Source organism: Pogona vitticeps, chromosome 3, assembly GCF_051106095.1.
Source record: "Pogona vitticeps strain Pit_001003342236 chromosome 3, PviZW2.1, whole genome shotgun sequence".
Lineage (NCBI taxonomy): Eukaryota > Metazoa > Chordata > Lepidosauria > Squamata > Agamidae > Pogona > Pogona vitticeps.
The window spans coordinates 65,070,909-65,634,153 of record NC_135785.1 but is presented as its reverse complement, the minus strand read 5'-3'; the positions used below and the strand labels follow the sequence as shown (position 1 = coordinate 65,634,153).

The 563,245-nt window shown below is 40.5% G+C and overlaps 6 protein-coding genes and 3 long non-coding RNA genes across 14 annotated transcripts; 3 read left to right on the top strand and 6 right to left on the bottom strand.

Moving 5' to 3' along the window:
* Positions 1–3,684: 3,684 nt before the first annotated feature.
* On the top strand, positions 3,685–11,347 carry SPMIP5 (sperm microtubule inner protein 5). The gene is made up of 6 exons (XM_078389604.1): positions 3,685–3,763; positions 4,425–4,493; positions 6,124–6,345; positions 8,196–8,382; positions 9,673–9,770; positions 10,621–11,347. Exons 2-6 carry the CDS (start codon positions 4,436–4,438, stop codon positions 10,779–10,781), a joined length of 726 nt encoding a protein of 241 aa, XP_078245730.1. The 5' UTR covers positions 3,685–3,763; positions 4,425–4,435; the 3' UTR covers positions 10,782–11,347.
* Positions 11,348–23,932: 12,585 nt separating this feature from the next.
* Positions 23,933–46,623, bottom strand: LOC110072001 (inactive pancreatic lipase-related protein 1). 2 transcript variants are annotated; one of them, XM_072995504.2, is made up of 13 exons: positions 46,425–46,623; positions 46,226–46,274; positions 42,614–42,768; positions 42,299–42,424; positions 40,965–41,099; positions 38,990–39,098; positions 36,205–36,324; positions 35,999–36,118; positions 33,591–33,709; positions 30,893–31,022; positions 29,285–29,396; positions 25,624–25,788; positions 23,933–24,113 (listed from the first exon to the last, which is right to left on the bottom strand). In XM_072995504.2, the coding sequence occupies exons 1-13, from the start codon at positions 46,440–46,442 to the stop codon at positions 24,050–24,052; spliced, it is 1,422 nt and encodes a 473-aa protein (XP_072851605.2). In that variant the 5' UTR covers positions 46,443–46,623; the 3' UTR covers positions 23,933–24,049. The 2 variants fall into 2 exon arrangements, with proteins under 2 accessions (XP_072851605.2, XP_072851604.2); XM_072995503.2 differs by lacking the exon at positions 25,624–25,788 and adding an exon at positions 25,384–25,551.
* Positions 46,624–57,557: 10,934 nt separating this feature from the next.
* LOC110072000 (pancreatic lipase-related protein 2) lies at positions 57,558–77,904 on the bottom strand. The gene is made up of 11 exons (XM_020779966.3): positions 77,204–77,904; positions 76,314–76,439; positions 74,308–74,442; positions 73,521–73,650; positions 71,619–71,735; positions 71,382–71,489; positions 69,417–69,535; positions 68,644–68,773; positions 66,561–66,672; positions 59,979–60,146; positions 57,558–58,241 (listed from the first exon to the last, which is right to left on the bottom strand). Exons 1-11 carry the CDS (start codon positions 77,399–77,401, stop codon positions 58,121–58,123), a joined length of 1,464 nt encoding a protein of 487 aa, XP_020635625.3. The 5' UTR covers positions 77,402–77,904; the 3' UTR covers positions 57,558–58,120.
* On the bottom strand, positions 77,267–123,728 carry LOC110071998 (pancreatic lipase-related protein 2). 3 transcript variants are annotated; one of them, XM_078389601.1, is made up of 13 exons: positions 119,873–123,728; positions 119,628–119,750; positions 111,930–112,064; positions 109,532–109,640; positions 106,194–106,313; positions 105,984–106,106; positions 104,435–104,559; positions 104,082–104,211; positions 100,714–100,825; positions 97,483–97,647; positions 79,668–79,704; positions 77,925–78,030; positions 77,267–77,358 (listed from the first exon to the last, which is right to left on the bottom strand). In XM_078389601.1, exons 3-12 carry the CDS (start codon positions 111,993–111,995, stop codon positions 77,953–77,955), a joined length of 1,065 nt encoding a protein of 354 aa, XP_078245727.1. In that variant the 5' UTR covers positions 111,996–112,064; positions 119,628–119,750; positions 119,873–123,728; the 3' UTR covers positions 77,267–77,358; positions 77,925–77,952. The 3 variants fall into 3 exon arrangements, with proteins under 3 accessions (XP_078245727.1, XP_078245728.1, XP_078245729.1); XM_078389602.1 differs by lacking the exons at positions 77,267–77,358; positions 77,925–78,030; positions 79,668–79,704 and adding an exon at positions 94,042–95,789 and having other exon boundaries at positions 119,628–123,728; XM_078389603.1 differs by lacking the exons at positions 77,267–77,358; positions 77,925–78,030; positions 79,668–79,704 and adding an exon at positions 96,156–97,382 and having other exon boundaries at positions 119,628–123,728.
* LOC144587920 (uncharacterized) lies at positions 112,155–115,893 on the top strand. The gene is made up of 2 exons (XR_013543171.1): positions 112,155–114,448; positions 115,042–115,893. It is a non-coding gene; the product is annotated as an uncharacterized LOC144587920 (long non-coding RNA).
* Positions 123,729–151,275: 27,547 nt separating the features above from the next.
* CCDC172 (coiled-coil domain containing 172) lies at positions 151,276–200,379 on the bottom strand. Its single transcript, XM_020779977.3, has 8 exons — positions 188,814–200,379; positions 187,401–187,486; positions 179,812–179,928; positions 176,001–176,166; positions 173,892–173,993; positions 172,973–173,075; positions 157,771–157,858; positions 151,276–156,078 (listed from the first exon to the last, which is right to left on the bottom strand). Exons 1-8 carry the CDS (start codon positions 188,890–188,892, stop codon positions 156,043–156,045), a joined length of 777 nt encoding a protein of 258 aa, XP_020635636.3. The 5' UTR covers positions 188,893–200,379; the 3' UTR covers positions 151,276–156,042.
* A 47,109-nt stretch (positions 200,380–247,488) lies between these two features.
* On the top strand, positions 247,489–498,641 carry GFRA1 (GDNF family receptor alpha 1). Of its 3 annotated transcripts, none has more exons than XM_072995505.2 (9): positions 247,489–248,578; positions 249,936–250,235; positions 252,006–252,089; positions 390,265–390,604; positions 437,232–437,341; positions 447,367–447,501; positions 455,488–455,666; positions 494,494–494,547; positions 497,108–498,641. In XM_072995505.2, exons 1-9 carry the CDS (start codon positions 248,539–248,541, stop codon positions 497,276–497,278), a joined length of 1,413 nt encoding a protein of 470 aa, XP_072851606.2. In that variant the 5' UTR covers positions 247,489–248,538; the 3' UTR covers positions 497,279–498,641. The 3 variants fall into 3 exon arrangements, with proteins under 3 accessions (XP_072851606.2, XP_020635614.3, XP_020635613.3); XM_020779955.3 differs by having other exon boundaries at positions 249,933–250,235; XM_020779954.3 differs by having other exon boundaries at positions 247,490–248,578; positions 249,915–250,235.
* On the bottom strand, positions 328,739–358,233 carry LOC144587919 (uncharacterized). Its single transcript, XR_013543169.1, has 2 exons — positions 356,121–358,233; positions 328,739–337,387 (listed from the first exon to the last, which is right to left on the bottom strand). It is a non-coding gene; the product is annotated as an uncharacterized LOC144587919 (long non-coding RNA).
* Positions 437,862–455,494, bottom strand: LOC140705504 (uncharacterized). Its single transcript, XR_012084898.2, has 3 exons — positions 444,190–455,494; positions 442,975–443,098; positions 437,862–440,888 (listed from the first exon to the last, which is right to left on the bottom strand). It is a non-coding gene; the product is annotated as an uncharacterized LOC140705504 (long non-coding RNA).
* Positions 498,642–563,245: the final 64,604 nt, after the last annotated feature.

The window sequence follows — 563,245 nt, the reverse complement described above, 5'->3', positions numbered from 1 at the left end:
GAGGAACTTTTCCCCCTTCTGGAAGAGCCCAATTCAACAAATGGCTCCCCTAGGGCTCCTCCAGGCAAGGCACCTGTTGTCTGTTTTGTATCTGATTCAGTACTGATCTTACCAGTATTTGACCCACCATCCATATGATGTAAGGCTTGTATTGCTTGAACAGTGAAATCTTCTGGAGTTTTTTTTATCCCCTCCTAAAGGTTGGTTTAAATTTTCTTCTTAGTTTGTTCCAGTTGGAGGAGGGCAGCGTTTAATGCCGTAGCAAGAAAGTTTATTTTTGCTGTCAGTCTCCTGGCCAGAAGCCTTCAGTCAGCTTCCACTTACTACAGATGAACGCAATAGCTCCAGAAGAGAAGATGGAGCAAGAAAAATGGGATTTGAAAAAACACAAAATCTTGTTTGTTTTTTATAGGGGTTTGAAAAATTTCCTGCTCCAATTAAGCAGCTGCCTTTAGTTGAAGCTCTGCATGCTAATCTTGTTAATCATTTATTGCAAAAGGGAGAAAGGGGAGCTACTTGGAAGGACAGTAGGCAGAACCTGGTATGACTACTTTCTAATTAATTCCCTTTTTAAAAAAGGCATAATTAAGCTATATTAGTTTATTATAATGTCACATAAAGAGGGTAATGTCAATACGTTTGTCATTTAACTGTAACTATGGATGTGCTACTGGCCAGTAGCTTGTAGAACACTGATTATTTAAAAGAATTGAATTTAACTATGTGAATAGTTAAAAATTATAACTGTAACAGGAATAAACTACATTTAGCACTGGAGCTGTAACAACTCATTTTAAAAAATTATTTTCCAAACTCTTTTTTTCAAGAATTTGGGTGGTTTTATATCAAATCCCTTTTGTTTCTGTTCTGCTGAAGAGGCTCAAACTGTCCAATTCTATGAAGACCTACAACACCTTCTAGAACTGACACCAAAGAACAAAAAGGACAAAAATGGTAGGGACCTTACAGAAGCAGAAGACATCAAGGAGAGGTGGCAAGAATACACAGAGGAATTATACCAGAAAGATCTGGATGTCCCAGACAACCCAGATAATGTGGTTGCTGAACTTGAGCCAGACATCCTGGAGAGCGAACTCAAGTGGGCCTTAGAAAGCATGGCTAACAACAAGGCCAGTGGAGATGATGACATTCCAGTTGAACTATTTAAAATCTTAAAAGATGGTGCTATTAAGGTGCTACACTCAATATGCCAGCAAGTTTGGAAAACTCAGCAGTGGCCAGAGGACTGGAAAAGATCAGTTTACATCCCAATCCCAAAAAAGGGCAGTGCCAAAGAATGCACCAACTACCATATAATTGCACTCATTTCACACACTAGCAAGGTTATGCTCAAAATCCTACAAGGTAGGCTTCAGCAGTATGTGGAGCGAGAACTGCCAGAAGTACAAGCTGGGTTTCAAAGGGGCAGAGGAACTTTAGATGAAATTGCTAACATGCGCTGGATTATGGAGAAAGCCAGAGAGTTCCAGAAAAACATCTATTTCAGCTTCATTGACTATGCAAAAGCCTTTGACTGTGTGGACCACAGCAAACTATGGCAAGTTCTTAAAGAAATGGGAGTGCCTGACCACCTTACCATTCTCCTGAGAAATCTATATGTGGGACAGGAAGAAACAGTTAGAACAGGATATGTAACAACTGATTGGCTCAAAATTGGGAAAGGAGTACAACAAGGCTGTATATTGTCTCCCTGCTTATGAAACTTATGTGCAGAATACATTATACGAAAGGTAGGACTGGATGAATCCTCAACTGGAATTAAGATTGCCAGAAGAAATATCAACAACCTCCGATATGCAGATGATACCACTCTGATGGCAGAAAGTGAGGAGGAATTAAAGAACCTCTTAATGAGGGTGAAAGAGAGTGGAAAAAAATGGTCTGAAGCTCAACATTAAGAAAAAAAAAACCAAGAACATGACCACTAGCCCCATCATCTGGCAAATAGAAAGGGAAGTTATGGAGGCAGTAACAGAGTTTACCTTCTTGGGCTCCATGATCACTGTAGATGGTGACAGCAGCCACGAAATTAAATGGCGCCTGCTTCTTGGGAGGAAAGTGATGTCAATCCTAGACAGCATCTTAAAAATCAGAGACATCACCTTGCCGACAAAAGTCTGCATAGTCAATGCTATAGTTTTTCCAGTAGCGATGGATGGAAGTGAGAGCTGACCGCTGAAGAATTGATGCTTTCCCATTGTGGTGCTGGAGGAGACTCTTGAGTCCCCTGGACTGCAAGGAGAACAAACCTATCCATTGTGAAGGAAATCAACTCTGAGTGCTCACCTGAAGGACAGATCCTGAAGCTGAGGCTCCAATATTTTGGCCATCTCATGAGAAGACACCCTGGAAAAGACCCTGATGTTGAGAAAGTGTGAGGGCAAGGGGAGAAGGGGATGACAGAGGATGAGATGGTTGGACAGTGTCAGCGGAGATACCAACATGAATTTGACCAAACTCCAGGAGGCAGTGGAAGACAGGAGGGATTGGCGTGCTCTGGTCCATGGGGTCACGAAGAGTCAGACTCAATTAAATGACTAAACAAAAACAAAATATCAAACCCCTCCCGCTTACAACAAACCAAATCCCATGTTCTTCTAATTAGCACTTCCTTGACGTTTTCTTTTTAAAATAATTTCTTCTTATGCCTGCTACCTGTATGTTCCCCAAGTGAGCTATAATCATACTACTGTACTGTATACTAAATAAGTTAATCTTCAAAATGCCACAGGATTTTAAAGACACAAGGCGTTTTTTGGCAAATATTTTTGAGAGTTGCAGCACAATCCTACATATACAGTTAGGAGTCAAACCCATTAGGGATAATATGATATATTTCTAATAAGTGTTTAAGAGGTCAGTCTTAATTATGTAGAGAAACCCAAGATGCCAAGAAAACAGAACCATGACAGTTATTTTTAGACTGTGTTCCGTGCTGTCAATTCATAGCCAATTTATAGCGATCTTAACAGCGACTACGGTAACAGTCCTAGATGTATTTTTCCAATTCTGGTGCTTTAAGCGTATGAAATTAAGGAAAGGAAGATTTCAAGTTCAAATTCCACCACTTTTACTGGTTAACCTTGTTGATTAGTCACACCATCTTTCAGACTGACCTTCTAATAATGGAAGGGGGGAGTTGTATGTATTAGAGCGGGAAGCTGCCTGCACATTATGTAGAGCTCCCCCCCCCCCCAAGAAAGCTGGCATCAAGGCAGAAAGCCATGCATCGTTTGCTGCCCGCAGAAAACCTTCCCGACGCAAAAATACGAGGGGCCTTGACAGCCAAGCGGAATTCCTCGCCTGCCCGCTCCCTGCGTGTTTTAGTCCAAGGGAGAAGCAGCGGGGGAGGGTTTGCATTTTTAATTCCTCCTCCCTCACCCCTCTCCGGCCTTAGCCCCTTTACGCTCCCCCAGCGCACGTCCCGATTCTGCTCTGGAAGTCTCGGTCCGCTTCTATGCCTTGCAAAGGTCGCCAAGGCTGAGGTCACAATGGCGTGCGACGGGGGACCGGGCAAAGGCCGGCCTCTCCTGTGAGGGACGGGAAGGGCCTCCTCAGCCAGGTTGAAGGAGGGAGCGCATGGCTTGGAGAAACGATTCCTGCTCTTCGGATTTTGTCTACGAAGACTGTGGGTGATTACGTTTTCTGCACTCCGCGTACAGTAGGGGGCAGTAGTGCGTATAGATTTCTTTTTTCTCAACACCCCCCCCCGCCCCCTTTCTTTATACTGTGCTTCGAAAAGGTACGCCAGGGAAGAAGCCTTTGCTGTGACTGATCTCAAGATTTTTTTATTCTGGGCTTTCTCTCTCTCTGCTCTGTCTCCCCTTCCTTTGTGTTTCGATTGTCTGCTTGATAATGTTTTATTTGCCATAAACTACCTGGGACTGCAGCTCACCCTATGTATCATCAGTAAAAACAAAATATCATGCTACATATACCTGTATTAATCAGCTCATTAAAGTCAGAATATCTGTGTTCACACCCAACTACAGTTGTTAAGGAAATGATTACTACACTTCTTCCCTTTCAGTACCTTCTGACTACACTGATTATGTTCACTCATCACTCCAAACAGGCATATAGTAATATGACACTGACAAATGGGGCAAAACTCATTAGGGTTGGTAATATTGTAGCTCAATGAATTAGGTATCTGACTACAGAACCAGAGGTTGGGAGTTTGATTCCCCACAGTGCATCTCCATCTCAGGAGAAGAGCCAGCCTGTGTAGCCTTGGGCAAGCTGCACAGTCCCAGGGTGGGCCGTGAAGAAAGGAATGATAAACCACTTTTGAGCACTCTGCACTTAGAAAACTCTGGGAAATAGTGTTGCCATAGGTTTTGACCTGATGGTGCATTATGATTATGAATTCTATTGTGAATGTTCATTTTCTTTAATCATAGTTTGAAAAAGCATGAAAGCATATCGGCGACAAGTAGATGAACGTCACCCATTAATACCAGGATACACAGGTAATTTGGATTGCTCTAGTTTAAATTCTGGGGCCATTCTCACAGTTTACAACCTTGCACAAAGGAAAATATACTGGTAAAAAGGGCAACCAAGGAATGGCTTTCTCTCAGCTGAGAGAGTTTTAATGCAGTTGTAGTACATGTAGAAGCAGTGTACTGGTAAACATCAGTAATAAACAGCATTATATATATATATATATATAATTAGGCAATTAGAGTTATTTTATAACAGCATTTGCTATGAAATGAAATTGCAACCTCTTCTAAACTGAAAACCTATTACAGAGGTGGCCACCTTTAACATGATTTGGGCCCACAGCTTTTATCTTTCTTTCCAAACTTTGCCCCTCATGCACTCTTCATGTACCGAAGTGGTTAGAAGCCAGAATCTGTTGTATAACAGTAATAGCAGCAAAATGACTTCAGCCTACTTCCAACTGTACTGGGGTAACCAGGAGCAGTGAAGTTTTTAAAAGAACCGTGAATGCTGTGTAATCAACATATATTTCTGTACTCAGAAATTGTTAAAAACCAGTGACTGTGCAGCCTGTACATAGATCAGCTAAGCTGTGTGCAGCACCATTGAGATTGTTTGAGCCCCTCCTGTTCTCCACCAGACACCTGGTTGGTATTATTCAATAGGTTGTAAAAAGGGAATACCAACACCAAATAGTCTTTGACTGTTTCTGTAGTACAGTAATTGAATATCATACAGCAATTTAAAAGGAACCTTAAATTTATGAGTTTTATTTTTTTATTAGCTGAAACCCTGTTGCTTAGCATAAGTTTCAGTAGGGTAGATACACTGACTCAGTGGAGGTTTGGTGAGTGCGTGCCTATAATGATTCAAATGGGCCTACTCTGGATGCAACTTACTGTGTTAATAATGTAAGTCACAAGTAGAGTAGACCTATTTGAATCAATGGAACTAACATGAGCTGGCTCACCAAATCCCTACTGCTTCAATGACGCTACTGTACTGTGAGGCTAAGCAATAGGATTTCATCCAGTGAACCGTAATTGCTTGGGTTTTTCTCACCTCTGTATCAATATAAGGAACCCTATTGAGTTGCCTTTTCCATCTTCCTCATTGCCACTGCTTGGCTTGAGGGAGCTTCATTGTGCCAATCACTTCTCCTCTTGAGTAGAGTTTCCACTGGAAGAGCACTCAGCTCAGGAGGCAGCCCTCTGTGCTTAATGGTACATGTTAAACTAAATCAAGGCAAAGGTGTTCTAGAATATGAGATAAAGGACTGTTTGTGGTTTTGTACCATGGGACTACTGGAAATGTAGTGGTATGCACATTTAGAGTGAGGAAACAAAAAAAAATTCTGTTTCACATTAATTGTCAGGCAATAAATATTAGAATGATGACTTTTATGATAGGTGAGGTCAGTGTGGAGAAGGATCCACAGCCAAATATGTGTCTTCCTTTTGACACATTTACTGTGAACCTACAGAATGATTATACTTCCCATATTTCTGGGCCTGGAACCACAGAAAAGTGTGCCAAGACCTCTACCCTTCAGGCTGGTAACCAGGAGAGTTTTAGGACTCCAGGTTCATGAAATCTGACTTAGCCTCTTGTTGACTTCTCACATGGCTTATGGTTTCCTGTTGCTTTTTCTAGGCTATATCCCTCTTAGATTCTACCGAATTGGCAGTAGTTACGGAAATGATTCAGTGTGGTGTGTGAATGCATTTCGTGAGACGACTGAGAAAAAGAGTGACCAAATGAATGAACTGAGGTGTATAGCAGCTACAGCACCACGGCTACCGCCTATTTGCTCCAACGAAGAGATTATAAATGTGCTTGATGACTATAACTACAAACATCATCCCAATGTGGTGGGTTAGTATGCATTCATTCTAATGCTTTTGAGGTTTAGCTGCATCTGCTCTTGACTTTGTTGCCTTAACGCCATGGACAAGTGGACGATACTTTAATTTGAAGTTTGTGCTGTGGCCACTGCAGAAGTTATGCCGGAGTTGTGGGTCCTGTCAATAATACACATCCATTTGCCATGGATATCTGTTAAAACCTGACCTATCTATTCATTTCACTATATCTTCCTAAGTTCTGAAATATAAGAAGGACTGTTTTACCTAAACTGAATCACTGGACCCACTTTTGATGCTTTACCTTCTATCTTTGCCTCTTGAAAGAACCCAGAAACCTGGAGGTGGACCGGCTAACTTAGGAGGGAAACTGATACTTCATAGGGGAGCACAGACTTCACATGCAAGAGGTCACAGGTTTATTTCCTGGCATTTCCAGATAAGGCTAGGAGGATATTCCACCTGAAATTCTAGACCGTTGCTGACACTCAAGAGTTAGCAATACTATATGGACCAGTGTGCCTGACTCAGTATTAGGTAGCTTCCCGTGTTGCTTCTATCATAGCATGTCACCTGTGTGGCTTATGACTCACCACTGGGTGACTCAAGTGTTGTGCAGTTCTCTTCCTGTGAGTGAAAGGACCGGCTTCCCAATTTTTTTCATGCTCTTGGTTCATGAATCCAGCTTTCCTTTCTAGCTTTCAGTGTTCCCTGGCTCTGGCTTCATAACACATAAGGAGACACGTTTGAGTGTATGGCGTTCTGCCTTTATACACATTTCGATCTGCATGGCTGCTGAGCAAAATTTTATTTTGTGAGGGGCTTAGCATCTTCAGTAGCAGAATAAATTCCTATTTGCCATGAACCATTGTGACAAAAACTGCCTGCGAATGATTTTTTTTGCTCTTTTCTTAGAGTAGAATGTGGCAGCTTTAAGGCTCCTTTTATTTCCTTTTGAAGTAAAATGTTGCTTTTGTTCCCATACTGTTCTGTGCAGCCTTTTTCCTTTGCTGTAGGGTGAATTAGTGGCAGTAGCCCATGTGTGGCCTCACTGTTGCGTGTGAAGGGGCAAAACCTATTACTTTTCTTTTGATGAATTGTAGTGGTTAAGAGGGTGACAGGAGTTCCTTGTTTAAGTAAAGTACTAGGAGTTTTTTTCCTAGAACTTTTGTAGAAGATTAAAAAAAAGGCAAAATCATCTCTGAGATTACCAGCACTAAGCCGTGACAAAAGGCTCTGATAGCTTCACTACTGCAGTCAAGGAGCAACAAAAATTGCTTTTTATCAAAGATTTTCTCTCCAGTTTACAAGGACCTGCTCCATGACCTCTTAAACACTCCCATGAAGGAACAAAATGAAGTAATGGATGTTCTCACAGTTAATTTTCCAAAAGGAAGGTTTTTTTATTTATTATCTCTGTGTTGCATTTGTACAAGTAGGGGCTGAAACAAAATGTTCCTCTTTAAGTCTGTTCAGTATACTCCACTCCATGTCTCTCCTCCTCCTCTCCATCTCCTTGTAGTCTGTTTTGAGCTACTTAATATAAGGACAGGGATTCTGTGGCACATGGGCTGCAGCTGGCCAGCCTGTCGCAGCCTGTTGTTCTAAAAATCAGAACAATGGGCTATTCTGTGGCAGATATTGGGGGCCCAAGCCACAAGATTTCACAGGTGTTACCAATTTACCTCAGGGATGTAATACTAAGTATTTGTGGAAATGGTGGGGGGGAAGTCAAGCATGGTTTGAGTTTTATTTCCTTAGATAATTTGATGGGCGTAATTTGTATTGTTTTCCTCACTTCAGGTAGGGTAACTTTTCATTACAGTAAGGTTTCAAATTATACTCCATTTGACAATTTTACAGGGCCTGTGGAATCAAGAAGAAGTCTACCTGAGCCACCCATTCCAGGCTGGACGGGCTTTGTACCCAGGTCCAAGGTGACGGAGTTTGGCCACGGAGTACGCTACCATGTGATGGCAGAAAATTGCTATCAAGATTTTAAGGATACCTTGGGTAGAATCAAGCATGATCCTCATAGCAAAGAACCCATGTATGTTGGGATAAATATCTTACAATTTGAGAAGTAACATTGATGCAAGATTCTGTCTATACCATACAGCAGTGGTCCCCAACCTTGGGCCTCCAGATGTTCTTGGACTACAACTCCCAGAAGCCTTCATCACCACCTCTGCTGGCCAGGATTTCTGGGAGTTGAAGTCCAAGAACATCTGGAGGCCCAAGGTTGGGGACCACTGCCATACAGTGTCTATCAGCTTGATACTGTTGTGGCTTCATCCCGTGGACTTCTGGGATTTGCAGTTTGGTGAAAGACTTGAAATTCTCTGTCTGTGAACTCTAGTGCTGTAGTTCAGGGGAGTGTATTAGGACTCTTTAACAGGGAATCTTTAGTACCATGCTTCAAATCCCAGGATTCCATAGGCTGGAGCCCACTGGTGGTTGATGCTTTTTCTGGTTGTTGGGCCGAAGGCATGGGGAGGGGGCAGAGCCAGGTTGACAGATAAGTGTTGGAGCAAAAGTATTATATATACACACAGGCATTCACAAACATACACATTGAAACATACACTGATTCGTTTGTACAACTAAACAGACAGGCTTTAACACGGATATTTCATCACCCTATTCCTTCACTCCAGAATTCTGCCACAACATTAGAAATGTTTTTACTGACTGCTGTTTGCCTCTTCCACCTGTTTTCAGTGCTGGGCAGTTATTAGCACTCGTTCTCTCATTTTCTCCCCTACCTTCAAACACACTTGTAGCTAGGACCCCACAAACACAGTTGTCAGTCAATAGCAGCAACCATGCATTTAATTTAAATAAATAAATAAATAAATTCTGTTAGCTAGCAGGGTGGTTGTCTAATATAATTCACTACTGACTTAACTGAACTGGCTGAGTAGCTCAGTTGTTTGCTGTAGAGCCAGAGGTTAGAAGTTCAATCTCCCACTCTGCCTCCTACAAGTAGAGCCGGCCTGTGTGTCCTCCAGAAGAACAGAATGGTAAGTCACTTCTGTGTATTCTCTACCTAGAAAACTCTGAAAAGGGTCATCATAAGTCAAAATTGACTTGATGGCACACACATACACTGAATCAGTTTTCCCTGTAAGGAAAAAAACCCTGCGAGTTTACCATGTGAATTAAGGTTTACTGAAAAAGTGAATATATCAACATACCAAGAACTATATTGTGGCTCTTGCATTTAGTGGGTGTGTCATTTATAACCACAGACTGCACAAAGCTTGTTATAATCATTGAAGCTGGAATGTGGCAAACACTCAAGCTCTAATGGTGACTCTCTCTTTTTTTATCATCCTAGGGAAGAGGTCCAGGTAGCCAAGCCCAAAGTAACACGCCCACACCAGAGATTCTACCGGCCTGAAGGAATGCTGCCCAAATACACTGGTCATATTCCACGTAAGGACTTGGGATTTTACTCTTTGAAACTGACTGTTTACAATGGGCCTCTTCACAGGATTGCATTCATGTGTCTTACTTTGTGATCGGAGGCAGGACTGGGAAGCTCACATGCCACCTACAGCTCGCATGCCTCCTCTTTATTTGTTTCCCTTCAGTTCCCATTCCAGTGGTTTCCACTGCTGCTCTCTGGTTTGTCATGACAAAGAACCTGGTGTATTTGGCTATTTAAAATGTTATTTAGCTTGTTTCATCAGAATCTCAGGCTCCAAAGTTTAAGATCTCATAACTGGAAGTAATTTTAAAAAGGACAGAAGAGGGTGGACCTTGAATAAAATCTACAACCCTAATATTTTGCATGGGCCGGGGTTTCAACTTCCAGTTTTCTGAGCCCCTTCTATAGTTGATGATTATTAGTCCTGCTTAGATTAAATCTGCTGAAATCAGCGGGACTTACTGTAGCTGTAACTAGCTATTGATTTCAGTAGGTATGTTCTGAGCATGACTAACTCTGGTTTCAACCTCAAGATTTCTGACAATAGTTTACATGTATGACCCACAGTTTCAACACCCAAGCATACTCAGGCCAGGTTCACAACAACAAGAAAAAAAATTAATGTATAAATCACAAAAAAGTCAATAAAATGGCAGCAGAAAATATTATATATGATGGTTTTCATGGTAGCTTAATATTTTTGTTGTTGTTAAAGGCTTCCTTGAAAATACTGAAAAAGATGACTGCTGAAAGTCCCTGAAAATGTCCCTAGGAACATGGGAGGTTCAGACTTCATGACCACCATGGGGTTATGAGCATTTTAATAAACTGCAAATAACCTGTTATGTCTTACAGATGAACGGTCTGGCATCGGAAAGACTTTTGGTAATGTATGCAGAAGCTGTTCTGTGTGTTCCCACCCTGATGTCAGCTATGGGGCATATCTTGCAAAGAAACGTAAGGCTAAAAAGTTGCAAGAAGTGACCCAGGAAGAGAAGAAAGTCTTAACTGCATAATCTTTTGATCCTTGACATAAGACAATTAAAAATGTACAGTAATGTCTAAGACAAGTATGCTGAGAAACCTTCTGTATTTGCTGGTTTTCATATGTGGAACAATTATAAGTATTTCAAGCATGCTGAAATATTTATCACTTTCACTTGTAGGGTTATGGTACATACTGTATCAGTATCCAGAAAATGCTTTAGAAAAGTAGTTCCCAACCTTGAGTAACCCAGGTGTCCTTGGACTGCAACTCCCAGAAACCCAAGGCAGCAGAGCTGATGGCGAAGGCTTCTGGGAATTGTAGTCTAAGAACCTCTGGGTTACTCAAGGTTGGGAACCACTGCTTTAGAAACTGCTGATTATCTAGATCAATTAAAAGGAGAGGGGGAGTATTCCACAGATTCCCAGAGCGGAAAAAGATTCGAGGACACATTCAAAAAATCCAGTTCTCCTTATATTGAAAGAATCATGAAAAATGTAACTAGGAGCGTTCCCTTGAAATTACAAGTAGCAGAGTGAATTTGCCTACAGATGAGATGTCACTTCCAAAAGAATACATCACATTACACTTTGGTGTAAAAAGTTTGCTTGCGTGTGTGCACGGATGGGAAACAAATGTTTATTTGGGCGGAAAACATTTGAGAAGGGTATAATCCCAAATATCTTGGTTGTAGCAAGAAATCTGAAAACTGAGGTGGAACCCATGGGTGTAGTAGAGTCAGGGCTTGCTTGGTGTAAGGACCAAGACCTTTTGGCTAGTGGAGAAAATGATGCCATCTGCTACTCCAAAGACTCTTCCCTCTGCACTTACCAGTAATGTTAGTGGCAGAGTGGGGAGAAATGGATTACTTCAACTACACTATTACTGGAATTCAGTAAGTGATTTACACTTGCGTGACATTGTCAAATTGTAACAGCAAAGTGAAATACTGGCCACATTTTTTCAGTTATGCTTAGCCGCATCTCTTCTCCTACTGCTTTAGAAAAGAGTGTTTATTGCTTCTAATGTATTAAAATAATACATTGTTAATACTTGTGATTGAATTTTAAAGTAGCTGCTAAAAAGTAACTGTGGCTCAGGAATGTTGCTACCAAATAAGACTGGTACTTTATATATATATTTTAAACTTGTAAAGGTTTAAGCAATTTTGATATACTCCCTGATGTTTGAAAATATTTTGCCCTGAAATATATAGAGAGATGATCCATGGATTTCTGTCATCTTGTCTGTTTAGCCTCTATATATGAAGTCATATTAAATGTAACAAGCTAGCAAACAAGCAGCTGTCATTTTGATACCAAGCCTGGGGCATTTCTGGATCACAGATAGGCAGATCCTAAGTTTTCAGGATGTACTTTGATTTTTAGGAGATTCCTGAGATACACTAGACAGAGCGAGCTGCAAAATAATGATTGAGGAAGACAGATATATGCTAAGAAGGAAGGGGTCTTCTAAGCATATTCTCAGCTCCTGAGTTTGTGGTTGGTATCGGAATCAAGCTCACAAGTCCTTGCAGAAGAAAATCCACCTCTGGATTTCCACAATGTCAAGGCAAGTAGCAAGCAGCACCAGGGCCCAAATGCTCTGAATTAATTCCAAATTAGGAATACACCATTTTTTGGTAAACCTCAAAATCTCTAGCTTGTTCAAGAGGCATCTGTGAATAGATCTCAGGTAAAACTCCCTCTATCTGTGACCTTAAAATTATAATCCACTCATCATTTTTAACCCTGAAGTCCCAACAAGCTCTCTCAAAGGAAATCAGGAAACATTCAGGACAGTCTCCTTTCTGATATTGGGGAAATATCTTTAGATCGATATTTGAAGGATTTCCCACACTGGAATTATTATTATTATTTCGGGCAGCTATTACCAATTTCTTCATCTCAATTTGGAACAACATTTCTCTTTCTCTTTTCCTGTTTTCTTGCTCAAATTCCCTTTTCCTGTTTTCTTTTTCCAATTCTAATTGGTTTTTCATAGCTAACTCCTCAGTTTAAATTCTTGTTCTAGCTTTGGATATTTTCTCCTTCTGAGGCAATTATTACTGGTCTCTCAGTTTCTTCATCACTTTGAATTTGAGGGTTCCCATTTCCCTCAGCACCCTGGAGCTCAACCTGTGCCTCCATAACCAATGTTTTACTTTGTTTACGTGGCATAAACAATACAATTTCTTATTAAATTGGACTGGTTCTTTTCCCTCACAAGAGCCAAAAGGATCTCTTCTTGGGATTCCCCAGACCTGGGTTCAGAAGCTGCAAAACTAAGTCTTCCACAAAACTCTAATGGGTGACCACTTCTTACACCACAGACCCTAAACCCTTTTCCGTCCAGACTCAAGAAGATTCAATTTCACACTGGATCATTTCAGATCCGACCGCTATGCCACCAATTCTTAACCGACCAGATAGGCGGGATATTAAATCAATCAATCAATCAATCAATCAATCAATCAATCAATCAATCAATCAATCAATCAATCAATCAATCAATCAATCAATCAATCAATCAATCAATTTGTCACATTCCCATCTTTCTCTTGATTCACCAAGCAAAAGCACAAGCAAAGTGTCGTTCAGTTTCCACCAGTTGATTACATCAACTTTATTCACTGTTAATGACAGAGGTCCAGGCAACATCATTTATGAACTAAGTAGAAATTGTTTATTGTTACAGGTGATAACAGTTCAGTCAATGTTTTTAACTCTCAACTAAAACAACCTTCTTTCTCCATTCTCAACTGCCTATTCTCTTTCCCTCCCTCCCTCATTTTCTTCACCCCACTTAACTCTGCCCCCACAAACTCCTATTGGTGCATGCAAATCTCAACATAAATATTAATGAGCAGGGTGAACGCTACATGTACCTTCTCCAGTTTTAAAAAGAATGAAAGAACATGGGCGCAAAAAGTCTCCCGCCTTCTATGGTGAGTAAGGTGGAATTTTATCATGTTTTGAGGGTCTCCTGTACCCCTGAGGTCCCTTTGTCCTCCAAATATGTCTATGCTTTTTTTTGCACATGCAGCCTTCCAAAATCTAGAGGTGGGTATGTGCAGCCCCTAGAACTCTGGAAGCTGCCCCTACATCTCTTAGCAGCACCAGTGCTTCACTGTACATTTTCTGCCTCCACCTTCTCCTCCCACTGTGGTTTGCCAGCTGGCTGAGGAAAAAGAAACCTTTAAAACTAGAGCTTATAACATCAGCATTCCTGCCTTCCTGAAGAGAATCTCTGAACATCTGCTGACCCAGGAGAGTACGGTGGGAGCAACAGTGACTGCTGCTGCCTCCTGGCTGCTACACGCCATCCTTGTGGGATTTTGGCCTGTTGACATCCTGCAGATTCTATCTCTTAGCGGGCTAGGGCTTTGCTGTAAGGTGGATGCCTCCACCTTCCACTCCCACTGACATTTGCCACCTGGGAAAGCTGCTGTATTATTATAGGAGTTGGGGAAAGAACAGGATCTTGATTACCCCCAAACTATCTCCCAGTTCAGAAAGTCTGGATGGCTGTGGTAATGTTCCTCCTGGGTTCAAAATGCTGCTGCTGAATGCCAGGTCAGAGAAAGGGAAAACATCAGCTGTCCAGGACTTGATCCTGGATGAGCATGTTGACGTGGGCTGTGTTACAGATTCTATCCCTCTTACCCTGTCTGATTTGGCTACAGTGACACATGCCTTAGTTACACCCCATTTGGATTACTGTAACACACTCTATGTTGGGCTGCCTTTGAAGACAGTTTGAAAACTTCAATTGGTTCAAAATGTACCTGCCAGACTGTTAACAGTGGTCAGCTATGTGGTGCATATAATACCCCTCCTACAACAACTGCACTGCTTACCAGTCCGTTTTCAGATCTGCGGCGTTTTACCAGGTCATGAATATTAATGAGCTATCTGCATGTACCCATGAGAGTGCTGGAGAGGCGGAGTCACCAGATGTAAGAGTCTCTGCAGGAGAGGGAGAAGGGAGGATTGGAAAATTTGGAGTAGGAGAGTGGAGAGAGGGTTGGCAGTTGATGAAGTAGGATGCTTTGTTAAGAGTTACCGACGCCTGTAATAATAAACAACTTCTATTTGGTTCTTTTAAAAATGACACATTGCCTGGACCTCTATCATTAATAATAAACAATGCTGATGTAGTCAACTGGTGGCAGGGACACAACAGGTGGCTTTGCTTGGTGAAACAACCAAGGGACAGGCAGAAACATAACAAGGTTCAATTCAAAGGTCTGGTTCTTTGCTATCGAGCCTTCTACAGTTTGGGTCTAGGCTATTTGAAGGACTGTATCTCCTCATATAAACCTTCCCAGTCCTTAAGATCAGCAGAGGAGGCCCTCCTCTCAATCTCATTGCCATCACAGACAAGTTTGATGGGGATACGAGGGAGGGCCTTCTATGTGGCTGCTCTGAAGTTGTGGAATGTTCTCCCTTTCTTTTTTATCCATCTGCTGACATTTGAAGACCTATCTCTGTTTTAATGATCATAACTGAGTCCCTGAATGATGGTTTTTAGCTGAGCAAATTTGTTTTTAAAGTTTAAATGTTTTAACCATTCAGTGTATTTTAATTACTATTGTAATTTAATTGTTTTTAAGGTATAATTTATTATGTTATGAATTTCATTTTAACACTGTGTCAATGACATTTTACAGTACAGTAGGACCCTCATATCCATCAGGTATCTATTCCACTATCTACCACTAATGCCTGAAACTGCAGATAGTAGCAAATCCTATATGCAGCACACAAGGAGATGGGACAAAGACCACAAGGCCTTCCCCTTCCTATATTGTATATAAGACTATGGTAAACTGTGGATAACTAAAACTGCAGATATGGATCCTGCAGATACGGGGGTCCTAATATATACTTTGAAGTTTAAATAACTCTATACAGTATTTATTGCACAAAGAAACAGCCATATTCTTAGAGTAGGTTTTTGAGATGCATTCATAGAATTGGTAGAACTGTTTCTCTATCTATTACTCACAAAGAGCAATGGAATGTGTTAACTGACACTTGTGGCTTCCGGGACTTTTCAGGTTTCCTTTGATAATGGAAGTACATTTTTTCCCATCTTTATTTCATGAAAATCTGAAGAAATGTTTTGCATTCACCCCTCTGTGCATAGGATAGATTGGTGTGTGTGTGTGTTTTTTAAATGTGTAACTTATTTCGGCTGGTTTGTATTTGGTCGTATGGTAGCTTGTTGAACATTTTAAATTCTAAACCTTTCGCTTTAAATCTAAAGGTTAAGAGAGTGTCTCCTCAGTCTATAATTTTTACAGTCTACCATTAGGAGACGGGGTAGATTAGGTGGCATCTGTTATATTGCAGACTATAATTATTAACATTATTTGCATTATAAATTCACTGTTAAAACTCCCCCTTAGTGGAAGAATGCTGTTTCAGTGAAGCTTTGCATAGGAAAATTACATACACTGCTAGGTCTGGAACTTTTAGCAATAGGAATTGGAGGGGCATATTCTGATTCTAATGTGTGAAAACTATTGCAGAGTTTTGAATTTCTGGTAAAATTCCTTTTGCTACACAGTAGAAGTACAGAGATTCACAGAGGAAAATAACTTCAAATTCCTGTTATCCAGAGTCCACTTCTTTCTCATTAACTGGCACTTAAAGTCTTCATAACCTACTCTAAGAAATTTGTAGGAGAAAGAATAAAAAGCATTTCTTTACATAGTTAATTGCAGTTACAGACTTGCATATGCTGCTTTCTTTCTGCACACATACTACCAACTGAACAGATCAACAGCATACAAACATTTGACTGCTTCCAGCCAACTAAAGAAAGGGAAAGAAACACTAAGCACAGAAGCAGGCATCTCTTTGAATTCAAAAGTAGAATAGTGCTGGATAGACAATCAGTCACAACTCACAAGAAGTATCTCCCAATTACACAAACCACAGACAGCATGCAAGCTTGTAACTAAAGCTCCAACAGAATTCACAGTTGAATATTCCTTGCTAACCTATCTCTTCAGGATGAAAGGTTGGAATTAGACTGTGATTTTAGACTGTGACTTTGTTGTAGCCATGTAGTCATATGGAAAATGCATGGTTTATGATTTCCTGATTCCAACACAGTCTACGCTATAATAGGAACAATGTGAATGTGTGCAGAGTCAAACTCCTGGCTTGTAATTTGATATATGGTGGTTAAACCATCAGTGGTTGTAAGCTGTAATTGTCTGGTTTGAGAAAGTGTGGATGTCTTGCTTATTGCAACCGTCCCTTTTGATTTTATTCTTCAGTCTTGTAGTCACTAGGATAGTACATCCACATTCTAGGAGAAGGGACATTCTGATCCTATAGTATCATTCCTGGACTCTTAATCCTGGTGCACAAGTATATTTGTCCAACACAGAAGATGTGTGCTGTATAAAGGATTTACATAGGTCTGTGGTAGAAAAAAAAAGACTGCAATTTTCCTTTAAAAAAGAGTGACGTCTTTCTTGTTCTTATAAAAGCCAAGATAGGAGGCAAAGCATGCAGTCACTGTTTAGCCAGCCGTTTTGCAAGAAACAAACTTGCAACTGCAGGTTCTGTTGTCGCTTCTACCAAAATGTCAGCCTTATCTCAAGATTTTGGTAAAGGAATAGCACAGCTGCCAACAGTGCCCAATTTATTAGAAGGAAGGGGCTAGCAACAACTTAACCACTCAGAAACCGACCTTTCGGGTGAAGAACTGAAGTCTGAAACTGAACCTGAGGGCTTCAAATAGTAGGAAAAACATCAGCTCTGTGATTTTTTTCCCCACAAACTGTATCAGAACACAAGAGTTCTGACTCCTGTCCTCTGAAGATGCCAGCCACAGAGACTGGCGAAACGTTAGGAAGAAAAACCTCAAGAACACGGCCAGACAGCCCGGAAAACCTACAAAAACTAATATCACATTTACTGTAATTGTGTTTGGAGTACGCTATGGCCCTTTGCACTTCTTGCTCAGACATACATCCTATTAAACAGGACAGAAACGACGCTGGAGCAGCTGAGGTTTTGCCCCAGAGCACCAACATTTAGATAACACCAAAGTCTAGAGATGAAGCTAATGGTGAATGTGCTTAAAATATAGCAGTCCTGGGTGGTCTTCCTCATGGGACAGCTCCAGAGGTGGGATTCAGCAGGTTCGCACCTATTCTATAGAACCGATTCCTAAATGTACTTTTGGTTCTTAGAACCGTTTGCTGGCTTGAGATGAATGAAGGAGGAGGGGCCAGGTGACCAGCGACGAGCGGGGGGAGGGAGCGCAATTAGCTGCCTCCCTTCCTGCGCCACACTGAGCCATCTGAGGTGGGGTGTGGGTGAGAGAGATAAAGCCCTGGAAAGAGCAGAGGCGTCAATGGGGGAAAGGGGGGGAGGATGAGTCCTTGACGTCACTGGAGGAAAGCTTATGGCCTCGAGGCAGAGGGGGGGGCTGATTGACAAGTCATGAGGACAGGACACAGAGGGAAAAAGTTTTGGGGTGATACCGCTTCAGTCAAACACCCAACCGTCCTAATTTTACTATGATTTTTTTCAAGTTAAAGGTACCACATAAGACTGTTGCTTATGTGGTACCTTTTTTTAAAAAATGCCCTGGGCATTTATTTATTTATTTATTTATTTATTTATTTATTTATTTATTTATTTATTTATTTATTTATTTATTTATTTATCAATCATTAGGACATAGAACCTGTTGTTAATTTATTTGAATCCCACCACTGGACAGCTCAGTGGTTTAAGTATCTGGCTGTGGAATGAGAACCTGGGAGTTCAATTCCTTATTGTGCCTCCTTGACAGGGGCTGGGCTCAATGATCCATAGGGTCCCTTCTCTTCCAGCTCTGCAGTTTTCAAAATTATTCATCTTCGAATGATGATGATGATTTTCATTTGGCCACGTGTTTATACTGCCTGGCCATAACCTTCATATAGAAATATTCTTCCCGTCCTATTAACACAACATTGTTTTTATTGGGTTTGGGGATGGCCATAATATGCACGCAGAGCTGGATTGAGGAGTCTGAGAGTGACTTTTCCGAATTCTGAGTTTAAGAACCTATTGCAAAGCCATCCAGAAAACTGGTTTTATGAAAACTTTGTCCATACCAAGTGAATAAAACAGATACTGCGATCAAAGATGCGTCTCAGTCTAGTCCAGGAAGAAGCTGCTAGGAATTTTGATAATACGGTGTTAAAGAAGAAATGGCAAAAATTGGTAGTTTAAAAATATAAATAAGAAATAAATAGGAAAAAAGTGAATGTCACCACAGGATGCACAGGATTGCTTGTGCAATTTTCTTGATGTTGTGAATTTATGTCTAATTTTTACTAAGAAAGTTGTGCTTAAAACAGGTAGAAGCATAATATTTTGTTTCCTAGAATATTCTATTGGGGCTTTTTCCTTGAGGTAACATGCCTCTGGTAATGTGCAGGAAAATATTGTCAAAATCTAGAGGAGTTTTTTGTGAGTGGCAAACACTCGGATGGATTTCTTCTTTATGTTTACATTTTTTGGGGGGGTTAATTGGCAACATAATTTTAAGAGTCTACTTAAGAGCAATTTGTGTCATACAGAATGGGACAGGCTGTGTTTGCTGTTTAAGTAAGAGAGCAAAAGACCTGCCAAGCGAGCAAGGCTTTTCGCGTAGCAGAAGCGGTATTCAGGTTTTGCTCTATTTTACAATATTTTGATAGTTTCTTTTGTGCAATGAAATGTACTAATATCCTCATTCCAGTACAGAACTAAATAGCAAGGCCATTTGCTCAGTCCAAAAGGGTTTCATAGCAAAAAGCAGTCCTATAGGAGAAAATTGAATGGGCCAGGTGGACTTCACCATTCGAGTTTCCAAAACACAACTACACATCAACATAATAATAAATTCTGTCAGATTATCAATCTGCATGATCATTTCATCACATTTTTCATTCTCCGACAGCCTGTTTTCAAAAGCTGATAACAAAAGCTGCATTTTGAAGTCTGAACTGCATTTTACAAGCTATGCTAGCTCCCCAAATTAAATGTCTCTTAATTGATATGACGCTTATCAAATCTTGAGTGTTCATTTACAGTTCAAAGCAAAAACTTTGCTCTGAATAGCTCAATATTAACATTTTTTTAAAAAAGAGAAAAAACCAATCAATCATGCACATATTTTGAACATATTTTGTTGCAAATAGCATTCTAACAGATATGACTGATTATATAGTAAGGAGCATAATTTATATATCACAAGCAATGGGGCCTTTTGTCACTGACATAGCTAAAGAATTTGACACCTTTACAAGAGAACAATGTACGTCAACCGAAATATATACCAATTAGGCCCAGTGAGACACTTAGATGAATGATGCTGGAACATGCTATATTTACAAATAATATGTGGTTTACGGCCACTTGCATTTTCAAACAACACATCTATTCATGTCACTATTTTTGTAAAAAATTAAGCATTTGGAAAGGTCACACAACTATCCCCATTAGCACTGAAAGCCAGGAAAAATGGACAGTAATTTGATGTTATTTAACTTTGCCTTTGATGGGATAGCTTTGTAAAGTGTTATTTGTTTAAACACTTCTTGCCAAAGTGATTGTTGCTCCACTTCATTATTAAAAGAGGATGTTTGGTAACCCATGGTTAACGATGAATACATCGATGTCATGGGCAACGCCAGCAAAGAGGATAGGGCTTAAATGTGGGTTGGAGAAAGGTTGTTTTTCTATAGAGGATCTAAAAAGAGAGAGCAGAAGAGAAAATAGCTGCTTGACCACCACCTCTTGTGCTCAAGCAACCTATGCTCAAGAATTGTTTGCAAAATTACAGACCAAGAGTACAGAAACTGTTTTTTCCTGTCAAAGGACCTTATATGTAGTCTTGTTAGAGGCTGCATGCTGGCCGAGGGTGTGGCTCAGGCCGAAAAGAGAAGGAACTCAAACCAAAGTGATCAAAGCTTACAAAATGGGTATGGTCATGAGGCTAGCCAAGATTGCCCTCCCTCCCAAAAAACCTAAACCAAGGTCTGCATGTGACTCTTGCAACACTTTCTCAATCCATTTGTACACTTTTAGGTTTTGTTCATTATTAGCTGCAAGTGTATCCTGCTTGTCTACCAATGAGTTCAAGGCAGCATACATGGGTATGCTTTCCTCATTTCTCACAAGAACTTTGTAAAATATGCCAAGCTGACTGAAGCTGGCTGGCCCAAGGTTTCATGGCGTTTGGGAACCTGAATTTCTGTCCAGTTCCCTTCAAAATTTGCCTCTGAAATCTACCCAAGACTGAGCCTTTTTATTTCATTTTTCTTGAAAGTTTCATATGTTCTTATTAATTTAATGACAAGCAAAAAAAACTTTTCTGTAGGCAAATGTTATTGTAACACTTTTAAACTCAATGGGGCTATTTGCTTATTTAGATTATCTATTGATCAACTTTTCAAAGACACTTTCACAAAATGAGTCTTTTTAAATTCACAGTATATAACAGACAACATGAGCAATTATACTGTAACAACAAAAAAGTTACAAGTTGTGTACCCATGTCCTAGGTCAGGGGTCATCAACCCCCGGTCCGCGGCCCAGTGCCGGTCCGTGGGCTTGCTGGAACTGGGCCGCGGACACAGCTCTCCGCCCCCCCCACATGTTTGGGGGGCGTGTCACACTTGCGGATGGGAGTGTCGCGCAAGCCTCTTGGGCGAGCCCGGCCTTGAACGGAGAGGAGGTGGCTTAGCCATGGTGGCCTGCTCGAGCCTGGAGGACCTCGAGCTGACGGGCAGAGTGCCTGAGCCAGGCCTTCCAGGCCTGAATATGCCGCCGAGGTGGCGGCCCTGGAGCGCCAGTGGGGCATCGAGGCCCGCTTCCTCCTCCCAGCTCCTGGCTGGGCGGGTGGCCAGCCCATCGCAGGAGTGGCTGCAAGGGCCCGGTTGCTTATCCTCCCCTGACCTGAGGAGAGCTCCACCACCCGCCACCGCCGCCTCCGGCTGAAGTCCCCTACCCGGTGGGCCTCCCCATCTCCTCCCCTCCTCACATGCAGAGACAGGGTTGATCCCGGTCCCTCCGCCTGCCTGGGGCTGCGCTGCAGTTGCTTGAGGGCTCCGATGAAGAAGAAAGAGGGAGCGGGTTGGAGGGGAGGAGGGAGACAGGCAAAGCTGCAGCTTTGTCCGGACCATTGATGAGGGTGAGGGGTGTTGGCAAAGCCGGAGCAATCCAGCCAGCTCAGGGGAGAAAGGCGGAGCATCAGACGCAGGCATAGAGGCAGCAACGGTTCACTTCCAGCCAGCGTTGGGGGTCATTTTCCACTTGTGCTAAGGGGGGAGGGCGCGCCTGAGCCACTGCTACCTCAACCTCTGCGCAAGAACCGATGGACCCTCTGTGGCAGTCACAAGCCTGGACCCCTTGCCTTTCCTGCAACTGGCAGCGGCTCAGCTCCTCGTGGCCGGGGGCCAGGCAGTGTGTCAGGGACCAGCAGCTGCTGTCGGGTGCACTCGGGCTGGCCCACCAGCGAGTAGGCGCAGAGGCTGAGCCGCCGCCGGTTGCAGGGAAGGCAAGGAGTCCAGGCTCGTGACTGCTGCTGACTCCGCCGGATCTCTTTGAAGGGCGCACATCAGGAAGAGCTGCACCACTCGCCCCCACATGGAGGACTGGAGGCACTGGATTAGTCAGTCAGGCTTCATCCCCCACCGGCAGGGCAGCAGCGTCCTCCTGCAGTTCTCGGGAGGAAGTGAGGTCATCGCCCAGACAAGCCCAACTGCTTCTCCCCCCCCCCGCCACTGCCCCATCCCATCGCTGTCTCTGGGTGTTGCTTGCTCCTAGGAAACCCACACGCTCCTGGGTGGCTGGCCAAGAACTTTGCCTTCCTCACCCTCCCCCCCCTCCATGCAACCTAAAGGGAAAGCAGCAAAGCAGAGGAGAACTCGCTGGCTTGTTTATACAGGTGAATCCAGGAGTTAGAATTCCCCACGGTGCCTGGGATTCGTGTGGCTGGTACAAAGCAAACATGGGGTGTATACACATGTAAAAGAGGGGGAGGGAGAAAGAACAGTGAATTTTCCCGCCCCCCACCTTGTCATTGTCCTGGAGCGATTTGGCCAGAGATGGTATTTGGGGTGAATTTCCTGCTTATTTGCTCCATTGTGCGCGCCCCTCCACTCAGTACGTTTCTCGCGCGCTTTCTGCACACCTTCGGCGCTCCTGCCCCAACTCTGGAGGAGTGAAACCCGGGGATCTTGTGGGATGAGGCAAGCGGATGTTTGGTTACATTGACAATTGTTAGGGGAGGGGACAGAAATCCCACTGGATTTTCCTTTCCATGGATCCTCCTGTTCTCCCCATCCCCATGTGCCCCAAGTTTTTCTTGAGCTCCCTCGTTCCTTTTCCCTTCCCCTCCCTCCGTCCCGCTGTCCCTCCGCTCCTGCCATAGAGGCAGTGGCGCACGCTGCCTTTGAATTGAACTTTTTTTCACCACCGTCAAAGCAAGGGTGGGGTTTGGGGCGGCTTTTTTGGGCTTTGGTCGCTCAGGTCTTCTTAAGCCAGCCACTTGCGAGGGTTGGGGGGCGGCAGCAGCAACAGAATCACCTCTGGATTGGAGCAGACACAGGAGAGAGGCGTGTGCGCCTGGGTGTGTATGCAGGCACATCAGTTGGCTGGCTGGCCACTGCAAAGTCCCAGAGAGGTGTGTTTACCGGAGGTCTCCTCCAGTGCTGAAGAATTACTCGTTTCTTTCCACCTGGGGATGAAACGGCTTGTCGCTCCCTCCAACACGCCCCTCTACAAGCGTGACACGCCCACTTGCAGGCGTGACACGCCCACCTGTGAGCGCGGGGGTGTTCTCACCCCCCCAACCGGTCCGCACACAAAGCCTGCCCCCCCAACCGGTCCGGAGTCCGAAAAACGTTGGGGAGCACTGTCCTAGGTAACAGCATCCATGCAGAAGTTGCTTGTAGAACTGCAAAGTTCAAGTGTCTCTTTGAATTCAAATTCAGATTTAAAAAATCCAAGATCTCTCCCTCAACTGAGTTGTTGTGTCTAATACCTAGAAAATCCGCTCCACATGTGGAATCTTCAAAACCCTAAACCAGGTTGTGTAATTTCTTAATTATTCTAATGAAGAAAGAATGTATGAAGATGTACGGCTCAGGAAGAAATGGAAGAGGAATTACACAGATTGAATAAAATACCATTGAGTGATTCTTTTATTATTTGTAGTCTGCAAATTTGCCTCTTCACAAGAATTACATTTTCAAATTCAGGTCTGTAGAAAAATTCTTCCTATATTCCCAGGTTAGCATGCTGTTAGTGTTTGCAGAACTTCTTCTCTCACTGTTTCACTGCCACAGAAATTGTACCTAAGTATTAAATATATATATGTAAGTATGTATATATGTGTATTACCTCAAATGTTTTAATGTCAGTTTTCTATGCCAATTCAACTTCATGTTCCATTTTTTGCATTATATATTGCCAGAAAATATTATACAGGGAAATTTTTGGCATCTTTCAGATGCTGCACTGTTGCTTTTTGGTTGCCTGGTGATATATTTCCCTCCCACCCAAAATTTTCCCCACTGCCACTTTATACCAATCATAGAATCATAGAACAACAGAGTTGGAAGGGGCCTATAATGCCATCAAGTCCAACCCACTGCTCAGTGCAGGAATCCAAATCAAAGCACATCTGAGAGATGATTGTCCAATATTCTCTTGCTTTTATTATGAGTACAGTGATCATATTCTGTTACTACAATGATCTCTTCAGGTAATTGATTCCATGACCCCACAGAATTTTGGTGCCTTGAAAATATCTCCCAGCCAACATAGCCACTGGCCTTACTAGTTGAGAGATTCTAGAGTTCTAGTCCAAAAGCATGGCTTCTCCAAGATCTAATTCTTTCTTTATTTTATGGAGACTCAGTAGGGCTACCCACATTTACTAATTCTTACACTTTCATCTTATATCAAAATACATCCCAAACAATGTAAACATATACTTAAATTAACTTCACAGAATTAAATGAACAGCACAACCCTACACATCTATTCCACAGTAAGCCCCACTGAGTTCATTAGGGCTTACTGTCAGTTAACTGTGTGTAGCTCAAGATTCCAGTTCAGATTAACCTGCTGTGCAGTAAATCAGACTTTGCACACATACCCCTTCCAGCTCCAGTGAAAATACCTGTGGGCTTTGCCTGTTGGTTGTGTGAACTCCAAAAGTGACAGAGACAAATATGGGATATTCTGTGGTTGTGTTCCCTGGTAGATCAGGAGAAGCCTTAAATCTACAGCATCCATGATGTTAGAGGAAATGAACATCACTGCTAAAATTTGAATACATTATTTGTGTCCCACTGCAATCAATGGAGGAGAATGAGCGGAATTTTCTGCCTAGGTCTCCCCACTATTTACTGGTAGAATTGCTCTGTTAATGCTTTAAGGCTGTTTTTTAAAAGTATTTGTGTTGTCCTGAAACATACTCTTAACCAGTATCTTTCCATTTAAAGAAACTGAAATTCAGAATTGCTGTGATGATAGATTTCCAACATGTATATTTGTATATATTTAATAAATAATCTGTTGGTGGTGTTTTCTTTTAAAAAGTAAATGTATAATACATACACTTTCCCATCTTTTCCATCTTCCACTATGATGTTTGATGCTCCCAATCTAGGCAAAGTTGGGTTTATAATGTTGTTGTTCCAAAGAAATTTGACCTTATTGACTGTTCCAACATCAATTTCTACATCAATTAGTTCGGTATAACTCTGAGCAGGTTTGAGTTTTCCACTTGGGGAAAAAAGAATAGCACACATATATTTATATACATAAGAACAATCTCTTTTAAAAAGTTATACATACACGTGTCCATATTCTCCATCTTGCACCTGAATTCTTGATGCTCCCAGTTTGGGAAGAGTTGGGTTAATGATGTTATTATTCCATAGGAATTTAACCCTTTCTACCGCTCCAATATTTTCTACATCAGTGAAATTGGTGTAGATACTGCCTGGCTGGAGAGTCCCCCTTGAAAAATTAATATATACATATGTAAGTATTGTTCATCCACACTGATATCTCATGCTATGGTGGAGGTTAAAATATGAACAAGCCTTCTTGGTGTTAGCACCCCAGTTGTAGAACTTCCTCCCATCTGAGTACCAGTAGGTTGACAAGCTTAAGTGTGAAAGCCAACAGAAGATTTTCTTCTCCACAGATCTTGAACCTGTTTTCAAATTGCATTGTTTCTGTTGGCCTGTCCTGACAATGGACAGAATATACATTTCACAAAATAAAATTATGCTGCACAAAGGCTAATTGAAATCACCCATTTGCTGGATTTGTAGTCCCAAACCTAACTTTCCCAAGCTCTTTGCTAGCTTCATGGGTTACGGGAAACCACCTCTTAAGGTGCAAGAAGTCACCACTTTGGATTTGCTGGGGGCAGTATTGACATGGAGCCAATTGTTTAAGAAGTAGAGGGAAAAAAATTAATGCATTATCTGTCTGTCTATTCTCTCTCTCTCTATGGACATCCTGTGACTTCCCCACCCTAGGCCTTACATAGGTGCCAAAATGTTATATTTCAAGTGTAGTTTCTGAGAACCTGTCTTATTTAGTCTAGATGAAAATGAATTATTATAGAAATCATTTAGAATATACCTGCTGTTAAATTTATATTGCAGGGATTAAATATGTTTCTCACTAGACTAAATGAACAGCAGGCTGCAAATCGTGTTGTTGTGGATAGCAAGGCTTTTTGCTCAGCCTGTTAAGCCAGCAAAAAGCCAGGACTGAAATGCAAAAGAAATTAGAAAACATAGACAAGCTTTTGGAAGCAGATGCAATTTGACAATGTGAATGATATGAGTTTAAACTATTTATACTATTTGAGATTAACACAACATGTTAATAATGCTATAAACAGCTTTATACTTTAAAAAAATACATGTAACCTCCTTCTCTTTTTTCTCTCCTTAAAAAAACAAACCCAGGATTACAGATGGGGACAACTCACCATTTTGGCAAGTCATCCCACTTCCTGAGTCATCAAAAGTTGATGATTCATGAAGCACAAAGTTGCCCCCATGAAGCAATGAATAATGAAGTTATTCATTGATTTGTGGGGGGTTATAAAAAAAAAACACTAGTCCCCGCCTCCCACTGCCACTCCTCCACTGCTGTGCCTCCGCCCTTAAGCCTGCCTTAAGGGAATCCAAGCTGCCCTTTGCAAAGATGGCAGCTGCAGCTTCCCTGCCCTAAATGAAGCCACAGCCACCATCTTTGCAAAGGAGAGCCAGTCTCCCTTTTTACACATCATGGCTGTGGAGGCCAGATGGAGATCTCGGTGGTGGCAATTACAGTAAGGGGGTGTCCGTGGGGCTGGGGTGGGCTAAGGTAGGGAGAGTAAGGGGGTGGGGCATAGGCTTTGGGGTGGATGGCTGTGGGGTGGGTGGGTGCCTATCAGCCCACCGATCAGCTGATTGGCAGCCAGTAGGCAGAACTTTTTTTTAAATTATGAAGACGAATAAAAATGGGGAAATATTTGTTGATCCATATTCATTGGGACTTAATATCTGACAAATACAGATCAACGAATATTTAACAAATTGGCTATTTTCACTGAGAAAGTCGATCCGTTTTTATATTCGTCCCCATTTCTACCCAAGATCCAAAAGTGGCAGTTTTTGCACCAGGGACCATTTGACCCAAAAAAAAAAAAAAAAAAAAAAAAAAAAAAAAAAAAAAAAAACCAAAACACCCATTCTCAAGATTTTAAAATATATGTGGGTGGCGGCAGAATATAGCAATTTCTGAGCCTAGTGTGGGCGACAGCATTGTCTTAAGAAAAATATGTGGTTGCTGAACTTGCCCACTCATGGCATAATAGATACTTTAAAAAGGATATGGAAAGGCGGTTTTTAAAATTGGGTTATGTACTGTTTTTGAGTTTTGAGAATTAAAAAAAAGTCCCAGGACTGGACTTAAGTACCACATCCAGCCATAACTTGTGATAATAAACTCCTGGTTTCCTTCATGTTAAAGAGCTAATCCTTGTCCTTTCGTTCCCTTAACCATGTGAACAAAACTGCTGCATATACAGCACAGGAAGACCAAGCTACTACTAGCTGGATGTTTAAGCGAATATTATACGATTGTAAGCCACAGGCTAACACTGAGATGTACTGGGATGCGCATGAAATTAAAATATTTAAACTGACAAAATTCAAACTTTATTGCTGAAAAACAGGAAAAGGTGGCTGGGCAATAAAACAGCGGCCGGTGGGGGAGGCAGATTTTAAATGCACTAAAGTTTCAGTAATAGATCTTGGAAAGTTACTATTAACATTGTTTTCTATCTTCTTAACTTCAAGCTCCCAGTAGTCAATTACTGCTATAGTTACATTTTTAACAGTGAACTTTGTTTCCCATTTCTCTGAAGTAACTAGCTTTTAAAGTAATAGTCACTTTAAAAAAAAAAACCATCTGAATGCTACAAGCTGCTGACTTGTGGTACAAAACATACACTCTTTCTATCTACTCTGCTGCTCCCTCAACCCCCACAACAAGGCACAAGCAGCCCCTTTGGGTCCTTTTTAAGGAGAAAGTCGGAATTAAAATATTTTATTTATTTATTTATTTATTTATTTATTTATTTATTTATTTATTTATTTATTTATTTATTTATTTATTTATTTATTTAATTTATACCCCGCCCTTCTAGACCATGTCTACTCAGGGCGGCTTACAACATAAAATATATCAATATAAAATATATATAATCATAAAAAATACAATTACTATATTAGTTTTAAATAAATAAAACAAACAAATAAAAAAATGACACACAGCAGGAGGCAGTAGCTGAACCACTTGCTACTCCTTCTGCACTCCTCAGTGAGGCCACACCCTATGGAAGAAACTAAACTGTGGATGAAATCCTGTTGCTTAGCCTAGCAAGTCACAAGCAGAGTAAGGACATTGGATCTTTGGGGAGCTAGTGCAGTTGTTCCCAATCTTCACTTGGACTTCAGTTCCCAGAAGCCTTTACCACCATCTGTGCTGGCTGGGGTTTTTGGGAGTAGCAGTCCAAGAACACCCAGGTTACCCAAAGTTGGGGACCACTGATTTAGTGAGTCAACTCCTTCATATGTTCCATGGATTCATTGGACCTACTCTAGTTGTTACCTATTGTGCCAGTTGCAGTTAATACTACACAGAAAAGAAACAATTCCTCAGTAAGTTCTATACGTGATAAACTACAATTTTCATTAAGGCAAAGTAAGTTTTCAAGGTTATCCGTAAGATGAAAGATGGTGTAATGTTATGCTATGAACCTACTGTTTAGCCATCTTTAATTTATAAAACTGAGAGTGTTTCCAGTCACCCCGTATATATTTTTTTAAAAGACTGGCAAATCATTTCAAAAACCCAAGAACAAAAGTGCTATTAGAAAAGCAAAAACCGCAAGCAGAAAGAAATATATTTGAATATGTCATTTCCCCAAAGACACTAAACTTACTGGAATATTTGATATTGCTTTGTGTTCCCTCCACTTCCATACAGAGCAATGTTTATATATCCACGGACACTGCTCTTTCCAGACAGTGTGACTGACACTTTGTACCTCCAACCTAGATAACACAAATAAGGAGCATTTGCTTTTAGTTAGTTGAATATTGGATTGCAGCCTAATTCCTTTTTGATAAATATACTGGAAGAGCCCCTCTCTTCAGTGGTTACAATGTTGGCTGATCAGAGAAGGTTTTCCCCAAATGGCTGGAAAATACATTATTTCTGCAAATTAACAAGCTAAATGTATTCTCGAAGGCTTTCACGGCTGGGATCCAATGGTTGTTGTAGGTTTTTCAGGCTGTTTGGCCGTGTTCTGGAGGCTTTTCTTCCTAACGTTTCACCAGTCTCTGTGGCCAGCATCTTCAGAGGACAGGAGTTAGAACTCTGTCTATGTTCTGGTGTAGTGTGTTGGATATTTCAGTATTTGTCACAAATACTGTTCTGGGTTGTGTGTTGGATAGTTGAGTATTTGTCACAAATACTCTACTATTCCACACTCTACACCAGAACACAGACAGAGTTCTAAATTCTGTCCTCTGAAGATGCTGGCCACAGGGACTGGCGAAATGTTAGGAAAACCTCCAGAACATGGCCTAACAGCCTGAAAAACCTACAACTAACAAGCTAAACATTACCAAAATATTCAATATATTAAATTAATGGATTATCGAATCATATAGTTTATCATCAAAATCAGTTTCCTTGATTTACTAATTATAGCAGTAATCTCCCAATTTTTATATGATCTGCGTCATTAACATTGTGATATATTTTTGCTGAATGATGCCGAGTCAGATATCAGTAATAAAATGCCATGAAATTTTCTTTAAAAAAAAGTTGATACTGAAGCACTAACCAAGAGTCTTTTTGCACCTTGAAAAATAACAAGCTTTATCTGGCATATACTATCTCAAACTGTAGCCTCTTTCTTCAGCTGCATATAAAGAAATGAGATGCAGTTCATGATATGCCAAATAAAACCTAGGTAAAGGTAAAGGTTCCCCTTGACATTTAGTCCAGTCATGTCCAACTCTAGGGTGTGGTGCTCATCCCTGTTTCCAAGCCATAGAGCCAGCATTTGTCCATAGACAGTTTCAGTGGTCACATGGCCACAGCGACTAGACACGGAACGTCATTACCTTCCCACCAAGGTGGTACCTGTTTATCTACTTGCATTTTTGCATGCTTTTGAACTGCTAGGTTGGCAGGAGCTGGAGCAAGCGATGGGAGCTCACTCCGTCATGTGGATTCAATCTTACAACTGCTTGTCTTCTGACCTTGCAGCACAAAAGCTTCTGCGGTTTAACCTGCAGTGCCACCACGTCCCTTATAAATAAAACACTTATAAATAAAACCTACCAGTCTTTAAAGTATTACAACAAACTAACATGGCTGCCACTTCTGGAAATCTGTGCAAATATGAAAACGTGGCACCATTACAGAAGATGAGTTTCTAGAATTCATCCTAGCAAATTGTTTCTTAAATAGCAGTAAGTTAAACAGCAGCTGTCAGTTTACTACAAAACAGAAGTTAAAAGCTACATGAAGAACTTACGGGCAAAAACTCTGGCATCGCCGGTATTCAAATAAAGCTTTGTGAAACCAAAGGTGACTCTGTCTTTGAACTGATCTGCATAGTGACCCATTTTAGGACATCCATTACTGGGACATGGGAAACAGTCACCCTGATGAAAAAAAGACATAGGAAGAAACGTGTCTCTTTTCATTATTACCAATGTTTTCACTCATGTTTACTGGACTAATGAAAAGGTATAGTAAATAATGCTATCCTCCCCTAGAGTAAGGATATTTCCCTCTTGAAGGCCCATGCCATGTTATCAAGACACTTCAGAGACAAATTAGTAGCTTTCCAGAGTTAAAGTAACAATAAATGTTCTCTCTTCAGACTCTAGAGTCTTCAGATCCATTCTGAAAGTAAAAACATAAAACCAGTATAGACCCTTTGTTATTTAATTACTTATTGTTTAAAAAATATTCTTCATCTACACCAGTGATTCTTAACCATTGTTACTCGGATGCTTTTGAACTGCAACTCCCAGAAACCCCAGCCAGCACAGTTGGTGGTGAAGGCTTCTGGGAGTTGCAGTCCAAAACTCCTAAGTAACCCAAGGTTAAGAACCAGTGATCTACACGAAGTAACAGTGTCCCTTGATTTGAAAGGGACACAGTTGACTTGACCAGTGTTTGACATGTCCTGTAAGTCCTCAATATGACAGAAGTGTCCCTTTACATATATGTATTTTCCTTTGACATGGAAAAATAGCATTCTAGTACCATTACATTAAGAAGTAGGGAGCCCTTTTCTAGAAAATTATTTCAAAACTATTGCCTATTCATTGATCACATGGTTTCAGCTCCCATTAGAGGTATTCAGCATCATGCTGCCAATTAAATAACCTTACTGACACATTTCCAATTATTCTTTGCTTAACATTCTGCCATCATATCAGTACCACTGTCTTAAAGTGCCTTAAAGTGGGTCAGTTTTCTTGGTTTTCTTGTCTTAATTTCAAATGTGCATGATTCTTCCTGCTCTCGTGTCTGCTTAAATGGCTGATTTGTGACAACTATTGTTTGCCATTACAGTACATGATGGGGGTTTCTAAAAGAAATTGGTGTACCTCCTCTGCACTTAACTGTTGTGATGCATAACTTGTATTGTGGACAAGAAGTTGCCATTTGGACAGAATATGGAGACACAAAATGTCCTATAAGCCAGTGGTCCTCTACCTTTTCTAAACTGTGGGCCGGTTGGGGTGGGTGGGGTCCCTGGGGGCGGGGCAGCCCCATGCATGAGTGGGCAGGGTGTGCTCTTGGGTGGGTGGGACACACACACACATGCACACATGGGTGGGCAGGGCATGCTTGCTAGTGGGTGGGGCACACTTGCACACATGCGCTGATAGGTAGGGTTAACTTGCGGGTGGGTGGGGCATGCTTGTGCACGTGAGGGTTGGCTAGGTGCACACGGGGATGGGCAGGGCACCTGTGCATGCAGGTGGGCAGGCTGTGGATGTGGGTGGATGGGCGTGGGGGAGCGTGCATGCAGGGGGGGCGGTGTCTGCAGCCCAGTCCTGCCAAGGTCACAGCCCAGTATCAGGCTGTGGACTAGGGGTTGGCGACCCCTGCAATAAGCCAAGATATCAAAGAAAGATGCATTTTATTCCCTTATCTATTCAATCTATACGCAGAACATATCATATGGAAAGGCAGACTAGATTCAGATAAAGGAGGAATGAGAACTGGTGGAAGGATCATCAGTAATTTAAGATATGCAGAGGACATCAACTTACTGGCAGAAAGCAGCAATGACTTGAGATGACTGCTAGGAAAAGTGAGGGGTGAAAGTGCTAAACCAGGATTGCAGTTGAACATGAAGATGACAAAAATCATGGCCACAGAAGAACTACACAATCTTAGCACTGACAATGAAGAAATTGAAATAGTTGGAGATTTTGTATTCCTTGGTTCATTCCTTAATGCAAATGAAGAGTGCAGCTAAGAAATCAGAAGAAGAATGAAACTCGAAAGGGCAGCAATGAATGCATTAGAAAAGATCATCAGGTGTAAGGATGTGTCACTGGAGAGCAAGACCACGATCATCCACATTATCATATTTCCATTCACCATGTATAGGTGTGAAAGTTGGATAGTTAAGAAAGCTGACGGGAAAAAATTGATTAGTTTGAAATATGGTGCTGGAGGAGATCTTTTAAGATACCCTCGATTGCCAGAAAGACAAACACATGGGTCCTAGATCAAATCAGGCATGAACTGTCTCTGGAAGCAAAAACTGAAGTAGTCCTATTCAGGGCACATCACTTTGGACAGGATTCTCTGGAAAAGACAATAATGCTGGGAAAGGTGGAGGGCAGGAAGAAAAGAGGAAGACCAAATACAAAATGGATTGACTCCCTAAAGGAAACTACTGTTTGAGTCTTCAAGAGCTGAGCAGGGCTGATGAGGACCAGACATTTTGGAAATCACTCAGTCATGGATTGGCCATAAATTGGAGGCAACTTGACAGCACAACAATGGTTGTGCCAGAACACCCCTGTAAGGCTGAAAACATCATCGGCAGAGGTAATTTTCCAGAAATGAAACACTTCTTAATTCTGTTCCATGGCCCCCAAGGCTATTATGCTTAATCAGCTAGGTGACTACATTCTGTTGCATGTGCACTGAGAAGCGGTACTGTAAAACATTGCTCCTGAGATACATAAATAACATACTGATTCAAATTCGCTGTAAGCAGAACACTGGTAACCCAAAAATCCATCTGGATAGAGGATGCTATCTGAATAATATTTGTAGCTCCTCAAATGATTACAGGCCATAAAGTCACGAGTTCCTGTGAAGAAGAAACTGCTGTTACATAGTGCAGATTATGTACTGTAACTTCAAAAAAAAATCTCTTCTTCATGACAAGTATATGTGCAAAGCACTTAGCTTCTGAGCTAGGTGCGTGGAAAGCACCCTTATGCTTAGTCAGAACTTTGATCCACCTCGCCCATTAATGTTAGCTTTGTGGCAGCAGCATTTCAAGTTTTAAGACAAGGATCTTTCCATGTCCTACCAAATATGGGGTCTGAACCTGAGGCTTTCCGAAAGCAAAGTATATGCTCTGCCACTGAACTAACACTACATTAATTGTTGTGGGAAATGTCATAATATCCTTTGAATGCTGACTTCCTTGTGCTATTGGACATACTCTGCAACTCCATGGGGAAAGAGGAAAAAAAAGGCTTAAATCTGGGATATGCTTGAAATTGATGCCATATATGCCTTACACACCATTAAAAAAAACAACTTGGAAATAGCAGGTCGATTTTAATGTTAATGTCACGATTCTATCTTTTTTGGACAAACTGAAGTGCCATCAATAAACATATTGCTTTAAAAATAACATTTTAATAGTAACATGAACATTTTTGTAGTTGCTTCTAACAAGGACAATTATTTATTCCTATGCCATTTGAAGAAATGATTTGTGCATATAATATCATAGGTGAGATATTCATATCACTTCTGAAGAAATATCAGATCTATAATGAGTGGTTCTCATATTTATCCTAACTGTTCCTCCCCTGCCTCTGAATTCAAAAAACAGCCACTCTGCTAACAGCTTTTTCCCTGTCTTGAATTACTGGCAGTCTGTAGTCAGTTGATGCCTGTTACGGAATGTTAGTTAGCCATGTTTGTCAGTCTGCTGTTTTTTCGATTCACTGTAAGTAAATGAAACACTTTAATTTGTTCTAATATTAATGTCTCAGAGTGCGTTAATGAGAAAAAGAGGTTGACTAATCTAGGGAACTTGTAGCTAATTCTACTCTGTGAATTCCTGCACTTCTGCAGGCCAGCTAAAGGAATTTAACAAAAAAAATTAAAATTCTGCCACATTACCTAGGCCTAGCTCTGCCCAAGCTTCCTGCTCAAAAGGAAACATCCCAGATGGCAGGAACAGAAATTCGGGCTGTCCTCCCAAGATATTCATCAGTGCAATTACTGATTAGCTCCAAGTCACCATAGAACATTTTGATAGCTGAGGCAATCAGTGGAGGCAAATTGCAAGATGATGTTAACCTCTGTTTCTCTGTATAGGTGTCATCTGGACTGATAGCTAAATCTTATTTGAATACTGATGATGTAATCATATCCTCCAGAGCACCTGAGGAAAAACACTAGTTTAAGGAGATGGGCTAAAAGAACCCTGTCTTGTAAGTATAGGAACTGTCATTAGCTCAGGAGGTATAGCCAGGGGACTGTTTGTTGTAATAGCGGGACTGGTCTTTTTCCTGATTTTTAAGAAGGGCTGCTGCATCAGAACAATGCCCATTCCTTGCTCTTTGAGGGCAGCATTTGCTTCCATAGCGCTTGATATCCCATTTTTTAAAAAAGGGGAAATAATTCCCCCCCCCAAAAAAAGGCCCCTTTCCATTCTCTAGAACCCAGAGATATTTTGGCATGGGTTTTTTAAAAAAGAAAAATAGAGGGTTTTTAAGTTCCAAGGATGCTGGGGTCTCTCCAACATGGCAACTTTGCAATGTTGAAAAGGGTGCAAGAGGATTTTCTGGGCCAGTTTTTAAAACCAAATAAATACATTTGGGGTGTGTGGGAGCTACTGAAGGGATATGGGGCTCTAAAAGTCTAATTTTTTTCCCCATCGAAAACTAGCCCTATTCTAGCTCAACATTCCACGGCGGGGGCTTGATAGGAAATTCCAGGAAAATGAGAAGCTGAACATGAAGCAGCAGAACTTCCCATATTGTACACTGCTAGCACTGATATTCAGTTTCTGGCTCTTAGTCATTAGGCATCCACCAAGCTCTAATGACTTGCAGTAAACCTTGCCATGTCGATGATATTTAAAAAAAAAAAACAGCTTGCAAAAGTTGCTTTTTTGGACAACAGCTCCCCGAATCACCCAGCTAGTGGCTGAGGCATTCTGGGAGATATAGACTGCAAAAGTTGCTTCCCTGAGCTTTGGTTTGGAACACATCCTATTACGCTCAGTGGAATACATTCTGATTGTTTTTACACTGACTGTCCCTTAAAAAATGGCATTTGGAGAGGTGTGTGCACCTTGTATCAACATCCATTAAAATGTGTCATTTTTAGAGCCCTTTCTTGTGACGCATACCTTCCCAGATTCCATCAATGTCCACTATTTGTGAAACTGCATTCTTTGAACATCCAGGCATAGTTTCACCTCCATTTGGAAAGAAATCAAGGTGTCCCACAGGGTCACTCATTCCAAAGCCTAGAATATGAATAGCAGAAAAGTCTATGTCAAATTTGAAAGACGTCATAACTATTGCAGCTTGCTATGAACTGCTCTCAGCTTACCCAGGTACGGAATGGTTGGAAGCATATCAGTATGAATCACATCAACAAACGAAGCATCGCTTTTATCCAGTCTGACTTCAATTGGTGTGCCTTGAAAATAGGGTTGAGCAGGATCTAGTCCTATAAAGACATATTTTTAAATACATGGGCTTAAGGAGAAGGTGATGAAGCTTTACAAACTAAGCATATTAAAGTAACAATTATCCTTGGCAAACCTCCTATCAGATCATCCTTACGCTCCTCTTTGGGCGTGCAATTTCCTCTAAACACATTTTTGAGGGCAGTGCAGGATTGCACACATGAGGTTGTCATACATCCAAATTGGTGGCACAATTGTTATTATTTACATCTGAATCTGAAAGCGATTCTGAAAAGAATGTTTTTATCTGAAATGATCCTGACAAGTCTGTTGTCTGCTATCAAGGAAGGTTTCCCCTTCCGCCTACCACTTTTTCCTTCTTATTAAGTGAACCTTGTTATTTTTCTCAGAGAAACCTACAGAGAGAAAGGGACAGAGAGTAAGAAAAAGAAGAAAAATAGTTTAAGAACAGAAAAACTAACAATAGGATGTAATTAACCGAAGGTATCCAAGTAGAAATGCACAGCCTATTCAGCAACAAGCTACCTGCTGCTCATAGAGGAAGCAAAGCAAGGGTGGAAGGAAGAATGAAGAAACCTCTGATTATAGGCTCATGACCTCTGAAAAAAAAAATCAGCAACAGTGTACTATCTGTCCAGACTGGATAGGCTGGTACTGAAATCATACAAGAAGAGGGTTTTGTTTTTGTTTTTTGTTTTTTCTTATTTTTAAAGATCACTATTAATTAAATCTGGGGATAAAATATAGTTGTTCTACTGAAAAGTACTGGGATTAACATGATCTCTAGGAGGTCTGTTAAAAGAAAAGGGACAAGAGATAGCAAATCCATAGAAATGAAGCAAATCTAAAGAAACAGAAGAAAACAAAGAAAGTGACATCTTTGGCCATCCATGTCCCAGAAGAAATCCCCTAACAGCCTATATGTATAAGAATTTCCAGTGCAATGACATTAAAAGGCTATGTTGAGATAAGTAGCTTTTCTTCCAGTGGTTATTGTTCTGCATGTGAATGGTACTACCTTTGCAGGAAGAATGGTTTACTTTTAATGCCATATTGATGAGAAGAGGATTGAGACAGGCTACAGATGGAAGTAACATAACTTTGGAGAATTGGGTGTATTGGATTTTAGCTTAAATTCCCATGAAAAATCTTTGGTGAAACTGTGGCCAGGCCAAGGTGAAAAAAGAACCATGAAAACACCCTAAGGTCTTTATTGCTTGAGAGTGAGGGTGACAACCAAACAACAAGTATGAATGTATCCACTGTATATCACACAGTTGTATTAGTTTGATACCCATTTGCCTATTATGGCTCCATTCTAAAGAATCCTCTGGTTTGTAGTTATATGAGTCAAAGTGCAGAGGGCTGCAAAGTCACCTGAATGCACTGGAAATGGCTTTTAAAAGGAATTTTTTAAGGGAGAAAAAGTGTTTTTAAGGGAGTGACCCTTCTGTCTGCTGGGGAATCATTCCAGCACAGTCCCCCCCCCCCGTCCAAATAGAAGCCCTACAGCTGGACCAAAAACATAACGGGCATGGATTGGGGCCAGGCTGGCGCACATTTTCCCATGAGTTGTGTGATCACCAGAAATAGATTCCACTGGACTGCTCCACAAGTAGTCCAAAGTGTGATCTGTTTCACCATGTGATCACACCCTTAGTTAGAATTCCCTGCTTTATTTCAAAAGATGCACTAGAGTTCACTAGCAGAGAATTCTAGGCACGTTACCAAACTACAAATTCCAGCATTCTGTATGATGTAGGCATGAAAGTTAGTGGTGTCAGTGTGCTGAAAAATGTAGTACAGGTACACCATATGTCAACTAAAAAAAGTGGGTTTTCAGGAAATCTTAAATTACCTGAGGATGCTCACTTTTTAAACTCTTTCGCTTGATGACACAGATATTTTCCCCCATTTACAAGGGCCAAAATCTATCATCCATCATGGATATATCAAACTATATTTTGGGGTGTTCACAACTGACATATCTATCCTTATTGGAAATGGCCAAATCTACTCCATTCCTGGAGGTCTTAATCTTCTTCATCCTAGATTTGCAGAGCAGGAAGGGACCGTATGGATCTCTAAGGTTGTGTTATGTTGGTAGGCTCTAAAACACAATTCTACAAAGGATCATAGCATAAACCAGAGAAGGACAACGTTTAGAGGCACGCATGCCCATCCACGGATCTTGGAGGGTTCCCATGACACCCATTTTTTTTTTAAAAAAGGCCTCTTGTATCCTCAAATAGCCAAAAGTTTATTTGGGTTTGGGGGGGGGCATTAGAGAGAATATGGGGCCTCAGAGATGCTATCCATCACATGACAATTTTTTTTGCCCATATCCTATTGAGAGGAAAAGCAAGTTTCTTTGCTATTTCCCTTTGTTTATTTTTTAAGGTTGGGGTTATGAGATTGTTGGTGGTCACAAGGATGTTGTGGGGGGCGGGGGCGGCGGAATGTATCTGGGTTCCTGAGGGCTGCACGTAACCCACACTACATCCATTCCTGGTGTAAACATCCCTCCAGATATTAAACTGCATTCAAAGTTGTATGTTCATTACATTTTTTAAAAGTAGTATTAGTTATGCCAGTTACATCACCACAACATGGTAGGTAAAATTCCATTTCACAAATACTTGATACAGTACCAAACCTACAGTATGCTTCATTCGATAAGCCTACCTGTTATTCTTCCAATTCCTGGTCTTCTTTTTCCTGCTTCACCAAATAAATGTGCCCCAAGGCTGTGCCCAATTAAATGTACCATGGATGGAGAATAGCCATACTTTGTCTGATAGTAAAAACAATGGTAAAAATGTCAACATAAACATTGGTGGCCATGTGTGTGCTTTACCATTCATACAGCCTGAAGTTCATTCTGTGTTGAATACATTAAAACTGACCTGTTTATGGCAATTTTTCTTTCTTGTGTTTTGAGTGAAACGTGAAATTTAAAGAACTGGAGTATGATATCCAATCAACAGCTTCTTCAGCTATTACTGTAAAGCCACAGCTCCAGTGCAGTCTACGTCTTTCCTAACTAACATCTAAGAAAAATACCTGGTAAAATCCATCTGTCATGAACTTTTGGGACTCTGTGTTATTTGCACTAACAGCAAGACACCGGTGGAAGCCTGATGAAGTGGGTGTCCTGGTCCACAAAAGGTAGTAGACTGTATGATAATTCTTTAGTGGTCTATAAAGGTATCACCCACTGCTGAATTTGTACTGAAATTGATTGTAAACCTGTTTCGATGTGAAGTAATCACAAAAACTGCATCTCCACATGCAGGACTCAGTCAGATGCACTCCCCATAAACAGCTCCAACCTGTTTGTTTGTACATGACCATAATGATTAGCCTGAAGGATTGTGATGTCACAAAAAAAGAGAAGGAGGACGTTGGACTTAAATGCCAGATTAAATAGTAATCATGAATTAGATCCATGTTTCTATGTACAGATACAAAACTGTGACAATCCAGAAAACTGTCAGGAGAAACTAGCCTTCTGAAATTTGGTGTTAAAGGTAAAGGTAAAGGTTCCCCTTGACATTTTTAGTCCAGTCGTGTCCGACTCTAGGGGGCAGTGCTCATCCCATTTTTCAAGCCGTAGAGCCAGCGTTTGTCCAAAGACAGTTTCCGTTGTCACGTGTCCAGCGTGACTAGGGAACACCATTTTACCTTCCCACCAAGATGGTACCTATTTATCTACTCGCATTTACATGCTTTCAAACTGCTAGGCTGGCGAGGAGCTGGGACAAAGCGACGGGAGCTCACTCCATTGTGTGGATTCGATCTTACGACTGCTGGTCTTCTAACCTTGCAGCACAGGCTTCTGCAGTTTAGCCCGCAGTGCCACCACATCCTTTGGTGTTAGCAAAGAGCTTTATGAGTACCACAGACTGCCAGAAAGACAAATAAGTGAGGTCTGGATCAAGCCTGAATCTCAATCAAAAGGTATTATTAAACTAAATGGCTTGGATCCAAGCTACTTAAAAAGACTGCATCTCTTTCTATGAACCTGTCCAAGAATTAAGATAATCAGGGGAAGCCTTTAGCTCAGTCCCTCACTACCTTCACAGGTGCATTTGGTGAGGACACAGGAGAAGGCTTTCTCTGTTGCTGCTGCTAGACTCTGGAACTCCCTCCCACAGGAGGTCAGGCAGGCACCATCTTTACTGTCCTTCTGCAGGCACGCAAAGATCTTTCTCTTTAGGCAGGCTTTTGCTTAGTGACTGGCATCCTGAAGTGGTATAATACTTGTTAAATCCTTTAAAATATATCTATCTATCTATCTATCTATCTATCTATCTATCTATCTATCTATCTATCTATCTATCTATCTATCTATCTATCTATCTATCTATCTATATCTATATCTATATCTATATCTATATCTATATCTATATCTATATCTATATCTATATCTATATATATATATAGTTTTTAGCTTTTAAGTATTGTCTTTTAATTGTAAGCTGCCTTGTGTTCTTATAAGGAGAGAAGTGGGGCAAAAATATTTTAAAACAAACAAACAAATGAGGGTGCACTTTTTGTCCAGTTATTACCAATTGACTTACTCTCTCTCCTTCGGGACACTCCTCTGTTGCTCTAAAACTTAGAATAATTATGTCATAGTGACTGGAAACCCCCTTACCATAAGGACATCTATAAAATATGCCACTTCAGCTCCTATCACACGGATATTATTCGATGCTTGGGTGTACGGACACCTGGCACCCCTTTTCCAATCTACACAGATGCAGTTCACATCTTCCACTTGAAGCATATTCTGATGAAGACCGGGCAAGAACAAAGAGAAGTAAAGATTATTTTTACCCCAGAATGTAGATTTTCTCCATACGTGACATCTACACCTCCCTCACGGTTTGCATTTCGCAGCTATTTTCCCATTGACATGTTTTTGTTGGGGTTTTATTTGCAACCCAACATGCATGTCAAACCCTTAAAGTTTGCTTGACTGGAAGGCATTTTTCTGGGCTTGGGTGGCTGTCAATCTATCCAGCACTAACCAAACCTTCCCTCCTCCGTCTGAATTCAGAGAGCTCCTCCTTTCTGCGAAGTGTTCCTTTTCTCTCTCTCTCGTCTATTGAAATCAATTGTTTGCTTTTTTGCTGTTGGTCAGTTCACAACTGTAAGTAATGAAACATTTTTATTTCGTCCCCTACAAGTGTCTCAGAGTGAGTTATTGAGACCTTAAGTCCAAGTAAATGAGAAAGGGTTGCATTACCTGGGGAACTTGTAGCTATTCTCTTCTGTGAGTACTCTTCTGTACTTCTACTGTGTGGCAGCTAAAGCAATTTACCATACTTTATAACTAGAAAGCCCAGAGAAAGGTTGCTGTAAATTAGAACTGGATTGATGACATGTAATTATTAAGTGGTATGGTATAGTGGATAGAGTGACAGACCAGGACTCTGGAGACCAAGGGTTGAATCCCTGCTCAACCACCAAAACTCACTGGGGGAGTGGAACTGGTAAAACCACTACTGAAATATCTCACTTTGAAAGCCCTATTAAGGTCTCTATAAGTCACTTCTGAATTAATGGCAACAATAATTGATTAAGAGCCTGCCAATGACATACCAAGTGCTTGAATCTGCTTAGAATTGGGATAGCCAATTTTGGTGAGTGTGGGAGCCAATTTTTCCTTAGTGGGACCTGCCACAGGCTGTACTGTACATACAGCCCACCACAACCATACTGCAGAAATTCAGCTGCTGTTAGAAGTATTTCTGTGTGACAGATGTGGCTTCATTATAAGGCACTGGATCCTATGATCTTCAGGAACCAAAGAATCTTATACTGTCTCTCCAGGAGTATAGTGCTTTACTGGCAAACTAAAATCTCAATTTCATAATTCAAGGTAATTTTTTATTTTGAAAAGAAAGTTTCTTAACATATGGTGTACTGAGTATAGATAAATTAATTTCAGAACTACTCTATTAATATTATTACATAGTACTGTACCTTGCACATATCTGACAGCCAGTTTTCCTCACCCTTGTCTATAAATCCATGCGTAATAAAGCGAGTTATCTTGCTTGCATCAAAGTTTGATTGACTAATAGTTGCTGGACTAGTGGCCTTGATTTCCTGTAAAAGATATATAAACATTAAAAGCTTTATTCTCTGTGCCGTACACCTTTAGACCACACAATTTAATAATCTGCACATCACAAATATTCATTTTCATATCTTTGTATATAAATAGTTATCTTCAGTTCTGACCACTCTCTTCAGTACACAAGGAAAACTTGCAGCAATTAACCAGAGTAATCATACCTCAAAGCTATCAGGGTGTTCTCGAGTATAGAGAAGGAAACGAGTGTTTAGTTTTTCTGGTGACCAGGGTAATTTTGAAATGGGTCGCAGTAGAGTTCCACTCCATGGCGCGTCATCTGTAAAGCAGCCCAGGGGCTCATAACAGACTTCTTTTCCTGTAATCGGGACCAAATGATCAAGATATCAGCAATCAAAGTAATGAAAAAGGCAATGTTCTGTCTTTCATCTCAACTCTGGCAGGGATACAGAAGGACGCAAGGCCAATGCTGTCAACATTACAAGGCACACTTTCAAATTCTTCATCTCTTTTGCCACTGGGGAATAGTTGAAAGAAGCCTTTTTCTAGACTACATTATATCCGCAGATATAGTTCATGAGACAGAGCAGAGGAAACATTTTGGACTATCAGAAAAAGACATGGAGAAGTGAGATGATTTTTGCTGGGTGGGGAACTAACCATGGCCAGTCTAACATTTCTTTATTAGTTTGAGTCAAACAGACAAAACAATGCAACACAGCAAAATAGTGACCTGCCTATTCCATTACATCCACTGCCAACTGGATTGGCAGTGGATGTTTTTTTCCAAAATTGGAGATCATCCTTCACAATGCCTAGAGGCAGCTTAACAAGCCTAGGGGGAGCTGACACACAGCTCTCTCTGCAACACCCTGCTGCTACATCTCAGCAAATGCCTTCCAACACAACAGCTGTAATGGCGGGGCACCCATGAAGTCAGATGACTTTTATGTGGCCTCAGCTATGTCTACTTCTCCCTGGGGACAAACATGAAAGAAAATTTGAGAAAATGTTTGCTTGCTTGCTTGTACACCACTCCCCATTAGTGATGAAGCACTACTCTGGTTTACAAACCAAACCAAGATAAAACTAAAACTGTTTAAAACCAGTATAGCAACTAACCAATAAAACTAGATGGTGCTAAAGCAACAAAACTGGACAAAAGTCAGTCTAGAGATGGAACAATTATACAATTTCTGCCTTTTGGCAGCAGGAGGAGAGTGACATTTCCCACATTACAGCTGAAAAAATTAAACTTGGAATTCCAAAGAAAATATCATTGTGTGCATATAATCCCAAAACAGAGGGGGCAAGGAGCTTCATATTTATACCATGCTTTGGAAAGAACTAGGAGTAACCTTCCCATATACCTTTTCCACAGCTTCCCACAGCTCCTAAACTGCGATTTTGACTACTATTGCCAAGATTGCCCTATTTATAATGAAAAATGTCTCTAATTTAAATATTTAAATAATGAAAATAAGGGGAATTTCTATTTACTTTATACTGAATGAATAATTGTAGACTTTCTCTTTCATAAAAAACAACTCCAGAATCCACCATGTATGCATCCACATGCCTGCTCTCTCCCCACCACTATCTTTTTGAAAAAGATTTGAAACCCCAGAGGGAAAGTGGCTCAGCACAGAAATCCTTTGAAGCAACCAATGGTTCCTGTTGTTTTGTTTCAAATTAACCCATAGCAACATTCTGCTACACATTTGTAATTAGCAGGACCGGAATCCCACATTGACATGTGACCAATGCTCCTAAACTCCCCCTTCTTTTGAGGCACTCCATCTTAACACATACTAATAGCATACATTCATGCCATACATTCTACACATGTGCTACTAAAGCTAAAACACTACCATCCACACACACCACAGAGATATCAAAAGACTTAGAAGAATTCCAATAAAAACATCAGTGGGGTCTGGGATCTCCCACCTTTGCAAAACCAGCCCAGTGATGACTGACCACAGAAAACTGAGCTGCAATTAGTGAAACAAAACTGAAATACAGGAAAATGGCATTGCTGGCTGGAAGCAGGACCAGGAATACTTCACACTACAACATGGCAATATTTTCTCAAAGTCTTTCGTGGCTGGGATCTGATGGTTCTTGTGGGTTTTTCAGGCACTTTGGCAGTGTTCTGAAGGTTGTTCTTCCTAACGTTTCACCAGTCTCTGCGGCCGGCATCTTCAGAGGACAGGAGTCAGAACTCTGTTTGTGCTCTGGTGCAGTTTGTTTGGATAGTTGAGTATTTATAGCTGTGGGATCAGCTTTTTTCAGTGCTGGGAGCCGGGCTTTGTTGAGTTTTAAACTTTCTTCTTTTTTGCAGGTGTTTGTGGATTTCAATGGCTTCCCTGTGCAATCTAACATAATGATTGCTGGGGTTGTCCAGTACTTCAGTATTTTGAAATAGAATTTCATGTCCAACTTGTTTTAGGGCATGTTCAGCTACTGCTAATTTTTCCAGTTGCTTTAGTCTGCAGTGTCTCTCATGTTCTTTGATTCTGGTGTGGATGCTGCATTTTGTGGTTCCAATATATACCTGGCCACAACTACAAGGTATCTGGTATACTCCTGCAGTGGTGAGGGGGTCCCTTTTGTCCTTTGCTGACTGTAACATTTGTTGTATTTTTGTGGTGGGCTTGAATACTGTTTGTAGGTTGTGTTTTTTCAAAAGTTTCCCCATGCGGTCCGTGACCCCTTTGATGTATGGCAGAAATACTTTATTTGTGGCTAGCTGTTTTTCCTCTTCAGTTTGGTGTTGTTTTCTTGGTTTGATGGCTCTTGTGATTTCATTTTTGGAGTAGCCATTTGCCTGTAGGGCCCAATTCAGATGACTGAGTTTGGTGATAAGAAATTGAGCTTCACAGTTCCAATTTGCGTGGTCTACCAGTGTTTTGATTATGCCTCTTTTTTTTCTGTGGGTGGTGGTTGGAGTTTTTGTGTAGCCAGCTATATATTGGAACCACAAAATGCAGCATCCACACCAGAATCAAAGAACATGAGGGTAGCTCATGTCAGTAGCTCAACATGCCCTAAAACAAGCTGAACATAAAATTCTACTTCAAAATACTGAAGTACTGGACAACACCAGCAATCATGATGTTGGACTGCACAGGGAAGCCATTGAAATCCACAAACATCAGCAGAGCTTCAACAAAAAAGAAGAACGTTTAAAACTCAACAAAACCTGGCTCCCAGCACTGAAAAACTACAGCCTGCAAAAGGTTAACGAACTCTACCCAGCCGAAAGGACTATTGATCACTGCACACAAAAGACCAGGTAACGACACCCATCAGTCACAGTGACAGATAATCTCTCCCTCTTATCACAACAATACACCCACAACCAAAAACACACCAATCACCACAATCATCCATCTCCTGAAAAGGACAAAAGCTGATCCCACAGCTATAAATACTCAATTATCCAAACAAACTGCACCAGAGCACAGAGTTCTGCCTCCTGTCCTCTGAAGATGCCGGCCACAGAGACTAGCAAAATATTAGGAAGAACAACCTTCAGAACATGGCCAAAGAACCTTGAAAAACCCACAACAACCATGGCAATATTTATTTTTGTTATTACAGCGAGGGTGTCTCACTGACCAGGGTGAAATGATGTCTTACCCCATATTTTGGGTCTACCCCTTTCTCCATTTGCATCCTAGTAGCTTTCTGCAGCATTCCCCTTTTCAACTTCCTTTTTCTGACACTTCACCTCCAACAAAAACATTCTCGCAAACAAAACATTTATTTAGGGTCCATATGTGTTGCAATGGTAAATTAACACAGCTCACCTCTAGCTCCATTGAGTAGTAAAAGTGTGATGGTCCACAAGGCAAGGGTCTAGAATAGAATTTTCAAAAGAAAGAAGAAAGATTGGTGATATTCCAGCTCCTGTCTATGTGTATCTATTCTGTATTCATCTCAGTCTTTTAGAATAGCAATAGTATACATTAAAATACACCATTTGCAGAATGTACTAATGTGACTTACTGCTTGGTGTTTCCTCATCTCTGCCAATGACAGCTAACAAGCCACCCACAACCTTTTTATGAACTGAAATATCCTTGAAGGTTGTTCTGGAAAGAAACATGGCATATAAAGATAGAAACTGATATGTGTATTCTTGATTAGTTTATCAAAAAACACGTAAAGCATAGATAGCATATCATACGTAAAATGGAAACTGGGTGAAAAGGTAGTGTTGTGGAATTCTGCATGACTATGAAATCAAGATATAAGCTTTGCTTGCGAAAATGAGCAGCTTATGCTTTTCTTTGAAGCTGCCATTTATGTTTACAATAATTGTAAAGGTAATTAAATTTCATACACTGCTAGAAACCCGCAACACCACCTATGGAAAGTAGGGTTATTAGTTTGTATACGTAAATGGAGAAAAAATACACAATCATTTATTTTATTTTATTTCTAAAAAGCAACTTAAGTTGCAATTCCATGCATTTTTCCTGGGGCCTTTGTTCCACTGAATTCAATATATCATACTAAGAAAATATGGATAGGATGGAAAAAAAAATTTTTAAATCCAAAGCAGATTTCTAGTATCCTGCAACCTTTTAATTCACTGCGAAAAATTTAAACTTTCCTATTCAGAGGCAGGACACAAGAGAAATTGTTCTCACATCCTGCTGAAATGTTGATTATTGTGGTATGTGCAATTAATTTATTTCCCACCTATGATGATAGGGTGTGCTTTTTAAAGGAACATGACATTCAAAGAGTGGTTCACCATTGCACCAAGTGGGGATTTGAACACAGGACATCTGAGTCCTACTCCAACACTCTGTCCTGAAATTGAGAGGTCCATACCCATCAAGTTTTTCTTCTTCAGGAGATTCAATTTCACATGTCTGGTTTAGCACGTTTTCCTAAATTCACAAGAAATGTCCCTGGAATCACATTTCACGGCAGGATTTGGTATATCGCAATTGCTAAATGTGGAAAAGAATACAAGGACACCACCTGTATATAAATGTCTGAAGCTGCCAAGTGATAAAACAGAGATTGTTTTAAGGCCAACCAGCTGTTTTTGGTTTTCTGTCAGGGTCTTATTCCATCTGCTTTTTAGCAAAGACAAAAGAACTTCAAAGATCTGATGTATAAAGCTGACCTATAGCCTTTTAAATTTAATCTTCTCACTTCAGAAGTTGTTGCTGCTGTAGCTGCTGCTGCTGGTAAGTCTGTCACTGAATAATAACAACCAATTCCAGTTTGCCACCAACTCTCATTGGAGATCCACACCCAGTCCTCCAAAGACTCTGTGTCTTTTCGAAATCTTTTAATCTTAGAGCCTGGGAGAATTTGGATCATGTTCTTCTCTTCAGTGTGATCTCTCTTATCTCTCACTTGAACAAACCTTCTATTCATACTGGGAATGTTTACCCTCTTGTGAGAAGTATCCAGACAGGTCTTTGCATTGCTGGTTTACCTGTGAATAAGGAGGTGACAGCGATGGTGCAGCAAGCTCATGGAGTAGTGCTGATGGGGTAAAGTTTGGAGAGATGGAAGGGAGGTAAGCCCCCTTTTTCTTGCCTTTCAGCTCAGCTGGGACACAGCAACACATCAATGCCTCTACCTAGCATGGTGCACATAATACCGCCAATGTATCTCATTTATCTAGAATAGCAATGCATCAGCAGGGTAATTTTTTTTTTTTTTTAAAAGTGGCAGACAAAGTGAAAATAAAGGGGAGTTTCCTGTCATCCATTAAAATGTCACAACCCATGGAATATGTCACAGGGTTGTCGCCTTAGATAACACCACCCACAGCTACATTTGGGTGCAAACTAAAAATCCACACAGGCTACACAACGAGATAACTAGGAGCGTACCAAATCATACCAAAAAAAGCAGGAGTCCTAAGGCTGCGCCAGAAAGGGGTCAAACAGTTCTAAAAAGGGGGCAGAATGGAACACTTTCAATCAAAACAAGTTCCAGCTAAACTGCATGAAAAGCGGTCCAAATAGTGACTGATATACTTATCTTGACTTTAAAGGTCCATAAATATCCAGAGCATTGTGGCACCTAAAAATTAACAATCTTACAGAGTTACTTTTAAAAGCAATTAGTCATACTTGCCATTGCAGCTCCCCGAACAATACACAGTTGCTGCTACAGTAAACCTGGGCAATATTTTGCAAGGCTATGGGTCACACCAAGCCTGGATGTGGTCAGAACATTTTAAAACAAACATATAAAATTCAAAGTGAACAGTTTAAATAGGGCTGGGGTTTTGGGGTGTTTGGCTTTGCTCCTGCCTTTAAGTGAAGTCATACTCCTTCACTTATAAAGTTATTTAAGATTTAGTTATCTCACAAAAGGAGTGAATTTGTCTTCTGCTGCCACAACTGCAATTTAACATAGCTATTATCTTCATTCCTGATAAAAAATAATTACTGTACGAGTAACTTATTAGTTATAATGTCTTACTTCCAAGGTTGACTCTATTATAGCATAACAGGGAGAGGGTGAGTTTATAGCTAGAGATGACACAGGAAAATTAAATATGGAAAGTAATAATAGTGACAATTTACTGTGGCCATTTACAAACATGCCTCGCCACCAAAGAGGCTTTTAGAGAGGAAAACTCACACACTTTTGTAAAATATATTATTGGAAACTTAAAAGACTAAAGTTATTGAATATACAACATGTATGACTACAGAGTGGGGGAAGTGACTTAATCTGACAAAGGTGGCATTTTAAGAAGTTGGCTCTCTGCCAAATAACACACACCTCCATCTAATTCAATATATCCTTAAAGAAAAAAACTGAACCATTTATTGCTTACTACTAAATACTCAAGTGAGGATTAAGTAATAAAGTAATGCATTTGTCACCTGGAGGAAAAAAAGAAAAAGGATTGGCTTCCTATTTCAGGGTCAAAGATCACCTGGTAGCTGTCCCCATTGCTGAAGAAAATGTCTCAGCAATGTTGTAGCGAGGCATAAGTGGGAAAGGTGGTGACTTGGTGCAACCTGATTTATTAAATGAAATAGCTGCACAATTTGAACATCACCAGTTGGAATTTAACTGTTAGATCTCCTGGATACCTCCATGTTACAGCTATCAGAGAAATGGTTAGATATCTTACTGCAAGTGAGGCATTTGAGTCATCAGGCACAGATCTGCCCTGTAGCCAAATCTTCAAAAGAACTGTAGTTAAAAATGGAGGATTTGGAGAACAGAAATGCATGTTGGAATCTAAGCATTAAAGGGATCCAGGAATCAGAACCAACAGAAAATGCACTTCAATTGATAGTTGATTGGTTTGCAAAATTAATCCCCAGTTACATAAAACTCGAGAGGATTTTGAACTCATTCACCTCTCACTAGCTCCTAAACCTAAACAACGCCCATAGTTATGCCCCTTCACAAGTTATACGATGACAGAAAAGGTTCAAAAGGAGCTAAGAAAGATCAAAACACTTTGAATGGAAAACCGATAATGACCTTCCAAGGTATTAAGCAAACAAAGTTTCAAAGCAGAAAAGAGCCATCACCAACAAACTATGTTACTATATGGTAAAATCTAGATGTGGCTTTCCCTTCCATTTACTAGTCTTACACACTGATAAAAGTTTTTTCAAGTAACCACAAAGAAGGCTGACAGCTTGAGAAAATTAGGACTGGATACTCCCATACTTCTAACTCAACAAGATGAAGATATCAGTAATGCCACTGCCCCAGGACATTCACTTTGGAAAAGAACAATAAGACACGGAATCAGGGAAATAAAAATCCTGAGAAGATTTTGTTACATTATTGCAAAACACTGATAGGGTTCCACAATATATATACAGTTGAAATACCATTAATTACTCTTCTTTCTTTCTTCCACTCTGCTCTTTCCCCCTTTATTGTAATATATTCCCCCTTCCTCTTTTTGTTCTTTTTTCCCATCTCTCTCTTTTTCTCCTGACTTTTTCCTCATCACTCATTAATATGGTATGTATTATGTGCAACATGATGGTTTTATTTTCATGGTATATATAGGATCATTTGTACCTTATAGTACCTCATTTGTACCTTAGCACATAAATACAAATTCAGACTGGTGAAAAAAGTACTGTATGTAATATGTTATTGCTTGCTACACTCCCTATACTTCCTGCCAATGCTGATGAGGCTACTGGCCATGGCAAACAGCACCAAATGAAATGGAGCTGTACTAGGCAAACATGTCCCTCTTTTTTAAAAGAAAGTCTAGTTTATTATTATTGCATTCCTTACAAGCTAATTTTGAGATGTATATTTGCAATTGTTATATGCAGCATTATGAAAATAGTGATGCATTATGAGAGAACTCAAAGGTATATCTTTGAATATTTGGAGGCTTGGAAATGCATCCTAGAAACCATAGAGTCATCAACTTTGTTAAACCTAAAAAACCTGATGAGACGTTTTGGCAGGAAACACATCAATGGAAAAAGGCAACAGCTGTGATGAATCACCATATGTTTTCACAACAGGTCTATGCCTTGGGAATGTAAAAGGCAGGGGAACAGACATTTTTCTTTCTTTGTTTTAGAAATTGCTTTGAACAGCTGTTTGAATTGGTACACAATTTTCATTGACCAGACAGGTCAGACTGATTGATCTGAAAGGTAGTTGAATTTGTATTAGAGGTCCAAAAAAAAAAAAGTAAATTCAGTGGTGCCTCGCTAGACAGTTACCCGGCATGACAGTTTTTTTGCTAGACATTGACTTTTTGCGATCGCTATAGCGATTCGCAAAACAATGATTCCTATGGGGGAATTTCGCTGGACAATGTTTGGTCCCTGCTTCACAAACCGATTTTTGCTAGACGAGATTTGCTTTTCACTAGACAATGATTTCGCTAGACAGTGATTTCAGTGGAACAGATTATCATCGTCTAGCAATGCACCACTGTTTTTACCTTTGCATTGATCAACAGACCTTTGTAGAGGATCTACTAACTAATACTGATAGGACTGCTAAAAGTAATAATTTGGGGAGATTTTAACAGGACAACTGGACCAAAAACAGACAAAAGAAAGTGTTAATACTCACAGTCATGATAGACAAAACTTAGCCTTCTGTGACACCATAGACTAATACAAGTACAAACCACACAGGGCAAGCACTTCCATCAAATGAAAAGGACTTTACCTTTTTCTCTCGGCAATATAATTCATACTCACAGTTAGATTACATTCTTGTTGATAAGAATAGTTAATTAAATATTAAACGAGCAAGCATAAAACCCTGCTGTATATTAGACCACTCTGTAGTCTCTCTCTCTTTTTCCCTGTATAGAACCAAAAAAAAAAGGACTATAAATGATGACTGCCTACTTTTATTCTGTATCAAAAGGACAAAGTTGACCAACTAAGAGGAGGAAAACTACCAGAAAACAAATCCAACCCCCTGAGAAAGTCCATTGATCCTTTGGGACACCATGAAAAGAAGTCATTAGAGGCATATTGTTAATATTGTTTCCCATTTTAAAAAAAGAGCAAAGTAGATATTAAAGGTACATTTATACAAGAAATTCTTCAGCTTGAGCAATCCGTAAGAAGACAGGCAATAACAATATTTATAAGCATTGAACGGGGGGCGGGAGCTGAACTTTAAATTCTAGAAATAAATAAAATTATGAAGAATCTTGTGTCTCAAGCAAAAAGGCCATGAGTTTGGGAACAAAAATTCTAAGCATTTAAGTAATATTCTACTGGGGAAAACAAAAGCCAAATTCTTAATAAAATCAATTAACACAGCACAAGGAGCAGCAATCTGAGAAATGAAGAAAACAGATAATTTTTGAAAGAATTTTGCTCCCGTGCTCAGTGCCACTGCTTCTAGGGCTTGTTCAGTGAGTTGTGGTGTTGACACCTCCCTCTCTGACTTACTCCAAATGATATGATGGGCCCCAGGATATGGACCCACTCCTTTCCTCTCACACTTAGATTTTTATGTGCTAGTATTATACAAGCACAACACACATTAAAATGCCTTCAAGCTGAGGCACTAGGCCTGATGGAATGGAGAATGAGCAGGGATGGATATCCAGTACAATTACCATATCTTAGGATGCCAGCTGGAATTGCTATTTAGATTTGTCATACTGGTCATTTAGCTGGACCTTCCCTGCTCCCAATTGTAGGCGTATCATTCAGTGCCCTTTTGGACCATGATCTGCTTTCCAACCTTTGATATATATTTTAAACAGAGTATTTAGCCTATGCGGAAGTGAAAATGTAAGGCAGAACGTTGAGTCAGTGCTGTGACTCTACAGTTTCAAAGCAACACCTTTTCTGTGTGGATGGCCAATGAACAAAACCATCCACAATTTCAGGGTTAAATGTTGCAGTGGTGGAAACACCTTGTCCTTTTACGTACAGATGAAATTTGTTTGCAGAAATCATTTGACAGAGGTCCCTGCTCTGTTTCTGTGGAGAAAGTGTAGTGCCTAGAAATGAAGTAACCCACAGCAGTGAATGTTGTCTGGGAGGTTATGGGAGCTGTCACCCCAAAAAAGGAACTTTTCAAAGCTCTGACATTATGTATTGTATTTTATTTCCTACTTTGGCAGTCTCTTCCAGCTCTACTATTCTACCATTGCAGAAACATTACCTTCCAGGCTAAGCTTATCTTATCTGAGTGCTTAGCTAGACACTGCTATGTGTAAAGATACAATTGGCCAATTAAGGAAAAGTCAGTAGTGGTAGTACAATTTTTTAAATGATTCCACTTTTTTTTGTTGTAGTAGGTATTGTGCTTAGGATTCCTGTGAATCTTACACTTCTGGGAAGAGGTTTCAGACAATAAGAATGTATTGTTTTGGCCTGGCTCTTTGAACTGCTTATTCAGATATAAATGCCCTATTAAATTACAGGAGTCCTACACTTCAGTATGCATGCCTAGGAAGTAGGTGCTTCTGCATTCATTATGGCAGAGTTACTTCCTGGGAAAAGAAAGGGTCGGTGACTGTTTTGGCTGAGTGGTTCTGGATGCTGTAGTTCATTTACTGAAATGTATTCAAGCTATGTTATAGATCTCATTCCCAGCATAGCAAAACAATGAAACAAAACCACAGCAAACAGGGTTGGGGAGTTAGGAAGACAGGTAGTACAACAGATTGGCACGTGTGTGTGTGAAATGTCAAATATAGCAATGACAGTTAAGCTAAGACATGTTCTATATATAATGAAACATTCATTCTGCATTTCTAACGGAACTGGCACTTTGTTCCCCCCCCCAAGATTTCTGCAGCTTGCCCTCATTTTATTTTGCATTTCCTCATGCAAATCAGGTGACAGTGTGTCACTTGTGGGGGGTTCCTGTGGTATTCTCAGGGGTCAGTAGGTGGGTTTTGTTTTGTTTTGTTTTCCAGGCAGTAAAAATTGTGCAAAGTAACAGCCATCTCATGAAAATATTACCAGAAATTCAATGTGTATGGCAAAATGCCGTCATTTCTTCATATTCACCAACAATTTACATGGCTGCTTTTCATGGGTCCCCTCCCTATTTAATTCTGAAAACAATCCAGTAAAATAGATTACACTGAGAAATCTTCATTGACTCAAAGATGCCAAGTAAATTTTGTAACTGACTAGGGATTTGAACTTGCATTTCTCTGTTCCAAATCCAACATTCAGCCCATTGCACTATATATTGCCGCCCTCAAAGTAGTGCTTATTGTATAATTTATTCCAAAGCTAAAATGTATTGACTAGTATGCTGTTGCGTAGCTATGCTGCCATAGTAGAAACACAATCAGCAATAGATTGCCACTAATCAAAGAGTCCCTTGCTTTAAGTTCAGGATGCATGCAGCTTCATCTTTAATTAGTAGTGATCTGCTGGTGCCACTGATGTCATTCCCACCATGCCAAAATAGACAACGATACTTGGCATTGGTAAAAAAAACAAAAACAAAAACCAATGCAACAATTAATTGCCTAATTTGCATAATATGAAAATATGCATTAATTAACATATAATACAAATTAATACAATATTCAGTTGGACTGCTCAGAACCCCAAATACTATGCTCATAGTTGACACAACCCCCTCCCACCCAGCATAGCCAAATCTTTTCAAAACCCAAAGATTCCGTTGGGAAATGCAAGCTTGTATGTTTCTCCATTTAACATTGTGTGTTGTTGCATAGCATGGCCTGAGCCTGCTACTAACTCAATTGTTGTTGTTGTTTATTCACACCTGAGAGTCTTTGAGAATATCCCTGCCTTCCTATTAATTCCTTTGCTAGCTGCCTTTCCAATCTTCTCCATAGGCATACAGAAATAAAGCTCCACCCTATACATAGAAGAACAAGGCCGTGAAAAGATTTCCACTTTCTTTACCTTTTTTTTTAACCTTTGCCAAGGGATGGGATGAAACTGGGTAGATCCTTCTGGGCTTTTCTCTGCACTTAAAGGGAAATAACCAACACCCAAATCCCTTAAGAAAGTCCTGGTATTATTATGGGCCACAAACTCCTAGCTTCCCTACCACCTCAAGAAAGCAAACGAGATGTGCAGGGAGGGCTCCAGGTAAAAACCAAGAATAACCAGCCCTCTCCCGTAACTGACACACTATGACATGATTTGCAACATTTGCAAGTTTGTGGCCCCTAAACTGCACAAAAGTGGCACATAATTTGAACTCAGATTTGGGAGAGATGTGAGATTGCAGGTTTGCAGCTGACACAGCTCTTAGGGCCCTACAGCCTTCGCTCAAAAAACTGCTGCAGCTGAGGATGTGTGGAGAGACCTCACAGCCATGTTGCACTTGCCTTAATAGGGTCTTATGCATTTTCCTTTTGGCTTAATATATGAATGCTATGCTTTGGTCAATTTTGTACTATTACATTTATTATTTTGTCATTACAAAATGACAAAATTTTGTAATGGAGGGACCTGGTGGCACTGCAGGTTAAACCGCAGAAGCTTCTGTGCTGCATGGTCAGAAGACCAGCAGTCGTAAGATCGAATCCATGTAATGGAGTGAGCTCCCGTCGCTTATCCCAACTCCTGCCAACCTAGCAGTTTGAAAGCATGTAAAAATGCGAGTAGATAAAGAGGTACCACCTCAGTGGGAAGGTAACTGCATTCCATGTCTAGTCACACTGGCCACGTAACCACGGAAACTGTCTTTGGACAAACTCTGGCTCTACGGCTTGGAAACAGGGATGAGAATTGTGCCCTAGAGTCAGACACGACTAGACTAAATGTCAAGCGGAGCCTTTACCTATTTTGTCATTGTCTTCATGGTAGTAACATTGTAACTGCTCCAGCTAGTATAGTTTAACAATTACCACAAGTATGCAATTGAGTGTACAATCGGAATGCTCATTTAACCAGTAATGAACAGACTATAAAAGGTCATTTGTTGAGCCCATTAAATAAGCTTATTAAAAAGACACCCACAAATTGAAACATTATTTGTGATTTCCCACCAGTCATGCACTCCATGCTGAAAAACAGTTCTGGGGTTCCAGCCACTGAAAAATGCCACCCCGAGTTCTGGGTTGCCATATTACCTGATTAAACAAGTTTCTGGACTCAGTTATCTGAGAACCTTTTCTCCCCTCCCAAGCTTTGCCTGCCCCTTACCTGCGACATTACAAACATTTATCCCCAGCCTCAGATTTCATGGTTTTAGATGCAGCTAACCTATGGCAGCCAGACTGCCAAAGCTTCAAAACCATACCACACAGAGGAACCAAACATACAGTGCATATTTTCTTCTGTGTTCACAAAAGAGATTTATGATTAGAGGCCTATATACAGTGGAACCTCATGAACGTCCCTACTTGGGAACGATGCGAACGGAACCTCGACTTACACCAAAAAAAGAGAAAAAACTCTCCTGCCCTTTTTTTGACCTAAATTCACCTTAGGTCAAAAGAAGAAGAAAAAATTAAAAAATTCACCCCCTAGTGGTAGAGTACGGATTAACTGGCTTTGTGTTAGTTCCGATGGGAACTAATGCCTCTACCTACGAACAGCGCCTCGACCTACAAATGGAAAACAGCAGATACGGATTAAATGGTTTTCAATGCATTCCAATGGAAAAGTTTGCCTCGATTTACGAACTTTTCGACGTACGAACTTAATTCCAATACGGATTAAGTTCATAAATTGAGGTACCACTGTATTGTGATGGCGGGAAGTTACACAGCTGTCAAACACCATATAGAGAAAACTGTCCAGGAAAGGAAATTCTGGGAACAAGTCAAGATAGGCCAAAGATCCACAGAATCCAAAACTTGTTTGCTTCTGGGGTTTATGTGTGGCTCCTAAGAGGCTTTAAAAAGTACACTAGGACTGGACTTGGCATATCTACATTATTTTCCCACTCTCAGGCAACCACAAAACCATTTCTTTAAAAATAGGTATAACCTTCTCTACCTAAATAGCATAAGTTGCCGAGGCTTTCAATGTAGCTGCACCAATGGCGTTTGCCACTCAAGTAAGTAGCATTGCTCTGTCCAAGTACCATCCTAGCCATGTCTGCTCAGATGCCAGTCTCCCTGAGTCCCTAGTTAAATGTGCTTTGGATTGCAGCCCTAATTATTGAAGAATTTCCAGTTCCCGATCCTGTTGCACCCTCTCTTTCTTTTAAAATGAATTAAAAGGAATTCTGCTCTTGTTTATAACTTTATGTAGTAATAGTTTCAGATTCAGAATAGATTTGTAGAATATGAAACACACAGCTCAGTTGTAATTATGGTTGTTGTTTTTAGAAACCATTTATTTGGTAACTTCAAAAAAAAGTTTTTTGCATAAAGACTCACCTTAGACATTCCAAATGACAGCACAGCAGCCTGCTCTTAGGTCTTAGGTTTAGGGCCCTGAGATTTCAGGGAATGTGCTGCTGCTCACCTGACAACCCTTAATCCCTGTCCAGTCAGGATTGTGGTAAGAGACATGCTGAAGCCTTTAAAAATGGCACATTGAAGAAGTCTCATCCCCACCTTAAATTTGGAATTAAGTTTTTAAAAAATATGAACTCCTATATTAAACCTTGCTTAGCTTGTCCATAAATCCAGGAGTGGCTCCACTAATCATGGTTCATTTGTGGTGATGGTGTTCAGACAGATAAAAACGAGGCAAAGATATTAAAGCCCAGAACACATAATGTCAGATAGACCTATAATTTAAAGCATTGGGCGGGGTGGAGAGACATCTTAGGATCTCTTAACAAATCTAGAGCAACTGCTGGAGATGGGAACCATACAAAGCATCAGCCAAAACCTAATGGTGAAGGTTCAGGTTTAACAAGTACATAACAGGAACCAAATATGGCATGTATTGCCCACCGCTTTGGAAGATTTCAACTGATTGGAAGAATGACTCTCTGCACTCATACCCAGTATGGATTCAGTCATGTATATGCTTGTACAGTTCGGCTGATAACTTGAGATGGGTGGCCATCTCTTCCTTTACAGTGGCATTTTGTTTCTTGACAGGTGGAGGGCTGCTTTGGGAAATGTCTTCCCACAGCCTGCTTTCATGTTCACTGTCCAGAAAGTGGATAGCAATTCATACTGAACACTTTACATTGATTTCTCATTTTCAAAACAATGGCAGCAATTTCACACAAAGCTGAAATGTCAAAGAGAACTTCACAGAAGGCTTGCTTTAAATGGCCACATTCCACAATGCTGAGCCCTTTTAGTGGCCAAAGGAAGACAGGTGTTCTTAACTGTTACAGTTTACATATATATGCACATTCACACATTTCTCTTCTGTTAGCTTTGAACAGGGTGCCAGTATCTGAGGATCTCCATATCTTACTGTCCCATTGCCACAAAGAAAAGACCTGTGAGAAGAGAAAAATCCTTTTGTCAATAAATCTCCCCCCTCCCAGTTAATTTCAATCCCCCCTCCCCAATTTAGTTTCTAAATATTATGGAATATTTCTATGTATGACTCCTAAGACCGTTAAGTTATGTTTGGTTCATTAGTGACATTTGTATCTTCTCCAGGACATGCTCATTTTCTCCATATGTCAATCTTATTTTAAAAAACAACCCATGAGGCTGGTCAGCTGAGAAAGCAAGGCTAGCTCAAGGCCAACCAGAAGGTTTCCTGGCTCAGTGGAGACTTAAGCATGGATCTTCCCAATTGCAATCCAGCTTTCTAATGACTTCACACTGGCTCTTTGATGGAACTGCAGTCTGGTGCAGGAAAGGAGACCACGTGCCATGTGATGGAAAAGTGCAAAGTGAGCCTTTCTGAAGAGGCCATTCTGCTTCTATGGTGTGACAAAGGAACACACCCTTTTCCAATCAGTATTATCTCATTTTAAAAAATCAGAAGGACATGGATTGGAGCCATCCTGGTGTCCAGGCAGAAGTCTGTGGGAAAGACTGTTTATTTAGGGTCTGCTTCCAACATCTTTCCCCAATACCATCTCCCAAACACTCCTGACACTTAGGGGAGCATCACCCAGACATGCTCTTTGGGGACCAGAAGGAAGCTTAGAAACTCCAGGTTGCAGAAAAGCATACGTGCATCCAAGGAGGGAGTCTGTGGCCAGAATGTTCAGTGTCTCTTAACCATCCTTGGAAACTTTCAAAAGTAGTTGGAGTCCAACTCCAAGCAGCCCCTCTACCTGCACGGCCAATGGATAGGGATGATCAGTTACAGTTTAGCAAGATTTGAAGGGTCAATATTTTCCTTCCCCTCCTTTTGAGATAATTCTCTCACTTTTTCAAAAGTAAACAGAACACTGGGAGCAGGACCTATGGTGAAGATTATCTGGTGCAAGTAGGTTCAGACAGGAGAAGATGATATTTCAGGTCATGTGGTCCCAAGACACTCTAGGGTTGCAGAGTCAAAATGGAGTAAAAGAAAAAAGGATGAAATGGAGTGAATGTAGCATCTCTACCTATGGACTTGTCTTGCTGTTTTGTGGGTTTTGACGGTTTTTAAAAATATTGTTGTGAGCTGCCATAAGCAAACAAGCAAGCAGTCAGGCAAGAAAGCAAAAGTCCCACGACCACCGCGAGCTACTTCCGATGCCCCTCTGGATCTCCTTTTAATGCAAGGGATCCTGTGGAGGATCTAGATCCTCTCCTCCCCAAGCCCATTCCAAAGTCCTGCTTCATCTCAGCAGGAAAGGGATCCCAACTATCTTCAATCCCTGTTCAGAGATAAGTGCAAATATTTCCCTACATGCCAGTGGAGAGCACATTGCTCACCATCCCCTTCTCTGTATAGGAAAGAGGAGGAGAGAGGGGAAAAAATCCAACCATTCTTGAACTGGAGTAGTGAGTTGGTCCCCAGCCCCCTTGCCTAGAAGTGAAGCTGCTAGCTGCTAGGCAGTAATTCTATGAGTATGAAGTTCAGTCAAGAGAAATTCACACCCCAAACCTCCTCGTGTGTGAAAGAAGGTGGAGGAAAAAGCATGATTTCTCGCCAAAATGCTAGAGGAAACACTCCCACTAGTTCTTCTGCCCAAAGCCCAGTGATGACATATGCCTTTAATTTCTGTAGCATCCAAGGGGGCACCATATAAATCATGAAAGAGAAACCTGAGAAGAGTGATACTTACTTGTGCCCATCTTGTCCACGGATTAGACTCACTCGTTCAGCTCCCAGTTTAGCCCAAAGTAAGGTGAAGAACTGTTTGTGCCAAATGAACTCAATTCTCGTAGCATTTGCAGGATTGATTTCTAAATCAGTGATCTTCGAGTAGATTTGTTCTTGCTTGAGGTCACCACTGTAAATAAGTAAAAGAGGGAAGTTGTGGAACAGCCTTCACGTCTCCCTCACATTTCAAGTTGGATGACAGTATGAACTTCCAATTTATGCAAATATTGTATAATATCAAGTTGGACTAATGACAGCATAGTTCATTAAAATTGTGTTTTGAATACAACTTAATAATGGTATTGTACACGTGTTCAGAGTGCAGTCTTTAACTAGCCATGCTATCAGACTCAGGGTCCATCCAAATACTCTAAAGGTTCCTGTCTAAGAGGGCTTTAGTTGCCCCTTCATTAGGATTAGTTCATCAGATCCACATGATATCAGATACAAATTAATTCCTCCCTCTTTCCTTCTACTCCTGGATTTTGCTTGGTGTGTAAGCTCTTATGTGATATATGGGAATGTTCTCAACACAGAGGAGGGATTATTAAAGCTGAGTCTCTAAATATTTGGGGGGAAGAGTGGGAAAATTTGTTGCCTCTGCTTCACACCTGCGGGATCAATACAAAGAGGATGCTGTTTTGTTGTTATTGCTGCTGCTGCTGCTGTCATGTGCTATCAAGTTGCCTCTGATTTATGGTGACCTTATAATGTCCTGTCCTCAACAGGCGTACCCAGCTCCTCTAAACTTAAGGCTGTGGTTCCTTTAGGGAGTCAATCTATGTAATACTTGATCTTCCTCTTTTCCTGCTGCCTTCAACTTTTCCTAGCATTATTGTCATTCCCATTGAGTCCTGCCTTCTCATGATGTGCCGACTAGTTTATCTTTCTGTCAGTCTGCCCTCTTTAGGAATTAATGGTTGCAATAGCTGAAGAGAAATTATAGTTCAGTGGTGATAGGGGCAGAGAAACTCCTAAAGGACAACTACTGGACAGCAGCAGTAGTTGAAGGTGACAGTGGTTGAGGATCATTGTAGACAACAGCAGCAACACTCAAGCTAAAAGAAGAAGCCCATGGCAAACCACTTATGAATAATTTATACTTCTAAAATGAAACAAAGAAATGAGCCTCCCAGGTTAGAAATGAGACTCCCAATTAGAATCACTCTGGATCTAACCTTGACATAAGCTATAGCACAAGCTGTTACGGACTATAATGTAAAGCCTAATGGAACAATACAAATCAGACTGCATGAAAAACCTATCAACATAGCCATTATTTAAGTCTGTGCTCCAACTGCTGCTGATGCCCAAGAAGAAAGAACATAAAGCTTTTATGCAAGTATCAAAGAAGAAATGGTTCATATACCAAAACAGGATATTTTGATAATAATAATGGATTAATGGAATACAAAGTTAGAAAATACAACAGAATGAAACACAGTTGGAGAAAAGCAGAATCAAACACACTTGGACAAGTCAGAAATTAATTCTTTGAATTCTGTGAAGTCAAACATTAGTTGATTGCAAATACAAGCTTCAGGCAACCAAGATTATACATACAGACATTAACTGATCTCTAATATAGAAATCAAATTGACCATATAACTGATAGTCAAAATAAAATAAAAGACTTGATGGATAATTGAAGAAACTCTTAAAATTATTAATTGACAGATGAGACATGAAAGTAAAAGGTGAGTCAAAAGGATCAGAATCCTAAATGCAACTTTCAGCAATTCGCATGTAAGACACAGAGAACTCTTGTAATAATCATTACAAAGAAATAGAACAGAAAAAGAACAAAAAAAGAATAGGATATCTCTTCTGTGAGATCCAGGAAGTCAAAGAGAAATTTCAACCTAGATTAGGGATGCTGAATGTTCAACACATGAATAGATTATTTGATAGGCTAAAATAAAGAGAAGGTGTGAAGAATTTATTGAAGAACTATGCAGAAGAGATGAAGGGATGGCAGGTTCCTTTTAAGAAGAAACCTGTGATAGAGAACCTGGAGTAGATGGAATAATAATACAGCTGTTTTGAGATACAGAGGCAGAATCTGTACATATCTTCACAAAAATATGTCTACAAATGCAAAATACAAAGAAATGGCTCACAGACAGGGTTCAATCCCAAAGAAAAGGAGACACCATGGACTGCAGTAACTATAGGAATTTCTCATTAATTTCCCATGCAAGCAATGTGATGGTCAAGATAAAAGGCAAGAAATGACAGATGTTGAGCCTGGATTCAGAAAAGAAGCACTAGACCTCATATTGCAACTATATATTATCATAGAGAAGAATTTCAGAAGGAAGTTGTTCTGTGCTTTGTAGATTACAGCAAAGCCTTTGACACTATTTATCATGAAAAACTATGGATCATTTTAAAAGAAACTGATGTGTCACAACATTTGATAGTCATAGTGTGTAATTTATCCTGTGGACAATGGGTTATTGTTAGGTTAAAATCAAGAGAAGTAGAATTATTTCCATTTGCCAAAGGTATCAGACAAGGATATATTTTATCTCCCATCTATTCAATCTAGGTGCAGAACATATAATTTTAAAAATCTGGATTAAAGTCAGATGAAGGAGTGGAAGAAATAACAATAATTTAAGATACACAGAAGATATTAGCTGAAAATAGCAGTGACTTGAAACAACTACAAATGATGGTAAAAAAAGAAACTGCAAAAGCAGTGTTACAGCTAAATATTTTTTAAAAATTATTAAAAAAGAAATTGAAATAATCCAAGATGTTTTATGCCTTGGTTCAGCCAAGAATCTAGAAGCAAATTGACATTAGGAAAGGCCGCTATGAAGCAAGTAGAAAGGATCATGAAGTACAAGGACATGTCAGTGAACACCAACACCAAGTTCTACTGGGAACTTTCATCAGGTTTCTAAAGTATTCTCAATTATTATGTAAGGATATGAAGGCTGAACAAAGAAGAAAGCTGGCAGGGGAAAAAAAAAAAGAAATTTGGTGTTAAAAGATACCATGAATAGCCAGAAAGACAAATAAGTGGATCTGAGATCAAATCAAGACCAAACTCTTACGAGAATATGCAATAACTAAGCTGATGTTACATACTTCAGATATTTCTTGAGAAGAGAAGCATCACTGGAAAAGGCAATGATGCTAGGGAAAAAAACTTAAGGCATTACCAAAGGAGGAAGATTTGTATGAGATGGACTGACTCAGTAAAGAAATCGACAGCTTTCAGTTTGCAAGACCTGAGCAGAGCTATTAATGACACAGGGGGACCTGTTGAAGTTCATTAGTTCATATGTTGCTGTTAAGGCAGATCTCATGGCATAGAATGACTACCAATTCACAAGAACAAGAATTACAAAGGCTACTGGCAATTTCTATATGCTATTGGTAACTTGCTTCATCTCATTTGACTATTTTAATTGTGTGTTATTACTGGGCACCTGCAGATTATATTTTACATTGTGCCATATGTTTTCAGGGAAACATGGTCTTCTTGCTGCAGCCTGCAGCATTCTACTTTGAGGACGAGTGGGAAATGGCAAGAGGAGATGAAAGAGACTGAGAAAATGGGCAAGAAGAAAGAAGCATACAGAGGGAGAAGCATCTATATATTCCGAGGTTAGACGTAGGCCCTGTGGCTCATGCTGGAGGCTAGCATACTGTCTGTATACTTGTAACTGAGCTCTGATTAGATGTGACCTGGTTTTCCTTTTTGTTTCTTAAAATCTGCAATATAAATCTGTTCCTTCTCTACTATAAGAAAAACCATGAAACTTTCTAGGCCACTTCCTGAATCTAGCGGACCAGGCAACAGAAGCCGATGTACATTTGTGACAAAATAAATGTGTTTATTGTTAAAATGCTACAGAACATTTTGTCATTTTTGTTCTGTAATAGGTCCTCCTTATTGCTTCTTTTCATCTCAGGCAAGGAAGCCCGGAAGCCAGGTCTGGTACTGCAGTGCAAATGGCCACATATATTTTGCACTCTTGCTCCTCTTTCCCTCCATTCTTTCTCCACGTGACATCAAACTCAATAAGGAGGTCAGGAGAACTAAAAAAGGCCTTGCTATTTCGTGCAGTTGTAGTTGTCCACTACACACCGTATCATCCAACTGTGGATCTTGGAGGCCCTCCCAGCTTCTAGTGGGCACACACTGCAATGTTTGCTTTCTTCGTGCCTTGAAGAACACAGTGGGACCCTCGCATCTGCGGGATTGGTATCCATGGTTTCAGTTATCTGTGGTTTATTGCAGTCCTATATAGCAGTGGTCTCCAGTCTTGGGCCTCCAGATGTTGTTTGACTACAATTCCCAGAAGCCTTCACCACCACCTCTGCTGGCCAGGATTTCTGGGAGCTGAAGTCCAAGAACATCTGGAGGCCCAAGGTTGGGAACTACTGCTATATACAACTGTGGCAACCCCAGACCTACTGGAGTATCCCACCCTATAGTTATGCTGCCACCAACCATTCCCTGTAAGGAGTCACACAGACCAGGAATGGATTTTAATAAATAAAAGAACAAGGTTTATTGAAACAACAAACAGGGTAAATAAAAGAATCAGGTAAATAGGAAACTGGAACGTGGCATAGCCCCAATCACACACATACAACAGCTTGGTTCCCACAGAACACTTTAAGGTAACGCACAGACCCTGAACCTATCAGTTCTGGCTACCCAGATAGAAACCTGAACCTATCAGGTATGTACTAACTGACACACAGTTGTACCCAGTCTGACACACAGACTCCAACTCCTAACTCTCCACACAAGCTCCAAATATATATACAGTACAGCTCCTCCCCCCTGATGTCCCACCTTCCACTCCCCATAGGATGGAACTTTCCCTCCAAACCCATGACAGACAGGTACCATCAGTGCTGTATGTGACAACAACATACAAGGGAGCAGTGGCCATGTGGCCTTTTTCTCGCCCCCTTGTGGCCTCTGTCACAAAGGGGTGTGACAAAGTAGCACACATTTTAAGCAGCACACACTTGTATATGATATACAGTATAAGGTTTGCTGCTATCTGCAGTTTCAGGCATTTGAGGTAGATTGTGGAACGGATCCCCCACAACTATAGGGGTCCTATTGTACTTTATTTACTCATTCAGACTTGAATCTAGAATCAGAAGTTAGGATGGTCACTTATGCTTTGTCCAAAAGGAGGGAAACCACTTAAAAAGAGGACAAAAGAAGATGCAGTTTTTCACAAAAACCTGAACATTTTATTAAAATAAAAACGATGATGCTTCATTCCACCACCACCACCACCAGCCCTTTGCTGACTGCCTAACTAGGAATCTGGATGGTTCATTCCAGGCTAGTTTATGTCTTAAAAAATAAGGATGAGCTACTACTTCTTTGACCCAGGATGCTGCAGCAACTACAAGAGGGCAATTCAATGAGTATGCATTCTCCATCTTAAAAAGAGAAACAGAGAAGTCAACAGCTTTGAAATGAGAAGCAGAACTTCCTTGAAAAATCAAAGATCTGTTCCTACCACAAGTTTCTGCAGCTCTGCAATTGAGCATGCTGTTAGGCTCTGATTTGCCATGAAGTGATATATGCAAGGGATTATTTTGCAAGTCGAATGTACAGCCATCAGACATTTGGGGAATAGTGCATCTCTGGAGGGAAAACATTTTGTCACCTTCTAATTGCAAAGCTGGCATTGCACCTGTTTCTTTCCTGGGAGTGCCAGACCAAAGCTTCCTAGTCCCACCAATTCAAAGACACTGTGCTCAAATGCGTCTCATAAGTAACATGTGTATCCCATCTTTTCTCGAATGAGGTCAAGGTGCCATGTGTAGCTCTCCTTTTTCCCACTTCATCCTCACAACCACCATATGAGGTAGATCAGTTGGAGACAATGAGTTTCACTGTTCAGTGAGGACTTGAGCCTGCATTTTCTTGCTCCCAATTTAATACTTTAAACACAACACTAAACACTTATAAGGACATTAACCCCAAGTATGAATGATCATAGTAGAAACCACTTTCTTTTCCTAAAGCCTTTTAACCAATAAGAATAATACTACTGTTATATATTAATTTTTCTTATATACTTTAACCAATATGCTCCTCCAGATTGCAAAGGTTGCCCCCCCTTCTCCCAATGTTGGATGTATTTATGCACACCTAATACCTTTAGATCGAAGACGAGCCACTTCCCTGACTGAAATCGGATGCAAAGCTACTTCGTGCACACTTTGCAGGATATGGGAGTTCTTTGGATCACCATCTAGCTGAATGCTGACACAGAGCTGGTAATTGTTATTTTAAGACTTAGTTGCCAGAATCCCAGAGCCACCTTGACAAGGACTCTGATCACTGGGGGATTCTGGGACTTGTGGTCAATTTTTTTTAAATCATTCACAGCTCTGGACTGCATTGCTTGAAGTTTAGCTGTAGGGTCTGTGTTCTATATATGTGGAAAAACATGCTAACTATTTATTGGATGGTAGATGTAGTTAGTTATATCCCAGTTTGCAAACCTGCAAAACTAAGTGTTTGTCTATAATGTATAAAACATACCTTACAATCTGGTATTCCTTTATGTCTTCATCTTTGCTGTGGAAAACTATATTTATTTCTCCTTTCACACTTTTCATTCCAGACAGTTTTACAGATATATTATACCTCCAGCCTAGGTATTAAAAATATAATGAATCCATACATTACATAAAGTAAGAAATGCAAGAATTTCAAACAGAGTTTTTTTTAAGTATATGAATATTGGTGCCTGTCGCAATGAAATGAACAAGTGAGGACCACTCTTTTAAAAGCTAATAGCTTTAATTTAATTAATACTTTAATTGCAAGTTTATAGAAAGTCAAACAAGAGAAAAAGAGGAGAAAAGCTGGATAAACTATAGTTATGGGCTATATTATTATTGCCAAGCAGATATCACTGAAGTCAAGGGGTATAAATCCTAGTACATGGAATTAGAATTGCATCATAAATGTATGTGTATATTCCATCTATAAATGTGAGTAGACACGGTAAGAGAACATGTTCTGTGATTAAAACTCTGGGATATTTATTCATTTGAATCACACAGTATCACACTCAGGCATGAACTTTGCCTACATTGCTTTCAACTTCAAATATATATTTTAGAGTTTTACAAAGTCTCCTGCTGTAGAAGAACACATAGGATTTTCCCTTCCACTGTCAACAAATGCTGACAGAGGACAGGCTGAGCTATGGATTTTGTTACATCAAGGAGCGACAACTGCCAGCATGAACTGTTTTTGAAAAAGGATAGACAAATTCATGGGAAAAAAGCTATCAGTGGCTACTACTTATACTGTCTCCATTATAAGTAGTCTCTGTAAATCTGGGCTCCTCCAGACTGGATATTTGTTCCAGTAACTACTCCATGTTTCTTTATACAGGTAATTTTCAAGGTTTGTGTTTTGTAACCCTGATCCCTTATCCTGTGCCACTACTTGCTAATATTTCTCTCTGACTTGCTGCCACCACTGCCTCTGACACTGCTTTTGATGAAGAGAGTTAAAACTGAAGCTTCCAAGCTCCTTTTTTCCCCCACCAGCTTCCTTCACCGCTGTAGCACACATCTACATTGGCTTCCTATTTTCTGTCCTCTGCTGTCTTTAGAGATTTCTTCAGTTTGAGAAGGTGCCAAAAACATAAAATCACACACATTCCCATTGCATACAGATGTTGGGTTATGTCTGGGAAAAAAAATCTCAAAAGGAAAGATCTCAGGCTATAGAGGCAATATAAGGAAGAGGAACAAACTAATTCAAGGGGGCAAGAAGAAAGAAAAACGTTGGGGATGGGGGGAGGGAGACTTCGTTCCTGTACATATTGCTATAAAAGGCAACATCATCTGGATGGTAGGGGGAAAACTGGGACCATCAGGACAAATCAGGTATCTCATGTGGAACAAATAGCTCAACTAGATAAATCCTCAGGTGCTACCATTTCCCCTAAAATAAGACATAACGTGAAAATAAGCCCTAGTATGATTTTTCAGGATGCTCGTAATATAAGTCCTACTCCCAAAATAATCCCTGTTATTTAGTCGTTTAGTCATGTCCGACTCTTCGTGACCCCATGGACCAGAGCACGCCAGGCCCTCCTGTCTTCCACTGCCTCCCAGAGTTGGGTGAAACTCTTTTCTAAACCCCAAATTATATAATTTGCACGATCACACCCCTTTGATCCTGAAGCCCTTTCATGTCTGCTTCATGATCAAAGGGGTGTGATTGTGCCAGCCTTTCACGGCTGCTTTACCCTATGGCTTCGCAAAAGGCGGGGAAAGTGGCTGCCTTCCATGTATTAAAAAACCCTCAAGTTTTTGTCTAATTATTTAAGTAAAAAGTGTCATTTTATACATGGAAAAATATGGTACTATACTGTACTAAGTAAGAGGATTTCAGCCTGACCCCTACAGTCCAGTGTATGGGTCCCACTATCCCATGGTTCTACACAGAAAATGCTGGGGAAATGGCATTTATGTATAGAGCTTTGATACTCAGAATTGATTAGTCTTAGGGGATATGCTGAATACATTCTTCTGTAGCAGATTTCACCGGAGTTCAACTGACCAATAGTTATAGGAGACTTTTTTTATTTTTATGCACTCACTGGTAAATGGTTCCTTAGGTCCTGTGTTTAAATAATACTTTGGCTTCTCCTTCTTCAGTCTGTAACGAAACCAGTCGGCATAATGACCCATCATTGGGCATCCTTCTCTAGGGCACGGAAAACAATTTCCCTAGGAGTAAATAAACTATCAGTCATAAAACAGACAGGTGTTTGTATTCTGACATTTGTTAGGCAATAAATTACAAAATCTCTTGCTACGCTTCTGCCTCATCACCTAGAACAGGGGTCTCCAAACCTTTGAGCGTGAGGGCCACATCATATATTTTCAGCATTTTTGAGGGCCAAAGAAATGTGCGCACCCACCCGTCCGCACACACACACACACACACACACACCATACAGACGGATGCATGCACACATGCATGCATTCATGCCCCCCACCCCTCCTGCACACACACGGACACCCACACGAACGCCCACATGGACACACACATGCATGGACTGAATGGAACAGGCCAAATAAAATGACAAGGTGGGCTGGATGTGACTCGTGGGCTGTAGTTTGGATCTAGAATATTATGATTAGAGACAATTATTTTTTTCTGCTTGTACATCCTCTGGCAAGTAATTAAGCCCAATACTTAAATTTCAATAGAGTATGCAAAGCGCTGTCATTGCAGCCTTCCTGCTAGTTACATTGTGCCCTGAAGGTCAATGTCCCTAATCTTGATATTTCGGGAGTTGCGCTGGCATAGCCAATGTCTAGGGAAGGACTGGTTCAACTTAAATCAAGCCAACATGCAAATGCTTACCTCCTGAAAGGTTTCGTATGATTCACATGGATAACCAAGAAATCCAAGTGGATAAAGAACGCTGTATTTATAATATTCATGGCTTCGGGAGTGGTGGCAGTTTCCAACATTACGAACCTCTGCCAAAATAAAGCTATAAGTGAGAAATTTTACAGCTTTGTTAGATATGAATCATAATACAGCAAAGACATATTGGGGTGAAAATAGATGTTCTACTTTGTATTGCGAGTTCTTGGAGTTAAATTAATCCAATTGTTAGTCTCATGTTGAATGGAAAAGGGTAGTGGTAGTAGTTCAGTGTGGGTCATAGGGCTTCCTCTTTGTTCATTTTTTTAAGCTGAAAGCAGCATTTTCCAGGCTCCAGGTGGCCCATAGGAAGCCCATAGGCCACAAATTTGTTCCCAAAGCCCTCTAAGATGACCCAACTCCTGAAAAAGGCCCTTTAAATCAATGGGACTTACATAAGTATTGACCTAACAAAATCCCTCCATGCAGTGGGTCTGCTTTTAGTCAGCATTAATAAATGGATTTCACATTTGTTGCTTGGAAGTGGAGTCCTGGCAACTGGACTTTTTTCTTATTAGGTTCAAACTTTTTGCTACTCATCCAGGGAGCTTCTGAGGCGAGTTGATAGGAGACCCCTGTTATATCGTCCAGGTTGGTTTCACTTTCCCCTGCCTGAATAGGCTCATTAGATGGACAAAAGATATGGTGTGATTTTGTGTGTGTGTGTGAGAGAGAGAGAGTGAAAACCACATTTCTACAGTCCTTCTCCACCCATTGTCATAGGTCGTTAACAGTCGTTAACAACAGTGGTCTTTCGGGTGTGTGTGTGTGGTCCTGATCTTTCTGGGGACAGATTGTATCTAACACCTCCACCCCTGCTAAGTGAAGGATTTTCTATATGCACATGTATCGCCTCCATGACCCCTCTCTCAAACCACCTCTCTGCCTCCTATTTATTATGCTGCACTTTCATTCCTCCCCAGAAATAACAGGACCACACACCAGAAAGACCACTGTTAATGACTGTTAATGACTCATGTCAATGGGTGGAGAAGGATTGCAGAAGTGGGATTTTCAATCAACACCCCCCCTCCTTTGTCTAACAAGCCTATTCAGGGGAAAGTGAAACCAACCTGGAGGATTTCCTACCAACTCTCCTCAGACTGAAGAAGCTACTTGGATGAGTAGCAAAAGATCTCAACCTCATAAGAAAGAAGTCCAGTCGCTATGACTCAGCTTCACCTGAGAATCTTCAGAGACATTTGTTGTTATCAGCCATCAAATCACATCTGATTTCTGGTGATCCTTATAGTGTTTTCAATGTATATTATATAGTTAAGGATTGGTTTTACCATTGCCACCACCCAGTGAGTTGCCATGGCCATGCTGGGATTCAGATCCATGTCTTCTGAGTCCTAGTTCATCACTATGTCTACTACATCTGGGATTTCATGTTAGTAATTGCGAAGAGAAGACAGACTATCTCTATAACGAACTATGTCTGGGTTTAAAGGAAGAGGCAAAGGAGCATGCAATGTTCAAGTAGGGGTCAGAGCTTTCAAGTTATTTCTTTGGACTTCAGTGCCCATGCTGACTGAAGAGTTGTAGTTCAGAAGAGTAACTTTCCTAATCTTTGGTAAAAGCAGAAGTTGAGGTAGGGATTGAAATTTTGTCAGGTCAAAAGAGAGAGGGTTTGGAGATTAGCAATCCTAATGGGATTCAACCCAGCATTCAGGTTAGCGAAATTTTGCAGTTCCCCAAATAAATATTCTGGCCCTTGTGAGTCCTGACAATTGCTAGTGAAACCCACATGTAAGGGCTCTGGACATCTTCCTCCACTCCCTTCTCTTGCATGGTGCTGTGACTTCCATAAGAATATGGCAGCCCTTTTCAGGTTTCAAGGTGCAAAATGACAGAGACTGTGCATGTCTATGGCAGAGATGATACAGGCCATTTTACCTTGGTCGAATTCTAGCAGTGATGTAACTGCATCATTGCATCCAGCCATAATACTTCCACCGTTGGGGTAAAAGTCAAGATGACCAGTAGCATTAAGCATCCCTAGTCCTAAAATAGATGATAGATGAGTGAAATGAATCAGCCTGTTCTTTATGCTTGTTTTACACAATTAACAATACCATAACAATAAATATGTTTTATACAATTAGCATTAATATTAATGTGCTTCACCATTACCTATATTGGGAAACTGCCCAGCATTGCTATGGATGACATCCACAAACTGAGCATCAGAAGGATCCAGCCTGACCATGTCAGGAAAACCTTCAAAACCAATTGCAGCCGGGTCCAAGCCTAAAGAGATATAAAATCATCCAGTTAGGATGGGGAAGCTGCTTTTTTCTCTCTCCCTCTAAATCCAGAGTCCCTGTCAGAGTGATGATTAATAGTATTTAAAATGCTCTGGATATTTATTGAAGACAAATATAATAACAAAGGGTGGACTACCCTTCAGATGTTGTTGGACCACAACACTCAAGTTCCCTTACCATTGGCTATGAACTGCACAACTCACCTCTATTAGATGGCACTTATTTTGAAAAAGTTATCAATCATAAAATATACTTGAAAGGCATGAAATCACTCAAGCATGCTGACACTTAAAGAGACATTACAAGAATTATACCTGGTTAGTTCTCACATAGAGAGTAACAAAGATAGTAGTTGTAGTTCTGACTTTCAGGAGATATTTTTGAGCCAATGCAGATGTAACAGTATGTGTTGTAGATGCACGTGCCACATACCTGTGTCTTCTGTTTTGGGCACAAACCTCTCCTTCTTCATGATTTACTGCAATCATGGCTTAGCATTTCATCTACATCAGCATTAGCCATGATTCACATTGACAAGGATTGACCTTATCGCCATAGTTGATGCTAGATTTGCAAATTATGTTTATGAGGCAGTGGCAGTAGCCGTATCAGGAAAGGATGGGTAGGCATTCTACTCCAACAAAGCAATGTTTCCCATACGAGGTCAAATCAGCATTAGAAGGTGTGGAGAAGCTACAAGAGAGATGGAGAGGCACAAAATGTCCTAGCTGCTTCATGCTTCTGGGTTTCTAAATCAAGTTTAGGAATGCTACTGCTTCTGAAGCAAAACTAACCTCAAATAATTTGCTGCTTGTCTGAAACAGTGAGCTACAACTTCCATAACAACTGTATGTTGAAAATGTGAAAGATGTAAGCACTATTGTTTAAAGAGATGTAACTCACAATTTAAAAAAAATATTTCAACAACTGCAATAAAAAAAAAGGAAGGCTACTCCATTTTTGACTTTTGTATCAGCACATGGAAATGAAGGGTAAAAGTAAAGATGTTGCTTTCCCTTGAAGCTATAGTGGCTCCATTCTCCTCTTGTACTCTTTAGCACTGAAAATCAGGATAAGGCTCCACACTTCTCTTTTCTTGGTTCACCTTACACCTCCTGTGTCAATGTCCAGCATACCTATAACTGTGGCACGGAAAATGTCTATTGTCTTTTTCAGGCAGGGCCAGTTGCACAAATTAAAATCATGCCTTGAAGGCATAACAGAAGTAGGTGGGACCTATCATCATCACCAATAGCTTCCTATCCCCTCTCCGGTTCTACTACTTCCTTACACATGAAGGGCTACAGTCTGAGAAAAAGAGCTTCCATTGTATGTGGTGGATTTCCTTATGAATGGGAACCCTAATTTGCCAGGGATACAACTCATGTGAAGTTTCCTACAGGTAGTGAAGGCTATACTCTTCAAACTATCACCCTCCCTGCATGTGAGCATCACAGGAGTGTTGGCAAAGTAGATACAGCTGACACACTCCACCTCTTTGTGTCTTAGTCAAACGCTGTTTGATCTTGCCTAAATAGGGGGTAGGTGAGAGTGCATTCTTTGCCATATCTCTATATTGCCTCTGTCCTTGAATGTTGCAGAAACAACTACTGGACCAATATTGCTCCATCTGAAAGATCCTGGTTAACTTTTACCCCTTAACCCACATTGGTAAATCCACACTTTCCCCTGACTGATTGATTCACACCAATCAAACCTTCCTGTTTCTCTATCAATGATTACAATCTAGTTTTCCTGGATTGCCTACCGGTTATTCTGCCAATGCCTGGAAATCGTCTGGAAATGCCTCGAAGTCGCCTTCCTGCTTCTCCAGCAGTATGAGCACCAAGGCTATGGCCAATGAGATGGACATTGGAGGGAGAGTACAGATACATTATCTAGTCATTAAAAAACAAAAGTGGAAAAGCTATAGAGGCTTACATGATCAAGAAAAAATTAATGATTTTTCAGTCTTTCAGTCTTTCATGATCAAACTGTTTGGCATAACAGCTGTGGTTCAATTAACATGTACAGTACTTAGGATAAATGTTGACACTGACTGCACAGATTATGATGATGTGTGGCTTCATTGCATGGACAGGTATAGTCACTTTTGTCTGAATCCATATGAGAATGCTGAATGTTCAATAGAGACCTGATGCAAAGAAATGAATCTGGGGATTTATCTGCATATACTTGACTTTCCAACTGCATTCTGTTTTTATTGAATGCATTATTGTATATGACTTCTAGTTTATTTTGCACACTAGCAAAACATTTATCTTTAAAAATATGTCAAGTTACTTCAGCACAGTATAGTATGGATCCATGAAGCTTACTTCAAATCAGTAGAGTTAGTATAGTAGATCCAGAGGTTTCAGCATCAAAGCCTCAGGACATTTTGTGTAACAGGGATTATGACATCATTGTACCACTTCTGGCTCCCCTATGCCCTTTGAGCTAAGTAGCAATCCTTACAGAGGCTACGGCAATTGTCATGATAAGCACTTGCACTTTAAATTTACCACTACATCCCTTTTTAAATTTATTCCTACCTTGAAAGCATTGAGAAGATAAGCTATTATAGCTCCTAGAACACGAATGTTGCTTGCAGCTGTAAAGTAGGTACATTTAGCTCCATCTTCCCAATCAACAGCAAAACAGTTTATATTTTCCACCTTCACCAGCAACTGTAGTATATACGCAATGCATCGAAAGAAAGTACACCATTAGTTATTCACACAATCAAAAAAGTGTTTCAGAAATTATAGAGATCATTTACCAATGTTTGCAAACTAAAGAGAGTCCACCAAGTCTGAAGATTTAAGAGTGCAAATATAGGGCTTGGCTCCTACAGGGAAGTTAGGCTGGCTGCATACCTGTTATTCTTCCGCTGGCAAGCAAAATTGTTTGTTTAATCAGACTTTAAGCACACACGGACACACACACACACACACACACACACACACACACACACACACACACACACACACACACCTACATGAAACCACTGGGAGAGGTGGTCCAGAGTTTTCAGACCTGGTGTCACCAGTACGCTGATGACACCCAACTCTATCTCTCCTTCCCATCTAATTCAAAGGAAGCTATCTTGGTTTGAAACCAGTGCCTGATATCCAACCCATTACTGCTAAGGGCAAAGAAATTGAAACAACCCAGACAAGAAAGAGGTGGCCCTAATCAACTGGAAGGCAGATAAAGTAGTGGGGATACAACTTGTGCTGGATGGAATTACACTTCTCCTGAAAACTCAAATTGACAACTTGGATTCATCCCTGAGCCTGGATACCCAGGTTTTGGCAGTAGCCAGGAGTGCTTTTGCACAGTTAAAACTGGCGCACCAGCTTTACCGGTTCCTTGAGATGTCTGATACAGCTACAGTGACACATGCTGTAGTTACATCCCGTTTCAATTATTGCAATGCAGTCTATGTGGGTTTACCTTTGAAGATGGTTTGGAAACTTCAACTGGTTCAAAATGCAGCAGCCAGACTACTGACTAGGGCCAGTTGTAGGGAGCATATAATGGCCCTGCTACAACAACTGCACTGGCTACCAGTCCATTTCTGGCCCCAATTCAAAGTGCTGGTCATCACCTATGCAGCTTGGATCCATGCTACTTGAAGAACCCTATCTCACCATATGAGCCTTCTTGGCATTTAAGATTGTCAGAGGAGATGCTTTTCTCAGTCCTATTGCAAGAGCAGGCATGGTTGTTGTGGAAACAACCGAGGACTTTCTCTGCAGCAATTCCCAGGTTATGGAATGCTCTCCCTTGGGAGATCAGGCTGGCCCACTCCCTGTTGACCTTCTGTCAATAGCTGAAGCCCCATCTTTCTAGGCAAGCTTTTAACAATCATAATTGAGTCCCTGAATGCCTTCTTTAACTTAGGTGGCTTTTAATGTTTATTTGCTTTTAATTACTGAGTTGTATTTTAATTAACACAGGTTAATTGTTTACTTAAAAATTTTACTTATGTTTTTAATTCTGTTATTTTTAACATTGTGAGCTGCCGTGGGTGCCCTTATCAGGAAAAAGTGGCCTAGGAAGGAAGGAAGGAAGGAAGGAAGGAAGGAAGGAAATCAGAACAGAGTTGTAAAAAGGACTTTTGAAAGGAGTGGAGACTGCTTTTTTAAAAACTTACTTGCTTTTAGATGTTTCAATTTTTAAACATCTGTTTTATGTTTCTAAGTTATATGGAATGTATTGTGAGCCACTCAGGCAACATTTTGGAGAGGAAAGAGGTGCATAAATCAAATATATGAATAAATGTGTTAAATAAACAGATGGAGGTCGCAATGGAGATCACTAGATCACAAGAGATGATGACAACAATATCTACATGACACAAACAAATGAAAACACACACCCCAGCTATAGTATGAAAAAAGGTAAGAAGCTTATTCCCCCAAATCTATTCTTCTGTGTGTATGTGTGTGTGTGTGCACGCATGTGTGCGTGCACACATGTGAAATTTTCACCTGTTCTCCATGTTCTAGTGTCTGCAAATTAAGAGGGAAATTTGAAAATATAAATATCTTACCAAGCACAGCTCCACAACCCAGCCATATTTTCCAGTGCTTGTATATCCATGAATAACGAAGCGTGTTTTCCTCCATCGAGAGAAATATGATTTTCTGATCGTGGATGTATCATTGTAGTATACTTTCTGTTTCAAATTTAAAAACAATTATAAAATGAATTCTTTGAAGTTTCAAGGAGCTTTAAAAAGGGGGGATATTTTCTTCCTATTATCTGCTAACAAACCTTATAAAGCTTGACAAGCTGTCATGCTACATGTTTTTAAAATTGGTATCAATATCTTCAGTCCATAGATTTCCAAAGCTAGGCGGCTGACAAAATTTCATAGGTGCTTATATTCTTTTTGTCATATGTATCTCTATCATTGGCTTTACAAACTTATAGATCAAGAGCCAAGGATGTACAGTATTTGGTATACTATCCAGTACTTCTGCTACAGCCCCCCCATAGCACCAAAAATCTGCTCAGGGTGGAAGTAGTGTGATCCAGTACAGGTATATCATTGGACATCATGGATGTGACCTCATAAATAGACTCGTTCTCCATGTAATACAGAATATTCTCAGCCTAGTTGGACTTTTTAGGTAACTGAATAGTAAGTTTTGCATTTTCTGAAATCTGCTGAATAAATCAGCTTAGACAAATGCTGGCAAGATACCAGATCTGGAAGATTAATATTCATTCTAATTATTGATAATTATAACTTGAAGTTGCTCACAGGCAGCTGTATTAAGTACTTTAGAAATAAATAAGTGCTACTTTATCTATCTCATCAGTACCTGAAAAAATAACCTTGCTCTTCCCCCAGGCAAATTCGTATGAATGGAGAACAAGCACACACAGCTGTCACAAATGATCTGTAAACATATGATAATAAAGAAGAGGTCTTACTTGTGACACATTTCCAGTCTCTCTGGTGAACAGAGAAAAGGAGATATGCATACTTTCAGGAGAGGCAGGTAAACCAAACAGTTGTCTCCCAGGTATTCCTGACCAAGGGGGTTTATCAGAAAAGCAACCAATCTTTTCGTAGCAAACTTCATTGGCTAAAGAACACACAAGGCAAACTGTTAAATGCATGGCACGCATCAGATATTATTTTAACATGTCATCATGCACATGGGTGTCCAGAGTCCGCACAGAGTCTTAAACTTTATATATTTTTTAAATTAACATGAGTCAGCTTAGCAATGCATAGGCATCATTGTCTTTCCTGAATAATTTCTGTGGACATCCTTAGATAATAAAAAATATCTAATATCTTTTATGTTGTCCCTGTCAACATTTAAAGTTTGAATGGATATTATAATCTGCCCTGAGTAGTGTTCTCACTCAGTCCGGCACTCTAAAAACGCTACTAATTTATTAATCTTGTCCGCAGACTGCTGGGTGGCAGCTCTGATGTCAGTGTTTTTGCACCGCAATCCGAAAAAGATTGTGGTGCAAAAATAAATCACAGCAAGTTCAATGAATCATACTCCCAAGTTCATGGAGATAGGATCTTCGGCTTTAAATGCATACGCATGTTGGTTCTATGCTAATGGCTAAGTGCTTAATTAAGACACAATATCCAGTCTTCTTATGTTGACATATAGGAAAAACCATTTTGTACTTTGCCTCAGCCAGGAAGCTGCCTCAGGCTAGATCTGCCACTCAGCGCAATCATGCTTTATAGCGATCTCCTCATTATCCTGGATAAAACTGTCCATCTTGAGCTCCTGTTTTAACAAAAGACCCAAAACACACATTCATTTTTCATTTTCTTATTCTTTTGTTGATTGCTGAAAGAAGCCTCTAAAATAAGAACAATTTGTACTAACAAAAGAGTGGTATGCAAAAGCTTACGTTTCCCTCCTTCATGTAATCTTTCTTTTACTAATTGTCAAATAACCCAAGAAACATTCCATCTAATAGCATCACAAGGGCTGCCATAAAAGGCCAATCAGAATGTACAACAATGAGGAACCAGAATTTTGAATCTGTAAAAGGATGTAATTGGTTGGAATCCATTGAGTATCTTTGCTTCAGTTGTTCCTCGTGGGTGAGATTCCTGTGAGCTGCTGAGTTTGTGGTGCTCTCCATCCTGGATTGTGTTGCCTGCTTGCCTCCATGTTTTTAAGGAGGAATCCCCTCTTCACCATTTCTTTGGATTATTTTTGCTGCTGTCACCAGGCAATCTGCCTGTGCCAGTTTACCTCCTTGAGATTAATATTTGACACCACCTACTTTCTTTAGAGATTGTTTTTGGTTTTTGTTATTTGTTTCTGGCCTTTTCCCCTTTTTTGAATTATTTTTGACATCTAGGCCTGGTCTGCCTGTTTGACTCAAAGATAAGAAGAGAATGTATTTGGGGAATGGGGAGAGAAATCCCCCCATATTTCACAGTTTTAGTTTAGGAAGGGCTTTGACTGTATATTTTCTTAATTTGCTTGCTTGCTTGCTTGCTTTTCTTGGGTTTTGAGATGGGGCTATGTTAATGCGGGAGGTGCTGTATTTTCCCCATGTTGTCAGTGGTTGCTTTCTCTGTTCAATTGGTTTTTATAAATTACTATTTGGTCAATTTACTGTGATGTCATTCTGTTAAACGTGTATTACTTTGGTAGGTTTTGGAGGGATTGTTTTGTTTGCTTCCGTGGTTGCATTTGAGTGGGCCAGGAGAGTGGATTTTGTGTCTGTGCAAATGTGCTAGTGGACTGTGTGAATGTAATAATATAAACTAGTACCCGCATAGGTCTGATGATTTTTCTTCTTGTCTACTGTTACTTGATTTTGGAGTAGATTGATTCTCTGCTACCTAACATTTCTGCTTTTTTGAAGTAATTTTAAGGATTCTTTAGGACTTTTGGAGAGTCAAGAAACATGAATTAAGTAATGAATGACTTAAAATAGGTTTTCCCTTTCATGTAAAATGAAAGGAGAGCTGCATGAAAAATAAGAAAAATGAAAGAGGTAGCCCCTAAAAAACCCAAAATGAAACAAATCTAAAAATTGAACTGTCATCCCTAGCTGTAATGAAAGATTGATGATCAGTGAATCTCAGATAATTTAGAGGGTGACAAAACTTTCTTCCAAAGAAGTGATGTAAAATCACTATTTTTTTTAAAAAAAGATACATGAACACAGATATCTTAAAGTCCTGCCTATGTATATCATGACAATGATAGCTGCATTTATTTGTGAATATGCTATTAAACATAGAACTTTTCTAAGTTTCTTTTGTGGATCGTAATTCTCCGAATCTACCAGTGAATGTAGCCAGGTGCATAATTCAAAATTTAACTTTTCAAAGCTCTGGCTAACCATGAAAATTATTCCTTAAACGATGACTAATCCAGTATAGAAAATATTGTCTTACCCTCTGCACCAAGGAGTAGAAATGCAGCAACCCAGATCTAAAACAAAGTTGAATATGCATGTTAAACATATGTAAGCAATATTACTGTTTAATTTTATTTAAATGAGTTGGTGTCATTGTACAGCTTCAGGTTAGTTACCATGAACCTTAATGGAATCAACGAAATGTAAATTAGGCAAGATGTGAAAATCACCAGCTTTCTTTGCATTAGAGCTTGCATGTCTTCACCAACAGATGTTCCACGTTCATTTTAATGCTACTCTAAATACCTTTCTGGTATAATTCTACAAAAATCTACTCTGAAGTAAATTGTTTAAATTCAAAGGGGATTACTTCCAGTAAGTGGGATTAGGAGGAGTGCAGCACTGATTGCCATGCTGTGCAAGGCAACACATCTCTTAACTGGACTTGCCACTATCTTTCTGTGTGGACACCCAACACACATATACATAGTGCTGGTGCTGGAGTTGGTAGCAAAGAGTAGCCACCACCAGTTTCCATCTGTATAGAGAAGATCCACCAGTAGGAGGAGAACACTGAGCTGAAGCAGGTGAAAAATGTTGGCATTTGTTAGGCAATCCGTGGGAGAAGCTCTGGTGATTTTGGATCCTTCAAGAGAGATAAACCTTTGATCTTTTAGCCATAGTAGTCTGAAACTGGTGTAGTGAAAAATGGAGTTGTGAGTGTATGACAACTCCATTTTATGCCAATGTTAGCTGGCCAAATGTGAGCTGTGGGAGTAGAACCCCCTTTTTTGCTTCTCTATTGCACCCCACTGGAATGATGAAATGCCTCCCTGACTTTCAAATTGATTCAGAAGGCACCATGGAGGGCTGCAGTTGCAAGGGAGGAATCCCCACTACTGCCACCCCCATTTCTTCTGCTACCCAGAGAATGATCTGCTGTGCTGATGTTTAAGTAACAGGACAACATTAGTTTTACAGTGTGACATGAACTTGTAGAATAATGGAGCTGAAAGAGGCCAACAAGGATATTGTGTACAACTCTCTGATCAATGCAGGAATACAAATCAAAGTATATCTGAGAAATAGTTATCTAATTCTTTTTCTTGAATTCAGTATCCAAGAGCTTACCACCTTCCAAGGTAATTGGCTCCATTGTCATACTGTTCTAACAAGTAGGAAGTTTTTCCTCATATTCATCTGAAATCTGGCTTCTTGTAACCTAAGCCCATTATTATACGTAGTGTGCTGCACTCTGGGATGATTCAGAATAGATCCTGCTCCTCCTTTGTAGGAAAAATGTTCAAGTATTTGAAGAGTGCTATTATATCTCTGCTCAGTCATCTTTTCTCAAGGCTAAACATGTCCTGATCTTTCTGTCTTTCCTTATATGGTTTGGTTTAGCATCCTCCGATCATCCTGGTTGTTCCAGTTTATTGGCATCCTTCTTAATGTGTGATGTCCAAAACTGGACACAAACTCAAGAGGAGACCTAACCAGTGCCAAATAGAGGGGAACAGGTTCTTCATTGGATTTTATACACAAATATAATCTCACTTTATATTAGTAGGATTATGAAAGGCTGATTTGTTATTGAACCAAACATAATTAGCGATGGGTAAAGCACTCCTAAGACATCAGAGATTCCACAGTATGCTCAATGCACTGCCAAAATAGGTCTTCGAGATGATTCCAGCAGAGAGAACAATTTTAATAATGATGGAGTCACATATAGAAGAGCAAGTCAAAGGCACAGTTCAACACAGCTCAAATTTCAACATGCAGGGAGCCTGTCAAAGCAGGTATGAAACACTATAGCTCATACAAGTTGTTTCCAGCAACCTTCCTTGTCCAGCACGGAAGGTTTAGAGCTTTATAGCTGAGCACCCAGCTCTACCTCAGGACACTTTATCAAAAGTCCTCTTCAGGAGGATGGCTCTGCTCATGAGGATGGTTTACCTGTGATAAGTCAATTGCAAGCAGGCACTCCTTGGGTTCACCTGAAGTCCTGCTGGCATTTTTAATTGCTGGCACTCTTGGCCTAAGAGTGTTGGATCTGCCTCATCTTTTTCACAAGAAGCTTCCTCAGTCTTTTCTCCCAAGGACTCTGAAATGTCCAGTTTTTCAGTGAAGTGTGGTCCAGGAGACCAAGTTCATCTTCAGAGTACGATTTCTCCGGCAGAAGCATGATGGTGGCCTCAAATGGGATTACTGGTAAAACTGTCTGATGGCCCCCTGCAGCTGCATGACTCTGATGGGGATTCCTGCTCCTCCACTGTTGCAAGTGATGCAAAAGGAGCAATTCTAGGTCCTGTGGGCTCAGAGAGGGATGCAGAGGCCAAGTTCTGAATGGCCTCATTTAACATCACTGCTGTCCACTTGATGATCCCAGTGAAGATCCCTGATTCCTTTTCTCCATTAACACAGAGGGAACAGAATGTAGAAACATTCATCTCAGGGGCTCTAGAAAGACTCTTCAGTAACTTCCTTTGGGATTACTGGTCCATTAACAGCATCAGTAGCAAAGAAGAAATGAAGTCAGTTCATCTAAAGTCACTGAGGAAGGAAAAAATGAACGCCTCCCTAATGCAAATTCTTCACTTTGCACTGGTAAAGGTAAAGGTTCCTCTTGACATTTAGTCCAGTCGTGTCTGACTGACTCTAGGGGGCGGTGCTCATCCCTGTTTCCAAGCCGTAGAGCCAGTGTTTGTTTGAAGGCAGTTTCCATGGTCACGTGGCCAGCATGACTAGACATGGAACGCCATTACCTTTCCACCAAGATGGTACCTATTTATCTACTTGCATTTTTACATGCTTTCGAACTGCTAGGTTGGCAGGAGCTGGGAAAAGCGACGGGAGCTCACTCAGTTGCATGGATTCAATCTTACAACTGCTGGTCTTCTGACCTTGCAGCACAGAGACTTCTGTGGTTTAACCCGCAGCACCACCACGCTACACCGAATGCTTCAGATGGTGGCTTCAAATAAATCTGGCCCGGGGACCTTTACTCAGAGACCCATCTCCAATGTTCCAGCAATTGGAGTATGCAGGAATGGTCTTGGGCTTCATTTGGTGTGAAGCTATCAGTCTCCAACTAACTAACTAACTAACTAACTAACTAACTAACTAACTAACTAACTAACTAACTAACTAACTAACTAACTAACTAACTAACTAACTAACTAACTAACTAACTAACTTACTTACTTACTTACTTACTTACTTACTTACTTACTTACTTACTTACTTACTTACTTACTTACTTACTTACTTACTTACTTACTTGATTTATGCCCTTCCCTTCTAGTGACAAAAAATAACATACATTTACAAACGGAAGTAAAATAATAAGCATACAAAAGAAAAACATTCTTTAAAACCCCTCACTAATCAGGACAACTAAATCTCAGATGGCAAAACTAAGGTAACTGAATCAGGCATTAGACAATAAACCCCATAGGGCGGACACAAAATTGCCTCATAAATAAGATTAAAGGTGTTTATAAGACCATAAGGTTATAAGGTACTGACACTTTCAATTTTCCTTTCCTAGCTTTAAAGCATGCTGCATTTTTTTTAACATTTTGAATCCCATCGATGCTATATTTAACATGAGGGGTCCAGAGAGGTACCACTCTACCACATAAACATCTGTAAGCTGTTTGTCTTGTAATCAACATAGAAACTGATAAATAGCCTAGAATAAGTTACTGCTTCCATGTTTGGCAAAATACAGTGCACAGGCCTAGGACTGACCTTTGTCCAGGTTGTGGATGATAAGAAATGTGAACCAAACTCAGAACAATAATGATTAACACAGTATAACGAACACATCTTCAAAAGAACCTGTTTCCTTTCCAGTTAAACACAAATGGCCTGGATCTTATTTATTCTCTTATCCCTTTCTTCTATGCAAAAATAGCAGGAATGCAGCTGATCTTAAGTATGTGATACAAGAAATGGGGTGGAGGGAACCTTCTCCCTATGTTATGAAATATTAAAGATTAAAAAGCAAACTACTTATTTGGGTGCAGTTAGGATTAAACAAAGGCTTATCATTTCTGAGATGCTAAATAAAAGCACTTTTGGAACTGAATCTGAACACCCTCTGAGATGAATGGAAGAAGGTTGGTATAGGACCTGTTGAAGATTCCATGTGGACCAAAAAGTACAAAAACTGGACATGTCAATCTATACACTGCTAAAAAAATGTGCTGTGCTGCCTTTCCCTGCTTTGTTATGCCTGACATTTATATTCAGAAAATCCTTTTAAGATTTCACCGGTGTTAATTGCATAGGACAGCTGAATAATACTCTGTTTCCTAGCTGTACTGTCATTCCTGTTATGATCAACAGTACACCCTTCTCTCTCACATGAAATAAATTGCCCTGGATTCAAGATACACACACACACACATATATATAGATATACATATATATTATATATATTATCAGCCACTTACCATTCTAAATATAATTTCCATCAATATTGTGAAATTATTATTCAGGCGATTCTCCTGCTAATGCTGTGTTATTGTGTCCACTGTCTTGTGCACCCAATTGAGAAGTGCAGAGATGAGCTGACAAACAAAGTTCTGAGGGAAGTGATCTGTGAGCACTTCCAAACTGGGTGTGTATTCTGTGTGGAGATTCTAATTATGCAGTTTTGTTTGTGTGGGATGGCCAGATGGATTGCAATATGTCGGCTCCGTGTTGTTTCCATTTATGCCTGTTTGCTTTGACTTGTTGTTTGTCTGATTTGCTCTGACTGAGATTGTCCCATTTGTCACTTTAAAAATGAGATCAGATTCAGACATTTAGTATGAAACTAAATGAAGTCCTGAAGTCACAGGCTATGCAAAAAGGAATTCAGGATGTATTTGACAGCACATATACTAAAACTGGAACAATAAGGAAATAACAGCTTGGACCCTACATGGCTGAGTCTGTGTCTTAGCCTGCACAATTTCCATATATAGATAGGCATAAAGGCTACTAGAAAACCAATGAAATAATATTAGTTCCATCTATGGAGAAATAGTGAACAATTGCCTAAACTTCTCTCAGTTCCCAAGCTACCTAAAGTTTGCTTGAATAATGAAACAGGGCCATGCCCTATTCATAATCATTAAAACAATATTCAGTTGCACATTGGGAAATACTGTAGACCAAGTTATCTCTGCCTTTATGGAAATATAGCAAGGCCCACGTGAAAAGTATGCTGTTCAACCTATAGAACTCTCGTAATGCTGAAGAATCAATTATTTATGTAGTTTCCCCTATATTTTTCACATAAGCTTTCATTTCATAGGTAAGGTAAAGGTAAAGGTTGCCCTTGACAATTTTTGTCCAGTTGTGTTTGACTCTAGGGGGCGGTGCTCATCCCCATTTCCAAGCCATAGAGCCAGCGTTTTGTCCAAAGACAATCTTCCGTGGTCACATGGCCAGTGCGACTTAGACATAGAACGCTGTTACTTTCCCACCAAGGTGGTCCCTATTAATCTACTCGCATTTACGTGCTTTCGAACCACTAGGTTGGCCGGAACTGGGACAAGCGATGGGCGCTCACTCCGTCACGTGGATTCGATCTTACAGCTGGAGATCTACAGACCTTACAGCACAGAGGCTGCTGCGGTTTAACCCGCAGTGCCACCATGTCCCTTGCAGCGCCATCACGTCATTTCATAGAGCTTAAGTTTAAAAAATCATATATGTGGCATAAGGACAGAAGCAGCACAAAACTTGCTTATAAATTTTGCTGCAGCACGTAAGGAGGATACTTAGAGCACAAATAGGTGTTTACTGTGTCTTTTCATTGACTTTCTGGATTACAGTTCCCAGTTCCCACAATCCCCTAGGCTATACTGGATCGGAGTCATAGACAGAGATTATGCGAGTTGTAGGCAGAAAGGCATTTTATTTTAAAAGAATATATAAGTAAGATTGGCTGCATCATTTGATAAGAAATTGACTTTAAGTTGCACTAATAACAAGTGGAAGAATATATGTGATTTTCTCTTTCCCTTTCTCCTTTAGCACATTTACTACCAGACCACTAAGGTTATTTTCCAAATCTGTCTACAGTCTTACTTTTAAAAATCAACATAAATGCAGTGGGAAAGGATAATCTTAACCCAAGGCTACCTAAAATTAAATGAACCCTGAAATACATTGGAAGAACTGTGGTTTTTTAACAGCAGAGCCTAGGAAACTAGGCAGCTGTCTTACATGGAGTCTATCTAGCTTTGTCCATCTAACTCAGTATTGACTGAAATCCTGTCACAACTAGACTAGGCCTGTTGAATCAGTAGTTGTTACAGAGCAGTTGATTCACCAAATCCCCACTGATTCAAGGGGCCTACTGTAGTTGCAATTTACTGCTGGATTCCACCCATTGTTAACTAACTGGGAGCAGGTTCTATGAGATATTTTATTTTAAAAGGCCATCAGCCATTGTCTGCACCTCAGCCAGCTCTCTTCTAGTGGGTAGGAATTCAGAGAAATAAATAATGGTGGTTCTCAGAGTGCTGAAAATGGGTACTTCCACACCTTTTCTCTTCACTAAGTTGGGAGTAACTGCACAGAAAAGGAGCATCAATGAAACATTGCCAAAACAACCTCTTCTTGTGTTTACTATACCTAAAAAGAAACACTGAACAGCAGGACATTACAAACAATTCAGTCCATACATATCTATTCAGAAATTTTAAAAAATATATATTCAGCAGTGGCAGAGACTGAATAATTCAGGAATAAGCAACAGTAAATTCTAAGAGCATCCAAAATCCACACTTTGGCATAAAGTTGCAAAAATGATTATGATGATAATGATTATGTTGATGACAATCCACACTACAATGGAAAAATATTTCCTGCTCCTGCTCTATCTCCACTTTGATAGGAGAAAAATGAACTGTAGAGCTAAGATCAGTGAACATACCAAGTCTACGTAAATATAAAATAGCTTTAACTATTATTCACAAAAGATGTGAAAGTATTGCTTGTCAAATCACACTGGTAATGTCAGCGCTGTGCCAATTGGCACAGTTATACCTCCATGTACAGCTTCCCTTTCTCTCGCTTGATGGAGGAAAATTATGGGATCTACCAGGAGTAACATCCTGACTGTTAATCGTCTAGCACCATACTGCTTCTGTGCTTTACTGCTGTACTTGAACTTGCAAACAATGTCTAGCAAACCTTCACTGTTTTCGAATACAAATCATGTTGACTTCCCTGTGCTATACTAGCTGTTGCCTTCACGTACTCATCATGCATTAGCACCAGTTATTGGGAAGTCTCACAGCACTAAATGCTGTTCATCTTCCCATACCAAAAACAACAAAAACTAAAACAAGGGTTTTAGGATGAAAGCTACAAGAATTTGGGAGGAGGAGAGATGGTACAAAATGAAAAAAAGAGGAACTATGTTAGGATGCCTTGGAAAATTCTGATAAAGAGCAGTGCAGAATCTGGAACAAATGATTCATCTGAAAGAGTTTTAACATAATCATACCTTCATTTTAGGGGAAAAGATATAATTACAAACAGCTAATTATTTATAGCACTGTAAGCTTTGTCTGGGATATCCTGTGTAGTTTAGTAGATATAGTGTCTGTGAATTTCGTTTTATGGGTATACTGTGTATATATTTACAATGACAATAAATTATTATTATATTATATATTATATTATTATATTATATTATAGAACTCAGGAGGTCTGGGTTCAAACCCTTGCTCAGCTTACTGTGGGGTGGAACTAGTAAAACCACTCTTTAAAGATCTCTCTTGCCTTGAAAGCCCTATCAGAGTCACCATACGTTGGTTCCAACTTGAGAGCACGTAACGAAAACATAAAGTTCTACCTTGTTATCAGTCTGCTCTCCCAGATGGCTACATGAGCCCACCACCAGGAGATGAGTTTTGGGTGCCTAATAACAGAGGCATGCAGCATTTGATGCCAGAGGTATGCAACCATTACCGCTAGACTGCCTTTCAAGAAGCCATTCCTCCAGTCTAGCTGGACAGAATATGTTACATTTCTGGTTTTGGAGTCGTGAACAACAATGTGGTTTCCCTGAGTACAATACCAAATGCCAAAGATATATCCCAGTTTTCTAAGGACACTCAGACTATCCTGTTTAAACCATCGCTTGCCTCCTTCATGTCCTACTTTATTGCCACTGGAAGAATTCATTTATTGCAGATACTGTAAAGTGTCACCACTCTGGTATTCTAACCAACAGGGAAGTTTCAGTTGAACACAGGTTGCCTGACAGTTGAGGGTTGGCATTGAGGAAAAGGTTTCCTCTGTCATCTGTGTACCTTGCTGTTGACTCTTATGTACTGCATGTCAATTATGGCTGGTTATAGCATTGGAACAGCATAAGACATTGGGGGAAACTTCAGTGGAATGATACCCGAAGAAGCAAGGAATTGGAGGATATGTTTGTAAAAGCCGGAGAATACCAGGAGTCTGTGTTCTTATTAAAGCTTTCATTTGTGTAAAGTACTGGAATGTACGGCATGAACACACAAAAAAGAAACAAGTGCTCCATGTGCTTTAGAGTCCATACACAAATGTTCTTGCATCTCATGGTATCTCAGGAATGTGAGACATATAACATCCGAGAGTTTTGAAATTACATCTGTGATCTCTGAAAACTTTCCTATATTGTGCAATATTTTTCTTTCTCAGACTTTTCTTCACACCCTTCTGATTGCAGTGCTGATGTAAACCTAAGCTCCAATTAGGGAAATTCGGTTAAAGGCCTCACCCTTACAATTCATATATTATGATAGCAACAAGCAATGTTAATGACCGAAAACTTGTTTTTGCTGACAGACAGGAACTTGATCAGAAAGGTTCCTTTTTCTCTTCAGCAAGGCTAGAGCAGTGGTTCCCACCCTTGGGTTTCCAGATGTTCCTGAACTAAAACTTCCAGACGCCTTTGCCACTAGCTGTGGTGACCAGAATTTCTGAGAACTGCAGTTTAAGAACATCTGGGGAACCACTGGTCTAGAGACACGGCTACATATCTTCATCCTTCCTGAGATGTCCTGACTGGTATGTGTATAGCCAGAACCTTTAATTCAGGGACAGGGATCATTTGGTCTTTCAGGTAGTTTTTTGAGTGCAACTTCCACTAGCCTCTAGTTCGCATAGCAAACAGTGAAGGTGTGGCAGCCCATGGAGGGATAAATGTTCCCCATCCCTGCCATGTCTGAAGCATGTCTGTCCTGAAAAGCAGGTATGTTGTCTAGTACAGTCACAGCCGCAGCCACACACCCCACTCACCAACTTGATTTATTTTGGATTTGATCCACCCACTGATTTATTGGGACTCTACTCATCTATTCCTGCATAACACATAATTAAGAGAAACCGGTGCTACCAATGAATCCTGAAAGGGTAACAGGTGAAAGGCCAATCCAGGTATCTGTGTGACAGCTCTTCCTTTCAAGTCTCTCTAGTCAGTGCATTTGATGGGAGACACAGAAGACCATTTTATCTCATATTCGAATAATACTCCACCATATCACTGCTCCATCTACATGTTGAAAGGACAGTCTTCAACATACCATTCTGAACATAGTAATTTCATCTGCAACCTAAGCAAGAGCAGTCCTGGTTAGTACTTGGAAGAGAAATTCCCAAGGAATACCAGGGATTTCCAGATAACGCTAGAAAAGAATTCTGTCTGAAACTGGTGAGACATCACTGGCAGTCAGAGTTCACTAGGTTAGATAAATTAAGGATCTGACTTGGTATAATAAAGGCGGCTTCCTACCCTCCACATTTTTCTAGTACTAGACTGCCACCTTGTGGATTTAATTAGTGCCTTGTTGTTTTTGAGCCCCACCTTGTAATTTCAATTTATTCTGAGCAGCTTCATAAAAAGTATTTTCTTCCTCAGCAGATTATAGATTGTGTTCTTATTAAAGCTTTTGGAACATTTAGAACATGCATTTTTTGAATGTAAACACTAAAGAACAAAGGGTTTATGGACAGTTTGTTGAGTGCCTGCACAGCATCTACAGAAATGGGCAACTGATTGTAATTTGCTGAAGGAACAAAACGGTAGTACCATCACTCCATCTGGCTCTTTGTGCTTCCGGTCTCCCTTTTGGATCTTAACCATAGTTCTTATGACATGTAACATCTGGTAAGGATGAATTTTGAACTTTTCTGCTTCCTCCCTCCTGCATGCCAGTTTTACCACACCTTATCTGATGAAGAGTTCTGAAAACTCCCAAAAAACAACAGGTTACCCACCTGTAATTGTAGTTCTTCAAGTGGACCTCTGTGATTCACACCCTGGGTGATTTGCGCCTGCCAGGAGCCTCATCAAAAGATTCTAGAGCTTCTGCAGTAGCAATGAACACATTAGAATAGGCCCTCCCCACCCATATTGGAGCCAAGTGTCCCCTTTCATTTATGTCAACCGCCGATTAATAGTGAGCGAACAATGGTGTGACAGAGGGGAGGACGGGCGGGATGTGTGAATCACAGAGGTCCACTCAAAGAACTATAATTACAGGTGGGTAATCTGTCATTCTTCTTCGTGGCCTCTGTGAATCACACCATGGGTGACTAATAAACTGTCTTACCTGGAGGCAGGGTGTCCCACCAAGGTAGAGGCTAGAACAGCATGTCCAAATGCTGCATCAGACTTTCACTGGAGATCGAGTCTATAATGACTGATAAACATGGATGGCTGTGCCCAAGTGGCAGAGGCGCAGATGTCCGGAAGAGGTACGCCACGGAGAAAGGCTGTAGAGTTGGCCACTGGCCTGGTGGAGTGAGGGCGAACCACTCTAGGGAGTGGTAGTCGAGCAAGTTGATAAGCCAAGTGAATGGTAGAGCTGACCCAACTGGAGATAGATTGGGGAATCACCTGATAGACTTTTGTAGGTAGCTGGTGGCTTATGAAGAGATGAGATGACTGTCTAAAAGGTTGGGTATGTTGGAGATAAAAAGCAAGAGCTCTTCTGACATCCAACATATGGAGTATTTTTTCTTGGTTTGAAGAAGGCGGTGGAAAAAATGAAGGAAGGACAATCGGCTGAGAAATATGAAATTGAGAGACAATTTTGGAGAAGAAGGAAATGTCCATGAATAACCTCACCTTATTGTGAAAAAATTGTAGATAAGGGTAGTCATAGCGTAAAGCTGCCAATTCACTAGCTTGTCGAGCTGAGGTGATGGCTACGAGAAAAACTGTTTTAAAGGTGAGGAGTCTTAAGTCAGTTGTAGCTAATGGCTCAAAAGGAGCTTTGGTGAGTTGTTTGAAAACAAGAGTTAGTGACCATTGTGGAGAGGGAGGTTGAGTATCAGGGTAGATATGAGAGAGACCTTTCAGAAAACGTTTTGTTGTTGGATGCTTGAAGAAGTTTGTTGCTGGAGAATTTGGAGGTTGGTATGATATTATTGCCAAAAGGTAGACTCTTAAGGATGAGATGGAGAGGCCCTTGGATTTGAGATGTAGGAGAAAGCAGAGAACAGTGGAAAGTGATGGATTGATGGAGGATGAAGAGGAAGATTTGGTAAAGGATTGAAATTTCTTCAATTTGTAAAGGTAGGCTTTCATTGTGGGTGGTCTTTTGGCATGATGAAGAATGTTCATTAATGAGGGAGAATCCTCCCTGCTGTCAGGTGCAGAACAGGTAAGTCCGGGTGTAGGACATGGGCGTTGTTCTGTGTGAGAAGGTGTGGCAGGCGGGGGAGATGGTGGATGTCTGGTGAGAGACTGCTGAGAACTGGGAACCAAGTCTGTCTTGGCCACCAAGGGGCTATGATGGCATTGGTTTTGTCTTGTTGTAGATGGACGACAACTTTGTGGAGGAGAGGGAACAGTGGGAAAAGGTAGGTAAGAGTTTTGGGCCAACGGCCAACAAACGCGTCTCCCTGGGAATGTTTTCCTATTCCTGCTTGGGAGCAATAGAGTTGGCATTTCTAATTTGCTTGGGAGGCAAAGAGATCGAGAGTCGGTGTGTCCCATTTCCAGCATAGTTGGCAGAATACTGATTGATCTAGTTCCCACTCGTGAGCTTGGGCATCTGTATGGCTGAGCGAGTCTGCTAGGTCATTGTCTTGATCAGCAATGCGTAAGGCTGCGAGACAGATATGATGTTACAGACACTACTCCCAGAGGTTGACCACTAGGTAGAGGAGACCTGGGGAGTGGGTGCCACCTTGTTTTAGGATGCAGTACATTGCTGTGGTGTTGTTGGTGGCTATCTGTACCATTTTTTCCTACGAGAAGGTTTCTGAAAGCATTGCAGGCCTTTATGATGGCTAGTAGCTCCAACTCCTTTATGTGGAGCAGTTTTTCTTTGTGACACCATTTGGTGTGGACTGTAAGGGATTTGCAATGAGCCCCCCAGCCGATGTGACTGGAGTCAGCAGTGACTTGGATTCACAGGCAAGGTTGTTGGAATGGTCGCCCGATAGAAAGGTTGGTATGGGAATGCCACCATTGAAGTTGAGAGGCCAGTTCTGGAATGACTCTTAGGATGAGTGTGGGGAGAGTCTTTTAGTGGATCTAATAGGGCCAGAAACCTGGATGGGAGAGATCTCATTTTGAGACGAACATGCTGTACAACTGATGTCATAGAGGCCATGGAGTCTAGAACTCGTTGCACTGTTAAGGCAGGTATCAAGGCATGCTGAATGAAGCTGTGAAGTAAGGTTAAGAGATTTTGTCTATTTTCTGCAGGGAGGAATGCGCGAGCTCATGTGGAGTCTATGAGTACACTTATGTAATGTATAGTCCTTGCAGGTTTTAATGTTGATTTCTGTTTGTTGATAGTTAGACCGAGATCGCGAAGAAGGGCAAAGGTGAAACGGGTGTCTCATCGAGCTTTGCAATGGGAGTGTGCTACAAGGAGCCAGTCGTCGATATATGGAAAGACGAGAATGTTTTGAAGTCTGAGGTAGGCGGCTACCAGCGCCATGCGCTCAGTGAATACTCTCGGAGCTGTTGCAAGGGAGTTGTTGAATGGGAGTCTTTTGAATTGGTATGCTTGTGATCCAAGTTGGAAACGAAGGAATTTTCTGTGTGCAGGATGTATTGCAATATGAAAGTAGGCATCTCTTAGGTCTATGAAGAAAGGAAAGAACTGATTCTAGAGTAACCATGCAGAATTTTGTGGTGACAATGTAGTTGTTTAATAATCTTAAATCTAGAATAGGGCAAAGTCCCCCATGTTTCTTGGGGAAGGTGAAATAGCAAGAGAAACCCCCGGTGTTTTGATAGACGGATTGTATGGCATCTTTGACAAGTACATTTGTTATTTCTTCTTGCAGGGGTTGTGACGGTGGAGTAACAACATGTGTTGTTGGAGGAAGTTCGAGGTTGAGCCATTTGAACTGGTTGTAAGGATTGTTTCCAAAGTCAGAGTTTTAGCCTCAAGAGGTGAGATCGAAGAACTCCACGCTTAAAATTTTTGCAATGGATACAGGAGGAAGTTTGATGTTGTTCTCCCAAACAGAAAAGCCACTTAGTGTGTCTATCAGAAAGTGGTATTTTATTTTATTATCACAGACAACACAGTGCTTAAATGGGCCCAACAGGGCCATGAATAGGAGAAAATAATTTGAGGAGAAAAACCGATGATTGAAGGAGGGGTTGCTGAGGCCTGCGGCTGAGCGAGGGGAAAAGAAAAATCTCTGATGATAAAGAGTTTGATCTAATAGTTTAAAAGAAAAATATTGATAACAGGAAGGAATCAAGAATAGACTCTCTTTCTCTTTTACTCACAGAAGCAGAATTATGAGGCTGTCAATGTGGTGGTTGAAAGAAACTGAAAGGAAACGCTTGGCGCCAAGGTACTTATATGAGTGGGGAGGGGCATGTTCTAATGTGTTTATTGCTACCACAGAAGCTCTAGAATCTTCTGATGAGGCTCCACACAGGTGCAAATCACCCAGGGTGTGATTCACAGAGGCCATGAAGAACTTTTAATTTTTAAATTTTCTTCCTTCCTTCCTTTGAAAGACTGTTATGACCTGATAAACGTATTATCCAACCAACATTCTTGTTTGTCTTTTCCAGTAACAGCCTTCCAAAAAGTTGCAATCTTCATCAGAGAACCAGTTATATGTAGATAGGGTCTGTGAGTATACAAGGCAAGGCTTTCTGTTGAATCAACTCAACCTTGGAACGCTCTTCAAAGGTGGTCTCCATCCCTCCTACATACGTTTTAGATAGACCTGCCTTGATAAATCATGCTTTACTCCCCCTTCTTTTTTTAAAAAAAAATAATGTATGCTTTTATTCTGTTCTATTTATCTATATAAACAGATAGTGATTGTATTGTTTAGAACTACATATCACCTGGACAGACCTGGTGGCCAGAGATAATAAAATACCCTTGCTGGGATAGAATGTGGAGTTGGAATGGAGGTATGTTGCAAGTTCTAGTTTATTGGTCAGTGCCTTTGCTTACAAGTGGGCCGTCGATAATGGCAAGTAACTATTTGCCCCAGTAACAAGACGAACAACAAAAATTAAACAAAGGTTTAAAAAAGGGGAAAACAATACAAAGTGAGATAAGAGGAACATTGTTTAGAGGTCTAGGAAGATCCTGATAAGATCAGTGCAAAACTTGGAATAAATGCCTCATCTAGAAGAGTTTTAACATAATTATACCCACTCCCTACTATCTGTCAGACAGGTGTAAGAGGTCCAGGGCCAGTGTATGCTTCATGTAGCTGAGGAGTTGTCTATCTGTCAGGCACCATTTGAAAGGTTATCCATTTCAGCAAACATATGATGATCGCAGGGTGGCATACATAATTAATTAATGCTTCTAAGTGCCTTTATGGGTCCAACCTAAGACATTTTGCTCGCTGAGGTACAGCAGTAAACTCATCCCCCTGCATGAATCAAAGTGCAAAGTCAAGGCTAATCAAAATCCCAGAAGCACCTTTTCTCCTTTTTGGCAGAAAAAGGCTACAGCAATGATGAAATGACTAACAGTTTGATGCCCTTTCAATGGCATCTAAAATCAGCTACTCAAGTGGGCGGGTTTACATTGCTAAACAGTAAGTCCAGACTTATAGTGTTTTGTGCAATCCACTATATTTTTAAACAGTTTCCATTCAGGTACAGGGACAAGAGACTATCTGTGTTAGGAATAAAAACACAAAGAGATGCTGGATTAGTTTCAGCTAAAGCAAAATTCTTTAAGTAGCAATAAACCATTCAATGCCAGCTGTTTCCCTAGAAAGCTCTGTCTTCACCCCACACACTACTGTAAGGAACACGGCGCCATCTTTCCCTGGCTGCCAAATTTCATCTAGTGGGGCTTTCTGATATTGCATAGGTTGCTTTATGTGGCATTTTGAAGGTGCCAAAGGGGGCTACACAAAAATGTAAGCCAAATCTAGCTGGTGTTGAAGTTGTAACAAGACCTTTTCTTGCTCATGCTGCAACATGCTAACTAACGTGACTAGCCCCATCCCAGACATTCTTTAATCTATGTCAGGCTATAGCAATACCTGAGCCAGATGTGAAGAGGATAACGTTGTTATGGCTGGACCTTCTAGTGTAACAGGTAGTGGGAGCAGACAGAGCACTTTCCCCTATTAAATTCTGTTCTAGCAATGGGAAGGGTAATTGCTCATTTTAAAGAAACCTAGCTATTAGGAGAACCTGAACATTAGAAAAGAATTATTGAAAGAAAATGGTGTTAATGGGATCTGGAAAGTTTTTGTAGAACATGTATTTACTAAACACAAAAGTTACACTCCAACACAAGAATCATTGTATTTTGGAAAGAGAGAGGGCACATTATATAAATTAAGACAAAATGTATTGTTGAAAAAATATATAAAGATATACAGTAGTCCCAAAGGTGGTTGAGTTACGCTGTATATTTGAGTTATTATTGTACTGGTCAATTGTTTTTGTTATCAAGTATTGTTCAATGCATACTTGTGTGTCTTTTGTTTATAATAAAAACAATTTAAAATAGCTTTTAAAAGAAATCTTTAGAAGAGCTTGCCAGCATCATTAGTAAAGGAACATTAATTTATTCTGTTTTCTCAGGTTATAGTAGGCAAAAATACAAACATTTTATACGTGCTTCAACATGGTGTAAGCTTTTGCCAAACGTTGGGCTGAACAGTATTGCTGCCACAAAATACAGATCTAGAAATTAAAAAAAATATTAATATACTTTGGGACAAATAATATTTTAAAATACAAAGTTAAATTTATTAAAATAGAAAGCTGATCTACACCTCTCCCAATCTTAGATTCAAGCTCCATTTGCATATTATAAATCTTTCTGTTTTATTAACCCTCTATAATCTTTTGTTTTAGTATTTCCATTTAGTATGTAACTGGGTAATGGCCACCATAAACTGCAATTATCCTACATACAAGTTGATCATCATATTGTTTTTAAGTTAACACGTTAGTGGAATCAAGATTTAAAGCATAGATAAGAAACTCTTTCAGCTACTCTAAATTCAACGTCACAGAGGTTCACATGAGTCATATTCTTAGAAGGGAGCAAAGTAATGGGACCAAGAATGAAAGCATTAACTGAGACTGTGACTACACAACAGGAAAAATGCATATAGGTCCACTGTGAAACTACACCCAGGAAGTTGGACTTCCCTGGGCTAATTCATTTCAGATTACCACAGAGGAGTCAGGAGAGAGAGGGAAGGAAATTGGCACTCAACATTGTTTGCAGCTTGTTAAAGTATCTCCTTAATGTGGTCTCCTTCTAATAAAAGAGCTGGATCACCTGGTGTCCATGAACTCAAGTTTATCAGTCCATAAATTGAATTCTGCTATGTACAACTTTTCAATACTTTTAAGTACACGTTTCTTCTGCCCTATTTCCCTATTTGTTTGTAAATTTTGCAGTAAAAATTCTGCATGAGATTTAACATATATTTCCCTATGTATTCTTCCAAAATATGCATTCCTACGCATCATTCCTCTTAGTGAATGCATTCCTGAGTACAATTTTCTGTTATATATGGATTCTTGTTTGCAATTCCTACCTATGCAAACATTTTGTGTGCAATTTTCCCTAATGTATACATGTTAATGCACAATTTCCCCTAATATATGGATTTTTGTTTCCAGTTTGAGCTGCTGAGGCCTTAATGGGCTACATTAACTCACTTCTGTACCTGTAAACAGGCACACATCATTGGGCTGAGCCTGCTGTCAAGAAGTTACATAAGGGGTACATTTGTATAAGCACCCTACTCATATAAATAGAGTTTGTACCTCTGTTCATGCATTCAAATGTGGCCTACTAGCATACCAGTAATAGAAGGGCCATGTACTTGATTTTGAAAGCCTAAGTGTAAAACTGCAAGTAAGAATAATACCCAATAAAAACAGAACAACTACAGTACTTGTAGTATATACTAAAGTTAATATAAGTTCTCCCGCTCTTGGCAGCAGATTCACTGAAATTAATGAGACTTAAGTTAGCTGTAAATAACAAGCCCCATTCCTTTCAATGAGTGCAGTCTAGGTAGGACCAACACTAGGTTTAGCTCAATGAGCCTCTGCTTTTTCTGGACTGTGTTACATATGCTAATTCCACAGATTCATTTTTTCCATATGAAACAAGATCAGCCTAGTTCTTAGCACTCTTGGAGAGCTTCCTGGATTTGAGGGGGAGGGGCGCAACAGTGCTGATCCGTGCTCTTCCTCCATGCAGTGGAATGCTCTCCTTCAGGAGGTTAGGTGGACCTTCTCCCATTTATTCTTCTGGAAAAAAAATTGAATACCCACCTCTTCAAACATGCTTTTAACCATCATAACTGAGTCCCTACTTTTTAATCAGTCACGTAGGTACAGTAACACTTACTGTTGACCATTCTTTCCATAGACTATGGTGACTTGTTGTGCTCCCATGTAGCCAATTCTTTGCCACGTTGGATGCATTTCCCACTGAAATTCAACTGCTGTAATGTTTCCAGGAATATTTACATCAAGAAAAGTTTCATAAGAATATCTTGGATAAATAAACCCACTACAAAGGAAAAACAATATAGTGGACACACATTTGCATAAGACAGCCAGAACAGACTTCTTACCCACCCCAACTACACCGTTAATTTCCCACAGGCAACCTACGATTTCTAAGAAAAATAATCATAAATCATCACGTGCCATCAAGTCATCTCTGACTTTCTGCCAACCCTCTTCAAGGATTTCCAGGTAGGGAAGATTCAGAAGTGGTTTACCATTCCCTTCTTGGGATGGGGACTGTCCAGCTTGTCCAAGGCCACACACTCTAGGACATATAGTGGGGAATCAAACTCCCAATGTGTGGCTCTGGAGTCAGATACTTAAATCATGGAGCTATCTAGCCTGCTCCAAGGAAAACAATACTATGAAGATAATTGACAAAAACACATACAACACACAGAAGCACAGTTTATTTCGATTGCAGCTTGCTACTTCTCAGACATCTGGATCCTATAAGTGAATTGCCCATTTGAGGAAACTTCCCAAACTACAGTGACACCTTGGTGCCATAAGTGACTTGTCAATTGCAGGAAACTTCCTAAACCATTATCCTTCTTTTGCTCCACTTGATTCCTTCCTTCCATACTTAGAGCGTCACTTCTGAATATCCGAAAAGAGTCGCCCAAATGGGAACTGTTGCCTTACTTTTGGGTGGCATTGTTCCACTTCAAGACTGATAGGCATGGGATCACCCAAGTTTAAATTTAGAGGGAATGATAAACCTAATAGAAAGAATAATAAACATTATCCTCCAAACTGCAAGATCATGTTTTTAGTCCTTCGGCTATAATTACAAAGGCAATTAAACTTCAATCTTCAAACAGATTACTGGATTAATTTGGTTAAAGTTAAAAAAATGAAGCATATGGAAATCGTTTTGGATACTGATGTCTAATTGCCTTTAGGGGTATGATGCTAATCTCATAAGCACAGCAAACTCATTATAAAGATTGCATACATTTGTGCAAATACATTTTATCCAGCAAACATCCTGACTACTTTTCTTAAAAGTAAATCCCTGTGAAAAGCCTGGAGCCGAGGCTGCAAACTTATCCACTGTTTCCTGGAGTAAGGCCCGTGGGAGAAATTTCTGAGTTAACTGTTCAGAGGTGATCAAGGTATATCTTCAGGTTCGCCCCAAGCCGTTACATGTTCTGACATTATACCTTTTTTCTTTTGACTTTAAAACCTTCCCACTCTTTAGGGGACAGGTGCAACCTGGCCACATTTTGCCCCCCAACCTGTCTTATGCTTGTGAACGAGGCTTCAAAACTATGGAAAAGCTTTTTAAACATGTCTGGGGAAAATATGGCAAGAATCACCCTGGCCCAGAGGAGAATATGAGTCCTTTAACTTTTTTTTTAAATTGGAGGTGCTAGGGGCAAGTGAGGGAGCCCTTTGAAGTTTGTATGGGATAGGGACAGCCCTCAAACTGCTAGATGCTGCAATCACCGAAATAAAGATTCAATGATATCTGCAACTCTCAAGCCATGTACCAGATCCACAGCTTGGAAACAGTATTTTGAACTAAAAGTCCTCTAGCCTGCAACTCACATGTTGGCTGGAGGATTGTGGTGTCATCATCTGAAAAAATAACTTTCCAAATTCCACTGAAATCCTTCCACCATGTCAACATGGGAAATACCTGCATTAATATCAGCGTTGTCTGATATTTGTTATTAAAAAGCAGAGAAATCACCTTGCCGACAAAGGTCTGCATAGTCAAAGCTATGGTTTTCCCAGTAGCGATGTATGAAAGTGAGAGCTGGACCTTAAAGAAGGCTGACCGCAGAAGAATTTATGCTTTTGAATTGTGGTGCTGGTGGAGACTCTTGAGAGTCCCCTGGACTGAAAGGAGAACAAACCTGTCCATTTTGAAAGAAACCAACCCGGAGTGCTCACTGGAAGGACAAATCCTGAAGCTGAGGCTCCAATACTTTGGCCATCTCATGAGAAGAGAAGATTCATTGGAAAAGACCCTGATGTTAGGAAAGTGTGAGGGCAAGAGGAGAAGTGGACAACAGAGGATGAGATGGGTGGACAGTGTCACCGAAGCTACCAACATGAATTTGACCAAACTCCGGGAGGCAGTGGAAGACAGGAGGGCCTGACGTGTGCTGGTCCATGGTGTCACAAAGAGTTGGACATGACTTAATGACTAAACAACAACACCTTAATGTTGTTAATGTTACCCTGAAAGAGCTGAGTTGTATTGAATTTTTGAATATGTACTTTGCTTCTTACTTCGGTGCACCACCCATGTGCATGCAGCATCCATGCAGCGTTGTCTGATACTTGTTATTGAAATTTACATGATTACAGACTACTGCTTCTTCCTTCCTTGGCAAATAAACCTTCTTATTCTTTTACAAGTAAGCTTTTGTTATTCACTGTCCATAAAACTTTAACATAATCTTTGAGAGAACGATGCAGGATTACCACTTCTGCATGTAGTGAATACAATCAGTTTGCTATATTTAGGTTGGCTGGTTCTGGGTATGAAATGAAAGAGCCAGAAGCAGGGTCTGATTTGTCCCTTAACAGCAGTCTACAGAGAGTGCTGTAGGTATGGATAAAGGTACTTGCAGAGTTTTTAAAAGCTAATGTTGTTAATGAAGACATAAGTAGACTCAAGGTAAATGCTGGTCCAAGACATTTTTCTGCCTGAGACAAAAAAATGAGATGATACCTAACCTGACACACACAACCACGCACATATTCCATTACATAAAGAAGCAAACCAGACTGACAACTGAATTTTATTTCTTTGTTAGTTGGCTTCACCCCACCGGAGAAGCAGCAGGCCAGCTCAACTAATAGCTGTGCCCCAATTATTTGCTACTATTGACCAACACCATCTCAGTTTCTGTTGCCTGGGGCAGGTGAATGGCCCTCCCAGACCTTAAAAACAAACAAACAAACAAACAAAAAACCTTCAGGAAAAGAGGTCAGCCTGATGCAACTTTAATCTCGATGTAAAACACAAATTAAATGAAAAAGCTGTGAAAAATCACACTTTATAGGCCTTAAAGACAGAGTTTATATTTCAGAGTAATGTTAAACTTACGTGAAAATTAGGTATTCCCGTCTGACCTTATTAGTTCCAGCCAAGGCTATTATTATATTCCCTCTCTCCTTTTGGGATCCTAATAAGTTAATAGATATACGTTCCCTCCAAGCTAAAAAGACACAAAAAGAAATTAGATCCATGTTGGATACAGGAATAATAATAATAATTTGAAAGAGAAATATCATATTTTTCCATTTTAAGATGCCCCCATTTATAAGACACACACACCTCACTTTTCTAACCCCAAAATTAAGAAAACCTAGCTTTGAGTATTCAGCCTCTGGGCTCACAATGTTGAACATTAGGAGTCTCTGTTGAATCTGAGCCTACAGGCTCCACCTCCAATAAGTGTGTTCCAATTGGTTTGTTCAGCATCAGCTGACATCAGTTCCCTAAGGCTTGTGATTGGAGGAAGCTAAGCCTCCTGACTAAAGGAAGCCTGTTTACAGAGGCTGTTTTGTTCTCTCTATGTTCTCAGCTTACTTCCATGTAAAAGGTGCCCCTCAATTTTTAGTGTGATGATTTTAGGATAGTGTCTTATACACAGAAAAATACAGTATATGTTATTCCTTTTTTGTGCAATTTCTCAAGGCCGCTGTTTCAGTGTACTGGGATACAAACTTCCTTAATTATGACAAATGACACCTTTTCTGAATCCTCATGCTCCAGTTGTGGTAGGCTTGGAATTTATACAGGGCTTGAGATGTTATGCTTTAAGAGGGATTTGTTGCCTGATTCATTCTTCCTTTTATCACTTTTTGCAGCACATGAACAGTTTGTTGTCATGTGTAGTATTAGCATTGTATTATCATGAAAAAAATATACAAGGAAATATTTTCTAGTTCCTTCTAATGGCTAATGCTGATGTTGCCTTGTATAACATGGAAAAAAGGATGAAGAGACCACTGAGCCATCTCATGACAATGTAGGTATTCCACCCACTGATAGCCAGTGCAGTGAAGAACAGAGTGACTCAGGATTCTTCAGATCAAATCCCCGCATAGCCATGGAAGCTCACTGGAGTGTGGCAACAGTAAAACCATTATTTAAACATGTACTTTGAAATTTCTATTAGGGTCACCATATGATGGATGTTACTTGACAACACATCACAGCAACATTCCACCCAAAGAGAAATTTTACCCCACAGATGCCTCATGAACTCTTTAAAGGTTCTGGTGATAGAACATTTGGCCCTACTTTAGTTTTAACTTGTACATTCCCCACTATGCCTCCTTGACTAGACTCGATGATCCAAAGAGTCCCTTCCAGCTCTGAAGTTCTAAGATGATGTGGTGGTAATTACCAGACCACAGTCAAATGCTGAGCTTCATAAGCAAAGCGAAGCAGAACAGAAAAGAACACAACAAATCTAAAAGACAGTCCTTGTCACCTCTGAATTGCGAGGTGACTTTTGGCAAAGTATTCCCAATGAATCCCTCTGCATATATGAGTCCATCTCTTTTGCCACTGTCCCTAAAATCCATTTGGCCACCCTTTCATAATCCATAAAACTGCCTAGGAAAATTGTGCAGGGCACGTAGAGACTAGTGATCCATCTACTTGCATTGACCAATGGTTTCACTATTAGTAGGTCCATGTGAAAAGACTGCAACAACAAGAATCAAGGTAAAATAATTCTGGGAATCAGCAGACAAGGATTTTGACTTTGGAATACAGTATGCCTGATGCTGCTGATTCCTGGTGTTGGCTAGATATAATTCACAAGACCACATGGAGATTGTTTCCAAAATGGAGAACCACATGTGAGATCTCTTCAAATAGCTGTTTCCTAACTTAATCCACATTTGGAAAATATATACATATAGTATAAGGTGACACATTGCAATTCCACAATATGCGGTAAATGTATAACATGCCATACATACTGTATTATATTAAATACTAGCTCTAAATCATTCTCTCAACCAGTAGTTGGCAAATACCAGGCATGGAACCTCATGTAGACAGATAGTCAACGATTTGAAAAAGAAACCATTTCCACTGTACCTCCTATAATGATTCTCCATGCAGAATAATTAAATCACCATCAGACTATTAGTATGCCATTTTCCCACGGTAAAACCATGCTGATATTGGTTCACAATGGCAGAAGAATTTATGTACTAAATATAACATTTCAAGATGATTCACTAACAGCTCAAAGAAAGTAACATTTAAATAATCATACAAATATTAATACATATTTTGGATTAGACCTGGATGACTGCTTTGATTGCCACATATGATCATTGTCTAGAGCTACTGCATCCAAAGCCAGTAAGATCATAATGATGTCCACCCTTCACCAGGAGATGAAGCACAAGAAGAAGCTATTTTAATAATCCCTTGATATGTATTCTCGAAGGCTTTCACGGCCAGGATCCGATGGTTGTTGTAGGTTGTTTTGTGGGGTTTTTTTGTTTTTTTTTTTTTGTTTTTTTTTTTTTTTTTTTGCCGTTTGGCCATGTTCTGGAGGTTTTTCTTCCTAATGTTTCACCAGTCTCTGTGGCCGGCATCTACAGAGGACAGGAGTTAGAACTCTGCACAGACAGGGGCCAGAGTTTTGACTCCTGTCCTCTGAAGATGCCGGCCACAGAGACTGGTGAAACATTAGGAAGAAAAACCTCCAGAACACGGCCAAACAGCAAGAAAAACCTACAACAACCAATCCCTTGATAATTCATGTTGGGACTAACAACAATTCACAAACATAATCCAAATAACAGAAAAATCATTATCCACAGCTACATGCTGCCAGTTGTAAAAGCCCCTGAACAACCCTTAAACCAGATGATGTTTCTCTGCTAGGCACTTTCAGCACCATGGACAGCTTTGGTAACTAGAGGCTGTTGAGGTGCTACCTGCTGAGCCAGATGGAAATCAGACAGAAAGCAAAGATCATGTCTTGCAGGCAGGCTCAATCGTTAAATGAACCATTTACTACATTATGTGAAAGTTGTCTATGCCCACTGCAAGCTGCAAAGACTAACTTCCTTAATTCATGTGATGAACTGCTAGACAAATGGCTAACTTTGTGAAGAAGAGAAACAAATAGAAGTTGCATCCACCAGTAATTCATTTTGTGTGCATCATCCATGAGATAGGATCTATACGCGGGCCTTCAGCACACAACTGATTATAGGCTCACAATTTTTAGTAAGGAGGATACAAGGAATACCAAAAGCCACAGAAAAAGAACATTTACTTCTGTTATTCATAGAGAGAAGCTTATTACTGTGTATGTGATTGGATGGGTAAATGGGTTATGAATATTGTGTTATAATCTCTATTATTGGTTTTGTTTTTTCCAAGGATTTTAAAAAGGAAGGCTGAAAACAAAATCTAATTAAACTAACACTTACAGGCAAATGGTGGTGAAGCTTCTGTGATAAGATAAAATGTTTGGTGTATCTCCTTGGTTTTATCTGGAAAAGTATCAGCGTAGTGACCCATCATTGGACAGCCCTTATTGGGACATGGAAAGCACATTCCCTAAACAAAACAGACACAAACACAATTATTTATTTCTGGATTTTACTTATTTGATGTCTCAGGAGTGGAGTAGACTCATGTTTAATTGAGTCGTGCAAAAATTACATTTTGTGCTCTTGTATGTTTCGCACATCTTTTAGTGTTTATCATCACCCATTCAGTTAAATCATCTGGATTTATTTACTTAGCGGGATTACAAGCTGGATCTGGACGTGATACTTACTGATAAAAAGGAGTCAAATGCATCACACCGGTATCCAAGAAATCCATCAGGAATAAAAATACTCTCGACATAATACTGTAAGCCTCTATTATGTGAGCATCCAGCTGACCTAGAAGATGCAAATTCTGGAACAAATATCCAACAAATACTTTTGTTTCAGCACTCAGCCATTTAAATGTTTTTGTTAATTCGATCAACTGCTTGAATGTGTTATTGTTAGGATTTCTATTTTATCTGCTCATCAGCTGCAGCTTACCATGATGAGTAAGACAAACTTTGCCTTCAGGCCTGCGGCCTCGAAAAATTGATACATAAGGAAAAAGGATGGGGTTGGGTACTAAGCAATTAGTAACAAAGTTATTTCTTTTTTTCCATATTGGGAGAAAGGCTTTACGCTCCCTGCCTTTTGTTCTTTGACCAGTAGAGGGGTCACAAAGCCACATTGCATTTCCCTTGCCCTAATGATCTCCTGGTGATGAGCATAGCTTATGTTTGAGTAGCATTTTATCCAAATGGCCAACTGGTGCATGCCTTTCTGAAGGAAGGAAAGCATAATTTCTCTTAAATGACAGAAGGCTTTCAAAATTATATAGGACAACCCCCTAATTTTTACCCTTGCCGGAGGCAGAGGAGCAGTCAATGGGCAGCAGCGAGAGGCGGTCAGCGCAGCTGGTTCTTTGCCTCCGCCTCTGCCTCCTCCTGCTGGTGCTGAGCCTGCAAGTGGTGCTGGAGGAGACTGCAGCAGCAGCAGGAGGCAGAGATGGAGGCAAAGGAGCAGCTGTGCTTGGCCGCCTCTCAGTGCTACCCATTGACTGCTACCGCCGCCGCCAGATCGCCTCTTCCAGCAATCGTCTCCTTTGGGCAGGGGACAAGGCAGCAAGGTGAGCTGGAGGTAAGCCCTGGCAGGAGGAGGTGGTGATTGGACGGCGGCGGCAGCAATCAATGGGCAGCCACGAGAGTCAGCCGAGCACAGCTGCTCGTTTGCCTCAGTTTCTGCCTCCTCCTGCTGCCTTCTGTGTATAAAATGACCCTCAATTTTTCCTCTAATTATTTTAGGGAAAAGTGTCATTTTATACACGGAAAAATATGGTATACCAATCATTCTTAAATGGAAATCCTATATTTATATTTGGAATTATTTATTCTTTGCACAAGTTTTAAGAGTCCTGTAATTTCATAGTTCTTTCATCCCTCATTGAAAGATGACAGCAGGGCGGATTCGAAATTTGGACAAACAGATTGTATTTGTTGCAATTAATAACAAGTCTGCAGCTAAAATATCAGAGCACCTTCCTCTTTTTGCTTGTTCATTCATTTGTTTCTCAAAACAAGCAGTCCTTCTGGTCAACGTGTAGCAATTCCCAAGCTCAGTGCAAGCCCTATCTAGAACAGACTCAGTGAAATTAGTGACACTGAAGTTAGACACAACTAACAAGTCTTATTCATTTTAGCAGGTCTACTCTGAGTAAGACTAAAATTTGATTCATCCCATCATTTTAAATACAGTTAGCAATATATTGGACATTCTAATACTGTAAATTGTGTTTACCTTTCATAACTCTATTGATATCCCAGTGTTTAGGTACAAGGTGTATTTCTTTGCAACCTGGCATTCTCTCTCCCCCATTTGGATAAAAATCAAGATGGCCACATGGCTGATTAATTCCACTGGCTGAAAATACAGGTGAGGTAGTGAGTTAAGAAGTAAATATCCACATTTCTACTGCCATTGTCAGGACTTCTTTACTAGAAAACTTACCAAAGTCAAAGAACAGACGACCTTTGTTGGTGTGAATGACATCAACAAACTGTGCATCTGATGGGTCTAATCTGACTTCAGCAGGCGTGTCATGGAATAAAGGTCCAGCTGGATCCAGACCTAAATTAAAAAATATTGTTTTGAGCACCTGTATGTTGCAGTGAAATACTTCCTGCACCATGTAAGTCCAGAATAAAATGGGGCCTGGACATGACAGCAGATGAAAAACTGAGGTGGATGGGGAAACACACAATGGAAATTTCTGGGATGAAAGAAACTTTAGTCTCATTATTCAATGTTTCTTTGTTTTAGCACTTATATAACAGCCATTCAACTTAATTATCCGGCTGGCTGACAACATTTAAAATGAATACATATTATTCAAACATCAAAAATCTTTAAAATCCCACGACAGTACAAAAGAACTGAATAAATAAAGCGAAAAGCAATCTAACAATATCTACAGAAGTAACTTAAAACAATAGTGATCTTTCAAAATCCGAAACAAAGTTAAAATGATTTCTAAAAGCTTTTCAAGTGTTCTGAACAAATATGTAGTTTTCATTTGGCTCTCAAAATGTACAAACCAGGCAAATCTCTCTGGGAAGAACATCTGATGCAGAGATAAAGGTAAAGGTTTCCCTTGCCATTTAGTCCAGTTGTGTCCGACTCTAGGGCATGGTGCTCATCCCTATTTCCAAGCTGTAGAGCCAGCATTTGTCTGAAGACAGTTTCCATGATCACGTGGCCAGCACAACTAGACACAGAACACCTTTACCACCAAGGTGGTACCTATTTATCTACTCGCATTTTTACATGCTTTCAAACTGCTAGGTTGGCAGGAGTTGGGACAAGCGACAGTAGCTCACTCCGTCACATGGATTCTATCTTATGACTGCTGGTCTTCTGACCCTGCAGCACAGAGGCTTCTGCGGATTAACCCACAGCATGACCAGAGATGCAGAGATACCAGCACTAAAATGACACTTTTTCTAGTAGCTAGAACTTCTCTTGTCAGAAGAACTCTGACAAGGGTTTCTAAAAGTGCCCCTAGAATTCAAACAGGTAAATATGGAAAGAGGCAATTTTTCAGGTAAGATATTCCCAAATAGTTTAGGCCATATTAAATCAGTACTTTGAAGTGGATACAGAAAAAGATTGTTAGACACTGGCCTAAATCTTGTTGCTTTAGGTAGTAAATAGTGCTAGAAGAGCCACATTGAATCAATGGGGATTTAGTCAATCAATTCCGCTGAAAATTCCACTAATTCAAATGGGCCTACCTAAATGTGACTTACTTTAGCATTCATTGAGTCTACTGTAATGTAATTTACTACACTAAACAGCACAATTTTGGCCAGTGTAGTTGTAGATGCTCTGACACAATTGTGCCAGTCTACAGTACTCCTGCCCTGTCTTGAACCAGATGATGATTCCAGATGATCTACAAAAGTATCTTTGAAATAAGGTTGTCGGAGTATAACATGTATAAGAATATATATACTGTCTAAGTCTGAGAAATTGTATGAAATCTTAAAAAGTATAAAAATTATGAAATATTCATTCATTCATTAATCCATTCATTCAATTTGTATTCCACTTCCATTAGTTTCGCAGCATTACTCTGGGTGGATTACAACACATATAATACAAAACAAAATGAAAAATAGAAACACTAAAACAGCAACAATAACTCTAAGAAAAAGCAGATGGCACCAAATAATCTCCAGAGTAAATTTATTTATTTTATTTATTTATTTATTGGACTTATATACCACCCCATAGCGCTACAAGCACTCTCCGGGCGGTTTACAATTTTTAATTATACAGGCTACACATTGCCCCCCCCCCCCAGCAAGCTGGGTACTCATTTTACCGACCTCGGAAGGATGGAAGGCTGAGTCAACCTTGAGCCGGCTACCTGGGATTTGAACCCCAGGTCGTGAGCACAGTTTTAGCTGCAGTACAGCGTTTTAACCACTGCGCCACGAGGCTCTTATAAATGGAGGAAGAGGGAAGGGGAGAAGATGGAAGGAAAGAAAAAAATGGGGGGCAGGTGGTTAGCTGAGGTCTGCATGGAAAGCCTCCCTGGAAACCAACATCTTTAATTGCTTCTTCAGTGTAAGGAGAGAGGGGGCTAGACAGAGCTCCTCCTGAAGCTGGTTCCATAAAGTTGGAGCCACCACAAAGAGGGCTGTACCTCTTGTAGAGGATTTATGGGCCTCCTTCAGGGTGGCCATCTGGAGGAGCCTCAGCTGGGATGATCTTGTGGGTCATGCAGATGACATTAAGAAAATATGCTCCCACAAGTAACATGGGTCCAAACTGTAAATGGCTTTGTATGCAAGTGTCAAAACCTTGAACTTGATACAGGATGCCACGGGCAAGCAGTAGAGGTGGGCCAGATACTTTAATTGATAGATCTCTTGTTACCATTAAAAGTGCATTTAGCAGTCCAAGCATGTTCTGAGGTATGTGTGTTCCACAAATACCATGATGCCTTAACAGATTTGTTGATCCCATCTGACACATATTAATAAATAACTATATTTCAATAATTATTGAAAAATAAAGAATAGCACCTTGATTATTTGAAGGTAATCAGAGGAGTCCACAAATGAGCATTGGAAGAATGGTGTTTGCCCCCCTTGCTCCTAGCGTCAACTAAGGCCGTAATACAACTCTTTTGCAGAAGAAGCATAGCTCCAATTCCAGCTGGCTTGAAAATATTATATATTGAATTAGGTTCCTTTTCAGTTCTCTGGATACCTTTTCCTTTGGATCTTTATAAAGTGACCATTTCCAAAGAAGGCCTGTAAAAGGAGATATTTGTAGACATCCAATAAATTCGCTCTTAGGGTTATCAAAATGTTGGTGCATAGGAATGCCTCAGGAGTAGACGTTGCTTCTTATAATTCAGGGAAACTCTCTTATAGTTTGAGGGACTGAAAATTCTGGTTTTGGAGGCACATAATCTGAGTTTTAATGGTTACTCTCCACCAGCCTGGACCTGGATCTGGTCATACACATAAAGCCTCCCAGCACTAGGATACCATAACATTTACAGCTTATACTTGGATGGCATGATTTTCATCTTCATCAACTGATTTTTAAAAAACGTTAAATAATTTTAAAAAACCTATTGCTCACAACATAATCCTCTGGGCAGCTGACAACATAATTCCCTAACCGAGACGAATAATGAATGAATGAATGAATGAATGAATGAATGAATGAATGAACGAACGAATGAACAAATGAACGAATGAATGAATGAATGAATGAATGAATGAATGAATGAATGGACACCCAAAGCTTTGTCACACAAACTATGGCACCTGTTATTCTGCTGAGGCCCCGTTTCCTTCTCCCAGCTTCCCCTCCAGCATGCGCTCCAAGACTATGCCCAATAATATGAACATTGGAAGGAAAATATCCACAGCTTTTCTGTATGAAAGGAGAGAAAGGATGGACATACATCAGACTTTTGGCAAGGATATCACACATCATTAGGAAAGAGAGGAAGGCAGAAGCTAAGACATTTTACTGCTGGAGGCAAGGGCCAAGTTCCCTCACCCCTTCACATACAGGAGCTGCAGCTGAGTTTTATCACAATATAAGTGATAAAATAAGTTCTCCACAACACCTGGGATGGCAGTCCTCTTTACATTAGCCAGGAGAGGTTGTGTGCTATAGGTACACAAGAAAAAGCCTCTAGCATCCATCTGAGGGAACTGTCTCATTCCCCCTAATGACAAGGCTAACTACTAAGGTGAGCAACAGTGGCAGTAACAGGACCCATGATTGCTCTTTGCCTGCAAGCCTATATCCTCTTACAGAAATTCAATGGAACTGTAAAGATAGATAAGACTGGACTAAGAAGAACTCCTGGTAGGAAAGCTAGACTTAGGGTCTATACCACTAATGGCTAACCTTTTTGAGCCTGAGTGCCCAAACTGGGGGTGGGGTGGGGTGCAGTGGGCGGCAGGTAGAAGTGGAAGTGGGAATGCCGGGCACGTAGGTGCCGCCAGACCCTACTGTGAATCTGCCTCCAATCGTGCCCAACCCCCGCCAGCACCAGCTGCTCCAGATCCTGGTCTGCCGCCTGTCGGGGCTCTACCACCGTGGCTGCAGGTTTGGCTGTGCAGGGGGAGTCAGCGATCCAGCAACTTATGGCTCGAGTGCCACAGAAAGGGCTCTGCGTGCCAGCTGTGGCATGCCTGCCAGAGGTTTGCCATCACTGGTCTATACAATCAAAAACAGATGTGGAAAATAACAACTTGAACATTTAGGAATTGTAATGTTGAATCTAACCTATTGTAACCATAGAATCATAGAAAAGTGAAGTTGGAACGGGCCTACAAGGCCATCAAGTCCAGCCCCCTGCTCAATGCAGGAATTCAATCAAAGCATATCTGCCCCTTTTTGAGTGCCTGTCAGGGGCCTCTACTTTTCGGGAGGGGGTAGGATTGCTCTGGTTTGCATCATTCCAGCATGTGTGATCACTGGAACTGATCTAAAGCAAGCCTTCCAGTTTGCCAATACAGTATTGTGAAATACAGTGGTGTCCTGACTTGAGAACTTAATCCGTATTGGAAGGTGGTTCTCAAGTCAAAAAGTTCTCAGGTCAAATCTGCATTTCCCATAGGAATGCATTGAAAACCATTTGATCCGTATCTGCTCTTTTCCGTCCATAGAAACTAATGGGAAGCTGCTATTCCGCCTTCGACCACTAGAGGGGGATATTTTGTTTCTTTTTTTCCCTTAGGTCAAGAAAGGTTCAGGGAAGGCAGGGAAAATACAGTCCAGGCAGTACCAGGCAGTCCGAAGACTCCCAATCCACTCTCTAAACGCTGGGAGGAGTGAGGAAGCAGACAGGCACCCTTTTCACTGGCCAACAGTTAACTGAAAGTTCAAATTTTGCACTTTCCCTGCCTCCCACGGGGTTTTTTTTCAGTTCTTAACTCAAATCTAAGTATGTAAGTCAAGTCAATATTTTCCTATGAGAGCGGTTCTTAAGTCAAAATGTTCTTAACTCGAGCCGTTCTTAAGTCAAGACCCCACTGTAGCTTAATAAAAAGTCATTTCAGGATATTGGAAAATTAAACTTCCTCAGCTCTGTGGAAGTGTTTAATTTTCAAAGGCAGTGTGGGGAGGCTGCCTTTGGAAAACCGAACCCTTCTCTCTGTGCTTGTGCCCCTGTCTGTCTGTGTGTGGGCATGTGTGTGATGGAGGGTTTGTCTTTTTAAAATGGGCAAAGAGAGCAGCAGTGGTGGAAGGAGAAGATGGGAGGGGCCTTTTGTTTCCTTTTCTCTTCAAGATATATAAAAATAAAAATCCTACTCATTTCCTCCTCCTGTTTCCTTCCACTTCTGACCGAGGGCTGGTGGGAACCAAATAAGGTTGCCTAAGGTCTGTATGCCACTTGGATGTGAGGATCAGACCAACTGATATACTGGACTTCCTAATGATCCTGTTTAGCCTGATCCAGTCCAATCCAAAACTGACATGTAAACAAGCCCTGAGGTATTTAAGGAGTGGTTTTACCAGTTCCCGATGAGTTTCCACACATGTACAAACTGCACCCATTCCCAGTCCCAATTCTCGGCCCCTTTGCTACTGTGTCGTTTCTTTCAGGTTCCAAAAATGTTCCACTGTGTTATAATTCTAAAGAGAAAAACACACATCAAACATGAAATAAGTTTGTGAGAGGGGGGAGAGAGAGAGAATATTTACCTCAAGATACTCCAGCAAATAAGCTATCTCAGCTCCAACAACACGGGTGTTTTGCACAGCTTGCATATAGGGGTGAGCAGCACCATCTTGCCAGTTTACAATAATACAGTTTATATCTTCCTTTTGAAGCAGGAGCTGAAAAGCCCACAAAGTAATAGTTACGTGAAATCAGCATTTTTCTGATTATCATCTAGGAAAATACTATAGTCGTTAGGACTTTTTCCACAATAATCCCTGGCAACAAAGAAAAAGAAAGGTTACTTACCTGTAACTCTGGTTCTTCGAGTGGTCCTCTGTGAATTCACACTAATGGGTTAAATCTGCACTTGTGCAGAGGCCTCGGAATATTCTAGAGCTTAAAGTAACACTTTTGGCTCCGCCCCCCAGGACCTCATGGTCCGCCCGTCCTAACAGTTACCTCAGTTCCCCAAATTCCGCTGCTGCTCTAAGGTGAGACAGCCGTGACGGAAAGAGGGGAGGACGTGTGAATTCACAGAGGACCACTCGAAGAACCAGAGTTACAGGTAAGTAACCTTTCTTTCTTCTTCGTGGCCTCTGTGAATGCACACTAATGGGTGATTAGCAAGCTTGCCTCTGATAGGAGGAGGGACGTCACGGCAAAACAGCAGACAGGACCGGGCGTCCAAAAATGACATCCTCCTTGGCCCGCAGATTCAGGCAATAGTGAAAGATGAAGGCTGACGGAGTGGGCCAAATGTCAGCTGTGCAGGTGTCTGACAGCGGGACACCCTTGAGGAAAAGCTGTAGAAGTAGCCAAAGTTCCGGTAAAGTGAGCGTTCACCGGGCGCAGGCGATTAGACTTGCGGGGGGAAAAACAGTCCTGCTAACATAGAACGATAATGCTCTGCGAACATCTAGCAGGTGAAGAGACCTCTCTACATCTGTAGGCAGTTAGGAAAGAAAGTGGGCAGACTGATATGAAACTCAATAGAAACTTTAGGTATGAAGGAGACATCTGGGAACAGTATAACTTTGTCCAGGTGGCAAAGTAGGAAGGGAGGATCCACCTGAAGTGCTACTGGAAGTAACTGCAACTAAGAAATAACCTTGAAAGTCAACAAATGTCCAGCAATTGTGGTCAGTGGCTCAAACGATGAATGTGAGAGGCACTCAGGACAGTGTGAAGAGTCCACTGTGGTATAGACTGGCCCCGTGGAGGGTAAAGGTTTGCCGTACCACGGGAAAACCTCTTCATTTAGGGTAGCAAGTAGTAATTTTGGTAAATGCCAGCCAATTGCAGAAATAGAATTGATTGGTAGAGGGCTTCCTGGAGTGTGATAATATGGAGTTTATTGAGGAGGAATTCTCCATGCCATGAGGTGAAGAGCTTGTAGACCTGGACGGTACGTTTTCCCTTGATTCTGGGTCAGAAGATGAAGAATAGACGGGGGTCTCAGGGAGCCTGACGACATTGTCAGCAGTGTTGTGAACCACAGCCGTATGGGTCAGTATGGAGCTATGAGGATCACGGTGGCATTGTCATGTCATATCTTCACTATTATGCACAGTAGGAGAGGTATTGGAGGGAACATGTACATGAAGCAGCCCTTCCAGGGCACCATGGGAGTTTACCCCTAGTCCAGGCCGTGAAAGATAGATGGCACACTAGCTGTTCACCTCAATTGCAAGGGCATCTATGGCAGGGAGGAACAAAAAAAAAATCTCTTGCAGATTCTGATGAATGTGCAATGGTCCAGAGATCACTCGTGTATTTGGTATGTTCGCCTGCTCAGATGGTCTGCCCATGTGAAGTCCTGGGCGGAGATGTGCACAGCAGACAGAAAGATTTGGAATTCTAGACACTACTCCCAAAACTGAACAGTCAGGTACAGTAGAGGAAGAGAATGGGTGCCTCCCTGTTTGTTGATGTAGTACATTGCTGTCGCATTATCCGTAGTAACTTGGACAGACATGCCTAGGTTGAGAGTTAGGAGCGCCTGAAATGCTTTGAAGATGGCCAGCAATTCCAGATTTTTTAAAAAAGAGAAAGTTTTACTTCACTGACCAGGTGTCGTAGATATGAAGACTGGTACAGTGGGGTCCCCATCCGACCAGACTGAAGTCTGTCATGATTCTCGAGGTAGGTAGGAGTGGAGCAAACAGTCTTTCCAGGGCCAAGTCTTCTGGGTTGATTACCAGCAGGGTTGGTGTGCAAGCGCATGAGTAATCTGGAGGCATATGTAGGGCGTATTTTTCATGGGGTTAAACAGGGCAGATGCCAGGCCTGTAGGGACTGCCTCTTGAGCCTCGCGGGCTTTATGACAGATGTGGTGGAAATCATGAGTCCCCGAAGATTTTGGGCCTGATGGGCTGTGATCCAAGACAACGGAGGGGAGCGACATATCAGGGAACAAATTTAGACCATGCCATTCTGGGAAAGGAAAAGCTCTTGCCGGCCAAGATTCCAATATGGCCCCTATGTGAATACTCGAGGCGCCGTCGAGAGCTGAATGGCAAGGCACTGAACTCTAAAATGGGCCTTCCTAGAGAGAATGGAGGTATTCGCAATGATCACTTCTGATGGATATGTGGGAGCAGGCGTCACTCAAGTCTATCAAAGTAAACCAATCTCCTTGTCGAATTAGTGGAAGGATATGTTCCAAGGTCACCATGCAAAAACGGCGCTGGCTGATGAAGAAAAATCAGGTCCTTTAGGTCTAAAATGGGGCGTAGTGATCTGCCCCCACCTGGAGTGGCAGGAGATATGTCTGATTTTCCAAAAAGGATCTTTACCTTGTCTCACAGAGTGGTAGAAGAGTGAGTGTAAATCACCCGCTGAGCCGGTGTATCCCAAAACTCTATGGTGTACCCATAGGTGACAATGGAAAGAGCCCAGGCATCCGAGGTGATGTGGGTCCATGCAGAAAGAAGGGAGCAAGCATACTGAACATGTGACGCAGAATCGAGCGGTGGTAAGCGGGAGGGAGTCACAGTGTCTGTTGGATTTTTTTGTCAACTTCCTATAGGAATGGTGGGGATGGTCGCATTGATTGGATTGTGGTACTGAGCCAACTGTTGAGGTATCTTCGTTGAGAAGTATAAGGTCTGTATACACTATAAGAGTACTGATGCATCAATGGGATTTTTTGAGATCTATAAGGCTGAACGTTGTACGACCATGCTGTTTTCCTCATTCTTTGAAGGCCATCTAGGGATCGAATAACCTAGAGCCATCAAAGAGCAAGTCCCCTATTCCAAATCTGACATAATCAGAAATGTTGGCTGACCTTAGCCAATCGTGTCTTCGCAAGGTTACCCCAGTCATGAGTTGTTTGGAGGTGGCCTCGATAAAGTGATGCGCTATCACACTCTCTTGCTGAGTGAGGGACATGGCGTCTTAATGGAGAGCAAGCCCTTTCAGATTAAATGCTGCTGGGGCTGCCTGAAGAGAGGGTAGTGCACAGTTAGAGAGGTTGATATGGTAGACGCCCATAGCTGCCATGTAGATGAGCTTTCTAACCTCCTCGCTGCTCGGTGTGGTAGTAGATCTCGAGCGTGATCTGGCTTGTGTGGCGTCCACATCCACATAAGGAGGAGGATGCCTAGTTAAAAATCTGTATTGGTACCATAGGTCTTGTACAGATTTTCTACAAGCCTGGACATTTTAGGGACAGAGAAGGGCTTTTCCCAGGTCTACTGAAGCAAGCAGAATAAAGATGGGATAAGGGACAAGCACAGGGAAGGCACTGATTCCTCATCAATATCTGCATAAACCTTATCAGACTCTGTTTGAAGTTGATGTACTGTTAAATCAAGAGCCTTATCGATTCTCTGTATCATGTTAGAACATGAATGAAATTCGGAAATGAGGGATGGAGGAAAGCCATCACAAATATCAGAGTCTGGCAGGGTCAGGTTAGGAGTGGTCTGGTGCCATGGAGTCGGAAGATTCAGAGTCAGAGTCATGGGAAGTAGAAGAAAGTGGAGCATCAGAAGTGAAAAAGGACTTCTGGTTTCTTTTTCAGTATCCTTCCTCATATCATCAGTATTCAGTATCTTCCTTAAGAATACTTCCTCAGTACCAGGCGTTTCTTATGGGCATATATTGTTTTAGTCTTCCGCTTGGTACCGTGGCATGGTACCAGCATGTTTTAACCTCCTGGTACCAGCAAGTTTTAGCCTTCCGCTTGGTACCAAGGCATGGTACCAGCATGTTTTAATCCCCTGGTACCAGCAAGTTTTAGCCTTCCGCTTGGTACCAAGGCATGGTACCAGCATGTTTTAACCTCCTGGTACCAGCAAGTTTTAGCCTTCCGCTTGGTACCAAGGCATGGTACCAGCATGTTTTAATCCCCTGGTACCAGCAAGTTTTAGCCTTCCGCTTGGTACCAAGGCATGGTACCAGCATGTTTTAACCTCCTGGTACCAGCAAGTTTTAGCCTTCCGCTTGGTACCAAGGCATGGTACCAGCATGTTTTAATCCCCTGGTACCAGCAAGTTTTAGCCTTCCGCTTGGTACTAAGGCACGGTACCAGCATGTTTTAACCTCCTGGCACCAGCCTGTTTTAACCTTCCGCTTGGTACCAAGGCATGGTACCAGCATGTTTTAATCCCCTGGTACCAGCATGTTTTAGCCTTCCGCTTGGTACCAAGGCATGGTACCAGCATGTTTTAACCTCCTGGTACCAGCCTGTTTTAAACTTTCCGCTTGGTACCAAGGCATGGTACCAGCATGTTTTAATCCCCTGGTACCAGCATGTTTTAGCCTTCCGCTTGGTACCAAGGCATGGTACCAGCATGTTTTAACCTCCTGTACCAGGGAGGATTCGTGGTACCATTTCTTCTTACGTCTTTTGGTATCAGGAGATGATCTCTTTCTTCGGTACCGGAGCCCGTGGGAGTATCGGGACCTGGGAGGTCCATCGATGTTCGGGCATCTCCAGTAACGGAGGTTCCCTCGGTACCGATCGGTGCCTCTTCCTCCTGATATCAGGGAAGGATGGTACCGACGATGTCGAACTCTCATTGGAGGATTCCAATGAGGACGAGGAGGACTCGGAGGATGAAGTTTCCACAGCAAGGCTGTATAGCAGACGCGGATAATACAGCTTTTGCATTTGCTGCCTCCAACGTCTCAAATAGCTCTTAGAGAGCTTGAGCGGTTGCAAGTCCTCTTTAGGCGTATGCTCTTTAGCTTCATTGGGGCGAAGATGTCGAGCCCCGTGCTTCGTTTTCGCCTTCTTGTTTTTCACAAGTCCTCTTTAGGCGCATGCTTCTTCGCTTTATTGGGGCGAAGATGTCGAGCCCCGTGGGGTGAGACCTTCGGTCCCGAGTGGCTCGGAGACCGGCAATCTCTAAAGATGGCGCCAAATGCTTCGCTTTCACCTTCTTGTTTTTCGGAGAGGATGTTGCAGGGATAATTCCGGAGTAGGAAGAAGCGGGAACGACGACGGCGGTAAAGATGGAGGCGAAGAGCCCTAGGAAAGAAACTCAACAGGAGACTGAGGAGTGAGGACAGGCAAGGACGGGGAAGCCTGTGGTGGCAGGCTAGGAATAGCCGAAGAATGAGGGGTTGGTGGTTATAAAACTAAGGGTTTGGCCTTAGTTTTAGAGGCTTTACTCTTTTCCCTAGGTTATATATGAGGTAAAGGGTCGGGTTCTGCGGACGCAGAGGCCGCTTCGATGCATACACAAAGATTTTTGTGTGACTCTCCAAGGCAATGCAGCTTTTAAAAGTAACCCTGGGAGATGAGGAAGCCTTGGAGGCCTGGGAACAGTCCAAGGGGGGGGGGGAAGGGGAGGGAAGGGAGGGGGAAAGAGGGAAAACCCTCGCAAAGGGCCAAAACGCACACCTCCCCTCCTAAATAATAAAGTCTTTGTGCTTTCCTTAATGAAGAATCGAACAGGAGCCAAATATTTTCCAAGAATTTCCAATAATTTCATGGAGCTCTAGCCAGGAGACCTAACTGCAGCAGCGGAAAAAATGGAACTGAGGTAACTGTTAGGACGGGCGGACCATGAGGTCCTGGGGGGCGGAGCCAAATATATGGCTAAAAATAAGAACTAGAAAAGAAGGAGATCATAATCCATGAAACTAATAGCCATTTCAGTTCTCCAAATGCTAGCCTTGAAATAATCCTGAACTTTCTGTTGTGACTTCCACTTGTTCCCTCTGTTTTCCATGTTCAGGGTAGGAATACCACGGAATTTTTAGCATGTATACATTACTGAAACAGCGACATCTACTTAGGTTTGGGCATGTTGTGAGAATGGCTGATGGTCAGATGCCAAAAGATCTCCTGTATGGAGAATTAGCACAGGGAAATTGCCCCAGAGGGAGACCACAGCTGCGATACAAAGATATCTGCAAGTGGATCTGAAAGCCTTAGGAATGGACCTCAACAGATGGGAAACCCTGACATCTGAGTGTTCAGTCTGGAGGCAGGCGGTGCATCACGGCCTCTCCCAATGTGAAGAGACCCTTGTACAGCAGGCTGAGGCAAAGAGGCAGTCACGAAAGCAGCAAAATCAGGGAGCTGGACAGGGGACAGATTGTATTTGTCTTCAGTGTGGAAGGGATTGTCACTTTGGCCTTCTCAGCCACACTAGACACTGTTCCAAGTCCTCTATACCATAGTCTCTCGAGACTGAAGGATGCCTAATCTAAAAATGTAGTAAAGAAGGATATTGCCCCTGCACAAGAAGGAGGTATCAGTAGATATTAGGGATTTCTGGGGTTTTTAGAAGGTCCTCTTCTCTCCCCACAAAAAACTTTTATGGAAGAAATTATGGTATGAGGGAAACTGCTCAGTGAGAATAGACCTTTCTTAGAGGTCACAGCATAGACTGTTTGGGGGTGCAAAAAACAAGGAAGGGGGATGGAATGGCAGTGATTGGCCTGCTGTTGTTCTTATGGATTTCTTCTAGCAAGCATAAGATAATGGCTTAAATCCTTTTGCTTAGCATAGTAAATTGCAGTGGGGTAGCCCCATTGACCCAACTCCAGGAGGCAATGGAAGACAGGAGGCCATGGGGTCATGAAGAGTCGGACAAGACTTAACGACTAAACAACAACAAGCCCGACTGAATCAATAGGAATTTTGTGAGTCAATTCCTCTGTAAGTTCCATTGATTCAAAAGGACCTATTGTAATTTTGACTTACTAGGCTCTTATCCAATGACTCTTAGCAGCAGCAGCAAAAAATATCTTGCAAATGAGGAGCAAAAATTAGCAGTTCCACGTATGAGTTTATATCCATAGCTAGTAATACCCAGCTGTTTAGGATATTCAGCTTTTGACATTCCACTGTAATGCAAGTATTGTTTGTAACATATTTTGAATGTTAGTATTATTCCAAAACTCAGTTCTAATAAATATTTATGCATGACTAGCAGTCCACAGATTAAACAGCCTTTAAGCAACATGACCTCAAAGCTGCATAGCCACAACACTTTGAAATATCTGTGAAATACCCTTGAAAACAGGCCTAATTCCTTCTTATTTAGAACCATTGTAACATAGCAATATAAGAACTGCAAAATTCTACTTTATATTATGATTTTATTTCAGGAATGAGTAATTTATATTACATTTTAAGATGAAAAATGAAGGTTCCTATAATTAGAACACTGTAGCATGTGCTAGCATTTCACAGACAGTGAGAAGGAAGGTGACACACACATAATGGATATAAAATAACAGAATAATTTGATTATATTAATAATAAATACTTTTACCCTGCATATCTGTATTAGCCGATCATAATCATTATCAATAAAGCCATGTACAATGAAACGTGTTCTCCGGTTTGTTCTGAAATTTGAAACTCTTATTGTTGATGGAGTTATAGCGGATATTTCCTAAATCAATAGAAAAAAAGACATAAATACTCTTGCTTAGCATTTCCACTCTTTAGCAGATAGAAATAAATTAATAATGATAGGCAAGATCCAGGGGTGGGGACTCACGAGTTGCGACTCACTCTCAAGTCCGACTGAAGTCACAATGGCAACTTGACTCGGGGGTTTCTGGGGGGGGGAGACTCATGACTCGCGACTTGCACCCAGCTGATAGACCAATGAAGGCAGGCCCTCTGAAACAGGAGGATCACTCTAGCATAAAGGGAGTCTGTGGGCAGGTCCTCCGACCCACCTCTTCCTCTAAGTTCTGTGACCATCAGCTGGCTGGCCCTTGGCTCCTGGAAGGGAAGCTACGCCTGCTTGCTTTGAAGATAGCAGCAGGTGGTGGTGGAGGTGGCAGGTAGGCCGATGGTGGCAGCAGCAGAGGTGGAGGCAGGGGGCCAGGCTCATAGGCCTACCCTCTTTGTGCCTGTGCTGACCTATCAGCTGGGTAGCACATATGCAGATCTGAGTTCCAAACCTCAGCGGTGGGGCCAAGGTCTCAGAGACTCAGACTTGTACTTGGACCTGGGACTCGGGTCCTGAAGACTTACCAACATCCCTGGTGAGATGTAGACAAAATTAAAATATTTTAAGAAAAGCAGAATTAATTTATTATTTCTCTCAGTTTTCTAAGACAGAACATTTTTAGGCTGTTACCTAGAACTGTAATAATTGTTGTTAAGTGCCATTGAAGTAAGAATTCTGGTTCAATACCTCTGGCCGGTCCAATCTGTGGGTTATCTGTGAGAGGGATAGAAAGTATCACCAAGCACACAAGATTGTTTTTTATAAAATACAGAGTTTGATTTACTGAAAGACAATCTGCAGACTGGAGACGAAAGGGGTGTCCCCCCAAATCAATCCGTCTTAACAGAATACGCATATCTTAAAAGAATAGGCATATCTTTATGGGGATTTTATTCCATAACAAGCAGAGATCACAAGATGAAGTGTCTCAACTTTCTTGAACAGTTTGCATCCAAATTGTTCTGGCACAACCCTGTACTGATGATCAGCCTTGTGACAAGTTATAACACATTTATGCAAACATCAGAAATATACTAATTACATGATTACATGGATTCAATTGTAAGATACAATAGATGTTTTGGTATTTTTGGAACAAAGAGTTAAGTTTTCTGTTAGCGCTTCTGGTCTTTATCTCACATGATAAAACATCGGTATGTCTGTTACAACTTACGCTTCCTTTCATGGGGACTTTTTCCTCTTATCTTTTCCTTCCCTGTCTCCCTGGCTCCCAGCCAGGAGGGGGAGCAATGTCCTTGTGGTGTTTTCCAGCAGTACTGTATTGTGAAAAACCATTAGGGTGCTTATCTTTGTAAGAAAGGAATGTGCTTTAGGGTGCATTTCTAATGAATCCTTTATACTGGCCCATACGCAGTGAGAGTAACACAAAACACTGAATACACATTGAAAGGAAAGAAGGTAAAACGTAATTTTACATCACCATCCATTTGTCTCCAACCTATGGTGACCCTATGAATGAGTGATTTCCAAAATGTCCTGTCCTTCAACAGCCCTGCTCAGCTCTTGGAAACTCAAGCCAGTAAAATGGTATAATCTGCATTCCTCAAATAACTGATATTTTTCCAACAAATTTTTACTCCTCCTTCTTCTGAATCTAGTCCAGCTTTCAATATGATATGTTCTGCATATACAAATGCACACTTGTCTGACACTTTTGTGTATACAAAACTATTCTGTCTCTCCATATTGTCCTAAAAGTAGTTTCTTGTCTACAATACAAGTTACACATGTTCCTTGCCCTCCATGTCCACCTTTTTTTTTTGGCAATGGAGCAACAGTCACCTATGGAGAATGTTGATTCTGAAAGATGTGGACAGCATCCGTAGATAAAGAAGGCTCTCCTCTTCAGAATGTCACCATCCATGTGTGGAGGACAACAGACATGACGAAAGTGGCAGGGCTAATCACACACCCAAACCCAAACCCAAACTCCCCCCCACACACACACACACGTTTTACATCTTTATTCCAGTAAGTTATAAAATGTTTGAACAGGATTTCAATGAGACAATATTCATTATTAGAACAGACTCTTACCTGGAAATATTCTGGATTTTCTCTAGTGTACAAATGAAAAGCAGTGTTAACAACATCTGGAGCTTCTGGAAAACCCAGCACTGGCCGCTCTGGGGTTCTACTCCAAGGGGGCCCTTTTTCAAAGCAGCCAAGTCTGCAATAACAAATTTCTGAACCTGTGGCAGATGAGATGAGTGATTAATATTTTTAATTCAGTATCACCTAAATTAGTGTTTCTCTTTTTGCCACTTTTGAGAAAGATAAGGGGACAAGTGTTTCTGCCCTCCTGACTTTGGAAAAGTTGCTTTGTTTGCTTCCCAGTTCCCAGAATCCACCAGCTGTTACTAGTCTGTCTGGGTGATAATTCTGGGAGTTGTCACCCAGAACAGTAACTTTGCCAAACTCCATATTTCTTCATTTCACCCCAGCCATACAACTGCTCTTCCTTTCTCTGTTTGACTTTCCTTCCCTTATATTACATATAGAACTCTACATTTACTGCGCTGTTAAAAATCAGTAATGTGCCACTAGGACGTTGAACAAGTTGTCTGAGTTTTAGGACAGGTGTTGTATAGATTGGAGAGCTGCAAACACGTTGTTTCTCTAACTGAACTCCGTATGCCCTCAGCTGCACAGGCATGTATTTAGCACAATGCTTCCACGAGAAATATTATCCTTGTATAATGGATGAGGAGGGATGGAACTTTGCTCTGTAAGTATAACCTTGCTCTTGGCTTGTAGGTGTGGGAAAACACTGATGAGACTAATATGCATAGTAAGCAGCTACCATGGAAATACAACTATGAACAACTTTCATGTCACTCATGGGCTATTTATGTGAAACAGACCAAAACCATACTTGTAAAAGGTCCAGTTTAGACAACATTGCTGCTATCCTAAATCAGGCAAATAACCACAGAAATTAGTCTACAGGATTTCTAGCTATATCTAAATTAATTTCTTTATAGCTACCATTCATAGGCATTTCTGTAACAAAAGATCAATGAGTGGCTGAAAATATAAACAAGGGAAAAAATGAAATAAATGTAATTAAAATTTAAAAAATAAAATGGAGCAAATCTGACACAGCTATAAAACCGAATCAAAAAAGAATAGAAGAAAGGACCTTTGCATCACTCAGTTAGTTAGAACAAAAGAAAAAGAATCAGCAGAACTGAAACATTATAATACATCTAAGGTCAGTTATTATTGTCCTTAATCCCATAATCTCACCTTTTACTATTACACACAAAAACAGTGCAGCAAACCAAACACCAAACATCTAGAGGGAAGAGAAATACTATTAGCTACAGCCCTGGTTAAGTATTGGTGTAAATATTCGCATAAATCCAGTTGCTAATCTCATGTGGAACAGACCCACTGAATCAAGGGAATGTAGATAAACACTGATTTACCAAATTAGCACTGAGACCTATGCAATGTGTCTACTGTAGTTAGGACTAACAATTTGATTTAAACCACTATGCTTGTTACTTTCTCTGCAGCACCCTGGCTTCCCTGCCCCGCCTCCTTTGGGTGCTGCCTTTGAGTGGGTGACAACCAAGGTAACTCCAGATGCACCCAATTAACATGTTAATCTTTAATACATCAACCCAGTTCCATAAGCATTCCAAAGGATACACACAGTTCCCAAGCAAAGTCTGAATACATGCTATCTAAGTAGCCTACTATCTAAAAAGGCTTATCTGGTATTTGGATTTGATTATTTGCACTTTATTTGTTTGTTTGTCTGTTCATATAAAACAAATAAAAATATAAAACAAAAGGCCCCAAGGCAGCTCTAAATATTAAAAATATAGAATTAGAAACATAATAAGTTAAACATTAAACAGCAATCAAACTATACACTAATTACAATACAAATGAATAACTGAAAACAGGTAAACATCAAACACTATCTTAACTTTAAAATGGCATTCAGGAATGCAATCATGATTGTTAAGTGCCTGCCTGAAAAGATGGTCTTTAGCTTTTGGTATAAGGACAAAAGTGAGGGGGCCAGCCTGATCTCCTGATCAAGAGCATTCCATAAACTGGGAGCTGCCACCAGAGAAGGGTCTCATCTGATGATCTTAAATGCCAAGAAGGCTCATTATGAGGAGACACAGTACTTCAGGTAGCCTGAAACCATGCCATTTAGGGACATGTAGAACTACACATGTAGAACTGCATCACCTACTGAAATGTGTAGGACAATTAGGTAAAGGTAAAGGTTCCCCTTGACATTTTCAGTCCAGTCGTGTCCAACTTTAGGGGGCGGCTCTCATCCCGCTTTTCAAGCCATAGAGCCAGCGCCTGTCTGAAGACAGTTTCCATTGTCACGTGGCCAGCGTGACTAGGGAACGACGTTTTACCTTCGCACTGAGATGGTATCTATTTATCTACTCGCATTTACATGCTTTTGAACTGCTAGGTTGGCGGGAGCTGGGACAAATCGACGGGCGCTCACTCCGTCGCGTGGATTCGATCTTATGACTGCTGGTCTTCTGACCCTGCAGCACAGGCTTCTGCGGTTTAGCCCACAGCGCCACCACGTCCCTCCAAGGACAATTACCATTTATTTATTTATTTAAAATATTTTTATCCTGCCTTTCTCCTTAAAAGGACCCAAGGTGGGATAAATCATTAAAAAAAAACAGCATTTAAAAGCTAAAAACAGTAAGTATGCAAAAAGAATTAATCAGGTACTTTATTAAAATGGTAAATAAAATCAGTATTAAAACACATTTAAAGCAACAGAACAGCACAATCCATTTAAAACCCCTCTCAGACCACCAGTCACTAAGGAAAAGCCTGCCTGAAGAGAAAGGTTTTTGCCTGCTTGTATGCAGGAAAGCTTTATATAACTATATGCTTTATACAAAATGTGGGTGGGTAACCTCAGTGGGGTTACCCCATAGGGTTGCAAGCCTTTCAGCCTGAGATACCTAAAAGGACTTGGAGAAGACAACCTTAAACTCAGAGAAAGAAGCAAATTTGCGTTTTTCTCGGCATGTGATTCAGGAAGAGAAATACAAAGCAATGCTAGCAAGTGGCAAAACCAGCCTAAAAATGAAGATAAATCCCTTTTGTTAATAAGCAGCAAATAAATCCAAGTCCTCTTAAAGGAAAGGTGCATTCAAGAAAACAGTAATGTTAAGTACTTGCTATAGAAGTGTACAGTTCTTTATCTCTACTCAAAAGTAAGTTCCACTGAATTCAAGTGAGGTAGGTACAGATTTACAAACTTACAGTTGCATCCTATGCATGTAGAGATTAAGTCCCCGTCTAATAAGCAACATTGCTATAACACAGATAGACCCACTTTCATATATCCACCACTCTATTATCTACTCCAGAGGTCCCTAACTTGTGTCTTCAGAAGCTGCTGGATCACAGCTCTTAGAGTCCACAGCCAGCAGTGCCAATGGTCAAGGATTCTGACAGCTGTGGTCAATAACATCTGGGGACCCAAGTCTGAGAACCATCAATCTCTGCATAATGCCAACAGAGAACAAACCCATAAAATGAAGGCTCTACTATTCCCAAGCTAGGCACTATTTATAACCTTACCTGTAGTTATTAGTTCTTTGAACTCTTGTTCTCAGGAGTGCATAGTTTGTTGTTTTCAATCATACTTCATTAAGTTGCACACAATTTCTCTGTTGCGATCAAATCATGTTGTCTTGGGATCTGTTTACATGTGCCAGTTGTTATGAAACTCCACCCACATAATTAGTGATGAACATAATGTAATTGCTCTTCATTATTACATTTTGAACCACACGGTGCATTTTTATGAAGCTGCTTTTCCTGCTGATTCCAACAAACCCACATGAATCTCAACTGTTTCCTTCCCAAAAGCTGAACAGGATTTACCAGGAGCCAGGTCAATTAGACTCTAGCTGTTTTTTATGGAAGGTTGTGATGTGTAGAATGAGAACTGAAACTTAGTTGTACAGGATCTGGATCACCAGAATAGGCCAAATCTTGATGAGTGCCCAGAATGCTCTCTCGCTCCTTTCAGACATTGCTTACATTTCTGAGAAAAAGACATGGTTTATGAAATTGACATGCCCTATCCCCTTCTAGCCCTCAGTTTGATTCACATCATGGATGCATGATCTTTTAAATGGTCTCATCTCAACAGTAACATTGCTGGACCCCTCCCATCTGATCCCCCTGCAATCTGAGCAGTGACACTGCTTATTGCTCATTTTAGAAGCTCACAGCAGCATGAGATAAGATGTACTAGACAGCTTGCAATCACCTACTGATTTGTATCTTCAAAGGACAGGTTTGTGCATGCTTTATTGGATGGTGGCCCTCCTGCTGAGATTAGTAAACAATGTGAATTGCAACCACATGAGAATTATTGTGAAGCAGTATCGTCTCAGTGCGAAGCACACCAAACCATCGTAAGAGACATACACACACCCAAAAGCACACTGTAAAAAGCAATGCATCTTCTTTTGCTTTTTTTATGGTGCTGAAGATAGTAATTGGGATCTAAGTTACAGTATTGGTGACACCCACTGGAGCAGAAGATGTTCAAAGGGGATTTACAAGGCTAATTCCTAAACAGAAAATGAGCAGAGCATGGAAACCTAAGGACACCAGCATTGTTTTTTTTTTTTTATGGTGGGTGGGGGTTCAAGGCAGTTAGGAAAAGATCAACATTCTCTACTTTTCAGATACATTTTTACATGTGCTTATTTTTAATGCAAAAATAGTAACATAAACTATCACATTCAGTACCGTTGATATGAATTTATTGTGAGCATAATATACTTGAATAAAAGATTTTTTTTTAATCTAAGAACTAATAAGCAATCACACACACTTGGATTATTTTTTAAATCTAAAAATTAATAAGCAATCAAAATAAAAATTGATAGAATACTTAATCAGTCAACCTCATCATACCTGATTGTGCAGATTAGACCCAGTATCTAACACTGAGTGAAGGAGGGATTCAAACACCATTTACTCCCCTATTACTCCTTCCCAGATCCATCGAACTAAGCTTTGTGAACACAAATCATGGAGCAGAAATAAGTAGAGGATCTGGCACATTGCTGGCTCTTGTAGGTGAGTAGCTATATGGTTACTAATTGGGAAGGTACCCCTTTTAAAAATTAAAATACCTCTGTTTTTCATAGAGCAGATTCAGGTAAAAATAGGGAGGAAGCATTAAAGTAGGATTCAACTTTGTAGAGACTGAAAAGGAGGCTAAATTGATCTCATTAGTGAGACAGCCACTTTATACAGCATCACAAAAGGAAGCACATTTTTTTAAAAAGGAAACACTTCACCACAAAAGAAAATACTATTTTACATAACATGTGCTTTATTTATCACCTTAATCACCTCATCTTAAAACTGCAGAACTGGAAGGGATTGTATCCATCATTAAGTCCAGCACCTTTATGTGTATAGATGTATGCTGGAATTTGAGTAGAAACACATCTCATCATAGTGGGGCAGTCTCAGTAACTCACTCCGTGACATTTGTAGGAGAAAGAATAAAATACATGTATTTACTTCCAGTTGCTTGAAATTACAGACGTGGTTATACTGCTTTCTTTACTGCACACATACTTAGCAACCAACTGAACAGATCAACAGCAAGCAAACCACCACCACGAAGAGAAGAAAAAGAGAGGGGAAAAACATTAAGAAGAGAGGCCGAACTGTCTTTGAATTCAAAGGCTGGAACAGATTGGTTAGCGCTGGATAAACAGACAATCACCCAGCCCAGAAAAGTCCCTCCCAGTCATACAAACCACAGACAAAATGTGGTGTTGCAAATAAATTTGCAACAAGATATAGGGATGATACAGTGCTTCACCTTATTGGTGCTAGAGTTTTTTTATGATATTGCCTGGCCACTGTCACCTATGAAGAATTTTCTTACGATATACTCTACCCTTCAATACCGGGGGGGGGGGGGAGGTTGCTGTTGTGAAAGTTGTCAATTCTAGCCACATGGACATCATTTTTATCTTAGTTTATCAAACTGAACAGCATGTTTGATTTTCCTTTTGAATCAAGGAAACAATTTGTACCATGTGTACAAAGTCAGATAATTGAATCACACCAAAATAGACTGTTCCAACTTCACTTTCCCACTGTACTAACTCCTGTTCACTCCTTTCAGTTCTCATAAACCTACCTGGTAGCTGAGACTGACACGGAGACCTTTCTGATGATGGTTCCCACTTGCAGTAGGCACGGAGACCTTCTTTCTGATGATGGTTCCCACTTGCAGTAGGACAGCTTTTTCTGTGGTTGAGCCTCACCTGTAGCATTTCCTTCCAAGGGACTCCTTGAGGTGCCAAACAAAGCCTGTCCTGTTTACTTCATCTTTTATTTAACTCTGCTGCTATTCATTTAACTCTGGTGGTTTAATTCAACTGATTATAATGTTCAGTTTATTTCACTATGCCAGTCTGACTTGGCTGATCTGGAAGTGGTTTAAAATTGGCTGAATTAATTAATTGCTCATTGTGTCATTCATTTTTGCATTATAGCATGCCAGTTTTTTTTTGTTTTCTTTTATAGCAGTCTGTTTTTAAAACAGTCCTTGCATGCCACTTGGAAGGTAAGGGGTGTTCAAACTTCTAAATATACTGGTACAATATATTCAGTATATCAGTATATATCAGCACAATATAATATTGATTCAAATTTTGATGATTTTTTTTAAGAGAGCGAGAAGCAGAGGAGAAATTGAGGCATGCTCAATGGGGTTAGAGCTAGGAATACAAAATCTTGTCTGATACTTTTGCCTGCCTGCAAATTACAACACAGAAGCTTTAAAAGTGCTTTCAAATAACACACATTCTCCCTTTCTTCTTGCAGCTTTTATGTTGAAAATCTCCACTACAATTTATTTTTATTTTTATTTATTTTATTTATATCCCGCCTATAAGACCACTCTAGGCAACCTCCCCCCGTCCCGTATTGAAGTGTAGACTATACGTTGATGGTATACATTTCAATAGATTCTGTACTTATTGATCATTAAAATTTTGTTTTTATTGGTGGTTCTAGCAGAAGACATTAAAGATTTCCAGATGGATTCAAGCTTGTTTCTTGATTCAAACAATATAGTCCTTTCCATAACAATATGTAATTATAGTGTCTTGTATATAACTTATTTGCATCTAACTAACATTTAAGAGTTCAACACCATCTCTCTCAGAATGTAACTTTATTTTCTCTGTGAATCTTTGGTGATTTCCTCAACACTCTAACTTTTTCTCTACTACCTACATTCACAGGCCTCACTTATCACAAAGGTCACTATGCTGCCTCTGGCTTGAGTTGCACATGATATGCTATAAATTTGCCTGTGGAGAACAGAATGCTGACTGTTATGACTGCCTCCACTTCAAAATGTATGACTCCACCAATCAGCTCACTTTACTCTGCCCCAGCTTAAAGTGCTGCTTTAGCAGGATTGTGGAAGGAGAACTGCCTAATTAACATTGTACTAAGTAATCCCTGTTAAAAGAAAGGAGGTTACTCAAGAGCTTCTTCAAGGATTAAGACCTAAGCCTGGGCACAGAAACTTTGGCCCTCCAAAAGTCTGAGATGACAACTCCCACAATCTGTTACGATTTATCATGCTAGTTGTGGAAGATGGGATTTTTCAGCTAAAACTATTTGTAGGGTGAAAGTTTCCCTGCCCTGATCTAAATCAATACATATGAGCAATGAAACTGGTTAACTGTTTAAGGACCGTTGAATCTCTGCTTAAGGTCCTCTTAAATTTGGGTCACCTTCTCAGACAGAAGTTTGCAGAACTCTAAAATCTGCACAGTTAATGCAAAAGGAGGGGAAAAAAACTTGCTACAAGGCATGTTTATACCACCACCTAGTGTGTCCTATGCCACATTGCAGCTGAGCTGGTCTCCAATAAATGGCTACATTTAAAAATACTGATGACTCATATTGAAGGAAAATGAAGAATTCCAGGGAGACCAACCTAGGAGGCCTACCCCCTCCACATCCATTATTTGAGACACATCTTATTATTCTTCAGAGTTCAGAACTAGATACATATTTGTTTAATAACATGAAATCTGCTGGGTGAGGATATGCATACGACTATGACTCAGCTGTGGTATTTGTTCTTAGATGTTAAATACATTTCTTTATTTCTTTGTTTATGTAAAATGTTTTTCTCCTGTCTTTCTCCTTTAAAAGAACCCAAGATAGTATATATAATTAAAACGACAATATTTAAAAGCTAAAAAAGTAGGCATATAAATATTTCAAAAGAATTAAACAAGTTTTACATTAAAAATGATAATAAAATCAATACTAAAACACATTTAAAACAACAGAGCCCAATAATCCACTTTAAAACCCCTCTCAAATCACCAGTTACTAAGGGAAAGTCTGCATGAAGAGAAAGGTCTTTGCCTGCTTGTGGAAGGACAGCAAGGATGGGGCCAGTCTAGCTTCCTGTGGGAGGGAGTTTCACAGTCCGGGAACAGCAACAGAGAAGGCCCACTTCCATATCCCCACCAAGCACACCTGTGAGGGTGGTGGGACCAAGAGAAAGGCCTCACCTGATGATCTTAATGCTTCAGCAGGCATATAGAGGGAGATGCAGTTTTTTAGATAGCTTGGCCCCAAGCCATTTAGGGCTTTTTCAGTTAAAACCAGCACTTTGAATTGTGCCTGGAAATGAATTGGCAACCAGTCAAGCTGCTGTAATAGGGAGATCACGTGATTTCTGTAACTAGCTGCCACCAGCAATCTGGCTGCTGCATTTTGGACCCTCCCATGAAGTGAGGTTGGTCTCTAGAACAACTGTGGTGAGTGGTACCATTATGGACTCAAACCATACTGAGTATTGGCCAGCAATTATTTAATTTGACCTCTGGAAAAGCTAATAGTATTGAGGAGAGGAGGCTTGTGGAGCCTCGAGCAACTGAATTACCTCTAGACAAACAATTCCTACACTTTTTTGCATCACACCCCCTTTTTGATTTTTGAGAAACTTTTATTCCTTCTGAGCTCTCCTCTACCAACATTTATCCCCCTTTCAACAACAACAAAAAATTCAGTGTATAATTTAAAATGGAACTTAGCAATTTTTTCAAAGTTAATATAAAACCAGGTCTGCGCTCCAACTACAAAGGCTGAAGAAAAAGAAATCAAAGGTTTGTAGACAAGTGTCTGGGATGAAATTGATCACACACACAAAGAGCGGCTGTGTTGATAATTACAGAGGGCTAGAACTTAATAATAGTAAATACTATCAGAACCAAACATTGTTGGAAAACTTGGACTAGGGGTTTGAAATGAAGCAGAAGAGCAATTCACTGAATTCTGTGCATCCAACAATTTGTTTATTGCCAATAGATAATTCAGACAGCCAAACAAAGGACTGTGCATGTGGACATTACCTGGTTTACTTAATTAGCTGGAAGGACTCTGATCTTTTATTGCTTTGTGTCTCTCCTTCTGAGTCTCCTCTGATTGCTCTGTCGATTTTGTTGTACATGTGCTGACTTCAGATGGAGGGAACATGATCGCTGCTATCATGGCATCTGACCAACCATCTCGCTCTGCAGCTTCACTGGTACAACTTCCTTAAATTATCAGTTTCATACTATGTTCTTACTTCCATGGAGGTGTTTGTATGGGTGATTCCTCCCCCCTTGTCTTAGGTGCCAAAATAGAACAGTGCACCTTGACATGGAAGGTGAACAGCACCACTGACTGCATAATGTCAGGCAGCCAAATGTATTGGGCTGGTCCTGAATCCTAGGGACCATTCAGGCTTTAAAATACGTACATATTGGTCAGAATGTGGTTGGCAAGTGTGATCTTAGAACTGCAGAGCTGGAAGGGACAACACTGTGGATCACTGAGTCTAGCCCAGCAAGGAGGCACAGTGGGGAATTGGACTCCCAAACCTCTGACTCTGCAGACAGATACTGAGCTACTCAGCAATTTTATTCCCCACACCAACTACATTCACTAAACATCATATGTCACTGGAAAAGCATGCTTCTCTTTAGCCACCTTTTCAATGAATAACATGATTTCACCATGAGAATTAATGATTTCTTTGGGCATCAAAAGAGAATTAGTGAGGCTTCTTTTGAGCTTGCACCTCAGTGTCAGCTAATGATATAGTGAGGATGTACCTGTTTCGGAATTCAGATAGAGCCCTACTTATCCAGCAACACAAAATAGAGCACTCTGAAAAGCTTGGAAATAAACTTCTAAGATTAGTATAATGGCATACTGAAGCCCTACTGTTGTTGCTATAATAAAACAAAGGAAGTCTGATCGAGTTCTTCTCCTGCCATAGGCGGCCCCCCACCAGGCGTGGGAATGAGGGACGGAGGCCGACTAAAAACTTTAACAGGTTCCTTTTTATTATTTAACACTTCTTGCTCAACCACTTCAAATGGGTCAATCAAACTTAACTCAGGCAGAACTTTGTAACTCCAGACCCTCACTTCAGGCGTTGTCCAGTCACTCCTCATATCGGGGCTGGCCCAAACCGCTCGCGATCTGTCATCGGCCTCAATGGGCTGCTCCATACCACGCAGATCATCCCACAACAGGGGTGTCTCACTCTGTGCGGCTGCTGGAGTAAAGAGGGACTGGGACGAATCACCCTCCTCCCTCCATGCTGATAGTGTGGGTACACGACCACAGTCCATTTTACAGGCTCTAACTCTCCCTTTGCAACATTACTCTCGATGGGATCTGGCAGTAAGCCTCTTCCAGTATGGAGATTTGGGAACTCTTTTAACAGTCCAGTTAAATCTTCCCGCTCACCTTCTTTCTCTGTCTGTACTGCTTTATCTTTCTTTTTTCCACCAGGTTCGTTCGTCATTCTCAAAGCGCATGCATTTCCCCCCCACATTTATCACCTCCTACCAAGCAATCAAATCATGCTCCTTCCCCTTGTCGTTGGCCAAGCAAACCTCTAACACCTCTACCCTCTCTCTCCCTTCTTGCTCTATTTCCACCAGCACCCCCTCTATGCAACCGCGGTCTTCTTCAGGGGTGGATGTCTTGGAGGATGGCACACTGGTGGCTCCTTGCTCACAGGAAGAAAATCCCAAACACATTCAAAGACTTGGTCAACATCACATCTAGTTTGACAGTCAAGAATTGTAATGAATGGCCTTTGGATTTCACACAGCCAAAGTCTCCTCGTCCCTACCTATACCATGCCCCCAATTTCTATCCCTTCCCTTGATGTCAAACAAGGGATAGGGATATGTTCTTGAGGGCAGGGACAGAGATCTGTGAAGGGTATTTCTTTTCCAAGATTGAGCTCTCCACTCTAGATGGAGGATTTTGAATCTATCCTGTTGCCTCAGGGTTCCATTTGGGGATTACAGGATTGCACTGTTGTTACTGTTATGTGCTGTCAAGTTGCCTCCGACGTATGGTGACCCTATAAATGAGTGATCTCCAGCTCATCCTATCATGAACAACCCTGCTTAGCGCTATTAGTAACTAAGAATAAAACTTAACATCTCACATGATTTTAACCAGCAGTTTGGACATCCACTAAATCAGGCTTGTCCAACCTGCGGCCCGAGGGCCGCATGCGGCCCAGGTCAGCTCGTAATGCGGCCCAGTGCAATTTTTTATTTTTAAAGAAATTCCAAAGTTTCAAGTTACACTGCCGACGCTTGCGGCCGGGGCACATCACAAGAGTAGAGGGGGAGAGAGGGAAGGAAGGAGTGGGAGGGGAGGGGACAGGGGGGCTGTGTGACTGCATTGTGCCATCCCCGTAAATAGGTGGACCCCCTCCCGGCCCCATAAAGCCGCCGGAGTTGAAGCTGGCAGCCTCTGCTATCTGAGATCGCAGCTGCCGGTAAGCGCGCTTGGAGCAGGGCTATGGAGGACGGCTAGGGCTGCTCCCCATGCAGCCCAAACCAAATTTATGTGCGGCCCAAACCAAATTTTCATCTTCTAATGTGGCCCAGGGAAGGTGAAAGGTTGGACACCCCTGCACTAAATGATACAGATGCTGTTATTGGGGACACAGAAAATTACCACTTTTCAAAGAAACAACATTTTTATTCATTTAGAAATTAGTTATCTAAAACTATCAGAAAGCTATAGCTACGAAAAGTCACCCAAATCTTCAGTATAGCAGAAGTCTGCAACATTACTTTTAAGGAGAATAAATACAGTAACATGCAGCGACCATCCATAACTGGAATCATCCTATTGCTGTTCAGTTTTAAGTAGCTTTCATATGTCACAATACTTTTTTCTTTAAAGTAACTTTCCATTCAGGCCTGTTTTTGATGGCTAGGTTGGAGGACACACCACTTGCTTGCAGATTTTTTCTTAATGTTAATAATATACAGAGGGTTTTTTGTAAAAAAAAAATCTGATATTGCTGATATTGTACCTGAAAAACTAGAACAGCATAATAGTTTTGTTAGAATCCTAAAACTTTGTCCAACACCAATGCTAATACTATTCCAGTTACCATATCTATTTTTGACAGTAAAATTAATACTCATGGTGGAGAAAATGCTTGCTAAATTGCCCTCATGTATTATCACCCTAAAGGCTCCTATTCAAATTTCCCCTTTGAATAGTTAAATCGTAATAATTAATCATTACATTTAGGATGTGCCACTCTTCTGTCAAAAATGCGTTCCTCCCCCCCAAAAAACCTTCAAATATTTTGAGAGCATATTACCCATGAGCATTACTTTCTTCTTCCATCAGTTTATTGCTGACTATGGAAGATGAGACTGAAGTTTCCTTCTCACATGCTACCAGACAAACAGTGGGAAACAGCCCATTTATTTATAGATATAGATCTTAAAAACTTTCATTGGGGATCCCAGGATTAGTTCATGTAGACCAGTGGTTCTTAACCTTTGTTACTTGGATGCTTTTGAACTGCAACTCCCAGAAACCCCAGTCAGGACAGCTGGTGGTGAAGGCTTCTGGGAGTTGCAGTCCAAAACTCCTGAGTAACTCCTTGACCGTCAGTATAGGGGGCTGCGGGACACGTGTTCCCAGGTAACCCTGTGCCATCCAGATATTATTCCTAGGGAGTTTATAATCCCAAATGAGAGCATAAAGGTGGCAGGGATTGAGGGGCAGGTAATCTCTCTGCCAGTAGCAGAGGTACCTGTCAACTTTCAAGGCTGGAGGGGAGATTGGCGGCTAGCGATTTCATCGACTCTGCCAGCAGCCGTGCTCGTGGGAAATGACCTGGCTGAACATGTGAAACGGGTGCTAGTGATTACACGCTCACAAGCCACCACGGGGACAGTTCAGGGGGGTAATGATGAGCCAGAGACGGAAGCAGAGGGGAGTTCAGAAGCTGTGGTGGAAACCTTAACCACAAACAGCAGATTTGGACAAGGGCAAAAGGCAGACGCCACTCTCCAAAAGTGTTTTGAACAGGTGACTGACGCCCAGCTAACACCTGAAACCCCAGTGAGATTTCTGGAGAAAAAGGGGATTTTATATAGAGAAACCCTGAGGAATATCTCAAAAGGGGGAGATGGGATCAGAAGTCAGCTGGTGGTACCTGAAAAGTATCGCCCCATGATCTTACAAAGGGGTCACTCTGACATGTCTGCTGCACACTTAAGGGTGAAAGGGCCCCTTGATTTGATCAAACAAAATTGGGAGCAGATCACCCAGGATGACCCACAAGACGTTGTGACTTACATAGACACCTTGATGAATGACCTAAGGAGAAATCTAGAGCTGGCAGCAGAAAACCTGCAAGCTCAGAAGGTCAGACAGAAAACATGGTATGACCACAAAGCTAGAGAGAGGCACTTTGACCCAGGGGAGGAAGTGCTTTGGCTTAGGCCCTGCAGAGAGAATAAACTGCAGCTCAAATGGGCAGGACCATATAGGGTCATTTCCAAGATGTCAGACCTGAACTACCTAATAGAGCAGGAGGAGAACCAAGCAAGGAGGGTGGTTCATGTGAATGCCCTAAAACCCTACTACCGAGGGGAACAGAGGGTTTTATTCGCGATAAAAGCAGCTGAGAGTGAGGAAGCTGAATTACCCTTCTGGGAGGGTAGAGGGGAAGTAAAATACAACCCAGAGGAGGTAAAGATCAGTCCTGCACTCACCCAAGACCAGCAGCAAGAACTAAAAATGCTGCTTAGTAAATATCAACAGGTGTTTTCCAACAAGCCGGGGATAGTGAAGGGAGTGATGCATCGGATCCACACAGGGGATGCACCCCCGCAGGCAGTATCCCCATACCGAGTAACGGGACCCTATAGGGACAAGGTGCGGAAGGAGCTGGACGAGATGCTGAGGGAGAACATAATCGTCCCCTCTTCTAGTCCTTGGTCCTCTCCGATAGTCCTTGTGGACAAGCCTGATGGGAGCATTAGGTTTTGTGTCGATTACAGGAAATTAAACCGTGTAACCACTCCTGATGCCTACCCAATGCCCAGGCTAGACAACCTGATTGAAACCATAGGGGGTTGTCGGTTCATCTCATCATTGGACCTGGTAAAGGGATATTGGCAATTAAGAATTGATCCCAGGGATCAAGAAAAGACTGCCTTTTGCAGCCCTTTTGGTCTCTATGAGTTTCGAGTCCTGAGCTTTGGTCTCAGAAATGCACCAGCCACATTCCAAAGGCTGATGGACCAGACCTTGGCAGGGCTCAGTGACTTTACAGTGGCCTACATTGACGACATAGGGATCTTCAGTAATACCTGGGAAGATCACCTGATACACCTGGAGTTAGTGCTGCAGAGGTTAAGTGCAGCAGGGCTAACAGTAAAGGCCAGCAAGTGTCAGCTGGGTAGCCCAGAAATAAAATACTTGGGTCACATGGTAGGGGGAGGAATGATAAAACCCCTGGAGGCCAAAATAGAAGCTGTTCGTGATTGGCCTAGACCCAACACCAAGAAAAAAGTCAAATCATTTCTTGGGTTGGTGGGCTACTACAGAAAGTTCATCCCGAGGTTTAGCGAGATTGCGGCTCCGCTGACCGATCTGACGAGGAAGAAGGCTGATGACCGCATCCCGTGGACCAGCGACTGTGAGGCGGCGTTCCAGAGGTTGAAGGAGGCGTTAATCAACTATCCAGTCCTGCGTGCTCCAGACTTCGACCGGGAGTTCATCATCTACACCGATGCGTCTAACACCGGGGTAGGAGCAGTTCTGTGCCAGGAGGATGAGAATGGTGACCAACATCCAGTGTCCTACCTGAGTAGGAAACTTCAAAAAGGTGAGAGACATTTGGCAACCGTGGAGAAGGAGTGTTTGGCCATAGTCTACGCGATCCAGAAGGCCAAGCCTTACATCTGGGGAAGACATTTTATTCTGTGTACTGACCATTCACCATTGCAATGGTTAAAGACAATGAAAACCCACAATAGCAAACTTATGAGCTGGGCTTTAAACCTACAGGACTATGACTTTGAAGTGAAGGTGGTCAGAGGGTCAGTGAACTGTGTTGCTGACGCCTTATCAAGAAGACCTGAAGAATGAAGACGGCGAAAGAACATGGACTATGTGTATATAATGATGACAAAAAGTTAATGTACCTGTTTTTTTTTGAACATGGTTTGTATGAATAAAGGTAAATGGATGTAATGTATATGGTAAATGTTTAAATGCCTAATTGCTATGGTTAACTTAGAATGTAAGTATAAGTAAGTATAATATGGTATGTATAACTGTTGTTGTGTGTTTTATCAAGGTTGTTTTTTGGTGAAAAGCACGTTAGCTTTCCCCCTACAAAACAACTTATAAAGAGGGGAGGTGTTACATACAGCACTGATGTTACCTGTCTGTCATGGGTTTGGAGGGAAAGTTCCATCCTATGGGGAGTGGAAGGCGGGACATCAGGAGGAGGGGCTGTACTGTATAAATATGTGATGCCTGTGTGGTGAGAGAGACACACTGGGAGATACTGAGAGACACTGGGATGTGACGAAGCAGCAGCTGGGAAGAAGAAGCTGTTGTGGGAGTCTGTGTGTCAGACAGGGTACTACTGTGTGTCAGAGTACCAACCTGATAGGTTCAGGTGTCTGTTGGTTAGCCAGAACTGATAGGTTCAGGGTCTGTGCTTCAAGTTAAGGGTTCTGTGTGAACCAAACTGTGTGTATGTATGAGTGAGAATAAGCCACGTTACTTCATCTTATTCACCTGATTGTTTATTTTTCCCTGTGTGTATTTAAATAAACCTTATTCTTTTTATTGTTTAAAAATCCATCCCTGGTCTGTGTGACTTCTTATAGGGAATGGTTGGTGGCAGCTTAGTGTAACTGTGTGACATATCCCAGTAGGTCTGGGTTTGTCACATTGATTGGTGTCCAGCATGTGGGATACGACTGGTCCAGTTGTCCAGCGGTCCAGCAAAGCCTTGGCAAGTGTGCCCAGAGCAAGGGGGGTCTAGTCAGGGACAGTCTGAGGCGCGTAGGTAATCTTCTAGGTGTACCTCACGGGGAGGTGCGCTAGTAGAAGAACGTGCCAACTGGGGAGACTTAGATTAAGGTGCTCTGAGGCAGCCTAGTTTTGGCGGGAAAAAGCTGAGGCAAAACTGCGTAGCAACAGCGAGCTAGCTTGCCAGCTGAGAGGCCCAGCAGAGGGGAGTAGGCTCTGACTCGATACTGTTGCAAGTTAGTGCTGAAGAACAGCAGCAATCTCTAGGGAGAGCTGGTTCTGAGGCAAGAAGGAAAAAAGTGGTCGTTTCATTTTGAGGCTTGACTTTTAAAGCAGCCTGTTCTGAGGGGGGATTATGCCCTTGACTCGAAGCCAGATGGCCGAAATGAGTGAAGTGAAAGACCCCCAGATTGACCAAGGTTCTGAGGAGGAATTTGGCTCAGTGCAAGGTGACAGCACAGGAGAGCAAGACCCAGAACTCAGAAAATTGCTCATAGCCCAACAGCATGAACTGAGGATGAGGCAATTTGAAATGGAGGAAAGGGAAAGAGAAGAAAGATTAGAGAGAGAAAGAAGGGAGGAAAGGGAGAAACAGAGACAATTTGAATTGGCATTGGAGAGAGAGAAAATGGCGTTTGAATTAAGAAAACTGGAACTGATGAACCAGAACAATAATAACAATAGGGATTCTGAGGGAGGCCAACTGTCTAAGGCTGACCTGAAGAAATTCCCTGTGTACCACAAGGGAGATTGTCCTGAGGTGTTCTTTTCCTTAGTGGAAAGAGCGTTTGTGGACTTCTCAGTGAGGGAAACTGAGAAGATGACCATCATGCGATCTTTAATCAGTGGTAGCCTGGCTGAGGTCTATGCCGAGATGCCTGAGGAACTGATGAAAGATTTTGCAGAGTTTAAAAAACTGGTGTTTGCCAGACATGGGATAAATGCGGAGCAGCTGAGACAAAGATTCAGGTCCCTCACCAAGAAACCAGAACAGACTTTCACCCAAGTGGGGGCCCAATTGGTGAGGCTGCTTGAGAAATGGCTATCGCAGGAGGGGACAGAGAACTTTCAACAGCTTAAAGATTTGATAGCGCTGGAACAGTTCTATTCAGTCCTGCATGGGGAATTGAAATTCCAGGTGAGGGAAAGGAAACCGAAATCTGTGGCAGCAGCCGCAGAGATCGCAGATTTTATTTCCCAAATAAGAAAGCCCTTGGGTGAGGGGAAATCTGTAGGTAAACCCAAAGAAACCTACAGCAAGTACTCTCAGGGACCAGGGAAAAGCCAGCAAGGGGGAGGGGCCCATGGTGAAGGGAAGCCCTCAGACATGAAACTAAGACCTCAGATTTTGGAGGGAAAACCAAAACAAGATGAGAGAGAATCAAAATACACCAGAAAATGCTATTTCTGCCAGGGAAAGGGTCATCTAATCTCAGAGTGTGAGAAATTAAAGCAGCTAAAAGGAATTGTGGCTCAGGATTCTAGTGGAACCAAGCCAAAAGCTGTGTTCTGTGTCCAGAAAGAGCAAGGCTCAGTGTCACTGAGGGAGCCTGTTGCCATGGCTACTCAGTCTGGAACAGCTATCTCTGCTGATCAGGCTGAGGAAAATGGTCCTCTTGTGGAGGTAAAGCGCTGCTTGCTGGTAAAAACAGATTCTCAGTTGTTTGAGACAGCAGGGGTGGACGTAGGAATACTTGACCGTCAGTATAGGGGGCTGCGGGACACTTGTTCCCAGGTAACCCTGTGCCATCCAGATATTATTCCTAGGGAGTTTATAATCCCAAATGAGAGCATGAAGGTGGCAGGGATTGAGGGGCAGGTAATCTCTCTGCCAGTAGCAGAGGTACCTGTCAACTTTCAAGGCTGGAGGGGAGATTGGCGGCTAGCGATTTCATCGACTCTGCCAGCAGCCGTGCTCGTGGGAAATGACCTGGCTGAACATGTGAAACGGGTGCTAATGATTACACGCTCACAAGCCACCACGGGGACAGTTCAGGGGGGTAATGATGAGCCAGAGACGGAAGCAGAGGGGAGTTCAGAAGCTGTGGTGGAAACCTTAACCACAGACAGCAGATTTGGACAGGAGCAAAAGGCAGACGCCACTCTCCAAAAGTGTTTTGAACAGGTGACTGACGCCCAGCTAACACCTGAAACCCCAGTGAGATTTCTGGAGGAAAAGGGGATTTTATATAGAGAAACCCTGAGGAATATCTCAAAAGGGGGAGATGGGATCAGAAGTCAGCTGGTGGTACCTGAAAAGTATCGCCCCATGATCTTACAAAAGGGTCACTCTGACATGTTTGCTGCGCACTTAGGAGTGAATAAAACACAGCAGAGAATCACACAGAATTTCTACTGGCCTGACATAGGGAAGCAGATCAGGGAGTTCTGTAAACAATGTGATGTGTGTCAAAGGCAGGGGAATAACCGCGACAGGACCAAAGCAAAGTTGTGCCCTTTGCCTGTGATTGACACTCCGTTCAAATGCATAGGGGTGGATATTGTGGGACCTTTGCCCAAGGCCACAAAGAGGGGGAACAGGTTCATTCTAACAATTGTGGACCATGCCACAAGGTATCCTGAAGCCATACCCTTGACTAACATTGAAACTAACACAGTGGCCGATGCTTTGGTGGGGTATATGTCCAGGATGGGATTTGCCTCAGAGATAATCACAGATTTGGGCGCATCGTTCACATCAAAGCTCATGAAACGCTTATGGCAAATCTGTGGAATTAAGCACAAGGAAACCACTGCTTATCATCCTGAAAGTAATGGGTTAACTGAGAAGTTCAATGGGACTCTAATGCGCATGATTAGGGCTTACTTGGCAGAGAATCCAAACAATTGGGACCAGAAGCTGCAATCCCTTTTGTTTGCTTATCGATCAGTGCCACAAGCCAGCACCGGGTTTAGTCCATTTGAACTTTTATTTGGGAGAAGGGTGAAAGGGCCCCTTGATTTGATCAAACAAAATTGGGAGCAGATCACCCAGGATGACCCTCAAGACGTTGTGACATACATAGACACCTTGATGAATGACCTAAGGAGAAATCTAGAGCTGGCAGCAGAAAACCTGCAAGCTCAGAAGGTCAGACAGAAAACATGGTATGACCACAAAGCTAGAGAGAGGCACTTTGACCCAGGGGAGGAAGTACTTTGGCTTAGGCCCTGCAGAGAGAACAAACTGCAGCTCAAATGGGCAGGACCATATAGGGTCATTTCCAAGATGTCAGACCTGAACTACCTAATAGAGCAGGAGGAGAACCAAGCAAGGAGGGTGGTTCATGTGAATGCCCTAAAACCCTACTACAGAGGGGAACAGAGGGTTCTATTTGCTATAAAAGCAGCTGAGAGTGAGGAAGCTGAATTACCCTTCTGGGAGGGTAGAGGGGAAGTAAAATACAACCCAGAGGAGGTAAAGATCAGTCCTGCACTCACCCAAGACCAGCAGCAAGAACTAAAAATGCTGCTTAGTAAATATCAACAGGTGTTTTCCAACAAGCCGGGGATAGTGAAGGGAGTGATGCATCGGATCCACACAGGGGATGCACCCCCGCAGGCAGTATCCCCATACCGAGTAACGGGACCCTATAGGGACAAGGTGCGGAAGGAGCTGGACGAGATGCTGAGGGAGAACATAATCGTCCCCTCCTCTAGTCCTTGGTCCTCTCCGATAGTCCTTGTGGACAAGCCTGATGGGAGCATTAGGTTTTGTGTCGATTACAGGAAATTAAACCGTGTAACCACTCCTGATGCCTACCCAATGCCCAGGCTAGACAACCTGATTGAAACCATAGGGGGTTGTCGGTTCATCTCATCATTGGACCTGGTAAAGGGATATTGGCAATTAAGAATTGATCCCAGGGATCAAGAAAAGACTGCCTTTTGCAGCCCTTTTGGTCTCTATGAGTTTCGAGTCCTGAGCTTTGGTCTCAGAAATGCACCAGCCACATTCCAAAGGCTGATGGACCAGACCTTGGCAGGGCTCAGTGACTTTACAGTGGCCTACATTGACGACATAGGGATCTTCAGTAATACCTGGGAAGATCACCTGATACACCTGGAGTTAGTGCTGCAGAGGTTAAGTGCAGCAGGGCTAACAGTAAAGGCCAGCAAGTGTCAGCTGGGTAGCCCAGAAATAAAATACTTGGGTCACATGGTAGGGGGAGGAATGATAAAACCCCTGGAGGCCAAAATAGAAGCTGTTCGCGATTGGCCTAGACCCAACACCAAGAAAAAAGTCAAATCATTTCTTGGGTTGGTGGGCTACTACAGAAAGTTCATCCCGAGGTTTAGCGAGATTGCGGCTCCGCTGACCGATCTGACGAGGAAGAAGGCTGATGACCGCATCCCGTGGACCAGCGACTGTGAGGCGGCGTTCCAGAGGTTGAAGGAGGCGTTAATCAACTATCCTGTCCTGCGTGCTCCAGACTTCGACCGGGAGTTCATCATCTACACCGATGCGTCTAACAGCGGGGTAGGAGCAGTTCTGTGCCAGGAGGATGAGAATGGTGACCAGCATCCAGTGTCCTACCTGAGTAGGAAACTTCAAAAAGGACTATGACTTTGAAGTGAAGGTGGTCAGAGGGTCAGTGAACTGTGTTGCTGACGCCTTATCAAGAAGACCTGAAGAATGAAGACGGCGAAAGAATATGGACTATGTGTATATAATGATGACAAAAAGTAAAATGTACCTGGTTTTGAATTTGGTTTGTATGAATAAAGGTAAATTGATGTAATGTATATGGTAAATGTTTAAATGCCTATGTGCTATGGTTTAACTTAGAATGTAAGTAAGTATAATATGGTATGTATAACTGTTGTTGTGTATTTTATACAGGTTGTTTTTTGGTGAAAAGCACGTTAGCTTTCCCCCTACAAAACAACTTATAAAGAGGGGAGGTGTTACATACAGCACTGATGTTACCTGTCTGTCATGGGTTTGGAGGGAAAGTTCCATCCTATGGGGAGTGGAAGGCGGGACATCAGGAGGAGGGGCTGTACTGTATATAAATGTGAAGCCTGTGTGGTGAAGACACACACTGGAGAGACACAGAGGAGACGCTGGGATGTGAAGAAGCAGCAGCTGGGAAGAAGAAGCTGTTGTGGGAGTCTGAGTGTCAGACAGGGTACTTCTGTGTGTCAGAGTACCAACCTGATAGGTTCAGGTGTCTGTTGGTTAGCCAGAACTGATAGGTTCAGGGTCTGTGCTTCAAGTTAAGGGTTCTGTGTGAACCAAACTGTGTGTATGTATGAGTGAGAATAAGCCACGTTACTTCATCTTATTCACCTGATTGTTTATTTTTCCCTGTGTGTATTTAAATAAACCTTATTCTTTTTATTGTTTAAAAATCCATCCCTGGTCTGTGTGACTTCTTATAGGGAATGGTTGGTGGCAGCTTAGTGTAACTGTGTGACATATCCCAGTAGGTCTGGGTTTGTCACACCCAAGGTTAAGAACCAGTGATGTAGACCATTAAAAGGCTACATAGATTGACTACAAGCTATAATTTGTAAGAAGGGAGTATCTTCTTGCTTATGGATTATTTTGAAGTGACACCCTCCACTCAAACAAGTCTATATGTGGACCAGAGGGATATGATAATTGGCACCTTTCAAAAAGCTTGAGTCACTGCAATCATGCTTCCAATTAAAGAGCACTATTTAGACTATGATTACTAAATTACATTTAGACATGTGTGAATCTTTCAAGAGGAATTCCAGTTTCCAGTTCTTACTTCCTGCAAGCAATTCCCAATGTTTCACAATGCTGCAGTTAAACTGCTGACTGGTGCTGGGTATAGACAGCATATAACTCCCTTATTACAATAGGTTCACTGGCTGCCAGTCTTTTCCGTGCCCAAATCAAACTGGGGGTTATTACCTATGGTATAAAGTCTTATGCTGCTTGGGTCCAGACTCTTAACATCCCGTAGGAGCCTACGGGGTCTTTAAGATACTCTGTGGAGGGCCTTATCTTGGTTCCAACACCTTCCCAAGTTTGTTTGGTGAGGACACGAGAGAGTGGCTATCCCCTGGCTTTGGAATGCTCTGCCCTGAGAAACCAGGTTGGTCCCCTCCCTTTCGTCCTTCCATAATCAAGTAAAGAGTTTTCAGGCAGACTTTTGAGTGGAAGTCCATGGAATGCTGCATTTATTAAATACAGAGATTTTTTAATGTTTTAAAATTGCCTTTAATCCTGGTGTTAATGTGTAATTGTTTAATTGACCCTTTCTTCATCCTCCACATTAACCTGTGGAAGAATTTTAACTCAGATTTCTTTTAGGACTCAGTAATGCTGCTGCTACTTGTTCCCAAATCAGGAGCCTTTCAATAGTTACCCTATTATTTCCTTATACTGCTCCCTTGCTGAACTATGGCCAAGCACTCCTATGGAGAACTGTTGATGGATATTTCCTGTCTTTGAAAAACCAGATGCTAGCCATCATCTAGACAAGGTGAATTCACTAGACATCTGCCTCTGTGATATATTGAGGAATACATTACAAAAAGAGTTTTGTACACCTCAGGGGACATACCACTGATTTTCACTTTAACACTCTTACTAAATGCATAAATATCATGTTGGGTGGCACTAACCTAGATGACAAACTCTCCATGTCAAGGGTGGAGAAATGACGACCGTTTAGATAATCTGTACTCCAGATCCCCTCACATCTAGCCAGCATGGCTAACTGTGAAGTATGAAGGGAGACAAAGGGTGCAATCAGCTGGGCATTTGTCCCACTGTATGGTCTATTGCGGGGACAGGTGGCTTGCTCCTTTTTCTGGTGATCCGACAATGTAATTCCTGTAGCAAACCACCCCCCCTCAGAGTGTTTCCACCTACATCTTTCTGGGCCCTGTCAGGAGCTACTCCTTTTTTGGTGCAAATAGAAACATTCTGTTTGGTTTGTTTCTAGCACACGCAATCACTAGGATCAAACAAAAGTGAGCTTCGTACTTCAATCTCCCAGCTGATTTCAAAACCCCATATAGTAGAATAAACAGATATCGTAACCATTTAATCATATGGGGAAATTGTGAAATTAAATAGGGAAATTAAAACTTCCTTCCTCTGTTCCTCTACAGAGCAGGGAAGGAAGCAAATATATACAAATCAAGCAAATATATGCCCCACTAACTGGTTAAAATATAAATAAAATTATATATTTATAATTATATATAAATTATATATAATTATATATATTATATCTAATTATATATAAATTAAATTATATATTTTATATGTTATAAATTATATATATAAATTATATATAAATATAAATTATATATATGCGTATATATATGTATATATGTATGTGTGTGTGTATATATACACAAATACATATACATATACATACATGCATATACATATATACATATGCACATATACATATATACATATACACACACATGCATATACATATGCATATACATATACATATATAAACCAGTTAGTGGGGCACTGATATGTTGCGTTATTTATGGAGGTGGGGGGGAATAAAATCTTCCTTCTGGAAGCAGGATGAAACCAGAATGAATACTGGAAATAAAATTTTAATAGGCTAATTCAATTCCTAAAAGTTAACATCTTTCTAAAACTCAGCCAAAATCTTGTCTAATTTGTATCATACAGCAAACAAAGACCATACAGAATTTCTTTGATTTCTTTGAAAATAATGAAATCTTCCTCTCAGAAGTGGGAGGAAACAGGAGGGTGCAAGACACAGATTTCTCTTTCTTTCTTGCCTTCTTAAAGGACATGGACCAACTAAGGTTGCTAGAAGTGCATATGCTATTTGGATGCAAGGATGGCACCAAATGGCATTCTGATGTCTCTCAGACCTCAACTGACCCTACTTAGCCCAATCCAGTCAAGTTAAGTTTCTGGAAGGCTACATTTTCCATGTCTTTGCCATATGGGGAAGTTTAAAATGCTGAAGATCGAACTAGGAACTGGCAGAAAAATGCAGAATTAAGCAAGACCAGGACAGGTGCAACAGTCACATTTTTTTTGCCAGAGCACACAATCAATTTGCTTGTCCATGTCCATCACAAACCCCTAGACATTACACGCCTACGCACATTTCGTCCAAGTACAATTTGCCATTAGTGAAAATGAGGCATTTCATTTGGGATGCAGACAGTGCTAGAGCTGAAGTTCATTTGATATTCTGAATCCTATTTATCCTATGATAAATTTATTTCCTTTCAGATGGAGATTACATTAACTGCATTGTGTTGCCGTTTATCTTGAAGTATGTGACATCTATCTTGTCTGATTACAAAGACAAAACATTCATGACACTTGAAGATGGTAACATTCTGCAACCTGACAGCAAAATGTTATCTCTTCATTTCCTCTATCTTCTGCTCTTACCTCTGCTTCTGAAATATCTCACTTAAGAGATACGGGTGTGCCGTAAGGTGACTTAGATGGATCAAAACACCTACACCACACAATGCACTGCAATTAAGAGATTCTTATGAAATGCTGAGGCAATTACATGTAATGTATCAGTTATGGGGCCTCCTGGTTTCTTTCCAGTTCTTCCATAAAAAGCTTAGTGCATCAACTGATGGTGCAGTCATGTACATCTACTCAATAATAGGCCCTATGGGCTTCATTGAGACTTATTCCCAAATATCTATTATTCCTAAAACTTGGTTTGTCCTGAAAGATGTCTAGAATGGTAAGCGCAAGAAACATACTTTGCTAGGATACTCATTTCATATATTAGACCTGAATTAGCTTAAATCTCAGAATTAGTTCCTTCAAAGGCCCTTTTGTTTGTTTGTTTGTCCTGAAAGATTTCTGAAACTGTTAAGAGTTAGGAACATAAATGCTCGAACAGATACTATAGATTTTAAAAAACAAAAAGGATTGTGTTCTTTAAATCAGTTATCCTAGAGCTTCAGTTGGGCCCACTGATATAGCTGATCTTAGATAGGTCCTCGACCTTTATTAAAAAATAAGGCTGGTACAGATTGAATTAATATCAGGATGGGAAATGGGAGAGAGATGTAAGCATTGGGTTTTTAACCGGGGTAAACCATTTGCTAATAACGGAAGTCAAAGGAGAAAGTCTGAGGCTGCAATCTCATACACACTTGACCAGGAGAAAGTCTCCCATATAATATACTTCTGATTAGGAATGCACAGGATCACACTGTCAATCTCTTATACTGTGATCCTACATCTATTCCCTTGGGTTTTCTTGGGTGTAAGCCCCCAATCATTCAGATGGACTTAAGCCCCCTCTAGATATGTACAGGATTATTCTCTCGGTGTCAAATCAGAATCAGTATGGCTCAGATTTTGCTTTTGCCATCACTTAATCTGTGACCTTAGGTCAAACTATGGGTACGTTGCTGTAATGCAAGTAAGAGTCCTATTTTTGCTTGAACAGATTAACACAGCTCTTCTTCTGCTGGCTGATAATAAATTAAAGGTATTTGAACACCCAAAATGCTATATAAATGCTTCATATCAGAATCACAGCTTCTGGTCCGCCCTGTACTATAGGGCACTCTCTAGGAAAGCAAAACAACACAATTTGCATCATCTCCAACCAGTGTGACCATATGCTATACTGGCTGGGGATGATGGGAATGGTCACATCTAAAATGTTTGAAGGATGCCAGGTGAGGAAGACCGATCCAAGGGAGAAATAGATACAATGTTAAATTGCATTAATGTGGGATTCATTCAAACCCCCCCCCCACTTACTTATTGGGATTGCAGGAAAGAAGGAAGGTGGGGTTAACCCTTCCTTCCCCTGCTGTGTCTGATGAGGAAATCCCAATTTGAAGCCATTGTTTGGAAATTATTCTCCCCACTGCAACTGGTCTCTGCTGATTGACATCAAGGAGAGAGTTCATCACAAAATAAATAGAAACTTCAGAGACTTTCATTGAGATGATAGCAGTAAAGGAAAGAGGAAAAGTTAAAACAGTTGCTTTTCACCACCTAATAATCACTGTTACTGGCCCCCAGCAACTGCAATTTCCATTATAAAATACATACACATGTAAAGCACAAATACATTTAACAGTAGTGTTGATGCAAGAATGCCATGTGATGGCTTTAGGTGAGTACTGCTGAAATTACGGCAGGGCCAATCCCAGACATTCAGCTGGCTGAAACACAGCAGCGAATGACACCCCCAATTTACATAAAGACAAAAATGTCTAAAACCAGACAAGTTATTTTGGCAAGGGACAGAAAATCCCACAAAATTTTACCCTTCTATGGCAGTACATGATAAATTAAAGGCAGTATGTTCTTGAAATACCCATCCACACAACAGGAATCAGTCCAGCAGTTTGCAGCAGTTGGTGGGGTGTTCATTGTATAGCCGCCAGATCAGTTGCCAAATGCTGCAAACTTCTTGCACAATTGTCATTATGTTTGTGCACTTACTGGCCTAAATAATTAAAATGAGGTGCCTTTTCATGGCACTCAAAATTGGCTGCCTGATGCAGCTGCCTCACTGCCTAATGGGACAGCCAGCCCTAGATGAGAGGATAGTCCTTCTTATTGCTCGAATTGTCTCTGAGAACTAGCTTGCATGTGCTTTTTCTTAATTCCTCCTCGGTACTTTAAAAACATAAAATACTGACAAGATGCTTATACTGTTTGTATTAAACCATAAAGAATTTTTTTTATCATCTGTTAAGACTTGTGTTTACAAATTTGCTTGTGTTTATCAATTAGTGTTGTATAGTACATGTAGAATACACAATACCTGAATGTATCAGTTACAACTTACTGTTATACAGAACATAATTTCTGATTTAGAACATTCTTTGTCAGTTTCCCTGGTACTCTGGATTTCTGCCTCCTGCTTTATCATTAGTCTTTAGCTCTATCACTAAGCTTTCATGGATAAGTGGATTCTTGAAGGGGAGGGGTGTAAACAAAAAAGCTTTGACTTCCATTTCTTCATGGATATTTTGTTCCACAAAACTGCTGTTGGCCTACTTTAAAGATAGCTTTTCAGATTTAAGCCAATGAGAGCTGCCGTATTTCCATAAACAAAGTTATTAAGAAACATCATTAGTAACCTTTCCAAGTTTCATACAAATGTAACAGGAGGAAGACCATAACAAGCAAAAAGCCAACCAAAGTTTATTTAACCACCCTTTTTTGGTCTCTGTTCTTATAACTAGAATTACAGAGTACTGACAGAAGGGCTATGGATCTCCACTAAAAATGATATAGTTTAGAAGCTGCTTTTAATAAAATTTGTTGTTTAAAGTGCACATGATGGAAATGTCTCTATTCCTTGGTATTTTGCCTTTTCCTTTCTGCAAAGGTCCCAAAATGAAATGTGGTGCAAGATATGATAAAGGAATATAATTTAATTCTGGAGAGAGCACTTATGACAAATATAGCACATTGGGTGTGAAAAGGAGATGGATGGTTTATTCTACCTTTGAAAATTTTGTCCTGCTTCTCAGTTCTTCAAAATAGCTTAGAAATAATAAACCATTTAGCACATGCACAATGAAACTTTTTTGCAGTATTCACTGTATCTCTGAAAGAACAAAATTTTGCCATGCACCTCCTTTATTTGAATAAATCCTTCATATTTCAGAGGTTCTTTCATGAATCAATGAAAGCACAAGAAAGTGAAAGAGCCTCTTCCATGTTTTCCTCATTCATTTCAACACAAGAATTCTGTCCCTACTGATAAAGTTGCTTAAGTCCTAAATATTTTGAGTCCAAGATATGAAAAAGACAACCTCCTGCTTTACGAGCCTACCCACTTCCTGGGGAGAAAGAAAGAGAGAGAGAGAGAGAGAGAGAGAGGGAGGGAGAGGGAGAGGGAGAGGGAGAGGGAGAGGGAGAGGGAGAGGGAGAGATCTCCATTTCCCCTCTGACAACAGGATTTCATTATGTGTTCATTAGCAATCAGCCTTGCAGATTAAGCTTTTGGGTTTTATTTTTCTGATCTCTCTTTTGTGGAGTTCAAAGAGAATGAAAATACTCAGTGGTTTAGGTATCTGGCTGCAGAGCCAAAGGCTGGAAGTTCAAATCCCCACTGTGCCTCCTTGACAGAGACTGGACTCGATGATCCATATGGTCCTTTCCAACTCGGCAGTTCTAAGATGATGATAATTCTTTGCAAATAAAAATGGATAGGCACAGGTATAGCCAAAACTTATTATATAAAGAGAGGTTGTTGTCAGGAGGTAGCCTCTGAATTTTGATTTATTTGTCCCAATTATCTGATACTTCACTGGAATTGTTAAAGCAGAGTGTTGTGGATACCAGAGCTTAGGATTCACACATCAAGCAGGACTGCTTACTCCATGGTCTGCTAGCAAGGATCCTTCCAACTTTGTGACTCTAATTAAAGACAAACAAGAATTTTACTCTGATAGCAGAGGGAGGGTTTGATATTTTTTATGCGTAGGTGACCATATTTTAGGGTCTGCTGGTCTTTTACAGCAATATCTTTGGGTAGTGCATGAATAAACTATACTGGGTTCAGAATTTAATGTTTATATAGCTCAATCCACTAGATGGTGCAGAAATCCTCTTTCCTCTTTGACAGGAAAATAGGCTTGTTGAAATATTTCTGCTCTGAAGCCAGAAACAAATGCTAGAGATGGTCTGCAGTTAGAGCTGAAAGCAGGCTAATGTTGCTGAAACATGACTGAGGCAGTTAAATCAGCCTTGAAAGGAATGCTGGTTAAGCCCTGAGGACCATCAACAAACAAATCAATAATTTGCATATTCCCAAAGACGTTCCTACTGTGGCGCTGAAGAGCTTGTCTATACTGATAATCTGTTCCACTTTTCTTGTGCCCATGATACTGGTATTGCTCCTACTGTCACATGATGTACGTCTGAAAGTGGAGTCAAGAGTCAAAATGGGACAAAAGACCTTATTTTCCAGGGTTTTTCAGACCACCAAAACCTGCCAGTGTATATTTGCTCTGCTTTATGCCAGTGCACGATCTTATCATGTAGACATATATTGTCCATGTGAGTGGATGCAACTACAGTACTGGGATCATCTATCCAAATCTGCAACAAAAGATACCAGAATGATTCCAAACAACCCTGGAATGATCAGGGCCAGCACCATCGTGTGCACGAACCTTCAAATTTTTTAATTATTTAAGGATTTTCTTCTTGTAATTATGGACTATCTCTAGCTTTGCTTCTTGCTTGAGGGATGGGGCTTAAACATGCTTTTATTTTTTGGACAGTTGCACATAGCAGATAAACATAGTAGGTTTCTTTGGACAAAGGAAAGGGCTGATATTTTCTACCTGTGTGCAGCACAGTATGGCTGGACCTGATTTTGCATAGGAACAGAGACAGTTTGGAAAGAAAAATAAAATTTAAAAGCTCTCTTTTTATTCTTACTAAAAACACAAGTTTGTAGAAATGTACCTACCAGACAATTGACAAATAAACAATATAGATCCCGGCTGTGAAAGCCTTCGTGAATACAAACAACATATTATTTGCTACAAAAAGCCTTTACTGTCATATCTGTTTTTTTAAAATGCTAATTACAATGTAACAAAACAAAGTCTGAGAGAGAAAAATTAAAGGAGAAAAGCAGTTTGGCAAAAAAGTAAACTGTCCCCAAGAAAATATATCTGTAAATTTGTGTTATTTTTGAATTCTTCAAAACTACCTCTAATAAATATTGCAAAAACCGAAGAGTTAAAGTACAGCAGGCTGCCATATTCTAAATCTCCATTCAAAGCCTCCTGCTTAGCACAGCAGATTCATACCAGCAGAGCTGATCCTTCTGATAGCCTGGTCTCAAGCCAGCTGTGGTTTTATACAGAAGAACCAATAAACAAACTGGAAGCAAATGCAACAAATAGAAGGCTGATGTACTGTGGTCTGTAAATGCACAGCAAACAGCATCTGGCCGTAGTTTTTCACACTAGCTGCTATTTCTGAACACTGTTCAAGGGCAGCTCCACACCACAGGTTGTGATAATCTAAAACTGGCAGACCTATCTTTTTCCAGAAAGGAGTATCAGCTGAAGCTGGGCAAACATGTATGGCCATAGCTGCCACCTGAACATAAAGAAATGGCCGTAAGCTGTGTATCTTAACTTTCATAGCAAGTACAACACTTTTCATTAATTGCTTGTATCCCTAGTCCCAGTTTAGAAGGTGGGAGTAGGCAATCTCCTACAGACATCTTGAAGAAATGAAATCCTATTACATCAGAGCGGTGCTTTAGAATTAAAGGATTTTGAACCCAGAAATTTATTCTGAGTACCATAACTAAAAGGGATCTCAGCCATTCCACACACAAAAATCTACTCCATTTTTTAGCAGCATAAATGGGTGATGGAGGAGAGAGTGGCGGTGAGACATTTTGATGCTGCTATTAAGTTAATGGAAATCAGAACGTTGCTGATCTACTGCAAAACACTCAGACTTCCCAGTAAACCTAAATCTACCTTCTGCCTGTCTTGGCCATACCCAAGAGCCCAACAGCCCCTCTGCATTGCAATTTAGAGCACATTCAGTCAGGTATATCTATACCCAAAGTGGTGTCTCCCATGATACCAGAGTGTGTCCAAAACTATACCATGGCAGATGACAACAAATGCTGCTGAGAGGTCCAGCAGAAATAACAGGAACATGCCTCCTTGGTCCATCAGCTAGACAATGTGTGGTGAGATCTAATCATTATTTCTTCAGCAGTGGTATTACAACTGCCTCTGTCAGAATGATGGGGAAAAAAATCTTTCCCTAAAGGAATTACTCAACCACTCAGTTGGTCAGTCTTTCTCTGACTCCATTGATCACTCAGAAAGGAAGTGGATGGCTTTACCCTTCCAAATAGCAAGTCCATATGCTGTGCATAACACTTGTCCCATTAAACTAGGCAAGCAACTAGCTCAGTCACCACCACAGAGCCTACTCTTTAAAAACATTATGTACTATATTCACATGCTTGGGAGATGAGAATCTGCCATGTAGTATAGCTATCTCCCCTTCCAATAGTAAGATTATTTCCTTCTATTTATTGTGTAAGAAAAAAGGTGTTGCAATTTAAAGAGGACTTGCTGGACTGTCACACAGTAAGATTACATTGCATTCACTGAAAGTTTCTGATTCCAGAATTCAGGGCATATAATAATGTACTCAAGTTACAGGAAGCCAAATTTCATTTTAATATCAAGAAAAACTTCTTAAATATAAGCGTAGTACAACAATAAAACCAATTACTTAGGAGACAGTAAATGCTAAAACACTGGAGGTGTTCAAGACAAACATGGATACCCATCTGTCAATATACTTTGACTTAGATTGCTGCAATAAGCAGCAGGTTGGACACAAATGGTTTTATAAGCCCCATTCTAATTATATTATTCTGTGATAAACTCTCAAAAGAATCTTACCCAAAGTACAGTATTAAATACTAGCGTGTGATTCCATAATATATTTCTTTTATTATTTAAATTCATGCAGAACTGGAATTTTATTATTTATGATAAATTGTTATTCTTTGTTGTTGCTGAATCATGTGTGCTTGGAAAATAGTACTCTATGCCTCTGTCAAAGAATGTAACATTTCATTTAGCTACAGTATACCTACACCCGGCTCTTCAAACTTCTCTTTATCATTTTGGGGACCAGGAACTGCACAAAATGAACATAGTGGTGATAGAATGAATGTGCACACTTGGGACTTGCAGCATCTGTCACTACTAAATATGTAACCCCTCACCTTCACTACGGGTTAGGTTTATGGTTAGGTATGTGCGCAGGCTCATCCCAGTCCAGAAGAAAGGGGGTACTTCACACTCAGCTTGAGTCCAGTGAAATTTAGACATTGATGCAACATACACAGAATAATCTAAGTTTGCATCTGGATGTATCTCATATTAATCCAGTCTAACACTGTACCAAATACCAAACAGGAGGTCTGTTAATCCATATCTAGTGTATAACATGCAACAAAGGTGGGGGAAGGGAGAGAAGGGGAAATGTAGTAAATTATAGAGGGAACATCAAAATAGGACATTATTAAACTATTTATTTTACATTTGATCCAAAGTATCCTTTTTATCTTTCCTTTTGCTTGTCAAAGTAAACTTTTTAAGTATTTTCTTCATTTGCAAGGGTCTGCTTAGATTATTGATGTTCTTCATCATTTTTACACAATGAAATCTTCTGTGTATTATTTATAGACAGTTTACTCTTCCCAAGATATCTGGTGTTTTGCTGATAATCACATATATTCATATCAATTTGAAAATGTTCTATTCTTCAGCATTCTAATTAAAAATCACATAAAATCCATCTTTTCTGTCCTCATTATTTCAAGGATTTCTCATTTTTGATTTAAATATTCCATATGCACACATACACAAACTTTGTGCATGAATACATAAAATCAGGCTCTGAGTGTTCCATGGATGTGATTATGGTGACTAATTTGAACATTTTAATATAAAGCAAAACATTATAAATGAAATGTACCCTTTGTTTTAACCATAATCCTGTTTTATTTCTGTGCCCCTGAGTGATTTGTTTAGCTCAATATGATTTATATCGATCAATTTTACATGATAGGGAAGGCTTTATTTCATTTTGTGGTTATATGGCCACATGAAAAAAAAATCAGATTTGCTTCTGGCTATCCTACTTATAAGCTCTGGCTCCATTTCTTGATGCTTCCTTTGAAACATAGAAGATAATACTAATTTGTCTTTGCACTGCATATAAATAGGAAAACATGATCACTAGTTTTATTTCTGTTCCCAGGATGATCTCTCACTGGTAAAGGCACATAATTTGGGACACAGTGACATGAAAGCCATAAATACATTACAAACCAAAATTGAACTGTTAGAAGTCAGTCTTCCCAACATGACCTGCATACATAGCCTTCAAATTCTTTCACAGTTTCATTTTCAGAACTAGAAACGTAGTTGACTGATGAAAAGATATTTGAAGTCTGAAAAGCTAGTGAAAACACTTTTGCTCAACCAGTGAAAAATTTCTGTGGAAAAATATGTATTTATGGAAAAGAATAATACATACTAAAATAAAATGATCAGTTGTAATAACAGTGAATATTAAATGATTATTTAATATTTTTATATATAACAAAACAGATCAAAAATGAGCACTGAAGATTTTGTGAAAATGAGATAAACTTTCATCTGAACAGTGCCATTAATCAGAAATAATTAAACATTTCAACCTTAGTTGGAACTTCTAAACAACGGAGTGAAATAAAATCCACATCAGCTACTAAAAAACCAAAACGGTGTCCAGTTTCATGGGCAACCATGACTGTCTGGTAACATTGCCTTAGAGTTATTGCTGTAATCTACCTTTCCCAGTTAAACACACAAACATACTGAGAATACACTAGACTGGGTTTTTTGTATGCTGGAACTTACATGTAGAACTATTATGTGGAATTGTCAACCTCTACAAGAGATGGTGATTGACAGACAGACAGACACAGAGAGAGAGAGATATACATACATACATACATACATACATACATACATACATACATACATACATACATACATACATACATACATACATACATTTCCAAAAAATAATTTATTTATAGTTGCCAGAAAACTGTGCTAATGAATAGCCAAAAGAAAAGATACAATATATGTTGTGAAAAACAGACTCCCTTCTTTTGCTACCAGGAAAAATAGAGGATGATAGATTTAACAACAAAGACTTACAAAAGTAGCATTTTTCCAAATACTACAAAGACTTGTTTCAGTGACATTTGAATCAACCCTCCATATGTTACTTATGTGAGTGAAGGTTTTTTTGTAACAGTTTCTGCAACAAAAGAAAAGAAAAGAACTATGGAAAATAACTAACTGTCAGCGTGTTCTCTGTTCTTTACTGTGAGGATGCAATAACTCTGAAGAAACAACAACTTTGGTATTTGCAAACACATGTTTGGACCATTATAACATAGAGAGCAAAGTGAATAAGGAGAAACAAAGAGCAAATGGCTGTTTTTATTCTTTTGCTACCAATCCCTCCCTCAAGAGTCTTTTACCACCATTGAAAGTCTTGAAAGTTCTCCCACCTGCAATTGTATTTTTCCCTTTATTGCTAAAATAACATTGGGTTGGTGGGATTTGGAGACACAGCCAGCATAAAAAAAAGAAATGAATCCAGTTCTTTCTGTGTCACCAACCCAGGGCTCTGATGTACGGCCAGTGTATAGGCTAAGGTACCCTACCTTGGACTATGACTAATGGGCCACTCCCATAAGTATAACATATGACCTAACAGTTTTTCTACATGTAACAAACCTTTTGGGACACAGCAGTCACCAGGAGATGTTTCATTCATGTGATAATTGTCCAGACAATCCAAGAGATGAGGTTCCAGCTATCTTTTTGAATCAGCAAGAGATGTACATTTAGAGGCACACAGAAGAGCACTTTGTATATGCATATAAACCAGTGGAGGCAAAACTTTTTCAGCTCGAGTGCCCAAAACAAGGGGTGGGGAAGAAACCAGTGACTGCCATGCCGCCCAGAAGACCAGAACTGGAACAGGAAGTGGCAGTTTCAGGGGGAATCATGGGGATGGACAGGAAGTTAAAGGGGAATCATGGGTAAGGACAGGAAGTTAAAGGGGGAATCATGGGGACAGACAGGAAGTTAAAGGACAGAGAACAGGAAGAGAAAGGGGGAATCCCAGCTGCAGCCACTTCGAAAGGTTTGTCGTGTGCCAGAAGAAAGGGCTTCACGTGCCAGCTGTGGCACGCGTGCTGTAGGTTTGCCATCACTGATATACGTAAACTGTTCTCCCCAACAAATGGCCAAATGTGCAAAACTTGGCAAAACAGTACAATGGTACTGAGTATTACAGAGCAAGATATTTTCCCTTATTAATTCTAACTAGAGGGATTGTTTACCTGCCAGACACAGATGGCTGCAGCACCTGAAGGTGGAAGTGGGCAAAATAACACTGGAACAACTAGTTGGGATACACTTCCATTGTGTTCAAATGTTTCCAAGGACAAGCCGGATCTCCAGGTCACAATCTGGTAAGACTAGATTGCAGGTGGGAGAACTTTCAAATCCTAAACCCAAGGATGTTTTGTAATTCAACTCTGATGCAATATGGCTACCAAACCTGGCAAGATGGCCTCTTGCGGTGGATGTGAACTGTCTTTTTCACTCTTCATCTGCCTGCCATCTATCTTTTCTATCGATTCTTAAAGGAATATCTGGAGAATGCCAATTTGCAATATCAAATGAGACTGAGAGGGGCAGGTTTAGCTCCCTGACCCACTACGGTACTTTCAGGAGCTACAAACTGTATGAACGTAATAGAAGCTAACATAGTGACAAAGGCATAATAGAAACTAGATATCACTGCCTGAAGGGCAAAGTAGTTCCACCTGTCCGGTACTGTATTGTTTAGACAGAAGCATTGTATCTACAGAATAACAGAATTTTCTCAACTAAAATGATCAAATATAATAAAGGTTAAGTTAAAAGGGCATACCATCTGCAGAAATTCAATTTCCGTTTGAAGAGCCTCACAGGCATTTTCCATTTCATCTTCTCTGTAACTTTCCAATTCCTTTTTAAGTCTGTGCCAACATTTAAAAACAAAATAAATCACCAAATATGGTGAGGCTACTGGCCACACCATCCCCTTTACAGCAGCCCTAGTTTTTAATTTAACCTTGATCATCTTAGCAGAATCCCACTGAGTTCCTGTAAGTCCTCAGTAATGTGTGAAATCCCTTGTCCATAGCCAATTAGAAAACAGGACCAAATTCTGTTAGATTGCTTGCTATATTACCCACAATTATATAAATCATTGCACAGTATCAGTAGTTGTTTAGCAATGTGAAGAAATCTGACAGCCTCCTGAAAGACACATCTCTAGAGTAAATGCTGTAAGACAATCTTGATTTAGAAGGCTATAACTTTCCTCCATGGATTGTGTTGTAGATTATATATATTATGATCTATGGCAGAATTACACTCCAGTCATTCAAAAATTTCCATTAACATGCAGATTTAAATATTTGATCTATGACTTTTGGAGGTTCTTGTGAATCGCACAGCCAGAATTGGTGTTCTCTACAGATACTTTATTCATTTTCTCAATGGTTTCCATCCTCTCTTTCCCATTTTGAACAAATCAGATTGCATTTTAATTTTTTTCTGGTGGTAAAAATTTCACTTGAGTGAAATCTGGGACATGCATTCATCCGCAGTATTTGTTCTTAGCTATCCAACTAGAGTATGGTGGTGGTGAAACGTATAAAGTTTGGTGTTCACTTATTGCTTATCTACACATCTATATGTTCATCTGCCCTGTGCAACATCTCAATTATGACACTGCTGGATATAACAGCTTCTCATACAGTAGATTACTACTCTTTTGTGATTTTTTAAATACAATCTAATGGCTTGTCACTTTGTAACAATATGGATTGCCTGATGATACAGAAAACATGTGACAGTTGTATATAGATTCCTTCCTGGAGGACTGTCCCCAGAGAGTGCAGCTTGGTGGAATGACTCCCATCCTGTGGATCCTCAATTGTGGGGTTCCACAGCGGTCGATCATTTGGCCAATGCTATTTAATATCTATATGAGGCTGCTGGATGAAGTCATCTGGAGTTGTGGAGCTCGGTGCCACCCGTATGCTGATGACACCCAGCTCTACCTCTCCTTTTCTCCTACTGCAGTGGATGCTTTTCTGTCCCTTGAATGCATTCTGGGGTGGATGAGGGCAAATGGACTGAGGTTGAATCTGGACAAGAGGGAAATCTTGAGTGTGGACAGCCCCAGCATCAGTGGGTTAGGAAGCTCTCTCTCCTTTGGGGGAGTGACTCTTCCTACGAAGAGTGAGGTTTGCAGCTTGGGCATCTACCTGGACCCAGATCTCCCATGGAAACCCAGGTGGCATCTGTGGTCAGGACAGCCCATTTCCATCTCCGGAGGATTGCCCAGCTGCGTCCCTATTCATGCCCTTGTAATCTCAAGAATAGACTACTGCAGTAGTCTCCACGTGGGGCTACCCTTGAGGCTGATGCAGAGACTTCAACTGGTCCAGAATTCAGCAGCCAGATTAATAACTGGGGTGAATAAATTTCAGCACATCTCCCCCACTCTGGCATCCCCTTCATTGGCTACTAGTTCGTTTCTGCATCAACTTCAAGAATGTTATGATGATAACATTCAAAGCCCTAAATGGTTTAGGACCTCGGTACCTATCAGAACACCTGCTCCCAACCAGATCTGTATGTAATACCCATTCCTCACAGGCAGGGCAGTTGAGGGCCTTGACACCAAAGGAGGCCCAGAGGGAAAGAACTAGAAACCGGACCTTTTCAGTGGTTGCCCCCCGCCTATGAAACAACCTGCCAACTGAAATTCATCTTGCACCCTCACTGGACAGATTCAAAAGAGCCTTGAAGACCTGACTCTTCCACCAGGCTTTCCCGAAGCACTAGGATCTTGCCCTCCATTTTTACCAAGCTTTTTGCTATCCTTTCCATCACCCTTTCCACCACCTTACTGCCATCTGTTTTAATTTTTGATTTATGTATTAACTTATTTTTATCATGTTTTGATTTTTTTTTCTCCTTATATTGTTGTTAGCCACCCAGAGTGGCCTGGTTGCCAGATGGTGCGGGATATAAATTCAAATAATAAATAAATAAATACATTCCCTCATCACAGTACCAAGAAATAGAAGAAATGAGCACCATACTATTTTCTCAAGCAGAAAATGAAGATTAGTATCTGCCATAACTGGAGTCAGCCACTGTTATTTTAGTGTAAAAACATATTAGAAGAACATACTAAAATCATATATCCAGAAATGTCAGTTTGAACAAGGGAACAATCCTTTTATTACTTAATTTTTTAATCCTTATTCACTATCATGGAGCCTCAATTCATTTCAGAAAATGCTAGGATTTTTAAGGATGTAATTCCTGTTCATGTGGGGCATATTGACCATATGGTTTCAACATTCTCACTGAAATACAGATAATCAGCCTTATACAGAGCCAGATCACTGGTCCATCTAGCTAGCTGAACTCTCCATAAAGACAGGTAAAGGCTCTCTAGCATTTCGAGAAGAGTTCTTTCCCAGATTACTTTGGGATGCTGGGACTGAATCGGTGACCTTCTTTCTGCATATGAAACGTGTTGTACCACTAAGCTGTAGCCCCTTCCTGCATCTTTCCTGAAGCTACGCCAGCGGGGACCTGAAGATGAAGGCCTTGCTGGTGTACCACTTTGAGCATCCACGGGCTTTCAAGAAGCACAAGGTGGACAAAGCCTGGCTGAGGGCGATATGGCGATCCAATGCCAAGGCTTGGGTCACACACGTCCTCTTTGTGGACTGGGTCAATCACGCTTTTGGCCCAGCTGTCAAGAGGTACCTGCTGGACAACGACCTGCCACTGAAGGCCCTGCTCCTGATGGACAATGCTCCTGCCCATCCTCCAGGCCTTGAGAACAACTTGTTGGAGGAGTTCAACTTCATCAAGATCATGTTCCTGCCGCCTAACACCACCCCGGTACTCCAGCCGATGGATCAGCAGATCATCGCCAACTTTAAGAAAAGGTACACAAAGGAGCTTTTCCAGCGCTGCTTTGAGGTGACCGATGCCACCAGCCTCACCCTGCGTGATTTCTGGAGGGAGGAGTTTGACATCGACATCTGTCTGAAGTTGATCGCCATGGCCTGGGATGGGATCAGCCAGAGGAACCTGAACTCTGCTTGGCGCAACCTGTGGCCAGACTGTGTGGCGGCTGGTATTTCTGCGCCTGCACCAGAGTCCACAGTGATGCAGGACATTGTGGCCTTGGGGTGGAACATGGGCCTCGAGGTCACAGAGGAAGACATTACTGAACTGGTGGAGGGCCACGACCAGGATCTATCCCCCCAGGAGGTGGTTGAGATGCAGGCATAGGCAATGGAGGAGCAGGAAGAAGACTCGGAGAAGGAACATCTGTCCACCAGCGACCTGAAGAAGTTCTTGCACTGCTGGCAGTTTGTGCAGACTGTAGCGCAGCGGCACCACCTGGACACGGCTGTGGCACATCAATGTTCCAACACTTATGATGAAAAGGTCATATCCCCTTTCAGAGGGATGCTCAAAAGGAGGCAGAGGCAACTGACCATGGAAAGGTTCCTCACGAAGAGGCCAAGACAGGAAGAGGAACCTTCTCCTTCAACCAGTGGTGCCCAGTTGCCTTCTTCCTCCCCCTCGTCCTCCTAGAAGACTGCTGCTTGCTGTGATGTGGGGACAGTTCTGTGTGCCTCCAGGTTCCTGCATTGAACACTGGTCCTGGTGGTTTAGAGACTTCAGCCTCACTTGTTCAGTTTTAAAATGTTAAATCTAAAAAGTTTCTGTACTGTTGGTTTCTGTATGTTTATGCAGTTCCTGAAAATTTTCTGTATGATTCTGCACTTTATGAAGAGTTTCTGTATGTTTCTGCACTTTATGAAGAGTTTTGGACGATCCAAATGTTCCTGCCTCATGTTTGCTGTTTTTCAAATGTCTTTCTAAGTTAAAGTTTATAAACTTAAAGTTCCTGCCTCATGTCTGCTGTTTTTTAAATGTTTTTCTGTTATTTATAAAGTTTAAGTTTACTGTTTAAAATGTTTGAAACCATAAAGTGCACTTAATAAACCCTTTGTTAACCAAATTTGACTTTGTTCTGACTCTTTTTTAAATTTATTGTTGTATTTTTCCCCCCATTGAGATGCATTGAATAGGTTTCAATGCATTTCAATTGGGGAACCGCGTTTCGCTTAGCGATGTTTCCTATGGTGATTTTCGCTTAAGGACGGCAATTCGTTCCTATTGGAATGGATTATCCGGTTTTCAATGCATTTCAATGGGAAACCGCGTTTCGCTTAGTGATGAAATCGCTTAGCAGCGACTTTTTGGAACGAATTAACATCGCTAAGCGAGGCACCACTGTACTTATATTAGATAAACTTCCGAAGAGATGCAAACTTCTTTAGAACATACTTTGAGATGCATGGCTCCACAAAATATCATTTACAGGTAGAAAATACTGCCACTGCATTCCAGAATACTGTACATTAAACTCTTAGAGAACCTCAGTTACAGCTATCGTCAGAAGAGAGGAATTCAAGTTATACAGAAAAACAAGAGCCTGTATCTATTGTGATCCATTCCTGAGTAACAAAAATGTTTCTATAGATCATTAATAAAAGTTGCATACTGGACACATTTAAATGAAATCTTTAAAAAGAAACAAAAGATATCTAATGCTTTTGGATTTGACTATGAGTTTTATGTGGGAATAATATGGATACAACACTGGGGAGAATAAATATATAAAATGCAGCAAAAAGCCAAATTCAAAAAATGAACTGCTTTCTATATGTGATTAATTAACATCAGTGGCACTGAGAGAGAGAGTTGACACATACAATCAGTAGTCTGTAATTTAGCAGTAGCAAAAAGAAACCTACTGATATATAAGTATTGTGTTTATTTTATTCCGGCTTATTTAGTAAAGCCCGTGGAATTGTCTCTGAGTTCAGGAATGATCAACAGCCACCAGACAGTTCATCAAAAAGTCTAGGTTAAAAATACATAAAAAGGAACAGAAAAGGTGACAAATAGAGAAGGAAAAGCTTCTTCATATAGAATATGTTCTACGGGGCAATAAAATAGCTCTGAAAACTACTGGAGTCTACAGACTGAGAGCTACACATTCTATTTGCCTAAGTGGATACTTCCTGGACCAAGAAAAGGCTATTTCAGATCTTTTAATGGCCTACGGTATATGCAGCAATAAAGTTATACTGCAGTCCCTGTCACACCTGCCAAGAGATTGTAAAATGGAAGATAAGTGTTAGATTGTGTTAAATCCATTCATAATAATAGATGAGCAATTTCTGGGGTCACTGTAGATATTTTGTGGCTGTAAAGCAAGCCTAGGAAAAGGGTTATATTCTAGTGACAGCATATCTGTTACAGGACTGGATGTGAGCTGAGATTTTAGGCATATGGGATCTCAAGGGCACTCAGATATTTGTCTTTTACATAAACAAATTTTATTACTTCAATGTGGCCCTGTGATACCTTTTCTACACATTGATTATCTTGAACAGGATGTTAATGTTTAGCATTGAATTAAAAGCAGCAATCTATTTGGGAGAGGTATTCATTCAAAATACCCAGCTTCAAACATGTATTTTTGGTCTGCATTTATGTCCAGGCAGTGCTCCACTTTCCAATTGCCAAAAATTAAAAAAAAATTAAAAAAATAATTTATTTTATTTCATCATCATTCTTTTGGATTATAATGCCAGCAAACAGGAGGCACATGTCTGCTTTTCATATGTGTAAAGTGCTTTGATAAAAACAGGCTGATACTGCAACATACCCGTTATTACAACTGGAAAGCAAAGCAAAGGAGGCCAAAACAAACGTATGCAACACATTGGATCTTTAGTCACACAGTCCACCTTGCCCAAAGGCAGTTATATGAAGCCGTTGTGTCTAAGTATAACATAATGTTTTTGCATGTACTGTAAATTAAATGACAAAATTGGAGTATCAGTTGGTTTATCTTTAGAAATATGACAATGCTTCTTCCATGTCCTGCTACCAGGCAAAATTGATTCAGAATACTCATTAATAATAGTTATAACATAATTATATATTCCATGTATACAGAAACATATACGGGATCAGACCATTAGTTGATCCAATCCCACTATCAGCTGCAGCTCCCTAGAATTTTCAGACAGGATTTTACTGTAGAAGATGGAGAAGACGGGAATTGAACCTGGGACTCTCTGCATATAAATATAAGCTCTACCACTGAGCGTATAATTAATGCCCACCCACCCAAATTAATGTACTTTTGCATCTGGTTTACAGAGTGAGAAAGGATACAACAAATAGTAACAAATAGTTATACAGCTCTCTACTGCTGGCTCTTCTTCTAACACTGCCTGAAGAAGTCAAGTTACAAGCTGTACAATCGATGTTGTACAGTGATGAATAAATGATGGAAATTCATCATAAAGTCTCCAGAAGCAATGGAGAAATTTGAAACCTGAAATCAGATACAACTAAAATACTTCTGTAATAGGAAGAGAAAGAGTCCCAATCATAAGTAGTTTCCTATTATCCTTAAGTTTCCTGTTTCTTTACATACACAAACTTTAAATGTGATGAAAATATATACAACATTCTTTTGTTGACTACTATTATTCTTCTACCTAATGTTATTTCACAGTGTCAACAGAATTCTTTCCAATAATGTAACTGATGGATTTTTGTGAGAAAGAAAACATTAACAGAATGGCTGAAGATGCAGCCACCACACTTCAAAACTGAAATGAATAACTACTGAGAGATTAGTATCACTGATGTTTCTGCTCCAGTGTACAGGGAATAATAGATGGACAGTTTTTCCAAACTATGTTTCTTAAGTATGCATTTATGTAAGCAAATTACTCCTGATCAAATTTCCAATGTCAGATTTTATCCTAGAGCTGATTTTTACTGTTGGATTATAAACCTTAACATTTGGATGCATAACAGAAATTCTAACACAATTTTTACTTTAATAACCCCACTGGACACTGATATAAAAAGTTTTGGGAAATCAGTGAGCACACTGTCATTACAGAAATTCATTCTGTATCCTAGAGATAACTCCAGAGATGAGTATTTTCTGTTTATAAAATTTAATACAAAATTAAATTGAAAATATTTGCTATATACAACAGAATCATGGCCTTAGGCAATCCACTGTTAATATGAAAGATTTGTTAAGCTCTAGTGGACATATTTCCTAGATGATTTATGGGAATCCAGTGTCATTTGTTTCCTTGTGGTTTTAATAATAAGCTTTCTTTTGTTATAATAAGAAACATAAGAAGCAATCCTAGTCTTAAAGATTAGTCAAGATTAGTCAAGTAAATAAAACCCTCCACTATTAAATAACATAAACCAGCTCCATATAATTTCAGTGCTATTTCCAGGCTTCTGAAAACACTGCAGTTGTTAATGCTTCAAAAACAATTCAAATTCCTTTTCCAAGTTTTCTGTACAATTGGCTGATGGAATAAAAATGGGGAAAAACAGACTGCACCAAAAATGTTAACTGAAAATTAGCACATTCACATCAGTTTATCTGTGACCGAAAATATGGGTTTAACCATATTAAAACAGCAACAACAAAAGCCCAAACTCTATGCTATTATCCCAGACAAAATACATAAAGCTTCTGTCTCTTTAAAGATTGTGGTTTCCAACTAATCCACAATAAATTAACTTTGCATATCTTGATTCTCTTAACCATATTTATCCCATTTCTTTCTGGATTACAATTAATAATGAATATTTTTAGATTACCTATATTAATTATATACTATGATCTGATAATGATTCTTCCTCTGTAGGACAATACACGCAAGCACTTAAAAAGTAGGAGCAGGCAAACTTTTTCTATCAAGGGCTCCATTTCCTCTTGGGTAACATATTGCAAGCTATGTGGAGACAAGGGGCAAGCCTGAGGCCAGTGATGGATGGCATATTCCAAAAATTGGCCGAGACAACCTATTTCTCCCCTCGACCATTGTGGAACCTCCTATTTTTGCTACTCCTTTCTTTTGTTTTTCCTCCCTTCCATTCCCCACTGGATGCTAGGGATCTAGACTGACTAGTTACATTGAGCATCTCAGTCAGAGAGTTACACAGAATTAGACTGAGGGCCATGAGCAGCCTCCTAATTTAAAACATATTTGTTAGCAGTGATGTCATTGTCATTTAAATGCTATGCACAATAAGATGTTTTCCAACACTGTGCTGTTTTGCTAACATAAAGACTGGCTAACATAAAGACTGGTATGTTCCTCCTCACATATCTGCTCTAAGCCAATGCAAGAGGCCAAAATGCTGGACAATTCTACAGGAGTCCCAAACAGACCTCTGTCTACTGAGAGTCAACAGCCTATAAACTGATACCGTGATACCTTTGATTTACTCTTAATGTGTTCACTCTCCCCTTGCCTTTCTAGCATTCTGCCTTCAAGAACAATAGCTATTACATTTGCCCCAATGTTTTAGAATGTTTTGCTTCATTGACTGCCCCCAAAGTTTAAATCATCTAGAACTTAAGCTCATCTTATTTCTAATTTTTTTAAGGGTGCAGTAAATGAGCTACCCAATCCAGAATTAAGTTTCCATTCCTTTTAGGTAGGACCTAAATGAATATGGAATTTTTATATAGGCTTTGGAGGGGGGTGAGTTAATGTCTAAAATGGCCCTGATTCAAAGCTACCGCCATAACTCAAATCCTGTCAATGTGATGGGAGTCAGGTGGTATAAACAACCCAATGTCTAGAACATTTCACAAGTACAAACCTTACCTCCACTCTTTATAGTAGGAGAGAAATGAGGTGCAAGGGCCTTTGAAAAATGCAGATGTTGATCTAGATGCCTATGCTATTTGGGACAAGAAGGATGCTCAAAATGGAGCAGTTTCAAATGTATGAATGGAAAAAGTTGCCAACAGCCAGCAAAATCATATGCTCTATACAAGGGAGATAAAGTAAATTAGACCACACTGCAGATGTCTTTGAGTGACACTAGCAAATGGAAGCAGTATCTTTAATTAAACTATTATCTGAAGAAAAATTAATTAGTATTATAATAGTACTAGAAGCTTTAGGAAGTAGGTAACTAGAACTAAGGATAAAAATAGTTCTCTTTATTCTAAACCTTTTAAGATCTAACAAACTTTCCTCAGAAGAAAGCTGTGCTTTATCAAATATTTTCCTTTGACTTTTATATTGAAACTGTATATGTTGTTAAAGTTGTTTTAAAGCTAGTGACTAGCATGCTGCGAATACTGTGAGATTCTGCAATTGATTTTTCAGACCAGGAAATAATGTGATATTTTGTCTTGGCACAGGATCATATAATCCAGTAGGATAATGGTCTTTCCTCAAAGCCTACTGCATTCTACTTTGGATTTTTGCTGTCAGCGGAGTGCATTTTGTTACTGTAGTATTGCTTCCAGAGTAGCAGAACATGTCAAAACTCCTGATCTTCTATGTTGACATCTAACCTGCCAGAACTGGTGTAAAACTGAAAGCATTTTTGCCAACTGCTTGCTATTACTGAAACAACTTTTAAAGGTCTTAGTTCTCTTTCTACTTAATAAAACCTTTTGTCTGTTACTAATATAAATGGACCAAACCAGAATATATACAGATTTTGCTTTCACAAATTAGTTAAATTTAAGACTCAAATCAAGTATATCTTTCCCCCATTTATGCCCTGGTAAATCACTCTTTTAAATGGAAGTTACACATAAAATTATTGTATAACCATTTCCATAAACAACAGCCAATATTTTTCACCTAGCCATTTAATTTGTAATTATAGTGGTGCCTCGCTTAACGAGTGCCTCGCTCAACGATGAATTCGCATAACGATGGCCTTTGCTGGAAATTTTGCCGCCTCACCTAATGATGTTTCCTATGGGGGATTTTCACATAACAATGTTTGGGACCTTGCTTCACTTAACGATGACAGTTTTAGGTCCCCTGTTTCGCTTAACGTTTTTTTGACAGCCCTGTTTTCGCTATTTTAAAAATATTCTAAAATGTTTACAAAATGTTTAAAATGCTTGGAATCGTTAGTGCACCTAATAAAACCTTCGTTAAAGTAATTTGGCTTCGTTCTGAGTCTTTTTGATTTTTGGTGATTTTTTTTCACCATTGAAATGTATTGAATAGGCTCCTATTGGAACGGATTAACTGGTTTTCAATGCATTCCTATGGGAAATGGTGTTTCGCTTAACGATGTTTTCACATAACAATGTTTTTAATGGAACCAATTAACATTGTTATGCGAGGCACCGCTGTAATGTGCCAGTTCTGGATTCAGCCTGCACCTAAAGTTCTGCTTTAAATGTAGCTGAAGACCTCAGTTGGAAGAATCAGATCTTGGAAAGAAAATTTAGATGGTAGCTAAGCTAGCTTGAATCATTACAAATTCAAAGGCTCTTTAAACTGTCAGGTACTCAGTAAACATCTTTCTCTCTCTTCTAGATGATGTGACATTTTTAATTTATTTTCCTTTTTTTACAGAACAAGTCAAGGAGGGATTGTAGCTAAGATGTAGCTCACCGATACTGCATATATACTGTAGTTCAAACCAAGTATTATTTTCCATTTCTTTAAACATTCTAGATACTTGAATGGCTGTAAGTAATGATGATACCAACCATCTATTTTGCTTTTTCATTATAAGTAGCACATTCACAATATGTAGACTGTACATGCTGGTCATCATCTGCTCTAGAAAACTATGGGAAGTACAGTAAATGCAATCCAGTTTTACTTCCTTAATGAGTCTATTTCTCATTCTTAGTTTCCCATCTGCAACCTGGGGGACAATAATGCAAGCTTACTTTATAGGTATAGCGGAAGGATAACTAAATATAGTCATAAAACAATTAGAAATACTATGTTATTTATTTTTAGATATTATATTATGTAGTCTAAATGTTATGTATTCTTTTCATAATTGTTGATGCAACAAATCATTAGCAATCATGTTTAACCTGAGGTGCGCAACTTCTGCTCCTTTTGGTGTTGTTGAATTCTAACACTCATCCTTCACCACTGGCTGTGTTGACGAGAGCTGATGGGAGTCATGTTTAAACAACATTCTGAGGGTCACATGTTGCCATGCAAACTACATTTGCTTCTTAAGTTGTCATCATTTTCAGTATGCAACATCTTGCAAGATGGCTGCATAGCAGAAAATGAATAACATTTTGGTTTCATCAGCTACACTTTGAAATGTAACTAAGTCATCCCATATTTAATTAGGTTTTTGTTCTGTTAAAATAAAACAAATAAAAGCTACTCTGACGAGGTTCCATAGTATCTATTGTCCTTACAAAACAAATAATAACAAATTGAACAATTTAAAGCAGTCAACCAATTCATATGGAAGTGGGTTTTTTTCCTGTTGCATTGTCTTCTTGTCAAGTCTATTGATGTTATGTCTCCTTCACTCAGTGTTAAGAGATTCATAATGCAAAACAGCTTGTGTTTTTTGAAAGATCAGCCAAAATCCTGTTCATTGTGGTTTGCCTATATAGCAAAATGTAATCAAAGTTAATTTAAAAGTTAGTGACTCCTGGAAATGTGTCGAGGAGGTACTGGGATAATTCAATTTTTAGTGCAATCCAGAGAAGACTAAATAGATAGGTGGAATTTGTTAATCAACCCTTATGGATTTATGCCATTAAATTCAAGATTAATTTCTTAATCTCTGATCAGATAACTATAACAGCTAGCTCAGTAAATTGAAGTAAGAGTAAAGTAATGTGTGGGATCAGATAGATAATATCAAGAGCCAGACTGGCTCAGAAAACAAACTAACTTTTGGTTACCCTGTTTCTCCGAAAATAGGACCTAACCTGAAAATAAGCCCTAGTATGATTTTTCAGGATGCTCCTAATACAAGCCCTCCCCCAAAAATAAGCCCCAGTTAAGTGAAATTCCACCCTCCTCTATTGTGCAGCAACCAGGAGATGACATGACTGTATTTGAATAAATGTAGATTGTTGTGCATGAAAAAAATAAAGCATCCCCTGAAAATAAGCCCTAATGCTTTTTTGGAGCAAAAATTAATATAAGACCCTGTCTTATTTTTGGGGAAACAGTTGGACTTGTGAAGAGTGCTAGATCTATAAGTTGTTATTTTAAATGCCTTTATGTGGTTTTCCAGGACCTTTAACCTAAGGTCCACATTTCTGCTTGAAATGGGATGATTCACACCATCAAAAATCACTTTCAATTGTCCTTTGCCCAGATCAATGAGCGGGGGGGGATTCCAGAAATCTGGAGACCCCATTCTCAGAAATTTGCATATATTCTTTGATCCCTACTTGCTCATGACTCCAGTTGCTTTATTAAAATTAGCCTTAAATGGTCATTAGCATCACTGAGGGGATAATTCTTTACCATGACCTGACTTGGACCCAATTAGCCTTTTTTTTCAAAACTTCTGGAAACTTCTCATTTTTAAAAAACCCTCCCCCCCCCACCAATTTGGAGGCCCCAGATGGACAATTCTGTCCTATAGGTATACCAGCAAAACAAATATACAATACCCTTGGTTAACTTTCAATGGGAAAATATAAATAATTTAAATCAAAATTAGTAGGTCTTAAACACATGCATAAATCTTCAAAAGATTTGGTCTAGGACATGCATACTAACTAGGAGCCTGACAGTACAGTGGTTAAACATATAAAGAACATTCTGCTCACAATCTGAATAGGATCCCAGGCTCAGATAGCTGGATTGAGGTTTATACAACCTTCTGAGGTTGGTAAATTGAGTACTCAGCTTGCTGGGGAGGGAAGCAATGTGTATCCTGTATAATTAATATTGTAAACCGCCCAGAGAGAGCTTTAAGCGCTATGAAGCAGTGTATAAGCAGCATATTTTACTTTGCTTTATTCTTAGTGTTGAACCAGACCTTAACATTACTGTATATGTCCTGGAATTAGATTTTTTTTTTCTTTCACAACAGGATTTTCCTCACTTTATTATTCAGCCTTGTAAACTACACCTGTCTTCCCTTCCATTAAGCAATCACAAAACTAAGCATGCTACGTGCAAGTTATATAATAAGGAAAATGACATGCTTTAACAAACCACTTAAAACATGCCAATATATTGTCTAGTTTGACTCTGGAGAAGGAACTATCTATTAGCAGAAAGTCATGATAGAGTAGACTATGTCTAGATGGGCGGCATATAAATGCAAAAAATAAATAAATAAAATAAATGATTAGAAGAGGGAATTCTTTAAGAGCTGGTTGTGTATGATTGTCACATCAAAAACTTTCTCATATCCTTTCATTTGAAAACTAGCTTGCTTTGTTTTGTGATTGGTTTTCAGGCCATAATCATATTCCTCCTTCATTAAGTCTGATTTCAGAAACAGAAAACTGCCTCAATGACATGTCTTTAACAATAACATGATTTCAGCTCTGATGTACAATTTGGTCCTTAGATTACGAAAATAGAGTGTTTAAACCATATTGAATAAATATGTTAACAGTCATAAACGTCACAGTACAATTACTGTGATAATTGTCACCCAGTAACAGGCATCATCAAGAGCATGTGGGGAAACTAGCATTAAATCTTTCTTAATACCTGGCATAGATGTGAAATTGCCTGTTCTTCTCTGCACTTGCAAAGTACATTGTACTTTATTTATTTATTTAACTTATATGCCGCCCACTCTACCCAAAGGTCTCTGGGCGGCTTACAACAATTAAAATACAATAAAAATACAATAAAAAGATAAAACAATTAAAATATAATGTTTGTTGTGGGTTTTTCGGGCTCTTTGACCATGTTCTAAAGGTTATTCTTCCTAACGTTTCGCCAGTCTCTGTGGCCAGCATCTCTCCCAGCAAGGGTAATCGTACAGGGCGACCAAGGCAGTCTCCATACCAAAACCCAGCCTGAAACCAGACTGAAATGCATCCAGAAAATCTGTTTCATCCAGCTGTGCCTGGAGTTGACTGGCCACAACCCGCTCCAACACTTTGCCCAAATAAGGGAGGTTCGCCACTAGTCAGTAGTTAACCACCATACATTATTTTAAGTGGAATACCTAAACATAGGGGTTTTTTTTTCAAACATTTAACATTTATTATATCTTTTGTTTAAATATCTTACTGATTCAAATACCATGTCAGTTGCTAATTGAAGGATAATAACTAACCTTGCTTGTCAGCACTTTAGTATTTAAAAGTAAACACCACTTTCCTAATTATATTGTACTAAATGTTAAATGACACTGCAGTAGCAAGGTACTGTTAGAAGTGTATCATAATACATAAGAAGTGTATTATTTAGAAGGGAGATGACAACCTCATACATCAGAAAAGCTAATGTACCATAATAGAATAAATAATGCAAAAGCAAGTTGTAGTGTATGATACCACATCAGTTTACGGACACAGAAATGGTGTTATCATTTAGAGTTTTTCTTTGATGCATGTCTCATTCATACAGTTTTGCTTCCACACACAAATTCTGAAGCAAATTACACTTCATTTAGAAGATTTTATTTATGCTGTAGCTTAATTTAAAGTGAGGAAAGGAGCTTGGTAGATCTCCTTTGATTTTATCTGTTAAGAATGTTTGTTTATTGGCTACAGGGCATACAAAGGCTGTACTCTTGTATTTACTTACCTGGCAGTATGCCTTGTTAAAATCAATGAAGTTTACTTCTGAGTAGACACATATAGGCCTGCATAGACAGGGTGTGATTTGGACATCTTTTACTCTGTGTGATGCTTCTGACCATGCAGACAGCCACACACATGAAAGTTTGTATCACATCTAATTAGGTTCATGTGGTTATTATGAGATTAGAAACAGTAGCATCTTAACACAAAATTATTCTTAATAACTTCCACTTGTACAATTTAACATTCCCTTTCTTTCCTCCCCATTGCATCCCCTCATATATCTCCAAACCAGCTCCAGAAGGAATGAATCCTAAACATCAAGTGTGGAACAGGAGGCTAAAGAGAAAGGATGAATTTACGTGTGTGTAGTACTGGATAACAATAGTAGTTGTAGTAACACTGTATTATAATACCGTAGTATCTTTACCTTATACAATCTGGATCTGTCTGAGGTTTTGCAGCCATTTGGATTTTTTCCATTTCTAAACACTCTGTGTTGTATTTAGCTTCTTTTATTTCATTTTCAAGATCTAAACAGAAAAGGCACTCTATTATACTTTTCTAAAAGAATATTTCATTACGATTTATTTAGTAGTTTTTAATCCTATCTTTCCACTTAAGGTAACAGACATCACTAAGAACTGTTTAAAAAGTAAAATATGGAATTAATCATAACAGACATTGAAGTTTAAAATGGCACATTGAAAAGATGTGTCTTCACATCCCTCCTAACAGCAAGAGTGGGAACTGATCAAACCTCAAAAGAAGTACAGTTTTGGAAGTAACACAGAAAATCCTCTCCCTCGTGTGTCCATCAAGGAATTGCTGTTCTCAAGATGACATATCCTGAAGCATTTGGACAGAATCATAATGAGACAGGCAGTTCCTTAGATAGCCAGCCCATAAGTCATTTACAACTTAAAAAAAAATTAAACTAATCTCTTCAATTTGGCCAGGAAAGCAACTGGTAATTAGTATAGATCTCTCTCACAAAAGTAATATGTACTCAATAAAAAGTCAAAATTGTGCACCAACCAGCAGCCTAGGTTCTACATTTGAGACAAAATTGGTAATTTCAAAGGATAGCCCTATGTCTAAGTGGAATATAACTAAACCACAGATGACAATTGCCAAGTCAAATTAAAACAGGGAAGGAGTTCTAGACACAGTTTGTGCAAATGTACTTGCCCACTACTGTTGTCTCAGTGTTTAGGGACAGCACAGAGTCAAATAATACCCATAAATGCTGAATATATTTCAAAGAGAACACAGATCATTCCAGTAAAAGTTGCATTCTAGTCCCTGAGCTACTTTCTACAGACCACAAGGAAAGCCAAAATAAATACCTTGCACCTTTTTCTGAAGATTACGTAAATCTTGCTTCAATTCATTCTTCTTCTGCTGAAACATTTTTAATTCAGCATTTTTGTGCTCCATTGACTTTATTTCTACAAAAATAATTATCTTAGAGTCCATTTGATGTAATCATTACATAAATAAAACATGTTGTGGCAAATCTCACCTAAATACCCTGTTTCCCCTAAAATAAGACCTAACCTGAAAATAAGCCCTAGTATGATTTTTCAGGATGCTCGTAATATAAGCCCTACCCCAAAATAAGCCCCAGTTAAGTGAAACCCCACCCTCCACCAATGTGCAGCATTGTGCAGCAATCAGAAGATGACATGACTGTAAAATTTAACATCCCCAGAAAATAACCCCCTAATGCAATTATTGGAGCAAAAATTAATATAGAGCCTGTCATATTTTCGGGGAAACACGGTATTTTGAAACAGCTGTACAGATAAACATCTTATAAAATCCAAGATTTCAAGAAGTTATATTGCACTATACTTTATCTAAACATTCATACAAAATCATTTCTCAGGAACTGATATGTGTATATTTTAACTACTCCCTGATAATGTTACTAATTATGCATGTCTCCCCTTTCTTCTAGAACCAGGATTCTAAGTGACCTAAAGCAAGATTAAAATAGGCTCCCTCACCAAGAAGGTGCTCTCTCCTGTCCCCACTAAATGTGCTTTACTGTACATGTTTGTCCTTTTATAGCTAGTTTTTGGAAATCTTTCATGAAACTAACACATTTCGGTCATGGAGCATGCATGTTTCATAGTCATGGTCCAGTGAAGTAGTCTGTATGATTCCATCTATACAGTACAATCTGCTACTACAATTGTTCCTCCTCTGCATCTTCTCCAACAGTTACCATCCTCGCCACTGTCAAAGTTCTCTGTTTACTGACGAAGGCAGTGACTGAGTGAAAAATAAGAAATCTTGATATGTGCCCTGAGGGTTAAATACATGCAAAGTTATACTAATCTAAGTTTTTTTTTAAATGCTGCAAAAACATTGAACTATATCATGGAATTCCATAATTGTTTAGAACCAACATTCCCTCGAAGCTACATGGCTGAGCAGTGCTGCATTGGTGCTGTGCACCTGCAGCCAGTATTGCTGGCCATTTGGTTCTAGTCATAGCCAGAACCCTGTGAGAGCAGGATGGGGCCCCCACCCAGCACTGGCAGAAAATTTAGAGGGAACATTGTTTAGGGTTAAAACACCCCACATTCAATGTGAGAATTGGCTAGCATAGAACACTCAACTATAGTCGGGGAATGCAAAAATGTAAAGACTTTCTCTTTTACTCATATACTGTCTATGTCATCAGCAGAAACTATTTATTTTGTGTGTTATTTAGAAGTACTGAAAATAACACAGGACTATTAACATCTCCACCTACTATAATAATAATAATAATAATAATAATAATAATAATAATAATAATAATAATAATAATAATAATAATAATAATAATAATAATAATAATAATAATAATAACAACAATAATAACAATAATAACAATAATAACAATAATAACAATAATAATAACAACGACAACGACAACGACAACGACAACGACAATGATAATTGGATACTTGAAGGACCGCCTCCTTCCATATGAGCCTAACCGGCAGTTAAGATCTAGCCAAGGGGCCCTTTTGAAAGATAATAATAATAATAATAATAATAATAATAATAATAATAATAATAATAATAATAATAATAATAATAATAATAATAATAATAATAATAATAATAATAATAATAATAATGCGCTCTATACCAGTAGTATATTAACTACTCTACTAGTAGTACATTATGGATGGAACAGTGAACGGGAGCAGGAAGAACCAAAAGTCTTTTGTTTGACCTATTATGTCCAGCAGCATTAAGGGGTTAGAGCAACACAGTCAGCTGTTAGTCCCTGCAACTGGTGATTAGCATGCTTGATACTCCTCATTCTAGGCAGAACAGTACCTTAAAATTTAGTAGGATTTATCTTGGAAGAAAATTGTAAAATTGTAGTATCAATGAACAGCTGTTTATATTCTCAGATAGTTCAAAATAAAATAATTAAATTCACGGCATACCATTTCTCAAAATGCTTTCTTTTTCTTCTAATTCACATATTTCAGCCTTAGCTCTTTTTTTAATTAGTTGCTCTCTATTGGATGTTAAACTGTATTCATTATTGAAGTCTGTAACTTCTTTCAAAAATTTCACATGCTCCATGGCAATTATATTCTTTGTAGTCATCTAATGATGTGATCAGTTATATAAAAAAAGAACAATTTGTTAAAATAAAGCAGATGCTTACTCAAACCCCCACCACAAACACACAAACCTCCCTTATGCAAGCAATGTGAAAATATGAACCAGGTGCAGAATAGTCCATTCTGTGAGTTATTTAAAAAAAATGAATTCTGAGCATTGTGGTGGCCTATTGATATTCATCTTGTTAAGACAAAATGTAATCTGATATAGGAGTACAAAATTAAAAAAATATGAACTGACACAAAAAGTTTTAAATCTAGGCTTTGGTTTCAATTTCTGCTGGTTATGGACAAGGAACAAATCACTCATTTACTATGTGGTCCTAACAATGTTTCCTTGCAAATAAACTCCAGTTATTTCAGTAGTACAGTAGTTACTTCAAAGGGAGTTTTAGTTAGGGAAATATGTTTGATGCTTGTTATGACTGAAGAAATAACAAAAGCCTTACTTAACAAGGGTTTTTTTTTTGTAAGCACAGATGCTGCAAAGGTTTTACACTGGATGTGCTATGGAAATGAATAGCATCATAAAGCCATTAATGGTAAGAAAAAATTACTTATGAACAGAGGTGTATGCCTTAAAACAATGATTAATGTCTTTTTAAAGAAATCTTTTTAAGTGAATAAAAATATAAAAGCATTAATTTATCTTAGAAGAAAAGGAGAAGGTACTAAAAAAATCCCATGAAAGAACTGTGATTCTAAATGTGGCTATTTATAGTTATTTAAAAGATCACCCATGTCTCAGAGCTAGATATGGGCATGAACTGCAGTTTGTGCCAGTTCATTTATCAGCCAAACAGGTATTTGGCACTTCCCAGCCCCTTCTCCTCTGGCGGGCACTCACTCAGAGGGAGAACTTGGAGGAAGCAGGGCAAGGAAGCCAGGGCACTGCCTCTGAATGGGCATCCACTGGAGGAGACAAGACTGGGAAGCACCAAAAGCCTTTTCGGCTGATGAATGAACTGACACAAACTACTGAACTGAGAGTTCATGCCCATCTCTGCTCAGAGCACATTATCCTTTTGATAGGGCAAACAGTAAATAAGTATAAAACACCCCCCAAATTTATTACAATGAGTGAAATACTAAAGGGATATCACAAATGCCAAATACCTGAAGACCTAATACATTTCTATAGTATAGTGGTTCCCCAACATTTTGGACTCACAGCTCCCTTGATTTACTGACCCCTGGTTGCAGCTCCCCTTGTTCAGAGGAGTCTCACTGCCACTGGGGGCAGGATCATGAAACTCCTCCCCAGCCATCTCCTATCTTCCCCTCCCCAAATATCCCTGAGAGCCCAACTCCTTCCAGATCCTGACACAGGAAACACACAAAGCCAACCAGCAAACACCTCCATCAAGGACCACAGAAATGGAGCAAGGAGAAGCAGTTACATGCCCTTCACTTTCGGTTCCTATTTAGCAGAGCTATGACGAGTTCCTCTATGTAGAGCTATGAACAGTGCCTTCATAGCTCTATGTTCTGTCCCTTTTTCCATGGCAGCCCTGGCTCAGATTCCAAGTACCCCACAGAGCCTCAGAGCACAGCTTGGAAACCTTTGCTATAGCACATGAATTTTCAGGCCTAAAATAAACCATTTTAAAGTATGCTGACACCAAAAAGATGAATTGAAAATGCAATGGCAATTCCTTTTAATGTAAAGAGGAAAGCCTCTCCCAGTCACTCCTTAGCAATAACACCTGGAGCCTCCTTTTGCCCTATAATGAAATGGGTTTTATCAACTTGATAAAACGTCTGTGCATTCTGCAACATCATTACAGGTAAAACCTTCAATAGGAACATCCCTTATTAAGTTCTCATACCTGTATGGTATCTTGAGGATGCCCTTCGCTATCTATTTGCAAGCTTTAACTTTGTGGCTGCACAAGTTAGAAGCATTCACAGTGATATTGATCATCACACTGTTTTGGTTGGAGCCTTCAGACAACATGGGCATGGATGTCTATGGGGCCACTGTGTGTATTTCCATAAAACGTATCAATAGGTTACCACCTAAGTAACAAACTACAGTAGAATGATGGGTACACCTTAGTTAACAAGTCTATTGGAATCCCATTTGTACCTTCTGCTCACCAAACAGCCCACTGTGTGAGTGGTTGGGCTCCTACAGAGCTTACTCAGCAAAGAATTCACAATCCTTGAGGATCAGCGGTCCCCAACCTTTTTGGGACTGCGGACCAGTTGGGGGGCTCCATGCAGTTGCATGCATGACATGCCCCCGCGTGAGCACAACACCCCTACCGTGCAGGGCTGGAGATCTGTCTCCGTGGCCCAGTTGCAGCAACCCCACAGACTGGCACCGGGCCATGGACCCCTGCTTGGGACCCCCTGCTCTAGACAAGTGGAAGCCTTGTTGCTTTTAATAGGGCATCTCTACTGCAGGAGTAAAACAGTTAAGAGTGTGGCACTAGTATATCAAAAGAACACAGCCTTCTGCAAGTGGAGTACTTGGTTAGTATCTCATTGATTAGTACAGTATCTGATCTTAATCTGGGTGGCAACAGTGAAAGTAAACAAAGAAGAAGAAAATATTTGTTATTTTGGATTCTCAAATACTTTGTACTGTGAGGGTTCATATATTAAGTGTGTAATATTCGTTTAATTATGCTAATAGCATTTTTGTTTGGTTTAATCCATTTTCAATGTACTGTACTTTATTTACACTTTGGCCGAGTTAAAGAAATATTGTTCTGTGCAGCATATTGAGTGTATTTAAAGTAAGAATAGGCAGAAAACTGTGTTTCTCTCCTGATATTGTTTAACTTACCTTGGGACTCTTGAAAATTGAAAGAAGAATATAAGGGAAACAAAATTCACTTCCTCAACTTCTTTTAGAGCATGCTCTCTTACAGTCTCAACACTTCAAAGCCTCCCACAAATGCTGTCTCTGTAAACGTGCTTTGCATTTTCCAAGGCATTTTTATTCTTATATAATTACATTATATAAATATAAGAGCCACTTTGCATTATTTATTCTTATATAATTACATTATATAAATATAAGAGCCACTAGCTTATTTGGAGCAGAAGGACAGTTTTGCAAGCACTCCCCACACTCTGGCAGGCTCCTGTCACACAACAGATCTTGTGACCAATCTCACAGTGTAAGACCAAGCAGGCAAAGTGGAAGCTATAGGAGTGGAAAGAATGATTATGTGACTGCTCTTATGTGTTGCACTTCCTGAAGTCAAGATACATGCCATGTACACAAAAACACACACAGGGGGTGGGGGTCTGAAAAGAATATCCGTTGGGATTACAGGCCTTTCTGTATTTTACAGTAGACAGTTTTAGCAGTTTGATGCCATTTCAACCGCAATAGCTCCAAGCTAATATAAATCATCAACCAACACTCTCCTGCTTGGAGAGGGCTGAGATATTATTGTGTTAATTAATTCTTTACCACTAAGTAGTAATAATTTTTTTAAAAAAATGAGCTTCTATTGGTGGATCAAGAGCCACCATGGATGAACTACCTTGTGTTGCAGTATAATCACTACCACCATAAAAAATTATAACAATTAAGAATTGTATATCCAAATACATGTTTCACCAAAAGCTGAAAGGCTATTGCTCTAAAACAACATCATTAGAAACATACAAATTTTTCAAGCAGAACACCCTTCTGGTTTAGAAGTTCACTCTTCTGTTTTTCTAAGCTTTCTTCCCATTTCTTCAAAAGCTCCAAGTTAAATAACTTTTCGGAGAGCAACTGAACCTAAAAACAAAAAACAAAAAAAACTTTGTTTATAAAGGGAGCACAGCTGGTGTCTATAAACAAAGGCTTATGTTAGATACAAATTCTATTAGACTCTATGTAGGCTTAAACAGCTTGATTTTTTTCCTATAGTCTGCCTTATAAACCTGATAAAGCAGGGATTTGACCAGTCTTTAGCAACTACAGCAGAATTCTGTTTATTCCCTCCGCTCACACAATGGTCCATAGCATGAGTGGTCATACAGCTTCCAAAAAAAGTTGTACAGCTTATCAAAAGTTGTACAATGAGGCATCCAGTAACACCTCCTTGTGCCAGCTTGGAAATTGTCCAGTGACTCCCACAAAATACAATTGTGCATGCAGAAGGAAGAAATGTGATTTTTCCCTATGTTTTTATTGCTGTTATCTACTGACTGAGTACTGGCACAGTTTGTTTTACAGTATCTGGTGAAGAAATTTCAGTAGTTGAAATGTTGTCTTAGGATCAAACCAAATATTAAGGGAAATTTGCATATTCTGAATGTTTTTCCAGTTTTCCTTCCACAACAGGGTTTCCTTAGCAATACACAGTATATCTTGGCAGTCAGACTTGCAAATTAAATAGGTGTTTTATCTTCAAATGACCAGTCACCAAAAAAGCACTCTAAGAAAATATACAGTTAAGGAGATCACATGCTATGATTGACAGACATCTTTCTACACTAGCAGGAACACACCAATATATGGTCAGTGTGTTATCCAGTTTGACTCTGAATATTCTCTCTACTAAAATATGCTTAATATTCATATCACCATCATCTGAAGCCAAAATAATGTAGAATATAATATCCTGTTTCCCTGAAAATAAGACCTAACCTGAAAATAAGCCCTAGTGTGATTTTTCAGGATGCTCGTAATATAAGCCCTGCCCCAAATATAAGCCCTAGTTAAGTGAAACCGTGCCTTCCATCATTGTGCACCAACCAGAAGAATATGACATGACTGTATTTAAATAAATGTAGATTATTATACATGGGGAAAAAAATAAAACATCCCCTGAAAAGCGGCCCTAATGCGTTTTCTGGAGCAAAAAATAATGTAAGACCCTGTCTTATTTTCGGGGAAACACAGTATCAAATGTTTCTAATCATTAATATTCCCATTACGTAATATAGTCATCCTGGCAACATAACTACAATATTCTTTTTATCTGATTATAGGCCATGAATCCCCTCCTAGAAATCTCTTATGGGTAAAACAATAAGGGAGTTCCAGAGTCTGGGAGCAGCAACAGAGAAGACCCTCTCCTATGTCCCCATCAAATCCACCTGTGAAGGTGGTGGGACTGACAGAAAGAGAAGGCACACTCTGCTTCTCAGCGAATGTATCCATTGCTACCCTGGTTGCTACAGAAGGGACTTTCCCTCTTTGGTGGCCAGCACTGAAATAGGATACGCTGGCCAAAGAGTTATGCTACTGTCATATGCTGACCAGGCAGATCTTCGGTACAAGGCTGCACCCTAAAACACCTATCACATGATATTTTTTTAGAACAGCATTTTAAAAGGAAGCATTGCACCTTGAAAAGGAAAATGCTATAATTCAAGTTCTAATTACATGCTATCTAGTTCTTCAGAAAACACCAAAAATTTATATTTCCTAGGAGCATTTCTTTGACCATAAGCACTCTCTGTGAAATAGATGTCAACATCTTTGAACTCTGTGTCCCTCTATTTGCAACTGTAAGATCGTGCCAGTTCTTGTATGCATAAAAATATAGAGTAATCTCTCTCTAAAAGAATTTGGAAAAGAAATCCAAAGTGTTATTGCTCATAGCTTAATATATATTACACTAGAGATCTTCAGAAAGAATAAGTTAAGGTTATATTTTGCATCAAGACAAATCGATAAGTGGTGACAATTCTAATAGTGTTCAGTATTTATTTCATCCAGTGAAAGTAATACAGATTGGCTTTTTCTAACCTTTTAAGGTGTATAGTCTTTTGAAAAATAAACTGAGACTAATCAATTATACAAATTAAAAAGCATTGACCTTTATGTAATTAATTCTGTGATTTTAAAGCTGTTAATTGGTTTAGCAATGCTTTTCTAGTCTTTTTCATTAGTAATCCACAGTGCATGTTTCCCCAAGTTGGTGATCCTCATGGAAACCAAAACTGTAAATCAGAATGTGTCAATAACAAATTATTTATTTATCAGTAGAATTATGATTGTTGTCAATTAGTTCTGCAATTGGCAACATAAAGAATGCATTTGTGTACTTTGGTAAAAAGTATAATGAAATTTCTGTTCTGTGAACCAGGTCTACTGCTACAACTGAGGTCATGAAATACACAGGATGTGATATTGATGTAATAAGAGTTCTTTTAAGTTCCATATTTATACATGACTGCCTAGCTTTTCTATAGGGCTGTGGCTTTCAACAAAAATAAAGTTAAGAGACAGAACTTTCAGAATTGAGATAATACACAGGATGGTGAACATTTAAGAGAGCTGTACAGTTTTGTTGAATTTTTTTAACAGATTACTCCTAATTGTCCTGGAGACTAGACAGAGGCCAGAGATTTTGCATGCACATGGATTCCCTTTAATATATTGTCTACTGAAATGAAATGATAGTAGAAATGGGAGAACTCTTTGATCCGTGTCTCATGAGAAAACAGACACTACCAAAGTTCTTATCCCGCTATGCCCTTCCCCAAATTGGAAGATGTCTTAAACTTTTTTTCCCAAGCTTAGTGGGCTTGTAAAAACTGTCTGCTCAAATCTGCAAGTTTTTCCCTCTCCAATTTAAGCTAATGGAACCAATGTTACTTTGTTGTTGTTTAGTCCTTAAGTCATGTTCGACTCTTCGTGACCCCATGGACCAGAGCAGGTCAGGCCCTCCTGTCTTCCACTACCTCCCGAAGTTGGGTCAAATTCATACTGGCAGGTTCGATGACACTGTCTAGCCATCTCATCCTCTATGGTCCCCTTCTCCTCCTGCCGTCACACTTTCCCAACATCAGGGTCTTTTCCAGGGAGTCTTCTCTTCTCATGAGATGGCCAAAGTATTGAAGCCTCAGCTACAGGATCTGTCCTTCTAGTGAGCACGCAGAGTTGATTTCCTTCAGAATGGATACGTTTGATCTCCTTGCAGTCCAGGGGATTCTCAAGAGCCTCCTCCAGCGCCACAATTCAAAAGCATAAATTCTTCTGCAGTCAGCCTTCTTTATGGTCCAGCTCTCACTTCCATACATCACTACTGGAAAAACCATAGCTTTGACTATGTAGACCTTTGTCAGCAAGGTAATGTCTCTGCTTTTTAAGATGCTGTCTAGGTTTGTCATCGCTTTCCTTCCAAGAAGCAGGAGTCTTTTAATTCTGTGGCTGCTGTCACCATCTGCAGTGATCATGGATCCCAAGAAAGTAAAATCTGTCACTGCCTCCATGTCTTCTATTTGCCAGGAGGTGATAGGACCAGTGGCAATGATGTTAGTTTTTTTGATGTTGAGCTTCAGACCATTTTTTGTTCTCTCCTCTTTCACCCTCATTAAGAGGTTCTTTAATTCCTCCTCACTTTCTGCCATCAGAGTGGTATAATTTGCATATTGGAGGTTGTTGATATTTCTTCCGGCAATCTTAATTCCAGTTTGGGATTCCTCCAGTCCAGCCTTCCGCATGATGTATTCTGCATATAAGTTAAATAAGCAGGGAGACCAGCCTTTCGCATGTGGTCCACACAGTCAAAGGCTTTTGCATAGTCAATGAAGCAGAAGTAGATGTTTTTCTGAAACTCTTTGGCTTTCTCCATAATCCAGCGCATGTTAGCAATTTGGCCTCTAGTTCGTCTGCCCCTTCGAAATCCAGCTTGTACTTCTGAGAGTTCTCGGTCCACATACTGCTGAAGCCTGCCTTGTAGGATTTTGAGCATAACCTTGCTAGCGTGCGAAATGAGTGCAATTGTACGATAGTTGGAGCATTCTTTAGCACTGTCCTTCTTTGGGATTGGGATGTAGACTGATCTTTTCTAGTCCTCTGGCCACTGTTGAGTTTTCCAAACTTGCTGGCATATTGAGTGTAGCGCCTTAATAGCGTCATCTTTTAAGGTTTTAAATAGTTTGACTGGAATGATATCACCTCCACTGGCCTTGTTGTTAGCCATCCTTTTTAAGGCCCACTTAACTTCACTCTCCAGGGTGTATCTGGCTCAAGGTCAGCAACCATACTATCTGAGTTGTCCCGGATACCCAGATCTTTCTGGTATAATTCCTCTGAGTGTTCTTGCCACCTTTTCTTGATGTCTACTGCTTCTGTGAGGTTCCTACCATTTTTGTCCTTTATCATGTCCATCTTTGCACAAAAGGTTCCTTTAATATCTCCAATTTTCTTGAACAAATCTCTGGTTTTTCCCTTTCTATTATTTTCCTCTATTTCTTTGCACTGTTCTGTTAAGAAGGCCCTCTTGTCTCTCCTTGCTATTATTTGGAAGTCTGCATTCAGTTTTCTGTAACTTTCCCTATCTCCCTTGCATTTTGTTTCCCTTCTCCTCTCTGCTATTTGTAAGGCCTCGTTGGACAGCCACTTTGCTTTCTTGCATTTCCTTTTCCTTTGGATGGTTTTCGTTGTTGTCTCCTGTACAATGTTATGAGCGTCCAACCAGGCACTCTGTCCACCAAATCTAGTTCGTTAAATCTGTTTTTCACTTCCACTATGTATTCATAAGGGATTTGATTTATCCCAGTGGTTTTTTCCTACTTTTTTCAGTTTAAGCTTGAGTGTTGCTATAAGAAGCTGATGATCAGAGCCACAATCAGCTCCAGGTTTTGTTTTTGCTGACTGTATAGAGCTTCTCCATCTCTGGCTGCAGAGAACATAATCAATCTTTCGGTATTGCCCATCTGGTGATCTTGGTGCAGAGTCACCTCTTGTGTTGTTGGAAAAGAGTGTTTGTGATGACCAGCTTGTTATCTTGACAAAACTCTATTAGCCTTTGCCCTGCTTCATTTTGAACTCCAAGGCCAAACTTTCCTGTTGTTCCTTTTACCTACTGACTCCCTAATTTAGCATTCCAATCCCCTATAATGACAAGAACATCTTTCTTTGGTCTCAGTTCTAGAAGGTATTGTAAATCTTCATAGAATTGGTTAATTTCAGCCTCTTCAGTATCAGTGGTTGGTGTATAAACTTGGATTACTGTGATGTTGAAAGGTCTACCTTGGATTTGTATTGAAATCATTCTACCATTTTTGAGATTGAAGGTATAGTAAACAGCTTTTCGCACTCTTTTCTTGACTATGAGGGCTACTCAATTTCTTCTACAGAATTCTTGCCCACAATAGTAGATATGAAAATCATCTGAATTGAATTCGCCGATTCCTGTCCATTTTAGTTCACTGACGCCCAGGATGTCGATGTTTATTCTTGCCATCTCCTGTTTGACCACATCCAGCTTACCAAGGTTCATAGATCTTACATTCCAGGTTCCTATGCAGTATTTTTCTTTGCAGCATCAGACTTTCCTTTCACTCCCAGGCGCGTCCACAGCTGAGTGTCCTTTCGGCTTTGGCCCAACCACTTCATTAGCTCTGGAGCTACTTGTACTTGTCATCCGCTCTTCCTCTGTAGCATGTTGGACGCCTTCCGACCTGAGGGGCTCATCTTCCAGCATCATATCTTTTAGCCTTTTAGCCTTTTGTTTCTGTCCATGGAGTTTTCTTGGCAAAGATACTGGAGTGGGTTGCCAATTCCTGCTTCAGGTGGATCACGTTTAGTCCGAACTCTCCACTATGACCTGTCCTTCTTGGGTGTCCCTGCACGGCATAGCCCATAGCTTCTCTGAATTATTCAAGCCCCTTTGCCACGACAAGGCAGCAATCTATGAAGGGGAATGCTACTACTTTAGCTCAAATGAACAATGTATGGGTATGCAGAGGCTTGTAAAACTCTCCTAACCCCCCTATCATTCAGAGACAGACTTCATGCAATCTTTTCTAAGCATCTTTTTCAATAATGATAGTCAGAAATTCTTATTGTTTAACATGATGACAATAAGCTTTGAGGTTTGCAGTTGCACATACACTATCTTTGTTCTCCTCATCCAGCAACTTTTGCTTCTAACTTCAGTTAACCACATTATAGTGTGTCATCCAAATCCTATACTGGAATTGTTAGTTATGGTTTCTTTGAATAGTACATCCTTAATGATCCTTAATACTTTTAAGTTGGCTTGTTGCACACAAATCATAATTTAGAATAACTAGTTTTGTTGTGTTTGTTTGGATGCCATTACAAATTGCATTTAGTAAGAGCTTTGATATTCCTAAGTGTTCATAGGGGAAAAGGAGCAAGAACTATATGAACACAAAGGTTGTTGTAGCTTGTCCCTGCATGCTACAATATGGTTTAGTGTAGGGGTACCACATGGACCAGGTACTCCACCACCCCAGTCAAGGTCTGTTTATGGTTTAGCATAATGTCCAAATGTGACCAAAGAAGCATGACAGCAATTAATACCATTAAATACTAGGGATAAAAGAATTCTTGATTTGATTGATGTATTACCCAGATCTCTCACAATAATGGGACTCAAAGCAACTCACACGGTTGAAAACAGATCTCTATAAAAACACAAGCTCAATACACAACTAAACAAATTTGAAAAGACTATTTAGCTTAAAACCAATATTGAAACATGTGGATTAAAAAACCCAACATCCTCCCATTAGAACCTCCCTTTTCAGCAGCCAATCATTTGCCCATCCGTAGCCACCTTAAATAAAATGATCATTGCCTGCTGGCAGCAACACAACAGGAATGGAACCAGTCTGGCAACAGCCATGGAGAAAACCCAGAATGTTCTCCCTTCTGATAGGTGAATCATTCTGCTATGCATTGTATTGTCTCTAGATTTCAGTTTATCTAAGAAAACTTTCAACATTAATTCCAGCATTTGAACAAGCCATTTGTTGTAATGGTAAGTTTCTTCTGTTTATTTGTATCTTCCTCCTTTATAATGTATTGCAATTAACATGATGTGTTCACTGATAAAATACTACAAAGCAGTGGTAATCATCTGTAACGTCATCATATGTACAACCACATTAAAAACAGAGAATATCTGTGGTATTTCCTACAGACTGTTTTAAAACAGTTTTTTACATTAAGTTTTTTAATGTGAATCAGTAACAAAGGGAGGAGAATAAATAAACTGAAAGATACTACAAACTGTACTTGTCCAGTGTTCTGGAAAACATTGAGAAACCAAAACTGGTGCAATGTAATTTTCCTGACACCTCATTTCCTCTTTAGAAGCAATAACACTTAATTTGGAGTTTCAAAATCTAGGAAGAACTATACGTTAGATATAGTATTTGGAAGCAATTCTCCTAAAAAGTTCATCTGGTCAATGGATCATCTGTCAATGTACTACGATACATATTTTTTGAAAAATATTTCTATCAATGTATCAAAGAAAATGCTTGCCATCCTACCTCATTGTCCAGTTTTGTTTTTGCTTCATCCAACTGTTTTGTTATACTTATAACTTTTTCATGGCCTAGTGCTATTTCCTGTTTAACTGCAACAGAAAATGGACTTTAATCATATGAAAGAAATGGTAGGTGAATAAAATATAACCAGTGGAGGTATAAGTTTGACAAGTGATGCACATCTTGCTGTGGGACACACTTAACTTGAGGGGCACATTTAAATCAATCTGTGGCTATGAATAGCCTCAAAAAAACAACAACAATTCTTCAGTCTGCCCAGAACCCAACAAGCTGAAATAAGGCGCTTGATATTAAGAGTAAGAGGTCGTCTACACAGGGGTTCACTATGCTCTGGAACAGCTGGGATTGCTCTAAAAACATTAACTACGTGATGTTTTTGTTAGATTGCTCCAAACAGTCCCTAGTGATGACCAGTCCATCCCAGAGTCAGAGATATGTTTTAGATGGCAAGGAGGGAAAATTCTTCAAAGCTGATTCCCTTCAGATCTTAATCCATAGAAGGATTATGTAGTTTATCACTTGGCAACAGCACAACATTTCTATACTGTAGTATCATTTGTCCATCCTATATTGATTTATGAAATGCTCTGCAGTTCTACTCCTAGGTCTCACAATGCAGTTAAAATTATTTGTTCTGTATCAGAACATGTCACTCTGTGGAGCTGCAGGTCTGAGAATCTCTTAGCCAGCATGACTGGTGGCCAGGACTACAGTTTGGGAACTGTAGTGTTAAAAAAAAAAAAGCACTTTTCACTCAAGCCAGTTTCCATCCTGCCTGATGATTTAGCTAGTTTGGATATTTTTTAGAAACAGGAGGCCATTGGTTATATATTCTATTACTGTTGCATTTTGGTAGTGAGGTAGCACTTTTAGGCCTCAGGTGCCAAATTAACTCAACCAGCTGTCTAAGGAGAAGAAGGATTTACTGCTCTGCCTCAGGCAGGAAAATACAGCAAGAAAGGCCTGGTCTCATACAACTGTCCTAATTAGTAACTTATACAGCTGAACATCCTACACCAATACTACTCAAGCTTACTCAAAAATAAGTCTCAGCAAGCTTACATAAACAGGCAAGACTTAAACTGCATTTAATTTTCTTTGTTGGACCTAACTCCTTCCCATCTAGTGGCAAACCACTACTCTGGGTAGCTTACAGAAAAACATAGAAGACAAGGCTGAACAGAAAATAATGTTTCAGATAGATAATGACAATAATAAAATAACAAGCCAAGCATCATAAATGTAAATCAATAACACATTTAAAATTGACTGTGAGTGACTCAGTACAGGGCATCACAAATTGTCTTCTTGGATATGTTGAGAAAGATTACTGAGGTTAAAATGGACAGATTAGAACCCTGCTGGCTCCAAATTACACAGAGATGGCCCCCCCACCCTGGTTCATGAGGCGGCGCTTCTCCTCCGCTTTCTGTTCTGTCAGAAGGATTTGTTGAAACAAGGCGTCCAAGCTCATGTTTCTACTCTCTGCCTCTCCTTGGGAGGAAGAAATGGAGGCCAGTCAATCTTTTGTATCTTTCTCTGTTAAGGAATGGCAGGAAGATGATGAGGGCCCTGTTTCAAGGAGGGGGAAATCCTGCCAACCACCCCATACAGCAGGTCTTCTGACCCTCCTCAGGATACACTTTCCCCTTGTCCCAATTCCTGCTGGTGGGCAAAACTGGGAGAAATACTCTTATGTCAGCCTGGACAAAACCACTTCAGATTAGAGGGAGAGGTTACATGTTAAAATACTCTCTCTAAATTAACACACATCCTGCTGGTATATGAGGGAGAACTATTTCGCCTAGCCACTTCTCTTTGTGTAGTAGTGTGTAACATTTAGGGGACTTTTTCTGAGGTGGAACATTAAAGACATTTTACTGCACCTGCAGTTGTAAAGTAGGGGAGCCCGGCATGCTTTTGCCCCCATCAGCCTCACCATTTAAAAATGATAGGCTAACCTTGTCCAAATTGCTGCTTTCCTCATGTCCAGTGAGTAAGAAAATCCTTAGGAAGAGGCTGCAATTGCAATGTTTTAGTTTAGAAGGAGAACACTGGGCAGAAAAGGAAGTCCTCTTTCCCTTTATCTAGGTAAGGAAATAATTCAGGTAAAATTTCAGTGCATGTGTACAGGACAAGTAGTGGAAGGGCAAATCCATATAGCTATATACTATATTTATACATGTCCTTGTATTTAGCTTTAGGACCTTGAAGATGTTGTCACTGGAACTACTTTCTTTGAGCCACGGATCCTTATATAAAATGAGACTTTGAAAGATAGTGATGTCCTTAGATTTAATTCCTGATACATTTTGGATTAAAGAGACTTTGTAGGACTTCATTTTCTGCAGCAGCTCCTGGTCTGGCACCTTGTTGATGCAGGGAATTTAGAGGCATATATTTTTCAAGCAGCCAGTTTGACAGACTTCTTTTATTACTGTTTTTGCTTTTGATAATATTTCAGATCTTTGCAAAGTTCACTGTTAGCAGTACTCATTTCAAAAAACCAGTCCCATTGAATCAAAAAGGTGGTATGAAATTGTTGCTCAACATTTTATATCAATTAAGGCCTATTCACATTTACCTGGGAATAAACTACACTGAAATTGAACTAACCTTTGAGCAGACAAGTTTCTGTGGGTTGTGTAAGTCTGCGTTCATACAACACAGTTCCCTGGGAATAAATGCCACTGATTTTTATGGCATTTCCTTTTGAATAGAAATGGATAGGAACACTCTGTAAACACATAGCACCAGATATTTTTCCTTAATTGAGGGAAAGTCCTGGTTAGATAAACTCTTAAATTTAGAGCAGCATTGGCAACTGTACCCTCCAGATATTTTTGAGTGTGTGTGGGAGGTGAAACTCTCAGAAAATCCTAGCCATCATTTCCAATGGTGAGGGATGATGGGAACTGCAGTCTATGGACATCCACATTTTTTCCTTCTGTACCATTTTTCACTTACTGTAATTAGAAAGATTAAAAAGTGGAAAAGGTGGGAATATGCTCTCCTTGTTCTTCACTTTTCTGACAACTTTTCTGGCAACACCATTAAATATCTAGGTGCTTATTTTTAGAAAAATAATAACAGAGGTGGAACTGGAACATATAAAATAAAGGTAATGGTTCTCAAAACGTTCCTTCCTAAAGTTGCAAAAAAAAGAGAGGCTTGTAGATTATAAAGGGTCTAATAAGACCCTTTTAGAGTTGGAAGGGGGCGATAAAACCAAATCCCTGCTTAATGCAGGAATCCAACTTAAAGTATGTCTAACAGATAGTTGTCTAACTTTCTCTTGAATGCCTCCAGTGCTGGACTATTCTCCATCACCCAAGGTAATTGGTTCCATTGTAACACTGCTCTAAAGGAAGCTTTTCCTGTAATTTAACTGAAATCTGGTTTCCTGTAACTTGAGCCCATTATTGTGTGTCCTGCAGTCTGGGATGATCAAGAACTAATTCTGCCCCTCCTCTGTACAACAATCCTTTAAGTATTTGAAGAGTGCCATTGTATCTCCCTCCAGTCTTATTTTCTTCAGGCTAAACATGTCCAACGCTTTCAATCTTTCCTCATAGAACTTGGTTTCCAGTCTCCTGATCGTCCTTGTTGCCCTCCTCTGAATTTGTTCCAGTTTGTTGGCAACTTTCTTGAAGTTGCTTTGCTAAAGTCAAGATATATTGCATCTACAGCATTCCCACTGTCTACGAAGTGGGTTACTGGGTCAAAAAAAGGAGATATGATTTGTGTAGTAGGGTGTCTTTTTGGCTATGTTGGCTTCTAGGTACTGTTGCGTTGTTTTCAAAGTGCTTGTACACCGGTCACTTTATAATCTGTTTCAGATTGGCTAACTGGTTTGTAGTTCCAAAGTTCCTCCTCCTTGTCCTTTTTGAAGATAGGGACAACATTAGCTCTCTTCCAGTCATCTGGCAGTTCACCTATCCTCCATGTCTTCAAGAAAATAATAGACAGTAGTTCTGACAGTTCTTCAAGCCTGTTCCTTCAGTACTCTTGGACACAGTTAATCAGAACCTGGAGATATAAACTCATTAAAAGTAATGAGGTATTGACTTTCTGTTAATCAATCTCAAGCTGCAATCCTGCCCCCTTCACTTGTACTTCACATTTTCTAAGAGGGTCATCGACTCTCTTTTGGGAGAAAACTAAGCTAAAGTAGGAATTGAGCACATCTGTCTATTTTGGGGCATCTGTTATCATGATGGTTTCCCCACTGCATAGCTGAGCCACTATTTCTTTTCTGTCTTTTGCCACACATGTATGCGAATAACGCTTTTTCCCTTACTGTTAGGGTCTCTTGCTAGCCTCAGTTCATTTTTAGCTTTTGCTTTCCTTGCACCATTGCTGCCCTTCTTTGCTACCTGTCTGTACTCTTCCTTTGTGGCCTGGCCTTGCTTCCACTTGCTATAGATGATATTTCTCTTTGTTTGTTTGTTTTCAGGTCCTCTCTGAGCTTTTTATGCTGTCACATTGATTGGTTTTGCTTTCTTCCACCTTTTTGTGTATGTTGGAATTGTTTGTGGTTTGTTTGTTCTCACACAGCAAACAAAGAAAATGTGAAAACAAAAATGTATCACAAGATGGCAACATTTGTTTTTTTCAAAGAGATGCAGGTGTTATATTTGAAATTGATTTTGAACATTTCTGTAAATGCACAAAATTTAAAGCTGTGATTTGTATTGCATCATTGTATGCACTAGTAAATACAGATTTTTTGAAACTTTATGGTGAATCACCCTATTATTATTATTTTTTTTCTGGTGTGTTTTGTCTGCTTAGCTTCTTTATCGGAAGAGATGCTAGTTTTGCACACATTGCAGAAATATATGGAGAAATGTATGAATGATTTAAAATTATGATTGATTTCTTGGCCTTGCAGTGGAAGCTAGATCTTAAATTAGAGTTGGAAAGTTCTTGGCAGGTTGTATAAAACCTGTTCCAGGAGAAAAGGAACAGAGGAACAGTTAAAGTACCTCAGAACTGATCTTCAGCATTACTTTAATAGCATTGTTGCCAAAGAGAGGACCATTTGGATATATGCTAAACAGCTCCCTCTGCACTATGATTCATGCATTTTCATCCACATTGCATAATGTTCTACTTCTAGAAAAGAAACTGGCCAAGCTATGAAAAGAACCATTCTGTGCAAACAGCTGCCTGTGTTGGAAAACACCTTGTTATTTCACCTTTACAGGGAGAACCAAGCTACAAATGAACAGTTTCAAAATTCCTGTGAAGGAATTCTTCACAATTCCTGTGAAGAATTGCCATTCCTTGGTGAATCTTCATGTAACTGTTACCTGAATAATTTTCAGGTTTATAATAGATGACAATTCACAATACTGTTATTGTAGTTTTGGAGATGGAGATAATGCTGCAGTTGAGAGCAGTTTGTTAAATCCACGCAGGCCCTTAGTTATAAAGGAGACCACAGAAATCTTGCATCTAAAATACCCCATCTGGCCTTCTCTTCTAGAGCCCAGACTCACTGGCTATTGATTTCCATGGGCTGTGCTTGCCCTCCTGGAACACATATTTATTTCCTGATTATGGAGCTTATTAATGCATTGGCAAGTATTGTACCTCATCTGTTATTATTCATTTAACTATGCAGACCTCTCTTGTTATACTCACTATACCTAGAAACATTCCAGTACAAATGTCTGGCTATGATTCTAGCACTGGCGATATTTAATAGATGGCATAGATGATATTATCCAAACGAGGAATAAATAAATGTTTTAATCTTACACAAGTGAATATTCTGGTAATTTCATCCACATGGGAAAATGTGTAATTATACCACTAGAAGATGTGTTATGGCTTTCGAAATTCCTATGTCAGATTACATGAGAATTTATGTCCATTACAATGCTGGTGACTGAGGTCAAATATTAGAGAGTATTTTTGTTTCTTTATTTTTGTTCTTTCCCCTGTTTCTAGGTTAGGGAAAACAGAACTACATTGTTAAGTAACCTCCAAAGAGGTAATCATGTTAGTTTGGCTCAGCATGTATAACAAAACCAAAACCAAAATATTGTGGCACCTTTCGGACTAACAGATTTATTTCTGAGGAAGTGGATTGTAATTCCGACTACAAAAACTCACAGAGAATGAAATCTGTTAGTCTTTATGTATAAACAGTACTTTATGTTTATATTTATGATTTTTTTTTTTATTAAAAGCTTTATTGGTCCCAAAACATTTAGCACTTGAATAATTTGACTAATGTCTCTGAAAGGCATTAGGAAATACATTTCTGGTTTCCTTTTCCTTTAGAATGAATCTGAGCCCTTAACATTTGGCTGTGAGGTAAACAACTTGATAGCAGCAGCTAGAGTTTTTTGGAGGGGTTGTAAAAGAAAACAACTACAGTACTTGTATTGTGAAATCTCAGTTTCTGTATTGCATCCTGGAGTTTATGTAAGTCCGTCTGGAACAAAAAAAAATGCTTTGGATCTCATTCCTTGAGTTTATCAGAAATGTGAAGATTTTTGAAATCCATTGAATAGTCTCTTGTGCTTGTAATCATAATAATACCTGTTTTATGTACTCATTGGTAAATGCTAAAAAATGAATAGAAACCTATGGATTAACTGGGACTGCCTTATTTGTGTGCAAAAGGTGTGCACATGCAGGACTACAGTTTAAAATTCTATGAGTCCTGAAAAATAGTTAATTACCACGTTAGTTCATTACAATTTTAAAGTAATTCTTTCGTGTTTCCAGAAAATAACTTTGATTTTTTTTAAAAAAAATGTGAATTCCACAAGTCATTGCCCTGTGGTATAAAATATACTCTTCACATAGAAAGAGAAGTGCTAGAATTAGATTCCACCTGTATATTTCATTGCATCTAGGTTTTGTACTCATGGTCTGCCACACTTCCCCCACTTTTATTACACTATATTACATTATATTACATTGTATTGTATTGTATATGACATTTATATCTATTTATATCTCATTTTTCCTTGAAGCAGCTTAAAGAAGCATGTGAAAGTCTTCTACTCCTCACTTAATTTTCACAACAGCCCTGTGAGGTAAGTCAAACTGAATGGCCCAAAGTTATATTGTGAATTTCATGGCAAAGTAGGGATTTTGAACCCAGCTTTCCCAAATTCTAGCCTAGTATACCCATTACACCACATTGGCTTCTTAGTTATAACCTTAGGTTCTCACCACTGTGATCACATTCTTCACTAACAGAGATTGATGTACTGCTGATGAGACCTCAAATGCAAGGATGGTGATGCACATGATCTCTGCTTCCCCTCTTCATAGTTTCAAAACAGGCTTTAAGCATCTGTGCACATGATAAACATCTTAATAATCCTGATCTTAGAAACTGTATGTTTCTTTGTTAACTTTTCATGACTTCAAAGCATTATAGCTGCACAAGAATGCATCTGTGTCATTGTGCAGCAGAGCAAATCAACTTTCTACAAAGCAACTCTAAAAATAAGGGCAGCTCAAACAATAAATTGTAACTTTGAAGCTGAGTATCAGATCAGGTCTAAATTTGGTTTTTGCTCTGTGCCAAATGTTGGGGAAGTATGAAGAAAAGATTTTCAAGTTACAGTTTTTTAAAAGTAAAACTGTTTTACTTTACATTCGGAAATAGGTGACCCCAAACAACCCCAGATTAAAACAGATCACATTAATTGAAAATACTAATTTTGCTTATATGGTTGATCCCACTGACTTTTTTTTAATTTGGAAAAAATCCAGGCTGCAGGTGCTGAAATACTGATCCTCAAAACAGGCCTTTCAAAACTCTCCTTTATCCTCTCAAATTGTGGATGTGCTGTGCTCTGTTTCTGAGCATAAATAAACATTGGCCCTGAAGGAACATAGCTGAAACTTCTTTCTGAATATAGGTGACTGGGTTGCTTATGGCAAAACCTCTTGAAATACATCTAAACTATCCAATACCTTCCAGGTTCACAGACATGTATTTGAGTACATATAGTTAATCTGAAACACACATTTCTTCTAAGCATTTTGATTACTTGGTGGCTGCAAGCAATAGAAACCTAGAGAACTTGTTGAAAAAACAGGCCTTGGCTAACTGATGAAGAAAAGAAGTCAGGAAGAAAAGAGAGACCACCCCTGCTTGGTGGCTGTTTGTGAATGGACTATCTTGACTGCTGCCTTTGGTGTCATCAGCATTGAGGATCTCCTTTGGTTTATGAAGTTTGGCATCCTGTTTCCTGCTGGCAATGCAGGCACAATATTGTTCAGAAATATGGACCATTTTGAATCATGGACACAGAAGCACAGTATCTCACATTCATAAACTGGTGTTGGGGTTTTTTTAAGAATTGAATTTTATATGGCACATGCTTTTAAAAAAAGAATTGAATTTTATATGGCATACACTTTCCAGATAACCTTTCACTGAATTCTGTAAACATGCTTTATTACTTTATGACTTCTATGTCAGAAATTATTTTATTTACATATTTAGGATGTACTTTTAGAATGTTCTAAAATATTAAGTGACATAATTACCTGTTCTAAAGAATTTATGTATATTGCTATAATTCACCAGTTGTAACCTTATTTGCCATTGCATCAACATTAGTTTATACTGCATTCTATCTAGATACTTCTAGGAAGCAGATAATTTTAAAATTCATAACAGAAGTGTTCTTTTGAATTAATGTGAATGACTTTGAAGCCTTTCCCATAATTTGATTAAAGCTGAATGTGCTTATTAGTATTCTGAAAATTACTTGAATACTAAAGATATCCAGTTCTTCTTCATAATGTGTCAATGTCTACGCTAAAAGCTATTTTATAAATTAGATAGCCTAATAAATTGTATTCCTCCTCTAAAACTGTGTCAGTTCCCATAACTGTTTTGCATGTAATGAACTTTACCTCAGCGGTTACACAGTCAACCTATTGTCTGCCGTAAGCTTAAAAAACCCCTAGATATTGCCTCTCTTGGCTGCTAGTGACAGGGCTATAATGTCATGAAATGTTTACAGACATTTTATTAGGAGAGAAAGAGGTCAGCAGTCAAACACTGACAAATCTGAACAGCTTCTGAGAGGGAAATGGAAGCCCACTGCTTGGCTGGGTAATATGAGGATTTGAAGGAATTGATCCATGTTCTTTGAGCAGAAAAGAAGGGAAAGAGATAGAAACCAAATTGTGTTGTAAATGTAGACAGCTGAAGGCTAGGAAGCCAGGTATAGGGGCAAAAGGGAAAAGAATAAGGATCTCAACATGCAAAAGATAGTCTGTACTTGATTACAAAAGAAGGAAACCTAAGCTAAGAAGGCTGAGACAGGTTGTGTGTTGTCCAGAGGACTGGGCCAGAAATAAGAGTCCAGTGTTGGAGAATATTGAGATAGGGAGCCAAGAGAAAAGGGCACTCTGAAAAGTCAGAGTGAGGATGAGAAACCAAAAATCAGAAATACAGTATTCTTTCAGTTCTTTGGCTACAGTTTCTGAGTCACATGTAAAGTTAACTAGGTGCATGATTTTATTTAAACAGCTGTATGGTGACATTGCCAATAGTTATGATTTTCCAATCAGTTTAACAGCTTTACATGCATGTGAGCCAACATTTTTCAAGTCAGATATTGGGACTGAAGCCACAGTTTTATGCAGGCCTCTTTGTTCATTTTTGGTAGTTCAGTCAGTCCTATCGCAAATGAAATGGTGACCAAATGAGGTGTTTGTTGAGCTTATGACTGCGTAGGGAAGAACTAGAGTTCCATGCACAATGTGGTATTAATAAAAAAAAAAATCAGACCACTGCTTTGCTTGCAGATTTAAAAAACCACACAACCAAACCTGACATGTTTTCTAATGAGCTGTTTAACATCACATCTTGTTTGAATCTGAGACTTGCTAGCAAAGCAAGAATCAAGGTTATAGACAACTTCAAGTGCATATGCCATAGAGTTCAGCAAGACTGCACTATGCATACAGCTTTATTTGAGTTGTGAGTAACCTGTTTTTGGACTGCCATTCTAATCATCCTTGACTATTGACTATGATGGCTGATACTGATGAGAGTCCAACTTCATTAAGGGAGCCATAGAATTTCGCACTACCTACCTTATTTCAAGAAAGATACATTTGAATTAATACTGATTTTAGTACACATTTTCAAAAACGTTTTAAACTAATATTCATGGATAGCAATAAACAAATTAATATATCATTGTTTGCATTGTTATTGAATATATCTAGAATAAATATGCTTCACAATTGCTGTTTCCTTTGTTGAAAGAAGTTATGTATTTGAAGTGTGACCTCTTTTACATGAAAGTAGGCCTTAATTTACAAAAGCTACATTACTTTATTTGCACAACATGGGAAAAAGAAAAATTAGATTATTCATTGGCGGTCATGGTAAATGAGAATGGAAATGGAATACATCTGGGCGTTAGAAGTAAGTGAGCACGTATGGTTTATGGGTTCAGCCCAAGTCAGATCCTGAAAACAGCAATATTTTTCTCTGTGGAAGACAAGCAGCTTTGATCACAAATCATTTATGCTTTGGATGCTGGGGAACTATAGAACGAGGGAGCCAAGAGGGAAGTGAAGCCAACAGGGAGAGCTGGGTAAAGAGCCAGGGATGATAGATAGTTTAGTGGCACTGAACTCTGGCTTGGCGAGGTTGTGGAGTCTCAGAAAGAGATGCTGGAAAGTTTCTCTCAAAGCCAGTCTTCAAAAAGAACCTTGGGGGCTATTAAAGACCTACCTGGAGGAAGAGTGACCTTTTCAGGCTCCATAATTCTTCTCCCATCTGGGTTAAAATCCGAGCAGGAGAATTATTGATGGCTTCCCCTGAACAATCATTTCTTCTCAATTGAATGGAATTGAGCAATGTTGCTTCATTCCATTCAGGAGGGGAAAATTAAGATTCTACAAGAGCTAAAGCCAATACCAGTCCTCCATAAAATTTGGCCTTTGTTAAACGCTTGGTTTTTTGCCCTTTCATTTTCCTGTACTATACCCATATAAATGCATGAAACAGCTTTGTTTCATAAGTTTCTATTGGGGTGGATGAGGGGAGGAATTCTCAGAAAAAAATCGATGTCAAAGCGGATAAAAAGGTTTCCAAATTGACTCTACACTTTCTATACCCTTCCCTTTGCTTCATAGTTAAGATGCCATATAGTAAAAACAAAGCCAGTATTGCTGAAAGGGGAGGGGGGACAATTTTAACAAAATACAGTAGTTACTATGAGAGTGAGGGTGACATCAGGTGAAACAACAGAAGTGACTATGGATTGAAGGAGGATTAAAAATGATCCAGAGATCCAGTCACTGTTTCTGTTTCCCTTGAGAAAGGGCGCAACCTTTTTCAAGCCATTAAATGAGCTGGGTGGGCTGTCAAATTTGTCTGTTTCTCCACATTTTTCACAGAGAACTTTGCTTATTTCTGAATCCAACAGTAGTTCTGGAAACTAGTATCAAACTATTCTACTTGTTCTGTGGTACTATAATCTAGTATTGCATCTGAATTCCTTTTGGAAACGTGTCAAGAGAGTATGTTTTGTTCTGAATACACTTAGGAAGCCTTTTGCATTTGCTCAGTATGAAGTCCCATATTTCATGGGAAAAGCAAGGGAGTCAACTACATAAAACACCAGTGTTTGGACCTGAAAAGACCATGAAGTGTGAGATGGAATCCTATATATGCAGATTTGTTGGGAAACTTACTGGAAAAGTTGTAAACAATGTGTAATCTTGACTAGTAGTAGGCATCGTTCAGTCTCAAGAGACTATGGTAACATGCGCTCAATAGAGGTCTTGGAACAGTGTGTCTCAGGAGGCCAATAAGAGAATGACGATCCCTTCCACACTAAAGACAAATACAATCTGTCCCCTGTCCAGCTCCCTGATTTTGCTGGTTTCAGGACTGCCTCTTTGCCTCAGCCTGCTATACAAGTGTCTCTTCAAATTGGGAGAGGCCATGATGCAACACCTGCCTCCAGGCTGAACGCTCAGATGTCAACATTTCCCATCTGTTGAGGTCCATTCCTAAGGCCTTCAGATCCTGTTTGCAGATATCCTTGTATCGCAGCTGTGGTCTCCCTCTGGGGTGCTTTCCCTGCACTAATTCTCCATACAGGAGATCTTTTGGAATCCGACCATCAGCCATTCTCACAACATGCCCAAGCCAACGTAGATGTTGCTGTTTCAGTAATGTATACATGCTAAAAATTCCAGCTTGTTCTAGGACTACTCTATTTGGAACTTTGTCCTGCCTGGTGATACCAAAAATGTGTTGGAGACATTGTATATGGAACGTGTTCAGCTTCCTCTCCTGCTGTGCACAAAGGGTCCAGGACTCACTGCAGTACAGGAGTGTACTCAGGACACAGGCTCTATAGACCTGGGTCTTGGTATATGCCATCAGCTTCTTATTAAGCCATAGTCTCTTTGTGAGTCTAGAGAACATTGTAGCTTCTTTGCCAATGCATTTATCCACCTTGACATCTAGAGAGAGGGTGTCAGCGATCGTTGAGCCAAGGTACACAAAGACATGAACAACCTCCAATTCTTGCATGGAGATGGTAATAGAGGGAGGTGAGTCCACACACTGGCCCATGACTTGTGTTTTCTTCAGGCTGATTGTTAGTCCAAAGTCTTGGCAGGCCTTGCTACAATGATTCATGAGTTGTTGAAGGTCTTCAGCAGAATGGACAACAACAGCTGCACCATCAGCGAAGAGGAAGTCCTGCATGCATTTTAGCTGGACTTTGGTCTTTGCTCTCAATCTAGAGAGATTAAAGAGCTTTCCATCTGATCTAGTCCAGAGGTAGACACCTTCTGTTGCAGTTCCAAAGTCGTGCTTCAGCATGATGGCAAAAAATATATCAAACAGAGTTGGTGCAAGGACACTAGTTGCCAACAAAACCAGTCCTACCATTAATCACAGTAAGAAACAGCCTCATGCAAGAGATTATGGGTGTCACAAAAAGAAAGCAAATGCTCGTTTATGAAATTGTGAATTAAGGTCTCTACTCCCAAGTAAGGAATAAATACTTGAGGGATTTTCTGTCTTACTAGCCAAAATAACTCAGCAGGCTTTGAGTACTACGTGTCTCAACTTGGGTGAATGGAGAATGGAGCATCACTTGTTTGTTCCCCAGCTGCTTTAAATTTCTGATTTAAAACAAAGAATCATACCAGCAACAGCAGTAACAATAGCAGTGCATCTTTAATGCTTACACACATGTGGTGATTACTGGACACTCACATTTGAAATGTCCATAGTTTTTTGTGAATGCAAGTAGGTGCTGGGATATTTCATCATTCTCTGTGCACAGGCAGAACATTATTTCTGAAAAAGTATCACAGATAAAACAAATAGGTATTATTTATCAACTGGTCTGTGCAAACTAAACAAAAAAATCTTGCTGTGCCCAAACGTTAGAATTCTCTCTCTCTCTCTCTCTCTCTCTCTCTCTCTCTCTCTCTCTCTCTCTCTCTCTCTGCCTGCTCGTACATGAGATGCATGGAAATAAATATTACTTGTCTCACGAACTGTTTGGGAGATGAGATAGCCAAGAAAAGCGAACAGTAATGAACAATAAATGTTGCTTTCTTTTCCAGTCATAACAGCTATCTCACTCTCATTCAAATTACTGGGCATAAAATTATCTGCATATGATCTCCTATTTAAATACAGTGATAAAGTAAAAGGTGTCAATGTGAGATGAAGGTTTAACATAAATTTTTATCACTTTTTTGTGAAACGTCTGTCTGAATGACTTTATTTATCTGATATTACTCCTATTACATTTCACTCTCTGCTGTTTTTAATGTAATAAGGTGATCCTATGGACAGTTTAATAAGTGGATATTTCACTATGGGAGTTAGTATTATTTTTCATTGATCTGTATCAGATTTTCCAACATAACACAAACCAAAGAAGGAATGTTCTTTCTTCATTGAACAACAAAGGCATCTTCACAAAATATTCACAATCCTGTGATGGCTTCAGATGAAGTTTTCATCCTCCTCCTCAGTTCACAGAATGGAGGTAGTGATTCCCAGACAATGTTGTCTTCCATTTTTAATTTTCCTGTGTTTTTCCTCCACTTCTTCCATATTTTTTTCATTTTACAAAATCCACCAAGGAGGAAAAGGTAAATAGCTGCACAGTAGCTTTCATCTGATAGCAGCGGGAGACCACTGCTTCATAATTTGATGAATCATTCCATCATCATCATTCCAACAGTGGAGGTCTGGAATGTAAAATCTAAATGAATAATATCAGTGAAACTTCTTGGAAAGCCTATCAACAATACTGTCATTGCACCAGCTACAGAAGAAATTGAAAGCTTTTATTTAAATTTCCAGGAAGGAATTGATCACATAACCAAAACTGAATGTGCTGATAGCCATGGCTGTCCAAAAATGTAATAACAGGAAACAAGCCAGGAGCAAACATCTTCGGAGAATTTAGCCTGAGAGTCAGAAACAGATCAGGAGAGTGACCCACTGAATTCTGTGAAAACAACAATTTCTGTACTGCAAATGCATGCTTCAGGCAACCTAATAGAAGACTGTAGACATGAACATCACCAGATGGCCAATACTTTATAGAAATCAAATTGGCTATGCAATCATAATCAGATTGAAAATCAGGAGAACACAACTTTCCTTTGAGATGATGATACCAAGCATCACAAGCACTTCTAATGCTGGCCTTCAATCACTATAGTAATGCTCAAAGGCCATATGGATCCCATTTTAATTCTGTCTTGAACTTCAGAATCCCATATCCATAAGGGAAATTCACAAGCTGGGAATGGAAAATGTTCCAGTAAACCTTGACTTACCAAGCTTGGCTTTGGGGCTCCTTCAGAATGGTGACCGGGACAGCACCCATCTTACACACGCGCCAGGTTGGCCCTATTTTCTGTGCATGTTCAGACCATTATTTTACATTTGCACATTGCATACGGAGTTCTGATGTTCAATTTCTAGTGAACTATTATTATTATTATTCAAAAACACCAGGCATAATCAAAATTATAAAAACATTGACTGGTATTATATAACAGATACAAGTTTTAACTAAAAACCTAAGTATCTGTTAAATATCAACGCAGTATGTATGCTGTTCCTAATATTGCCATTTTTTTGTAGCTCTGATGGTGCAATATCTGAGATCTGCAGCTGCTTACCTCAGAAATCATACCATCAGAGCTACAAAGTTGTTGTTGTTGTTGTTGTTGTTGTTTTTGTTTTTGTTGTTGTTGTTGTTGTTGTTGTTGTTGTTGTTGTAATGATCCCATCTCCCTAAAGAGAGAAAGATTGCAGTCAGGAAGTCCCTCTGGGTACAAAACTACCACCTTTATTTCCTGAGGTAGGTCCCCTAGGCCTCAGTAGTGCGTAGTAAGCCCCAAAAACAAGCCTGAACCTTAAAAGTAAAATTGATTGCTTCCAAAGAAATAAATCATAGACTACGTGCTTCCTTAGAATGCACACCAGCCTTGCTAAGTAGGACCTTTCAACTATTACCTTTCTTTAATCCACTCTGGATTTAGATATAATCCTGCTATAGCAAAAGACTAGTCCTCTGTTGAAGAATTATATTTGTTTTATTAAGAAAATAAAATAGATTCATTAGCATACAGTTGTAGCTTTAAAGCATAAGCACTGAGCATATCCATTTGTTACAATGTTTAAATAAACTTACAATTTCTAATTAAAATAAAAACAGCTAGGTAATCATCTTTGCTCTATGTCCATACATGTTGGCATCTAGAAGCTGGGCTATTACCCCCTTCTTCTTGAAAGGAAAAACAAACCTCTGTGTCTCACATTCCACAGCATTCATTAAACCTTCTTTTCACATAAACAAACCCTCTTTAGGGCCTCCTTCCTAATTACTCTTTCAAGCTGTCAACCAATTAAGTCCAAGTAGGCGTAATTCAGAATACTCCAATCACCACCCAAAATTCTCATGATCCAGGCTCCAGGTGTCTTATCTTCTCCAAGTTAGTGGTTTTTGCTGCGTCTCCTCTCTAGACTGTTCGACCTTGTGACTTAGGCAACCTTGTGCACAACAAGCTCCTGAAAAACAACTCTTTTAAATTCATCTTACAAAGAACATAACAGACTCCATTTTAGTATAACTACAATTCCCAGTTTCCGTCCATTTCTTCTTCTTCTTCTTCTTCTTCTTCTTCTTCTTCTTCTTCTTCTTCATCATCATCATCATCATCATCATCATCATCATTATTATTATTATTATTATTATTATTAAACTGCATGTTGCAAGTAGGAATGACTGAACTTATAGTTTGTTTTAGGGGAGGTAGCCATGTTAATCTATACTGGCATATCTTGATATTGCTCCCAAGGAAACACATTGGATATAGTATACTTAGACTTAAGTAAGGCATTTGATAAGGAAGACCACAACCTACTTCTGCATAAGATAGAACAAAGTGGAATACACAGCGCAACTACCAGATGGATTTGCCACTGGCTGACCAACTGCACTCAACGTGTGGTCCTCAATGGAACCACATCTATGCCGAGGGAAGTGTGCAGTGGGGTCCCTCAAGGTTCTATCTTTAACATCTTCATAAATGGCCTGGATGAGGGGATTGAACAAGCACTCATCAAGTCTGCCGATGACACAAAGCTGGGGGGAATTGCTAATATTTTGGAAGATAGACTCAGCATTCAGAAGAATCTAGACAGACTTGAACATTGGGCCCTATCCCATAAGATGCAGTTTAGTGGCAGGAAAAGTAAGGTCCTGCACTTAGGCAGGAGAAAACAGATGTGCAGGTACAGGATAGGTGGTACCTGGCTCCACAGTAGTCCCTATGAGAGGGATTTAAGTATCCTGGTGGACCACCACCTAAGGATGAGTCAACACTGTGCTGCAGCTGCCAAGAAAGCCAACACAGTCCTAGGCTGCATCAACAGGGGGATAGCTTCAAGATCACGAGAAGTGATAGTACCACTCTATATTGCACTGGTGAGGCCACACCTGGAATGCTGTGTCCAGTTCTGGTCACCACAATACAAAAAAGGCACTGAGGTCCTGGAAGGGGTGCAGAGAAGAGCAACAAAGATGATAAGGGTGGAGGCTAAATCCTATGAAGAACAACTAAAAGAACTAGGTATGCTTAGTTTAATGAAGAGAAAACTGAGGGGAGACATGATAGGAATCTTCCAATAGCTGAAGGGTTGCCACAGGGGACATTGACTTATTCTCCATTGTGCCTGAGGGTAGGACAAGAACCAATGGGTGGAAATTTGTCAGAGGGAGATCCAACCTGGAAATAAGGAGGAAGTTCCTGATGGTGAGAACCATTAAGTAGTGGAACAGCTTGCCTCCTGATGTCATGGGTGCCCCATTGCTGGAAGTTTTCAATAAAAGATTGGACAGCCATCTGTCCAGGATAGTATGAAGTCTGGGATGGTATGAGGTCTCCTGCTTTGGGCAGGTGGTTGGACTCAAAGACCTCCAAGGTTCCTTCCAACCCTACGATGATTCTATGATTCTATGATCAGGCAAAAAGAAAAGAAAAATAAAAAATAAAGAAGCTCCAAACATTGTGGCACCTTAAAGTCTAAATGCTATGTTTTATGTGAGCTTTCATGGACAAGTCCACTAAGACTGAGGAAGTGGACTTGTCCATAAAAGCTCATAATAAAATATAGCAGTTAGTTCTTAAGATGCCACAACATTTTGTTTTCTTTATTTCCAGTTTTGTCATATTTGTTTACATTTCACCTAGAGACCAACTCTACTATTTTAGCATTAAGCTGAAACTTTTCTTTAAAAGTTAATATAAAACTTCATATTCATGTAGCTCTTGTAACTGCATTTTCTTCTCAAAATACACATTCTAAATGTCTTTTCCTTCATTTTCACTCTGAAAAGTATTTTCTCTCAAAGCAAGCATTTTAAATTATACTTTAGCATGGGTTTTTGAGCCAATAATTTCCCTGGAATGTTTTCTGGAAATATTCTAATTCCTTGGTTCAGCAATTGCAGAGAATTCAGGCAACACAAGTACTATATGATTGCTCTCCAGTGTTTTCCCAGTGTGGATTTCCCATCTTATTTAGTAGCTCCAAAACAGTTCAGTGTGAACTGCAGCCAGCACACTCATCTCAGCTACATCTGCAAGTAAGTTGCATTCATGCCACCAGCTATTGGGATGTAGTGGAAGAAAACCTTTATTGCAATTTATCAAAATGACAATGGAATATGCTGCTATTATAAAGACATACATGCATTAAAGTGTGTGTGTGTGTGTGTGTGTGTGTGTGTGTGTGTGTGTTGTGTGAATACAACTTCAAGACTGAGATGTCACACATCTTTTACCGAAATGGTTTTAATTTTTAATTTTATTTTTAATTTTTTTTTACTGCTAACATTGGGGCAGCGAGGTCTTTCCAGTAGCAGGCACTGTGACACAAAGGAGATTATGCAGCTTCAGCCTCCTCATGGAAATCCAAACTATCCTGCAGCCACTCCACACATAAGACTGCCATCTTGCAGTGCATTTTCACAGATGGAGCTTAAAGCTTCTTTTGTTCATTTTATGAGGCAAATGTGAAACATTCATTGGCACAATCAGAGAGGTTGCTTTACATTAAATATTAGAACTTTGGAAGTGTTTACTACTACTACTATTACTACTACGACTACTACGACTACACTCAGAATCCCCTAGTCAGCTTGGGCCTCTGGTCATGCTGAGTGGGGGTGGGGAACTGTGAAAATTAAAACCCAAAACCTAACTTTCCCATTCTTTTTCAAAAGCCCTTATCCTTTGTGTTCTCTCTTATAATAACCCCTGGAATGAAACATAAATAATGAAAGTCTCAGATGTAGTTTAAGCCTTATGTATGAAGCCTTCACCATCAGCAGTGACTGAAACAATAGGACAAGTATTTTTACTGTAATGAGGACAACCTTTTTTAAATAGATGGAGGAGTTCTCATGCCTAGGAGGTTCTGTGGTGTGTCGATAGGAGGAGCTACTTCACTTCTGATGAATCTGCAATTCTTCTCACACAAATAGAGGAAGGGCCATATTTACCTCTGGCTGCACCTCTATTTTGATGGTAACATGAAGTGAGGTGGCTGCCTCAGGCAGCTAATTTGGGGTATCAAGAAATTGAACAAGTATGATAATTTGTGCATTTACTTTACTTACTTTTGGAGAGAGGTACCAGAGGAACTTTCATAGATGTTAAACAAATAACTATTTTGGACTACAACTCCTAGAATTCTCCAGCTAACATGCTGCCTGTGGAGTTCTGGGAACAGTAGTCTAAAAACCAACTTTTTCCAAGCTCTGGACCGCTCAGTTTCATTCCAGAATTGACGTGACAAGGCTTGAGCTCTATCTAACTTGATTTAAGGTCAGGGCTGCTATTGGCTCTTTCGCAAAAAGCAGCAAAATATCTTGAGCCAGTCCTAAACCCGCATGTACTGAACACACAATTCCTATTAAAACATTAAAACAGCTAGCTAATATCTTGGTGTGGGACTTTTCTGTTTCCCCCAACACTTTGGCTTTCTGATAATTATCCTCTGGCCACTGTTCTGGGTGATAAGTTAACCCACCTAACTTATCATGGGAAGAGAGCCCTCCTTGTAAAGCAAGCTGATGTACAAGCATTAATTTTATGGGTTATAGCTCCCAGGATGAACTAGACATCCTCGGTGTGGGATTGTGGATGTTGCAATCTGAAATAGCAGTCCTTTGCCTGTAGAACAGCTTTTATTTTACACATGGCTTTTCTGCTTAATATATGAAGGATTTGTAGCAGTAATTTGTGACCTTTTATTTTCCTACTGTGGCCTTCCTTGTAGACTTTTCTAATCCTAAATTACTAATCCATAGCCATAACTAACGGTAAGCATTGCTCTTCTAGTGGGATCATGAGCTGCACTAAACCAGTAATGTCATAATTCTGTAACAAATTGAGCAATTATGCTGAAATATGTTAAGACAAAAAGAACATTCAAGTGTTGTCATGATAGTTTAAGACTTTGGGTCATCATTGTACTTAACATCTATACCATTTGGTGACCTGCCTTTGGGGAGATTAGTTATCTCTACCTTCTTCTGTCTATATCCTGTCTAAATAGATATAATATTTCTGAACTGCGGGCAATCAGATACAATAGTTTAAAGGGAAATATGGGTTTTTTTTAAAGTCTTAGTACAGCCATTCCAATTTGGTAGATTTTTGTAAGTGTGGATTTACTGCTGTGTGTGAGAGAGAAAGTGACCCTTTGATTACTGTACAGCCAACCACGATAAATATTTCAACTAGGGATGTACAGCAACCCAACTTGGTATGTACCCAAATAACACAACACGGATACGTAGGTGCCCAACCCACCTTTTGCTCTTTTGCTAACACTTTGATGTAATATTTGTCTGGATTTCTGATAGGGTGTTTGTTTGTTTGTTTTTCATTTCTAGATTTATTTTAGGATGCAAAACATTGCCTTTGCCCATTGCCTTTAGAGAAAAACCTTTGAAGGATAATGCTGTGTGCCATCTTTATTACTTTGATCTATGGACTTTATTTGCTTTATACTGTATTTATTTCTGTGTTAGTTGGGTGGCCATATGCTGGCAGCCATTCAGTTCTCTGATCAGGATCAAGATTGGCTATGTGGGTCTGTAGTTTCAGTATATCTGTGCACAAATGTAGTGACATTCTTGAATTTCTCCATACTATTTGTGGGAAGGAAAGGGGGGGATCAATTTCATCAATTTCTCCAAGAGAAGGAGAAATTCTCTAACAGATTCTTGACGGTGGGGCTCACCATCAGTAGCACAACTTTGTTCTTTCTCCGCTAAAGGATTTTTGGTTCACTGCCTGTCAACCATTTTGCTTCCTCCACAATATTCTTTCCTTAGCATCATTCTAGAGCATTTAGTGGAGCAAGGCAGTAATCAGAACCGTGGTGGAGAAATTTAGTAGGAAATTATGTAAAGTGGCCTTCTATATCTAGGAGAGAAAGAAAGATAAAAATCTCAGCATGTTTCTAAGAAAAAATTTGCAAAAAAGTTTAGCTGTGCATCAGTCACTGTTCAACATCTTCCCCATGGCATCCTAATACAATATTTGAAGGCACCATTGCAAATACTGTACATTTTACCTCTACTGCAGAAGATATATATAATACAGTTCATTCCCTGCAAATTCTGTATGAAATAGGAGAGAGGGCGGTGTTGTGTCCGGCTCTAAGAGAAAGATGAAGTTAGTGCTATACATTCATTTGTCCTCTAATTTCGCACATATTTTATTTCTGCATGGAAAAGACTTTCATTTTTATGCATAATTCTCACAGCTCTTTAGAATTCTATTAGTCATATTTCTGAGTTTGTTTTTGTCTAGGTTATCTCATCGTATGATTTTCAAACATAAATATATAGAAGTGATTTTGTTGCTGTTGTTTAGTCATTAAGTTGTGACCGACTCTTTGTGACCCCATGGACCAGAGCACGCTAGGCTCTCCTGTCCTCCACTTCCTCCCAGAGTTTGGTCAAATTCATGTTGGTAGTTTCGATGACACTGTCCAACCATCTCAGAAGTGATTTACCTTTGCCTTAATCTGTGCAGTATTAACAAGAATTAGCTTGTCACTGCCCTTGTCTGGAAAAGAAGATCCACTAGTGTAACCTTCCACTACTTCTGCTGTCTAATAGCTGCCTTTCAAAAGTTTTTCCACCCCTTCTACCTATCTGTTCTGCTTTTTTAAAAGAGAAAGGTGGGATAAAAATACAGTAGTGCCTCGCGAGACGAATTTAATTTGTTCCACGGTTAATGTTGTCTTGCGAAAAAAGCGTCCTGCAAAATGCGTTTTCCCATAGGAATGCATTGAAAACTAATTAATGTGTTCCTATGGGCCCCTTCACGGATTGCTGCCTTGTCGTGGCGAAGGGGCTTGAGTAGCTCAGGGAAGCTATGGGCTATGCCGTGCAGGGCCACCCAAGATGGACAGGTCATAGTGGAGAGTTCTGACTAAATACAATCCACCTGGTGTAGGAACTGGCAATGCCACTCCAGTATCTTTGCCAAGAAAACCCCATGAACAGAAACAAAAGGCTAAAAGATATGACGCTGGAAGATGGGACTCTCAGGTCAGAAGGCATCCAACATGTTACTGAGGAAGAGGGAAGGACAAGTACAAGTAGCTCCAGAACTAATGAAGGGGTTGGGCCAAAGCTGAAAGGACGCTCAGCTGTGGACGCGCTTGGAAGTGAAAGGAAAGTCCGATGCTGCAAAGAAAAAACCTGCATAGGAACCTGGAATGTAAGATCTATGAACCTTGGGAAGCTGGAGATGGCAAGAATAAACATCGACATCCTGGGCATCAGTGAACAGTGGACACGAAAGGGGGAATTCAATTCAGACGATTATCATATCTATTATTGTGGGCAAGAATCCTGCAGAAGGAATGGAGTAACAAAAGAGTGGGAAAAGCTGTAATGGGATATAATCTCAAAAATGATAGAATGATGTCACTACGAATCCAAGGCAGACCTTGCAACATCACAGTAATCCAAGTTTATGCACCAACCACCAATGCTGAGGAGACTGAAATTCACCAATTTTATGAAGAATTACAACACCTTCTAGAACTGACACCAAAGAAAGAAGTTCTTCTCATTCTAGGGGATTGGAATGCTAAGGTAGGGAGTCAAGAGATAAAAGGAATAGGGAAGTTTGGCCTTGGAGTTCAAAACGAAGCAGGGCAAAGGCTAATAGAGTTTTGTGAAGAGAACAAGCTGGTCATCACAAACACTCTTTTCCAACAACACAAGAGGTGACTCTACACATGGAAACCACCAGATGGGTAATACCGAAATCAGATTGATTATATTCTCTGCAGCCAAAGATGGAGAGGTTCAATACAGTCAGCAAAAACAAGACCTGGAGCTGATTGTGGTTCTGATCATCAGCTTCTCATAGCAAAATTCAAGCTTAAACTGAAGAGAGTAGGAAAAACCACTGGGCTAGTCAGGTATCGTCGTTGTTTAGTCGTTTAGTCCTGTCCGACTCTTCGTGACCCCATGGACCAGAGCATGCCAGGCCCTCCTATCTTCCACTGCCTCCCGTAGTTGTGTCAATTTCATGTTGGTTGCTTCGCAGGGACTGTCCAGCCATCTCATCCTTTGTCGTCCCCTTCTCCTCTTGCCGTCACACTTTCCTAACAGCAAGGTCTTTTCCAAATCACTTTTCTAAACCAAATCACTTATGAATATACAGTGGAAGTGAAGAACAGATTTAAGGAACTCGATTTGGGGGACAGAGTGCCTGAAGAACTTTGGATAGAGGCTTGTAACATTGTACAAGAGGCAGCAACAAAAACCATCCCAAAGAAAAGGAAATGCAAGAAAGCAAAGTGGATGTCCAATGAGGCCTTAGAAAGAGCAGAGAGGAGAAGGGAAACAAAATGCAAGGGAGATAGGGAAAGTTACAGAAAATTGAATGTAGACTTCCAAAGAATAGAAAGGAGAGACAAGAGGGCCTTCTTAAATGGACAATGTAAAGAAATAGAGGAAAATAATAGAAAAGGAAAAACCAGAGGTCTGTTCAGGAAAATTGGAGATATTAGAGGAACATTTTGTGCAAAGAGGAATATGATAAAGGACAAAAATGGGAGAGACCTCACAGAAGCAGAAGATATCAAGAAGAGGTGGCAAGAATACACAGAGGAATTATACCAGAAAGATTTAGATAGCCCAGACAACCCAGATAATATGATTGCACACCTTGAGCCAGACATCCTGGAGATAAAGTCAAGTGGACCTTAGAAAGCTTGTCTAACAACAAGGCCAGTGGAGGTGTTGGCATTCCAGTTGAACTATTTAAAACCTTAAAAGATGACGCTGTTAAGGTGCTACATTCAATATGCCAGCAAGTTTGGAAAACTCAACAGTGGCCAGAGGACTGGAAAAGATCAGTCTACATCCCAATCCCAAAGAAGGGCAGTGCCTAAGAATGCTCCAACTACTGTATAATTGCACTCACTTCCCACGCTATCAAGGTTATGTTCAAAATCCTCCAAGGTAGGCTTCAGCAGTATGTGGACCGAGAACTCCCAGAAGTACAAGCTGGATTTCGAAGGGGCAGAGGAAATAGAGACCAAATTGCTAACATGCACTGGATTATAGAGAAAGCCAGAGAGTTCCAGAAAAACATCTACTTCTGTTTCATTGACAATGCAAAAGCCTTTGACTGTGTGGACCACAGCAAACTATGGCAAGTCCTTAAAAAAATGGGAGTGCCTGACCACCTTATCTATCTCCTGAGAAACCTATACATGGGACAGGAAGCAACAGTTAGAACTGGATATGGGACAACTGATTAGTTTAAAATTGGGAAAGGAGTATGACAAGGCTATATATTGTCTCCCTGCGTATTCATCTGATATGCAGAATACATCATGCGGAAGGCTGGACTGGAGGAATCCCAAGCCGGAATCAAGATTGCCGGAATAAATATCAACAACCTCTGATATGCAGATGATACCACTCTGATGGCAGAAAGTGAGGAGGAATTAAGGAACCTTGTAATGAGGGTGAAAGAGGAGAGTGCAATAAACGGTCTGAAACTCAACATCAAAAAGACTAAGATCATGGCCACTGGTCCCATCACCTCCTGGGAAATAGAAGGGGAAGATATGGAGGCAGTGACTTTCTTGGGCTCCATGATCACTGCAGATGGTGACAGCAGCCACGAAATTAAAAGACGCCTGCTTCTTGGAAGGAAAGTGATGACAAACCTTGACAGCATCCTAAAAAGCAGAGACATCACCTTGCCAACAAAAGTCCGCAGAGTCAAAGCTACGGTTTTTCCTGTAGTGATGTATGGAAGTGACAGCTGGACCATAAAGAAAGCTGACCGCCAAAGAATTGATGCTTTTGAATTGTGGTGTTGGAGGAGGCTCTTGAGAGTCCCCTGGACTGCAAGGAGAACAAACCTATCAATTCTAAAGGAAATTAACCCGGAGTGCTCAGTGGAAGGACAGATCCTGAAGCTGAGGTTCCAATACTTTGGTCATCTCATGAGAAGACTCCTTGGAAAAGACCTTGATGTTGGGAAAATGTGAAGGCAAGAGGAGAAGGGGATGACAGAGGATGAGATGGTTGGACAGTGTCATCGAAGCTACCAGAATGAATTTGACACAACTCCGGGAGACAGTGGAAGATAGGAGAGCCTGGTGTGCTCTGGTCGATAAGGTCACGAAGAGTCGGGCATGACTAAACGACTAAACGGCGACGATGGGCAAAAAAAGTTAGAACAAAGTCAAATTTGGTTTACAAAGGTTTTATTAAGTGCTCTTTAAAGCCATACATATTGTGCAGATGATTAAAAAAATTTCAATCAAAAAACTTTAACTTTTTAAACATCATAGAAAAACATTTAAAAATCAGCAAACATAAGGCAGGAGCAAAAAACAGAAAACATTCATCTTGCGAAGCATCGCCATAGGAACATTTGTCTTGTGAGTCATCAACCCCATTGCCAAAGTCATTTGTCTTGCAAGTTTTTTGTCCTGCGAGGCATTTGTCTTGCAAGGCACCATTGTAATATAAACTAATGCATCAATAAATTGCTGAAGAGGAAGGATGCATCTTAGTCGGTGTTTCAGCCTGGATCATTTCACCTTGGGTGACCCTGCTAGGAGTCTATTTGTTATGAAATCTAGGCTCTTGATAGTTGCACTGAAAGCTTCACTAACAGTCAAGGCTGTTCACCATATTATGGCATGCATCCACAAGGGGCTGGATTACTATGATGTCGAAATGCAACCTGTACATCCAATAGGGTGATTTTTTTTAAAAAAATTGGAATTTCATCAAAATGACACAAATATCTCACACTGAAAACATAATCTTAACATATTCTTTTGGCAGCTATATTTAGTAGTAATAATTTTTCCTATGCTATTTAATAATGAAATATCTTCATTAAATTACTACAATAGCACATGTGTGCATGCATACACACATACACATACATGCATGTCAATTACTTTGGAATCCAACTGACTCCTTTAAGTAGGCAAATGATAATAAAATCAAACACATTTAATCTGTAACGTGCTTTATGAATATAGGTCTCCTCCTTAAGAGCCATTCCAAGCTACACCTCCTGTTTCCTGATGTTTCTGGACTTCAACAGACATGCTTTATGTAGCAAAAAAGGGAGTTCTGCAAAAGAACACATATAATTTATTATTTCTTGAAATTTCAGTCAAAGAAATAAAATATGAGATTCAGAAATCATTTCAAATACAATCTATGGCTGATTTCTCTAGTACTGTCGTCACACATTCAGATAAATGTTTATGGGAAGAAGCACACAATCATTAATATAAGAAATAACTCTTGTGTCTGAAATTGACCATCCTTTAGTAAAGTTAATATGAAAGGCAATGAGATTAACAGTGGGACAAATACAAATATGGTTCCTGTCTTCATTTCCCCACCCCCTTTAATTCAAAAGAGCATGTTTCTCTACCTTAGTGCTCTCCAGATGTTCCTGGAAGTGTATGCTGGCTGGGAGATAATGAGAATTGTGACTGAGTACATTTGGACAGCAGAGTTGTGTTTGTTTTAAAGCAACGATTAACAATAGGTAAGTACATATAAAGGCAGATGTATAGCTCTTTGACCCTCATAAATAACAGAGGCATTTGCATGGCTGATCAATGGAAAAACTAATGGAAAGAAACAGACAACTTGTTAGCACTCATTATCATTTACACTAGTTTCTCCTTAATGATCTCAGCACCTCAGTCAACATAAATATTGTACATAACACTTATATAAAGTTGGGCAGAAAATCTGGTTGTAGTACCACATGTTTAAGACATGTATACACAGCTAATGGTTCTTGGATTCACTGGGGTATCCAGTACCAAGTGGTCCAGAGGGTTTTGTGCCATTATAGACTAGCTCCAAGAACTACCATGGATCTATCATGTTATTTGGGAAGGAGAGATTCCCCCAAGCTCCTGGGACACAGAAGCATCTACATTGGAGAATTTGTATTTCAATCCGTTCAGGTGTCCTTGGCTCTACTGTAGATTCTTAAACAAGTCCACACTTTGAAAGAGAAAGGCCTGGTTGCAGAGGCTGAGCCAGGTATTAATTAAGCTAAGATCTGCCAACGGATCTTCAGAAAGGAACATGGGGGAGGGCAGGAGTAGAGTCTTCCAAGCAGGAGTGAGGTTGCAGGTGACACTCATTCAGCTGTAAGTTAGCAGGGTTTCAGGTTCCATCCATTGTTGTCGAAAAGGGAAGAAATGTCATCAAGAGCTAAAAGTTTTATAAGACCTATGGATGTGGCCATTGCTACCCAGAAAAAGGACCATGCAGAGGTCACAGGAACTGGGACTACTGAGAAATTACAAGGAAAGGTACACAGACACACAGACACAGACACACACAGACACACAGACACAGACACACACACACACACACACACACAGAGTGAGGGATGATTTAGAAGGTAGAACTTGTGGTGCCGTTTGGCAGTGCAGCCAACAACATTGCTAGGCTGCCCATCTCCAGTGGTACTTTGGGAGTAAGCAAGGAATTGGGCATGGAATCAAGAAACAAGACAGGGATTTGCTTAGGTCTGCATTTCTTCAAATGTTTCTGGACTTCAGTTCTCTACATTCTATGCATTGGCTGTTAGCTCAGCATCCACAAGGCTGCACTTTAATCAACCATAAGCTAGGACAGGAGGTTTCTTAAGATACCTTTGAGCCTTGTGAAGTCTGGAATAGCCTCAATAAATGTGGCAGTGAAGGGCCTATGTATTTACCCTTCCCTCTTTCTGTGGTAACAGACAAAATTACCCGCTCCCTAAACTGCTCATGGCCCCCGATGCATTGAAATCCACATAAGCTTCTCTCTCAACACTGAGATCAGCTTTTAGTGGCTAATTTTTGTCAGGATCATGGTGCTGGAAAATATTGTTTCTGCCCTATAACATAGACATGATAATATTCATACATATTGTGCAGCAGTAATTTGCATTTCAGAACCCTACATATTAACTGCTTCTGTGTTTTATTTACCACAATGTGTAGGTGGACTCATAAATTTGATACGTCTGTGTAAATTCTGATGTTATCTGTTTCATCACAGTTCAGTGTGTCAGAGGTTGAAACAGGAGTCAGCACGCAACCTCACGTCGTATCTCTCATACTGAACTATAGCATTTCAGTCTACAGGCAGGGAATACAATGCTGGAATGTTATCTCAGATTTGTAACATGGTTTTATATGTATGCGCCAAAGACCTGCATTTCCCCTTCTTCACTATAACCACAAAAGCTGCTTTATTTATCTGTTTATTTAGCATAATTTGTAGGCTGCCTTTTTCCAATGAAGGGACTCAAGACAGCTCACAGCATTAAAACAAGCAGCATTAAAAACTCAATAAAGTACGAATTAAACAACAACAACAAAATTACTAGATGATTTAAAACCATTAAAACTTTACCAGGTATTAGTAAGAATGAGTATGTGTATGTGTTTGTCTACAGTGAGAAAATAAACTCATTGGCTGAAGCCCTAGCGTACACGTATATAAATGCTGTAACTTTTGGAAGCAAATTGCCATAAGTCAAGAAATCTCCATAGACATCATCTGTTGCAAACCGAGTTGTGCGACTTGGTGTGCACTAGAGAATGCCTGCAGTGTGCACTACATAATGCCTATAATAACTTATGATAATTACTTAACTTATGATAATGCTGTTTGGGTAACTGCATAACAGGATTTCAGCCATTAAGTCATGCCCTGCAACCCTTTATTTAACATTTTTACAATTATTTTCTTTTGCTTGATTATGCTGAATTTTCTTAGCTGGAGCATACAATTTGTTTTGTTTAATTTTTGTTTTTGTTTAGTATCAAACGCAGGAGTTACACCAGCAATGAGTTTATCCATCCATGTCAAAGGATATGTACATTTTAATGATGAACTATATATATGTTATAAGCTCAGAGTATCTGTTTAGTATTCAGTGGACTTGATTTGTCTTCTGAGGTTTTGGCATGCTTCTCCTTTCAAACTAATTTGTGTGTTAATCCCCTGCAAGAAATCAATTCTAGTCTGAAAGCTCATTAGTTTGAATATATGCTTTTAATTAAAGTATGGTTAGTTTAGTTTTTTTTTTAACTTCACTATTTTTCTTCCAACCTTAGCAAGCATGTGGACAGTAGAATAACAATTGGTTTTGTTGTTGTTTGCGCCTCACTTTTATTACTCTTTCATGACAAAGAACAGGCTGTCCTGTACCCTTTTCTGCTTCTCTTGTTTCTGTAAGAGAGCTCTATGATGAAGATGCTATATCTAGGTGAGGAAGCTTGAGTAGTTTTTTAAAAAACTGATCATATAATTTTCATTAAAGCACTTTTTTCAGCAAGACTTTTCTATTAATGAAAGAGAGTTATTGGAATAAAACACCATAATGCTGCAACAATACCTTTCAATTTAATCATTCAATTTAATCAATCACACACACACACACACACACACACACACACACACACACACACACACACACACACACACACACACACACACACACACACACACACACACACACACCTATGTTCATCTAACTCTCCATTAGGATTAGTGACTGAAATAGAGAATTTTCCTGCCAATATGAAAGTCGATTTAGAATTATATAAAGAAAAAAGTGATTAGATTAAAAGATTGGTTGGACAAAATGAGATCAAAAGATCTAATGAAACAAATTCTTCAAAATATGAATATATCATAATTGAATTATATGCAATTAGAAAGATGTACTAATGAATGGGTAAAGAAGTACAATAAAGGCAAAGAATGTACAAAATATGAACAATTTCTATTATCATATGAAGATATTCAGATGAATGAATGAATGAAGGGTGTAGTAAGTAAAATGTATAGACTTCTGCTAGATTTAGAAGAAGAAGAGATTGAGAATGAAGGGTTGAAGCTAGTGTGGGAACAAGATTTAGGAAAAAGAATAAATGGAGAAGAATGAATGAAGATGTGGAAAATGAGGGTTTTGCGATTTATATTGGTGAGAATAAAAAAATATTTAAACTAAGTTTAAGATCGTATTTGACACTGATACAATTGAATAAAATTAAAATCTGAATGTCTGTTGTAAATGTGAGAAGGAAATTGGTACATACTTTCATATGTGGTGGGAATGTGAAAAGGTACAAAGACTTTGGTAACTAATATTTAAGAAATTAACTGATATATGTGAAAGAGATATAGAATTTAATCCTGAGATAGCTTTGTTATCAATATTTGTAAATGTGGAATATGATATGATGACTAGAGAGTTGGTTACCAATTTATTAACAGCAGCCAGATTAATAATAGCAAGGAACTGGAAATCAAAACTTGAATTTCAAATGGAAGAATGGTATAATGAAATATGGAACATTGCTATACAAGTACAGGTTTATATGAGTAGATTGCATCCTGATATTCAAAACTAATGTGGAGAGCTGGGAAAAATTCCTTTGGGGAGCTGTAATTCCCCAGAATCTCCCACTGGGAGTTGTAGCAGAAAAACATCTGAGTACTTTATAAATGCAAAGTGTGACCTGGGAAGAATATCATAAATCCAAGTATTTTATAAATACAAAGTATGACCTGGGAGGGTCATCATAAATTCAAACCAAGTTGAGAGCACACAGTTAAGTACCAAAGGCACCATTTCCAGGCTGTACCAGTATATGGCGATCAGAGTGGATCTGGTGGAATCCACACATCAGTAGTCATGAGCCCAGGTGTGGGGTCTTTGTCCCTTGACTGTGTGAAGACCTCATCAGGTGAGCAATGCAGGAAGCAGATTTATTGACATAGAGGCAACTTCCAGAAAGAAATAACTTACCTTTTAAATTAAGCCACCTATGTTTTTCTTTTTGTTCTGTAGAGAAGCAAGGGTATTTTCACTCACAGAACTACAGTTGCAGGAGTACATACAGGCATCTTTTAACTGCAAGGAAAGCAGTAGGGTGTAAGTAGCATACCTATGCTGCGGATTACACCTTGCAACAATGTAATCTTCATCCAATCATATTAAATCTCTAGGAATGCAATCCTATGCATCTGAGCTCAATGGGACTCACTCCCAAGGAAAGGCCCATAAAACTGCAACCTTAGCCTGTAATTCCCTACATCTCATTAAATTCACTGGGATTACTTCTGAGTAGGCATGCGCTGGTTTGAACTGTTCATTGCCTTTCTCACTTTTTTTAAAAAATGTAGACTCAGATTGATTTTAAAAGGACATTGGCTACTCAGGAGTCACCACATTCTCAACTTCAACTTAATAGATCATTTCTATATTGAAGTTAGCTGTTGCAACTGCCTGAAAAAAAGCACTGTTTGATGTCTGTAAGCATAGTCAGCAATCAATAATTTGAGATTTGTGCCATTTGTAGCTTTAAAAACTGGCACATCAATTTTTATTCCATTTAATCTACTTACTGTAGATGAGAGTGTGGAGTTGAACTGATGCCACAAAGAACATTTACTCATGAAATGGCACTCTTTTATCCACCAATAAGTATATCATTTTGACAATTATTTGCAATATTAATTGTACTTATGGATTAAAATCTTGCACACATTGTAAATTGATTCAAAATACCACAGAAGGTGACATTATGCAGGTAGCCGCGTGCAGCTATGGTGAATAATCACAATAAAAAAACTTATTGTCTGCTAAATGATTTTTTTTAAAAGGTGAAACCGTAAAATGTAAAGCTAAAAAATTACCATCCTCTTCTTCAGTCTTGACAAGCTGGGAGTGGAATGACAAAACATGATTAAATCAGGACCTCTAGACACTACTCAAAATAGAGGCTCACACTGCAAAACAATCTCATGCCTGTTGTGTTACTGGTGGTGCTGTGGGCTAAACCGCAGAAGCCTGTGCTGCAGGGTCAGAAGACCAAGCAGTCGTAAGATCGAATCCACGCGACGGAGTGAACGCCCGTCGCTTGTCCAAGCTCCCGCCAACCTAGCGGTTCAAAAGCATATAAATGCAAGTAGATAAATAGGGACCACCTCGGTGGGAAGGTAACAGCGTTCCGTGTCTAAGTCGCACTGGCCATGTGACCACGGAAGATTGTCTTCGGACAAAACGGTGGCTCTATGGCTTGGAAACAGGGATGAGCACTGCCCCCTAGAATCGAACACAACTGGACAAAAAATTGTCAAGGGGAACCTTTACCTTTACCTTTATCCCCCTCTACTGCTTTGGTAGAAGATTGGCCCACATAGTAGTGGGGTGCATGGCTGGTGCTCCCTTTGTTTTCTATGCTCCCCCTGAAGTGCATCCTGACAACCAAATGATTGGCTCAAAACCTAGAAAAGTATATTTGTTGGACTAGAATTGCTGGAATCCTATCTCTGTCAGTTTGGAGTTGTGGTCCACCGTGCAAGGCCCTGCTCTCTACCAAGAGCTGCTGCGGGATTAAGGCAGCTGTGTGAAAACTGAAACAAACCTTATGTTAAACAAAGTGGGGGAACTGAATGCCCGTCTTCTGTTATTTACTTTTACAAGCCTTAAGGTAGAAGTTTTAAACCAAATAACTTTGGCAAAATTCCCGTGAAACCCAGCAGCACTTATATTCTGGATATGCATATGTAAGATTGGGCAAGACATAGTATGACAGTCAAAATCCATTGCCTGAGATGGCTATTTCACTTGACCTAAGAACAGGGCCAGCCCCGGGCCCTAAATGATTTATTATGTTATTGTTAGCATCATTTATGTGATAACTTCAATCCAACTGCAGTTCATACTCCTAACAGTGCAAATGATGCTCCAGAGATGGGCTGCAGGATATATATGCTGTGTTTTGCATTTTATTTTTCCTTTACAAATGGTTAAGTACTACAGTGCTGCCTTTGCACATAATAAGCAAAAGATGTTAAATACTGATACTTTTCTGAAGCAGCAGAGGGGTGCATATCAGTATTTAACATCTTTTGCCTGCTATGTGCAAAGGCAGCACTGTAGTAGTCGTCCATTTGCACAGACTGGATGATCTCTCTAGCATTGCAGCCTCATACAAGATGACCATCAATGACACAATCACTGCTTCCCATTTCTTCCTTGGCCTGCTTTCCTGACTGTCTTTTCTCATCTATGCCATGTAGCTAGGGAGTGGGAGTGACTAAAAATATATCTTACATCTCCATCTCATCTGGCCTTTCAATTTGCAGTCAGTTCCCAGAATGGCATGTGGCACATTAGGTAGATTATGATCCCTTAACAATGCTTTAAAAAGCAACATGAAATCCTGATCCATCCTCCTCCTTTTCTGCACTCTTTGCTTTAAGCAGAGCTGTAACTAGTAATGTCAGGACCTGGGGCCTTGCTGCTCTATAGGTAAGATTTGGGTCACATGAGGGGTACACAAGAAGAAGATAAGAATGGGGAGGAACACCTGGGGCAGAGCACACAGTGGCCAAAGCTCAGTGGTTTGGGTATCTGGCCATGGAACCACAGGTTGAGAGTTCAACTCCCCACTGTGCCTCCTTGACAGGAGCTGGGCTCAATGGGCCATAGGGTCCCTTCCAGCTTTGCAGTTTGTTTGTTTGTTTGTTTATATACCATAAAATTACAATACAATAAATACAATTAAAAGCATAGAAAAATATAATATATATATAAAACATGGAGCATGGCAGTATGATAGAAGTTATATTATTGGACACTATTGTATCAGAGTGTAGTTTTAAGATTAGAAGTGTTTTTCATGCTTAGTTTATGTGTTTTCAGCCTATGAGGAGTGGCTAGAAGCTGTATAAATACTTAGGATAAATGAGTTCGTGCCCTTCCAGCAGCAAATTTCAGCACCCTGAGTCAAATTTTTGGTCACTTCCCCTAGTCAGGAACATTTCATTCCATACCTGGCTACCATGTCCAGCCAGAAAGCAGTCAGTCTGCCAGACTACTTGTCCATGGACTAGTTGAACTAGTTATATGTATTTGCAAAGGCTTTCACGGCTGGGATCTAATGGTTTTTGTGGGTTTTTCGGGCTCTTTGGCCATGTTCTGAAGGTTGTTCTTCCTAACGTTTCACCAGTCTCTGTGGCCGGCATCTTCAGAGGACAGCACTCTGTGCTCTGGTGTAGCTGGCTTGGGAGTGCACTGCTTTCCCAATGCGTTTATCCAGCTCGACATCTACGGAGAGAGTGTCAGAGATTGTTGAGCCAAGGTACACAAATTCATGAACAACCTCCAATTCTTGCATGGAGATAGTAATAGAGGGAGGTGAGTCCAAGCCCTGGCACATGACTTGTGTTTTCTTCAGGCTGATAGTTAGTCCAAAGTCTTGGCAGGCCTTGCTAAAACGATTTATGAGTTGTCGATTTAGATCTAATCGATAAATTAAAGATCTATAAGTCACTGGGCCCAGATGGCATCCACCCAAGGGTTATTAAGGAACTGAAGAATGAAGTTGCTGATCTTTTAACTAAAATATACAACTTGTCCCTCAAAATGGCCACAGTGCCAGAGGACTGGAGGATATAATATGTCATACCAATCTTTAAAAATGGAAGAAGTGGGGACCTGGGACCTGGGAAACTACAGGCCAGTTAGCCTGACATCTGTTCCAGGGAAGATGGTGGTAAGCCTCATCCAAGACAAAATCTTAAAATACATAGAAGAAAAACCTTGCTGAGGGAAAATCAGCATGGCTTCTGTAAAGGTAAGTCTTGCCTCACAAACCTTTTAGAATTCTTTGAAAAGGTCAACAAGCATGTGGGTTAGGGTGAACCAGTGGATATTGTCTATCTGGATTTTCAGAAGGCATTTTACACAGTCCCTCACCAAAGGCTGCTGAGAAAACTCCACAGTCAGGGGATAAGAGGGTAGGTCCTCTTATAGACTGAGAATTGGTTGAGAACCAGGAAACTGAGTGTAGGCGTCAATGGACAATTTTCACAATGGAGAGAGATGAAGAGTGGTGTGCCCTAGAGATCTGTCTTGGGACCAGTGCTTTTCAACCTCTTCATCAATGACCTGGAGACAGGGATAAGCAGTGAGGTGGCCAAATTTTCAGATTACATTAAACCTTTCCAGGTTGAGAAGACCAGAAGGGATTGTGAAGAGCTCCAGAAGGATCTCTCCGAACTGGGAGAATGTATTGCAAAATGGCAAATGTGTTTCAATATAATAAAATGTAAAATAATGCACATTGGGGCAAAAAAAATCAAAACTTTTGTTATCAGTTAATGGGTTCTGAGCGGTTCATGACAGATCAGGAAAGAGATCTTGGTGCGCTGGTGGACAGCTCGATGAAAGTGTCAACCCAGTGTGTGGCAGCAGCGAAGAAGGCCAATTCCATGCTAGGTATCATTAAAAGGGGGACTGAAAATAAAACAGCCAACATTATAATGCCATTGTACAAAACACTGGTAAGGCTGCATCTGGAGTATTGCATACAGTTCTGATTGCCGCACCTCAAAAAAGACATAGTGGAACTGAAAAAGGTGCAGAAGAGAGCAACTAAAATGATGACTGGACCGGGGCACCTCCCTTATGAGGAAAGGCTACAGCGTATGGGGCTCTTTAGTCTAGAGAAAAGGCACCTGAAGGGGGACATGACTGAGACGTATAAAATTATGCAGGGGATGGATGAAGTGGATAGAAGGAACCTCTTTTCAGTCTCACACAATACTGGAACCAGGGGATATCCACTCAAATTGAATGTTGGGAGAGTGAGAACAGACAAAAGAAAATATTTATTTAACCATGTTGCTAGGCTGTGGAACTCCTTGCCACAGGATGTGGTGATGACATCTGGCCTAGATTCCTTTAAAAGGGGATTGGACAGGTTTCTGGAGGAAAAGTCCATCACAAGTTACAAGCCATGATGGGGATGTACACTCTCTAGGTTTCAAAGGAAGGTACCTCAAAATGCCAGTTGCAGGAGAGGGATATCAGGAGACAGATATCTTGTGTGCCCCCAGAGGCATCTGGTGGGGCCACTGTGAGATACAGGAAGCTGGACTAGATGGGCCCTTGGTCTGATCCAGCAGGGCTCTTCTTATGTTCTTATGTCAACTGTTGATTTGGCCAAACCTAACAAATGCTGATTTGTCAGAGGTTATTGTTTGCCTTCAAACCACTACAGTATATGTTAGCTTAATTACCAGGCAAATGACAGTACTGTGTAAACTGTAGTTTCCCAGGTTTAAACAGAATCACAAAGTATTGTCTGTTAAACAGGAAAAAAAGAAGAGGAGAGAGGGGAAGGCAGAGGAGACATCATGCAAGCTCTTGATTCAGGCCTGCCATAGTTTAGTATTATGCCTGAATACAGCCCTCTTATTACAATTCTCTCTCTCTCTCTCTCTCTCTCTCTCTCTCTCTCTCTGTGTGTGTGTGTGTGTGTGTGTGCTTGCGCTGATCAATGTACACAAACAGCCTGGTATAGGGAAAATTAACCTTGTTCTAGGCCAGCAGTTGTGACTCTGTGACCTGAGAGCAATATGCCTTAAAGAAAAGAGACGTCTTTTTTTCCAAGGAGTTATTAGAGTCATTGAAACAAATGACACTAGACTAATAATGCCATGTCAAAAATAAAAGTAACTGCACAGGAAATTAATCTCTGAAGTACCAGTAGTAAAAATTATGTTTCTTTTTCAAAGATACCAGCTGAAATTCTGTTGCTTAGTCAAATGAGTGTGTGAACATAACCTTGTTATTTAGCATAGTAAGTCAAATTGGAGTAGACCTACCGAATGAATGGGGATTGGGTGAATCAACTCTTCTGTAAATTCCATTGATTCAAATGGATCTATTCTAGCTGCAACAGTATAACACAGTAAGTCTCAGCTAGAGTAGATCCATTTGAATCAAAGGAACTTAGTAAGGAGTTCACTCACTAAATCTCCACTGATTCAGTGGGCCTACTCTAGTGCAACACACTATATTAAGCAACAGAATTTCAGGGAGTGTGTTACTCAGTCAGGTAGGTCTTTCAGAGTTACTTCTGCATTTTGTTCTTCCAAATGCAAATCTAGCTCAGTCACTTCAGTGGTGAATGAAAATAACCATTCCCAGACATGTCATCTTTCTCACCAATTCCTCCTTTTCAGCTTAACAGAGTGAATGATTGCTTGAATTGATATCACATTCTCTTCAATGTAATTTCAGAGAATGTCCAGCTGCAGTATAAATATAAGGAATAGTAAATTGGGGTAGAGGTAGGGAAGAACCTGTTATCCAGGCTACTAAGCATTACTTAGTCATCAAACTGCAATGGCAGATATGAAAATTAATACAAATCTGGCCCTTTTCAACCAGATCGCTTCAGAAAGTAATTTACTGAGTTTGCGCATACGCATGCATGTGCACACATTTGCGCGTGCGCGTGTGCGCGCACACACACCACTCTCACATCAGAAATATATTAGTCATTTAGAATTATGGTGGTCATAAAGATTTTGTAACTTTATGCATAGAATAAAAACTACTGCAATTAAAACTGCGAATCATTACAGAACAGGAATGGGGAACATATGGGTCTACAGATTTTCAACTACAAATCACATCAGCCAGCATACAAATCTGAAGGATGATGAAAGGTGCAGTATTTATTGTGACTTTAAATATATGCATTTTTTAGTTGTTGCATGCCACATCGTGTCCCTTTATTGGGAGAAAGACAGAACATGAATTTAGTAAGTAAGTAAACAGCCAGCATCTGAAGAGCTGCACATGACCCATACCTGTTGTACAGAATGTTTTCCATTTTACAAAATGGAAACAGTCCCTTCAGTTTCTTGACATATTGTAGAAAGAGATGGGAAAATGCATTTTCCGTAGTTAAAAATCCTCCCTGGCTTCCCTTCTTTCAAAGTGCTTCTGTATAAGTTGTTTTTCAGATGCACCTGAATAAATGGGCTACAGTTCAAGAAATCTTAGGTTAACATACACACACACATATACAAGAATGCCATAAGTCTCTGTTGTTTTTGCAGCTATCCCTCTAGAAAGCTCTAAGTAACACTATGCGCTTCTAGTCCCTTGGTTGTTTCTTTCCATGCTGATACTCTTTCTGAGCATCATTATTTAAATGAATGATGTTACCATTCACTGAATCATTTACTGTGTACCTGATATTTATAGTTCCTTGTCCTTGAAGACATGAAGTTTTTTTTTAAAAAGAGTTGATCTTTTAAAAAAAATCTAGTTCAGCCAATAAGAATTGAATTAGCCTGATGCATCAGTTTAATCGCTGTCTTTTTGCCTTCTCTGATATATTTGGTGCTTCCCCTTGTGTTCCTTATTGTTTGTTTGTTTTTAATCTAGTAGGTATGAATCATGTATTTTTCAGTATGCATCTACTGTTCCTGCGGTGTTGAATTGATTCATCAGTAAGATTAATTGCTTAAAAGAAAACCCATCTAGAACATAATTCCGGGAGATTTATGTCCTGGAAACACTGGGGGATATGGATTCCTTCATCACTGCAGCATCCCTGCTGGTATGTAGATGTCCCCCCACTCTTACGCTCCACCATTTGTGCTCTGATGGGAAGGGTGCCATGGATGAACAAAAATTAGGGGAGCCATGAAATGATCTGAGGAGGCTTCACATCTATCAGCTGTACCCTCAACCTGGTAGAAAACAATGCTTTGGTACTTATTTTTTCTTAGCTGCCCATCCCTCACTTGCAGTTTTAGAGACAGGATAAACCAGTCCTTCTACTGTGCATTTTACCAGCCCCTGCTCTCTTTGCATTATTCTGCCCATGAACTGAAAAGTTGATGCATGGGCAGGATATATACAATTTTTTTAAGAAATACAAGTGTGGACAAGAACTGTCAGTGAATGGCAACACCTTTAAAAAGTCCTTTTCCAAAACCAAGTCTGTTGTGACAACGTATATGTATTTTACCTAAAAACTAAAAAATGATGTCACTTCAGAACCATTGCTTTCTATCATATGCATACCCCTGATGGTCAGAACTCATGATTAATCCAGAGCATAGAAATGAGAAACTCTAAGTAACCTCATAAATTCTGAGTCATTACTTGGAAAGGGGAAGGAGTAATGAAATTGTAACAAACTTACTTCATTGAAGTAATGAGTAATTTTTTTCTGTTTCTTTTCTAAATTACTTTAAAAGTAATTTTAAACCCCTTTTACAGTGCTGTCATGGGTATTTCATGTTTTACACCATTCTCTTATCAACCTTAAAGCTCCCCACCCTAATGAGAAATCAGAGAAATAATGTAATAAGTCACTTTTTTCAGCACTGCGACACATGACAACTCTGGGTATTTTTCAAACGCTGCAATAAGTATGGGAATGAATCATTTCTTAAAATTAACTTTTGAAACTACAGATTAATAATTTAAAAAATCTTTGGGATAAGTGGTTTTAAATAAGTGGTTTCTAAACTTTCTGTACACAGGTGCCCTCTTCCCCCCATTAACTTGTGGGCACCCTTGTGTATTCCTGGGAATGTTGGGGTATATTCTAGAATGTGTATCCAGGAAGAATGTAAGTGGAGTGCAAGCTATCTTCTGCTGATTCATCTCATTGTGTAACCATGATATCCCTCCAAGACATTTCTAGTTTCCATAGAACACACAGCTGTAAACCTTAATGAGGATCCTATCTATCAACATTCACATCATATTCCAGAATTGGTTTTCTTTACAGGGGCAAGAAATTATTTGAGCTACAGCTAGGGGGCTCTCTCCGCCCATCTTTGAGACAAGAAGACCCCACTGGGCAAAATAATTTGAGGAAGAAAGGCCACATGAAACAAAACTTCTTTCTCTTGGTTTTAGAGTAATAATTATCTTAAGTAACATAGGCATTTCATTCTTAGAGATTACATTGTTTTAATAAATGACCTGGTACCTCTATACCTTGTCAGGTCATAGAAAACAAACATCAGTTATAGCTATGTTGGTTCAAGAGGAAAATATTCACAGTTAAGTAACAGTTACATTAGAATCAATCAAGATGCCCCTAAAGTACCAAGACTTTTAAGACGTTTTATCAGGCTGAGGTGTTAATTAAAAATACAGGAAAAGAATAGAAACAAGAACATTCCAAAATTAAGCTAGGGAGTGCCGCTCTCTAGTCTGCAGTTAGACTCGGTCCCATATTGGAGATTGCAGACTGAATGAGTTTTTAATTTCTAAATGAGTTTGAAAAGACTAAGAGGAGTAGTATGATTCCTGAACTAGTAGGTGTGCAGGGATTAGCTCATACCTGGTAATGTAAACTAGGACAAAGAGGCAAAGGTCAATCTTGATTTATTGAAAGACAAGGACTGGCTACACCTCCAGCATCTATCCCTTGTCTTGGTGAAAACATATGGGTTCTGGAGCTAGTTCAGAGCAGAAGTAAAAACACAATAGTCCTTGTGTAAATGAAACTGACAATTCAGTTTTAGGTGATTTGTTTTTTGTTGTTTAGTCATTAAGTTGTGTCCAACTCTTCATGACTCCATGGACCAGAGCAGGTCAGGCCCTCCTGTCTTCCACTGCCTCCCGGAGTTTGGTCAAATTCATGTTGGTAGCTTCGATGACACTGTCCATCCATCTCGTCCTCTGTCATCCCCTTCTCCTTTTGCCCTCACACTTTCCCAACATCAGGGTCTTTTCCAGGGAGTCTTCGCTTCTCATGAGATGGCCAAAGTATTGGAGCCTCAGCTTCAGGATCTGTCCTTCCAGTGAGCACTCAGGGTTGATTTCCTTCAAAATGAATAGGTTTGTTCTCCTTGCAGTCTAGGAGACTCTCAAGAATCTCCTCTAGCACCACAGTTCAAAAGCATCAATTATTCGGTGGTCAGCCTTCTTTATGCTCCAGCTCTCACTTCCATACATTGCTACTGGAAAACCATAGCCTTGACTATGCAGACCTTTGCTGGCAAGGTAATGTCTCTGCTTTTTAAGATGCTGTCTAGGTTTGTCATCACTTTCCGCCCAAAAAGCAGGCGTCTTTTAATTTCGTGGCTGCTGTCACCATCTGCAGTGATCATGGAGCCCAAGAAAGTAAAATCTGTCACCACCTTCATATCTTTCCTTTCTATTTGCCAGGAGGTGATGGGACCAGTGGCCATGATCTTAGTTTTTTTTATGTTGAGCTTCAGACCATTTTTTGTGCTCTCCTCTTTCACCCTCATTAAGAGGTTCTTTAATTCGTCCTCACTTTCTGCCATCAAAATGGTATCATCTGCATAACTGTTGTTCTTTGTTGTTGTTTAGTCGTTAAGTCCTGTCCGACTCTTCGTGACCCCATGGACCAGAGCATGCCAGGCCTATCTGAGGTTGTTGATATTTCTTCTGGCAATCTTAATTCCGGCTTTGGGTTCATCCAGTCCAACCTTTCGCATGTGGTCCACACAGTCAAAGGCTTTTGCATAGTCATTGAAGCAGAAGTAGATGTTTTTCTGAAACTCTTTGGCTTTCTCCATAATCCAGCGCATGTTAGCAATTTGGCCTCTAGTTCCTCTGCCCCTTCGAAATCCAGCTTGTACTGCTGAAGCCTACCTTGTAGGATTTTGAGCATAACCTTGCTAGTGTGTGAAAGGAGTGTAATTGTATGGTAGTTGGAGCATTCTTTGGCACTGCCCTTCTTTGGGATTGGGATGTAGACTGATCTTTTAAGGCCACTGCTGAGTTTTCCAAACTTGCTGGCATATTGATTGTAGCACCTTAATAGGGTTATCTTTTAAGGTTTTAAATAGTTCGACTAGAATGCCATCACCTCCACTGGCCTTGTTGTTAGCCATGCTTTCTAAGGCCCACTTGACTTCACTCTCCAGGATTTCTGGCTCAAGGTCAGCAGCCACATTATCTGGGTTGTCTGGGACATGTAGATGTTTCTGGTATAATTCCTGTATGTATTCTTGCCACCTCTTCTTGATGTCTTCTGCCTCTCTGAGGTCCCTACCATTTTTGTCCTTTATCATGTCCATCTTTGCACAAAATGTTCCCTTCATATCTCCAGTTTTCTTGAGCAGATCTCTGGTTTTGCCCTTTCTATTCTTTTCCTTTATTTCTTTGCACTGTTCATTTAAGAAGGCCCTCTTGTCTCTCCTTGCTATTTCATTCGCAAAGGATTTCATGGCCGGGATCTAATGGTTGTTGCGGGTTTTTTGGGCACTTTGGCCGTGTTCTGAAGGTTGTTCTTCCTGACCTTTTGCCAGTCTCTGTGGCCGGCATCTTCAGAGGACTGTAGTAGGAACACTGTCCATGCTCTGTTACTGTTTGTTGGATAGCTGAGTATTTATAGCTGTGGGAACAGTTTTTGTCTTTTTTCAGGAGATAGGGTGATCAGCATGTTTTGTTGTGATAAAGGGGGAGAGAGATTATCTGTCACTGTGATTGATGGGTGTCGTTAGCTGGTCTTTTTTATGCAATGATCCCTGGCCCTCTGGTCCTTGTGGCTGGGTAGAGTTTATTGACTTTTTGCAGGCTGTATTTTTCAGAATTGGGAGCCAGGTCGTGTTTAGTTTTAGGCCTTCTTCTTGTTTCGACAGCCCCAGAGTAACACGAAGACGTTTGTTTGGACTGTCTGTCATGAGGTCGAATTGGGCTAAGTACCATGCCTGGAGTGAACGCATCTTCAGGCATGCCTGTGGTAGAGCAGATGTTGTTGAAGCCATCAGGCCCAATAGGTGCTGAGTGCAATGTACCAAGACTTTGGAGTGTGGATGAAATCGATGGATTGCACTGTGAAGCTTCTGAATGCACTCCAGTGGTAGGAGGTAAGGGCCTCTGAGTAGGTGTTAAGTAAAGCCGCCTTGTTGTCTTCTGGGGCAGCCTCGAGGGCTGGGAGCACTCTAGCCCAGAGTTGCCTCTGGTATGCTCCCATGGCAGCTTGGTAATTGGCCACTCTGAGCAAGAAAGTGACAAAAGAATACATTTTACATCCCAATACATCTAGTTTTCTTCCTTCCCTGTTAGTTGGTGTGACCTTGACATTCTCTCCGGACTTAGATAGGTTGGATTGTACAATAATTGAGTTAGGTGCTGGGTGTTTGCTAAGAAAATTGGTGCCATCACCATGTGTACGATAGTGGCTTTTAACTGTATGGGTGACTTGCGTAGAGGAGGAAGGTAACACCCAAGATTCTTTAACCAGGTCCATAAGAGCCAGAATGAAAGCAAGGCTCAAGGGCGGAGACTGTTCCTGATTGATGTCCCCAAATACCAAGTCTTCCTGAGGTGGCAGTGGCAGTTCAATGTCCAGCTAAAGGGATGTGGTCATCCTGGAGATCATTTGTGCATAGGATGGGTGGGGATCATCTGCATCGGATTCAGGGATTCTGCCATCCACAGGAGTTTCTCCAGATGCCTCAGAGCGGAGCTCCTGATCTTGGTCAGAGTCAGTATATGACAGAAAATCTTCCTGATCCGAAGGCGAAGGTGGTGGTCTCTTTGCCTTATGCTTATGCCCCGAATGTTTAGATGGTTGCTGCACAAATGGTAGATTGGCCTGTGACTGGGTAGCTTTTGAAGTCGTGCTAGAAGCTTTGTCATGAGGGGCAAGTTGTTGAACACTTTCTTTGTTCACACCATGACGTTTAATATGCCGTGATAAATGCATATTGACGTCAGGAGATTGTCGATGTGGACATCTAGGCGGAGACAGGGAAGAAGAAGACGATGTCGTGTATCTTCCTGCCCTTACGATAAGCTTCCCTATCCAACGAAGAGTCAGTGACGGATTCTTCATCTCAATGTCAACAGTGAGTTTGCCTGCGATTGACCTGTATATACACCGGATTGTCGTACTTTGACTTCACTCGACGCTGAGTGGAATGAGGAAGAATAATGACCTCATGGTGAGAGGAATGGTGATGGGTCTGGATAAATGTGTTTCCTTTTTGCAACCCTCTTTCGGGGTGGAGAAATCGGTCACGAAGATGCCGACGGCAACAGTGGTATAATCGATGCCCGCCTGGTGGATACAGGGCTGTGATGGGCAGAAGCCGAGCTAGATAAAACATTGTCTTCGAGCTGGCTGGGACTAGGCGAGTGTCTTAGCCTATGAGATAAACCTTGCACCTGTTGGGGCAGAAGAGACATAGGTAGCTGCTTCGGAGAGAGATTCTCGGTCACTAGAGGAATCCTCCAGAATGGCCGATGGAGGAGAAGTTAGGACAGGAGGAATGTCTCTCTGGCGATCCCTCTTGGACATTTGCTTGCCCTTGTTGTCTTTAATGGCTGACTTTTTCTTTTTCAGGTTGTCTCTTGAAGGTATGCTGGAAGGATCAGTCGGATATCGAGGTGAATGACTTTTTTGCCTCCAAGGTAGAGGCTTTTAAAAAAATATGTCTTGCCGACTGTTTTCGACGCCAGCAAGGGGAGTGGAGAGGAAACCGCACCTTCTGGACGAGAAGTTGTGGAGGGGGTCAACACTGTTTCCATCTCAGCGGGTCTTGACACCGACAGAGTTTTATCCCAAAGAAAAAGCTTTAGCCTCTGCTGTCTAGCTTTAAGAGGGGGTTTGGTAAATTCTTGCAGTGTTTGCATGATTGGGGACGGTGAGCATCTCCTAAACAGAACAGGCAGCGGTTGTGAACATCTGAGAAGGGGAGTTTATGGGTACACGACATGCATCACCTGAATGGGCCTGAAGGGGACATAAAGCAGTAGAAAAAAATAGAAAATTTACCAAATTCACAAAACTGCAAGGCGAAAGTCCTGAAACAGTCCGAGTCAGAAACCAGTGTGTACAAACTGGCAGAATCGATTAAAATGAAGAGAAGTCAGTAAACAATCCAGGTCAGCAATGGAAGAGAACCAGATACCAAAAGCGTGGGAATGAGAAACAGTCTGGGTCGTGACACGAATACTTTCAATAATTATAGTAAAAATCACAGTCGGAAGTCCGGGTCAAATACGCAGGGCAACAAGAGAGTAAAAAGACAAAATTGTAGTCAGGCAGGTCGGGTCTAAAAGTTTTAATCACAGGAAAAATGATAGTTCTAGAACGAGAAGTTCCTAACACCACGGCGGTAAAGTGGAACTGAGGGTTGAGGCGGGCGGAGCATGCGCTGTAGGGGCAACTCTCAACTAATGTTACTTTTTAAAGTTCTAGAATATTCTGAGGAGTCTGTGCAGGCCCAGACTGAACCCGTTTGTGGGCATGCACAGAGGCCACAAAGAAGAACCTAGCAGACTAATCTTACAGTGGTGTCTTGCTTAACGAGCGCCCCGTTTAACGACGAATCCATATAGCGATGGCTTTTTTGCGATTGCTTTCCGATTTTTCCCCATAGGCCCCATTTTCCCCCGCCGCGCTGAGAGCCTTCCGAGCTCTCAAGGGGCTTTCTCCAATGTCGGGAGAGCCCTCTGAGAGCTCGGAAGGCAAATGTCAGCGGTCGGCAGTGGCTTTGAGGTCCTTCCGAGGCCGCTGCCGACCACTGGCATTTTCCCCCAACTGAGCTGCGGGGCTCCCGCTCAGCTCGGGGAAAATGCCCCCTCTGAAGGGGAATGCCTGCGGTGGCCTCGGAAGGACCCTTCCGAAGGGTCCTTCCGAGGCCACCGCAGGCATTTTTCCCCAGCTGAGCGGGAGCTCCTGCCGCTCAGCTGGGGGGAAATGCTGGCATGGCCCCATTTTCGCCAGCTGATCGGCAGTTCCAAAATGGCCACCAGCTGTGTTGCCTTGCTTTAGAGGCACCGAAAATGGCCGCCCCTATGTAGGATTTCTGCTTAGCGGTGAGTTTTCCCCCCATAGGAACGCATTAAACAGGGTTTAATGCATTCCTATAGGGTTTTTTGCCCCACATAGTGACAAATCTGGATAGCAACGATTTATCCGGAATGGATTATCATCACTATGCGGGGCACCACTGTATCTCAATTTTGATTTGGTGACTTCCCTGGTACATGGGTGAGAATGCTATTGATGTAATATATATTGTCCTCAGCAAAGTTGTTGACAAAGTGCCTTATGATATTCTGATTTGCAAGCTAACTTGGTGTGGGCTGGATAGGACTACTGTCTGGTGGATACACAGCTGGTTACATAATTGTACTTGGAGAGCACTTATCAATGGCTCCTTCTCAAACTGGGGAGAGGTAACAAGTGGGGTACCACAAGGCTCAGTCTTGGGCCCAGTACTCTTCAATATTTTTATTTATGGGTTGGATGAGAGAGTGCAGGGATGCTCATCCAATCTGGAGATGACACAAAATGTGGTGGAGTAGCTAATACCCTGGAAGATAGAATAAGATTCAAAAAGATCAAGCACTAGGCTGAAAACAACAGAATAAAATTTAACAGGGTTAAGTGCAAACTTCTATACGTGGGAGGTGGGGGCAGAATAAATGCACAGTTACAAGATTACTTGGCTCAATAAAACTACAAGCAAGAAGGATGCTTGAAGCTGAATATGAATATCACAAGCTGAATATCAGCCCACAGCGCAATGTCACTCAAAAAAAAAGGGGGGGTAAACCCTATTTTGGGCTGCATTAACAATAGTATAGTCTCCAAATTGCATGAAGTACTAGTTCCCTCTCGTTGGCACTGCTTAGGCCTCAGCTAGAGTACTGCAAGCCCTATGATTTTTGGCATCACTTTCTGAGATGTGATCTACAATAATTCCAAGATCCTTCTCCATCCTAATCTAGGAAGGACTCCAAAAGCTACTCCCTATCCCAGTAAAGAGACATAAGGGAATACCATGGGCTACCATACCTAAAGGTGCCAAGGAATCCAGAAGAATCTGCATGGTGTTGGATGCCCCATCTCCACCCCAATTCATCTGCCAGCAAAGGGTATCCAGTAAGGCAACTAAAGAGATCTGTCCACAATCAGGATGGGAAACTAGACTGAAATTGATCAAGAGAGAGATGGGCTTCCAGCTGCTGTTGGACAGCTCCTCCCATTGTTCCTCACTACCGTATATGAGGACAGAGCTGCTGTGAGTTGAAGTTCCACCACATGTGGAAGGCCATCAGCCTTATTTGAGATAATCTGTATTGTATATGAATGCTGACAACAGCTGTGCAGCATTCTTTGGTAGAAAAGAGAGAGAGAGAGAGAAACCTGTTTCCCAACCTACATACTTAATATGCAGTGTCCCTTGGAAGGAAGCGGATGAAATGAGAGAAAGAAATACTATTACACTGGTTTTATATTTAGAGCAAGCAAGGCAGACAAGCCTCTACCTCTGTCACTAGAAGTACAGTTTTATTTGAATAATGGCTGAAACTGGAATTGCCTAGGCTGACCCCTAATGACAGGAGATGGGACATCAAAAACATATTTGCATTAGCAACACTTTTTCTAAAAGTAAACTTTGTTGGTGTTAGGATCGTAGCCAGCACAGGGCTCTTTAGAAGCAAGAGGGAGCTTTCAGTCAGTGTTTTGAGTCTTCTTGTTGCAGAAATTTTGGTAGCAGTGGTACATGGTCTAGAAAAAAAATATCCAGGATAGTCTGGAGCTGAGCAATCCTTAAACCCCAGGCACAGCAGAGGGCCTTGGAAAACTCCCCATGTATTTGGTGGAGTTTTTGTTTGCAACTTTGTGTGCTTTCAGTGGTCTGAGGAACTGGGGAAGACTTCTTTCTTTGAATAGATAGATAGTCTATCTATCCAGCACAATCATTCCTTCCAGCCTCTGAATTCAAAGAGAGCCCCACCTCTCTGCTGAGCTTCTTTTTCTTTTTCTCTCTTTCCTTGGTTGGTGGCAATGTTATTTGTTTGCTGTTGATCTGTTTGGTTGGTTGCTTAGTATGTGTGCAGTAAAGAAAGCCACAAACACAAGTCTGTAATTTTGAGAAATTGTAAGTAAAGAAACATGCTTTATTCTTTCTTCTACAAAAAGTCTCAGAATGAGTTCTTGAGATTTTAAATGCCACTTAATGAAAAAGAGGTGAACTCTGGAGAACTTGTAGTTTCCTCTATAAGTCTCTGTACTTTTAGGTAAACGTAAAGGTTCCCCTTGATATTTAGTCCAGTTGTGTCTGACGGCGCAGTGCTCATCCCCGTCTCCAAGCTGTAGAGTCAGTGTTTGTCCATAGACATTTTCCGTGGTCACATGGCCAGCGTGACTAGACACGGAACGCTGTTACCTTTTCAACGTGGTGGTGCCTATTTATCTACTTGCATTTACAATCTTTCAAACTGCTAGGTTGGCAGGACCTGGGACAAGCGATGGGAGCTCACTCTGTTGCATGGATTCGATTTTACAACTGCTTGGTCTTCTGCCCTTGCAGCACAGAGGCTTCTACGGTTTAACCCGCAGTGCCACCATGTACTTTTACTGCATGGCAAAAAGGAATTTTACCAGAAATTCAAAACTCTGCAATGGGGTCACATATGGTGTAAGTAAATCCACACAGGATGTGGGCTTTAGCATGAATGGCAGCAAACACGGCTGATGCTGTCTACCCAGCTGCCTAATTTCCCCTTCTTGCTTATGGTTGCCATATCACCCTGACTAGCTGCAATTTCCACAGACCTCCCCCCCCCCTTTCTGTTGTTCCTCCCTGTTTCCTTTTCCATTATCCATTGACCCCAATTAGTTCCGTTCCCCTTCCTAACCCTTGTCTGGCCGCCCCCTGTGTTATCACAAGAGTCTGTGCTGGCTGCATATTTTGGTGTTGCTGTTTCAAGGAATAATATGGTGTTAAGTTGGCAATTCTATTTCAGAGCTGCAGAGAGGAGTACTGTGTTCAAGCAAGGGCAAAGACTGCCACAGTTTATTGCATATCTCATGTCTCCTGCTAATGCACAGATGAAGAAATTGTGGCCCCTCAGACAACCCCTAGCAGCAACCCCTAGCAGCCCCCTAACCATTAGCTATGCTGATGGGAACTTGAAGCCAGCAATGTTTCAAGGGCCTGCACTAAAGCATCATCCCTGATATATTACCAGCATCTCTTCCGGGAGACTCTTCAAAAAATTGTGCAACTCAAGCTTCCACCCTTTTACATGCTCATTTAACTCTAGCTGGTTCTTAATCTTGTCTCACTGACCACTACCCTACACTGTATTCTTGCAGTTTCTGGTTGCCTTTGCTAAAAGGAGAACATGATTTGAGTGTTCATCTTTCAGTGATTTCATTGGGGCTGAATCCATGAAAAGAGTTTTAGTATGGGCTGGCAGATGTTTATCATGCTTGCTGGATATAGTCCAGTCACTGTGATAATTCACACACCTGCCAATTTTAACCTTCCTTTGTCTTTCACACCGCTCAACAATAAAAAACTTAATAAGAATTGCTTTTCCACATGGACATGGCTTACAAAGCAAAATATGTGAATGAATGTGCTAGTTACCGTATTTGCCCTCTTTCTCCCTTCTATTTGTCTATTCTATTATGTCTATTTTTATGTAAAATTGTTTTATATATATTTATTGTTCTATTTTATGCTGTTAGCCGCCTAGAGTGGTCTTAACCGACCAGCTAGGCGGGATATAAAATAAATAAATAAATAAATAAATAAATAAATAAATAAATAAATAAATAAATAAACAAACAAACAAACAAACAAACAAATAAATAAATAAATAAATAAATAAATAAATAAATAAATAAATAAATAAATAAATAAATAAATAAATAAATAAATAAATAAAAGCAACAATTGAGACCTATTAGTTAATTTCTCGTTTCCAGCTCAGTCTTCAGTGATAATCTGCTATATAAGCACCAGTGCTTTCACTCTGTGACCTGTGACTATTCATTTAAAATTATATTTGCATCTTGAAATTGTGACTTCAGAGGCAATCACCCATAAGCATGAAATATAGTAGGACCTCTGTATCTGAGGGATCAGTACCCATGGTTTCACTGATTTGTGGTTTGCTGCAGCCTTATGTACAACATACAAGGGTGCCCCATTGTGGTCTTTATTTTGCCCCCTTGTATGTTGTATGCAGGGTTCCCTCATATCCATGGGTTCAGGCATCCACAGTAAATGATGGAACCAATCCCCTGTGAATATGGGGGTCTTACTGTAGTATACTGTGTCAGTTTAAAAAGTCGCTAGTAGGCCTTGCGTTCAGGTTTCTTGACACTAAGCACCTCTTTTCTAATATAAAAGGAGGTCTAGGCCTGACCAAGCACCTATGTCACAGTCTGGCTGTGATATTATAACAACTGCATCATTGGCAGCCACAGAAACCACAATATATCTGTCAGTCTGGCCCTTCTATGGCAACAGAATAGATTGCCTGAAAGGTACAAGAAGATGATGTGACTTTATAGGGAAAACCCCTCCTTTTGATACCGTTGGAAGCTTCAGTCAGGCTAGACATGGCAAAAAGTGATGTAAAATTTAATATGGCCCATGAAGGCTAAAAACACAACAACCTTTAGACAACAATGACACATGAATTTTTAAACCATGAGGTTTGAACTTGTCTGGGTTTTGCAGAAACTTCCATCTCAAAATTTGTGATCCCTTATGTACAATAATTGTTACTGCACTAATAGTCTTCTTGGTTGTAATGTAACTGAAAAATTATGTCATAAACTTAAATTTCAGAAGTCAGCATAGAAACTTGCTGTCCTGTCCTGTGACTGGTGTGTGACAGCAAACACCCACGCCAACTTCTTAACATGTTCTAATTCACAGCTAAGATTTATGCAGGATTCTGGCTTCGGTTTCTAATACTACTTAGACATCTTATTTCTTATGAAATGAAGGGACTCCTTCCCAGACAGTCTAATTAGACCACTACCTTGGCCCATATCCTTTCATCAGCAGTGAAAAATGTTTCTATTTAGAAAGGAATTTTGGCAATTGCCAGCTTCATGAGGAAGGGGATTTCAGTGGAAGATGTGGCATTTTTTGTTTTGTTTTCCTGTTTAAAACGTGCTTTTATATGAGTTTTATTCAATAGTTCTTTTAAGATAATTTTTTTTCATACTATGTTTTAATATAGGAATTTGAGGTGTGCATATTTGTGAATTTGGACTATAATTTCCAGAATTTCTTAAGTAACCTTGGGAATTCTGAGAGTTGTAGTCCAAATACATAAATATGAACATCTCTATTATAACTTACTGGCTGAAATTATATTGCTTAGTATAGTAAGTTGCACTAGAGTCGGCCCATTGAATTAGTCGGCATTTGGTGAGTCAACTGTGGTGAAGTAAGTGGCAACCAGAGCAGACCCATTTTAATCAATGGAATATATGGAGGAGTTTGACTCAACAGATTCCCATGGGACCTACTGTAATATGACTTACTGTGCTAAGCAACAAGATTTCAGTCAATGTGTTTTAGTTGTATCTGTTTTCAAATCTTTTTATAAGCTGCTTTGGGTCCCTTTATTGGGAGAGGAGTCATATATTAAATCAGTCACTCAATCATGGGATAGTGAGATCTGAACAATCAGCCTCACCTTCTACTATACATATATAGTAAATATTAGAGGAGATTCTGTGCATGTGCCAACTTGCATGTGTATGAAGGAGGTTTACACATAAACATAAACACAGAGCCTATTTTTGCACAGTTCCTGAAGACATGGGTGATGGGCATATGGTAAAGTGCATGATGGTGAGGGGCTGTGATATTGTGTGCATCCCTGTGCACACAAAGCGTTTCTTTCTAATCACAACAGAATGCAGAAGCTAGCTTTGAGATGGCTTTCTATTGCTGTACAAAGACTACTCTCTTTTGACAAGCATTTGACCTGCTGACCTGCTGAATATTTTATTCTGAATGGCACTTATCTTTTGTTTTGTATTTGTTAGTAAAGATGCATTTTATTGAACTTCCCTTGTCTTTTTATGCTATAAATTGCCTTCAATATTTTAACTAAAAGAAGGATAGTAATATTTTAAATGAATTAATGAATGAATCAGTTTAAACCCACTTAATTTTGATGTCCAAAGTATTATCCAAAACACAGTTAATTGATTAAACTATATTTTATGGTGTTTATTTCCTCATAGCTTATTGGCAAATCATCAGTAACCAGACATATTGTATAGACTTTAATTCTTCCACTGCTTATTTTGAAACTGCTCTATATAACACATAAAGGGACACTATAACTTTGTATGGAGTTAATTTAAGGAATACTAAAAAGAAGTGACAGGCACTTTATTACAGGAAGTCTGTGTACCTTGAGTGCACTTTGTGGCAAGAGGCCAATATTCAAAAGGCTGTAAAAGAAACACAATAATCTTCTATAAATATACTATTGCACCTGTATCGTATCAAAACTTTTAAAAAAGAAGACAAGCTGTTCTTTTAGATCTACACCAGCAGCTGTTATGTCATGGTTAATGATGGTGTAAAATAGTCATGATGCACACTAAACAGCATAGACAGAGAGCAATGGGAAAACTTTCAGAAACATTCCCTAGAGAAGGCCTATCTGGTCACTGTCAAACACGCCTCACTGAATGGCTCATTCCTCACAAAGCAATCAGGCAAAGTATCCTAGTTACAATATTCTGGCATCTATCTCTGCTTCTATAATGCGCGCGCACACACACACACAATGATACTTGGAATCCAGGCTGACGGTCTGGTATTGTTGGTCTAAAACCACGCTGGATAACATGCCTAGACTCTAGGCAAATCCCAGCCAATTGGATAATGTGTCAGTCCTGTCTATATCAGCCTGCCTGCCTGCTAAGGTAATCTTAACAGGATGTGCTCCAGGTAGTAATTGATTCAGGCACTAGCTAAGTAAACTACATACCAGACACCCACCTACCCACAAACCCACCCATTCAGACTGACATAAATCTTAGAATATATATATAGTACAGTGTTTTAGTAATGCTATGAGGTTTCTTAAACCAGATCTAGTTTAGGGTCTCAGCAAGTCTTAATCCACTTAAGACGTGTGACTGGTAGGGGCCTGGGACAGGGCCTCTTCAGTTGTGAGATTCAGCCTCTTAAACCTCCCTGGAGAGATTTCATTTGACTCACATTTTATTACCACATTTTATTATCAGTCATAATGGTGCCCGTGCATGAGAGAAAAGACCACATGCACAAGGAAGAGTAAAGGGAACTCAAAGGGACAGGCGTGTTGTCTGCTAGCTCAGAGGAAAAAGAGCACAAAATGTGGAATAAGGACCTGAACCCTGCTCCAAGGAGATTTTGAAGTGATAATTGCAAGGCAAAGCACATTAATCATCATCATCATCATCATCATCATCATCATCATCATCATCATCATCAAAATCATCAAAATCATCATAAAACTGCAGAGCTGGAAGCGACTCCATGTATCACTGAGTTTACCCCCTGTCAATGAGGTACAGTGGGGAATTGAACTCCTAACCTGTGAACCTAAATGATTGCACTATGGAGCAGTTCATATCTTTTACACATTTTACTAGCAACAGTGATTTCAGCTACAGAAGGAACAGGAGTAAAGACAGAATACAAACCTCCTACAGTATAGTCAAATTTCTCAACTGCATGGCCATAGGAGCAGACCAAAGTTAGACTCCTAGGGCCTAGCTCATGATGGACTCCCTTCCCCTGTCCACCACTCAGATTCAAGGCCTCTGGGGAAACAACCATATCGACTAGAAATAAAAGTGTGTGCTGCCTAGTGAAAACAGCCCAGTTGTTCCCAGGTTGGATCCTTAGACAATATCTCTCATAATTAAAAATGAGAAAGGCCTCACAGATACATACAGTGAAAAATTGAAATAAATAACAGCTAACATGAATGTTAGGTAGAGTATGCTATCCTGGTAACAAATTTTGGACTTTGTTTACTTATCAGCCTCTGCCTCTTCACTGTATATAATAAATGTAGATTACATTCCTTATGTTTCTGTCGGTAACTATCAGTGCCTATTAGGTGTTTCTCCAGCCAACCTTATTATCAATTCCCTCCACTGTTTCATGTAGACCATAAGGTGAGGAAAGTGTGGCTCTCCATATCTTTTAGGACAAACAATGGGAACCTCTTAGCGGTATGGGCTCACTCACAGTCCTCAAAGACTGTAAGGCAAACCTTTTCAGTATTTGGGAGAGTACTGCTATATCATTGCAATATAACCCATATTCTCCATTGAGCAAACGTTTCCAGACCAAACCTACACTTTTAAAGACCTTTGCTCCCTAGGGCTCAATGGCCACTTGATGCTCTCCTAAGGTTTAAAAAGGGTTATCTACACCATCATGAACTAATCCCTGTAATCTTTCTCAAGGTCCTGTGATACAGACTCATTCAATACTAGTTTATCATAAGAGTAACATAAATGCATTGTTCTGTCAGTGAACTGTGCCTTGGTTCAATGTTAGAAAAATAAAATACTAATTGTTTTGTTCAGTTGTGTCTGAGTGAGTTTTCAATTCTTTTAAAGATGCATGTTATAACATCTTTTTAAACATTTGCGTGAGGTTTTGCAAATATGATTGTTTGTATATACCTGTTATACCTCTGTGGAGTTACCACTGTTTTATAGTAGTGAGGGCGAAGGATATTTATATTTATAGGGTGGCTATGATTGGGTGTCTGGAAGTGACTGTGTCACGTTTGCACATCTATAAACAAAAATAAAAATCATGTTGCAGTTGTATAGCCAGATCACATCTTTTCTGGGAGCCATCTGCAAGCTCAGTTGGAGGTTGTCATTTAATAAGGGAAATGGAGAAATACTGCCAGTTTCTCACTTCGTGTCATGGGGAGACAGCCTGCTGAGAATTCTGCCATCTCCACTGGAGTTCTTGCTGCCAGCACAGCACCAAGGTAAAAACAGATTTTTTAAATGTTTTCTGCAGTTTGTACAAAATGCAGTAGTGCAAAACTAGTGCCTTTCCGCAAATACACACATAAAGCAATTATAAAAGGCTGATTCATCATAAAGCTTCCAACAACACATCCAGTGCTACTACATTTGCAAGTTCGTGTAAGAAGGCCACACTTAACATATTTTTTTTAGATTACGTGCATCCCATAGAAATGTGCAGAAATTTATCTGGCCAAATTCACGAAATCTCTCTGAGACTGACCCCCCCCCCCCCCAATAAAACACTTTACATTTCATGGCACAGAGCAAAATTCTCACGAGAAGGGGACGTCAGAGGACAAGATTGTTGGATAGGGCCATCGAAGCTACCAACATGAATTTGACCCAACTCTAGGAGGTAGTGGAAGACAGGAGGGCCTGGCGTGCTCTGGTCCATGGGGTCATGAAAAGTTGGACACAACTTAAGGACTAAACAACAACATGCATGCTGTTCATAATATTGCTGGGTTTTGTATCTCTGATGGTGTTATTTCTGAGATCTGCTACTGCTTACTGTGTGACATTTCTTGATATTGTTCTCAAAGCCCCCATAACTGTGGGGACCACTGAAGTGTGTTTCATCCACAAGCAAGATGTTTCAATTCCCAGGAGTAGTTGCCAGGTCTCTGTACTTTGTTAGTTTTCCAGTTTTTTATTTTCAACTTAGGCATACCCTGGAATTGCAATGTCAATGATCAAGACATGTCTTCATTCTATTACTATGTCTGGTGTGTTATGTTCGATTACTATTCTGTTACTATGTCTGGTGTGTTATGTTCAAGGTGTCTATCTGTTTGGATCTGGAAATCCCACAAGATCTTGACTTCCTCATTTTCTGACACCTTCTCTACCTGATGTTCCCACAGGATTTTAGAGGCTGGCAAGTTATATTTTTTGCATAACGACCAGTGCACTAATTTTGCTACTCTATCATGTCTAACTTTGTAAACTGTGCAATTTTTGGACATTCACAGATGAGGTGTGACACAGTTTCATATTTCACTAATTCCTTGGATCTTAGCTTTCTATTGTTATTGTTATTGTTATTGTTATTATTATTATTCAATCTGTATCTTGGTTATAAAAAGATAAAACAGCATATTCTGTGTCTCCTGTGTTCCTTTGAAGAAGATTAGGTCATAATTTTACAATCAGTAAACTGGCATGCTTACTTTTATTTATTCTGATGGCTTTGTGAATAAAATAAACAACCACGATCACAATTATGCTTCCATATTACTCCATCATCTAATTACAGCTACTTGAATAAGTAGAATCTGACAACTCCAGCTCATTGGTTTGGTTGTTTCAATTACAGAGAAGCACAAGGACTGAAATGGGGAGGTTCTGTATGCAAAACAGATTCTGGTCCACAGAGCCAGAACCTTTCCCTGTGCAGCATAGTTCTGTACTTTGCACCTGTCTTTCACAGCCCAGATAAACCAATAGATATCTGGGATGTACCATCCATTTGGTCTGCCACCTGTGCAACAGCCATTAGCTTTGCTGGGATTGGTGGAGTAGTTCAAACAGCTGCCCCCTGGTTGTTTCTGGGTGGAACCTATTCCAGTAGTGCTATCCCAGTGGTTCCCAACCTACAACTACAACTCCCTGAAATCCAGGCCAACCCAGCTAGTGATGAAGGCTTCTGGGAGTTGTACTTCAAGAACATCTGGGGACCCAAGGTGGGAAATTACTGCTGAGAATTACTCTGCACTAAAGAGAGCATTTAGGTGGCCAGCATGGAAGGAAGGGGCTGGCATGCAGCTGCTTCCAGGGAATTGTCTTAAGTAGCTACACAATGTTTGAGAAAGGAAAATGATCCCATTTGAAGGACCCTCAGAAGACTATCCTCCTTTTGAAAGCATTCTCCACTTGAAGGGGTATCAAACTTCATTAAAAGATAAAGATTACTGTATAATGAGGATGATCAAGGACTTGGAAGTTGCCCACCAATATTTAGGACCTGAACAGCAGACATAGCAAGCGCCCAGATCATCTGGTCAGCAAGCGCCCAGATCATTTGGTTTCAATTAGATATAACTCTTAGAAAGCACCCTCTTTTGTCACCAAATCCCCAGTTTCCAGGCATTGCTAATGCTGCATGCCCTTTTCTTCTTCTGACAGGAGAAATGACACAGTGGCATAAAATACACCAAGGGGTTGGGGTGTGGGGGCAAAGGGTGGAAACTCATTGTGGTGGACAGCCCACACGCCACTCCTGTCAATCATTTTTGAGCTCTAGTGCAAGAGCCTATGACAGCACTGGAGGGGCGGAGTCAAGAGAACTGGGAGAGACAGAGGGTTACTTAGAGAGAATATTGTGAAATGTTTAGACAAGAGATTGGGAAGTTGGTGTGTTAGGGGATATTAGAGAGTTAAAAGTAATGAGAAATACATAGACAGGCAGAATATATTGAGACCTTGATTAAATGAATGAATACCAGCAAGCTTACATGTAACCAAATCCACATTTATTGAATGAATAATAAAATAACATCAATGATTTTTCTTCTGTAATTTACCTACCAAACCATAAATAAACCGTGTTATATTTGGCAGCAGTAGTCTGAGATTCATAATTGGTACAGTGAGGGTAATACCCTCTGGTGGCAGCGAAAAAGGGTGAAAAGAACAAGTCGTGTCCGAAGGTGAACCTGTGAGTGGGAAAACAAACAGGGGACACTGGAGGTGCTCCACACTCATGTCAGAAAAAGAGAGTTCACAGCTGCACATACTGGGATAAAGGTAAATGTCATTTTGATGGTGGGAGAAATTCCAGCAAGGCCTGAGCTTGATGGGGAAGACATCTGGAAAAACTCCAAGTTTCCTGGGTGAAAGCTCTACCCAACACAGTAGGACTGTTTTCAAAAACGTTCCCTATCAGCGCATTGATAGACTGTGGTTTCATACGCATGGGGCTTACTTCTGAGTAAACACACAGCAGACTGTGCTGTTAGTCTTCTTAAAGTTTATGAATTATGTCAACATTATTCATCATAAAGGTAAATCTAGTTGTTAGCTAAATGAGAAATCGCTTTTGTTCTACTGAGAACAGTTGTGAAAATACTGTATGAGTTTTTCCTCCTGCCCCTTTGTAAACATGAAAGCATCTGTAAATATTGAGGAGGTGGATTGTGTTTTGTTGTAGGTGAAAAAAATGGGATAAAATCTGGAATTTAGCACTACTCAGTTTTTGAGAGGTTTTGGGTCTCTCTCTATAAGTAGCAACTGTGTGAAAACAACTAACAGCTCTGCTCTTGAACCATCTGTCATGAAGTTGTGACATATGTTTGCTTTGTTTATTCAGGAGCCAAATGTAAATTGATATGCTGAACTAGTATTTGGCTAGAATGACTGCATATCTGAATATATATCATCACTGCATGCCTCTGTGCACACACATCTCTGCTTCTCATGAAATTAACAAGATATCTGTCATTCACAGAAAATTTTGCACATTTTATACATTTCTGCTTGTAAGTTAAATATACAATAGCAGATTCTGCAGCGCCATTCATCAGGTTCATTCTTCCCTTGAGGTGGTTTAGTTGATTCAGAAATAAGCCCATTATGTTGAAGGGGCTAACTCCATAGCAGCATTGGGGAAGTTGCCTTTCTTTTTATAACTTCCAGTCCTCCAGCAATCACGTCCATTGGCTGGTGGAACCAAAACAGGGTGGCTAGCAGAGGGATTTGGGACTGAATTATTTCTGGAAGCAAAAATATGAAACGGAGGATATCCTACTTTGGGCACATAAGGCAAGACAAGGGAAAATGTTGGGAAAGGTGGATGGCAACAGGAAAAGAGGAAGACCAAATACTAGATGAACTGACTCCCTAAAAGCACCCACAGGGTTGAGTTATCAAGAGCGGAGCAGGGCTGCTGAGGACAGGCCATTTTGGAGTGTAGCTCATTTCTGGAGTTCGCCATGCATCACAGGTGACTTGTTGGCAAAAGAACAAGTCCAAATAAATAAATAAATAAATAAATAAATACATGCCAAATACTGCTCTGTATTTTGTCATAGAAGACCTTGGAAAAGTTACATTTTTTTTAACCACAGCTCCTGGAATCCAGCAACAAGCTGGCCATCCTGCCTGGGGATTTTGGGACCTGTACTCCAAAAACACAGCATTTCCAAGCTCTAACGGGCTCAGCAGCCTTGAAGACTAAAATGGGACCGAACCACTCAGCTCCTTCAAAGTTGTTGTTTTTAAAAGTCTGGCTCTAAATGGGCGTTTTTGTCTTTAATAAATTGAATCTGTTCGTTTTATGGCACCGCTAGCATTGTCACTTTTCAAGGAGGGTTAAAGAAATGGTATGTGCTGCAATCGTTGAGAGACGGGTGTGTGTGTGTGCGTGCGTGTGCGTGTGCGTGCGCGGGGGGGGGGGAATACTGCCACTACTTTTACATGACAAGATTCGTCAAAAAGAAAAGTCTCTGGTTAACGGTTAACTAAGATGCCCGTTGTGGCACTAACCAAATATTTGGGAGCGACAGCAGTGGTGAAGACTTTATCCTTGAAAGGAACTGAAGGCAGTGTTGCAAAACATTCACTGGAGCATTTCTGTAAACAAATCCCGTTGTGATTTCCTCATAGCCGTAGGGCCGGAAAGAAAACGGGTCCCTTCCTTGATGGCGGGGGGGGGGGCGGGGGGGCTTACTAGCAGTCAGGGATCAAGAGTTCAAATCCTCCGCCCGCTTTCGGCGGCGACCCGGCTCCTCTGTCTCGGGTCCTCGCGCGGAGCGTTTGTTGCGCTTCCAAAGCGGGCGCGACGCGCGTGACAGGAGACGGTCCCGGAAAGTTTCTCTCCCAGGCAAGCTCGGCGTGGAAGCGGCGGAGGGGGTCGGAGGGAGGGCCCGGTGCCGCCAAGCTCGGGCCGAGGCAAGCGGGGGCCGGCGTGGCGAAGCGAGGCAGAGCGACCGGGGAAATAAACGAATTTTGACTCCTCAGTAAAATGAGCGCGATCTCGCCACGTTTTGATGCACTTCGGGTCCCGTCTTGATTTATTCCCCCCAGCGAGAATTCTTGCCGAGCCGTTCTTGTTGGGTCCGTCGCGCCGTCCCTTTTATTTGGCACCTCCCTCTGGACCATGAAAGCCCCCTTTGCCGTTCAGACGTTTTGAAATCACGTAGAGGGGGAGGAAAACTTTTTTTGGGGGGGGGTTAGTGGCAGGCAAGGGGAGAAGTTCTGTAAACGGCGGTCGCTTTCCTAATAGGGCGATCTCTCTCTTTCTCTCTCGGGCGCGCCCCATCGGGCGCCACGGGGCTTACTCCCAGGTTGCGGGGGGGGGGGGGACGCAGGCCGGTCGGCTCAGGTTCTCACGGGGAGAAGACGGGCGCCCGGGCAGCTGGCGGCACCTGCCGGAGAGGTTTTTTGGGCTCCGCCGCTCCGCTCCCTGCGTGCGCCTCGGTCTCCAATAGAGGGGGCAGCGGGAACTTAACGAGAAAGGCCCGGCAGCGGTTACCAAAGGCGTAACGGAGGGTGATCGCCGGGTCTGGTCCCTCTCCTCACTTCTCCTCCTCCAGGCACTCCCCCCCCCCTCCAATGAATGGGGACGGACGACGCTAACTAGCACCGAAGCGCAAGAAAGCCTGCGGACACTTGGGGAGGTGTCGACTCCCTCTGGAAAAGGGAGGGGGACGGGGAGGCGATCGGGCTTAGCCCGCAGCCACGCGCAGGCACCATGATGATGATGACTTGTGGTTGGAGGCGGCGGTGAAGGAGAACCGACGCGGGGTTTCACCAGCGATCGTGTGCGTGTGGCCTCGGGACTGAGGGGCGAGAAGCGTCTGGAGGGATAGCCGTTCATTTGCCCCCCCACCTCCCTTCTCTTGCTTCTTTCTTGGAATCCCTCCCGGAGGGGGGGGACACAGAAGGTGCTTCTTCCTCCCCCCCACACACACCCACACCCACCCAAGAGGCAGGCGAAGCCATCCTGTGTGTGTTTTACCCTCGCGCGCTCCCCGCGTGAGGCTCTTTTCCTCGTCTTGCTTTCTTCCTTATTGAGTGAAATCGGCGCGACTGTTTTCCAGGATGCTGGGAAGATCGAAGTGAGAAATTCTCCGCTTGCTCTTGTTTCTTCTCTTCCTTTTTCTTTTTTGCAGAGCAGCTGCTCTTGCTGTTGTTACTCCTGGGGAACGGAGGAGAGAGAGAGAGACAGAGAAGGGGTGAAAGAGAGAGGGATCTAGGGTCTTGGCAAATTCAATGGATATGAACTTGGGGGCTTCGGAATCTGGCTGGCTTGGAATATCTGCGTGCTGTTGATCGCCTTCTGGAGTGGCAGAAGCAAGCTCGTTCTGAGGAAGGACCTGCAAAAGATAGATCAAGATGTCTCTGGCCACCTTATACTTCCTTCTGCCCTTAATGGGTAAGTGTTTGGGGTGTGTTCTTTCGCGCTCTCCTTGAAGCCCACGCTTGGGCTTGGAGGACCTGACAGGTTGTCGTCCAGTCTTTATTGAGAGAATGGTGAAGTTTTTCAGTAGTTTTCAGATCCCCCGTTCTCCTCTCCGCCTTCCAGTATGGACACCGTGCTTAGCTAAAGCTCTTAAGGAGATGTAGGCTACCCTCCTGTACAAATCTGTCTGGGGAAGGTTGCTTACCTCCGAGTAGGTACGAGTCGGATTGAATTTTGAACTGCAGAAGATGCTCTCTTTTTGAGTTAAACGGGGCTTGAGCAAGTTAGAGGGGAAACTTTCCACTAATCTCTTCGGTAACTTGATGAGACGGCAAGCTGGAATATTCATGTAGAAAGAGGATTACGTGAGGAGTTTGTTAAAAAGAATACAGTATTTCTAAACCATGCCTCCACATATTATTTGCATCTCAAATCTGGATTGTTTTGACAGCAGACCAGGTGTGTGTGCATTTGTGTGCGTGTATGCACATATACGCCTGTGTCTCTGAGTAGGAAATAAAGGATGACTGTAATCTGCTCTGGCTGTTGCAGTGGAATCGTTCTGCATGGAGGCAGAAATATGGAAACAAAAGCCTGTCAGTTTTTATAGTTAAAAAGAAAACTATCGCCAGCACCACTGCCTTTCTAAAGACCTGAAGGTTCTCGGCAATTGCTAGGAAAATCTCTTCTTTCTCTCTCATCTCAGCTGGTTAAAATCACAGCAAAGCCTTTGTGGAAAGGAGAATTTAACCCATTGATGCTCTCCTCAGAGTTTGAAGGAGAAGCCTATATAGTCCTGGCAAGAGGAAATGATTAATTTGTTTTACTCTATATGTTAACTGCTTTGCTGTTTTGGAAGATTGGGTCATCTGGGAGTACAGTCTTTGTTTTAGTTAAAAAGAAGGCAGTTTTCTGGGAAATCATAAGGAAAAGGATTTGGGAAATGAAAGCTCAATTACTTTCTGAAACTCTCTGGCGGGACCTGATCCCTGTGCAATGGAAGGTGTATTTGGTGGCGGAGAGGGGACTCTTGTGTTATTGTTCACGATTGGGGCATGTGTTTGATAGGAATGTAGCCTTTGAATTTTAAAGGAGCTGACCTTCTCTTTAGGAAATGCAAGTTTTCAAGGGCTTCTTTGTCATCCCTAGCAAAGGGGGAATTTAGTAAGAGTAAAGATTTGCTCTTTTTCTTGGCCCTGTGCATGTTGTTCTTTATAAGTCCTCCTAAGTTAGTGTCATTTATGTGGCATCAGGAGAGCTCATAGGAGTTTCCTTTGCTCTGCTTTCTTTTGTCCTCCCCTGAATGTAGAAGTTCTTTTGTCCTCAGAAGTGAGCGGACTGCTCGGAGGAGGAGGAGGAGGAGGAGGGGACCGTCTAGATTGTGTGAAAGCCAACGACCAGTGTCTCAGGGAGCAGAGCTGCAGCACGAAATACAGGACGCTGAGGCAGTGCGTTGCCGGCAAAGAGAGCAACTTCAGTCGGGCGACAGGCCTGGAGGCCAAGGACGAGTGCAAAAGCGCCATGGAGGCTCTGAAGCAGAAGTCTCTTTACAATTGTCGCTGCAAGAGAGGCATGAAGAAGGAGAAAAACTGCCTCCGTATCTACTGGAGCATGTACCAAAGCTTACAGGGTACGTTGTAGGGGGGGTGGGGGGTGGAGCGGGCAAGAACACTTTCGCTCAGCACTTCCTCCCTGCAGAATGGGATTTCCTCTGCCTTTTAGATCCACCATGACCTGACCTCGTAGTTCTCATTGTGTTCTTCAGTTGCAGACCAAGGACCTTTCCTGCCACCCAGCTAAAGCAGCTGTTCCTTGCTGCAGTTGCCTGTTGTTTGGGAAATGCAGAATAAAAGATTGCCTCCAGGGGGACTCAGCTGACCTTTCTAAACCGAAGCCAGAAGATTAGGGTGTTAGCAATTTGTGGAGTCTTAAAAGACAGTCAGTTAAGCACTTCCTTTCCCGATCACCACCTCCTGAGAAGAGAAGGAGGATGGTAGATACTTGTTAATGAGATCTAGCTTTGCAAGATCACAAGGGGTCACTCCTTACCCACTGAGTCAAATGAGAATTTATCCTTTCCTTGAAAAATTGCCAGGCATCTCTGTTTGTAAGCAGTGTCCTCTGCTTGTATGTATGTGTTTGAGTGTGTGTATAACCATCTCCTAGCTGGAATGAAGATACTTTCAGAAACATCTTTGTATTTTGTGGAACATTAATGGACTACATGAGAAAGGCATTTGAACATTCAGCATCAGAGCAATGACTCTGACGAAAACATTCATTGATTTCTGAGGCAACAAGGCAATTTAATACAGTATTGGAATTTGACTCATGGTTGGTTAGGAATTTAAGGCCCTGTGATCTTGATATGTTTTACAATAATATCTATTCCAAGCCTTCCATACCTGTGGTGGTTAATTGAATTCAATATTATAGTCAATGGCAACACTGAATACTTTAAATGACTTTGGATTTATTGGCTATAGCTCTCACACTAAATTATTACTGGATAGTCCTTAACAGTTCTAAAAAAAGTAAGGCCTAAATCTAACGGTTAGTCTCAAGTAATGTAAATTCACTAAATCAGTGGAATTTACGTAGTTGTTGACTTACCTAGTTTCAACTCATTCAGTGGGTCTAATCTAGTTGGCACTAGCCATTGGATTTAGGCCTGAGAGTTTACTTGTAGAGCACAATTCTGTACATATTTACTTAGAAGTAAGTGTCATAAAATACAGTGGGAATTCCTGGAAAATGTTTGAAGGATTGCAGTCTTAGGCTCAGGTTTCATTACTTACCCTATGTCCAAGTATGAAATAATTACAGATAAATGCAATAAAATAAATTGTAAATAAAAAAGGTCCTATATAGGTAAATAATTTCTACCTTCTTTGCTATTTTTCTTGCCGTCCCAATAGCTGTTAAAGTCAGGATTACCAGAGTCAGTTGTTCTACATGTTTTCAATTTCATTGAGGAGAAGGATGCATTATTGACAAGATATTTCTCCCCCAAAGCTTTTATGGTAGGATACCGTAAAAGAATGCTGATTTCAACATCATCTGCTTTAATACTCTTCCCTCAATATCTGCAGCAGTATTGCTCCGTTGACCAGACCTAATGGTGCTGAGAACTTGAAGATTGCTTGCCTATCACCACAGTACCAATGCTAAGAGAATAGGAGTTAGAAGCAGCCCGAAGTCAAAGGTTGCAGAAGATGGGGGCACACTGAAGTTTTTTGAAGAGAGGGTTGAGAGTGGAAGCTGTGGCCACCCTAGGTGAAGAAGAAGTAGTTGGTTCAATAGGCATGTTTCCTGAGAGTAATGAACTGCTGTTGTTACTGTATTAAGACTGGAGGCTAATGAAGCATAAAAGAAAAACCACACTTTCTATTTTCTTTAGGAAATGACTTGCTTGAAGACTCACCTTATGAACCAGTTAACAGCAGGTTATCAGACATTTTCAGGCTAGCACCAATTGTTTCAGGTAAATGAAATTATGATTCTTTTTCTGAAATATAGATTGTTTGTGCACTCTTTCAGAATGTCTTACAAGGATGTGGAATACCATTATTTATTCTGTTTTAACGGGCTCTAGAGGAAGTGGAAATCATGGTGCCGAGGGAAATTGTTTATTGGCCTACTGACTATGAATTTGGCTGCTACATGCAGTGAAACCATGTGCAGTTCTGATCAGAACCATGTGCCATGTACATTTTAATTCAGTTTTGCAACCCAGAATAAGCCCCACTGAACATAATGAGTCTTAAGCGTCAATGTTAGTGTGTATGCTTGCACTGTAAATGTATTGGCGTGGATTCAATTTTGTTCAGTATAAATGCTTGACTCTTTAATCCACAGACTGAGTTGAGATTGCATATGGTTGCTCACTACTTGATGACTGCAGGGTCAAGTGATCACTTACTTGTGTGAAACAGCCAGTGCAGACCAGCATCGCAGAAAGAGCAGTCATGCCAGCTGACATTATCTCAAGTATAATGATTTTCTGTGTAAGCTCTTCATACATTCATCTGTGACTCATCAGGTGCTAAGATATCCAGTGATGTATGGATATGAATAAGCCCTGTGTCATTGGTATTTGTGGGGAATAGTAATCTCTCCTTTGTTCAGCATAAGGAGCTATTGTCAGAGATTTTGTGGAATGCAAATGGACCATACAGTAATACTAATCTTGAAAAGTACTTACTCTGGTGTTCTAGATTCATTTACTTTGTGCATTCAGTTCTTGGGCAGCAACAGAAGGGGGAATCTGATTATATTTGTGGGTGGCAATCTGATTGTCTGCCTCCAGAATTTCCATTGCATTGCCTGGTTGTTGATGTGGTCTTTGCAGGTTACCTTGCCTTGACACAAAAGAAAATTTCCTTTCCTTTCCTCCCTCCTTTCCTCCTTCCCTTCCTTCCTCCCAATGGGACAGATGTTTCCTTCCCAATAAATTAAGAGTTTTGTGTTGCATAAATATTTGCAGTGCAATGCAGTGTTATGCATGTCTATTCAGACACTGTTTGGCTTTCACAAACCTCTCATTATATTACTATTTTGAGCAAAACCTGCAGTTTTTCCTGTGCAGAATGGGATTGCATACACTGTTGGTGCTTCCAAACGTAAGTGGCAGTTATTGTGGATTAGAAATATTTATTGATACCATATACTGTATGTTGAGTATCATGAGACCCTTGCAGCTGTGTTGAGTTCAGTGGACTTATTCTCAGGTCAGTAGGAGTGAGATTGCAACCTTATCATTCTTCCAGTAATTTTGCTTTCAGGAGCTTCTCCTTCTAATATTATTCCGAGCAAATCCTGTGGTTCTTCCTGTGCAGAATGGGATTGGATACAGAGTTTGTGCTTCTAAACTTAAATTTCATTTCTTCAATATCAGAAATATTTACTGTCACCATATATTTTAAGTCTCTCACTAGGCTCTTGCAGGCTGAAGTTAAATTTGACTCAAGGATTCATTGCACATTTAGAATATCAAATGTCTGTTGTAAATCGGTGATATAGTGTCTAATATGCCAGACACTCTACAATTCACATGTTTGCACTCACCACTCAATTTTGTGGTAAAGACAGGAGCTTCTTTGGCTAGACTGTGCATGAAAAAAAGGCCTGAAACACCAGAGTGCCAGGATAAATGGTCTACAGAGGAAATGGTCTCTTGGAGCCTTTCCAAATAAGTAATACCCTGTTTCCCCTAAAATAAGACCTAACCTGAAAATAAGCCCTAGTATGATTTTTCAGGATGCTCGAAATATAAGCCCTACCCTCCAAAATAAGCCCCAGTTAAGTGAAACCCCGCCTTCTACCATTGTGCAGCAACCAGAAGAAGATGACATGACGGCATTTGAATAAATGTAGATTGTTGTACATGAAAAAAGAAAACATTCCCTGAAAATAAGCCCTAAGGCGTTTTTTGGAGCAAAAATTAATATTAGACCCTGTCTTATTTTGGGGGGAAACAGGGTATAATACAAATTCATCAGTGCAAACTCTGTAGAACTGAGCTTAGTGTTTCCTTAAATCTGTTTAAGATCAATTTTTATCAGCCTTTTAGAACTAATTTGAGCTGAATGTAAGATTTATTTTTTCAGCATAAGCTTTTCTTTCTGTTTTTAATGCTTTTTTGCCCTGACAAGACCGTTTTTTAATTAAATGGTTAGATTCCATAACTGCATGACAGTGATTGTTGTGGATAAATGTACTCCACATAGGCAGTTGGATTCTTTTTGTATCCTTCTGCCTGATGTTCTGTATGTTCCCGTAGATGTAGAAAGTACAAATACTGTATATCCAATTAATTACGGTGGAAAGGACATGGCATTGCACTGGCTTCCGCTGTATGAGGAATGTCGAAAACCCTTTGAACATGCTGGGATCTTTAAACAACAGTAGATAGTTCTGAACGGCACTTTTTCTGTGTTACTTTATTGAACTATTGCATGCTCTGCTCTTTTTGCCTGAATAACTGTTTATATTGTGTTTTTGGGATTTGTATTTTGTATCTGCTCTTCTGTTGGATGCTTGATATATACTCAGTGTTCATATATCAAGCCTATTGTAAATTTATGTTTCCCTTGGTAGGATTCTAGGTGAGTATAATTTCACTCAGATGTTAGTCACAGATCACAGTTTGTAGTGCCTTCTGTGTAGCTTTTTTGTCCTGTGGTTGGAGGAAGCCTAATAATTCATTAGTATATGACGTTTCCACAACTGTCTTTAGGAATGATTGTGGAATGTACAGAAGACTAATGAAGATGAATTGTCTATTCCTCTTCACCATATGTTTCTTCCATAAATGTAGCCTTCCAGTGTCCGATATCAGATGAACTTGGCATTTCTCACAGTTGTCTGCAGGGTTTTCCTTTTTATCTCTGTGTATCCACGTCTATATACTGTATATACTACATGTGTGGTAGCTTTAGTTTTAGTCCTGCAGACTGAGCAAGAGAAGCACAATGGTGCAGCTGTTGATTTTTAAATCCTTTTGAGATGCTTGTATGGAGGAGGTATAGTAGACAAAGTGGGCCATGTGGGTATTTTTCAGGTTGTTGTGCAAGAAACCATCAACTATCAACATTGTGCAAAAGCTTATATTGAATGCCAGACCAGCATAGGAATGCTATTGGCTGTATTAATGCAGGAATGGAGGCCTAGCCTATGCAAATTGTATCTCAGTGATAGCATACATACGTTTGCATGCACAAAGTTCCAGTTTAAATTACCAGCACCTCCAGGGATTGGTGGGAAAAGACCTTTGTTTGATGCCATAAAAACTGGTACTGTTCTGTGCAGCTGATAATGAGCTACACTGAGCAGGTCAAAGTCAGTACAAGGCAAATTTCTGTTACTTCTAACTGAAGTTCTACTCACTTAAAAAGAAACACACACTTTCACATCCAGAAAATTATATTTTTGTATTTGTGAACAAGCGTGTAACATTTTGGAAGGAGAATGAGGCATACCTCTTCATTTTATATGGAAGTGGCTTGATTCTATAGTTATTTTCCATCTTTCATCTAAAATGTAATGCCCAGAGTGAGGTCTGTTTTTAAAAGAAAATCCTAGATTATTTCATTTTATCTTTAGAATATGGATATCCAGGAAATTTTGATGCAAAAAATTAAAGAAGTTTTCATCTAAGCTTGTCTTAAATTATATGTGAGATATAGATTTAAAAACCCTCTCTTTTTTTAACCAATGCCATAATTTAGCACAGTATATCTAGAGAGAGAGGAGAATGGCTATCTGTTCTTTTCTTGTTTTCATCACTATATGAGTGATGAGAGGGGAAAACAGGAAAGATACCTGTACCTTTAATAGTTACAGTAGTTGTTTGGAAGAGGAATAAGTTCAGAGGAGGGCAACCAGGATGATCAGGGGGCTGGAAGCCATGCCCTATGAGGAAAGACTGAAAGAACTCGGCATGTTTAGCCTTGAGAAAAGAAGATTGAGGGGAGGTACTTGTAGAGTAGCACTTTTCAAATACTTGAAAGGCTGTCATGCAGAGTATCTGTTCTCGAGCGTCCCTGAGTGAAGGACACACAACAAATGGGTCATGTTACAAGAAGACAGATTTTGGTTGAATATCAGGAAAAACTTCCTAACTGTTAGAGTAGTATGACAGTGGAATCAGTTACCTCGAGATGTGGTGAGTGCTCCAACACAGGATGCATTCAAGTGAAATTTAGATAACCCCTGGCAGATATTCTTTGATTTGTATTTCTGCATTGAGCAGGGGGTTGGACCCGATGGCCTTATAAGCCCCTTCCAACATTGTTCTATGATGCCATGAAATTTTATTGGGTGTACCTTGTCTTAAAAGCTGCAATTTTAATTTCTTCATCTACGGTGCTATTAAAGGTACAGGAAATGTGTCCCCTTTTTCTTCTGGTTACTCTGATCACTTCCCATGTGCTGCATAAAGAGGAAATGGCTGCACATTGCTGGATGGGAGATAAGGACCTTTAAATCCTTCTCTCCCCCCTTCTAATCTGATTTAGATGCTCCCCTCCCCATCTAACAATCTTACTAAGGGTTACCATTTCTGAAACAACCAAGTGTATTCATAATTAATGTCAGTGAGAAATTTCCAGGTTGACTTCCACTTAAGTACGGCCACACTGGGTAGTGTCATCACATGAGACTCCACCTGACTGCGATTTCTGTTGTTGAGGTGAATTGGTGTCTTTTCCAATGTCCTTGAAGGCAATTCAAGGCTCTGTACAGACAGAAGTATACATGATATGTGTCCGTAGGTTTGGCAGAACTTGTTCAACATTATTAACTGTTTGAGCCATTACAGGCATTTGTTGCTAGCTGCAGGGTCCAAAAACATTTACCACTAGTTGTGAGAGTAATATTAAATGTGAAGAGAAAGGGAACATTTTGTCCATGAATCTGAAACAAAATCCAAATCAAAATTGTGCAAAAGTTTACAGATTTTTTAGTTCCCCAGGTAGAATTTAAAAAATAGGAATTGGAAGAGTTGGTTCTAATATGGGTACTGATCACCTGAGGATTTTGGCTCTTGTTAAGTACAAACGGGCTGTCATCTTATACAGTGGCCAAAATCCTGTTTGTTACTTCTGCAGGCATAAGTGCAGTGGCATAATGCATAGTAGCAAATTGCCATTCGTTAACAAGTTGGCACTTGTATCATGCACCAACTCATATAAGTAGCACGCAACGTGGGTTACAAGTGCCAGCTTGTTCACTAAAAATAATCCTCTGCTGTATTTCTTACCATTACATCTATACTGGGGTAATCAATCAGTAGAATTCTAATCTGTGTTTGTTTATTTGTCCTGTTGACATTGAGACAACAGTTGGAACAGTCTTGCTTTGTTTGGGAGAAGGGCTTTCAGTGCATGAGGGAGAGAGTGTCCTTTTTTTCACGAGCCGCTTCTGATGTGGCATGCAGTTTAAAAGGTACTGTCCCGGGGCCCATGGATCTCTATGTTTATCTGGATGAGGCAGAATGAGGGAGCTGCCCAAGGTAGGAAAATATATGGAGCCTGTTCAGTCCAATGGGTTAAGATGCCATGCTAGTGGTGAAGTGAAGCATCTATAAAACCTACAGGGCTGGACTGCAGAACAAGCTGTGAGCTGAGAATAAAAAATTATGCACCATTTATATCACATTTACATGTAAACCTTAACTGTGATTGAATTGGGCATTGTGTAGTAACAGTTGGTGGTGGTTTAGCATGCTGGAGCGTGGATGGGAGATGTGCATACATTTTTCATTGTCAAACATTTGTTTTGGAGATTATAATGTCACTGAATTGGCGCACAGACAAAACACAGCTTTTAATAGTAGCATTATTGTGACATTATATGCCCTTCTAAAAATAAAAACAATCAGGATATATAGAACATAAGAAATTTTATGGAAGCATAAAAATTCCGCATTCCTCTCTGTAGCAGTGCACATAACATTTATATGTTTGATTTGCATTTTGAATGGGTAACAAGTAAAAAAACAGGATTTGATTAGTGTTAGTGTATCATGAGTCAAACTAATGTTTGAGGAAGCAACTGATAATTAAAGAATTCTGCATTTACAAATTGTTTAGATATGCATGCCAATAAAAATTGTTGTATAAATTGCACAGTTGCATAGTATCTTGATGCTGTTTTTCAATTTCATCATATCTTTAAGGAGTTGTTTCAGTTCGTTATGTAAATGAGGCAGAGCCTTGTGGGTGAGACACCATGACTTAGTGGTGGAGCACATGATCTTTGTACAGCAGGATCCAGGTTCAGTTCCTGACATCTCTGAGCATCTGTGCAGCTTTTATCTTCTCATTACAATAAAATAATAACAATATTAAGATGGTAGAGTCCACTCTGAACTTGTTTGAAATGTATTTTAATATTGATCTTAGTTACCATTTTAATATAAAACTTGTTTAATTCTTTTTTAATATTTGTATACTTACTGTCGTTAGCTTTTAAATAACTGTTTTAATGATATAAGCTGCCTTGGGTCTTTTTGGGATAAATAAATAAATTGCTTTGCCCTTTTTTATTTTAAAAAAGAGTTTTACACATAGGTCAGAATCCTATGGTTGTTTTACAATACATGGAAGGGGAACCAAGGGAGCTGCTGTAGTTAATTGATAGGGTGCTGCTTGTGTTCATGGTCATCTGCATGGTACTTCGTGAAATGTTCCAGAACATTCTGTTGGTTGAGGGACTTGGTTAGCTGCAGAAGGTTGGCCATTATTCAGTTTTGTGAGCTAATAAAAAATATTGTCTGAGGAAAATCTTTGCACGGGCTTAAGGCAATGGCACATAATTTTGGGAGAGACATAGCTGAAAATGGTGGATGAGAGAAGGACCACTCAGCTCCATCCTTCATCATTTAGTTTTAGACCTGAGATGGACTGCTGTAGCATACATCCTATGAAGAGGTGTAATGTGATCATTAGCTTGCTTCAAATGCTGATGAGAAGACTTCTTGTAATGCTAATCTATATGAGAGTTAATGGGGTAGGAAAGCAAAAAGAGAGTCTGTGCGGTGTAGTGTTTAGAACATTATCTGTAGTATGCTTCCAGGTTCAAACTTCAGAGGACTTGAATTTCAGATTTTCAGCAAAGACAGCAAGAGGTGCCTACGTTGGTGGTAGCCTGAGGTATGCATTTTTCTGTAGCACCATCTCCGTGAAACTGCCCGCCCAAGAGAAAGTGGGTTGGTTCCATCCTCTTCAGCTTCCAGTAAACAGCCGAAAGTGTCCAATTGCAGTGAGTTTTTAAATTAGCTTTTAAAACTGTTTGAAATCTGCATTTAAATAATTGTTTAATCTATTTGATTGGAAGTCGTCGTGTGCAGAAAAGCAGGTAATAAAATATTGCAGATAAAAGTATTGGCCTAGGACTTGGGAGAGCCAGACTCCTATCTCATTTAGCCAGAAAATTCATGTTGTGACCTTAGACTGATCAAACGGAAAGCCTAAGGTTTCTTGTAGGTTGGTGTGAGGATAAAGGCGAGAGGAAGAAATCCATGAACACTATCTTGAAACTGAAACTGACATATACATTTTAAAGCCAGGGTGATGTAGTGGTTGAAGGAATGGAATAAGTCTTAGGAGATCTTGGTTCAAATCCTGCTTGGCCCTAGAAATTCATTGGTGGATGGCATTGTTAAAACCACTCCTTAAATAGCTCACATACCTTGAAACTCTTGTAAAGGTTGTTGTATATGTCAGCTGTGACTTGATGGCACGTAACAAGAACAGTATATAAATATAGACCAGAGGACTTGCAACCTTCTACAAAATGGAGTGTAGCAATTTTGAAGACTGAACTGGAAAATGGAAGTGAGCTTCAGTCCTTGACAATCCAGATAGACCATTTTAATAAAGCAAAACAAAATGTGCTGCTTATAGACTTATAAACATAGTACGTAGAGTAATGTACCCTCTAATTTTCAGCCCCGCTGGGTGGGGAACTGCCTCTCTTTCTCACGACTCCTCCCCTGCGTGTGCACACATGCATGGGATTCTGCTGGAACTAGAATCAAAGGAGCTGCGCAGAGGTGGAAAACTACATAGTGGGGAGCAGAGTCACATGGCTTAGAGCACTTTCTTGGCAGTTTACAATTTAATTATGCAGGTTGCACATTGCCACCGCCCCCAGCAAGCCAGGTACTCAGTTTACTGACATTGGAAGGATGGAAGGCTGAGTTAACTTTGAACTGGCTACTTGGGATTGAATCCAGGTGATGAGCAGAAGTTTGGCTGCAGTACAGCAGTTTAACTACTGTTCTATGAGGCTCCTAATAATAAAGGTGTGGTATATGAAGTAGATAATATACGAAGATCATGGCCACTGGTGCCTATCCTGGCAAATAGAAGGGGAAGATATGGAGGCAGTGACAGATTTTACTTTCTTGGACTCCATGATCACTGCAGATGGTGACAGCAGCCACAGAATTAAAAGACTCCTGCTTCTTGGGAGGAAAGCGATGACAAACCTAGACAGCATCTTAAAAAGCAGAGACATCACCTTGCCAACAAAGGTCTGCAAAGTCAAAGCTATGGTTTTTCCTGTAGTGATGTATGGAAGTGAGAGCTGGACTATAAAGAAGGCTGATCACCAAAGAACTGATGCTTTTGAATTGTGGTGCTGCAGTCCAGGGGACTACAAGGAGAACAAACCTATCCTTTCTTTTGAAAGAAATCAACCCTGAGTGCTCACTGGAAGGACACATCCTGAAGCTGAGGCTCCAATATTTTGGCCATCACATGAGAAGAAAAGACACCCTGGAAAAGACCTTGCTGTTGGGAAAGTGTGAAGGCAAGAGGAGAAGGGGACGACAGAGGATGAGATGGTTGGACAGTGTCACCGAAGCTACCAACATGGATTTGACCCAATTCCCGGAGGCAGTGGAAGTCAGGAGGGCCTGGCGTGCTCTGGTTCATGGGGTCACGAAGAGTCGGACACAACTTAACGACTAAACAACAACAACAATATGAAGTAACTCTCTGGATAGAGCACTTAAGTTGCAACACCTGGTTGAATGTTCAATTCCATACAATGCCTTGTGAGAACAGACAACCGGTGTGGCCTTAGGCAAGCTATATAGTTCCAGAGCACCCCCAGAAGAAGGGATTGGTAAACCACTTGTAGTACTTTATACACTGAAAACCCTGAAATGGGGTGTTATTGGAATTGACTTAATGGCATGCAGTTATATTACACAGAGTTCATACATCTCAAAAAACCCCATTGGAGTTACCACAGGTTGGAAGCAACTTGATGATGTGTAACAACAATCAGAGTTGTAAGTAGCCATTTTGGCAACTGGAGCAAGAAGCACCATCTCTATCTGCTATGCTCTGAGGCATCTCCCCCCACCCTCACAAGGAAAGAGGAAGAGAATGGTATGCTCCTAAAAGAAAAACAAAAGTTTTATCTTTTCAGAAAAGGAAAGTGGATAGAGCTGGCAGTAGTTGCTGATTATTTTCCTAGCACTCACCAATACATTTACCTCTAGATTTCTCTGCCCTCCAAATGGTGGTGTACCCAGTTGCTGTACCCTAGTGACGTAAGATTTCTGTCCTGATTGGAACCGGAAAAGTTTATATTTCTTTGATGAGAACAAACTTCTGTATATGAAATGTTAGAAATGGAGTGTTGGTTTATGGGATGCAAGCTGAATAGCCCCCCTGCGACAGTTAGTAGACAATTGTATGCTGCTTGAAAGGTGGCTTTAATATTTGAAATATTTGTATTGCTGCTGTACATTTAGAACAGTGCTCTCTTATCTTGTAGTATTAATAGCAGCAATATGCTTTTGACCTTAGGGGTGCCTTTCGTCATCCAAGTGAGGCATCCATTTGCAAATACTTTTGCATAAGAAGCCGCTGTGCAAATACATAGAAGTATTTGTGTCTACTGACATTTCTGACTGCAGTTTCTTCTTGTAGAGGAAAATGAGATTTGCTTCCAGGCAAAAAGCAATTATCAGCATTGTGCATGGATACCAATAGTTGATGCCTATTTTTGTTTTTTGTAATCACATTGAAGTTTGCATAGAGGGAAATCATTTTGCTTGATCGCCTTGGCAGCTTCCTGTTTCTCATACTGTGGGTTTACATAGTCTTCCTGCTTCTAATTGGCATCTAATATAAGTACCTGATCTGGATATTTCATAAAGTAGTGTTTGATCTTGGGTCTCTTGGCAGTTATTTTCAGAACTTTGATGAGAACTGAAACACCCTTAGCTGGCTGTTTCCCTTGGAACTTTTTCTATGTCCACTCTTTTCCACTTTCAATTTCTGCTCTTTCTGAGGGAAATGACCTGGCCATGACAGTGATGTGGTAAACCAAGTAAAGGATTTAAATAATCTTTCAGGTTATGAGTTTAGAAAGTTTGGTTGCTTAGTAATCTTAGCAGAGTTTGAATTTTCTTAGCACTCATTGCAAAAAAATACATATCTTGATAATCTCTGTAGAATTTAGGTTGCCTAGTGGGTTTTTTTTTTTTGAATCTTTGTAGCATTTTAGTTGTTTACATTTTTACATTTTTGTAAATTTCAGCAGATAATTCTTGGCAAGTTGCAGAATTTGGATTGCTATCCCCCCCCCCCTTTCTGTTTGGAATTCTGGTTAATGCTGTAAAATTTGAGTTGCTTGGTTTGGAGGTAATTTGGGCAGAAAACATTGCACCATGAAAGATTTATGGGGGAAAGGGTGTCATGATGTCAAACAAAAGGATCGTATGCTGAATTCAGAAACAAGGCCAAATGTGTATGGTAAAACTTTGTGAATCACAATTCATAGAGGGCTTGGTGTTTCCAATCCGTAGCTTTAAATTACTCTTGTGTAATGTTTAATAATTCTGTCTTTTATGTTTTTATTGTACTGTTTACTATTTAGTCTGTGGAACTGTAGCATCGGTTGAAGAGTTTACAGCATAAATGAATTGTTGACTGTATGTAGAAATACTAGGCATAAAGTGTTTATATCTTAATAAAACAATGTAAACAAATGAGACTTATTGTCTTCTAAGAAATAATGTACAGTATATACAGAGAAAATATACAGGGAGAAGTAATTCATTTCTTTAAGCATTGGGGAGGTATGTTATTCAAATACACATGTTTTAGAACCAAGGTCTCATAGATAGTTTTTTTTTTTTGTTATTTGATACTGAGCCATTTTTCCAGTGTAAACTTTGCAGTGTGATTTTTACATTAGCATTTTGCTAACATTTTAAAATAAGCAATATGGCAGTTTTTGGAAGCTAAAATGCATGCAATTACTTGGAATCATTGCTATTGAAATAAGTCATTAACACAATTTCTGTTATTTACTTGCTCAGAAGCACTTAAATGCTGGAGTCGAGTGAATGAAAAGCAATTTTTGCAGATGTCAAGTTATTGTCCCACGTAGACTGCTCTCCTGTTAGAAATGTAACATGAGAGTTGAGCAACACAAAAAGTGTGATGGGAGAAAAATAACCCATTTGGGATGTAGAAATGTGTGGAACTGACAGGCTTTAAAGACAGCCGATGATATCAGACAATTTGAGCAGTAGAGATGAATCTTTGCCTTCACAATAAATATGAATCCTATTAAGGCCTGTTGTCCAAAAATTACATTTTTCCATTAACGTTTTGACACACAGAGATGTTTTCATCGTGTGTGTGTGTGTGTGTGTGTGTGTGTGTGTGTGTGTGTGTGTGTGTGTGTGTGTGTGTGTGTGTGTGTGTGTGTGTGTGTGTGTGTGTGTGTGTGTGTGTGTGTGTTTAGCTTAATGCTGAAGTTGAGGTAACTCTCCATCATGCGCTCTGCTTCAGTTCCATAATGGACAATTCCATTGATCTCGCTGTTATTGTGTACATTATTTTTTCCTTCCGTCTCTTTATTTTTTTACTCTTAAATCCAGGCTTAACAAAATCCTATTAATTCTTTGGAAAATATCGTTATCTAATTACTACAGATCAATTGCTGTTTGCGCTTTTGATTATGTGCCGTATTTGATAATCACCCTGCTGTCCATTGATTGACTGACTATTCAAAATCTCGAGCTGCTTTGTAATCTTTCAGTATGCATTGATACCCACACAAGCATACCACTTTGTCAAAAAGCATAGATACTCATCTCTCTCTTTAATGTATTTGGAAATCCTCTTTCAGGTACCATCCTTTCTATTTTTACTTGGATTATATGGATTTAGGACCCATATCTCATTAGGAATTGGTCTCCACACCTTGAGACCCCAGAGTTCTTCATGCTCATTCTCTTCTTGGACTGTTAGGAGAAGGCTTTGCTGACTCCTCATGATTCTGCTATTCAAAGCTTGGTATATGTTTGTTACACTCCCTTTTTCTGGAGTTTTGCCCATTGCTTCTCAGTGGTTCCCACTGGAACCAAATGGGACCAATAGGATGCAGTATTAATGGTAGTAACAATGTACTACTACTTGGAGATATACAAAATTCTTACTAATAGTGATTAAGAATTCGTTAGCTGCCTGGATAGATACAGTGGTTTAGGTATTTTGCTGTGAAGCCAAAGGCTGAGAGTTCAACTCCCCACTGTGCTTCTTGGGAGTAGAGCCAGCCTCTATTCCCAAGTAAACTGCACAATCCCAGAACATCCTCAGGTGAAGGGAATGGTAAACCACTTCTGAGTACTCTCTGCCTAAAAAACCCTGAAAAAGAGTCGCCATAAGTCAAAATTGACTTTATGGCACATGATTATTATTATTTAAGAATCCATTCTCCTTCTGCTTCTCATGTCCTTCTGCAAGTGGAGTAATGAAATTATGATCCATTCTGTTAACTGAATTACCATTGTTGTTTGAGCATTGTTGTTCCCAGCTACCCTGCTATGTTTTAAACATACTAGCAAATACAGTAAGATTCAGCCTGGAGAGAGGGTTTCGACCCCGTGGAGCCTCAATTGTGGTGTTCCACAGGGGTCGATCATCTCTCCAATGCTGTTTAACATCTACATGAGGCCGCTGGGGTGTGTGTGTCATCAGGGGGTGTGGAGTCTCGTGTCACCAGTATACTGATGACACGCAGCTCTACATCTCCTTTTCATCTACCTCAGTGGATGCCGTTCTGTCCCTCCAGCGCTGCCTGGAGACTGTACTGGAATGGATGCAGTCGAATGGGTCAAGGCTGAACCCGGACAAGATGGAGGTCTTGAGGGTGGGTGAGCCTTCCGTCAGTGGTATAGGTGACTCCCTTTCTTTCGGGGGGATGACCCTTGCCGCAAAGAATGAGGTTCACAGCTTGGGGGTACATCTGGACCCGGCGCTTACCATGGAAACCCAGCTGACGTCCGTGGTCCGCTCCGCCTATTTTCATCTATGGCGGGTTGCCCAGCTGCGTCCATATCTTGATCGGGGGCCCCTCACTACTCTAGTACATGCACTTGTAATCTCAAGATTAGACCATTGTAACGCACTCTACGTGGGGCTGCCTTTGAGGCTGATGCGGAAATTTCAGATGGTCCAGAACGCGGCAGCCAGGCTACTTAGTGGGGTGAGAAAACACCAACACATTTCCCCCACTCTGGCTGCTTTGCACTGGTTGCCCATCCGTTTCCGCGTCAACTTCAAAGTGCTAGTGATCACTTATAAAGCCCTAAACGGTTTGGGACCTCAATATTTGGCAGATTGTCTTCTCCCACCCAGATCTACCTGGATCACCTGTCATAGCCAGCAGGGACGGCTGAGGGGTCTGACACTGAGAGAGGCTCGGAAGGAAAAAACTAGAAACCGGGCCTTCTCAGCGGTGGCCCCTCGGCTGTGGAACACCCTCCCAACAGAAATTCGGCTGGCACCCTCTCTGGGTGCTTTTAAAAGGCAGTTAAAAACTTGGCTATTTAGGCAGGCCTTCCCTCCAGTCAGCTAAGTCTTTTTAAATTTCTTCTTTCCTTATCCTACCCCATCTTGGTAATCCTTTTTTAAATTAATTGTTTTTAACTAATACAGTAATTGTATTTTTTATGATTATATATATTTTATATTGATATATTTTATGTTGTAAGCCGCCCCGAATAGACATGGTCTAGAGGGGCGGGGTATAAATTTAATAAATAAATAAATAAATAAATAAGATTCTTTAGCAGAGTGATCTGTAGATATGAAAGGTGCAGAGTCACTTGATTAGATAGCTGCCTGACCCACTCAGCAACCTCAGTGTTTCTGCCTTCTGCCTGGCAACATTTTTCATCAGCAAAGCCTACTTCATCTCCCTCTATAACTCTCCCTCTTATGTGGCAGATCGGACAGGTAAAAGCCACATCTCTAGTTCTTTTTCTCTCTGTCTCACTTGCCAGTTTTCTAGCATCTTCATCCACCTTCCTTGTTCCCTTTTTCAGATCCCTGAAGCTTCAACACCTGTATTCACTTAACCTCTTATGGCCCACTCTTGCACTTCTTGCTCCCTATCTATCCTTCCTGTCTTGGGAACAGCTTTCAACAGTTAAAAGTGTAAACCCCCCCCCCGATCATATCAGTAACTCCCCCAGTCGAGTAATAGCTCTGATCTTGTATTGTATTCTAATCATGTGTTTCTTTTCTTCTCTAGTACCTTATGAAGACGTTCCTTTACATGGACTAAAGCAAAGTTTGCACTATTAAGCATGCCCTGTATCTGTATATTTTAGTTACTATGTTAATTTATGTTAATTTATAGGCAACAGCAGCTGTTGCCTTGCAGAAGGAATGCATGGGTACAGAAAGGTTAAGGTCCTCAGTACCTTCCACCACACTGCTGGTACAGAAGACCAGGTGAATACCAGCAAATAGTTATTTCAAGCATGCCAAATGCCACAACTTTCTCTGGCTGTGCTTTCACTTAGAAAGTATGACGGGCAAATTAGGCACTCATATAGATAGTGAACCATTCCTGTTGGCTGTATTTGTGTCTTCACGCTCACAAATTAAATGTGTCCCCATAAGTATGGATCCAACATCATGATTGTCTTCACCATAGTATCTGGATTTGTATACATATCTGCCTTCAGATGCACTGCTAGTCTTATACTGTGGTAATATATACAGTATGTGGATATGTTATGATATTGCATGCTTTTTTACACAAAGCATCATTTCAACAAAAATATTTCTGTCAATGTGTGTGAGAAGGAGACATTGTCTATTTAGGGCAGTGTCTGTCACTCTAGGTTTTTAGAACCATTTGTATTTTTGAAAAATGAGATATTATTGATTGAGACTTTACTGCGTTACTTTAACAGACTAGTTGTCTAAATATTGTAAAGTGAAATTATATAGCTTTTAAGGCTGGGGACCCCTGCTTTAAATGACTGGTTGACCAAGGGGATTTTGTAAAGGATTATTCTGTTGTCTTACTTGATTTTTTAATATTGCTCTTATTTATGAGTTTTAATCTGTTCAATGCTTTTTAAATATTGTAATTATTTATTAATCAGCTTTTAACTTTGTTTCTTTTAATCCTGTCTGCCGCCTTGGATCCTTGAGAAGAAAGGCGACATATAAATATTTTATATAAATAAATAGCTCTTCCAATAGTGCTAGCAGGACTAGAGTGGGAAAGCAGTTTTGGGTTGAACAGAAATCTCTTATCCTAAGGATGGTGGTTAGGATAAGAGATTCCTGAAAGAGATAGGCTTGCTCTCTGTCTCTTATATCATGGCCCTGAGTAGGAAAATTTGTACAGCTATATGAATTACTTGTTTAGATCTCATTAAATAACAATCTTATCACATGGTCAGTTGGAAATTCATAATCTTTGAGGGACGATGAAATTTTGGATTTTTTTTTTTAAAAATGACCTTGTCTTTAAAAAATTTGTCTTTTGAAGAACAAATTCCCAAAAAGTGTTACCTGCTCTTTGGCTTATTAATCAAATAAATGTTAGTCTAAATATACAAAGTTCAAGAAGTGTTTGCATCTGTGATACAAGTGGCAGATTGAAATTGTATTTAATGTTGTGTAGAAAAAACATCCTTGACAGTAATAATTATGGGTATTCTGTGAAGAAGGGAAAATGATCTGGAACTTTCAGAATGAAATGTTGTAGATGACAAAATGAAGTCTGTGATCAGGGCACTTACTCCATGCATTTGTGTATGTCCATGTTGTGTTGTTACATGTCACGTGAATAACGGGATATGGGCCTAAGAGGAATAATGGAGCAGATTGTGGAGGGTATAGTGGAGCACATCACAGGGGGGCAAAATACAGATACCAGAATCCTATTCAAGTACATATAACATGTTTGCATAACATGTAGTACTTAACTGGTGTTATCTGACAAGGTGTCTGGAAATTGCTGCCACTGATGGCTGTCAGGTCTGGGGCAGCTGGTGGCGATTTTTGGACATAAAAGGCTGCCTCACCTCATGAGGCCACAAAAGGGCCATCATCATCTTGCAAGTTAAGCTGTGCCAACAGGATTTTACCAATGATAGTTTAAAACAGTGGTTCTTAACCTTTGTTACTTGGATGCTTTTGAACTGCAACTCCCAGAAACCCCAGTCAGGACAGCTGGTGGTGAAGGCTTCTGGGAGTTGCAGTCCAAAACTCCTGAGTAACCCTAGGTTAAGAACCAGTGGTTTAAAACAGTGTTTTCTAAATTAATATGACGTTTTCTGGAAAAGTCTGTATTTTAAGATAAAAGGGAGGAGTCAGTATTGGATATGTTTTGCTGCAAATTAATAAAGCTTTTTTATGAAAGAAGGGTTTTTTCTTATGAAAACTCATGAAAATGATATGTATTCTAATATTAATTCAAGTAGATTGAGAAAATGTGGATTGAGAAACTGCTTGTCATTTGTCAAGCACTCATTTCACCAGTTTTGGCTTTCTTGAAAGTGAAGTGGAGATGGTGAAACAGGAAATGTTCAAATCCCTGATGAAGTAAATGGCTTTGATGCTTTGAGAGGTCAAATTGTATGTGTTGCTAAGTTAGCATTCCCCAAGGCGAATGATATGTGAGATATCTCTTCCTGTTGTCAATGCCCCACCTTCAGAGAAGAAAATTAAAGAGGATGCTGTGAAGACGACGACTCTGGGTTTAATCATCTCTGCAATGCTGGTGTTAAAATTATGGGCACTTTGGGTGTATTAGGAAGTGCAAGGTAGATTTGAGAGCTTTGTACTTCTTCCTGTTATGGGGTGAGTGGACAAAGACCTCTGCTGGTCTGCAGCTGTGTTTAGGGGGGAAGAAGGAAGGTATGACTGTGTATGGGAAAGGGAGGAGGAAGAAAAGCTATGACTAAGTGTTTTCATAATTGTTGCCTGAAATGGCATATACATATGGATCCCCTTTTGAGTTAGAATCTAATATATATTTCTTCTAATAACTGGAAGTCTGTATAAAATTACTTTTTTGAATAAGCAAATCATGTAATTCATTGCACTGTTCTTTCATTAAGGAAGAAGCTTGTTCAAGCTATTTTTGACAACATAATTAAGATTATGAAAGTCTAAGCACTCCTTTGCTGCTGGCAGCTAAGAAATTAGGCTTTGCACCTTGGCAGGAAGCCATGCTCTCCTCCCCTGTATTCTTAGAACTGCAGAGTTGGAAGGGACTTTATGGGTCGCTGAGCCCAGCCCCTGTCAGGGATACATAGTGAGGAACCAAACTCCCAGCTTCTGACTCTACAGCCAGAGATACCTAAATTACTGAGTGGCAGGAGGGGGGAGCTAGCTGGCATATCTTCCCTCTTTTCTTAGTCCACATACATGGAGAATATAGACAAAGTTGTCATGATTTCCAAGCTGGCCTCCACACCGGTACCTCTTATATTGACATTACCTAATAGAAAGGCAGTACAGTAGTAGCATATAGGAGTTGTGCCCAAAATGCAGTAGGTTTTGGCGGTGGTCCGGAGTGCCTTTGCACAGTTAAAACTAGTGTACCAGCTGCACCTCTTCCTGAAGAGCTCTGATCTGGTCAATTTCTGTACACAATTCAACGTACCAGTTCTAACCTATAGTGTCCAAGCTATCTGAAGGAATGCCTCTCCCTTTATGAGCCTGCCCAGGTATTAAGATCATCAGGAAACACTTTTCTCTCATCCTGCCACTTTCACAGGCGCACTTGCTGGGAAAACAGGAAAGGGCCTTCTCTGTTGCTGTTCGCAGATTTGAAACACCTTCCAACAAGAGGCCAGGCTGGCTCCGTCTTTGCTGTCCTTCCGCGGGCAGGCAAAAACCTTTCTTCAGGCAAGCTTTCCCTTAGTGACTGATGACCTGAGTGGGTTTTTTAAGGGGATAATTCTTACCTTTCTGCTTTGAATGTGTTGTGGTGTTGCTTATTTTTTTGTATAGTACAGTATTTGACCATTTTTAGTATATTCATACTCACTCATGTTAGCTTTTATATTGTCTTTTAATGATGTACGTCATCTAGGGTCCTTTTAAGGAGAAAGGTGGAGTAAAGATAGATTGATCAAATGATCCATCCATCCATCCATCCATCCATCCATCCATCCATCCATCCATCCATCCATCCATCCATCCATCCATCCATCCATCCATCCATCCATCCATCCATCCATCGACTATGTCTTAGAAAATGTGATTTCTAAAGTTTTTTTTTTCTGTCATTCAGTTACTGCTTTTGGGTCAAAACCTCCTCCAGAAAATAAGGTTCTTGATAACTTAGGCTGGGATTGTGAGACTGAGTAAGTGGCTATTATTTTTCTATTACGTCTCCAGAACATTCACCTCTTACCTTGAGCTGGTTGATCTGGAACTATCAGAAAGTTTTTCTAAATCATTCTCATTTTCATTTCCTCATCAACGGTTGGAGTGTTTTGTGCAGCCATTTTCCAGACATTTCTTGGCACCTCTTGTTGTGCAACTGCTTGTCTTCATCCCTGAATCTTTGATCATTCTTCTAAGTCTCCCCAAAATTTCCCTAATTATTCTCTATCCCCCTCTGTCACTTCCTATGAGACTCATAATGGGTGCTCTCCCTGAATCTAGTGCACCTTTGTCTGTGAATGTGATCAGACAGCTGCAGAAATGCTCCTTGGAAAAAATTGCTTTAACAGGAGAGATTTCCCTTAGAGAGACCCTTTGGTCTACTAGGGAAATGTTCCATTCCAGATCTCTAAAGTAGTAGCTCTACAGCTGTCTAACAACAACAACAAAAGATCCAGCTTTGGCACAGATTGGGTTGGGCTGGAGCATTTGTCCCTATAAGTCGAGTGACTGCCTGGAAATAGATTGCACTGGACCACTCCACAAGTGGTCCAAATTGTGATCTATTTCCCTGTGAAATCGCATCCTCACTTTCATGAAAAGTCTGAATTGGTTAAAAGTTGCATTGTATCTCCATTGCTCTGAAGTCTTTTAAAAATCATTGCTCTTTGCACTGGTGAGTCGTTGCAGGTGGTGCGGCTTAAAGCTCTGCTGTCCTCCCTGATCCAATGCACTTTTGGCAGAATTACAGGCAAGCCTTGTTTATATGGAGTTGGTGTGGAGCAGCAAATAGCACAGGTACATAGTACTGTAGCTAAATCCAGCCACTTAGTGTGGGATATGAGGCAGAAAACAACACAATCTTCTCCCTGATCCAGTAGTAGAAATGCAGCAAGAAGATATAAATAATAATTACTGTGTTTTTTTTATATACCCAGAATCTGTTCTTGTTGTTGGCAGCTGCCTTGCTCTGTCCACTGGTAGGGCTGGCTCGCCATAGAGTTAGTCAGTAGAGGATTCTTGTGTCCCTTCCATTTCACTGAAGCCATAAAACCAAAGTTCCATTAACTGATATGCATACTCAACTATAGTGGAGTTCATTCACCCTTTTAAAATATAGTCAGAGTACAATAGGATCTCTTTAAGATTATATTACTATTATTTCAGAATGGTTTTTTTCCTGGGATGTAGTACCACCTAATCAAGAAGAATCAGCTGCACCTGCTACTTGAATTGGTATTTTGCACCCGTTTTCTGTGTGTACAGTATATGCAATACAGAAAAGCTCTAACGTGGCCTGTTTATTCCAAACGATACTGACAGTGCACCTCTGAAGTCCTCTTCTGGAAGGTGATTGTTCACTTTATAGGTTTCTGTGGACCATATATTTAGTCCTTTTAAAGACTGGCCTCCTCTCTCTCTCTTGTATCTTTAGTGATACAGAAACATTTTGCATGATGGCATCTCAATTTCTTGCTCATATCTATGCATGAAATCTTGTCTGGAAGAAGAGAAATATGTTCTGTTTTCTGAGATCAGTGACAGAGGTTGTTGTAACGTATGCCTCCTGGGGTAAGGAAACCTTTCCATGGCTAATGGGGAGTCTTTACAAATTGCAAATCATTTGCAGACACATCATTCTGGTCTCCACTACTTGATTGCCTTGGGGCTGCTTTTTATGGGATTTTAACTTTGTCCTTCGGGCTTTGGAGTACAAGTTCACCTATAGTGAACTATAGAGGTGACTAGGAAGGAAATGGGAAAGCAGCATGAGAAGCGTACAGATGGAGGACAGGAATTTACCAGAACGAACATATATTTTATTCTACTCTTTTACAAGGGAGTCCTGAAGCCCTTTTTGTCACCCTTGGACTTAGGACACTCCACCTTTCTAAGCATCTCAAGGAAAATGTTTTGGCCTCATAGACATGGATCATGTCCTCCACAGCACTCTGGGGAGGGGAAGCTTGTGCTGTACACCCAGTTTCATCACCCACTGTAGCCTATTTTAGGCCTTTTGTCTTTAAAAAGAGAAAAGGATGTGCATTTTGAGGGAACATTTTTGCCCAGGATGTTTGCAGGTTCAGAGTGGGCACAGGGGTGACTTGGGGCTGTAATTCACTCACCCGTGATTTGAAGAAAAAGGGGTCGTGGGCCAGCACTCTGGTCTCCAGTCACCCCTTAGCCTCTCTGAGGCTTTACACTGAGAAACATCAACTGTGGAGCACACTTGTGAGAACTGCGTTGTGTTTAAATCTGTAATTTTGTTTCACTATCTCCATCGGGTTTTTTCTTTTTTGTCTGCATCATATTTGTCTCTTTACTTGGGGGTGTTGGGAGTTCTTTTACTGGTTGTAATCTGCCCATAATAATGGTTTGCCACTATATGGGTGATATATAAACACAGTATAATAAACAAACAAATTGCAGTCTATTGCTGTGGCTCACAGGGAAGTTTTGTGATTCTTCACCATGGATTAACCCGGTCACACCGTTACAGCTGGATATGTTGCTGTTGTTGTCTTGCCTGTTTACTAAGCTTTCTATTATAGTCTTTGAGGTGCCCCATGCTTTTGTCTTTTGTCTTTTGTTGTTGTTGTTGCTGTTGCTGTTGCTGTTGTTGTTGTTGTTATTATTATTCTTATTATTATTATTATTATTAATAATAATAATAATAATAATAATAATAATAATAATAATAATAATAATAATAATAATAATAATAATAATAATAATAATAATAATAATAATAATAATAATAATAATAATATAAAATCCATCCATGTTGATTTAACATCATGCCACCTGGGTACAACTTATAATCATTTGCTAAAACAACTACCATACATATTACGCTCCTAATCTATACAAAGTCCTTCTAACCATTGATAGAACAAGTCCCATGTTTGATAATATTTTGTATCTTCTTTTCCTTTGATTTTCAGTGTTAGTCTATCCATTTCGGCGCAGTCCAATATCTTTTTAATTGTTTCTTGATCTGTAGGTGTTTCTTCCTTTTTCCAGTACTGTGCATATATAATCCTCGCGGCTAGTTAAAATATGCAGTATTAAATATACATTTTGTTTATCAACACTTTGTGGTATTATACCTAACAGAAAGAGCTCTGGCCTAAAGTCTACATGCTTTTTGGTTATTTTAACAAGCTATATATGTATTTTATTCAAAAAAAATTTTGCTTTATCACAAGTCCACCAGAGATGATAATGGGTTCCAGTTTTTTATGACATTTCCAACATTTACTTGACCTATTTACTAAGCTTTCTATTATAGTCTTTGAGGTGCCCCATGCTTTTGTCTTTTGTTTTGTTTTGCGTGATAAGCTTTCTAATGTCTTTGATGATGTATACCAGGGCTAACCAAAACATATTTTCAGCGTCCTTACATATGTGCAAAATGCTCTCTCTCATGTGGCCTTTTAAGGTACACTGGCAATAGTAGGTGATCACTTTAAAGCGTTGTAATTAGGCACTTCACAGGTAATTTATACCAGCCCAGGAATGGTCACAGCTGGCTGACTAACTTTACTTTATGTCCTCCAGTGGCTCTGTCACAGCTTCACAGTATGTAGGTAACTTTCATTAATGCTAATGGAGCTTACGCTTGTAAATTCTTCATGGTATCAATCGGAGGGTAGACTGCTTTTTATTTCATTGATAGAAAACTCTAAAAGTAATGGGCTGTGGAACTACTTTTATAAATCAATCCCTTTTCAAAGCCAACAGTAATAAACAGTGGTTCCATTCTGCTTTGTTGCAGAAGTAAGACTTCAGGGCCAAGCATATTTATTTGGAAACACGTCCCACTGGAATTGAAGGGCCTTTGAGTTGAACATACTTGGGATCAGGGTATAAAACTGCAGGACTCCAGCACAGAACTCCAGCTTAGTATTCTCTGAATGCTAAACTTAAAATCAGCAGGAGATTTTAAATATGGGCATGTAATTCCAGACCGAAGAAAACAAAACAGAAAGCATATCAGAAAGCTAATCAATAAGTAACTATACCCAGGACAGTGACTTGAGGCAAAAGAAATTGATTTGGTAAATAGCAATCTTTTTCTCTAAAGCTAAACTCGGTGGGACTCTCTGAAAGCAATTGCAAAAAGACTGCACTGTAGGCTGTAATCAGTGTCTTGGCCAAAGTCCTGTAAACAGAAGAAAATTAAGATGCTGTCATTTAAAAGAAAGTTATGATTTGCATGTTTCTGAAATTATTTGCTGCAGACCAAATAGTAAACGGCACTAACCTAACAGCTTGGAGTTTCACAGTGTGAATATATGTGGAGGTAGAGTGTTTCTACGCCCTTGGGTGTCTCTGAAATGGGAATGATACTGGGATCCAGGCTCTGTTTAGAGTGAATGTATGGTTTGGCAAGGACTGCTATGAAACTCACAAGTCCTGTTCACAGGATAAAGTGTTCATTCTGCATATGAGGCGGGGTGGACATTAACCCCTTGCAAGCTTGCTGTGCTGATACAAAAGAACAGGTCTGTAGAGGTGAGATTTATCCGATCATGAGATCTCCTTACATGAGACAGATTGTCCCTCTATAGAGACCTGTTGCATTTGTGTGAGCAAAGCAGTCATTGGAGATGCAGGGTTAACACACACCTTCTTTGATATTCAATGAATATACAGTATTGCCCTAATGGCAAAATGTGGCTTTCTCTGAACTTCATTGTGTTTCTCCATATCCTAAACATGTTTTCTTACTGACCATGTGAGACTTCATTTTTTGTCATGAATTGAAAACCAATGCATTTTTTCCAGACATGTGTATTTGTTTTTAAGATTGTGACTTGTGGTATGCTTATTTGTTTTTGGACTTTGAACTCCCAGAATTCCCCAAGTGCTTTTCGCCAGACATGTACACTTCTAATCATTACTACTCATTTCATTTATACATTTTAGCTAATTTACTATTTCCCAAATGGAAAGAGTTTCTGAGTATATATATTTTTCAACTGTGCACATTTAACCATTCGTATTTTGAAATATGCGCCTAATTTGGGGTTAACTTTGCTTCTTTGAAATCCTCTGTAGTCCTTGCAGATCTGTGAATTTTTGAGCAGAAGTGTGCATTTTTTCACACTGAATCTTGGGAGGTGAAATATTGCTCTTTCAGTGAGACAATCAAATCCACCAAAATTCTCTTTTATCCCTGGTTCTGCCCCACTTAAGCCCCCTTCTGCCTCATTCTGTGTTAATACTGTACAGCTGCTTTGTATAAAGCTGTGCCACATCTGGTATGGATGGCTATTCCTGGCAGAACCGTGCTGATGTGACATCCTGGATTAGTTGCTGGTGTCAGCATCCTGCCACAGCATCTCATGTCAGTGTGTGCCATCCTTATCTCCTGGTGTGGCGACCTCTGTGCTGTGAGCTGTAGAATAATAATTATAACAGATAATCATCTCACCAAGAAGAAACTTCCTGTTAACAGCCTAGGACCTGACAAATTTGAGAGGAACCCTGCAGTGTATTGAAAAAACAAATTCGTATGTTATTTTATTGGGCAAACTATTATAAGAAATAATATGTGAATGGAGTGCTTGGGAATATTCTTCTGATTATCTGCAGCTTAACAACAATCCAGTCTTTTCATGAGTTAGGTTATTTACAGATTCACCATGCTTAAGCCAATGTGATTAATATTAAGAACACAAATTTATGAGGCTAATACAAATCAGAATGCAGCGAAGGGAGCCACCCATTCCAAGAATATTTTAAGATAGAAAGGCCAGGGGCTTATTTTGAAAAATGTATACAGTATTTGATAAACAAATGCTACGGTAGAAAATAGTTGATAAGCAAATGGAATTTTGCATTCAAACGTACCACCTGCCTACAGTCTGATGACAATCTTTTTTTTAAAATGTGTACATGATGAAAATTGGGTCTGTTGTAGAGCAATGTGATCCCAAATTATGATGCAGCGTTATGATATTTACAAAATTGTACCCTCTGCCAGCAAGTGATATACAATAAAAAGATTAAAATGCTGCATAAATCCCAAAGAGCATAAGTATATAATCACATTTATTAGTGACATTGAAATTAAAGAGCAACAAACGTCAAGCATCGTAAGCCTGATAGGACAGACCATCTTTACTGCCTGCTTAAGGCAGAACAGTCAGGAGTATCACTTCCTTTGGGAGGACATTCTGTAGTCAATGTGCTGCGACCAAAAGTCCCCGTCATGATTGTCCACCAACCTAGCCTCTGGAAGGCCTCTGATGATGATTGTAACATAAGGGCAGATTCATATGGAAGGAAATTGTCCTATTTAAAACCAAATACCTCAGTGGCCTGTTCTGAATTGCTTGGACTGCAGACGGGAATGAAAGATTTTATTACAGGGTGTGATGTGCCCACTGCAAAAATAGTACAGCCTCATTTGTGGTGCAATCCTACACAGGCCTTCTCAGAAGTAAGTCCTGTTGAAGATAGTGGAATTTACTCTCAAGTAGTTCTGTAACATATACTGTATGTTTGCTGTCAGAATTTGACATTCGGGAGACATTCAAACATTTGGCCAAACAGGAAGATGAGATACACTAAAATGGTAGAATGTGGGACAACAGTAGTTCTGAGTCTGACCTCCTTAGTTGGGTTGCTCCTGCATGAGCCTCTTTCCCCATTCACTCCTACGGAGGAAGCAATACCACTAGAACTTTATGAAAAATCAACCAAGCAAGGATCACTCTCCCAATATTTGTTCAGGAATGGGCATTGCTTCTCCTTTTCTTTCCCTTTGATTGTGTACAACCTTTGCTTCCTAGCGTAGGCTTGCTTGTCAAATAGCAAAAGGCTGCAGATGCGGCTGGAACAAGTTCGCAGACAAGCTGTCAGGTAGCAATTGTTGCATGCAGAAGTTCAAATAAAGAGAGGCAGCTTCTGGTTCACCGCTATTCAGTGAAAGCTGCCACGGAAGGCTCTGCCATGCTGTTTTTGACTTATATATTTCTTTCTTTCTTTTTTTTTGCAACACTGCAAGTCTGGAAATCATTATCAGAGTATGCACTGCTACTGGTTTATGTTCAGTGCTCGCATTGAACTTATTGGAATAGTAGAAAGATACTGGACTAGAGGGATGCTCTTTTTTGGTTTTGGACTCCAAGAATTCTGACAATTGAAGTCCACAAACCCAGACTTGCAGACCTTTATGTTTCACACCCATACTCCCCAAGAGGTGTTTACTGTATCTGCACGATCAATTTCTTGGCCCCTTGCTCCCTATGGTTAATTGCTAAAAAAGAAAAAGAAAACAGTTGGGGGAGCTGCTGGGAGTGGTAAATCTTTTGGGAGGCATCCTATTTTGCACCTGATGGGCAGTGAGATTATGAGCTACCAGACAAATTGTGCAATGTCCACTTTGGGTTTTATTCTTGTGCGAGATTTCTTAAGAGATTTCTTAAGAATCCTCAACAGGCTATCTCCACCATGATATTGGCAACATTTCTTCGTGTCCCTACCTTACAGGGTTGTTGTAAGGAGAGCCAGATAGTGCATATGGAGCATTTTTGAATACCATTGAAATATTGCTCAAAGTCTGAGATACAAACATGATGCTATTGTGACTTGCCTGCCTTTGATGATAATTAGCTGTGTGTCTGGCTTTAGAAATACTTGTGAAAAGTAGGTAAGATCCACAGGGCGGAGCTCCTCCTTGCTTTCATTGTTTGAATGACATTTTGTCCGGCAGCAGGTCCTCCTGGGAAGTATTATAAAATCAGTACAAGCCACCACAGAAACACTGGGAACACCACAATAAACCACACCTAGTGATGAATTGATCCAAACAGCTTAGCTCAGCTGAATCTCTGTACTCAATGAACCACAGTTATCTTTTGTCAGCAAACTTTACTTACATTTTCCCAGAGACATTTAATTCAAACAGGGCTGTCGGTCTCATTGCAGTTCTGAAATGTATTCTAGAATGTCTGACATGCTTCATTACATTTTATATCATAGTTAAAATTTAAACAAGCATATTTTCAGCATTTTTCCCTTGGTGGCAGATTAGAAAATACAGTGATCAATTCAAGTAAATATAAAAATATGAAAGGTGTCATTTTTATCTGTTGAATGGGTATGGCATGGCATAGAAGAGGGTGACACTTTTTATATATGGAAAAATTGTAAATCTTCCTATAAAACTGAGAAGGGAAGAGAGCTTTACCACAGTGGTGATGTTCTGCATCATCATATGTATAAAATAACAATTGTAGCATTTAATACTGCAGCATAGAATTAGAAAGATTGCTCTTCTATGAGAAGAACAGTGCAATGTTCCCATTGGAGGCTAAAGTTTGTGAGAGGGAACTTTTCACATGTTGGTTGATTCCCTGAGTAATGAATGAGATACATATCTGTGGAAAACAGCTGTACATTTTAGTTTGGAAATCATTTGGTACTTTGGGTTGGATCCTGATTTAATCTATGGTGAACAGGTTACTTGTGATTCCATGTGTTCTCTGGATCCAAATTTGCTTACGAATGCAGCTCTCCTGTTAACTTCCAACAGGAAAAGAAAATGTCTCTTTTTGTCCTAATACACCTGAAATTTGGAGACATTGTAGACTCTGAAGAGGGAGGTGCATGTGCTAGATTTCAAATCAGTAGCTTCAGGGGCTTGTATATTCGGAACCTTTAAAATTCCCTCCCTTGAAACAACTGAGTTGGATTGCTTGCCTCAGACCACATATAATGGCGGTTACTAAGTAAAACTCCCCTCCCCCCTTCCCTTCAAATCCTTTTTCAAGTAATTCTCCCCTGCTATTCTGATTTCCCATCTCACATTAGATCTTCATGTCACTGAATCAGTCCGAATAGTCTTTGATTCACCCTAGAACCAGATCTCCCATTCTGTACGGATCTGAACCTCCTAGAGATTGACATAGATAAGGCTAATTGGTTTGAGATTCTGGATCTAGCCAAAGTTGAGGTATTGCCCTCATGGAAAACACTTTGGTTTGTGTAAACATGCTAGTTTTTACATACAGTGGTACCTCGACTTACGAACGTCTCCACTTGCGAACAATTTGAGTTATGAATGGCTCTGTTCGCAAAAAGTTGCTTCGACTTGCGAATGGAGCCTCGACTTAGGAACGAAAAAAGTGAAGAAAAAAACTTTCCTGCCCTTTTTTGACCAGTTCATCTTAGGTCAAAAGAAGAAAAAAATTCTCCACCTAGTGGTAGAGCACGGATTAACCGGCTTTGCATTAGTTCCTGTGGGAACTAATGCCTCTACCTACAAATAGCGACATATGAACGAAAAACAGCAGGTACAGATTAAATGGTTTTCAATGCATTCCTATGGAAAAGTTTGCCTCAAACTTTTCCATGTATGAACGCCATTCCAATACGGATTAAGTTCGCAAGTCGAGGTACCACTTTATTTCCCAACATGTAAAATATAACCATGGTTTATTTCTGTCTTTCAGAGCCAGGTAAATAATAAGCGGGTAACTAAAATCTGTGGGAAATCAAAGTTTTTTAATAGCTGTGAAGTAAAGTGAATTTGTATAGTTTTATAACATGTGTGTCTGATACTGCAAGCAGATCAGATTTGATAACTAAAAATCCCTTTTGTCCGTGCAGCCAAAATTAACAAGCATATGCCTTGGCAACATCATAAGCTGCAGTTTGTTTTAAAAACTGTTCTCTGTTTCATACATGCATGTTCTTCACTTAATGACATCAGTATTGAGTCGTGACCTGATTATATCAACAGGGCATCATAACCTAGCATCCCAGTTCCAAGGTTTTTTATTGTATTAAGCCCAGTGCTTTTCAATGTCACTAGTGCACACATTGAGCTGCAAGCTATATTATTTGTTCTTGTCTTGAAATTGATATTGGTATACAGTACTTTCTCAATGTGAGTGTTGTCATTCCTCCTAGTTACTGAGTTCCAATATTTACTTTATGTATGCACCTACTTCATAAGAGCATACAGTTATTGATAATTTCATTGAACTAACTTTTTGGTGGATACTTAACAGAGGAGAAAACCTTTTGATGTTGTGGGTGAAAATAAAGAGTTCAAAAGGATACGATAGTGATTTTAATGTACATTTGAGCCAATCCCAGACATCTGCTTTAAAGGCAGAGAATATGTGTTGAAGAGTTTGTCCCACTTGGAATGTCTTATCCTAAGAAGGAGGTAGACAGCCTGGCAGTCTCTGGATCTTATGTACCTTCTACTGGTTGCTTGGATTCACTCATCATTGCCATGCATACTGGGGCTTCTGGGAGTTATCATCCAGAACATGTGGAGAGCACTATATTGTCTACCTGCCTGGCTTTTAATGTACAGAAAATTGGATTCACCTATTAAGTAACATTATTTTTACTAACCTACTTCTCTCTGAAGTTTGATTTACATTGAGAATTTTTGTTGTTATATGCTGTCAAGTTGCCTCTGACTTATGATGATCCTGTGAATGAGTAATCTCCAAAATATCCTTTCCTCAACAGCTCTTCTCAGCTCTCATAAACTTTATCCTGTGACCAATCTTGCATTTGATTTTTCTCCTTCTGCCTTTCCCAGCATCATTGTCTTTTCCAGAAAAATCTTGCCTTCTCAGGATGTGCCCAAAGTAGGACAGCCTCAGTTTCAACATTTTTGCCTCCAGAGATAGTTCAGGCTTGACTTGATTTGGAATTACTTGTTCATTTTTCTGGCAATCCAGGGTATCCACAAAGCTCTCCTCCAACACCACATTTCAAACGAATAATTTTTTTCATGTCAGCTTTACCCATACGTAGTAATCAGAATGTTATACTTCTGGATTAAAAGTTTTAGAATCTAAATATTCCTCATTGCTTTAAAGTAGTTGCAATGAAGGGCAATTGTTTTCAAATATTTGTTTATAAATACTATTGTTCTGTAGGGTTTTCAACCAAGTTTGTCTTGGAAAATGTGTCCTTTCTAAAATATTCTACTCACCAGTATTTAAAGGCCGTATCTTAGCTGGGAAAAATCCTGCAGAGAATCAGCATCTCTAATCATTAGAATTAACAATTGTAGTACTGAAAACAAAGGACCTTTTGAACCTCTTCATGCAGAACAGCATGAATTTTATAACTGCTGAGTGTACTTCTGAGTTAATTAACATTTAAAGTCTACATAGAATAATTCTTCAGGGAAAAATTGGTAATGAAAGAGATTCTGTTGGTCAACAGTATTCTATTTGGTTGTTTATTGACGCAGAACTGAAATAGTACCTAGCAGCCATGTTTGAATCATATGTTGTAGAAATGTTTGCCTATGTGGAATTGCTGGTTCAAGGCAAATGCATTTTGAATATTGCCTTTCAGGTCTTGCTTTCCATCATGCTTTTGATGCTGAGATAAGATAATGGGCTTGATCAGTCACTGAACAACAAAAGATGGCTGTGTTTTTCCTTCTCGATGAGATCTATATATATCCAGAATGTTTTATGTCTTGTTTTTGTTTACGTGTACAAATAGATTGCCTGTTCACTTGAGTCAGATTTTCAGCTTTCTTGTTGAATTCTGACTTTTATGTATCAAAGTGTGTTAAAGAAATGAAAATATTGACCCAGTTATGAATTGATGTTACTTTCTATTTTTTCTCTGTGTATATGTGTGTATGTGTGTCTCTGTGTGTGTGTGTGTGTGTTTTATCTGAACTTCAAAAGATTTCTCCTGTATCATGGGTGTGAAGTTGTTCAGTAGTTTAATTTTGGTAAGACCATATTTTCCCTCTTAAATGTTTGCCTTAATTTTTAGGTCAGCTAGTGTGTCATATTCCCCACTGTTTGAAGTCATGCGATTAGACTGATAGTAGCAAACAGAGCATTTTAAGAACCATAGATGTTGAAGAGGTGACACTGGAAATACATATTGGTCTCAAGTGTAGATAATATTCAGTTGTATGAATTGCCTTTTGTGTTTCATCAAGGACAGTTCATTCATCTCTTTCCTTTGAACAAAATGGGAGCTTCCTAAAATTAGTGGTTGCATGTGTTCAACTAAATCATTGAGAGAAATAAATCAGTGTTTATTTTTAAAATGCTATACCCTGAGAATGTCTTTTTTAAACTGTTGACTTGTTTGAACAAGGAACACATAGGGGCCATATGTTCCCCATCCCTCTTTTAAAGAGTGGAGAGGAAATTGATAAAAAATGTATGCCAGTCAGTCAGTCAGTCAGTCAGTCAGAAACCTTTATTGGCATACTGAGTACAGTAAAACAGACAAATACAATAACATACAGCTAAAATGTTCACTGGGTAACGGGTGGGAAGGGCCAGCCAAGAGCATATTTAGGGCTCTTCATTCTGCGAGACCGTGCTACGACGTCTCTGCATGATGGCATATACGTATCTGGCAGTTGACAGGGTAAGTTCCTTAATATTGCCACATAGAAGATGCTGCATTTTCCTCATATCATTCCATCCGGAATGGGAGGAGAGAAAAGCGCACAGATGGGACAGGCGAATATCCTTGTACAGAGTACAATAAAATAGCATGTGCTGCAGGGATTCAACCACTCCCTGACCACACGGGCAGAGTCTCAGTTCTATTGGTAAACCCTTGTACCTGCCCTGCACTATGCTCGATGGTACTATATTGCATCTGGCAAGGGTAAATACCCATCGTTCTTGTGGCTGTTCTAAGTGATAAAGATAGCTCGGTCTACAGCCATAGCTGAGGGGCAACTGAAAATGGAGTGGAGAGCAGACTCTTTGGGCAGCACTGTGCAGAGTTTGCCCCTCTATATCCAAAACCCTTTTTTTGGTTGTTGGAAACACCCTGGAGGGGGGTATTGAGCCCAGTAAGTCTGGTGACAGCCCCAGGGTCTTGATTTTCTTAAGAAATAGGGCAAGGCCTTTTGGGAACAGACTATCTGCCAACAGCGCTTGGAATAAGATGTCCTTGGGTGAAAAGAAACAGATTTTAATCCAATATTTCAAGAATCTGAGCCAGGCCTGAGTCTCGATCTTGTGCTGGCCACCTTCAAGGCATAGGGCAGCATAAGGCACACAGTGGGGGAGACCAAAGATTTTATACAGAAATGTGGATTGGACTCTTTCCACAGAACTGTGTAATGCAGACATCCAGATGGGCACGCCATATAGAAGGTGTGCAGCTGATTTGGCATCGAAAATCTGCAGCGCAGCAGGGATGTAAGAGTGGCCCCACGTATGGTGGAAACGTAAGATAGCCTGTGCCGAGAGCTTAGCAGACTTAATCGCTGCCCGTTGGTGAGTTGTCCAGGAGTGTCGATAATGAAAAAAGACACCCAGGTACTTAAACTCTCTAACCTGCTGAATATGGTTGCCATTGAAAGACCACGAGAAGGATTTCCAAGCTTTGCCAAAAGCTATAATTTTAGATTTCTCAGTTTAACTGGAGATTATTGCATATCAGATAGTCATAGCAACCGATAACTAACCGCTTTAGGCCAACCCTTGTGCGGGAGAGGATAACCATGTCGTCCGCATATAATAGAACTGGAATCTGTATATGGCCCAATTTGGGGCTATGACCATTGATATTATGTAGGAGTGGGGCGAGGTCATTAATAAATAGATTGAACGGAGTTGGTGCCAGAACGCAGCCTTGCTTCACTCCTCTGTTGGAAAAGATCTGATTGGAAAAATGTATGCCATCTGTGAGTACATACCACTGTTTTGCATTGTCTACATATTGAATTCAATATGTTAATGTGGATGGTGGTCATGCTCTTTAAGATTAGGATTAAATTACACCAAGAGCATCTTGCAACAAACCCTGTTCATTTGAAAGATGTCTGAAGTGTGGCGTATGCTTAATATCACGGTAATCAGCTTGATGCCTCTGCAGATACCTAGCTGGCTGTTGTTAGAATGCTTGGCCAAATCAATTCTTTGATGTAAGGCAAAACATTCTTATTTTTAAGAACAAGCATGAGTTCTTAGTTTCTCTCATTCTTGTTCTTAAATAATTCTTGAGATGGCAGCAGTGAATTCAGCAGTAATGTTGGTGTGTCTGAGCCTAAAGGTATGTCACATTAGAGATGACATAGTCAGGCATCAGTAAATGTGTCTACCCACCAGGGCAAATGCAGGAGAAGGGGACGCAGCATAGTGTCACTTAAATCCTTCTGTGGTTTCTTAGTTTTTTAAAAAATGGCAAGCATTGCTTCTGCCCTGCTGTTCTGGTGTGTGGGGTCCTTATCCAAGCATCCATACAAATACAAGGTGTTGTTCCTCACTTAGATTCCTCATGCATAATGGTGGGGCGGAGGCAGGAGACTTGTCAGTCAACCAGAAAATTTTGGTAGTAAGCATTTCTCTTGGGCTATATCCTGTGCTGGAATTCTACTAGTGGGACAGTAATATCCAGGACAAGCAGGGACATCGTTCTGTTCACACTAAGCACCCCAAAGTGCTCCAACAGCCTATCACATGTGATTAGGAGACACTGTGGAGCAGGTCTATGGCGCCAGAAGGGGCTGTGGGAGGTGGCATGGGTCCTACATCCTGATGCTATTGTGAATACCACGCTGAGTTCAAGTCCTTGTTATTTCAGTCCTCCAAACATGCTGCAAGCCAGATAAGACCCTTTTAAAGCGTTTCTGCTAGCCGAGAGAGGGGAGGACAAATGGGTCTTTCCACTCCACCAGGAAATAGAAAACAGTAGAAGCCATGACTGCTGTTCCTTTCCAGAATGCTTCTTGTAAATTAGAGAAGATAACTATTTTGAGCTTTCTATCAAACATAAGAGGAACTGATGTCGGATTTTTTTTTCTTATTGGAGACATGGATTGAGTAGGAAGTGAATCAAACATTTTTCTTGCTTTTTGTAACTTATCCATCTATCTGTGCAATTCAAGCTCTCCTTTTTCTCCAGCACTCAGTGCTTGATATGCCTGCTTTTCAAATTCTATACATCATGGCACATGGCTCCATGAATGTGGCATACAGATGAACATGAAATTTATAGTGGGGATAGGCAAAATTTTGGCAAGTAAACCATTTATATTTATATTTATATAATGTCCTCAATGTCATTATAGTTGTTCATGAGAAGAGCTTAGTTTTTTCCTCAAAGTTCAGCTTAGATAGCCAACCATGTTTATTACATTGCTTCTTCCATGTGCCCCCACTGAGAGAGGCACACTTGACCCAGAAGCTGGACAGGGCCTTTTAAATTATGGTTGGCCCTGATGTAGGAACTTCCTCCCAAGACATGTCTGGTTGGCTGACTTCCGAAGACTGTAAAGGCAGATTGCTATTTTAAAAAAATAAATGAATTGTGAGGCCTTTCATCTGTACTTAAAAAACCTGTAACATAGATCAGGTGAGCTTTATTTCTTTGGTTTCCACTTTTTAGGTTTTGAGGGCTGAGAAATGGAATAGAATTATTTGAAGAAATGTATGTATATAAATTAGGTACCTATGCTGATTGAATATCGTCCCTCCTCCTTGAGAGCTTTTTCTAACAGTCTGTGGAACTTTTGTCCTGATAGCTAATCATGGTGATTTGGCAAGGAAAAAAAAGTTTGTATTACTTACACTTTGGTTTCATAAGATTTCTTCTTTGTTTATATAGCACTGGATATTCTTTATGTCATTTTCCAAAGTTGGGGTGTAGTATTGCTGTATCCTCTTTTGTTCCTTCAACCCGAGCTGCTGTAGTTTATATCAAAGGAACATGAATAGCATGCATACTGTATATAGCCATGAAAGGATAGAAATAATGGATAAGAAACAGTGGAATGATTGCTTATGCAGAAGGATTTGGGGTGAAAGTCATTTTGTGTTGCAATATGGGAGGAAGAACTATGTATATGAAATCACACATTGTTCTTCCTTTTTCCTAATTGTAGTTTTGGAGACACTTATGACTGCCCTAAATAATGTGCTAGGAATCCATTCAGTCAGCAATAAGGATCCAAAGATCTCTGTCTCAGAGCATAATCTTTAATTACTTCAAGCATGCAGAGGCTTTCTGGCTAGACACTGCTTTTGAACTAAGCTCTCCATATAATGGTTATTGACATCCTTTTATATATTATTTTAAAACTGAAAGTTGAAATAAAAGCCTAACTAGAGAGTTATATGCTATACAGTCAGGTTCTGCAGATGTTTGCATTTGAGTTTACTAGCTGTTAGCAGTCAATAAGATCTGTCATATACCTTGTGAGCTCTCCATGGGGAATGTGTACGTTTATGATTAAATTAGCCAGTGTGGGGTCATAAATACATCTTAAAGAGCATTTATCTAGAGAAGTCTGAAAATATTGATTTGTAAAGTAGGAGACATGACTTTAAAAGCAGTTTGAGACACATCTGCTGATGTAGAAGGAAGGTGGGGGAATACTTCCATAAACTTCTGATAAAATTTCCAGTCTGAAGATTCATGTCACTCTTTAATTATTGCCTAAAAAATGAAAAGAAGATGCTAATACTGAGCGTTAGCGTACTTCCAAAGAGCATAAACAGTAAGACGTTTTTGTTTCGTTGTGGAATGTTTATTACATAGCCCCCACCCAGGACATTGTATTGGAAGATTGAGATGTTGGGCTACATGTAGCCTGACTTGTGTCCATTAAAACAGGCCGTCTCTCTTAGATTTTGTGGAGGATACTGCCCTGTTGCAACTGCTAAAAGTAGATTTTGCAGTGGCCTTTGGAAATTGAGGATGTGTGGGTGGCCATTTTAGTCCTCCTCTCAGGCAGTAGAATCTGTTGGCATGACCCCGGACAAGGTCTATAGATTTTTTGAGATCATAGCCTTTGTTATGATTGACAGACTCATGTGATTTGAGATGATTTAATTCCAGAACAGTTGTTCCCAAACTTCTTCCCATGGCTGAAATTCAGTAGAGCAGGCCCATTGCATCAGTGGAACTTATAGACATGTTGACTTATCAAATCCCTGCTGACTCAAGGGATCTGCTCTAGTTGTGATTTCCTACTGGATTTCAACCAATATGTTGTTGGACAACAAATTTGGTGCTTTGGCAGTTGAAATCCAACTGCATATAGGAATCCATGTCTGGAAATCTAGACTTGTTCTATAAGGATTGCCTTCATTTTTGAAACATTTGTGAACAGCTGCTTGGGTTCTCCAAATTCATGATTGTTTGGATATTTGTTTGCCTATCTCTGATGGGGATTAAAAAAAGGTCTCTTTTTTGGTCATTATAATTTTCTTGTTTTATGCTAAACGAACAATCTCAGAATTCTGGCACTGTGAGGAAGATGTGTGTACTGCCCCTTCCTTTTCCACCCCCTGGTCCTCCAGGAGGTACTGTACATTTAGCTGAACATGCTTGTACTTTGTTGTGCTGTGGTGAAACCTGGAGAAACTGTTCCTGAAACTAATTGATGACTTTGTTTATACATACTGACCATGTTCACTTGCTTCAGCTGGGGGAAAGAAACAATTAGAAAGGAATCCTGTAAGATTTCCTCTAAAACTCTGCTTAGAATAAATTAAACAATTTCACATGCATTTGATTCACTTACTCTGCATACCTCTTTTCTTGCAAAATGTAGCAACCTTTTAAAACAAAAATAAAGAAATGTTTGTGCTGGATTTCAGTCGTTAAAGAAACAGGAGGGACTGTTGGGGAGAAAGACATGAAGGTTGTGGTACAATCCAGGAGAGAAAATAAAGGTAAAGGAACAAAGGGATGGAACAAAGAATGGAAAGTGAACTCTAAATATGTGATCCAGCATCAGCTTGTTTGACCATACAGTGGTGCCTCGCATAGCGAGGTTAATCCGTTCCGGATTAACCTTCGCTATAGCGAAACATCGCTGAACGGGACAAAAAAAGCCATCGGCCCAAAACTCACCGTTCAGCGATGCTTCCGGGGTCCGGCAGCCATTTTCGCGCCCTTGGTAAGCGAGGGGAGGGTGCGAAAACGCATGCGGCCATTTCGGGCGTCCGGCAACAGCTGATCGCCCGAGGACAAGAGGAGGAGGAGGAAGAGGGAAAGGGGGGCGGACGCATGAGCGCGCACCACTTCCCTCCCTCCGCATGCCTGTCTCGCCGCCTGCTTTTCTCCCCGGCCAGCACGGCCCCGCATCACTCTCTCGGCGGCGGCGGTGGCTCCTTCCGACGGGCCCCCCACATGGAAGATCGGTAAGCGAGTTTTGCCCATTGGGGCTGACGCTATGCCTCCGCATTACCGATCCCGGAAAAGGGATCGCTATGCGGATTCGTCGTTATACGGTGCGCTCGTAATGCGAGGCACCACTGTATTTTTCTTAAACACAGTATCTTTAAATAGTTTAGAGAAGGTTCCTCATAATGTTATGTGGCCAGGTTGGTAAAATGTGGTCTACATGATGTTACTGTGAGGCATTTTTGGATGGTGGGATATAACCAAAGGTTGTTCATCAAACATTCTTTGTTCTCCTGGAGAGAAGCAACAAGTGGGATGGTGTAGAGCAGGGGTGTCCAACCTTTCACCTTCCCTGGGCCACATTAGAAGATGAAAATTTGGGTTGGGCCACATGGGGGGGCAGCCCTAGCCGTCCTCCGCAGCCCCGCTCCAAGCACGCTTACTGACTGCTGCGATCTCAAGACAGCAGAGGCGCCAGCTTCGATTCCGGCGGCTTTATGGGGCCGGGAGGGGTCCACCTATTGACGGGGATGGCACGATGCAGTTACGCAGCCCCCCTCTCCCCTCCCCTCCCACTCCTTCCTTCCTTCCCTCTCTCCCGCTCTACTGTTGTGACATGCCCCGGCCATATTCCGGCCGCAAGCGCCAGCAGTGTAACTTGAAACTTTGGAATTTCTTTAAAAATAAAAAATTGCACTGGGCCGCATTACGAGCTGACCTGGTGTAGAGTTCTGTCTTGGGCTCACTGTTGTTCAGCATTTCAAGTTGCTTGGATGAAGTTGTAGAGGGGATCTTAATTAAACATGCAGATGACCCCAAACTGCGTGGGTAGCTAATACTTCTTAAAACAGAATCAGAGAACGGGGTCAAAACTGGTGAATGTGGTTTAGGTATTTGACTGCAGAGACAGAGGTTGGTAGTTTGATTCCCCAGTGTGCCTTTTTGACAGAGGCTGGACTCGAGGATCCATAGTGCCCCCTCCAGCTCTGCAGTTATAATCATATTATAAGTATATTAAATGTAAATCAAATGTAAAGTTCTCCATGTAGATAGGAAAATACCTAATGTACAAATTATAAGAAAGGTGACATCTGCCTAAGTGTAAAAACGGAGTGGGGGAAAACAGTTTAGGATGTTGACAATTTTAGGCCAGAAAGAGAGAGGTCCTTCTTTCTGTTGACAATGGTCCTTTGGCCACCTGACCTCTGGGAGAACGTGGCCTTTGATGGGAAAAGATAGCCTGTTCCTAGCTTGAACAAATGCTGGCAAAATAGCCAGTGCAAACAAACATAACAGAAGAACTGCAAAGCAAATAATGCAAATCTGCCTTGATCATTTTTTTTCTAGTCTGTCCTTCACCAAGGCAAATTAGGATAATCCATATGCAACCAAGCCAATTAATTATTAACTGTAAAAGATACAGAGCCCAATCCATAAACTTGGATTTATGGTTTCTGAGTACAAATGGAACTCAGTTGGCTTGCGCCCAAGTACTCTGGCTCGATGGTATGCTGATCAGGCAGACTGTGCACTCCACTTCATCCATATGTATTTGAATGTTCTTAAATAATGCCACTATCACACTTATACTAGAATAAGGCAGCTGCAAATTATAGCCTCTCTTTCTAATCCTGGGTTCAGGTTTTACTACAGCATTACTTGCCCTACTACTGGCACAGCACCGCTCTGCATCTGATTCTGCTCATCTTCCTGTGAAACCTAAAAATTAACAGTTGCCCCAGGTGACTCATATCAGGTTGGGTAACGTGGGACTTCTAGGCCACATGTGGCCCTCTACTTCTTTTGAGCAGGTCCCCAAACAAGGCCCCTCTTCAGCTTGCAAAATGGCTCAAAGAAGAATGGTTACATCTGCGAGGGTCTAAGAGCAGCATCTCAAGGCAAAGGACCTTTTTTCTAATGTATGGGTTGGAGCTTTCTCCTCCGTCCCTAAAAGTGGAAATGCACTTTTGGTTATTTTCAGCTTTGGAGAAAAAGTCAGTAAGGGAGTGGCCTGCAGTGGGTCCTGTGTGGGAAAGATCAAAATTGGTCCCTGTCCTGCCAGAGTCACCCATCGTCAGATTTTGGTTGGCTGCCATGTTCTGTGACTGATATGATAATGTGCTGTCAAGTCAATTCTGACCTATGGTGACTTTTCCAGGTAGAGAATACTCAGAATTGGTTTACTATTGCTTTCTTCCGGGGGTGCCCTGGGACTGTGCAGCTTGCTCAAAGCTGCCCAGGCTGGCTGTACTCACAAGAGGCACAGTGGGAAATGGAATACCCAGTCTCTGCCCCTGCAACCAGATACCCAAAACACTGAGCTATCCAGCTAGTATGTTCTATGAGTAATGTTCTGTGAGTAATGTCTGGAAAAGTCCATCATGACATCAGGAGGATGGGACATGTAGTATAGGAACATTCAGGTGACATAGACCATGTGGACCTCCATCTATGCATTCATTGTGTTGCCCTTCCTGTGTTAACCTACCAGTCGTATCAGAAAAATGAACATCTGAGCTTGGCTCAAGTTGAAATGGCTCTGCCTTTATGTGTGGTTCTGGTCTATATACAGCGGAAACTTCCCTCTTTGTGGTGTTGCAGGCATGTTTTGGTCACTAAACTTTCACACTTAATTCCAGCAAACATGGAAGCAAGATGTTTGTGCGATTACAGTAGAAAGAACTCGAAAAATCTAAATTCTAAACTCATCGGAAGACAAACAACAAGCAAGCATTTTACAGAGTAGGCTGTAGGACCTGTAATAAGAAAACTGCTGGCCTTTTTTTTATACTTTGTAATATTTTGGTGTTTCATGATGAATCATGAGGAAAAAGAAAGCATTTAAATGGAAAAGCAAGGGTGAAGAGTTCCTTGCATTATTGTTTCAAGGACAGTATGCATTAAAACAAAACAAAACCCTTGCAGTAGAACATGGATTGTTGGGAACAAATCCCATGCTTCCATTTTTAGATGATATCTCAGTCTTTTGCCACATGTTAAAATTCCTTTTTTCAGGTTTTCCCCAACTGATGATGTGGAAAGAGACAAAAGTGGCTTAGACCTGTCATCAGACCTCAATGCCACTTTCTCTAATGGTGCTGAATCTCTGCAAGTTATTTCTAGGAAGAGCTGACAGAGCCTAAGGGCTCCTCAGTGATTGACAGCCATTGTCAGCAAAATGTCATTTGCCCGTGTCGATAGGATTGGGTGCCTGTTCTTTCTCTCGAAGCACCAGTCTGAAATATGCCCTTTCTGATAAGGCCTGATGAAATTATATAAAACACATGGTGGATTAGGCAAGAATCCTCATTAATTTCTACCCCAAGTTGGAGTAGAGGAACCAGCAAGTCACTTTGATCAGAAAATTGTTCAAATTGTTAGAAGGCTAACCATGTTTTATTTAGATACTGTACTTTTAAACCATGTTGCTTAATGTGTTTTAAAACATTGATTTCATGCTATTCAGTCACTTCATTTCATAGCTGTGACCTCATAGTGACAGTGTAAGCCTTTCTTGGTTTTGAGCAGTGCAGCTTAACCTTTATTAACTGTGAGATGTGCTGTTTTTCCTGTATTCTGTAAATAGTTCTGGCAGGCTTTGGATAAAAATGAAGTCTAATCATAATGAACTCCTAATGTTTTACCTAGTCAAATTGACAGATGCATTAATGTAGGAAATTATCTAAATACTTGCTTAGTTTTAAACAGTAGGGCACAGTCTAGTCTAGCATTTCAGTGGCAGTATTAAACCATTGTAATATTCTCTCCTAATCATTGATATGACTTGCAGATGTTTAACTTTGGCTAGGTAAACTCTGAGCTGGCTGGATAGCTCAGTGGTTTAGATAGCTGGCTTCAAATCCAGAGACTTGGAGCTCAGCTCCCCACTGTGCATCCCATAAGAACCAGCCAGTGGCCTTGGGCAAGCTGTATAGTCCCAGGCTGCCCCCAGACAAAGGTAAACCACTTCTGCGTAAATCCTGATAAGAGTCACCATAAGTCATAATTGACTTGATGGCACATTATTATTTAGGTTAATCCCATAATTTATTATTTGCCTTAAAATGTTAAAATACCGTATTTTTCTGTTTATAACACCACCACCCCATTTATAAGGTGCCCCTTCACTTTTCTAACCCAAATATTAAGAACACTTAGCTTTGACTATTCATCCTCTGGGCTCAGAATGTCAGACATTTTGAGTCCCTGTTGAATCTGAGCCTACAGGTTCCACCTCCAAGAGGTGTGTTCCAATTGGTTTGTTCAGTATCAGCTGATGTCAGTTCCAGTAAGACTCATGATTGGAGGAAGCTAAGCCTCATGACTGAAAGAAGCCTGTTTACAGAGGCAAGGTACGGCCATTTTGTTCTCTCAGCTATCTCAGCTTACTTCCGTGTAAAAGACGCCCCTGAATTTTTAGTGTATTTTTAGTGGATTTTAGGAAAAAGTAGCATCTTATACATGGAAAAATACGGTATAAAGTCATTTGTTCTTCTTCCACAGCCTCAGAATCAGAAATGTGGCATTCTCCAAAGTATACATCAGCTGGTGAAACTCTTCAGTTTACTGACCTTGACAAAGGCTTTCTGTTTTGCTTGTGAAAGATGTGTCACAGAAGAGTTCTTCTTGGCCATTTATCCAAGAAGTTATAGCTTGAAGAAACATTAAATGGAAGTGAATAAAAATAAATTAGATTTTTAAAAAATCCTTTCACAAAAACTTCAAATGGTAGCAAAGCAACAATTACTCTCTTAAAACCTTTATTGGCATTAAAAGGGGATAAAACAGCAGTAACAATTTATGTCATAGTGTTACAAACCAAGAAGGACGGGCGTGAAGATAAGAACTGGGAGGGTGATGCGGGGGGAGGATGGGGCAGGGGTTTTGACTTGGAGACCGCTAAAAGAAAATCCGCTACCACACTAGTGATGGTCGCCGAGTAATCGCTTAAAAGGGTGGGGAGGGGGTCAGCTAGGGAAACAAAAAGGGACGACAGAAGGGGTTCAAGGATGTTGTTTCTTAAATGTTGATGAGTCGGGCAGCGGAATAATATGTGGTCTAGGGTATCGGGCTCAGATGAGCAAAAGAGACAGAGTCTATTGATGCGTGGTATGTTTGCAAATCTTCCAAAGTGAACAGCTGATGGGAAAACAAAGCAACAATTTGTTCAGGTTCAGCCTGTCCTTCCAGTGACCATGTTGGATTTATGGCATGGGCTTCAGTACTGGCTATAACAATTTGATGGGAAAAGGTCCCTTTTACCCATTCAGTAGTATTTGACATTTGACATGTGCCTTGCTACATGAATTGCGTTTGAATAGATCTGACAACTCTCACTGGAAAATGCCGTTGTATTCCATCATGAACTTCTTTGTGGTCTCTGAATCACATATTCGGACTTGTTTCACACCTTTACGAATGTCCTCAGAATCTTCTAGAGCCTAAAAAAGTGTTAGGACACGCTCTCTCCACCATACATGCTCCCCACCCTGAATGGAGTCCTCAATTCCCTTTTTTTCCATCAATGACAGAACACCTCAGAGATTTCTTAGAGCAGTGTTTCCCAGCCTTTTTCGAGTCACAGTCTCATTTTAGCCAAGTAACCCATGACCCCTGTATGCATAAAAAGACATTTTAATGGGGTATACACATTCAGAATATAATTCTGGCCTAATATTTAATGTGATGTACTTGCATCTGGAGGGACGTGGTGGCGCTGAGGGCTAAACTGCAGAAGCCTTTGTGTGCTGCAAGGTCAGAAGACCAGCAGTCGTAAGATCGAATCCACGCGACGGAGTGAGCTTCCGTCGCTTTGTCCCAGCTCCTGCCAACCTAGCCATTTGAAAGCATGTAAATGCGAATAGATAAATAGGTACCATCTCGATGGGAAGGTAAACAGTGTTCCGAATCTAAGTCGTGATGGCCACGTGACAACGGAAACTGTCTTAGGACAAGCGCTGGCTCCACGGCTTGGAAACGGGGATGAGCACTGCGCCCTAGAGTCAAACACGACTGACTAAAATGTCAAGGGGAACCTTTAACCTTTACCTTTACTTGCAACTGGGCAATAAGCTTCAAAATTCGTGGCTTTTTGTTAAAGCCTCCCCACCCCGACAATCCCATAGCAAGTGTTCCGGGAGGTGGAGGAAGCAAGGGAGGGTTAAAATTGGGCTTTATTGGTGAAGGGTGAATTTTCTCACAGAAAGGGAACTGTCACTCTTTTTGTCCTCCCTTCAAGTAATGGCTCTGCCATCTCCTCCACCATCCCCCCAAAGAGATTAACACACAGCTGAAGTGAGGATAGGGGCAAATCATTTAATCAGTGGTGGGGGTGTTTCCCCCCCAACCACAATTTCTCCACCTCCAGCCTGTTGCCGCCTCCTCACCTCTCAATCCCCACAGAGCCAGCCTGGCCCACAGGGGCTGCTGTTGGGACCTCTCTCCTGCTCTTCCCTGTCCCGATCTCCTGTCCAAGCGAGCCAGCCAACCAAGGAGTCAAGGAGAAGCTGCCACCAGTGAAGGTGAAAGCAGGGAGCTTGGCTTCGGAGGGGTACAAGCGAGGGGGGCATGGGATGTACAAAAGGGAACTGGGGAGTGGGGTGAATTGAGAGCGGTGTGTCCTCCTCCTCTGAAAACCACAGCAACACCTTAGAAAACACTTTGTGATGTCCTTGGAGGTTGCAATCCACAGGTTGAGAACCTCTGTCTTAGAACTTTCAGTTATTCCACATTGAATCATAGAATAATTGAGCTGGAAGGGACCTATAAGGTCATTTGAGTCCAACCCACTGCTCAGTGCAGGAATCCAAATCAAAACTTCCCTTCAAAACTGATTGTATATAGTTCTTACTTGTCTTTCAATGTCTTCTCCATTTTTATTTGATTCCATCATTCTTTTTCGTTCATTTGGTTGTTGTGGGTTTTTCGGGCTCTTTGGCCATGTTCTGAACATGGCCAAAGAGCCCGAAAAACCCACAACAGCCAGATCCCGGCCGTGAAAGCCTTCGCAAATACATTGTTAATTCAGTTGTTTACCTTGTTGTTGTTTGGTAGTTAATGACAATTCTTGCCTTTTTATGGCTCCAATGGGCCATTCAAAAAGTGTGCCAGCTACAGTAATAAAGTCCCCCTCAATAACAGACTTTTTGGAGTGCTTTTATTGCCTTGGTGTGGGGCATCAAATGCAGAACTGTCAATTCTGTATTAAATTTACAAAGGTAGCCATCAGGAACTGCCAGTCTCATTTGCAGTTTTATTTGTGAGAAAAGTTGCTGCAGGCAGTTGGTACCATCACCAGGGAGACCTCCATTCCCATTGTTTCAGTCTGTAAAACACCATCAAAGAAACTTCTTATGGAGGCTCTCCAGACTGACTCAGCCTCTGCTAAAAAAATACTGTTAGTAACAGTCCTGGGAGTCAGAATAGCTAAGTACCAAACAGAAATCAACCCTCAGTGCTCACTGGAAGGACAGATCCTGAAGCTGAGCCGTCAAAACTTTGGCCATCTCATGAGAACAGAACAAAGTATGAGGGCAAGAGAAGAAGGGGACAACAGAGGATGAGATGGTTGTCATCAAAACTACCAACATGTATTTGACCCAACTCCAGGAGTTAGTGGAAGACAGGAGGGCCTGGCGTGCTCTGGTCCATGGTGTCATGAAGAGTCAGACACGACTTAATGACTAAACCACAACAACAAAACAGTGATGGGGGCATACCATAGATTTTTATGGAATAAGATTCAATCCCTCCTCAGCAGTCTGCTGGATGATAAGAACATACTAGCCTTGACTTTCCAACAAGAGGCTGTGGGCCTGACGACTCAAGAAATGCACAGCATCTGTCCTACCCTAAAGAACATGGCAGCAGCACTGGCACTCAGACATTATGTTCAGCTCAGACCAGCAGGTATTTCAGATGACTCTAGGTCATGCATTGAGGACTTACCATTTGATGGCGAGGGCCTCTTTAACAATAAGACTGACAGTGCTCCAGATAACTTTTACAAGAAAAGAAATATAGCTAAACATTGGGGTTTTCTTCACAGATCCACCAAAAACCCTACCACCCTTACTGCATTTGTCCTTAGCTTTCATCCTCCACCACTTTTCAGACAAAATCTTCCACCCACATCCTCTTCTCACTACTTCAGACTGCCTGTTTATAAACCCAAATAGAGGTCCACCGATATGTGAAATGCTCTGATAAGAAATCCAGTTAGCAACTTTGACTTACCATATGCTGAAATCTTCAGCCCTTCAGTTCTCTGTCATCACAACATTACATTCCTGGCATCATACATAAACCCCTGGTGCACTGTCACCAGTGATAGCTGGCTCTTGACCATAGTTCAACAGGGCTATGCCATAAAGTTCACATCTCTGTTTCCAACAGGCTACTTGAGAACTACAACACCATCTCAAGTTCTACAAGAGAAGATAGCCATGCTTTCCAGAAGGCTGCCATGCAAAGGACCCCCCCTTGAGTCCGAGCATTATGGTTTCTACTCCTGTTACTTTACTATCCTCAGAAAGGATGGGGACCTGAGAGCCATTTTAGATCTCGGAGATGTGAACTCATATATAAACATGAAGAAATTCAGAATGGTGACAAAGTGGAAACAATTTTATCACTTCCCGAAAAAGGGGACTAGTTTGCTGTGATAGACTTTGGAGATGCTTATTTCTTTATTACCATCCATTTAGACCACCACTGTTTCCTGTGCACAGGGATAAATGTACCAGACTCCTTAAACCTGTAGTGTTTTCCCAGGTAGTACATGGGGCTCATATTTAGGGATGGAGACGACTCACTATTTTGGCGAGTCATCCTGCTTTGTGATCCATCAAAGTTGACAAAGCACGAAGCTCCCCCCCCAATGAACTGACAAAGCATGAATTTATTCGTTGGTTTGTGGGTGGGGAGACACCCAGAGGCCGTCTAAAAAAGAAAGTTTACCCCCACCCCACAGCCTGTCCCTCTGCCCCTGTCGCCTCCCTACCTTGGCGGCTGCTACTGCACCACCACTGCCATTGGACCACTGCCACCACAGGCTCCAGCTGGCCTCCACAGCCTCAGCCTGCAGAAGGGGACACCACCCTTTGCAAAGATGGCGACTGCTGCTTCATTTAGGGGAGGGAAGCTGCAGCCTCCATCTTTGCAAAGGGCAGCCCAGGCGGCGCTGGGTGGTGGCGGATAGTGGTAGCGCTAAGGTAGGGAGAGGAAGGGGGTGGGGGATAGGCTGTGGGGGCGGCTGTGGAGGTGGCTGGTTGCCTGTTGGCCAGCTGATCAGTGGGCCCATAGGCAGAAAGGGAAGGCCTTCCCTCTCTTCCTATGGGGGACAAATAAAAAGGGAGAAATATTCATCGCTTCGTATTCATTGGGGTCTCTGGAACTGATGAATATGAAGGGACAAATATTTAATGAACCAGTGATTTTTAATGAATATCACGATTCTTTTTTTATTCATCCCCATGTTTACTCATATTTAAAATATTTCCCAACTGATACAAAGACATCCAACACAGATCTAATGGCTGAATTTCTTCTTTCTGCAAGATGATCCATGCATCTGTTTTATAAGGTAAAGTAAAGGTTTCCCTTGACAATTTTTGTCCAGTCGTGTTCGACTCTAGGGGGCGGTGCTCATCCCCGTTTCCAAGCCATAGAGCCAGCGTTTGTCCGAAGACAATCTTCCATGGTCACATGGCCAGTGCGACTTAGACACGGAACGCTGTTACCTTCCCACTGAGGTGGTACCTGTTGATCTACTTGCATTTGCATGCTTTCGAACCACTAGGTTGGTGGGAGCTGGGACAAAGCAACGGGAGCTCACTCCATCGCGTGGATTCGATCTTACGACTGCTTGATCTTCTGACCCTGCAGCACAGGCTTCTGCGGTTTAGCCCACAGCGCCACCACGTCCCCACTGTTTTATAACACTTAATTATATCCATGTGATTAGCTATATCCATGTGATTAATTTTTTATCCAATTTTGGTTTTTTAATGAGTTTTGTGGGGTCTGTGACCCTATAATAAAGATTGGAAATTTTCATATATTTCATAATAGGCGACAATACCTACACATTTCAAGTGGTTCCTCATGCCCACTTGAAAATACATTCCCTTTCCTTCAGGCTTGGTATTTGGCATCCTTCAACATCCTGACAGAAAACAACAAAAAGAGGAGAGTTGTCAGTGAGAAGCTTGTGGAGCAGTTCCTGTGGTGGACAGATGTGTCCAATCTGTCACTTGAGAGATCATTCAAGCAACTCTGACTCCACATCCAAGTCACAACAGACATAAGCCTTCCAGGCTGGGGAGCGTGTATGCTGAGGCCAACAAATTCAAGACCAAAAGTTGATTACACAAATTGGAGATGCTAGGTGTGATAAAAGGTTTCCAAAAAACTAGAAAGCTAATTATGGGCAAGGTAGTACAAGTGTCCACAGACAACACGGCCAGTATGACATAAACAAACAGAGTGAAACACATTCAGTGTCCCTTTCTGTACCTAGCGATTTGCCTATGGAATGGTGTCTACAGAGATACATCTACTCAGTATCTATTCATGTCATGGGGGAGGAAAGCCAAGAGACCAACTTTCTCAGCAGACAGAAGAATAGTAGCTATTTCCAGATCTATCCAGTGGTCCCCAACCTTGGGCCTCCAGATGTTCTTGGACTTCAACTCCCAGAAATCCTGGCCAGCAGAGGTGGTGGTGAAGGCTTCTGGGAATTGTAGTCCAAGAACATCTGGAGGCCCAAGGTTGGGGACCACCGTTTAAGCGACATTTGCATTCACTGGGGTTGCCTAGAAGTGGACTTGTTCACAACCCACAGCAACAGGAAATCCAAAAAGCACTTTTCAGGGGCAGGCTGGAAATTGCTGGAGATGCTTTTGCAGAAGAAAATTTACCTTTTCCTTCTCATACCTTTGCTCTACAGAGTCATAGTAAAACTGTGTCAGGACAAGGACAAGGCAATATTAGGAGCCCTATGGTGACTGTGCCAGCCTTTGTTTAAACACATTGATCTCCTACCATTGATTCCAGACCTGATTACACAGGTTAGTGGTACAGTCCTTCCTCCAGACGGACAGCCTGGATAATTCACTAGAGTTCAAAAGAATTTTGCTTGAAGCAGGTAAACCACAAGCAGCATAACTGTAGGTATAAATTGGGGGGGGGGGAATTGATTTTGCTACATTGTTGCAGAGATCTTACCTTCCACCTAAACTGCACACATTCTTTCTTGCCCAAAGTGCTATGATTTGCATCTAAACCAGCAATTAGTGATTCCTATTAGAGATTGGAATAACAAGACAGACGGACATAATGAGGGTCCAGCCCTCACCTTCAGCTGGTGCCACGGGCTCTGTGCTCCCTTCCACCCTATCGCTGTGGTGCTCACTGTCTGCGAGCCACTCTTCGGCCTTGCAATGAGGCCCGTTCTCCTCCCTCCTGCCCTCATTATGTCCACCTGTGTAGGGATATTCATATAGGAATATTCCTACGTTATCTCCTTAGCCTACCTCAGTGCTGGAAAAGTTCCATACTTTGGACGTCTCCTGAGCATTAGCTGTTTAGACGTCCAGCCCAAAAGACTTCTGAAAATCTTCCAGACTTTTCTTTAGCTACCAAGGAGTGAAGAAAGATGAACACATCATTTCCCAAAGACTGTGTAAATGAATAGTTGACACAATCACATTGTGTTGTCATTGTTAGCAAAAAGCCACTGCCCTTTTCTTTAAAGAGGCATTCCACTAGAACAGAGAAAGCCACTCAAAAAACTACAATTACAGGTAAGCAACCTTCTCTTGCCTTCCCCTCCTCAACTTGCCCTTCTCTTGCTACTATGGAGCACTTTGTCTGAACCAGTTCTTATTTCTTCAAGTCTTTGGTGCCCCTTTATTCCAGGAGAAGGTTCAACAATATCAGTATTGCTCAATGCTAGTATAGTCCCATCAGAACAGCTATTCTAACAAAGCCTTATTTTAAATCAGTCACCCAGTACTTTATGAGGGAAGGCTATATTGGAGGGCCTGGGATTTACAGGATCAGAATGGTGAGGAAGGGAAGGATTTTTATTTACGTCTGTGAACCCGTAGAAACATTGCACTAAGCCAGAATGCAAAAGAGGTACTGTAGTAAGAACTGAGATGATTGCCTCAAAGTCTGCATTGATTTTGATCATGGGATAGACTGTTCCTCAAAATGTGGAAAGGTAGCTAAAAATCAGGATCTGAGGTCTGGGAGCAACCAAAGCCCTAGAAGCCATGTGGTCGGAATGCATAGAAACCAAGAGACTGGACATATTGTATATGCAGAGCTTGACAATGTTGTGATTTTGATATAGAGCAATTCAGGTCAAAGACTGAACTAAGATGACAGTCTAGAGGAGTAATGGTACTCAACTATTGCCCAAAGCAGTCTACTCTAGCTAATGTCAGTACAGGGATGTGAGCAGGAGACTGATCTGAAAGTATATATTTAGGCATGTGCATGGTGAAAATGTTCACATTCTTTTGTTTCAGGTTCTCTAAGGGGGTTGCCTCTTTCATTTTCATGTTTGCTGTTCACTAATCCTTTTATACAGAGAGGTATCTTGTCATTGTGGTATCCTATCATTGTGGTTTTCCCATTCATGTTTTTGGCAGTCCAAAAACTCTAAAGAATCCCTAAGAATTACTCCAGAAAAGCAGAGGAAGAACAATAGGGAATCAAATCTAAAGCAAAATAATACATGGAAAAGAAAAGCCATTAAAATCTTACTTTTAACTGAATAAAAACACCATAAATTAATAATAGCTTTTTAAAAATCAATCAAACAGGGAAAGCGCCTGCCTCCACATACAAACACGGGGGGGGGAATAATGTGGTTTTTTTTTTAAATATATGCACCCTCCCTCCCAGAAACCCATAAAAGCAAGGATGTAGATCACGGGAAAAATACCACCCCCATCCCCAACCAAAATTATTAGAATGTGGGGAGATTTCGCTCCTTCCTGCCACCCGATGCCTACTCTTCTTTTCTCGTCTTGTCTCTTCATGTCTCTTCTCTTTGTGTTTCTTCTCTTCTTTGAGTCCTCCATCAGGCAATAGGAGACAGGCCAAGCCCAGGCAGCAGCAAAAGTAATCCAAGAAAGGAGGACCAAACAATAACAACAAACAAACAAAGGGGAAAAAATTGGTCAGAGTGCCGTATCTTTTCAATAGCCCTTGCAATGAAAAATTTGTCAGGTGACTTGAAAGACAAAGGACAAATAAAAGTGGGAAACAAACAAAACATAAAACTTGTGTGTACTCCTCTTTGATTAATACAAATAATTTATTTTAAAGGCTCTGTTTCAGTAATCAACAAAAGAAAATGGAAAATAAAAACAGAGTTACTCCTTTGTGTTTTTTTTTCAATCAAAACACGAAAGGCCAGTATCTATATGTATGTAGGTAGATAATGAAGGCATTGTCTACCTACATACATATAGAGACTGGCCTTTGACTGGAATCAAGACTCTGGTAAGTTGAATGCTAACCCTGAACAAGCACAGTAACGGTGCTAAGTAGAACGAATAGTGAGGCTCGTTGGTTAAGCCATCTGCTTCATGGGTTATTAAAGATCTCTCTGCAAGGTACTTGGATGGAGGAAAAACTGTTTGTGCTGAGTTTATGCTTCATAAGGAGTGAATTGTTCAAATTATTGGTTGGAGCCAAAATAGCAGCTAATATTTCAGACTAGAATATATTTTTTTTTACTTTATGACTACATGCTTCAAGCCTTCTAATTTTTCTGCAAATCTAAAGAGCAACCCTTTTGGTTTTCCATATTTTTAAAGCAACTTTATGCTTTCCATAACCATTTTGCTGTCGTTAGATTATTGACTTCTCAGGAACAAGACACAGCGCTCCTGGAAATGTTGGAATGCTGTTTTTGATGGATTGTTCTGCAGCGATTATTCTTGATGTTATGTATGTGTGAGTGTGTTTATCTGTTTTGGCTAGAAAGCTTTCCTATGTGCTTTTAATTTCCTATGCACCACTCCTTTACCCAGCTGCAGCTGCCAGCATAGTTTTCACCCCCTGGCCAGTATGTGGAATGTTTAGCTTCTGTAGCTGCTGGTAATATCTGTCAGTTACTCAGCCAATAGATAGGGCACATTCACAGAGATGTTTGGCATCCTCATTTCTGTTCGCTGGTTACCAGGCATACGCCACCTGCTACCTCTTGGCCTCAACTCCTCCATTTGATCTTTAGTGTGCAGCAGTGAGTTCAAGAAGTTCCACTTGGGCCAGATTTAATTGAGGGGTTTCAGTGCTGCCTTTAGCACTATTGGATCGCCTGAGAAGGGCCACTGCTGTAGAGCAATCATGTGCTGTTTCACTGTAATTTTATGCAAAATTCAATGCCAGTGTTCACTCTTACATGGAAAATTTGTGATTTCATGGCTTTTTAAAGCCTTTATTTCCCCTTCGTTTGACAGTATCAACATTCATGCAGGAAGGTGGTAGCAAAGAAATCTGTAATGCTGATATCTTTCCTGGAATATCTCCTGTGCCATTCCACAATGTAGGACTGCACCTGGGGAGACCAGTGGATTTCCGTATTCTCTGGATAAGAGCTCTCCCAAGCCCCTTTGTATTGGCTATGCTAAGTGGGGCAAAATATCTAGAAAGCCAAAGGTTCTCCCAGTGGTGAAAGGACTATAGATAGGAAACTGACGTGTAGAATAGAGATACAGTATAGGTCTCTTGAAGTGCATATTGACATCCTGTTCCTTCAGTCTGTCAGTACTGTAGTCTTCTTGATGAGCAGAAGTTGCGAGACTGTAGGAAAAAATAAAGGATCCCTGCTGCCTAGTTTTCTGTTTTCTTTGTTGATCAGGACATTTTTGTCTATTAGCAAAAGGTTTCTGGCACAGGAAGAGACAAGCAGCTGCCTTGACCATACTGTTCTCATCTTGTCAAAATGCTTTAGACTTGATCGGTGGTGCACTTGGAAGGTCTCCACGGTTCTTCCTTCCCCAACTCACAGTACAGTTCTACAGGCATCCACCCAAAGGTAAACTCCATTGGATTCAATGAGACCCCTAGGTAAGTGTGTATGGAATTGCTACCCAAGTAACAGTGTCTTCCACAGCACAATCCAGGAGCATTGCCCTGAGTAAAATAGGTTAGAAACAGAGGTTAGAGATAGCCAGTGATTGGAAATGGAAAGTTCCTAACTAACCTGAGTGTCCCTGCATGAGCTTCTTTCACTTCTGGGAATATGGAAGTTAGTTTATCTCATTTGATGATTGGTCTTCAGGACTGGAACACTGGATTCCTTTGAAGTCTGATTTTGCAAAGATGGCATGGCTCTCTCATATGGCTTTTTATAACAGTGGTTCCCAACTTTGAGTCCCCAGATGTTCTTGAACTAAAGGTCACAGGAGCCTTCACCACTAGCTGTGCTGGTCAGGATTTCTGGGTGTTGCAGTCCAAAAACATCTGGGGACCCAAGGTTGGGAACCACTGCTCTAGACATTGACATGCTTTGAGCTCTGATTATGGGCTGTCTTTGACATCTGCTTCTGGCCCAAGTCAAAGGGAAATGTGATATTTCCTGCTGGAAATGGATAGGGACAAAATATACTAGCAAATGTACTGTAGCCATGTTTCTGTACAAACATTAGTGGTGTGTATACTCTTTCATCTCAAAGAAGAGTCCATAATTAAGAAGCCTGAAATAATTATCCTACTCAGATTAAAAGATTTTACCTTTGCAACATTTTTCAAGGACCACCTGAGTCATTCATCTTGAGTGCACAAGATGCTAAAGAAAGTGGGAAGGGGGGGGGGAAGAGAGAGGAAGATCTTCCTAATTCTCTCTCTTGTTGATTGGAACCTCATTGCTGTCCTTTGTTTATTGTGAGAAGTTTGCAATCCTATACATGCTTTCCAGAGGGCAATCTCACTGAAGCTACTAGCTACTTTTCAGCTATCATGTGTGGGATGCTGCTGTAAATGTTGTTTTAAAGGGAAAGTAGAGGTGACTTGATGAACCAGGTGTACATGTAATAGATAGAGGATGGGTGTTTCAGAACGTTCTCTTCTGGTAAAATAATAGAAGTGGAATAAATTAATAAAAATCTGACTTGGGCAGAAATTAAATTTTGGAGTTCTTCTCTCCTTCCAAAAATTCTAGACCAGTGCTTCCCAACCTTGGGTCCCCAGATGTTCTTGGAGTACAACTCCCAGAAATCCTGGCCAGCCAAGCTAGTAGGGAACACTTCTGGGCATTTTAGCACAAGAACATATTGGAATCCGTGGCTGGGAGCGATTGCTTTAGACTCATATGTCCTTAAACTCCCAAGACTTTTCTAGAACTACTTTTGCTCATGCTGCAGGCACAATAAATTGTCAGCATATAGTTATCCCAACCCCCTCTTTATCACCAGATTAATCAGGCTGCAGTGGCATAGAACTTTTGCCCAGACACATTTCCTGTAATAAGTCACAGGATGTGCACCACACCATTTAATACCACTAAATATCACATTTTAGATGTATTGCTTGGTGGCCTCTCTGGCCTCTGGAGGATCCCAGAAATAGAAAATTGTCTCTTGGACCTGCCTAAATTGTTGACCCCTGCTCTGTAAGCAGCCTGTTGCCTTGTTAAACAGTCAAGAATTTTTTCAGCCTTCAAAATAAGCTCTTGTGGCTACAGTCAAAATAGTAATCTCTCTCATTCTGAGTTCTGTAATCATGTTCGAATGTTCATGATCAGCATTTCCAGTAGAAACCTTAGTCTTCTGTTATAGAAGGGCATACATTTGGTGTCTGTATAAGTAAGCTCAAATGCTTTAATCATATAAGCCACCACAATCAGGAACGTATTAAATGTATGTCACTCGGGATTGATTCTTTTGAGCCTGTCTGTTATGAATGTTGCCTCCAGGCCAATGAAAATAAGGAGGCATCTCCAACTTTTATTGACAAGCTTACTTTGCTCGACAGAAAAATGTAAGGGCTGTTCAGGGACCATCACTGCTGCTGATCATATGCACCTGTCTCGAGGGATGTGCTTGGCTGTGATCATCTGGAGGAATTACAGTGTAGTTAACTGGGTGCAGTAGCAGTATTTCTTGTTATCATGTCTCTGGAAAAAAGCATCATTGTTATTGAGGTGTAACTGGTCTTAATAATTAAACTTTATACCATGCATCAGAACTATGTACCATAAATATATTATTATGAATACATCCAGGTCCAAAGAGAGGAGGTATGAACCACATACCAAAGCATGGAAAGCAAGTGACAGTTATAAAATGTATTGAAGTACATTATTATTATTATTATTATTATTATTATTATTATTATTATTATTATTATTATTATTATTATTATTATTATTATTATTATTATTATTATTATTATTATTACTACTACTACTACTACTACTACTACTACTACTGTTGTTGTTGTTGTTGTTATCATCATCATCATCAATTTGTATTTATTAGTATTAGTATTAGTATTGTTGTTGTTTAATTTAATTTAATCTATATAGCCATTTATATGCCCATCTGTCTTCAAAGGCTACTCTGGGCTGTTTACAAGATAAACCAATCAACAGCATTAAATTATAACATCATACTGTCATTGTACTAAGTATTATACTAAATATTATAACTTTTAAAAATACCTTTATAACTATTTGTGAGTCACTTGTATTCATGCATTTCAAAGAAGTGTGGAACAAAACATATGATAGATACAACACACGAATGCACAGTACAGTATATACAATATGCAAACTAATACAATATTAATGTAATCTGTGAAATGGATAGTACCACTTTAGGACCAGTTTAGAATTAGATAAAAGTGAGGCCAGTTCAATATATGTTATTAGATTGGTGGTGAAGCAGTATTTTAATGTCTAGAATACCTGTTCTGCTTAGGAATGATTCAGGTTTGGTCTTGCCATTAAGCAAAGTGAAGCAGCCACTGAGATAGCAGATAGTAGAAGCTGGGAAGTAGCAGTGAGGTGGGAAAACAGGTATAGATGATAGGTAACTTGCTCTATTTTTCCTAAGATAGTTTATTCTGGTTATTGTTGTTGCTTTAGTTTTAAGAACATTGTCTCATCAGTATATGGGGGTGTAGTTTACTGATTTTGCTGGTAGTTTACCAAGATTCAGCTAATTACTGAATTTTCCGTATAAAAGACGCTCCCCACTTTTCTAAATGAAAATTTATTTCTTTGCAAGAAAGTGGAGAGGGAAAAGCAGGGATCCAAACACTTTGATACCTCCTCCCCCTTAGTTCAGAGTATAAAACGACCCTCAAATTTTCCTTTAATTATTTTCAGGGGAAAAAAAGTCATTTTCTACACAGAAAAATTCAGTAGCTTTCATCCAGTCCACCACGATATCCAGGCATCATTCCAGGCTTACATATGACCATACCCCATTCTGCCAGAGATATAAAACTCAGTGTTGTCTGCTTGCTGGTTACAACCCACTGGAATTTCCCTACAGGCTGCCCCCAGTGGCTTCATATATGTTAAAAAAGCATAGTGGTCAAGATTGTGTCCTATAGCATTCTGCCAAAGGGTAGAGACACCATCCCCTGCTTTCCTACATGTAAATTGCATTCAACACACTGGGGCTTTTTTCTGAATAGACATGTTTGTGATTGGACTGCTAGAAATTCATTTTGTCTGTGGTTGATATTCTGTGAAATCAATTAACATAATTACAGTCCCCAAAGCTATTCATGAGAAATGGTATAAGTGCATTCCAGTATTGGGGAACTGGCGTCACAAGGAAATATCTGTAAAGACAAAACTGAAAATTTGATGGCAAATCCTTTATTCTTTTTATTTCTTGCCAATTACTTCAGAACATTTCCATGTATTAGGATACAAACCAATATAATGCAGTTAAAACACTACAATTCAGCTTTTGTAATTCATGTGTAGCCATTTCCTACAGAGTAAAAGGGCATAGTTAGAAATACGTTAGTTTAGTTGACTGTGCTGGGTACATAAGGCCTCTCCTCATTCACATTGTGATGCCTGAAAACTTTATTACCTGTTGTCAACAAATGTCATTTTAATTTAATTTTTGAAACTAGAATTTAAATCTGAGGCACATACTTCCTTTATAATTATATGTACTCATTTGAGCAGCATATGGTGAAAATGTATAAAGCTTATCGGAGCTAAAGAATAAGAACAAGAAAATAAGGCTTTTATGGTGATTGCACCTGTATGGGGGCCTTAGAAGCTTATGATCTGAATCATTTATAGATGCACACTCAACACACCTCGCACATAACTAGTACTGGGTGCTTTTATGCTGACTAAATGATAGGCAAAGCAGTTCTCAACAAATGTCTCCCAGTAGGCTGTCATCACAGAAGCCTTGTGATATTGCTTTTTAACCTTCACACTGGCAGCAATCCAGAAATTATTACATTGATACCAAAGCTTTCTGCCCTTTGGGCCATATGGGAACAAATGAATTTTTAAGATTGTGTCTTCCTGCACCTCTCGTGTTTTATTTGATGAGAACATCTTTCAATCTCTCTCTGTCTTCCTCTCTCTTTGCTCCATGCTTGTTAGGGTGTAAGGCAACAAAATAATACCCATTCTAGAAATCAAACCCCCACCCTTTTAAAGGAGGCGGTTCATACGACTTTAATTCCTTCAATAGAGTAAGAGTTTAGCTAACAAAAGATAAACTCTGCTTGATAATATTCAGCTTGAATGTTGTTCATTGTAATTGATTTAATTGGTTTAAAAGCCCTGGCTTAAATTGTAGTGTGAGTAATTCAAATAGTGCTGCAGTGACTTCTGTACGTATTTAAAAACCTTTTATTTGTTAGTCTGTGTTTATGAGTATATTCGGTTAATATTCATTAAAGTATTGTATCACTGGAGGGAATGAAACTTCTAAAGCGATTAAGTTGAAATGATACAAGGAGACAAGCTTTGGATCTAGTTTATGTATTTAAGCTATGTTTTTGGGTCAAGCTCTCAGGAAGTGGCTGCAGTCTGTTTCTTAAGAAGCAGAAGTGTCCAGTGGACAGGCTTCTAAATTGGGATTCAGAAGGTTTTTAGGTTTTGTTCCAGCTCTGACACTCTGCTGCTTAGTGACCTTGGGTAAAAGAGTAATAGATTTCCAAAGACCACATGACCCCCCAGCTCTCTTTGCATTTCATGGATAACTGACCCTGGAGCTGCATCTTGTCTTTGATAATCTCCCTTTCAAACATTTAGTGGATATTTTCTCAGTCAATAAGACAGTGGACGCCACTGGTTTATGAAATGGAAAGATTTCTACCACAGATTTTTTTTAAAAAAATCTTAATTTTTAAAATTTATTTATTAACATATGAATTACCCTCTCTCAGGGTGATGTAAAGAAAGAAAAGCAAAGCAAAAAGAATGCAGGTGAAACATGATGAAACAGGGAAAGGAGAGAGAGAGAGAGAAAAAAAAAAGAAAACCTCAATGAAGGTTAAAAATAGCAGCAAGAAATAATTTACAGAAGCAAAGAATAAATATCAAAGGCATCATTTCAAAAGATCTATATATATATATATATATATATATATATATATATATATATATATATATATATATATATATATATATATATATATATATATATATATATATATATATATATATATATATATATATATATATATATATATATATATATATATATATATATATACGTAGCTAGGAAAAAGAACGATCCTAAAATACAACTGATGGTAAAAGAGATAGCTAAGCTGAAAGGCAGGAGATCACCAAGAAGACTTTACCTGGTGCCCCAGAGGAAAATAAGTTGGTGACAGGCAGACCACTCCAGGGAGAACATTCTACAGCTGGAGGACTACCATTGAAAAAGCTGTTTGAATGTACAGTATTTCTCTTCTTTGTTCCTTCTCCTTCCCCCAGCTCCTTTTAAAATAAGTGACAAACATCTCTCATATCTCCTGATTCTATGTCTGTTCCTTGGAGAGGGATCTAGGCATAGAGCATGTATTAAGGATATAGTAATAAGGTACCTCATCAAGTTTCCCTAAATTGCCAAGACCAAAGAATTTAGCAAGTATTCTTTACATCTCCAGTGTACATGTGTGTGTAGGTGTGTAATCTTGCTTTTAAGGTGTGACATTCAACAAAACATGATTTCACAGGCACAATATTTTTTAAGGTCAGAGAATTTTTTTCAAGGAGAAGCATAACTAAAGAAAGGGAAATACGTTGCATTATGTTTTTGAAACCAATATCATTATTGGTTTGAATAACTTTGCAAGACCTTGAGAGTGGATTCAGAATCAACAGCTTCTGCTTCCCTCTGTAGGCAGTGCATGAAGGGATTGATCTTTATACCATGGCAACAGAACAAGTCAGTAATTAAACTTGAAGCAAAAGGGACTTCACTGAATGCTACAAGCCCAGCCATTGTTCTTTGTCTTTTTGTACTTCACTACAATTTGCTACCTTGGAGCTTATGATTGGCTTGAATGTTTTTCAGTTGCTGTTTCTCCTCCCCTCCTCTCTGTGATTCAGAGGGTGGCCAGTTTTTCACCATAGGGCCTCCATTAGGAGCACCCTGGCCATACTCCAGGGCTAGATAGACCATAGATCCTTGATGTAATAGCGACAAATTGTTTTTTCAAACTGTTACTTCACTACCACAGATGGGAAAAGGTACTTACAACGTATTTTCCCAAAATAAAACTTGAACAGCTTTAGATTTTAGGCACCTTGAGTAGGTTGGCTAGGGATATTGTTTGCTGCCGTACCTCAGGCAGCAAAATATCTTGGATTGGCCCTGCCCTCTTCCCAACTAGCTTTCAACCTATTTCCCTGTGAACTTGCAGAATCTCCTGTAAGTTTTCTTTGCGTTGTAGTACTGAGTTAATTGTAAGGGAACAATTCAAAACAATAATAACATACCTGTAAGTCAGTTCTGACTCAGGGCGATCCTTTTCAGAGTTCTCTAGGTTTAAAGTGCACGGCAGGAGAGGAAGCTGAACACCTTCTGTACGCGTTGTCTCTGACGCATTTTTGGTATCACCTGGCAGGACAAAGTTCCAAATAGAGTAGTCCTAGAATGAGTTGGAATTTTCAGCATGTATACAATATTGAAACAGCGCCGTCTACGTTGGCATGGGCACGTCGTGAGAATGGCTGATGGTCGGATTCCAAAAGATCTCCTGTATGGAGAATTAGTGTAGGGAAATCGCCCCCAAGGGAGACCACAGCTGCGTTACAAGGACATCTGCAAGCGGGATCTGAAGGCCTTAGGAATGGACCTCAACAGATGGGAAACCTTGATGTCTGAGCATTCAGCCTGGAGGCAGGCAGTGCATCATGGCCTCTCCAAAATTTGAAGAGACACTTGTACAGCAGACCGAGGCAAAGAGGCAGTCCCGAAACAAGCAAAACCAGGGAGCTGGACAGGAGACAGATTGGATTTGTCTTCAGTGTGGAAGGGATTGTCACTCTCGAATTGGCCTTTTCAGCTACACAAGACACTGTTCCAAGACCTCCATACAGAGCACGATACCATAGTCTCTCGAGACTGAAGGATGCCTACAAAAGGTTTAAAGTATCAGAAGTGGTTTGCCACTGTTTTCTTCTGGGGGGTGCGCTGGGACTGTGCAACTTGCTCAAGGCTACACAAGCTGGCTCTTCTCACGGGAGGCACTGTGGGAAATTGAGCTTCTGACCTCAGGTTCTGCAGCCAGGTGTCCAACGCCCTATAAAAAGGTAAAGGTAAAGGTTCCCCTTGACAATTTTTGTCCAGTCGTGTTCGACTCTAGGGGGCGGTGCTCATCCCCATTTCCAAGCCATAGAGCCAGCGTTTTGTCCGAAGACAATCTTCCGTGGTCACATGGCCAGTGCAACTTAGACACGGAACGCTGTTACCTTCCCACCGAGGTGATCCCTATTTATCTACTTGCATTTCATGCTTTCGAACCGCTAGGTTGGCGGGAGCTGGGACAAAGCAACGGAAGCTCACTCCGTCGCGTGGATTCGATCTTACGACTGCTGGTCTTCTGACCCTGCAGCACACAAAGGCTTCTGCGGTTTAGCCCTATACACCCCTGCCTAAATGTGAAGAAGTCTTCCACTGCAGTCAATAGAAGCAGGTGTTTCCCCCAAACTCATAAGCTCTGTTAATACTGTTGAATATATAGTCTCATGATAGTGGTGCTTTCAAGAGTCTAACATCTCTTTCTCTGTGTGATTCTTTTACCTGCTTTTCTTTCGTGCTCTGGGATTCTTGTCCACCAGCCAGACACAATCCACTGTATAAAGATATCAGCCAGATTCCATTAATATATTTATTAGAGTCTCTTGAAGCCAAATGCTCCAGACTCTCTTTGCACTTGCGGGAAGAACAGTTCGGCTCATGAATAAGTAGTCTGTCAGACTTGGAGGTTGAATAGCCGTTTCAATTTCAGTCACTGAAGACTGGCTAAGACTCACCTTTTACTACAGCAGGTTTCATTCTTGCTGTCGGGTGTTGTGTGTCTGGGCCTTGGCCAGAATAGAGTTAAGCAGTTCTAGCAGACTGCATTGGATTGGGCCAAACTCTTTTGAAAGTGTTAGATTCATTTTCAAGATGGTACTTGAGAGAACTAGACAAGGAATGGCAGTGGAGGGTTCTGGATGGTCTGACTGGTGAAAAGGAAAAAGGAGCTGCTTTCTGTGAGACACATAGGATCTGTTCATTTTATTTTTGTAAAGAGTTGTCTGCTCTACTTACCCATGTTCTCTGAGATGTATGAAAATACTTCCTTCATATGTCTTTTTAAAAAGCAAATATTTGCTCTCTGTATGTTGAAAAAATAGTTGCAAAACCAGTATGTGTCAGAAGACCACTACCTGCCTGTAGCAACATGCCCTGCAGAAGAGCATGTGAAATATTGTTGATGGTGCTATGGTTCCCACTTTACTCCTTCCGAATACATGAGTTCATGGTCAAATTGAAAAGGAGAGAAGGGCAAAGTAAGATTTGCAAAAATGTATGCCTGGATAGTCTTGGATGGAGTTGTGTGCAGAAGAAAACATACAGGTCCACGTTTCCCCAATGCATATTTGGTTTTGCCCCTGTAAATTTATCTAGATTCACATATGCTAACAAATGGGAATCTGTACAGTACTTGTGATTGGGTTTGACGTGTAACGGTAGCAGTTCCCATCCTTCTTCGTGAAGAATGACAGGAGACGGAATTTCTTTAGCCAAATTGTTTGCATTGTGAGGAGGGAGGAATGAACTACAACTTCAGTGAGTCCAACTGGACAATTAAACATGGGTAAATTGTTCCACATAACATCTGAATCATTAGCCATCACATTTCCTCTTAACACAGCGCCATCCCAGACCTCTCCCAATCTGCCGGTTTGTGCACAGAGGTACCCCAAACCGCGCATATGGTCCCACAACAAGGGTATCTGGCCCAATCCCCCTCCTGTAGGTTCACTCCAGTGGGAACTGGTTCCGAACGCACCACCTTCCTCCAAGGACCCTTCCCATGTGGGTACACATATACTGTCCATTCTAATGGATCCAATTCCCCTAGTTGTCTTTCTAGTCCTGTAGGAACTGGTGCTAAAAGAGAACTGCGCATATGGTATCTTCTCCCCAAACCCATGCTCATCACTCCTTGGGACTTCAAAGAGATAAGGCTTAAACTCATGTTTCAGATCAGTCTTTTGTTCTGTCTTACTTTATACAGTACACTCTTTCACCTTCTCACTTCTTTTTATCTTCCTCCTTGCCCGCTGCTAGACTCGCCAAAGATCCCCAGCTCCTCTCTGTTCCTGCCTTCTCCTCCCACTCTTCTGTTACCAGAAGGCTGTCTGCTATTGGTTTACCAGTTTCCTTCTCTTCTCACTTCTTTCAGTGGTTTGGACTGTCCCCAAAGTCATATTATCAATTCCTATAAGTAATGAACTTGCTTCTCTATTGACTGCCTGAGTAGCATGAGGGGACGGCTCACTTTCTCGTTTAATTTCTTTAAACGGTCCCTCTTCACTGTACTGTATACACATTTTGATGCACACCTAATGTGTTCTGCCTCTTCCACCTTCTCATATGCCTGTGCAAGTATGTGTGTATTCATCTGTTGAGACTTTTACCCTGTAGATGAAAATGTTTAGACATGTACCTGAAGCTGTAGAAACTGAATCTAGTAGATTGGTCTGGAGTTCTTCTGTCTTTTTTGATAGGAGACTTGCTCACATGGAAGCACAGCAACAGAGACTGGAGATGATATGTCAGAGAATAAGAAACAGAACTTGGAAAAGTTACTTTTTGGCCTGTAACAACAATGTTGGCTAGGGGCTTTTGGAAGTTTATTAAATACAGTACTTTTCCAGACTCTGTCTGGTTTCTGTCTGAGGAAGTGGACTTGATCCGTGGAAGCTCACATTAAAATATAGTCATCGTTAAAGGTGTCACAGTGTTTTTGTTTCTCAGGTTTTTTCTTTCTTTTTCTTCATTTTTTTTTTAAAAAAAATGAGATATGGCTGGTTTCTTGTAATCCCTGCTTATTTAATGAGAATGTTTCTTCCTTGGAGGTCCGATTAGCTGGGTAGATGTGTCGACAGTTCCCTTGTTTGACCGGATGACAGTCTGAATAAAGAACAGACACCTGTGAGTTCATGGCCAAATGTTTGATAACTTTAGAGAACACACTCTCCATATGGTCCTCTCTGTTAGGGTTCCACTTCTCAGGATGCCATCTGAAGTCTCTGAGAATTATGGTGCTTTAGTAGGAGACCTAGCTCAGAGCAAAAGTCACTGAAGAAGGAGAAAGTTTGATGCATGCGCTTAAGGTGGCTTTAAAACCTAAGCATCCATCTTCACCTATTCTTAGTTGTTGTCAGGACTCACTGACTTAGTGGTCACGTGTTCATATGTGTTTTGCACTTGGAAAGGCCAGGATGAGAGGAGATGACTGGGAGAGAGCCAGTTTGTGCATGTGCCAGGGTCCATTTGGAGTGAGGCAGGGGTCAAGTGTTGGCGTCACAACTTGTGAGTCTTTTTGTAGAGCTAGTCCTGGCAGAACAAGCACAGGACTTCAAAACAGCAATAGGTTTATGAGGCTGATGGAAGACATATGCAGACCCATGATTTATCTGTTGTGCATCTGGAAGCTCAAACCAGAGTGCGCTCTCAACTCTGGTAGCACAAACCATGGTTTCGACTCAGGCTTGAACTCAACCTTCTATGTCTATAGCCTAGTTCTTACATGATTAGTAGCATAATTTTATGGGATTTAAATGTTCTTATTTGTGTTTTATGTTGTATTGTCATTTGAATACTTTAATTAATACCTACCTCTAACAACTGCAGATCAGTCAATAAATAGAAATTATCATCATAATAAAAAAGCACCAGCTTGGAGCTAAGTAATAAAAGGAAGACCAGACTGCCTGGTGCTATGTCATTGCTGATCACAGGTGCTTATAATTTTTTTAAAAAAAGTTTGCAACTATAAAAACAACAAACAGATTTTTAAAATAGTTAATAGTCATTTGCCAGAAATATGTTCTTTCCTTTCTGTTTTGTATGCCAGTAAAATGGTTGAGGAATTTTGCTTGCAATTGATTGTGATGGTGATAGAGAGCACCTTAATATGAGCATTCAGCATCTTTTCATTTTTAGGGAAAATTTAAAAGATAATTGGATGAGACATAATATGACTTTTAATGTCATCATTTTTTTTCTAAATAGCACATACCCCCTCCCAAAGATAAAGGGACATCAGTCTCCTAGAGTTATATAATATCATAACATACAAGTAAAACTAATCAGATATGCCACATGCCCTCATTTTATAAGTGCAATAACTCATTTGGCTGTTAGCAAAGCTTTGCTTAGTGGTGCATCAATAATTAGAAACTGTCACAGTCTATATATGAAATAACACTTTTTCTTCCTTTACTGTTTTGTTCCTTATTAATAAAATGTGTATATCCATATTTTATCTGTACTGGAGTACAACATTTCCATATATTACAATTGCTAGACTATTTTTATTTTGTATGTGAGTTTTAGAGTTATAATTAATAAAAGCTTTCATTTTTTAAAATATATCAGGTAAATGGGACAGGTAGCCTTCCTACTTTTTTGTGTATATGCTTGTCAGTCTGTATGTATTTAGCACAATATTATGAAGTGTAATTGGATGGAAATGGAAATGTACATTGGAGAATACTTTAAAGTAATTATAGACAGTTATGTATCTAAACTGTTGTGTTTTCATTACTGTTGTTTCAAGTAAGCATTAACTAGTGTATCTATATATACTGCAGGATATTTGTATACTGATCTAGCAAGAAATATTCAGTTAGTTGTAATTATGGTAGAGGTCTTTATGCCCCTGTCAGGAATTTTTAGTGTTGCTATAGAGGTTTTAAATATGACAAGGCTTATTCATAATAGCATCCCTGTAACGAGTCTAATATGCAGTCCAGCCCTCATGCCTCATTGACTTAGTGCTGCAGCATTAAGTGTCAAACTACATATCTGAGCCATGATACATATAACTTTGGCATTGCTTCACATCACCTCAAATGTATATAGGTTTCTAGAATTGAACTAGACCCTTAGCAGAAAGCCTAAGTGAGCAGATGTCAGTCTGCTGAAAAATACAGTAGGGCCGCCTTATCTGTGGGATCAGTATCCATTGATTCACTTATCCATGGTTTGAAAATACTATATTGTATTAAAAATATTCAAATAAAGAAAAAATTAAAAATTGCATGTTTTATCAGAACTGGCCACTAGAGGAGTCCCTGACAGTGACCCTATTATGAATTCTTATTCCTTTCTGGACTTTTTCTTTTCTTTTAACAAAGTGGTTCCCAAACTTTTTCAGCTCCCTTTCCTCCCCAATCCTAGTAGCTCACCCCTTCCCCTGATGTGGGAGGTAAGTAGAGGGGTGTGGGGCTGGCTTGGGACACCTCTTGTGAGGGTGGCAGCCTCTGGCCCTGCCCTTTCCTCCCTGATCCAGGGCACTGGGCACCCTTCCCTTCACACCAGACTCCCTTCCCTTCTCTTGCAAATGGCTCCCTTTTGTGCGCAGATGGCTGTCATGCGTTCAGACGAAGAAGACCTGGAATCAGAGGGGTTAATTACAGCCGAGTAAAATGCTGGGCAATTCGTGTCACAGACAGCGGAATCACCACCAGAGTCTCCTCCTCCACTAGCCAGAGTGAGAGATAAGCTTTGGCAGAGACTCACAACACGGAGATCTGAGGCGATCTGAGGCTCGTGTGAATGCTTCTCACAGGAACATCAGGTTGACCAGCACAGAGTTTTAACAGGATGGAATGTTTCTAGGAATTAGATAACTGTTGCTGCGATATAACTTGTACTCAGAGGTTTGGAAGCTCGTGGAAGCAACAAGTCAATTCCCTGGCTTGCCTCCACGCTCCTGCTTATCTTGAACCACCTGAATCTTGCTCTCTTGACCATTGGCTTTCGGACTCTGACTTCAGACTATGGTTTGTGTTTTGGCTTTGACAATTTGGTGTCTGTTTTGTATCTCCCGGACTTCTGACCTTGGACTGGCTTATCAGACTTTCGCCTGCTGAATCCCCTGTGAATGTGACAATGGCTCCCTTCCCTTCTGTCGTGGGCAGATACTCCTCCACAGGTTCTGCTTCCAACCCACTCACCGGGGCCTTCAGTCACAGGCATGTGGGCAGGTGGGATCTCTCCTCTTCCACTGCTGCGTTGGGCCACTTCCAAGGTGCAGCACCTCATGAAAAAAGCAGAGCCAGAAAGGGCAGCTGTTGCCTCAGGTGGCTTGGCCCCTTCGCCTGCTGCTATTGCAGAAGTAGGTAGAGGAGTGTGGAGATGGCCCAGGTTGCCTCTTATGAGGGCAGCAACCATGGTGGTGTGCTCACTATTATCCATGGTTTTCAGGACCCATGGGGAGGCTTGGAATAAATCCCCTATGGATATGGAAATCCTATTGTAGTATTGGGGAACAACAGAGTAAAGAAGTGAATCAGCAGGCAGCAAAGGGCACTATCACTTATTTGCCACTTTTCCACTGTGGTGGGCAAGGGACTAATAAAGCAACCTCTCCTCTATTACTCTCTTGCAAGTTGTACTGTCCTTTTTCACCAATTCTATTGTAGTCCAGGTCAGTAGACTCTGAGCTTCCACTTAACTTCCTCTTTGGTTCTTAGTAAAGGAAGTTCACAATGGCCCGGTTCAAATATAATAACAAACCATGATTTCTTCCTACAAGAAGGAACCCTAACAAGCTCGGGGCTCATGTGCTGCCCATTTCCCTTTCTTCCTAGAAAAAATCACAGACTCTTGCTTCCGTTTGAAAACCACCCTTCTATGTGATTTTAAAAATCAAGGAATTGTAATTAAACCATGGTTGGGTTAGGACAACCAGTACAAAACTCTAGCTTCAGATGTGTGTTATTCTTAAATCTTTCTGTGAACAAACCACAGTTCCGTGAGTCTGGATATAATCAGAAATGGAGTAAATTTTAAATTATTGCAGAAACTTCCAATACTTTCCTCATTGACTGGAAACAGGAGGGAAGAAGGCTGACACAGGTGACGGGGCTGACTGTAGCTCAATCACATGGTAGAAAAAATGTGCTTTCCTTTTAAATTTAAACAGGGCCACCATGAGCCATCACAGGTGAACAACATTAAATGAGCGAATTCACTAATTCTGTGGAATGTAAATTCTTTGACATTAGTGAGATGGATGTAAATGATGAGTCCAAAGGAAAACACTACTTCATCTCATGGAAAAAGCTGGTGTAGTTTAGCGAAAGAGTTTGCCCTATCAAAGTGTAACCTGTCAATTAACATAGATCTTGAGGTCCAGCACCATTATGAACAATCTGGGAAACTAAAAACACTAGTGAAATAATAATTTTTGGGATTGTTAAAGTGCATCACATTACAGAATGTTAATACTATATTATTGTTAATCATTTTATTTGAAAACTTTCTCCAAACCTTGCTTTGAGGAGTTTACCGTAACTTTTTCAGAACTGAACCAATCATCCTTTGCTGTTTGCAGGTTCCATTCCCAAAATAGCTCATTTTGTCTGAGCCAAAAGTGAGCAGCTCTGAAGTGACACCATCAGCTGGAAAAATCACACTTCTGCCTGAAAATGTGTTACTAATGCTACTTCTAGCACTCGAGATAACTATACTGTAATTGAAAGTGATCCGAGGCAAAACAATTTCTCTGCTGTATCCAGTTTGTTTGCTTTGTATGTTTTGAAGTCACTAAATACACAGACTTTTTTTACTGTTTTCTGATCCATTCAACCTTTTGCAATAGCAAGAGAAAGAAAAGAAGCTGTTTTTTTTTAAAAAATTAACTGTAAAACAAGAACTGAATATTTCCCAGAAAAAACAACAATATCTTTAAGTGCTGAGAGGCATATAAAGCAACATTTTACAAGTTAGTGGCTTTTAACCAACTTTTGGTCAGATAAGCTTTGGGGATGTTGTCTAACTGCAAAACCTCTCTGTCAATGGATATAGTTGGCATGTAATCAATGAATATAAAACACTTTGACACTCTCAGAACAATAGCCTAGATCCAAATGCTAGTCCAGACTAGAGTATGGATCCACTGAATCAGTGTCTGAATGATAAATGTACACTTGTGTAAGTACCGTTGATTCACTGGGTCCAGCTTAATTTTGATTAACCATTGGGTTTTGATGGGTTTTTTTTAATGTCTATTAAATATTATGTCTCAAATTGTGAGATCTCTGTTACACGAGTATCCCTTTCCCTTTACAACCAATGACATATATGCTAAGACATTTTGATATAGAGAAACAAATGGCACCAACCCCATCCTAAATCAAAGAGTATGGTTCACTTGAGGTTCACCAGGTAATTTTGGCACCTCTAGGAGAAAATCTCAAAAGTAATAGTACAAAATAAAACAATGAACACTTTTCCAGTTTCAGGATTCACAAATTCAGCTGCTTGAGTCAGGCTAAAGTCTATTATAACATTAAATGATCTTGTTTTGCATTACATTTGCATTGGTGTTAATGCTAGTTATGGGCAAGCTGCACAGACCCAGAGTGCCCTGGGAAGAAGGGAATGATAAACCACTTCTGTGTATTCTCTACCTAGAAAATCCTGGAAAACGTCACCATAAGTTGGAATCAACTTAACAGCATACAGTGATGAGGATGATGATTAGTGCTAACTCTTTTTAGCTTTAAACTAAGTTCTGAGGTGGTTTGAAAATCTGGATTAGATCCAGTTTTTGTATTGACTAGAAAAGACTAAATTGAAATGGACGGAACTTGTTTGTGAGCACTCATGTACATCCTATTAATTTTAGTAGATCTCATTGGGGTTAAAATGAGATTTAGTTCTCCATGCTAATTCCTAAAAAGGGAAGAGTTGAAGAAATATACACTATAGGGAAGGAAGTCTAAGAGATAAGGTAACATTAACATCTGCACTGGGTGTCATTCTGAACCCAAATGGAGATTTGGATGCTGGTTCTGGAGATGTGTTTCCTTTTATTGAGTCATTCTTTATATATTTTTGTTATTCAGGTGATACAACACTGAAATGTGCATCATCAGAGTCAAATAGTCCATTCTCTCTTCTTGTCTGGACAGCATCAGTGCATGAATGCTGAATATATTATTGATATGGTTGGCAGAGGTGATTGCTGCTGTCTGAGAGATGTTGCAGAGTACATGGGAAAGGATCAGGATTCTTCATGGTGATTGGTAGAAAGGCAGACAGTTGAAGTAGGCTTTTAAGAGTCATGATTGTGTCTGGAGTCTTTAAAAGGCAACAGTTGCCCTAAGCTTCAGTTTCTTTCATTTTGTTTCATAATGTGAGTGGAACAATCCTCTTTTGATGTAGATTGCTCATGCCAGTGTGACTGTGTTATTGCAGTCCACTTTTACATGTGGTGATTCCTAAATAATACTTTGAAGCTATGTGCAGTGGGACATTGTATGTTTTCATCATGCAGATTAACTTGTGTGCTAAGTCCTAACGATGAAGAACAGTGTGTTGTTACTCTGAAATGGCATTACAGAATAGGGAAGCCAAGTACAATACAGTGCATAGCTCTAAGTTGTTTAAAAGAAACAGGATGAAAGGTGAGATGGAGAGAGTGAGCCGGGTGTGGCTGCAAGAATTTCTGCTAGGTTTAATTGGTTGCTAATGAACCTCTGAAGACTGTTTTGAGGCAGCTGTCAAAAAACATGGTACAATAGCATTACTTACGCAGAAAGTCCAGAAGTGAAAGCCCCTCTGCTTGAGGCTAATGGTAAACTAGGATTGTGAAATGGTGTATGTGCGCACGCGTGTGTGTGTGTGGGGGGAATAAGAATCATATTTTCCAGATTGATGCAGTATTTTCAGGCATCTTTTAAAGTGAAGAATTCCTAGTTAAGTCATTGGGGATGGAAGAATGGATATTATTTAATGGTAGAACATGTTTCACATGGAGAATCCTAGATGGATAGAATAAATACGATGTCAAAAGTATAAGAAGACTGATATGCTGAAGTGTAAGACAGTAGGGTATGGCGACTTTTCCGTTTCGTTTGTGAATCTGTTTGCCAAAGGACTGGTTTCATTCACCAAATGGTAATTTGACTCTTGCACTCAGTTGCCAGCACAATTACCAAAACCAAACATTAAAAGCCAAAATAGAAATTCAGTTGGATGTGTGAGAAACGAGAGCAACATTGTAATTCCTGCTGAGAGCCATTATGTCAAGTCATGGTGATACAGGTTTTGAGGTCTGCAGCAGTATAACTTATTATTTGCCCGGAGGGTAGAATTGAGTAGCACAGTTTAGAATGAAAACAAGTCATATTCCAAAAGGTATAATAGAAGGGCAAGACATCACATTCCAGAGATCGCAGCAAGGAAGAAAACTGTATTCCAAAAGACAGCAGTACAAAAGAACAGAACTGTAATTTAAACCTGTGAGGTCTTCTCCAATGAGATGAATTGCTCAGATCTACTATACAGGCTTTGAGTTCCATCAGTATTGGCAGAAAGAGGGAATGACTGCACAGAAGTTTATCCCAGGTTTATATGAACTTCTCTATACTGCATCATGACATTTTTTAAAAAAAATTATAAAGTGAAATAGTACTGCAATAGACCCAATAAGCATTTGAATTACGTCTGTATCAGTTTAGTGCTATCAGTTTATAGTGTGCAAGTTGTATTGCAGCTGTAATACTTATCCGTTTTAACAGAAGGCAAGCAAAATCAGTGTTGCCATCTGGACACACCCAACAACAGCCCTAAAGGACTGATACAAGCCAGAATCAAGACAAAATAACAGGAGTAGAAACACTACAAAGACAAAGCAAAACAAAAACAAAACACAAGCCTTGCCAGCAGAACGAAGCACAGTATACCATATACTCATGCTAAAAGGCTAGATCTACAGTACTTATGATTAGTGCTAAAATTATGTAGTTGATGGAATAAACATTGAAAACTGCAATAAGAAACTTTGTCCACATAACAAGATAAATACCCATCTGGTCATTCCCTAAGACTGATGCTTGGCATCAGTTCACTGAGTGCTGACCCAGACTCGTTACTGTAGCCTTAACAGCTTCCAGAAAAGTAGCCATGCCAGTCTGTTTTAGCTTGTAGATCAAATGTTTTGTTTTTAAACCAAAGTATTGTGGCATTTTAAAATTTAAGAGGTTTATTTCAGTGTGAATTTCCGCTTACATCTAAGAAAGTAGATTATAATCCATAGAAGGTAAAAAGGGTAAAGGTTCCCCTTGACAATTTTTGTCCAGTCGTGTCCGACTCTAGGGGGCGGCGCTCTTCCCGCTCTTCAAGCCATAGAGCCAGCGTTTGTCCGAAGACAATCTTTCTGTGGTCACATGGCCAGTGTGATTTAGACACGGAACGCTGTTTACCTTCCCACCGAAGTGGTCCCTATTTATCTACTTGCATTTGCATGCTTTCGAACTGCTAGGTTGGCAGGAGCTGGGACAGGCGACGGACGCTCACTCCATCGCGTGGATTCGATCTTACGACTGCTTGGTCTTCTGACCCTGCAGCACAGGCTTCTGCGGTTTAGCCCACAGCGCCACCACGTCCCTTTATAATCCATAGAAACTCCACTGAAATAAGTGTTAGTTTCCAAAAGGTCTCAACAATGTTTATGAACTACTGGCCAAAATCCTGTTGCTTGATGTAGTAAATTGTACTAGAATAGGCCCATTGAATCTATAGAGTTTTGGTGAGTCAGCTCCTCCATAAGTCCATTGATACAAATGGGTCTACTCCAACTGCAATTTATCTTAACATAGAGTAGGCCCATTTGAAGCAATCGGATTTACAGAGGAATTGACCCATTAAATCCCCATTGATTTAATGGACTCTGATGTTATTTACACTAATCAACAGGATTTGGGACACTGTGTTCAGTCTGCCACAAGTCTACATAGAGTACTGGTGCTCCTGAAGGTTATGCACATGATCCTCTGGGAGCCCAAGTAAGAAACTTCCCAGTGTTTCTAAACACTATTGTAAACCCTACACATGAAAATGTTAAAACTCTGGTGGATTTGGGCCTTTTTTGTGTCTCTTTTTTCTAAATATTTTGTGACCTAAGACTTAAGAGCACAAATATCATCTGCTGACTCCTTGGAAATGAGGGGAAATAATAATAAAGGTCATGGTGCATACTAGCAGAATTTCTTCATGATGTCATTTCATTTTAAAAAGAAAGCCATTATTTTATTACGGTGCTGGAAAAGCTGCTGACTTATAACAAAGATCTTTGGACCAATATAATTTCCATGCTAGAACTTTTAAGACTGTATCTTACAAATACATGATGGTGTGGCGGAGAAGTGAATGATGATAGTAGGTCAATAGAAATATCTTGGTGTTATTTATTTTCTTGCCTTTCTTGCACAAATAGGCTTCCTGTCTTCCATGCTGAATTTATGCTGAAATTATCTGTAACAAAAGGAGTAACTAGGACTGTGAGATTTCTTCCTTCCTCTTTCTTTGTTAGAAAATGCTTTGATTTTTTTTTCTTTTTAATGCTCATACTTCTCTGACAGGTTTAAAAGCTTTGGGTCAAGATGCTATTGAATAAATTATCTATTCAGTCAGAAAAAAATGTGTGGGTAGCTAAAATAGATTACAGTAGAACCCCTATATCTGCTGGAGCAATACCCATGGTTTCACTTAACCACAGGTGACCGGTCAACTCCTATGGTACTACAGATACATTCCTTCCATCCAGGTCAGGTTTTCAGAATGTCTGGACCAGGTGGGAGAGGGGAAGAACTCCACACTACGCCTGTTAAGGAACAGGGTTCTCCTTGTTCTTTCCCTCTTACTTCAAGGTCTCCTAAGCACAGATTGGTTTGGACCTTTGGCCAAGGCGAGGCATGGGCATTCCAATCCCGTCTTCTGCCAACAAGCTGGAGAGGTGGAGTTGAAAGGAACGGTGGTGGCAGTTCTGGGCAGAGTATGAACTCTTCAGGCAGAGGCTCGACCTGTTGGAGCTCCAACACCAACAGGGAAGAGAGGGAAAAGAGAAGGACTCAAAGGGCTCCCAACTTTCCCCTGCTTCCATCATCTGCTCTCCATCCCTCCCCATCCATTCTCCACCATCCCCATCTGATCTGGACTGGGTCTCCCCCCCCCCCCGAAGATTTTGGACAGGAGTGCATGCAAAAAAGGGAGTCTTTCCTCGTCATCCTCTGGGCTTTCCTCATTCCCCCTCTGGAGGAAAAAGAGAGTTGCCGCCACCACCTCAGCTTGGAAGGTTCTGCCTGCATAGCTAAGCCAGTGCCAGTTGCATTACTTGCTGGGAGCTGTATTCAAAGAGGATGGGAGATGCTTTCTCTTTCTTTAGATATTGGTGCTGTGCGACAATACGTGGGTCTTATTGTATTTGCTATGTGTTTGGTACTATACGTGGCTTTCAATATACATGGGGTTTTTTTTGGAACTGATCCCCTGCAGATACGGAGGTCCTACTGTACAATAAATAACATTGCCTCCTGTTGTCCCCCCGCCCCCCCAAAGGCTATGAATGCTGTTAATACCATAGCGACATGTAATAAGTTATAGTCTGTAGTAAGGCTGATTGAATTATTGGAATTTACATATATGTTGACTTACCAAACTCCCAATGATTCAATAGGCCTATTCTAGTTGCAGTTCACTATTTGCTTTCTGCCAGTAAGGGACTCAGATTTTATCACAGCAGGTGATTAGAACAGGATAGATTTATCCATAACTCTTCTGTTATGCCATTTACTCCTTTTTATTCCTCAAGGATTTGATGTCATCATGGAAATATGGTGGGGGAGGCAATGTAACTGGTAAAAGTTTGAGAGCTAGCATTCAAATGTAACTTACCCATGAAGAAACTGTAATTTTTGGAGTGATGTGGCTAGTAAGTGTTAATCCCTCTGTAGAATTTGTGTTTTCCCTGGATTCTAAGCAAGTGAGTTTATCATGCAGCTAAATCTACTATTCAAGTAACCAGCCAGGCGACTGATGCCATTGACACAGAATGATAAGAGTTGGAAGCTGGGTTTTATTTAGACTGTCTTATTGGTTCAGAAGTCTTGTGTGTGGACATTTTTGCCGTAACTCACTGTGTGGTCAGGCTGCATGACTACCATTTCAGTTGTCCTAATAAGTGGCCTTCGTGTTTCAACTTTCTCTAAAATGGCTGAAAACTTGGTCTCATTCCACAAGGCTGCATTAAACCAGGTGGAAAAAAAAACTGTGGGCAACACCATCAATAATTCATAAGGCAACAATTTACATTTGTGTTTTTCTGGTATGTGTTGGAAAAGATTACACCAAAAAAGAAAAGAAAAAAGAAAAAAAGACTGCGCAATCCATATTGCAATCTGTTATTTGGCATTCAGTCGAAGTAAAAGCTTACGCTGTGTTAACGAGTTACAAATATTTACTACCTCCAATCGAAATCCAAATCAGGTGCCATATTTCTTGCTGGATACTGCTTCTATCTTTCTGTGAACAAATATTTAAGCTGTTGTCAAATTCATTATCTCCTTTTTAGTTCTTTTCTAATTCCATCACTTTGACAAAATGAACCCTTGTTATCCTGGAGAACACCTTTCAGAATCTTGTTATGTCTTTTGCCCTGTATTTCATTGAAAACCTGTACGAATATATTAGATTGCATGTAGATGTATGTTAATTCTTGATTTCGGAGGGGGAGAAAATAGAATATGAGTTTAGAGGTCCAGGAGGAGAAACAGTCTTTGTTTGGGAAATTGATCATCCTTTTCTTGAATACCTCTGGCCTTTCTTTGTAATGTGTTTGGATTGTATATCAAGACTGAACAATTTGCAGGATTTGGGGCCACAGAAACCTGCCTGGAGGGCTCCACTCTTAATCCCGCACTGTTTCGTGCACAAAAATGGCCAGTCATGCCCCAGAAGCACCTGGAGGTCAATACTGATCAGGGATTCCTTTCCCCCCCCCCCAAAATCATGTGATTCTTGTTTGCTTCTGATTAAAAAAAAAATAGACTCCTGAAACCTGTGAGCCACACTGTATCCACCTGCGCTGCATAGGAAACCTATGACCTTCTAAAACTATGATTTAGTTTTCATAGAAATGCCAATTGTATAATAACAAAAGTATCTATAGAAATTTATACTAGGCCTCTGAAGAAATGGGATGGAAGGGATTAAAACAGGGATTGCTGTAGATAAACCATTAGAAAAAATGTTCATTAAAAGTGCAGGTTTAGTGATGATAACATTTCGAAGCAGTGGAAGTAGTGAGCTACATCATGTGTTCATGTTGCTGTTTTCTGAATAGGTGGCCTATAAATAAGATCAATTTTAAAAAGATACAAAGCAGTATTGAATATGAAGAAGTGGTGGGTGATATTGCCTCTGTAGTAATGACGTTATGCATGAACTTCATGTATGCATAATTTTTTATTTGGTTGACATAATAACTAAAATTTGAACCAGGCTATATGATTAGATTTTTTCCTAAATTCTACTCACAAGATTGTGAAAACATGAGATAGATCTATAATTCTTCCAATCCCTAACAATATTATTTTTAAACATTTGCTGATAAATCATTTTTAAAAGCTTATTAAAATGTTACATGAATATTTTTCAACTATAATTTATGTTACCACTGGTGCATAACCTTTCAAATGAATAATTTACGACTCTGGGTAGTCATTTTTGATAACCCATCGTAGTACATTATGTTGGCATTCTACAGAGAGAGATTAACACTTCCTGGCCATGTAATAAAACTGTGGGGTGGAGGAAACCTATCTATTTGTTTTCCTGTCCGCACCAACAAACATTTCCTTAAATTAAAACCTATTAGTCTGATTTCAGATGGAGAAAAACTCCATTTGTTGTAGCTCATTTGGGAGTCTTATAAAGGAAGAACGTGATATATACATGCCGCATGCTCAAAAATAAGATACACTGAAGAACTGTTTCTCAAAGAATTAAAACGCATAATATATTAAGCTGAAGAATGGTTTGAAAAGGTTTGGGGTGATACTGGAAATTAATTAGCGCTTGTCTTTTTTTTTGCAAGTTAGATGTTGACTTTATTTTCAGAAAAGTTGTGGATTTCTCTACTTGTAGATTTGTTCTTGTAAAAGCGGTATTCTGTTCAGGAAATAAAATAAAACTTAATCAGAGGCTGAAATCTTATTTCATAATTTGTAGCTGCAGAAGAGTGATGATGCCATGAGCAAGATTTCCCCCCCAATAATTGAAAACCTCTGATTTCTTCCTGTGGCTTTTCCACCTCCGGTATAGTCCTTTTAATTGTGTGGAAGTCATGGGAGAAACAGGAGCAGGGGAGGGCTAACATCAGCTAGAGGTGGCAGTTTCTGGTAAATACTTTCATTCTGTGGCTCTTATGGGTTCCAAGTGATGAATGGTGTAAGTTATGCAACAGAATTTCAACCAGTGGATCTTAGCATTTTCTGAACAATGTTTTCCAATACGTCTTTCATCCCCCTGATGTAAGACCACTTTGTTTCCCAGCTTATCTCCAACCTGTGGCTTGATGTTGAAGTGCAAACACTCATTTTTATTTTGATGTTCCAGTTTCTTATTTTCACAACTGAGTTTGCAAGAGCTGAGCTGTTCATAGTGTCACCACAAGTCAGAGGCAATCTGATGACATGTAAGAGCAACTACAAAGGTTCACAATTTTTTGTGTATAGCTCTATAGAACAAATAATTAGTTTTCAGGTGTGCTCACATGGGGAAGTATATTGCAATTTGGACCTCTTGTGGCACAGTCCGGTGCAATTTATATCCTGGTAATCACACAATGCATGGAGAAATGTGCTCCAGACTGAACCTGACCTGTGCTCCAGCTGGATTTTTTTGATCCAGCTGTGGGGATTCTATTTTTTGAGCCAGGCTGGGAGGATCCCCCAGCAGATGGAAGGATCACTTTAAAGGAGATTTTCCCCATTAAAATGGCCTTTCTGGTGTGATCAGGCACATGCTGTTCAAGCTGTCATTCCATTCTTGGCCTAAAAATGCTTATACTCTAAACCAGTGGCCTCCAACCTTTTTCGGACCATTGGGGGGTGCAGGCTCTGTGTGTGTGGGGCACCCCCGTGCTTGCAGGTGGGCGTGTCGCGCTCGCGGGTGGGCATGTTGCGCTTGCAACACACCCACCCGTAAGCGCAACACACTCACCGTGTGTGGGGGGGACGGAGATCCGTGTCTGCAGCCCAGTTCAAGGAAGCCCATGGACCGGGGGGGTTGGGGATCTCTGCTCTAAACAAATGGCCCTGCAAGCAGATCTGATCCAAGATGTCCTGTTGACTGAGGGCAAGGTGATTCCATTCTCCGTTTCTGCATATGGAAGCAACTTAGTTTGGCAGTCGATTCTTACTTCATGGGATTAGTCAACTTTATTATGCATCATGTATATGGTCGTCCTCTTCTTCTACCCTGTATTTGTGGTATGCAACAGCTTTAAAAAAGAGAACAGTACTGCTTCCAGCAATGTTATTAGAAATACTGTTAAACATTTTTCGGAGTCTTTATGTCATCAGTGCAGTTCTGACAGAAGACCTGTCTACTCACGTTCACAAATCATTCAGGGCATGAGCAATATGTCTTGTTACCTTAAAGTCAGCTAGATCTTTTTCTTTAGTGACTGTAAAATGTTTAAGAGGAGAACGATATTTTATTGTGCAAGATATTACTTTAATAATAAGCAACCAAACGAAAGCCGATATCTTGGATCAGATGTGGCAGCCAGAAAAAATATTAAAGTCCTTGTTGGAGAAAGTGGAAGAAAAATAGCTGCCTCAAGGTTTACATTAAAAATAAAAAAAAAGCGGAAAGGTGTTGAAATTGCATCGTAAATTAACTTAAGATAATCACTGTTACTTGTCATGATGTTGTTTGCTTTCCTTCCTGTCTTGTTATTTCTTAGTAAATATGGTTGGATCAAATGCTTGAGGTGAAATCCTTACAGTTTCTTTAAAGAAATATAGTCAGTGTTGTTTTGCAAAAGTAGGCTGAAATGTCTGATTTGGATATAAATGTATAATTAACCCCTTTTCATGAGAAATTAACATTCATTTTTTAAGGATTAGTAGGAAAGAGCATAATACAGGGCAGGTTTTGCATTCTCTGTAACTGTCTCCAGGGACCTTTAACACTCTTACAGGATTAGTGCCGGCAGTGATTCATCTGGTTACTATGCATACAGAAGTAGTGCACAGCTTCTGACCATCAAAGAGGCTTTCCTAATTATCAGCTTTTACAAGTGAACACAGAAAGATTAGAATATAAATATTGTAGAAAGATGGCTTTAGGGTGCTTGAGGGAGCAAGATAAAATGTGCTCTTCCCTCCAAGGAATAGGAAGATTGTTGAATGCAACTTTTCAGTATTGTTCATGACATGACAGTATTTGCAAGATAAATTTAGAAAATAGTCTTCTGATGGTGCCTAAGTGCGGATAGTAAGTGTCCCTTTATATACAAGGACATTACATACTTCATCCTGCCCTGTTCTAACTGGGAATACATATCCCCTTGAACAAAAGAAGCCCATTGTACTGTGATGAAGTGAGCTAAATCTTTCGAGAGAGGGGCATGGCTCTGAAGCAACTTAGGATGGCTGAAGTCACATGAGTCAAATGCAACAATACCTTCTGTTTTGAACCACTGAGACTGATCCTACAGTTAGGTGCTGTATATATGGATCAGTGTTAACATCCTTTCTCTCTCCATCCCTTCCAAACTCCTCTCCTCCCCCTTTCCTTTTCCATCTCTTCCAAACCCCTTTCCAGCACCACCCGTTCCTCTCCCACCCCTTTTAAAATCCTTTCCATGACCGAAAAGCACGGTAATCTATGCATCCAGGTAAGTGGGGCTCATTAGCCTTGGAAGGCAGCCCATATAGGAGAAGGAAACCTCTGATTTCAATCCTCCACTGCCTTGTGGCTATATCCACCAATAGAAAACCATACTATTTCCTGATTTACATCTAAGAAAAATGTGCCTGTCAAATTCCATCTTGCCAAAAACTTTTGGACTTTAAATCTAAGAGTAACTTTCCTGGCAAAATCCAGCTTGCAGTGAACTTTTGGAAATAAAGTTCTTCACACTAGTACATGCCTGATGAAGTGGGTTTTTAATCCACATTCATGTATTATATGATGATTTCTAGTGACATGTTAAAGGTACAGTGGTGCCTCGCTTAACAACGATAATCCGTTCCAGGAAAATCGCCGTTAAGCGAAAACATCGTAAAGTGAAATAAAAATCCCATTGAAACACATTGAAACCCATTCAATGCATTCCAGTGGGGTAAAAACTCACAGTCCAGCGAAGATCCTCCATACGGCGGCCATTTTCGCTGCCTGTATAGTGAGGAATCCGTCCCTAAACACAGCGGGGAGCCATTTTAATTACCTGGTGGCCATTTTGAAACTCCCCATCAGGTGTTTGAAAAACATTGTTTTGTGAAGAATCGGTTCCCGAAGCAGGGAACCGATCATCGCAAAGTGAAATTCCCCCATTTAGACCATTGTTTTGCGATCGCAATTGTGATCGCAAAAAGATCATCGTAAAGTGGATTCATCATAATGAGGGGCAATCGTAAAGCGAGGCACCACTGTATTGCCTATTTTTTCATTTACTACTATTTTTTCAACTCCAGCATGAACTCCTTGCTTTTTGCAGCTTCTAGAACCTTCTAGCTGGGTCACCCACCAAGGTAAAGTAGCAGGGAACAGGGCCAGAGCTTGTAGATTTAAACAACTATTGCCTGGATTGCTAACATACCATTTATGGAGAAACTGACTGAGAGGTTGTTGACTGACCAGCTGCAAGCATTCTTGGAGGATACTGATAGGATGGATCCATTCCAATTGGGGTTCAAGCTGTGTCATGGGACTGAGACACTTCTAATCAATCACCTTGCTAGATGACCTATTATGTGAGGCTGACTGGAGGAGTGTGACCCTGTTGGTCCTCCTAGACCTCTCAGCCACCTTTGATACTGTCGACCACAGTGTCCTCCTGGATCAGTTACTGAGATGCGGAATCGGAGGTCTAGCATTACGCTGGCTCCGTTCCTTCCTTGATGGCCAATGCCAGAGAGTTCAGCTCGGGGAAGCTAGTTCGTGCCCATGGACGCTACAGTGTGGTGTTCCACAGGGGTTGATCATCTCCCCCTTGCTGTTTAACATCTACATGAGGCTGTTGGGAGAGGTCATTTGGAGAGTCAGAGTTTGCTGTCATCAGGACACTGATGATACGCAGCTCTTATCTCTCTTTTTCCTCTTCAGCAGGGGAAGCTGTACAGACCCTAGAATGCTGCTTAGCCGTGCTGCAGTTATGGACTGGACGAGGGCAAATAGACTGAAATTGAATCCTGGCAAGACAGAGATCCTGTTGTTGGGAGGGCATCTTGATCAGTTAGGGGGTCTGTTACCTGATCTTGATGGGGTCACACTCAGCTTGAAAGATCATGTGCAAAATCTGGGTGTGCTCCTGGACCCGGCCCTCTTGATGGAGAAACAGATTCTGGCTGTGGCCAAATCAGGTGGTTTGTAAGCTGCAACAAGTGCAAAATGCAGTGGCCAGGCTGATCACTGATACATTTAAATTTGATCATATTTCACCTATCCTGGATAGCTAGCAGTAGCTGCCAATATGCTTCCGGGCCAAATTCAAGGTATTGATGTTAACTTATAAAGCCCTTTACAGTCTAGGACCTTGCTACCTGTCAGAGTGCCTCTCCCCCAGGTCATCTTCCCATCCCACCCGCACCACCCAGTCTTTAATGTTGTGGGTGGCCACTCCAAAAGAGGCCTGGAAAGCATCAACCAGAATCCGGACCTTTTCGGTAGTGGTCGCTCCACTCTGGAACTCTCTCCCTGTGGAGGTGTCACTGGCTCCCACCCTCCTCAGCTTCCACGAGCAAATTAAAACCTGGCTTTTTACCTGGGCCTTCCCAAGCACCACCCTTTTGTAAAATTATGCTAGCCCGTTGTCTGCCATCCTATGTCCTGGACTGGGGATTTTATTCAAGGGGGGGGGGGAATAGGGTTTTGTTTGTTTACTTCTAATATGTTTTATGTGGTTTAAATATTTTAGCTGTAGGTTTTATAATATTTTGTAAGCCGCCCAGAGTAGTGGCTTGCTCACTAAATGGGTGAGGTATAAATTTAAATAAATAAATAAATAAAGATTATACCATATGGGCTATCTAAGCAAGATAAGTTTCCAGGGCAGTAGAGCAGTCCAGGTGCAGTCAAATGCACTTTTCGCAAGTTGTTGTTGGCTTTCCATTTTATCAATTGACTGGTCACTAAAATGTGTTATCTGTCTCACTGTGCATATTTCCATCTTTTCCTTCCCCAGTGGTGCTGCTGCAGCTGTTGCTGCTCACCATTGTGCTACTGATAGCCAAGGACATTGCTTAATGAAGTGTTTATTAAGGTTTTTAAGGCAGCATAATATCTAACATAGTATTTATTGTCCTAGATGGGCTTTGTAATGTGTATTCAACAAATGCTGACATTGCCAAGCAATATCTGAGTTTTTTAATATGTAAAAATTATAGTTACTCGCTGTCACATTGATTCCAGTTTATGGTGTCCCTTTACAGAGTTTTCTGAGTACAGGATACACAGAAGTAATTTAGTATTTCCTTCCTCTGGGGATGCCTTGCGACTGTATAGCTTGTGCAGCTTGCCCAAGACCAGATAGTCTGGCTCTTTTCTTACAAGGCACAGTGGAGAATTTAACTCTTGATTCCTGGCCAGGTGCTCCATTTCACCAAGATTGCCCTATAGTAGACTCTTCCAAGCTGTTTGTATAACTAGGGTTTGTATAACTTACTGTAGCTAATTGATGATGTGTTCTGATTTATGCGTAGATATAACTGGAAAACTTCAGAGTACCCATATGCTTTACGTTGGCAAGTGTAAATAAAATAGGGCAGGGGAAGAAGGTAATATAATGGGTGAGACTGTGATCTGATGTCTGGGTTTGTGTAGGAAAAAAGCTAGGGCGATCGCTCATAGAAACCATCATGCCATTGCCACTGCTCAAGTAAGATTTGACAGCAGCTCCTGTTGGCATTTATACATAGGCTAGAAACTGAGTGGAGTTCATGTGAGATCGTGTAATTTTCTGTTGTTGATTTCAGCTACTTGACAAGGTGTTGGAAGTGTGTCTCAGTCACATGCCAGTTTGTGTGCTTGATTGCATAGTTGTGATACATGCTGGCACCTAGTCAGATAGCCACAGCAAGTTACAAAAAAAACCCCTATGCAAATATTAATAGGATTTTGAGCATAGAGCTAGAGGTGGATAGAACCGTTTTATCCATCAGACAGCAAAATGTCTTAGATTGGCCCTGCTAAAAGCAGTCTTTTCCAATCTTACCAGAGAAGAAAATTCTGCTACCTGCTTGGCATCTAAGTTAAGGAAGGTGCCACCCTTATCCTAGCACAGTGATGGCGAACCTATGGCACGCGTGCCACATCTGGCATGCGAAGCCCTTTCTTCTGGCACACGAGTGAGCAGCCCACCTACCCACCCTTGTGGAAAGAAACCTTTTGAAGTGGCTGCAGCTGGGATCCCCCCTTTCTCTTCCTGTTCTGGGACCTTTAACTTCCTGTCCATCCCCATGATTCCCCCTGTAACTTCCTGTCCGTCCCCATGATTCCCCCTGAAACTGCCACTTCCTGTTCTGGTTCTGGTCTTCCAGGTGGCATTGCAACCACTGGTTGCTTCCTCACCCCCTCATTTTGGGCACTCAAGCAGAAAAAGGTTTGCCTCCACTGTCCTAGCAGCACTTGAGATTGTCAGCTGCCCTTGCTGCCCTCTGTACCTCCTAAAGATTATACTCTCCCACTTCTGGTAACAAGCAAGATCAGAGGCTGCTCTACTTTGTTATTGCTAGTTGTGGAATTATTAATTAACTAATTAAGTGTTGGTGTTCTGTTTTATACTTCATATGGCATTACCAGACTTTTCTTTAATGGGAATGGGATATATTATTCATTATTGTCTTCCTTTGTTGTACATCACTTTGACTATTCTGTAGATATCAGAGTGATATAAAAGTGAAATGATTGATGATTCAGGATTATGTGCATGTCAGTTCAAAGCATAAACCAACCATTAAAATTTTGCTAGCCGTGGTCAAGGCAGCCAGCACAAAATTTGTGTTATAGCTCAACAAGACTTAGCCTGAGAATGTGTTCTGGAGTCTGCCAATCAACCTTGCAAGTCAAAAATAATATGGAAGAGAATGTCACTGCCTGTCCTTATCAGTGAAGGCCGAAGCCAATACCATTTGAAGGCTTAATCAGTAGTTATCTCTCTCTCCCCACCCCCTTTTTTTAAAAATAAAAAAATCTAGAGTAAGCCCAGAATTTCTGATCTAGATCAGAACCTTAGCTGTGGGATGGGGACAGTAGGAAAGATTCAGTACTACTGGCTAAGTTTCTAAAGCCATGTCAGATTTGATCTGGAAAATTACAGTTCTCATCAATACGACTAAATCCTGTGTGAAAGTTGGTTGACCTGGATTTTAACTCAGCAAGCATTTATGTAGGGAAAACTGGGCCGCTCATTATCACATTTCTTCAAACACTGTAGTGCCAGTTGCAACTCATTTGATCATTACAGGGCATTTGAGATAATATGAATGATACAGGAACCTAGTGATAAATTGGTTAATGGCTTAAACTGCCCCTCTCCTGCCTGTTACTGTGATCATTTAATGCAGTGTGATGGCTTGCTGTTTTTCATTCCACTGTTCATGTTTCGTCAATTAATGTTAGTGACTATATTTTGGTACAGTTTGTCTAAAAGCTGCTTTCCCCTGCTCATCTTTCAAAAACTGCTGTAGAGAATTGGGTTAGCTATATGAATCAAGATGCACAGTCTTGTAGTGTGTGGCTATTGAGATGTTACACTCCCCTAATATGAACCTGAGATGCTTTGTCCATTATTTGACTGCTTCCACTCACATGAGAGTTCCATGTGCTTGCTCTGTAAGAAGCAGCTACTTTGGTTTATTTCTTTTGTAACTGAATTGAGTAGATTAAGATTTATCCATTATTATGCCTTATCCCTGGCATGGCAGTTGAAACCAGGAGATGAAAGTCCATCACTTTCCTTTCCAGGTACCTGTTCCCCTAGAGAACAGGTAAAATCATAAGGATTGGATGGTAAATAAGTTAAGATGAGTCAATGGTTCTGAAAACATGGAGCACTTACAGGAAGTAAAAGTTGGGAAAGACAACTGAAATGAATTGGATAGGAAGTCATGTAAAGTCTAGGCTTGTAGGAGAGGAAGACTGGACCATCTAGTCTATATGATTTAATGTTGAGCCAATCAATCCCCACCCGTTTTCATAGGGCTGTTCCTTTCTCATGGGGATTCAGGGACACCAGAGATTTCTTGTTTTAATGGGTTGTGTGTAATTGTAATATATGAGGACTCACTTTTCCATTGGATAGTTGAAGAACAGTGGTATAGAGAGTAAGCTCTGTTAATATCTGCATCTCTAGAGCACTATATGGTACTAGGAAATATGGTAAGAAAACAGAATTGGTAGTGCAAGAACAAACCCTGCTGAATAATCTTGGCTTTTAAAGAGAACAATAAGATAGAATCATGGCTTGGATGACATTCTAAACGGAGTACTGTATTTCTGGTTTAGTTTAGCTGATTGTCCGTCTGGAAGGACTTAAGGGAGAGTACATGCACTATAAACCATGGTTTACAGAATCCTTGCTTGCAATTCTGTAATAAATGTGGTTATTATCATTTTACTTTCCCCCCCTCATATTGGTTTTCTCCCATAATGAATTCCAGTTACTTTAAAGATTTCCTGTAAGGTAAGTACTTGTCTCTTAAAATCAACCCACACAAAGGTTATTTGCACTCTGTAGACTGGTTATAGTGAAAGAGCTAGGTTTCTCAGTTAATAAGGGAAAAGAAGTCTGTGGTCTCCATTAGACTAATTTAAAGCAAGGTGAACTCAAAAAAGATTCAATTTCTGAAATTCATATTGTTCTTCAATAACAACATGAATTAACTGATTTCTATAATAATCCAAATATGGTGGTTTGCAGTCAGGTTTGGACAACTGTTTGCTTTTTGTTTTGGACAGCATTTCCTGTTGTACCCCTATTCTTTTTTCCACAAAATAGTGCTCAGTTCAGTGTACTTGTTTGATGCATGGCTATCATTTGGTTCTATGAGCTTATATATATGTTGGCTTTGCACCGATCACACATTTCTGTAAAACAAGGTTATCTTTAAAAAAATAATTTACAAATTAAAAACTAAATTTAAATGGGAAAATGGATTTGACATTTTTAAAATCAATTATTCATTCCTTTTTTTAAAAGTCATTTATTTTGTCAACTCTTATGCTCCCATGGTATGTGCAACAAAATTTGGTAGTTGAAACTTGCTGAGGTTTCAATGTTTTGGGCTCATTTTAAATAACGGGTCAAAGAGCATGTCTGGGAATATGAGAAAATCAATCTTAGTGACACAGGAGAGAAATCAGCTGATTTAGAAGGTCTCCTTTGTATCTTGTTTCTGTTGAAAATGGCATAACTACTTATTTCTTTACATGCTTTACTTCCCCCTCCTTTTGCTTTACATTTCAGCTCTTAAAAGGCTCTATAATTACATGAATCAAACTGCAAACTGAGAAAGAAGTATGCAGATGCTTATGTGGATCAACCAATACATGCATCTGTTTATTCTGCAGGATCATTATGCATATATGGTTGAACACAGGTTGAACCACCTAGTCTTATCACACCCCTCTTAGTGGAGTTCAGCTTCAGATTTCGGTCCCCATCCCATTCATTGCTAACTACAGTTGGTTCAGCACCTCCATGGCTTCATCTGAAAAAAGAGAAAAAGTTCAAATTACTCAATTCATTGGATTTGTATAGATGGAGAATAGCACTGGGGATGAAACATAGTAACCTCAGAAATTTGTTTTGAAACTCAGAGCTTGTACAACTTTATTTTCCAAGATCTGTTGAAACCAAACAGGGATAAGAGCAGAGTCAGAATAATACCATAGGCAACTGTGTTGAAAACTGCTGTGATTCTCAACTGCTGTGAGAATCAACAAGGTTATGTTTCTGCTGTCTCTTTCTTAGCACAGGATAGCTATCAAGATGATCCAAACTGCTTTTGTTCCAAACTGAGTTTGAAACCTGGTTGAAATGGAAACCGATAATCTATGTCATTCAAAATCAGATTGTCCAGCACCATCTACATGAGCAGCTCATTAGTCACCGAGTCTTTGATAGAAGCAGAAAGGTCCTACGTGTCTTTATTCAAGAGTGGCTACATATCCACCACTTTAATTGAAGCTAAGATCATCTGTTCTTGCAAGGAAATATTTCTAACCAGTGGGAGGCAATTAGTTAGCCCACCCATGCTTGCTGTTCAGTGGTTAATCATAAGAGGTGGTTGTCAAAGATCTTTGGAGTTCACCTAAAAGATCCCAAACAGGGTAGTGTTGTGGACATATTGATAAATGTTGCCCCCCCAAACACACACACACACACACACACACACTAGAATCCAGTTTTCTAGCAATTAAGTTACAATGGGTAATGGTTGTTGTAGGTTTTTCAGGCTGTTCGGTGTGTTCTGGAGGGTTTTTTCCCCCTAACATTTCACCAATCTTTGTGACTGGCATCTTCAGAGGACAGGAGTTAGAACTCTGTGTTCTGGTGTAGTATGTGGGTGTCACGTTCCCAGGGGTTTCAAGAGCAAAGTCTGATAAGCCAGTCCAATATCAGAAGTTCAGAGGATGCAGAGCCAATATCAAAATGGCAAAGCCAAATCACAATCCATAAGTCGAGGTGAGGGTCCAAAGCCAAATCACACAACATAGTCTGGGGTCAGAGTCCAAAGCCAAGGGTCCAGAGAACAAGGCTCAAGGTATTCAGGAGCATGGATGCAAGCCAGAGATTTGACGTTGCTTCCACGAGCTTCCCAGCCATCTGGGAGCTGATTATATAGCAAAACAGTCATTGAACTGCTGGAAGCCTTTCATCCTGTCAAAACTAAGGACTAGTTGACCTGATGTTTCTGCGGGCAGCATTCAAGTGATCCTCTGACCTTTGCGTCATAAGTCTTTGCTGAAGTCTAACCCTCACCCTGGTTACTGGGGGAGGAGAATTTGGTGACGATCCAGCTGTCTGTGCTTCTAATCGCTCAGCATTCTCCTCATCTGTAGTTAACCCCTCAGGTTCCGGTTCTTCAGCTGAACTTATGGCAGTGGGATAGTTGAGCATTTGCAGCTGTGAGATCAGCTTTTTGTCCTTTTCAGGAGATTGGGTGATTATGGTGATCACGGTGTTTTTTGTTATGGGTGATCACTGCACACAATAGAATAGCTAATGACACCCATCAATCAGTGTCAGATCATCTCCCTCCTTATCACACCAATACATACCTCCTGAAAAGGACAAAAAGCGGGTCCCACAGCTACAAATACTCAACTATCCCACACACTACATCAGAACACAGACAGATTTCTAACTGCTGTCCTCTGAAGATGCCAAACACAGAGACTGACAAAATGTTAGGAAGAAAAACCTCCAGAACATGGTCAAACAGCCCGGAAAACCTACAACAAACATCGGATTCGGGCTGTGAAAGCCTTCGAGAATACATACAATGGGTAAATTTTTTGAAATATTCAGCAGAGTTTGCAGAGCAGTTTACAAAATAAAGAGAAAATGGACAGATAATAAACACATCATTCTAAATGAGAAGATAAATTGTTAAAACTTGGGATAGTAAAGGTCTCTTTATCCAACGTTGGCATCAACTGAATCTTTTTTGGAAAAAAACCCACTTTATTTAGAAATACAGATTTTCAATTACATTTAACACCAAATGGACTTGGTGTTAATGGGACAGGAAGGATTGTTTATATATACCATAAAAGTCTGCCACATAGATGCAGTATCCTTGGGATCTGTTTCCCCTCATGAAACATGCAGATGATGTATAAGCTTCTCAAGAGGAGCAATATAGAGAGCCTTTCAGAACCAAGCTTCCTTGGAGACAGTGGAGACATCCATGCAACTCTGTATAAGAAGAAGGTTTCCTGCCACAAGTTAGTTTTGAATATATATATAATCAGACTTTGCGTTTGCTATCTGTTTTTTCAGATGACATATTATTTTTATTATTTTTCATATTATATATAATATGTCATCTGTAAAATCTAGATAGCAAACACAAAGTCTGACTTCAGTAATTATGGCAATCTCTGAAATAACAGAGGACCCAAAAGAAACTGTATTCGGACAGAACCACTAAAAACAGCAGTATGTCCTGTATTAGAGTCTTTCTGGACAGGGAATGGAACAAATACGCAGTGACACTACTAAGAAAGTTTTGTCTTTCTGGTCACCAGCCAGATGGTGGGGCATCTGGGAAAGAGCTTCGGCAGATTACCTCTCTGCATGGGCAGGTTCCTTACACTTCATACTGCCAAACCTAATGGAGAAAGCCTTGCCCAAGTCACTGGACAGCATTGTGTTAACACAGTAATGACAGAGTGATATTACTCCTTTGCTGCCATCACTGTTTCAGAGTACTGTAGACTTGAAGATGAGTAGTAAGGTTTGGCTCTATTTTCCTCAAGATTTCTACCACCGATGCTGTATTTATTACCATGTTTTCCCCAAAATAAGACAGGGTCTTATATTAATTTTTGCTCCAAAATACACATTAGGGCTTATTTTCAGGGGATGTTTTTTTTATATATATATATACATCAATCTACATTTATTCAAATACAGTCAGGTCATCTTCCAGTTGTTGCACAATGGTGGAGGGCGAGGTTTCACTGAACTAGGGCTTATATTTGGGGTAGGGCTTATATTACAAGCATCCTGAAAAAATCATACTAGGGCTTATTTTCAGGTTAGGTCTTATTTTGAGAGAAACAAGATATTTAGACTTGTTTCATTGATCATGTCCTCTAACAAACCAGGAAGTATAGAAACAGCAGTCACCTGTGGCCAGGTTCACCTCTCCTTATTTGTGTAATCAAACAGTTTGGGGCCAGAAGCATATTTGTCCTATAAATACATTCCACCTTTATGGGTGCATACAAATATTTGGCTGCTCTCCTCTTACATACATTTATGTACAGTCTTTATAGTACATTTCTTAGGGAAATGGTGAATCTCAACTTTGTATTGTTTGCATGTTTCTGATTGCAGAAATTGGGGCTTGGAGGCACAAACTACCGTATGTTATGTTACAGTAACACAGCTGTTCAGAACACTAGGATTCTGTATTACTATGGGACAGATAAAAATTGCAGCATCAGTAGCAGGAAGGAGGGGTGGGTTTTACATATGAAAATCTGCTGCATTGTTAAATTATATTTCCTTTTGGCAACTCAAGGGACTTACTGTCTGATAGATCATTACTGCCATGCTAGATTGACATCTTGCTTTGGACATGATGTACCTGGTTGTTCCAACAAAGTACCACAACCTGTATCAATGGCTATAATTATCAGATTGTCACTGTTTTCTACAACATATAAAGATACATAATTCAAGCTGACAAGTACAAAGATTTTATTGGAATGACCTACGATACCCTAACTTCTCATTAATATACAGATGAATGTACAGTATCAATTAAGTGTAAGATGTGGCCTCTGGGTACTTTACCATTAATAGCAGTTAAAAATTAAGAGTGTGACTGTAAGTTGTTTTTGTTGAGATGTTTTCCCTCACAGTGTTGAAAAAGGAAAAAAACAAACAAGTTTTTATTTGAGAACCCCTGTAAAAAGGAGCATGTATATTTGTTCGTGTTTTAAATTATTATTTCCTTTTGTGGTTTTTGATTATACATTGGAATGGAGTAAAAGTGAATAGCCTTTAAAATGAAGCTATTGTTTATTCACAAATCAAATAAGCTACCGACAGCTGCCCTAGTGGCTTCCTCATTCAGTTAAATTAATGCCTAAGGCCTCAGGGTGAATAGTCTTCTGGGGAGAATGTGGGCAATTTTTTTTCTCTATTCCCATTCAGTGTATGGTTTTTTAGTGCCAAATCCTATTTAATGTGTTCATGTTGTGTTGAACTGTGTGCAAATTTATGCTGTGGGCCACTTGACAGACTTCATACTGTTAAAGTCACATATAATTTACACTGGAAAACGTAAGGTCTTTGCTTTGGAGCCGTGCACACTATTGTTTTTACTTTGGCTTAAGCTTCAGGAAAGCTGGAAGGAACATTTCTGTGGCAGAGTACTATGTTCTCACAAGCAAAACTTAGAAAGCCTAGCAAATTAATAAGGGGTTACCCAGTGTGGTGTAGTGCATAAAGGACTCTGGCAACCAGGATTTGAATCCCCTCTCTGCCATGGAAGCCCACTGAGGATGTGGAACTGATAAAGACACTTCTTAACTATCTCACCTACCTTGAAAACCCTATCAGGGTCACTTTAAGTCAGTTCCAACTTGAGGGCAAATGAATAAATAATTGATTAGGGCCTCCCAGACAATTAATCTGTAAGGAATCTGTATGATTTTGCTTAATTTCCATTTTTTTTTTTTTACAGAAGTTGTAAAGTACAGGAATCTGCCATGGGATGGAGACTTGCTATTGATAATATAGAAACCTGGACTAACATAATTTCTTTGGAGGTAAAGGTAAAGGTAAAAGGTAAAGGTTCCCCTTGACATTTTTAGTCCAGTCGTGTCTGACTCTAGGGGGCGGCGCTCATCCCACTTTTCAAGCCATAGAGCCAGCGCCTGTCTGAAGACAGTTTCCATTGTCACGTGGCCAGCATGACTAGGGAATGCTGTTTTACCTTCCCACCGAGATAGTACCTATTTGCATGCTTTCGAACTGCTAGGTTGGCGAGGAGCTGGAACAAAGTGACGGGAGCTCACTCCGTTGCGTGGATTTGATGTTACGACTGCTGGTCTTCTGACCCTGCAGCACAGGCTTCTGCGGTTTAGCCCACAGTGCCACCACGTCTGTGGTATAGCACATGACTTGTAGGCTTATACCCCATTACTCTATTTAGGTTCTCACACACCCATTGCAGCATTGTAAGTACCTTCAGAGGCTTAAGGGCTTATTTCTGCTCTTGGTTTTGGAGATGACAGGTGGCTCAAATCCTTCTTGCAGCTTTGCCTTCCTTTGTCACCACTGCTACTGCTATAGGAGTTGTCGAAGAGAAAGAAGGAGCGAATCAGGTCACATTGTGCCTTCTCTGTAGCACTGAAAAAAAAGAGTCCTTTTCCCCATGTTGTGAACATTCGCTCAAAGAGAGAGACTGGGTCCTGTTACACTTTTGGTGATCTTTCACAGGTGAAGTAGGAAGCTTTTTGTGTTGCTTCTACTATGTGGAAAAGCCCCACATGTAAAGAGAGGAGACTCTTCTCACAGTTCTTTCAGCCTAAGAAGTTTGGAAAGACGGTGCAGAGAGGCTGACCGCAAGCAATGTGGTCCATCTCAACACCTTCACCATATGAGCTCTGATTAAGAGAATGAGTAGTCTATCCAGAAAGCAACTACACCAGCAACTGTGGCTTTACTGCAATATACAGTAGTATGACACCAGTTATATTTTGCTTGTAAATTTGTTCTTTGTTTATCTATTTCTTTTTTCTGTCTCTTTCATCCCCCTGTTCAAGAATGACACTAGGTACTGCTTTTCCTTCAGCACACAAGTGAAAGAAAAAAAATCCCTTTCATATTTTAATTAACTTCTCCCAACAGCCTAGAACAGCTTGCATGAATTTTCACTAACCAGCATTTTTTTTTCCTTTGGTCATTGTCAAAGATCTAAGTAATGCCTTATTTGGGCATAAAATCAATTGGCATTTTAGTCTTTGCTTCACTTGAACAGTTCAGCCATGTGTTTAAAGAAGGACAATTCTGCTACTATAGATAAATGGAGAATTTTTTAAAAAAAAAATTACCATGGCCTAACCATATCAAGTGAAATTGAAATTAGGAGAGATTAGCCAGAGCTATCACATTTACATTTGTTTTTCCTGTGAGTCCCTGAAGAAGAAGCTTCTTTTGCTTCTTGCAGACTGGAAGTGTGTGGCTCCTAGAGACTACAAAGAGATATGCTGTACAGGCACAGTCTAAATCCCACTTGCATGTGTTCTATTAGAAACATGCCATTCAGTGTGTGTATACAGAGGTTTAATTTTTTCCCCCCAGCCAATTGAAGCAAATCTCTTGAATGCTTGGATGGTTTTGCCCTGTCAAATAAGAGCTTAGGTCTTGGAGTCTTGTGCTACTGTAAATGATTTACACATAAAGGCACCCTTTTTGCTGCCTCCATGTTTCTCACTCATCATATTATTTCTTCTTCTTCATTCCCTTTTGTGATGCATTCCAGGGGCAAGATTCGCCATTCACCACTACAGTAGGGGCATGGTTAGCAAGAGAGGGGAGCCTGGTAAAGGAATACTTTGAAATGTTAACAAGCAACTCTTTGGCAATTGTTTTACTGACAGCTCTGGAACTGGGTACTGAATCTTTCATGGGCTTTGCCTGATGTAAGGCGTCTTTGTTCTTCTGAACATCCCTTCTGTCTGAGGCAAGGGATCCTCTAAAGCTATCCAATATGCAGTTTATCTGCATACCAGATTTTCTTTCAGAGATAAAAACTCTCCCACCTCTCTGCTGTGTAAACAATCTTCTTGTGATTTCAGAGCACTTCAGTTTATATCCTCTCTTTGAAAACAAACCCCCTTAATGATATTTGAGCAGGAGCTCCAGATGTGACAGTTCCAGATGTGACTCTTCCCATGGGACTTTCCTAGACATTTCCCTTACTCTGAATAGTTTATTACAGCAGTCTTCACGTTCCCCATTAATTTATCTCTTCTTTCCCCTCTGCATGCCATTCAATTTCTTGCGAATCATGTTCACTGTTCAATGAACTAGTTAGAATAACAACATTGTGTTGGCTACAGTTCTTAACTCCTTTCTTTCTATATGTACAGATGTGACATTTTTAGTTGTATCAAATATAAACATTAAAAGTTACAGGGTATTCACTGGCCATACACCATTAAATCTGTTGTCAGAACAGGGAATTTATGTGGAAAGTGTAACAATTGTAGACTAAAAAGAAAAGGAAAAAAAAAGAATGTGGTTTCCCCAAAAGCACAGATATGGTACAATACAACAAGATGAGATTATTTCAGAGTACAGTGGTGCCTCACAAGACAATTGCCTCGTGGGGTGAAAAACCCGCAAGACGATTGGTTTTTGCGATCCCTATGGTGCTTCACAAGACTGTTTTTTCTATGACCATGCTTCGCAAGATGGTTTTTTCTATGACTATGCTTCGCAAGACATGGGGTTTTTTTTCCCCCAAGACCAATGCTTTGCAAGACGATTTTTTCACAAGACAATGATTTTCGCGGAACAAATTAAAATCGTCTTGCGAGGCACCACTGTATGTCATCTTTAGCAAAAGTATATGAGTCTAATCTTAGGTGGAAAAACTATGTATATGTACCCAATAAAAATAAAGCTCCAGTCCATAGAATGTGATTGTTAGGTGTATATATGATGTACTTCTACAAATGTAAAGTATGAAAGTTGCAAAAACGTATTTATGAACAAATGGAGCACGTTGGAAAACCTTTGAGCAAACTGTGACAAATGATAGTTGCTTAGAGTGTTCAATTCATCAGTTAACCTGAATTGTGCCATGTCTGAAATGGTGATGACAAATATAATTTGGTAAATATAACATGGTGACAAATATAATTGCAGACAAGTCTCTATCTCTGTGTTTCTTTAAAGCACACTCCTACTTTTTGGAAGAAAGGAGTTTTCTGTAATGAAAATTATCTAAATTGCTTTCACTTTCTGATGACTTCCTAAATATTAAATAGCTGGTAGCCATTGACATGGGATGTCATGCCTAAGGCAGTTACATACGTTCTGTACTGCTCACTGGTAGAGGATTTTGTAAGTATAGCATTTCACACATATCAACAGAATAATCTTTAAACTGCCATGCAGAAATACACTAGTACTGTATTTGTATTTCACCATTGCTGGAGAGCTAATGTTGAAATAGAGTAATATGAATTGCCTAAGGACACTCACTTTAGAGATGATTTGAACCAGGGCATTATTAGTTTACAGGTTATGTTATAGAAGTACAGTAGTCTGGAGCAACCAGTAGTTGGCCACAGTTAAACCCATGTGAATAATTTAGAATAGTTTAAATAGTGTTAAAGTTAGAAGTCTAGGCACTCATCGTGATGTGTTCTTAGTGAACACGAAAACATGAAAATCAGCACTCCAGGTTTAGAGGTTTCCATGTACACTGCAAGCAGATATTTTCTGAAGCTAATAAGACCATCAAAATACTTCATACTAGGTGGAGATAAATATATTGGCTAAAATGCTGTTGCATAGTAAGTTGCACAAGAGTAGGCCCATTGAATCAGTGGAGATTTGCTAAATCATTTTTTCTGTAATTTCCATTGATAATATAGTCACAGCTAGAATAGGCCCCCTTGAATCAATTGAACTTACAGAGAATTGACTTGCCAGAGTGCCCACTGATTCAATAGGCTTACTATAGTCTGACTTAATATATAAAGCAACAGGATTATAAGCATTGTTGCTGGTGAAATCTATTCCCACTCCTATAGGTCCTATAGAATATCACCTAAACATTGGGAGACCAGAAACCAGGGGAGAGCATATGATGCCATTGTCTCTCCTCTTCTGTACATCCTGTTTCTTGTCCCTTATGAATCCTGGCGTCATTATACCATGCTCACATTTATGAATATGTGACTAAGAGTGGAGAGTTGCTTTTAAGGAGAATTAATATAATGACCTGCTGATTTATCCATAATTGCTATGAAACCTAGAACATAATTTTCTTTCTACCGCTAACATATAATTATGGATGGCATCAATGTGTCATTATATCTATTCTTTTAGAATGTTGTTTTCCAGGATCATCTCACTAAGGCTCCAGTCCTATGCAAACTGCCACTAAGCATGGTAAATACAATGGCTCAAATCCTGTTGGGGAGCTCCATGTGCACAGTGTGAAGCTGCTGCAGTATTAGGAAGAACCATAGCAGGGAAGAAGGGCTAATCACGAAGCGCTTCCACATGCATGCTGGATAAAGGGGGAAATGGAAATTCTGCAATCAGTTGTGCAATCTAATTGAGCAGTGCTAGTTTCCTGCACATAGCTTATGGCACACTTCCTCTGGCATAACATAACATAAAGGATTTCAGCCAGTGCTTGTTGTGCTCAAATAAACTTGCATAGATTACCCTAACAATACTGTTCTATAGGGTATAACATCTGAGATTACTTCTGTAAATTCCTTGAATACTCAAAAGTGGATTTTTTTTGTTTTTGTTTTTTGCTATTGTTATTATAACAGTACAGTAGTACCTCGGTTTACGAACACCTCGGTTAACATAATTTTCGGTTTACAAATGGAAATCCATTGAAAATAATGCCTCAGTTTACGATTTTTTCCCACAGTATGAAGCAAGTTTCCCCCAGGATGCATTGTGCTTGGAGGTTTATAGCACCGCCCCCGTTCCTATGGCAAACCACATTTCAGTTTATTAATTATTCACATTACGTAATGTCCCAGGGAACGCATTAAATTTGTAAACCAAGGTACGCCTGTACTAGGAAGCAACTAGGAGAATGCTCTATGTATATTGTCTTGTACGCAAAGGCTATTTGTAAATTTGGAAGTATCTTCACAAACATTACAATTAATGCTTTATTTTCATTTTGTCCTTATGTTTGATATGGTGGGTGACATAGTCTCTCTGAAGTTGAATAGCAATCTATCAGAATATGGGACCATTTAATATAAATAATATGAAACATGTACATTTCTTCTGTCTCATGAATGGAGATAGTTTGAAAGATGATCAGCATTTGTCAGCCATTACTGCTTTTGTCACAGAGAAGTTTACATGCCTAGACCTTTCTGCTGGTGTGAGTGAGTGAGAGTTTGTCATAGCAGCAGTATCTCTTACAGGTTTATATTGATATCTGAACATAAGAAAGTGGCACAAGGTAGAAACTCAGATTGACATATTTTGAAAATTGCTTTGTAGCTTTGTTGACAATGAAACTTGAACTTGACCATTGATAAATCACAAGGAGGTCCATCTGCGCCCATTTCTTGTCCTGCATTTTCCAAAGGTGTTGGGGGGGGGGAAATGCACTGAAAATCATCCTCATTCGCATTCATAGCACAGCACATTGCATAAATGTGCCCTCTCTGTGTCATTTTTGTCTTCCTTTGTTCTCCTCAACCATTTCATTCTGTTACTCATTTTGTCTTATTCTGCTATCTTCCTGTGTGCCTTTTTTTGTGTGTGTGTCTGGAATAGCTGCCTTGTCTTCATCTGCCAGATGCCTTCTTTTCTCCTTCCGGCTTTTCCTTAAAACCCAATTTTTTTCAAGCAAACCTTCCTTCCTTTGTCTTTGAGTAATCTGTTTGGCTTTTCTAGTCTGAATTGCAGTGACGTGCCATGTATTTGTTTTTGTGTAATGATTTATTTGAAGTCTGGAATGTGTGTTCTAAATGTTGAGCAAACTTGGAGAGCTAAACAATTGCTTCTGAATAATAATATTGATTTTCAGATGATGAAAGCAATAGTAATTATAGTTGCTTTTATACAGGTTCACATTTTCTGTCTTATCAGATCTTTAAAAACTGACAGAACATGCTTTGTTTATGTCAGCTAAAACATTATTCAACTTTGAAGCAAGGAGAATGCTTTGAATAATAAAATAAACGATGAGAATGCATGTCAAACAACATAGCCAGCCCTGCAGAAAAGGAAGAAAATCATTCAAACCATAACATAATTTAAATCTACTCTTAATGACCTGTAATTTCCTTTTCCCTCCTAAAATATGGTTCTTTTACATTAATCAAATTGACAGTGCCATGATAGATTACTCTCCTTTAGTATTTTGTTATCCAAACAGTCCCTTACCAATGATGATGCCATACGTGCAGCATATTTTTGTTCGGATAAGCCATGTATGTGGTTTTTAATAGAATTTGGCACTGCTATGTAGCCCTGTTGCATCAGCAGCCAAACATCCATGAAAGAGATGAACATATAACTTAATACAGTAATTCCTAGTTTAGTGAATAGGTAGTAGATGCCTTATTTTCTGATGATAATTTTCACCTGGAAAGCAATGTGGAAAATGTGGCTGCCTTAGTTGTGTGGGCCAAATTCATAAACAAAAGACAATCTGTATGATCATTTGTTTTTACCAAGTCAATAAAACTCAATAGAAATGGTTCATAATATGTTTCGAGCATGATGATTCTGTCATTGCAGGTTTTTTAATGGTGGCAGTTTATTAGGCAGTCAAACTTTACACATTTCACAAGCCATTAAAAAGAGTGTTATATCCAGTGTCTGAAATGTGCTGTATTTAGACCTTGGAATTTTTTATCTGTATTTGGAACTTGGAATTTTTTATCTGAAATTGGTCCCATATGTTTCACATATGATGAAAACATCACTTATGTGTACTTAGGACACTGTATTTAGAAAGGTAATAGAAAAATTAGTGAGATCCTACCAGTTCAAGTTTGATGCCAACATTTTAAAGCAACTTTTCAGGTTGATCCATGAAAAATGCGTAATACAATTCATTGGGCTGTTGTTGTTCAATTATTCCAGTTCTTTTAGCCTATTACAATGCTTCCGTAGTATTTCTCCATAATTACAGACGTTGAATTAAGATAATTTTTCTCAGTGACCTCTTTCTTGCGTAAGCTAATTTAACACAAATCTTCTCTTTTAAAGGTCTGTTTTATTCAGTAGGAGAAAGTTAAGCACGTCCTTAACTAATTTATGAAAATCAATGGGCTATAAAAATTTAGGATCAACCATTAAGTTTGATTGGGCCATTTCTTCTACGTGGTCTCTGTGACTTGCAACTTGTTTAATTGGAAGATGAAAAGGCGCTGAAGGAAAATGGAGGTAAACGCTTGGACATGTGCAGTGGAGTGAGTAGGGCTCCCACCAAAACTTAACAGCTCAGCTATAAAAGTTTCAGTATGAGGCTACACAGGTGCAGAATAACCCATTGATGTGAGTTCATAGATGACTACTTGAAGAAACTCATTTGCAGGTACGGAATCTATCCTTCCTATCCGTGATGCTGAAAAAAACTTTGCCAGTCAGTTCTTCCTGCATGTGATGCAGATTTTTACAAATGTTTACATTACTCTCCTGTTTTGAACCCCAACTAAAGCAAACTGGATTTACATAAGTGATAAATTCAACAATAATTCAACAATTTATTCAGTGATGCGGTGATTTAACTGCAGTACTCAGTCAAAACTCTGTTCATGACCTGTGTGTGATCCCAACAGATCCGTGGTAGCAAACTCAAGGTTGATCCAGCATCCGATCTTTCTGGGGTCAGTAAATTGAGTACCTGGCTGACTGGGGGAGGGGTAGCAATGTGTATTCTGCATAATTAAATTTTAAACCGCCCAAAGAGTGCTTTAAGTACTGTAGGTCAGTATATAAGTAGCACACTTTGTTTTGCTTACTTTAGCTGGGACTAGCAATAGGACACTAAGATGAATGGTTAATTCTTTGCGACTGAAGTGAAGGCATACACTCATTATACTAGGAATAAGATAGTTGAACTAGTTGTCCAGCTATAGATGGTCTGGCTTCCAGGTAATTGATTTAGAACATCATTATTTTGGCATCATTTAGAGGGCAGGTGACTGTAAAATATTGCTTCAGCATTGTTAGTCTTGCTTACTTGCAGGTTGGGTTTGATTTAAATCAAATTGAATTTAAATTGTGATTTAAATTTTAAAACGTAGATTTTTTTTGACAATTTAAATACATTTATTTTTTTAAAATTTAAATTGTGACTTAAAATCAAATTGACTTTTTAAAAAATCACTGATTTTTATCCACCCTGCTTACTTGGCAGATAATAACCGCTCAAGGCACATACTGTACTGTATGTATCTTCCATGTTACATATGCAAATACCATCCATCTTCCATGGTCGGGGAACAAATCCTTAGGAAAACCAGATGACCTTTTCCCTTGCAGTCCTTGGTTCTGTTCCTGCCAAAGGTTAAGCTGTTATTTCACTGATAGAGCTGAACCAGAAATAATTTGCCACATTAGGCTAAATAAAGTATGTGTAGCTTTGGTTCTTTGATCTGGATTACAGTACCTCTGGAAAGCTTCCAGGAAAGGAAGCAGAGTTGAAACACTGGAAATTAACCTTAAAAAAAACAGAAAGAATTCTATTTGAAGTAAGATAAAAACACTTATAGAGGAAGAGGTTCAATTACAGTGAACCATGGGGAGATACAGAATTGTGCATAGGAGAGAGGAAGTTAAGGCAAAGTAAGGAAAATAAGGTAGAGGAAGTCGAAGCTACTGATCTTAGAGGTAAAAGTGAGAGAGACAGAACAACATGATTCTCGGGTTATGATTTCTCTCTGGGATGGTTTGTATTATTATATAATGTATTTATTTTTTTATTTTATTTTTTAATGGTCTAACGGAAGACATCACCTTTTCCTGCATTTGTATGCTGCATGTTTAATTTGTTGTACACTACCCAGAGTAGCAATTTGCTAGATGGTTGATATATAAATTGAAGAAATAAATGAATGAATAAATAAGAACAGTGTTACATGCCATCAAGTCACTTTTGACTCATTGCAATCCTAATAGGGTTTTCAAGTAAGCAATCTGTCCAGGAATAGTTTATCATTCCCCACACCTCACCCCCCATTTGTTTCTGTGGCTGAACACCTGATCTGATCTTCAGCTCACTATGCCATACTGACCTATCGTATTGTTACCTATTATTAAACTGTTGACATGGCTAAAACAAGGAAAGGAGAATCCTCAGCTGTGAGATAAATCTAAAGTTAAAGAGATTTTTCAGGTTGAAGGAAGAGAGCTACTGGCTGCCAATGTAGAGCTTGAGATACAAAGCTCAGCATTTGGGACTGAGGGAAGTGTACGTGACAGCAAGACCTCTCACGGAGGGGTAATCAGTATTTGAGGGGGAAAACTGTTAAGAGGGGAACTGCTTTGGAACAAGAAGTAAGAAGCAGGAGAGCATTCCACCTGAGAAGTCATTCACTCATTTAAGATCATGCTTCCTAAAGTTGGTAAAAAGTTAACTTAAGGCCTTCATTACATGCCTAAGAGGTCCACCCTGTGCTTATTTAGAAAAGAGGGTACATCAGTAGTGCATGAGGGTGGATGAGCAGGTTGGTACTCTCTTAGTTGTGTGGCATCAAGTTGGAATCAACTTTTAGTAACCGTAATAGGGCTTTCAAAGTAAGTGAGATATTTAAGGAGTTACTTTATCATTCTTACTCCCAGTTGAGTTTCCATGGCTAAGTGGGAATCCAAACCCGGGTCTCCAGAGTCATATTCTGTCACTCTATCCACTACACCACATTGGGTATCCTGGTAGTCTCTTAGGGAGACACAACACAATGCAAAACGGGGCCCTTCAAGCATTTCTCGAACATGCGAAGCCCCTGAGAGGGTTTTGCACATTCTAAGTAAGTCTCTAAGAGGCCGCCAAGCTGCTCCTGGGGTATTGATCTGTGCCTCTTTCTCTAGGTAAATACAAGATGGTCTTGCATTTTTTTTAAAGAAGGGTGTAGCTGAGAAATATGAGAGGTGTAGGTAGCAGAAGGTTCCATCTCCTTCTTTAGTCAAGTTATTTTGGCAGTGTTTTTTGTCTTTAAGAAGTCATATCGGAAGCTGCCTGGTACCAAGTGAGGTCATTACTATGGTCTCAGTGGATCCCTGGGTTTTCCAAAGTTACCTTGTGTTTCAGATTCAGTTCTTTCCCAAGCTTACCTTGAAATGCCACGGACTGACTCTTTTGCATGTGAAGACAATTTTTTTTTTTTACAGCGAAGCCTTGTTACCTTTTCTAAAGGTGAACAACATTTCTTTAAACTGTCAACCTCTTCTTATCAACACATGCTTCCCAGAAGTTAGCATATCAGGTAAAAACAAAATAAAAAATAAAGAAGACAGAAACATTGTGGCACCTTAAAGAGCAACTACTATATTTTAATGTGAGATTTTCTGGACAAGTCCACTTTCTCAATCATTTCTCCATGGAAGTATATATTAAAATATAGAAGTTACTCTTTAAGGCTTTAACTCTTTTTCCATCTCCACCCCTTGTAAACTCCTTTCCTCCGCCTTTCCATCTCCACCCCCTCCAAATTCCTTTCCTCCCCCTTTCCTTTCTCACCTCCAGCGAGGTACCTGGCAAGGATAACATCCCTGTTGAAGTGCTGAAGTACTGTAAAGAGATCATCACCACTGAGCTGTATGAAATCTTCTGTCCACCTCAACTCCTTAACATCATTGAGTCCTTTCATGAGGAAATGAAGGGCATTGGAGTTTTTGATGGCTCAACATCAGATCTCTTTGACATCTAAAGTGGAGTGAAACAGGACCGTGTCCTTGCATCGACTCTGTTTGGGATCTTTTTTGCTGTCACGCTGAAGCATGCTTTTGGAACTGCAAGAGAAGGTGTCTATCTCTGGATTAGATCAGATGGAAGGCTCTTTAATGTTTCTAGATTGAGAGCGGAAAGCAAAGTCCAGCTGAAATGCATGCAGGACTTGCTCTTTGCCGATGATGCAGCTGTTGTTGCCCATTTTGTTGAAGAGCTCCAAGAACTCAAGAATCGTTTTAGCAAGGCCTGCCAAGATTTTGGATTAACAATCAGCCTAAAGAAAACACAAGTCATGGGCCAGGGTGTGGACTCACCTCCCTCTATTATCATCTCCACACAAGACCTGGAGGTTGTTCATGATTTAGTGTACCTTGGCTCAACGATCTCTGACACACACTCTCTAGATGTGGAGCTGGATAAATGCATTGGCCAAGCATCTACCATGTTCTCTAGACTCACAAAGAGAGTATGGTTAAATATGAAGAAGGCGGCATATACCAAGATCTGGGTCTGTAGAGCCTGTGTCCTGAGTACACTCCTGTACTGCAGTGAGTCCTGAATTCTTTGTGCATGGCAAGAGAGGGTTGAACAACTTCCATATGTGTTGGCTCCGATGCATTTTTGGTATCACCTGGCAGGACAAAATTCCAAATAGAGTAGTCCTAGAACAAGCTGGAATTTTGAGCATGTATGCATTACTGAAACAGAGACGTCTATGTTGGCTTGGGCATGTTGTGAGAATGTCTGATGGTCGGGTTCCAGAAGATCTCCTGTATGGAGAATTAGTGCAGGCCCAAGAGGGAGACCGCAGCTGCGATACAAGGATATCTACAAGCAGGTTCTGAAGGCCTTAGGAATGGACCTCAACAGAACGGAAACGTTGACATCTGAGCATTCAGCCTGGAGGCAGGCGTTGCATCATGGCCACTCCCAATTTGAAGAGACCTTTGTCCAGCAGGCTGAGGCAAAGAGGCACTCGAAACCAGCAAAATCAGGAAGCTGGACAGGGGACAGATTGTATTTTTCTTCAGTGAGGAAGGAATTGTCACTCTCAAATTGGTCTTCTCAGCCACACTAGATGCTGTTCCAAGACCTCTGTTCAGAGCATGTTACCATAGTTGCTTGAGACTGAAGGATGCCTACTCTTTAAGGCAGACACCACAACATTTTTGTTTTACTTTTTACTTTTTATTTTCTTTTGGCTTGATATGCTAGCGCAGACTAACATGACTATCTCTTCTAAGACTACTTTCTCTGTGTTGGGATCAATCTGTGGTTATTTCAAGGAGGCCAAAGTCTTTAGTCCTACACTAAAACCCCGGAATGCAGCTGCTATGTACAGAAAATGCAATACTGTGTGTTAGACAATCCTTTCTCATATAATGTTGGGAAGAGCTATTTAATGACATTTTTGAGATTGACTTACTTGCTTATGAGTCTTTTGTAGTAATTAAGTTCCCATTTCTAGCATTATTATCATGAATAGACAACAGCACCCCTTTTTCATTTTTCTTTTGGAGAACATTCTTTTTAGTGCTTCTCCCGAGAGAGGTAAGAGATTAAAATAGTTCCCACATTAATGAAAATGGTGGCTCTTCTGTTTAATATCCATACCAAATAACATTTAATCAAGAAAAATACATGTGGCACAAGAAGACAAGCATGGCTGATGTTGATAGATATCTTATTTGGGAAAATCATTCATGAACAGCTCATCCATGTGAAAATAAGATCCTTGTAACACTGCCAAGGTCAGTGAGGCCTATAGTGTTTGATGAGTAAGTGCTGGTTATGCCTCGAGGAAGCATTAACTTCTGAACCCAATTTCTCATGATATTTTAAAAATATTTATAGAAAAGAAATTCTTGTTATTTTGACATATCTAACTATCCTCTCATGCTCCCCCCCCAAAAAAACCCCCCTCTGAGCTAACATTTAAAAATACTTAACACCAGTATTGTGATAGATTATAGAAAAGGAGGGTGGAGAACATTTGACTTTCCAGATTTTTTTTCTGTGCCATGTTTATCATTTGTGTTTTGTGTATGGTGGGAGAGCGTGTGTTTTAATTTGTTGTTAACCATTCACAGTAGTGGTTTGCCACTGGAAGGCTGGTGTAGTAAGTAAGTAAGTAAGTAGGTAGGTAGGTAGGCAGGTAGGTAAACAAACAAGCAAATTGAGCATTATTGCATTCAAGTTGCCATTCCCAAGATGCTTCCTCTGGGCCATTTTCTGTCCCATCCATGGGGTTGCCCTATACTGTATGTTTTTGTTGAGAAAATTTATTTTCAAGAAGTACTGATTGTAGTTATGGTACTGTGCCCAAAATCTTTTGTCATTTTACAATGGTGTGATGTAAATGTTATAATTCTCGGTAGCAAATTTCTACAATGGAAGAAATCGGCATAGGTGTTTGTTGTGTGCAGTCACATGATATGGTGTGGAATAGATAATGTCTACACTGACTTCTTAGCTTGTGCCATTTTGCCACCAGACATTGTACTGCAGTGTTATACTCACAGGTGTAACAAATAGGACATAAACAAATGGCTTTTTTTTCTAGAAGTTTTTAGTATATTACAAAGGAAAGCTAACATGTGTAGCCATATTAGTGGTTGTTGATTGTTTTCTGCATCTGCTGGGAGGGTCAGATTTGATTCCAGTTAACATGAACAAAACTATAAGTGCAAATAAATTCAGCTAATTTGTGTGCTGGCTATACTGTTCAGAATAATTCAGCATCTTATTGTCTTGCTTGTCTGAATGAATTAAAGATGTAGACAGAAAAGGGTCAGGTCAGCAGTGCTGTTGCTGTAACATATATTTAATGTCAGCAGTTGTGTTGAACTATGCTGAACATAAAGGTACAATTCCTGTCAAGAGAGCTTATGCTCTCTGATAAATCTACAAGTCAAAGATGCAGAAAGAGGGAAGAGATTGGCCAGTGTGTATAGGGGTGGACGATGCTGCTTTCTTTCAACAAATTTGTGACATAAAGGGACTAGGTTAATATAGCTCAGAGACAATTTTGACTTCTTGAGCTTGCAGTGAAATTACATATTCACTAAAATACCTGATTTAGCAGAGAAATGGGCTGACCTTTCACCTCGGCTCCACCCCCTCCTGTCCAAGAAGCTGGAACTGCAATGGAGAACAGCAGATATGTGATTTAAAACAAAAGGAGAACCAACCCTTTAACCTGTTTACAGCTGGGGCTCATAGAAGGTGGCTAACCCTGGCAGGAGGCTCTGAACTCAGCACAAGAAATCAGTACCATGGTCAGCTCATGCCAGAGCAGGCAAGATACAAGGCACAGGAGAGCAGCAGGCGTGGGCTTTGTTTTTAATTCAGCAGCTGCTTGTAGCCAATTGAGAGCCACAAGTGGCCAACAGTCAGATTCCTATCTTGAGCTCTGTGCTCTCTGAGGAGGGCTTGAAAGACATGTCTTGGTCCTCAAAGGCACTGGGTCCGGCAGAATTTAGGACCTCCCTCTAAGCCATGGATTTGCTGGGTAACGGAAACATGCTCTCAGAACTTGTTGTGTATACAAGTTAGGAACCAACAGCTTAACTTCCCAGACTATGTAAGACATCCTTCCAGAAAAACAACCTGCCACCCAACCAACCAGTTTCTGATAGAGTAATACACATTTTTTTTTTTTGCTTAATAGCCTCTTAAACCTGACATAGATTAGGGCTCCAGTGTGTCTTAATGTGGCCCCCATGCACATGTGTACCCCTACTGTTTTTAGGTAGAATGTTCAAAACTAGAGGAGAGAGCAGAATGATTTCCTCTGATTAAAAATGTTGGTATTTTAATTGAAAAGTCTTCCCACGAGAACTTCAACCATTTCTATTCAGTCCAGTAAAAAAGAAGTTTCTGTTCAGTTTAATAGAAAAAAAAATTGAGATGAAGGAGGGGGCCCCTGTCAGTCCTGCTCTTTGTCTGTCACTTACCTCATTGCATGCTACATTTTGATTTTATGGTGGCTGGATAGCTCAGTGGGGAATTTGATTCCCCGCTGTGCTTCCAGGTGGAAGAGCCAGCCTGCGTAGCCTTGGGCAAGCTATGCGGTCCCAAAGTACCCCCAGAAGAAAGCAAGGGTAAGCCACTTCTAAGTATCCTATACCCAGAAAATTCTGAAAAGGATTGCCATAATTGATTTGATTGCACAGAATTAGAATGGCACGGAGCATAGCTAAGAAAAAAGTGCTCGAAGAAAGAGGATGCATGGAGAGGGTTCAGTACTTTTCACTTTAAATCAGACCCACAGCCACCATTTCTTGTAAGATTGGGCATACAATTTGACCCTCAGTAACAGCACATAAGGTCCCAGCCTTATGTTAGTATGATTATGTATCATAATACAGTACCTACAGTGCCATGTAGTTTCAATTTGCAATACAGTGTTGCACCCCTGCAGTGTTCCAGTTCTTTGATCCCCTTGGTTATTAAAAAATGCAAATCTAAATTGTATCTTATTAATGTGTTTCTTTGTGTTAAAGCTATGGGGGGTTAAAATCCCAGCTCTCCCAGTGCATTTGGATTTTTAATGTGCAAAGTGCAATGAGATCTAGACTTTCTGCAGGCTATATTTACTAATCAACTGTTATGAAAGATTTTTATTATATTCTACTTCTTGCTCTCACAAAATGCATGATTATTAGAAGAGTAATGAGCTTCTTTGTTATACAAAGACTACTTCTATCTGTAAGTAGGGAGCATTCTTTGACGAAATTGATAAAGGTTGGGAGACATTCTCTTGATTTTTTACACACACTCACACAGAGGCAATTCTTATAGAATGAATATGTTGACCTTTGAACTATGTGTGAATGTTTATGCAGTTGGGTTTTTTTTAAAAAGAATTTACTGAAATTCCCACAGTAATAATGATTACATGCTATTAAATTGATTCCAACTTATGGCAACGCTTTCCAGGGTTTGCTGGGTAAACAGTACTCAGAAGTAGCTTACCTTTGTGATTAGCTGAACTCTTGACCTCTAGCTCTGCAGCCAGCTACTCAAATCACTAAAGTATTCAGCCAACCATAATCCTCTGTGTTTGATGTAAAATGAATTCTACAGTTGAAAACACTGAATGTAGAAGAAACTAAAACTTACATATTTGTCCATCCGGGTCCAGGGTTATGAGTTCTCAGCTTTTAAAAGCCTGGGTTTGAATCGCATGTTGATGCTGAACTGAAGTTGCCAGGATGGCCACAGAAGAAGGGAATGGTTACTTCTGTGTATTCTATACTTCCAGGATTCCACAAGTCAAAATTGACTTGATGGCGCGTGATGATTATGATTAACAACATATATGGCAGACAGGTACAATACCATCCTTTTCATCCTAGGAAAAGATGTACATGTTGAACTTCATCAGTGCAGTGGCATGAGAATTTGAGTGCATGGTTGTTGTGGGTTTTTCGGGCTTCTTGGCCGTGTTCTGAAGGTGGTTCTTCCTAACGTTTCGCCAGTCTCTGTGGCCGGCATCTTCAGAGGACAGCAAACTGTTAGGAAGAACCACCTTCAGAACACGGCCAAGAAGCCCGAAAAACCCACAACAACCATTAGATCCCGGTCGTGAAAGCCTTCGCGAATACAATTTCAGTGCACTTTTATTTTGAAAATAATTCATAAAATTTACAAGTTTCTTTGTGCTTGAGATAGAAAGAACTCAAGATTTTAAAATTTCCATTGTGGTAAAAAGGAGGAGAGACAGATTTTCCCATTCTTAATGCCAAATATAAGCCCTTACACACATGCACAAACCGCACAACCTCTAGTATGTGTTACTCTGAATATGAGAAATTGGCGCTGCTTGGGGGCAAGTGTGTGTATATGCTTTTCTATAAATGTAAGATGGCAAGGAATATAAACGTTATGCAGCTGCTTTGTCTTTGTCCATCTCATACACAGAAGCTTTTAGTTTGAGTCTTCCCTCTTTTGCTGTCTTGGGGAATCAGTGGGTGATAGAGCTTTTTAAATATACTGATGCAGTTAAAGCCATTAAGATGTGCTTGACATTCTTGTATTACTCAACATGACTGCTGTAACTCTACCTACCTCTCTGGTCAGTAAAAGCTTTCTCTGTGTGCTTAATGTTTCATCTGTTATCTTTACAGATTATTTTCTGCATGGTGTATTTGAAAATGTGCACCCATTTAAGCCACCACTAATTTAGGTGGCTCATCTCAACTTAGTTTTATGGTACAGAGATACAATACTTCTGAAGTCAAGTAAAAAGCTGATTTTTATATATCTATTTTTGACTTAGATAGTGATGATTTTTCTTTGCAGAATCTGTGTGTTCACAGGTTTACTCTGTAGTGAGGCTCATCTTCTAAAGAGACTTTTCCTTAAAGCCTTTAATGAGAGCTGGATCTTGACAAATACTTTGCACAAGAGCTATGGCTCTAACGATCAATCTTCAGGGCTTTCCCACAAAAACAGGGAAGACTTTCATGCTTAGTATAATTACTGCCTCGGTCCCATAGAATGCAAAAGTAGGGTAATTGGATACTTTCTTTGAATAGAAGATAATCCAATAAAATGCATCCGTGTGTCTGCTTTGTCTCTCTTGTAGATTAAATTAAACTGGAGAAATCTGGCTTGAAAGTTGGTATTTGTATTTCATTGGGTCTAGTTGGGCTTCAGTTCTATGACATACCGACTTCTGCCTCAATTGTCCATTTTAACTCTAGTTTCAGGAATGTATTGGTTCAGGCCTATGAAGTCAAATCAGATATGTTGAAATTTGTTTGTTGAAGTCTATGCAGATTTGTTTATATTTGGCTTGTTGTGATGTACAGACCTTCTGCTAACAATATTTGTGGCCCTTTCTGATTGTAATGTGACCTTATCTATTCATCTACCTATCCGTAATCACCTGTGTGTCTCTGGCCTATTGGTACAATTTTAGTTTAGACAATCTGTTTCAGAGACCCGTGAGTTTGTGACATGGTAGCTGTTGTAGTTGATCATTCTGCAGTTGCTCCTACTTTTGTGCAAAGTAAAGTGATGAAAAACAAACCCAATCCTTGCCTAAGATTTTTTTTCAGTTCAAGACCGGGGGAAAAAATCAGAAAAACACCATGTGGTCTCCAAAACAATACAAATGCAAGAACAGGTGATATCTTTATTGGACCAGTAAAAAACAACAAAAGACAAAACAAAAAACAAACAGTGAGCTTTCAGTAATAATTCATCTTCCTCAGGCTGTGCACCAGGTTCTTGTGGGTAGCTCTAAAATTACATGCTTTTATTAAATTACCAAAGGTTAATGGCCATTGCTGGGGCCAGGCTTAGCTTCTTAGATGGAGATAGTTGCCATCTGCAAGAGGCCTGTGGGGGAGGATGTTCAAGATCTGTGGCTGATCTTCCTCATATACATTATTTGAAATATCATCCTTTATGGCAACAATCCTGCTGTCTCCACTTCTGATAACTTCGAACCCGCTAGAGTGACAAAGCTTACCGGACAGTGAACCCTAACTGTCCAAGTGCAGTATTCTGCTCTCTATATAAAAAAGAATCTAATATGGTCAGCTCGAGATGTTGAAGTGTACTTCACTTTAATTTACTGAGTCTTCCAGATTGCCTGCTACTGATGCTTTTGAATTGTGGTGTTGGAGGAGGCTCTTGAGAGTCCCCTGGACTGCAAGGAGAACTAACCTATCAGTTCTAAAGGAAATCAACCCTGAGTGCTCACTGGAAGGACAGATCCTGAAGCTGAGGCTCCAATACTTTGGCCATCTCATGAGAAGAGAAGACTCCTTGGAAAAGGCCTTGATGTTAGGAAAGTGTGAAGGCAAGAGGAGAAGGGGACGACAGAGGATGAGATGGTTGGACAATGTCATTGAAGCGACCAACATGAATTTGACTCAACTCCGGGAGGCAGTGAAGATAGGAGGGCCTGGCGTGCTCTGGTCCATGGGGTCACGAAGAGTCGGACACGACTAAACGACTAAACAACGACGATCCTTTGAAAGTTGCCTTGGGCGTCTTCATGAACCAAATCTTTATATTCCTTCACCTCCTTTTCACTTGGTGAAATTTAATACCATATTTTACCGTGTATATGACCCCCAATGTATAAAATGCCCCCTAATTTTGAACCTTGATGGAGGCGGAGGAGCAGTCAATGGGCAACTGCTCCTCCACCTCTGTCTCCTGCTGCTGCTGCTGTCTCTGCTGACTGCCGGAGCTCAGCTCTAGCTCAAGCTCACGTCGCTGCCTTGTCCCCTGCCTTAAAGAGATTGTGGGAGGAGGTGATCTGGCAGCGGCAGCAGGAAGAGGCACACGAGTGCTTGTTTTCCTCCACCTCTGCCTCCTCCTGCCTCTACCACCGGAGGGGACAAGACGGTGACTGAACTGAGCCCATCAGTCCCACGGGAAGTGGTGATCGGGCGGGGAAGGCAGCAGCAAGAGGCACCTGAGTGCGTGTGACTGCTCCTTTGCCTCCGCCTCGTGCTGCTGCTGCCTCGGGGCTATCAGAGGGGACAACCGTGAGCTCTGGAAGAGGCAATTAGGCAGCAAGAGGTGCCCGAGCGCGCGTGCTCACGACTGCTTCCTTCCATGTATAAAACAACACTCAATTTTTCTTCTAATGATTTTAGGAAAAAGTGTCATTTTATACACGGTCAAATATGGGACTTTCAAAATTATGGCAAGACACGAACATCAATAAGCACACAGAGAGAGGATGCCTTACAATCCATGCATAGCCTTTGTGATCAGTATTGCTTATGTCTATTCAAGAGACAATGAAAATCAGAAGTGCAACAAAGGAGCGTGTTAGTTCTGAAAACAATTTCCCCAGTACTCCAGCTTCAAGAGAGGAAGCTGCTTATTCACAGCCAGCTGGTCACTGGGTGGCAACAACAGCATGCTTGCCCTTCTGTATGAACCAGCAATTTTGTTAGCGGCGGTGACTTCTGTCTTTGATTTCTCGGGGGGGGGGGGGTCCATGTTTCTGACAAGGCCTTCCTGCTACCTTGATTTGAGTTCATTTCAAGGACATAAGGGCAGAATGGATCATCGGATATCAGAACAAGATGCAGTGATCCATTGAAGATTGAACTCAATTAACTGCATTGCTCCAGCTGCCTTGCACATTAATGGTACAAAATAAAACCCATTTTAACAACCCAATTAATCTGGTCATTTGGTGGCTGTACTTCCTGGGAACAGCATTGAATGGGAATACACAGCTAACAAATAAGTCTTTCTGTGCAATTTTGCGATGGCCTTTTATCTTAAAAGAATGGGAGGTTGCAGTCTACAAGGCTTCTAATATGGAGCTAGCTTTCTGTGCTACCACTTCCCCAATAAAAAGAAAACTCCATCAATTATTTGCATGCGCAGCTCACATGATTGCTATTTTGAAACCTTGTAGAGAACCAAAAAATTTTAGGCTGATCTCACTGCTTTGCCATCTTTATAAAGTCCTGGGAATAGTGGTTGATCATCAAGAACTATTGCAAAAATTCTGTAAACTAACCAGGGATTGCAAGCTGATTAGAGCAACTATTTAGCAAAATTAAAGATTTTTTTGTTAGTTTCCAAGTAGTACACAGCTGAAGAAGACTTGAGAAGACTTTTTCAAAGACTCAGAGGCCGTGCACTGGCTTCTATTTTGTTCAGCATCTATACCAATGGTTCCCAACCTATGGTCCCCAGATGCCCTTAGACTAAAATTCCCAGAAGCCTTCACCACTAGTTGTGCTGGCCAGGATTTCTGGGAGTTGTACTCCAAGTACATCTGGGTACCTAAGTTTGGGAAGTACTAAGCTACACGTGGTGGCACTGTGGGCTAAACCGCAGAAGCCTCTGTGCTGCAGGGTCACAAGACCAGCAGTCGTAAGATCGAATCTACATCACGGAGTGAGCTCCCGTCGCTTTGTCCCAGCTCCTCGCCAACCTAGCAGTTCGAAAGCATACAAATGCGAGTAGATAAATAGGTACCACCTCGGTGGGAAGGTAAAATGGCGTTCCCTAGTCACGCTGGCCACGTGACAATGGAAACTGTCTTCGGACAAGCGCTGGCTCTCTGGCTTGAAAACGGGATGAACGCAGTCCCCTAGAGTCAGACACGACTGGACTAAAAATGTCAAGGGGAACCTTTACCTTTAAGCTACACCAATGACTAACCACCTTCTCAATGCAATAAAAGTTTTATTTATTCTGAGAATCTCACATTGGTTATCAGACAGCTTTCAGATGGTAAAAAATATTGTAACAGATTTATTAGAATAACTTGCACATTGTGATAGAAATTAATTTAAATCCAGCCCTACTAAGACTGAGATACAGACCTGCCATTGAGAAACAAGCGGGCATTTTGAAAATGTCAGGTAAACTTAAAAGGCATCCAGCTAGATCAATATTTTTCCTTGAAATATGTAGGTGTTACTTTGAATTGTACACTGACTAGTAAGAATCTTTGCCTAAATACAAAGCAAAAAATCTCCACAAGAAATAGCATTCTTTGAAAGCTTTCATGAACCAGCTGGAGCATACAGTCACAAACACTGAGAACTATAGCTTTGACCGTATGCTACCCTCCTGGTGAATATGCCAGTCCGATATGATTTAGTTCACCGCATGCTAAATGGATAAATGTAGCATTCCATAACAGCTGTAGCATCATTACTGGATGTCTAAAGCCAATACTTAGTGATAAAAATCAATTACCTGGCAGGCGTTGCACCCAGTGGCACTTGGAGAGACATAGACACTAATAGTAAAAAATACAAAACACCTGCATCAAATGAGCATCCTCCCTTTAACTACCATCCCACCCTTCCCAGATTAAAATTAAAAATGAAATATTTTTTTCCAGAACATCTGGGAATCTTAAAGGAAGAGCAGAAATACCAGGACTATAATGTGGAAAGAAAAAAAACTACCTTGTAGCATAGAGGTTAAGCTGATGACCTGAGTAAGGTTAAACTCATAACCTGGGTTTGATCCTAATGAATTTAGGTAGCCTGCTCAAAGTTATTCAGCCTTCCAGTCTTCTGAGGTCGGTGAATTGTGTACCCAGCTCATGGGTGTATGTGTGTGTCTGGTGGCAATGTGTAGCCTCCATCATTTAACTGTAAACCTCCCAGTGAGTGCTTTAACTGCTGTGAGGTGGTGTATAAGTAAATTGTTCTCTTGGGACCCCAGCCTGGGGCTATATAAGCTCCTGGAGGCATCTCTACCAACCTCTCCCTCACACTGCCTGAAATTAGCAGGTGGAAATGTGAATCAGAACTACCTCATCCATGTACCAACGGCACAGTAGTCCCAGAATGGATAAGCTGTACCCTTAACACTACTCTCAGGTTAATTTCAAAACCCCTCTGCAAATAACTGCTTCATGCCTTTAGAAAGAACAGTCTTTCACTTTCTAAGCAGCTCAATAGGTGGTGAAGAAGAGAGGGAGAGCAAGAACAGGATTCTTCCCTGGGTTCAGGGCTGTCCATTGCCATTTAATGTAGTCCAAATGTCAGAATTACTTCCCTGTTAGCTTTAAGTCAATAAAGAGCTTTGTTGGTACTTCATAGGTCAAGTAAGTCTCACTGGCCATACTGAATAGGGCATTCTGAGAACTGTAGTCCAAAATGTACTTTTCCAGCTCCTCCCCACATCATCAGTTGTATATCCAACCATGAGAGCCTGGAATCAGCTTACTACCCAATGGCAAACATGGGCAGGTAACTCAGAAGGCCACTAAGTGTGCCTTATATGCCATCAAGTAACTACTGACTTAAGGAAACCTTATCTGACTTAAGGCAACTTTAATATGGTTCTGTGAAATGTGATATATTTAAGGAGTGTTTTAACCAGTGCCACTCTCCCAATACATTTCCAGGGCCAGGTGGGAATTTGAACCCAGGTTTCCTGTGTCCATTACAACATAATGATTCTGACAAAGGCTACCAAAGGTTGTATGTTTAATTGTGTAAACCACCCAGAGTGGCCTTGTAGAGAACCATAAATGGGCAGTACAACAACCAACCAACCAACCAACCAACCAACCAACCAATCAATCAATCAATCAATCAATCAATCAATATCAAATGCAGCTGTATGTGATCCGGGAGAACCAGTGTGATTTGCCACTGTAGCTGTTGGAGAAGAGGCAGCTGTGAGTGAAATACTTACAGTCTTACACTAAACACTTCAAATATATAAGTTCATGTAAATGTTGTAACTTAAAAATCAAAATAACAAATCATGTTGTGTTTGTATGAAGACCCTCATGATTTCTTCAAGTTACGTATACAGTGGTGCCTCGCTTAATGATTGCCCTGCATTACGATGAATCCGCTTTATGACGATCTTTTTGCGATCGCAATTGCGATTGCAAAAAGATGGTCTAAATGGGGGAATTTCCCTTAGTGATGATCGGTTCCCTGCTTTGGGAACCGATTTTTACTTTACGACGATCAAAAACAGCTGATGGTCGGGTTTTAAAATGGCCACCAGGTGCTTAAAATGGCTCCCCGCTGTGCTTAGGGATGGATTCTTCGCTATACGGGCAGCGAAAATGGCCACCGTATGGAGGATCTTCACTGGATAGTGAGTTTTTACCTCATTGGAACGCATTGAACGGGTTTCAATGTGTTTCAGTGGGGTTTTTATTTTTGCTTAATGGCGATTTTCCTGGAACAGGTTATCGTCGTTAAGCAAGGCACCACTGTAATAGGACTATGTTTATCTGGATATCCAGCAGGCCATGGATTCCCCAATATATAAATAGCCCTGTATTCCTAGGCTGAAATGGATTTTGGAAAGATCTTGAATTCTATTTTATATCTCAGTTTTTGCTGAGGGTCCTTTCTGGTCACTTAAACCTGTGCCCCCCAAAAATTCTGAAGTTGTTACATTTAGTTCTATAAACGTTTCATTTGGCATGTATGAACTCAGAGACATTTCCAGGATTCATTAATGCCTGCACATCTAGCACTCCTGCGCCTGTCCCATGTTTAAAAGCAATTTTGTTTGCTTTTCATCAGCATTGGCAGCCACTATGGCTTCTAAAACTTACGAAACACTGTCACCAGGTAAAGCATTATAGTTATTAAAGTGTCAAAAGTATAAGCAAGCCAGAGTGTATGCTTTATGTCATCTGTTCTTCAGCTCTGGCAGGACAAAAAGACATGAATTTCAGACAGTCATTTTACGCAATTGACAAATAGGTCCAGGTTTTGCTTTGCTTTCATCTCCTTAACTATTTGTTGTTGATTTGCTCTTGTAAAGGAATGAATGAATGCACCTCATTTGGCTTAAAGCAGCAGATCTATGTACAGTTAATTTGTGGATAAATATGGGTTTCTACTATTGATGTTTCTCAGTTCCCCACAAAGTGGTTATATTAATACGGAAACGTTATTAATCAATAAGTGGCTCTTCAAAAATACATCAGTAAGACTAACCAATTGCCTTTAAGTACATATCAAAGGCCGCAGAGCAATTTGATGTACACTCATGGTCCATTAGAGAATATTGGGCATTTTAATTATAAAGGTTTTTTTTGTTTGTTTTTTTTTTTAAAAAAAAGCTTCAGTGAAACCAACAAAGCAATTTAAAATTCCTGCTTTGGGCATCAAGAATGTGCAAGCCTGCCTGCCTCTGAAACACTAGACCCAGTTCTGAAAACTATTTAGCCACATGATCAACCCTGTCTCATTTTCCTGAATTGAGGACTTACACATTTAGATTATGGAGATAAAGGGCCAGACCCAAGTAATAAAACTGGAATAGCTGCACTGATGCTTACAGTTCTGTTTTGCTTTTGTAGCCCTATAATTGACTCCCAGTAGTTTCAGAAAAAGCATTCTGTATTCACTGTTCACTCTACGATAGCAAGACAGAATATAGCCTGTCTTGTACGCACAAAAGCTGCCTTAATTTTGACAGGCATTTGGCTGCAATTGACAAACCACTTATTTTGAAGTGGTCTCATTTACTTTAATGCCTTACTCTGGAGTAAGTGGTTTGCGGATTGCAGCTTTTAAGTTCCAGAAGTTAAGAACATATTGTTGAAGTTATTATTTGTCAGACCTTTGCTTGTATAGGGTATTGATGGAAATGACATTGAGATAGCCAAGCAAGAGCAATAGTTAGCAAGAAATCGTAATCACTAGACACAAAAGGGTAGAGTACTAACAAGTGGTTGGCTGCGTATATAGAGCTGCACAAGCAGATCTGCCAGATCTTTTGCAGCCCACGGTCACAGTGTTCCATCAAACAACAACTCCCCTGCTTGGTAAAAATTCATTGTCTCCTTTTCCATGATGTATTTTGTAGTTTGGGAACCTAACGTGCATGAAGGGCAGTAGAATGTTGAACGTTTGAACCTCATATTTGCATTTCTATTTGCATTCTGTTGCATGTATTAAGGGCTCACATGCTGGAAATCCTCTGTCCTGATTTGGACATTTAAGATCTGCTGGGATGGGATAAGGTTCTCGAAGGAGTGAAAGAGGAATAGAAGAAACAACAAGCCGTGCAAATTAGCAGGTGGATGTTTGTAGGGAAGCCAGTACAGAACAGCTGGAGAGATTAGTTGTCCGCATCCTCTGGAACATTTTTTGCAAGACCACAGAGAGTTCCAAGGCAGACAACCTGCTTCAACAACTGCCAAGTTTGTGAAATCTTATATACAGATGCAGGGCTTGCTGCCACTGGAAGCTCCCCTGACTGATGATTTGCTGTTAGAGGCTCAAGTACTGGATACATTTAGAGACTCAGCAAGTGTTTACAAACATAGTGTCTGCCCTGCTGTGATAAAATACTGTGCGTGTTTTCATCTGGTGGAAGCTCAGTGTGTCAAGTAGTCTCTGCCCTTTTCATGAGCCAGGAGAAATGTAAGAAATCTCTTGGACAGCACATTTAGCTTTGGGACCCTTGGAATGCAGCAAAATCAGAAAGAGTGGATTGCCTGTTGGGTCACCTCCTTTTTTCCCTTTTTTTCCAGAGAACCTTTACTGGGTTCTCTTGATTTATTTTTTTTTTAACTTTTTCATTTCACTTTTGTTACTGGCAAATGTTGGCTGGTGTTACTTAAGCTTGATATTGACTTTTCTTTAGTTCTGCTCCTCTTCTAAATTTTTCACATACCTCTCTTAATGCGATAGAAATTCACCTAGGCGATTCATTATGTGAGATCTCATTTTGTTGTTGTTGTTGTTGTTTTTGTTTCCATTTGCTGATATACAACATGTCTTACATTGTGTTTCTAAAAATAACCAATATAGCTCAGAGTTTTCTGCTGCGCTCTGTATGCACTTCCATGTTTAAATAGATTTTTCTCCCTCTGTCTTCCATCCATAGTCCATTATCGTATACAAGTGATCTGCTGAGAGTAGTGTGAGGTGTAACTGATTGTCATCCAAAGCAAGTGAAATCTTTAGGTGAACATTAGTCACTGCTTTAGACATGCTAGCTTGAAGCAGGGGCAGTCAATTATAGACCAGAGGCTTTATGGCTACATTATTACTATCATACTATTAGGTTTTCGGTAGCAGTATTCTGTTTGATCGATCTGTACTCAGGACATTGATGGATAGCTTTGTTCTTCAAATGTCAAATATGTGGGACTTCTATGCTCTATATATTTACTGACCCACTAATCTACTGTACTCTAGATACCTTTTCTCTTCACAGTGTTTTGCCTGAGTAGATAATCATTATTCATATTGTTTAAAGTCTTTGCTGCATTTAATAGTATTTTTAATCATGCAGTGTCTTTGAAGGATTCTGTACAAATAGATTGCAATAGACTTCATCCTTGAGATTGTACCTCCTTGCCCAACTGTGTTTGAGGATGCTTTGCTTAGAGATTTCCATAGGGTCAGATGCACATCCAGTTCAAACAGCCCCTCACATAGCAGGTCTCCAGCGTATACCGGAGAGCCTGTATACCTTATACCACAGAGAAGAATCAGCAATGATCTAGACTCAGGCTGAGGGGGCTGTGGTACCAACAGGAGGGGCATGTAGCTGGAGCATCCCAGTGCAATTAAGGACCCCTTAGTCCAAGGTGCTGGAGATAACTCAGGTGTAGACCCTTGAGCCCAGACCACGTTTAGCATCCTTGAGCCTAACTGGTCCTAGCATTGGATCAGTGCATCCATCTTCAAGAGCTTTTTTGTGTCCTGATAGCAGGCTTCTCATAGACAATTGGTTGGATATTGTACAGAGTGATGGGCTAGATATGACATTTTGATCCACCACAGCTGTTATGTTCCTATTTTCACAAACCATGGGACCAATGCCAACAGTGTGCCCAATATTTATTCTTGTATATACAGAGGAATATAAGGTCCCATATTATCCCTCAAGGCTTCCAACATTATAGGAAATCATGAAGTCTAGGGGAGAGCTTCAGAGCTTGAGCATGAAAGTTCTTAGTCTGATGTCAGACTAAAGATGGAGTGAGTTACTAACTTGAAGCTTACTAAGTGTTGCAGTGTGTGGCCTGACTGTGGCTCCTGCTTCAGGCCTGAATCTGACAAATAGTTTCCTTACTGATGGTTTAGCACAATGGTATCCAAATAGGGAGAGGGGAGTATTTTTTAGAATGCAGTGGTGCCTCGCATAACGATTTTAATTGGTTCCAAAAAAAAAAAAAAACACGTTATGTGAAACATCGTTATGTGAAACACCATTTCCGATAGGAATGCATTGGAAATCGGTTAATCCGTTCCAATAGGCACGGATTGCCGTCCTTAAGCGAAAAAACCCATAGGAAACATCGTTAAACGATACAATGTTTCTTCCATTGGAATGTATTGAAGCTGACTCAATGCATTTCAATGGCTTTGCAAAGGCAATTTTTGCAAATTTAAGTGTGTCATAAAAGGGTCAAAATGGTTTTAAATGCTTGGATTAGCTTCTGCACCCTCTAAAACGGATGCAAAAGTTAATTTGGCTTTGATCTGACTTTTCGTTAATTTATGGTGAATTTTTCCCCCCAACTTTTGACAGCTGTCAAAATCTGACAGCTCCATTGTTTCCTATGGGGGAAGAAAAAATTCACAAAAAATTAACGAAGACTCAGCAACTGTTCTAAATGCTTGGGTTCGTTAGAGGACCCCCTAAGTCATGTGCAAACCTGATTTGGCTTTGATCTGAACTTTTGTTAATTTATGGTGAATTGTTTTCTCCCCCATAGGAAAGCATGGAGCTGTCAGATTTTGACAGCTCCATTGGTTCCTATGGGCCGAGAAAAAAAATTCACCATAAATTAACGAAAAGTCAGATCAAAGCCAAATCAGGTTTGCACACGACTTAGGGGGTCCTCTAACGAATCCAAGCATTTAGAACCGTTTTTGACCCTTCTAAGACACTTTTTAAATTGAAAAAAGAAACATCGTTAAGTGAAGCAGGGGACCTAAAATCGCATTCGTTATGCGAAGCATGGTCCCAAACTTCGCTAAGCGAAATCACCCATAGGAAACATTGTTATACGGTGCATATTATTTTCTAAAAAAACACATTGTTATGCGAATTCATCACTAAACGAGGCACTCTTTAAGCGAGGCACCACTGTACTGCACTAGAACTCCCCAGTGGAAATGGTTTTTACACACACTCCTTCCCATCAGCAAACACAACCAGAACACATGTCTCCAGAACGCTGTCAGCTATTGCAACTCTAGGCAAACAAATACAAAGCCAGCAGATTTTCAAAGGGCAATGCATGGAGACTGTGACATGATGTGTTTGAAAAACATCATTTTAATGATGGCCTTTTCCTGTCAAAACCATTCTATTAGTAGGAAAACATACATCTCATTTTCTATTAATCTTACCACCAAGAATAGCAGAAAGAATACTTAGTAACTAGGACACGAAGACAGCAGACAATGCTCCTTTCTCTTTTTCCTCATATCCTGCAGGCCCTAAATGAACAACAGGTCATTTTCAATTGGTTTTTGGTTATTAAAATGTGCTCAAAATAACAAATGAATTGAGAAAAGGAGAAACTCAGTGTTTATCCCATTGTCTTAGATGTGGCCATCATGGGTTGCCATTTTCCATATCTTTAAAAATCATATTTGGAAAAAACCCTGATTAAATCTGTTGCTATGTTGCTACAGTTTCACTGATTCATGCAAACCAAATGCATTCTTATACTTTTAACTTACCTATCGGTGAAGCATATATATTTAAGGACAATATTGTGATGGTTAGCATTTGGCAGTTAGGTGTTTTTTTTAATTGGAACAAATCCCAGAGCATGGAAATAATACACGTCTCCTATAGAATGGCAAGAGTGAGCAAATTACAGTCCTTGAGATGCTGTTGGACCACGACTTCCATCTGCCCTAGCCAGCATTGTCAGTGAAAAGGGATCATGAGAACTGCAGTCCAATGACATCTAGAGCAGTGGTTCTTAATCTTGGGTTACTCAGGTGTTTTTGAACTGCAACTCCCAGAAACCCCAGCCAGCACAGCTGGTGGAGAAGGCTTCTGGGAGTTGCAGTCCAAAAACACCTAAGTAGCCCAAGGTTAAGAACCACTGATCTAGATGACCGTAGTTGTCTGTACCTCCTGTATGGTTGAGGCATATGAAAATGACCATGTGCAGTTTATAACTAACAGACTCATTAACAAATTCTGATTCACACTTATATGGTAGTGAACCCTCTCCCCATATCATCTTCTTTGGTCTTGACATTGTTTGCTCCAGCTGTTGGCTATACTTTGTTTCAAAAGAGAAAGCACTTGATGTGTAGATGAATCAGATGAAAAAAAATCATACAGATATAACTGTCTGCTTTTTTAGTGATCCTAGGATTATACCTGCCTATTTTAATAATTCACTCAGTCTTTTTACAGCATTTTAGGGAGGAAACTGTTAATTTAGAGCAGTGGTCTGGGAACAGGGGTAAATTACCCCAAATGGGGTAAAAGTAAAAATCCTGGGGGTAATGAGCACCATTGATGATGATAAAAAAAGTAGTGCACTGTTCTTTGATATTGGACTGTGGCACCAGGGTGGGTGACATGACCTTTAGCCTGGTTTGTTCTTTTTTGCACACCACACACAGAATCATTAAAGTGGTAGGACAGCCCAACTCTGTGTTGGCTGTCTCTAGGAAGCATGTCATTGCTAGCACCACTCCGGCAGCATTGATGATGATTAAATCCTCTGCGAGCTAGCAAAAATGTAATGCAAACTGCTAGGCACGTTGGACACCTTACTACAGTACTGCCTGTACGACCCTGTGGCTGGAGTGCAATGTGTTCCAGCAAAAATAGTGCACATCTTTATTAAATTTGGTGCATCCTGCTTGTTCAGTACACAGCCTGTGTAGATTCAATAATATTTTGAATTCAAATAATGTATGATTTCCTTCCTTTTAAATCAAGGGGGTAATGTTGGCGTATATAAATTTTTTGGGGGGTAAAAGGTAAAAAAGGTCCCTGACCTCTGATTTAGAGTGTTCTGAATTTGATGGAGACCAGTTTCTAAGTCAGCCCAAGTCCCTCTATGATCTGGTTCATAATAACTGCTACCAACCTCGGTCCACCAGTGTTTGGATTGATGGGCATTGTAGTCTAAATATCTGAGGTACAATGTTTGCGAAGGCTATTTTGTGTGATTGGTGCCAATAATATTAAAGCTCTTTCTAATTTAAACATAATGCATGAGAAACAGATGGTTTATAGTATAGAATATTGATCCAGTTTACATTTTCAATGAGGCTTGAAAACCTATTTAGGCTCTTTATTAAATTAGGGTTGTACAGCCTGGTATAGTTTCAGTGAGGTGAATCAGAATCTTTTATTTTCTTGAATGAGATCAAGACCAACTTCAGGATGAGCATTTGTGGACCAAATATAAAAGAAAGATTTTTTAAAAACTGTGTTACATACTGAGCAGTGCAGAGAATGCCTTGATTTTGCATCTCATAAACTGGCCATTTTATTAATTTTTGTCTCAAACGTAGATTTCGGTCTAGACTGTAATTCGATTAGTTTAATGTGGCATCTTGAGGATGGTTATACTTTTGTGAGATACTAAAGGGACAAGTGGTGTTACATCAGACAATTACTCAGCTCTGAAAAGCCCCTTTCTGTATCATAAGGCTTTATACTCTAATGGAAGCCCATTTCACCAAAGTTGCATCCAGAGCTACTGGTTCAGTTTGAAGGGGGTTTACAACGTTTAACAGAGAACTGAGTTGCTAATGAAAATAAATAACACTCGTGTGTACCTGGATGTCTTAACATAATTTCTTTGAAATTGAGGCAGTGTCATAAGAAAGATTTTGAGAAACTCCTTAATATCATGGAATGGGAGATCCTGCTGCATTTATATGATCCCATAATATTTATATTATAGAATATAATATTTATATTATAGAATAGAAGATTGGAGACTGGAAACCAAGGGGCTATGAAGAGAGACTGGAAAAAAACTTGAACTCCCAAAAACCTCCAGCCAGCACAGCTGGTAGTGAAGGCCTCTGGGGATTGCAGTCCAAGAACACCTGAGTTACCCAAGGTTGGGAACCACTGTTCTATCATATAATAGGGCTTGACATACAAAGTAGATAGAGCACTAAAACACACATTTTTGTTTCATTTTGTTCTGGTTCCCTTCCCTATATTCCTGTAATTCCTGTTGGGACAGGTCATTTAACCATTTTATACTAACTTGTCATGATCCTCCCCTATTAGTGCATGTAGCTGCACCTGTCTCTTTTTACCCTTCTTTACTTTGGTCCGCAGAGATATTGGATATCCTTGGTTCAGGAATCTGCATAGCATGGGAGGTACTTTGGAGAGGCAGGAGTGATTAGTAACACAGCAACCATCTTAGTACTACTCATTGTCTTGCTCCAGAGACATATACAAAGATGTATACAAAGAACCTACTATGGAATGTGCTTTTCCAGGGACTGGCAACACTGGGGGCCTGGCAAGGCTCACGCCATAGGATAAGCCATTGCTGATCAGCTGAGTTTCCCTTTTGCAATTCCTTGTGGCTTGTGGCAATTCACTTGCCTTGTTAAAAAAGAGAGAGAGAGAGTCCTGAAAGGATAAAGGAGTAGCATCCTATACATGGTTTCCCCTGATTTCTGGGGCCAGAGAGAGGAAGAATGGGAATGGGCATCACATATGTTGATGTGAAACCAGGCCCAGTGCTCACATATGTTGATGTGAAACCAGGCCTCGGCTCAAACGCCCCCCATCTCCCAAAATGGAGCTAATCAGTGTCTTCTCCCCATTTCCCATACCCAAAATCCAAGCAAATATGTGGCTACAGTTAAAGTAAACTCTGTGGTGTTCTCAAGTATGTACATGAACAAAGAACTGCAGTTTCAGAAGAGGGAGGGGTGTAGTTGTATTCCATGAGGGCTGCAGATCATTCTTCTTACAAGGAGCTGGCAAATAACATAGGCTTTAGTCTTCCACTGAGTGCTGTTTTCGTGACCCTCTTTTGAAGATGAGAACAAAGCTTATGAGTGCGTCGTCTGACGCATCAGGTGAAAAGTTGAGCTTAGTTTTATCACCTGTGGATGCTTATAACAGGAATGACAATGTTATTGTTCCCCTCTTGATAACACAGGGTATCTATTTTGCTACATGGTGAAAAGCACCTTCCCAATGCTGTAGGACAGAATGGAAAGTTTAAATAATCTAAGAGGGAATATAGGGAATGGATTTATAGTGAGGCAGCCCATGTAGCTCTCAGAATTGTCTGCACTGCCTGGCAACTACAGAGAGGAGCCATTTCAATCCCTACCTGAAAATGGAACCTGCAGACTTTTCCATGTGAAGTATATGGTCTTCCATTGAGCTATGACCGTGCTCCATAGTTCTTTCCTGCCTTGCAGTAGGTTTTTCCATGCATACCCCAACTTGTGTTTTGTAACACACATCCTAACAGTCTATTCATCATTGTATGCTACAGGCAAACAGAAGAAATGGACAGGATGCCAGTGGTGTCTGGGTGGTTAGAAACATAACCTAGTAAAGCAGTTCTAGCAGACCCCTGGTGTGAACATCAACACCCACATTACTAGTATGGATACAAATCCTTGCTCATATACAAGGATGAAGGGCTGCAATATTTTTCATTTTGTTTCTGCAGAATGTTTTTGGTGTGTGTGTTTTTAATAGAGATATTTTATTAATGACAGTGATACTTTGCACAGAATTTTCACAGTTGCAAAAATTGCCAAAAATAAGAGTGACTATTGCTTTAAGAATCTGAAGCACTGGATGGATTCTTCACATCTTTCTCAACAGGCAACTAGGCCTTCTGTATTTACTAGGTTTGTGTGAGATGGGTTAAGGTTGGAGTTGCTTCTTAAAGAGCAAGGACATTAGATATGTATTACAGAAATCACAGAAATCATAAAGAGAAGAAAGACCTTTTTGTCTCAAAGAGTGAGGAATCTCAAAGAGTTTTAAAATTCCCTCTCAAGATGTGTTTTCATGTCCAGCCTAAATACTTCAGTGAACCATTTCTATCCATTTCTATTGTTTTATTTAAAATATTTTTACCCCATCTTTTCCTTAAAAGAACCCAAGGCAACTTACACTATTAAAAGGCAATATTAAAGCTAGCAACAGTGAGTATACAAATACTAAAAAGGATCAAATGCCATATGAAAAGCATAAGCAACATAAAAACACATTCAAAGCAGTAAGATATTATCTGTCCTACCATATAGCATTTTGAATAGTAGCAGCCAGTCTTTTTTCCCCCTAGCAGGCAAAGAAGGGAAATTCATATTTACCAATTATTATCATAATCTTAGAACTGCAGAGCTGGGAGGGATCCAATGGATCATGTCAGAGAAGCACAGTGGGGAATCAAACTCCCAACCTCTGGCTCAGCAGCCAGAGGACCTAAACCACTGAGCTATCCAGCACCAAAACTTCTGGAAATAAACAATTTTGGCATATGCAAGTTTTTTTTTTAAATGATCATATCTATCTGTTTCTTGACATTGGAAGAAAACCATGAGCATTGTTTTTCTTATTATTATTTTTCAAATAATATTTAAGGAGACTCAGTGTGGTGTAGTGGATAGTGTGATAGGACTCAGGAGACTTGGATTCAAATTTCCATTGGCCATGGTAACTCTCTCTCTCTCTCTCTCTCTCTCTTTGTGTGTGTGTGTGTGTGTGTGTGTGTTTGTGTGTGTGTGTGTCTGTCTGTCTGTCTGTGTCTGTGTGCGTGTCTGTGTATGTGTGTGTAAAGCTACTCAAATATTTCACTTTGAGAGCCTGTAAGTAGGTTGATAGCACATAATACACACAGTTGTGTGCATCTCCTTCGCCCTGAATCAGTAGGGGGTTGAATGCCATTATCTCAGACTAAAAATACATATATTTGAAAGTTGTGTACAACTACACTTCAGTCAGAAGGAAACTGCATTACAATGAGTACTTTAAAATGCATATATTGGGAAAAGAAATATGCACAGTTTTTATGTGGAAGTTCTGCAATCTGATGCAGAGTTTAGATAGGAAAACAATGCTATTGGAACTCTGAGAAATTAAACAGAACCAGCAGATTTTGCTGAATCTGAAAATATGAAACTGACAGATTTTCATATCTCTACCTGCTCCCACCCCAGCTGAGTCAAAAGTCCTTTGGACACCAAAGCTGTCCATTTCTCTGGTATCTGAGCTGTTTTTCTATACTTCATTTCTGGATGAAGAGAGCAGAATGCACTAATTATATTCCAACCAGTTAAATTTTGTTTCTTGAATATTAGGGTGATGGCCTCAAAGTCCATCACAAATGACATCTATTAATATGTCATTCAGAGACTCTTCTTGGAATTCATTCTGCAACAGTCAAGTTGATTTCGCTTTAGAATATTACCTAGTAACTTTAGATAACAAAAGCAGAACAGAAATGCAGTTATCAAAAGCCTTATGTGAATGTGGGCATTGAATTGTTCTGGGCACACATGATTTTTGTGGAGTCATTCATGGTGTCCTAATTTGGCCCACTCCTTTTTCATTCTTGGCACTTCTATGTCCATAAAGCTCTCGTTAGCAAGAAAGAGAGAAGGGTTGGAATTTGCTATACTCCTGCTGGTTGGATTCGAATGCTAGGTTAAATAATGCATGAACCTAAGATTTGTATAATTGATCATTTTATGATTTATGCAGTGTAATTATAATTAGGTTGAGAGGGAAATTTTGAAAAGCCAGCTTCCTGGTAGCCAGAGCCATTAACTAACAGTAAGCTGCCAAAACAAAAATTAGGTGGGAAGAAAGCCACAGAGTTCAAAACACATTGTGTCTTAGATCTGATTTATAACAGCCCTTCCTTCAGCAACATGTACAATACCTTCTAATTTGTAAGTAGCAAGGGTTATTTTACAAATGAGTAGGATAATTTTTCATTTGATTGTTTTAACCTAATCAAATGCAAACAATGGCAGAAACGGCAGTAGAGCTAATGTATAACAAAAGTGGAAGGTGCGGAAGGTTGAAGAGGTTAATTAAAAATGTAATGATTGCATTTGCTGAGGCAGCACTATTAATCATTTTACTTCAGCAGTCACATGTCTTGCAAACTGTTGATTATGCTCAAGCGTTTCATGTTAATGATGTGACGTCCTCTGTAGTCAGGAAAATGTGATCACTTCAAGAGATTTTTTAAAGAAAAAAAATACCCAAGCCTACTAGCCAAGTTCTGTGAGAAAGAAGGCCAAATTCTGCCATTTTAGTGGGAAAGAATACACTATAACAATCACAACAAATCATGGCACAGATGCTGCTGATGAGTGAGCCATTGATCTACAGATCACTTCCAGCATTTTGTTCCATCTGCTAGATTGTCTAGGAATGAGGCGTCTCTAACCTTCTGTCTCACGGAACCAAAGCCAAAATCTCTTCCGAAAACTCAGGAGCTTGAATACACCACAGGAGTTACATGCCTTATTACTTTGGTCTTCTGAGTTGCAGGATGATGCACAATCATTCTGTTCCATTTCCTACATACCAGAAACTCCCAAATGCCTTACCTGAATCAAATTAGTATAATTTCCTTTTCAAACGTGGATGTGTTGCTTTTTGTCGTGTGTGGGTAAAATACCGAATTACTAGTGACATGTGGCTTCTGGTAAACTGGTGGAAAGGAGATGTGTGGAGAAGTGGATTGTTTTTCATAGAGCCATCCAAAGGTTCAGTGCAACACAAGGAAAGTTGGCATTTCCCGGTGAAAGATGATAGTGGAAGTAGTAAGAGTGTTGGACCGGAACTGAGGAGGCTTGAGTTCTCATCCTTTTGGGCTAATTATTCTCAGCCTAATATCCTGTCATCCTAATTTGATTGTTGTGGAAACAAAACGGGGGCTAGACCATATTCAGTGTCTCAAAATCTTTAGAGAAAGAGTAATTAAATTAATAGATAAATATACAGAGATATAAATAAATATTTTTATTTTTAAAATGGTTTTGGACACCTGTGTGGTGGTGATCAGGGAGAAAGACTTGCTGTACACGACATAATAATTTCTGCCTGGTCTCTATTGACTGGATTATATCTGATCCTGAAGTTAAAAAAAACCTTCATTCTTTTCAAAATAAAACTGAAAGATTGGGAATAACACACTGGCTTCTGATCCATTTCCAAGCATAATGGCACCCTGGAATTTATTTTCCAAGGTAGTTTGTCCAGTGACACCTTTGCTTTCTTTTTGACACACTTCTGTTTTCCAGAATCTCTGTAGGAATCTCTGTTGGTTTTACCCGCTCCACTATGACCTTTCTCACTATGATGCTTCAAACTTCATGTTGTTTTGACTGGTTTTGATTTGAATGGCAAATAAAACAAACCCACTGTACTCAACATCCCGGCTTTGTCTGTGGCAAGCCTCAGAAGGAAGAACTTGGTGCAGGAAGACATCTTTCTCTTAAATTGATTTATACCCAATTCGTAGCTACTTTTTCTGCCTACAGTTTTACAGTACAATAAAGAGGGTGCATGCATCAGTGGTAGAGCATCTGCTCTGCTTATTGAGGATCTCAAGATTAGTCCTGGCATGTGTGGTTAAAGGATTGTCAGAGACAGCACTGGAAACCAAATTAGGAAAAGTTCCTTTTTGAGGGTGTAGTGTGGTGGGTCCTGGGATCCTTCAGCCACCATAACAATTGACCATTCCAACTGGGACATTATAGCATATGTAAACCCAGAAAGGGTTCTGACTGTGAAGAAATATCAGCCTGATACTCTGACTGCCAGAGTAGAATACAATGTGCAGACAGCAGATTTGGATCTACTAGTAGACCATATAGAGATTTGCATTTGGAATCACAGAAGTTTCTAAATGATTCAACGATAGGGAAAATCGAACAGTGTTTTTCTGCTGTATGCAGCTGTTCTAAGAAAGCTTGGGGGAAACTGGGTTCAAATTCCTGAAAGGTTAGAATCTGGTAAAAAAATCAAGTTCTTGGACTGAGCATATACCATATTGATTCTTCATTTTAAATATGTGGAACACCTCACAAACCATCACTTTGCATCTGCTTCTCATTGTTGGATTTTTTGGTTCTGGGAAAACACACACAGAGATAAAGCAAATCCGTCAGACTTGAAGTCTGCTGACCACTGGAATAAACAGTGAACTAACATTAGGGCCCAATCTAACACAGTTTTCTGTGCTCAGCAGATTTTTATACATATTCACATTGCTTTTACAACTATGTATGATTCTTTCCTTTTTTGTGTCAATTTGCGCTTTGAAAAGCACATTCCATAACAGGACTATATTTACGCATCCTGTTTTATTTGGCTAGGGTACATTTTAAAAAAAACCAACAGGAAGGTTTTATCCCAACGTCCATCAGTGCCCACGCCATTCTGCCTTCAGCAAATGTCTCCCTGAAATAAATCAATGGCAGCTTTGACTAAAGAGCACAAAATTCACCACTTGGTTATTATACTCTGAAAATGTTGCTCAAGGGGAGGCTTCTTTTCAGATTAATGCTTTAATGTAGTTTTGGACATGGGTGGGGGGGAAACATCCAGGGAGTAGAAATTAATCAGTAAGTAATGCAATCTCTTTGAAACAGTGTACATGATCAACAAATTGAGTTCTCAAATGTCAACAAGTACATTTAAATGTAATATTTGCCAAAGCGGTGGAGGGAAGCGAAAACAAAAAAGGGACCTGGAAGGATCAGTTACAAGAACCACCCCCTCTGTATTTTCCGATTGCTATAATATTCACGCATGCTTTATTGGAAAAGACCATAAATTTGAAAAATAGCAAAATTAAGCCTGGCTGCAATAGTAAAGCAAGGAGCTGGAAGCTTTTCCCTGTTTTATTTTGCTGGGGCAGCACTTTAGAGAGAGGCCATTTATAAGAAAGAGAACAGTACTTATATTAACATGGTGATTAATCAAGTTGGAAGGAAAGAGGAAACAAGTTGTGAATTGACTTCTGCAGTAATAAAAAGGAACACTCAATGATACTCTGTAAATAGGCAAGGAGCTGGTAAACAGTCCCTCACTGTGTCTTCGGAATTTTGGGTGTGCTAAATCAACTCTCGCTTTGACACCCCAGTCCAGCAAGAGAGTCCAGTGTGCAAGAGCCTGCTTTTACATATGGAGTCCTTTATTTAATTCAATGATCGCACACATACCCCAGGTACAGATGTGTGTCTGCTGTATCTCCAAAAATATGTTAGGGTTTGAATCTATAAACTTCAGTTTTTGCCCATGTCTTTAATCTATCTTGACTTTCTCAGGTCTAATAAACATGGCAGTAGTGGTTTCTTGGAAGCAGGGTCTTATTTATACAGTGCAAGAGCCACAAGTTTAGCTTGTATAGACATTAGTTTCCATTCCTGCTTCATTACATTTAAAATGTACTGCCCACTCTTTTGTTGTTGTTTAGTCACTAAGTCGTGTGTGACTCTTCGTGACCCCATGGACCAGAGTACGCCAGGCCCTCCTGTCTTCCACTGCCTCATGGAGTTGGGTCAAACTCATGTTGGTAGCTTCCGTAACACTGTCCAACCATCTCATCTTCTGTTGTTCCCTTCTCCTCCTGCCTTGACACTTTCCCAACATCAGGGTCTTTTCCAGGCAGTCTTCTCATGAGATGGCCAGTATTGGAGCCTCAGTTTCAGGATCTGTCGTTCCAGTGAGCACTCAGGGTTCATTTCCTTCAAAATGGATAGGTTTGTTCTCCTTGCAGTCCAGGGGAGTTGCAGTCCAGCATCACAATTCAAAAGCATCCATTCTTCGGTGGTCAGCCTTCTTTATGGTCCAACTCTCACTTCCATACAGACTATGCAGACCTTTGTCGGCAATGTGATGTCTCTGCTTTTTAAGATGCTGTCTAGGTTTGTCATCGCTTTCCTCCCAAGAAGCAGGCGTCTTTTAATTTCATGGCTGCTGTCACCATCTGCAGTGATCATGGAGCCCAAGAAAGTAAAATCTGTCACTGCCTCCATATCTTCCCCTTCTATTTGCCAAGAGGTGATGGGATCAGTGGCCATGATCTTAGGGGTTTTTTTAATGTTGAGGTTCAGACCATTTTTTGCGCTCTTCTCTTTCACCCTATTAAGAGGTTCTTTAATTCTCCCTCCCTTTCTGCCATCAGCATGGTATCATCTGCATATCTGAGGTTGTTGATATTTCTTCCGGCAATCTTAATTCCGGTTTGGGATTCATCCAGTCCTGCCTTTTGCATGATGTATTCTGCATATATGTTAAATAAGCAGGGAGACAATATATAGCCTTGTACTCCTTTCCCAATTTTGAACCAATCAGTTGTTCCATGTTGCTTTCTATCCCACATATAGATTTCTCAAGAGGTAGATAAAGTGGTCAGGCACTCCCATTTCCTTAAGAACTTGCCATAGTTCATTGTGGTCCACACAGTCAAAGGCTTTTGTGTAGTCAATGAAGCAGAAATCGATGTTTTTCTGGAACTCTCTGGCTTTCTCCGTAATCCAGCACATGTTGGCAATTTGGTCTCTATTTCCTCTGCCCCTTCGAAATCCAGCTTGTACTTCTGGGAGTTCTCGGTCCACATACTGCTGATGCCTACCTTGTAGGATTTTGAGCATAATCTTGCTAGCGTGCAAAATGAGTGCAATTGTACAGTAGTTGGAGCATTCTTTGTCACTGCCCTTCTTTGGGATTGGGATGTAGACTTATCTTTTCCAATCCTCTGACCACTGCTGAATTTTCCAAACTTGCTGGCATATTGAGTGTAGCACCTTAACAGCATCATCTTTTAAGATTTTAAATACTGTAGTTCAACTGGAATGCCATCACCTCCACTGGCCTTGTTGTTAGCCAGGCTTTCTAAGGCCCACTTGACTTCACTCTCCAGGATGTCTGGCTCAAGGTCAGCAACTACATTGTCTGGGTTGTCCGGGACATCCAGATCTTTCTGGTATAATTCCTCTGTGTATTTTTGCCTCCTCTTCTTGATGTTTTCTGCTTCTGTTAGGTCCCTCCCATTTTTGTCCTTTATCATGCCTGTCTTTGTACAAAATGTTCCTTTTAGCATCCCCAATTTTCTTCAACAGATCTCTAGTTTTCCCTTTCTATTATTTTCCTCTGTTTCTTTGCATTGTTCATTTAAGAAGGCCCTCTTGTCTCTCCTTCCTATTCTTTGGATGTCTGCATTCAATGTTCTGTAACTTTCCCTATCTCCCTTGCATTCTGTTTCCCTTGTCTCCTCTGCTATTTGTAAGGCCTTGTTGGAGAGCCACTTTGCTTTCTTGCATTTCCTTTTCTTTGGGATGGTTTTTGTTGCTGCCTCCTCTACAATGTTACAGGCCTGCATCCATAGTACTTCAGCCACTCTGTCCACCAAATCTAGTTCCTTAAATCTGAACTTCACTTCCGCTGTGTATTCGTAAGAGATTTGGTTTAGATTATACCTGACTAGACCAGTGGCTTTTCCTCCTTTCTTCTGTTTAAGCTGGAGTTTTGCTATAAGAAGCTGATGATTAGAGCTACAATCAGCTCCAGATCTTGTTTTTGCTGACTGTATAGAACTTCTCCATCTTTGGCTGCAGAGAATATAATCAATCTGATTTTGGTATCGCCCATCTGGTTATGTCCATGTGTAGAGTCGCCTCTTGTGTTTTTGGAACAGAGTGTTTGTGATGACCAGCTTGTTCTCTTGACAAAACTCTATTAGCCTTTGCCCTTTGTTTTGAACTTCAGGGCCAAACTTACCTGTTCTTCCTTTTATATCCCTACTTTAGCATTCCAATCCCTTATAATGAGAAGAACATCTTTCTTTGGTGTCAGTTTTAGAAGGTGTTGTAAGTCCTCATAGAATTGGTCAGTTTCAGCCTCTTCAGCATTGGTGGTTGGTGCATAAACTTGGATTACTGTGATGTTGAAAGGTCTGCCTTGGATTTGCATTGAAATCATTCTATCATTTTTGAGATTATATCCCAGTACAGTTTCTCGCACTCTTTTGTTGATTATGAGGGCTACTCCATTTCTTCTACAGGATTCTTGCCCACAGATGATAATCATCTGAATTGAATTTGCTCATTCCCATCCATTTTAGTTCACTGACGCCCAGGATATCAATTTTTATTCTTGCCATCTCCTATTTGACCACATCCAGCTTCCCAAGGTTTATAGATCTTGCATTCCAGGTTCCTATGCAGCATTTTTCTTTGCAGCATCGGGCTTTCTTTTCACTTCTAGGTGCGCCCACAGCTGAGCGTCCTTTCGGCTTTGGCCCAACCACTTCATTAGCTCTGGAGCTACTTGTCCTCCGCTGCTCCTCAGTAGCATATTGGACACCTTCCGACCTGAGGGTCCCATCTTCCAGCGTGATATCTTTTAGCCTTTTGTTTCTGATCATGGAGTTTTCTTGGCATAGATACTGGAGTGGCTTGCCAGTTCCTGTTCCAGGTGGATCATGCTTAGTCAGAACTCTCCACTATGACCTGTCCATCTTGGGTGTCCCTGCATGGCATAGCCCATAGCTTCTCTGAATTATTCAAGCCCCTTCGCCACGACAAGGCAGCAATCCATGAAGGGGCCCACTCTTTTAGTACACATGATAAATGCATTTATAATTTGGAACATGATTGTGATTAATGTGAAATACAAAAACAACTACTGTATACCTTGCTTTCTGGTCAATTCTTCCCTCTGTTGTCCTTCTCCTTATTTTCTTATTTTCTTTTTAGATTAAAGATTTTTTTTTAGCTATTTGGTACAGAAACATAGACTTATGTGCATCTGTATATCTACTGTGTATCTATAGGTGATAACGGTAACACCAGTAATGCAACAGTATCAATATTGTGCCATCCTTGCAAATCTGGATTTTCTTGATGTGAAGTACACAGATGTAGTTCGCCGGTCCCTTCTTCCAATGACTCTGAGACCATGTAGTTTGGCTGAACCCACACAGATGGCAGGGGAGGTACTTATCCAGCCATCGTTGTTCCAGGCCCTCTTAGCTGCCCTGTCTCCCATGGAGGTGTAATCAGGATTCTGGCTCTGCAGCCCTGTGCTACAGCCCAGCAAGCTATACCAGCTCTGTTATTATAGATACTGCCTTCCCCAAGTCTGGAAAATTACCCAGTTTCTTTTAAAAATGCCTTTTTCCTGGTTCTGCAGAGTAACTAACTGTCTGTTCTTCCAAATACTGCAAACTGATGGCCTGTGGTATAAAAACACACTCACCTGCTTATCTTTCTGCTGCCTTAATACCCACAAAAGAACATGAGGTAGTGGCAGGAGATACAGAAGAGGTTGCAATGTGTGCCATGTGATAAAAGTAACAGCTAAACTACAAAAAAAGTGAAAATTCCCCTTATTAAGTCACTGCAATAATGCAGCTATACCTTTATTATTAGAAAAAAGAAATTCAGTACAAATAGATAGTTATTTATCACTTGTTATTTCCAGGCTAAGTGTGAGACAAAGTGAGTGCAGGTTAGAAATTAATCTATGCACCACATCTTGGCAAAATCTGCTAAAAACAGTGGGATTTTGTTCCCCATGGATGTGTTTGGGAACGGGGCTTCAAGCGTAGCATAGGGCTAGGTAATATAATGGATACATGCATAGTTGAGAGGTGAAATTAATTAATGAGCTTCACTGTAAGCCTTGCTGTGCATGTTACCACTCTGATTCTATGCAGGTCATAGGCTGCATGTATGGAGTGTCAGTAGAGCTCTCTACAAGAAGCATTTATTTCATGGAAAGTACTTCTAATACATAATTCACTCCTAATTCTAGTATAGAATTACATTGTAGGAAGCTCTTTTAACATCCCTCTAGGTTAGTGGATCGTTGATGTGGTAACATTGGAGATAGCTTCCCAAGCCTGGATCAGTTGTCTTTGTATGGTTTTGTAAAGTTGCTTACCTAGTGCTGCTTTGCAGTGCCATCTCTCCATAAAGAGGTTTGCAAAGCTCTCTGTAGAACTGGAAAAGGAGCACTCCGATACATAACCATAGACAGAAGCATTATACCCTTGGTTACGTAGCAGGGAAACACAGGTCCTCACCTTTTTGTTTGTCCTAGCGTGGACACAGGAGATAACTTTTCTCCTCTAGGGTGTAAAAGACGGGTTTGTGAGTTCTTGTATGCCTTCTGTGCATTGAGCATGTAGCGCATGGGACATAGGAAAGAAGGAAGAGGGTTGCTATTGCTCTTTTACTCAAACTGTACATACAATTGTTGCAATGTTAACAATAATTTAGTATGCACATCTTATGTGTGAAGATGCCTGGACCACCTTCACTAATTAGAGCATGGGTTCCCAGCCTGTGGATTGCAATTCCCCAAGGGGAGGTCACAAAATGTTTTCTGGGGGCTCACCGTGGCTCCAGACATAAATCCAACAAGGCAGGGTGCAAGGCGTGGGTGAAAGGTGAAACCAAGTGGCATCGGGCAGGGGGCAGGACTCGAGACTTATGAGCCCGCTTAAGGAAGAGTGGCCAGCATTCTTCAAAAGGGCCTTCCACTGACTCCCCTCTTTCTAACTCAGCTCTCCCTTTCTGATTTCTTTCCCCCCTTTCCTTCTTTGTTGGCCTGGGAGGAGGAAGGAAAGGGAAAAGGAAAAGTAAACAGTTCAGTGGTGATGGTGCTGTTTTGGCAACTCTTTCACAGCTGGCTAGAGCAGGCAGAAAGAAGCTGGAGAGAAAAGCAACACTGTTTGTGGCCTGCCTCTCTTAAATCCTGGCCAGAATGGTAAATGCTAGTTCTTTGGGCTGTCATCAGAGAGGTGGTCGTGGTGGCGGAAGCAGGAATCTGGAAAGTTACCGACAGTTTGCTCAGGGAGGTGGAGGGTGGTACCACCTGCTACTGGAAAAGTCAGACCTTCAAAGATAGTCCCAAATTATTTTTACAGGGACATGTGTCAAATTTACTGGTAAAAATATAATACAACCAATGATGAGGCAGGTTACTTGGCTTTTATAAAAAGGGGTGTGTGACTCAAAAAAAAAAGGTTTGGAAACACTGAATTAGAGTATTATTTATTTATTTATTGGACTTATATACCGCCCCATAGCGCTACAAGCACTCTCCGGGCCGTTTACAATTTAATTATACAGGCTACACACTGCCCCCCCAGCAAGCTGGGTACTCATTTTACCGACCTTGGAAGGATGGAAGGCTGAGTCAACCTTGAGCCGGCTACCTGGGATTTGAACCCCAGGTCGTGAGCACAGTTTTAGCTGCAGTACAGCGTTTTAACCACTGCGCCATGAGGCTCATTTCAAAAATATCAAAATTATGCAGATACACTCCCTTCTTTTTAGCTCTAAACACTAAAATTTGGTGCATTTACAGTCAAAGAAATTCTTTTCCTAAGGAAAATCTAAGACCTGAACACATACATTTCTTCTTATAGGAGGGGGACATAAAGGTACCCAAAATTCAAATTTCAAATGTTCCTAAGAAACTGAAAACAAAATCTACATTTCAAAAAGCGAGCAAGTAGTATGTTCCAGATAATTATTTCCACATATGTACAAAGTGAACCTCCAGAAATAAAGGCATATACTTGCTTGAAAGCTGAAGCTTCGTCTGTTCGTAGCTCAGGGTAGACGTGTATCTGTTCAACTCATATTTGTGAATGAAACACTGTGTCCTACTTAGGGTCCTACTTAGGGTCCTACTTAGTCTTCAGTTTTCTGAAATGTTCTACTTATGTCAAAGCAGTAGCAAACAGAACTGTATTACAGAGCTTGCTGCTCAACAGAGCAAGGTCAGAGGTTGAGGGGCTAGCATGCACAGGAACCTAGACAAAGATGGAAAGTGATGGCTGACGGATTCTGGGAGTTGTAGTCCAAAAACAGTTGTGATATGGGGGCAGGGCCTGTGTACATACATGATGGGCTTGTTCTTCTTCAGGCTTTTTGCCTTTATGTGTTAGAGAGGAAGCTTGTGTAGCACTAGATTCTTGTAACCATGTCAACAAGTGAATGCACACTGAGTGTAAAGTATAAAGAGCTTCTGGATTTATGGTGCACATTTATTAGAATTATTCCCACTGTGTTGAGAGGTGCTCACTCACCGGTAAGCCTCTTTAGGACTGGAGCATGAACACTTATGTGCCTAGACTTTCATGTCTTTCTTGTTAAGATTAATCTGTTATCATTATAAAGCTCACACAAATCCAAATAAAATAGTTTTGTACCCATCCTAAATGTCCTAACTCCTTTAACAAATTAATAGTCTGCAAATTGTCAGAGGGGTTTATCCGTAGAGGGAATAGCAGGTGTAAATGCAGAAGATGCATAGATTTTCATAAACACCGAGTCTGAACATCTGCTTCAGCGAAAAGTTGTCTCATTTGTGAGAAAAAAAGGATATAAATCACTTGATAACTGTCAAGAAGGTCCTCAAAGTATTCTGTAGGCATGCTCCAAGCTGAAGTTAATGGGACTTACATCTGTAGATGGCTCTAAAAATTAAGGGATGTGACTGTTCTGAACATTAAATACTTTCATGTTTTGCACCGTTCCAGTTGCTGCTAATCATAAATTTGCATGTCACAAAACAATAGACCCACTAAAGGGATTGGAATATGTGCAGCAATAACTTTTTAGCTAAATACATTGCTGTTTTTGCTAATACAGTCTGGCTTAAGGTTCAGTTTAAACATTAAAGGAAAGCTGCTATACTGTGTAAATGTGCTCCAGCTTGTCCTGATGCTTAGAGTTTGGGGCAGTCTTTCCTAATTGTAACGTAACATCAGTGTATGCCTTATGCGTCTTTAAAGGCAGCCACAGCAGTTCCCCAGGTCCCTGATGCTCTTCTTGTATCCCCATTGTAGCCACTGCTTCAAATTTGCCGCTTTGTTCTCTGAGAGTGCTAGGTATCCCTTTTGTTAAGGGAGCCTGTCAAGGTGATGATGAACCAAACTTAGAAGAAATTCCACCTCAGGTCCCTAGTTGAGATGGTTTGGTGGATCATTTTTTGTCTGAACAGGTGTTTGGTGCTTCCCAAACCCACCTCCTTCGGCAGGCGCCCTCTCAGAGACAGTGCCCAGAGGAGGTGGGGCAGGGAAGCCAGGGTGCTGCCTTTGAGTGGGTGCCCACTGGAGAGGCAGGACTGGGAAGCACCAAACACCTGTTCAAATAAAAACCAACCCAGCATGAACCGTCTAACCAGTAGTTCGTGCCCATCTCTAGCCCCTAGAATTTGCACAAAACATTTGTGTCCCCCCTTTCCATGAAGTAACAAACCTTGTACACAGATGTGGCCCATACATGCTTGAAGCCAGCTGAGAAGGACTGAATGATTGTTTCAGAACAGGAGAATAACTCTTCCCAGGCTTCTAATTTTTAAGAAACACAACTCGAAGCATTTTAGTCTTGTGCAGTTGTACCATTTACTTAGAATTGTTCTCTTCGGTCAGCAGTGAAATCTCTCACTGTTGTTAGCAGAGAGGAGAAGATTATTGCAGTTCCTTGTCCTCACACACAGGATTTATATCCATGATTCCATTAATGCTTAGCTGCAATCCATAGCAGTGTGCTTCAAATCTCCTAGTTTTAGAATGTATGGTATCTATGTAATAGCACTTTTTTTGATACATGACAATTCAGAACCAATCCAGTGGCTTCTTGATAACTGCTTACTGAAGGCAGTCTAGTTTCAAGCATTCTGAATAACATTTGCCTTCCAGAAACAAATAGGCATGTAATTACTCTGTAATCACATAGTAATTAGTGTCTACTATGCCTATATTGCATAATTATATGCCCTGCAAATTACATGGAAATTATTCTTGGATTTAGTATGCATTTCTGCACACTGTATTGTAGACAAAATAAACTTGGTCTTTAATATATAATTATAACTTCCATGATGCTGAAGTTCTGTAGAACATTACAGTGATCGTTTGCAAATTATTTCATTTTGCATTGGCTTGGAGTTGGTGTGATCCTCAGAGTTCCACAGTGGGACAACAAGAACTGATGCAAATAATGCCTGAAGCAGTGTTGCCCATGACCTGAAGGTGTAAAGCTATAGCAATAATAAAGGTGGGACTTTGACTCAAGCAGAATTCATTCTATACATCTAAACCCCTGTGAATTCAGATACACTTGGATCACCCTGTACTGTTCTGGATTGTGTGAGTGCTTCCATGCAAGAACCTGTCATGTACAAGCCTTCATTTCCACTGGATCATCTTGTGAACCCTTCATCCTACTTAGTAGATAATTTGCACCATTGGCCAATCAATAGACCCAAAGCAATGAACTTATTGTCTCCTGTGGTCATTTAACTAGTGCCAATGATTTTTGAGATGTAGGTGATACCATTATTGTACCATTAAGAAAATAAAACAGAAACTCTTTATGTTTCAAATGAAATGGAAAAGGGGAGAGGAAAAGGGGAAATCAGATTGATAGTCACCACTGAACCATTGAATCTTGCAGACTGCAGGCTATAGCTGTCTCCACATAAGAAGCTGTGTGTGGCCCCCAACAGTGGCCATGAAATTTTCAGGATCTTAATATAAACATATTACTTTGGAGCTACCCACGAGAACTTGGGGCAGAGTCTGAGAAACATGAATTATCATCAAAAGCTCGCTCTATTTTCTGTTTTATTTTCTTAATGGTCCAATAAAGGCATCACCTATTCCTACATTTGTATTGTTTTGAGGACCATGTGGCCTTCTCCTGATTTTTTAAGTGACATTAATATTGAGAATAGTAATCATTCTGGTTCTCTTCCCCTCCCCCCCTTTTTTTATACAGTGGAGCCTGCCATTTCAAAAGGAAACAACTGTTTGGATGCAGCAAAAGCCTGTAACCTAAACGATACCTGCAAGAAATTCCGGTCGGCTTACATAACCCCTTGTACCAGCAGTGTGTCTAGTGATGTCTGCAATAAGCGAAAGTGTCATAAGGCCCTGAGGCAATTTTTTGACAAAGTCCCCCCGAAGCACAGTTATGGGATGCTCTTCTGCTCTTGCCGAGATGTGGCGTGTACAGAGAGGAGGCGGCAGACTATTGTCCCTGCATGTTCATACGAGGACAGGGAGAAACCAAACTGCTTGAATTTGCAAGAGACTTGCAAGACGAATTACATCTGCAGGTAAGATAACATATGGCAGTGGGATGATTAATGTGTTGGTAGAAAGAACCTTTGGAGCTGCTGAAATTGCTATGGATGGAAAGTAGCATTTTTGCAGAGGAATAGGATGGTTGGAAGAGAGAGTGTGACATCTTCAATACAGTAATAAAAACATCTAGTTAAACCTGCATTTCATTAAAGCTTCCATTTTCTTCAAAAACCTAAGAGGGAAAGAGAGAGAGAGACCCCCATTATATATATAATAAACCAGAACATTTTTTTTTCAGTCAGACTTCTGCAGCTAATCTTTTCATGGGAGATAATAATGAAAGAAGTCTTAATTACATGTTTTAAAAAATTGAGAAGGTGAAAGAATTAATTTGTACTGTTGACAATTGTAAGTAGTTTTCTGAACAATTTGCAGTTCCTTGGGGGGCAGCTGTTTAGTCTGGATCCTTGACATACATAAGAGGTTGAAATAGAAAGGATTTATTTCATTCCTGTATTAGAAATGACTCTCTGAGTATCAGCTGGGTGTAGCTGAAGAATTCAGTAAGCTTAGTCATTGTAACAGGTAGAGGTGTTCATAAACCTACCCTTTCTGTTTCCCCCAAAATAATACCTAACCTGAAAATAAGCCCTAGTATGATTTTTCAGGATGCTCATAATATAAGCCCTAGTTAAGTGAAACCTTTGTGCAGCAATCAGAAGATGACATGACTATAAAACAAAATATCCCCTGAAAATAAGCCCTAATGGGTTTTTGGAGCAAAAATTAATATTATTTTCGGGAAAACACGGTATGAATCTTAACACAGTATGATTGTCCTACTAGCATTCTCCTACCACAGTCAATGATGTTTTCAACTTTATAGTCATATCCTAAGCATGCATTGGATTTCTCATGTTGTACATGAAATATCTACAACTCCAATGGGCCTGTTGTTCATCTTTGTTCAGTAAAATTTTGATTCTGGGCATATTCATATTACTCTTAGAAAATGTGTCTTCAAAATGTATGCACACACTCTAGGTCCTTCTTCTCTCTACTGCAACAGATTGAATTTAAGGATCAGCACATACAAAAAAATTATTGCAGACTAGAAATTGACTTCATCCTTGAGGGAGACCATTAATCTGGGCTCTGCCGTACCAGTAAGGCTATGTAAGAATTGTAGGTTATGAGGCTAACTACCTTGAATTGTATTGTATTCATGTACATTGCCTCCATTACATTGGAACAGAGCTTGAAAAAGAGACTTCGTTATTCTGTTGCTCTCAGAATTCTTCAGCCAACATAGCTGCTAATGTAGGTGGGCCATGGACATAGGAGGAACAGATGAAAAAGACCAGAAGAAGGTTCATGTCGGCCCACTTTTGTTACAGGGGTGCTGCATGCTGTATCAGCTGTCTTACCATCCACAGACAAAGTCCCCTTATCAGGAGAAAGGTGGCCTATAAATAAGGCAAATAAATATCAAATAGCATGTTTCTATCAGGCAACCTGGGAAGTCTTTATCATCGGTCTCATGACTGTGGATTATAGGGTTCCTTGTTCACTGTCAAATAGATGAAGCCAGCAATGGAATCAAACCAGTGTAGGAACTGAGGAACAATTCTCCATGAAAACTGTTTTTGTTGGGTATAGCCTGTTTTATGCTTGAAGTGCAACTTTTATGAATGGCCTCTTGTGACACCTTCCCCTCAGCAGCGTCTTTCAGAATCCACATTGTCCCGTGATTTAGTCACAAACTAGCATTCCTTTGCAATATAAATCATTTGAAAGGTCTGCATTTCTTTATGTGCCAATTCTGCTGATTCACACAGTCCTAAAAAAAGACAGCTCCCAACCTGGAGTTGTATGCCTCCTGGTGCTGTTCACTCCTCTGTTTGCCTGTTACAGTTTGAATGACAACATGTTTTCCTGAATAACTACCGGAGTTCCCCTTCATTCCTCGTTTTTTGAAAAGCGGGAAATGAAAGGGTTAATGAAGACGGCCTTTATGTTTTGAATCAGCCACATGAAGTATTTCCTTTGAGTGCCATCATTACTTCTTGTGCTGTCTTCATTCATTTCAGCTTCCAAGTTTCTTAATGCTATTTCATTTTCTCACTTTTCACTCATCTTCCCTGACTTTACGCCTTTCGTTCTCCATCATCGCACAACCCGGCTGCTTGGTCAAAAAATGTTATTACTAGTTTTTGAAAGCAATGGGAGTATGAAAATGGATTTCTTTGCAGATTTCCGAATGCATTTCTCTATTCCATTTCTGCTCAACAGGTTATACCTCTTGACAGCTTGGCTGTTTGGGGTAATTGTCGGGGGACTGGCTCTTCCTTGCTTGTTTATCCCCTGATTGCTGGAGTGTTGCATGGTGCCTAGCATGTGCAAGTGAGACCATGCAGACCAGATGCCACATTTAGGATGTTGGTATTTTCTCATATTGCTAGAAACATAATATTTTTTCAATGAAACCTAATTTGGAGCTGGCAGGACAGGGGCAGATAAACTCAGGCATTTCCCAGTTAGCATTATTATTATTAGTTTTATTTATATGCCCCCTTTCTCCCAACGAGGAGTCCAAAGCAGCTCACAACATTAAAATTCACACAATGTGTAAGTTAAATATTAAAAGACAAATTGAACAATATAGGATTTAAAATAAAATTAAAAGATTAAAACATGAAAACATGAAAAAGATTTAAATTATCTGCTATGTGGTTCAGGGATTGAGTTATAATTGTTAAAAGCCTGCCTGAAGAGATGGGTCTTGCATTCTGTTTTCAATATTGTCTACCTTGGACACTGTTAATCTCTTCAAGAGTTCAGGGCATGATGTGCAGGGCTGGCCCTATCGTAAGGCACACTGAGGCAGCCACCTGAGGCAACAAATGGTGGCTGGGGAATAGTCTTCTAGCCATTATTCTTCAGTTACCCTTTAGTTAGAAAACTATGCTTGCCACAGGACAGATTTGTCTTGTGCCCCCTAAGCTAGCCTACTGCCCTCTGGTGTGGTAGAGGACGCTGTCCCTTTGCCAGTGGTGACATAAAATTCATCTGCTGCTCCTCTTCATGCCAGTATGAGGGCTGGGGTGTGGCCCTGTTGTTTGCCTCAGGGAGCAAAACATCTTAGTTCCGCTGTTTTTCAGCAAGCAAACTATACCATTGCTCACCTCCCACCACAGCTGAGTTTACCAGGCCATTACTGGACCCTCCAAAGAGGTCAACTATAGGTGTGAATGCACCTGGGGCGGCCCCCTAGCCCCACCACCATAGCTGCTGCTGCTGAAGCAGAAGCGTATGCAGGTCATGGGATGACTGCACTTCAGGGATAATACTGGGTAAGATGCCATAGCCTCTCCATTTACAGGGAAGGATGAGGGCAGGGCTGTGAATAAAAAGAAAGCTAGAGTTTGGAGAACCTTTAAAACCTGTCTGGGCTGCACTTGATAGCCAGGATAGGAACCACAACATAGCCTGGTTGGCAGGGCAGCCCAGGCAAGTCCAGAGGAGTGGGTGCCCTACTGTCCACCCTTCATGGAGGACCTCCTGACACATTTGAATGGAGTACCACGGGCAGAGGCCACAAAGTCCAAACCTAGTTGAATAGACTTTGGCCATTAAGTTCCCTTCCAGTGGGAAGTGTTCAACCCTTGTAAATGCCTTGCAGGTGACACCCAATGAAGTAACCAGGTTGCAATTGCTGCTTCATGAGAAAACAAGGGGAAAGATCTACTCAGCACCTCTAATTACCTGTTTCTTGAATACGGCATGCCTGCCCAGTTCCTGAACTTCCATTGTGCAGGTTAGCCAGCAAGCTAACCTGCACAAAACCTTCCGAGACCTAACATCATAAAAGTGGGCAACTTGGAAGGACCACAATCTGCTAGGGTGGAGGCGGAGATGATACTCACCTCTGTGGCATAACATATAGCAGTATATATCGTCCATAGGCAGATCATGGTCCAAGGGAGGTTCACACCATATTTCTGACCATAAGGTTGCATCGTCAGTCCAAAAACACTTTCTCCCCATCTTTCTCACCTGTGTTCTAAAGCTAGCTAGATAATCGCCATACCTCACAACTACTTTCAGAGCAGCTGAGTAAAGCAGAGTGTGGTGCTTATACACGATACCACCACCAAGTGCTTAAAGCTCTCTCTGGGCAGTTTACAATTTAATTATGCGGGCTACACATTTTGGGTACTGAGTTTATCGACCTCGGAAGGATGGAAAGTTGAGTGATCCTCGAGCCAACTACCTGAGCCCAGAATCAAACTCAGGTCATAAGCAGAGTCTTCACTGTAGTACTGCATTTAACCCGCGTGTCACGAGTACACATATTTTTATACTCTGTTGTTTCCACGGACATTTTGGCAAATTTAACTGCATTGTACAGTTATTCTGGAGCTGAAAAGAAGACCCACCAGCTGCAAGAGTGGAGGCTATTTCCGTAGTGCCGTCACGATTCAACTTAAGGATAGTCTCAGGTCCAACAAAACATCACTAATGACTTTTTAGGGATATTTGGTACCCTTTACGTTATCCTGGTTATGCTTCCTAGGAGCTAGACTGCTGATGGCGGACTAATGAAATCATATTGCAAAGTCCAGCAAGTATGGGCCTTGCATGAGTACTCTTCAATTTAACTTAGATGGAAATGATTTTCATAGACTTGTCCCTGGGAAAGCTCTATAGCTAACAGTACTACTTGTGCACACAGAACTTGTTCATTTTGGCTGGGTTTTAGGACTTGCAAGGTAGAGAGAGACTCATGGCATGAAGATCTCAATCATTTGACCTAGATACAAATGCCAAAATCATCTTGCATAACTTACATAAGAATTCAGAAATTGCTGTCACCTGCAGTGGTGAGATCCAGAATACAAATAAGAACTTTTAATTAGTATGTGCTGATTGGAGTCCTGTTTTCACATGCAAAGCCACCTAACACACACACACACATGAAGAGAATAATTGTTATTGTTGTTGTTCCTAGAGTTCATTGTGCACCATCAAGTTGATTCTGTCTTATGGTTACCCTCCCAGGGTTTTCTACGTAGAGCAGTACTTCCTAGTCTTGGGTCACCCGATGTTCATGGACTGCAACTCCCAGAAATCTTGGACAGTACAGCTAGTGGTGAAGATTTCTGGGACTTTTAGTCCAGGAACATATGGGGACCCAAGGCTGGCAGCCACTGAGGTAGAGAATAAGAAATAGTTTACCATCCTGTTATTCTAGGGATGCTCTTGGACTGTACCGACTAATTATTTTCCCAGGAAGCAGAGTGAATCATGATCTTTGGCTCCACAGCAAAGTACATAACTCACCAAGCCATTCAACTAGTTAGGACTCTGAGGAGCAGCTGCTAAATTAAAGAGTCCCTACATTCATTCCAAGCAGCACTGCTACATGTGTCATCATTTCCCCTATGCTTGTGTAAGCTATGCAAGAGGATTTTGGCCAGAGATTCCTAAAGTGGCAGATTCTGTGTTCTTTGCCTCTCTTGATACTCCCTGCTTTAAATGTGTTCTCACTGCTTATTCTTAATTTATCATTTCTTTGAAGGCTCTTTATCCCACTCTCCATTATGATCAGACCTAATGTCTACTACATTGGAAGAAGAGTCTTAATGAGCTGACTTTGTAGCAGAGCTGCTGATGTCCTTACTTCCCTCCCTTTTCAGCAGCCCTCCTGTAAAAGCTGTATAAGGCTTATCAAATAACTGTGTTTTTGGGTTTTCCCATTTGGTAGAAGGATGAAATGATGTTCCCAGTGTCCCCCTGCTGTGATCTAAAACTGTGATATCTGTTTAGTAGTTGTAGAGATTAAATGAAAATAATTATGTGCAGTGGCCTCCAGACACTTTGTCGGAGGCTGAGATGTTTGTTTAATTTTGTTTCCGGATTGAAGGAAGTAAATCAGCTGAATAACACTTAAAAGACAAGTTTGGTAACTCTGGTGATCCCTGGCCTTGGAAAGATAATTACCTAGTTACACACCAAACATATAAAAACAATAAATTGAGCAGATTGCACACAGGATATTTAAAAGCCCATTTCTAAGGTCCTAGAGTTCCTTCGCTGGCTTTCTGTGTGCTCTCAATGTCTGTTAAGAGGAAATGGACTTGCAAATGCTGACATGCAAAACTATCTGCCAGCTTATGATTCTTTAGTCATCCACAAACACTTTTTCTTCGAGTGGATTGTATCTTCAGTGCAAAAGGACTGTTCTCTGTATTACAGCGTGAAACTATGGCTGGGAGGACAAGCCATCTTCTCTATTTCCCCCCCCCCCCTTCTTCATTCATACCTTTCAGAGTAAATAATATTGTTGATAGAATTGTAATGTTAGACAAATCCAAATTAAGTCTTAATTATTTGCAGACAAGACGGAGCTGTATTTTACCCATCAGCACAGGTTAAAAAGGTAAAGGTAAAGGTTCCCCTTTTTTGTCCAGTCGTGTTCGACTCTAGGGGGCGGTGCTCATCCCCGTTTCCAAGCCATAGAGCCAGCGTTTTGTCCGAAGACAATCTTCCGTGGTCACATGGCCAGTGCGACTTAGACACGGAATGCTGTTACCTTCCCACCGAGGTGGTCCCTATTGATCTACTTGTATTTGCATGGTTTCGAACCACTAGGTTGGCGGGAGCTGGGACAAGCGACGGGCACTCACTCCGTCGCGTGGATTCGATCTTACGACTGCTGGTCTTCTGACCCTGCAGCACAGGCTTCTGCGGTTTAGCCCGCAGCGCCACCACGTCCCTTTTTTTCAGCACAGGTTACATGATGTTTTTCTTTTCGGGAAAATCTCTGTAATTCTTCAGTGACACACAGAATTCTAGACCAGTCTGGCGAAGTTACAGTGTGATACATTCAACTACAAACATAAGAAATTATTTACTGTGGGAGGATCAAATTGTGACCCACCAGATGAGCTGTAATGCACGTTGGTCCTGTCCAGCATAGTTAATGATGAGGAATACTGGGAGTTGAACTGCGATCTAGAAATATTGTCTGTTTTGATTGGATTGTGAATTTTTCCAAGTTGAGAGTATAATTTATACAATGTTTATATAGTATTCCCCCTTTGGGCTCCCTCCCTGATTTTTTTTTCTGACTTGCCATGAGATATAGGAAAGTGCTGGTGGTACGATTTTATTTGGGTGTCACTTATTTCCATCTATAACAGTTCTGTGAAGGACATCAATGTGACAAACCCAGACCTACTGGGATATACCACAGTTTCACTAAGCTGCCACCAACCATTCCCTATAAGAAGTCACACAGACCAGGGATGGATTTTTAACAAATAAAAGAACAAGGTTTATTAAATAACACACATGGAAAATAAAATGATCAGGTGAATAAGATACAGTAACGTGGCTTAGTCTCACTCATACATACACACAGTTTGGTTCACACAGAACACTTAACTTGAAGCACAGACCCTGAACCTATCAGTTCTGGCTAACCATACAGACACCTGAACCTATCAGGTTGGTACTGACTGACACACAGTAGTACCCTGTCTGACACACAGACTCCCACTCAAGCTTCTTCTCTCAGCTCTTCCAGCTTCTCCTCCTTCACACAAGCTCCACATATATATACAGTACAGCCCCTCCTCCTGATGTCCCGCCTTCCACTCCCCATAGGATGGAACTTTCCCTCCAAACCCATGACAGACAGGTAACATCAGTGCTGTATGTAACACCTCCCCTCTTTATAAGTTGTTTTGTAGGGGGAAAGCTAAGGTGCTTTTCACCAAAAAACAACCTGGACCCAAAACAAACAAAAACAGTCATATAATAACATACAATACCATACTTACTTATACTTACACTCCATTAGGCATTTAAACATTTACCATTAACAATACATCAAGTTACCTTTATTCATACAAACCAATCATGTGTAATAAACAGGTACATTTAACTTTTTGTCATCAAAATATATACATAGTCCATGTTTCTTTCGCCGTCTTCATTCTTCAGGTCTTCTTGACAAGGCGTCAGCAACACAGTTCACTGACCCTCTGACCACCTTCACTTCAAAGTCATAGTCTTGCAGATTTAAAGCCCACCTCATAAGTTTACTATTGTGGGTTTTCATTGTCTTTAACCATTGCAGTGGTGAATGGTCAGTGCACAGAATAAAATGTCTTCCCCAGATGTAAGGCTTGGCCTTCTGGATCGCGTAGACTATGGCCAGACACTCCTTTTCCACGGTTGCCAAATGTCTCTCACCTTTCTGGACTTTCCTACTCAGGTAGGACACTGGATGCTGGTCACCATTCTCATCCTCCTGGCAAAGAACTGCTCCTACCCCGCTGTTAGACGCATCGGTGTAGATGATAAACTCCCGGTCGAAGTCTGGAGCACGCAGCACTGGATAGTTGATGAGCGCCTGCTTCAACCTCTGGAACGCCTCCTCACAGTCGCTGGTCCACGGGATGCGGTCATCAGTCTTCTTCCTCGTCAGATCGGTCAGCGGAGCCGCAATCTCGCTAAACCTCGGGATGAACTTTCTGTAGTAGCCCACCAACCCAAGAAATGATTTGACTTTTTTCTTGGTGTTGGGTCTAGGCCAATCACGAACGGCTTCTATTTTGGCCTCTAGGGGTTTTATCACTCCTCCCCCTACCATGTGACCCAAGTATTTTATTTCTGGGCTACCCAGCTGCAGTTTGTTTTCTTTGCAGAGCCTAGGCCAAAGCACTTCCTCCCCTGGGTCAAAGTGCCTCTCTCTAGCTTTGTGGTCATACCATGTTTTCTGTCTGACCTTCTGAGCTTGCAGGTTTTCTGCTGCCAGCTCTAGGTTTCTCTTTAGGTCATTCATCAAGGTGTCTATGTATGTCACAACGTCTTGTGGGTCATCCTGGGTGATCTGCTCCCAATTTTGTTTGATCAAATCAAGGGGCCCTTTCACCCTTCTCCCAAATAAAAGTTCAAACGGACTGAACCCGGTACTGGCTTGTGGCACTGATCGATAAGCAAACAAAAGGGATTGCAGCTTCTGGTCCCAATTGTTTGGATTCTCTGCCAAGTAAGCCCTAATCATGCGCATTAGAGTCCCATTGAACTTCTCAGTTAACCCATTACTTTCGGGGTGATAGGCAGTGGTTTCCTTGTGTTTAATTCCACAGATTTGCCATAAGCGTTTCATGAGCTTCGATGTGAACGATGCGCCCAAATCTGTGATTATTTCTGAGGCAAATCCCATCCTGGACATATACCCCACCAAGGCATCTGCCACTGTGTTAGTTTCAATGTTAGTCAAGGGAATGGCTTCAGGGTACCTCGTGGCATGGTCCACAATGGTGAGAATGAACCTGTTCCCCCTCTTTGTGGCCTTGGGCAAAGGTCCCACAATATCCACCCCTATGCATTTGAACGGAGTGTCAATCACAGGCAAAGGGCACAACTTTGCTTTGGTCCTGTCGCGGTTATTCCCCTGCCTTTGACACACATCACATTGTTTACAGAACTCTTTGATCTGCTTCCCTATTTCAGGCCAGTAAAAATTCTGTGTGATTCTCTGCTGTGTTTTGTTCACCCCTAAGTGCGCAGCAAACATGTCAGAGTGCCCCCTTTGTAAGATCATGGGGCGATACTTTTCAGGTACCACTAGCTGACTTCGGATCCCATCTCCCCCTTTTGAGATATTCCTCAGGGTCTCTCTATACAAAATCCCCTTTTTCTCTAGAAATCTCACTGGGGTTTCAGGTGTTAGCTGGGCGTCAGTCACCTGTTCAAAACACTTTTGGAGAGTGGCGTCTGCCTTTTGCTCTTGGCCAAATCGGCTGTCTGTGGTTAAGGTTTCCACCACAGCTTCTGAACTCCCTTCCCCTGCTTCCGTCTCGGGCTCATCAGTGTTACATACAGCACTGATGTTACCTGTCTGTCATGGGTTTGGAGGGAAAGTTCCATCCTATGGGGAGTGGAAGGCGGGACATCAGGAGGAGGGGCTGTACTGTATAAATATGTGATGCCTGTGTGGTGAGAACACACTAGGAGATGCTGAGAGACACTGGGTTGTGACGAAGCAGCAGCTGGGAAGAAGAAGCTGTTGTGGGAGTCTGTGTGTCAGACAGGGTACTACTGTGTGTCAGAGTACCAACCTGATAGGTTCAGGTGTCTGTTGGTTAGCCAGAACTGATAGGTTCAGGGTCTGTGCTTTAAGTTAAGGTTCTGTGTGAACCAAACTGTGTGTGTGTATGAGTGAGAATAAGCCACGTTACTTTATCTTATTCACCTGATTGTTTTATTTACCCTGTTTGTATTTAAAATAAACCTTATTCTTTTTATTGTTTAAAAATCCATCCCTGGTCTGTGTGACTTCTTAAAGGGAATGGTTGGTGGCAGCTTAGTGAAACTGTGTGACAGATCCCAGTAGGTCTGGGTTTGTCACATTGATTGGTGTCCAGCGTGTGGGATACGACTGGTCCAGTTGTCCAGCGGTCCAGCAAAGCCTTGGCAGGTGTGCCCAGAGCAAGGGGGGTCTAGTCAGGGACAGTCTGAGGCGCGTAGGTAATCTTCTAGGTGTACCTCACGGGGAGGTGCGCTAGTAGAAGAACGTGCCAACTGGGGAGACTTAGATTAAGGTGCTCTGAGGTAGCCTAGTTTTGGCGGGAAAAAGCTGAGGCAAAACTGCGTAGCAACAGTGATCTAGCTTGCCAGCTGAGAGGCCCAGCAGAGGGGGGTAGGCTCTGACTCGATACTGTTGCAAGTGGAGTGCTGAAGAACAGCAGCAATCTCTATAGGGAAAGCTGGTTCTGAGGCAAGAAGGGAAAAAGTGGTCGTTTTATTTTGAGGCTTGACTTTTTAAAGCAGCCTGTTCTGAGGGGGGATTATGCCCTTGACTCGAAGCCAGATGGCCGACATGAGTGAAGTGAAAGACCCCCAGATTGACCAAGGTTCTGAGGATGAATTTGGCTCAGTGCAAGGTGACAGCACAGGAGAGCAGAACCCAGAACTCAGAAAATTGCTCATAGCCCAACAGCATGAACTGAGGATGAGGCAATTTGAAGTGGAGGAAAGGGAAAGGGAAAGAGAAGAAAGGGAAAGAGAGAAACAGCGGCAATTTGAGTTAGAGAGAGAGAGAGAGAAAATAGCTCTGGAAAAAGAAAGAATGGCGTTTGAATTAAAAAAACTGGAAATGATGAACCAGAACAATAATAATAATAGGGATTCTGAGGGAGGCCAATTGTCTAAGGCTGACCTGAAGAAATTCCCTGTGTACCACAAGGGAGATTGTCCTGAGGTGTTCTTTTCCTTAGTGGAAAGAGCGTTTGTGGACTTCTCAGTGAGGGAAACTGAGAAGATGACCATCATGCGATCTTTAATCAGTGGTAGCCTGGCTGAGGTTTATGCCGAGATGCCTGAGGAACTGATGAAAGATTTTGCAGAGTTTAAAAAACTGGTGTTTGCAAGACATGGGATAAATGCAGAGCAGCTGAGACAAAGATTCAGGTCCCTTACCAAGAAGCCAGAGCAGACTTTTACCCAAGTGGGGGCCCAATTGGTGAGGCTGCTTGAGAAATGGCTATCGCAGGAGGGGACAGAGACCTATGAACAGCTTAAAGACTTGATAGCACTGGAACAGTTCTATTCAGTCCTGCAGGGGGAATTGAAATTCCAGGTGAGGGAAAGGAAACCGAAATCTGTGGCAGCAGCCGCAGAGATCGCGGATTTTATTTCCCAAATAAGAAAGCCCTTGGGTGAGGGGAAATCTGTAGGTAAACCCAAAGAAACCTACAGCAAGTACTCTCAGGGACCAGGGAAAAGCCAGCAAGGGGGAGGGGCCCATGGTGAAGGGAAGCCCTCAGACATGAAACTAAGACCTCAGATTTTGGAGGGAAAACCAAAACAAGATGAGAGAGAATCAAAATACACCAGAAAATGCTATTTCTGTCAGGGAAAGGGTCATCTAATCTCAGAGTGTGAGAAATTAAAGCAGCTAAAAGGAATGGTGCCTCAGGAGTCTAGTGGGACCAAGCCAAAAGCTGTGTTCTGTGTCCAGAAAGAGCAAAGCTCAGTGTCACAGAGGGAGCCTGTTGATATGGCTACTCAGTCTGGAACAGCTACCTCTGCTGATCAGGCTGAGGAAAGTGGTCCTCTTATAGAGGTAAAGCGCTGCTTGCTGGTGAAAACAGATTCTCCGTTGTTTGAGACAGCAGGGGTGGACGTAGGAATACTTGACCGTCAGTATAGGGGGCTGCGGGACACTTGTTCCCAGGTAACCCTGTGCCATCCAGATATCATTCCTAGGGAGTTTATAATCCCAAATGAGAGCATGAAGGTGGCAGGGATTGAGGGGCAGGTAATCTCTCTGCCAGTAGCAGAGGTACCTGTCAACTTTCAAGGCTGGAGGGGAGCTTGGCGGCTAGCGATTTCATCGACTCTGCCAGCAGCCGTGCTCGTGGGAAATGACCTGGCTGAACATGTGAAACGGGTGCTAGTGATTACACGCTCACAAGCCACCACAGGGACAGTTCAGGGGGGTAATGATGAGCCAGAGATGGAAGCAGAGGGGAGTTCAGAAGCTGTGGTGGAAACCTTAACCACAGACAGCAGATTTGGACAGGAGCAAAAGGCAGACGCCACTCTCCAAAAGTGTTTTGAACAGGTGACTGACGCCCAGCTAACACCTGAAACCCCAGTGAGATTTCTGGAGAAAAAGGGGATTTTATATAGAGAAACCCTGAGGAATATCTCAAAAGGGGGAGATGGGATCAGAAGTCAGCTGGTGGTACCTGAAAAGTATCGCCCCATGATCTTACAAAGGGGTCACTCTGACATGTTTGCTGCACACTTAGGGGTGAAAGGGCCCCTTGATTTGATCAAACAAAATTGGGAGCAGATCACCCAGGATGACCCACAAGACGTTGTGACTTACATAGACACCTTGATGAATGACCTAAGGAGAAATCTAGAGCTGGCAGCAGAAATCCTGCAAGCTCAGAAGGTCAGACAGAAAACATGGTATGACCGCAAAGCTAGAGAGAGGCACTTTGACCCAGGGGAGGAAGTGCTTTGGCTTAGGCCCTGCAGAGAGAATAAACTGCAGCTCAAATGGGCAGGACCATATAGGGTCATTTCCAAGATGTCAGACCTGAACTACCTAATAGAGCAGGAGGAGAACCAAGCAAGGAGGGTGGTTCATGTGAATGCCCTAAAACCCTACTACAGAGGGGAACAGAGGGTTTTATTCGCGATAAAAGCAGCTGAGAGTGAGGAAGCTGAATTACCCTTCTGGGAGGGTAGAGGGGAAGTAAAATACAACCCAGAGGAGGTAAAGATCAGTCCTGCACTCACCCAAGACCAGCAGCAAGAACTAAAAATGCTGCTTAATAAATATCAGCAGGTGTTTTCCAACAAGCCGGGGATAGTGAAGGGAGTGATGCATCGGATCCACACAGGGGATGCACCCCCGCAGGCAGTATCCCCATACCGAGTAACGGGACCCTATAGGGACAAGGTGCGGAAGGAGCTGGACGAGATGCTGAGGGAGAACATAATCGTCCCCTCTTCTAGTCCTTGGTCCTCTCCGATAGTCCTTGTGGACAAGCCTGATGGGAGCATTAGGTTTTGTGTCGATTACAGGAAATTAAACCGTGTAACCACTCCTGATGCCTACCCAATGCCCAGGCTAGACAACCTGATTGAAACCATAGGGGGTTGTCGGTTCATCTCATCATTGGACCTGGTAAAGGGATATTGGCAATTAAGAATTGATCCCAGGGATCAAGAAAAGACTGCCTTTTGCAGCCCTTTTGGTCTCTATGAGTTTCGAGTCCTGAGCTTTGGTCTCAGAAATGCACCAGCCACATTCCAAAGGCTGATGGACCAGACCTTGGCAGGGCTCAGTGACTTTACAGTGGCCTACATTGACGACATAGGGATCTTCAGTAATACCTGGGAAGATCACCTGATACACCTGGAGTTGGTGCTGCAGAGGTTAAGTGCAGCAGGGCTAACAGTAAAGGCCAGCAAGTGTCAGCTGGGTAGCCCAGAAATAAAATACTTGGGTCACATGGTAGGGGGAGGAGTGATAAAACCCCTGGAGGCCAAAATAGAAGCGGTTCGTGATTGGCCTAGACCCAACACCAAGAAAAAAGTCAAATCATTTCTTGGGTTGGTGGGCTACTACAGAAAGTTCATCCCGAGGTTTAGCGAGATTGCGGCTCCGCTGACCGATCTGACGAGGAAGAAGGCTGATGACCGCATCCCGTGGACTAGCGACTGTGAGGCGGCGTTCCAGAGGTTGAAGGAGGCGTTAATCAACTATCCTGTCCTGCGTGCTCCAGACTTCGACCGGGAGTTCATCATCTACACCGATGCGTCTAACAGCGGGGTAGGGGCAGTTCTGTGCCAGGAGGATGAGAATGGTGACCAGCATCCAGTGTCCTACCTGAGTAGGAAACTTCAAAAAGGTGAGAGACATTTGGCAACCGTGGAGAAGGAGTGTTTGGCCATAGTCTACGTGATCCAGAAGGCCAAGCCTTACATCTGGGGAAGACATTTTGTTCTGTGTACTGACCATTCACCATTGCAATGGTTAAAGACAATGAAAACCCACAATAGCAAACTTATGAGGTGGGCTTTAAACCTACAGGACTATGACTTTGACGTGAAGGTGGTCAGAGGGTCAGTGAACTGTGTTGCTGACGCCTTATCAAGAAGACCTGAAGAATGAAGACGGCGAAAGAACATGGACTATGTGTATATAATAATGACAAAAAGTAAAATGTACCTGTTTTTTGAATTTGGTTTGTATGAATAAAGGTAAATTGATGTAATGTAGATGATAAATGTTTAAATGCCTATTTGCTATGGTTTAACTTAGAATGTAAGTATAAGTAAGTATGTTATGGTATGTATAACTGTTGTTGTATGTTTTATTCAGGTTGTTTTTTGGTGAAAAGCACCTTAGCTTTCCCCCTACAAAACAACTTATAAAGAGGGGAGGTGTTACATACAGCACTGATGTTACCTGTCTGTCATGGGTTTGGAGGGAAAGTTCCATCCTATGGGGAGTGGAAGGCGGGACATCAGGAGGAGGGGCTGTACTGTATAAATATGTGATGCCTGTGTGGTGAGAACACACTAGGAGATGCTGAGAGACACTGGGTTGTGACGAAGCAGCAGCTGGGAAGAAGAAGCTGTTGTGGGAGTCTGTGTGTCAGACAGGGTACTACTGTGTGTCAGAGTACCAACCTGATAGGTTCAGGTGTCTGTTGGTTAGCCAGAACTGATAGGTTCAGGGTCTGTGCTTTAAGTTAAGGTTCTGTGTGAACCAAACTGTGTGTGTGTATGAGTGAGAATAAGCCACGTTACTTTATCTTATTCACCTGATTGTTTTATTTACCCTGTTTGTATTTAAAATAAACCTTATTCTTTTTATTGTTTAAAAATCCATCCCTGGTCTGTGTGACTTCTTAAAGGGAATGGTTGGTGGCAGCTTAGTGAAACTGTGTGACAGATCCCAGTAGGTCTGGGTTTGTCACAATCAGTACCCCCCTGAACTGTCCCCGTGGTGGCTTGTGAACGTGTAATCACTAGCACCCATTTCACATGTTCAGCCAGGTCATTTCCCACGAGCACGGCTGCTGGCAGAGTCGATGAAATCGCTAGCCGCCAAACTCCCCTCCAGCCTTGAAAGTACACAGGTACCTCCGCTACTGGCAGTGAGATCACCTGCCCCTCAATCCCTGCCACCTTCATGCTCTCATTTGGGATTATATATTCCCTAGGAATAATATCTGGATGGCACAGGGTCACCTGGGAACAAGTGTCCCTCAGCCCCCGATACTGATGGTCAAGTATTCCTACGTCCACCCCTGCGATTTCAAACAACTGAGAATCTGTTCTCACGAGCAAGCAGCGCTTGACCTCCACAAGAGGACCATTTTCCTCAGCCTGATCAGCAGATGTAACTGTTCCAGATTGAGTAGCCATGGCAACAGGCTCCCTCAGTGACAAGGGGCTTTGCTCTTTCTGGACACAGAACACAGCTTTTGGCTTGGTTCCACTCGAATCCTGAGGCACAATTCCTTTTAGCTGCTTTAATTTCTCACACTCTGAGATTAGATGGCCCTTTCCCTGACAGAAATAACATTTTCTGCTATATTTTGAGTCTTTCTCATCTTGTTTTGGTTTTCCCTCCAAAATCTGAGGTCTTGGTTTCATGTCTGAGGGCTTCCCTTCACCATGGGCCCCTCCCCCTTGCTGGCTTTTCCCTGGTCCCTGAGAGTACTTGCTGTAGGTTTCTTTAGGTTTCCCCATCGATTTCCCCTCACCCAAGGGCTTTCTTATTTGGGAAATAAAATCTGCGATCTCGGCTGCTTCTGCCACAGATTTCGGTTTCCTTTCCCTCACCTGGAATTTCAGTTCCCCATGCAGGACTGAATAGAACTGTTCCAGCGCTATCAAGTCTTTGAGCTGCTGAAAGGTCTCTGTCCCCTCCTGAGATAGCCATTTCTCTAGCAGCCTCACCAATTGGGCCCCCACTTGGGTAAAAGTCTGCTCTGGTTTCTTGGTGATTGACCTGAATCTTTGCCTCAGCTGTTCCGCATTTATCCCATGTCTGGCAAACACCAGTTTTTTAAACTCTGCAAAATCTTTCATCAGTTCCTGTGGCATCTCTGCATAGACTTCTGCCAGGCTGCCACTGATTAAAGATCGCATGATGGTCATCTTCTCAGTTTCCCTTACTGAGAAGTCCACAAACGCTCTTTCCACTAGGGAAAAGAACACTTCAGGACAATCTCCCTTGTGGTACACAGGGAATTTCTTCAGGTCAGCTTTAGACAATTGGCCTCCCTCAGAATCCCTATTGTTATTATTGTTCTGATTCATCAGTTCCAATTTTCTTAACTCAAACGCCATCCTTTCTTTTTCCAGAGCAATTTTCTCTCTCTCCCTCTCCCTTTCAAACGCCATTTTCTCTCTCTCCAATCTTTCTTCCATTTCCCTCACCCTCAGTTCATGCTGTTGGGCTAGGAGTATTTTTCTGAGCTCTGGGTTCTGTTCTCCCGTGCTGTCACCCTGCACTGAGCCAAATTCATCCTCAGAACCTTGGTCAACTTGGGGGTCTTTCACTTCACCCATTTCTGCCATTTGGCTTCGAGTCAAGGGCATAACTCCCCCCCCCCAGAACAGGCTGCTTTCAAAAGTCAAGCCTCAAAATAAAGCGACCACTTTTTTTTTCTTTTGCCTCAGAACCAGCTTTCTATAGATTACTGCTGTTCTTCAGCACTAACTTGCAACAGTTGCGAGCCAGAGTCTACCCCCCTCTGCTAGGCCTCGCAGCAGGCAGGCTAAATCACTTCTACTTTACAGTTTTGCCTCAGCTTTTTTCCCGCCAAAACAGGCTGCCTCAGAGCTCCCTAATCTAGTCCCCAATCTGAGGTTACACGTTCTTCTACTAGCGCACCTCCCCGTGAGGTACACCTAGAAGATTACCTACGTGCTCTCAGATTGTCCCTGACTAGACCCCCCTTGCTCTGGGCACACTTGCCAAGGCTTTGCTGTACCACTGGACAACTGGACCAGTCGTATCCCACACGCTGGACACCAATCAATGTGACAAACCCAGACCTACTGGGATATACCACAGTTTCACTAAGCTGCCACCAACCATTCCCTATAAGAAGTCACACAGACCAGGGATGGATTTTTAACAAATAAAAGAACAAGGTTTATTAAATAACACACATGGAAAATAAAATGATCAGGTGAATAAGATACAGTAATGTGGCTTAGTCTCACTCATACATACACACAGTTTGGTTCACACAGAACACTTAACTTGAAGCACAGACCCTGAACCTATCAGTTCTGGCTAACCATACAGACACCTGAACCTATCAGGTTGGTACTGACTGACACACAGTAGTACCCTGTCTGACACACAGACTCCCACTCAAGCTTCTTCTCTCAGCTCTTCCAGCTTCTCCTCCTTCACACAAGCTCCACATATATATACAGTACAGCCCCTCCTCCTGATGTCCCGCCTTCCACTCCCCATAGGATGGAACTTTCCCTCCAAACCCATGACAGACAGGTAACATCAGTGCTGTATGTAACATTCAGTTCTCTTGAAGGTTCAGCTTATTGCACTTTATGTTACCCTTAACATTTAGAGCAACACCACTGTTAATGCATCCTTCCCTGTACTGTTTTATATCCAAGGATAACCAAAGAGGCAATCCCAAAACAAGCACAATCAGGGAGCTGGATGGGGACACATGGCATTTGTTCTCAGTCTGCAAGAGATTTCCACTCTCGAACTGGCCTTCTCAGCCACACTAGACACTGTTCCAAGACCTCTGTTCAGAGCACGTTACAATAGTCTCTTGAGACTGAAGGATGCCTACTAACCATCTCAGTGATATTCAGAGTTTCACTGGGTTCTAATATGTCCACTACTCTCTAGTCCTGTTCTGGTGTTTAGCTGCAAAGCATGTAGGATTCAAAAGTGCACATGGATTATCTTATAAAAAGAATAAGGAAAAGGCTGTGTGGTCCTTAAGGTGGCACGAATATAAAAGTGGATGTTACCTTTTATTGGACCACTAGAAAAATCAATCAGATTGCAAGCTTATATGTAGAATAGGGGTCTCCAAACCTTTCACATGGAGGGCCACACAATATATTTTTTATATTTTCGAGGGCCAAAGGAACACACATGTGCTCCCAGCCGCACACATGCAGGCATGCACTCTTACCCACACACATGCACTCCTGCCCACCTGCACTCCCACATGCCTGCACGCTCATCCGCCTGCACACATGCCCGCCTGCCTACCTGCACACGCCCACATGCACAGGCTGGATTAATAGGCCAGGCGGGCTTTAGGTGGCCCAGGGGCCATACTTTGGAGACCCCTGACATAGAAGATTCCACTTCAGAACAAAAGTACATAAGTAAGCCTCATTCTCTGAGTCCCACCTCCAGAAGTCCTGCAGACCTTCATGTGTGAAAGTCTACATAGGTGCTGCATAAGTACATACAACTGAACACACTTAGAATATTTGGATGAATGGAAGTCCCTCTTTAACAGGGCTACTGATTATAGAAACCCTGTTAATATGCATGCATAAACATGAACAGATAGTAATATGGTCCTTTTGCTTCCTCCTCTCCTCCTTTTATACAGTCCAGTTGTGAGGTAGTGGACAGCAGCTGCCTTTATACCTTATCTTTCAATCTCTGCAGAACACTCAAAAAAAGTAATGTTGCTGCTGCTGCTGTTGCTACAGATGTTGCTGCTTTCTTTACTCTAATAAATTATTAATACAGTTAAATGCTGTTGCAAATGGAATAACTTTAAGTAATACTGTATTGAAAAAAAACCCCAGAAGACTAGGAATTTAGTATTATCCTTATTTTCAGGATAGCAAGACAGAATGTTTAAGCTTCATAATGTTATCTTCAATTCAGAAGTTAAAAGGTTTTCTTTAAAATGTTTGAAATGAAGTGAGCCTTGTTGTAGTGGTGGTGTGTGTGTGAAATGGACACTTAATACCTTGGTCTCCTTTGCCCTCTAGCTGAACTCATAAATTTGCTTAACTTGTATAGTTCTTAACTTTTGCCCTGATTCTTTGTTTGCAGGATCCTCTTATGCCCAAACATATCTGTGGTTTCTTTGCAAAGTACAGTACCCTTAAATCTTGCCTAAGGCTTTCTGGAAATGGATTACTGCATGGAATTATATGGGCTGCTCTCACTGATTCCAGTTGGGAATCCTAGCATGATTTCTGAGCTTATGTGTTTATATTTTGATGAAGATGGAGAGAAATGTGCCAAACCTACGTTCCAAAAACAGTTCTTGGAGGCTCAAGACTTGATGTTCAGGGAGTATCTCTTGCTCTTAGGTTCTTTAGTTGATCTATATTTGTTCCATCTTCTAAACTATCATAAATTATTAACACAGTTCCGTAACATTATGGATGGAATATATATCTAATTCTTTTTAGGCAAAACAAAAGAAAAAGAAGAGCAAATAACTGTGGCACTTTAAATACTTCATTTTTATTTTTATTTTTAAATTTGGTGTGAATTGCTAGTAGAGACTAACATGGCTTCCTCTTCTAAAAATATAATTCTTTTTTTAAAAAACTAAGAAGATGCTATGAATTTGGTGTTCAACCATTCACAGAGTGTAATACAGATTTTAAGGAGAATGGGGAATACAGTAGAAAAAAACCAAGTCAGTATATTCTATTAAATGTAATTAAAATGTGATTAAAGGATATTTGTATCATGGCCACTGCAGCTGATGTATACATGATGGTCAAAGAAGATCACTTAACTGTTGTTTAGTTAGGACATAAAAAAAAATCCTGGTTATTTCAAAAACCAGATGTGATTTTATATTTAAATAAATAAACAGTAGCTCTTAAAGATGAGTCTCTGCAGGTACCATTATTAAAGACATTTTGTTTCACATGTGCCAGCTCCTTCCCCAAAGAAACATAGCCTCTAAATTTTGTAAAATAAAGCAACTTTCAGAAACAGAATTTAAGTAGCACTTTCAAAAATATTGCATGAAACTATGGAGATTTTCTCAGGATTTCATTGATGCAAGGTCCCCTCAGACATGAAGTGCAAGCAGGTGCACAAAGCGAATTTGAAAATGTGCCATTGAAAACACAAAGGAGAAGTATATTCAAACTGAACAAGTAAACAGCTTTCTCCCATAGGCGCATGTGTGTGTGTGTCTATGTCTGTGTGTGTTGTGCACCATCAAGTAAGTAGCAACTTACAGCAATTCTATAAAGGCTTTCAAAGTGAGATATTTAAGAAGTGGTTTTATCAGTTTTATACCTCTACCCAGTGATTTTCCATATCCAAGCAGATATTCAAACTCAGGTATCCTGAGTCCTAGTGTCTCACTCTGTTCACTCCATCATAGTGGGGAACCCCCTGTAGGCATAAACATGTAAAATTCTAAATAACTGCTGAAATCCCACAGAGTAGGAACATCAAGTGGTAGCTTTAATGCCAAGGTCAAAATGCTATTCATGGAGCACTTCCATAGATGCATTGCACAGTTGGGTGTGGTGGGAACTGCATATCTTTCAATTCTTCGAATCCTTGTTGCCTGGGCATAACTTTGCATTAACACAGCAACAGGCAGGATTCCAGCCTTTGGTGTCAATACCCGTTCCTTCATGTTCTGAAAATGTATTTCCAATTCACAACTATCTGCAGGTCATATAGCAAGTCTGCATGGGGCAGGTATGCAAAACATGTCAACATTCTCTCTAAGCTGTGTGGGTATGAGGGTGCACAGCACTGTATTAGTGCCGCACAGCTGCAGTTGGTGTTGCTGCTCATTTGGTTCTGGTTGCTTCAGGGGTGGGTTTCTGCTCAGTGCTGGTGGAAAATTAGAGGCAATGTTGGTATTCACTCAAGAGCCCTTTGGATGCTTGGGATGCAGTGTTATTCTTTCAAAGAGAAAAGCAGAAGAAAATTGTCAAGTTTCTGTATGAATTTACCAAATTGAGATATGTTGAAACTATAGGCAAACTGGGAACACAATTTTATGTTAAAATGCACATTTCCAGAATTTTTCAGTCCAGTTTGTAACATAATATCCAGTAGTAAGTCACAACTAGAGTAGCTCCATTAAATCAGTGTGGATTTGGTGAGTCTGGGTAAAGTAATATGGAGGATAGGCTGTTACCATGCTCTGGAGAGGACACTCCTCGATTCAGAGCATGTTACCATAGTCTCTCGAGACTGAAGAGTGCCTATGTATGTATTGGTGAGTCTACACCTCTGTACGTTCCATTGGTTCAGCAGGCCTGCTCTAGTTGTAACTTACTAGTGAATTTCAGCCCACAAATCCTCATAAGAATACATATATTCTGGGAGAGTGCACATGAAAATTATTATATCAGGAAAAATTATGCACAAAAATGAGGAAAATGCTTCAAAAATGTATCAGTTAGGAAATTCTGTACAAAAATGTACACACATTTTTATAGCTTTTTTGAGGGATGAAGTTTTTGGTGTTTTAATCGTGTTGTGACTATGGGGCAAAATGAATGTGCCCTCAGCAAATGTGGAGATTTGGAGGAAACTACAATGTATAGATTTATCTGTCTCTACTAGCAGAACTTCCATGAAAGTGAGGTTTTTTCCCCAGTGGAATCCTATGTGCAGAGGTGAATCCTATGTACAGTTAAAAGGTGGAATCCTATGTACAAAGATGCTCATGTCTTTTGTGGAATATTATGGTACAGCCATAATCTCACAAGCCAAATATAAAGTTCTTCTCCATTGTTTGAAGCCACAGCTAAGATCCTTTCTAAAGCTGAAGTTCTGTGAATCAGAATACATTTGCATGTGTCTGTTTTATTATTTCTGCATAAAAATAGAGTATTCATTATGCATATACTGTACAGACACTGGGGGGGGGGACCACTTGAGCATTCCTGTTCTGCCAACATGATCTAGGAGGTCAAAGTTTGAGTTGAACTTGTGTTCAGATGCCGACTGAAATGAGTGACTTGACGATCTAATATTAAATGCAGTTCTCTTTGATCAAAATGTGAATTGTTGTGACCTACCACATAACCTGCAAGGACAAGCAGTATAAAGACTTTAAAGCATTTGGAACATTGTAAGGGCTGTATAAATGATTAATAGTACATATCAAAGGAGAGATTATTGAAGCATGATACAGTTTATGCCAACTGTAATATTCCTGTATATTTTGAAACATTTTAAAAACATACATTATTTATTCAGTACTGAGCCTATTACGTTTTATGCCACCCTTTATGAATAAATCTACAAATGTGTACTTCAGGTTCCTTATTGAAAATGTGAGCTTTCATGTGTGAAGCTCTTTCATTACCTATTTTTTCAGATCCTCACATTTTCAAGTTATTGGAGCAGTTACAGTGTACAAAGAATGCAGGGTCAAGCCAAAAGGTTTTCCTGTGGAACATTCCCTTTCATGTACCTGCAATTGATCTTAGTGATTCGTTATACTGTATTCTGTTTTTCCTTTCTTGTTTTATTTATTTATTTATTTAATATGTGGTCCACTGGGGCAGATATTTAGTGACTAATCCTTGCTCCACTTGCAGGGGCATCTTCAAATTGGACACATAGGGGAAAAAATATTGCCGGGCTACATTGTTCATGAGAGATGGCAGTATGGACATTGGCAGGTTTTGGAGGGCACCAAATGAAAATTCCTTGAGGGAGATTAGAGAATTGTTCATGTGGATGGGCAACCAAGCCATGCTCTTGCACAGCTTTTAATATCTTCAGTGGGACTTTTTGCAAGAATTGCATGCATCTGTTTCACAGTTCTGATTTAGAGGATAAGAGACACACCATTCCTATAGCCAGGATGATTGTGTATTTATTATAAATTATTTTAAGTCTTGTAATCAATTGCTGTGGTGAGCCTACATATCTTACAGATAACCAAATTACGGTATGTATTTCCCCTCCGCTAAGGAAATGTCCTAAGGTGAGCTTCGGGCATAGCACAATTTGTAATCCTGAGTCAGATATTTGCTGCACCATGTTTTGTTATGTCATTTCTGACTGACCTTCACTTTTCTGGGCTTGAACCCAGATCTTCTCCAAGAATGTGCCCTACCATTGAGGTCAAACTCTTCCCTTGTGACATGTATGCTATGCCACCTCTGTCATTAGGCAGAGTAATGTCACTGCTTCAAGGGGGTAGTTGCTGGGGAAGGCTATTACTTCAGCCCGTCCTTCCCTCTGATATTGAGCACCCTTGAAGGACAGACCTTTAGGGGTGTCACACCTCAAACTGCCATGCTGCCATCAGGTGTGGTGGCAACAAATTATCTGATGATGTAGGTTGTAGTCAACTGCCAATCCAGTTGAGGAATAGGAATCCTGCAGCCCCTTGCTGCGGCAGAAAAAAGCAAGAAAAAAGTCCACTCTTTTCTCCTAACTATGACCTTTCTGATCAAGGATTTTACCTGAAAAATCTCATAGGAAGTCTTACGGAATTTGTTTGGAAGTTTGCTGGCCGTTTGCTTCTTTCCTGGAGGAAAGCAGCAGCAGCCACGGCATCTTAGAACTGTAGAGCTGGAAGGAATACTGTGGATCATTGAGACGAGCCCCCGTTCAGGTGGCTATTGGGAAATCAAACTGCCAGCCTCTGGCTCCCCAGCCGGATACCTAAACCACTGAGCTGTCGATATCTAGGATTATTATCTAGTTCAGGATTATTAGAAGTTGTGTGGAGATCTGTGTCTTTTTTTGCACAGAGTTTACATGGGTAGTGCAGAAGAAACTCCAAACTGCACAGGATTGTTTCAGGTCCTGCACAGAATTACATCTTGTATAAGATTTACTGGAAAAGGTGTTAAACTAGGCAGAATTTGGCAGTTTCCTACGTAAAAGAACAGGTGGAGTGGGGAAGGAGAAATGAGCCCAGAAAAATACCAAGAATAAGAAACACTGTGAGCACTTTACAGATCACTGGTCCAGTAAGTTTATTTTATATAGAAAGAAGGAAGGTGGCATTTTTCCCGTTGTCTCCTTGGTATGCAATACACTGTGTAGATTATTTCTACAGCACCAAACCTTTGGGACAGAACACCTCTTAGTGTATTCACACTGTAATATAAAGAAACCCACTCTTACAGTTAAGGAGCTAGAAGTAGAAGAAGGCTTATCAGAAAGAAAATATTACAATAATTCTGAAATGGGGGCAATAAAAACTGACGATGACTGCAATAAGGCACACTCATTTTTCCTTTGCAAATGTTACTATTTATTAAGAAACATTAGCACCTCCATGAAAATGTAGTTTCAAGGAAGAATGTGCTGCTTTCATAGCCAATATGCAGGATCTAAAAATGAACCAAGTACCCTAGTGCTTCTTATTTTTGTTTCTAATGACAGAAATAGTAAGAATTCTGACTGGAATGGTTTTCTTTTCTTTTCTTTTTAAAGAAGAGACAAATCCTTCTGAATTTAAATATAAAACAACATTTCACACTTGCTTCTTTACAATGGATCCAATTCCTTAGATTTCCTAATCTTCTGCTCGAAAAGGTCATCAAGAAAAGAAGGCTGGCAAGAAGGGTCAATACAGCCCTTTCAGAAGAGACACAAAACTGCAAGCGAGAGGGCCAGAAAAGTGTAATCGCTGAGACTTACACACTGTTTCCTTTTCACCGTTCCTCACATAGCTGAGCTTCAGGCCGCAAGAATCAGACAATAGGTCTTTTGTAAAGCAGTTCTGGAAATTTTACAACAGCATTTCGTGTGGTAACTCAGAAAGCTTTTATAACCAGAATTGTCCGAAATGAACGAATGCAGCTCAACAAAAACAAGTGAATTAATTTTTAAAAAATTCTATTTTGTTCACAGTTTACTTCAGTTCTGGCTTTTATAGTACCATCTTTATCTTTGCTGTTCTGAAGCTAGTCATGCTAGCTGAGAGAGAAGTAATCTAGGCTCTTTTAGCTCTTGAGATCAGGGACGCCACTCCTGTCTTCCCATTAATACCATATGACTGACTGCTCCAGCCTTCCTTTTCCCACCTCCTCCTCTTCACCTCTCTTTTCATCTGCTCCTCGCTTTGTAGCAGTATCACTCCTCCATCAACCTACCTACCTGTGCTTTGATTAAAATAGCACAGAGCACTTTGTGCAGCAGCTGCTGCTTTACAGAGTGTAGACTAGAGGCGGAAGGAAGGGAGGAAGGAAGGAAGGAAGGAAGGCAGGCAGGCAGGCAGGCAGGCAGGCAGGCAGGCAGGCAGGTAGGTAGGTTGCATAGCAGGGTACAAAGCATGAGGAAGGGAGGTGCAGCAGTGTGATTTGAGACAATGCCAGTGAAGGAAGATACACAGTAGAGATTATGGAAGAGCAATCATCAGTAGGGGTTCTACAGGAGAGAGGATCTATTCCACTTGCCACTTTTGGCACTTTGCCCCCACGTGGTGGGTACTGCACTCTGATTAATGAACAGACCAGCTCTGATCTTGGTCCTGGTTACGCCCAGCTAAAACTTCTGTGTGGACAATAGCAGCTCTGAGCTACTGAAATATGTTTCATAAGAAAGGTTTGTACAGAATTGTTGGTGTGATTTGTTCACCTTTCCTGATAAATGTTGTACAGTAGTTGAGAAAGTAGTATTCTTCATACCAGGGATCAGTATCTGGGGTTTATCGTGAGATCAACACTTTAGCTAATTTGTTTACATGATGTAGCGATTAAACCAAAGCCACTGAAGCAAGCTGAAAGCAAGATAAAGAGACCCAGGTTAATTAGATTCTTCTCTTTCATTGTGGAGTAAGTGGGCATATGAACAGCACTTTTATCATTATCTTTGCGTTAGGGAGCTGACTGGAGTTCAGAATTTACTGCAAGCACACAGTGACCTGAAGTGTTTTAAGATGGTAACCTGAGAGCAGCCCGTGATATTGAGCAAGGATATCTGTCTTTATTTTGTTGGTATGCTCATGCCCACATCAATTTGATTTCTGCTTACTCTATAGTTGCTGTTTTAAAATGTCTAGCATGACGGACCTGCTTTCCACTCAAAAGATATCAGGGTGAAAAAAAGAGATGGGGGGGAATGGTTTTGAATTACAATTCCCTGTATATATCTGCCAGCCTGGATGCAGTCTTCTGTGAAATGTAGTCCATAGCAGTAACTTTTGCAGTTTTTGTTTGGATTTAGTTGCTGGCATATGTCTGAAACTCCAGAGAGCTGTTGAGAATAAGTGTAAACCAGCTATGCCAAACCTTGGGCCTTTCATATTTTTTATGGGAGGCCCATAAGAGAGGACTTACCTTGTCGATTCTTCTGGATTTCTCTGCAGCTTTTAAGACCATCTACCATGGTGTCCTTCTGGGCCGACTGTTGAAGGTGGGAATCAGGGGTTTGGCATTCAGTTGGCTCCAGTCCTTCCTCAAGGTCTTTCCTCATGTCCAGAGCATACAGCTTGGAGGTGGGTTGTCTGCCTCCTAGGACCCTCAATTGTGGGACCCTCAATTCTTCAGGTGTTGTCAGTCTCCCCAGTGCTCTTTAACATCTATGTAAAACTGTTGAGGGAGGTCATCAGGGGATTTGGAGTGAGGTGTCACTAGTATGCTGATGACATGCAACTCTATCTGTCCTTCACATCTTCTGCAGTGGATGCTGTTGAAACACTTGAGGACTGCCTGTCTTCAGTTGTAGTTGGACTAGGGCAAACAGGCTCAAAGTGAACCTGGACAAGATAAAGATCTTGTAACAGCCACTACATGGGACTTCCCTTGAGGTTGACCCAAAGACTGCAGAATGCAGTTGCTAGTGGCAGTAGGTGTGAATAAATTCGACCACATCACTCCAGCCCTGGCCATCATGCACTCGTTACCCGCTGTGTCTCAGGTCAGGTTTAAGGTTTTGTTGCTTATCCAGAAAGCTTTCCATGGTTTGGGATCTTGTTACTTGGTGGAGAGTACCTTTCTGCAAGAACATCTACCCACACCAACAAATCCACCCAGCCAGTCCTCCTCTAGGTGGCCATACTGAAGGTGGCCAGGAAAACATCAACAAGAAGTTGAGCCTTCTTGACTATGGCACTCACCTTTTGGAATCGACTGCCAGTTGAGCTGTGACTGCCCCTCTCCTTGGCTACCTTCAAGAGGCTGCTGAAAACAGTGCTCTTTAGAGATGTGTTTGGTAGCAGCCTCATAGGGATTTTTACCATTGCCTGCCATTATGAAATGTTGTGCTTTCTGGTTCTGTTTTTTGATATATTTATTTTGTTTCTTTGACTGTTTTAAGTTGTGTGGTTGTGTTGTCTGCCTTTTTAGTTTATAAACTGCCCAGAATATTGCATTGCACTAATGGGGCTGTACATTTGTTTAGTTGTGTCTGACTCTTTGTGATCCCATGGACCAGAGCACGCCAGGCCCTCCTGTCTTCCACTTCCTTCCCGGAGTTTGGTCAGATTCATGTTCGTAGCTTTGATGATATTGTCCAACCTTCTCATCCTCTGTCGTCCCCTTCTCCTCTAGCCTTCACACTTTCCCAACATCAGGGTCTTTTCCAGGGAGTCTTCTCTTCTCATGCGATGGCCAAAGTATTGGAGCCTCAGCTTCAGGATCTGTCCTTCCAGTGAGCACTCAGGGTTGATTTCCTTCAGAATGGATGGGTTTGTTCTCCTTGCAGTCCAGGGGACTCCCAAGAGCTTCCTCCAGCACCACAATTCAAAAGCATCAATTCTTCAGCAGTCAGCTTTCTTTATTGTCCAGGTCTCACTTCCAAACATCACTACTGGAAAAACCATAGCTTTGACTATGCGGACCTTTGTCGGCAAGGTGATGTCTCTGCTTTTTAAGATGCTGTCAAGATTTGTCATCGTTTTCCTCCCAAGATGCAGGAGTCTTTTAATTTCATGGCTGCTGTCACCATCTGCAATGATCATGGAGCCCAGGAAAGTAAAATCTGTCACTGCCTCCATATCTTCCCCTTCTATTTGCCAGGAGGTGATGGGACCAGTGACCATGATCTTAGTTTTTTTATGTTGAGCTTTAGACCATTTTTTGCGTTCTTCTCTTTCACCCTCATTACAAGGTTCTTTAATTCCTCCTCACTTTCTGCCATCAGAGTGGTATCATCTGCATATCTAAGGTTGTTGATATTTCTTCCTGCAATCTTAATTCCGGTATGGGATTCCTCCAGTCCAGCCTTTAGCATGATGTATTCTGCATATAAGTTAAATAAGCTGGGGGACAATATACAGCCTTGTCAAACTCCTTTCCCAATTTTGAACCAATCAATGTTTCCATATTCAGTTTTACCTGTTCCTTCCTGTCCCACGTATAGGTTTCTCAGGAGATATATAAGGTGGTCAGGCACTCCCATGTCTTTAAGGACTTGCGATCGTTTGCTGTGGTCCATATAGTCAAAGGCTTTTGCGTAGTCAATGAAGCTGAAGTAAATGTTTTGCTGGAATTCTCTGGCTTTCTCCATAATCCAGTGCATGTTGGCAGTTTGGTCTCTAGTTCCTCTGCCCATTGAAATCCAGCTTGTACTTCTGGGAGTTCTCAGTCCACATACTGCTGAAGCCTACCTTGTAGGATTTTGAGCATAACCTTGCTAGCGTCTGAAATGAGTGCAATTGTACGGTACGGCTGTACATACAGTGGTGCCTCTCTTGACGAGGATAATCCGTTCCGGCAAAATCGCTGCAGAATGAAATCCTCATCAAGCGAAAATAAAAAACCCATTGAAATGCATTGAAAACCAGTTCAATGCATTCCAGTGGGCTAAATAACTAACCATCCAGTGAAGATCCTCCATAGGGCGGCCATTTTCCGGTGCCTATAAAGCGAAAAATGCTTTCTAAAAACAGTGGGTGGCCATTTTGAAACCTGACGATCAGCTGTTTTCAGATCATCGTAATGCAAAGAATTGGTTCCCGAAGCACGGAACTGATCATAGTAAACCGATTTTTGGCCATTGAAACCTCACCGTCAAGCGGATTCATCGTTTAATGAGGAAATTGTTAAGCGAGGCATCACTGTAAATGAAATTAAATCAATCAATCTGAGCCAGAGGTTTTTTTCATATTGCCTTCTAGGTAAAGGTAAAGATTCCCCTTTACATTTTAGTCAGTCATGTTCGACTCTAGGAGGCGGTGCTCATCCCTGTTTCCAAGCCGTAGAGCCAGTGTTTGATCGAAGACAGTTTCCGTTGTCACGTGGCCAGCGCGGCTATACACGGAATGCTGTTTACCTTCCCACCGAGGTGGTACCTATTTATCTACTCGCATTTACATGCTTTCGAACTGCTAGGTTGGCAAGGAGCTGGGACAAAGCGACGGGAGCTCACTCCGTCCCGTGGATTCAATCTTTCTGACTGCTGGTCTTCTGACCCTGCAGCACACAAAGGCTTCTGCGGTTTAGCCTGCAGCGCCACCACGTCCCTGCCTTCTATCTTATTCCTTTTCTAAACTCAAGGAAATTGAGTCATACTAGAGTCCTCTGTATGCAAAGCCTGGTATTTGTCACTGAACCCTGATCTTCTTTCCTGTCACAGAAAACTACATGACAAAGGAGGTTTAAAACAGAAACCAAATATAAAAGTGTATCAGGCAAAATCCAAACAAAACAAAACCAAAATAGGGAGGACAATATGTCTGGCAAAGGGTATGTACGCACAAAAGCTCACTTGAAAATATAATAGTTTTTAAGGTGCCACCAGTTTTTATCCTTTTTTGTTTTGTTTCTTTGGATTTTGCCTGATATGCTTGGACAGACTAACATGGATATCTCTTCCAAAACTAAATGTATAAAAGAATGTCACATTCCATTTTTAGTGTGCTTATCTAGAATACCAGATCTGAATCAACATTTATGCAATAGAATAAATCTTTATTGAAACAAACATATTGCGGTTTACCATAGGGTTGACCTGGAAAAATTATTTCTCTTGAAGCTGGTTGCTAATTTTCTTTCCTATTCAAGGCATAATCTATGTGTGAATTGCATGAAATTGGATACCAGGCTCTGGCTAGTAATATGTTGTACTCTCAGATGCTACAAGAATTCTGGAACTTTAACACTTTAGTTGATTTATTTTGGTTTTCACCTTTCAGAAACAGTTCATTATCTCTTGGGAAGGTTATCACATCCATCTCAGCAACTCCTTGTTAAGTTGTTGGGTAAGGTAATTGCACTGTTGTGTTGATTTTTAGCCTCAGACAATTTTAACCTTGAGACCACATCCCTAAAGCATGGGATAAGGTTTGAAATACTGTAACAAGATTTGAAAATACCAACACATCCAACAATAATTTCTAGTTTCTTAGTGTCACTTTCTTAAGGGTGTGTGTGTGTGTGTGCGTGTGCGTGTGCGTGTGCGTGTGCGTGTGTTTGTGAACAATGTAGGATTACTAGTATCCTTTTTTCAAAATATAAGGGAAATGTCTTAGATTTAATTTCTTGGTGTGTTTGTTGTGGTTTCTAAGCTATAATTCAATTATATGCTTCCTTTATGTTTGCTATATAAGACAGACAGACAGACAGACAGACAGACAGACAGACAGACAGACAGATAGATAGATAGACAGACAGACAGACAGACAGACAGACAGACAGACAGACAGACAGACAGACAGAATTTATTTTAAATACTGTATTTATAATCTGGCCCTCACAAGGGATTCCTAAGTAAAATGACAAATCTAATATTTTAAAAATGTGAATGTAACATTCAGACCTGCCCTCACCTGTCCGTCACAGCTGGGCAGTGAATCATCAGCCAATGGTGTGACGGAGGGTGGAACTGAAGGGGAGGAGCTGGTATAAAAAGGGGGGTGAAGAGTGTGTGAGGGAGATTGATTGAGTGTTAGAGTGAGATCTGGAGAGATCTGGTGTGAGAGAGAAAGAGCTTGTTTAGAGGCCTGTGTGCCTGTGTAGTCAGTGAGGGATAGTCTATGTTTCGATTAAATAAGAAACAGTGATTTACCATCGAGATTAACTTCCTGTGATTTACTTATTTTATTTCTTGTAATCAATAAACCATTTTTGTTTAAGAGAAACCCTAGTCCTTGTGATTTAAAGGATAGGTTGGTGGCAGCAAGAGTGTTTAGTGGTGTGGTGGGCATTCTGAGAGGCCTGGAGTTGGCAGTGACTTTGGAGTGGCCCGCCACGTTACAGTAAACTACGATGCATATAATCTCTTCAATGAGCAAAAAATTCAGCAATTAGATGCATTAAATGTAAAATCTGATTGGAAAATGTAAAATTCAAAATGTCTGGGCAAAGAGAAATATTTTAATTTGGTGTCAAAAAGAAAACATTATTGTTGCTATTCATATTAACATTGAGGACAGAAGGACTTTGCCTTTGTAAACACATAAGCCTGATTCGGATCTCCAAACTCAACCATTTAATTGTTGGTTGAGTGTAAAAAAAATACTTCTGTAAATCCCACTGACAATAATTGGGATTAGCAATGAAGTCAAACTCAGTCTGTCTCTCAGACAAGGACCTTCTCTGAATCCTGGAGAGGATTATATCTCAGGAGATGCCACTTCAAGGATTTGGACTGCAATCTCTTTAGGGCTTTAGAGATGATAAGCAGAACTTTGAATTTTAACTGGGTTGACTAGAGAATAGGAGCTAGTACGGCTCCTTATTCATTTGTGTAATATGGTTTCATTGACTAAAGCATGCATTCCCAACAGGGGCCATATTTGAAGGGGGCCAACAGGGGCACATTTGAAGGGGGCCACAGGCAGGAAACAGTTCTTCACACATCCCTTTATAGGGCTCATTATGTGAGTCATATAATCCTGATTTAGCCCATCTTTCTTTAATATTGTGTTCTTTCATATTGTGTTTATGGACATGGCAAAAAAAAAGTTCAAAATGGCTAGAGTACAGGCATTTCCAGCTCATTCCTGCTCCATAATTTCATAGTAAGATTAGGATCCTGCTATCCACATCAGCTGAAAAACCCGCAAGAGAATTCAGGAATCTCATGAATTTTCCTTTTCCTTTGCTTATACAACTTTCCTTCTGCCCTTGCACACTACAAGTGTGTTCTGCCCCCCCAACTCATACCCCTACTCAAGCATCCAGCATGCAATATAGAAACGAGTAATATAGAAGCAGAATAAATTATACATGTTGCCCATTCTGTTTTCCATGGGCTGGTAGTACTGATTATATGAGAACACCTACTGTAACTGATGATCCAGTTGCTAAATATTGTTGTTGCTTTGTGTATGTGCGTTTGCGTGAGAATGAAGCAATAGTTGAATGAGAAATGGTGGTGAGCATTGTCTTCAGAAGGAGCTGATCAGCAGCATGGCAGCTGATTTACGACAGCTGGGATCCAGACTAACACATTTTTTAAAACTTGCCTTATGAAATTCATGTCCTAAACAGTCAGTGTTACTTTTCTGGGGAGTGTGAATATTAGTGGAAATAATTGTGGAAATTTCACACATACTCAGTAAGGACCTAATTCTTCCTATCTAAAAGTTAACAAGAATACAAGTGTACCATTAAATTAAGCTCTGATGTAATTCCCACTGGCTTTGCTATTTTCCCTAAACTGACACCAAGGTACATTTGACTACTTGTTTATTGCATTGCCCATCTGCAGGCAGTGTTAAGGAAAGAATGTCAGCTAATTCCTCCATTACACCGTGCTGGGTTTTCTAAAGGTTATTTATATCACACTGCATTAGAACGTAGCATGAGAATATTTCTTTTGGCAGTTTATATATCATAACAGCTCAATGAAAATCTAAGCAGTTAAACTAAAAATAGAGCATGATGTTATGCTTTTCAGCAGAAGAATGAGACTCATGCTTGCATAAACAGGAATGTTAAATATCTTAATGTTCCTTTTGCATTTGATTTTAAACATTATCGTATCTCTGTGCCTCAAAAAAGGGGGAAGTTCATCCTTCCAGATTTTGAAATGCAAGGTTACTGTGTTGGATGTAAAACTAATCTCTGATTTCCCAAGACTTTAAACCAAGAGAAATAAAGTTTTAGAGTACATATTTAGTACAGATTTCCTGAACTCAGCTACTCCAAGCAGTTTGGAAAATGGCCTTACATCCCTATACTGTATTTTTCATAGGCTATTGGTGTTCAAATTCAGGCTGTAAATTACCTACATGCATTTTTTTGTAAAAATACATGAATTTCATCTCTTTTTGGTAACATCAGCGAGCAACTGTCCATTGTAGTTTCTTTTCCCAATGTTCCAGAGCTGCCTAGGATTAAACATACTCCATTCATCATCATTAGAAATGGGGATGAATTGGAGAAAAAGGTGATTCGTCATGATTCATCATTCATCAAAGTTGAGAACAAAGGGATGAATTGATATAGCACCAAATTTTAGTGATGAATATTCATCAATGTCTCAACCATCAGCTGATGGTCAGGACATTGACAAGCAGACTGGCTGTGGGAATAGAAACTGGGAATTCCCTTTCTGCAGCCAGCCTGCATGAAGGGATGAATGAAAATGGGTACGTATTAATCTACTCGTATTCATCAGAGTCTCCAGACCTGACAAAGATGAAAGCATGAATATTCCATGAATCAGCTATATTTCATCAATGTTGCAATTCATTTTTTATTTGTCCCCATGTCTAATCATCATGCCATTTTTAATCAGTCATAATGAAATATAAGCCTCCACACTGGAAGTACAGTTTATTGGGAACAATATAGTTATAACAGTAACATTAGTGTTTGCAGGCCTTTTCACTGTATTGCCACATTTCTTCTTAAATCTGAAGTTTGTATAATCTCACCACAGTGGGTCATCTTAAAACCATTATATTTCTGAACATAAATTAACATAGGTTGAAAAGCAGATGATCTTCAGCAATGCAGGCTTGTTAGGCTTCTCACAACAGTGCATAAACATATCCTCCTAATATACTCCCAGTGTTTTTAAAGAATTGCTAGCTAAAGATTTCATTGAAGATTCACAAACCTTCTCTTCAGTGAAAAAGGGTGTACAGTATTGACACTTCAAGTCCTCCCTCTCAACTTATGTGAGATCTTTCACTCTTGCGTGAGAGCAAAAACAAAAAACAGCAATATTTTTTAGCAACAACACCATTAAGTAAACAAACTCCCCCCCAAAAAAATTATGAACAAATATCCTTGCGTTTCATGTAAATGTGATGCATTTTATGCAAAATATGAACTTCTCCATGTAAAGTACAACTTTTTGTGCAAAAGGTATTTACGTGAATTTTTGGCAAAATACAGTAAAACCAAAGGGAAAAAAATCACTCAATGGAGGGAAAGTTTTTAAAATTCTCTTCTCACCTGCAAGAACAAAATAAGGGAATATTTGCATCCTTTCTACTGGCACTGGGCGTGCATTGATGCACTAGACCAGTGGTTCTTAACCTTTTTGAAAGAAACGCCCCCTTGAGCCATTGAGGAAGTTATCATCACCCCCCTCCCCGCGGTGATGATATCTTATTTGTTTGTTTGTTTGTTTGTTTGTTTGTTTGTTTGTTTGTTTGTTTAAGACACTTAAATCCAATGACCCCTGAAAACAAAATTAAATTCCAAGAAAATGAAATGCCCCCCAAAAAGTAACATTTAATGATTTAGTTGCAAGTGAATTTTAGGACGCAAAAAGAAATATAAAAAGGGCATAAAAACAAATGCAGGAACTAAAAATTTCAAGACAAAAAGTCTGAAACTAAATTAAAATTGGAGGAAAATATATATTCATGCACACTGTAAAAAGGCTGCAGCCATCTTCACAGGTTTGGCTTGCTCCAGCACCCCCCTACCGCCCCCTTCTGCTCCAGCGCCCCCACACCGCCCCTTTTCATTCTACAGCCCCCCTGAAAAATGAAATCGCCCCCTGGGGGGCATTATCGCCCACGTTAAGAACCACTGCACTAGACCATTAATACTGCAAGTGCTAGTATGAAAACCTATGCAGTCAAGCCTGTTTTTCACTTGCTTTAATGGAGATAGGTTCATTGTGAGACTAAATCCTAGCCCAGACTTTATCAGTACATGTTCTGAGATTGTAAATAGATCCACAGAGCAGCAGCAGTTTGTGCCACGCAGTCTGGTCATGTACATACGACAGTGAAAAGCTGAGAGCATTATATTGCAATAATGCATAAGAGGAAATTTGCATAGGAAAGCTTTGCAATTTTTTGGTGTGCATCTGGCTTGTAAACACATCCCACAAAAGTTTGCCTTTGGACAGGGAGACAGACACAAATTTTACATGACACTGTATGTTAAAGGAAAAAAGTACTGTACGGGGCTGGTTATAGCCAAAGCTTAATCTATCTTCTCATTTTCTCAAAGTAGGACAGCCTGTTTCAACATTTTTGCCTCCAAAGGTAGTTCAGGTTTAATTTGATCTAGGACCCACTTGTTTTTCTGGCCATCCAGGGGGTCCACAAAAGCTCTCTGACACTGCTATATTGCAAATAAAACATTTTTTTCCTGTCAGCTTTTTTAACTGTCCAGCTTTCTCACCCATACATGGAGTTCAGGAATAGAACAGTATGGATTATCTTGGTCTTGTTCTCTAATGACATGTCCTTACACTTGATGATATTTTCTAGTTTCTTAATTGCTGCCCTTTGAGTTTTAGGGCCTATCCCAGGGGTCTCAAACATGCGGCCCGCCGGAAGATAGTTTGTGGCCCCCGCCTTGCCTACACCCCCTGTAGTGCCCACACGTCCTCTGCTGTCAAGAGACAAAAAAAGCCTTGTCTCGCTCACTGGCTCTCTCCCAAGACAGCGCCTCTTGTACCCTCCATCCGGAACTGCAGCCTGCCAGCTGGCAGATAGGCGGGCTGGCTGGCAGGCTGCAGTTCCGGATGGAGGGTACAAGAGGCGCTGTCTTAGGGGCGAGCCGGCGAGCAAGGCGCACTGCTGGCCCTTTTCCCCAAGCACCCAAGCCACTGCCAAGTGATGCCTGAGAGTGCAGCTCACTCCCAGCTCATCAATGTGTTTTGCATATTTACTTACCACTTATTTCCCGATAGCATTTTGTTGGATATCTGCAATACTGTATAGCAACATTTTCAGAGCAGTTCATGTTACAAGATTAAAAACAAGACACCAATGAAATAAGAGGCTTCTCTACAATGTTTTCATTTGGGAAGACAGAATCACATTATAAATGTTTAAAGCCAATGCAAGGAAGCAGAACTCCGCCAGATATACTTAATATAGGATTATTTCCTGTGGAATGCTTTCCAGATGTTCCCTCACGCTGCCTTCTAGAAAATATGGTCTGAGGTAATTTTTTTCTGAAGGAGAAAGATAATATCTTTGTTTTTCCCACAGCATCAGAAAATCGCTTTTCTTATGCTTTATTAAATTGTCCCACATTCATTATTTTCACTCTATTTTTCAAATTTGTTTTGTTTCACATAAAGGTCAATCCTATAAAATATTCTTCCATTGTCAACTATAAATAATTTTGATTTAGACTTGCTTGACAGCTTGCCTTTGAATGCATTGCAGGCATAGCAGACTAAAACCTGATTTTTTAGTACTTAGAATGTTCTCAGCAGTAATTGGTGTACATCTCTGGAAGATATTTCTGTCTATATAGGGTAAGTATTTAACTGTATGGTGCAAGTAACAGGATGAATACAAAACTGTTCTGTGACTATTTAAATGCTATGCAAGAGGTTCTACTGGAGATCAACATGAAAAGATTGCTGGAGAAATAATTGGCTTGGCAGTGGGGTCAGCGTATGATGACATGTGTTACATATTTACTTATGGATTTTCACCCTGTCTTCCAACTCAGAGATACTCAATGCTGCTTCTAGTCCCAACTGGTGTGATTCCATAGAATTAATTGCTAAATAGCAATACAACACTGATGCAAATCCTGTGGATTCAAGGGGTCTTCTGTATTTAGAATTAGCAGTTGGATTTCTGGCAAGATATTTTACAAAACAGTATAAATAAGACACAACACAATCAAATGCCGTATCAAAATTAAAGCATATAAACAGAATGAGCAGTGCAGATTATGAAGCAGGTAAAAGAACAGATAAAAGTCACATGGCATGGCTAGAAACCGTCATAAAAGTTTACCTGCCAAAATGAGATTTAACTTGGCAACTCAAAGACAGCGGTAATGATGCCAGGAAATATCTAAGAAAAGATTTTATTATTAGGTGAACACAGGAAAGGTCTTCATCCTAGCAGCTAGAGCTGGAGGGTAGACATTTGGTAAGGTAATGGTTGTACAAATAACATGCAGCTATATCTTTCAGAGTTGTAGCCTTCCAACATCCAGACTCAGAACGATATTCATAGTAGAATCCAAAAATGTAGCTGTGTTACAGACAGATGGACCTCAGTGAGTTATGTATCCACAAAAGCCCATATATCTATTAGTCTTAAAGATACCACACAACTTATTCATAGCAGAAAATTTACAGCTTGCCAAATAGATGTGGAAGTTACTTTCCTACTGATGTGTCACAATAAATGACATTTGCAGTATAGGATGATAGTTAGCCCATCTCCCAAAAAAAGTATATACCCTTTTTGTCTCTACTTATGCACATTTAGAAATAATTGTTGTACACTAACAGAAGAAGAAATTTGGTACATCTCAACTATAGCAGGGATACAGTTGCCAGGTGACTCTATGCTCATTTACTGTTCATTGTTAAGTTTATGGCCTCTGCCTGTATTTCCTTACCAGTCCTTCAAACATAGAATTATCATCTGCAAAGTAGGATAAATAGCTGCCTTTGGCTATATAGATTGAGTCTATAAAGGTATCATTTTCCCCCCTTTTTTCCATGACGAAAAGATGGGTTTGGTTCCCTTCATGCCCAGGAATCTAAACATTTTCAGAGTACATCTTTAGAGACTGTATGACCATCCTGGTTATATCTTAGCACTCCATACAATAGCAAGTGATTCCCACTCCACTGCTTTGAGCTACAGCATCTGAAACACAAAACTAAGGGCATTGTTCAGAGCACTAACAAAAATTGGCATGGCTGGATGTGGAGATTTATTCTTCTTATATACTTACTTTGATGCGGAATATGGTTTCTCATAATTTCACATCGGTTTCTGTTATTATTCTGATTAGATTATTTTAGGCACACACACTTTGAAATGTTCCTTCACAAACACCTCCTATTCTTTATTCTTCTGATGCAACATCTTTCCTTACTTAAAAGTGATCTGTTTGCTAAATGGTGTCTAGACACCACATCTGATTTGTCAAATAGTTGCAGTAAACCAGTAGCTTGACTTCATGTCCTTGTGATCCTTCTAGTTGGCTCAGATATTGGAAACAACAGTAAACATCTTTCACAATGAAAAAGGAGAAGCTTTTGGAGCTTGACTTGGCTTATTTTGCCTTGAAATCACCTCTTCTCCTGTGAAATATGCTGAAGACAAAAAAGAACAATATTGTCTCTAGTGTTTGTTTTGAACCATATCAGTTAATTATCAATTGACTTGATGTGTAGCTACTCTGTGTGAAATTGTTATAACTGAACATTCTGTTTAATAAACAGGATTAATGGAGGTAGTGTATTTAATACGTGAAATATACTACTCATCCTAGTTCTTTTGTACATGGCATTTCTCAGTTCTTTGTATATCATCACTAGCAACATGAGAGTGGTTCCTTTTAATCTAGTCTGGAAAATAATTTCAGGGGTCTGTTTAAGGAATACAAGCTTTACAAGCTCTACTTCCACCCAAGCTTGCCTGTGAATCAGATTAAAATCTGAGCAAGGAAGAATTCTTGGTCTTTGTAGCCTTCAGTTTCCCACTATCAAAGGCAAAGGAGAAATGTTCAATATGATCAGAACTAAGAGGTTGAGACGTGAGCCATTTTTATGGCCATCACTCCACTTCTGACCGAGTGAGTTGATGTCTCTGAGAAGATCCTGGATAATTTCCAAATACATTCCAAGATAGGTCTCAGAAGCAGAATGAAAGACTTGATGGTTTGGATGTCATATTATACGCTTGGCTTAAGAAACAATTGTCAGGGTTTGGATCACTCAGTAACCTGTGGTTAATTAAATTTGGAGGCAAATGCTTCTAGTATTCTTGCCATAGTCATTTACCTTTGTTAGACAACAGCCAGGGTTGTGTGGTTTGTAGTACTGTAGTTTATGAACGCATTTCAAAGGCAGACCTATGTGAGACATGTTGTAGTAATCTGATGAAAGTGCTCAAAATATGTGTCGCTGCACAAGGATCCTTGTGGGAAGTGACACAACAAACAAAGCAGACAATTTGGAGAAAATACAGTACACTTATGAATTATCCAAAGCCACTCCTAGCACTTGGCCATCTAGGAGAAACACTGTTAAACATTTTGGTCTTGTGCCCTGTTGACATACTATCTCTCATTTTTTTATGATGTTAGTTCCTTGCCCTCACTCGTTTTCCTACCTCTTTTTTGGATTCATATACTCTCCCCTGCTAGCTTAGCAGCTAGGAAAGGTGCCAATTTCTGTCTGATTTTCAAGAGACTTTTCTCACTACATTATCCTTGTGCCTCAGACAGGGAGATCCATCCATTTGGATTTCAGTATTTTTTGCCATATAAACTGTAAATCACCTCAGTTAGCGAAGGTCAGGGTCAAACAGAAGGAAAAAAATGGATAGAAACTTCACACAATTCATTGAACACAGAAGCAGTAATTCTTCTCAAATATATAACATGTGCTTTACAAATAGATTATGCTGGTTTTTCATATTTCCATTAAATAATCATTAAAAAGGCCAAAATGGTAATTGCTTCAGATGATTTCCAAACTTCAAAGAGCTTTCCAACAGTTTTGCATAATGGAGAGTTTAAAGGTCTCAACTATTTTTGCTTACAACAGCATCAAGTTTCAGTAATACTCGTTTGCGTTTTTCCCTTGTGAGAGATGACACAACAAGCGTAGCAGCCAACTTGAGGAAAAGACACTCATGGCCACTCCTGCCACTTGGCCATCCAGGAGAAATAGACATATAATATAGTTTTACCTCTAAAATAAGCAATACAAAGTCTATTAATTTTTCCTGACAAATACTGGAAATATAAGGATTGTGAAGACAAGGACTAACATTTCCTAGACATGCTTTTTTTCTGCTTATAAATATACCCATATATGTTTTCTTTTATCCTTTCTATTGCAAAGTGTTAATGAAAATGGTATCTCTTTCTTTAGTCCTCCTCCCACTTCTGAACTGATAAAATAATTCCCTGGGCATCTTCACACAGCAATCCTTTAACCTCTGGAACTTATTTGCTGCCACAGCCAGCTCTCTGTATTGGAAGTACAAGTAAATAAGAGGCAAACAATGAAGCCTCAGATCAATAAGTTAAACCAATAACAAATTTTAGGTTGGAAATAATACATTAAGAATAGTGTGTCATGTTTATTCATTTGGGGTAACAAGAAAAGTACTTCATGTTTCGGTTTTAATAAGGTTCCCATTTAAATTTTAGCAATAGTGAATGGTGTGTTTTCCTTCATTGTTTCATTCTTGCTTTGTTCTCATTTCTGATCACTGGTAGGAAATGAAGAGACTGGGAAGCTAGGGAAGATTTTAATGTAAAATTACCTCTTATTTACAAATTACCTCTTATTTACAGTCCTTGAAATTTTTGCATAGACCAGGAGCTCTGTTGTGTAAACTGCCTTTAGTTAGGTTGTGTGTGCGTGCACACACACACATTCTGGAATAGGTAAAGGTAAAGATTCCCCTTGACAATTGTCTAGTTGTGTCCAACTCGTGTGTGTGGGTGTGGGTGTGGGTGTGGGTGTGGGTGTGGGTGTGGGTGTGGGTGTGGGTGTGGGTGTGGGTGTGTTGGAATTAAGGAAGAACAGAATGGGCCAAAGAGCAAAACTATATATAAATTAATTAACTGAAGATTTCCATTCATGCAATCTTAGAATACTGTAATAAAACAGTAAAGAGAAAATACTACACTCTCACATCAAATACACATCTTTTCTCCTGCATTTCCATCCTGGTTCTGAGGTTTTGCTCTTTGGCCCATTCTGTTCTTCCTTAATTCCAATTTCATGGAAATAATTTCTAAAATTAATTCTGGAATAGGTAAAGGTAAAAATTTTCCTTGACAATTGCCTAGTTGTGTCCAACTCTAGGGGGTGGTGCTCATCCCCGTTTCCAAGCCATGGAGCCAGCGTTTGTCCATAGACAGTTTCCGTGGTCACGTGGCCAGCGTGACTAGACACGGAATGCCGTTACCTTCCCACTGAGGTGGTACCTATTTATCTACTCGTATTTTTACATGCTTTCAAACTGTTAGGTTGGCAGGAGCTGCGACAAGTGATGGAAGCTCACTCTGTCGCGTGGATTTGAACTGCTGATCTTGTGACCTTGCAGCCCAGAGGCTTTTTGAGGTTTAACCCGCAGTGCCACCACATCCCTATTCTGGAATTCTGGAATGGATGTGTGTATCTTGATCCAGTTTTCAATTCCTTTTGTTTCTCCATGGGGTTACTTCACACAGGATATATTGAGTCAAGCATGTATTTAATTAAATGTAGCACACACACACCCCAACTGCAGTTGTTTTCACCATTGCATAATATTTATTTTGCTCTGTGTCTCATCTTGGTGCACTAGGGGCATGAAGGTAATTTCAAAAATGCAGGTGCTCTTCTTGACAGTCTATCTAGAGCCTGTGAGTGAGTGTAGTGAACCTTAAAGGCCATATGAGCCTGATGGGAGTGCCAGATGATGCTGTTGTCCTTTTGGATCATATTCATATGTCTTTATGTCTATGAGGTTTGATTTTATTCACAACTGATATCGTAAATATCCCAGTTCCTCATTGTACTGGGCCACTAAAGCAATATCAGAATAATCTTTTTTGTAGCTTATACCAAGGTGTTCCCTCCCCCCGTCTGGCTCAGAATATAAATTAAATGATTTCCAGTAGTATTTTGCATTGTACATTCTCATGGTAAGTAGTAACTTATGAAAATGAAATATATATTGCACTGCCTAGCTGGGTTGCTCTGTCCATCGTTCTGTGAACCAAAAACCTGCTCCTAGAAGAACAGCAGACCTGTATACAGTATAGACTGTATAGACTCTGAACTTCTGCAAGCTTGCCCATCCATCTCTACTTGCAGTCCACTCAATAATGTACATTAGTTCTCTTTACAAGAGTAGATCAAATGATAATAACAACAAAATTAATTAGTCTCCAGAGACTTTTCCTTTTTAAAAAGTTCCAAGAATATACAGACTGTGTTTGTTTTTGTTTTTTGCTACTTTTTATTTTGTTTTTGTTTTGTTTTCCAATTAATATAATGTTTACACAGGAAAAACTGTACGAAGTGATGGCTGAGACACAGAAACATAAAGGTTTTCAGGAATCCTTATTCATTTGCCATAGTTTCTTTAGATAAAGAGTATGCTTTGACAAAAACATTGCCTGTAGAAATCATGTTGAAGGAACGGGAGTTGCAGTGTTTTGTAATGGTTTGTGCCCCACAACATACAATACTTACAATGCAAACTTATATGTAAGTTCATAATAGTAGTCTTATTTCATGGGTGTAAAATATAAACTTGATCTTTCACATTACAGTAGTATGGACAGGATGCCTGCTGCGGCTTGTGTTTGAGTAGGTAATCTAAGAACCGGTATGGTGTGGTAGTTAAAGTGTAGGAATGGGAAGTCCAAGATCACAATGGTATTGATCCAATCAGTCTGACCTGCCTCATAGGGTTCTGAGTTGAAAGCAAGGAGGGAGAAACCTATGTCTACGAGTTTAATGCATTGGAAGAGAAGGAAGGAAGGAAGGAAGGAAGGAAGGAAGGAAGGAAGGAAGGAAGGAAGGAAGGAAGGAAGGAAGGAAGGAAGGAAGGAAGGAAGGAAGGAAGGAAGGAAGGAAGGAAGGAAGGAAGGAAGGAAGGAAGGAAGGAAGGAAGGAAGGAAGGGAGGGAGGGAGGGAGGGAGGGAGGGAGGAAGGAAGGAAGGAAGGAAGGAAGGAAGGAAGGAAGGAAGGAAGGAAGGAAGGAATTGATGAAGTTGGAATCAGAATAGTTAAAAATCAGGTGGCATTTTTGTGATTTATCCACATATTGATAGTGTGGATAGGAAAATGATAGCATTTTATTAAACTACAGTGGTGCCTCACTTAATGAGGATAATCTGTTCCAGCGAAATCGCTGTAGAGCAAAATCCTCGTTAAATAAAAAATCACGTTGAAACGCACTGAACGGGTTTTCAATGCGTTTCAATGGGATTTTTTATTTTGCTTAATGAGGATTTTGCTCTACAGCGATTTCGCTGGAACGGATTATCCTCATTAAGTGAGGCACCACTGTAGTTTAATAAAATGCTGTCATTTTCGTATCCACACTAATGGGCTGAAAACTCACCGTGCAGTGAAGTTCTTCCATAAGGGCGGCCATTTTCGGTGCCTGTAAAGCGAGGAATCCATCCAAAAACACAGCGGGGAGTCATTTTACACAGCGGGCGGCCATTTTGAAGCCAACAATCAGCTGTTTTAAAAACAACATCTAGCGAAAAATCGGGTGCTGGAATCCAAAATATCTGGAGAGCACCTGGCTACTTATTTCTAAAGAGTCATGATCATCATCATCTTAAAGCTGGAGAGCTTAGAAGGAATCTGTCGGTCCTGAATCCAGCCCCTACCAAGGAGGCACAGTGGGGAATCAAACACCCAATGTCTGGCTCCACAGCTAGATCTCTAAACCACTGAGCTATTCAGCAGTTGCCACAATTCAACTATGTTCTATCTGAGTATATTTATATTAAGATATAGGTTTGTGGAAATCCTTACAGGCAAGAACCTCAGTTGCTACCTAAGCAGGGAGAGAAAGCATGAAAAAAGTACAAGGTAGTCAAAATCTGTTCATTTGCTAGATTTTCTTCTCAGAGGTCAATAGTAATGGATGACAAGTAACAGCGTCAACTTCAGTGTATTACTTTTTGAGATACTAAGTGTATAATACTATTTAAAAACAAAAAAGGAAGAGAGAGGAGGCATATTTACTTTCTTAGTATAATGTTACATGTTTAGGGGAGATTTTTGGCCCCTTTCCCAGTTATTAAAGTATATTTGCATTTTAAAATGTATTGAAAAGTGACACACTATTTTGTCTCCTGAAAAGGACAAAAGCTGATCCCACAGCTATAAATACACAACTCCCAAACAAACTGCACCAGAGCACAGAGTGCTACTCCTGCCCTCTTAAGATGCCGGCCACAGAGACTGGCGAAATGTTAGGAAGAACAACCTTCAGAACATGGCCAAAGAGCCCAAAAAACCCACAACAACCATAACACACTATTAACCTGTCATTCTCATTGTAGCTTGTTTTTTTTTTAAAAAAAAAAAGCTCATACATTACTGTGAAACAAATAATACTTCACACATCAACTTACACATTACTTCAAAACAAATAACATTCCAAACTTGGTTCATCTCTCAAGTACTCTAAATGTGTGAGCACTTGGGCTCCTTATTAATCACAAAACACCATACAAAGTTCAGTTGTGGGCATTTGTTGTTATTTCCAATAGATAGAGTAGTAAAGCCAAAATGATAGTTCTGTGCCATTCACTCAGAAAACTGATAACAGAAATTTGGATTCCTGATTCAAAAGTTTTCACAGCATCTGTCTCTAAAATGCACATCTGTGTGTGTGTGTGTGTGTGTGTGTGTGTGTGTGTGTGTGTGTGTGTGTGTGTGTGTGTGTGTGTGTGTGAATTCCTTTCTATCTCCATCAGATATAGCTCTTCCTAGTGCTTGCTTGCTTGTTCTCCTCAGTTCAACCTTCTCCTGATTCTTATACAGTCAACCATTTGTTTCATGAATAGCCTTATCCTATCAGCAGAAAACATCACATGATTGTATGTAAGCATGGTTATACATATTCCACACAAGATAACTAATTTCTGTGCCAAGATGAACTGGATTCCCTTCCAAGACAGTTATATGCTTTGACCATGTATGCATCATGCAAACTGAGTCTGTTCACACATATTTGATCACTAGGTGTCCAGAAGGAGCAGGGTCTTCTCTGTAGTGGCTCCAAGTTTATGAAATGTCTTTTCCTGACTCCAGCTCTGTGCCTTGCAAAGACCTACCTTTTTATAAAAGTCCTTTTAAAAAGGCCGAATTATTGTTTATAATATTCCTGTTATAATATGCTTTGTTCTCCCTTTTCCTGAAATTTATTTATTTATCATTAATTTCCTGGAGTTATGTTTTTAAAATAGTATGAAAAGAGCTAATAAAGCTGATAAAACATTTACTCAAAAGTCCCACAGAGTTCAATTGGACCTGATTCCAACAGTCCCCCACCACAATTGGAGATTAGGCTGCTACTTTGGTTCCTAGTATGCCCCAGCACTACCCATGCATAATCATGGACTGTACGTTTCCACAGTTCTGTGGGTCTTTTCCTGTCTCATGAGCACACAGTGGCAGTTCTTCATGCCATTATGCCATTATTTTTCTCATCCAGTTCTTCCAAAGAGGTAGTTCTTGGGGAAGACTGTATCAACAGCCTTTTATGAGTCAGTCCTAGAGTATGGACATTAATGCAGTTTTACACCATTCCTTTTTGTAAGCAAAATTGCTTTAGGGATTTTAAACGGTCAGGAAAAGAGCACTATAGAGTCAATGGCAGGATTGCATTGCAATCTTAACATTGCAAACTAATGAGGAGGCTCACAGACATTTGCTCCACAGTCAGCTAGCCCACTTGCTTGGATGGACATGATTTTCTTTTCAAAGTCTAATGAAAAAAAATGTCACCAGTTGAACACTTCATTGCTGGATGTAATCATTGCCAGGACCATAGAATGTTCTGCCCTGTTTACAGTGTGTATTTTCCAGAGCAGCATTTGTGGGTGTTCGTTTCATTTTGTCTTCTACCAAAAAACACAACACAGTTTGTTTGTTTTATAATCCAGCATTGGGAGAGGGGATGTACATGTTTTTGTTTTAAAAATACACTCTTAATAGTTTAAATGTATACAGTATATGTATGTAAAATTATAGAGTACAAACTGTAAGTACGAACTGTAAAATTGCCTGCAGGTTTGATATTTTTAAAATAGATCTTTTTTCCTCCCATATTGCAGATCTCGCCTTGCAGATTTTTTCATGAACTGCCAACCTGAGTCACGGTCTGTTAGTAGCTGTCTGAAAGAAAACTATGCTGACTGTCTCCTCGCTTACTCTGGACTTATTGGTAAGGTTTGCCTTTTCTTGTTTGTTTTTTCCTGTGTGGGAAGTGAGGCTTTTGTACTGTATTTGGTTTGAAATGAAACAACGTGGCGAAAGGAAAGCAAAAAAACAACTAAGATATCTTGGAAAGTTTCGCAGAATATCAGAAATATAAGAAACACCCGTGTGCCAGACATCACTGTGTAATTAGCTTCTATAAGAATTATTTTCTATTGTTCTTTGACTTAACTTCAGTCAAGTTTTCAAAGCTTCAGTCCGGAGCATAAAGATGGTCATATAGAAGTGAAGTCAAGCAGACAAAAAGATGAAGGTTGTGAGCGTTCTAATGCTGGAGGCATTCAAGAATTATACAATCAACTGTCAGATCTGCTTTGATTTCTATTCCTGCATTGAGCAAGGGGTTGGGCTCTATGGCCTTATAGGGCCCTTCAGTTATTCTATGACTCTATGAAGAGGCTGATAGAAAGGAAATAATGTTTTGAATGAAAGAGTACTTTTAAAGAATTACGTTTCATTTTGTTCAATTTGAGGGCAGCTAGTCACATGCTAGCAAGTAGCTGCTTTGCAAAAGAAGGTACATCAGAAGTCATATTCTCATGTCTAACTTGTGCAGCAACATCAGCTATATGGAAGGAATCCTGCTTGCACAGCTGGATCTTCTTAGTTGAACTGAATAATTTTGCTCTTAAATTTTAGGAGTGTCGTGACTATATCATCATCATCATCATATTAGAACTGTAGAGCTGGAAGAGCCCCTATGGATCATCAAGTCCAGCCCCTGTCAGGGAGGCATGGTGGAGAATTGAACTCTCAAGCTCTAGCTCTGCAACTAGATACTTAAACAACCGAGCTACCCAGCAGTATTTTCTTATCCTTGAAGCATGAAACACAGGAAATAATAGTTTTCTTTAAAACAAGTCATGAAACCCTATGAACTTTGTTTTAATCCCAAGTTCATTTAAAAACAACAACACACAGTTCTACTGTTCTACCTAATTTCAGAAGCTAAGAGTGAATCCACAACAGCTTCCATGATGGGCCCTGGACCCACCAAAATTCCCCCACCCCATCTTATCACATACTTTTCTTCATCTCAGAGTCAAATTCATACTATGGTTTCCTTAGGACAGAGCTAAAGATCAATTCCTTTGATTACCACTTAAGATGAGTTGTTTGCAAGTGTTTCACCCTACGACTTGCCCTTATCATGTGATTTCCATAACTCTTGCCTTCTTCACACCATTCCCATGCAAGCCTTCAACAACTCTAAACATGGAAGAGCTCAGGAGACGGAGTATGCCACCTCCGCCACCTTTTTGTAGGAAGGTGTCAAAAAAAAACTGTCATCAACTGAAAATGGTTACAATACTCCCTGTGACTGCAAACCCCTTGCAAACACAGGTGTGGAGAGATGAGGTCTGTGGCTTCTCCACTCTATTTTTGAGCACCTGTAAAGCTATGTTTTCCATATAGAGGTAATAAAATTAAATGCAGTTGGGTTGAATTAAACACAAATACTGTTTATGATTATAGCATTTGAATCTCCCACACGTAATTTGGAAAAAATATATATTTTGTTATGGAAAATAGCTTCTTGCAAAAGATACCAGGTTGTAAATGAAAGAAACCATATTATCTTTAAAAAATGGTATCTGAAGTTATTTGTCATTTGTGTTTGTGAAAGCTATATTATCTCTTCAGATCAATGTCACACTTAACATTTGGCTTTACCATGGCTTGTTGTTGCTTGGATGGCTGTCAAATTCCACAGATTTTACCTCAGAAAAAGACCCTGAGCTGATCTTGTACTAGTTCCTGCATGGAAAGTGTCATCCTAAGGAAGTCAGTATTTGGAATGTAGCAGCCAGATAGTACAATAAATATGTTTGTGTATAAGTGAAACATAAGAAACAAATAGCAAAGACTACAGACTATACTTTTTTTCAAATTCAGATTCTGTAGCTATCACAAAATATTCCTATTTTTCCTGTTTCAGCTAGGTGTGAAAACTACAGCTGAGACTCCTGTAGCATTAAGCAAATTGTTTCTGATGAGATAGCACCTAAGGGAAGCATGAACACAATCAGATGCTTTTGTACTGTAATGGGAGGTGTTAAGATATATTAGGGAAACAGTTTCTTTAAATGTGTTGTGAAATACTAAGTACTGTAGAATGAAAAATTATAAGCCCATTCCCCTATAAGTGAATATGTAAAAATCAGTGAGACCATTTCTGTGTTACCAACAAAACAATGCTCTGTTATTCAAAGGCTTGTGTATAGTGGTCCCCAAAATGTTTACTGTCACTAGATGTTGTCTCTTTAATTTTCATGGGCCAGACTGCCACCACTTCTATATACCCTTTAGTCAAGTCCGTCTACAGGAAAATGAAAGACGAATGATGACTGGGGTAAAGAAATAGCTTCGACAAGCTTCATAAATGGCTTTTATAGAAGCAAATGCAAAAGGAGGACTTAACTAGCTTCAGATAAAAAGAAGTTGACTCTAGGACCAAGAACTGAATGTCTTAGACATCAGATCCAATCAAGTGATGTATGGGTGCTAGCTCTTGGCAAGAAATAACTTTGGTACTAATGGATAACTCAGAATAACAGCTGCTGGCAAGTCGTTCTCAGACACAGTGACTTTTGCTGAGGAATTTATTGAAACCATTATGCAATTTAACCTTAAGGATAACCCAGTTTCGGCAAAGAGGTGCTTTTATGTTTCCAAGGGCAAAGATACTGCACAAATGCTAGAAGAAAGGCAGCAAAAACACTCTCTGGCATTGAGATCAAGGGAATGAGTCCCTAAGGAAGTGAAATCAAGTGGAGATCTGACTTTGGAGGGAAACTATACATTCTTCTTCCTTGCCAGCAGCCCCAGGATACAGACAAGAGGATGGAAACTGACTAGTATCACCAGAGTTCGTGCCTCTCTTGTAGCAGTTATTCTGGATTTATTTATTATTTTTTTGCAGTCTTTCAAAACAAGTTTTCTTATTTTGTAATACCAAGTGCTCTATCACATTAGGTTAAAGCTAACATGAATGCATTACTGTAAAGCAAAGATAGGAAACATATGGCCATCCAGATGTTGGACTACAACTCCCAACAGCTCTCACATGCATGTCCTATGGTGAAGGATAATGGGAACTGTAGTTCGTGAAGGGCACCTACACATTCTGTGTGGATGAGCAGATCTGTCAAGCTTGTTTTTACACCCCCATGCACATTCTGCTAGGTTCTATGCAAGTTCCTTCCTATCCTGGCATAGAAATATGTAGCTGTTTTATGCAATTTTTTTATACATACAGATATTTGTACATGTTTAATCAACTGTATCGTTTGCGATACATGTACCCATTGATTACATTGTGTTTGACAGCATTTTGGAAAACATGCTTTTTTTGGCACGTAAAAAAATGTGCATAGGTTGCCAAGCATACTTTGCTGTTCTTCCACAGAATAAGTCACAATACCAGGAGCATAGAGAGTTGTGGCTGCAAACTGTATGAACTCTGTCCTCAGTTCTAGAAACTGTGGGTAAACCTATGAGGAGAAAAAACACGATGAAGCATATTTCTCACATATATCTAATTACAAGTCTGACAGAAATCTTCTCAATGCCTTTTCCTGGAATTTTCTCAGAGGCAGGAAAAGTTGAATCTATTGTTAATTTGGCTGACAGTTAGATTCTGAGTTTTGTGGTCTAAATGTTAAGCATTTTCGCCGCCTCTGGATTTTTTTCTGCTCATGTCTGTTAAAAGAACTACAGTGGGGTCTTGACTTAAGAACGGCTTGAGTTAAGAACATTTTGACTTAAGAACCACTCTCACAGGAAAATATTGACTTGACTTAAGTACTTAGATTTGAGTTAAGAACTGAAAAAAAACCATGTGGGAGGCAGGGAAAGTGCAAAATTTGAACTTTCAGTTAACTGTTGGCCAGTGAAAAGGGTGCCTGTCTGCTTCCTCACTCCTCCCAGCGTTTAGAGAGTGGATTGGGAGACAGTCTTCGGACTGCCTGGTACTGCCTGGACTGTATTTTCCCTGCCTTCCCTGAACCTTTCTTGACCTAAGAAAAAAAAGAAACAAAATATCCCCCTCTAGTGGTCGAAGGCGGAATAGCAGCTTCCCATTAGTTTCTATGGACGGAAAAGAGCAGATACGGATCAAATGGTTTTCAATGCATTTCTATGGGAAATGCAGATTTGACCTGAGAACTTTTTGACTTGAGAACCGCCTTCCAATACGGATTAAGTTCTCAAGTCAAGACCCCACTGTAGATCCTTTAAGTGTTAGTTGTTATGTGCCTTCAAGTCACCCCCAACATGGGCGAACCCCATGAATGAGAGACCTTGAAAACGTCCTGTCTTCATCTGCCCTAATCAACTCTTGTAAACTCAAGCCTGTAGTTCCTTTAGGAAGTCAATCCATCTCATATTTGGCTTTCCTCTTTTCCTGCTGCCGTCAACCTTTCCCAGCATTTTCATCTTTTCCAGAGAATCCTGCCTTCTCTTAATGTGCCCAAAGCCTCAGGTTCAACGTTTTTTGCCTCCAGAGATAGCTGAGGCTTGATCTTGTCTCAGACCCACATGTTCATCTTTCTTTCAGTCCAGAGCTCTTTTTCTGTATGTGTATCCTGTGAGAATCAAAACTTTCCCATATCAGCATCCTGAGAAAGTAATGGAAACTTCCAAAGACACTTCCTGTGCTCTCTGGACTAATCATATGGAGCTTTAGTGTGCCAACACTGTCAAACAGCACAAAATTTACAGCTCTGTTGTGGTCACTCTCCATGCAGTAGGCCGAAACACTTGAATAAATTTCTTAAATGGGAGAAGGATCGATGCCATGGCCTTGTAGGTGGCTTAACAATAATAAGTACTCATTAAAGCACCAAAAGAGTCAGAAAAAAATTGCTGTGTAAAATATAAAGTAGTAGCGTTAAATGATTCCAGAAACCGTTCAGTTTATTAAATGGGAGACCATCACAAGAACACATTCTGACATGAAAATGATGGGTAGTAATGACTTCGGGGTATGTTTGCCATATTAAAGCAGTCATGAAAATTAGATCTGATATTCTTTGATACAAATGGAACAAATGCTGTGTTCCAGTTGCACACATTAGTAAGAGCCAGATGGCTTAAAAGCGTAATTTATACTGCTTACCAATTTTAAACGAGACAGTGATAGGATTTTGTTTTATGCTTTTTGGTAGATTTCTAGTTTGCTTTCAAGAATATTGCATATCTGCAAATGGCTGTGCGCCAAGGTTAAAACCTATCCCTACTAAAGTGCAGAGTATCAGAGGCAGTTCTGTATTGTATTTAGTGTCTGATAAAGGTACTTGTGGCACACTGGTTAAACAGCAGCACTGCAGTGAAGACTGTGCTCACAGTCTGAGTTTGCTCCCAATGGGCTCAGGTAGCTGGCTTAAGGTTGATTCCGCCTCCCATCCTTCCATCCAGCTTGTTGTGGGGAGGGCAATGTGCAGCCTGCATCATTGAATTGCAAAGCACCCAGAGCATGTTTTAACCACTATGGGACGATATATAAGCAGCCCACTTCGCTTTTTTACTTTCGATGAGAATTAAATACATTCTGAACATTTTGTCAAATCTGTCACCCACCTCATCTTTTATCAGCTCATAAGCCTTTCTGTGACTCGTAAATCCAGAGTGGCTGGTGAAGATTATCTGGAAATATTGCTGTATTGTTATTATTAATCCATTGTTTTAATATTATTCTGCTGGCCTACAAGAACAACAACAAAAAAAGATAAAACCACCAAAAATACTAAAACAGTCACACAGTGAAAATAATTTTAAAACCCAAGTTGAAGAGATGCATTCTAACACAGTGGGGGCCAGTGGTAATTTTAGACGGATTGCACACAAAAGTTTGGGAGCAATACGGAAGAAAGGTCTGTCCTATGTATCTGGAAAAGGACTTTCCCCATATAAATCGGATGATGACATCACCAGCCACAGACATTTGCCAGTAATGAAAAATTTCCTATGGATCCATTTGGTCCCGAGGAAGCCTCTGGGGAAAGGAGGATGGGAGCTCTTAAACATGTGAAAATTGCCACTGTCAACCCCAGCTGCTGTGATATAACCAGCAATAGACGGGGTTTTGTTTGGACATTTAATATTTCCTTTTCCACCTACCCTATATCCAAAGGCTTCCCTTTTAGGACCAAAGGGGTCCTAGAAGATTCTAGGAAGCTGGGGGCGCTGTTAGACTAGGAAACATTTTATTACCATAATACTGTCATATCTGATGATGCCATTTCATGGAACTTTACATTACTGGATTTCAGATGCTGTGTTGTATTAAAAAAAAAATTCTGGTGGAAAAAAAAGGTTATTGCAGTGTTACCGTCCTTGCTTTTTTCTTCTCCCATTCAATCACAGCCTGAGTTACATTCTCGCAATCCCTTCTGTGTACCAGGAAAGCACTTAATTCTTTGTCCCAGTTTGCAGTCTGCATGAGGCAAATGGATTATCTGAATCATCAATCACAAACACAGCCATCAAAATTTGATGAACCATTGTAAAACTTCCGGGTGTGGATTGAGCAGCTCTCTGCCAAATTGTATTTTTTACTTGCAATGATCTGTTCAACACATCCTGCTTGATGTGTACCTTTCAGTTTAGAGTGAAAATTGATATAGCCAACCGCATCAGGTGATCAAAGAAACCAGCAGGTTGGAGCCCTCCTATACTTCCTTTGCTTAGGAACAAGAAGCTGCCTTATATGCTCAAACTATTGGTCCATCCATCCCAGCATTGTCAACTCTGACTGACTCTGGAAGTTCAGAGAAAATTCTTAACTAGCCATACCTGGATTTCAAGATGGTCTCCTGTTGAATTATTATCTGGACAACATCATGCTGGTCTTCTGAAATCAGGAAAGATCAAATATGTTCACTGATACAATCCTTTATGAATTCTGAGCTCATGAGATCTAGATGTGAAGAGAGTCTTAGTAGACTGTAGTAGCCACCCTAACCTGCTTTATGAGCAGGGCTTGAAAAATTTTAGAATGTCTCACCAGTCAGTCAAAAATTTCACCAGTCAGCATGACCGGGCTATAGCCTTCCAGTTTATTGTTTTGGGAATCACTGATTTATACCCTCAGACGTGGATTGCTTTATTACCTGTGTGCATGTAGGGTCATGAAGCCTTTCTTTTAAATGTTTCCAGCAAAAATAAAACTGAAAGGAAAAGCACCCAGCCTCTTAAGCAGCCACAGTTCCCTCCCACCCCAGGATGTATCCTCATTTGGTTGAAATTGAGAGCAGGGAATCTCCAGCATGGGATTACTCTATATTTTCCTGCAGAGCTGTATCTCTATGTGCCACTCAAACTCTCTTCTCGTGAGAAGAGGGCAGTTTTCCTTTTGCAATGTGAGGGGGGAGGGGAGGACTGCAGGATTAGAGAGAGAGAGAGAGAGAGACAGTTGGAGGGGAAGGAGGTAGGCAGGGAGGAACCTGTGACTTGTCCAGCAGCATTTTTCATTCATCACAGATGAGTGAAAACAGGACTTGAAAAATGTACTCATCCACTCATCACAGACGAGTGGACGAGTGCATTTTTCAAGCCCTGTTTATGAGTTTCCTTTACTTTCCTTTTTTGGGGTAGGGGTGGGGGTTCATTTGTTCCTGTAAAGAACTTGGTCTTAGAAATAATTGAGACAGAGCTTCCCTGACTTATTTGCAGAAGCCTAAAATGATCATCTTTGATTTTTTTTTTCTTACACAAATTTTCACATAGCTGAAATATTGTACTGTCCTCCCTGGATTTCTAGGTATTTAACTGATATAATTTCCATTTGAACAGCTTTCCTGGACTCTTGGTTCTTTGTCACTGATTGTACTGTGCATGTGGCACCTGAGTCAAATGCACTTTTTTCAATTTATCTTTCATCAAGCTTTGATGAATAGTGCTTTTGATGGTTGCTATTTTGACTACACTCCCTTCACCTGCATTTCATTATTCCCAGTAACTGTGTTATTGGAATTTGCCAGGCTTTTGCAGACTCTGGGTAGTTATCATCAGTAAACCTTGAATCAAAATAGGAAAATGAGATGTTTGCCATCTAATTCAGTAGACTCGTATCAAAACAAAGGAATCCTTTTGGTTGTAATATCGATAACCGTATCACTCCTGCCTCTGTGGATGTTGTTAATGTTTGTGTTTCCTATATAAAGTGATGGTAGTTGATATGCTAAATTCTTGTAAGACTTCTTGTGATCGAAATCATGCATATATTGCTAATGATGATTCTTCCTATGAATAAGCATATTTCCAGAAAGACTGTATTTCTGTTAATGGTGACTTTATTTGTGGCACCTCACAAAACCTAGCATAAATCAATATATTCACCCCTTTCAGTCCACAGATAAGAGGTTTTTGATTTTACTTCTTGATTTGTATTGCATCCTTGTATAAATTGTGGAGCTACCCACTGTCTAGAACCAATATTTAGCAGGGTATCCTAAATAGACCAGAAGGGGTGGGCAAAAGGTATCCTTGGAGCTGCATGTAGTCCCCCCAACACTGTTTTTAGAGTCCCTCTGACCCTAGACACCCCAACCCACAGATTCCCCTCAAAAATTATCCAGGGTGTGGGAGAGTGTGTGTGTGAATTCATGCTTTTGGAAGCCTCCCAAAGCAGTAATGCACCTTTTAAACTTACAGCTACTTTCAGTTTTGTGTCCATCCTGCTCCTCCCATTTGAGGGCAATTTGGGAAGTCACTGTGGTCCCTAGACGACTGCAAGAGCAAAAAACTAGCCCCCCAACCTCCATAGTTGCCCACCCTCATCTATAGCCAAATCTTCTCTCTGTTACAAGTCTGAGAAAAGGTGAGTGTCTATTCCCGACCCACAGATTCTAAAATATTCCCATCGTTCTAAAACATGTTATTGGACCATTTTATATTCTGTGATTTTTAAAGCCACAAAATCATTTTACTGGATGTTTGCTGTTTATTTATCTAGCGTTCACCCTTATTATGTTAAGTAGTCATGCATATTCATGTTGCAGTCTAATGTTGCTAAGAGGCGGAGACGAGAGATATGTAATAAAGAGGCGGAGTCAGAGTCAGAGTGAGTCAGAGTGGAGTGAAGAGATAGAGTGTGGTATTTGGGAGATCTGAGGTGTGATTAGAGTGAAGAGTGAATAACTGTTATAACCAAGAGAAGGTTGAGACTGATGATAAATAAACCTGTAGAAGTTACCTATGATTAATAATCAAACATCTGTAATCAATAAACAAGTTTTCTTTAAAAAGACAGTGAAGTTTTGACCTTCATCGTCATCCTTCCATAAGTAATGTTGATTTAGTGATCAACTGGTGACAGTGGGTGAAAAGGAGTATTAGTTTGCCTTCGTGTGCTCTGTGTTTGGGGAGTCAGGCAGGGGCCACGAGGAGCAAACCTCACAATTTATTTGTACTATCCAAGCTTGTTTTAAATTTCCAGAATTCTTAAATTAAAGAATTAGATTAGATTGGTTATGCTGGGCTATACATGGACCAATGTCAGCAGTGTAAGAAATAACAATAATTCTCCAAATTTCTGTATGGTAATCATTCCTACTTGATGGTTGCCCAATGTGTTAGTTATTCCTCAGGCTTGAAGAATAAAGTTTGTGAGCTATTCCACTATATTTTACTTTAGAATAAGAAACTTTTGAAAAGAAATTCTTGTAGTTAAAAGGTGTTAATGTTTGATTAATATTTTTTAAATTGTCTGTTTGTAGATTGAAGCAGCCATCAATGCCTCAGCTGAAGTTATTTGTTCTGTATTAATAACCTTCTTCAGAATTGATCAGGACATGTTTACAGAAATGCAGGTTTTCTGATCCCAAGTATATTGGTGGTGTTCACATAATAATCCAGGTTTGCTTTGATTGCCTACAAGATGGTATTCATTTCTTAACTTCATTTCCTAGAGAACAGTAAATTATTGGAAAATATAACAATAATCTTATAGAATTGTGTTTTTGTTTACAGGAACAGTTATGACACCAAATTATTTAAACTATAACAGTCTCAGCGTCGCTCCATGGTGTGACTGCAGCAACAGTGGAAATGACTTAGAAGAATGTCTAAAATTTCTGAATTTCTTCCAGGATAATATATGCCTTAGTAAGTCTAATATTCATGTTTATATAATACTTCTAAAGCTTTGGTGATAAGGGGAAGCTTTCAGGTTTGATTTATTCTGTGTTCTTTTGGGCGTTTCCTCAGTCATTTTTGAGTCTTTCAGTTACTGGTCCTTTCACTGAACATGAAAGGGACCAGTTGTTTTGGATCCTTTTGCTACATTTTCCCCATTCACTTTCTGTATAGCACCCATTCAAAAGTCATAAATGTGTTAAATACTGCAAAAAAAGAAAAAGGAAGGGCAAGGCAAGCAACAGATAATCAGTTCAAAAGCCTTTAAAAGCCCCTAAAAATAATCAAAAAGCAAGGGCAAGGTGGGCAATCTACTCTAAATTAATAAAATAACGATTTTTTTAAAAAATAATAATAACAGGGACAACAAGATACACAGACACAATTACACACACAAAAGGAATGGGGAAAAACCACCACTGCCCCCTCTCCCAAACCAAGAGTAGCAGGAAAGCAAATAAAGACAACAATACAGTAAAAGCCCCCACTGCTGTCAGAAATTGACTAGAGCATGGGAAAATTTCTCTCTTCCTTACAATTAATGTCTTATCTGCTCATGCTTGAATCCATCATCAGCATACAGCAGCAGAAAGCAAAAATAAGAGAAGGAAAGGGGAGGAAGAGGAAAATCCCAAAGAAATTGGGAGATAGGGAAATCAGACAAATAATCCCGGAGACATTCTGGTACCACAGGCAGACTGACTGGTGGCAGTGGCAACAAACATGTTACTAGAAATTGGGGTTGCAGGTGGAATTCTCAAAAAATCCAGAAGGAAAAGCGGGGGGGAGATCTATAGGCACAGATACTCAAGATGGAGGCCACCAGAGGATTCTGTAGCACAGAGATTCTATTTGCAAGGAAAGATTGAAGGAAAGAACATTCTTCACTGGGTTCAACCAATCCAGGCCATTCTAAAATTCAAAATTCCCTCCCCCTCCCAGTGGACGTTCTGATTGGCTGTTGAGAGCAGCCCTCAGAAAGCTATTTAATTCAGTCTTTCCCATGTGATTGGACAGACAAGAGGGAAAAAGAGCAAATGAAAGAGAGAAACACAAAGGAATCTGAAGGTGTTTTGACCCTTTTTCCGTTAAAACAGAATTCAGACTTCACAGAATCTCTTTTGGAAACTAACAAAAGAGTCTGAAAACAGAAGGAAAAGGCCATTTTTAAAGTGTTTCTTCTTTTAGTGTTACCATGCCTATCTGCTGATATAATAAAATACGGTAAGCTATAACTGCAGAATTTGTCTTGTTTATATCATCAGGATTCTAAGATTGCTTTCTAATAATTTTTATTCTAAGGTGCCAAAACACCTTACACCAAAATTCTACAGTGTTTTTTTTGGACACGAATCATTAGTTATCATGAGTGATTTCCTGTTTGGTATTTCTCTGTGGACTCTCTGAATTCCACCAGTCATATTGAACTGCTCTGGTGCTTTTTGGATAACTTCTTAGATATACTTTGTATTAGAGATGTGTGCTTTGTATTCATATTTGAAGCGTGGCAGCACAGCTGCACCACAGTCCAGTCCCACCCCCCCAAACCAGCTCAGTCCATTTACCAAGTTCCTTGCCGCACGTGCGTGTCCAGCGGCAGCAACATCATGCTAATTGCAGGTGTAGTCCCATCAGCACTTCCCCGCCTCTCCCTACAGCAGAACGCTCCATCTGCAACGGTAGAAGTTCTCTCTAATTTCCTGCCTCTAACTTAGGAAGTTATCTATATAAACATCATGACTAGTAACCCTTGACTGCTAGTCTAGTCTCCTTTTGAAGCCATATGAGCTAGTTGTCATTACCACACTAATAATTCTCAAGGAATCCCATAATATAATATAAACCAGAATCAAAGAACATGAGAGACACTGCAGACTAAAACAACCAGAAAAATCTGCAATAGCTGAACATGCCCTGAAACAAACTGGACATGAAATTCTATTTCAAAATACTGAAATACTGGACAACACCAGCAATCATTACGTCAGACTGCACAGGGAAGCCATTGAAATCCACGAGCACAAGCACAGTTTCAACAAAAAAGAGGAAAGTATGAAGCTGAACAAAACTTGGCTCCCAAGCTATCAAACATACTACGTGCGAAAGGTCAACGAACTCTACCCACCCACAAGGACAGGGGATCACTACACACAAAAGACCAGCTAATGACACCCATCAACCACAGGAACAGATAATCTCTTCCCCTTAGCACAACAATACACCCACAACAATACACACTAATAACCCATCTACAGGAAAAGACAAAAGCCTATCTCACAGCCATAAATACTGCACTCCCAAGCCAACTACACCAGAGTACAGGTTGCTGTCCTTGGAAGATGCTGGCCACAGAGCCTGCCGAAACGTTAGGAAGAACAACCTTCAGAACACGGCCAAAGAGCCCGAAAAACCCAGAACAACCATTAGATCCCGGCCGTGAAAGTCTTCGCGAATATAATAATGTGTTGTTTGAACACATACTTCTCTCTGTCAGAATTTCCTACTAGTCAATGTCAGTCAACAGTAGCATGGTGAGGGCATGGGAGTGGGTTACTTTCTACATAAACAACTTGATTGCCCCTGCAAATTGCAGAGGCTTGTTGCAACATGGAATCCAGCCACATAGATTTATTTTTAATTATGATGTTTCCCACATTATTTAGGTAACATATGTATAAGACTATAATTAAATGAAATCTTTGGTTTCCAGTGATTGGAAACATATAACTGTACTAAGAATAACCATACAAACTACCTAGGGTTTATCCCAGCATGGGTTGGTTAGCAAGTTATAAAGATTTAACCACACATCATTTTCAGGTGTGTGGTGGCATTGCAGAACAGCTGTAAGGACTCAGAGACATCTTTTACATACAATGTTTGGAGTACCATGTTGCATAATAACCTACAGTATAAATGGATGCCATTTGCCTTTTCCATAGGTAATGTTTGATAGTTTTGGAATGTGATGCTAAGCAATAGTGTACTATAATGGAAGTGAGCCTCTCCTCCTCTGGCATAACTACCAGAGGGTGACTGGAAGTTTTCACTTATATTTTACATTAATTATAATTCACTGTTACATGCAGACCAAGAAAAACTGTACTGAAACAGATTGTAAAAATAGTTAACTTAGAAAATAAGCTGACTTATGATCCTGGCTTGTTGCCCTAAACAGAAATATGGAGGAACTGTGCTCTCTGAAAAGCTGTTAGACTCCATCACCCATCAGCCCTAGCCTGTCCACTGTCACCAGGCATGAAAGTAGTTGGAGTTTCTGGGGAGGTACAGGTTTCCCAAGTCTGATCTGAAACCATAGTTAAAGACTAACCATAATGTCAGTTTTGTATATAAACCAAAGCAAAGTGTGCTGTTTATATACCACCCCATTAACAGATACAGTTTATCACAGAAGTGAGTACACACCCTCACATTTTATAAATATTTTAGTACAGTCAACCCTCAACTTCCAAACATCCCTAGATACAAACTTTCCGATTTACGAATGGCTCTGTTGGCAAAAATTGGCATCGACTTGTGAACAGAGCTCGACCTACAAACAAGGTTGAGGCTCCGTTCGCAAGTCAGTGCCATTTTTTGCCAACAGAGCCGTTCGTAAAGGGCTCCCTGCAAAAAGGCAGGGAGAAAGGGCTGGAAATTCAAATTTGCCGCCCTTTCTCCCTCCCTTTTTGCCTTATGAGCTCTCAAAGCGCAGGAGTGCAGCTGGCACTGGGGAGCTAAAGTTCTTTGAGGGAACCATGAATGCCAACATGTACTGTGACATACTGAAGCAGAGCATGATCCCCTCCCTTCAGAGACTGGGTTGCAGGACAGTATTCCAACACAGTAATGACCCCAAACACACCTCCAAAACAACCACTGCCTTGGTAAAGAAGCTGAGGGTAAAGGTGATGGAGTGGCCAAGCATGTTTCCAGACCTAAACCCTATTGAGCATCTGTGGGGCATCCTGAAACAGAAGGTGGAGGTGTGCAAGGTCTCTAACATCCACCAACTCTGTGATGTCTTCATGGAGGAGTGGAAGAGGACTCCAGTGGCAACCTGTGAAGCTCTGGTGAACTCTATGCCCAAGAGGGTTAAGGCAGTGGTGGCAAATAATGACGGCCCCACAAAATATTGACACTTGTATCCAATTTGGACATTGTCACTTAGGGGTGTACTCACTTTTGTTACCAGCGGTTTAGACATTTATGGCTATGTGTTGCATTATTTTGAGGGGACAGCACATTTACACTGTTAAACAAGCTGTATACTCACTGCTTTACATTGTAGCCAAGTGTCATTTCTTGTCACATGAAAAGATATACTAAAATGTTTATGGAATGTGAGCGGGTGTACTCACTTCTGTGATATACTGTAGCTGAGAATGAAGAAATGTTCCAATTTTATGACAACATTATCAAGCAGGAGATTGAGAAGCACATAAACCCAATAAGAAATGTAATTCAAAGCAATATTTTAGCCTGGGTTCACACCCAGCCATTATTTCTAGGTAGGAAAAAATAATTTATGGAGGATCTGAGAAGTGGCCTTGAGTTGAACATTTTGGATCTTCCTTAAATGTGAAAAAGTAATAAACTGTTAAGATTGTTATATTGGCTTGGAAGCATGTCTCTGGAATACTTGGCATACTCTTGTTTCTTAACAAGGAAAGACTGTAAACTTTTTGAGGACTGTCAGGGTTTCCTCTGTCCTGTCAAAGCCTGTACATATCCTTGATGTTTTAATAATCTTCTAATGTGTTCATTTGAAAATGTGGTCATTTCTGTACCATTATATGCTCTGTTTTAAAAGAAACACCCCATTTCCACTGTGGTCTCTTTTGCTGTTGGAGTAAAATTTAATGAAGATAAAGCAATGACATTAGAGGACACTGTGAGGAAAAATTACACTCGACCCTGCCTGAGAGACCTTTTCTTCATGAAGAAATTAAAGGTGTCCCTGCTTTAATAGCATTTCACTGAAGGGGGAATAAATGTTTCATTATTCTTTTTGTTAATGGATTGGCTTATGTAAACCTTTATTTTAAATTTCAAAATACTAATGATGTGTAACATACACAATGGCTGAAATCCAGTAGAAAGTCACTACTAAAGTAGGATCATTGGGATTTGGTGAGTCAACATCTGTGTAAGTTCTGTTAATGCAGTAGGCTTACTCTAGTCATGACATACTGCTGGATTTCAGCCAAAGTCTTAAGAGGTGGACTTTTAAAGGTGACCTAGATTTTTGTTTGGTACTCAACATCTATTCCACAGAACATGGCTGATACAGTAGTCTTCATCCCTGGTCCTCCCCCCCTTTTTGGGGGGGGGCTATTATAGTGCTTCATTGGATTGGGCTCATACTTCGCAAAAGTTCCTTTTGGAACTATAACTTCCACACGCCTTCAGCCACCCTCCATCCTGGGTGCTGTAATTTTCTGAGCTCTAATTACCCTTATGTCATTTTTTGCCCATTGGTTAAAGGATCCCCAGCCTATTTAAAGACAAGTCAGGGTGAAATTACACATTCAAAAGAATCACATAGCACAGTATTCCTGTGAATAGACTGCTTAAAATGTAATTGGAGACTTGTATGACTGACTTCTTAGTGCAGCTCAGCGCTCCCTGTAGGATAAAAGGTAGTGTCAAGAATAAGGATTCTGGTGTAGAATTCTCATGCATGCTACTTGCCTGTGTGCAGCTACACTTTGTTATTCAGAGGTAAGGATGTGAATCTCACAGCTTCTTGCTTTCGGCAAGAAACTTAGAAAAAAATGCTCTCTTTTTTCACAGCAAGGTTTTTGTGTGCAAGGGTAGTTCCCCACCCTCAGCCCTGAAAATTTTTGCAGACAATCTTGTGAAATCTCGGGGATTTTGTGGCCATTTCTTTCAGAAAAAAAATACCATTCAGTGCCAAATTATAACAATTCATGGGCAAAGTGGTATCTTCCCTGTGTGAGATATCCTAGAAAGGGCATTGAGCTTAGCAGTTTAATGTAGGCAAAAAACAAGCACCCAAAAATAGGGATATCATTTTTTTCATGAAACTAGGAAATCTTGGTGGTCCAAGAGGAAGTCTCCTTGTGAGTCTTGCCGTGGTGGTAAGGCTCAGAAATTTCCCAGGAGTGAGACAATTTTCAAATATCTTCTGCATCCCTACTCAAGATACTCATTCGGACCTGCTTTCTGTCCCTCCCCTGCAGACCCACAAGGACTAAACTACCAAATTTTCTAAGTATCCACCAAGGAATTTGAACATAATACACTCCAGGCCCAAGATTTTATGTAGATAGCACTTTGAACAATGAGATGTCAGTTTATTTCATTCAGGGTAACTATTTGTCAGGTTTCTGGAATCATTCTTTAGTTTTCAATAACGTGCTGCAGGGCATAAAGATCCGTACAGATTTTTCGTGCTTCTCCTCACATCATCCTGCCCATTTCTGAAGTCTATAAATCACTTCCTACATTTATTAGATTTTTTAAAAAAACTAAAGTGCATGTCTCGAAGATAAGTAAAAGTGAAATAATTTATAGTAAGTGGTAGATGCTATTGAAGGAAAGTATTAATAACTTCTACACTAAGGTCCCCAGTGAAATGGTTTGATTTCATATACAATGAGTTTGAAATAAGAAATCCCTAAATCCATGCTGAGTCCCCAAAGAGCTGATTAAAAACTGTTTTCTATTCATTTGTGTCTGTTTTTTTAAAAAAAACAACCAATTTATTCTTGCCATAAACACAGTATTTAATCCCATGAAAAACTAACGATTTCCCTTTCAACGTTTCCATTTTCAACTTCTACTATAAGCGTGCTTCTCCCACCTAATTATGCAGATTTTGTTTGAAGACTTGAAGGGAAATAGAAAAAAGTATATAAAAGTACCTTCTGTTTACAAAACCAATTCTTATAAATAAATCAGTACCTGCTATTACTGTTTGTCTTACTAAATACCTTGTCTTGGAATGGTAAGTTGATAGAATACTTGCAAAATAGCTAAAAGGTGTATTCTCCTATTAATGTTCCTTACGGTGTGATTATTCCTGCCCTACCCTTATCTTGGTGGTCTACATTTCTGTGGATTAAAATTTATAAACGATTTTTCAGTAGTTTACAAAGCAGTAGTGCACTTAGAAAAAGTTAGACTCTGGATTCAAGGATCTTATTGAAAAGCAAGGAACTCTTTAGGTCAGGGGTCTCAAACATGCGGCCCGGGGGCCATTTGCGGCCCCCCCCAGATGATTGTGGCCCTTGCCTTGCCTGCCCCCCAAAGCGCCCACACATCCTCTGCTGTCAAGAGTAAAAAAAAAAGCTTTGCCTCGCTCGCTGGCTCTCTCCCAAGACAGCTCCTCTTGCACCCTCCATCCAGAACTGCAGCCTGCCAGCCAGCCCACCTGTCTGTCGGCTAAGGAAACTCCTGGGCGGCTTCCTCGGGCTCTTGCTCCGCTTGGCGGAAAATCTGATGTGGCCCAGCCTCACCCAGACTCTGCCTCTAGCGGCCCCCAGGTAAATTGAGTTTAAAACCCCTGCTTTAGGTGATTATCTAGATTTCTGCTCCTGACCTCAAAATCTCACCTTGATGAATTTGCTTATCCTGCTAAAAGGGACCCTACGCATCTGACCACATTGGCATCACTCCTACAAATATGCAGCTTTTTGAAATTTCCATACTTTATGACTTTGTTTGTTCTGATTATTTACATTGTTTACATGATCACGTGTCATTGTGCTTAAGAAGACAACTTCAGATTGAGTTTAAACCTTTTGTTTATCGCCAGAAAGATTTATAAAGTTAATAAATCTGTGATCAGAAATTAAAAGTTGTAAAGATAATTCCTTCTATCTCCCCTCCATTTTGCCTAGAACTTTAGTATTTTGTTTCTCTGTCAGTTTTAAACAAGTTTCCCTTATTTGCTCATCTGCTGAATTTGCTCTGCGATTTCCCCTCTAGAAAGTGCAATTCAGGCCTTTGGCAATGGTACAGATGTGAACGTGTGGCAGCCCTTCTTACCTGTCCAGACGACCACTGCTTTAACTACAACGGCATACAGATCGAAGACTCTGGGATCTGAGAACGCCAACAATGAAATACCTACTAACAATGACTTACCAGCATGTGCCAATCTCAAGGTAAGAAACCCCTGAGAGTGTTGCAATGACAGCTGTTTGGAAGTGCAAAGTAGGAGAAAAAAACTGTCTGTCAGAGAAAGAATGTGCCGTTGTTTGATGCGGATGCAGATTAACCAGACAGGCTTATATTTATCTGTCTCCTACTACCTTCAATATGTTGTTGGAGGGTTACATCCAAACATTACAGTAAACCAGTCACTCATAATTTTAAGATTTTGAAGTACTGGAATCAATAATAGGTTGCAGTGCTATAATAATGTGGTAGCAGCTTTTGCCACTGATTCTTGAACTTTAACAGGTTTGACTAAATGCTTGATACCTCTAAGACCTGAAAAGATGCAGTTGTGCTGGTTCATCTTTTTCTCAAGCCAGATTGCAAGTGGATGATAACTTAAATCAGCTATAACCAAAGAATAGAGTGTGGTTTCTTGGCAGACCATTGCAGACGTCTTGCAGACCACCTAATAATGGCTGCTTTGTAAGGTTCTTCCTGAGACTGGTGTCCTTAACTGGTGAAGCACTTAAGTGTTGATAAGTAAGAATGCACACAAAGGAACACTTAACACAGATGTCTTATTATCAAGAGATCCTCAGCATGTACTTTTATATATCTTAAACACATCAGGGAAACATTTAGAAAACCAGAAGAAGGAATATGTACCAAGGATAAAGCCAGCCCCGTTGGGAGCAAAATATATGTGTACCTTATGGCCTAACTAGGCAACACAAGCAAACATTCAACACCAGCACACTGAACTCGTTGAAAATGGACTCAGATTGCAGCAAAACTCGGCTGTATCTCAGAATGAGATTACTAGTACTGTTCCTAATCACCTCAGCTAGTTATTAATCTTCCCATACTTATCTGATCGCAGTTTCTATGATGAGGGTGTTGGCCCTTCCTGCTTGGCATCTTGAGCACAAAATGTTAGTACAGTGGTGCCTCGCTTTATGATCACTCCGTTTAACGACGAAACCACATTACAACAAACTTTTTGCGATCGCTTTACGATGTTTCCTATGGGGGAATTTCGCTTTGCGATGATCGGTTCCCTACTTTGGGAACCGATTCTTCGCAAAACGATGATTTTCAGACAGCTGATGAGTGGTTTCAAAATGGCCTCTGGGTAAACAAAATGGCCCCCCGCTGTTTTCTGGCACAGATTCCTCGCTGCACTGGCAGCGAAAATGGCCGCCCTATGGAGGATCTTCGCTGGACGGTGAGTTTCCAGCCCATCAGAATGCATTAAATGGGTTTTAATGCGTTTCTATGGGCTTTTTAATTTCACTTTACGACATTTTCGTTCTATAGCAATTTCACTGGAACGAATTAATGTCGTAACGCGAGGCACCACTGTATTCCAAATGCAGAGAGAAAGTGTGTGTGTGAGTATGCATGTTCATGGGGGGGGTAAGATGTAGAAGCTAGACTTTCCTGAGTGTTTGAATCCTTCATAGAAATGTCAGGAGTCTTGGAGATGAGATGGCTCAGGATGGGTTGTTTCTGGAACGCTGCCATGAGTCAGCACCACATATGCAAGGTATTCTAGATCAGGGTGGTGAATCGTTGACACTCCAGATGTTTTGGACTACAACCCCCAGAATCATTAGCCTGTTTTGCCAGTGATAAAGAACTGAAGAGATGTAATCCACCACATCTGGAGTGTGAAAATGTATGCAGTGTTCCTATACTTAGCTTTCATACTAATGACACAGGGACCCTGAAGGAGATTCATTTATGTAATCCCTTGTATTTCAGTGATAGACACCAAGATATGTTGGTGTGAGGAGGGAAAGAGTATTGTGGCATTGGGAGACAGGGAGATTTATGAGATGTTCCTCATAATACTCCTGATTAGAGGTACAAAGGGATTCACAAACAGCACTCTGTCAGGAGGTTATTCGCCTATCCCTCTTTCTGAATGTACGGCATCACCCTTTTGGTATCGACATAGGCATTGTCCTTCTTCCTACCTCCGGAGCACTACATGGGTTTGTTGCCTTTATTCCTGTACTCTTATATCATCTCATATTGCTACCCATGATTGCCTCTGCTTTCTGAAATTCCTGTCCTTTATTACATGACTTTGTCTTTTCTCCCTTATGGCCCCATTTATCTGGATCTCTTCCCTTCTGGAGGACCTGTGTAATCTCTTATTTTCTTCAAATCATATCTTAAAATCCATAATTTCTGTGAAGCTTTTAGGTGCTCTATACTGTAACAACCTGTAGCCAAGTCCAGGTAAATGTAACTGAAACAAGCACACTATATTTGTTCCATATTTAGCCCTGCCTCTCCTTACTTTCCTTTTCTCTGTATTTTCACCTTTGCAGCATTTCAGGCATCAGTCTTCTGTATTGCACTCTGTAAAGCTCCATATATATTGACTGCACTGTACAAAATCATCATAATAAGCATATTAAAGACCTCCTTTGTCCTTTAGTGATTTGGTCTGGCTACCCTTGGAGGCATTTGTGCCATCAACTTAGCCTAGACCAAAAAAAAGAAAAAGAATTACAGTATGAAAAACAATTGATTTTTTATTGCTGCAAGTTATTACTTTGAATATGGAAGGGGGGGAATTACTTTCTTGGGGTGAAACAAGCCTGCAGATAGACCACATGAAAAAAATCTCTTACATTCTGAGGGGAAAGCAGCAGAAACAATTCCGGATAGCGCAAGTGCCAGCCTGCTGACCGCATTATGTCAGATAATGTTGGAAACTCAGAGGATAGACGTAAATCCCCCCTAATAAGAAGCATTTAGCTAATTTTCTAAATGTTTAATATAATTTATTCTAAAAAGATTTAGTAGCTGCTCTACATTCCAGAAGTGTCTTTTGCTGCAGAGCAACAAGCATTTGAGAATGTTAGCCATGTCAAGTCACACATACAAAGGATTTTTCTCAGGATCCGGCATATTTAAGTGCCTCTCTGGGGAGTAAGGAGGAACAACAGTACAAGGTACCAGTGGGCTCTTTAAATTTAGCTTACAGATATTCACCATCTTACCCTTCACTGCGCCAACCCCACTCACTCCCTACATTCCATGCCACATCTCCAGGACCTATTTGAACATGAGGTCCTTTATTTGACTCAAAAGTGTAACCAGAAATTATCAGGATAGGGCATAATCAAAGAGGTAAGAGGGATGGCTTGTAGACAAAGGGCCTTCTCGGCAGCTGCCCCCAGACTATGGAACGCCCTCCCAACTGAAATCCGTCTGGCGCCGACGTTGATGACATTTCGGCGCCAGGTCAAAACCTTCCTGTTCCAGAAGGCTTTTAATTGAAATAACAACTGTGGGTCCTGATGATGGCAATTTTAATTGTATTTTAATTGTATTTTAATTGTATTTTAATCATTTTATTGTATTGAATTTTAATTATTGTAAGCCGCCCAGAGACCTCTGGGTAGAGTGGGCGGCATATAAATTAAATAAATAAAATAAATAAATAAATAAAATAAGCAACACCTTTCAGAGTTAAATGGGGAACAGACATTCGGAGTGCTTCACTTCCTCTTTTGCCTTTCCCAGTTGAGAAAGATAGGGAAACTAGCTCAAAAGGAGCTCAGCAGCTCAAGAAGCCACTTCTCAAGTCTGTATCACTTAATCAGGGCTTTACTGCACTGTATCCTCCCAGGCCAACCCAGGTATGGAGTTGATGACATCAGGGTGTGTGGCTTGATCTTTAACATCAGAGACAGAGTTTGTTGTTGTTTAGTCGTTAAGTCGTGTCCAACTCTTTGTGACCCAATGGACCAGAGCAAGAGACAGAGCTACACCCCCTTATGTCCTCTGGTGAAGAGCTGCCATGGTCAATAGGGCACAGGGAACTCCAATAAGCATTGCTCATCCCTGCTTTAACGCTATCCTAAGGTAAAGGTTCCCCTTGACAATTTGTCCAATCATGTCCGAATCCAAGGGGTAGTGCTCGTCCCCGTTTCCAAGCCATAGAGCCAGCATTTGTCCATAGACAGTTTCCGTGGTCACGTGGCCAGCGCGACTAGACACGGAATACTGTTACCTTCCCACCGAGGTGGTATCTATTTATCTACTCGCATTTTTAAATGCTTTCAAACTGCTAGGTTGGCAGGAGCTGGGACAAGCGACGGGAGCTCACTACATCGCATGGATTCGAACTGCTGATCTTGCAACCTTGCAGCCCAGAGGCTTTGCAGTTTAACCCGTAGCGCCACCACGTCCCTACAATGCTATCCTAGTTGTTTCCTAACCGCATTTCCATGAGTTGCTAGAATGGCAATGTGACGCGGGCAAGACCCTCTTATTATTATCTATAAAATCATCTTCTCCCCTTATGGCTGGCTCATTTAAATATTACCCATATAGGTGCTGTTGGTAAAAAGAAAGGCTCCTGTGCAGCTACAGTAACATTACAAAAATCCAGAATTAGAAAAATATAGGGAAATAATACATCAATGTGACAAGCAGATGAACTGACACAGAAATACCCTGGAATAGGCTAGTCAGGACTGCTTGTTTAGCTGAGGGAGCCAAGATAGTATTGCTGTACACCTTCTCCAAGAGGGCGTTAGCTCTCTCAGCTCTTTGGTCTTCCACACCACTGTCAGTCGTGAAGGCCAAACTCAGTGTGTCAGAGGCGAGTCTCTATGTTCTTTTCTGATTGTACCAAATACAGCAGCGCAGATCAGCACAGATCACTCTGCCTTTTGCTTCAGACCACACAAGTTTTGTCCTCTTGTTCCCTCTTTGACAGAAAGCGCGCACACACACACACACACACGCACGCGCACACACACACACACACACACACACACACACACACACACACACACACACACACACACACAGAGTTCCTAGCCGTGTTTCCTATTTGCATTCACCCACCAACCAATTACAAATCCATGAAGCTCCCACACCTGCTGTGGCCTGATCCCTCTGAGTGCTGTGCTGAAGCTTTTAAGCTGAACTCGTGGCTAAATCCTACACCACGCTTGCTAATAACAATACTAATAAACACTCTGCTTTCATATTGCTGCTTATGATCTCCAAACAGCGGGTGTCATGTTGAAGACCTGCAATTTTCACCAAGGATCGCGGAGGGAACCTGCAGCTAAGTGCTTCACTGCATGCCGTGAATGGTCCTTAAGCCCCTGCCTTGAAGACTAATCCTTTCCTTGCCCTCCTCCTTTTTACGAATGTTCTAAGGGAAGCAGAGACAATCTGCAGTTAGCACTCTGCACTGAATGGCCACACCAGGTATTCATATCTGAAAGCGCATTATTATCCGCAATAATTAACAGCTACATAAAATTAATACATTGCATATTTCCCAGTTGGGCTGCACCATGGTATAGTTATCCCAGCAACTGAGATAAATGATTCTGTGTTATGCCACAGTGAGGGTCCTTCAAACAGGTACAATGTGTGTGTTGTAGTAAAGAAAGGTACAGTATCCGTGGGAAGAATTCAACCACTGAATTTGATGCCGGCTGAGGTTTACTGGACAGAGTTGCAAAATCCCACAAAATAGGCCTGGATCTTTTCTGCAGCAACAGTGCCTTATGTAAAAGATATTGTGCTGTAGCTGTTGGGATCTGTCCCATGAGCCCAAATTTCGCTCTCTTCTGGCTCGTCTGCTCCAGCAGTTGGCCTTGCAGGTGGAACAGAGAGCAAGATCTGGATTCTGTGTAAAGATCCTGAGTTTGCATGCCTCTCTGCTTGCAAAGGAAGCAGCAGAAGTTTCCCTATCTTGTTGTCCCTGCTGTCCTCCAGCCTGCGGGAACAGCTGCTGATATGGACATCTGGGCGTTTAACCCCCTGAGGAGGTTGAGCTGGTAGCTGAAGGAAACCCTGATATCCAGACCCATCTGCTACTCCCTTCACAGAAGCACAGTTATTTTGCCTGCCTACATCACAGAGAAGCACTCACTAAACCCAAGAATGAAATCGGATAAAGGGGGAAACTAATCTTAAGCCTATTAATGGTGAAGTACGGATTCAGGATGCTAATATTATTTGATCCCCCACATTTTCTGGTGGCTGCTAGATTTGGATTTTCAGATATTGGCTCATCTGTGTAAGATGGGATAAATCCATAGAGAGACACTTCACATTTCGAGAAAGAAAACCTGTCTTTAAAATGCCCCCAAGTTGAGGTACACAGGTAAATGATTAGCATTGCGCCGTCTGGTAATGCAGAGATTGAATCTTGTTTTCCATGCAAAATTTAATAGTGAAAATGTACTTATGTCTCTAAAACTAGTGATAGATGAGAACCCAGTACTGGGTCCAATGTGGGTCTGGGTTTAAATGATTTATTTTCAGAAATGCTGGGAAATGAATTTCTGAATCCATTTCAGAGTTTGGCTCTGTCCCTTTCTTAGTGATGCCACGGAGAGTGTAATGCATATGCAAGTCTGCTCTACTGTTTTATTCTTCCCATCACCTTATGTAGTTTAAACCAAGTTCCAAAGTGGACCTAGCAGTTGGGATAGTAAGAATAAGTGAAGTCCTTTATTGTTTGAACTGACAAGAAGTCAGTAAAATGAAGTGCAACAACAGTAGCTTGACCAGCATCATGCCTGTTGATAATATGATGACCAATTAGTTTTGACATGGACTTTGGCAATCTACCCAATGCTCTGTATATATAAAATATTATTTATCCAGAAAACACATACCTACCAGACATCCTGCACACCACAATATGGATTATATTATCCAATTTTGTAATCCCCTGGTCAACTGAGGAGATGTTTTAGGATTAGATTTAGGAACCCTGATGCAAATTCTCAACTAGTAGTCTGGTTCTGCATTTCTAACAGGAACTTATTCCCTGTAATACAACTGTGACCCACAATTTGGACCCTTTTGTACTTCTGATGATGCCATCAGGCACCTGATTGAGTATGAACATCTCTTCATTTATTAACCTATCTCTCCTACTGCTGCCATTTCATACCAATGTACAGTATGTGATAGCAGTGATTAATGCTTGATACCCATACTAAGAATTATATTGCCACAAATCCCTGCATTTAAGATGATACCATTTCAGTGTTTAAGATGCTACACATGGAAGATGTGGGGGCTATATGCCGCCTAGAGTGGTCTTAGTTGACTAGATAGGCGGGATATAAAATAGGCAGTAGGCAGTAGGCATCCTTCAGTCTCGAAAGACTATGGTATCGTGCTCTGTATGGAGGACTTGGAACAGCGTCTAGTGTGGCTGAGGAGGCCAATTCGAGAGTGACAATCCCTTCCACACTGGAGACAAATCCAATCTGTCCCCTGTCGAGCTCCCTGGTTTTGCTTCCTTTGTGACTTCCTCTTTGCCTCGGCCTGCTGGACAAGGGTCTCTTCAAATTGGGAGAGGCCGTGATGCAACGCCTGCCTCCAGGCTGAACGATCAGATGTCAGAGTTTCCCATCTGTTGAGGTCCATTCCTAAGGCCTTCAGATCCTGCTTGCAGATATCCTTGTATCGCAGCTGTGGTCTCCCTCTGGGCGATTTCCCTGCACTAATTCTCCATATAGGAAATCCTTTGGAATCCGACCATCAGCCATTCTCACAACGTGCCCAAGCCAGCGTAGACGTCGCTGTTTCAGTAATGTATGCATGCTGAAAATTCCAGCTCGTTCTAGGACTACTCTATTTGGAACTCTGTCCTGCCAGGTGATACCAAAAATCCGTCGTAGGCAACGCATATGGAAGGTGTTCAGCTTCCTCTCCTGCCGGGCACAAAGGGTCCAGGACTCGCTGCAGTACAGGAGTGTGCTCAGGACACAGGCTCTATAGACCTGGATCTTGGTATGTGTTGTCAGTTTCTTATTGAGCCATACTCTCTTTGTGAGTCTAGAGAACATGGTGGCTGCTTTCCCAATGCGTTTATCCAGCTCGACATCTAGAGAGAGGGTGTCAGAGATGGTTGAGCCAAGGTACACAAAGTCATGAACAACCTCCAATTCTTGTGTGGAGATGGTAATAGAGGGAGGTGAGTCCACACCCTGGCCCATGACTTGTGTTTTCTTCAGGCTGATTGTTAGTCCAAAGTCTTGGCAGGCCTTGCTGAAGCGGTTCATGAGTTGTTGGAGGTCTTCAGCAGAGTGGGCAACAATGGCTGCATCGTCTGCAAAGAGGAAGTCCCTCATGCATTTCAGCTGGACTTTGGTCTTTGCTCTCAATCTAGAGAGATTAAAGAGCTTTCCATCTGATCTAGTCCGGAGATAGACACCTTCTGTTGCAGTTCCAAAGGCATGCTTCAGCATGACAGCAAAAAAGATCCCAAAAAGTGTTGGTGCGAGGACACAGCCCTGTTTCACTCCGCTTCGGATGTCAAAGGGATCTGATGTTGAGCCGTCAAAAACTACAGTGCCTTTCATTCCATCGTGGAAGGACCTGATGATGTTAAGGAGACGAGGTGGACATCCAGTCTTGGGAAGTATTTTGAAAAGGCCATCCCTGCTAACCAAGTCAAATGCTTTTGTAAGGTCTATGAAGGCCACTAAGAGTGGCTGTTGTTGTTCCCTGCATTTCTCCTGCAACTGTCGGAGGGAGAATACCATGTCAGTGGTGGATCTATTTGCTCGAAATCCGCACTGTGATTCCGGAGATATAAAATAAATAAATATAAAATATTAAATAAATAAATAAATAAATAATATAATATAATATAATATAATATAATATAATATAATATAATATAATATAATATAATATAATATAATATAATATAATATAATATAATTCTTGAAGTCTCATGGGAAATATGAGTACTGCTATCCTGGCTGTTAGATTCTGGGAGCTGTAGTCCAGAAGGGCAATATTTCTATCTGTGCAAGGATGAGAGCCTCCCTTTCCATGGATATGCTAAATCCAAAAGCAAGCAGGAAGCAATTATAGTCACAAGAGGGAGTGGCATATGTTCAGACCTTTGGGAAAGATGAATGATTTCTGGAATAGAGTGCTGTATAAACATAAAGCATCAAAGTAAAAATATATCAGATCAGTGAGAGGCAAGAGATTACCACAATATAGAGCAGAGCTGTTGTCAAAGGAACAACTAGAAAGTAGAAAGTTTCTGCTGTTGTAGACTGCACTACCTGTTCATGTTGCAATGCTTTCAGTCCTCGTGATTATGGCACTTTTCTGATGGTGGGGAGGGGTGTCAGTAGAAACTACCTTTATATAATATATCTTTATTTATTTTTTCACATTCCTATCACCTGCATTTCATGTTCCTGTCAAATGCAAAAGCTAAGCCTTTTTTTGCCACAATCAAGCTTGACACTCCTGCTCAAGTCCAAAGGTCCATAGGTTTGTTGTAGAATGCACAGTTTGTGTGCAGAATTCCTGAGTTCAATTTCAGGTATCTCCTGTTGAAAGTATTAAGGAGCAGGTGGTGGGAAAGGCTTGAGATCCCTATAAAGCTGCTGCCATTCAGTGTCAACAATAGAGAGTTAGGTGGATAAATAGTCTCATCTAGAATAAGTTAGCTTCTTGCATTCCATGTATTGTTGGTGTCTGGACTTTCTAAAAGAATCTTATTAAATGATTGTTCTGTGCTTTTGACTAATTAGAGTAGAAAATGAGTACTGAATTTATATGTTAGGACTAGAGCTTCCTACAACTCTTGTGCACATTCATTATGTGGACTGAAGACTTATATTTATTTTTTTTTAAGTACATTGTATATTGTAGCGCACTTTTCTAGACAGTTCAGAATGGAGCTGTTTATTTTTGCCATAAACCTAGAAGTGATTATAAACTCAGTGGATTATTGTGTAGTACCCCAGTTATAAAATGGTTGACATCCTCTTTCTCAACATTAGCCAAACTGTAACTTTCTGTCCATTCCACCCTAGTAAGCAAACTGTCCTCCCCACCATTCTGGAACCACATGTACACACTGGGTTGGTGCCTGGAGATGCACACCTTGACAATTCCAGCAGGGACACTTTTGATTATTTGGGAAGAATGGATGAAAGTTACAATTTGGCTAATGCTAAGTAACAAGATTTTGCATATACCATAAACCCTCTACATCTAGGCTCTTTTCTACTCTTCAGTTAACCAAATGTACTGTGCATGTGTATTATTGGACTACAAAACTTTAGAATTCCTTTATCTGTAGTAAAGATTTTACCATTCTTTATTAAAAAGAGAGAGAGACTCTAATTGCCTGAATATCTTTCTTGCCTTCTAATAATATATTATTTTATAGTTAACTGTAAAAAACGAGATTATGCCTTTAAGAATCATGCAGTTTTGTTTTATAGTTTAATAATTGTTCATTTGAAAACGAATGTGAACTTCATAGAAACAAATGTAACAACTTATAAAAATTGGGTTTTGCCAAAAACCTTTGAGCATTTTGAAGAGTGCTGATATTTTATCCTTATAGTTTCTGTTCTATTTCTGTTTTGCACATCATTCCCACAAAAGGAGAAGTATTGCTGTTAAGCCTCCGTTTGGCTGCACTTTTTTACTAGGGGGTCTCTTCTTGTGGGAATGATGAAGAATAACTGAGCACAAGAATAGTCACATATGGTAGCATTAACCCATAGTAGTTTGTGCCAGATTTCTCAACAGAGAGACAAGTGCCAGCACTTTCTGAGGTGTTTCATCGTATTTTTCATGGCTTGGTCCTTCACTTATTGCTTCTAGAGCCTACTCCCCTCAAAACAGCACTCAAATGAAACAAACGCTTGAAGTTGCAAAAATTAGACATATTATTCCAATCCAGAAAAATAAGAAAGGATCCTGCAGAACCTCACAGCTGAACAAGTTTATTAAAGCACAAGCATTTGTGGAGCATAGGCCACTTCATCAGATATGCAATAGTACTGTTGTGGTGGGATTTCAGACAATCAGGTCAGAGGGAAATTAAATGCAGAAAGTACGGATGATGACAATTGCATTATTAATATTAGCTATTCACAAATTTCTTTCTGTTAACACAATGTCAGGACACAGTGCATACTAGTTTAACACATACACTGTGATATCAAACCATTATCCTGGTTCTTGTGAAGTCATCTCTCTCTCTCTCTCTCTCTCTCTCTCTCTCTCTCTCTCTCTCTCACACACACACACACACACACACACACACACACACACACACACACACACACACAAATCATGATCCTTTGAAATGTCTTATGAAGTCATCTCTCTCTCTCTCTCTCTCTCTCACACACACACACACACACACACACACACACACACACACACACACACACACACACACACACACACACATCATGATCCTTTGAAATGTCTTGTGAAGTCATCTCTCTCTCTCTCTCTCTCTCACACACACACACACACACACACACACAAATCATGATCCTTTGAAATGTCTTTACTCCACAGTGATCACTTTAAGGTTAGCAACAGTGTGTCCTGGAACATGAATAAGCACATGAAATTAAAGCTGTGACGGCTGCATCTTTATGTGGTGGGCCATTCAGTGTCTCACCAAGTGTACTAACTAATGCCATTCTTATTTTTCACACACCATGTCAGCAATGTTTTCCCCTCTACTGGAGAAGCCACCACTACCTCATATAAGATAGTGTTACAGTGGAGCTAGTCCATTGAAGTAAGAAAATATGGCCCACATTAATTTATATCTGTATTTCTGATGTAGACAATACGCATGAAATTTTCAGCGTTCTTTTCCGCACTATGGCTGCCACAATTTGCCAGGAATTCCTAGGACCTGTAACCAAAAAAAATCAAATTCTCAGAGGAGTTTCAATACGTGTACCTGGGGCCCAGCATATTCTTCTCTGCACCCATTGCAAAGGAAGAAAGCAGATGGCACTTGTAGTTCTCATGTAGTCCATGAGAACTAGAAGAGGTTGTAGAACTGGTAATCTCTGTGCTCAGTAGGCTCTGTACATGGTGGCTGACAAAACAACAACAACTTTCACAGCCCCTTGTGTTCTTTGTGGTGCTTAGCAAATCCCAGCCACTCTCTCTTTGCAGTGGCTGTAGAGATGAATGTTGGCTGGATTGCTCAGTGATTTAGGTATCTGGCTGTGGAGCCAGAGATTGGGAGTTTGATTCCCCACTGTGCCTCCTGTGAGTAGAACCAGCCTGTGTGGCCTTGGGCAAACTGCGCAGTTCCAGGATGCTCCCAAAAGAAGGAAATAGTACTTTCTACCTGGTAAACCCTGAAAAGGATCCCCATAAGTCAGAATTGACTTGACGGCCCACTGTGGGTGTGTGTGGGTGTGTAGAAGAATATACTGTACCTCAAATGTGGGTGATGAAGCTCCTCTGAGGATTCGGATTTTTTTTTTTGCTACAGTGTCAGAATCCTGGCTGGTAGATTTCCTGGTGAACTGTGGTAGCTGTAGTAAAAAAAAATCCAAAAATCACACTCCTAATGGACAGGAGTGTGTATACTGTATGTGTCTCTATATATACACACACACATCTTGCAGGCCTTCTCATGTACTTGTTTGAATAATGCAAATAATGAATATAATTTGCTAGAAGAAAATGAGTTCATAAGAGTTCCTAAAAATGCATAGTATTTTTGTTAAAGAAATGGCTCAAGGGAAGTAGGTGCATTAAAACATTCATATTTGTAACAGCCCTGTTCAGACCAAATTTAATTTTATTAGAACTGTTCGAATTTTTTTGCAAATGAGATTGCTGGAGGGTTTTAATAACACATTTTCAAACGCACACACAAACTGGCCTTTTCTTTTGCTCATCCTTGTATCTTCTATTCGTGATTACATAGTTAAATAAATTGGAGAGAGGGACAAGCTGGAGGAGTGTGCAGTGGGGTAGAAGGAGAGCCAGACTGCACTTCAGAACTGAAAAGTAGACATCTCACTCTTAACTTCAAATTGTGGACTTTGGGGAAGGGATATATCTTGTCATGATATGTATGTATATACATTTTTATGTAAATAATATGCAAGTGGATCATTGTCACTGGCATTTTATTAATAAGCAGTGTTGTGGTTCAGAGGCTCAAATAGTAGTTTATGAAATTCTGCGGTCACTTGTTCCTTTCCTCAGCACTTGAGTCTTAATTTACTTAAACCACTGAATTAACCAAATTAGCAGTTAAATTCAAAAGAAGTAACTGCGGTTAACAGTGCAATACTGTGCATCTCTAGTTTGAAGTAAGTTCCACTGCATTCAGTGGGACATGCGTCCAGAAGAGTGTGTATAGAATTGCAGCCATGAAGCATAATCTTCTATATGTCTCCTCAGAAGCAAGCCAAACTCAATTTAATATGATATCCTCTCAGATAATGCTTTGTGAAGTTGTGCTAATATCAATCATAACTTGGAATAATCATAATACAATTGAATTTAGTCATATGAAAAGTCTACCCTGATCAGACAAAAGTGCTAAGGGGTTGTTATCTATACAGGTTTGGTGGACTTCTCGCTTTTGCTTATTGCTTACGCAAATTGAATGTCAAGTTCTCTGACTTGTAACTCTTAATGCTGTTTTCCCATTAAAAGACTCTTACTTGGTTTAAAATATGAGTTTTGAGTACTTATCATTAATCTACTTTTATTAACCCTCACTGAAGTATCTTCTCTGTAACATGAATGCTTCCAAAAGTCTCAGATTTCTGGCCTTGTTTCCCAACTAGAATTGATGTGAGTTCTCTACTGGTTCTGTTTCTATTTCTCATTTTGGTCCAGTGTGCTGCACCTACAGAGTTTTCCAGCTTCTTCAGGGTTTCTGTCCCCTGTGTTAGTCATATGAGTGTATATACTGATAAAATATGGCCAAAAAAATCACCTTTGTGGGCTGTTGTAGAATGTTTTTTTGCATGCTCTGTTAGTAATGATTGTGTGAACTGGATGGAATAGTGTTTCAGAAAGCCATTTTGGTGTGATGATACCAGAAAATGATTCTAGGTAGTTTGTTGCCAATGTACACAAAATGCAGCAAAAATAATCCTGGTTCCAGTATATCTAGCATCATGTCATGAGTCTCTTTCTCAGTGTATTATAAATGCAGTGCACATAAGTGGCTGGAGGAGAGTTTCAAATAGAAAGATGGCATTGTTACAAATTGCATGTATTCAAGAGAAAAAATGGACAAACATTTGTCAGATCTGCTTTGACTTGGATTCCTGCACTGAGCAGGGGGTTGGACTTGATGACCTTATAGGTCCCTTCCAATTTCTTTATTTTATGATTCTGTGAAATTCCGCCTGACACTAGAAATTCCAACAACATTCAAGATGGGAAAAGCAAAGCAGGAGGAAAAACAACTCCAGATAACGGTAGAGGAAGATGGGCAAAATCCACTCAGCCTACCTTCTTTGTAACAGTGAAATATTTTTCCTTGGGAAATGTTGGGTTTTTCTTCACTAGGAGTATTTAAACTGAGCCTGGGTGGCCATCTGTCAGGGCTGCTATAGTTGCATTCAGTAAGCAGGAGATTGAACTAGATGAAATCTATGGTACTGCCATTTCTGTGATTCTGTAGCGCAGACTTCCATGTAATGATTGCAGGATTGAGATGAACAATATTTTGTTCCATCGTTAGAAAGTTATTTTATTTTCTTGGTAGAACAGATCTAATGATTCTTCAGAACTGCTACTGAGGATATTATCAGGTTAAAATGTCTGTCCTTTAGATATATGTTGATAATTATTTCACTGCTTTCATAGAAAAATAAAACCTGAAGTATATCCTGGAAATGATCTATTCTCTTAATATAAAAAAACAGAGTATTCATCCTCTGATTTTTCTCTATCCTGTTTCAGTGAAGTTGTGTGAGTATAATTATCATTAAATGTTGGATACATGCTTATGTTTTTAGCTATGTAGATTGTGGCTCTCTAAAATCATACTGCATGGAGTTGGGCTTGCAGTACATAATAGAAATCGTTGTTACAAACAATGCAATAATGTATACACAGAGGTGCACTTCTGATTCAGACAATCTACCGTAGGTTCATTTCGAGTGCCTCTGTTCTGCTTGAAAACATTAATCTGAATTTGAATTAATGGACTGAATGAGGTTGAACAAATTGAAGCTAGATCCAGGCAAGACTGAAGTGTTCCTCCAGAGTCAAAATTCATGTTGGGGAATAAGGCTATGTTCCCCCTGAAAATATAGGAGGATACAGCTTGACTGTACTCCTTGATTCAGGCCTGAGCCCAGGTTTCGGCAATGGCCAAGGATGCATTTACACAGCTAAAACCAACACATCAGCTGTGCCTGCTCCTTCAGATATCTGACCTGGCAGTGGTGATGCATGCTTTAGTTTTTATTGTTATTATTGTAGCTGTTCTAGTTTATATACTGTCCCATAATGCAAGGAACACTTTGCCCCCTAACAAGCTGGGTACTCATTTTACCAGCCTCAGAAGGATGGAAGGCTGAATCAGCTTTGAGCCAGCTGTCTGAACACTCTGGGATCAAACTCAGGCTGTGAGCAGAGACTTGGCACCAGTACTGCGGTTTAACCATTGCAACACAGGGCTTAGTAATACCTCATTTTGAATCTTTGCATCCCAATTCAAGTAGCGCAACATGCTCTATGTGTGCATGCTTTGAAGTTCTGAACATCTCCCTGACCCACCACCTCCAAGTGCTCCCTCTGAGTGGACACCCACCGGAAGAAGTGGGACTAGGAAGTGCCAAACACCTCTTAATCTGCAGGACGATCTGGCATGAGCCACTGAACCTGTGGTTTGTGCCCATCTCTACCCATTACCTTCACAAGCTGGTCTGGTGAGGATGAAAGTGAGGACATTTTCAGTTACTACTTCCAGGCTATGGAACGCCCTCCTTCAGGAGGCTGGGGGGCCCTCCCTGCTCTTTTTCTGGCAACAGATAAAGACCTTCCTTTTAGGACAAACGTTTAGTAGTTATATTGGAAACAGAAAAAGTGAAATGCCCTAGGTTAATTATTCTTTTTGTGAATGCTGTAAATTTGTTGCTTTCCTGCTCAGTATTGAGAGTGTTTTAAAATGTTTTCAAAAGTACTGGTCTTTTGAATATTTATGCATGTTTAGTTTTTGTTTTAATGTTGCCACATAGTATGTTTTGTTGTTGTTGTTGTTGCACCTGCTTTTCAACCATTTGTTGAACCACTTCGGCTACCTATACTGGCAGAAAGGCAGCACAGAAATAAAATAAAATAAATAAACAAATCATAAATAGTAAGGGTACACCTGTACTGTTTTGACACTTAAAACAAAAGATATTAAAGAGAAAAGTCTAATGTTAGCACATGCTGGAATTATTCACGATAATATGTTGCATTTCATTGATATCTATTCTGTTGTTTCATCTTTTTCTTGTCTGTTATCTTCCATTTCTTTCTTCTTCCTTGTTCCCTTGTGCTTCTAAGAAAGAAGCACTTCTTAAAAGAAAAAGTCTTTTGTTACTTTTCTTCCAGCTAATATTGTTATTTCTTTTCTTGGACTTTTTTATAAATATTGCCTCCCCATGGCAGTCATTTCCTAATACCTAGGCACTGCTAGCAGGTGGTGTGCAACCCTTTTCGTTTGGTACAATCACTGGGAAGGTGTCAGAGGACACAAGCAAAGTTGTTTTGAAATGTTTTTCCTCTTTGTGTCTTTTTTTAAAGGGAAAATAATGGCTTTATAGTATTGACTGTAATGGAGTTCCAGATATCTAGAAATTCTGAATTTTTAAAAATTCCAAATCTGAAGGGCTGTAATTACAAATTCTGAATCCAAACTTAGGTACAGTATTAAGTAGGCACATTCCTACTTTTAAGTAACAGTGAGTTCACGGGTCTCAATGCTAAAAAAATTTCTTACTATTTCATGTTGCTTAAAACTCCTGGAGAATACTATATGAAAAAAAAATCTGTGTGAATTTCATCTCTGTTCTTTACAACATATCATTTCTTAGCCTGTTAATCTCTCTTTCTAGGGATATCCATATCATGTCTCACTCAAGCTGCACTTCTTCTTAACCACCTGTCTCTTCTAATCACATCATCATTTTCTGTATTCATTTTCCTATTCTCTACAGATAAACACTGATTTCTCACTCACACAACTCCTCTCCCCCTTTCTCCTCTCTCATTTTAATACTTGGATTGGTTTTGTGTGTGTGTGTGTGTGTGTGTGTGTGTGTTATTTCATTTTAAGAATGTGTGGACAATTTTGGACACTTCACGTTAACTACAACTTATTTATTTATTTATTTATTTATTTATTTATTTATTTATTTATTTATTTATTTATTTATTTATTTATTTATTTATTTATTTATTTATTTATTTATTTACAATATTTTTTAGCCGCACCATTGCCAGTGGCTGAAACACAGAACAAGAGCCCATGACTTCCGTTATGCCTGCCACTGGCTATGCTGGCTTGGGCTAATGGGGTTTATGGTCCAAAACACAAAATAAGCCCTGTGTTGCCCACCCACACATAAGGTGCTATATCCAAATGAGGCAGTGAAGAAAGCAAATCTGTTTGGCAAGATACCCGCTGTTCTTTTGAACATCATGAAATGAAGCCGTTACCCCTTGTTACATTCTGGGAAATCTGGGAAGAGGTGTATGGAATAGAATGGAGTGGCAGGAACACTCTGTGCTGTAAGTTCTCCTGAAGGGATGCTGGAATGGAGCATTCTGGAAGAAGACATGGATGATTGGCTGAAACACAGAACAAGAGCCCATGACTTTGCAACCTTTCCCCTCCCCCCCCCCCAGGTTCCCAGGTGCCATACAATGAAGATTGTGCAGGGATAACATAGTTAATTCAGAAGCCAGATGATAAGTACCTGACCATCACTCACATTGTGTAATGTCTGAAATGAAGTTATCTTCTACCTAAAGGAAAATGGTACATAAGAGAAACACGGATGTGCTCACAACTGTCCCATCATTAGGCAGAGTGAAGCAAGTGCTTTGGGCAGTCTATGCTGAGGGGCAGAAGTGGCAGTCTTTCAGTTGTTTGGAGAATGGATCAGGGTATTCCCACGATTTGTCCTGGGCTTTGTAAACTAAGCTACTGCTTCACATGTGGGGGGGAGGGTTCTCTCCCATTACTAGTGTTCAAGTAGAGATTTAGCTGTCAGTCTCGTCAGCTTTTGTTTGTGGGCTGGGGAGTGGGAACCGTCTTGTCCTTTGCTTCCGGCAGCAAAATGTCTTGAACACCCTGTTCATGTTTCTAGTATGGACAGAAGGTCATCCATTGGTCCCATTTCAAAGAGGTATAAAACTAGGAGGGATTTCACATTCCCAGGAAGCCTGAAAGTCTGAAGTTGGAGTCCTCAAGATTCTTGTGGTAGAAACTGATCCACTTGAGGTATCAAAGTACATTTGGAGCAGCTGACAACTATATAGCCCTGTGCAGTGAGAAATAATGTGCAGTATTCACAGTATGTACAAGCACTTAGCTCCTTAATCCTCATTGTCCTGAAAGAGTGGAGAACAACAGGGTCTGCACAGGAGAACTTCCTACTTGTGAGGAGCTCTCTCTGTGAATTTTCACACTGGAAAATTATGATTCCAATTCATGTGGAGAACCTCTACAGAGAGTGGAGGCTCTCCTTTTCTTGCTTCTATGCATTCAGAATGGGGGAGGTGATAGCAGAGAGTTCCTAAAACCTGATGATTAGATAGAGCTTATTGCAGAACTCAAACATTATTGCACATGCACGCGCAGGAGCAAATTCCTTAGGGAGCCATAAACTAGAACAGAGTAACAAATATTTGATGCAGGGTACCAAAACATAGAGGATGCAAAAATTTGCTGCTAGAAGGTTGCAAACTCGCCCATCCCAAGAGCATCCTCCCAGGGCAGAAAAAAACAGAAAAAAATGTGGGCTCAGTACAGAATTCACTTGGCTGCTGCATATTTAGATCCAGGCTTTCTTCCCCGTTCCTCTATCTTCTCCCTGCATATGTCCACCCCACTTGGTCCAGGCTGAACAACTGGGGCAGCAAAGCTCTGAGCATCAAAATTGCTAGTTACAGCTGTGACCCCACGACACACTGTTTTACGAAACTTTTGTCTATTATTCTCTGGCAGTAACACACCAGTAGTGTTACCTACAATACCATCAAGATGGATGGCTTCTTCTTACCTACCTACCTGCTTAAAAGTGGGGTTTTCAATATAGTAATATCATTGAGAGAGAGAGAGAGAGAGAGAGAGAGAGAGAGAGAGAGAGAGAGAGAGAGTCTTCCATTTGAAAAAGAATAGCAATGTAGATATAGTTTTCTTTCCACGATAGCACATGATAAAGATGTAGAAGAACTCTGAGTGTTTAAAATACAATAATAAAAAACCCATAAGCATTCATTTCAAGCCATATGTTGGAATTACTTCATCACAACCTGTGAAGGCAGAGTATGTAGAAGAACTACATCTTGCCGCCACCTGCACGGCATGGTTAAGACTTTTCAAGAGTCAAATCTCATTTGTAAGAAAGTGAGTCAAACACAGCCATTTAACTGAAGTGTTTAACATATGCTCTTAATAAAAGGCATTAGAGCTACTAAAGTTCTGAACATAAATATGTTTTTATTCTGCTTTTAACCTGTCTCCTCACTTTGCCCATAATATTCAGTGTGCATTTACAATCAAAGTCGGGAAATAAATCACATTTATTTTGTCCCCCACTGACCTTTTATTCCTGTGTGTTCTAATCAGTTGCCTCACCTGAATAATAGATCTCGGCTTTAACTCTCAGACTGTTCTATACACACGTATCACTCCCCAATCTATTGTTTGGTTTCTGGAACACAAGGAACTGTCACACGTTTTAGTCCCTTGACTCGAAAATCAATGGGAGCTTGAAACGTTGTTTATTTTATTCCTCTTCTACACAATAAGATTCTGCATGGTTCATCTGGTGTAGTAATCAGTGAATTGGCTCAAGCCATCCCATCCTCCTGGGACCTTAGGGAGAGCTGCAAATAGATTGAACTTAATTCTTGCCTCCACAGATACTATTTTACGCCACATTGTATCAGGCTGTTAAAATGGGACTATAGACTGCAGTGTTAGATTGGAAAGCAATTTGTAGCTTAAAGGTGCTTATATAAATTATTAATAACGATGTTACACACTATTGTAATTACCTTCCTTTTACGCAGTTCTTAGATTAGCTAAGAGGGATGTAAAGGGGAGTGCTGCATGTTAGAGCGCACGCTTTGATCTTTCTGGGAGGCCTCTCTTTGAGCCTCCTCACTGTTTTAGGTTGACTTTGCAAAGAGGGTTTATTATTTGAGGTAAGACTATCTCCAAACTGGCATTGAAGCTTTGGAACTCACACCCTGCAAAAATGTCATTCCGATCCATGACTGTTGGCCTTCCAACATTAGGCACAAGCTAATGGAATATGTGGGCTCTGATGTTGGTGGGTCAGATAACCCACTCTCAAGTTTCAATTTCTGGTCTTTTAAAGGATTTATTTGAGATTCTGAGCCTCTCTAGGGATACGGTTTAGCATGTTGGGTGACTCTTGTAAAGCATGTACAAAAACCGAGAGCAGATTCACTGCCAGACCGACCGTTGAGCTCCTCCCTGTTGGTGAGTGGGCTTTATCTGGATACTCTTGTAGGGTCATCTTTATCTGAAAGCTTTTCTCTGTGCTGGGGCTAGTGCTGCTGCTGCTGCTACCACCATCCAGACTGCTTAATTGGATGTCTCCTGGAGTATTATTGTTTAATTATTTTACCGGCTTGAATGTTGGTATCTGCTATGTAGAGTTTGGGCTTAAAAGCTGATTTGCCAATTCTAAAAGAAGATCCCTGGTTCTGTTGCCACTTTGAAAGTGTCTTAGGTGACAGGACTGAAAAAAGGCTGTTTCTGAAACACCTTGAGGAGATGACAGCAATGTACAACACTAGACTGGAAAGGCCAATAGTAAAGTATATATTTCAGGTTGCAAGTGTTCTTGTAATACAGCATGTTGAAGGTAGACACACTGGCTTTGCATTGAGATTTTGGTGTTTAATTAAGTATTGGCTGAAATCCTCTAGCTTTTTTAAACATTTAGAAGACAGACAGTGTAACATTTACTTGCTTCTAACCAGCAATTAATGAGACAACACTGTGATTCTTGAGGACTCACAAACTCACTAGCTTGGTTTTGTGTTCAAGAATCCCAGTGGGGACTCATTAATTGCTGGCTAGAAGCAATTATGTCATTTGCCTTCTGCATGTGTAAGAAAGCAACAGGATTTCAGCCATTGTGTCATAAATGTATAGATATTAAACAATATAACAGTTATAGGCTTTTTATCTCTTTCCAAGAATACCATATATGGTTATGGTAAATGGCTATTTCTTGACAGCTTTCTATAATTTTAATTAACTGAATCAAAGCACATTTGTTTCTTCATAACATATATTTGCATAATCTGATAATCGGATGCATAATATAATAACTTATTTCATACTTTTATAAAATGGGTCACATAATTACAAGTGAGATCTTATAATTACTTTTTCTTTTGTGCAGAAAGCAAATTGAATTATTCTGATTCAGCAGGAAATTAGAGTTAGAAGGTTATACTTAGAAGATGGCAATATTTAGTACCTTGTAATCAGATATTACTATTTATATTATTGGTATTCATTATGTGACTAATTTTTTCAGGGTCAGCACCACCATCAAACAGAATGAGGCAGCAGTTTTAGGCAACAGATTATGAGGGCCAGAAAAGGGCAGCAAAGTTTTAGCTATTTAATCTGTACTATAAACAGCCAGTTATAAGAAGACAATTGTGGGATTTCTACTTAAGTCACAAAATAGTTTGGCTGGCTTTCAGCATTATGCACTTGGGCTGTTTGTGGTGGTGAGGTGGAAATTTCCTTCTTTTCCAGAAGTAGAAAAATATTTGGGGTTTTTGCAAACGCTGGGACTACATATGGAACCATATCTATACAACATCCTACAGCTTGCTAGACAACATTCAAAATCACCTTGATTACAGCAGGTGAATATGTTCTGTGGTCACATTGACCTCTCAGAGCAAATAGGTTCCATATGATGCTAGTCCACTGAGTACAGTACTAGCCAAATTTTAAAAGGAAGAAGGAGAAGAAACACATCTATGTGTACTGTATATGAGTTTATTTAGCCATTGCAGTGATAGAGAAAGGGAACATTTGTTTTTAAAATGGAAGCTGACTTATGACCAGTGGAGCAATGGCTTGGAGAACTCAGCTTCATCTGGCGCACATTTATTCTGCTCAAGTCACATGAATCAGTGCCACTGGGAGCACCTACATATGTGGAGAGCTGCATCTCAAATGTGACTTCTTTTCATCTTTGTCTAAAATAGGGGAAAGATATGGAGTGCTTTCCACATTATCTGGTGAATTCCGACTTTTTAGACATTATAGCAAAATGTATTTGCGAAGGCTGGACAACACCAGCAAGCATTACGTCAGACTGCACAGGGAAGCCATTGAAATCCACAAGCACCAGCAGAACTAAAGCAGAAAAAGAAGAAAGTTTGAAACTCAACAAAACTTGGCTCCCAGCTCTCAAAAATACAGCATGCAAAAAGGTCAACGAACTGAGGATCACTACACAAAAAAGACCAGCTAATGACACCCATCAACCACAGTGACAGATAATCTCTCCTTCTTATCACAACAATACACCTACAACAAGACACACTAATCACCCATCTACAGAAAAAGACAAAAACCTATCTCACAGCCATAAATACTCCACTCTCAAGCCAACTACACCAGAGCACAGAGTGCTGTCCTCTGAAGATGCCAGCCACAGAGACTGGCAAAACGTTAGGAAGAACAACCTTCAGAACACGGCCAAAGAGCCCGAAAAACCCACAACGACCATTACATCAAAAAACAACATACAGTCATCAACTAATAATTAGATAGGACACATCCGTATAATTAGCCTAACTCATATTCCCAGACCTTAAACTTTGACCTTTTGGAGTTTTGGGGCTACAGCCCCCTCAAGTCCTTTAATTCTTGTTGGTGAAGATTTGGTGAGTTGATGAAGGGTGCAAGAAGCGCTGTCTTGGGGGAGAGACAGTGAGCGAGGCACGCTGCTGGCCCTTTTCCCCGAGCACCTGAGCTGCCAACGAGCGATGCCTGAGAGCGGAGCTCACTCCTGGCCCGTCCTCGAAGAGCGCCTCCAAGCTGCCAACAGCAGCTGCCAGCTCCACTGCCATTTTTTTTAATTTTATGTCGTGCCCTCCTCCCCCCCGATTAGGCGGTTGCTGGCGTTCCCTTCCTTCTCCGCTTCTTCATCCTGCTGCTGGTGGTGATAGTGAAAAATGAGCCGGAGGGGGTCATGGCCAGTGACGAGGGCTTGCACACCCCTCCTCCTCCTCCTCCTTGGAGCCCCAGCTGGGCTAAGGAAACTCCTGGGCAGCTTCTTCAGGCTCTTGCTTCGCTTGGCGGAAAATCTGATGCGGCCCACCCTCACCCAGACTCTGCCTCCAGCGGCCCCCAGGTAAATTGAGTTTGAGACCCCTGGCCTAGATTAAGTGTGGGTGCGCTACAAATATGCAGCATCTTCATATAGATGGGTTTCAGCGAGGACAATGCCAGGATAATTTGATTCATGGAAGCCAAAGTTATGTTCTGTCATTTCCGAGCAAGGTTGGTTATTTAGCTGTGTTCTACTATGGCCAAAGACCAGGGGCGCAGCACAAAGCGTTTTTCCTCCCTACTTCCAAGCTTGTAAGCAGTACGTAGGCAGATTAGGTAAGGAACTTTCTTGACTCTTTGCCTCTTTCTGATCTTTTCAACAGGCTTGTAATTCCCCTGTGATAATTAATTGGGGCTTGGAGATAATTTGTACATTGCAAGAAGCGAAGCAAGTTAATGTGACTATTTATTCATTTTTTAATTTAAAGCATTTACACCCACTTTTCTACTGAAAAAGACCTAAGGCAGCTTGGGTTAGACTCACAACTAACCCTTCTAGCTCAGTGGTTCTTAACCTTTGTTACTCGGATGTTTTTGAACTGCAACTCCCAGAAACCCGAGCCAGGACAGTTGGTGGTGAAGGCTTCTGGGACTTGCAGTCCAAAACTCCTGAGTAACCCAAGGTTAAGAACCAGTGTTCTAGCTGATTATTATTGTGCATCTGTACCTCTAAGCACACTTCAAGTGTATTGTTTGCATGTATGTCTTCTGGTGCTAACATACGTTCACCAGATGCCATCAGCTTGGTTCCAAACTTGTATCTTGACTCTGAAACATAATCTCGTCATTCTCAGGTTGATAAAAAAAACTAATAGAAATGGACATGCCAAGTTTTGTAAGATCCATGTTTTTTGTACAGAAAGAATAATTGGTGTTTTGACTTACAGAACATTTTTTTCATCTTATTTTCATTAAGAAAAGATATGACTACATCTTTGACATGATTGCAGTGGTTGATATTCAGTTTCATTAAACTAAAATTATAGAGCTCACTAAACATTACTTTTATAACTGTCCGAATTATGACACTGGGGTGATAATTTGACTGAATACTGGCAAGTTTTAATAATGTTCTGTGTAGACTATAATTATTTATTTATTTATTTATTTATTTATTGGACTTATATACCGCCCCATAGTGCTACAAGCACTCTCCGGGCGGTTTACAATTTTAATTATAAAGGCTACACATTGCTGTGTGTGGCCTGTGACGAAAAAGAATTCGTGCCCATCAGTCAGAGACTCATATTCTCTATATGTGATATGCATATTGTCAGGAAAATCATTTAAATTTATTCTGAGCACTAACATGGAGGTTTCTGATTATAGAGCACAATTTGACTTTTTTGACAGGGACTGATGTGCTAGATGGAAAGCAGGCTCAAGGAAATGGAGATTAGTGGACAACAGTAACTGAAGGGAAACAAGAGATAATGGAACCATATGGCAGAGGAAAAGAGAAATATATGCACAAAAGGGGTGGGGTGTCAGTAATATTAAAAGATAAGTTGAAGAGGTCACAGCTAGACATTTAAAGCCTTCTAAATTTAACATACATGTTTTGCTGAAAATAAATAGCCCAGCCATTGTAGGCTGATAATTCGTCAAGATCCCCCAAGTGAAGAAATGGAGTTTAACTCATTCCTTACTTGGTGTGGTCCAGGTAAAAATAATTCCTGCAATGTAGTAGTAGTAGTAGTAGTAGTAGTCGTCGTCGTCGTCGTAGTCGTGGTGGTGGTGGTGGTGGTGGTGGTGGTGGTGGTGTCCATTAGGAAAAATAATAATAAGTTTCCAGTAGGACAGCAGTAAGGGAGGGGAGTGTTAAAGTCGACCATACCACCCCCGCCTGCTTTGATCTGGATAATAACTATTGGCCTCCTGTGACTGTTATTTGCTTTCCCTTAAAAAGTGTTTGTTAAATTGAAATATGAAGTTAATGTGGTGTTGGCTTTGGCCCCAAGATGAAAGAAACAGGCAACAGGAAGGCTGGAACTAAAAATCTACATTTTTATTTTCTTTTTTAAAAAATTGTTTTTGAGCGGAATTGGAAATGGTGCATGATCTCTCTTATAAATATGACTGAGGGGGAAAAACATGGATTTTTGTTTTAGCATTTCCTTTCCTTTTATGTCCCTCCATGAGAAGAAATTTAAAGTGGCTGTGAATGCACAAGCAACTTCTTGGGCATATTTTGATTCTAAACTATGAAGTCCAAGAACTGTGCGGTTAACACCAGGGTTCAGCAAATGCACTCCTTCAGATATTGTTGGATTTCAGCTCCCATCACCTGGGTGTTACAGTCCAGGAACAACTGACACACCAGGCATTGACCACGCTTGATTTAAAGCTTTGTCATATCCTCCAGTGATTTGGAATGACAGTTCCTGTCATCCCTGTCCATTGGCCGTGCTCACTAAGGCTGATGACTCCAGCAGAAGATTGGTTTGAATATAGTCCTTATATGTATCTACTCAGAATTAATTAAATTCTATGATGTTTGAAGGATCTAAATTCAAGCCACATAAAGCTGTTCTCGACAGAGCATTTGTACCTTATAGCTCACTTAATTGGCATGCCTGGCTGTGGTGTTAAGAGATCAGGGTTTGGAATCCCTGTGGGGACTCCTTCTTGGAAAGGACCAGCAGGAGATCACCCAAACTTGTATGGCCTTGAACTAACTACACAGTCCTACAGCACCACCAAAAGTATAATACTTCTGAGTAAATTATACCTGGAAAACCTGGGAGTGTTTCCAGACACTAATTCCCACTTAGAACATATCATAACAGAAATTTCTGCAAAATTCAAATGGTGATCCACTTGTCTCGCTTGGTGCCATCTTTCTGGATCTCTCTCTCTCTCTCTCTCTCCCTCCCCCCCCCCAGATTATTTTTAGATTTGGGCAGAGCTTAATGTTTCCCATTTGCAGAGATGGTTTGTGGTGGGAGCCTCCCAGTCGGAAACTTTCCTTGAGCAAAACCCTATACAAGGGAGTAGCAGCGGAAGAAAAAGGCAGATAGTTGGAGGAAGTAAGTGCCTGCCGCACGCAGACACACTGACATCAACACACCAACAGTGAAATCAGAAAAGAAAAGAAAGGACATCACTTAAAAAGCAGGAGACGACGCTCCCTCTCAAAGGGAGAGAAACCAGAGGAGGAGGAGGCCACCCAGATCTTTAAGGCAGAGGGTTGGAGATTGCAGATAAGGAGATGGAAGAGAAAAGCCAGAGACACGTCCCCTCAGAGGCTTCAGAAAGAATGAGAAAGCGGTGGATTAACATGATTGCAGCCAAAAGGGATTCAGAGGGAAAGGAAAATAAACTGAAAAAGTGTGGGAGCGACAGCCCAAGGGTTACTGCTATATTACTACTCTTGGATAACAAACAAACCAGTAAATACATGGATTTCTTAAAGAGAAGAGAAGTGGAGATTCTGTGGGAATGTTGGATTTCTCAAATGGAAGTTTCAATGCAAAACCTGATAAAGGCCATGCTTTTTAAAGCAATATCAAAATGGGATGCAGAACAAGATGGTACAAATGCACCCTCTGGATATCTCTTGATATCGGAGATCACATAAAATATATCTGTACTACGTATTGAAAAAGAAATTAGAAGAAACTAAACAATATAAACACAAGTGTCTTGCAAATCTGATCCTTGAGAAAGTTCTTCAGTTTGCCTGGAGTGGAAACATGTAACAGATCCTGGAAAATCTAAGTAGGAACAAACTGCTTTGGAATATGATTAGTTGTGATGGTGCTAAAGCTGAACAATTCATATCTATATGGTCTTTATCAAGTTTACATAAAATAATTCGAGTCTTGGAGGAAAAGAAACTTTAGAGCTAGGTTTCAAGTATCATCTGTTTCCAGGGGAAGCGAAAACAATAGAGGGTCATGTGACACTATAAAGACTAACAAGCTTTACTTGGCACAAACTGTCGTGTATTGCAATTCATGCATCCTTCAAACCCAGAAATAAGTCATAAACACAGGGATTCTTTTGATGGGTAAGATAAACAGATCACATAGGATAGCTTTTTAAATTTTTATCTGATATTACACAAAACATACTGCATTCAGTGACTGACTGAATAAAAAAAACCTACAGCCTTAATTGTGCAAGATAAATGGGGCTGTTAGTGATAGGACCTTTTGAAGGTCAGTAATTTGTGCAGTCGCTGTAAGTGAGATACGGCTCTTGATGGCACAAAACAATAACATCACCCTGTATGGGGTTTTGTCTAGATTTGGAAATTGATAAATGTATTTCCAAATAAATGCTTTAAACCCGTTTTTAGAGACAAATCCAAGCCTGAAGGTGCCTGTAATCATCTTCACGCCATGGGGAGGAGGAAAGAATCATAATAATAAAATCTAAAGCAACTGGATTTATGGCAAAGTGGCTATTCGGTTTTATATTTGAATAATAATAGAGTGACTAACCTAAGCTCTTGAGTCAGTAAGCTGGCAAAAGGGATTCTACAAATGCTGTTGTAATTCTGCCGTATTCTGCACCCTTGTTTATGCAGAAATGATGCCCAGAGGCAAATCTTGGAGAAAAAGATTAGGTTGTGGGCTCGTCATAATATTCACTAAAAATAGGAGACATAAAACATTGTGATTTCATTTGAATCAAACAAGTGCCAGCTCTTGTTTCATGACCGCACCATGGTAAATATTTTTTCCAAAGCTTTTATTTTAAATAAATAATTGAATATATAGATGTATAGAATCTTTTCACTAATTTTAAGCTGCCATCAGAAGGAGGCCTCTTAGCACTGGCTCCATCACATGGTAGGCAAAACCATGCATGGCTCATCCTTTGAATCCATCTGCAAATTGAGAAATATTTACAGCCAACCAACAGAAAGTGAAGTTGGAAGGTCTGAATGATCCTCAAAGGTTTCATCACCAAAAATAGATGCAACTTAGCAAAAGGTTTTCTTGACTTGAAAAGGAGTAGTAATTGCATGCTCTACAACCAAAGATAAAGAAATTGTTCTTTTTTTTTCAAAAAAGGCCATGTAACACTGATTTGAACATTTTGCTCCATATTGCAATTTTTTATTTGCCCTTCTGCTTGAGTCATATGATACTTCCTGCAGATTCAAGTCCAGGCTTATCTCAGCAGCCATAAGGACCCAAGAACTTTCCTGTCTTAAATTGAAATCTGAAGGTCATGCTATTATAGAGTAAATGGATATATATTTTAAAAAGCCATATGTACCCTACGTGCTTTATCAGTGGGTTTGACACTCAGAGAATCTTAAAAATATAGCTTTGAATGTATTTCAGATGTTGTGCTACACGTACCCACCAATTAATGGTTTTAAAAAAGTCTTTTCAGACTCTTTAATGCAGCTTCACTGTATTAAGGTGCAGGACTAGCTAAAGTAGGAATCCTGCTATTTTGAGGAGGGGGATTTCCAACAAATCTTGAATCGGCTGTTTGTCTGCACAAGATTTGGTTGTGAGTTTTGCGTTCTAGCAGTTTTTGCATTTTCTCCCCTGTAGGAAGGAAGTAAGAGCATTCTGTTTTTGAACAGAAGGGCTGCATAGAGGAAATCCCTGGTTAGAGAGACATTATTCTAGAACTGAGTCCAAACAGTCATTCTCACTTTACTTTCAACTGCATTTCAGGATTTTAGGGTACATTCACAGAACCCAACAAGCCACCAGGAACCTTGGTTTATCATGAAGAAGCCGCATTCTTGTGCATGCTTTAATCACTGCAGCTTGCAGGAGAAGCAAACTATGGAGCTTTGCTCAACTACTTGTTTATGGGTTCCTCTGCCAGCAAGCTTTCATCTGTGTGTTGTGTCCCTGCCTTATAAATCAGAGAAAAAATGAAAGGTTTGTTCTTAGTGTCTTAGGCTTGTTGACTCTCAGACAGGTTTCTGTCCGTAAACTGGATGCATAGAAAATAGCACATTGGATTGCCAACTGATCAGAAACAAAATAACCTAGCCTCCTGTCAGATCTGTACTAACTTTCACACCACCAACTTAAATATTGACTTCCAGACCAAGCTTCTGTGGGTGGTAGGAAAGTGATTGGCTCTGGGGTTGTAAATAGAGATGGGCATGAACCTCGGTTCAGAGGTTTGTGCCATTTTGTATGTGTGGCACCACAGGTGCTGCGCATTCCCTTTCCCCACCTCCCCAGGCAGTGACCCACTCATCAGTCGGAGTGCACTCCTTTCTTCCTTCTCTTTGGGTGTTCAGCCAGTCCCCGGCAGGAGAACAGGTTTGCTTTCCTGTGCCCTTGTCTGAATGGGTGACCAGCCAAGGAGGTGGGGCAGGGCTGCCTGTGCTCCTGCCATAGACTGGTTGAATAGCTGAAGAGGAGAAGGAGAGGAGTACATGCCAGCTGGTGAGTGGGGGATCCAGCTGGGGAAGCAGGGGAAGAGAACCACAGGTGTTGTACATACGACCAGCATCAACCTCCGAATTGAGATCACACCCATCTGTAGTTGTAACATAGAAATAGGCTTCCAAATACATGGAAAGAAGGACTTTTTTTCTTACTCCTGTTTTGGCTCTGCATTTGTTTTCCTTCCTTTTGGTGACCTAGTCCCTGCAGCCACTCAGGACAGAGGATAAGGCAAGTGTACATTTCTATCATTTATCACTTTCTTATTAGGAACAGATGAACTTCTAAAAGGAGGAGGAGAAGCTTTTGTGTGAGGGGCAGAACCCATGAGCTCTGGGGAGAGAGCGAGGGATGAGGAAAGCCAAAGAGATTCTGAGGTTGATAGTGTGCCCTCAGGGGACTTATGGACCTTAAAAGGTACCCAGTGACCCCAGTGCCAACCCTGAAGCAAAGTTACAGGTTTGCCAATAAAGTAAAATGAAAAATCCACAGATGGATAATCGTTTTATAAGCACCAAATGCAATTCTACAATTCAGGCAAACTTTCAAGTCTTCTAGAACTTGTATATCACGCTAGATAATGTTTTAAAATAGCAGTAGGAGTGGGAAGCATGGTTAACCTGTGTTTGCCCTCTATCTTGGGATGGTTGTTGATCCTCATAGAGACCTTTCCTGTTAGTCGATTTCGTGGAGTTATCTTCATTATTGCAAAAGTTTACAACTGTGTATCATTTTTTTTCATAAGATGGAAGATCAGCAGGTTTGTGCATTTTCCCCCTACATCTTTTTTGTTTCCCACTACCATATCTGCTATCATGGGTTCACTTTTTCAAGCAAAAGAGGAGGAGATAAAAGATAAAAGAGAAATCCAGCTTGTACTTCTGGGAGTTCTCGGTCCACATATTGCTGAAGCCTACCTTGGAGGATTTTGAGCATAACCTTGCTAGCGTGTGAAATGAGGGCAATTGTACAGTAGTTGGAGCATTCTTTGGCACTGACCTTCTTTGGGATTGGGATGTAGACTGATCTTTTCCAATCCTCTGGCCATCCTTTGAAACAAACCCCAATAAAATAAATGAGATACTGCTGTGTAAGTATGATTAAGTTTAGAGAGTAAACATTTTTCAGACTTCTGATATGACTGCACAGCAGTCTGTCAGTTCAATCCTACGAATATTTTCACTTGGAAGCAGGTCCCACCTAGTTCAACAGGACTTAGTCCCAGGCCTGCAGATGTTAACATTCTCGAGCAAATTGACCAGTGATAATTTTTATGCCCCAGTTGTGGATTTTCCTTTCAGCTGATTCAGCATACAAGTAAAGGTCAGGCTCCTTTGTAGCAAAAGACAGCAAAGCTGATTGCCTTCACAGTTTAAATGGTGCTCCATCTGGGCTTTGTGGTCCAGAATTCAAGATTGTTTTATGCTAAATTGAATCCTCATTTCAATGGATTCTGCTTCTACTGTGTGCTTTCCATGTTTTCTGAGTTGAAAGTAATTTATATTGCAAAATATTTTTGGCTTGTGGGGCTAATAAGAAAATGCCATTGACAAGCCTGTTAGATGTAGCTCCTGTTTAGTAAGAGCAGAAGAGTTAAACTGATTGCATTTTTACAGTTAGTTGCATTTTGCTGCTTATTGTTTGTGTCCTGCTGCTAAGAAAACAGGTTGTTGCATAGTAAATCTCTGTAATCAAGATGGAAAAGAAATAAAGGGTTTTGCAGCGTTATTGGCTTATGAATATTTCAGTGAAGTGGCTGACCAAAAGAATCTTCCTGCTTTGGGGTTTTTGAATGCTTTGCTGTAGGATTGCCAAAATTCAAACCACCTACTTCCAACAGCAGGAGGAGGAGGTGCCAGCATTACCAGCACAAACTGAAATTTTTCAACAGCTGATTTCTGTGTATGAAGCTACTGGTAAAACCATACATGAAGGATAGGGTAGATGTTATTTTTGTTTTGTTCAGAGTGCTCCTGTTTAAGATAGCCTTGCCCCTGCTTGGCATCCTGCAGATATTCTGTACTACAACCACCATCATCCCAATCCAGTACAAGTACAGTGGTGCCTCGCTTGACGAGGATAATCTGTTCCAGCGAAATCCTCATCAAGCAAAATAAAAAAGCCCCTTGAAATGCATTGAAAACAAGTTCAATGCATTCCAATGGGCAAAATACCTCAGCGTCCAGCGAAGATCCTCCATAGGGCATCCATTTTCTGATGCCTGTGCAGTGAAAAATCCATCCTGAACACAGTGGGGAGCCATTTTGAAACCCTGGTGGCCATTTTGAAAACCCGATGATCAGCTGTTTTGATCGTCGTAATACAAAGAATCGGTTCCCGAAGCAGGGAACCAATGTCGCAAAGTGGATTTTGCGCATTAAAACATCATTTTGCGATCGCAATAGTGATCACAAAAACATCGTCGTCAAGCGGATTCGTCATCAGGCGGGATAATCGTTAAGCGGGGCACCACTATAATGAGAATTATAGTCCCAGTGCATTTGGATGGTGCCATATTGGGAAAGGGCTAGGTTCATATCAAAGAATGTCAATTTACCAACAGATTGGGAGAGTGTGAAGTGGTGCTCATTGAATAAATGTTAATAATAGATGTGGAGGTAAGCTTTGGAATCAGTTGATTGAAATAGTTAACCTTAAAAACAAAATTCTGCTGAATACTTTCCTGACATTACTCGGTGTCTGCCCACTTTTCCGGCAGTAAGTGAAGGCTCCAACTGGATATATAGAATGTTGGAATACGTTCCTGAAACAATGTATTCTATTCATTAGAAAGGAAAACTTTTTATTGAAAGGAGCAATGATGTTCACATAAGATGGTCAACTAGGCATTTTGCACACTTATAAGAAGGAGCAGAGCTGGGAAGAATTTCTTTTCTGGACAACAGCATCCAAAATCTCTCAGCACTTTTTATAGTCCAAAAATAATTGTGTCAAACTCTGAAGAAGAACTTTATTACAGACCACCCTTAAGCAATCTATTTTCTTTCAAAGGAGTTGGACTACAGGCTCCATACCCCTCTATGTCAGTTTTGACAAATTGTTGAAAGTCAATTAACTTTAAAAGAGATGGTGAATTTCTGTTACTTGTTTTTAATTGGCTTAGTTTCCATGCCCCCAAACAGCAGTATAATTGGTAGTAATATCTGATGTGGAACACTATTTATCCAACCATCACCATACCTGGAAAAGCCTCCCCTACTGAATTATAGCCATTTATAGCCATTTAAGAAGCCAATATCTCACCAGAAAGCATAACCATATTAGCAGAAAACTTTGTAAAAATCAATATGGGAGCTTTTGCTGTGTTCAGAAAAACTTTTCTGCCAGCCTGTTAGTACATATTGAAGCCCAATTCTCTGTTGGCAAAATTGTATTAAAAAATAAGCAATCTCTCATGTAGAATGGGATATATTAAAACTAATAGCTGTGAATAGAAAAAAATACCATATTTTGCTTTATTTGTTTTTTCTCTCTGTATATTTCTAAACAGGATAGCTCAGCGGATTAGGTATCTGGCTGTAGAGCCAGAGGTTGGGAGTTTGTTTCATTACTGTGCCTCCTTAACAGGGGCTGGACTTGATGATCCCATAGGGTCCCTTCCAGCTCTCCAGTTCAAAGATGGTTGTTGTTAGTGCATAGTTTTTGCCATTGAATATAGTACTACTTCAATCCTGTGTACAGAAAGTCTAAAAAACAGGCTTTATTCTATCAGCAAAGATACTGCCTTGTTCTTCCTATATAAATAAAACAATGAAGTAGAATTCTGATGGAAGTGAGTTTCAGTTCTTTGATTTTTGTTTCTTCGTAACTAATTATTCATTCACTATTGTGGCTGCGTATAATCATTACCATTTTCAATCTAGAAGGCAGTTTGTTTGTCTTTTAATGTAAAAGCTTTTACATTAAAACACCAACAAAAATTGGCTTCTGGAGGGTTGGTGGCTGGATTTCACATTAGGAGATGTAACCTGTCAATCAATGCAGAGATGCCATTAGTTTCACTGGGAGTCTGCATGCCACATTGTTAAGCATGTGCTGAAGAGCTTGGGGAGACATGCCAAATAAACAGGAATTGCATATTCTTGGTGTAAATTCCATGATACTGTAAAGCTTAGAGACAGGCTAGGTGGAGTGGAGCTGTCACTGGAAACCATCAAGTTTATTTTAGTGCTTGATGTGATTCTTAGGGCAGCAAAACAAACATCATGAGTGGAAGGGATTCCCCCTCTCTCTGCAGCCTCCATATCTCCAAACCTGTGCTGGGGACCTGATAGACTCTTTCGGTCACATTGGGATAGAGAGAGAATACCGGGGAACAAAGACATCAGAGGGAAAGTGGGATTGCCCATCTTTAAAGCAATCTACTTTTCTTACCTGTAATTTTCACTCCTGAAAAAAAATCACAGCTTCCAAATGTGCCATCTCATCCTAAATAATCAGATTTATTATTTTTTCATATTCACCATCCTAGACGCATAGTATTTATTTATTTATTTAAATGTTAATTATAATTTCTTCATCATGGCCTCTGTCAATGCACACAAGTGGGTTGACAGCACCTGTGCTGGTCCTCTCGGAAACCTCTAGAGCTTTTGAAGAAAGTAACAAAGTTTAGTTTGCCCCTATAGCACATGCTTGGCCCGCCTCAGCCTTCAGTTCCATTTTACCACCGTTGGTGTTGGAACCTCTCGCCTAGAGCTCATTATTTTATATATTTTCGGTGATTATTCGGACTTTGACGCGGACTTTCCTAAATATTTTGGACTAACTGTTGCCCCAGACTCAGACTGCATGACTATTCTTCTCGCTTACGCCTCAGCAAGTATTTGTTGATATTGTTGATTGTGGTTTCCCACCCTTTTCATCTGCTGCCATTGCGGCATGCTCCACTTCCTGATTCAATTATTCAATTATTACACTTCCATTTCCAAGCACCGCTTTATGTCTCATTCCGGACCTTTTAGCCATTGCACCTCCTGTTCCCGCAAACTGGTTTTTTCTGACGGTCACGATTTATGTGTATTCTGCCTGGGAGAAGCCCATCAGCCCCATCTTTGCAAGCACAGTAAGAATTTTACCAAGGCAGCTTTGAAGGCTCGACAACAACACCTAAAATTCCTTCTCTGGGATAAGACACTTTTGGCTTCTCAACCCTCAGAAATGGAAATGACTCCAACTCCCTCATGCATCAGATCGGAGACACGGGTTGCTTCACCACCCCCTCTCCCAGCTGTGAAACCCGCTGATAAACCCACAAAGAAATCTACTGGCAGGAAACCACGTACCTCTACACCGAAGGTTTCTAATGCTGCCGGTGACCTGAAATAGAAAAAATCAACGTCTAAAAGCAAAGAAAAGACTAAAGCTCAACATATGACTGTACCTCCTGTCTCAGCGTCGGTACCTTCGCCTGTTTTGGAAGACTCCTCCCGTGACCGGGAATCTCTTTTAGAGGCGGCCGCTTCTTTGCCCCCTCAACACCAGGATATCTCACCTGTCAACGTCAGCCAGTCGCCTACCGTCAGCCAGCTAGTACATACACTTACTAACTCGGCAGTTGCCCATGACAGCCCTGTTTCCACCGGGCGGGTTTCACCGACCCCTTCGTCGGCATCTGTATCTTCGAGACCCAACTCTCCACCCTAGAAAAAGTCGGCCAAGACAAAACACCTGTCTCCCCCTCTATGTCGGTCTTCTCAGAGTATGTGCAGCCCCATCTAGAACAAGCCACATGCCTGGAACCTCTGCTCCATGGAACCTGCATGTGGTGACAGTTCATTTCTAGTTTATTGGTTCTCATCCCACAGTAATCAAGAACAAACATAAGCAAGGAACAGAGTTGAATGTCATAGCAGAGTGAAGACACCCAGTTCCAATCTCCTGCTGACTTTAGTAGGTGGCTTAATGTTAAATAATATGTTAAATAATATGTGAGACAAGTTATAATTGTGCTGCACCCTGACCTTAAAAATCAACATGCAAACACGTTCTGAAAACCACCCTCTGGAAACAATATTGAAGTAACACCACTCATGCCTCTAAATATCTGCCTCACAGAGCTGTTTCCAATATGATACCATAGTTAGCAATATGAAAAGTCATACTGAGAGACCCAGTAGGACCAACAAGTGTACATTCACCTTCACTTCTCCAAAGTGGATTATCCATAATGACAACAAAGGTTGTTTAGGCCCCGAATCCCAGTCTGTAACCAGGCTGAAATGGATGCAGAATACTCTCAACTCTTTAGAGCACCTTGTCCCGAGAGAAGGAATATCAATAGCAGCATAGTAGTCAATGGTGTCCACAGAAATATGGGTGGGGGTGTCTGTTAATGCCGAGGGAGGCCCGAAGGGAAAGAACGAGAAACCGGGCCTTCTTGGCAGTGGCCCCTCGCCTTTGGAACAGTCCGCCCCCAGAGATCTGTCTGGATCCCTCGCTGGGTATTTTTAAGAGCAAACTTAAGACCTGGCTCTTTAGGCAGGCTTTCCCTCCTGTCATTACCTCATTATTTTTCCCATTGTGAACTACATTATTACTGTTGTTTCTTATTATATTGTTTTTATTTTATCTATTATTGTTAGCCGCCCAGAGTAGTCTTCGGTCTAGATGAGCGGGGTATAAATTTAATAAATAAATAAAATTAATGGATTTTTGACTTGAATATACAGTGTTATATTATCATATGGATAGGGTGTCTATATCTTATAATACTTATAGGAACAGCAGCAGCATTAGATCAGAACTAAACTGCCTACTTACTCCAGTCAGCTGTCCTTAAGAACAGGGCAGGGAGTCGTGGTCTCACAGCTGAAGCCTGCTGTATTCTCATTGGCCTCAATCATCATTTTACCAACATTTCTTTTTGTGTTGCTAGAATGTGTGTGTGTGTGTGAGAGAGAGAGAGAGGGAGGCAGGGAGGGAGGGAGAGGGAGAGATGTACTTGATGTACACATTTTAAAGAATAACAAATTTAGGAATTTGGGAGGGGAACAATGAGAAGCTTAGTTTTCAAATATTGCCCAACTATCATCATTTTGCTAAACTTGGCATATGAGGATCAAAATGTAAAGATTGAAACTTTTATCCTATTTTCATGGCCTTTTTTTTTCTTTTGCCAATCTGAGTACTACCTCACCCTAGAACTGCTCTGTATGACTGCATGCACTTTCCCTAGTCTTCTAATAAACACATAAATGCATTAGCTTAGTATGAAACCCTTATATGAGGCATCCGTTTTCCTAGGCCTGGAATTGCACTGGTTTCTTTGTCCAGAACCCTGTACCATTGGAAAAGAAAGAAGGGAAGGAGAGCGAAAGAGAGAGAGAAGGACTTATCCCTTAGGATATAATTATGGGATACAAGCTTTCTGCACAGAGTTTTATATATATATATATTCCATTACCTGTGATTTAGTGATACAGTGCTACATTATAGTACAACAGCTTATGCCAACTTTTCCATTATAACCCCTTTTTACAGGTTTATAACTCAGCAGTAAAATACACTTTTCCAATTTGAAACTTGGCATGCAACATCTCATCCTGGCTTCCCCTCCCCCAAAAAATTACTTTTACAGAAGTAAAGAAGAATGTGTCTTCTTTTTCTTCATCTAACAACTGAAGTTATTTTTATAGGAGAAAAATAGTTTACTTTTTTTTCCAGAGGTCATCGTTATGATTCACATTATGCTATGGATTGAACAGTAGGCAGCTTTGTTTCTCCTGAAATGGTTTGTTTTTCTATGTGCATACATTGCTCAGTCTTTTCAGGATGTAGAATCCAATGCAGTGGTAACCATTTAATTCTATATTAATCAGAGGACACTTATCTACTCAGTTGAACTATTTATGCCTAGCTTAATGCCATCTTGTTATCTGTGTGGCAATGTTCTTTTCCTGAAGACTTGCAAAGGGCAGCAGGAGGCAGAACAGAAGATCCTGCTTACCAGGCCTGCACTGTACTTAAGAGAAGGCCAGATGGTAATTTGGAATAGTGATATTGCAAGAAGCACAGTGTTCTTTCAAGTAAAGGACCATGCATTGTGACTTGAAAGTGGTTCTCTGCGCATAGAAGATAGAATTCTTAAGTCTGCATGTGCTCACTCTTGTCTGCAGCTAATGGCAGTTTGTTACTCTTTAAAGCAGGATTGGCCCTATTGTTAGGCACAGAGGCAGCTGCCACCCCCAAACACAAGCCAGCAGATTTTTGATAACATGAAAAAGCAGCAAATTAATTATTTAGTGCTGTTGTTATTATATCAGAGATTATTGTCTTCTATTGAGTTTTACTGTATTGGGCTATTATTGATTAGCGAGAAGTGTTTACAGGCTGTACCAAATAATTTGGCTCGTTTTGAGGATATACGCCTTGATTTAGATTGCTTACAGGGGTTCTGTTTGCTGCTCCACCTTCCAGAGTAAAACATCCTGTCTTGACCTTGTCTAAAGGAGCAAAGAAATGACTCAGAAGCCATGAAGACCATCCTTCTTGCACCAAGCTTTGATGTCACTAGACTGCATGTTGTTCACCGCACAGATATCATTTATGCAATTATCAAACAATATAAAACAGAAGCTATAATAGCAAGTTGTGTGGGCTTGTCTCTTTACTGCACTAGTCCTTTAAAGTTCAACAATCTGATACCTGCATTGGAATTTATGGAGGGGGGGGGGGGAAAGTCGTACAATTTTATTTAAGCATGAGTTGCATTATTTATGTTGCCATACATGTATGTTTGGGTAAATGCAAGCAACTTACAACTGCAGCCTCCATCCAGTTGGGTTCACGAGCGATAAAACTACCAACCACTTCAGTAGGTATGCTATACCCATAGAAGTTGAAGTCAGAGCCTCTCTGGACTACAATATACAGAGTAGTCTCTAGAGTAGTCAGGTTTATATGTTCGTGGAATTATTCCTGTGAAGTGATGTGGGAATGTACTACGGCCAATCAGTGATGTCATCTTTGATGTTATTAACAAAACAAAGCTGCAAAAATAAATTTTTCATCTTTCTTCAGGTGCCAAAGCAGAGCTTCAATGAATCTGTAGTGACGGAATTGTGTGTGACTGGGGTAAGACTTCACACTTTTGTTACATTGGTATGTGTGTGTTTTAGCACAAACAGTACTTTTTGTCTTTTGAGAACCAGCTTTTCTGAAATTTTTCAGACAAATACATTTGTTTAGGATATAACTTCCCATCTGGTGGCGTCCATGTGTTTTCGATTGCAACTCCCATCACCATGACCATTGATCATGATGGTTTGACTGATGGGAATTATGCTCCATTTATTGTGCTCCAATTATGCTGGGGGACACAAGGTTAGGAAGATGTACTGGGTTAAAGTTCCATTCTGCACACTTGAGGACAGCGAATTTTTATCCTATATTTCAGTACTATTTCTGTAGTCTAAAAGTTCTTATGACCATGGCAGCCTTAGGCTCTGTCCCCTTTAATGATTAATCTGCAGGCCTTGCCAAAATAGGCAGCATTACCTTTGCCTCTGCTTCCTCCCAAAAGCTGGAACAGAGACTAATGTAGCATATACTGTAGAGTCAGATGTCCCCGGGGCTGCACTGGAGTCTTTTGACTTGTGTTCTTCATTGCTCTCAGCTTGGTGGCTGAGAGGAGCTAACTGGAACACAGAGACTCCATGCTTTACACTGAAGCAACTGTTTGCTGTCTCTGCTTTTCTTTCCCATCTTTGCGCATGGTAAACCAAGGGATTGGCAAGAATAAACCCAAGAAAGACAATAAGGAAACTGTGGGCTGCTAAAGTACAGTGGTGCCTCGCTTTATGATTGCCCCACAATACAATGAAACCGCTTAACGGCGATCTTTTTGCGATCGCAATTGCGATCGCAAAACGATGGTCTGAATGGGGGAATTTCGCTTTGCGATGATCGGTTCCCTGCTTCGGGAACCGATTCTTGGCAAAACAACGTTTTTTGAACAGCTGATCGGCGGTTTCAAAATGGCCACCGGGTGATTAAAATGGCTCCCCACTGTGTTTAGAGACGGATTCCTCGCTATACAGGCAGTGAAAATAGCCGCTGTATGGAGGATCTTCGCTGGACGGTGAGTTTTTACCCCATTGGAACGCATTGAATGGGTTTCAGTGTGTTTCAATGGGGCTTTTATTTTCGCTTTACAATGTTTTCGCTTAATGGCGACTTTCCTGGAACGGATTATCGTCATTAAGCGAGGCACCACTGTATGTAGATGTGTTCTGGCTGTGTAACAGCTACATCAGGGCAAGTGAATTAGGTGCCTTTGTCCAGAGTTTGGAAAAGTTACTTTTTTAGAGTCTTAACTCCTAGAATCCCCAGCCAGAAGGGATATTTAGACAGCTGTAGTCCAAAAAAGTAATTTTCCCAAGCTCTGCCCTTTTCTTTGTAGATAAAGATGGAGCTGAACTTCCAAACGAGATGCTTCCACTCCTTATTTATAACAAATATTTTTAACATAGAGGTATTCTTTTGGAAGAGTTGATACTGATTTTATGTTGGAATGTTCATTGTGGCCCAGGAAGGTCAAACCTTGCCCAGAATAGTATTGACCTTTAGTTCTTCAGCCGAAAGGTAATTACCTTTTAATTCTCACATAGCATATGATGTTGCAGGTCACATGATAATTACCCTACATCTGCTAGTAATCTATAAGAAGAGGTACTCACATGGCTGTTAGTAAGGCCCTTAAACATAGCAGATCAGATTTTATGGCTGCCAGAATACTGCTCTTGGTTAAATGAAATGACAGTTACTTAAACCGTGCAAAGAATAAAAGTGACAAGCAGGCTCCATGTCTTATATTATCTCCTGGAACATTTAGTCTGTTTTCAAGGCTGTTCTTTCATGAGAGTACAGAAACCACCTGCATATTAGTCTTACAGTATGTGGCTGGAAAAATCCATGTATTCGATTGAAGCCACAGTATAGCTGTGGACAGACCAGAGCTTTGCCATATGAAATTAAAACCACAGGTGGCATGGGAAGAGAGTAACACTCCTAGTACACCCTCCCACTTTGGCAGGAGCTAACAGACTAGGCTCCTGCCAAAGTGGCAGACAACCTCCTTGCTTTTCTTTATTGGCCTTAGTCTTCCCTGATTGGAAGGGGATCATAGTCTACCTGTATGGCACCACTAAATTAGGCTGCACAAAATTAGCTTTTAAGCTAGCCTTCCTATTTTTTTAAATTAATTTTCATTGAGATTTGCCTGGAGCTTAATTACTGTGAGACAAAGAGGCTCTCTTCAAAATACAGAGAAGAAAATCATCCGTCCGACATGTGTCATCTAGTCAAAAGGAAGTCTCATTTGGTTCACTGGGGCATATTCCCTGGAAACTGCATACTGTATAGGTTTGTACATGAATGTGTTTTTTTATAAATAAACTTGCTCATGGTCTAAGTGATGTCCCTCTGAAAGAAATGGGATTGTTACCAGAAACACACTCGCATCCACAGTGATAGTAATGGTTAAGACCATTTCAGTCTGGGGAGGCTGTGCAAGAATGAAGAATGTTACTTGCATGCAAAGTGAAATAATACCTTAAAAAAAAGAGGATTTAAAATATCCTGCTATGGGCTAATGGAAATGTGATGACCAAAGGAAGTTCTTTGTGTCTTCCAGAATGCAATCGGGAAGGAAAGCGTGGCAGGGGGCTCCACCAGTCACATATCCTCTGAAAATTCTGCTACTCTTCGTTTAAGCATCAGGCCAAGCACACTGCTCATGCTGATGGCAACTGCACTCTCGTTCTGCTTGTGCCCACGTTCAGCAGAAACCTGGTATCTGCTTTAACAAAAGGACCTGTACAAAGCCAAAAGGGAAAGGAAATCGAGCTTTTTCCTGTCCTCCTCCATTGTTGATCTAAAATTACACTTCTAGAATTTAAGTTGAGGCACTCTGATAAAACAAAATATAGTTCTGGATCATCATCGTTGTCGTCGTCATATTGTATTGTTATTATGATTGTTATTACTTTCTTATTTTCAAAGGAAGCTTCTTGTGACACTTAGGAGCTTTGTGAGATACTTGATGCAGTCCTACATTCCAACTCCAGAAGGTTTTTGGACATGGCAATGTTTTCAAAAAGGTGGAATGTCAATTTGCATGTAAAACATCCAGGTTTGATCATTTCCCTCCTCCTTTCCCTTTCCTTTGCTGTTTTGATTCTACCGAAGAAGAAAAAGGCCATGTTTCTTTTCCACTGTAATGTGGGGCACAATCAACCAGGAAGTTGGCCTGTGCCATACGAGGCCCATGGCATATCTGCAGATCCCAGTTGTTTTGGTATTAGGTGAGGGTGGAGGTACACTTTAATCACAATTCATGCCAAAACTGTTGCTTCTGGTAGGGGTAGACATGTTCCCAGAGTGAACTGAGGACCCAATGTTTTCTGGCAGGTTTGGCCCACTCTGGAAAAAGACATGAAATGTGGAGAGACAGGGAAGGATGGCATCGTGCATAGCATTACATGCCACACCCTCCACCTAGACATTTCTGGCACACTGAGGTATTGGTGTGATCCCTGCCCCCCAACACGCCACAAAGAAGAAAAGGGAGGCCTTGTGTAAGGAACACTCCGTTGGATTTTAGCCTTGATTATTTTATTATCATGACTATTGTTTTCAAATTATATATATTTTGAAATAACAAAGGAGCAGGCTGTTGACACATGTTGAATGTCTTCCTAGAGAGTGAAATTTTATGAAACTCCTTCATGTTTATAGATGGTTACCAATGTTTTAATGTTTTGCATTCTCTTCCATGTTTATATATGTACGTGGTTTTGCAGTCCTTGCTGAGAAGCCATTGTAAGTCATATACCAGTATAAGGCACATATTTTCTTCAAAATTTCTGCAGAAATAGACTGCGATATTAAACTTTTTAACATTGCGTTTATTTTTCTGATTACAATCATTTAGCCTTAAGAAGAGGTACAAGAATAATCCTACATTAACAAGAAACAACTGTTGTGAATATTTCAGTAACCTAAGATTATTTTATCTTTCTGGGGATATATTTAAAGAAATAGAAACTTGTTTTTGTTAAAGGACTTCAATTATTCAATTGTTGGTCTTCTTTATTGTAATTATACAGCTTAGTTATTTTACTGTTGGTTGAATAAAAATGACTTGAAACTTAATTACTTTAAAGAAACAGCATTATCTGCTTATGTTTAATTCTGGGAAAGAGGTGTGAGGTAAGGTATAATTCTCTCTTCATTTTAAATTCTTCCTCCCAATACTCAGAAGAAACCAAAAGCACAGCAGAAGGCTAGAACATGATGCTATATTTGCAGGGATGTTGTCATTACATGCCGTCAAGTCACCTCTGACCTATGGCAGCCCTATGAATGAGTGACCTCTGAAATGCCCAGTCATTATCAGCCCTGTTCAGCTCTTGTAACTCAAGCCCCTACCTTCTTTTAGGAAATTACTCCATCTTGGTCTTCCACTTTTCTTGCTTGCACAGATACCATACTCATTTACTAGATGTGGTGATTTTAACCACCTGATATGTGCACATGCCTAGTACAGTATATTTGATACAGCAGGGGAATCACAAGACCTAAATCATCAATCCTTGTGCCACTGAAATGGCTTGCCCTGAAATGCATGCCCATTTTTCTCTTTTATCAGGTAGAAGAACTGATCTTTGAAAACCATCCATTTCATCACTGTCTAAATCACTGAAACATTGAATCCTGGCCCAGTGGTATGTTATGTTGTTATCTGCCCTGCTGCTGCATGTTGCCACTGAAGACTGGCACCTATTGTGATTGTCTCCAACATTTGGTGAGGGTGTTCCATGTGGGACACAGTGGACTAGCTGAACCAAATTTATTGCAGGGCTTGACGACGTCTTTTTTCTTTATTTGACTTAGTGCAAGCAGTCCTCTGGGAAGTTTACAGGTTAAAAATTAAAACCTCACAAAGACCCCACATAAAAATGTACATTCACACAAAATGGCGAAAAAGAAAAATCTGTAGAAAAAGAGAAAAAATTAAAGCATCCTGGAGATTCATTTGTTGAAGACAGTTTTGAATAATTCAGTTTTTACTAATTCCCTGAACATGAGGAGGGAAGATATGCCTGGCATATCTCAGTTGGTAATTTGTTCCAGGGACTGGGAGCCACCACCAAAAAAGACCAATTCCTGGTCATTTTCTTTTTGACCTCCCTTGATGTGGCCACTTACAGCAACACGGATTGAGAGGAGTGGGTGGAACAGGTAGCTGATTTCTGGGAGAGACATTCCAGATGTTGTTAGATAGTGATCCCAATAATCTCTTGCTAGTGAGGAGGGATGATGGGGCATGTACCGCAGCAATACCTGGGGAATCTACACAATTTCAACTGTGACTGTAGCACCTGCTTTAACACTCAGTGTATCAGCTAGATCAGTGGTTCTTAACCTTTTTGAAAGAAACGCCCCCTTGAGCCATTGAGGAAGTTATTATCGCCCCCCCCTCCCCGCGGTGATGAGATCTTTTTATTTATTTATTTGTGTGTTTGTTTGTTTATGACACTTAAATTCAATGACCCCTGAAAACAAAATTCAATTCCAAGAAAATGAAATGCCCCCAAAAAGTAACATTTAATGATTTAGTTGCAAGCGAATTTTAAGACGCAAAAAGAAATATTAAAAAAAAACTGCAATGCAGGAACTAAAAATTTCAAGACGAAAACTCTGAAAATAAATTAAGATTGGAGGAAAATATATATTCATGCACATTGTAAAAAGGCTGCAGCCATCTTCACAGGTTTTGCTTGCTCCAGCGCCCCCCTACTGCCCCCCTTCTGTTCCACTGCCCCCACACTGCCCCTTTTCGTTCTACCGCCCCCCTGAAAAATGAAATCGCCCCCTAGGGGGCATTATCGCCCACGTTAAGAACCACTGAGCTAGATAGACTTACTTCTGTTTGCTTTGCATGGAATGTCTTTAGATTTGGTTACAAGAAGCCACACTGTTCCAGAGTTACAGTGATATAGTTATAAGTGGGATGTGTTCAGTCATCTCAAGAGGGTTTATCATTGAATGGTTTCATTTGAATTACACACAGCTAACAGTTGTAGGGCAAACTATCCAGTTTCATTTTATAAAGCTCACATTAATAGTTTGCTTGCAGCTCAGGGGACTACTGCCATGAGACAGGGCTTTCAAGAACAGAGCCTTACATGGTTTACTTTAAAGAGTTTTGTTCGCTATCGTGTACTTGATTCAAGTCATTTTTGATTTTCATTTGTTGACACTGACTGTCTATGAAAGACGAAGAGGATTTTGTTCCAGGCCTGAAAGAGATTCATGTATATCATCAGATGGCCAGCGCTTGTCCTCAGGACTGTTTTGATACTGAACTCTGGTGTCTTAGTGGCCCTTAAAGTAAAGAAGCAGCGGCTGCACAATCAACAATGATTAGCTTTCAGTTTTATCCACCATGGGAGATAAGTCAAGGAGTACGTTGTTTTAAATTCAGTGTGTCACATCCCTCAAAAAGGAAAAAAAAACCATTGCCAGGCCGTGATTGAATACTCAGATATGTTTCCCTTGTTTATAATACAGTCCTCTTCCACAGATCTGTATGAATGTGGAATGTCTGGTCCTTCTGATGGTACCCATCAAGCAGTGGTTCCCCATCCCTTAGAATTATGAAGAGATATGCATCCTACCAGTCATTTTGTTATGGGCAATGACTGATTGATAATTTGATATTCTTGTTCTGTTCAAAGAATTTGGACAGTGCTCTGTACAGAGATGTGGAATTTGGGGCAAAATCCAGTGGTGTCGTTCTGCTAGATCCAACTGTTTCTACCAGGCTTAGCAACCTCTTCTTCCTCTTACAGCCCCCAGTATCCCCTAGTCATCTGCTAGGAAATGTTGAGAAACCTTCTGAAGCTACAACAAGAGAGAGAGGAAAAGGAAATCCCCATTCCATTACTCTTTGAAATTAAAATATGCCATTAAATCTTGGCCTCTGTTTTCAATACTGAGGTCACATGCACAAATATTTTCTATCTCTTAATTGAAAAAGTGAGAGAACACCCCCCCCCTTTGTACATGCTTGTTAAAGCTTCGAAGACTTTAGGATCAGCATTCATACATTTCTTAAGAAGTGTAAAATATATCCATAGCTAGAGTATGGCCTCTTGCTGCAACTTATACCACATAAGGCTTATGGCAGCGGCAGCAGTGATATTTTGAAAATTAAACATTTTCAACTTCTCTACCAAAGGTCTTAAGGCTCCCAACTAATCCCTTTCATCCTTGGGAAGCCATGGGAACCGTGGGATGGGAGGGAGGAAAATTGCCTCTGCCATTTATGTTATCCAGGAGGAAATATTTAGATTCCAAAAATTCCTCCTCCTGCTTCTGATGTCATCAACCTTATACAGTGTAAGTTATGGCAACAGTATTTCAGCCTCTGTTCTGGAATCACTCAATGGGGCATTAAAAAACGTTAGACCACTGCTTCTTCTCAGGCTTTCACACAGAGGCTGTGGTTCATATTGTGCAAGCACAAAAGAGTGCTTCTTGGGAAGGAAAACACCACAACTAGTGCATATTGACCAATGTTATTGGATCCATTTATCATGATCTCTGATATGGATTCCAGTGCCTCTTTGCTCGCAGCAGGTGATTAGGTCTGTCAAAGTTGACAATTCTTCGTGAATCTGTGACTCACACTCTGGGTGATTCGCGCCTGCCAGGAGCCTCATCGGAAGATTTTACAGCTTTTGTGGTAACAATGAATGCACTAGAACATGCCCCTCCTCACCCGTATAAGTACCTTGGCGCCAAGCATCCCCTTTCAGTTTCTTTCAACCGCCGCGTTGAGAGCCTCATAATTCTGCTTCTGTGAGTAAAAGAGAAAGAGCTTATTCTTGATTCCTTCCTGTTATCAATGTTTTTCTTTTAAACTATTAAACTCTTTATCATCAGAGATTTTTTTCCTTTCCCCTGACTCAGCCTCCAGCTGCATCTCCCCCCAAAATCATCGTTTTTTTTCTCTTCAATTTTCTGCTTGGGAGAACAACATCAAACTTCCTCCTGTACCCATTGCAAAAATTTTAAGCATGGAGTTCTTCGATCTCGCCTTTTGAGGCTAAAACTCAGACTTTGGGAACAATCCTTACAACGAGTTCAAATGGCCCAACCTCCCTGTAGGGCCATTTCCCAAACCAAAGCAAGAGAAAAAAAAATTACGGAATCATTGAAACAACGTCCACGGGCTACACCAGCTCATTCTGATTCTCCATCTGCATCGTTTAAGACCTCAAAGACACACAAATCGAAACCCTCCATACTGAAGTCCTCGACTTTGAAAATGACCTCTAAACGTCAGAGACCGACTGAAGCTGCTCCAACTCTGGAGCCTGTTCCTCCTAAACAAGCTAAACAGTCTAAGCCTACATATATCCCACCACAACCATAACTCTGAATCAATTTCGGTTGGATCTCCCTCAGATGATGATAGACTTCCATCCCATCAACCCTGTTCTCAGTCTCCAGAATGGGATGATAGAGCCAACCAACTAACGTCCTCTCCTCCCAGTCCACAACCTTCCATTCCTTCCAGCAATCCTTCGGTTATTCCATCACCCAAGGATTCCCATCCCGAATGGCTCGACACCGTTCCATATTTGATTCCCTCGGATCGCACACTGATCCTTAACCAGAACCGTCAACATCAAATATCTCGACAGCTCATTTCATTGTATGTGGTTCAAACCCATGCTCAGCATGTGCATCAGGTTGCCATTTGCCCTGACTCATCAAACTGCACCAACTAGTTGACCAGGTGTTTTACCCGGTTCTATAATACCATCTAATAGTCAGCCTACCTCTAGACAACCAACTGTGTTGAAGCAGCCACATACCTCAACCTGCTCCCCATTTGGTATTGAAAGAACCTCAGACAGTCGAGCAGATTTCATCCACATGTGAGGCTTTTGCAGCCCCAGCCTCCCAATACTATCCTACTACAATAGATGACGGAAATCACTCTTCATGCTCAGCATCGCCAGTGTCAATTTATTTTGCTGCTATGCCATCACATCAGCAGCCTCCATTTCGACATCACAGAGACACAAGCTCTGATATCGACAATCCTCAGTATTCATCCTGGTCCATGGACACTCGCTCCATTCCATTACATCAACTCAGTTCCCATCCTCTGATAAATCCAAGTCATTGACCCCGGCACCATTACAACACCGAGCTCGACACCAAGGTCCATCCCTACCAATTGAGGTCTGTCGATGGTCAGCCACCATCTTTCAATGTCGACAGTCCTCGACATCGACAGATATCCATGTATGTGCCACCTCCATCTTTTCTGACTCATAACCGGCAATACTATGAGACTCAGCCTCTCAAAACCGAAGTCAATGGACAGTCCGTCGAGTCCAGACACGACCTTGAAGGCTCTGACCCTGGATCTCGGCCACAGACTCCATCGGTGTTACTTACCTCTCCAGAGTCAGACATTGTCAATACCAACCCACCATCACTGGCAGAGAATTTCCAGACCTATGCCCAACTTACGATTCTCATGGCTAAATCCCTTGATGTGCAAATCCACCGACCATCCACAGAACCAGCTGATCATCTATATGATCCGATCTCTAAAAATACAACCATTCTGGTGCACATATCGATGTTACCATCTCTCTTAGAGATCCTGGACAAAACCAGCTTCCTCCCATACCATGTCGTAAGTGGATTGATAACCTCTATAGAATCCATGACCCAGGAGCCATTTTCCTCCAAAAACAACCAGCTCCAAATTCTATATTTGCCGAAGCCTCTCAATCAAGATCTCAACACCGACAATCTTCTCATACCACCAAATAAAGACAGCCAACGAATAGACTCCATGGGTAGATGGCTTTACTCTATGAGAGCATACCAACGCTTCTTCTGGGACAACATGTCCACTTTTATTGAATCCTTGCCAGAGGATAAAAAGATACTAGCTCAAACCTTCCAACAAGAAGGTTTCCTCGTTGCTAAACAACAGATACTTTCCGCCCACCACACTGTAGACGCTACAGCCAAGTCCATGTTACTTCAGTAGCCCTATGCCGCTTTTCCTGGCTCAGTGAAGCCGGCTTAGCTGGAGATACTCGGGCATGTATCAAAATCCTCCCCTTTGATGGAACAGGTCTTTTCCATGCTGAAACTGACGATATACTAGAGAACGTACAAAATAAATGTTCAGCAGCCAGACATTGGGGAGTTTACCCTTCCTACCAGCAATGTCCTCAGCAAAATCAATGGAAACGACCCTATAACTTGTACCAGAGGTTCCAGCAAGACCCCCCCACGACAAACCTCTTACAATCCATACTTCAAAAACCAAAGAGCCAAAACCTGGCAACAGCTTGCCACTAGGCGGAATGACTGGAAACCCAAACACCATGTCTGATGTTCCTCTGACTGAGATCACCACCCACCCCACCAACCCTGCCCTCTGGAAACACCTGCATGGGAATCCATCACCACAGATTCCTGGGTACTCTCCATCATTTAAAAAAATGGCTACCGCATCCACTTCTTCGTTGTCGCTTCCTCCGACAACATACATTGCTACTCCTCCATCACAAACCCTGCAAGAAGAAATCACAAATTTACTTCTCAAAGATGCCATACAACCCGTCTAGCAAAACAACACCGGGTTTTTCTCTTGCTATTTCACCATCCCCAAGAAAGACAGGGGCTTCGCCCTATTCTAGATTTAAGATTATTAAACAATAATTCCGCATGGTTACTCTAGAATCAGTTCTTCCCTTTCTTCGAAAAAAATGACTGGTTCACCATCATAGACCTAAGAGATGCTTACTTTCATATTGCAATACATCCTGCACACAGAAAATTCCTTCGTTTCTAACTTGGATCACAAGCATACCAATTCAAAAGACTCCCATTTGGCCTTGCTCCAAGAGTGTTCACCAAGTGCATGGCGCTGGCAGCTGCCTACCTCAGACTTCACAACATTCTCGTCTTTCAATATATCAATGACTGGCTCCTTGTAGCACACTCCCGTCACAAAGCTTGACAAGACACCCGTTTCACCCTCGCCATTCCTTGCAATCTTGATCTAACTATCAATGAACAAAAATCAACATTAAAACCTACAAGGATTACATAATCGCGCTTATAGACTCCACACAAGCTTGTGCGCTCCTCCCTGCAGAAATGAGACAAAATATCTTCTTACTTTGTGGTTTCATTCCGCATGCCTTGATATGTACCTTAATGGTGCAACGAGTTCTAGGCACCATGGTCTCTATTACATCAGTTGTACAACATGTGCGTCTCAAAATAAGATCTCTCCAATCCTGGTTTCTGGCCCTATTCGATCCACTAACAGACTCTCCCCACGCTCTCCTAAGAGTCACTCCAGAACTGACCTCTCAACTTCAATGGTGGCATTCCCATTCTATCGAGCGACTGTTCCGATAACCTCACCCACAAATACAAGTCACTACTGATGCCAATTGAACCGTCTGGGGAGCTCATTGCAAATCCCTCACAGTCCATGCCAAATGGTCTCACAGAGAAAAACTGGTCCACATAAACGAGTTGGAGCTACTAGCCGTCATAAAGGCCTGCAATGCTTTCAGAAACCTTCTCGTAGGAAAAATGGTACAGATAGCCACTGACAGCTATGTACTGCATCCTAAAACAAGGTGGCACCCACTCCCCAGGTCTACTCTACCTGGTGGTCGACCTCTGGGAGTGATGTCTGCAACATCACATCTGCCTCACAGCCTTACGCATCACTGATCAAGACAATGACCTAGCAGACTCGCTCAGCCATACAGATGCCCAAGCTCACGAGTGGGAACTAGATCAATCAGTATTCCTCCAACCATGACGGAAATGAGGCACATCAATTCTCTATCTCTTTGCCTCCTGAGCGAATTGGAAATGCCAGCTCTATTGTTCCCGAGCAGGAATAGGAAAACATTCCCAGGGAAGACTCTTACCTACCTTTTTCCACTGTTCCCTCTCCTCCACAAAGTTGTTGTCCATCTACAACAAGACAAAACCAATGCCATTGTTATAGCCCCTTGGTGGCCAAGATAGACTTGGTTCCCAATTTTCAGCAGTCTCTCACCAGACATCCACCATCTCCCCCGCCTGCCACACCTTCTCATACAAAACAACGGCCAAGTCCTACACCCAGACTTAACTGTTCTGCACCTGGCAGTGTGGAGGATTCTCCCTCGTTAATGAACGTTCTTCATCATGCCAAAAAACCGTCCACAACGAAAGTCTACCTGTACAAATGGAAGAAATTTCAATCCTTTACCAAATCCTTATCATTCTCTATTAATCCATCACTTTCCACTGTTCTCTGCTTCCTCCTACATCTCAGATCCAAGGGCCTCTCCATTGCATCCTTGAGAGTCTACCTTTCGGCAATAATATACCAACCTCCAAACTCTCCAGCAGCAAACTTCTTCAAACATCCAACAACAAAACATTTTCTGAAAGGTCTCTCTTATATCTACCCTGATACTTGACCTCCCTCTCCACAATGGTCACTAACTCTTGTTTTGAAACAGCTTACCAAAGCTCCCTTTGAGCCTTTAGCTACAGCTGACTTAAAACTCCTCACCTTTAAAACAGCTTTTCTCATAGCCATCACCTCAGCTCGACGAGCTAGTGAATTGGCAGCTTTACTCTATGACTACCCTTATCTCCATTTTTTCCCAATAAGGCGAAGTTATTCATGGACATTTCCTTCCTCCCCCAAATTATCTCTCAATTTCATCTTTCCCAGCCAGTTGTTCTTCCTTCATTTTTTCTGTTGCCTTCTTCAAACCAAGAAAAAATACTCCATACGTTGGCTGTCAGAAGAGCTCTTGCTTTTTAACTCCAACATACCCAACCTTTTAGACAGACATCTTGTCTCTTCATAAGCCATCAGGTACCTACAAAAGTCTGTCAGGTGACTCCCCAATCTATCTCCAGTTGGGTCAGCCCTACCATTCACTTGGCTTATCAACTTGCTCGACAATCAGCCCCTAGAGTGGTTCGCCCTCACTCCACCAGGGCAGTGGCAGCCTCTACAGCCTTTTTCCACACAGTACCTCTTCTGGATGTCTGCGCCTCTGCCACTTGGGCACAGCCATCCACATTTATCCGTCATTATAGACTCAATCTCTGGTAGAAATCTGATGCAGCATTTGGACGTGCTGTTCTAGCCTCTACCTTGGTGTGACACCCTGCCTGTGGGTAAGACAGCTTATTAGTCACCCAGGATGTGATTCACAAAGGCCACGAAGAAAAACGACAGGTTACCCACCTGTAAATGTAGTTCTTTGAGTGGACCTCTGTGATTCATACATCCCGCCCATCCTCCCCTCTATCATGCCATTGTTTGCTTACTATTAAATGGCGGTTGATACAACTGAAAGGGGACTCTAGGCGCCAAGGTACTTATATGTGTGGGGAGGGGCCTATTCTAATGTGTCCATTGCTACCGCAGATGCTCTAGAATCTTCCGATGAGGCTCCTGGCAGGCGCAAATCACCCAGGATGTGTATCACAGAGGTCCACTCAAAGAACTACAATTACAGGTGGGTAACCTGCTGTTCTTTGGCAAAGTTGATTCTTCATAAAATAGCAAATGTGTGTCCTTGTCCTTGACTCTCTAAAAGGTTTGGATAAAAGCCAGTATTTACACCAATTATTGTAAATCCAATACTGTGCAATTCAAAGTGAAAGCTGTTCATTTCTTATAGTGTAACAACAACCTTAAATGGTTTCTGATAACAAAAACAGTAAGTGAAAAGTTACCTGAGAACAATAACTCTTAAATATATCTGAGAATTCAGCTTAGCTGAGAACAAAAAGATTCCTGTGTGATATTATTATTGTTGTTGTCACTTCTTTCTTTTCTTACAATATTTAAACTGAAGAGCTGCAAGGGACCCGATGGAACATTGAGTCCAGCCGTTGTCAAAGAGGCAGAGTGGGGGAATTGAACTCCCAACCTCTGGCTCTGCAGCCAGATACTTGAACCACCGAGGTATACAGCTTTTATAATAACTTTCTGAAGTGTGACAGTATGGCAGATTGTGACTGGCCCAAGATGGCCCAATAGATTTCATGGCTACATGGGGACTGCAGCCTGAGCTCAATAGATGTGGATCAAATGCTCATATTTCTATAAGTACAGTTTAAATCAGTCTGTCAGTCAGTGGCTAACATTCTGTTGAGTTTTAATGCCAGCTTAATGGTATTGGCATAAATCTCAGCAACAAATTCCTGCAAGTCAGCATAGGTGTTCTGGTGCTCAACAGCAAATGCCTACACTAACTTCTTTACTTGCAGCAACTCACCAATGAGATTTGTGGCAGACATAACCAATAGCTGCATCAAGCTGCATCTCTGAGTCCCAATCCAACATACTATCTACTGCTACACTATGCCAACCCAAAGGAGGAAAAGATACTTGATTTTGTCTGTATTAAAGTATATATTACTCTTAATCTGAAAGTAACAATGCCATCTTCTATATATCTACTAAGCAGTAATTATTAATAAATTCAGCATGACTTACTCCAGTTATGTGGGAGTATGATTACAATATAAATTGTTCATTTTAAAACCAATACAGAATGGAAAAATTATGGGCCAGACATATTCGTATTTTTCAAACTAGCATCTCTGCATAGAATGTGTCTTCAATAATTTGACTGGAGTACCAACAATATCAGTTTAAAGTACTGTATCGATCTTGTCAACATTAGTTGGAACACTGTAGTAAGGAAATTATCCTTCGTTCCCCATTTATTCTGGCTGCACAATGTATTGAGTGCAAAGCAAGCAAAATAACATTTCATATTGTGTTCTTAACGTCTTATAGTGGTGGTTCTAGCTACCTAGTATTGGTATCTTATCTCCCTAATCATGAGGGAAGCCTGTACCACAGTGGCAAATGTTGGAGGGTTCTATAGGTTGGTTCTCCCACCAGTGATAGACAGCAGGAGAATTCAGGAGCTTTTGATCTCCTGAATCCGAAGCTGCTGAACTCTCCTGAGAGAACACAATGAGGACTTTTCACCTGCAGGCTGGTGCTGAGAAATTCCTTTCCATTTTTATTCACAGAAATAACGTTTTTTTAAAAAAAAAAAAAAAAAAAACAGTTCCTACATTCTGCCTCAGCCAGAATAAGCTGGTGGGTCAGTACACTGGGTGTCAGGATCACCTCCCTGACCCTTGCCATACCTCAACTTAGATGCTGCACCAGTAGGTATGTTTCCTAGCAAGAAAATACGTTTATGACAGAGTCAGCAAGACTGCAAATTTTTTTTTTCTCTTTATCATCATGACCAGGTCAAAGCCAAAATAATTCTTTTTAGTCTCCATTCTCCCACTTTCCATCACTATCAAAAAGCATGATTGTTTCGTGGTGTGCTTTTGACTATTTTTGACTGGTATAGGACATGAACAAATGCCTCACAAAGTCTAGCATTTTTTAAAATGCCAAAACTTAATTTGAACTGATTAGATAGAAAACGTAAATAATTCTGTAGCATCACCATTAAGCCTCTGTTCTTAATCTATGTATTTAGATGTAACAATTGCTTCAGACACTTTAATCAAGTAAAGAAAATAGGAAACGTTGAATTTTTTTAGTGACCCAAGGCTAGGGAGGGTAGCAGATTATAAGCCCCTCCCTGACACTGCCTGGATTGTGATCTCTTACGTTGAAAGTTTGTGAAACAACCTTATAGGTAGTAAAGCTATGCTCTTATCTCAAAGCTCTAACTATTCAATAAGGGCAATGTATAGCAAATTTGGTAATAAATTATTTAAGCAGAGTGCAGCAAGTTACTAAGATCAACTTGTTATTAATTAGAAGTAATCACTCTATATATACATGGTAAGGTATAAAGTAAAACAAAACTTAATAGCTGCAGTAAGACCATTTAGGTAGGGTAAAACAGGGTGAAACCTAGACTTGAATACAGCAGAAGACCTTAGAACTGGCAAGTATGCTGAAGAGAATCATGAAAGACAGAAGACTGAGCAAAAAAATGGCAGGTATTTCCTTTCACGGGGAGCTGAACTAAGTAATCCATGACAAAAGGACAAGATAGCCAAGACCACCTGTTACCTATCAGTTCATCTCCCTCCACTGATTACTTTTGCTGTTCTAACAACAGAAGAGTTTGTCACTTGCTCCATTTTGCATTCTTGTCTCATTTTGCAATTTCCCCCTTCCTAATTAAAGTTTCTCAGATGGAGTTGGTAGGGTGATTGGGAACAATAGCTGGAATCCTATGAAAAGCTCATTTCCCAAGCTGATTAATAATGAATTAATCCAGAATGAGGATCTGAGAAAGAAAAGCTTAGTGGAACATAATCAGGATAATTGATTCTACATGAAATAATCCATGCTTGCTGCAGGCGTGCCACACCAATGCTCATTCACCCAAAAATGGTGAGAAAGAGAACAGGTTACCCAGCGAGAAGGCACATACCCCTTAACTTCTTGCTTTATCCTAGAAGTAAACATTCTTCCCCCCCTCCTTTAATATATATTTAGGTTCTGGTCAATTTTTACCAAAAGGAAGTTTTTCTCTTTCTGGATTCTGAATTGCTCTTCTGTCTCTAAATTTCTATGGCAGCTGGACAAGAAACTGTCTCTTCAGGGTTGCCTCATTCTTTGGACGGAGCACTGGAGAGCTGTAGTTTGTTATTCAGCTCCTGCCTATCAGAAGCTAATAGGAGGAACTACCCTGGTAAGTGCCAGTTGAGAGATCTGTCAGGATGGTGTTGAATGTCCTCCAGAGTTTCCATGCCTCACAGTCTCCTTCAAGTACAGAGGGCATATAATAGACACAGAATCTCGAGGGATGGAGACTAAGGACTCCCTAACAGAGTGACTGTTGGTTGACAAATTGCTGCAACATTCCAAAACCTTGAATTTCTCAGAGTGCTGCTTCAAAGACTGCCCAGGATGCGCTCTTCCAATTCCCCTCACAACAGACAGCCGGCCAGCCAGCCATTTTCTTATTCCATGCCAACTCAGCAACTATTTTACCTCCCTTCCAAAAAAAAAAAGGAAAACAGCCTTAAACTAGCTGCCGCCCCATATACCAGGAAATAAATAGTATCAGCAATCATTATCTGCTCACTAGCATTATATATTTTCAAGATTGCAGACAATATGTGCTAACCCTCCACTTTCCACAACATCACCTTAAATAGATTTGCTTGTGATGAACTTGGCAGAAAATTAATCCAGTTGACTGTGAAGGATTTCTCATCTTAAATATTTGCTTTCACTTACCAGTTCACTTCCTTCGATGACATTTCAATTAGCAGCCACTCAAGACACTCTCCGACTTTGAAAGGTCATTTTGGTTCCTCTTGCTGCATTTTCCCTCTCAGAAGTCACTTTGGTATCTCCTCTTCATATTTTCTTATTTTTAAGCAACAGAAATTTGATCTTGACAAAGCCTGTCAATGCCTTAATTAACACCCTTGTCATCAAGGTCCCTGCTTTGTCTTCTTGGAACAAGGAAAAGATCCTAATTGTCAGCTTTCATTTGTAATTTTGTTTGGGCTTATAATGAGAGGCCTAATCGTCTGTCACAGCACTGGACAACAGACCTCCAGTGGTCTTCAGTGTAACCTAAACTGGAACCTATCCCCTACAAGTCTTGAATTAATTAGATTCCTGCTTGTTATTCACTGTCAATTTGCTTCCAACATATGGCAATGCTCTGAATTAATAATGTCCAGAAGATCCTAATCATTAGCAGTCTTGCAATTACAGATCATGGCTTCCTTTATGAAGGCATATAATCTCTTATTATGTTTTCTTCTCTTCCTACTACTTTCTACTTTCCTAGTCTTACAGTATTTTCCAGTAAGTATTGTGTTCTGGTATGTCCAAAATGCAAAACTCTCAGTTTATGGTAGCTTCTACTGAGAATTTAGAACAAATTTGGCTTTCTGGTGGTCCATGGTATCTCTAAAACTGTCTTTCAATACCACATATTGAATTTTCTTTTCTTGCCACCCTTCATTAAACAATCAAATGATGTAGCAAACCTATTTCTCTTACAACCACCCATAGTTTTGTGTAAGTCAAAGGCTTAACTGTGAAGCACAAATGGATTTTCTGGAATTCTTGGTACACTCCACTAGCTAATATACATTTGCAATATGCTCTCTGGTGTGAACTCCTTTCTGAATCCAGCTTGCTCCATATCTTGTAAAAGTCCTTGTTGTAAAATCATAAGCATCACTTTGCTTTTGCAAAATTCATGCAGTGGTCCTGTAGTTACTGCACTTTTCAACATCTCCTTTCTTTGGCACTGGAATGATATTCCAGATCTGTAAGCGTATTCTTGGAAAGAACTGGAAAGACTCCTTTCTCTAACTTGAAATAGCTCTGTTGGTATCCCATCTATTCCTGGTGATTTATTATTATTTTTAATTGCTAGGAGAACAACCTTTACTTTCTAAAACTGCAGATTTTTCAAAGGATTCTTTGTTGTGGGAACCTGTCATCCTGGACTCTCTTCATTGTGGTTTTTCTACAGAGAATATTGTTTCCATTTCCTCTTTATTTTATCCTGATCAGATAAAATACTCTCCTGTTGATTTTTCAGCATACTAATCTTGATTTAAATTTCTGTTTGGTTTGTTGTTGAAAAGCGTTCTTTTTTCCCTTTTCTATTGTTCTTTTCTACTTCTTTGCAATGAATAGTAGAGCAACTCTCTTTGTCCCTATGTGCAAGTTGTTGAAAAGATGCATTTACAATTATGTCCCAATTTTCAGCACCTTTTTATTTCTCATCTGTCATTAATAATGTTAAGAGTTTCATCAGTAATCATGGAAGCTTTTATTTTGAGTGGAAGAATAGTCTTTCTGCATTCTTTCCCAATAATATATCTGGCTTCAACCCACAATTCTTCTGGTTTGCAATCAATTAAGTATAGCAATGCAATTCTGCTCATTGGAAGGACAGATCCTGAAGCTGAGGCTCCAAGACTTTGGCCATCTCATGAGAAGAGAAGACTCCCTGGAAGAGACCCTGATGTTGGGAATGTGTGAGGGCAAGAGGAGAAGGGGACAACAGAGGACAAGATGGTTGGACAGTGCCATCAAAGCTACCAACATGAATTTGACCCAACTCTGGGAGGCAGTGGAAGACACGAGGGCCTGGCGTGCTCTGGTCCATGGGGTCACGAAGAGTCGGACACAACTTGATGACTAAACAACAACAATGCAATTCTGTTCTTCATGTGGTCTTGGGAATTCTTCAGAAATGTTATTTAAATTATATTTTGGCACTATGACTTTTTTCACATTCTTCTTCAGCTTTACTATAAATTTGATATTAGCAGTTCATGGTCTGTAACACAGTCCATTTGTAGTGTTTTCTATGAAAAATAATCTACTAGCACTGCTGCCTGGTAACTGCTCTTCTAGAATTTATCTGTTCTATTACCATTGGAATGATTAATTCTTTTCTGCATATGTGACTACTAATTCCTGAAGAGGATGGATGAAGTTTCAGTTGATCTTTCCAACTTGAGTGACTCTGCCAGGAGTCTATGCTCAGAATAAACGCTAGGCTTTCACCCATATTGTTCCAGCTTCCTTGACACATTCAAAGGCCCCTGCCAATTTACAGTGAGTCTTTATTTTGGAAGGTGATTGTCTGATGCATAGCCAGAGAAGGTAATATATTCCACAGCCCTCCATTTCCCTATCCGCACTTTTTAACTTTTAGCACTCAAATCATAGGATACATATCTAGATCTCATTAGTCAGGAACCTTGCTGCTTAGTGGGATAAATCTAGTCTGAAGTTTTCTACTAGATTTTCTGAAGCATGTGACCTTGTCCACTTGCTTGAAGGCCAACTCCTTTATCTCACATAGTTCTCCGTCTTCTACTGGTTCTTGATTCATGTTCATACTTAAGGATTATTTACCAAAATTTACAAATAGTGTAACATTGTTTTGTATTACATGAAGCTATGACTGTTCAATTGAGAACAAAAAATCCAAATGAGTATTTGGAAGTGTTGCTTGAAAGAATTCAAAGCATTAAAACCGGGCAAGCATTGAGGGGAGGGGGAGCAATTATTCTGAATTTTTCTAAACACTGCCCCTTTTTGACCATGTTTTTCTTCTTTACTAGTCTCTCTGAGCATTTTAGTATAGCAGCTGCAACTTCTGTCTCTTTTCCTCTGCCAGGTGCCCATAGTGGAATTTTGTCATACAGCCATTTGGAGCTAATTACTGATTCAATAGATAAGCCTACTTTGAGCACAGCCCGAATGAAGTCCCCCCCCACGCCTCCAGTTATGCTTTCTCTTTATACTTGCTTCTCTTTTTTTCGTACTGTTTCCTCATCTTCACATCAGGGAGTTTCCCATACCATGCTGGAAGATTGTGTCGTGTATTTAAGTATGATTGGGTTTCTTAGAATCACTCCCACCAGAGCACCAGTCTAATCTAACTTCTTTACAACAGGCCTGTCTTATTAGGCACTAGCTTTCTCTCTTATAATATACTGAGTACCCTCAGCTCTTTCGATACTCATAGAGAGGTTGAGGGAATACATCAGTCCTCAGAGCTAAACCATATTTGCCCTCAGGAGAACTTCTGAAACAGGAAACAGGTATCAGAACTGACGTGATAAATTAACAGTAACCAGGAGAGACATAACTGCACTCTCAAGTTCAAGTTTGTTGGCTTGATTAGTAGTTTGGGAAAGGAATGCTAACAAGAAGATAGTTGTAAGCCTGTGCTTAGTTATTCTTAGAACTGCAGAGCTGGAAGTGACTCTATGGATCATCCAGTCCAGCCCCTGTCAAGGAGGCACGATGGAGAATTGAACTCCCAACTTCTGGTGCCTCAGTCAGATACCTAAATCACGGAGCTATCCAGCAGTTCTAAATCTAGAGTACAAACTGAAATCGGCATGTGCAGTGGCAGCATCAGGACAGGATTTTGAGGCAGAGGTATAACATTTGAATTAGCCAATGAAACAGGAGGACTCCCAAACCCAAGATGAGTTATTTGTCACATTTTGAAGTGAGTGAAGTAATGCGCAGAAACTAAAATCCTTCTGCTGTTACCCAAGAGGTGTAACTTTTGGAAATGAACTGCCATTAATTAAGAAATATCTGTAGACATTATGTGTTGCATGTGACTCAGCATGCAACATATGCATGCAGAAGTAACTCACTCCTAAAAATTATGCCTTTTGTGTAAAAAGGAGGTCCTCAAAAGACCATTAATTCTAGAGCCTAAAACTACCTCACTGAACTACTTAACCCAAATTATGTATTAAAAATCAAAGTTACAGATCAATGGGTTGCAATCCTGTGTATGCATACCTCAAAGTAAACTCAATTGTACATGTTATGGCTGATGCCTAAATAATTGCATACAGAATATGCTGTAAATATGAGAGGAACCAACCAATAATAGGACATAAAGAACATATCAGATATCTGGAAGTTGAGTCATGGCAACTGGACATCTTTCTTCTTAGGTTGAAATGTCTCACTATTCATCCAAGTAGCTTCTTCAGTCTGAGGAGAGTTGGTAGGAGATTCCTGATATATCCTCCACATTGGTTTCACTTCCCCCTGGTCAGAATAGGCTCCTTAGAAGGTCAAAGGATTGAAGGTGAGAGGTAATCCTACTTCTGCAGTCCTTCACCCATTGTCATGGGTCATTAACGGTTATTAATAGTGGTCTTTCTGGTGTTTATGGTCCTAATCTTTCTGGGGATGGATGAAACTACAATATCATTGAAACTGGGACTTTTCTCCTGTTCTCATTTCTGCTGAAGCACTCAGTGGTGCCAAAACACACAAAGAATAAAAGCCCTGCTCCAGAGGTTTTCTCCACGGTCTAGATTGTGTTGGGGATGGGGTGGAATACAAGAGCAACAAAGGATTATAGAAACAGTGGAATCCATCAGAAGATACCACTGGGTTTGGGCAGCAGGTTTCCAAATCTGGAAGGAAACCAATATTTGAAATCAGTGTTGGTTTCAGGTCCTGGTTCATTTTTATAACCATAATCTCTCAATTCAGATTGAATTAAAAGATGTTGCCAATTAAGCTAGAAAATCTTGTATCAGAAAGAAGCAATGTGAATATAAAATTCGTAAGGGAAATAAAGCTTGAATTTAATAAGTTGAATTACATATAATAAAGGGGCCATGGACATGTATGACCTCCTTAATGTGTCTGTTTTACCAGTAATACCATTACACTTTTGAATAGACCAAGCTTCAGGATTTCCCCCTTACAAAAGCAGGATCTGGGAGGAGTGAGGATTCTAAAGATCCCACTTCTTCCATTTCTATCTAGTAGTAACAAACCAAGCCCTTTAGTCAACAAGATGTGCACAGAATGTAATGTGCTGATGGAAGCATCAGCAAAGAGAATTTTGACTAAATGAATGGAGCCAATAAAACAATCAATATGCAGATCTCAATGTCTGCTTCTAATCATTAGGTAGCACTAACTCTGGACATACTATGTTGAAGAGTCCATGATGATCATTGGTCAAAATTGTCTGTGTGTTGCTCATTTACTGAATTGGCAGCCCTTGGATTACATTACCTTTCATATTCCTTCCTGAGCTTGGATGCTATGGTTTTTTACTCCGGATCTCATGGGATTTTTCCTTTTAGCCATTTTGCTACCACAACAACTCAAACAGTATTTTAAATGTGATGGTTTTGGTAAAGGAAGTGGTGGAAAGGGATGCCCACAATGAATGGGCTGTGGGGAGGCTTTTGTGTGTACATAGTTGCTATCCTGGCTGTAAGAAACACAAGGCTGTGCGTAAGAGGAGGAAAACATGTCTAGTGCCATGATCAACAGTGGCAGCTTTGACTACTGTTTGTATGATAGGGCATGGCTCTGCTCAACAAACATGAGCAAACAAGTTATCCAAACACATAGGTCTCACACGCCTATCTTCATACGTGATAGTATGCACCTACTCCCTCACTACACATCACTCTCTGGGTCAGGGATGATATGGGATCTCAGATAAGCCATTTCCCTGTCTCTGTCTGTCTCTTCCTTTCCTTTCTTCTTTTTCTTTTTGGCAGTTCTCGCACCTAACTCCCAAAACAGTATGATGCTTATTTATCACACTTATCTTCCAACATAACACCTTACACAGATATCCTAACTTGGGGAATTTACTAGATTTTATCCTTCACAAAATATGATCTATACATCAATATTCAAGAGATCACACTTACTTCCATAGTCACAACCACATCATTCTAAGGAGAGTCAGCCTCAAGATGAGGGCTATTACACCTATGAATTAGTTGAAAATTGCTTATTTTCATGCATGCAACTAATCCAGCACAGAGCCTAATTCAGTGATGTAGATGTATTACTTTCCAGTATTTGAGGGCACTGAAGTTCAGTTTCCAAACAGAGAAATAAGAAAATGAGTATGTTCCTGATTATTCTTACAATTTTTCCATATCAACCCTAATTGCATTTTTGTACTTTCTCTAAATTATATACAGATTTGTAAAAGTTAACAGTACATTTCTCATCAAACCTTCCCTTGTTTTCCACCAAAATGTTGGTTTTTATTCTTTGAAGGCTGCATGTAAACCGCTATACTCTTTATTAATGTGCAAAAAAGGCAGATTGTATATGAATGTAGATGTTTTTAACCATGGCCCAAAATGCTTATATGTTTCTTAGGTTTTTACCATTTCAAAGTGGTGTGCAGTGCTTCAGTGAAACAAATGACTTGAATTAAGTTTGTGTTACTCTACTGGCCTCTGTAATGCAAGGTTTTCTCACTCTGACACCTACCATGTTGTTTTTAGGCAAGAAAACACTTAGTTCAAAAATGGCTACTGAAATTTGCTTTAAGACCTGAGAGTAGGCCAGCTTTGCCTAATGGGATTTGTATGAAGCTGTACACCTCATCACATAGTATTGAAAATGATTAACTGTAATTAATCCTCCTCATGCTGAGGAAAGCTGCCTGAACATTCCTTGTACCCAGGAATATGTCAAAGTATGTGTTATTTTTGTACAATTAAAGTAGCAAAGAGCTGCAGCAGACAGGAAACAGGATGCAAAGTTTGAATTCTTTAAATACTGTACATTTTATTAAAATGTTATAGGGATTACGTGGGGCACACAGGGACAAAATTAAATGATAGCATTTGACAGGTGCTGTGAATGGACTTCATAACTTGAGGGCATCTTTCTCTTTAGTTAGGTTTGAAAAACTGTTTGTCAACCTTTGTTTCCATTTCGAGGCCCTTCTTATTAAAGATACTCACTTTGTTATCTTACATAAATAATAAGTATGTTCTCTTGGAGTCTACAGTATCTACCTCCCTCCAGCCCTCCTGCAGTTTACGATGTGTCAGGTCTTCTCAGTCTTTCTCCTGTTGTTAAGGAACACACATTAATATTTTCTTGATGTTGAGTTAGAAATGAACTAAGGAGACCATTCGTTGTACTTTCCAAACCTCGGAAGTGATTTTGTGATCTTTATTTCTGAATTTTCTGTTGGCATAATGCTTGCACATTTTAAAAAAATCTTACATATCTGAAAGAAGAAATAGAAGAAATATCTATTTCTTTGAAAAATCAATCGGTGATCTAGCCTTCCCCTGTTTTTTTTTCACAACATTGACTATTGTGAAAAACAAGGGGAGGAGGATACAAAAGACCTCATGTTTTGCTTATGATGTCTGATTATGGCATGTGAGGCAGGGCTGCCCATTAAAGGGGTCTGTGCAATTGGCACTGCACAAATGGACAGCAGAACCTACATATAAAAATGGGCAATGGATGTCAGATGGAAATAGTTATGTGAACAGAAGGTCAATAGCCATCTGCCCACATTCTTTGCTTTCATAATCCACAGGATAGAAGTGGGAGATGATGTGATTTTTAAAGCAAAACGATGGAGTGATGCTTGGGAACAGCATTTAAAGATCTCTGAACCACTGCTGTCATGTTAAGCTAGAACAGATAATGACCTCTAGCACTGTATTAAGCAGTATTCTAACTAATCTTGTGACTTCTAGCACCTGAACAATTAATATCTTTTATCTGATATGTGCTTTTGGTAAAAGCTTTTGTAGACTGCAGCTTACTGTTTCAGACACATTTGAAGAAAGGGCTACAACCCACAGAAATTTATGTCAGACAAAACTTGGTAGACTTTAAGTTACCAGAAGACTTTTTGTTATTTTTATTGCTCGAACACCACCAAATACGATGGTCCTTAATTAAAAACAAAACACAGGTATGGTTTTGTTGTATATCAAACTGATTTCAGTGAAGCTAATCAGACATGAAAATAAAGTGTTTTCCCTCCTTCATGAGACAATCTGTGACCCTTTGAAATCAATAAAACACTTGTGGATTTAATTGTTTGGATTAGATTGTTAAATGACAGCATCCCTCCAGTAGAATACATTATCTAGGAATTCAGCAAAGGCACAATTTGTATGAAATTTAAAACTTGGATAAACATGGTAGAACATACATTTATTGGAGAGTAAACTCCATAGAACTCAGTGAGCTGAATATTTGCTATGTGTGCCACACATAGACATAAAATTTTTGCAAACCTCTGTGAAAGTTGATCCTTAAATAGTTTATGAGTTGCTAGTTGCCATTGATCTGGAACAGAGAGATAAAACAAAAACATGGTTGTTTTAGTTGGAAAGCTGATCATAAATATCTGATTCTTGTGACACCTCAAAGAGAAATAGATAATCTCTAAAAGTGATACCAGTGTCTTTGTTGCTTTTCTCATAGTTGTTGTTGTTTGGTCGTTTATCGTGTCCGACTCTTCGTGACCCCATGGACCAGAGCATGCCAGGCCCTCCTGTCTTCCACTGCCTCTCAGAGTTTGGTCCATGTTGGTAGCTTCAATGATACTGTCTATCCATCTCATCCTGTCCTCCCCTTCTCCTCTTGCCTTCACACTTCCCCAACAGCAGGGTCATTTCTAGGGAGTCTTCACTTCTCATGAGATGACCAAAGTACTAGAGCCTCAGCTTCAGGATCTGTCCTTCCAGTGAACACCGAGGCTTGATTTCCTTCAGAATGAATAAGTTTGTTCTCCTTGCAGTCCAGTGGACTCTCAAGAGTCTCCTCCAGCACCACAATTCAAATGCATAAATTCTTCGGCAGTCAGCCTTCTTTATGGTCCAGCTCTCACTTCCATACATCACTACTGGAAAAACCATAGCTTTGACTGTGCGGACCTTTGTCAGCAAGGTGATGTCTCTGCTTTTTAAGATGCTATCTAGGTTTGTCATTGCTTTCCTCCCAAGAAGCAGGCGTCTTTTAATTTTGTGGCTGCTGTCACCATCTGCAGTGATCATGGAGCCCAAGAAGGTAAAATCTGTCATGCCTCCATATCATCCCCTTCTATTTGCCAGGAGGTGATGGGACCGGTGGCCATGATCTTAGTTTTTTTGATGTTGAGCTTCAGACCGTTATTTTGCTCTCTCCTCTTTCACCCTCATTATGAGGTTCTTTAATTCCTCCTCACTTTCTGTCATCATTTCTCATAGTAGATGAGCTCAACTGCACCTCTGGAATCTGACCATTAATCTGCACATTTTATAGATGTAAATGTATCTTCCATACTATTTGTTTATTTATTAAAATGAGGCACTGTTATTTTAAAATTTAAGAGAGCAAATAATGCATCTCACATTCATAAAAAGGTCTCTAATGTGTCCCTCTTATTACTTCCATTTAATGTTCCCAAGTATAAACCGATGAAAAAGAGAGAGAGAGTGAGAGAGACTGCTGAAGACCATGTGAACTAACAATAAATGCCTATTCCATAAGTCCCCTGTTATCTATTATGGCAGCTCTCTAGATGCCAGGCTCCACTCCAGGAGATGGGCAAAGATCGCAAGATTGAAGTTTTTGTTTGAAAGGCCGGAAGAATAATGACAGCTTTGTGGTAGAGTACCTGCTTTGCATGCAGGCAGTCCTCGATTTAGTCTTCAGTATCTTAATTCAAATGGTTCAGATTAAAAAGACTGACAACATTTTTCTCTGCCAACAAATTGGAGTAAACAAACATTGCCCTGGATGATCATGCAGCCAGGTCAACAGAAAGGTAACTGCCCATGGTCATCCCAAAATTTTTGTCCATTACTAGTGTTATAGCTCCACCTTCTTCATGACACATGAGCTAGCTGGGTGTGAGATTCTTGGAGTTGTCATCCCCTCTGCTGCAGGGTAAAATTCCCCACTTCCTTGCTGGGTTGGTATCATGCTGTATTGCACCTTTTTGGACAGTTTCTCTGCCACAGTTCTCTCCAAGACTGTCCATATTGTATTCCATAAAATAAAAGAGAAAGGCCTTGATCCAACAGAGAGGGGCGTGGGGCTGGTAAATTAAGCCTGAATCAGATTGATTGGCTATGCTGGATGAACAAGGAGAGCAGGAGGCTGGAACATCTGACTAGCATGAGAGCAGCATATTTTACAAGGTTGCTCCCAAAACAACTCTGTCAGTAGTGCAATGTACATATTGTTACATTTCCTGATTCCTATTAAAATTGTAGTGGGATTCTGTAATTCCTTCTGTCTTTTCCTCATGTACCAAAGTACATGATCTATGAAAATATTCTGTGCATTCTCCTTACTTTGGAGTTTCAAATACCTCTGGCTGGTTCAGAGCCAATGATGGCCAGATGCTAAACTGTTTGTGATGCTCTTTGAGATATTCCTACAGCATGAGAAAAAGTTCTGGAGCTGCGACTCCACCTGATATGGGATGTGGCTGGCAAAAGGTTGTCTGTTCTTTGAACCATTCACTTGAATGCTGGGAAATACTTCTTACTTTTTAAATGATTCATAGCCTGTGCTCAAGCAGCAACAACATGGATTGTAGCAAAGCTGTAGCATCCATGTTTTGCATGCAACAAGTCCAAGATTTGATCCCTAATGTCTTCAAACTATGTTAGGGAAAACTCTAAGACAAAATTGGTGTAATAATATTTCCCAAATAGGATGAAGATTTGAATGTTTTTTATAAGCCCATTCTGTCCCTGTATTGGGGGAAAAGGTGGGATAGAAATAAAATAAAATAAAGAAGAAATATATATATAAAACAACCCCCCCACACAAAACATTAGGTATTGTGGTTAGACACTGAACAGATGCAGATGCTCCAGAAAAATGCTGGTCATAAGAGATGCTTCTTAGAACACATACAATATTCTTCTGTTCAACACAGTACTTATCTTTGTTTTTCTATTGTTTTAAAAAGACATTAACCTTACATTCACTGTACAGAGCTATTAATTTCACTTGACTTCATGTCTTAAGGTCAAAATCATTAATCAGAATTTCTATCATTAGCTCAGTTTCCTTTTCTATTAAGTGATTGTGATCACTTACTATTAATGAGTCATGAAGTTTTAATACATTTTTGTTAGTGCGAAATTGCCCAACAGTAATTATGACATACAAGGTATGGATGATTTCCTCCTCTGATGTAAATTCTGCTTTATGTTGATTAAAGAAAGCTGGAAAATAATTAACTAGTGGGTTTGAACTATCAGTTTCTTATGGCTTATAGAAACATAGCATAAGCCCATTCTTTATTATTATTATTATTATTGATAGATCTGTCACATTTCTGAATCTTTTTTATGTCTTTGTTTGCAGGGCTTTGCATCAAATAATTCTAAATCTGAGTTTGGTTACAAAGGCCTCTATTGAAGTAGGTATCTCTGCTGCAATTGCAGGAGAGCAACAAAGTTAAAAACACATTGTGATGTTTTTGCTTTGATTCAGAAACAGTACAGCAGGAGCCATAGCCAAAAACAGATGTCTGCAGATACGGTGTAGAGTCTCTTTGCTTTGCTTATTTCATATTCATCAGGCAACCAATACCATACTCTGTCTTGGCTGGACCTTCCTGGTTTAATTGGTTGTTCAACACACAACTGCCACCCTTATATCCCTTGAGCAATCAAATGCATAAATGTGATATAATAAGGAGCTAACCTAGACTGTTAAAAATGGGAAAGGTGCATTAGGAAAATCTAATGTATGCTGTTGTTGCTTTACACCATAGTATGTTTATACCAATATTGGTGCTGTGTCTGATTAGCAGTCTTCATTTTATTAGGACTATTACAAAGGCGTTTATTGATGCACAGGAGCCAAATTACCTGGAAAGGACAAATAGTAGGAATGGGCTTAATTGAGTCCAGATGGATTCACTACTATCTTTGAAGACATTAGGGCTGCTGTGAGTGTGGAAGAATTTGCATTTTGACAGCACAGTAGGACAAAAAAAATTTGACCTCAAATTATGTCTTTTGATTAAGTAATGCATTGCTTTTGTTATGTGGCATGAAAAAAAAATTCACATCCATAAAGATCGGTTTGGAACCAGTATTTCTGAGTTAAATGCCCGACTCAACAAACAGGAATCACAAGATATAACATTCAATGGCAAAGAATAGTCAAACCAGCAGATGTCATAAGAGAAAAACAACCCTTTTCAGATGACCAGTGATGGTTCATAAAAGTGATGGTCATCTGGATCACAGTGAGGAACTGAAAAACTTTGGATACAAACTAGCCATAATAAAATAAAATAAAGTTGTAAGGTCTGGTAGGACAGGTGATGCTTGCCAAGGCTTCCTTAAATTCTCTAAAAATATATTCCTGTTGCTGCCTACTCACTGACTTAAAGCAATGTGAATTGAGGCAACTCTTCTATTGACCAGACAAAATAGGTTGTGTGAATTGGTCCTACATTCATGGTAGCTATTCAAAACCCAAGTTTGGAGTGTTCCATCATAATCTTTCCTATATTTATTTATTTATTTATTTATTTATTTATTTTTATTTTATTTATATCCCGCCTATCTAATCAATTAAGACCACTCTAGGCGGCTTACAACAACAAAAAACAACAATGTAATTAAAATCAATTTTACATAAGGGAAAACTTTCAGCAAGATGGGACAGACAGTAGGGAGTGGAGAGAGAGGGAAGATCAGGAATTGACTAAGGGGAAGGCCTGCCGAAACATCAGTGTTTTTAGTTGATTTTTTAAAATGCCCAGCGAGGGAGCCGCGCGAATATCAGGAGGTAGGTTATTCCAGAGGCGAGGAGCCACTACCGAGAAGGCCCGATTTCTTGTCTTTTCTTTCCGGGCCTCCCTCAGCGTTAGGCTCCTCAGCCTCACCTCCTGGCTCGCGCGGGTGACACGGGTAGATCTTGGGGGGAGTAGGCGTTCCTACTTCGATATGTCATTGAAGCAACCAACATGAATTTGACACAACTTTGGGAGGCAGCGGAAGATAGGAGGGCCTGGCGTGCTCTGGTCCATGGGGTCACGAAGAGTCGGACATGACATAACGACTAAACGATGATGTAGTTTTGAAGGTCTGAATGCTGCCTTCTTTCTAAAACTATGCCAAATGTCTTAGTTCAGAGACTTTGGGTGTGTTTCCTTTGTGCCTGGGAAAGCTAAAGCCAAATATTGTCAGTCTCATTATCTCACCTATGCAAGCAAATTCAAAAGCTCTTAGAAGGAACAGGAAAAATCTATAAAGTTTATTATCATTCTGTGGACCACCTCATGTTGGCAGAATTCAGTGTGGAAATTATTAATTCTTTGAGTCAAAAATTTCTTTGGCAACTTAGACCTAAGGCAATGGATAGTCACAGATTACAGGCTACAGGGTTCTACCAGTTCATAAGAATCACACTATAAAATCTTTTGGCACTAAACTACTTTACAACTGCAGGGAAAGTAGCCATGTCTGGGGAAGACACCATACTGTAAGCTCTCTGCTGTTGAGAAGCTAGCTTGGGGTGAAAGTGGTGGAGGAGACATCCACTCTAGTCTTTCCTAAGCTAATTTACTACAAACTTATAATGCTTTGTTTCACAACTTCCCACTCACTTTACAGCCATTATTAAGAAAGTAATAAGGTTATACATGCAGGGGTCTGTTTTATATATGCAGGGGTCTGTTTTATATTGTCTTTTATGCTAAAGACAACCCAAGATAGGACTGGATCTAGAAACTCCTGGCAGAAGGCGAACAGTGAACTGTCAGAGAGATCTCTCCTTTCCTTAGGTTTCTATCTCTCATTCTCTCTCTCTCTCTCTCGCTCGCTCGCTCTCTGTCCTGCATTCCCTGAAGTTCCCGTAAATCTTCTTATAAGTTGTGCATGGATTTTAACTACCGAAGTAGTGGCACACACACCAGAAAGGGAGAAATGCAATTTATTTATCACTTACTAGGTAACTTTATCACTGACCGCTCTGAGGCACGAGATCTCATGAATGCCCCTTCTGTGTACAGACTGCACTCTGAAACCGTCATATGTCTCTGAATTGCTTGAATGCAGACTTCCTCATAGTTTTATAGCTTTGTGGACCAGAGTTTTGTACATTTCAGGATGTGACTATACAGTAGGGAAAATATGTTTGGAAACTGCAGTGAACCACATTTTCAAAAAATGCTGACTGTAGTTGTCCAGTCAAACAATTTGCAGAAATCAGCAGGGGCAGAGAGCTGTGTTTGCACAGCAAACGTTGCCTTTGACAAGCTGCTAATCATCAGTTTCCATCTCTCGTTTTTAAAATTTAGTTTTCCTGAAGCACAACAGTGATACAGTGCTCTAGCACTGCCTTCAAAGCCTTTTTAAAAAACCATACCATTCTGTTTTCAGACAGCAGGTGCACAGTTGAGGGGAACTACCTCCCTGAGTGTCCCTTTGACTTTGAATTAGACAATCACAGTAGACAGAAAGGAGACAAAAGCAGTGTCATCTTGATTAGAGCATTGTTAAACCACCCCTGCTGGCTGAACAAAAAGAAGACAATGCCCCACAAAAAAGAAACAATTTCACGATGGGCTTCCTCATATTAAGCTTTATGTTGTGCAGTTGTCAGGTTTTAATTTTATCTCTGCCTAATCAACTGCAAATAATGATGTAAATGGCAAATGTAGTTGGCCTCTCAGAAACCAGTCATCATAAAATAGCTGAGAGATGGCAGTTTATCAAAAATAATCTTTAAGGTATAATGGTATTAACGAAGTTCAATGTTTCATTAATAAAGTTCAATAATCTTTATAGTCTAAAAGTATGAATAAGTTGGCCAACATTGATCTGTGATAAATTACTATTAACACTTGTTCTTGTTCCTTTCTAGAAAACCCAAGATCCATTATAAGCAGTGTTGTGAATAGCCATACATTCATAATCCTTGTATTTTTGAACTTGTATCCTAGCCTGTATTGTATAAGGCACTGCAAGGCTGTTCATTTTCCATTTCATCACTCTCCAGGCACACCTTGGCTTAAAAAATAATGTGAGATGTTAAGCACAAGAGAAACACCGATTTTATTTGAAACAATAATGCAGTACCAAGGGGGTTATGGCTGAAATGAATAACCCTGTGCCTATCAGAGGTAATTTCACTTTAATTGCATCTAAAATTGATGACCAGTTAACAAGTGGAAAATGCTCATAATGGCTTCATGCGACTATCCAAGGTCAGTTTATGACCAAGTGTCTATCTACGAGTGCCTTCCAAATCTAGTACAAAGGAGCAGCTTGGGCTGGTGAATAACCTTAATACTGGCAGAGCAGCAGCTTTTGGTTCCTGTGCTCCTTCTTTATCTCCACCACCACCATGCATATCTGTAATGGGCTTGAAAGAATGGGATAGTCTAGTGGCAAGTCTGGAGATTGCCCCCTCTGCTGTATCCTTTGCATGAGAAAGGCTCCTTTCATGGGAAAGAAAGCCAGTTTCAGTTGTAATGATGCTTGGAAGTCATTCAGGGCTTAACTGGCTGCTGAAACATTCTGCAATATTACCTCAAAAGACTTAAATCCCCACAAGGCATGATGGACTGAGATTTAGTCATAGTTGCAAATGACCCCCTGATATCAATTTATCTCTTGACCAACAAGTCTGGATCCAAATCCATGTGCTAACTTTGGGGTATAAGAGAACTAACAGCACTTTTGTTGATGGCTAAAATTGGTTGAACTATCAAAACCAGAAGCTTTACAGAACTACTTATGGTCCTCAAGAAACTGTTGGGCTTCAAGCCTCCTCACCTGAAAGCAAATGTCTAATGGTCAAGGATGATAGGAGCTAAAGAGCAAAGGTTCCTCCTCCCTCCTTCATTTTGTTGTTGCTATGTGACCAAGTCACCTCTGCTCTGACTCATGACAACGCTTTGAATGAGGACTCTCCAAAAGGACCTGTTTTCAACTGCCCTGCTCAACTTTTGTAAACTTAGGCCTGTGGCTTCCTTAGAGAGTCAATCCATCTTGTATTTGGTCTTCTTGTCTTCCTGCTGCCTTCTATCCTTCAAAGACATCATTGTCTTTTCCAGAGAATCTTGCCTTCTCATGATGTGCCCAAAGTAAGATAGCCTCAGTTTCAACATTTTTGCCTCGAAAGAAAGTTCAGACTTGATTTGATCTAGGACCCATTTGTTCGTCTTTCAGTCCTTATCAGTTTGTAGACCACCAGATCTGAATGCCTTTCCCAGCATAGTTGGCTCCTGACAATTTCCTTTTCCCATCAGAGTTGGATTTTTGGCTTCCTTGTAAGAGGAGGGATGTTGTTACTCTGACTACTCACGACAATCTAAACTTGACAACCAGCTGAGATGTAGCCTTGATGGGCTATGCTTCAGTGACTAGGTGTAATTACGTACATGTTGAAAACACTATCTGACAACATGCCGAAGTAGACTAATGCATTGAAAACAATTGCCCTTAAGCAGAGCACTCTTTGAAATGAGACAAAATGAGGTATATAAAATCTTCTGGGAGGATCTGCTGAAGTGATTTACCTCAGCTGTGAATATGAATGTAAGTGCACCTGAAGGGAGAAAACAATAACAGGCTTGAGAATAAAAAGTGGACCTAGGTCTCTAAATGCGTATATTTAAATCCTTCAGTTATAAAAGTAATGACTGCTGACTATTTTATATTTTGCAAAGATCTTTCCTCAAAATATTTCAACCATCTTTTCTTAAACCTTATGCAAAGGACAAAAAACTTTTCACAGAATTTCCCTTCACTATACAAGATTGGGCATCGCTGGTTGTATTTTTAAGTGACTGAGGTGTTTGTAATGTTGGAAACCACCACCTTTTCATAGAAAATTGGTTCCCTCATGATTTATGTGTGGACTATCTCCCTGCCAAAGTAACAGAAGGCTGAAAGCTATGATGATTTAAACTCTCTTCAATTTGTGCTTTCGTATGCGTGGTGTTTGAGGTTGGAAAGCCCCAAGGTGGACGTTTTAAAAGAAATCAGAGGAGCAGAACCTGTAAAAATAGTTCTTACTGAGTTGAATATCACCAGAGTTATGTAAATATGGCCAAAACACTGGCCAGTTGGCAGCAGAAAAGTGACTGTATGAAAAGGGGTGCACCGCCTTTAAGCTGAGCACAGAATATGGCTAAACATGGAGGGAGTGGAGTAAAATACGGGTCTGGTTTTGTATCAATCTTCTGTTCATCAGTCTTGTAAAATACAAGTTCTCCACAGAGTCACATTAAGTTGTAACATTTGCTTGGTTTAAAATAAAGGTCAATTAAATCTGGCAGTGGGGGTATGGGTTCTTTCTCTGATCCTTTCCCACCCTAATCACTGAAAGTGTTGTTGTTTTTTAAACCTTTCTAGGCAGCTTATTGTTAAACAGAGAGTTTGTTTCCCTGGTTTGCTGATTGCTCCCTCCCAATCACTCATTCGCTGAAGATCAGAGACAGGCATTGTAGGAAAGTTGCCACAGAGACCACCTGGGCTCTTCAGGCTCTTGGACCCAGTCAGCTTTTTTGGAGAGTCAACACCAGCTAATTTCCGCAAGTGACAGGGTCTCCGGAGAACATGCCCACATAGACTGTGGTTCTAAAGAGACCCAAGGAAGTAGAGATCAGGCGGGCAGCAGCAAAGGAGGCCCACAGTGTCAAAGGAAATAGTTGCATGTGTCTTCCCACCTCAGAGGAAGCTTTTGCATCTCCTGTCGTTTTTCCTATGTCTGCATACAAAGTTCTGAACAAGGGCCCAAGTGTTCCTAAGCATGAAAAATATCTTGGAGTTCAAACAATTCCCAAGACAGGACTGTTTTGTTCCAGGGTAATTCTTTTTCACAATTCCATATCACATCCAGATGTCACTGCACTCTGCAGCAGTAGGATCACTATATCTCTTCCCATGTGACCATTTTACTGGATAAGAAGACAAACAAGAAACCACAAGCCCGCCACCTCCATCTTTTCTATTGTTTTCTCCATGTATCAGGCAGTAAGCTTTTACAACTGAGCTTTCATCATCCTGAAAGACACATGGGGAAATAATGTGAAAAGGAAGAAAAGGTGTGTGCAATTCTGTATCTATTGCCTTCAAGATGTGGGTCAGGAACAGGAGTAGCTTTCTAAAGGAGCATTTCCCTTTGGGACAAATAGAATGGAGTGTGTTGGCAGCAGCACAGGAAGAAAGAAGAACATGGATGTTTCAGCCACTGTGTTTCTTTTTGAAAGAAAACATCGCAAATCAATATACCATACAGTAATTCTCATGTACCTCAGAGCCTAGCTTTGTCACACAATGACATTGCATGGCTTGAATGGAAGCTGGAAGCCACACTGTAACATCTGTTTTCACAGATGCAAGGTTTCCAGCATTACAAAAGAGTTCAGGAGAATGTGAGTTCACCCAGGCCTAAGCTTAGGCCACTGTATGTATGGCACTGATCAGAAAAGGAAGGCATCCAACATTTTCTCTATTAATTCTTTTGCATGCACCAAAAGTATGCCTTTAGACTGCAGACGTCTTGAAAAGTCTCCATTCCATAGGAACTAACCATGCATTGAGCACCCGCCTTTCCATTTAACTATTGTTGGGAGCACATACGATAATCAGCTCTCAGACTGAGCATAATGGCATTATGCAGATGAGCCCAGTGATTCCACGTTGGTGGTATACATATATGGAACTGAACTGAAACTCTGGTGGAAGTCTCATTCTCATAAAAAGCCCTGGACTGTCTATGAATGAGCCACCTGACAATGATATTGACATAAATATGAATCTCATGTTTGTTATGCTATGTGCCATCAAGACACATCTGAATTACAGTGAACCTAATACGATTTTCAAGGCATGTGAAACATTTAGGGAGTGGTTTTACCATTATTCTTGCCCCCCCCATGAGTTTCCAGGGCTGAGTGCAGATTTGAACCCAGGTCCCATGAGTCCTAGTGCATCACTTTATCCACTGCAACACCCAGGCTTTCATGGATCCTATAGCATCTACCACATGCTAACTTCTGCAGGTATCGTTTGTTTGCTGCTGAACTGAATTTCATATGGGGGGTCTTGTTCTGTAAAATGTCTCAACATGTTCCCAACCAAATAATTCATTCTTGACCTGGAGAAGTGGTCCTGCACGTGATCTTATTTGACCCACCAAATGTTTGAAGTGGTTTGGGTACAGAAGTCATATAACACATAAGTACTTTCATCATGGTTGCATGCAAGGCTGTCATAATACCGGAACAATTTTTGAACTATTTCCAGATAGCATCATCCTTATCTGAGCCATTCACAGATAATATAATTCGTATAAGTGAGATGAGTCCAGAACACAGGAGCATATTATCTGAAAATAGCATCTCTGTCCATCTGGGTTATACACAAGGATGGGCAAGTAAGTCTATCTTTCTGTTTCTCACTTGTCCAATCTTCATTACAGTTTATCTTGAATTTGAGAATATTTATGTTTTGATTAAAATTCATTTTGTGCACACATTTCTGCTAGTATATGTATTTTTCTATGCACTTATAATGATAGGCATCTTTGCTGTTCTACTAAAATGTATATCATACTTTATTTTCGCTACTATACATATTTTGGGTGTACTTTCCTCTAATATATGAATTTTGCACTGTTTTTAAATAGTAGAATTTTATTGCAATACTAGAAATGTAAATTCTGAGAGATAGCTGATTTTGCTTTGCATATTAATTTGGAAGTACAAATTTAGATAATTTTATGTTAAAATGTAAATGAAATACATTTCTCCACCATTAAGTTATAAATAATATTTGTAAACAAAATTGGATGCACACAATGCATAAGTCACTGTACAAGAAATGCAGACAGAAACACATTATCGACAGTTAACAAAGCTGATTGATGAAACATCCTTCTTATTACCCAAAGCTTCTCCAGAGGAAAAGGAACAGAGATATTGTATTACCAAAATCCACTACTGGTCATTTTAGTTTTATTTAACCACAGTTTGAGATAACAGATATTAAGTTTACTTTGCTTTTTATCTTTCTGGATTTCAAATGTTTATGTTTCTTCAAGGGCTTAATTGTAATAGTTTAGTTTATTGACTAGTTACCTGAAACGACTCCATGTGAGCACTATGAGATAATGCAGTGGATGCTTTGATGGAGTAATATCCTGGAAAATGTCGTAGGATTTCTAAATCCTCAGAAAAACCCAACGGAAGCCTTGTGGTCATTACACAATACCGATGTAGAAGAATGGGACACTTTTATTTGATCACTAAAAACCTCAAATAATGGTGGTCACTCCAAAAGAGGCCTGGAAAGCATCAACCAGAATCCGGACCTTTTCGGTAGTGGTTGCTCCACTCTGGAACTCTCTCCCTGTGAAGGTGTCACTGGCCCCCACCCTCCTCAGCTTCCACGAGCAAATTAAAACCTGGCTTTTTACCCAGGCCTTCCCAAGCACCACCCTTTTGTAAAATTATGCTGGCCCGTTGTCTGCCATCCTATGTCCCGGACTGGGGATTTTATTGCGGGGGAGTAGGGTTCTGTTTGTTTTCTTTGCATATGTTTTATATGGTTTTAATACAGTATTTTTAACTGTATGTTTTATAATATTTTTAAGCCGCCCAGAGAAGTGGCATGTTCACTAAATGGGCAGGGCATTAAATAAATAAATAAATAAATAAATAAATAAATAAATAAATAAATAAACAAACAAACAAACAAATAAATAAATAAATAAATAAATAAATAAATAAATAAATAAATAAATAGATAGATAGATAGATAAATAAATAAATAAATAAATAAATAAATAAATAAATAAATAAATAAATAAATAAATACAGTTTGGGGATTAAATGCCCCTTCCTCAAGCATGCACAAGTAACTTGTGGGCAGTATAGAAAAATTGTAAATGAATGTCCTGAAAATCTGAGGCAAAAGATTGCCGTGCATCCTCTTCAGGTGAGGTTAAAGCTGGTTATAGGCAGGCCATGTAGCTGGAAATTTTCATTCTGTACTTCAGACATGGCCTCCTTATACCCAGCTGTAAACTCACCTTAAGAGGATGTCTGGCAAGCTTGGATCATTTGATTTTTTTTTCTTTTAGTGGTCTAATAAAACTAATTACTTGGAAGAAGTCAAGAGTGGCTTATTAGCTTTATCTACCCATTTCACCAAATTCTCTTCTGTAGCTACACAAATGGCATAACAAATTGCTCCTAGTTGTGAAATCACCATAGACATTATCAGTTGTACACTGAGTCACACAGCTCACTATGCAACAGGTAATGTCTACAATGATTTCATAACTTAAGGCGATTCATCACCAAAATTTACAGCAATATAACTAAGGAAGTGGATTTGGGTCCTCGATTAAATGAATCTTAAATAATTGTCTAGCTATTGCTAAACCAAACAGATTTTTAATAAATAAATCATGGAAGTGTCCTGAAGGATGAAAGATCCGGTAGAGCACTTAAGGGAAGTGATGAAGAATGTGGAAAAGTAGTTTATAAAAGTATAGTTTAGGGGTGGGTGGTAAATAGGATTGCATCCATCTTCACAAAAGTGTTGGAGAGCCATCTTGAAGGATTATACATCATGATTTAAATTATTCATGGGAAATGGCTTGGAGTACCCTGATAGATTAACAAATATATGTGTCTCTATACTTGTCTCATAGTCACCAAAAGACTGCTGAGCTGTGTCCATTGTAGATGTCTGACACAGTAGATTAATGTCCTTGAGATCTCATGCCACTAGAATTCACTTCATCATCACCACTGGCTACAGGCTCATTTCTGAGCCCAATTCAAAGTGCTAGCTTAAACCTTTGGAGCTCTTAATTATTTGGGACCTCTAAATCAAAGCTAACTTCTTCCCTCATCATCCTAACTTTAATGCCCCTGTACCAAGTCAAAGGGGTTTGTCTTGACTTCATTGCTGTGTTTAGGAAATAATGTTATGCAATGATGAAATGCAATTATATTTTTATATTTTCTTACTGTGTCTAACTTGTAGGCTGTCCCAAGAATCCTCGTTATATGGTGGCAGATTACTTTTGATGGATAGATGGATGGATGGATCCAGTTTCTGGGAGCTATGAATTCACTCTCAACTTTATAAGAAATATGAAGATGCTAAACTTATCTGAAGGACTAGATTGATAGCACCTCTAAAGTGCAGACTGAAACAGCCCCCGCCCCTCAATTACTGGAGTCACTGCTGCCAGTGATATGAATGAGTGAAAAATGGCTCTGATTTTACAGGAGAGGATATGTGTTGAATTGGCAATAGATAGCATCCTTTACCTTAACATCCATGCCATTATTTGAACCCATTGGTGCTACATTTGTCCATGTAACCCTGAACTACTCTCAGGTGATACTGAAGATCTCAAAAGTGAGGGTTTCCCTGACAGAAGAGGAAAGCTAATGTTACAGCTAACACAAAAGATTGCAGCCAGAGGACTCAACTAAAAGCCTGATGAGCTGATCAGATAAATAGAGTGACCTAAATGGTTTGTGGATCGAAGTCATTCTAAATCTAAAAGTCAAAAGCAAGCTGCAAAGTGCTATATAGCAATCAATCAAATTAAATCTGCAATCCGATGGCTACTGATGAGGTATCCCAAAGGCCATAGGGCACAGCAGGTCTCCCTTTCAACCTGTGGACAGGGATGTTCGCGGGCAACGTAAGACACCCACCTGCAGAAAGCTCCTTACTAGGGCACAGAAATTCAGCCTGCTGTTGCCACTCCATCATGAGTTCTCCAGAAGCGATAAGAGCAAAATGGAGACATCTCAGAGGGTTGTGAGGGACAGCTCAATTGAGGTTTTGAATCTGCTGGACCCAGAGCAGTCTCATTCCCTTATAAGCCCCCCAGAATGTTGGGGGAAGATGAGTACATTAGTACTGGTGCTGGAATGCTTCTTTCCCCCTCCCTTAAAAAAAAAAAACTGTTCTGGAGGAGTTTCCATCACTCCAGAAAAAACTTTTGTAGGACTTAGAACCTGGCATTGGGAAGAAGAGAGTGCTCCACACGTAAGCTGAATTCTTCTCTTGCATGAAGAATGACATCCACCACAGGGTATCGCCCAATAACTTTTCCCCCTAATGCTAAAAGGAGAAAATATCCAAATCCTTGCAACCAGATTAATATAACAACCAGTAAGAATTGGTGATTTACCAGCCATCACTTCTCCCTCCTTAACTCTCATTGGATTGGTCTGTTGCGGAAGCAGTTTAATAGAACAGCAAATGAAATTTGGTGTCAAAATACAAGGTGAAATGCATCAGAGACATAATCCTGTGTAACACTGCCTTCAAACAACAACCTGCCAATGCTAATGGTACCATTGTTGCCTTCTCTATGTCAAACAATACTGGACTTCGGGTTTTTGAGCCTGTGCTTCCAGAGAGACAGCAAATGAAGCCTATATATTCCAACAGAGTAATGCATCTGGTTTTCTGAAACTCGGAGAGCATTGCCAGTGCTAAGCTAAGAGCCAGAAAGAAAAGTATGTGGGCTCATCCATTATCCCCCTCTTCCTGTTCCTCATCAAATGTCCCTTTCCCTTTGTCACTTGGAAGTGACATATGTCATCAAAGAGAAGATGATTTACTGAAGGTTCTGCATCATTCTTCAGAATGTGTGATGACTGCTCTCATAAAAAATATTTGAGTGGTGATGGTTTCTTCCCTGAGTTGTATAAAAAATTATGTCCATGAAGGTCAGGATAGGTTCTGAGTAAATAAAGTATACTGCCAGTGAATGCCAGTGGACTCATCTTGAAAAATCTACTATGATCATTTTATGTATTTTCCAATAAAACAGGTCCTATCAATCACATTAGTCGTTCTGTACTAAGAAAGGATTTTCTTAATTTAAGTTGCCCACTCAATATTATTTTTTGTTGGTGCTTTCCCTCGACATACGGTATTTTAACCATGGAGGAAACATTCCTAACTTGATGTACTCTTGATGTGTTGAATTATATCTCACCCTTGGCTACACTGCCTGGGGTTGATGTGTGTCATAGTCCCACTGATCTGGAAGACACCAGGTTGAAAACGTTGATCCAAAGTTTGTTCTAGATGCTTCTCATAGTAGTTTCAGTGGAGAATACATCACAGCTGGAAGTTGTTCCTCACACACATTTGCCTGTTCTGGGACCAAGCTCTATGCTAGCACCATCAGAAGTGTGTAATGTGTGGCACAATCAAGCAGTCTTCAAGAATATTTCTGCAAATACGATGCCTCTTTTATGAGGCTTCTGGCAGAATGAAGTACTTTTGGGGGGCCCACAGCACAGCATCTAGGAATCCCTACTTCAGAAGGCTACAGTAGTTTGAATAAAATTGAAAAGAGACAACAGAAAATATGTACAGGGAGTTTAGTCTAAAATCTGACCAGAATTTTGGGTTCATTTTTATGAAACATTTGAGAGCAACTAAAAGAAGACCTCTAAAACTATAATCTTTTTCTCTGTCAGGTTCTTGTACTGGTACCGCACTGTTTGTTTTTTGTAACTTTGCTGAAAACTACACTCAGAATTTTGAGTCTCCCCCTCAGATAGAGAAGAAAAAAAATAGTCTCAATAATGAGTATGAATTATTGCATGAATACTGGCTTGCATGTGAAGAAAAAAGCCTTCCTCAAGAAACAGAGTTCCAAGTCTCTGGGATGGCATGAAAAGGAGTTTTAGAAATGTAGGTATTCGGAGAGTCAACCAGTCTGCCATCCTGCAGATGCAGGAAATGCAGTCAATTTGTGTCATTTCTTCTTTTCTTTGTCATGTTTTTCTAGATATACCTTGCCATAATTGCTGGATAATAATTTGAATGTTTGGTTTTTATCCTGCCTTCTTTAGTAGGTCTGTGAATAGTTCTTTCTTCCATTTGAAATTTGTTAAATAACAATAAGGTCTCTACAGACCTTCATCAGTATTGTCTTAATCTTCTTTTTTTTCCGCAGCAATTAGAATGGTAGACTAGGACTCAGAAAACCTGAACTGAGATCCCCTTCAGCCATGAAATATATGGAGTGACCTTGGGCCAGTCGTGTATAGTATATACTTATATCCCATTCATTTAGTGGACAAATCACTACTTCATTCATTCATTCATTCATTCATTCATTCATTCATTCATTCATTCATTCATTCATTTAATATCCTGCCCATCTAGTCGTTCAACTACTCTGGCCAGCGTACAGCATACAAAATAAACAATTAAAATAGCATCATTATCAAGTTTAAAAAGTCATTCAAGATGGGGAAAAAATAAATAAGATAGATCAAATAGTGCCCAGAGGGAAGGCCTGCCTGGATAGCCAGGTTTTTAATTACTCTGGGCAACTTCCAGAAAATAACAAAAATATAGATCATTAAAAAAATATTAACATATATAACAAAAAATCCCTGTGGTGAACCATGGGCCGGCATAAGCTTATCAATAATTTTTTAAAGGTCTCAGTAAAAAGCCAGGTTTTCACTTGCTTTTGGAAGTCTCAAGTTGTTAGGAAGATAGAATGAGCAGAGGAAGAGGAGGAATGTGTATGGCACTTTGGGTTCACTGGAGAAAAAGAGGAATATAAATATAAGTAGGAACAACATCATCATCAACAACAGGTGGTAGCCCACTTCTGCTAACCTATTCACCTATGACTTGAAATGGAAATGTTTCAAATTATTTTTCATAGTCTTTTCAGTTATCAGTGTGGTAATGTAAACACAATCAAACAAAGAAATGTATTCGCGAAGGCTTTCACGGCCGGGATCTAATCATTGTTGTGGGTTTTTTGGGTTCTTTGGCCGTGTTCTGAAGGTTGTTCTTCCTAACGTTTTGCCAGTCTCTGTGGCTGGCATCTTCAGAGGACAGGAGCTACTCCAGTTCTCTGAAGATGCTGGCCACAGAGACTGGCAAAACGTGAGGAAGAACAACCTTCAGAACATGGCCAAAGAACCCAAAAAACCCACAACAAAGAAATCTCTGGTGCCCAGTGATTCAGAGATTCGGAAGGTGCTCCAGATGTTACAGTTTTAAAGCATTAGCAATGCAGTGGTACTCTTGACTTGAACAAAATTATTCAGGAAAAGAGTCTCTAGATGTGTGAGAGAATGCGGAAATAAGACAAGGGGCCCATCCAGCTAGCAGGAACTCTGCACTATGGAAAGTTGTAATGAGAGGGAGCTGATGGAAAGAAAGAGGAGAAAGGCCAGTTTCCTCCCTCTCCCCAGAAGCAGCTATGACAGACCGCAGGCACTGAATATCCTAGAGCTTTAAAATGACCAATAAAGATTAAGCTCTGTGAAAAATGAAATGGGGGAAAAGAAAAGATGTTATGCAGTTCCTACCACCTTGGGAGTCATTCATATATGCTCCCTGGAAGAGAACATGATGTTTTAAGTGATAAAGTTTCCATTTATTCACATGCCAAAGACAGATTTTTAAACACATCTTTAAGGGATTTGTCAGCACTGACACTAAAAAGAACCTGTATCTTTTAGCCCATTAGGCACATCTAAATTACAGGAAACTGAAGGGCATAACAACAGAAGCAGCAACAAGAACAACTATAATTGTTGTTGTTGTTAGGGCAAACAAATCCTGCTCTCCTTAACATTTCTGTTTCCTGTACAGTAATAATAGTTCTTGTGGAAGACACAGGATATGTCAAGGCTAAGAAAGGGAGATTTAAGGTATGCAGTGGGAAGAGATATAAAACAGGGTGTGGTGAACAGTCAAAAGAAACTCAAGTAGAGAGAAGAAGGCTGTGTGACTGGAATAGTAGTCAGCTAACAACAGCTGGTATGTTCCAGTAGCATATATTGGTGTAGAAGTATATCAGATGGAACACTTTTGGACTTCTGAAAGTTTCGGTCCACAACTCTCATTAACCCCACACAGCATGATCAATGATTAAGGACTGTGGATTACGTAGTCTAAGACATCTGGACAGCCAGAGATTTTCCACATCTGCGGTGAAAGAGATATGCATAATGTGGAGTTGGAGCCAAAGCATTGCTTCCCCTTTGCAACAACAACATCACAATCCCTTATCCCATATATATCCTCAGGCATGATCAGATGTTTATTTCCATTCACCCACTCCTTAGTAAAGGAGACTGCAGCCTGATACAGGCCTCTTTGTATCTCCAACTCTAGTAACATGTACTCTTCTCCCTACGTTGGTAAATTTAGTAGAGTACACCCTCAAGTGGCAATGTCCAAATTGGGCACAACGCATCAATATTTTGTGTGGCCACCATTATTTCCCAGCACTGCCTTAACCCTCTTTGGCATAGAGTTCACCAGAGCTTCACAAGTTGCCACTGGAGTCCTCTTCCACTCCTCCATGATGACATCACAGAGCTGGTGGATGCTACAGACCTTGCCCACCTCCACCTTCTGTTTCAAGATGCCCCACAGATGCTCAAAAGGGTTTAGGTCTGGAGACATGCTTGGCCACTTCATCACCTTTACCCTCTGCTTCTTTAGCGAGCCAGTGGTCATTTTGGAGCTATGTTTGGGGTCATTATCATGTTGGAAAACTGCCCTGCGGAGCAGTCTCTGAAGAGAGGGGATCATGCTCTGCTTCAGTATGTCACAGTACATGTTGGCATTCATGGTTCCCTCAATGAACTGTAGCTGCCCAGTGCTGGCAACACTCATGCAGCTCCAGACCATGACACTCCCACCACCATGCTTAACTGTAGGCACAACACACTTGTCTTTGTACTCCTCACCTGGTTGCTGCCACACACACTTCACACCCTCTGAACCAAATAGGTTTATCTTGGAAGGTTCCAGAAATCTGTGTCCTTAGTCTACTTGTTTGCACCAAACTGTATGTGGGCTTTCTTGTGCATCATCTTTAGAAGAGGCTTCCTTCTGGGACGACAGCCCTGGAGACCAATTTGATGCAGTGTGTGGCGTGTGGTCTGAGCACTGACAGGCTGACCCCACCCACCCCCTCAACCTCTTCAGGAATGCTGGCAGCACCCATACGTCAATTTCCCAAAGCCAACCTCTGGATATGACGCTGAACATGGCCACTCAACTTCTTTGGCCAACCATGACAAGACCTGTTCTGAATGGAATCTGTTCTGTTAAACTGCTGTATGGTTTTGACCACTGTGCTGCAGCTCAGTTTCAGGGTTTTGGCAATCTTCTTATAGCCTAGGCCATCTTTAAGTAGAGCAAGAATTCATTTTTTCAGATCCTCAGATAGTTCATTACCATGAGGTGCCATGTGGAACTTCCAGTGACCAGTCTGAGAGAGTAAGAGCAATAACACCTGCTCCCTCTTCACATCTGAGACTTGTGACACTAATGGGTTTCATGGCACTAGGGAGGGAAAATGCTATTTGGGTCCAATTTGGACATTGTAACTTAGGGGTGTACTCAGTTTTGTTGCCAGCGGTTTATACATTAATGACTGTGTGTTGCGTTATTTTGAGAGGACAGTACATTTACACTGTTATACAAGCTGTATACTCACTGCTTTACATTGTAGCCAATTGTCATTTCTTCAGTGTTGTCACATGAAAATATATACTAAAATATTTATGAAATGTGACGGGGTGTACTCACTTCTGTGATATACTGTATACCAGGAGCTTCTCCAACCACAAGGCACTTTGGACAACAAATAGCCCCTACTGTCTACTAGACAGGCATGACTCACAGTGCACAAATAACTCATAGTTGCCACTAGGTAGTAGTTACAGTCAGAGATGCAGTGCCCATCCCACCCAGCTATTGCCAGAAAGCCTTGTAATATGTGACCCCAACAGCTCATGTCCAACCACAAAGGTAACCTGCTCATATTGAACTAATAGCAAAAGAGGAATGGCAAACAAATTACCAGATGGCATTGGGACAGCCCACCAGAGGTGCCCCTCTCACTAGGATCTCATTACCTGAGAGAAAGAAAGCTGTCTTCTGCTATCTTAGGACAACTCTCCCTATCCCCACCCCAAGCCTCTAAGCAACAGATCAGAAACACACCTGGGGAAAAGTTACTGTATGAATACTTGTTCCTGTTCTCAGCGATTTCCCCAGTCTTAACAGCCAACACTTTTCTCTGTATCATCAAGATTTCTTAACTTCATATAAAAACACACCTTTCCTTCCCTCACTGAGAGGTTCTACTGAGAGAACTGCCCATTTCTTTTGCCTACCATAATCAGTTTTCTCTTCTCAGTGAATTCTTCACAGGAAAGATGCAAGTAAAAATGCTCAAGAGAATTCTGACAAATCCTGTGACATTTCCTGTCAGATTTCATGGGGGTGGGAGTAGGATCTTATGGAGAGAAATCTGCCAGAAAACAAGAAGATTTCTGTTGTTTCCCTTATTTTCTGTTCAAGACCAAAAGGCTGTGAGATTCATATCTCTAACCCAGTTGACCTCAACCTTGAGTCCACAGATGTTCCAGAAGCCTTCACTACTAGCTGTACTGGTCAGGATTTCTGGGAGTTATAGTCCAAGAACATCTGGGGACACAAGGTAGCAACATCTTCCTGATGATGACTTCTAGTGTTGTGAATGTGGTAGAGCCAATTTCTGAAGGAAACAAATACTTGGTCTCTCTCACCTCGCTGTTGCATCTTCCAGTAGCAGTTCCTTTTGGAAGGCTTCTAAGACTGAGGCCAGGACAAAGCAAGTGGTCCTGATGGATGGTAACAAATGCCCAGCCTCTCTTGCCTCACCGTTCCAACTTCAAAGAGTATTTAATTTGTTTTTAATTTGGAATTTGTTTGTTTCTGGTTGTCTCCTGTCTCTGCAGGCCCTCTCAAAGCCAGGGTACAAAAATATTTCCAGCTAGGTGCCAAAATTTAACTGAGAGAGATGTAAGCAGAAGAAATATTTAATGTCAAGAAAACATCTTTGGCACTTAAAAAAAATGAATAGGAAGGCAAGGCAGCAGATGTGCATTTGAGAGAGAATACACTATTCACTATACTGATAAAATTTAAAATTTGATTTATTCTGTGAAGGCAGCAGCCTCAGACATCAAAGCTTTAGATTCAATGCAGTGTCAAAAAACCATGAAGCTTTAAGACTCAACCAAGCATCGACACCACACTGAAGAAGAAGCTTTTACTCTCGACACCACTGACTGAACGGATTAGGCTTTACAGAACACAGGCACACACTCTACAACTTCCTCTTCCAAAGCTGCTAGTAAGGGGGGGGGGGGAGATTGAATAGAATTTCTCAAGTGACTCTTATATAACTGCTACCCTTCCTTCCATTTCTTGGCACATTTGTTAGAAGACCATTACGAGTGGGCCTATGAAATAATTTAAAAAAAAAAACCCTACTTTGTGCTCCATGCAAAAAAGTAAAGCAAATGCCATCCTTTTTAAGTAGAGTGGTTGGGCCAGAAGGCCTGTGCAGATTTCTTCATTACTTCAGTTCCCTTGCAACAATGGCTGGCAATATTTTTCTTTGGCCTGAGAAATGCATCAGATATTCCAAATCCATGCTGGAGTCCTTGACCTGCACATTTCAAGGCTTACAGCTATTAGGCAAATGGCAGGTGCTGTCTGCACAATGAACAAAAAACTGGCACTGAATTTAATGAGGCTCTGTTTTGGAGACTTTCAGCCAAGATGACAGATCTCTACCCTGACAGTGTAAAGGCTGATACTAATGAGTAAAACAAGAGTGAAACCACTGTTTTCTGGACATCCTTCCTCTAAATATTCTGTATTTCATTCTGGGGTCAAATTCTAGTGCAATATGTAACAGTGCAAATTGAAGTGACACTTGTTTACACTCTTCTATAATGAATATATACATACATACATATGTACACCCTTGCCCGACAGGCCTCATACAGAAAGAACGATTTCGCTGAGAGAGCACAGATAAGAAGAAAACTCATGGCATGCAATTTCCACAAGGAAAAAAAAAAGTGAATGAGAGAGAAACGAAGTTGTCTCTAACAGGCATCCCTCCTGGCTCTTATTAATGTTGAGACCATTTATGACAGGCTGCATTTTTATTCCTAAAGTCAGGGCAGCCTACCAAGTTTAGTGACATGGAACATAGTTGTCAATAGCTCTGCAAACTTGCAGAGGCTTTTAATTGGGTAAGAACATTGGGAAGCGGGCATGTATTGGAAACAGAGCAAAAGCTTCTCATAAGCAAAGGATATGTCCATGCATTACGATGGAAAGAATTTATACTGCATCTTTCAAGGTAAAAAAAAAAAAAAATCACCAAATGGCTATTTCTTTCTCTGTTGTAACTTCAGCATGGGGTGTGTGTGTTAGTGCTTCTTTCCCCCACCCCACTCCACAGCTTCTTATACAACAGTCTTGACCCAGGCCTCCCCCCCTTTTTTTTTTAGCAAAAAAGGAAATTGTAGCTCCTTCATGCTTCCACAAGCAACAATGCAACTTTTAAATGGGCCCACTACATTGTTTTGCACCATAGTTTTATTTTCCACTTCTGATTGCTTTTTTTAAAAAAAATTTTTTTAAACATTGGGTGTTTTGGGCAATCTGTGAGGTCCCCAGAGGTCCTGGGTGCGTAAAAATGACCTCAACCTTGCTATAACACAATAGAAGAAGAAGGAAGGTTTAAAAGTACTGTATGGCAGGCATTCTTAAACTGTGGCATTGCTTTTTTTTTTTAAAAAAAAATAACAAACCATCCTTTCTAATATCATCATCATGATCATCATTACCCATTTGAAAACTTTTTCTAAAATAATTTTTACCTTTTTTGCCCTTCCCATCACTTTAACTGCCAGATCTATTTTAACTATCTTGCTGTTCAAACACAATCGGAACTGGAATGTTAATTCTGCAGTAGACTTCAAACCACAATGATATTAACAGTTTAGCTTCTCATACCAAGAATCCCTTGTCCCAGTGGTTTTCAATCATCCGTCTGTGTGGACTGATGCCAAACCACAGACTGCTCCTTGCCTGTCCACAGCAAGCCAGTGTTCTCCTACTGAGTGAGACCCTTTCTTCATTCTCTGGTGGCAAACAACTACCTACCTTCTCTAGCAGCACTTACTATATTCCTACATACTTAGCAACTTGAAGAACTCCCCAAGCAATAGAGAATTTCCTAGATAAAATAGCATGTCAAGGTCAGGTTTACTGCCCACTTAAGGTTCTTGCCATATGCTCCTTCCTGTATAACAGAGAGAGACTGGCTGAAAGCATGGACCCTAGCATTTCTGTGTTGTTCTAGGCCAGTGGCTCCCAACCTTGGGTCCCCAGATGTTCTTGGACTACAGCTCCTAGAAATCCTGGCCAGCACAGTTAGTGGTGAAGGCTTTGGGGAGTTGTAGTCCAAGAACATCTGGGGACTGAGAGTTAGGAACCACATTTCTAGCCATTGCTCTGGGTTCATTGCGACCACTCATTCCAGGGGCTTCTTCACATTTTCAGCTTATTCCATCACAACTTTGACTATAAGGCAATTAAGAGCACTGGATACATCCTGTTTCAGGAGGCTATGGAGTATGTGTACCAATCTCGATGCCTCCATTTGGGGGATCACCTTAAGAGATCTTAGGAAGTAAAGACTTCTAAGGACTTGTGGAGTATATGATAGCAATAACTGTGCTTCATTTATTTAATCAGGAAATAAAAGATGGGGATGCTTTGGTAGATCCACTATGCTTGCATCAGCCACTGTTTGAAGAAAGAAATGCTGGATATCGTTGTGTGTTACAGATCTGGAATGATGGCAGAGGTACTATCCACTCGGTGCTTGCTACAAATGGAGACATATGCTTCAACAGTGCTAGTACGTAGGACTGCCAGGAATTATTTTTGGCTCATTCCAGTAGTGCATGAAGTGCAGTGAAAAATCTCCAAACAGGTTTCATCAGGAAGACTGTGATGGGTCAGAAAAAAAAGAGTGTGTAGCATGAGGTATGAAACATCCAAGCTAGTTTCCCATTGCTGATTTCTTCACAGTACCTACAAGAATTACCTTGAGCACCGCTGCTGTTGTCTATGAAAGATTCTCTGCCAGTGTCACCTTCACTATAACTGATTTTCGTGGCTCCCTTCAGAAATGTATTTACCCCATCAGAACTGGAATAGTCATTTCTCTTCTGCCGATATAATCCACAGTTCCTGAAAGGATAGGCACATTGAAGTCTAGAGTCTGAGCTGTGACCATTCTGCCTTGGCTGACTCTACTACGTCTACACTTTTAACTGTGTCTGTCCTCTTAGTCTCACTTTCTCCGACACACTTACATATCCCTTCATCCTCCTCCATCCCCTTAAGGGATGCATTCAAGTGGGGTGGGATTGGATTGACACCATGAAGAAAGCCATGACCTTAAGTTTGCCACAACTTAGCAGGGCTGCTAATGATAGGACCTTTTGGAAGTCATTAATTTTATAGGGTCACTGGGGTCAGAAGCAACTTGACAGCATGCTACAAATGTATGTGCCATGGGACATGGCAGGATTAAAATGCTGCCTCCAAGTCTCTGGGCTGTGCTTTCTTTTAGCTTCTAATAATATCCACTCTTACACAACTCCTGGTAATTTTTTTCCTCCTCTGTTTTTAAAATAAAAGCCATTGGACATGCAACTTTGGAGTTAAAATTGCATGCAGCTGATCACTGTTCATGGGTAAACGTAATCAAATGAGACATATCTCCTCTGATTAATTTCAAGTGCCTTGTCAAAGATGGTGCAAACAATATCAGATTTGCAGCATGAGGTGGTCCTAATGTCTCTCTCCTTCCTAACTCTGTTATGATGAGTGGGTAACAATCATCCTCTCAGCCTCCTGGAAGAGGGACCGATCAAATACTAACATGCAGAGGGATCGTTCATGCTTCACCAAAAGAGGACAATCTTTTGTACCTTTGTCAGATTACCATATTCTTGGATGGTGTTTCCCAGAGGGAAAGATCTGCCTCAAACTGTTTCCTCCCCCAGCCCCTTCTGCTCGTTTCTGAATGGATCGTTACATCACCAATGCTTAGAGCACAGAAGCTGTCTGGTGTACACCACAATGAAATCGTTTACATTCCAGGCACAAGTAGGTCTTTAACTTGCATTCACACAGCCACATGGCTTCCTCCTAAAAGACAAAGAGAACCTTTCTCACACCCCATGCTCCTGTGGTTGGATAATAAGCTACAGCAGGGATATTTTTCCCCCCAGAAATTTAAAGTAGCAGTGTGAACACAGTGCAGGCATTAACTTTAATGTGTCCTCATAAGCTCCTTCTCTTGTTCCAGGCTGTTGCAGTTTTTAATGCCCAGATTTCTGTTTGTGCCTAATATCAAGCAGACTCTCACCCTACTCCAGTGATGGACACATTTCTCAACCCAAAGGGCACTATTGTGGTGGTGGGCAGCAAGTCAGGGGCTGCACATGTCAATGGTCACCCAGAACTGAGCATTCATAGCTAGGTGTAAACATGTATGTATGTGTCCGTACAGATGCGCACATATTCCTATTCAAAGATCCACATTTATGTGATTAACAACAATATGCTGAAGGAAGTAGATCCTCGCCTATACCGTTTCTCATGGCCCTGCCATCTTTGTAGAGACTATGATACTTATAAGTATGCAAGCTCATGTGAGAACCTCCATAATCAGAGTTAGAGGTCCACCCCTTTCTCATTAATTGGCACTTAAAATCTCAATAACTTGCTCTGAGATATTTTGTAGCAGAAAGAACAAAAAAGATTTCTTTACTAACAGTTGCTGGAAATTACATATCTGTGTATACTACTTTCCTTGCTGCATAAATACTAGTAATCAACCAAACAAATCAACAGCAACAAACAACTGGCACCAATACACAAGAGAGAGAGAGAGAGAGAGAGAGAGAGAGAGAGAGAGAGAGAGAGAATATTCAACAGAGATGTGGTGCTCTCTTTGAATTCAAAGGCTGGAAGGAACAATCGGTTAGTGTTGGATAGATAGACCATCACTCCAGCTTAGAAAACTCCCTCTCAGTCACACAAACTAGCAATAGCATGTGAAGTTGTAAATAAAAGCAGATTGCTCTGCTGGCAGATGTTTAAATTCAGTCAGCACAAAGGGATTTCTGCCATCAGGAAAAAGATTTCTGCTGGTAGAAGAGGTTTCTGCTTGTTCTTGACATGCTACAGTCAGCACATGTTTGAGTTAAAACAGTTTAGGAAAGTTACTTTTCTGTCAGTTATTTCAGAGTTTTGATACAGCAGGACAAGGCACAGTAAAGGCCAGGCCTTGAGGCAAGTGGTCCTCTTCCTCCACCATCAAAGAGCAAAGTGAGGCCAACACTGTGACTATAAAAGTAATGAAAATGCACAGTTATTTTCCACAAGCAATTCCTTCTCAGATTATAATTTTTATGTATCTTAGTTGCACTCTTAACTCAGAATAAATCAGAAACAACTGGATGGTACACAGCGACGACAATTATATTCTTGCTATTGGGGAAAAGAACTTATTGCAAGTAACTTGTTATTTGTAACTAGTTCATTCAAAGCTTTCTTTGGAAGCAGAGCTGCAAATTAAAACCCTGCCATGTCTTTGGAAAGATAACAACAGATGGATGATAGATTAATAAATAGATAGATATGTAGTTTTCAGATGGAAATAACAGCAGAATGTCCTAATTCAAAAGTCAGAGAAGCTCTAATTTATATTGTTTACCTGATTCAGGTGCTCAACGCAAATGTTTTTCTTTTCCTATCCCTCCCCTCCTTTCTCCCCTGAGGTAAACTTGAGCTTAACATGCCCATCCATCAGACACAATTTCTCCACGGCAGGACATTGACATCCAAAGTTACACTTCCCTTCGGAAAGCAACATGGCTCTTTTATTAAACTCATCCGTTTCAGTTGCCAAAGTTGTGAGTCCTGAATTTGTTGGGAGCAGTGAAGATGCCTGATGTGAATTTGAAGAGGAAGGTAGCTGTGCCTCCACTTTCCGGGAAGATGGGTGTTCAAGGAAGAGCGCTCGCCATGATTGATGTGCCAGCCTTTTGAGAGCAATGATTAAAAATGAATATTATGGGATCTTTAGTCAAACTAATTTGCACTCTTTCATCTCAGAGCCATCCGCTGGAGTGAGGTTGCAGGTCGGCAGCTATTGTACAGATCCAGACAGTGATCTATATGCTCTCTCGCTCGTTAAGTAAGCTAACCAAATGCAAACTGATGAACATACCTAAATGTTCAAGTGTCAGAGCTTTTACTTTTGTATTGGCATCAGGCTTGCTAACAAGTTTTACTGGTGGGTGAACATCTGCTGTATCACTCCCTGAGCTCTCCTATGAGAAACGTTCAAAATCCTCAACGGGGGGATAGACTATAAGTCAAGTCAATTAACAAATGGAACACAAGCTTTTGTTTTAACACGTTCAAGGCTTTCTATGATCTCTCCAGCTCCAAAATGCCTGGAAATAGTTCATGTTAAGGCCCATATCCAGAACAGCCATGTAATTCAGGGAATGTGGATGTTGTATTTCCACAATATGGAACTATTGTGACTCATTCCAGTTTAACCATTAGACAGATGCTGGATGAATGTCAGCAGCAACATTAGGGATGGGCACTGTTTGTTCACTGGAATAGACATATGGAGTTTATACAACTAAACTTCCACAACTATTCAGCTGGTAAGCAGCAGAGCTTGGAAATGATGGGTTATAAACAACACTGCTACTTACAAGGGGTTACTTTTCAGGTTGTCAAAGGACAACACCATCCCTGTGGCAGTTCCACTGCAAGACAACAGGCAAAATCCTGTTGCGTAACTTTGCGCTTGATGCAACATGACTATGCACCAGAAACATTTAACTTTCATTAATGAAAAGCTTCCCATACCCCTGTTTTAGGTTTCAAGGCTCCCTTGGGCTCCCTTCTGTCCCAGAGAAGCATTTGGGGGCCCTTGGAAAGGGGAGCCTTTAAATACATTTACAACTCACCACTGGATCACTGTTGTTAGGGCTGGGATCAGAACTGGTTAATTTTTACTTTTAAAGGCTCCCCCATCCCTCTCCCCAGGCTTCCAAAGATTTTGAGAGGGCAAAAGGAAGCCCACGGGAGCCTAAAAAACTAAAATGGGGGTGGGAAAGTTTAGGAAGCTTTTAATTAGTGTAAGCTAAACTCTTACACTTCCAGGGCCTCATCTGAGTTTCCTGATGTGCAAACTTACGCAACAGGATTTTGTCCATTGACATTCATTTCCTTGCTTATTGTTAAACATGGATGGGGTGTGTGTGTCCAGATGAGTATTAATAGTTTTTCTAAATATACAAAATGTCAATCTTTTGACACCTTCTTTACTAGACAAACAAAATAAAAACCAGGAAAAATATAAACTAGCCACTATAGACTTTCCAGGAAGTTTCTTGGGCAGCCTGCATGTGTGTTTCTCTGCATTTGTGTCTGCCTGTGCATTCATGACAGTTATGACAACATATGTTCATATGAAGGCATATGAATGTATGTGTACTTGTGCATATGTATGTCTATGTGGGGATGGCTGTGTGCATTTCTGTGAGTCAATGTATGTGAGTGCACTAGGGTTGTGAGTATGTCAAGATATTTGCATGTGAGTATGTGTGCTTGTGGGTATGTTTGTACCTGTCTATTGGTTGCCTATTTGCATGTGTAGATGTGTCAGAGTGTATGGTTTACTTAATAATTAAAATGTATGTGTCTGTGCATATAGGTATGAGTATGAATTGCTGACATATTGCCACCAATGTGTTTGCCCAGAGTCAATTCAGCTCTCAGTTTAAAAAAGGTCCCCTACCCCTGTTGTGTAACAACATAAAGAAAGAAAACTGTAGCTCTTTCCCCTTCACCATTATTTAAATCTAGGAGGAGCATATAATGCCCCCTGCTGCTAGGCCAGATTTAAGGTTTTCTTGTGAGTGTATAAAATATTAATTAACTTGGGATCTGTTCATCTGAGAGACTACCTTCTCTCTTATAAACCCATTTGGTCTTTGAGCTTTACCTCAGAGGTCTTCATGTCAGTGCCACTCATTTCTGAGGTCTATTCTAAAATAGTTGAAACAGGGTATTTACAGTAGTGGTACCCAATAGATGGAGCGGTCTTTAGACATACGCCAGCACTTCTCAATTTTAGGGGTGTGCTGAATACAAACTCCATTTTAGATAAGCTATACCATCTATTTCATGAATAATGTGAATTGTGTTATTTTTTGTTTTGTGTCATATTGCTTTATATTTGTTTTATATTGTTTTGTGCTGTATGTTTGAATATTGCTGCACACCATTTAGAAATCATCAGATATAAGCAGTTTCTCTCCCTCGTCTTCCATGTGGTGTCTTACTTTCTGTTTATATTAATTCAGATATTGACATTGGTCATTTTTTTCTTTCACTTTCTCTGCCACAACTTTTCTGGGAGCTTTGTTTCAGACCACAGACCTGTGACAGGGCAACAAGAAAGACAACACATTGAGAGCATCCAGTCAGTGCTAAAGGGTGTCCAGCAGAAACATTTTTGTCAATGAAACAGTAGCTATTGCTACTGTTCCTCTCTCTTCCTCCTCTCTGCCTCACACACTGCTTCCATCACCATTACTGTGCTGAGCTCGTTCACATTTCACATTATATTTTCCATAATGATGTGATGGTTGAAAAACTACCACTGGTTTAGATGGATACCTTTTCAAGTTGCTTTACACATTGTTGATAAAAAGCTTAGGAAGCAACTCTGTCTCATTCAGTCACACTGGAAGTTTTCTGTTTGATTTCAGTGAGGTATGGATTGATAGTTAATTAAGAACATATTGCACAGAGCACATCATGATGTTGGCCCAAAAGATTGCACAGATCTAGGAAAGGAGCAGAAACACCTATGCCATCATTTCCTTTGACACACACAAGACTAACAACTAGTTTTGACACAGCCTAAGTACAAACCCCAAAGAAATTCTTTCTGTGGGCCTCCTTGTCATACAACCTTCCTCTTCTTACTTTCAGACTATCAGTAATGGAGTTTCATCCCTTCCTTGTCATGGAACATATGGATCTTATTATTTTTCCATTGCTTGAAAGGACAGGTGTCTATTCAGCCTGACAGATGTGAAAAATGAATGATTTTCATTGTGCCATGATAGATATGCTCCCTAGATGAATCTGATCATGATCTACAGACAACTTCTTTAGAAGATTGACTCAAATCTTGAAAAATGGTGTGCTTATTCCCTTGAGAAGCACAGCTCCTTTCTGAAACAGGAAATAAATTATCAGTGCCCCTTGGCTGTTCCATCATTTTATCCACTGATGGAAAAGGGGGGGGGAAGCTATTTGCCTGTTTATCACAATGATCGTCAAGATGAGGAAGCCTTGCTGAGTTGGGACATGAAGCAGGAAGAGGATCAGTGGTTCATCCATACTGCGAAATAAAAAAGAAAACAGAAAGGAAGAAAGGAAGAAAACAAAACTCCAAACACTTCTGAGATATACCTTAGGACAAATGTGTGTTCCTTATTATTTAGTTACTACCAGATTCTCTTATGATAACTTGGCAACACGTAGCTCTTGCCTCCTTTGGTTCTAGTTGGACTGGTAGGTTTCAAATATGCTTTCTGTGAAAAGCTTGATGGTCATGACCAACTTAGACTACCATTGGTTCAAAGAATCAGACTGACAATTTTGTCAAGAACAAAACACTTTGCTATTCATATCTCGGCTCATACACCAATTATTTGTACCACCACTGTCCTACCACCTTGCTTGTTTGAACCAACAGGGAGTGAGCTATGACCAAAATTTGCATTCCGGGACTTTACAGGAAACCTGCCCAGCAAATGGGCTCAAAAAATCAGTGCTGTGGATCTGCTGTCCCAGCCTTCAATCACCCACTTAGTCCCCTCACCTTCTTGGGCAGAAATGGCTTTAGTAAATCACATTCTTTTGTGTCTTCACAAGCATTTCTCAGGGAAGAGGGAAGCCTAGAAAATGCCAGTGTACCACTTTAATGAGATAGCAGTTCTTAATAATAGTCCAGGTACTGGTAGAACAAGTTTTCATATCAGGGTTTTTTCTGCAGCATGCTCTTGAACACAAAATGTACAGCAAGAAAAATATGCAAGCAGCTGGAGATGTCTAGATGTTCAGTTGGAGAAACGGAGAGAAAAAAATGGTAGAATATGATAGGTGCCTGTTTATTCAGAGCTATGGAGTGCAGCATTTACCAAGCCTCTTGACATTGGTGCTCTGGAGTTTTGCAGTTATTATGTGGGCCAGGATCTCTCTCTCTCTCTCTCTCTCTCTCTCTGTGATATTTGTGTTGTTGGACAATGCACTTCTCAAAAAGCCCTGCCTCATACAGAATCATGATCTCAGAGATCCTGCACATAATTGACCTGGGGGCTGTTGTCCCATGTGTGCAAAGGCCATTGTGTGACAGTTCTGAGAATGGCACAAGGTCAGTGTGGCAGGCTGCTATGTTCATTTTCTTGGTGCCACTATATAATGACCAAATGAAATCGGCAGCACTGTATGTAACAGGGATACTAAAACTATGGGCTTTCCAGGTACTGCTGGATGGCAGCTCCCACCATTTGTACCCATTAGCTACATTGGCTTGGATGGGAAGTGTAATCCAAAAAGATTTAGAGATCAAAGCTTGTCACCTGCATGGTATATCAGAAACCGACTACGTTGGTGTGAGCTTCTACCTAGGACCCATCACATGTAATTTCTAGAAACAAGACTCTTTCTCTGTAAATACTGTAGTTTCCTGAATATCCCATACAAGATGTCATCTCATAACACTGGTTGAGGAACAAAACCTTATGAAAATCAATGAGGTTCACCTCTGAGTAGACTTGCACAGAGTTTGCACTCAAAGAGGATTCCAAACTACTTAACCCCAATGGGAAGCCTACTTTTTTAAAATAGGCATTTGCAGTTCTTTCTCTCTTTTCTCATTGTTGTTCCCAATAAAGGAGATCCTCACATTTAATGGGTGAGAAAAAAAGTACTCCCCTCAAAAGACTTCTAAAAAGTTCAATTAATTTCTTATCTTTATTAAACTGGCTCTAATTTAATTCTTATGGCTCTCAACAAAATTTTTGCGTGGCTGACAGACACTATAGCATTTTAAAAGACTTTAATTGTTTCTCTGCTACTTGGAATAGAGATAACATATTTCTCTTCAACTTTAAGATTCTCTAGCAGCCATAAACTCTGAATATTAATATGATACATGGAAACTCATGCCTTTTCTCTGCACCTACATACCTGCATATGAGGAATTAGTTGGCTTTTGGGGGGGGGGGGTTGATGAGGTTCTCTCTGTTCATCTGCAGTATGTCCAGTCAAGAGGATGAGACAATCATAACTGGAGGATTTAAGCACAAAGCTTTGTACTGGAGAGAGCTTCCCCCCCTAAAAAATTCAATTAAATCTATGACTGTTAACTCAAAATACTGAAAATCAACCCTTAACTAATTCTGAAGCCTAGCTTTTTTTACTGTTCAAGAAAATGTTGGCGTTTTTGCAACTTTGCTTGCTGCCTTTAGTAAGTGTGGCTGGGAGGGGCGTTTCTAGGCTGGAGTGACTGTCAGTCTACCAAGCACTAACCAATAATTCCTTCTTTGTCTCTGAATTCAGAGTATCCCATGTCTCTGCTCAGTTATCTCCCCCTCTCTTTAGTTTGTTGGAGTCAGTCTATTGAAATCTTTTGCTGAGAGCAGTCATGTTTCTCAGTTTGCAGATTGACCTGTTAGTAAGGAAACTTTTAAAATTATTTGTACTACAATGTCTCAGAGTGAGTTATTGAGACTGTAAGTGCCAGTGAATGAGAAAAAGTGTGGAGTACTTTGGGGAACTTGAAGCTATTCTGCTCTGTGAATCCCTGCACTGCTAAGAATTTTTACCAAAAATTCAAAACTCTGCAACACAAAGAATCCTACATGCTGTAGTATGCCAGAGTTGGAAAAGCTGTGTTTTTTTAAATCTTCCATTGCTATATGCCATGGTACCAGCTTTGTGGTAAGCAAGGGCATAAAAACAAATATTTCCAGGCGGCACCTGGTCTTCTGCATTCTTTCCACTATTTTCATTACCTCACAGGATTGGAGGTGCGGTTCAGCACAACACAGCCTATGCTGCTTCTCTTCTGCTTGGCAATAACAAAAGGTAGAAAAGAAGCAGGGAACAAAGAAGAGTTGTGGCAATAGGTGATGCTGGCTTTTTCCTTTCCTCAGAGTAGCCATACAATCCATGTATACTGACCTGAAAATATGCCATATTGAAATCAAACAGCCTAAGGGGTTGCCCTTCATTAGTGGTTCCCAACCATGAGTAACTCAGGTGTCCTTGGACTGAACTCCCTGAAACCCCGGCCAGCACAGCTGGAGGTGAAGGCTTCTGAAAGTTTTAGTCCAAGAACATATGGGAACCCAAGCTTGGGAATCACTGCCCTACATGAGATAAAATGTAGGAGGCCCCTCTGGCAGTAGATGCTGGGAATAGCTGCAGCCCTCAGCTTCCCTCCTGACCTCTCTGGCTATTTCATTCTATTAGAGGTTAGAGCCGGGTGTGTAACAAGCCTGACCTGAACCCCTTAAGCTACCCTGCAGTCCATAAGTGTGCTGCGCATAGTGGTGAAGCAATAATATTCATCTGCCAGTCCAGCCAGCTTCTGAATACAAAATGGAGGAAGTGCCATTATTGTGGCGTTCATCCTTATTATGTTAATTAAGTCATGCATTATTCATGTTTTGTGCTGATGTGGTTGAGAGGTGGGGCCACTAGAGATGTTAAAAGGCGGAGCCTGAGAGGAGAAGGAGGGTAGAGTTGAGTCAGAGTTAGAGAGAGAGAGAGAGGGAGAGAGATAGTTGGGAGATCTGAGGTGTGATTAGTCTGAGGAGTGAATAGAAACCTGTAAGATACCGTATTTTTCACTCCATAAGACGCACCTCTCCATAAGACGCACCAAATTTTTAGGAGAAGAAAACAGGAAAAAAATCTGTTTTCTTCTCCTAAAAATTGGTGAGCCTTATGGAGAGGTCTGTCTTATGGAACACAACCTAGGACCCTTTGGAGGCTCACCCACACCCCCTGAAGGCCAGAGGGGGCAAAATCACCACCTTCTGGGGCTCTTTTGAGGTTTGGAAAGCTTCAGAAGAGCCCCAGAAGGTGGCAATTTCGCCCCCTCTAGCCTGGTGGGGGGGCAGGGTGAGCCTCCAAAGGGTCCTAGAGTGTGTTCCAGGACCCTTTAGAGACTCACCCTGCCCTTTTAAGGCTTGGGAAGCTTCAAAAGAGCCCCAGAAGGTGGCGATTTTGCCCCCCCTGGACCCGTGGGGGGGTGGGGGTAGCGTGGCAAGGGTCCGAGGGGGCCTTCCAGACCCTTGCCACGCTACCCCCCCCCCGGGGCCAGCATGGGCAAAATAGCGACCTTCCAGGACCTTTTGAGAAGCTTTCCAGCCTCTCAAAAGGTCCTGGGAGCTGGCGATTTCGCCAGGGCTGGCCCCGTGGGGGGGGGGAAGCCTGGCAAGGGTCCTGGGAGGCTCCCTTGGACCCTTGCCACGCTACCCCCACCCCCTCACGGGGCCAGGGGGAGTAAAATCGCCAGCTTCTGGGCGTGTTTGGAGGCTCCCCAAGCCTCCAAACACTCCCAGAACCTGGCAATTTCGCCAGGGCTGGCCCCGTGGGGAGGTGGGGGCAGCCTGGCAAGGGTCCTGGGAGGCTCCCTTGGACCCTTGCCACGCTATCCCCACCCACCCCCACGGGGCCAGGGGGGGTAAAATCGCCAGCTTCTGGGAGTGTTTTGCGGCTTGGGAAGCCTCAAAACACTCCCAGAAACTGGTGATTTTGCCGGTGGGAGGAGCGTCGCAAGGGTCTGAGTGAGCTTCCAGGACCCTTGCAACGTTCTCCCCACCAGGAAGCTGGCGATTTCGCCTGCGCTGGCCCCGTGGGGGGGTGGGGGAGCATCGCAAGGGTCCTGGAAGGCTCCCTCGGACCCTTGCGATGCTCCCCCCCACGGGGCCAGTGGGGGCGAAGTCACCACCTTCGCACCATAAGACGCACAGACTTTCTACCCCCCCTTTTGGAGGGGAAAAAGTGCATCTTATGGTGCAAAAAATACGGTAATATAGAAGATTGTTATTGATGCCTGATGAACCTGAAGAAGATACGTATGAATTATTATAGAAATATCTGTAATCAATAAATCTCTTTTATTCAAAAGACAGTGATGAATGGACCTTTGTATTTCCTAAGTAAAGTATGTTGATAAAGAAATCAACTGATGGCAGCGTGTGAAAAGGTTTTTTTTCTTTTTTTTGCCTTTGTGAGCTCTCTGTTTTGGGGAGACAAATAGGGTACACAAAGGGGCAAACGTCACAATTATGGTTTTGCCCTAGGTGGTAAAATGTCATGGAGAGCCCTACTTGTATGTAGAGATGATGAAGATTGCATGGTTAGACTGTTAGCTAACATGAATAACCCTGAAATAACGGACAAAATTACTGTTAAGAAAAACAATACAGTGGGGTCTTGACTTGAGAACTTAATCCGTATTGGAAGGCGGTTCTCAAGTCAAAATGTTCTCAAGTCAAATCTGCATTTCCCATAGGAATGCATTGAAAACCATTTGATCCGTATCTGCTCTTTTCCGTCCATAGAAACTAATGGGAAGCTGCTATTCCGCCTTCGACCACTAGAGGGGGATATTTTGTTTCTTTTTTTCTCAGGTCAAGAAAGGTTCAGGGAAGGCAGGGAAAATACAGTCCAGGCAGTACCAGGCAGTCCGAAGACTGTCTCCCAATCCACTCTCTAAACGCTGGGAGGAGTGAGGAAGCAGACAGGCACCTTTTTCACTGGCCAACAGTTAACTGAAAGTTCACATTTTGCACTTTCCCTGCCTCCCACGTGGTGTTTTTTCAGTTCTTAACTCAAATCTAAGTATGTAAGTCAAGTCAATATTTTCCTATGAGAGCGGTTCTTAAGTCAAAATGTTCTTAACTCAAGCCGTTCTTAAGTCAAGACCCCACTGTAACACCTATAATGCCACCTTAAATTTATGCCATGCTTTATAGACTTTACATCATTCAGTTATATAGCTAAACTTTCCAGACATTGAAATACTGAACAAACTGAAGAGGCCTAGAAAGTCATTCAATGAGCCCACAATGTCACAGGTATTGGGCCTGAGTATCAGGCCCCAGTTGTCAGTCCTGACTGGGCTGTGCAGTGAACTTCAGAATAAAATCTGGAAAATGCTTCATGTCTTGAAAATTGCAGCTTTTCTCAATGACTTCATATAAGTGCACCTCACTTTAGTTCAATGTGATGCTTCACTACATCATGATCTTTGTCCTTTTCTACAGATGCTATATAATTTTATGACATGACATTAAGAGATCTGTTTATGCTGATACACTCATAATTGGCTGCACATGAAAACATAATGGAAACTATTGCCATTGGTTCTTAATTTGAGTAATTAGGAATAATAGAAGTGAGGTACTTGTGTTTCTGTGCCCTGCCTGTGACCTTGAAAAGCTATCTCTACAACATGATGTGATTACAAACAACATGAACCTCTTTTCTATTTTACTGTGTTGTCATTTATGAATATCTGTGAGCTTTCACGCACACATAACTTTTCATCTTTGAACTGTGTTATCAATACAGTGCAAAGATTTCTATCTAGTTGTCTGCAGTTTTGCAGATGTAAAGGTTGACCACATCTGTAACTGTACCCTTCAAACTGAATTTCCCAAGTTTCTCTTTCTCATCTCTTGCTTTTCACATGCTTTAACTATACAGTTTAAATATTATTAAATGATAATATACGAACAACTTCAGTGAGTGAAAACGGGATCATCTAAACCAGAGGTGGAGACAGCCTAGCCTTCTGCATAATGTTGGACTCTAGTCCATCAACCCAGTTGACAAATCATTAAGGATTATAGGAATTTATTCCCAATAGCACCTGAACAGCTACAGGTTCCCTAGCCCTGATTTAGTCCATCATTGTCTCTTTTGCGCAGGAAAGATGTTTTATGGAATGATGCAAATGCAGGGGCAGCAGTACTGTACATAAGAACATGTGCTAGCAATTGAAGATCACAGGGAATGGAAATACACAGCTGTAAAAGTTGGGGTGAAGTCTGGTTTCTCTTAGTCTCCAGGCATTTCCAGATTGTTATGGTTCCCTTTGCAAATATGCTTCTCTACTGGACTTCTGAAACATAATATTGCCCATTTCAGCTTTTTTTATTATTGATTTCATATTGTACAAGTTTTATTCCCTGCTTGTATCTGAGCTTTAAAAATTAAGAACTTTAAAAATATCTACAAGCATGAACAAAGATAAAATACAGTAAAATAGGAGTCTGCATATTAAATCCAAAACAGCATAGTAGAAAAAGGAAATAAAAGCCACAACACACAGTTGTGAAATAATACATACAGTGCATCTATTTTAAGTTCCAGAGCCTAGAAAAATTACTTTTGTATGAAAACGTCCAGAATCCCACAGCCACCAGGTTCTGAAATTCTGGAATTTGTAATCCAAAGGGGGGGGGGAAGAAAGGAGTAAGAGGAAGCCCTGTAAAGCAAAGCAAAGCGTGCTGCTTATATACCACCCCATAGTGCTTCAAGCACTCTCTGCGTGGTTTACAAGTTAATTATGCAGGCTACACATTGCCCCCCCCCGTGAGCTGGGTACTCATTTTACCGACCTCGGAAGGATAGAAGGCTGAGTCAACCTTGAGCCACTACCTGGGATTGAACCCCAGGTCGTGAGCACAGTCTTGGCTGCAGTACAGCACTGTACTGCACCACAAGGCTCTACAGTAGAACAAATGAAAGTTAAACTGTGTGATGTTGAATGTAGCCCCAAGTAATTAGTTGTAGTAGTGGTTCGGGCACCACCATCACAACCAACACTAACATAGGTTTTCATGTTTACATGAACAATTTTGACAGATATAGTTAAATTAATCTCCTGGAATCTTATAGGCTTTATACTTCCTCCAGGAAAATGTTTCACAAACAGGAAGACAACTGGGAAGACATAAACTGAGGACAGTTGCCAAGCACAGGATACAGGTTGAAGTGTCTGGGGATTTCTCTGTTTCTCCACATCTCCTGGTAGAGTGACAAAGCTCAAGCTGAGAAGCCCTGCAGGAGGGCAATGCCTGATTTTGGTGTTCTTTCAAGCTTGAACACCCATTCCCAGCTAGTGCTCCCTGACTCAACACTTGCCTATCCCACCTCTGTGATATCACACCTGTGACATCAAAACACCCATTCTCAGGGCTCAGGTTTTGCCCCTGAAATGGAAAAGTCACCTAGTCCAGCACATTGCACCCGTAAGAAGCTAGTTACATGCTCCTAAAAAGTGACAAAGAGAGTATGAAGGAGATAACTGACTCAGCCTTAACCTCATTGGGTCGTATCTAGGCTTAGTTGTACCTAAAGCAGGCATGCTGAAATAAATGCATCAAAAGTTAGCCATGACGTTTTTATTTATTAGTTTTATTTATATGCCACATTTCTCCCAACAAAGGACCCAAGTAAGCTTCTTTGGTATATTGCTGAAGGATATAACCTACAAGTCTAAGAGCTCATCAGGATGGAGCATTTGTTCCTCCCTTCTTTGAGCTGATTGACACCACTTGATGTCAAACGAGCACAAATCTTACTGGCATTTCTGTTCACACCTGAACATAAAATGCACTTCTTTCTGAAGAGATCAGCAACTCTAGCAAAGAAGAAGATATCTGGCTGCAGAGCCAGAGGTTGGGAGTTGGATTCCCCATTGTACCTCCTTGACACAGGTTAGACTCGATGATCTTTAGGGTCCCTTCCAGCTCTGCAGTTGTAAGATTCATATTAAGATTACCTTCTCTGTTGGTTCGATCTTCTGTTTGCTTGCTGTTACAGGTTGGTGTTAAAATTATAAACATTCCTCTTTCCAACTTTCAGAGAAAAGAGCAGAGTATCATGCTCACCTTCTGACCTGATAGCTTCATTGGGTGAGGAGGGATGCACACAGGGCTTAGCAGCTTAAGCTAAGCACCCCGTTAAGGGATACTTTGGAGAAAAATACCTCTTTTGCTTTAAGAGATCTGAAGGCAGCAGCATGGAGCCTTGGCACTCTATAGTATTTTTTCTTTACCTTCCAGGTAAGACATCAAATTCTGCTTTGTGCCCTTTCTGCCCAGAAGCCACTTACTTCTAGGACTGCTGGGCTGTTGCTTATATCTTTGTTTGAATTTTCCTTCCAGAAAATTAGAGTTAGAGACGATTCACATATAGTCACTACTGGAAACACAGCAGGTAGTCTCTCCCCTTCCCCCTCCTTTTTAAGTAGATCAGCACTTAAATATGAATGCTTCTGACCTTGACACTTGCATGTTGTCCTGGTACAAAGTAAAATAAATGCTTACACACACACACACTATTATTATTATTATTATTATTATTATTATTATTATTATTATTATTATTATTATTATTATTATTATTATTATTATTATTATTATTATTATTATTATTATTATTATTATTATTATTATTGGACTCTACTGTGTTTGGAGCAGAAATGAAAAATCATACAGGAAATGATTTTTCTAGCAGAGATGCTCTTCCATGGCTGCCTAAATATGAGGAAGCCACTCTGGAAATCTTGGATGCAGCCTGCAGTAGCTCATTTGGTATCGTATCAGGTCTTCTAGAAATGACTTGATGGAGCTTTGGTATAATTAAACAGAATGAACTGACACCAAAGAGGTCAATCTCATGCCCTTGCTGTTGTACCAAAATGGAGAAGCCCGTTTGGCTGTTTTTAAATAATGCAGTCATGAAAAGTTGAAATATGAGCTGGAAGAACACAGAACAAACCTGCCTAGGGAAAGAATTCACCTTTCATTAAAGCTGAGCAAACTTGCCAAGACTGTCAGGCTCAACATAAGCTTGATTAAGGCCAATGGGGAACTTACAAATCAGTGAAAGAACACAGCGCGGAGAGCGAGAGAGCAAGCGAGAATGTTAGATCAGTTATAACTAGCTAAAGGGAAATCTGCCAGATCCGGTAGGTGGGAGAGGGAAAACCCACACTCCCTGTTATTGATTAAGGGATGGACAACAGTCAGGAAAGACAATACTGCTTTACTGAAACTTCCCTGAAATCTGCAAGGGGCCCATGCTAGCAGAATTGTTGTGGTGTGGTTGCATCTAGCGAGAACACGGAATTAATTAGTTATAAATAAGAAGCTGCTTTTGATTAATTCATTTTCCTGGCAATGGAGATATAACTGAGTAATATATGTCAGAACTCAAGTGATCGTGTATGCCTATGTAACTGCATCAGGGTAATTCAGAGCAACAAACAGCCAGTAATGAGTTCCCAACTGAATTTCTAACAGTGTGCCAGTTGTGTGACTCGGCACACAACTAGGAATTCAGTCAGAAACTTTTTAATCTCGTAGTAGCTATTCACTGCTCCAAGTTACACCAATGCACTTGCACTGGCCTAAATATTCCTTTTGATTCTGGCCATTATGATTGTAGTTTAAGGATGAATAACTTCACTCCTTTTGTGCTACAATTTTTTTTGTTACATTTATAGTTACATAGGTGTGGTTTCACTAAATACTGGAGAGGGTATATCATATGGCTCAAATCCTATCTCATGCTGCTGCCTTATTGCTGTCTCATTCTCCACTGTGAGTGCTGAGGCAAAAAGGAGACAAACAGAGTGTTTTGTAACATATGTGAGTGGCATGCAGCATTTAATTTTTCTTTAAAAAGTAATGAAAGTTACTTTTGTGAAACAGGGAAGTAAAGACTTTCTTTTAAAATAGTAATAACAATCCTCAATAGTTCACTTTTGAGGCTTGGAAATATAACCTGAATTACCTTTTAAAACACAATTTTTAACACCAGTACTGGGATCTTTGATATGGGAGTGATTGGAACTCTCTTCAGGTGCTCGCCTCCAAATGCATGTGGCTGCATAAAAGACTAACTCTCCCTTCCCTTATGACAGAACCCAAATGAGAAGCCCTTGTGAGCTGCCATAAATTGGCCAGTTCTGAAAGAAGGAAACTTCATGGCACATAGTTTTCTGTAAATTGAACAGGGACCTAACTGGCCTGGCTCCCCATCTCTATGTTAAAAATCTGATCAATGCCAAAGGTGTTCCTTTCTTAGACTCTGCTGACTGTGTGTCAACTCAGGAATGAATGAAGGTGTTAAATGCCAAAAAGACAGAGCTACCTTGGCATTACCCTGGACATTCCCCCGGACATTCCCCCTACACATTCAGAACTGAATGGCTGGAGAGGTCTACACACACAGGCAACCAGCACTGTGGAGTGCTGGACTAATCTGTCCATTTCACTTTCTCTCACAGGTGTACGTATATTGAGACTTTTGGTCAATTCTGATGAAACTCAAGCTGAAGTAATATTTCCACCCATGTCTGCAGTGAAATCAAGACATTCAGGTATCTCAATTTGAAGGTTAAGGTGGAATCTATATGATGGACTTAAACATTTTAGCCTTTCTTGCCCCTGATGGCCAAATATGATTCCAGGTGGACTCTTGTCACCCTTCAGACTGCAGATAAGCGACACCACCCTGGTCTGCTTCTCTCCTCGCAAATAAAAAATGAGCACCAGTATGAAAGCTGCAACGTCCACCTTTTCCTTCTTCAGATCATTTTTGGTTTGCAGAGTTTCTTTTAATGTAGGAAAGGCTTAAAAGTGGAATCTCCCAAGCAGCTATCTAAAATGTTACAGCCTATTCTACCACTTTCAGACTTTGTATCATATTCCACTCCATGGTGTATTCAGCCTGAGTCTCAGCTGCACACACACACCCCGCCCCCCCATATCAATTCCACTTCACACCACTTTCTTTTTCCGTCACTTCCTACACTTTGGCTTTGAAAGACACATGACATGGAATGGGAAGATTATAAAGTTCCCTGAAGTTCTCTTTTGCCTATGGGGCATGAGCTTCCAGCAGATGCTAAACTTCAGAATGGATGTCCCTTAATTAAGCACAATGACCATGTAGCTGTAACTCTCCTCTAAGGGCCAGAGAAGCTATCAGAGGAGGTGGCTTAAATACTCACATCCCAGTTCTGGCACCTACGTACATCTTCCCTTATTGGAATGAGATAGAAAAGACAGCCCAATGAAGCTGTTAGGGAAATTGGAATCAGTGTGACTGCCAAGAGCAAGGTGCTGGAGCATACTGGATGGATGTGACATGGCTTGATGGCACTGCAGTACTCTTGGCATTGTGTGCTGTTGAAGACTGAGGAATGCATGTTGCTGGCTTTATACCAGGATCAACTTCCTTCTGGAGTGACACTGAATGGGACAGTTGGTTTCTCTCTTTTTTTGTCCTTCTGAGGGAAGGAAGGAAGGAAGGG

What these genes read in the sequence shown, in the direction of transcription:
- LOC110072001 (XM_072995503.2), bottom strand. An exon ending in TCCAACCATTCCGTACCTGG is followed by an intron (nt 36,119 to 36,204) that starts GTAAGCTGAGAG and finishes TTCATATTCTAG; the next exon opens with GCTTTGGAATGAGTGACCCT. An exon ending in CTTACAGCGAATTTGAATCA is followed by an intron (nt 31,023 to 33,590) that starts GTATGTTATTTA and finishes TTTTTTCATCAG; the next exon opens with GGTGACTGTTTCCCATGTCC.
- CCDC172 (XM_020779977.3), bottom strand. Translation starts at nt 188,892, where the DNA reads ATGAGCTTGGACGCCTTGTTTCAACAAATCCTTCTGACAGAACAGAAA. An exon ending in GCGCCGCCTCATGAACCAGG is followed by an intron (nt 187,487 to 188,813) that starts GTGGGGGGGCCA and finishes TTTCTGTTGCAG; the next exon opens with TTAAACAGGAAATAGCACTA. An exon ending in AAACAAAACTGGACAATGAG is followed by an intron (nt 179,929 to 187,400) that starts GTAGGATGGCAA and finishes TTTTGTTTTTAG; the next exon opens with GTTCAGTTGCTCTCCGAAAA.
- LOC110071998 (XM_078389601.1), bottom strand. Translation starts at nt 111,995, where the DNA reads ATGCAAGCTGTGCAAAACACCCGTGTTGTTGGAGCTGAGATAGCTTAT. An exon ending in TATCAATAGAGTTATGAAAG is followed by an intron (nt 104,560 to 105,983) that starts GTAAACACAATT and finishes TATTTGTTCCAG; the next exon opens with AATTTGCATCTTCTAGGTCA. An exon ending in AGCTTCACCACCATTTGCCT is followed by an intron (nt 100,826 to 104,081) that starts GTAAGTGTTAGT and finishes GTGTCTTTTTAG; the next exon opens with CTTGGAGGGAACGTATATCT.
- GFRA1 (XM_020779954.3), top strand. Translation starts at nt 248,539, where the DNA reads ATGTCTCTGGCCACCTTATACTTCCTTCTGCCCTTAATGG. An exon ending in GCTAGCACCAATTGTTTCAG is followed by an intron (nt 252,090 to 390,264) that starts GTAAATGAAATT and finishes TTTTTTATACAG; the next exon opens with TGGAGCCTGCCATTTCAAAA. An exon ending in AAGACGAATTACATCTGCAG is followed by an intron (nt 390,605 to 437,231) that starts GTAAGATAACAT and finishes CCCATATTGCAG; the next exon opens with ATCTCGCCTTGCAGATTTTT.
- LOC110072000 (XM_020779966.3), bottom strand. Translation starts at nt 77,401, where the DNA reads ATGCGTGCCATGCATTTAACAGTTTGCCTTGTGTGTTCTTTAGCCAAT. An exon ending in AGACTGGAAATGTGTCACAA is followed by an intron (nt 76,440 to 77,203) that starts GTAAGACCTCTT and finishes AATTTGAAACAG; the next exon opens with AAAGTATACTACAATGATAC. An exon ending in TGGGCAGTTTCCCAATATAG is followed by an intron (nt 71,490 to 71,618) that starts GTAATGGTGAAG and finishes CATCTATTTTAG; the next exon opens with GACTAGGGATGCTTAATGCT.
- SPMIP5 (XM_078389604.1), top strand. Translation starts at nt 4,436, where the DNA reads ATGAAAGCATATCGGCGACAAGTAGATGAACGTCACCCATTAATACCA. An exon ending in CCTCATAGCAAAGAACCCAT is followed by an intron (nt 8,383 to 9,672) that starts GTATGTTGGGAT and finishes TTATCATCCTAG; the next exon opens with GGAAGAGGTCCAGGTAGCCA. An exon ending in ATACACTGGTCATATTCCAC is followed by an intron (nt 9,771 to 10,620) that starts GTAAGGACTTGG and finishes TATGTCTTACAG; the next exon opens with ATGAACGGTCTGGCATCGGA.